Below are 503,948 nucleotides of genomic sequence, written 5' to 3'. Positions count from 1 at the left end.
CTTGCGGACAGACCGAAGGTGTTCCGCAAAGCAGTCACCCAGTCTGCGTTTGGTCTCTCCAATGTAGAGGAAACCCTGTTGGGAGCAGTGAATGCAGTAGACTAAATTGAGGGAAGTGCAAGTGAAATGCTGCTTCACTTGAAAGGAGTATTTAGGCCCATGGACGGTGAGGAGGGGGCAAGTAAAGGTGTTGCACCTTCTGCGGTTGAATGGGAAGGTGCCGTGGGAGGGGGTTTGAGGTGTAGGGGGTGATGGAGGAGTGGACCAGAGTTACCTGGAGGGAACGATCCCTGTGGAATGCCGCCGGGTGGGGGTGAAGGGAAGATGTGTTTGGTGGTATCATGCTGGAGTTGGCAGAAATGGCGGAGGATGATTGTTTGAATGCGGAGGCTGGTGGGGTGATAAGTGAGGACAAGGGGGACCCTATCATGTTTCTGGGAGGGAGGAGAAGGCGTGAGGGCGGATGCGCGGGAGATGGGCCGGACACGGTTGAGGGCCCTGTCAACTACCGTGGGTGGCAAACCTCAGTTAAGGAAGAAGGAAAACATGTCAGAAGAACTGTTTTTGAAAGTGGCATTATCAGAACAGATGTGACGGAGGCGAAGGAACTGAGAGAATGGGATAGAGTCCTTATAGGAAGCAGGGTGTGAGGAGCTGTAACTAAGGTAGCTGTGGGAGTCAGTAGGCTTGTAATGGATATTTGCGGACAGTCTATCACCAGAAATTGAGAGAGAGGTCAAGGAAGGGAAGGAAAGTAAAGGAGGTGAACCATATGAAAATGATGGAGGGGTGGAAATTGGAAGCAAAATTAATAAATTTTTCCAGGTCCAGACGAGACCATGAAGCAGCACCGACACAGTCATCGATATACCAAAGAAAGAGTTGTGGGAGGGGGCCGGAGTAGGACTGAAAGAAGGAATGTTCCACATACCTCATAAAGAGACACGCATAACTGGGGCCCATGTGGGCACCCATAGCTACACCTTTTATTTGGAGGAAGTGAGAGGAGTTGAAGGAGAAGTTGTTCAGTGAGAGAACAAGTTCAGCCAGATGGAGGAGAGTAGTGGTGGATGGGGATTGTTTGGGCCTCTGTTTGAGAAAGAAGTGGAGAGCCATCAGACCATCCCAGTGGGGGATGGAGGTGTACAGCGATTGGACGTCCATGGTGAAGAGGAGGCAGTTGGGGCCAGGGAACTGGAAATTGTTGATATGATGTAGGGTGTCAGAGGAATCACGGATGTAGGTGGGAAGGGACTGGACAAGGGGAGAGAGAATGGAGTCAAGATAGCAAGAAATGAGTTCCGTGGGGCAGGAACAAGCTGACGTGGTCAGTCTGCCGGGACAGTCCTGTTTGTGGATTTTGGAGGTAGAAGCGGACCGTCCGAAGCTGGGAGACTGAGGTTGGAAGCTGTAGAAGGAAGATCTCCAGAGGAGTTGAGGTCAGTGACAGTCCTAGAAACAATGGCTTGATGTTCAGTGGTGGGGTCATGGTCCAGGGGGAGGTAGGAGGAAGTGTCAGCAAGTTGATGCTCAGCCTCTGTGAGGTAGAGGTCAGTGCACCAGACAACAACAGCACCACCCTTGTCAGCAGGTTTGATCACAATGTCAGGGTTGGACCTGAGAGAACGGAGTGCAGCAAGTTCAGAGAGTGACAGGTTAGAGTGGGTGAGAAGAGCAGAGAAATTGAGACGACTGATGTCACGCCGACAGTTCCCAATAAAAAGATCCAGAGCAGGTAAGAATCCAGAGGGAGGGGTCCACTGGACTTAAATTGCAAAGCACCTGTACTGTTTTAACGTGTCGTAGGCTGCAAATTTTGGCTGTTTCTTCATTTACAGCTCTTTTGTGGTTCTGCAGGCTGCCTTGAATCTATAGAAGCTATAGAAGTGAGCTGAAGGGAAAAACTATGCATTAAAACAATTCTTGAGTCTGATTTCTTTGGGGAAAATTCTGTTATCAGAACAAAAAATAGTTAATAGTTCTGATGAAAGGCCACCAACTTGAAGCATTAATAGTGTTTCACTCTCCACAGATGCTACCCTACCGGTGCCTCCAGCATTTTTTGGTTTTGTTTTGTAATCAAACCTGAGATAATGACCAGGCTACAGATAATTCACCCCTTATGGTTTGTGAGCTGTCGTAATTTTGATGTCTTCCTAAGCCGTCCAGTAGGCTGTCAATTACACACGTGTTTGTAAATGCTGAGAGTTAACAGGCGAGAAGCAGAAGCTGCTCACTAGGCTTGGAGGTCAAAGGTAGGAATTGAGTTTGCTGTAGGAGGCAGTGATCAATGTTCTCAATAAAGAGACCTTTATCCAGAACCAAGTCAGGGATGCAGGATCAATGATTTTCTGAGCTCCATTAGACTTCCTAATAACAGCCAGATTGCTGTAGTTTGCGATCTCTGCTATCCCACACCCTCTCGGGGGGCCTGATTTGTTTCTATACGTATCACCTCTTGCCTTGCACAATCAGCCCTTTTGTCATTTAATTTCTCCTCATCCACACTTCCAGTGGGAACTGCTGGAAGTTTGGATGGTAGATGGCATTAGGTTCAGCTTTAATGTTCTCCTCAGTTTTCACCAAATGGGTCATTGCAACTTGAGGATTTTGTGGGTTATGTATGTGGGTGGAAAAAAACGCCCTAAGAACCCAGTCACACCAAAATAGCATTGTTGTCGAAACATGAAGTACACACCATCCAAGTCACCTTCACTTCTGTCCTAGCACCACTTATTTAACACACATTATGTCCCATTGTTTGTTACTTGATAAGCCTAAACTTCAAGCAGCCTCTGTGTCATTTTCAGAGTGTCAGTGCTTGATTAAAGCTTCACCTTTGTTTAGTGCATCAAAGAAAACAGGTGATGTCCTAACCCTGAACCTTGGTTAGAAGCCAGCACATAATAGTATTGTGGAATGCTTTACAGTGGATGCTGTATTACATATCATTGCTGTCCCTCCTTTCCTGCTTTATACCATGTTGTTTTGGTTAAAACACTTCAGATGAACTTGATCCAAATGTTCACTGTTAACAAAAGGCGGCACAAAAAAAGCTGGATAGAAAAGTTTTTATTTCCAAAGTGTACGTCCCAATACTGCTGCGTTTGCCTTCAATGCATTAGCAAGGGAAAGTAATAGTGTCAGGTCTCCATCTCACCAAAAGTAATAGTCATTTGGTAGTACAGAACTTGAGTATTGCTGAAAAAGACATTTCGTCTTGCGCTCATCAGGACACTTTGAGAAATGCCAATATAAGGGGAAAACAACAATTTATACTGCATGAGAAGAGAGTTCTGATTGCTTGAGGCATTGCCATGGAGAATGTACCAGTGATGGTGACAGACAACTGCCAAGTATTGTTTGAAATTTAAACCAGGCAGCTTGACCCTGATTGGTCATGGTATTGCCCTGAGGAAAGAGTCAATGAAAGGCTGTCACTTATGTTGTTTAGCTGAAACAGGTGCAATGTGTGTACATTGTCTGTCTGCAAAGAACAGAGCCCTGTGTATTAATATATGTAGCTTCCAGTACACCACAATGTGAGCCCAACTGACGATCTTAAATTGGCTGTCAGTGTAATTATTAGCACACTGCCGATTTAAACAGGACACCATGTATGCTCAAATAGATGTAGTTGCCATAGGATCCCGTCTAGGTGCAGCTTTTGCAAACATCTTATATGGGCTCCTTGAGAAATGTCTCTTTGGAATGACATGTAACCTCCTACCCCTTGCATAGCTCTGATATGTGGATGATACGTTTGCTATATTTAAATCCACAGCTGTATGTAATAATTTCCTTACAAGTCTTAATGAGCTCCATCCTGTGCTCAAATTCACCTTTGATATGGAGCATTCAAATGAATACCACTCCCTCGACACACTAGTCAAAAAATCTTCCAGGGGGCTCACCACCATCTACTATTAACTATTCACGTTGGGGTTCTACAGTTCCACAAGCTATAAAATTGGTCTTATCGGCAACCTTGTAAATAGGGCCCGAGCCATTTGCTCACCATGCAAGCTTGATGCTGAAATAGGGGCATCAAAGTAATCCTGCGGGATAATGGCTACCCTGTTCAGGTCACTTTGCGCTGTATATCATTCAAACTCATGAACAGGCTGAAGGCTGTCACTTTTGGCCCTGGAAAGTGCCCTGTCTACCTCTGATTACCCTGGATGGCCAAGGTATACGTATACTGGAAGCTACATATATTAATACACAGGGCCCTGTTCTTTGCAGACAGAAAGAACATGTACACACTGTATTTGTTTCAGCTAAACAAAATAAGTGACAGCCATTCGCTGACTCATTCCTGAAGGCAATACCTTGACTAATCAGGGTCAAGCTGCCTGGTTTTTCGAACAAAGCTTGGCAGTTAACTGTCACTCACTATCACTAGTGCATTCTCCATGGCAATGCCTCTACCAGAGCCCACTTGCCAACCAGTCAGCACTCTCTTCTCATACAATATAAATTGTGGTTTTCCCCTTACATTGGTATTCTTGCGAAAGATTCCAATAAGTGCAAGATGAAAAGCTTCAGCATGTCTCTTTTCTTCAGCAATACAAAAGTAATACTGTCAGGTTTGCATCTCACCCCAAACTGTACTAAAGCTAAGTGAGATGAAACCACCTCGAAAAACTAACTTCTGTAATCTCTCCCCGTTTAAAAAATCTGGTTGTAGTCTAACTCCATTCTAAAATCTAGATTTTTGAATGGAAAGTTTTAATGTTACAAGAAAGCACACATTGCTGAGGAGACTTTCCTGCCATTAAAACCTACTGAAAGGAGAGAGCAGCTTGGTTCAGTGGGCTTGGCTGACAGTCATGCTCTGGCTCAACTCTCAAAGTGGCAAGTGTCAGTTGACAACACAAAACAGCTGATGGAAGATATTTGTCAGGCTTTTTTAGCTCCAGTCTAGCTGTAGCCTCAGATGTCAATCTGAATTCATTTTGGCTTAGTTAGCAACAACGTTAAATAGATTAAATAGTCATTATCATACTAGTTTGTGGCAGCTTGCTTTGTGTCAATTGCTGTGTTTCCTAAGCCTACATCATTAACTCCTAGCACTGTCGAAACAGGAAAAGGAAATCAGAACATACAAATTAGGAGCAGGAATAGGCTATTCTGCATCATTCATAGCCATTTCTGATTGTGCCCTCAATGCCATCTCCCTGCTTATCCACTATACCCGTTGACTCCCTTGTTTCTCTGCCTTAAAAATATTAATTAACCCTGCCTCTATCCCTCTCTGGGGAAGAGAGTTCCCCAGACTCACGACCCTCTGAGAGAAAAAATTTCTCTTCATCTCTGTCTTAATTAGGAGATGCTTTATTTTTAAACAGTGTCCCCTAGTTCTGGTCTCTCCCACAAGGGGAAACATCCTTTCAGCACCCACACTGTCACATCCCTGCAAAATCTTATATGTTTCAATAAGATCACCTCTCATTCTTCTAAACTCCAATGGATACAGCCCCAACCTGTCCAACCATTCCTCATAAGATAACTGTCCTCTGAACTGCTAAAGCAATTATATCCTTTCTTAAATAGGGGACTAAAACAGTACTTGAAATGTAGCCTCAACAATGCCCTGTAGCAAAACATCTCTACTTTTATATTCCATTCCCCTTGCAATAAATGACAATTTTTTAGCTTTCATGTAGCAGGACACCCAGATCCCTCTGTACCTCAAAATTCTGTAATCTCTCCCCATTTAAATAATTTGCTGCTTTTCTATTCTTCCTGCCAAAGTGGACAAGTTCATATTTTGTCGCATTATACTCCCATTTGCCAAATTTTTGCCCCCTCACTTAACTCTCTATATCCATTTTCAGACTTATGTCCTCTTCACAAGTTAGTTTCCTACCTGTCTTTGTGTCATCAGCAAATTTAGCAACCATATACTTAGTCCCTTCATCCAAGTCATTGATACAGAATGTAAATGTTTGAGGCTCCAGCACTAATCCCTGTGATATTCCACTTGTTACATCTTACCAACCTGAAAATGACCCATTTATGCCTATGCTCTGTTTCCTGCTAGTTAACCAATCCTCTATTTGTGCTCATGTGTTATCCCCTACACCATGTGTCACCTTGTCAAATGCCTTTTGGAAAACTAATTACACTACATCCACAGGTTCCTCTTTATCCAGGTTGCATGTTACTCCCTCAAAGAACTCTAATAAATTGGTCAAATGTGATTTTTTAATTCATTCATGGGATCTTAGCGTCGCTGGCTGGGGCAGCTTTTATTGCCCATCCCTAATTTTCTTGGGAAGGTGGTGGTGAGCTGCCTTCTTGAACTGCTGCAGTCCATGTGGTTTAAGTACACCAACAATACTGTTAGGGAGGGAGTTACAGGATTTTGACCCAGTGACAGTGAAGGAACGGCCGATATATTTCCCAATCAGGATGGTGTGTGGTTTGGAGGGAAACTTCCAGATGGTGGTGTTCCCATGCACCTGCTGTCCTGTTGGTTTGGAAGATGTTGTTCAAGGAGCCTTGGTGAGTACCTGCAGTACATCTTGTAGATGGTACACACTGCTGCCACTGTGCATCAATGGTCAAGGGAGTGAATGTTTATGGATGGGGTGCCAATCAAAAGCGGGCTTCTGCGTCATGGATGGTGTCAAACATCTCGAGTGTTGTTGGAGCTGCACTCATTCAGGCAAATGGAGAGTATTCCATCACACGCCTGGCTTGTGCTTTGTAGATGGAGGACAGGTTTTGGGGAGTCAGGAAGTGAGCTACTTGCCACAGGATTCCTAGCCTCTGACCTGGCCTTGTAGCCACAGTATTTATATGGCTGGTCCAGTTCAGTTTTTGATCAATGATAATCCCCAGAATGTTGATAGTGGGGGATTCAGCGATGATAATGCCATTGAATGTCAAGGGGTGATAGTTAGATTCTCTCTGTTGGAGATGGTCATTGCCTGACACTTGTGTGATGTGAATGTTACTTGCCACTTGTCAGCCCAAGCCTGGATATTGTCCAGGTCTTGCTGCATTTGGACATGGACTGCTTCAGTATCTGAGGAGTCGTGAATGGTGCTGAACATTATGCAATCATCAGCGAACATCCCCACTTCTGACCTTATGATGGAGGGAAGGTCATTGATGAAGCAGCTGAAGATGATTGAGCCCAAGACACCACAACTATCTTCCTTTGTGCTAAGTATGACGCCAAACAGTGGAGAGTTTTCCCCAATTCCCATTGATTCCAGTTTTGCTAGGGCTCCTTGACGCTACACTCATTCAAATACTGCCTTGATGTCAAGGGCAGTCACTCCCACCTCCCCTCTGTAGTTCAGCTCTTTTCCATGTTTGAACCTTCCAAAAAACCATGTTGACTCTGCCTGATTGTATTGAAATTTTCTTAATGTCCCACCATAACTTCCTTAATAATAGATCCCAGAGGTTAAGCTAACTAGCCTGTAATTTCCTGCTTTCTTACTCCCTCCTTACTTGAATGGAGGAGTTATATTTTCTATTTTCCAATCTGATGGAACTTTTCCAGATCTAGAGAATTTTGAAGTATTAAAACCAATGCCTCTACCATCTCTGCAGCCACTTCCTCTGGACCCTAGGATGAAGTCCATTAGGACCTGGGCACATATCAGCTTTTCATTCTAATAATTTTCTCAGTACGCTTTCCCTGGTGATTGTAATTGTTTTTAAGTTCCTCCCTTTCATTTCTTGTTTCAAAATTATTTTGGGGATGTTATTTGTATCCTATTCAGTGATGACATACATGAAATATTTGTTCAATTTGTCTGCTGCTTCCTTGTTTTCCATTAAAAATACACCAGACTCTCTAGAGGACCAATGCTCACCTTGGTTACTCTTTTCCTTTTTAAATACCTGTAGAAACTCTTATTATCATTTTAAAAAATATTTCTAGCTAGGTTTCTCTTAATTTCACCTTCCTCATTATTATTTTAGTCATTCTTTGCTGTTTTTTATATTCTGTCCAATCTTCTGACCTGCCACTAATATTGGTGGAATTGTATGCTTTGTCTTTTAATTTGAATACTATCTTTAACTTCCTTAGTTAGCCACAGATGGTGTGTCCTTCCCTTGGAGTCTGTCTTTCTCAATGGAATGTATCTTTGCTGAGCGAAATGAAATACCTCTTTAAGTGTCTGCCACTGAAACTCCACTGACTTGTCCCTTAACCTAATTCCCCAGTTCGCTTTAGGGATGGGCTCCCATTCTGACCGTCTGGGAATGCATGGAATGTCCAACTGCTTACATCACTATTGTGCATCTGCCCGCCCCCGCTACCATCTGCTTCCTGAAATCTTGGCTCACCTCTGCTGCCCGCAGCCTGCTCCCTCCTGTGGCTCCTCTGCCGTTTCCCCCACTCCCTCCAGTGGCTCCTTGCCACTTGTCCCACCCCGCACCCTCCTGTGGCCCCCTCTTCCCCCTCCCAGTCCTTTTAACATATCCCTCACTGTTTCCCCACTACTCTCCCTTGCGGTCGCTTGCCGCTCCCTGTGCTACTCCCTCACTTCCCCATCAGCAGCTGCCTGGTACGTTGTTGTCGCTGAGCTCACAGGCACTGACACTGCATGTGCGGGGAATGTGATCACTGTGGTTGCAGCATCAGCAAACACAGCAACATAATATTACAACTGGACAAAGCCCTAAGATAATCAAGAGTGGATGGAGACATGGCACATGACGTGAAGAGGAGAGGCAGCTTATGGTACATCATCCAAACAGATGGCTATCATTTCATCATTCTCCTCCCTTGCCTTCTTCAGAGTGAAAGTGTGAAGTCTGTTTGTTTCCTCAGTACACAGGAACCAGCCACATGCCCATGCAGATTCAAATTTGAAATATGTGCCGTCAAAATGCTGCTGGTAAAAGATTATGTTCTTCATGCTCTCATTCACAATTGTTGGGGCGATGCCTTTCTAAACAGAAACACACATTTTTTTTTAAAATTGCTGTTTCAACTTTGCTGAGCAAAGCAAAAATAATTCTTCAGGTTTTACTGTTGGTTAGACTGCTTTCTGTGTCCTTTATTGCAAAAATACATTTGCACCAAAACTCGCTGAAAGACAAATAGCTATGATATGGGGGGGTGCAATAGGACCTCGATGAATGATGGGACCAGCAGTCTTAACCAATGATATTTACTATTGCTGAAAAAAAAGACATGTCGAAGCTTTTAAAGAGGATCCCATAGTAACACCATCTATTTGGGCATAAATGGTGTCATTAAAACCGAACTCAACTGCACGAATTGATAAGTTCAATGAATATTAATTCATGCAATGGTGGTGGGTCTCGATCACCATGATCTAGTGCTTCAGTGCAAATATCTATGGCTTCCTTAAGTGGAACGTTGGTGAAAAGGCTATTAATGTCAAATGAGCATATGGACATAGGATTGTTGTCAATATGCAGGTGCTGTATGGCCTGTGCAAATATGAAGGAATCCTTCACTGTGTATGTAGAAAACTTGGTCAAAACTGGTTGTAACAATTCACCCAACCATTTGGCCAATTCATGCTGTGCAGAACTGGTCATAGATAAGATAGGGCATAAAGGAACATCATTTTGTGAGTCTTAGTCATCCCTTACATACGTGGATCCCCTCTAGGCCCAGCTCTCGTAAACATCTTTGTTGGGTTCCATGAGAAATGTGTCTTTGATGGAAAGATACCTAACCTCCTACCCCTTGTACATTTTCAATATGGGGATGATAAGTTCGCTATATTAAAATCCACAGCTGCATGTAACAATTTCTTTACATGTCAATATACGCATTGGGATTCTTACAGCTCCACACGGTATAAGATTGATCTTATCAGCAACTTGTAAATAGGGCCCAAGCCATTTTCTCACCATGCAAGCTTGATGCTGAAATAGGGACATCAAAGGCATCCTGCGGGATAATGGCTACTCTGATCAGATCATTTTACGCTGTAATCCACCCAAATTTATGAACAGGCCTAAGGCGGTCATTTTCGGCCCTAAAAGGTACCCAGTTCTCCCTCGCCTTGCCGTTCCAGGGTAATCTGTCTGAAAAATTCGAGTAACGGTAAAGCTAGTTGTTTCAAGCTGCTACTATGCAGTAGCAACACGAGTGGTGTTCGCTACTAACAGGACGCTGCCATCACGACAAAAAGATGTTCTGCCTATCACACAAATGAGTAACGTACTGTATGAATTTCAGTGTCAGTGTGATGCTAGGTATGTAGGCTGTATGTCCCAAAGACTGGCGGATCGTTTCAAACAGCACAAGCCATCTTTTCGCAATAAGCAAAGTACAGACTGTACCCAACCAGCGCATACTTGCAAAACAGAAAACACGATGTCCAACATTAGATGTGATTTTGAGATTGGACAACATTTGCAAAATAATCCTCAGTGTGGTAAGAATTATGCTGACAATGAATTTAAGGTTGTCAGTCAGGATCGCATTTGCATCGACTGGAATCTATTTACATTAATACACAGGGCCCTGTCTTTGCAGACAGAAAGAACTTGTACACACATTGCGCCTGTTTCAATGAAACAATATGAGTGACAGCCATTTGCTGACTCATTCCTCAGGGCAATGCCTTGACCAATCAGGGTCAAGCTGCCTGGTTTAAATTTCAGAAAAGGCTTGGCAGTTAACTGTCAGTCACTGTCACTGGTGCATTCACCAGGGCAACATCTCTACCAATCAGAGTCCACTTGCCAACCAATCAGCACTCTTTTTGTGTACAGTATAAATTGTTGCTTTCCCCTTATATTGGTATACTTGTGAAGTGACCTGGTGAGTGCAAGACAAAAAGCTTCAACATGTCTCTTTTTTCAGCAATACTCAAGTTCTGTACTTCGAAACAATAATGTTTCAGGATAGAGAAGGAAACGGGAGCAACAAAGAAGAAAATAAAGTGAATTATAGTCAAAAGAGATGCAGAAAGAGAAATAGAGAAGGAAAGAATAAAACGAGAAGACTTATCCTTAAATTTGACATTTTTTAAACCTCGAAGAAGAGTTTATGACATACAGGAATAATTTAATTCCCTGAACTTGCTGATGAATTTGTACATTAACAATGTGCATCGTAAGCACAGGATTACCTACCAGCAAGACCTGGCCCTTTAATTTCCAGTGGCTTCAATCTCTATCTCGTGTTAATAATGTGCAACAGCAGGCCTGACTGCACCAGGTCATTTCATAAGGGGAAAATCCTACTGAGCCACCACGTGGAAGCAGACATACAGAATAAAAAGTACTGCACCCAGAGCAAATTTAATATTTTACTCATATTTGATCTGATGACACAACAAGAAATCAAGGTAGTTCCTGATTTTCACCACCCTTTTTGTGGAAGATGTGCTTCCTGATTTCGCTTCTAAAACAGATCAGAGAGGCCATTCAGTCCATTTTATCTCATTAAAGAGTCTACAGACTGCATAATAGTATCCACGTGTTTTTTAAATGATTACCTACCTGTTAAATCCATTCCTTGTATTATTTACTGTGTGTAGGGGGAGGGGGCAGGGGGGGAGGGGTTGTCTGCTCACATCAGCCTTTAACTCACTTTTTCCAGATCTGAACCTCTCCCAATCTCCTTGTTAGTTTGAAGTCATTCTGAATCTTCTTTACACACCCCCATTAATGTTTGTGGTGACTGGCTGCATTTCCTTTTGTATTTCTGGAGCAGACTGCAAGGGCAGTGAGCTGCCAGGACTCAAGATGGATATGAGCAAAGAAGCCATAGTTTGGAAACCCCTGCCCCCAGTGTTAAGGACATTTAGGGAATACACTCCACCAGCTAGCCCCTTCCATTCCTCTAACATCGTCCAGCCCTGTAACCTTTCCAGATCTCTGTGCTCCTCCAATTCTGACCTCTTGAACATCCTCTGCTTCCTTAGCCCCACAACTTGGCTTCAGCTTCCTGTACCTTAAGCTCTGGAATTCTCTCCCTATATCTCTCCACCTCCTCCCTTAAGACAACCTTAAAACCTACCTCTCAGACCAAGCTTTTGTTAGAATTTTCCCTCTTTGTCCCTGTGTCAATTTTTGTCTAATTACACTCCTTTGCAGCCCATTGGGATGTTTATAATGGAAAAGTGTTTCATAAATGCCAATTATATTTACCTTAAACTTCACGACTTTTCTGTTTCCCTCCTCAGTGCAGTACATGTGATAGTCGGATCCAGAAACTTTAATCTGGAATACTATCGGGAGACCGTGTGGTGTTTGTTTGACCAGCTTTTTTCGGTAGAACACCAGATTAAAATTTGTGCCTTCATTCCCTGTTTGAAGTAAGTAGGTGTTAGTTATTTCTGGAACCATAAGGTATGAATGTTATTTCATAGGCCTGCGTCTTCTGGACGGCGAGCAAGGTTGGGGGGGTGGGGGGGGTGGGGGGCTGCCCGCCAACGCGTAAAATGACGCGGGGTGATGTTGAGCGGGAGTCCCGACATCACCCCGCGTCATTCCATTTTCAGGGCAGCAGGTGTGGAGCCAAGTCCGCTGTGTGCCCTCCGACCTGTCAATGGCCACTTAAGGCCATTAATGAAGTAATTGAGGTCATCAATGGACCTGCCTGTCCAACCTAAGGGTAGGCGGGCTGGCTGGGAGCCCTGCTGGGCTTCGGAAAAAAGAAGAAATCTCACCCACGGGCGGGATGAGGTTTCATGAGGGATTTTAAATGTTTCCAAAATGTTGAAATAAAAGAAAATGACATGTCCCAGCTCATGTGAAAGTGTCACACGAGGGGACATGTCAGGACTTTTTTTTGCACTTCTAAAAATTTTTGAAACTTCCAGCAATCTCCCTGAGGCAGCACTTTACCTCAGGGAGATCTATACACTCTTTTGTGCGCATGCGGGAAAGAGCGCACTCCGGGCGCAGGGAATCCCCACCCCCTTAATTGGCCCACCCAGGTAAAATGGCGGCACACCCCCAATTGGGTGCCGATGGGGAACCTGCCCACTCGGCGCCCACTCCCACACATTGCCCCCCACTCTGGACAGGGAGAAAATGTTGCCCAAAATGTAAAAAACTTGATTATTGTGAATTTCTTTTTCTTTTTCAAAGTGCATATTTATACAAATGTTTTTCTACTTTTCTAGAATTTTCCAGGCTAGCCACAGGTTCCCACCAATGCAATTCTGAACTGTGTTATTGGGACGTGCCTGAGCACAACTTGCAGTGTCTTTTAAGCTCTGAGAGCTCGTTGATTCACCAGTTCATAGAATCATGTAGTGCAGAAGGCCATTTGGCCAGCTCATTATAAAAGTTATCCAATTAGTTTGGCTCCCCTGCTCTTTCCTCGTAGCCGTGCAACTTATATTTAAGTAACACCTTTAACATAATGAAATGCCCCAAGGCGCTTCACAGGAACATTATAAAACAAAATATTATGCTGAGCCACACATGATATTAGGTTGGATGATGAAAAGCTTGGTCAAAGAGGTGAGTTTTAAGAAGTATCTTAAAGGAGGAAAGCAATGTAAACAGACACAGGGAAGGTATATATCCAAGTATTAACCCAATTCCCTTTTGAAAGCTATTATTGAATCTGTATTCACCACCCTTTCACACAGCACATTTTAGACCGTCATATTTCAATGAACAAAAAAAAATCTCCTCATCTTCCCTCTGCCTCTTTTGCCATTTAGCTTTAACTCTGAGCCCTCAGACCAGCAAGTCTTCTCCTGCTGAAAATAGTTCCTCCCCATCCACTGTATCGGAACTCTCAATTTTAAACGCCTCTATTACTCCTCCCTTTAACCTTCTCTGCTCTAATCCTAGCTGCTTCATCTCTAGTACCAGTTTAGTAATATACACCAAGGGCCTTCACCTCCAACGTCCAGAATTGGGCACAATCCAATTGACGTCTAAGCAGTTGTTCTGTTTAAATGGGTATGAACCATCCCTAGGGTATGGCAAACCGGGGTGACCGCCTCGGGCTTCGCACTTTGGGGACCCCCACATTGGATGACCTTTGAATGTGTGCGACCTTTCGTTTCCAGAGATAAAAACAAAAAAACTGCGGATGCTGGAAATCCAAAACAAAAACAAAAACAGAATTACCTGGAAAAACTCAGCAGGTCTGGCAGCATCGGCGGAGAAGAAGAGTTCTTAACTCTTTTCTTCTCCGCCGATGCTGCCAGACCTGCTGAGTTTTTCCAGGTAATTCTGTTTTTGTTTTTGCTTTCGTTTCCAGTGTCGTTTGAAGGCGTCGGTTTAATTAACGCAAAGGAGTGGCCCTATTGTTATTTAGAATATAACGGCTAGCACTAGCAGAGACAGAGACAAGTGGAGAAAATATAGCTCGGATGCAGAGAAAAGGCAGAAAAAAAAGGAGAGAGAAGAAATGGATAAGACCCTCAGAGGTTCACTGGAAAAGTTCAAGATTTGAATAAGTGTTTCAGCTAGTGAGGAAAATTCTGAATTAAGCGAATGTATCACAGCTGAGGAAGAGGACATTAGTGCACTTGTATACAGGCTGCAGAAATAGCTAATACTTCCGACACTATTTCCACTAAAGAAGAAATGTATGATCCAGCAGAATGGCCAGATTTATTCGGCAACAAGAGGATAGACATTTTAGTGGAGAGAGGGTCTGTGAAAATAACTGGTAGTGACTATGTATTTCCAAAGCGCGATGGGAAACAAAACTTTTCAGAAGACTATACACATGGAACGTGCCAAATGGAGAAAGGTTTGAAAGAAATTGGCCGGTGTATTTGAAGAAAGCTGATGCGGCTTTTTTGCTTCTCCTGCAAATTGTACGGCTCAAAAACGGCATGCAAATTAGTAAAGAAAGGCTGTCCTGACTGGAAGCATCTCAATGACAGATTCCAATCTCTCAAATTATCTATGGAGCATATTCAAAACACAACAAAATGGAGTGAAATGAAGCGAAGATTCTCTGCAATGAAGACAGTGGATGAGTATGGACAGAGAAATAAACAAGGAGAAGAAACATTGGCAATCGTTGTTGACACGTATTATAGCCGACGCATCAAAAAGGAAGAAATCCATGGCCATTATCTTGGACCTCATAGTCAAACTCAGCTAATTTCCATGAAGGCGTTGCAAGTGAAGAAAAACATTATTGAAAAGGCGAAGACTGCAAAATACTTTGCGGTTATTCTTAACTTGTACTCCTGACCTGAGTCACCAAGAGCAGATATCCCTTGTGCTTCGTTACGTTGACATGACTTCGGAAGAAGTGAAGGGAGAATTTTGTTGATTTTCTTCCAGTTCAAGACAAAAGCGGAAAAGAATTGTCAGATTCCCTCAGGGCTGCGCTGGATGGACTTGACATCTATATTATTGATTGTAGGGGGCAGGGATACGATAATGGGGAAAATAAGAACGGACAGGAACAAGATGTGCAGGCGCGCATCCTTCAACTCAACCGCTGAGCCTTTTTCACTCCCATGTGCTGCCACAACTTAAATCCGATATTGGGAGATATGGCAAAGTGTAGTTCTAAAGCCATGACATTTTATGGAGTTGTACAGTGAATGTACAATATATTTGCAGCTTCAACTAATAGATGACAAATATTGAGAGCGAATGCTCCCTCTCTAACTCCAAAGCCATTGTCAGAAACTAGGTGGAATGTCGAGTAGAGAGTGTATGAGCAATCTGTTACCAGGCAATCTGTTACAGGTGACATCAAGTGAAACTGTATTCCTCTCCGCAGATGCTGCCAGACCTGCTGAGTTTTTCCAGGTATTTTTGTTTTTGTTTTGGTAAGTGATATCAGGCACCGTCTTGCTTAAAGTTGCTGAAGAATGCGACAACTCAAAAGTTAGAAGTGAGGCCGAGTCCTTGGTCAACTACGAACTCGAAAATTTTGAATTTCTGTTTGCAATGGTTGTGTGATACGACATCATGTTAGCTATAAACACGGTGAACAAGACACTGTGAACAAGACACTTGAATCCAGGCAAATACAGCTTGATGTGGCTATCGCATCATTGACTTTCTGCAGAAATACATAACACTGGTTTAGAACACAGTAACAGCGAGAGCAGCTGAAATGGAAGTTGAACCTAAATTCAGAGAATGTGTGAAATGAAAGAGAGGTGAGGAGAATGCGACTGAGAGAGTATTTGAAACCAATTACTAACTGGCCATTTTGGTTTTAGGTCTGGAGGAGATTACAGAGGTGGGGAGGGGGTGAGGCCATAATAACAGAAATAACAAGATTCAGCACTTTATGAAAAAAAACTCTGCTTCAGACAGGCCCATAGAGACTCTTAACTTTGGCTCATTTATGTATTCAGGCGCAGGGTCCTACCCTGTCGCTGAATAATCTCTGAACTGGTGAAGTAGGGGAGCTGCCTTTCGATAAATTTTACATCCTAAAGAATTTCACACATGATGGATAACTTTGGAATTGACACAAACATTCTATACTATAAGACCATAAGACATAGGAGCAGAAATTAGGCCATTCGACCCATCGAATCTGCTCCACCTATCAATCATGGCTGATAAGTTTCTCAACCCCATTCTCCTGCCTTCTTCCCATAACCTTTGATCCCCTTACCTTACTGATGAGAATGCAAATCAAACCCAGCACTGGTGACCATGCAGAGTAGTGAAGGAGGCCATTCAACCCATTATGTCTGGCTTGGCTCCATGTTAGGGTAATCCAAAATTCACTCCTCATATCTTCATCTGACAAAGAGGGAAGTATGTTTTCCTTTTAACTCTCCCACGCTTTATGTGCCTTACAGTAACTTGCATCAGTGAGCAGAAATATAGTGTTTTGATGAAACAGCACTGTAATGTATTGCTAAATGGGCTTCCGGTGAGCCCCTGAAAATGCAGAAGTACCCTGTGGCAATTCCAGCCCTTTAAATTGAAGGTTCAGCAAAATTAACAACAATTCTTGATATTATTTCCTCTTGAGGAGATTCTTTTTACAGTCCAAAGATCAGACTGGCTGCTTAGCTGCAGCTTCAGTGTTAGAACTAATGTTGGGGCGGGGGGGGGGGGGGGGGGGGGGGGGGGTGCAGGGGAGAGCACAGGGCAGGGCGGGGGAGGGTTGCAAAACTACAAAATATACAGTAGTCATTAACGAATCCAATAGCAGGAAAATCATCTTTATCCACAGAGTGGTGAAAATGTGGAACCTGCTACTATATCACATGGCGTAGCTGAGGCGGAAGGTAGAGATTAATTTAAGGATAGGTTACATAACTACATGAGGGAGGAAGGAATAGAAAGATTTTCTGGCAGGGTGAGATGAAGCAGGGTAGGAGGAATTAGAGCACAAATACTAGGGTAGGTCTGTTGAGCTAAAAGGCCTGTTTCTGTGCTGTAAATATGACATAATCCTCTGTAAGAAGAAGCCTGTAGCCAGAAAACAAGTGGGGGTGGGGTAGCAGGGTAATTAAAAGCTTCAATTGTGCAAACATTAGTTGAGAGCTCGCCTATAAATAATGCAATGTCCAACCAATTCATGTGGTTGAGGAGACTCTCAGCTCAAGACATATTAGCCTGTATTGTACCAGCTGAGGCACCATTAGGGAGCACTACAATTGGTTTTGGCATATCTAGTAAGGCAGCAAACCAACTCTTGATCAATAGGCAGCAGCATCTCACAGAGAGGAAGGTGAGGAACGGACTCAACCCCACTGTGAAAATTTTCATGGTCAAATATGGTCTCTCGACACCCACTAGGCTGGGTTTTAGGTTCTGGGTTCAACAGCCCAGGATTTCTTGTTTCATAAGATGAACAGATGGGAATTCATAGGTTGGCAAGTTCAGCAATGGAAAGAGAGTGAAAAAGGATATGTATTTGAGCAAAGTGGCAATTGGAAAATACAATGCCACTACATTTATATAGCACTTTTAACATCGTAAAATGTCCCAAGATGCCTCACATGAGTTTTATCAGCTGAAAACTTACACAGAGACAAGTACAAAGATGTTAACACAGGTGACCGGAAGCTTGGTCAAAGAGGTGGGTTTAAGGAGTGTCTTAAAAAAAGGAGTGTCTTATTTTATGAGGGAATTTAGGGCCCTGGTGGCTGAATGCATTGTCAATGGTGAAGTGATTAAAATCAGGGATGTGCAAGAGACTGGAATAGAAGGAATGAAGGTATCTCAGAGGGCTGGTGGAGATTAAAGAGACAGGGAGGAGGTGAGGCCGTGGAGAGATTTGAAAACGAGGATGAGAATTTTTAAATTTTGGCTTTACCAGATAGGAGCCATTGTAGGTTAGCGAGCACAGGGTTGATGGATGAACAAGACTTGATGCGAATTAGGATGCAGGCAGCAGAATTTTGGGTGAGCTCAATTTAAAGAGAATGGTAGATGGGAAGCTGGCCAGGAATGAATTGGAACCGTTGCATCTGGAGGTCACAAAGGCATAGACAAAGATTTAAGCTAAAGTGAACTAAGATGGTGGGGAGACGGGCGATGTTATGGAGGTGGAAGTTGGCATTCCTGGTGGTTGAGAAGACATGAGTTGTAAGTCCATCTGAGGGATGGATTTGGTGATGAGAAAACAGCGTTTATGGAGGGGATTAAAAGCAATGGTTTTGTTCTACTTACATAAGTCAAATGTGTATTAGTACATTCATATCAGAAAGGGAAATGAGAGGACTGGACCTCTGCTCAAAAGAAATATATGCATAAAAACAAAAAACAAAAAACTGCGGATGCCGGAAATCCAAAACAAAAACAGAATTACCTGGAAAAACTCAGCAGGTCTGGCAGCATCGGCGGAGAAGAAGAGTTGACGTTTCGAGTCCTCATGACCCTTCGACAGAACTAGGCGAATCCCAGGAAGGGGTGAAATATAAGCTGGTTTAAGGTGGTGAGGGGGTGGGGTTGGGTGGGGGTAGAGAAGTGGAGGGGGTGGTGTGGTTGTAGGCAAAAGCAGTGATAGAAGCAGATCATCAAAAGATGTCACAGACAGCAGAACAAAAGAACACATAGGTGTCGAAGTTGGTGATATTATCTAAACGAATGTGCTAATTAAGAATGGATGGTAGGGCACTCAAGGTATAGCTCTAGTGGGGGTGAGGGGAGCATAAAAGATTTAAAAATATTTTAAAATAATGGAAATAGGTGGGAAAAAGAAAAATCTATATAATTTATTGGAAAAAAAACAAAAGGAAGGGGGAAGAAACAGAAAGGGGGTGGGGATGGAGGGGGGAGGTCAAGACCTAAAGTTGTTGAATTCAATATTCAGTCCGGAAGGCTGTAAAGTGCCTAGTCGGAAGATGAGGTGTTGTTCCTCCAGTTTGCGTTGGGCTTCACTGGAACAATGCAGCAAGCCAAGGACAGACATGTGGGCAAGAGAGCAGGGTGGAGTGTTGAAATGGCAAGCGACAGGGAGGTTTGGGTCATTCTTGGTGACAGACCGCAGGTGTTCTGCAAAGTGGTCGCCCAGTTTACGTTTGGTCTCTCCAATGTAGAGGAGACCGCACTGGGAGCAACGAATGCAGTAGATTAAGTTGGGGGAAATGCAAGTGAAATGTTGCTTCACTTGAAAGGAGTGTTTGGGCCCTTGGACGGTGAGGAGAGTGGAAGTGAAGGGGCAGGAGATACATCTTTTGCGTGGGCATGGGGTGGTGCCATAGGTAGGGGTTGAGGAGTAGGGGGTGATGGAGGAGTGGACCAGGGTGTCCCGGAGGGAATGGTCCCTATGGAATGCTGACAGTGGGGGTGAAGGGAAAATGTGTTTGGTAGTGGCATCATGCTGGAGTTGGCGGAAATGGCGGAGGATGATCCTTTGAATGCGGAGGCTGGTGGGGTGATAAGTGAGGGCAAAGGGGGACCCTATCATGTTTCTGGGAGGGAGGAGAAGGCATGAGGGCGGATGCGCGGGAGATGGGCCGGACACAGTTGAGGGCCCTGTCAACGACCGTGGGTGGAAAACCTCGGTTAAGGAAGAAGGAGGACATGTCAGAGGAACTGTTTTTGAAGGTAGCATCATTGGAACAGATGCGACGGAGGCGAAGGAACTGAGAGAATGGGATGGAGTCCTTACAGGAAGCGGGGTGTGAGGAGCTGTAGTCGAGGTAGCTGTGGGATTCGGTAGGCTTGTAATGGATATTGGTGGACAGTCTATCACCAGAGATTGAGACAGCGAGGTCAAGGAAGTGAAGGGAAGTGTCAGAGATGGACCACGTGAAAATGATGGAGGGGTGGAGATTGGAAGCAAAATTAATAAATTTTTCTAAGTCCTGACGAGAGCACGAAGCAGCACCGAAGTAATCATCGATGTACCGGAGAAAAAGTTGTGGAAGGGGGCCGGAGTAGGACTGGAACAAGGAATGTTCCACATACCCCATAAAGAGACAGGCATAGCTGGGGCCCATGTGGGTACCCATAACCACACCTTTTATTTGGAGGAAGTGAGAGGAGTTTAAGGAGAAATTGTTCAGTGTGAGAACAAGCTCAGCCAGACGGAGCCACCACTACTCTCCTCCGTCTGGCTGAACTTGTTCTCACACTGAACAATTTCTCCTTAAACTCCTCTCACTTCCTCCAAATAAAAGGTGTGGTTATGGGTACCCACATGGGCCCCAGCTATGCCTGTCTCTTTATGGGGTATGTGGAACATTCCTTGTTCCAGTCCTACTCCGGCCCCCTTCCACAACTTTTTCTCTGGTACATCGATGATTACTTCGGTGCTACTTCGTGCTCTCGTCAGGACTTAGAAAAATTTATTAATTTTGCTTCCAATCTCCACCCCTCCATCATTTTCACGTGGTCCATCTCTGACACTTCCCTTCGCTTCCTTGACCTCACTGTCTCAATCTCTGGTGATAGACTGTCCACCAATATCCATTACAAGCCTACCGACTCCCACAGCTACCTCGACTACAGCTCCTCACACCCCGCTTCCTGTAAGGACTCCATCCCATTCTCTCAGTTCCTTCGCCTCCGTCGCATCTGTTCCGATGATGCTACCTTCAAAAACAGTTCCTCTGACATGTCCTCCTTCTTCCTTAACCGAGGTTTTCCACCCACGGTCGTTGACAGGGCCCTCAACCGTGTCCGGCCCATCTCCCGCGCATCTGCCCTCACGCCTTCTCCTCCCTCCCAGAAACATGATAGGGTCCCCCTTGTCCTCACTTATCACCCCATCAGCCTCCGCATTCAAAGGATCATCCTCCGCCATTTCCGCCAACTCCAGCATGATGCCACTACCAAACACATTTTCCCTTCACCCCCACTGTCGGCATTCCGTAGGGACCATTCCCTCCGGGACACCCTGGTCCACTCCTCCATCACCCCCTACTCCCCAACCCCCACCTATGGCATCACTCCATGCCCACGCAAAAGATGTAACACCTGCCCCTTCACTTCCACTCTCCTCACCGTCCAAGGACCCAAACACTCCTTTCAAGTGAAGCAACATTTCACTTGCATTTCCCCCAACTTAGTCTACTGCATTCGTTGCTCCCAATGCGGTCTCCTCTATATTGGAGAGACCAAACGTAAACTGGGCGACCGCTTTGCAGAACACCTGCGGTCTGTCTACAAGAATGACCCAAACCTCCCTGTCGCTTGCCATTTCAACACTCCACCCTGCTCTCTTGCCCACATGTCTGTCCTTGGCTTGCTGCATTGTTCCAGTGAAGCCCAACGCAAACTGGAGGAACAACACCTCATCTTCCGACTAGGCACTTTACGGCCTTCCGGACTGAATATTGAATTCAACAACTTTAGGTCTTGACCTCCCCCCTCCATCCCCACCCCCTTTCTGTTTCTTCCCCCTTCCTTTTGTTTTTTTTCCAATAAATTATATAGATTTTTCTTTTTCCCATCTATTTCCATTATTTTAAAATATTTTTAAATCTTTTATGCTCCCCCCACCCCCACTAGAGCTATACCTTGAGTTCCCTACCATCCATTCTTAATTAGCACATTCGTTTAGATAATATCACCAACTTCGACACCTATGTGTTCTTTTGTTCTGCTGTCTGTGACATCTTTTGATGATCTGCTTGTATCACTGCTTTTGCCTACAACCACACCACCCCCCTCCACTTCTCTCCCCCCACCCAACCCCACCCCTCCCCATCACCACCTTAAACCAGCTTATATTTCACCCCTTCCTGGGATTCGCCTAGTTCTGTCGAAGGATCATGAGGACTCGAAACGTCAACTCTTTTCTTCTCTGCCGATGCTGCCAGACCTGCTGAGTTTTTCTAGAAACATATGCAGTTGTGTAAATATTCACTTCATCTAACAGACTCTAAAAAACGCAATCAATTACAAACATTTAATAAAGAGTAGGTAAAAGAACTAAGAGAGACGTGAGGCAAGCTTTTTAACACAGCGAGTTGTTGTGACATGGAACGTACTGCAAGAAGGGGTGGTGAAAGCAGATTCAATAATAACTTGTCATGAGGAATTGGATAAACACTTGAAAAGGAAAATATTTGCAGGGCTATGGAGAAAGAGCAGGGGAGTGGGACTGATTGGATAGCTCTTTCCAGAGAGCTGGGATAGGCTCGATGGCCTAACAGGCTCCTTCTGTGCCGTATGATTCAATGATGCGATCCCTATTCAGCAGGGTTAAAAAATGTGAAGACAATATAGAAACCTGTCTTTTCAGGAAATGTGCGATGCTCAAAGATGGGCACTGGCTCGGCCTCTCCATCGCAGTGCACCATGAGTATCTCGCCGTATGTATTTCTGATAAGTTTCAAACTGCTTCTTCTATCGTACTTTTTAAAGCAATCGACCTCGCTGCCTACAGTTAGGAAAGACAAAAACAAAGACAAGTGTGAAATGCGGTGTTAATCAAGGTCAGAACGATAGCCTTGACTATAGCTGTGTTGATCAGGATCAAACATTTAATAAAGAGAAGGTAAAAGAACTAAGAGAGATGTGAGGCAAGCTTTTTAACGCAACGAGTTGTTGTGACATGGAATGCACTGCATTCTTGATACTTCTGGAATCTGTGTGAGTGAGGAGGGTTCAACATCAGCCGCATCATCACATCAACAAAGGAAAACAAAGAAAATCAGAGTTAGTGAATCAGTTTGAGAAATATGTTCCTTCTCCCCTCCCTAACCCAAAGAATGCAAGGATTTGCAATACCTTGCATAGTTTTTGTAACATATTCATAGCAAGGATAATATTGCTACTGAGATGTTTAATGGGGAAGCAACAAAAACAATTCTGGGTGTTGGAATTTGTTAGGAGGGCAGTTTAAGTGTAGTGAAGCAAAGGTGAATTAAGATATTATATAAGCACATGAGGGAGAAATAGAAGAATGTGTTGATGGGGTTAGATGAAGAGAGATGCAAAGAGGGTCATGCTGAGCTAAACACCAACATGGATCCATTGTGCTGAATAGCCTGTTCCTGCACTGTGAATACTTTAAGTTGGACTTGCTTTCTCTTGAAAATCCCTTTTAAAGTTTCCAAAGTTATGAACGGATTTGACTACATTGATCAAAGTAAAGTTTTCACTGAGGTCAAGGGTTTCTCCTCGTGTCCTTACTCTGTGGAAATCCAGACTCATTACATGAAATGTGGCTTTCCCAGCATCTTAAAACTGTGAAAATCCTCATCTCCCTCAGTCTTCCCATCCTCCTGTAATCTTCAGGCTTTCAAAACCTAAGCTCAGAATCGTTCATCCTCTACCTCCTGATTAAACTTGTCTTTCCTCCAACTCTTTCCAACACCAGTGTTTCTCAAACAGGGGTCCACAGACCCTTCGAGGTCCACGGAGTCATTCCAGGGGGTCAGCATTACACAAATGAGCGGCTGCTGGAGGTGGACTTGGTGGGTGGTGGTGGTGGCAGGTGCCCGCCACACGTGCAGAGTGGGCTGGCTATCTGATCTTAGAGGAAAGCACTCATGGAGGAGCACTGATATAGTCGGGATTACGGAGACATGGCTGCAGGGTGACCAGGGATGGGAACTGAACATCCAGGGGTATTCAGTATTTAGGAAGGACAAACAAAAAGGAAAAGGCGTGGAGTTGCATTGCTGGCTAAAGAGGAAATTAGGTTTTGAAAGCCTGAAGATTACAGGAGGATGGGAAGACTGAGGGAGATGAGGATTTTCACAGTTTTAAGATGCTGGGAAAGCCACATTTCATGTAATGAGTCTGGATTTCCACAGAGTAAGGATATGAGGAAAGATATTAGCTCCCACAATGTGGAATCTATATGGGTAGAGTTGAGAAGGATCAAAAAACATTAGTGGGGGTTCTATATAGACTATATGCTATATATTCTATATAGATGTTGGGAATGACATTAAGTAGAAAATTAGAGATGCATGCAATAAAGGAACATCTGTAATAATGGGTGACTTTAACCTGCACATAGATTGGGCAAATCAAATCAGTGACAATAGCATAGAGGAGGAATTCCTGGAGTGTATATGCATTGTTTTTCTGGACCAATACACTGAGGAACCAGCTAGAGAACAGGCCATCCTAGACTGGGTATTGTGTAATGAGAAGGGAATACTTGGCAATCTAGTTGTGTGAGGCCTCTTGGGGATCAGCAACCATAATATAATAGAATTCTTCATCAAGATGGAGAGTGACGTCGTTGATTCTGAGACTTGGGCCCTGAATCTTAATAAAGGAAACTACGATGGTATGAGACGCGAGTTGGCTATGATAGATTGGGAAACTTAATTAAAGGGATGACGGTGGATAGGCAATGGCAAACATTCAAAGAGCGCATGGGTGAACTGCAACAATTGTTTATTCCTGTCTGGCGCAAAAGTAAAACAGGAAAGTTGGCCAAACCATGGCTTACATGGGAAATTAGAGATAGTATTAGATGCAAGGAAGAGACACACAAATTGGCTAAAAAAAAACAACAGACCTGAGGATCGGGAGCAGTTCAGAATTCAGCAAAGGTGGACCAAGGGATTAATTAAGAAGGGGAAAATAGAGTACAAAAGTAAGCTTGTGGGGAACATAAAAACTGACTGTAAAAGTTTCTATAGGTAAGTGAAGAGAAAAAGATTGATGAAGACAAATGTAGGTCTCTTACAGTCAGAAACAGGGGAATTTATAATGGGGAACAAAGAAATGGCTGACCAACTAAATACATACTTTGGTTCTGTCTTCACAAAGGAGGACACAAATAAAATACCAGGAATGTTGGGGAACACAGGATTTAGTGAGAGGGAGGAACTGAAAGAAATCAATAGGGAAATGCTGTTGGGGAAATTGATGGGATTGAATACTGGATGCATTGGTGGTCATCTTCTGAGATTCCATAGACTCTGGAACAGTTCCTACAGATTGACTGGTAGCTAATGTAACCCCACTATTTAAAAAGGGAGGTAGAGAGAAAACTGGGAATTATAGACCAGACAACCTGACGTCAGTAGTGGGGAAAATTCTGGAGTCCATTATAAAAGATTTAATAGCTGAGCACTTGGAAAACAGTGGCAGAATTGGACAGAGTCAGCATGGATTTATGAAAGGGAAATCATGCTTGATAAGTCTAGTGGAATTTTCCAAGAATGTAACCAATAGAGTCGATGAGGGGGAACCAGTGGATGTGGTTTATTTGGACTTTCAGAAGGCTTTTGACAAAATCCCACTTAAGAGATTGGCGTGTAAAATTAAAGTGCATAGGATTGGGGCTAATGTATTGAGATGGATAGAAAACTGGTTGGCAGACAGGAAACAAAGAATAGGAATAAATGGGTCTTTTTCCAAATGGCAGGCAGTGACTAGTGGGGTACCGCAGGGATCGGTGCTGGGACCCCAGCTATTCACAATATATATTAATGATTTAGATGAGGGAACTAAATGTAATATCTCCAAATTTGCAGATGACACAAAGCAGGGTGGGAGAGTGAGCTGTGAGGAGGATGCAGAGATGCTTCAGTGTGATTTGGACAAGCTGTGTGAGTGGGCAAATGTATGCAGATGCAGTATAATGTGGACAAATGTGAGGCTATCCACTTTGGTAGCAAAAATAGGAAGGCAGATTATCATCTGAATGGCTAGAATTGAGAAAGGGGAATGTGCAACAAGACCTGGGTGTCCTCGAACGCCAATCGCTGAAGGTAAGCATGCAGGTGCAGCAGGCGGTAAAGAAGGCAAATGGTATGTTGGTCTTCATAGCGAGAGGATTCGAGTACAGGAACAGGGATGTCTTGCTGCAATTGTACAGGGCCTTGGTGAGACCAAACCTGGAATATTGTGTGCAGTTTGGTTTCCTTATCTGAAGAAGGGTGTTCTTGATATAGAGGGAGTGCAGCAAAGGTTTACCAGACTAATTCCTGGGATGGCGGGGCTGACATACGAGGAGAGATTGAGTGGGTTAGGATTATATCCGCTGGAGTTCAGAAGAATGAGGGGGGATCTCATATAAACCTATAAAATTCTAACAGGGCTAGTCAGGGTAGATGCAGGATGTGGGGGAGTCCAGAACCAGGGGTCACAGACTGAGGAGATGGGGTAGACCATTTAGGACTGAGATGAGAAATTTCTTCACCCAGAGAGTGGTGAGCCTGTGGAATTCGCTACTACAGAAAGTAGTTGAGGCCGAGACATTGTATGTTTTCAAGAAGGAGTTAGATATAGCTCTTGGGGCGAAAGGGATCAAAAGATGTGGGGAGAAAGCGGGAACAGGCTATTGAGTTGGATGATCAGCCATGATTATGATGAATGGCGGAGCAGGCTCAAAGTGCTGAATGGCCTACTCCTGCCCCTAGTTTCTATGTTTCTATGAGAGCAGCACAAGGATTGTTCACTAGACCTGGAGTTATCAAGACTGGTGGTGGTGGATGCCAGGTGAGTTCAGACTTGTTCAAGAGGGGAATTTTTTCAAAAATATTTAAACTGCTAAAACTCAAAGAAATGGCACTAAAATACAAGGTTTACTCAGTTATTATGAATATTGTATAATATTATAATTAGATGGGAGGGTCCATTATCACTAATCCATTTGACAGTCGTGCTGGGCTCAACAGCATGGAGACCACCTCCAGAAATTCAGCTTAGATGGGCAGGCTGAGCCCCCCACATAGATAACTACAGAGTTGCCAAGTAGATCTTCTATGGGGAACTGATTCAGGGTTAATGACGTCATGGTGGTCAGTACAACTGAACAAGGAAATCCTAAAAAAAGAGCCTTACAAACTTCTGCATTACAGACTACCTCTCCTAGGAAAATGCTGCTGGCATTTGGAGGCAAGCGCTGAAATTTAGTTCAGCATGTTTCGAGGACCATCTTCGTCAAACTCACAACATCCACCGTGCCCAGAGGAAGGCTAGAGGTGGCTGCCAAAGTTTCCACCAAGCACCAATAATGACAACATGAACTCTATGAACGTCCATGCTGATCCCGCATTGGACTCTTCAATTAAGACAGGACCTACAGAAGATGACAAAGTCACTTACAGCTTGGACATATTTGAATAAAGAGGAGTCTACCATGATATATATATTTATATATGTATTGTATATATATCAATCCGCATAACTTTTAGGAGTTAGGTTTTGCTGAATTGCCAATTTCCTCTTCCAATTTGTTAGATTCTTATTAATTGTGCAGAATCACAGAATGGTTACAGCACAGAAGGAGGCCATTGGCCTGTCGTGTCTGTGCTGTCTCTCCAAAGTAGCAATTCACATTGTGCCACTCCCCGTTTTCTCCTCATAGCCCTGAACATTTTTCCTTTTCTAGTAACAACACAGTTCCATCTGCAAGCTTCAATTGGCCCTGACTCCACCACAGTGTATTCCAGATCCTAACCACTCACTGTATCAAAAGGTTTTTCCTCATGTTGCCATTGCTTCCTTTTGCCAATTACCTTAAATCTCTGTCCTCTGGTTCTTGATCCTTCCACTAATGGAAACAGTTTTTCCCTACCTACTCTGTCTAGACCGCTCATGATTTTGAATGTCTTTATCAAATCTGCTCTCAACCTTCTCTTCTCCAAGGAGGACAGACCTAGCCTCTCCAGCCAATCAACAAAATGAATTTCTTCATGCCAGGAGCCATTCTTGTGAAGCTTTTCTGCACTCTCTCTAATGCCTTCACAACATTTCTAAAGTGTGGCTCCCAGAACTGAAAGCAATCCTCCAGTCGAGGCTGAATAAGTGTTTGATATAATAAGATCATAAGAACATAAGAAATAGGAGCAAGAGTATGCCATTCGGTTCCCCAAACCCGCTTTGCCATTCAATAAGATTATGGCTGATCTGATTGTGGCCTTAACCCCACTTTCCTAGCTGCCTCCCATAACCCTTGACTCCCTTGTAGATCAACACTCTATCTAACTCAGCCTTTATTATATTCAATGACCCAGAACCACTGCTCTCTGGGGAAGAGAAACCCAAAGAGTAATGATCGTCTGAGAAAAATAATTCCTCCCCATCCCTGTCTTAAATGGAAGAATCCATTATTTTGAAACTGTGTCCCCTAGTTCTAGATTCCACTAGGGGAAACATCCTCTCAGCATCTACCCTGACACGCCCTCTTAGAAACTTATATACTTCAATAGGATCACCTCTCATTGTTCTAAACTCCGGTGAATATAGGCCCAACCTGCTCAACCTTTCCTCATGAGACTCCCTTGCTTTTGTACTTTTTTGCACCTATTAATAAATATAAGGATACTCTATGCTTTATTAACCATGCTGTCAACTACTCCTACCATCTTCAACCACTCTTGCACTCCCTTTAGAATTGTACCCTTTATGTTATATTGCCTCTGTGTCCTTCACACTTGTCTGCACTTCTCCATCCGTTCCAGTAACCTATCTAAGTCCTTTTGAAGTTCTGCACTTCAAAAGGGGTGGGGTGGTGTAGTGGTATTGTCACTGGGCTAGTACTTCAAGGGCCCCAGGGTAATGCTGTGGGGACCTGGGGTTTGAATCCCACTACGGCAGATGGTGAAATTTGAATTCAATACAAAACCATTGCCAGTTGTAAAAACCCATCTGGTTCACTAATGTCCTTTAGGGAGGGAAATCTGGCATCCTTATGTGATTCCAGACCCAATGTGGTTGGCTCTTAAATGCCCTCTGAACAAGGACTATTAGGGATGGGTAATAAACACTGGCCTAGCCAGCGACGTTCTCATCCTATGAATGAATAAAAAAAAAACTATCCTCCTCACAGTTCACAATACTTCCAAGTTTTGTACCATCAGTAAATTTTGAAATTGGGCTCTGTACAGAGTGTACACCAAAGACCAGGTCATTAATATATGTCAAGATTATTGTATTTACTGAACTAATGAATGTTTCTACAAATCTCAGCTCTCTCCAGTGAAGGAATTACTGCTGTCCTACATTCATACATTTCCCTACCAGGAAATTGGAAACAATCTTGATGTACAAGTCTATTCACAGATTTGTACTTTGTCATGTGACAGAATAAGGGAAGCAGCTGGCCGCTGAGAGAAATATAGGAGAATGAACAAACAGACTTCCCTGAAGCTTAGGAGGAGGAAAATTCATTTAATATATTTAAATCAACTTATTTATATATACTTGTCGAAGAGTACTTTTATAACCCAGCATTTCTCTGCTCTGCTTGAAAATAACTGTAGTTGTACCCATACAATCCTCAATATTCTGCAATAGTAATAGATTCAGTAAAAAAAAAATCATTCGTTTTTTTTTTCCTAACTCACCATTTGATGTCATCATGGGTGTACTTCTCAGTTGCCCAACTTTACAGCTCGCCTGAACTGTGCTCTCCCCAGAGTCAAACTCAATGAAGTTATCAGCCACTAGAAAATGTTTATATCTTAACACACGGGGGATGTCTGACCTTATCAACTAACGATTACATCATTTTTTTCAGTTCTCTTTTTCTCTCAGCTTTCTTTAAAATCTTTTTTCAAAAGAAACTTTTCTGAAACCAGTCTGATTCATCATTGTAAAGGTCATTCCTGAGCAGTACAATAGCGTGCAGAAATCAACTACAAAAAGAGAATGGTGTGAAAACACAAAATGGATTTTACATCATTGAAAATTTTCAATGATGTAAAATTTTCCATGATAGCCAAAAAGACTGCTGGGATGCTCAAGATGCAACATTGGTATGTGCACCATGATCAAAGACCACACAAGCTGGCAATGGGTGCCCTCTGGGGGCAGGTGTCCCATTCAGCAACACTTCCCATCCTTCCACTAAAATATAAAAAGCAGAAATAGATAAGGGGTTAATGTTGTGAAATTTCCACTTCCGTGGGGTACCTTGCTAGACATGATCAGAGGGTCTTGGAAATAATAGAATGGACAAGAGGGCAGGGTGGGAGAGTTAGGAGAGGGTAACCAAACGGTGTGTTTTGATGAGGTTTTTAAAGCAGGACGGAGAAGAGAGAGGGAGTTGCACAGTGTGAGGCTGAGGTGGCTGAAGGTCTAGTCGTTGATGGGGTTGAGAAGAGAGGGGGGGAAGCAAGCATAGATCATGGGGTTTGAAAACAGTGTGAAAGCCTCCGTGAAGAAATCCATGAGCCGTTCACATTTGCTATTGGAGGTGAGGATGGGAGGTCAAAATGCAACATACTCTCCTGCCTTACAATGTTCCACACAAGGACCAGGGCCTGGTAAAATTACCCATGTAATTTCTTACTCTTTCAAGTTCAGATTGTACTTTACAATGGCATTAACCACACACTACAAGGATGATACACTTTGCTATGTTACTATTAAAAGATGGAAGTTGACCTTACCTTTAAAGGTTGGAACCCCGTTGCTAAACTCCAAAAGGCTCAGTTCAAGATGTTCATTATCCATCTCAGGCAGGATTTATTAGCTATAAAATAAAGGCAAAATAAGACTGAATTGTTTTTGTTCCCATTCTGAATTTGATAATTAAGCCTTTTTTTTCACAAAGTGATGGGAGTCCATGCAAAGAAGACATGCATCTGAGTCAAAAGCATAGAGAGTGGAAGACAATCCACTGCACCTCCAACAACACAGTACCCCCTCAATACTGTACTGGATGTTGGCCTGGATTTTGTACCCACTTCACAGTTTTGAGCATATAATCTCAGTCATCACAATCTCAGCATACAAGGTGCAGGCCTGAAAAGAAGGGTAGCAGTGGTGGGAGATAAAAACTGGCGGCACAGAGCCCCTTCAACCTGCTTCTACTCGTCAGAGCTGAAGTGTGACATCATAGGAAAACAGATAGGTGATTTGTGGGTATCTCTTCCATGTCTCTTTTAATTAGCCAAGTGGTTTAAATCAGGAAATGTTATTACAGCTGAAGAGTACAGTTAAGAAATTCACTTGTAAAATATTTAATATCCAAATTAATTAAATAGAATAGAGATGGCTGGGCAGGCGATGTGTTGCAGCTATAGTACGTGGGGGCTGGTGGATGCCGGTGTGATCCACAGTGACCACATCTGCAGCAAGTGTTGGCTGCTCGAGGAACTTCGGCTCAGTGTTGATGAGCTAGAGACCGAGCTGCGGACACTGTGACACATCAGGGAGGAGGAGAGTTACCTGGATGCTGTGTTTCAGGAGACAGTCACACCCCTTAGATTAATTACATCAAATTTGGACCGTGGTCAGGGACAAGAGGGTGTGACTGTGAGTGAGAAGTATGGGGGTCCAGAATTTAGCTTTGGGGGAGCCTCAGCCAGTGCTCTTGTCCAATAGGTTCGAGTTTCTTGCTCCCGGTGTGGACAATGGCACAGACTGCAGGGAGGATGAGCGAACTGACCACAGCACCGTGGTACAGAGTGCCATTCAAGTAGGGGGGAGGAAAGAGAAATGAAGTAGTAATAGGGGATAGCATAGTTAGGGGAATAGATACTGTTCTCTGCAGCAAAGACAGAAAGTCCCGAAGACTCTGTTGCCTAACTGGTGCCAAGATTAAGGACATCTCTTCTGGGCTGGAGAGGAACTTGGAGTGGGAAGGGAAGGATCTAGTTGTCACGGTCCACGAAGGTGCCAACGGCATAGACAGGACTAAGAAAGACGTTCTGCTGAGGGTCTATGAGCAGCTTGGGGCTAAATTAAAAAGCAGAACCACAAAGGTAATAATCTCCGGATTACTACATGAGCCACGTGCAAATTGATGTAGGGTAAATAACATTAGAGAGCTAAATGCGTGGCTCAAAGATTGGTGTAGGAGAAATGGATTCCAAACCATGGTGCACTGGCACCAGTACTGGGGAAGGAGAGAGCTGTTCTGTTGGAACAGGCTTCATTTGAACCCAATGCTGGGACCAGTGTCCTGGTGACTTGTATAACTAGGGCTGTAGATAGGACTTTAATTAGCAGGGGGGAGGGTTCAATTGAGGGAAGTTCAAAAAATCAAAAAGAAACAAAAGAGCAGAGGTGTAGGATGGTGAAGAGGTGAACAATATTCAAAGTGTGAAAGAGAGGGGCAGAAAATATAAGCAGAAGAGTGCAACAGAAATTAGAATCAGAATAAGTAATAATGGTAAAGTGTCAAAGCTTAAGGCTCTTTATCTGAATACATGCAGCATTTGTAACAAGATAGATAAGTTGATGGCACAAATAGAAGTAAATGGATATGACTTGATAGCTATTACTGAGACATAGTTGCATGATGACCAAGACTGGGAACTCAATATTCAAGGGTATTCAACATTCTGGAAAAATAGGCGAAAAGGAAAAGGAAGTGGGGTAGCTTTGTTAATAAAGGAAGGTATCAGTGTATTGGTGAATAATGATATAGGTGCAATAGATCGTGATGTGGAATTGGTTTGGGTGGAAATAAGGAATAGCAAGGGGAAGGAGTCACAGGTGGGAGGCATCTATAGGTCCCTGAAAAGTTGCCTCACTGTGGGAGAAAGAATAAATCGGGAAATAATGGAGGTGTGTAAGAAAGGCGCTACAATTGTCATGGGTGATTTTAATCTGCATATTGACTGGACAAATCAGATTGGCTGAGGTAACATGGAAGACGAATTTGTAGATTGCATCGGGCATTGTTTCTTAGAACAATATGTTGCAGAATCTACCTGGGAACAGGCTATTTTAGATCTAGTAATGTGTAATGAGGAGGGATTAATAAGAGATATTATAGTTAAAGATCCTCTAGGGGTGCAATCGTAACATGGTAGAATTTCAAATTCAGTTTGAGAGTGAGCAACTCGGGTCTCAAACCAGTGTCCTCAACTTAAATGAGGGCAGTTACAGAGCAACGAAGAAAGAGTTGTCTGGGAAAATAGACTAGGGGGAAGGTCAGTGGATGAGCAGTGGCAGACATTTAAGCAGATATTTCATAACGCTCAGCAAAAATTTATCCCGGTCAAAAAGAAGGGCTTGATGAGAAGGATGAACCACCCATGGTTAACAAAGGCGGTCAAGGAGAGTATCCAATCAAAAACTAAGGCATATAAAGCAGCAAAAACTAGTGGCAGGCCAGAGGATTGGAAATTTTTTAGGAACCAGCAGCGGATGACTAAAAAGCTAATAAAGAGGAAGAAAATTGATTATGAAAGTAAATTGGCAAGAAATATAAAAACAAACAGTAAGATCTTCTACGGGTATTTAAAAAGAGAATGGCTAAAGTAAGCGTGAGACCCTTGGAGGATGCGACTAGAGAATTGAACAGGGAAACGGCAGATAATTTAAACCAATATTTTGTGTCGGTCTTCACGGTGGAGGATACTGTAAACATTCCAAAGATATCAGATAAGCAAGGGGTTAATGGGAAGAAAGATCTTGTAACAGTCTCTTTCACGAGGGACAAAGTATTGGACAAAATAACGGGGCTAAAGGCAGGCAAGTCACCAGGACCTGATGGCCTACATCCAAGGGTTTTAATGGAAATGGCTACAGAAATAGTGGAGGAATTGTTCGAAATATTCCAGAACTCACTCGATTCCAGGAGGGTCCCAGCAGATTGGAAAACTGCTAATGTGACACCCCTGTACAAGGAGGGAGGGAGACTAAAAACAGGAAGCTATAGACCAGTCAGCCTAACATCTGTCATTGCAAAAATTCCAGTGTCCATTATTAAGGAAGAAATAGCAGGGCATTTAGAAAAGTTTAACATCATCAAACAGAGTCAACATGGTTTTGTGAAAAGGAAATCATGTTTGACAAATTTGCTAGAGTTCTTTGAGGATATAACAAGCAGAGTTGATAAAGGGGTGCTGGTAGATGTAGTGTAGTTGGATTTCCAGAAGACATTTGATAAGGTGTCACATAAAAGGTTAATGCACAAGATAGGAGCTCACGGTCTTAGGGTAATGGATTACCATGGATTGAGGATTGGTTAACACATAGAAAACAGAGTCAGAACTAATGTGTCTTTTTCAGGTTGGAAAGACATAACTCGTGGAGTATCACAAGGATCAGTCCTAGGGCCTCAATCATTTACTATCTATATTAATGACTTGAAGGAGGGGGCAGAGTATAATGTATCCAAACTTGTTGATGATACAAAAATAGGTGGGAGGGCATGTTGTGATGAGGACATAAGGAATCTGCAAGGGGATATAGACAGGTTGAGTGAGTGGGCAAAAACTTGGCAGATGGAATTTAATGTAGGGAAGTGTGAGGTCATGCACTTTGGTAGGAAAAATCAAAAGGCAGACTATTATTTAAATGGAGAGAGTCTCCAAAAAAGTACAGCACGGAGGGATCTGGATGTTCTTGTGCAAAAGGTTAGCATGCAGGTACAGCAAATAATTAAGAAGGCAAATAAATTTTGGCCTGTATTGCTAGGGGGTTGAAGTTTAAAAATAGGGAAGTCTTGTTACAACTGTACGGGGTGTTGATGAGGCCGCACTTGGAGTGCTGTGTACAGTTTTGGTCCCTGTATTTAAGAAAGGATATACTGCTATCAGGTTAGGCCTTTATTCATTAGAGTTTAGAAGAATGAAGGTGATCTTATTGAAACGTACAAGAGTCTGAGGGGGCTTGACATGGTAGATGTTGAGAAGTTGTTTCCACTAGTAGGGGAATCTCGAACTAGGGGACATAGTTGGAGATTAAGGAGACACTAATTTAAAACTGAGATGCAAAGGAATTTCTTCTTTCAGAGAGTAGTGAATGTCTGGAATTCCACACCCCAGAGAGTTGTGGAGGCTAGATCACTGAAATTTTTAAAGAGGAGGTAGGTAGATTTTTGAAATATGGGGGAGTTGTGGGCTATGAGGAGTGGGCATGAAAGAGGAGTTGAGGCCTGGGGCAGATCAGCCATGATCTTATTGAATGGCGGAGCAGGGTTGAGGGGCCGAATGGCCTACTCCTGCTCCTATTTCTTATGTTCTTATGATGTTTGCAGTGTTGTACTGAGGGAGTGTTGCAGTGTTGGAGATGCTGTCTTTCAGACAAGATGTTAAGCTGTAAAAGACCCTGCAACAGCACTTGAAGAAGAACTGGGGATTTCTCCCCAGTGTCACAAGGCGATGCCCTTTTAATTTTGAAAATATGATTTTCAAACTTTCAACTGATTGGAAATTTTGCAATTTGAAATGAGACAGAACAATCTACTTAAAAATGCAAGGCCACCTTCCAAGGTGAAGGCAAAATTGAAAAAGCAAACAGGGGAGTGTGAAGAGAAGCACCTTTCCTATAGTTCAAAGACCCACTGAAACTCATCACTGTCTAAGGAAGAGATATTAAAATGCAAACTGCTGGATATTGAAATAATGGCTGTCACAGACAGACTCATCCAAAACCCCTTGGGAATACATAATGGGTGAAGTATAACAGGTCAGACCGCACACTGCCAAGATTGCAAGAACATTTTCAGCAGGTAAACAGGCCGAAAGCTGGACTCTCTTGCTTTCCTTCTCCCTCACTCTTTTGGAACAAGTGTATTACCTAGTTCGAAAGCTAACATTACTAGAAATCTATCAGCGAAATGAGATCTCATAATAATTGCAGTATCTTCTACATTTGACCATATCCACGAAACAAGCTAATTCAAATCAGCTGAAATGTTTAAAAATCTATACCTCAATGACAATCAAAGGACACTTAACCGAATATTCTTTTAACTTTTTTTCATTGGACTCTAACTTCCCTTATTTCTAATACTTGTATGTATGTGATGTCACATCTTTATTATTTTTTCTCTAAGTTTTGTGGTTAATAAATTTGCTCTTTCTTTAACTTAAGGAAACCTTATTGCTCACCACTCAAATAGTTAAATGCATTTGGATTCAGAAAAGCCATATTCTTGTGAAAAATAAACTTAAACCTTTGTTACTACCAACTGAGGAAGCTGAATAGAGGGGAGCCAGTTCACTCCTCCTCACCTGGTCATAACACCAGCTAATTTCCGCTTTCTTGTTTATGGGATCTGCTGATCACAGATGCAATTTTGGCAAAGGCACACAACTTTGTGCATTTTGCCTGGGATCAAAAAAGCCAGGAAGCAAGATCTTTGGGATTTGTGCAAATCTCAGGTTATCCACAGGTGCAGGGTGCCATCGACTGCACTCACATAGTGTTTAGATCTCCATGGCAACAAGTGACAAGGTCCCACATGGGAGGTTAGTTCAGAAGGTTCAGACACTTGGTATCCATGGAGAGGTTGTAAACTGGATTCGAAATTGGCTGTGTGGGAGAAGACAGAGAGTGGTAGTGGATGATTTATTCTCAGACTGGAGGCCTGTGACTAGTGGTGTGCCTCAGGGATCTGTGCTGGGACCAATATTGTTTGTTGTCTATATCAATGATCTGGATGATAATGTGGTAAATTGGATCAGCAAGTTTGCTGATGACACTAAGATTGGAGGTGTTGTGGACAGCGAGGAAGGCTTTCAAAGCTTGCAGAGGGATCTGGACCAACTGGAAAAATGGGCCAGAAAATGGCAGATGGAATTTAATGCAGAAAAGTGTGAGGTGTTGCATTTTGGAAGGACAAACCAAGGTAGGACATACATGGTAGGGCACTGAGGAGTGCAGAGGAACAAAGGGATCTGGGAGTTCAGATACATAATTCCCTGAAAGTGGCATCACATGTAGACAGGGTTGTAAAGAAAGCTTTTGGCATACTGGCCTTCATAAATCAAAGTATTGAGTATAGGAGTTGGGATGCTATGGTGAGGCTGTATAAGACATTGGTGAGTCCAACTTTGGAGTATTGTGTGCAGTTCTGGTCACCTAACTACAGGAAGGATATCAGTAAGATTGAAAGAGTGCAGAGAAGATTTACTAGGATGTTGCTGGGTCTTCAGGAGTTGAGTTACAGGGAAAGATTAAACAGGTTAGGACTTTATTCCTTGGAGCATAGAAGAATGAGGGGAGATTTGATAGAAGTTTACAAAATTATGAGGGGTATAGACAGAGTAAATGCGAGTAGGCTCTTTCCACTTAGGTTAGGAGAGATAAACACAAGAGGACATGGCTTTAGGGTGAAAGGTGAAAGGTTTAGGGGGAACTTCTTCACTCAGAGAGTGATGGGAGTGTGGAACGAGCTGCCATCCGACATGGTAAATGTGGGCTCACTCTTAAGTTTTAAGAATAAATTGGGTAGATACATGGATGGGAGAGGTCTGGAGGGTTATGGACTGGGTGCAGGTCAATGGGACTAGCGGAATGATATTTTGGCACAGACTGGAAGGGCCGAATGGCCTATTTTTTCTGTGCTGTAGTGTTCTATGGTTCTATAGTTCTAAGCTGTCAGCTATGTCAACCTCAAGGGCTTCCACTAGCTGAATGTTCAGCTGGTGTGCAACGGCCACAAAAACATCCTATAGGTTTGTGCATGATTCCCAGGGAGTGTCCACGACTCCTACGTTCACAGTAGGTCTCAAATCCCTGACATTTTCCAGGGTCCACCGGGGCTGCAGGGTTGGCTCTTCAGGGACAAGGGCTACCTGCAGAGGACGTGGCTAATGACTCCCATGCAGTGGTCTCAGACTGCAGCAGAGAAAGGTACAACAAGGTTCATGCTGTAACTTGCACCCTGGTGGAGCAAACCATCGGAATGTTGAAAATGAGGTTCCGGTGCTTGAACCAGATTGGTGGATCCCTGCAATACAGTCCACAGAGGATGTCACACATCATCGTCACCTGTTACGCCCTTCACAGCCTGAAACTGCAACGGGGGAGGAGCTGGCCGAGGAGTAGATGGACGAGCTGCACACCTCCTCTGATGAGGAGAACGTCGACAGGGATGAGGGTGATGAGGTCATTGTGTTGTGTAGACAAGGCAGGCGTGATCAGAAGGTCCTCATTGCCACTAGATTCATGGAGGATGATGATGATGTGCAGTGAGGAGATTCAATAGATCCTCACATTTGATCTGTGAACGTTTGACTCCTGTCTGGCTGACGGCAGCGCACATACCCTCTGTGATAAGGCTCCTGTCATGGAGACGCAGCAGATGCCCATAGCCCCTACATTCCAGGAGGATGATGATGACATGCAATGGGGACAATCCATAGATCCTCACATAGTTTATGTAAATGTCTGACCCCTGGCTGATGGCACCTCACTTGCGCCCTGTGAACAGGGTCATATCATGGAGATGCAGTAGGAAACTTTAACTTCTCCTGATCCTATAGCATCATGCGAGAGCTGAACCCTTCAGGATCACACTGTCACCGGACACAGATGCTGATGAGATGGGGGGGCCAGCTGCACCTCAGAAAGTGCTAACAGCACCCAGAGAAAACAACGGAACTCTGTGCTGCCGGCCCAGGACATTCTGGCAGCAATGATAAGCCCCATCGAGGTGCAGGCACGACTGATGTGTCCAGTGACTGTGAAAGTGCACCATCAGTGTGCTGGGAAGGTTGCACAAAGCACAGGGAAGAGGCCCAGGACTGAGACACCTGCCTTTATCTTGTGCAGGGACCAAGCTTTCACTTCAAACTAACACAAATACTGCTCATCATAACAAGGAGCCATAGATAGGGTGATATTGTTGGGACTTTATTTTCAACAGTCAAAATTATGTACAAGCGATTAATGCCCGTGCCCATGCAGTGAAACTACATTTTGGCCGCTACGTCTTGGTGCTCCCTGGCATCCACAGTGGAGATGGAGGCAGACTCCTGTCTGTGATGTCCTTGGTGGGCATCCGCTGGAGGGCCTAGACCTGGAGGACTCGGGCCTGCTTTCGGTGTCCTGCTGTGTGGCAGTGGCTCCCTCCTTAGCCTGTGGAGATGGAGCTGCTGGGGTCACCGGAAAAGGAGATTCAGATGGGCACTCCTGGAGTCACCTGGGTGGATGGCCCTAGGGTGTGCAACTGCTGATCCTCCTCCCTATGGGTGCCCGAGGGCCCCTGGCTGACTCCTTGAGAACTTCTTTGTGTAACCAAGAACCAGGAGCAGCGGGAAACCAAAGGGGGAGGGGGGAAACCTGGCAGGGGGGAAACTGCATGAGGGGGACAGGGGGAATGGAGGAGCAAGTGAAAAATTGGAGGAGGGGAAACTGAGAAGGGAAGGGAACTGAGGCGGGGAGCTGAGTTGCAGAGGGCAACCAGAGACGGGAGGAACTTTGATTCCACCATCTAACTTGCTGAAATGATACTGATTAATATTGAAATTGCTAACTTGGATTCTCCTTACAACCAATTACTTATTAATATCTATAGGTACCTGGCAGTAAATGGTGCAAGTTCCCTAATAAGGGAAGGTAATTAGCTAGAGTCCATCAGGGACCCACCATAGGCATCTCTCTGTTAGAGAGACAAAGTGGTTATTTATCTTGAGGGGCACCATTATCAAACAAGGAGGCAGCTCTCCCTACGCTACCACAGCCAGCATATTGAACCCACACTCTAGTCATCTAATCCACTGGAGCTAACCAAACCCCACAAATTCCTATTTTTAAATGTATTTCCATTCATTGTTCTATCTCCACCTTTTCACCCAGTTCAATCCCTTCCCCCCCACCCCACCCCCACTAGGGCCATCTGCCACTAGCTCATCCTGCTTTCTACCCTTAATGTCACCATTAGCACATTCCATGGATAATATCACCACCTTCAACACCCCTTTGTCCTTTTGTCTATGACATCTTTGGCAATCTCTTCTTTGCCTCCATCTATCACTGGCCCTCTATCCAGCTCTACCTGTCCCACCCCCCTCAACCAGCTTATATTTCATCTCATTTCTAATTTTCCTTAGTTCTGATGATAAGTCATATGGACTCAAAACATTAACTGTCTTCCTCGCTACAGATGCTGTCAGACCTACTGAGCTTTTCCAGCTATTTCTGTTTTTGTTTCAGATTTCCAGCATCTGCAGTATTTTGCTGTTATCCCACAAATTCCTCCTGGTCTATTACCTATCTGTAACCATCAGTAATCCTATAAGCTGCCGATGTTCCATAAGATGTAGGGGCAGAAGTAGGCCATTCGTCCCATTGAGTGTGCTCCACCATTCAATGAGATGATGGCTGGTCTGATAATCCTCAACTCCACTTTCCTGTCTTTTCCCCATAACCCTTGATTCCCTCACTGATTAAAAATCTGTCTATCTCAGCCTTGGATATACCTAACGACCCAGCTTCTGCAGCCCTCTGCGGTAAAGGATTCCACAGATTGACTACCCTCTGAGAGAAGAAATTCCTCCTCATCTCCGTCAGGGTGGCTGGAATCCCTCTGTGGTCAGGCTCCCCAGTCCATGCCAACTTTGACAGAAACAGAAAACACTGGAAAACTCAGCAGGTCGGGCAGCATCTGTAAGGAGCGCGCTTCCAATTTTGACAGATTCTTTGTCAATCTCTCCTTAGCTGTCACCTCTCTCTGACCTTCTATTTCTCTCAAACAGTATAAAGTCCATCACATTTCTACTTCTCTGTAGCCCTGAAGAGTCAAACCGACTCCAAACGTTAACTGTTTCTCTCTCCATAGAGACTGACAGACCTGCTGAGTTTTTCCAGCAATTTTTTTGCTTTTGTTTCAGAGTTCCAGCATCCGCAGTATTTTGCTTATTTGACAGAAGCTCTCTTCACCGCTTGACTCCGGTTCCCCATTGAAACTATGACTTGAGAATTTAACCTGGAGTAACCTTTTACTCCGGCAGAGACAGTTCCTCAAGCCATTGTCGCTCAATGACTCGGCTCCGCCTTAAAAAAAAACAAACCGAAAGTCTTTCAATTGGTTATTGTAAAGAGCGAGCGGATGCTCTTCAGTTCTCAGGAGGCTAGTGAAGATTCTTTGGAATTTACCGGCTGTTTACAGCGGGCGTTTTTTTTGGAATTTCCAGCCCCGGATCAGGTGCTGAGAAGGGGGAAGGTTTGATTCCGGAGACTCGCGGTGGAGCCGGCGGTGAGAAGTTTGGAGAAATTCATGAATTTTTATCAGCGCTTTCACCCCGCCCACCCCCCGGAATCAGCAGCAATACAAAAGGAAATTGTTGACAGGGCGCCGAAAGCCCTGTTTCTGACTGCATTCAAATAGCAGCGGCTCAAAGATATTCTCCTTCTCCCCCCTCCCTCCCCCAGCCCCCCTTCCTCTTCCCCACCCCCCCTTCATCTCCCCCACCCCCCCTTCATCTCCCCCACCCCCCCCCCCCTCCTCTCTCCCCCACCCCACCTGCCCCTTTTTTCCCTCCCTTCTGTTTCCCCCTCGCCCCCTCCTTCTCTCCTCGAACACCCACACTCTCCGTTTTATTTGGAGGGAGCCCCGCGCCAGCGCTGTTTAAAAGTTTTGGCGTGCAGGTTGTATTATTGCGCTGCTCTGGTCTGAGCTGCAAGGAGAGCAGTGAGTCTCAGTCTGCTAGCGGGCTTTTTATAGCTGATTTACCGTGCCCGAATTCTGATATTGAAAATGATTTTGTACCTGCATCCAGCGGAGATGAATTTCAGCGGCTCCAGATTTATAGTTTCAATCCTTTTCCTATTTAGTGAATGACCCTGATCTCTCTGTCTTCCTCTCCGCAGAGCCTTGCATCATCATAACCGCCTGCACTATTGCAAACCGTGTTTTCTTCAACAATGCAGGTGAGCGACAGGAATATATATATATATATAATAAAAAAAACTCCTCACACGGCAAGTGGTTAGGATCTGAACTGGCAGGGACGATCCAAGCATTCAGAAAGGGGATTAGATTTTGAGCTGAAAAGGAAGAATGTGCAGGCTTAACGGGAGAATGGCACTAAGTGAGTTGCTCATTCAGCGAGCCCGTGCAGACACGATGGGCCGAATAGCCTTCTCCTGCGCCGGAACAATTCTGTCATTCCGCAATGGTCTCTACCTCCTCAGCAAAGCGTTCCGTTCTCAATCACCTCGCAGTGGAATTTCTTTTAAACCCCCTCTTCCCTCAGTGACCTTTTTTAAACTGACAGACCCACTGATTCCCTGACCATATGATCAGATGGAGTTGGGATGAAAGGTCATCTTCCAAACCCGCGACCACTACCATTTAGAAGGACAAGGGCGGCAGACACATGGGAGCACCACCACCTCAAAGTTCCCCTCCAACTCACTCACCATCCTGACTTCGAAATATATGGCTGTTCCTTCACTTTCACTGGGTGAAAATCCTGGAACTCCCTTCCTAACAGCACTGTGGGTGTACCTACACCACATGGACTGCAGCGGTTCAAGAAGGCAGCTCACTACCACCTTCTCAAGGGCAATTAGGGATGAGCAATAAATGCTGGCCCAACCAGCGATGCTCACACCCCATGAATGAACTTTTTAAAAAAAAACCTGAAATGTTAATCTATTCCTCTCTCTGCAGATGCTGCCAGACCTGCTGAGTATTTCCAGCATTTTTTATTTTTTGTTTCAGACAAATCTTTCTCTATTCACCCCGTTGAAACGCTCCATAATTTTACTAAGTTATGTGTTCACTTTGCACCATTACGATGTTCAGAAGAAGCTGTCCCAGTACGGAGAAGGGATATGTTGATATTCTTATCCATGCCTTCATTACTTATAGACTTGACTATCCCAATGAACTCCTCCTGGCTGCTCTCCCACATTCTACCCTCCATAAATTTTGAGGTCATTCAAAGATCCACTGCCCGTCTAAACTGTCAGCAAGTCCCGTTCCCCTAGCAGCCCTATGCTCACTGACCTATGTTGGTTCCTGATCAAGCAACGCCTTGTTTTTAAAATTCATGTCCTTGTTTTCAAATCCTTCCATGAACTCGCCCCTCCCTATCTCTGTAATGTCCTCCAATCCCACAACCCTCAGTGATAGCTGCGCTCCTCTAATTCTGGCCTCTCGTGCATTCCTAATTATAATCGCTGCATCATTGGTGGCCATATCTTCAGTTGCTTGGGTCCCAAGTTCTGGACTTCCCTCACTCTCCCCCTCCATCTCACTTTCCTTCTTTAAGACACTTTTTAAAGCTGACATTGTTTGATCATCTGGCCTAATGTCTCCCTATGTGATTTGATGTCATACTTTGTTTTATAATGCTCCTGTGAAGCACTTTGGGATGTTTCATTTTGTTAAAGGCACAATATAAATATAAGTTGTTGTCGTTGCAAGGCAAAATAGAGGTGGGAGGAGGCTCGAATGGAACATAAACACTGGCGATGGCCTGTTTCTGTGCCATGAATCTATGGCTTTCCATCCTGGCTGAATCTTCACAGAATGACTTTTGTTCTTTGTTTATAAAGTCACTTACCTGACCTCAGGATGTCACAGAGTGTGTTATAGCCAATGAGGTATTTTTATGTAGTATAATCACTAAGGTAATGGATAGAAAACTGCATAAATTACCCGAACTGTAGCCGAACTATTGCCTTTTACAAATATAACATTGCCTTTCTTCGCTTAGTTATAAAACTCAAAATGCTTTTGGCTTTATACGTGTCCATTTGCACTTTCAAGGGACTCTGTACTTAAATTTCCCAGATGTCTCAATTGATTCTTTCTGTTGCAAGTGTATTCCCATTTTTTTGAGAGTGAGGACTGAGAGTGTTGATTTAGTTGGCTAACCTAAAGTGTTTTTGCAGGTAGGAGGGAGGAGGAGATCATCCAACTGAAGTCCTTGCCTGCTCAAAAGGAGCTGGCGTTTATAAGTCCCTCTGTGGTCCACTGGTATTGCAGTTTTCTCTGACCTTATGCAAAAGCTGTGCTATAATCAGTGTAAAATTACTAAGCTGATGGTGCATTTAAGAGTTTTGAGGCCACACTGAGGCAATCCTCACATATGGCATTGTTTTATTTCTCCAAATTTTCATCCTGCTCTAGGCCATAGTTTTAGGCTAAGGGCGGTAGATTTAAATCAGAGATGAGGAGGAATTACTTCTCTCAAAGGGTCGTGAGTCTGTGGAATTCACCACCTCAGACTGCAGTGGATGCCGGGACACTGAATAAATTTAAGGAGGAGATAGACAGATTTTTAATTAGTAACAGGTTGAAAGGTTATGGGGAAAGGGTGGGAAATTGGAGTTGAGGCCGAAATGAGATCAACCATGATTGTATTAGAATGGCGGGGCAGGCTCGAGGGGCTGAATTGCCTGCTCCTGCCCCTAGTTCTTATGTTCTTAATACTTTCATGGTCTCTCCCCTCCCAATCTCTGTCTCTTCCTCCAGCCCCATGATCTCTCTCTCTTCCCGTGATCTCTTGTGCATCCCTGATTTCCATTTGTCCCACCATTGGTGGCTGTGCCTTTTAGCTGCCCGAACCCTCCACTCTAGAATTCTCTCTCTCTAACCCACCTTTGGAGATGTAACTGTCTTAACACATCTTTTTAAAAATTACAGATGAAACTGATGCCTTGGGTGCAAGAACCAGAAGTTCTGCGTTCTTTGCCAAATATTGTGGGAAAGACAATAATCTGCATTTTATATAGTGCCTTTAATGTGATGTAATTGTTACAAGGTGCTTCACAACACAATCTGACATCAAGCCACACAATATTAGGACAGATGACTAAAAACTTAGTCAAGGAAACAGGTCTCAACAAGTGTCTTAAAGGAGAAGAGAAATGCGGAGAGGCGAAGAGGTTTGGGGGAGTTCCAGAGCTTAGGGCCCAGGCAGCTGAAGGCACGGCCACCAAGTGTGGAGTGATTAAAATTGGTGGTGCTCAAGAGAGCAGAATTGGAGGAATGCAGATATCTGAGGGTTGTGAGGCTGGAGGAGGAAACAGATTGGGAAGGGCTGTTCTCTCCAATCTGCTTTTAAGCTCAGCAGTGCTGTTAAACAATATTTCTTGAGACAAAAGCAAAATACTGTTCTTGGTGGAAACTGGAAATATAAAAAACAGAAAAAACTGGAAATACTCAACAGATCTGGTATCATCTGTGAAGAAAGAAACAGTTTTTTTTTGTTAATTCTGTTTCTCTCTGGACAGATGCTGCCAAACCTACTGTGTATTTCCAGCCTTTTTGTGTTGTCTTACTATTTCTTGAGGGCCTACTCTTGTTCCTATTTCTTTTGTTCACTTGTTTCGACCTATATTGTTTTGTGCTGGGTTTGACATGAAGGGGAAAGCTGAATGAAAATTGCTTATTTTGACCTTGTGTCATTGCAGTCATCATTTTCCATTCCAGCTGCTTTAAAAGACCCTCTTTGTGGAAACACAGTGTAGTGGATAGTCATAACTATCAGCCATGGTTCAGTTGGTAATTGTCTCCCTTCTTGAGAAAGAAAGTCAGGGGTTCAAGGAGCAGGCTTGATGGGCCATATAGTCTACTCCTGTTCCTATTTCTTATTTTCTTTTTTAAGTCTCATTCCAGAGACTTGAGCACACAATCTAGGCCAATACATCAGTGCTTGGGGAGATTTTTGAATGAGCTGTTCGATTATTCCTTCCCCACCAGTTAAGGTGGATGTGAAGAGAAGGAAACACTCCCCATGTCCAAGCCAAAGCCCTCCCTCACCAGCTCTGAGGTCTACAAATGGATTTAATTAGTTGTGGAACAGTAGCATAGTGGGTATGTTACTGGACTTGTGATCAGAGGTCTGGTTCCAAAGACATGAATTTAGATTCCACTACAGTAGCTGTGGAATGCAATTAAATTCAGTTAAAATAAATTAAATTAAATAAACCTGGAATTAAAAAGCCAGTATCAGTAATAGTGATCATGAAGTTATTTGCTCCATTAATGTCCTTCACGGAAGGAAATCTGCCTTCCTGACCTGGTCTGGCCTACATGTGACTCCAGACCCACAGCAATGTGGTTGATACTTAACTGCCCTCTGAAATTGCCCAGCGACACAATCAGTTGCATTCCAGAAGGTGGTTGACCGCCACCTGCTCAAGGGCAATTATGGACGGGCAATAAATTCTGATCTTGTCAGCGGGAAGCTCGTATCCCGAAAATTAATTTTAGAAAAAGGTTATTGTTTGCGAGACCCTGCTTGCCCAGCTGATTACCTTGTGTTTCCACTCTAGTGTGCACTTTCATTCACTGCTTGCAAAACATCTTGGGATTCTAGTTTTGCTTCTCCTCGTCGATAAAATGCTGTGCTTTCGGAGGTTAGGTGCTGTGTTTCAGATGCCGTATGTTAAACTGAGGCCCCATCTGCGCTCGGGTGGATGTAAAAGATCCCATGGGCCACTATTTTGAAGAAGAGCCGGTGAGTTCCCTCCAGTGTCCTGACCATTTTATCCCTCTACCAACATTGATTCTTGTAGAAGTTTATCTTGTTGCAATTTGTGGGAGCTTACAGTGTGCAAACTGGCTGCCTTTTTACTGCATGGCTACAAGAATGACAAGCCCATAAGACATAGGAGCAGAAATTAGGCCATTCGGCCCATCAAGTCTGCTTTCCCGTTCAATCATGGCTGATAAGTTTCTCAACCCCATTCTCCCGCCTTCTCCCCGTAACCTTTGATCCCCTTACCAATCAAGAACCTATCTATCTTGGTTTTAAGTACACTCAATGGCCTGGTCTCCACAACCTTCTGTGGCAATGAATTCCATAGATTCACCACTCTCTGACTAAAGAAGCTTCTCCTCATCTCTGTTCTAAAAGGTCTTCCCTTTACTCTGAGGCTGTGCCCTTGGGTCCTAATCTCTCCTACTAATGGAAACATCTTCCCCACGTCCACTCTATCCAGGCCTTTCAGTATTCTGTAAGTTTCAATCAGAGCCCCCCCTTATCCTTCTAATCTCCATCGAGTATAGACCCAGAGTCTCAAACGTTCCTCATATGTTAAGCCTTTCATTCCTGGGATTGTTCTCTCCAGGGACAGAACATCCTTCCTGAGGTACTGGGCCCAAAATTGCTTACAATATTCTAAATGTGGTCTGACCAGAGCCTTATAAAGCCTCAGCAGCACATCCCTGCTTTTATATTCTAGTCATGAAATAAATGCCAACATTGCATTTGCCTTCCTAACTACCGACTCAACCTGCAAGTTAACCTTAAGAGAATCCTGGACTAGGACTCCCAAGTCCCTTTGCACTCCAGATTTCTGAATTCTCTCCTAATTTAGAAAATAGTCTATGCCTCTATTCTCCTGCCAAAGTGCATGACCTCACGCTTGCCCACGTTTTATTCCATCTGCCACTTCTTTGCCCATTCTCCTAACCTGTCCAAATCCTTCTGCAGCCTCCCTGCCCCCTCAATACTACCTGTTCCTCCACCTATCTTTGTATCATCTGCAAACTTAGCCAGGATGCCCTCAGTTCCTTCATCAAGATCATTAATGTATAAAGTGAAAAGTTGTGGTCCCAACACTGACCCCTGTGGAACTCCACTAGTCACCGGGCGCCATCCTGAGAAGGAACCCCTTATCCCCACTCTCTGCCTCCAACCAGACAGCCAATCTTCTATCCATGCAAGTACCTTGCCTCTAACACCATGGGCTCTTATCTTACTGAGCAGCCTCCTGTGCAGCATCTTGTCAAAGATCTTCTGGAAGTCCAAGTAGATAACATCCATTGGCTCTCCTTTGTCTAACCTACTCGTTACCTCCTCAAAGAATTCTAACAGATTTGTCAGGCATGACCTCCCCTTGATGAAACCATGCTGACTTTGCCCTATTTTACCATGCACTTCCAAGTATTCTGAAATCTCATCCTTAATAATGGACTCTAAAATCTTACCAATGACCGAGGTCAGGCTAATCGGCCTGTAATTTCCCATCTTTTGCCTCACTCCCTTCTTAAACAGGAGGGTTACATTAGCGATTTTTCAGTCCTCTGGGACCCTCCCTGACTCCAGTGATTCCTGAAAGATCACCACTAACGCCTCCACTATCTCTTCAGTTATCTCCTTCAGAACTCTGGGGTGTAATCCATCTGGTCCAGGTGTTTATCCACCTTCAGACCTTTCAGTTTTCCTAGCACCTTCTCCTTGGTAATGGCCACCATACTCACCTCTGCCCCCTGACTCTCTTGAACTTTGGGGATGTTACTTGTGTCTTCCACCGTGAAGACTGACGCAAAGTACCTATTCAGTTCCTCCGCCATTTCTTTGTTCCCCACTACTGCTTCTCCAGTGTCATTTTCCAGCAGCCCATTGTCCACTTTTGCCTCTCTCTTACCCTTTATATATCTAAAAAAAGCTCTTGCAATCTTCTTTTATATTACCGGCTAGTTTACCCTCATATTTAATCTTTTCTTTCCTTATTTCTTTTTTAGTTGTCCTCTGTTGGTCTTTGTAGGCTTCCCAAAGCCCTGGTTTCTCACTGCTCTTCGCCATATTGTATGCTTTCTCTTTAGCTTTTATGCTGTCCCTGACTTCCCTTGTCAGCCATGGTTGCCTCGTTCTCCCTTTAGTATGCTTCTTCTTCCTAGGGATGAATTTTTGCTGTGTCTCCCAAATTACTCCCAGAAACTCCTGGCATTGCTGTTCCACTGTCTTTCCTGCTAGGCTCATCTCCCAGTCAATTCTGGCCAACTCCTCTCTAATGCTTCTGTAGTTGCCTTTATTCAACTGTAATTCCATTACATCTGATTCCAGCTTTTTCCTCTCAAATTGCAGGGTAAATTCTATCATATTATGGTCACTTCCTCCTATGGGTTCCTTCACCTTGAGCTCCCTTATCAAATCTGCCTCATTACACATCACTAAATCTAGAATTGCCTGTTCCCTAGTGGGCTCCACCACAAGCTGCTCCAAAAAGCCATCTTGTAGACATTCCACAAATTATTTTTCTTGGGATCCACTACCAACCTGATTTTCCCAGTCTACCTGCATATTGAAATCCCCCATGATCACTGTAACCTTGCCTTTCTTACACACCATTTCTATCTCCTGGTGTATCTTGTGCCCCACATCCTGACTACTGTTCAGAGGCCTGTACATAACTCCCATTATGGTTTTTTTACCTTTGCGGTTCCTCAACTCTACCTACACAGATTCTACATCATCTGACGCTATGTCATTTCTTGCTATCGATTTAATTTCATTTCTTACTAACAAAGCAACCCCACCCCCTCTGCCAACCTGCCTATCTTTTCGATAGGATGTATATCCTTGGATACTTAGTTCCCAGTCCTGATCCACTTGCAGCCATGTCTCCGTGATGCCCACCACATCATACTTGCCAATTTCAATCTGCGCCACAAGCTCATTTACCTTATTTCGTACACTGCGTGCATTCAGATACAACACCTTCAGTCCTGTATTTCCCGTCCCCTTTCTCATTGTCGTCCCTTTATCTGATATGCTTGAAGTTAGATTCCTAGCCCTTTCCAAACACTGTCCTATTTTGTGTTCTGGAGACTTTAATAGCCTCTCCTGGGCTCTCCTTTTAAGTTTTTTCATAATTTTCCATGAAGTTGAATCCACCCACCCACATGCTAACCTGCTGCTTTGTTTCCCATTAGTCTTACTTCTTGGAGTTTTACCCTTCCCTTCCCCCCCACTTTCTAGTTTAAAGTCCTGTTGACCACCATATTTACCCTTTTTGCTAGAACATTGGTCCCAGATCGGTTCAGGTGGAGATCATCCCAACGGTACAGATCCCTCCAGTTCCAATACTGATGCCAGTGCCCCACGAAATGGAACCTCTCTTTCCCACACCACTCCTTTAGCCACGTGTTTACTTCCCTTATTCTTGCGTTCCTATGCCAATTTGCACGTGGCTCGGGTAGTAATCCAGAGATTATAACCTTGAGGACCTGTTCTTTAATTTAGTTTCTAGTTCCTGATAATCCCCAGACGGGTCCTCTTTCCTAGTCTTACCTATGTTATTTGTCCCGATGTGGACCACAACAACTGGATCCTCCCCTTCCATCTCCAATAGCCTTTCAAGCCGATCAGAGATGTCCCTCACCCTGGCACCGGGCAGGCAACATACCATGCGGGACACTAGATCCTGCTTACAAAGGATGCTATCGATTCCCCTAATTATAGAATCCCCTACAACTACCACAAGTCTTTTTGCTCCCCCCTCTTGAATGGCCTCCTGTACCACAGTGTCGTGGTCAGCTGGCTCATTCTCCCTACAGTCCTGTTCCTCATCCACACAGGGAGCAAGTACCTCGTACCTGTTGGACAAGGTCAAGAGCTGAGGCTCCTCTGTTCCTGAACACAGGATCCCTCTACCTGCCTCACTTGTAGTCACACCCTGCTGACCCTGACCACTGACCGAACTTGAGGTACTTAATCTACCGGGTGTGACCGCCTCCTGAAACAAAGTGTCCAGGTAACTCTCCCCCTCCTGGATGTGCCGCAGTGTCCGGAGCTCGGACCCCAGCTCATCAATTCTGAGCCGGAGTTCTTCTAGCAACCAACATTTGCTGCAGATGTGGTCACTGTGGCTTGCAATGGGATCTGCCAGCTCCCACATCATACAGCTACAGCACATCACCTGCCCAGCCATCTCGATTTAGATAATTAATTTATTAATTAGCTTTGCAGTGGGTTTTTTCAAATTTGGTGCAGATTTCCCACCAACCAATCAGGTCACAGCTTTCCTGTGATGTCACTTTTTCAGTTTTGGCTTCAGATACTCTGTGCCCCAAGGTCACCGCTCCGGTGCTCCTCCCTCCAAGTCTGCTCGCTGGAGACAAGGCCGCGAATCCCAAGATAAACTAGATTTATCCTCACTGCTCTGGTGCTCCTCCCTCCAAGTCTGCTCCCAGGATTTACTCACCAATCAGCTGCTTTTTCTTTAAAATCCACTTTCAGAAGAGTGTCCCTCGCAGGTCTGGTACACATCTGAAGGCACTGCCTATTCCTCTTTTTTTTTAAGGTTGGAGGAGGAGGGAGGGATGGAAACACTACAGCAATGTAATGTTTGGGGCTATTCTGTTTTTTGACAGTGGGTCCTCTTCGATTCCCTCCTGAGTCGTGGCGGCTGCGGTGACTTCTCCCAGATTGCTTCAGTCACTTTTCACCAGTGCCCTCTGTTGGATGCTGTTCCTCCTGTTGAGTGCAAAAGTCCTTCTCCTCGATTCCCTCCTGTGTCGAGGTTGCTGCGGTGACTTCTCCCAGAATGCTCCAATCACTTCTCACCAGCGCCCTCTGTTGGGTGCTCTTCTTCCTGTTGAGTGCAAGAGTCCTTCTCCTTGATTCCCTCCTGATTCACGGTGGCTGCAGTGACTTCTCCCAGAATGCTTCAGTCACTTCTCACCAGTGCTCTCTGTTGGACAAGTACTTCATTGGCTGCAAATCTCTGGAACATCTCAGATCATGAAAAGTGCCAAATAAATGCAGATTCTTAAGTTCCTTTGCTTATATTAATAGCTTTTTTTTAAAAAGCCCCTAAAGTTTTAAAGTGTATTAATGGATAGAGCTATACCGATTGAGAAACTGTAGTTGTGAAGAATTATTCTGAGATGCAACTTTGTTTTCAACCACAATATTTTTGACATTTTAATAACTTATGCTTTGATTTTTGTTCTCATGTAATGTGAAATTTTTTGGGTGGAATTTTGATGGCTGTATTGCAGTGTGGGCTGAGTCTTAAAATGCACTGAGCTGTTCAAAAGTCAGTGTTGTTTTGTAATGCACTTAGCTTGTGCAACAGTGATGATTCAGTTGAACTTTTCAAGAGTTTGAAAAGAATTGATATGGGAGAAACTCACCCTGCCAGTGGGGATCTACAGTGGGTTGGGGCGGGGTGGGGGGGGTGCAGGGGGGTGGGCAGTGTAGTGGGGGAGAGATTGTGGGGAGCGTGGTGGGTAGCACAATCTTCACATCTGAGCTAGCCTATTCAAGAAAAAATTTTGGAAATGCTCCTTCATGAAAAGGGTGGCAGAAGTGTGGAATTCTCTGACAAAAAAAGCTGATGACCCCCCGCCCCCATTAATAAATGTAAATCTGAGATTGATTGTAAAAAGGGATATATAAAAAGGAGCCAAGGCAGGTGCGATGGAATTAAGATACAGATCAGCCATAATCACGCTGAATGGTGGAACTGGGTTGAAGGGCTGAATGGTCCCCTCTTCTGCCGAAATGCTAGTTGTAATTGATATACAGTGGTAGGAACTGTGTTTAAAACCTTGCACAAATGCCTACGTCAGTATTTGCTGGAGGTATTTGGACCCTGGCTGGTTAGTACCATTGTTATTACAGCAGGACTTTGACACAAATATCGTTTTAAACTTTAGTGTGCATTTCTTTAATATGTGTGTGGGGAAGGGAGAGGAGAGAGGGTGAGAGAGAGATGCAGGAGAGAGAGATTGGGAGAGTTTGGCAGGGTGGGTGGGGTAGGGAGGGGGAGAGAGAGAAACCGTGCAGGAGAAGAATTTCAATGTAGTAAAATAAGGCATGCGATGTCATGCCCAAATGGATACAAGTGAATTTTAACCTTTTTTGTGCGTTTGTTGGGAAGATGGAAGCAGATAGTTTACTTTTGTGAATGGTTGTGCTTTACCTTGGTTGTTGAATGGTGGTCAGTGTTCAAATTCCATATGTGAAATATGTTCTGTGTAAAACTAACCAGCAACATGCTACTCAGCGATTGCAATTGGACAACATTGCTCCTGTGTAACCAGCTCAAGGACAGAATTATTAACGATTCTGCAAGCCAGGGATTTGGTAGGTGCTTCTTGCATGTTAATAGAATCATAGAAGCTTATAGCACAGAAGCCATTCGGCCCATTGTTCCTGTCCTGGATATTTGAAAGAACAATCATGCTTAGTATCACAAACCTGCTTTTTGTCCTTAACTCTACAAGTTCCCCACCTCAGGGGATTTTCCAGCTCACTTTTAAAATTATTAATGGAATCAGCTTCCATTAGCTTTTCTGTTAGAACATTCCAAACCCGGACAACTGAGTAGGAAATAGATCCACTCGCTACCCCTCAGGATCAATTGCCAATGACTTTAAATCGATGACCTCTAGTTATTGACTCACTCACCAGGGAGAATTATTTTTCTCTATCTGATCCATCTGAACCTCATCACCTTGAAAGCCTCAGTTATGTCACCTGTTGATTTTCTCTTATTGCAAGGAGAACAGCCCTAACATTTCCAACAGTTTACTTCATAATGTAGCTTCATTGACTATCAATCGCTTTGGGATGTCCTGAGGCCATGAAAGGTGCTATAGAAGCGAAATACTTTTTTTTAAACCCCCCAATCTCTCCTCATAACCAAAATCCCTCAACACTGGTAACATCCCGGTGTAACCTCCTCCGTAGCCTTTCCTGAAGGTGCGGTGCCCACAATTTTCCGCAATATCCGAGCTGAGACTATCCTGTGATTTATGAAGTTCTAGAATGATCTCCATACTTTTATATTCTACTTGTCTATTTACAAACCCAAGTAACCCCTTAACCGCCTTAACAATTCGTCCTGCCATCTTTAAGTATTTGTGTATATGGACACCTAGATGTTTCTGCCCATCTGTTTGCCAACTTTGTTCACAGTTATGTTCAGTCCGCTGTCATAGCTATTTGGGTTGCGGGAAATCTACCTAATTGTGTGCTTGGGTGGTTTTAATGACCGTTCTGACTCACCTTATAAAGCTAACTGGGTTACAAAAATTACAAGATAGATAAGTTAGTGAGTCCACAAGCTCAACGGAGAAGTCACGTGCTACTCTGTACCGAGAAACTGATTCTTTCTCATTTTGTCTTTTGTTGAGACTCTGGACTGGCTCTTGATTCTGCAATTCCTGGCTCCGAGGTTAGAGTGCTATCTACACAGTCAAAGCTGGTCTGGCTCCAACCTATAAAACTCTTTAGTGGGAGCTGAAAGAGGTTCCTTCACTCTCTAACGTGCAGGTTAAATATGGCAGCTGATGTCATTGTATTAAAGCCAGTAAACCCCTCCCCTTAACTGTAACATTTAAAACATAAGTATAATGTAACCACCTCCTGTCTTAAGCTGCTGATTCAAAACGCTACTGAAGTTATTTTATAATGGAAGCATCATGCCTGATTGTTTGATTTTGCTGTTTCTGTTTATAATTCTTGTGAAACAGCAGGAAGGAAATTCTGTCTGATTTTTATGCATTTCTCAGCATAAAATGCATAAAAATATGACAACATTTGTAAAATTACTCTGAAAAGCTAGGCAAATAGCTTACCTATTCGGAATAATAATGAAGAACAATGAGCATTAGACAACTAGTAAGCTAACGCTTCCATTGTAAAACCTGTCGTGTTTTCCCTCCTAAATTCTTCCCTCCATCGAGAGAAACCACAGATGGAAATGATGCTTTTTTTCCAAATTGACTGCCCGTGCAGCATCCCTACTTCCAAAAATAAATAGCATGATTTTTTCCCCCAATCAAAACAGAGATAAACATGCCTTAATTGATATTTTACGCCACACTCACCCTCGTGTCTTCAGTCTGTGTGCAGGCAGCGTTGTAGCTCCGTTGTGACTGACTCACAACCTTTGCAAATCCTGCTTCCTGTAATGATGACCTCTTTCTGTAAGCAAAAATATATTTCCAATCTGGCCAAAAAAGAATCATGAATGCAAAAATAACTTTTGACCTTTCTTGCTCACTATATATATATATATAATATATATATAATAAATATATATATATATATATTTATATATATATATATATATATATATAGATATGTAATATATATATAAAAATATACATTATATTTTATAGATATATATCCCCATTTACCAGGCTGTATCCCATTTACCAGGCTGTATGCTGTTGCTGTCTCAGTCTCAGTCTGCTCTCAATTGGATCAAAATGAATAACTGGTCCTCGAACTACTTTAACGTTCAGAAAATGGTTTTATGCATTACTATTTGGTTTTGAAGGTGGCATGCAACCTCAGTGAAGGTCGTGGTCTGTCATAGCCCAGCCTGCAGCAGAAGTTATGACTGACACTCAAAAACCCCTTGGAAATTCTTTGTATGCAATAGGAGTTTCCCTTTCCATTCAACCCAGATCTGGTGAATGTTTAATCAAAGGTGATTTGGATATTTTCTGTATTAAAGGACCTGGGAGTACAAATAGGCAAAGAACTGATGACACCCTGTTCTATCCGTCCACTCTGCCCTTTCACCACATCTAACATCCCTTTGCAAATCCTTGTCCAACTGTTGGACAAGAAAGCTGGAAATAAAAACAGAAAATGCTGGAAAAACTCAGCAAGTCAGCGGTTGTGGAGCGAGAAACAGAGTTAACGTTTCAAATCCGTATGATTTCTTCAGAGCTGAAGAGAAGTAGAAATTGAATAGATTTTATACTGTATAAGAGAGGATGGAGCAGGTGGAGCAAGATAGAAGGTCTGGGATAGGTGATGGCTAAGGGGAGATTGACAAAGATATCATGGACATGAGTCAAAGGGAGTGTTAATGATAGTGTTAAAGACTAAAGAAGGTTTTGATAGTGGCAGAATGTGGTGAAAGCAGAACAAAGGTCAGCACTCTGTGAAAGCACCACATAGAAACAAGTGACTTGGGGGGGTGGGGTGGGGGGTGCTTTGGGAAGAAAGGATTTTAAAAATGAATAAATTAAAAAAAACAAATAAGAATAAAAATAAAACTACAAGTTAAAATTAAAGAAAGGAATAGAGATGGAGGAGAGAGTTCATTGTCTGAAGTTGTTGAACTCAATGTTAATCCTGGAAGGCTGTAAAGTGCCTACAGCATTCCGAACTTTACATTGAGCCCGGATCACCATAGCATTAGCCTGGGCCTCTGGATTACTAATTCACTAACATCACCACTGCGCCAACATCTTCCCTCTTAATCTATGCACAGCAAACCCCCAAAAGCAGCAATGAGACGGGTAATTTTATGCCAGGTTTTTTTTTTGAGATGTCAGTTAAAGGATAAATATTGTGATGTAGGTATTTTACCTTCCAGACTTAACACTGAGATCAACAACTTTAGACCATGAACTCTCTTGTCCATCTCTACTCCTCTTTTAAAAAAAAAATAACTTCTTTTTTTATTCTTCTTATTATTTATTTATATTTTTATTTTGTATTTATTTATTATTAATTTTTAAAATCCTTTATCCTCAAACCCCCCCCCCATTCCCACAGGACCATCTGTCACTTGTTTCTATGTGGTGCTTTCACAGAGCGCTCACCCTTGTTCTGCTATTAACACATTCTGCCACTATCAGTACCTTCTTTAGTCTTTAATACACCCTTTGTCTTATGTCCATGACATCTTTGTCAATCTCTCCTTATCCATCACCTATCCTGGGCCTTCTATCTTGCTCCACCCCCTCTTAAACACAATAAAATCCATCACATTTCTACTTCTCTATAACTCTGAAGAAGAATCATACAGGCTTGAAACATTAACTCTGTTTCTCTCTCCGCAGATGCTGACAGACCTGCTGAGTTTTTACAGCATTTTCTGTTTTTATTTCAGATTTGCAGTATTCACAGTACTTTGCTTTAAAATAAAAGTTGGTGATGTGTTACAAGTTGTTGTTGTCGATGCATTGTAAGCTGATTCTTCTCTCTCTCTTTCTCTCTCTCTCTTTCTTTTCAGGAAGACTTGTTGACCACTGAGGAGGTGGCCATTTTGTTGATGTATTTTCTTGAATGTCAGGTACTGGAATGAAAGTGCGGTGGACTAAGTTCGAAACTAGGCAGTTGTAAGTTGTTGCATTTGCAATACCAAACAGCTCTATATGTTGCTGGCAGTATTGGTTCCATGACCACTTCCAAACCATCTCTGTTTTCATGTCCATTAGACTTAACTGAGTTGCTCTACCAAGCAGGTCACTCCTTCCTGTGTATAACACGAAAGATGGCCTGGAACTAAAATAAAAGATGGTGCATGAATGGGTAGCACTCTTGCCTCTGAAAAGCTGAAGTTATAGGCTAACATTCTCATTGAAACAGTACCATGGGATGTTTACAGAATGGTAGGGGATTTCTCCCGGATGTATAGCTCAATGTTTATCCTTTAACTGGCATGTCTTTTTTAAACAAAACCTGGTATAAAATTACCTGTCTCATTCCTTTTCGGAGGTTTGCTGTGCATTAATTAAGGGGAGATCGTGGCATAGTGGTAATGTCACTTGGCTAGTAATCCAGAAGCCCAGGCTAATGCTGTGGGGACATGGGTTCGAATCTCACCATGGCAGCTGGTGGAATTTAAATTCATTTAAGAAATCTGGAATATAAAACCTAGTCTAAATAACCATGACAACTATCATCAATTGTTGTAAAAACCCATCTGGTCAGCAAATGTCCTTTAGGGAATTAAGTCTGCCATCCTTACCTGGTTTGGCTTACATGTGACTCAAATGGTTGAAACTTAACTGCCCTCTGAAACGGCTGAGCAAGCCACTCTGTTCATGGGTGATTAGGGATGGGCAACAAGTGCTGGCATTGCCAGTGCCACCCACATCCCATGAAAGAATTTTAAAAATTGACAGTCATATTTCCTATCTTACAAAATTTCCTACACTTCAAGTACGTCATTGGCTGTAAAATACATGGGGATGCCCTAAGATTGTGAAATTCTTTGCAGGGCATCATTAGTGAGACTCGTAGCTTTAGCTGGAGATTTAAGTGAAGTTCCTTCATCACATGCTTCCTGTAAATTCAGTCCCCATTCTTTACCATTGCTCAGAGATGTGTTTGACCAAGGAGTTGGTAGGATTGATACAGGTGAACTGTTTCCTCTGTTGGAGAAGCCCAAGTCAAAGGTTCATAACACCAGAATTTGAGCCAAGCCATTCAGGGGTGATGTCAGGAAGCACTTCTTTACACACAGGGTAATGAAAATCTGAAAACTTCTCCACCCTCTCCCACCTTTGCCCAGATACCTGTTGAGGGGGTCAGTTGAAAACTTCAAAACTGAGATTGCCAGATTTTTGCTGTGTACATGTTTTTAAGGGTTATAGAACCAAGGTGAATAGATGAAATTACACACAGTAATGAAATTAAACACAGATCAACCATGATCAAATTGAAAGGTAGGCTGGGCTTGAGGGGCTGAATGGCCACTTCCTGTTCCTGTGACCCTGGATGCAATCACATATAAAAGAGTTAGTTTGACAGCAGGTGAGGGTTCTGTGGGAGGCCTAGACTGATGGTCCCTTCATCTCCCTCCCTAGCAGTGTCTCCACCAGTGTCACCACATAACCCAAAGGGTGCATGTTGACCTTTTTCCTCTCCGATAAAAAGATTGGGTTTCCAGTCATTTTTGGAATAAGCCACCCCCCTCCGTGTCATATAGGAATGACTCTAGGCAGCTTACAGGACTCTGTGCTCACCAGAATAGGGCAAACAGTTGTGGCAAGATTTTGAAGTTATTGAAACTATGGAATAAATGAGAGGGATCACAACGTGTCAATACTCTGCTTTCTTATTTCATGTGTTGAATTTTCTGCTTGGTAAAGTGGGGAATGGAAATCTTTCCATTTTGGATATCCCTGCCTCAAACTCAAACATTCCCAGGTCATGATATACACTTTGACACAGAAAGTACTTACATTTATATAGTGCCTTCCGTGACCTCAGGCTGCAAAGTGTTTGGGGAGGCCCTATCAAGTGTGCTCACTGTTGTAACATAGAAAGCACAGCAGCCGATTTGCACGCAGCTAACTCCCACAGCCTGCTGTGTGCTAACGATAATCTGTTTTAGTGATGCTGGTTGAGCGGTAAATGCTGACCAGGATATGAGGGAGAACCTCCTTCTCTTCTTCGAAATAGTGCCATAGGATCTTTTGCATTCACCTGAGAAAACGGTTGGGGCTTTGGTTTAACACTGTTTCCTGAAAGACGACACCTCTGGCAGTGCTGCACTGTCTCGGTACTGCACTGGAGTGTCAGCCTAGATTGCAGTGTCAGGTCTCCAGAGTGGGATAAGAACCCATGACCTTCTCCACTGAGTCAGGGCTCAGAACAAGACTGTCTCTACTCTGCCCAACAGTGTCTTATCAAAATGCTCCACGGGATGATGTTTCTCCATGTCCTCTGGCAAATATCAGGCCCAGGATTTTATGGCCTCACCAATGCATGTCTCTCCCACTAGGGGGATGCAGTGAGCCATTTAAATCTCCATTCAGTTCGGCGGGTCCATAATATTGCACTGGGTGGGAGGGGCTGTAAAATCCTGGCCTGTGTGGTGAGATAGTCAGCTAGGGTGGTTTTGTGTCATGTGTCTGAGTTTGCTAGGAACCAGGTGGAGACATGGGACCAGTGGAGCCGGAGGCAGCTTCCATCTCATCTGTGCTAGCTTTGGACTTGGCTACCAGGGTTGACAAATTGGATTTCCATTCCCCACTTTGCCAAGCAGAAAATTCAATATTCCTAAACTCTGGAGTTCCCTCCCTAAACCTTTCCACCTCTCACTCCTCTAAGATGTTCCTCAAAACCTACTCCTTTGATCAAGCTCTGAAGGAGAGTCATACAGACTCCAAACGTTAACTCTGTTTCTCTCTTCACAAATGCTGCCAGACCTGCTGAGTTTTTCCAGCATTTTCTGTTTTTATTTCAGTTTTCCAGCATCCTCACTATTTTGCTTTTACCTTTGATCAAGCTATTGTTTATAGGCCCTAATATCTCCTGATGTGACTTGATGCTCAATTCTGTCTGATAAAACTCCTGTGAAGCTCCTTGTGGTGGCCTATGAAGTTGAAGGTGCTACATAAATGCAATTTGTTGTTGTTTGGTGATTGTGCGACACCAGGTAATGCCTGACCCAGTAGACCAGCTGCCTGCCTGTTTCTCCACTTTCACTACTTATTTGAGTAAATACTTAATGCCTGAGAATTGTTTTGTCAGGGTGTGTGCTTTTGGAAGTGAGAGACAGATTATTCACTTATACAGATGTTTAGAATTGAGATAGAAGATAGGAATTGGTTGGGTTTTGATTTTTAATTAATCTCTTCTGTAAATCCAGCTGTTTGATCTGACGTACTGTTTCTATTTTCAGTTACACTGACTCCTCGGGGAGGCAGATCTTGATGCACAGTTTGACACAGAGTAACTTAAATTTATATGGCGCCTTTCACAATCACAGGGTGTAGTGTGCTTGGGGATACCCTATCAAGTGTGCTCACTGTTCTAATGTAGAAAACACAGCAACCAATTTGGACGCAGCAAACTCTCAGCCTGCAGTGTGATAATGATTCGATGATCTGTTTTAGTGATGCTGTCTGAGGGGTAAATGTTGGCAGAATACGAGTGAGAACCTCCCGCTCTTCTTCGAGTAGCTCCATGGGATCTTTTGCATTCACCTGAGAAGATGGTCGGGACCTAGGACCTGACACGTTTCAATTATACAGATGTTTATTAATGTGTTAAAAGATAGCAATTGGTTTTGTTTTGATTTTTAAATTAATTTGTTACTTTTATCTGTAGAATTCATACCTCATGTGGACTGAAATCGGGATTCACAATAGAACCGGGTACAATCCCATGGGAGCTGACTCTCTCCCCAAGATAATCGAAGGTGTTCAGCAGCACCACCCTCAACATTCAAGGTTTGCGTGTTTTTATTTTATGAATGATGCCTTCGACTACCCAGAGCCAGACCTTCCAGGAGTGAAATTAGGAGACACTCCTTCACACGAAGGGTAGTAGGGGTTTGAAGCTCTGTTCAGCAAATGGCAATAGATGCTGGATCAATTGTTCATTTTAAAACTGAGATTGATATATTTTTTTGTTTACCAGCGGTATTAAGGGGCAAAGGCCCCTTGGAATTAGGTCACAGATCTTATTGGATAGCGGAACAGGCTCAAGGGCTGAATTTTTTTTTCCATTTATTACTTCATGGGATGTGGGCGCCGTTGGCAAAGCCCAGCATTTGTGGCCCGTCCCTAATTGCCCTTGACCTGAATGGCTTGCTCGGCCATTTCAGAGGGGCAGCTGAGTGTCAAACAGGTTGCTGTGGGTCTGGAGTCACGTGTAGGCCTGACCGGGTAAGGATGATAGATTTCCTTCACTAAAGGACATTAATGAACCAGATGGGTTTTTTATGACCATCAATGATAGCTGTCATTGTCACCATTACTGAGACTAGTTTTCAATTCCAGATTTTTTTATTAATTAAATTTAAATTCCATCAGCTGCCATGTGCAGACCATTAGCCTGGGTCTTTGGGTTACGAGGGCCAGTGACATTACCATTGCATCACCACCTCCCCCTAAATGGCCTCCTCCTATTCCTATGGTGGCTGCAGTTTCCATGGCATTGTGGCGAGGTGAGCCAATGGGCTGCAGCTGAGTACAAAATGGGGGTGAGATCCACCTGGAGGCACTGGTACTGTCAGGACGATAAAAGTACCATCTGGACCAAGTGCTGGACTGTTCCCTCATTCTCTATATTACCTAAACTCTGACCCAAAGGGACCTCTAAAGCCCAGCCGCCCAATTTCTTGCTCATGCTTCTTACGCAATTTTCCCTCCAAGCTCAGTCTCTGAGGCGAATCACTTGGATCTTTTCGAAAGGAAACTACAACAACAACCACTTTTTTTTTATATATATATATATATAGCACCTTTTAAAGTAATGAAACAACCCAAAGTGCACCACAGGAGTTTTATAAAACAAGGAATGACACCAAGGAACACGAGGGGATTTTAAATCAGGCGACTAAAAGCTTGAGGTAGGTTTTAAGAAGTGTTTTAAAGGAGGAGAGTGTAGTATTGAGGTAGAGATGTGTAAGGAGGGAATTCCAGAGCTTGGGGCCCAGGTAACTGGTTGGGCAATTAAAATTGAGGTTGCGCGAGAGGCTAGAATTAGAGGAACGTAGACATCTCGGAGGATTATGGGGTTCAAGGGGATTACAGTGATGGGGAGGGATGAGCCAATGAAGGGATTTGAAAATAAGGATAAGAATTTTAAAATCAAGACATTCCTTGACTGGGAGCCAGTGCAAGTCAGCGAGCGCAGGGGTGAAAGGTGAACGGGACTTGCTGCGAGTTAAGAGATGACAGCAGAACTATGGATCACTTCAGATTTATGGAGGGTAGAATGGGGGAGACCAGCCAGGAATGTGTTGGAATAACCCAGTCCAGACATAACATAGGCATGGATGAGGGTTTCTGCAGCGGATGAGCTGAGACAGGGGGTGAAGTCAGGCTGTGTTGTTACGGAGGCGGAAATAGATGGCCTTAGTGATTGCATGAATGTGAGATTGGAAGCTTTTCTCGGGATCAGATGTGTCACCAAGACTGCGAACCGACTGACTTAATCTCAGATTGTTGCCAGGGAGAGGGATGGAGTCAGGAGCGAGGGAGTTGCCTGACTGGGTGGTCAATGAGGATTAGCGAGCAACTGTGAAGGAAGTGGGTGAACGGGACTTGGTGCCAGTTAGGACACGGGCAGCAGCCATTTGGATAAAGACACTGAAGAAATTAGAAATGAATAGGCCTGGAGGATTGAAAATGACAGATTTTCGAGCTGCTCCCTCACTGGGTGACGTTCCTCAAATCAGAACATTGAGATCTGTTGGTATCAGCAACTCGAGATATTGACAAATTATTGGAAAGTCGGAGATAAATTCATGGGGTGACATGCTGGAAAGTAGTGCGGTGCTGAGTTTTTCCAGCTTTCTTTTGTTGTTCTTTCAGGCAATTGGTGCATTTGGTGCTGTCAGTCTGTCTTTGACTCCCACACTCTGAGTGTAGCTCCCCATGGACTGAGGGTTCACTGGGTTCACCCACTGTATCCTACTTCCATTAACAAAGAAAAATCAAATCACCTCCTGCACCGACCCTACCCCCAGCCCCACCCCCATCGCCCCCCCAACCCGAGCAACTTGTCTTTGGTGAACTAACAGGTAATCTGTCTGCTTTCACTTTCAGAGAAGTGATCCTAAAATATTACGAATACCTCAAGATCAACTTCAGCCAGGAATTCTCAGACCATGGATTGGGGATGGTCAGTAGGATATGTGACCTCATCCACAAAGTACAAAGACAGGTTTGTGACAACATGAGTAAAGTGGGGAAAAAAAATCACCGTTCAAGCTATATGGTGAGAGTTTTCCCCTTGTTGTGCGTCCCATGTGGGAGCAGGCGCTGACCCGATCGCCGCCCACAATCAGGTCCGCGCTGCCATTTTACACGGGCGGCCTAGTTAAGGCCCGCCCAGCGTAGTTCGTGACTCCCAAGGATAGCGGGAGTGGGCAGGTGGCGGTGGGTGTCCACAGACCGGCAGGTCCAGTGGTGACCCAGTGGCCTGTTCAAATGAAGGCCTGGCAGCCTTCGCAAGGCTGCTCACAATGGCCGGGAGAACATCACATCAGAGGGGCAATGTGCATGACGCAAGTCCAGAGGGTAGGCCATGGGGGCAGGCCAGGCCGGAGGGTAGGCCATGGGGGCCAGGCCAGGCCAGGCCGGAGGGTAGGCCATGGGGGCCTGGCCAGGCCAGGCCGGAGGGTAGGCCATGGGGGCCAGGCCAGGCCAGGCCGGAGGGTAGGCCATGGGGGCCAGGCCAGGCCAGGCCGGAGGGTAGGCCATGGGGGCCAGGCCGGAGGGTAGGCCATGGGGGCCAGGCCAGGCCAGGCCGGAGGGTAGGCCATGGGGGCCAGGCCAGGCCAGGCCGGAGGGTAGGCCATGGGGGCCAGGCCAGGCCAGGCCGGAGGGTAGGCCATGGGGGCCAGGCCAGGCCAGGCCGGAGGGTAGGCCATGGGGGCCAGGCCAGGCCAGGCCGGAGGGTAGGCCATGGGGGCCAGGCCAGGCCGGAGGGTAGGCCGTGGGGGCCAGGCCAGGCCAGGCCGGAGGGTAGGCCATGGGGGCAGGCCAGGCCGGAGGGTAGGCCACTGGGGGCAGGCCAGGCCGGAGGGTAGGCCATGGGGGCAGGCCAGGCCGGAGGGTAGGCCATGGGGGCCAGGCCAGGCCGGAGGGTAGGCCATGGGGGCCAGGCCAGGCCAGGCCGAAGGGTAGGCCACTGGGGGCAGGCCAGGCCGGAGGGTAGGCCATGGGGGCCAGGCCAGGCCAGGCCGGAGGGTAGGCCATGGGGGCCAGGCCAGGCCAGGCCAGGCCGGAGGGTAGGCCATGGGGGCAGTGTGCCCCTCGTTTCTCTGGCGAGTGTCTAGCTGCCCTCCTGGAGGAGGTGGAAGTGCGACGGGAGGTCCTTCTTCCGAGGGATGGCGGGCGGAGGCCTCCCCACCTAACCAGACGTGCGTGGGAGGAGGTGGCCGAGAGTGAGCTCCCATGATGAGGTGCGGCGCATGTGGGTCCATTGCCGCAAAAGATTCAACGACCTCCTGCGCTCGGGGAGGGTGAGTACCATGTTGGCTCAGGTCACTTAATGCAGCTGTCACCCTTTTCTCCCAGCCACCCAACCTCTCCACCCACCACTACCCCCTTCCCCACCCCCCCACAACAGGACAGCGCAGTGAGCAGGCTGCCTCAGATGCCAGTGAGAGGACAGCAGCTAGATGTAATATTAAATTTAAGGCATCTTAGGCACATCACGGGTTTCTCACTGGTGCTGGACAGTAGTAGTTTCTGGAAGTCTTGGTGTGATGTCCAACACCATTTTTATGCTTTATGAAGTTACACTTGTTCCCTCAATAAATTTTGACATGTTGCCATGCCTTAGGGTAATTCCTTACTTCTGCAAGTGGACAGGAAGCCCATGATGTTATGAGTGAGTTGTTTGACATTGAGCTTTATTGACAAGAGCCTTAGTTAATATTACAATCCAGGCAGATTTAGCACTCAGGTATTGAGTGTAGAGCCTGTAGCCCTGGCGTGTGTTGAAGATTCATCTGTGGTGTGCCAGCTGAAGTTCTTAGGATTAAAGCCTCCCGGGTGTCCCTGCCTCCCTGGAGTATTCCCGGGTTAGTGTCTGTCCCCTCAGCGTTCTCCTGTGTGTGCTCATCCTCGGACTCTCTGCTAGACTCATCGTGTGCATCTGGAGAAACTGCATCTACGTCTTCCTCATCCACTGCTTCAGCCCTTTCCAGCGCAAGATTGTGGAGAGCGCAGCATGCAACCACTATCACCGACACACGATTTGGGGGGTACTGGAGTGCGCCCCCGAGCGGTCCAGGCATCGGAAGCGCATCTTGAGAAGACCGATGGCTCTCTCCATCACAACCCTTGTGGTGCCCTGGCTCCTATTGTACCGATGCTCAGCTTCTGTTCTTGGATGACAAAGAGGCATCATGAGCCACCTTCTGCTGGGACAGCCCTTGTCACCTAGCAGCCATCCATCCAGCCGGGTTGGAGCACTAAAGAGCCTCGGCACCTGGGAGTGTCTGAGGATGTAGGCGTCGTGGGAGCTGCCTGGGTACCTTGCACAGACTTGTAGAATCAGCATCCTGGGGTCACACACTATCTGCACGTTCAAGGAGTGGAAGCCCTTCCTGTTGATGAAGGCACTCGGCTCACCTGCTGGCGCCTTGATGGCCACATGTGTACAGTCTATAGCACCCTGGACACGGGGGAAGCCAGCAATGGCCGCGAAGCCTCTGGCTTGCAGTGATAAAAGCAAAAAACTGCGGATGCTGGAAATCGAAAACAAAAACAAAAATAGCTGGAAAAACTCAGCAGGTCTGGCAGCATCTGTGGAGAGGAACACAGTTAACGTTTCGAGTCCGCATGACTCTTCAACAGAACTGTTCTGTTGAAGGGCCATGCAGACTCAAAACATTAACTATATTCCTCTCCACAGATGCTGCCAGACCTGCTGAGTTTTTCCAGCTGTTTTTGTTTTTGTTCTGGCTCACTGTGCCTGGCTGGCCTCGTCCCAGGGCTAGTGGATGAAGGTCAACGCATGCATGAACAGAGCGTCTGTCACTTGCTTGACACAACTGTGGACAGCTGACTTGGAGACTCCACAGAGGACCCTTGGAAAGAGCCAGAGACGTAGAAGTTGAGGGAAGCTGTGACCTTTAGAGCCACTGGTATAGGGTGTCCACCCACACAGCTTGCAGAGAACTCAGGGCCTATCATCTGACAGATGGAGGTGCTGAGTCTCCCCCTTGAGAGACAGAGCCTCCTTTGGCACTGCACCTCAGCCATATTGAGGTAGCTGCTTCGCTGCCTGTATACCCTGGCAGCAGGATAGTGGCATCTTCTGTGGCCCCTTCCGCTTTGGGCTTCCTGTTGGCCCTGCACTCTTTGTGCCTGCACCTCTCCTCCCAAAGTTGGCTCCCCTGGAAGCTGAATGTGGACTCCTGGCTTCCTCCCTCTTCTGGCCTCCCTTCCTCCTCAGAGGAGGTGCCTCCAGTGGAGAGCACAACCCCCATTCCCAGGCTAAGGGAAGGCTTTCTGAAAGCTGCAGGCCCCAAAAATGATCTTTTACTCTAGCGTCCTGACCAAGGCTTTCACTCCTGTCCAAGCAGCTGGTATGAGTTTTGAAGTATTCCTGCTCACAAGGCAAGTATTAGTAACTTTCACACTTCAATACCTGAAAGATCACATTCGTGACCCCACTCGCCCCTCTTTTCCCGCCTGTGGGTGAGGTTTATACAAATGTCCTGAAGATCGCACGGGCTGCAAAAAATCGTGTTCAATTGCTGCCTCAAGGGCCTTAAGTGGCCTGTTAATTAATGGCAGGTGTGCCTCAGAACTCATAGCGCGCCCGTCTTCTGAAATATCGCGATGGCGCGGCGTGATGTCAGGACGCTCGCCCGACATCACCGCATCATCTTACGCGTTGACGTGTGGGGGCGGGTCCCGCACGCTAGTGGGAAAATTCTGCCTTTTATTCCTAAATAAGGAGAAACTGTTTCCACTGGCAGGAGGGTCAGTCATCAGGAGACAGGCTTAGGGTTTTATTGGCAAAAGGACTGGAGGAAGATATGAGAAGATTTTTGTTTTAATGAAGGGAGTTAAGATCTGGGATGCACTGCCTGAAAGGGCAGTGGAAGCACATTCAGTTGTGACTTTACAAAGAGAATTGGATAATTACTCGGAGGTAAATATTTGTTAGAGCTATGAGCACAGAACAGGGGATTGGGATAGAGCTGAGTTTTTCCAGGTATTTTTGTTTTTGTTTCAGATTTCCAGCATCTGCAGTGTTTTGCTTTTATCTTAGGGGAGTGGGATTAGTTGAATAGAACCTTTCAAAGAGTTGGTAAGGCTAATGGGCTGAATAGCCTCCTTTCTGGGCTGTATTATTCTGTGTGTTTGTAAACTATACAGGTCAGGTGTTGCCAGATTTGAACTGGATACAGATCTTGGCCGAGGTCAGGTTGGGACAATAAACTTTGTCTCCATGTAAGGGGGAAGAGAAACATCAGCCGAGCCCTCTGTTCAGAGACGAAAATCTTGCGGAACAAGAGGAGGCTGTTCAGCCCTTTGAGTCTGCATCAGCCCTTTGAAGAGCAATCCAGTTAGCCCAACTCCCCCTGCTGTCACCTGGGCGTGGGATAGGTTTATTAGATTAGCTGGTCTTTTCCTGCCCATCAGCGTTGGTGAGATTGGGGTTGCAACCTGTAATCTTGAGGTCATCCAAAGCTCTGCTGCACCAAATCCTGTTCCACTATAACCCCTGGGCTCACTGACCTGCATTGGCTCCTGGTTCATCTTGATCTTAAAATTCTTCTTCTCACTTCCAAATTCTTCAATGGCCTTGTCCCTCCCTATCTCTGTAGTCTCCTCCAGCTCTGCCACCCTCCAAGGTATTTCTTAAGCACCCCCTATTTTAATCGCTGCACCATTGATTGCCTGGGTTCTAAACTGTGAAATTTCTCCTCTAAACCTCTCTGTGTCCCGCTACGCTTTCAAGACATTCCTTAAAATCTATCCCTTTGACCGACTTTTGACCATGGGCAGCAGACATTAGGATAAAGACGCTGAAGAAATTAGAAATGAATAGGCCTGGAGGATTGAAAATTGCAGTTTTCAGAGCTGCTCCCTCACTGGGTGATGTAATATCTCCTTATGTGATTCAGTGCTGAATTTCTGTCTGATAGTACTGTCTGTGAAGCTTTACTGAGTTAAAGTGCTACGTAGGTAGAAAATTACTCTTGGCGGGCGTGACCGTGTGTGCACGACCCAGCCTAACGTGAAATGATGCGCGATGACGTTGGGCGAGTGTCCTGATGTCATCCCCTAGTCCCGTGATATTTCATTCAGCGGGTGTGCGCCGTAGTTGGCTGCGCGCCCACTGACAATTAAAAGGCCTATTAAGGCCATTAAAAAGTTAATTAAGTTCAAATTTACGCTGCCCGTTCAACCAAACGGTTGGCGAGCAGACAAAAAGGCCAAATGGCCTTTACATTTTTTTTTAGGAAACCTCATCCACGGCCAGGGTGAGGCTTCCTAAAACAAATAAAAATCACGTAAAAATGTTATACTTGAATTAAAAGCACGTACCTGCTCATGTGACAGAGTCACACGAGGGGACATGTTTCATAACATTTATAAGATCTTTAATTTTTTTTTTATCTGAAATCAGATCATCTCCCTGAGGCAGAGAGCTGCCTCAGGGAGATTATGTAGCGCACAATCGCGCGTGCCCGGCCCACACTCCTTCTCCCGCCGCACAGACAGTGCTCAGCTCTGCCGCTCGCATTTCACACTGGGCAGGCCATAATTGGCCCCCTAGTGTGAAATTGCCCTCTGGGCCCGATTGCGAGCAGTGGCCTGCTTCCTGCTCACCCTCACCAAGCCCACACGCCAAGAGCAAAATCCTGCCCCATCCTTCTTAAAATTTATTCATGGGAAGTGGGCGTCACTGGCAAAGCCATCTCTAAGTGCCCTTCAGCTGAGTGTCTTGCTAGGCCATTACAGAGGGCAGCTAAGAGTAACTCATTGGTGTTGCTATGGAGCCATGTTTAGGCAGATGTCCTTCCCTAATGGGCATTTGTGAACAAGATGGGTTTTCATGACAGTTGATAATGGTCACCACCATTGATGCTGGTTTCAATTCCAGATTTTATTAATTGAATTTAAATTCCATCGGCTGTCATGTTGGATTTGAACCTGTGTCCCCAGAACATTAGCCTGGGCCCCTGGATTACTAGTCTAGTGGCATTACCAGCATACCACTGTATTCACCTAAATGCAGGTCGCTGCTTGATGTTGATGCTACCCCAGATAATGCCTTATCCAGTAGGTGAGCTGCCTGTTCATTTCTCCTCTTTCACTATTTATTTGGGTAAATGCTTAATGCAAGTGAGTTGTTTTGTCAGGGTGTGTGCATTTGGAAGTGAGGAACAGATTATTCACTTGTACAGATGTTTAGAATTGAGATTGAAGATAGGAATTGGTTGGGTTTTGATTTTTTAATTAATCTCTTCTGTAAATCCAGCTGTTTGATCTGATGGACTGTTTCTATTTTCAGTTACACTGCATGCTCAGGGCATTGACACTTTTTTTTCTCACTTTTATCCGTAGCATTCATACCTCACGTGGACTGAAATTGGGATTCAGGATAGAACCGGATACAATCCCGTGGGAGCTGACTCTCTCCCCAAGATAATCGAAGGTGTTCAGCAGCACCACCCTCAACATTCAAGGTTTGCATATTTTTTATTTTATGAATGGTGCCTTTGACAACCCAGAGCCAGACCTTTTCAGGAGTGAAGTTAGAAGGCACTCCTTAACGTGAAGGGCAGTAGGGGTTTGAAGCTCTGTTCAACAAATGGCAATAGATGCTGGATCAATTGTTCATTTTAAAACTGAAATTGATAACTTTTGGTTGACAAAATTCTAAATCGGAGATCAGCCATAATCTCGTTGGGTGGTGGAACAGGCCCAAGGGGCTGAATGGTCCAAACTCAGACTCAAGGAGACCCTTAAATCGCAGCTAACTCGGCACTATTCCTTGCTTATGTTTCTTCCCCAATTGTTCTGTTTTTCTTCTTAGTTCCATATTTATGGCAATTTGCTTAGATGTTTTCAAAAGAAAACTAGATGAGTGCATGAGAGAAAAGGAAATAGAAAGATATTCTGAAGGTGAGGTAGATGGAATGGGAGAAAACCTGTGCAGAGTATACACACCAGCACAGACTAGTTGGGCCAAATGGCCTTTTTCTGGGTGTTGGATCCCTGGTTTGTTGGGGGCTAAAGGATCCAGGTTGCATATTTGTTTCGGGGTGACTGAGTTGGTACCAAGATAGAAAAGATCAGTAGACCGCTCTTAGAACAAACATGTTTTGTTTATTTACAAAAGGAACTCAGCAGCTACACTTGTGTGCTTACAACTCAAAACTGCCTTCTCTCTTCAGACTCTATCTCAAGACTTCTCTACAGAGGTAGTCCATGCTATTCTGCTATTGGGTATCAAGATCATGTGATCTTACATTACAACATTTGTCATAAAGGTATATTACACATCAGATTACTACATCCCTCCCCCTTTACTCAGAAATACACATCACAATTTAAACAAAAATGAGTTATTTACACGCATCAATAATTTACATAGGCAGCCTTTCTGGGGGTTTTCATATGCGTGTAGGACGTCTCAGCTTCTGATGTTTCATCCGGAACCTCCTTCACTGTAGTCGTCTGAGATCTGGTTCTTCAATGGGTATCTGTAAATCTGTTCATCAACTCTTTCAGGTATAATCACCCCTTCAGACACATTTATACTCGGTTGAGTTCTTTCAGCAGGGGATGTTGATTTGGTCTTGAACACTGGCGGAATCATTCCTGGGTATTTTGTTTCTCCTCTTGTATGATCCACATGTCCCCTTATTACTCACTCTTTCACTTTCACGCCATTACTACATTAAAAGCACTACATAAAATGCCAGTTGTTGTCGTCTGTGGTTGGATGTATCCCCCCAGTACAAATTTCCCTAAAAGCTTCAAGGCAACATGTCATTAAGCATTTCTGGCCTAACTATTGGGTTAGTGTGATTCAGTAGTTGGGAACAACTTGTTGCCAGATGAATAACATCATAGTTGGTTGACAGATTGAGCTTCCCATGATTGTCACATGAAACATAATTTCAACAGCCCAAGAGCTATGAGGGGAGTGGAATAGGCAGAAGAGCTGGATGGGATTTTCCAAATAAACTAATTACAAACCAGTACAGAATGTTGGCAAGTTAATGTAGTAAACCTTCTCTATCCACACAGGAGATGTGTTACCCAGGTTAAAACTTAGTTGGTAAATGCAATCCTTACTGCACTACAACATCGATTTTTCATTGGTCCTGAAGAGAACAGTTTGGTTTTCTTGATTTGCCACTCACACCAGAAGGCTGGTTTAACACCATGTTCAGTCTTATTTGAGATGACATTAGCTGTAATCTATGATCCTGTAACAGACTATTATCTTCCTTGGAAACAGTGGTTAAGCATCCACCACCTCAGAATTGGTCATGGTTGAAGGTGCCACCTTCTCTGGAGATGGTAGATTAAAGCATCTCCATTACAGGACTGCAAGGGCACTTTGTGAAACTCTGCCTTCAGGGGAAATTCACAGGATCCACCCTGTACTCCAGACCCTTTAATCTGGATATCCAACTTAGATATTGAAATTTAATTTGTTATTTTGCCACTACCATACAAAAGGAGAAATGTGGCTCTGAGCCATGTATGGTTCCAGGTATAATTCCCAGTCTGGATGCCAATCCAGAAATGACAACAGTGTCTCTGGTTACCACGCTCCAGAATTAGCTGGAATGGGATTTGAAATCCTAGTAGCTACTGCCTCTATGATGTCAGAGCTTTGGCGGGGAGAAGGGGTAGTATGTAAATATAATTGTAAAATATATTTGGACAAAGGTTTGGGGGGAGATGTAGTATGTCTGCACACGCAGGGCTGAAAGGGTTAATGTGTGAGACTAGAGAAACAGTAGTCTTGAAGGTGAGGATTCTTGATGGCATATAATTCAATGGGCACCATCTGCCATCTGTACCTCATCCAAGTAGCCATTCTGCCAGTGTGGACCTGTCAGCAGGTGAAAGCATCTTAGCAAATCCCAGTTCTGATCTCACCCACACCCACAGACGTGTGCTTTCCGACAGAGGCCACCAGTTACCAATCGGGCTGTAATTTATCACAGATAAAAGTAGAACTGTACAAGAGTCACACACCAACATACTGCCAAAGTAAACCTTCCAAGAAACATCCACATGAAAAAACACAGCAAGAAACAAACAAACAAAGTAGCAGGTAGCTGCGCTCAAAATTCACTAGGTAACATAAAACACCATACAGCCACCCGTATTATTTACTAATTGTCACGACTCACTGGGGATAGTGTGCTGCAATATCAAGCCCTACTGCTCCCTGAGCCATGCCAAATGTGAAAAAGTTTAATTAAACCCACCTAACTGTTTAATTTAGGTTAACAGAATACAAGCACCAGGTTTGTAAACTTGTCTTTACCGGCAATGTAAACAACCTTTACATTGAATAGTTGAAACTAGAGATGTCATCTAAACAGTTTCACATTTCGAGTTTTAATCTTTTCAATGAACGCCAGTGGTTTATGGTCAGTGTAGATTAGTGTTTCTTTGTTATCGTGTCAGATATAAACTTCAAAGTGTTGAAGAAACAACAACAATGCTAGAGTTTCTTTTTTACTGTACAGTACTTCCTCTGCTATTGATTTAGTTCCTTGGAAAAGTCCCCCACCGGCTTCTCTATCTCTAATTGATCATCTTGTAATAGGACTGTACCAACCCCAAGTCGCTAGCATCAATGGTTATTTTAAAAGGTTTGGTAAAGTCAGGGGCGGCCAACACTGGTTCATTTATTAAGATTGTCTTCAGCTTTTCAAAGGCTGCTTGGTATCCTGCCGACCATACCACTATTACCTGTTTTTGTAACAAATTGGTGAGAGGCACCGCTATTGTGCTGAAGTTAGGCACAAACTTCCAATAAAACCCACACATTCCTAAAAACCTCATGATTTCTCATTTAATTTTAGGAATGGGGAATTCTATTAGAGCGTTCACTTCTGCTGTCCTTGGCAACACCTGCCCTTGTCCTACAATGTGACCTGGGAAAGTTACCCCTGCTTTTGCAAATTTGCTTTTAGCCAGATTTATGACTAAGCCAGCCAACTGCAATTGCTTAACTAGGTCCTCCTTGTTGCTTTACGTGTTCTTTTCATGTGATACTATATATTAGGACATCGTCTAGATAAACCACAGTTATGTACTTGAGCTATGACTTGATTCATGAGTCTCTGGAATGTAGCTGGGGTGTTTTTAAACACAAACCGCATGACTAGACATTGATATAATCCACTTGGTGTGACAAAGGCAGATGTTTCTTTAGCCCTTGATGCTAATGGCACTTGCCAGTACCCGTTCAATAGATCAATTTTAGAAAGAAATGAGGCATTGCCAACCCTATCGAGGCAATCCTGTAACCAAGGAATTGGGTACGAACCTATCCTCGTTACTACATTCACGTTTCGGGAGTCTATACAAAATCTAGTTCATCCATCCAGCTTAGGTACCAGCACTACCGGTAAACTCAAGCTACTTTGGCTAGGCTCAATCAAATTATTTTCCTTCATATATTGGATCTCTGTTTCTACCTGAGCTTGGTTCTCTGGACTCAGCTGATAAGGATGTTATTTTATCAGCACTGAGCCTCCTATGTTGACATCATGTCTCGCTAACACAGTACATCCAGGTGTATTCCTACAAATTTCCTTATACTTCCTAAGTAATCTTATTAGATCTTCCATTCCTCTAAATATGAAAACACAGTATCTAACTGTCCTGGTATTTTCGTATTGCTTAGTTGAATTATAGACTCATAGACTCAGATGTTTACAGCACAGAAGGAAGCCATTCAGCCCATCATATCCATGCTGGTCAACAAAGATCTGACTACACTAATCCCATTTTCCAGGGCTTGGCCCATAACCCTGGAGGCAATGGTAATGCAAGTGAATAACTAAATACTTCTTAAATGTTACGAGAGTTTCTGACTCAACCACCCTTTCAGGCAGTGAGTTCCAGACTCCATCACCTTCTGGGTGAAAAAATCTCTCCTCTTAGCCTTCTACCTCTTACTTTAATTCTGTGGCCCCTGGTTATTGAACCCTCTAATAATGTAAAAGGTGCTTTCCTATCCACCTTATATGTGTCCTTCATAATCTCATATACCTCCATCAGGTCCCCTCCCAAACTTCGCTGCTCCAAGGAAAACAACCCCAGCCTATCCAATCTTTCCTCATAGCTTAGACCCTCCAGCCCAGGCAGCATCCTGGTAAATCTCCTCTGCATCCTCTCCAGTGCAATCACATCCTTCCTATAATGTGGTGACCAGAACTGCACACTGCACTCCAGTTGTGGCCTAACCAGCGTTTTATACAGTTCCAGTCCCTGCACTTGCCTTTATTAGCCGAGGCGTAGAATACAAGTATCCCATATGCCTTCTTAACCACCTTATCTACCTACCCTGCTACCTTCAGGGATCTGTGGATATGCACACTAAGGTCCCTCTGACCCTCAGTATTTTCCAGGGTCCTACCGTTCAACCCTTGTCTTGTTAGCCCTCCCCAGGCGCATTACCTCACACTTTTCCGAGTTGAATTCCATTTGCCATTGTTCTGACCACCTGACCAGTCCATTGATATTCTCCTGCAGTTTATGGCTATCCTCCTCACTATTTACCACCCTACCAATTTTCGTGTCATCCATGAACTTCTTGCTCATACCCCCCTACTTTTATGTCCAAACCATTTATCTACACCACAAACAGCAAGAACCCCAGCACCGAGCCCTGCGGAACCCCACCGGAAACAAACTCCCAGTCACAGAAACATCCCTTGACCATCACCCTCTGCTTCCTACCTCTTAGTCAATTTTGGATCCAACGTGCCACTTTGCCTTGGATCCCATGGGCTCTTACTTTCTTGACCAGTCTGCCATGAGGGACCTTATCAAAAGCCTTGCTAAAGTCCATGTAGACTACATCAAAGGCATTACCCTCATCAACACGCCTGGTTACCTCCTCAAAAAATTTGATCAAATTTGTCAAACACGATCTTCCCTTTAAAAAATCCATGATGACTATCCCTAATTAATCTGTGTCTCTCCAAGTGTAGATATATTGTGTCCCTTAGAATCCTTTCTAGTAACTTCCCCATCACTGAGGTTAGACTGACTGGCCTGTAATTTCCTGGTCTATCCCTTCCTCCCTTTTTTAATAATGGGACAACATTAGTAGTCCTCCAGTCCTCTGGCACCTCACCTGTGACCTGGGAGGGTTTGAAAATTACTGCTCAGGCTCCTGATATCTCTTCCCCTAGCCTCTCTCAACAGCCTGGGCTACATCTCATCCAGGCCTGCGGATGAGGGGCAGGAGGTTCAGGAGGGATGTGAGGAAAAACTTTTTTACCCAGAGGATGGTGATGGTTTGGAATGCGCTGTGTGAGAGGGTGGTGGAGGTGGGTTGCCTCACATCCTTTAAAAAATACGTGGATGAACACTTGGCATGTCATAACATTCAAGGCTATGGGCCAAGTGCTGCTAAATGGGATTAGGTCGGTAGGTCAGGCGTTTCTCGCGTGTCGGTGCAGACTCGATGGGCCGAAGGGCCTCTTCTGCACTCTGTGATTCTGTGATTTATCTACTTTTAAGGCTGCTAAACCTGTGAGTACATCCTCTCTCTTTGTTAATTTCCTCCAATATTTCACAGTCCTCCACCCTTCTGTCTATATCTGCGTCATCCTTTTCCATTGTGAAGACTGACGCAAAGTATTCATTGAGGACTGCACCCATGTCTTCCGGGTCCACACACACATTACCTCTATGGTCCCAAATTGGCCTAGTTATTCTCTTGCTCTTTATATATTTAAAAAAACCCTTGGGGTTTTCCTTACTCTACCCACCAATGTTTTCTCATGCGCTCTCTTAGCTTTCCTAATTTCCTTTTTAAGTTCCCCTCTGCACTTTTTATACTCCTCCTAAGGACTCTGCCGTATTGAGCCCTCGGTATCTGCCATAAGCTTCTCTTTTTTCCTTAATCTTAACCCTGATGTCCAGGGTTCTCCGGATTTGTTCTCCCCACCACTTTGTCTTTACGGGAACATATTTGTCCTGTACTTTTGCTATTTCCTCCTTAAATGCCTCCCACTGCTCTTAAACAGTTTTCTGCAAATTACTGCTCCCAGTCCACTTGGGCCAAATCGTATCAGACCTTAGTAAAATTAGCTTTTCCCCAGTTTAGAACTTTTATTCCCGGCCCAACCTTATCCTTTTCCACAACTATCCTAAATCTAACAGAGTTATGGTCACTATTTCCAAAATGCTCTCCTGCTGATATGCCTTCCACCTGCCTGGGCTCATTTCTGAATATTAGGTCCAGAACTGCCCCCTCCCTTGTTGGGCTTTCTACATATTGACTAATAGAGTTCTCCTGGATGCAGCATAAGAATTTTGCTCCCTCCTTACCTTGCACACTAAAACAATCCCAGTTAATATTTGGGTAGCTAAAATCCTCTACTATTCCTGCCCTATTATTCTTACATTTCTCTGAAATTTGATTACATATTTGATCCTCTATCTCTCCCTGACTCTTTGGGGGCCTATCGTACATACCCAACAGCATGTTTGCCCCTTTTGTGTTTTTTACTTCTACCCATAATGCCTCCTTTCAATATATCATCCCTCCTCAGTGATCCTTTGATCAATATTACAATCCCCCCCCCTTCCTTTTCTATCTCCCTCTCTATCTTGTCTGAATACCTATAAGCGGGAATGTTGAGCTGCCAACCCTGCCCTCCTTTTAGCCAAGTCTCGGTCATAGCTTTGGTTCATACTCCCATGTGCTCGTCTTATTCCTCAGGCTCCTTGCATTAAAATATATTCCATTTAGCTTTGCTAAACTTACTTATTTCTTATCCATCCCATGTTTCCTCTGCCTTCCAGACTCTCTCATTAGTGTTTTAATTTCTAATTCAAACTCAGCTTCTCTCCCAAACTCAGATTCTCTCCCCTCTGAATCACTTTTCAGGATCCCACCCCCCCTGCCAATTTAGTTTAAATCCACCCAACAGCATTGGCAAACCTCCCCGCGAGAATGTTGGTCCCGTTCTTGTTCATATGTAATCTGTCCAATTTGTACAGGTCCCACCTCCCCGAGAAACTGTCCCAATACCCCAGGAATCCCTCCTGCACCATCTCTCCAGCCACACATTCATCTGCTGTATCCTTCTGTTCCTATACTCACTACTGCGTGGCACCAGGAGTAATCTGGAGATGACTACCTTTGTAGTCTTGCTTTTCAATTTCCTACCTAACTCCCCAAAGTCTGCTTGCAGGATTTAATTTCTCTTTCTTCCTACGTCATTGACCCAACATGGACCATGACCTCTGGCTGTTCACCCTCCCCGTTCAAAATGCCCTGCAGCTGTTCTGTGACATCCTTGACCCTGGCAGCCGGGAGGCAACAAACCATCCTGGAGTCACGTCTATGGCCACAAAAGCGCCTGTCTACTCCCCTCACTAACGAATCCCCTACCACTATTGCCCTTCCACACTTCTTCCTCCCTCCCTGAGCAACTGGACTACCCTCAGTGCCATGGCCTCCACAGAGGAACCATCACATCACTCTCACCATTTCACAAGACCAATAAGTGGTTTGCGATCGAGATTCACTCGGGGGTTGGTGGGGGGGGGGGGGAGAGAGAGAGAGAGAGGGGGTTCCCTCACTACCTGCCTGGTCCCCTTCTTCCACCTGCCGGTCACCCATTCCCTCTCTGCTTGCATTTCCTTAAGCTGTGGGGTGACCACATCCTGAAACATGCTATCCACAAACGCCTCAGCCTCGTGAAGGCACCATAGTGCTCCCAGCTGCCACTCAAGCTGCAAAACTCGGAGCTCGAGTTGTTCCAGTCGGAGGCACCTCCTGCCCACATGGTCATCCACGCTCCTCTCGTACTCTCCTCTAGGTGCTGCTGGCTGCCTGTCCCACAAGAGTCTAGGAGAGTGCGAGAGGAGGACCTGTAGGAGGTTTGCTCTGTGCACCGCCTACTTCTCCCTCCACCTTACTCTTACTGTCTCTGTCATCCTCATTACTCCTATCATCTGGCATACTTGCTCTTTCCCATCATCTTCCTTGCGATGATATTGCTTCAACATGTTTATCTGACAAAATCGTTTCTTCTCTCTACGCTCAAGAATATCTTATCAGATAAGTTGCTTTACTAACCCTCCTAACTACCTTGTTGGGGCCATTGAATTTCACTTTCAGGGGTTCACCCTGCAAAGGTAATAATACCAATACTTCATCTCCTGCTTGGAACGTCCTAGTTGTAGCTTGTTTGTCTGCCCATTCTTTCATTTTGTCTTGGGAAATTTTCAAATGCTCTCGTGCTACTTTACATGTTCCTGTGAGCCTTCCTTGATACATAGACACATAACCCAACATGGAGGATTCATCCTTCTGCTTTAGGAACTTTTCCTTAATCACTCTTATTTCATGACCATAGATCAATTCTAATGGACTAAATTCAATAGATTCATTCGGAGAATCTCTGGTAGCAAATAGTAAGAAATCTAATCCTTTGTCCCAATCCCTTGGGTTTTCATGACAATAGGTCTTAATCATGGTTTTGAGAGTCTGATGGTATCTGTCTAAAGCTTCCTGTGTTTGTGGATGATAGGCAGTAGACTTTATTTGTTCGATACCCAAACTGCTGATTATGTCCTGGAAAATTTTGGACATGAAGTTAGAACCTTTGTCAGATTGTGTTTCAATTGGTCGGCCATAATGGGTGAAATACAGAGTTAACTTTTCCACTACCACCTTAGCTTTAATCATCCTTAAAGGAATAGCTTCTGGAAATCGGATTGTCATATCCGTGATTGTAAGGATATACTGATGTCCTGCTTTCATTTTGGGTAATGGTCCTACACAACCTACTAATACCCGACCAAATGGTTCTTCAAAAACTGGTATGGATATTAAAGGTGCTGAAACAAAAACAAAAATTGCTGGAAAAACTCAGCAGGTCTGACAGCATCTGCGGAGAGAGAAACAGAGTTAACGTTTCGAGCCCATTCTGAGTTAGTTCTGAAGAAGAAGTCATACGGATTCAAAACATTAACTCTGTCTTTCTCTCCACAGATGCTGTCATACCTGCTGAGTTTTTCTGGCAATTTTTTTTTTTTGTTTCTGATTTCCAGCATCTGCAGTATTTTGCTTTTATATTAAAGGTGCTGGTTTGATTACATGTTGAGGTTTACCTACTGCCTGACATGTGTGACACATTTTAAAAAATTGCACTAAATCCTTATTAAGTCTAGGTCAGGTAAAATGCCTGTTTTTCGATGCTTGCGTTTTCCTTATTCTACATGTCCTGCTATAGCAATTTCATGTGCTACTCGCAATATCTGCTTACGATATTTGGGCGGTTCCACTATCAGATGAACAACCATCCATTCCTCATCCACAGGTCTGTGAGGGTATCTCCACTTCCTCATCAGAACTTCGTTGTTAAGGTAATAGCACTTTGGAACTCCTTCCGTCTCAGCTTCAGTGTGAGCTGACTGTACTAACTTGTTTTACCCTGGATCTGCTTTCTGAGCCTCAATTAATGAATACATGCCAAATGCTTCCTTTGAATTATCCTCATCCTTAAAGAATGTTTTGGCTACTCTAACATCTGCTTGTGGTATTACTTTGACCTCTAGTGATGTCCTTGTTTAGCCATTGCTCTGATCACCACACACGATGGAAAAATACCAGGAACTTGTTCTTGTAACTGCTCCGTCTCTTTAGCCTCTCTCGGACCTTCCGTAATTATGGGTGAAGCTATAACCTTCACTCCTGACAAATCATTCCCCAGGAGCAAATCAACTCCATCCACAGGTAATTTATTAACCACTCCTACAACCACTGATCCAGACAACAAACCACACTCTAATTACTTTGTACGATGGAACTGGGATATACTCTCCACTTATCCCGTTTACCAATACCTTAGCTTTCATTGAACTCTCTGGAGGGAAAACTAAGTCCTCCTCCAGCAAAAGAGTTTGAGTAGCTCCTGCATCCCTTAATATAATTATGGGTTTAGCTACATCATTTGATGGAAAAGGGGTTATATTTCCTTCAGACAAAAACCCTTTGTATCTCTCATCTACCTTATTCACTTCAGTTGCATTCACAGCAGTGTTTAGCTCCAGACCCTTATTTGTAGTTAAAGCTACAATTTGATCTGTGGCATTTTCTTTTTGAGTTCCCTTTTTGGACTCTCTCTTATGAACTCCAATAAGCCCCATGGGCTTTCCTCGCAACTTACAGCATTCTGAACGAGTGTGTCCCACTTTATTACAATGGAAACACTTAGGCCTTCGAGTTTCACCTCCACCCTCAGTACCTTCCTGCCTGATCTGGGGAGGGGTTGATGAAAAAAGTTTAGTTTTATGGATCAGTCATTACTGCTGCCTGACCAGCAGTTGCAACCCTTTGGTCTTCAACATGGGATCTTATTACAGAAGATAAGGAGTTTTTAAATTCTTCCAAGAGAATGGTCTCTCTGAAAACTTCATAGGTAATTTCAACTCCTAATGTTCATATCCACCTGTCAAAACTACTTTGCTTAATCCTTTCAACTTCAATGTAAGTTTGCCCAGGTTGTGTCCTTAAATTTTGAAACTTTTGTCTGTACGCTTCAGGTTCCAACTCATATGCATTCAAAGTGACCTTTTACACCACTTCATAATCTCTAGAAACCTCCTCTGACAGTGAAGCATAAATTTCCTGTCCTCTACCTGTCAATTTGCTCTGCATGGGCAATGTCCAGTTTTCCTTTAGCCAGCTTATCTGTTTAGCTATCTTCTCAAATTAAATAAAGAATGCTTCAACATCTCCTTCCCCAAACTTTGGAAGAGCTTGTACAAATTTAAATATCTCTCCACTAGGTTTTAGGTTAAAGATTTTCCCATCATCAGAGCTTTCCTCTGCATCTGATGTCTCCTTTTTAAAATCCAGCTTTTTAGGCTGGTACTGTCTGTCTCTTTCTTTCTCTCTTCCATTGATCAACCTGCCTAATTGGTTAATTTAGTTTAACAGAATACGCTTGTAAACTTAATAAGTAAATAGCTGTTCATTGAACAAATTGTCTTTAACCAGTGGCAAAAGAAAGAAACATGAACTGCTAATTTCTAACTCTATAACATAAACTCTATCTGTTCTTAAATCCCTATACACGTGCACACACACACACACACACACACACACACACACAGACACATACATAAGACACACAAAAACATGGATTTTAAGGGTGGGATAAAACAGTTCAATAGCACCAATTCCAGAGTACATGATTCGATGGGTTGATTTTGATCAACGTCTGTCTTCCAAATTCCTTTCAGTTCTTGTTCCAGGCCACCACATATTGCATTCATTTTGGAAATTCCAGGATGTGTACTGTGAAGTTCAGATAATGATGGCTTTCATCCTTTTGGAGGAACAATCACTCGAGCTCCCCACAATAAAATATCTTCTTGGCTAGTTATCTCGTATCTTCTCTGGAAATGCGATTTCCTTTAATCAGATTCTTATTTTTGTGACCAACCATGAAGAATTTGATTTTGCACTTTGGATAAGACCGGGTCTCGGTTTGTCCAATCTTTAATTTGTCTAATACGTATCAGTGATGAGCCCAAGAAGTTCAATAACAAAACAATTCTTGAGGAATTGGAACATCCTCATCTTTTATCTACAAGGGCAAACGACTGAGTGCGTCTGCATTTGCAATTTGACTTCTGGGTCTATGGATAAAAGTATACTCTTACGCTGCCAAGATCAATGCCCACCTTTGTACCCTTGCCGAGGCTATAGGGAGTATAGCCTTGTCTTCACCGAATAATCCTAATAATGCCTTGTGGTCCGTTATGATGGTAAAATGACAACCTTACACATGTTAATTAAACTTCTTAACACCGAAAATGATCTCTAGGCCTTCTTTTTCAATTTGAGAGAGTACCTTTTTCTGCTGTATTGAGTGTTCTTGACACATATATCCTGTAGGTCGTTCTGATCCATCGTCCATTCGATGGTAAAGCACTGCTCCCACTCCATAGGGAGATGCACCACACGTTAATATCTGCCCTTTTTTTGGGTCAGAATATACTAGAAGTGTAGATGATTGTAACAACTGTTTCACTTTTGGAAAAGCTTCTTGTGGTGTTTATCAGGACCATCGCTGGATTTTCTTGAGCAAGTAACACAGTGGTGCCAGTTCTGTTGACAAATTAGGCAAGAAGTGTCCATAATAATTGATCATCCCCAAGAGTGATTTCAGTTCGGATGTATTCTTTGGCGCTGGGGCTGTTTTAATGACTTTCACTTTTTCTTCAACTGGATGTCAGCCTTGTGAATCCCCTGTGACCTAGGTAAGTTACTTCTTACGCTTGGAATGTGCACTTTTCTTTTATCAACCTCACTCCAACCTGTTTCAAATGTTTCAAAACTTCTTCCAAGTTCATCAAATGTTCCTTTTCTGTGAGTCCAGTCATGAGAACGTCATCCAAATAAATTACAACGTGGGGCAGTCCCTGTCGTAAACTTTCCATGGTTCTTTGGAATATGGCGCGAGCTGAAGATATGTCAAAAGGTAAATGGCTGTATTGATACAACCCCTTGTGTGTATTAATGGTGACAAATTTCTGGGATGCCTTCTCTAATTCCAATTGTTGGTAGGCATGACTTCATTTAGGCAGTTCCACCTGGCAGATTAGGGTACGAGTCTTCAATTTTAGGTATGGGGTGTCCATCACATTTTGACATTTTGTTGACTGTTAATTTGTAGTCCCCACAAATTTGAATGCTTCGGTCAGGTTTGAGAACAGGTACAATTGGTGCTTCCCACTCTGAAAACTGCACTGGTTATAACACTTGCAGTTTTTCTAATCTGTCCATTTCGGTGTCTTGTCTTAATGAATCTTGGTTTTTTCTATGGATCTACATGAATTTTTGCTTGTAGCCCCTCAATTGTTCCAAGTTCGTCCTTGAAAACTGAGGCATATCTTTGTAGTAGCTCTGATAGCACATTGGTTCTCAGTTGGAAGATTTCAGTCCATTCCAAATGAATTTCTTTCAGTCAGTTTCGTCCGGGGAGACTAGGTCCCATGTCTGCTATTACTGTCAAGGCTAATCTCACTGTTTGACCTCCATAATGTACTTTACATATGCCCTTGATTTGTATGTCCTCTCCTGTGTAAGTTTAAAATTTGTCACCAGTTTCTTCTAAAGTTAGTTTACCTTCCCCATGATTCAGGTATGTAAAAGTATGCTCATCAATCACCGTAGTGGCTGCTCTGGTATCCACCTCCATTTGGATAGGCTTCTCATTCACTCTCATAGTTACAGATATAATGAACCGATATCAGAATCTATTACTTCAGGTTTTTCAACGCTGTTAATCTCATTGGGTTATTGCTTTTGTCTGGAAGTCGGCCTGATTCTATTTTCACAATGTCTCGTGAGGTGTTCATTTCAATGACAGAAAAAGCATTTGATCTTTTTAAACTATGGTTCATTACAAGGTTGTCTGCTCCTACCTCTGTTTACTACTAAGACATGTTTTTGCTAATAATTTATCTCTTTCAATTTGTCTGCTAGCGATGGCTGCTTCCCGCTTCTGAGTAAAGCTTTGCAGTTTTGCACTCTTTTTGGCTGAGGCTCCCTGCCCAATGTGGAGGACAGCACCATTTTGTGCTCCCTGTATGGCTTTTGAGTCTCGCACTGCACTTTCCATTGCCAGAGTGATTTCCAATTCCTTCTGAAAATCGAAATTTGTTTCAGACAGTAATCTCTTTTGAATCACATTTTTGTTTATACCACGCACCAAACAATCTCTCAGCATATCATTGATAGATGTACCAAACTCGCAATATTCAGTTAATTGTTTCAGACTTGCCACGTAGCAAGCAACTGTCTCCCCCGCAGCTCTATTCCTTCAGTTAAATTTGAACTGTTGCATCATCATGGACGGCTTGCGCTGGTAATGATTCTTTACGAGGTTCACTCAGTCATCAAAACTTCGAATCTGGAGCACTGGGTGCCAACAAATTTTGAATTAATCCATATGCCTCACTCCCACATGTGGTCAGAAGAATCATGTGCCTCTTCTTCCCCCCACAATGTCGTTTGCCTGGAAGAAGAACACGAGGTGTTCAACATACTGAGATCCGTCATCCGAGATTGGATTGAAAGGCTCCACTCTTCCAGATTGCGGCACGCTCCGAGGGGATTACTTCGACGATCAGGAAGGGAATTTTCCTTTCTTGCTTTTCACTCTTGTCACCAGTTTGTTGGATCCAGTGCCCTAGTTAGTTGAGGCTAAAGGATCCGGGCTGCACGCTTGTTTCGAGATGACCAGGTTGGTACCAAGAAAGGGAAGATCTATGGACCGTTATTAGAACAAACACATTCTATTTATTTATAAAAGGAACTCAGCAGCTACACTTGTGCGCTTACACCTCAAACTCTGTCTTCTCTCTTCAGACTCTAACTCGAGACTTCTCTACAGAGGTAGCCTGCGCTACTCTGCTATTGGGTATCAAGATCATGTGATCTTACATTACAGCATTTGACTTAAAAGTTATATTACACATCAGATTACTACATTGGGCTTGATATTTCTGTGTAATTCTCAGTTACCTCTGAAGTATCTCGGAGCTTTCTTGCTTTCAACAGTAACAACTTGTATTTATCAATGCCTTTAACATAGTCAACAAAATTAACATTGCACTTCACAGGGCAATTATCTGACAGAGTTTGACTTCAAAGGACATAACGAGATATTAGGAAATGCTTGGTCAAGGAGGTAGTTTTAAAGATTGTCTTAAAGGAGGAGACAGAGGTGAAGAGAGTTGGGGAGGGAATTCCAGAGCTTGGAGCCTCTACAGTTGAAGGTGTGGATACCAATGGTGGAGCGATTAAATTCGGCAACATGCAAGAGGCCAGAATTGGAGGAGCGTAGAGACCTCGGACAGTTGAGGGGCTCGAGGAGGTTACAGAGATAGGGAGGGGTGATTTGAAAATAAGAATGAGAATTTTAAAATTGAAGTGTTGCTGGACAGAGAGGTCAGTGTGGATCAGTGAACACGTGAGGGAGATGGGTGAACGGGACTTGGTGCCAGTTAGGACATGGGCAGCAGACATTTGAATAAAGACACTGAAAAAATTAGAAATGAATAGGCCTGGAGGATTGAAAATGACAGATTTTCGAGCTGCTGCCTCACTGGGTGATGTTCCTCAAATCAGAACATTGAGATCTGTTGGTATCAGCAACTCGAGATATTGACAAGTTATTGGAAAGTCGGAGATAAATTCACGGGGTGACATGTTGGAAAACAGTGCAGTGCTGAGTTTTTCCAGCTTTCTTTTGTTGTTCTTTCAGGCAATTGGTGCATTTGGTGCTGTCGCTCTGTCTTTGACTCCCACACTCTGAGTGTAGCTCCCCATGGATTGAGGGTTCACTGGGTTCACCCACTGTATCCTACTTCCATCAACAAGAAAAAACCAAATCACCTCCTGCAACAACCCCCCCCCCCCCCCACCGACCCCCCAACCCGAGCAAGTTGTCTTCGGTGAACTAACGGGTGATCTGTCTGCTTTCACTTTCAGAGAAGTGATTCTAAAATATTACGAATACCTCAAGATCAACTTCAGCCAGGAATTCTCAGACCATGGATTGGGGATGGTCAGTAGGATATGTGACCTCATCCACAAAGTACAAAGACAGGTTTGTGACAACATGAGTAAAGTGGGGGAAAAAAAATCACCATTCAAACTTTATATTCCTTTGATGATTTATAGAGCAAATGTGATGGGGGGTTTTGAAAGAGTAAATAAGGAGAATCTGTTTCCACTGGCAGGAGGGTCAATAATCAGGGGAACCAGAGTTAAGATAATTGCCAAAAGAACCAGAGGGAGATGAGGAGAATTATTTTTTTATGCAGCATGTTGTTGTGATCGGGAATGCGTTGCCTGAAACGGCACTGGGAGGGGATTCAATAACAACTTTCAAAAGGAGAATTCGATACACACTTAAAGGGGAACAATTAACAGGACCATGGGGAAAGAGCAGAGGAGTGGGACTAATTGGATAGAATCTTTCAAAGAGCCGGCACAGGCACAATCTACGGACTATCCATTATTATCCCATTGCTGATTGTGGGATCTTACTGTGCACAAATTGGCAGCTGCATTTCCTATGTTACAACAATGACTACTCTTCAAAAATATTTAGTTGACAGTTAAGCTGTTTGGGATATTCTGCGGTAATGAAAGGTGCTATATAAATGCAAGTTCTTTTCACACTAACCATCAAATGTTAAGCTTGCGCCTGCTGTATAGAATTCCTTGACTGGTTCTTTGGGTGGAATGACAAGGGGACAGGTGAAGCTGTACCTCAGGCATAGATACACGAGGTCAGAATGCACCCCGGACAGGAGATCTCTGGGTGGAACTGCACCCCAGGCCGGGGACCTGTGGGTGGAACTGCACCCCAGGCCGGGGACCTGTGGGGGGAACTGCACCCCAGGCCGGGGACCTGTGGGTGGAACTGCACCCCAGGCCGGGGACCTGTGGGTGGAACTGCACCCCAGGCCGGGGACCTGTGGGTGGAACTGCACCCGGAGAAACTCAGAAGTTTGAGGATAGTGAAGCCGAGAAGAATTTCCTTCCATTCAGGAATCCTGTCGACCAGTAGATGGAGTTGGTGCATTTTCTATCCCTGTGGTCATGTCGTGATGAGCAACAGAAAGCTGCTACAAAGTGCAAGATACAATCCTGGATTGTTACATTTCCTTTAACTTTTACTTCTGTTTATTTTTTTCTCTATGTGCTATCGAGGCAGTGTTGTAGTTTGGAATGTGGGTGTTGGATTTGGGATCCTGACCTTTCTCCTTTACCTGCTGCATCCTGGTCATCCCCCTCTCACTTTGACCTTTGGCTCTGTGCTCCAGGGGAGGTCAGTCACATCAGCGGCCTGCTCCAGCTCGTAAGCCTGACAGCTGTGGATGAAGGGTGATCTTGTCAACAATAAAAACCTGCATTTATATAACACCTCTGATGTCCAAAGCACTTCACAGGAACTATTATCAAAATAAATATAATGTTAAACCGTACAGAGATATTGGGACTGGTTAGAAAATGTTTGGTCAAAGAGGTACATTTTAAGGAGCATCTTGAAGGAAGAGAGAGTGGTTTAACATCTCGGCAGCTGAACGCATGACTGCCAGTGGTGGAGCAAAGGAAATTTGGGTTGCTCAAGAGGCCAGAATTGGAGGAGTGCAGAAATGTTGGAGGATTGTAGGGCTGAAGGAAGCCACAGACATATATAGGGACGAGGCCTTGAGGGATTTGAATCCAAGAATGAGGATTTTAAAATTAAGACATCGCTGGATCAGGGCCAGTGTAGGTTAGCGAGCACAGGAGTGATAGATGAATGGGACTTGCTGCCAGTCAGGATATGGGAGGAAATAACTTGGAAAGAAAATGTTCCTCTTCTTCTAAAGGGAAACTGTTCTGTTATGATATGGCCGGTGGTATTTGACCAAATCCCAAAGGGAAACTTAGCCACGCTATCCCAACGATTTTGCAATTTGTATTTATTACGAGAATGTTTGTTCATCGAAGTCAGAAGTAATGAGTCCACTACCAGTTTAGAGATTTTAAAGATTAATTTAAAACACTTGTTCAGAAAAGAAAACGTAAACACACAAGACCAGTGTTACACAGCTACTTTTAGTTTTATAACAGTTCTCACAAGATTTCTACTTAACTAAACTCTCCACTATACAACCCTTTCAAGCAACATTCTCAAATAGATTCTTAATCTATAAAACATCCAGCAATATTAACACACGCACCCAAAGTTGCTATAAGGGAGTTATTTCACAACTGCTTTCTCCCTCTCACTTGACAATGGAACTCCAAAGGCTTTTAACGAAACCTTGGTTACTGGAACAGCAAACTTCCCCAAGTGGCTAGAGGCTTTTCTCACAAGTCTGTTTCACACAGAGCACCTTTCAAGATCTCACATGGTCATGCCACACACAACTTTCCATCTTTATTTAAATATATTTCCTTCCTTTTGATCTGTAAATCCCATTGTTTCAACCTTTCTTTGGTAATTACTTTTCCCAGAATATTAAAATATTTCATGTTGTCATTATGGCCAGCACTTGCGGGAAAAATACATTTCATAACTTTGCCTTATTTATCTTGCCAGTTGTAAACATCTTATCATGTCCCTTTGAAAATCAAACAACCTCTCAATTTGTCTAAAAATGTAAATTCCATTCACACATTACCTGCTGAGACTTCATCCTAGTTTACCCATCACCATTTCAAATGGTTGTTTTACACCTTTTCCCTTTTGATGATTTCAAACCTTGCAGCCTGACTGTCTGGAGATTAATTAAGCTACATGTACACACGCACAGACACACATTGTCACCATAAGCCCGCTTTAAAGCATCCCATAGTAATATTAAGAGAAAAATTGATCTTTCCTTCACAGTTCAGTTTGGATTATTGTATTGAAGGGTGATCTCTTCCCTTTGACCCTGTTCACCAGAAGGTGACTAAAGTTACTTGCACTTTGGAATGGTCTGTTTCAATTCTAAATAGCCTCCACCAGGTGACCTGGTCAAGATCAGGAACTCTGCACAAAGGGCCCTTAGAGTTCAGTTTGAACCAATGATTTTATTTTTTAAAGACCTGCCTCCTACCTATGCATGGACTATTTGATAGTAAAGAGGAAGACTGGTTTACCACCATCTCCCACACCACCCATCCCAGTTCAGTCTGTGTTTGTTTGTTGGTTCCAAATGCCACTCAAATGATAGCAATTTGCTCTTTGTAAAAGCAACTTTCACTGTCTCATCAAAGTGTGCGGGAATGTGCATAAAACCCTCTTCGGTTCAGATTGAGCCATTTTAGGAAGTGGATGGTGATCAGGAATACTCAACTTGGATTATACATCCAGAAAGAGAGTTTTTCTGCTATTAGTTATCTCTAACATGGTTACTCACATTCTACACACATCATCCAGTTAATCATCCTCTCCTCAAAGAAATTCTTTTTACACCTCTCCAAAACTTGTCCATTTCCTGTACTGCTTGCCGACCTACACTGGTTCCTCCAAAGCCTCAAATTAAAAATTCTCACCCTCGTATTTAAATTCCTTCATGGTCTCCCCTTCCTCAATATCTTCATCTTCTCCAGACTGAATTCTCTCCTTTCCTCCAGCTCTTGTCTATTGTGCACCTTCCCCTCCACCCCATCCTCAGCCATCCACCCTCTTGAATTCCATCTGAGTTCATTCTACCATTTCATTTGTGCTTCTTCCTTAAAGTCTCTCCTTAAACCCAACATGTTGGCTAAGCTGAGTGCCACAACACCTCATTGTTCCTCCTCACACTTCAGGTTCATTTTTGTCTGATTAATGCTTCTCTGAAGCTCTTTAGGACTTCATTTTAACAATTAAGGCACCAAATAAATGCAAGTTAGTGTTGTAAATTTGTCTTCCCTGTTTGCCCTGCTGTCAAGTTCTGAATTGAAGTAATATTGTAATTTTGCTTTCTTAAATTTTGCTGAAATTCCACCTCTCAATCATTGTCAGGCGCAGCCTTCCAAGAAACTGGACCCCAAAATTCCTCCTAACTCAATCCTCTGCTGGCAAGGATCAGCCTCCTGGTTCCTCGCCACAATTGTCTCTATGGCTCTAGTGTCTGCCTCTCCCTTGTGTCCAGGGGATCAAGACTGTTAAAGGTTGGAATGACAAAGTGAAGACTAACTTGTGGATTTTTTAAACACAGCTCAATCAGAATGAAAAATCCTAATCCAGGGAACTCCATTGGGATCAGTGATGGATCTAACTCACAGTGAAGGAGCAAAGAAAAGATACAGCCGCTCCACAAAGACCTTTTTAATCATTTATTTTTTAATGTCCATTGGACTCTCCACCAGGAACATTCTCAGTGCTTTACGTTATAAAGAAGCTTATAATTTACTCATGCTGGACTGCAAGTTCCCTTTAATCTGTGTAAATATCTATATATTTATACAATCTGAGATGTACAACACACCCTCCTTGTAAGTCTGCGGTTATCCCAAAGATTCCCAAAGTGTCTAAAATATTTATGTATTTGTTTTGAATTTAATATATTCTATTTATATCTATCAACTATTTATAAAGAACGTAAATTTAAAGAAAAAGGATTGTATCCCACTTTGACCTTGTGTGAAGATCAGATATCTCCCATCAGATCTCCTGCTCTACAGTGTACACTTGACTAAGGTCAGCCCCAGCTGTGTTGCTCTCACAGTTAAATAGCCGGCTGCCCTCTGTGTCTTTTGAGGGGAGAAAGATTGCCTCAAAATTCTTAAAAGTATTAAATCTCAAATGTTTTAAATAACCAAGGCCCAAAGCACTTTCACAGCCAATGAAGTACTTTTGAAGTGTAGCCACTATTGTAATGTAGGAAATGCAGCAATGAAATAACTGATTAGATAATCTGTTTTTAGTGAAACTAACTGTTGCACTGAATATAGGGAATGATGAGCCTGTGAAAGGGACCTGTTTTTGTCTGAAGTGCTGTAGAGACAAGGAGATAAATGGTTTTTCCCTTGTGTTATTTGCTGGGTTGGAATGTGTGTGTCTGTCCCCGCCCCCCCCCCCCCCCCCCCCCCCCCCCCCCCCCTCATTGTGTTATTTTGTCACTATGGCCTTCATCAATTGTTTAACATTCCATCAGTTGCTAAAGCCACTTTTGACGAGGTTCTGGACGCTCGGTTTGTTAATCCGTGGTCTTTCCAAATCTGCTGCTGGTTAAGGTAGTTGGGTTTAGTAACGTGAAACTAGCCTTGGAATCCAAACTAAATGAGCCCATTGCTTAAAACGTGCAGCAGGGGCAGAATTACTTCCCCATGAATTGTATTCTCTCACCATCACAATTAACTTGAGATGCTTTTTCCCTCTTCTCCCTCAATCAGCTCTTGTTAAAGGTACAACTTCCATAGACACTGCCGGCTCCCTCTCTTAAACAAGTGTGGTTTGAACCCTGTACTTTTTAGCTCTTTCAAAGAGCCAGCATAGACATGAAGGGCTGAATAGCCTCTTTCTGGGCTGTATGATTCTATGACATTCATTTAAACATTTAATTACATGCTTTATAATGTACAGGAAATTTTTAAAAACCAACAGATAGTGCTTTTGTAGATGAGACCACTCAAATCAATTTACCCGAATTAGACAGCTGATTTCAAAACTTGCACCTGCATTGTAAGAAAGATTCATGTTTTTTTAAAAAGCAGTCGGAAAATCTGACCCCTACTTAGGAGTCATCTCGTGTTTCATGCCCCACAGTAAGAAGCAAAAGGTTAAAGTTACTGTTACAGCCATTGTGATTAACGAATTTGTTTCTTGTTCTGGTAAGTTAGAATTTCCCTCTTAAATATAGTGACAAATCATGAACATGATGGGCTGAATAACCTCCTTTTGTGCTCCTATGACTCTGTAAATCCTGGATGTGAAATTTAACTTTGTACAATTAAATAAAAATGCATCTTAAAGTCTTAAATTAATTGCTGCAATCAGTTTTTAAAGATTTTTTCCCTAACAAAGCTTTTATTCCTTCACTTGAGGATTTCCCTTGCAATAGTTTAGTCTTCCACTGCTCCATTCTCACATTCCTCAATCTGTGTGTGGGTGGAAATGAGCTTTCTGCTCTCTGAAAGTTCCAGCTGCGAAAAAAGAATCATCAATTTGCAAAGAGCCAGAGCCAATTGATTGCAAATTGCCCTGGATCTGTGGTCGTGAGGCAGGATTTTCCAAGCCTGCGAGCAGATAAATGTTTCGCAGCTTTTACACTGAACGTGAGGACCCCCTGCAGCTAGGGTCAGGATTTTTGCAGTGTTACAGTATAGTGGCCATTCCTGGGCCCTTTCACTATCGAGAAGCCCCATGCACAGTCTCCAAAATTCTCCCCACAGCTAAGGCAGGATTTTCCAAGCCTGCCAGCAGATAAATGTTTCGCTGATTTTACACAACGCAAATACCAGTAAAATATTGGAGTTAACGGCTAGTTTCTCCCAGCATTCCAATGCTCACTGCTTGCCATCCTAATGTCTTCTGATACCTTTTAACGATGTTGCTTGGCAGGTTATTCTAGATTAACAATTTAGATTTGCACACAAGAGCTTTCACATAATTTAAGTTGATTGGCTAAAGAGGAGGATGGGAGATGAGCCTTTTTATGCTTATGATCTGAAATGAGAGGCTGGGTGAAGCAGATTTAACAATAACTCACAAATGGAAATTGGAATAAATACTAAAAAGTGAAAAATTTGAATGGCTAAAGGGAAAGAACAGAGGAGTGGGACATGATGGAAAGCCCTTCCAAAGATCCAGTACAGGCTGAATGACCTCCAATGCTGTAGGATTTTTACGACTTCAATTTCTGAATGCAGATAGCCTTTAACTACCAGACATTATTGTCTGTGACTACAGGAGTCACAGCATTTTCACAAACTTAGAAAGAAGGAGTAGGAGAAAGAGAAAAAAGTGTAAATTTACTCCCAACTTGAAACATCCATTAACCTCCGCAGTTCTCTCACCATTCAAGCATAAAAGGAAACGATTATCTGTTACTTCTGACTGACCTGTGTAATAAATTGTAGTTTTCGGGATAACTTGTTAAAAGGTGCCTTGCAATAAACAAATCCGCAGAGCATCACAGCAGACTGGGTGAAACAGCAGATATTTGAGAAGCTGTGAAATCATCCCAGGAAACCTCGGCAATAGAGGGAATTGCGTTTGCCAAGTTCTGAAATTCAGGACAGCCGAAGACTCTGAACAAAGGCCTCCTTCTCTTACTTCCCGCCACAGATCGAGAGACTCAGGCATCAAGCCATTGAGTCAGAAGCCACCTCACAAGCCTGTGAAAAGTTTGATTTTTACTTTATAAAACAAATTTGAAATGGAAACCATTCTCTCCAGAAAAATGCAGCCTGGCAAAGCGTCTGAGTGAAAACAAGAATAATTTTAAATGCTTAGCGTGCGTTTTATTCCAAGGGGGAGGGTTGGCTGCAAGTTTATTTTCCACTTTCCTATCATTGTAAAAATGCTTTAAACTTTACAATTTTCTCCTCATTTGATTGAAGGTCACTGGGAGGCTGAGATAGTCAGACCTCACCTGCATTGTGGATTCACCTCTACAGGGAACTTGCACTGATCCCAGGGACACCTCAGGATGCAGAAACTATCTGGTAGGAAAACTGTACCAGTTATTGCTTGAACATTTCCAGAAGCATATTTTTTGAAAAAGATTTGTGTGTTTACTGAGAAAGTTTCTTTATAATTAAGAGTAAGAGGTAGATATGCTCACAACCATTTGCAAGTGTAACAGCTCCTCTAGACCTAATTTGATTTGATTCCCTAGTTTTAGAAAAATGTTCAGCTTTGGATTTTGCAGTGAAGGAGTTTTCAGCCTTCCCTTAAAAGTAAGATTTGTATTTATATAGCACTTGTGTAGCGCTTGACATCACCGCTGGATGAGTCAAAGTGCTTTATAGCCAATGGAGTGCTTTTTGAAGTGTTGCCATTGGCTGTTCCTTGATGTGAGGATGACGACTACTCAGGGTCCTGGGTTTCTGCCCTGGGTCTTCGTGTGACTGAACAGGCCAATTCTCGACCCACTGAACTTTGGGCACATGGGGCAGGATGTCCCACATCACAGTGGGACCTTTCCTTTTTGAAGCATAGTTGCTGTTGTAAGATGTGAACACATTGGAGAGATTGCAGAAGAGGTTTACCACAATGGTCCCAGGTGCGAGAAACTTCAGCAGTGAGAATAGATTGGAGAGGTTGGGACTGTTCTCCTTGGGGAGAGGAAGGCTAAGAGGAGATTTGATAGGGAGGTTCAACATCATGAGGGTGCTGGATAGAGGAGGTGGGGAGAAGCTGTCCCCACTCGTAAAATGATCAAGAACGAGTGGGCACAGATTTAAAGTGTTTTGCCAAAGCAGCAAATGTGACGTGAGAAAAAGCTTTTTCACCCAGCGAGCGGTTGGGGTCTGGAATGCGCTGCCTGGAAGTGTGGTGGAGGCAGGTTCAATCGAGGCATTCAAGAGGCCATTAAATGATTATTTGAATAGAAACAATGTGCAGGGGTGCGGGGAAAAGGCAGGGCAATGGCAATAGGTCATAATGCTCGTTTGGAGAGCCTGTGCAGACACGATGGGCCGAATGGCCTCCTTCTGTGTCATTAAAGTTCTGTGATTCTGTGAAGTTAGGAAATGTGGCAACTAATTTTGCGCACAGTGAACAGCGATGTGTTAATGACAAAACAATCTGTTTTTATGATGATGTTTGAGGAAATATTGGCTAGTACACTGGGGATAATTCCCTTTCTCTTCAAAATAATGCCATGGGATCTTTTACATCCACCAGTGCAGGTGGTTTAAAACCTCATCAATTGACAATTGGACATTTAACAGCACTTTCAGGTGATCTGTGTGATGCTGATTCACAATGCCATGTTCTCTGTACCTTGACAGCTTTCCACTTGCCACTTGGGCAGGATCCGAGCTGGAGAATCTGCTGGCAGCTTCCATGATTCACATAGAAGTAGCTCTTCGCTCTGAGGATCATAGTCTCAAGTCCTACTCCATAAGACGTAGGAGCAGAAGTAGGCCATTCAGCCCATCAAGTCTGCTCCGCCATTCAATGAGATTATGGCTGATCTGATAATCCTCAACTCCACTTTCCTGCCTTTTCCCATAACCCTTGATTCCTTGACTGATTAAAAATCTGTCTGTCTCAGACTTGAATATACTTAACAACCCAGCCTCTACAGCCCTCTGTGGTAAAGAATTCCACAGATTGACTACCCTCTGAGAGAAGAAATTCCTTCTCATCTCTGTTTAAGTGGGCACCCCCTTACCCTGAGATTATGTCCTCTGGTCCTGGACTCTCCCACAAGGGGGAACAACCTCTCGGCATATACCCTGTCAAGCCCCCAAAGAATCTTATATCTTTCAATAATGTCGCCTCTCATTCTTCTAAACTCCAATGAATACAGACCCAACCTACTCAACCGCTCCTCATAAGAAAATCCTTCCATACCTGGAATCAACCTAGTGAACCTTCTCTGGACTGCCTCCAATGCCAGTGCATCTTTCCTTAGATAAGGGGATCAAAACAGTATTCTAGGTGTGGTCTAACTAGTGCTTTGTATAGTTTTAGCAAGACTTCCCTATTTTTATACTCCCCTTTGAAATAAAGGCCAACATTCCATTTGCCTTCTCTATTACCTGTTGAACTTGTATGTTAGCTTTTTGGGCTTCGTGCACAAGGACCCCCAAATCCCTCTGTGCTGCAGCCTTCTGCAGTCTTTCTCCATTTAAATAATATTCAGCTCCTCCATTCTTCCTGCCAAAGTGCATAACCTATATTTTCCTACATTATATTCCATCTGCCACTTTTTTGCCCACTCACTTCACTTGTCTATATCCCTCAGTGGACTCCTTGTGTCATCCTCACCACTTGCCTTCCCACCTATTTTTATATCATCCACAAACTTGGCAATAATACATTCGCTTCTCTCATCTAAGGCATACATATATACTATAAGTAATTGTGGCCCCAGCACTGATCCCTGTGGCACCCCACTAGTTACAGGTTGCCATACTGAAAATGCTCCCTTTATCCCAGCTCTCTGGCCTCTATTAGTTAGTCAATCCTCTATCCATGCTAATATACTTCCCCCAGCACCCTGGGCTCATTTCTTATTAAGTAGCCTTACGTGCGGCACCTTATCGAACATCTTTTGGAAATCCAAATATATTACACCTACTGCTTCCCCTTTATCTATCCTGCTAGTTACCTGCTCAAAGAATTCTAATAAATTGGTCAGGCATGATTTCCCCTTCATGGAGCCATGCTGAAGCTGCTTTATTTTATTATATATTTCTAAATGCTCTGCTATTACAGCCTTTATGATAGACTTTAACATTTTCCCAATGACAGATGTTAAGCTAACTGGCCTATAGTTACCTATTTTTTGTCTCCCTCTCTTTTTGAATAAGGGTGTTACATTGGCAGTTTTCCAATCCTCTGGGACTTTTCCAGAATCTAAGGATTCTTGGAAGATTACTACCAGTGCATCCACTATCTCTGTAGCTACTTCCTTTTAATGTCCTGGGATGCAACCCATCAGGTCCAAGGAACATATCAGCCTTTAGCCCCATTTGTTTTCCTAGTACTTTTTCTCTAATGATAATTATTATATTTATTTCCTACCCTCCTGTTTTGCCCCTTGATTACTTAGTATTTCTGGAATGATATTAGTGCCTTCTACCATGAAGATTGAAGCAAAGTATTTATTCAACTACTCTGCCATTCCCTGGTTCCCCATTGTTATTTCCCCAGCCTCATTATGTAAGGGGCCTATGTCCACTTTCGTTTCTCTCTTCATTTTTATATATTTAAAGAAGCTCTCGCTATCTGTTTTTATATTACTTGCTAGTTAACCCTCAAAGTTTATTTTCTCTTTTTTTGCTCATCTTTTGTTGGTTTTTAAAACTTTCCCAATCCTCTGGTTTAACACTATTGTCGCATTGTATGCCTTTTCTTTTAATTTGATACTATCCTTAACTTCCTTGGTTAACCATGGATGGTTTGTCCCCTTCCTTGAATCCTTCTTCCTCACTGGGATATACCTTTGTTGTGAGTCATGAGCTATTTTCTTAAATGTCTGCTATTGTTCATCAACCGTTTTTCTGCTAAAATCCTGGACTTGAGTACAAAATTCTAGGCTGATGCCTCAGTGCAGTACTGAGGGAGTGCTGCACTGTCGGAGGTGCTGTTTTGTGGATGCAACTTTGAATTGAGGCCTTATCTGATGTCTTAGGTGGACATTTAAGATCCTGAGGATTTTGAAGAAGAGCGGTGGCATTGTCCCTAGTGTCCTGGCCAATATTTATCCCTGAACCAAAATCACTAAAACAGATTCTCTGGTCATTTTCTCGTTGCTGTCTGTGGGAGCTTGCTGTGCACAAATTGGCTGCCACATTTCCTACATTACAGCAGCGACTACACTTCAAAAATATTTCATTATCTGGGAAGTGTTTCAGGACATCCTGAAGGCATGAAAGGCACGATATAAAAACAAGACGTTTCTTTTTAATCAATTGCAACAGATGTTGAGTGAATTGTAATTTGCTATGTCTTGGATGCTAATTTGTAAAATGCATATTGTAAACTAAGGAAAGGGTAATTGAAGAAGTAACTACATCACACGTTGATGTTACTCTCCTGTGGAGCATGATTTAGTCACTCATTTGAAAGATTCAGAGAAAATAAATTGGGCTCCTTTTTGGAGATTGTCTATCTTCTGAAGTCATTTGAATCTTGTGGGCTTGTGAAGCTATTAGTGGAACAGGCTGGAGGGGCAGAATGGGCTATTGAAAAAGCGAGTATGAGAAATGACTGGTATAAAAGGAATCCAAAACTCTTTTAAGGCATATAAGTAGTAAAATGGTGATAAAAGGAAGAATGCGGCCAATTAGGGACCAAAATGGAATTTACACATGGAGGCAGGAGGAATGATTGAGGTAGACAGGGTCAATCAAGGTTTCTAAAAGAGAATTGGATCATTGTATGCAAAGTAAAAAAGTTCACGGCTACAGGGAAAAGCCAGGGGAATGACTCTAGACTTCCTCCTTTGGAGGCTAGCACAGAGATGATGGGCTGGATGGCTTCCTTCTGTGCTGTAACCAAACTATGATTCTATTTCTGTTTCTATCACAGTTAAGTCTGTAGAGTGGACCATCACATGATGCTGGAGGAGCTGTTTTGGTTGCCACTCTGCTTACTATCCAGTGACTGGAAATTGATTTTGACGATAGTGTGAATAGGACAATAGCAAATCAGCAGCCTGTTCACACCCAGTTAATAGAAAAGAAAATTGGATGGAGTGTGAAACAGGATTTTGATGTGCTGTCATCGAGGAGAAATTACAGCCGCTATGTGTCTGGGTGGCGTACTCAAGTTTTGTGATCCATCAGACAAGGACAGGGTCAAGAGATGTGGGAGGAAACACAAATCAAGGAAAATGTCAAATATTCCATGTAGTCTGCTGTCACAGACTGCACTGGAGGTTGCCCAATAATTGCCAACATTAATCATCTCAGGTTTTGGGAGACTAGTGTTACGACCGGTCCCCAGGCGAGGTTCCCCCAAATTGTTATGCTCCTGGATGAGGAGGGATGAACTAGCTCCCTTTCTTTACTCAACTCCCTCAGTTGGTCGCAACAAGGTGAATTTAAGACCATAAGACATAGGAACAGAAGTAGGCCATTCGGTCCATTGAGCCTGCTCCACCATTCAATGAGATCATGGCTGACCTGATGATCCTCAACTCCACTTTCCTGCCTTTTCCCCATAACCCTTGATTCCCTTACTGATTAAAAATCTGTCTATCTCCGCCTTGAATGTACTTAACGACTCAGCCTCTACAGCCCTCAGTGGTAAAGAATTCCACAGATTCAATATCCTCTGAGAGAAGAAATTCCTCCCCATCACTGTTTTAAATGGGTGACCCCTTATTCTGTGATTATACCCTCTGGTCCTAGGTTCTCCCAAAAGTGGAAACAACCTCTCAGCATCTACCCTGTCAAGCCACCTAAGAATCTTATGTTTCAACAAGACCGCCACTCATTCTTCTATTTTCCAGTGAGTATAGGCCCAACCTGCTCAACCTCTCTTCATAAGAAAATCTCTCTATATCCAGGATTGACCTAGTGAGCCTTCTCTGGACTGCCTCCAGTGCCAGTATATCTTCCCTTAGATATGGGGACCAAAATTGTTCATAGTATTCTAGCTGTGGTCTAACTAGCGCCTTGTATAGTTTTAGCAAGACTTCCCTGTTTTTATATTCCATTCCCTTTGAAATAAAGGCCAACATTCCATTTGCCTTCCCTATTACCTGTTGAACTTGTATGTTAGCTTTTCTGGGATTCATGCACAAGGACCCCTAAATCCCTCTGTGCTGAAGCCTTGTGCAGTCTTTCTCCATTTAAATAATATTCAGATCCTCCCTTCCTGCCAAAGTGCATAAAAAGGATCCCTTCCCTCGTGGATACATTTTCCAGTCCAAATGTTTTAAAAGGAGCCAATTTAACCAGGCTGTCTTGAGTCAAAGAAAGAGTGATTTTATTAGTTACTAAACATGAGAAAAAATAATGAAAATGCAGCACACATACACACAGATTAGAAATGAGAAATTGAGTCCAAAAATACCATTGAAAAGAAATGTATAAATCAGTCCTTTGGCTTGTCCATGTGGAGTAGATGTTGAAACTTAAGTTGGGACTATTCCAGTGGCGCTGACTTTGGTAGCTGAGCATTTGGTTTTGGAGATTCTTGGTTTTGCACGTTAGCTGAAAGGAGTTATCTTATTTCCTTTTCGACTGTGGCTTTATTAACTAATGGCTTGTTTCCAGCAATCAGAGAGAAAATCTTTTTTACCTGCAAGCGCAGGGACACCCAGTAAATGTCCTTCAGCTATGACCTTCACAGCACGCACACAGCAGAATAAAACACCAGTCAAGCACACAGAATTAGGGTTGCAGTTGGATTTTTAAAAACCCCTTTCCTTATGTATTCCTGGAAGGGAAAATCAAACACGTCTTTTACCCAGATCGGCTTTCATTTCAACTCAGTTCAAGTTCAGAATATAACTCAACAGGATGTGGTTTTGGCTGAGATGGTAATAATCTTCCATTATCTCTGCTACCACAGGAGATTACAGTTCAGTTTGATTGTATATTTTCCTTTGAACTGCCTCTGTCTGAAGTAGGCCATGTCAGACCTTTTAGGTACAACACTTCATTCTCTCTGAGCTAGTTGGTCAAGTTATCCACATAGGAATTTTCCAGCAATTACCTTTTCAGTCTCAGCCAGCTTGTATGCCCTTTTTTAAAAAAAAACACGTTAGTTAAAAGTTTAATATGTCCATAAATAATTTGGGGATAGGATCCGTGGTCATGACAGTAGGGGAGAAAAGGTGATCAGGAATCTCATGCAGAGGAGAAGTTTTTAAAGGGGACCTGGTATAATTCACCTGTCTATTCCATTATGGTTCAACAGTATAGTCAGGCTGCAGCATTCTCTGAGACTGGGCTCAATGGTGATGTCAGAGGCAGAAGGTAGAGGGTTTAAACCCGACTCAGGCTCTGAACCCTGTGCTTATATCCTGCAGGCTCCTTGTGTCCATGGGCCACTCACTTGATTGCATGGGTCCAATCAAACCCTCCCATCTAGTAGAACTAACTGGCTATTGACTGGTATTGAGATGTTCATGTCAGACTATTAATCAGCCTTCACCAGTTCACAATTATCACCAAGGAGGGACTTTGAAGGTGCACAAAATGACAGCTACGTTCCTGCCCATCATCTCCACAGGAGACAGGCAGCCTCGAGAGGGATGAAATGTATGATTTTAGCTCTGAACTGACCTCCTGCTGATGACAGTGGGGGGAATCTACAAACAGGCACAACAGCTGCTGATCTGTCCTCAGTTCCATCTGACTGCTCTCAGTCAGGGAAGTTCTATCTGGCCCCTTCCTGTTGATAGAAGGCTTGTTCGAAAAAGGACTTCACAGTCATTTCCTTCCATTGCGAGTTTATTTTTACTTTTTGCCATGTGTGTTGTGTTTGTTTAGGGCTGAAGTTTATCTATGAATTTATTCTGTTTTGTTAAACGAAGTGGACATTTGACCTCCTGATTTCTTTTTGGGGGTTTCTTGCTGGTGTGAGTGGGGCTGTCCGATGTGGACAGAATCGGATTGGCGCTCTGCTTGTTTTGGACATTTGCTGACTAAAGCATGTGGCCATGCAGTTATCTGAGTGCTAATTGACCACCTAAGTCTCCAGTATGGCAGAGGAATAGTGTACAAGATACATGCTGGAAGAATCCCCCTTTTCTTCTTTACTTCATCCGATGTGTGATACCTCTGACAGTGCAGCACTCCCACCATACTGCACTGGGTGTAGCAATCTAGATTATGTGCTACAGTGGGAGTTGAGTTTACAACCATTTCAGTGAGAGATAGTGCTATTAACTGAGCTACAGCTGACACCATGCAGTAGAGCTACAGTGGGGGGCTTTATTTTAAGGCTGTGGCTGTTGGAGAGTAGAAGGAGTTTGACTCTGTGCCTAAATTTGGCTAGGCCAGCACTTATTGCCCATCCCTAATTGCCCTTGAGAAGGTGGTGGTGAGCTGCCTTCTTGAACCGCTGCAGTCCATGTGGTGTAGGCACACCCACAGTGCTGTTAAGGAGGGAGTTCCTGAATTTTGACCCAGCGACAGTTAAGGAATGGTGATATATTTCCAAGTCAGGATGGTGCGTGACTTGGAGGGGAACTTCCAGGTGTTGGTGTTCCTATCTATCTGCTACCCTTGCCCTTCTTGATGGTAGTGGTCGCACATTTGGAAGCTGGTAAAAGAGCTCATCTGTGGCTCAGTGGATGGCACCTCTTTTTTATTTGTTCATAGGATCTGGGCATCACTGGCTAGGCCACCATTTTATTGCCCATCTCTAATTGCCCTTGTTCAGAGGGCATTTAAGAGTCAACCACATTGTTGTGGTGGGCCTGGAGTCACATGTAGGCCAGACCAGGTAAGGACGGCAGATTTCCTTCCTTCGAACCCAGGTCCCCAGAGCATTACCCTGGGTCTGTGGAATACTAGTCAGTGACAACACCACTATGCCACTGCCTCCTCATCTGAGCAAGAAGGTTGAGGGTCTAAGTCCCATTCCAGGCCTTGAGCACAAAAATCCAGTGCAGTGCTGCGGGAGTGCTGCACTGTTGGATATGCTGTCTTTCAGGTGAGATGCTAAACGCATGCCCCATCTGCCTGCACTGGCGGACCTAAAAAAATCCCATGGCACTGTTTCAAAGAGGAGGGGAGTTATCCCCGGTGTCATGGCTGATATTTATCCCTCGATCGACATCACTAAAAAAGCAGATTATCTGGGCAACTTCACATTGCTGTTTGTGGGAGCTTACTGTGCATAAATTGGCTGCTGTGTTTCCTACATTACAACAGTGACTAAGCTTCAAATAAAAGTACTTAATTGGCTTGTAAATCACTTTGGGGCATCAGGTGGTTGTGAAAGGGGCGAAAGAATTGCAACAACTTTTTTTTTTTAAGATGCTTCCTTGCTTCTACACATTGAGTCAGGTCTTGACTGCGATGGTGTCAAACAGGTGTTAGTGAGTCAACAGCCTGTTTGTATCTCTGCCCCATTTTAGCTTCCATTTTGTTATTGGGGCCAGATGTGAGACAGGCTGTTGAATTGGTTGTTTAAGAATCTATCCCGTTGCATTTACTGGTCGCTGCCCAAACAGTATTGAATGGTAGCTGAAGGGAACTCGCTCATTCAAACTGCTCATTACCTAAGGTGTACATGAATACTGAGGATGCAAGTGTCAATGTTTCCTTCTCCCCAGGTTCTTCCTGCTCCTACAATACTTTTAAATAAAAACTATCATTATCACCCCGCCAAAATCATGTCCACCCCTGTCCACCTCTTCCCCAACCTTGCCCTGTCTTTTTAATGGCCTGAACATCCACGGAGTGGCAATTGGAGTAAGATTGCCAGTTCGTTCCTAGTTCCCTACCTCAGAATCCAGACAATCCTTTCTCGCCCGACCTTCCGACTCAGTCAGGTCAGTCAGTAGGGGTGGGGTGGTCAATGGAGGGGTTGGGGAATGGGTGGTCAGTGGGGGTGGTCAGTGCCTCCCCCACTGTTCCTGCAGCCCCCCTCCCCCACACACCGCCCAGTGGACATTTGGTTGTCAGTGGGCGTGGGTGTCAGGTGGTCAGTGGGTGTCATCAGTGTTGGGGGGGGGGGTCAGATGGTCACTGGGGAGGTGGAGGTTGGGTGGTCAGTGGGGAGGGAGGGTCAGGTGGTCAGCTGGGGAGTGGGGGTTGGGTGGTCAGTGTGGGGGAACTGGGTAGTCGGTTGGGGGTGTAATGGTTGGCTGGTCGGAGGGAAGATGGGGGTTGGATTGATAGTGGGGGGAGTCGGGTGGTCAGTGGGTGGGGTTGCATGGTTGGTTGATGGAGGCTGGGATCAGTTGGTTGGGGGTGGGGTAGTCAGTGGGGGTCAGGTCTTCAGGGGAGAGTCCTGTGGGGGTGTAGGGGGAGTCCCGTGGGATGTCAGTATTATACCCAGGAAGCAGGACTGTTTTTAATTCTTCTCATTTTTCATGGGTAATGAATACTGTAAGACAATCGGAACCATCTGAATTAGTAGGGGTTGAAGTTTGGGGTTGAAATCGTACTTTCAGATGGTTCCCTTTGCAGGGCAATTGCCCAATAGGAGTTTGAACTTCCCAGGCAATCCTTACGTGGGGACTTTTGGGGGGGTGCTGGTGACGTGGAGGGTGTTTCGCGAGGGCATCTTTGGGGTATTCCCCAGTTATGACTCCCGGAAGCTTGGAAGTTACGAGCCAATGAGTTGGAGGTTTTAATGAGAGTTTTGTCACATGAACAGCTCTTTGAGTGAGTTGTGGGAGGGCAGCTGTACTCTTCCAACTCCAACTCTGCAGCTTTGTGGCAGAGAGGGGAAGAAGAGGGGAATTGGGAAAGAAAACATCAGATTTTTCTTTGTGTCTTGTTGCAATCCCCTCCAATTTCTCTCCTCTTTCAAAGTCTGGGCAACCATCTGAATTAGTAGGGCCACCCTGACAATCTTAAACAGCGATTGCATCAAGCCCACGTTCGAGCGGACTTCTGAGTTGGGAAGTGGAACAGGTTCTGGATTTCAGTCGCTGACCTTGATGGGGAGCTGGTCTTGGCAGAGTCTGGCAGTTGTAGTGATTAAGTTGCTGGTACTTCATCCTGTCCTATGCAGTGTTAACAGCTGCAGTTGTAACATAGCCGGGTGAATGGGCTGAGCTGCTATTACATATCGGAAGCAAAATATCAATACCCTAAACCCTCTGTCTTTGCAGCTTCTGTAAAAGTGACTGATGGAAAAACATGGAGGAATGAAAGTACCGGCTGTTCAGAGGAAGGTAATTCTCTTTGTATGGTGTAGTCAGTGATACAATGATTGATATTGGGATCCTAACTCTCACCTGTCTGGTTAAAGAGGGCTACTTCCTTCTCAATGACTTCTTCACATTGAATACAAGAGTAAGGGAGGTCATGTTGAACTTGTGTAAGACACTGGTTAGGCCTCATCTGGAGTACTGCATCCAGTTCTGGGTGCCGGACTTGAGGAAGGATGTGAAGGCATTGGGGAGAGTATAAGAATAATTCCAGGGATAAAGAACTCTAGCTATGAGAATATATTGGAGAGGATGGGACTGTTTTCCTTGGAGAAAAGAAGGCTGAGAAAGGATATGATAGAGGTATTCAAGATCCTGAGGGGTATGGACAGGGTAAATAGTGAGAAACTGTTTCTACTCAAAGGAGCATCAAGAAGTAGAGGGCACGGATCCAATAATTGGCAAAAGGAGTAAATGTGATGTGAGGAATTTTTTTTCACCCAGAGGGTGGTTGGAGTCTGGAACAAACTTCCTGAAAGGGTGGTGGAGGTAGGTTTGAACGAGGTATTCAAAAGGGAATTGGATTGCTAACTGAAAAGAAATAATGTGCAAGGTTACGGGGATAAGGGAGGGGAGTGGGATTAGGTGGAATGCTCTTTCAGAGAACCCGTGTGGACTTGATGGGCCAAGTGGCCTCCTTCTGCATTGTAAAGATTCTGTGATCCACACAAGGTGTAATAGAAATCTGGAACTCTCTGGCCCCCCCAACCCTCCAGTTTATGGATGTGGGGGAGAGATTTTGAGTTTTCCAGACTGAGTTCAATCAATTTTTTTTTAGTTGGCTGGTGGATACAGAGTACAAAGGTGTGAAAATTAATTCTAATTACAGCTCAACGTGAGTTGAGTAGTGTAGCAGGCCTGAGGGGCTGAATGGACTCATCCTGTTAGTGGATAATGTTACTGCTCAGTGTTTGACTAAGTCCTATAGGTCAGGGGCAATGGTATTTATGTGTTTTTGAGCTACTTCATGGATGTCCAGGCTACATGTAACATGTGTCATGTGTACAGAGCCATGTTTCGTGTGTCCATGGACTTTGAGAGGCTGCAGCCTTTATTCCAACATTGAAGGGTAATGGGGTGGGGGTGTGGTTGTGGTTGTGAGGGGAGGGGAGGGGGTTCTGCTCCACAATCTTTTGCTCAATTGACAGTTTTCTGGTCAAAGTGTCAACCATGGCTTGGTGGCATCATTCCAGCCAACTGCTCCGGCTGAGAGAGGGACTATAAGCTGAGGCATCGAGGATGCCTTTCATTTTTGGTTTATTTTTCTGCATTTGCTTTAATAAAACTGACCCTGGGAGGCGTCAACAGAGAGAGAAGCACCCAAAGTACTAGACATAATGAGCAACAGAGAGATAATCCCCAAGGACATCAGCAGTGGAGAACACCTCGCTCTTGTAACATGGCCAAGACAGATTATTTTTCTGACCATCGCTGCACCTCATTAACTAGACACAGGGGACATGTAGAAATATGCTTTCCTAACTGGATAGTAATCAAGAATGGCGGTCTCAAAGTTAGTAAGCCTCAACTGATGTTACGAAAACAGGTTATCTGGTCATTGTCACATCACTGTTTGTGGGAGCTTGCTGTGCACAAGTTGGCTGCCACTTTTCCAACATTGCAATGGTGACTACATTTTAGCAGGTCCTTCATTTCCCATTGGTTGAGTTTAGTGTACCTAGGCAGAGGAGGCCCTTGCACTACAAGTAGATCTGTAGGTCTGCAGTGATCAACCATAGCTCAGTGCATAGCACCCTGGTTTCTGAGATATAGGTTGTGGGTTCAAGTCCCACTGAGGGAGTGCTGCACTGTTAGAGTGGCTGACCTTTGGATGAAACGTTAAATTATGCCCTCTAAGGTGGACATAAAAGATCCTACTGCATTATTCAGAGAAGAGCAGGGGAGTTGTCCCTGGTGTCCTCGCCACTATATGCCTTTCAACAAGCATCACTGAAAAACAGATGATCTGGTCATCATTTTCATTGCTGTTCATGGGAGCTTGCTGTGCAAAATTGGCTGTGGTGTTGATTCGCATGAAGCACCGGTCATTTGGATGTGATACAAGGGAGCTGCTAGTGGTCTGTCAAAATGGACCCCAGCAGGAGTCGAGGGAGGAGAGGATAAGAGAGAATATTGAAAGGTAAAAAAAAAAATGAATGTATTCCAGTTAAACTGCTTTTCTGACTGCATGTGTTTGGGGTGAATGGATGTTTGCTTCTTTGTCACCTCATTTCAATCAGGAAGCTGTGTGTTTAGTTTTCGGGGGTGTGGAGGTGGGAACTCGGAGCCTCTACATGTTAGTTCCTGCCTCAGCATTGCATAAAGGCAGGAGGAAGATTTCCTTTTTAATTACATTGCTGACTTGAGCAGGCAGCCTCGGAAGGGGAGGATCGCAGTCCTTGTCTATACACGGAGAGAGTTCCGAATGTTTTGTCCTGGTGTCTTTTAGCCCTGGCGAGCTCATGCTGTGACTGACTAAAGCTGCAAAACACCGTTCACCCTGCTGTGAGAGAGAGAAGGAATCAGGAGGAGTGAACGCTCCCCGAGGGCAGATTTATTTTGACTCCGGGGTCATTTTCCTGAGACAATCGGTATGGTTATCAATGCTGGGGGAGCTTTCCTGACTTATTCCAGGAGCTGAGGGCCGGGAATAGTATGAGGGAGAAGAAGCAACAAGGTCAGGGGGTCCTGGAGGACTCCAACCCTCAGATCTGTCGAACACTTACTTCGAGCAGTCCTGCAGAGCAACTCCCAACTGTGCTAGTCTTAGACAACAAGAAGGTGGTAAAGAGAGTACGATTTAAGGTAAAGGTTACATTTCCGCTTAACATGCAGTAGGGTGGGATGAAATAAGATGGGAGAAAGCTCATGTGGAACATAAGGACTAACAGGGACCTGTTAGGCTGAATGGCCTGTTCCTGTAGATTATATATAATGTATTCAGTGAACGAACAGTAATTTTACACTGTTGTAATTGTGAAGTGTAATATTGGGCTTGTGAAATGTTCCTACTGTATCCACTTCAAGTGTGAAGTAACATAGCTGTGGCTGATTTTCTGTTTAACTTGCTCTAATTGATGGGTATGTCGTGTAGAGGTGATGGATTCGGAATGCAGTGACATGTACCTCATTGTGGCAGTTTGAAAATCTGAATTTGGCTTTTTTAAAGAGAGTCTGTAAGTAAAAAGCTGCTATCAGTAGAAGTGATTCTGAAGTTGTCAGATTGCATTCAGAATCCATCTAGTCACGAAAGCATCCAGCAGAGTGGGACTGCTCTCACCTGGTTCCATTCCTATCTACCTAGACATAGCCAGAGAACCACGTGCAATGGCTTCTCGTCCCACTCCTGCACCATTCCTTGGAGCCCCCTAGGATATGTCTTTGGCTTCCTTCCCATTTCCCATCTACATGTTGTCCCTCAATGATATCATTTGAACGCGCTGTTATGTATGCTGATGATAGCCGCTCACTACCTCTGTCAACCCCTCCTCTGCTTCTGGTTTGTTACATCATCTTCTTCAACATCCAGTGTTGGATGAACAGAAATTTCCTCCAACAAAACACTGGGAAAATTGAAGCCACTGTCTCTGGCCCTCACTACAAATTCTATTCTCTCGCCTCTGATTCCATTCCTCTGACCGCTCACTATCTGAGGCTGAGAGAGACGGCTCGCGTCCTGTTTAACCCTGAATGAGCTTACAGCCATATATCCACTCCAATCCCAAGCCCGCCTCCCTCCGCCTCCAAGCATTGCTGCAATCAGCCTTGCCTTGGTCCGTCTGCTGCTGAAACTCTCATCCCTGCCTTTGTTATCTTGAGAGTCAACTATTCCAATGCTCTCCTGGCTGACTGCCCTCCACAAACTTGAACACACATAAGGCCATCTTGTGGCCTTTCCGTTCACTTATCACTCCTCTGTGCTCGCTGACCTGCACTGGCTCCCGGTTCAACAACACCTCGATTTTAAAATTCTCATCCTTGTTCTCAAATTCCCCAATGGTGCCTCCCCTCACTATCCCTGTAACCGTCTCCAGTCTTACAACCCTCCAAGATCTCTGTGCTTCTTTAGTTCTGGCCTTTTGCACCCTCCCAATTTTAATCACTCCATCAATGGTGGCTGTGCCTTAGCTGCCTGGGACCCTAAGATCTGGAATTTCCTCCCTAAACATTTCTACCCCTCTATCCTCTTTTAGATTCTACTTGAAACCCACCTCTTTGACCAAACTTTTGGTCACCTGACCTAATATCTCCTTACAAAAATACCTGGAAAAACTCAGCAGGTCTGACAGCATCTGCGGAGAGGGATATAGTTAACGTTTCGAGTCTGAATGACTCTTCATCAGAACTAATACCTAAAGTCATTCAGACTCAAAACGTTAACTATATCTCTCTCCACAGATGCTGTCAGACCTGCTGAGCTTTTCCAGGTATTTTTGTCCTTGTTCTAGATTTCCAGCATCCGCAGTATTTTGCTTTTATCCTAATATCTCCTTACATGGCTCATGTCAAATTTTCTTTATTAACACTCCTATAAAGCAATATAGGACGTCTTAATTCATTAAAGGTGTTACGAAAATGCAAATTATCATTATTGATGATATGATACTAAAGTTGTAATGTCAGAAATATGGTAGCCAATTTTTGTATAAGAAGTTCCCATGAACACTAATTAAATGAAAGAGCGATTATAGGATTTTTTAGATGTTGGTTGACTCCGTATCAGGATCCTAGGGAGAACTCCCCTTCTGTCCTTCCGATAGTGCTGTGCAATCTTTTATGTCCACCTGAGATGGCAGATGGGTTTTGCGTTAAGGCCTCAGCTGAAAAGCAGCACCTCTGACAATGCAGCACTCCCTCAGTGCTGCACTGGGAGTGCCAGCTTGGGTTTTGGGCTCAATTCTCTGGAAGAGTGATACTCAGTGAGCTACAGTTAATACCTAAGTTCTCACTGAAATGGGGAATGCTAGATGAGAGGGATTTTGTGACAGGAAAGTTTGGAGTGTTGAGCATGTCTTTGATAACCGTTCACTCACAGAACAGTAAACATGACAAAGTCTGAGAGTTGGAATGTATTTTTCAATGTCAATTAGTTTTCAAAGAGTTGAGTAACACCTGCTTGTTAGAATGGATCTCTGCAACGCTAGTCAATAATCCATTCATTATCCTTTGGAAATCTCAGAACCATTCAGTAAAGGAAAAACTCATTCAGAAATTCCTTATGTGCCTGTGGAATTCCTGCTGCCTCTTCCATTTTGGTTACACTCACTGCTGCCCTGGAATTCGAAAGATTTAACAATTTTTTTCCGCTGAGGGATGCAAAATCTTCTTTGTTTCAAATATTTTCCCTTCTCCCCAACAGGTGATTCATTTCATAGTGGGTTTACTGGCCTTTCACTGATTTTCGATGAAGCTTTGAATGTTGTTAATAACCCTGGTCTCATTGATCCCTCACATGGAACGTGTTGCCTAGTGGCCGATAATTTCCTTATATGGATTTTTTGAAATTGATGATTTGATTTGTCGAAGGGCTTGGTGAACACAGGCTCACTGGCATCTTACTTCCAATCTTCCAAGGGACCAAACTTCATGCTCGAAAAGTAAGAAAAACTTGCATTTATTTAGTGTCTTTCACCACCTCAGGACACCCAAAGTTACGTTCCAGCCGATAAAGTGCTTTTGAAGTGCAGACTCTGTTGTAATGTAGGAAACACAGCCAATATGTGTACAGCAAGATCCCATAAGGGGCAATGTGATGATGAACTGATCATCTGTTTTTAGTGATATGGTTGAAAGGTAACTATTGGCTGGGACACCAGGCGGATCTCCCTTGGTCTCCTTTCAGTAATGCCATGAGGTCTTTTATATTCACCTGAGAAAGCAGATGTTAAAGGCACTACATAAATGCAAGTTGTTAATGTTTTTTTCCAGAGGTGCTGGGGTCTATTGAGTTAGAACATCAATGAGCTGGGCCAAATGAAGGTAGCTTTTGAAATCTGAAGTTTGTTTATTATTCATTCATGTGAGCCTCTCTGGCTAGACCAGCGTTTATTGACCATCCCTAATTGCCCCTTGAGAAGGGGTTGGGAGCTGCCTTCTTGAACTGTTGTAGTCCATCTGGTGTAGGTACACCCACAGTGCTGTTAGGGAGGGTGTTCCAGGATTTTGACCCAGCGACAGTGAAGGAACAGCGATATATTTCCAAGTCAGGATGGTGAGTGACTTGGAGGGAACTTGGTGGTGTTTCCATTTACCTGCTGCCCTTGTCCTCTTTGGGTGCTGGAGGTTGAAGGATTAGAAGGTGCTGTTGAAGGTGTTATTAAAGTGTTGGACTTTAGGTGGTGTCCAGAGGTGTCATGCAGTGGTTGGATGTTAGTTTGTAGCTGTGATGTTTCTAGCTGCTGTTTTCTGATCTCGGAGTGGGTGTTGGGTGGAGCAGGGACCCTGAGTGGAGATTCCTTGCTTTTTAGAGGAGATGATGACAGTCATTGGCTGTATCGCTCTGGATTGCTCTTGTGTGCCATCCAGCTGCTGGTTCGATAAATTCCCTGTTCCCTCTGGTAATGAGACCTATAGAAGATTTTAGCTTTGATTCATGATCCCTGCTGAATTATTGGATTGTGACCAAGGTAGCAATTGTGATGCTGCAGTTTCCCCAACATCGCTGCACTAAAGCGACTTTGGTCAGGATGTCCTGGCTGATCTATGGACTTCATAACTTGTCTTGGTGATGATCCTGTGGACCTCTTGTGGGGTACTGCCACTGAGGAACTTGGAGGCAGTGTGGATTTATGAGCTAGTGTCTCAGGAGAGAATTTGAAAATGCTCATAGCCAGTCCTGTGTATCAACCCATCTGTCTCATCCCTCAGGCTATGATCAGGAAAACACTCCATTTCCATATCCAGTTCAGGGTGAAGCCCTTTCTCAGTGGCTTAGGCAGGAGATCAGTCACTCACCTTTGACTAGCGTTGTAAAGCACCCAAGATGGTTTGTTGTAGAATTAACCTTGCACTTTAATGAAGCATGCCACCTTATCTACTGGTGTCTCTCTGAGCCGGGGTGGGGGAGTAACGGGGATTACGAGCCAAGTCCTAAAATCCTCCCAAACAACCAATTTTGCAGTTGGTCCCACTATTCAGCTCTATTGCAGGCGGGGATGGACCATGCTGCCAGCATTGTGCATTGAGATACACAATCCACTGTTGAGCTTTCCGGAGCGTCTGCAGATTGATTGAAAGAGAATTTTGCAGTTGATCGTGGGCCGTGAGATTGACTTTGAAAAGCCTTTATCCCCAAGTGTGTAGTCAATGGCACTCACAGCTTTGGTAAAAGCATCATCAGTGCATTGTCACATTGATTCCTCTTGGCCACGAGGCATTCCAGTTGGAGATGAGTAATCAGAACTCATGCATATCTATGGAGTTCCATTTAATAACACGCAACTAGACATGACTTCCTGCTTCCAGCATTATTAAGAGGAGCGAGAAGCTGCTTTCTTGTCACTGTCTTGGAATGCTAAGATTCAGCGAGTAGCACTCTCATCACTGAATCAGAAGGCTGTGGGTTCAAGTCCCACTGGAGCGCATAATCAAAGCTGATACTACAATGTAGTACTGAGGGTGTGCTGCTCTGCCAGAGGTGTCATCTTTTGGATCAGGTCTAAGGTGGATGTAAAGATCCCACATTACTAGTTTGAAGAAGAGCAGGGGAGTTATCCCTGGTGTCCTGGCGAATGTTTATCCCCCAGTCAACATTGTTAAAAAAACAGATTACCTGGTCATTATAACAATGCTGTTTGTGGGAGCTTTCTGTGTGCAAATTGGCTGTTGCATTTTAACAGTGACTGTATTTCAAAAAGTCGTTTTATTTGCTGTGAAGTGCTTTGGGATGTCCTGAGGTCATGAAAGGTGATATATAAATGCAAGTTGTTCTTATAACCATGGCACTAATTTGATTGATGTTTGGTTGACAAACATAGAATAATATTTGGAAATCGGAGAGAAGAGCTAGGATACAGGAAACTGGAACAATTGGGCAAGTGTCCAGGAGCTGGCACATCCACATTTGTGAAATTATTGCGATTTGAATGAGGTCCGGATCTGATCATTGGATAAGTGGCTCATGTTGTCATGTTGCTCAAAACTCCCCCCCCCACCCCGGTCCTCTGCCCCCGCTCAGCGGTGTTTGAGGAATCTGGTTAATGAAGCGGGACAGATTGCAGAGTACATGACGGGTGAGGGGGAGATGGCTCTTCCGTGAAACCATTAATTGCAAATTATTATTTCTTTTTCTGTTGTGTGGGCACAGATCAGCAACAGGTGGACAGTCAATCCCAGCCTGGGAAAGTTCAGCTGCAGTTATAGCGCAGGCTGGAGCACTGTAAACTCTTAACTGGCTGTGCCTAGGAGGAAACGCCGGTTTGACTTTTATATTTGACTTTTCCCCGTTGGACAACCCACCATCGTTTGTATGAGTTTGGCGGATTCTAGGTACGAACCTAGATTGGCGACCGTGTAAGTAAGAAAAGAGCAGAGTTCCTCTCTGAGTCATGGGGAATAGGTTGTCTCTCTCCTGGAAGACAAGAAAGAATAAGGAGCTAGTTTCAGTACACTTTAAGGTAATTCATTTTTAAAAAATTGTTGTTTATTGTTTTAAATCACTGCAATATTTAGCGCTCTATCGTTTTTGCTTTTAATGATTTGGTACTTTTAATCCATAATCGTGGAAAGTGGAAAATAAAACATCACAGCAATGCTGGAAGGGCATGACAGACCTGTCAGCGGCTGGAGATCCTGTAATCAGATTCAGTGCAAAATCCAACATCCGAAACAGAAAGAGAAAGTGCTGGAAATACTCAGCAAGTCTGGCATCTGTGGGGAGAGAAAATGTTTTAGGTCTGTGACCTTTCTTCAGAAACATTGACCTGTCTTTTCTCTTTCATGAGCTCATTGTGTTTCTAGCATTTTCTGTTTTTTTATTTTTAATCAACAGGAGTCCATTGTGTTGTTAAGCGTGTCGATGTTGGCTTTGTAGAGAGCTGGGCTTGGTCCCATGTTGAATTGGCAGTGATACGGAGTATGATTGTGCGCGTGTTATGTGATATTTTCAAGGGATTGGTAATGACACAAAACTAGGCGGGAATATGAGTTGTGAGGTGGGTGTAAAGAGGCTGCAAGGAGATTTAGATTTGCTAAATGAGTGGGCAAGAACATGGCAGATGGAATATAATATGGAAAAATGTCAAGTTATCCACTTCGGTCGGAAAAACAGAAATGCAGAGTCTTTCTTAAATAGTGGGAGATTTGGAAGTGTTGATGTCCAAAGGGTCCTGGGATGTCCTTGTTCATGAGTCACTGAAAACTAACATGCAGGTGCAGCAAGCAATTCAGAAGGCAGATAGTATGCTGGCCTTTAATGCAAGAAAATTTGAGTACAGGAGTAAAGATACCTTGCTGCTATTGTATAGAGCCTTGGTGAGACCGCACCTTGAGTATTGTGTACAGTTTTGGTCTCCTTACCTAAGGAAGGATATTCTTGCCATAGACGGAGTGCAGCAAAGGTTCACCAGACTGATCCCTTGGATGGTGAAATTGTCCTGTGAGGAGATTGAGGAGACTGGGCCTGTATTCTCCAGAGTTCAGAAGAATAAGAGGTGACCTTGTTGAAACTTACAAATTCTTAAAGGGCTCAACAGAGTAGATGCAGGAAGGATGTTTCCCCTGTTTGTGGTAGTGGGGTGGATGGTGGGTGGAGGCATCTAGAACCAGGGGACACAGTCTCAATAAGGGTAGGCCATTTAGGACTGAGATGAGGAGGAATGTCGTCACTAAGAAGGTGGGGAATTTTTGGAATTCTCTAGCCCAGAGGGCTGTGGAAGCTCAGTCATTCAGTATGTTCAAGACAGAGATCGATAGATTTCTACATATTAAAGACATCAAGGGATATGGGGATAGTGCGAGAAAATGGTTTTGAGATAGATCAGCCACGGTCTGGTTGAATGGCAAAACGTGCTCGAGGGGCTGAATGGCCTACTCCTGCTCCAATTTCCTCTGTTCCTATGAGTGTACCAGCAATGCCTTGTTAAATTCCCCTGTAAGCCAGTGGAGAGTGGCATGAACGTGGAGCTAGACCCACAGATAGTGCAGCACAAAATCTACATTCCACTTAACGTGATCTGATCCGAGGCTTGGTGGCATAAGGGAAACGTATAAAACAAAAACAGAATTACCTGGAAAAACTCAGCAGGTCTGGCAGCATCAGCGGAGAAGAAAAGAGTTGACGTTTCGAGTCCTCATGACCCTTCGACAGAACTTGAGTGAATCCAAGAAAGGGGTGAAATATAAGCTGCTTTAAGGTGTGTGGGGGGAAGGGGGGAGAGAAGTGGAGGGGGTTGGTGTGGTTGTAGGAACAAACAAGCAGTGATAGAAGCAGATCGTCAAAAGATGTCACAGACAACAGAACAAAAGAACACATAGGTGTTAAAGTTGGTGATATTATCTAAACGAATATGCTAATTAAGAATGGATGGGCACATTCGTTTAGATAATATCACCAACTTTAACACCTATGTGTTCTTTTGTTCTGTTGTCTGTGACATCTTTTGATAATCTGCTTCTATCTATCACTGCTTGTTTTTCCCTACAACCACACCAACCCCCTCCACTTCTCTCCCCCCACCCAAACCCCCCCCCACCACACACACCTTAAAGCAGCTTATATTTCACCCCTTTCTTGGATTCACTCAAGTTCTGTCGAAGGATCATGAGGACTCGAAACGTCAACACTTCTCTTCTCCGCCGATGCTGTCAGACCTGCTGAGTTTTTCCAGGTAATTCTGTTTTTGTTTTGGATTTCCAGCATCCGCAGTTTTTTTGTTTTTATATAAAGGAAACATATGATTGGCTTTATCGTGCTTTGAGGTGTTAGGAACTGATATGCTGAGCATGCTATGTTAGCTTAGTAGTTATGTTAATGAAAGAGTAACCCAGGAGGGTTGGACAAATGATCTGGCGACATGAGTTCAAATCCCACATGGCAGCTGGGGGAACTTAAATTCAATTAATTGAATAAATCTGGAATAAAAAGTTAGTCTTAGTAAAGGTGACCATGAAACTACTGGATTGTTATACAAACCCATCTGGTTCACAAATGTCCTTTAGGGAAGGAAATCTGCTGTCCTTACCCGGTCTGGCCTACATGTGACTCTAGTCCCACAGCAACGTGGCTGGCTCTGAACTGCCCCCTGAAATGGCCGAGCAAGCCATCTGTTCAGTGTAGGAAGGCAGCCCACCACCAACTTCTCAAGGGAAATTATTGATGGGCAATAAATGCAGATACATTCACATCCTGTGAATAAATTAATAAAAGGAGCCCTCTTGCCCCCTCAGTCTAGAATTGTGTGTGGGTGAGAGGGAAAGATACTGAAAGACTGAGCAACTATAAAATACCACGTGTGTTTTTACAACTTGCAAACATAGAGATCCAACGCATCAACTTGATGATTTTCCTCATGGAGTTTAGAAGTTATCAGACTGACATGTATACAGTGTGAGCCAGTTCGACAGATGCTCTGGTAATCAGATTGCATTTGCTTGTTGGATTCTGTCTGTGTGTTTGATGCAAAGTGCCCATCCAAATAGCTACAGGTCCCCAAATACCACCCTGTGGAGTATGGGCAGAAAGCCTTCATTATTTTGATTTCCTCCCCTTCCCTTCTGACAGCACCAGGTATCGTCCAATAGCTACCAGCGCACCTTGCCCAAGTGAATCTGAGTGTTGGCAATGGGTAGTCAATGATGGGGATTTCACGAGGCCCAACATCATTGCTCACAGGATGATAGTGGCAGATTCTTACTCCATTCAGAGTCAATGGATAGTGAACAGAAGCATGAACCCTAACTGATACCTTTCACTCCTTTAGGACTGGAAAGGGGGATTGAAGATTGAATTGCCTGTCTAGGGGGGGCATGATGCTTGGACTTAGCAGACAGGCAGTTCCTCAGCTCACTATCAGCGGTTGGCATTGCAAAGTCAGTGGTGCGACTCTGCAAAAGGAAATGATTGCTGCGCAGGCTGTGAAGGTTGAGTACCATCATCGAGTCACTGTCACTGTTTCATTGCCAATCAACAACTTGTGTTTCTCCTACAGCACCAACAGTTATTCAGAGAAGGGACTGGAGGGCACCTGTTACATCTCATTCATTGTCTCCTAGTTTCCTCATTCTTACTGTTTCTCTTTTTCTCTCTCTTTTCTCTCTATCTCTAGCAGTTTCTCATGCACATTCCCTCACTTTCAACCAATAGGTTGAAGCACGTATCTGTCTCTTTCTTTTTAGGTGTCTCCCCCTTTCTCTCTAACTCCATATGTTTATCTGTTTTTCTCTCTCTTCGGCTCTCCTACGTCTCCAAGTTAGAGCATCAAGTGTGAAGAAAGATTTATGAACTCTACTTATTATTAGCTTCATTAATGTTCAGCAGTAAATCTATCAAAAAACATAATGTCATTTGGCGATGTCATTTGATAGCATGAAAATCCAAAAAGTTTAACCTTGGGCTCAGGTCAGACTGGGGGTTCCTGCAGTCAGGAAGTCTGATATCCCATGGCCATGGATTGAGTTTATTCGCACCCTCTGATGTTACTTTGGAAAAAGTGGTTGTCCTTTTCAGCCTGCAGTGCCAAGCCAGGCAGGAAGCATGTGGAGAATATCGCCTCAATCAGAGGCTAAATTTAGCCAGGACTGCTTCACACCCACAGGAAGTTGGGGAAGGTTTGTCCTGTAACTAACTACAACTTCATATTACAGACACTCTATCCTCTGGGCACAGTGGAAACTATTTATTAAAAAACAGTCAATTAACGATATGTGGAACACATAGAGGATGGCGGAGGATGTTCCGAATCAGCTGGATGGACAGAAGGACAAATGAGTGGGTTGGATCAGAAGTAGATGTTCAGGAATCAAAAGGGTTGGTAAGTACAGTTAGAGAGAGAAAGATGGCCAAGAACAGACTTCGGAAACAAAGACCCAGCAGCTTTGTCCTGGCAACAATTGAAGGAGATGTTGAAGATGAAAAGAGAAGAGGAAGAAAAGTTGGATGGATGGGTGAAATGAGGTGCGGACTGAGGGTGGTTTGAAGAAAACCAGAAAAGAAGCAAAGCAATGTCGACAGTCCCACTAAGGCTATGGTGACAATGAACGAATGTAACATGACTAGGGAGAAGAGTTGAAGCAATGAGCAATGCCTCTCTTCCAATGTCACGCTGGCTAGGACTGCCCCTCACTTGGTTCCGCTCTTACCTCTCTGTAGCCTGAACATATCTTCCCTTCCTTTCCCACAGCATAAGCCCAAGTATCCAACTTTCATTTCCTCCCTCCCTTCCTTCTTTCTCATCCACTTGTTGACTTTCATCTGCAAAAACACACAGATCAGCTTCTACATTTTATCCTGACGACACATAGCTCCAGCTTCCCAGTAGCACATCTCCCAACTATTCCACTGTCTCTGTGCTGTCAGAAAGGGGCTTGTCCAACATCCAGTGTTTTATTGTTGCACTGTGCCATTTCTGTGTTGATGCTAACCACCCATCTCTCAGTTAATGATTGTAAAAGTCAGGCTAGTGGGGGTGCGTTCAATAGTCATCAAATAGTTATGGTGTTCAAGTCATAAAGATAAGGATGATTACTTTTTATTGCCGAGTACTTTTTTCACAGTTGCGAGGAGCCTTGTAGTCCAAATTCCCAATATTTGTGTTGTCAACACGGACATCGAATTGTGACAGACTGTTTAACAGATGGAGGAACCAGTTTGGGCTTTTTCCCGACAAAGCCCTGTAAGTGCTCTGTCGGTGTTGACCATATCTGAGTGATAACGCTCAAACTTCGATATCAAAGGAGCAAAGATTCAAGATGCAGCCCAGAAGCATGAGCAGATAATCCATTCTGACACTCTCAGTGCAGTACTGAGAGTGTGCTGCACAGTCTGAGGCGCCATCTTTCACATAAGGCATCAAACCAAGGGCCCATCTGGCCCCTCAGGAGGGTGTAAAAGATCCATTGGCAATGTCACGACTCACTGGGGATAGTGCGCTGTACTATCAGCCCCACTGTTCCCCGAGCCGTGACAAATGTGAAAAGTTTGACTAAACCACCAGATTGTCTCAGTTCTGCCTGACTCTTTAATTTAGGTTAACAGAATACAAGCACCAGGTTTGTAAAACTTAATAAGGAAATAACTGTTTATTGAACAAACGCTCGTTAACCAGTGGCAAAAGAAAGAAATATGAACTGTTAATTTCTAACTCTATAACCTAAACTTCTACCCCTTCTTAAATCCCTATACACACACATACAAGACACATAAGAACACAAAAAACATGGATTTTACGGGTAGGATAAAACAGTTCAATAGCACCAATTCTGGGGTGTAGGATTTGATGGGTTGATTTTGACTGATGTCTTCCAAATTCCTTTCAGTTCTTGTTGATGACACGAGGTGGTCTTCTAGCACTTTCAGTATTTAGTTCTCTGGTTGAGCCTTTTAATGTCTCTATAACAGTGATTTTCTCCTTTGCCTCTTGACAGGGGTTTACAGACAGAGCAGGTTATAGAGATATGAGGAGAAAAAGCCAGCTAACTATTATTGTGGAATTGCTGGAATCTTCCACACGCAGGAGCAAGCGGTTTGAGGTTTTTTTCCTATAAGGCTAGGAATTATTCTGTTGCACTACCCTCACACAAAACCTGGCCACCTGGTCAGGAGCCAATTAAAACATTGTTGCCAGGCAGGTCCCTTGGTCCAGGACTCCTTTCTGGCACCATTCTGTGTTTCATGGCACACTCTGTTCCAGGATTGCAAAATTGTATATATCTCTCATCCTGTTCCAGTGGACATGTCTTTAATCCACAGTCCAACAGAAAATTTTAAAAAATGTTCTTTGCAACAGTCCAACAGAAATAAAAAGATATGTTCCTTACAGCACTATTTAGAAAAATGCAGGTGAGTTTTCCTCAGTTTCGTGGTCAATCTTTGTCTTTCAACCACTCATTAAAACAGATTATCTAGCCATTTTTCAAAATGCTATTTGTGGGAGCTTACTGCACAAAAATTGGCTGCTGTGTTTCTTTACAACACTGGCTACACCTTAACAGTATTTCATTGACTAAGATGCACCTTGAAATGCATGCTTTTCTTCGCCAGATTAGTGTGATCAGCTATAACGGTGACCCCTAACTGTAGGATATTGTTCACTTAGAGAAATGGGATGCCCACCATGTGTTCTTTTCTCCCCTGATAACCAATAAGTATCACACCCCAGTACTTAGCCAACCTAAAGACCTGTCGACATCAAAATTGTTCATGATCCATGATTAATAGCAGGAATTAGTGATGGAATGTTAATGAGCAGGTTCTCACATGTTGAGTGGTTCTGACTACTTGTAATTAACTTGACCATGTATCATTAAATTGCATCTAGAACAAAGCCCTCAGATTCTGGCTTATTTCCACATTAAACTGGCCAAGTTCTGTAGAAACCAATTTCCTGTCCTTCATTTTCAAATCTTGTGGATTAAATTTAGCTTCTCTTTCTTCAAGACATAACCCTACCGAAATCTCCCAGTTTTGTTACACTCACACTGCAGGCCTGTTCATATCCCAGCAAAATATCAACAGGTTTTAGCTCAACAAATGGTAGAGAGGGATATGCAGCCCCAAGGAAGGGGGATAGAGTTGATACAGACCCACCATGAACTCAATGAATGACAGAACAGGCATGAGGAGCTGAATGGCCTCCTCCTGTTCATAGGAATGGGAGGAGGTCATTCAGTCCCTTGAGCCTTTTCCACCACACCATGAAATCATAGCTGATCTGTGACCTAAATCCATATACTTGTCTCTGCCCTGTATACCTTAATATCATTGGATAACAAAAATCTATTAATCTCCATTTTAAAGTTAACAACTGATCCAACATTAATTGCCATCTGCGGAAGAGAGTTCCAAACTTCTATCACCCTTTGTGTGTGGAAGTGTTTCTTAATTTCACTCCTGAAAGTTCTGGCTCTATTTTTAGACTCTGCTCCCAAGTGTGGTTTTAGAAAATTTGAAGGACGTTAAATTTTGGACATTCTTCTTCCTGATTATTTTTTGAAAGTTTGCAATATTAATTCGGGGCTGTGAACATGCCATTCATCAAGGAACCACGGGTCAAGATAGATGTCCAGCGGGGAACACCTCAAGAGGGAAGAGATACTTTGTACACCCAAGTTAACAAAGAACTACTGTTGCCAGGCTAAAGACTAGCGGATTTGTTAAAAACACCTGGCCTAAGGGATGTATTCTTTGAACATCTTAGTCTCTAAAACTCTCAGGCAGAGAGAGAGAGAGAGAGAGAGGCGCACACACACAGAGAGAAAGAGAGAGAGAGAGAGAGAGGGGCGCACACACAGAGAGAGAAAGAGAGAGAGAGAGAGAGAGAGGGGCGCACACACAGAGAGAGAGAGAGGAGCACACACAGAGAGAGAGAGAGAGAGAGAGAGAGAGTGAGTGAGTGAGTATGTGAGCCTTAGAAGCAAGTTGCAAGGAAAAGACCCTCTCTTCCCCCCTCTCTGCCCTACCTTTGTGTTATATGTGGTCTAGAGTGAGTCAAAATCTCTCAGAAACATCTCATCAGAATAAGTTATCTTTTTATTTGAAATTCTGCAAAGTCGTGATAAGTAATAGTCATCAAGGACAGTTTCACAAGAAAATCAGTCTGAAAGACCTTCTAGTTCCAGATTTATTGTGACCAGAATTCTGTCAGATCAAAAGCGTGGCGATCTTTCCAAGTTTTATTCTTTTGAAAGAATCATTCCCATCTTCCCCTCCAGCTTCTGCAGGGAGTGTGTTTGTTTTGTCCTATTTTGTGTTTGTGTGCGAGGGTATGGGGGTTCGAATATCTGCCTTTTTTTAAAAAAGGGGAAAATCTTTACACTTCTAAACTACAACTTGTATGTTAACCAGTTTATTAACTTATTTTTAATAACTTATTTTTTATTAATTTATTTTTATAATAGATGAATTTTTTTTGTGTTTACTGGAAGAAGTCTGGTTTATGCTAGGGATAACAGTATCAAAGGTAAACAATTGGCCAGCTTTGTGGGTGAATTAAACATTTAAATTTTTGTTACAACCTGTGGAGACGTGGAGTTAGAATTAACTGCGCATTCCTCCCATCTTGGTCTGTAACACTAGTCCAAGACTCCCCACCCAATGGAAATTGTTCTATTTATCTACCCTATCTGTTCCCCTTAATATCTTGAAAACTTTGAATCAATCACCTCATAACCATCTAAATTTCAGGCAATGCAAGCTTAGTTTGTGCAGCTTCTCCTCATAATTTAACCCTTGGAGTCCAGGTGCCCTTCTGGTAAATCTACACAGCATTTCCTCCAAGGCCAATATATCCTTCCTAATCAGCAGACAGAAGTCAGGTTAAAGGTCACCTGGGTTAATGCCCAGTTTGCTGATCTCAGCCAAGCTAGGAATTCTGGGGCAAATTGAATGCAGCTTCCCTTGGCTAAAGAAGAAGAAGGAAAATGAGCTAGAGTAAGCACAGTTGGATGGAATACATATGGGACTGAGGGGAGGTCAGAACCAATCTCCATTGTGGTTCCCAACCCCTCAACAAATTGACAGGCCGGCCGGCTGTGAAGGCATGTTTGGGAATCCAGCCACTTGGATGAGACCTGAATGACTCGTGAGACCATTGGGATCTCCCTGAGCATGGGTCAGCACCTCCTGGAGAGTGAATGGCACTCGGAGAGTAGGGAGACAAAGTCATGTAAAACTGCCATTAATCCAAGAAGGAGATTTAATCGGGTGTGAAAAATTCCAAGGGGTTTGATAGGGGAGAAAGTGGGAGGGTAAGTAACCAGAGAGCACAAATTTAACTAAATCCGAGGTGTTCTGAACAGAATGTGTTTTAACATAGTGAGCTGTTTCGACTTGGAATGATGCACTGCCTGAAAAGAAACAAATCCAAAAATAATTTTCAACAGGGGATTCCCTAACTTGTTGAAAGGACAATTTTACAGGGCTATGAGGAAAGTGCAGAGGAGTGGGACTAATTGGATAGCTTTTTCAAAGCTTGGCACAAGCACAATGGGCTGAATGGCCTCCTTCTGTGCTGTAAGGGTTTTATGATTTTACAAATCCATTAGGATTTTAATATTTGTGGAGTAGTTTAACATTTCCTGAAGGTAATGAGCCAGTAACAGTTTATTAGCTTCTGTTTTAGCTTCCAGGTTGATCACCCTGAATTGTGAATGACTGTCCCACAAGCTGCGAATTTTTAGTATGTGCATAAGAGGAAATGCCCTTGATTGGGAATGAGTGACACTTTGAATTGGTGCATTTGGGTCTCTTTTTTTTCCTTCAATTTTGTATCTTCCCCAATATTTACTGGTGCTTGTGAACAGCTTGTCACCTCTCACTGTCAAAGCTAAAGTGTGAATAGTGTCCCTTGGCCAAATTGGGAACGTGGTGACTGTCAACAATTTACTAGTCAACTGTGGCTCTGTGGGTAACACACTTAACCTGAGTCAGAAAATCATGGGTTCCAGTCCTACTCTAAAGACTTCAGCACAAAATGAAGGCTGGCATTTCATTTGGATTTTCCCAGCCATGTGGACGGGGCTGGAAGTGGAGAGGGGTGGGGGGCAGTGCCAGAAAAATAGCAGGGAGCCACATTAGGACGTCTCCCTGATTACATTCCTAGCTGCCTGGTATCTTCCCCAGAGTCGTGCTGGTAACAGGATTGACTCCCAGCTCCTTGAGGTGAGCAGCTGATTAATTTGGTTAAGCCTCCAATTAGGGACAGTTTGGCAGCATCACTGCGACTTTGCCACTGGAGGACCATCCCCTTCACCACACTACATATGGGAACAACCGGCTTATTGCAGATACTCCTTCCTGCAGGTTGATGGGGGCCACCCGAGCCAGAGGCTCCCTGCTCCAATGACGAGGCCGTGTGGATGAAAGGCCACAATGGCCTCTACGTCAGGCTCTTCAAAGGGGATCCCCCCATACTTGATGTCCCTACCAGCTTTGGGAGTCTTCAGTACAGACCTCCTGTGTTGCCCAGTAAGGGAGCCTCTATGTAGAGGCAGCCTGCAGTCCTCAACTTGTCTCAGCAATGCCCACCTCTCTGGGGGTGCTGTCGATGCTGCAGACCTGCTGGTCTCCTGATTGGGTCTCGAACTTCCCGCCTGATGCCATTAATAGGATGGCAAGCATGGAGCTGGCCAATCAGGAATCTGCCTCCAAGAAGATCGCGCCAGTGTCTCACTGTCAGAAAGTGCAGGCTCAGAATCCCCATTTGGTTCCAACTCCTGCAGGAAATTTCTGTCCTCTCAGTGCAATACTGCATGGTTGTAGCCAATATGGCAGCCAACATTGTGCACAGCAAGCTCCCACAAACCACAACGCGATAGGGACAAGATTATCAGTTTTACTAACATTGGCCAGGACACTGGGGATCACCTGCCTCTAACTGATCCTCCACCCCCTTTTCCTGCCATTGGTCACTCAACACATGCACCTTGAAATACGCCTGTTCCTCTGTGTATGTGTTTGTGTGTGTGCATGTGTGGATGTCGGCAGTGGTGTGTGTATGTGAATATGTGTGAATGTCCATATGTGGGTGTAGGCGTGTGTGTGCACATGAGTTTGAGTGTGTGTGCACGTTTATCTGTGCATGTGTGTGTTTGTGTGTGTGTAAAGACACAAGAAAAATTGTGACTTCAACATAATTTGTTTTAATATTTATAATCTATAATAAAATTAATTCACATACTCACTTTGTAAAACAACTTGCCCAGTTTCTGACCGATGTTACCTGCAGAGCAGAGCGTACACACTGGCTCCGGCTATTTCTGATGAACTGCCAATTTTCTGAGCTTTATGAGCATGAGGACTTAATCTGAATTTAAGAAAATGACCTGCAAACCAAAGATATTTCAATGGATTATAAAAGTTTACAGCTCTGATTTTTTTAAAGCTAAGTTTGAGAAACACAATTTTTGAAAAATATTTAGGCCCTGGAAACGTTTCCGAATGAGATTAATCTGTAACTTTCACTCTACCTTGTGACTGCTCGGGCATTGTGTTAAAGCTAAGTCGGGAATAAAGGACAAACAGTAATGGGTTAGGCCTCATTGCAGCCAGGTTTGGGAGAGAGGCTGTGTGGAGTTTTCATTGGCACTGTTGATATTTAATGCTTACATTTCTCCATTCTGGCATTTTAAACTGAAGGCCTTTCTCCCATCAATGAACAAGTGCCCTGTTTGCAAGCCCTTTCCACAGAAATAAAGGCAGCCTTGTTGTTTGACAGGGCTGGGGGAGTAGGGTCACACTGCCTTAGGCAGGGCTACTTCGACAGACAACCCTCAGTCTAAAGCTCCCATCACTGCCAGTTTTTCTCTCTCTCTCTCTCTCCCTTGCGCCTTCTCACTTGCTCTCTCTGTCCTTGCCCTGAGTTTTGTGAAGGCTACCAGGAGTTTAGTCATTCTAAAAGGAGCTGCAGAAAAGGTTAGCATTGACTCAGCTCTTTGGATGAGCTTTTGGGAAATGAATTTATGAGAAAATACCTATGGACATCTTAACATCAGAGGAATAACTTAAGGAACATCTGAAGAGAGAGAGGTATGATTTTTCTCTACTGTCTGAATTTTCAGGATATTAACTGCCAAACAGTATTTCTTTATCAAGCATTTTTAATCCTCCTGAAACAGAATTGTTTCTGGGAAATGTAACACCTCTCTGAATCATTACAGAGGTCATTTGGCCCGTTCTGAATGTACCGATGCTAGATGTTTGTCGAATCTAATTTTCCTGTATTCTTTTTTGTTTCTAATACTTAACGATTTATCCAGTAATAATATTACTCTGTGTGTGTGTGTGTGTGTGTGTGTGTGTGTGTGTGTGTATCTGACGATATCCCCTTGATTTGAAAGCAATTTATTTGAAATGTGACATGTCCCAATAGATAAAGGGAAAGATCTGCTTTGCTTTAATGCATGTGGAGGCCAAGGCACATCACCAACCAACAGAGGACTGATTTAAAACTGTAAGCAGCATCTGCCCTTAATGCCTGAAAGCTTGGCATAGAACTAGACTGAACAATGCGTGCCACTAATTCAGTGCAGAAGGTTCCTCTCCTCTATACTATTCACACTGCACCTGACATGGTACTTGCCTCACTGCAGAGTATCTCACTGGTGTCACTGGGCTGCACAGAACTCATTCTTCACTGCCTCAAGTAACTGAGTGCTACCAGTCTTTTTTCTGATGTTGTGGGGTGAATGATCTGTGGACTGGGTGCACATTTCTTTGCCTCCCTGCCTGCAAGAACTTGCCTGAGCTCTCCTTTCAAACCATTATATATTTGGATATATATCTTAAAATGGAATCATAGGATATTACAGCACATAAGGAGGCCTTCTGGCCCATCGAGTGTGTGCTGGCTCTTTCGAAGAGCAATGCAGTTGGTCTCACTCCCCCATTCTTTCCCCATATCCCACAATTTTTTCTCCTTCAGATGTTTATCCAATTCCCTGTTGAAAGCTCCTACAGACAGGTGATGTATTCCAAAATTCTAACCACTCGTGTGTTTTTCCTCATGTCTGCTCTTTGGTTCTTTTGCCAGACTCCACTGTTCATTGGCCCTTCAGCCATTGGAAACTGTTTCACTCCCCCATTCTTTCCCCATATCCCACAATTTTTTCTCCTTCAGATGTTTATCCAATTCCCTGTTGAAAGCTCCTACAGACAGGTGATGTATTCCAAAATTCTAACCACTTGTGTGTTTTTCCTCATGTCTGCTCTTTGGTTCTTTTGCCAGACTCCACTGTTCATTGGCCCTTCAGCCATTGGAAACTGTTTCTCTTTATTTATTCTATCTAAACCATTCATGATTTTAAACAACTGAATCAAATTTCCTCTGAACCTTCTCTACTCGAAGGAGAACAATCCCAGCTTCTCCAGCCTCTCCATGTAACTCTAATTCCTCATCCCTTTAATCATTCTAGTCAATCTCTTCTGTAACCTCTCTAATCATTTCTACTCCATGAAGCCACTCACTCCTAGGGTTGGATTTCCACTGCTGGGAGCAGGCCAGAATGGGTGATCAAAAACAATTATTGGTGCCAACAGCAGATGAGCCGGGTCTTCCACCTCTGATGCTCACCTAGGCGATTTTCATGAGGGCAGAAGAAGAGTGGGATGAAGTTGGGTGGGGAGGGGGGGTGGTTGCTAATAAACTCGCTTGTATCAATGATCAGACAAATTAAGACACTTAAAAGAGCTCATTAGGAGCAATTGCCTTTGAATCTTTCCAAATTTTCAAGGGGGTGGACGGCCTCTGGGAGCTGCCTAATGTAAACCAGCTCAAGTGTGGCGAGAGCTGGGTGAGTGAAAATTACCTTGTAAGTGAAAGTGACTTTGGTAAGTGAAAGTGGCTTTGTGGAGCAGAGGAGGTCCACCCCATCACAGGAAAAGGCTAAAAAACCTCAACAAATTCTTGAGTTCCTCCCCTGTCCCAGGTTCCAGGTCTCTATCTTCCCTCCAAAATGTGAAAAGTCTGCATGTTCCATTTTTTCCAAATTTAGAATTTACTGTCCGAAAGTCACCCACAGCAATGACTTGCATAACGAATCAGAGCATGGCCCACGCTTTCAATGGACACCCCCACCCCAGCACTAATTCGCCAGCAAACCCACCCCTGACCCAAGTGACAGTTCGCCTCCACCAAAATACCAATACATTTCTACTCCCCATTGGTGCAGGTTTGAGACCCGGATTCACGCCCATCCCCCGATTCCTGCCTCCACCACAAAAATCCGACCCCTACTGTCTGGCACACACTGTTCATCTTCCACTATACTTCTTGCAGGTTGTTATTTTTCATCCAGCAACCTATATACAATAATGCTACTGCAGGAGACATTACTTGCAATCCCAATCCTGCCCCAAGCTTTTTTTTTTATCCTTCCATTGGATGTAAGCATCGTTGAGCCAGCATTTGTTGTCCATCCCTAGTTGCCCTTGAGAAGGTGGCGATGATCTGCCTTCTTGAACCGCTGCAGTCCATGTGGTGTAGGTACACCACAGTGCTGTTAGGGAGGGAGTTCCAGGATTTGACCCAGCGACAGTGAAGGAGCAGCAATATATTTCCAAGTCAGGATGGTGAGTGACTTGGAGGGAACTTCCGGTGGTGAAGTTGCCATGCATCAGCTGCCTTTGTCCTTATAGGTGGTAGAGGTTGCAGGTTTGGAAGGTGCTGTTGAAGGAGCCTTGGTGAATTCCTGCAGTGCATCTTGTAGATGGTACACACTGCTGCTAAAGTGCGTTGGTGGTGGGAGCGAATGTTTAAGGTGGTGGATGGGGCACCAATCAAGTAGGCTGCTTTGTCCTGGATGGTGTCAAGCTTGAAGCTGCACTCATCCAGGCAAGTGGAGAGTATACCATCACACTTTTGAATTGTGCCTTGTAGATGTTGGACAGGCTTTAGGGAGTCAGTAGATGAGTTACTCGCTGCAGAATTCCTAGTCTCTGACCTGCTCTTGTAGCCACAGTATTTATATGGCTGGTCCAGTTCAATTTCTGGCCAATGGTAATCTCCATGATGTCATTGGTGTGGTATTCAGTAATGGTAATGTCATTGAATGTCGAGGGAGATGGTTGGATTCTCCCTTGTTGGTAATGGCCATTGCCTGGCACCTGTGTGGCATGAATGTTACTTGCTACTTACCAGCCCATGCCTGAACATTGTCCAGGTCTTGCTGCAAATGGGCGCGGACTGCTTCATACTGATCATAAACACTTTCCAACGGGAGATCATTCAGTGAGAGGCTGAGCACTAGCCTCTGGCTGATGTTTCCTCTAACCTGTTGACACTGAGGCTGATTGTTGGGTGCCTGAGTGCTGCCCATTAACGGAACACAGGCTGTGGTGTAAACCTGCTGACTTGGACTGAGTTCATTCGCACACTGACCTACTGAGGGCAATCAGGGAGGCAAAATGCAAATCTTTCCCTTTCAGTGACTACCCCTTGCAGAGGGAGATGTAAATGTCTCTAAGAGTCTCGTTTCTGTTGGTCAACTATCAGTTATATTTTTTCTTTGTTCAGGATTTCCCAAGATTTTCTGTAGTGAATTCACTAAAAAATCATTGTGATTGGATTGGACCAAGCGGAATGTTGATTTTTTGCTGCTTGTTTCGAGTCGCATGTTATCCCTGTTTCCATATAATCATCTCTCTAACAGCCCTAATGTAGTCATCAAGTGCAGCTTGTTAAAGGCCAGGCCCTTATTTGTCTTGATGATAAAGTTCAAACCTTGTTTTAAGCAGCTTGTGAACTTACATCCGTTCATGTAAGTAGTTATTGTGTCTCGTGCTGGTTTGACTTCCTTAGTGATTTTGTTTGTGTTCGAAACTCTTGATCAGAGACTGGTGAATAATGGTGTCTGAGTGTTTTCTTTATTATATTTCCAGATGTTGCCGTAAGGTCAGACTATATTGTTTCCAAGAGATTACCATATGTACAGCAACTTATATTTATATACAATTGTGTCTTAATGTAATGAAATGCCCTAATGTGCTTCACAGGAGTGTTTTCAAACCATATATGACATAGAGCCAAATGAGGAGGTATTAGGTCTGATGACCAAAAGCTAGGTCAAAGATGAAGGTTTTAAGGAGCACCTTAAAGGTGGAAAGCAAGGTGGAGAGGTATAGGGAGGTTATTCCCAACCTTGGGGCCCAGGCAACTGAAGACGCAGTCATCAGTGGTGGAGAGATTAAAATCAGGGATGCTCATGAGGCCAGGCTTAGAGGAGTGAAGATATCTTGGAGGATTGTGAGGCTGGAAGAAATTACAGAGATAGGGAGGGGCAAGACGTAGAAGGATTTGAACACAAGGATAAAAATTTTTAAATCAAGCCGTTGCTTGACCTGAGAGCCAATGTAAGTCAATGAACAAAAGGGGTGATAGGCGAATGAGTTCAGATGGGCAGCAGAGTTTTGAATAGCCTCAAGTTTATGGAGGGTAGAATGTGGGAGACCAGCCAGGAATGCATTGAAATAGTTGAGTCTAAAGGTAACGAAAGCCTACAACCATATGAATTAGGAGCAGGAGTAGGCCACTCAGCCCCTCGAGCCTGCTCTGTCGTTCAGTAACGTTATGACTGATCTAATTGTGACCTCAACTCCACATTCCCGCCTACCCCAGATAACATTTCACCCTCTTGCTTATCAAGAATCTACCTCTGCCTTCAAAATATTCAAAGACCCTGCTTCTACTACCTTTTGAGGAAGACAGCTCCAAAGACTCACGATCCTCTGAGAGAAAAAAAGCATGAATGAGGGTTTCAGCAACAGATGAGCAGAGACAGGGTGAAGTCAAGAGAGGTTACGAAGGAAATAGTGATGGCGATGTAAGATAAAAGATTGTAAAGAAATTTCGTTGAGCGAGTGATCAGCCCATGGGGAGACAGTGGAAGTGGTTGGTATTGATTCATTCAAATACAAATTGGATGCACTTCTTTTGGGAAAACAGCAACTTGGGATGCAGTATTTGAGTAATTTGAGACATGGGGCAGAATTTTTAGGTCAATGGGTGGGCGCATGCCCGACCTGATCAGGCGCAAAATCGCCCGACATCCCAACATCATCCCGGGCTCACACGATATTTCAGGCGTGTGCAAAAGTCAGAAGCGTGCCCGCCAACAATTAAGTGGCCAATTAGCGTTATTAAAGTCACAATTGTCTCCGATTTTTCGTGGTCCGTCAACCTTACGGGTGGGTGAATCGGCCAGTAGACTTTGCATTTTTCATGAAACCTCATCCAAGTTTCCATTACTAAATTTAAAAAAATAAAAATCTATGGACAGCTTTTTATCATGTATATGTTCAGGTGACTTGTTGTGGTGCTTGGACATTTTTCTCCTGATTTTAAAAACTTTATTTAATAGTTTTCAAGTCTTCTCTGCCTTCAGGGAGCTTTCATTCAACGTTCGCCCTTGCCCGCTCTTACAGTGCCCGCCCTCCTCCTGCCCCCACCCCGGCAGCGTTGAACATTTCAGCGCGCGTTTCACGCTGGCTGGCCGTTAATTGGCCAGCCAATGTGAAATAGTAGCCGGACCCAGCAACCGTGCCCAACCGCCAACCTAAAAATTCTGCCCATGATGTCTGGTGAGTGTAGTGCAGCTTGTGAGGAAAAGGTGACTTTGGACCTATGATTTCCAAAACTCTCCTCCACCGTGGGTCTCCTAGCCTCATGGCTGGGTCCATTGTAGACTCATTGATGAGATCGATGGCTGTAATTAGTCAACATTCAACAACCTTAATCAGTGATTAATCATTCTCTGATTGGAGGCCATTTGCCCCATCATGCCTGTGCTAGCTCCTATTAGCCCCCTGTTCTGTAGCCCCTATAATATTTTTTCTTCCCAAATTTATTTATCCAAATCCCTTTTGCAAGTTTCTAGTGAATCAGTTTCCACTGCCATTCCAGAAATTTAAAAAATTGAATTAAGCCATTCTCAGAAATTGATGGGCACATTTGTCTACCTAACCAGAGTGACTGCAGCTCAATAACCTTTCAAACTAACACAGTGTTCCAATGTTTGTCGAGCAAGGTGTTTGGCTCATGGGTGAATGGATGGAGGGTATGTGCCTGATGAAGCTGACTCATGGCAGTTCTTTCCTGATTCTGTCTGCAACTGAGTCATTAGCTGGCAACCTAACCTCATGCCTAAAAATACGAAAAGACTTCATTTTTGAGTTTAATTCTTCTGAGTCACTTTCCATCAGTGATGTCATTGGTGCATAATGTTACTTCCCCTCAATTTCATCGTCTTTTCTCCAAGGCTTTGGCCACATTCCTCTCTCCATCACCTGAGGAAAAGCAGGAAAAACTGGTTCTGTGCCTCACAAGGATCAATCCCTCTGTTACAAAATCCTTCTCTCACAAACTTGGGTTTGATCACCAATTTCTACTGATATTGGCCAGGGGAAGACGTCAAGTCCTTCATGACCTTAGGCTATGCAGGCGGGAAACCGGCCTGCCTGCCTATCGAGTTTGTATTGCCTGGTTACCTAGGATGAGAGCAAAATGCGATGCGCCATCCTATAGGCAGAGGCATAACTGAGGCTTATCGTCTGGGATCACTCTTCAATGTTGGCAATTCGGGCACAGTACCCGAGGGTGTCTGAACTCGATGGAGTCAGCCTTCAAGAAAAGTTGGGGAAAAAGCGGAGGCGGAAAAATGAGACACAGTTGCTGAATATTTCGGAAGGCATCCAGGCCAGCTGTTGATTTACACTTGGCTCTTCCTAACAGAGGAATTCTCTGTAGTGGCTGCTTTCCATCAGGCCTTTGTGTTCGAGTGGCTACTTTCCAGGGGGAGGCTGTTGTGTCAATTTAACTACTTGTATAACATTTGAAAGGAGGATTTATTAGAAACACTTACTGGGACAGGAGGAGGCAATTCAGCCACTTAAGCCAGAACTTACCTCACAGGGACAAACAGGCCATGCAGAGGAAGTAGTCCCTTTAAAATGTGTGGCTGTGTGCCAATCTCACTGCACAGTGCACCAAGCGGGCAGTGCACAGCGAGGGGAATTAGAGGGAATGCAGCTTAGGGTCATGGAGTTATTTATGACACAGAAGGAGGCCATTCAGCCCATTGAGCCACCTCTCTCTCTGGGGCAATCCAGTCAGTCCCATTCCCCTTGTCTATCCCTGTAGTCCTGCAAGTTTATTTCCCTCGCGTGCCCATCCAGTTTTGCAATTATCGATCATCTCCACTTCTAACCACCCTCTTTGGCAGCGAGTTCCAGGTCAGATTGAAGAGGAAAGAAAATCTCAAGGTTTGGGGGGAAAGAGGAGGGGCAGTGAGAGGAACTAAGTTGCTTTTTTAAAGCAACTTCATGACATAGGCATGATAGGATTAATGGGCTCCTCCTGTGCTGGCTCATTCTGATTCTATGAACTGGTTAATAAGTTTGTAAGAGGATGAGGGATATGAAGCTAAGGTGAGTAGGTGGAGTTGAGCTACAGATCAGCCATGAGAAACTGGTGAATGGCCTCTTCCTGTTCCAATGGGCCAGATTTTAACTCTGTCCAGCTGGATGCATTTTGATGGTTAAAATTAAAATTTTAAATTAAAAAAATTAAAATTCACAGGAGGTTGGGTCATTGAATTTATTCAAGGAAGAGTTGGACATATTTTTGATAGACAAGGAAGTCAAGGGCATTGAGGGGGGATGCGATGCAGATAGGAAAGTAGAGTTGAGACCAGACCAGATCAGCCACGATCATATTGAATGGTGAAGCAGGCTCAAAGTGCTGAAAGGCCTACTCCCGCTCCTAAGTCCTATGTTCTTAAAATTGGCCCAAATATATTTTTATCTTGGGGTATTTGAAATTTTTTTTCATCACCGCTCGCAAACATTAAATAAAAACCACACTATTAAAGAACCAAATTGGACCAAAAATGATACAGAAGTGTCAAACTATCATGTGTAGTGGAACAAAAACAAAAAAACTGGAAAAACTCAGCAGGTCTGACAGCATCTGCGGAGAGGAACACAGTTAATGTTTCGAGTCCGTATGACTCTTCGTCAGAGCTAAGGAAATAGAGAAATGAGGTGAAATAAAAGAGCAGTATTTCTTCAAGGTAGGCATTCCTGGAAGAGAAGTGGCAGTCAATCAAACACTAAGATAAAAGCGAAATACTGCGGATGCTGGAAATCCAAAACAAAAACAAAAATAGCTGGAAAAACTCAGCAGGTCTGACAGCATCTGCGGAGAGGAACACAGTCAACGTTTCGAGTCCGTATGACTCTTCATCAGAACTAAGGAAATAGAGAAATGTTGATAGAGGAAGGACACTAGGATGGCTTTGTACAACGGTGATGCAGTTAGAGAGATCAAACCATTTCCTTGGATGGTTTTCTCATGAGCAGAACCTCAAGATTGGATTACAGCCCGACTGTCATTCACTGAATTGATAACATTTGATCAGTCGGCGAGTAAGTTCTTGATTTTACAAATGAATAATTCCCTTTTCTTCCTTGCCATTTTGTTTTAATATTGAATTGACTTGATGCTATAGCCTATTGGCTTGAGGGTTGTACAAACTTGGCCATTATCATGTATTATCCAGTAACATTGGCTCAGCCTTAATTCACCCATCCAGAGTAATCCTGATAACCCTTGCCCCTGTAGCAATCAATTGTTTGCTTAAATGGCTCCTGGGTTTTTGCCTCCAGGACTTCACATGGAAGTCCATCCTACACGCTGATCACTCTTTGTCTGAAGAGCTTCCTGATATATGTCCTAACATAAGTCATCTCTAGTTAGAACCTGCATATTCTTATTTTTCTTGCTCACTTTAAAGTTGTGATCTAGGTTAACTTTTCTTGTACCTTTAACAATCTTATCTGTGCTCCCCTAATGCAGGCCTCTTGAGCATTCGAGATTTTTAATTCCCCTGCCATGAGTGGCTGTACCTTCAGCTGCCTGAGCCCTTCATTCTGGCACTGCCCCCCACTAAACCTCTCTGTCTCGCTATCTCAAATTCTCTCTCCTCCCTTTAAGAAGCTCCTTTAAAAGCGTCCTCTTTGATTGAGCTTTTACTCACCTATTCTAATGTGGCTCATTATTAAATTTTACTTGATCATCACTACTATGAAATGCTTTAGGATATTTTGCTTAATTAGAGGTGCTATAAAAATGCAAGTTATTGTTGTTATCTGTGGGGGTTGGTTAGCTCAGTTGGCTATATGGCCAGAGTGTGGTGCAGGATGATGCCAATGACATGGGTTCAATGGCCATAGTGACTGTGGTAGCTCATGGGCCTGCCTCCTTACCCTACCCAATGTTTGATGCAGAGTACATGCTGCCCCTCAAGCTTTCTAACAACTTGTCCCTCTCTCCCTCTCTAACAGAGAAAGATGCCTATGGTCTCTCATGGGCTGTGACCTGTTGTTATCTACCTCTCAGATGTCTCCTTTTCAGGCTGAATGGTCACAGGTTCTGAATGACCACTTGGATGAGGTATCTTAGTTCATAGCAGAGTGGGGGGGGGGAATTGTACCCCAGCATGAAAGCAAATGGCTGATATTCCTTATCCTCTGAATGGCATGAGGACAGCGTGGATTAAAAAAGAGGCATGTTGCTCGACTACCCTTCTGGCAATTTTCCAGGTTCCATGTGAAAAGGATTGGGCAGGTCAGATGATAGAAGAACCAGCGTCATCTTCAGACGCCTTCTGGAAGTTTGTGGTGGGACCCCCATCCCTAAAGCACAGTAATCTCAAAGCTTCATGAGTGCTTATTACAGGCTAGCTGCTTCATAAGCTGAATAGTTCAAAAGCCTGCCTGATGGATCTTGTTAACATCACATGATTACATTTACTGTCATCCTCGTGAACACACCACTAAATGCTTTGCTCTGAAGGTTTTATTAAGAGGTTGCCGATGGTCAGAATGGAGTGAGTGTGTGTCAGAAAATTGTTAAGTGCCTGATGCTCAGTCGCATTCTGGCCACAGCAATAACTTGCATTTATATAGCACCTTTAACACAGTAAAACATGCCAAAGTGCTTCACAGAAGCATATATGTTCAAACAGAATTTAAATCGAAGCCGTATCATGAGACATAAGGACAGGTTTCAGAGAGCACTTTAAAGGTGGAAAGAGAGATGCAGAGGTTTGGACATGGCCGCCATTGGTGAAGCGAATAAAACCTGGGATGCTCAAGAGGCCAGAATTGGAGGAGCACAGAAATCTTGGAGGATTGTCGGGCTGGAGGAGCTGAATCAAAAATTGAGGGAGAAAGGTCAGGAGAGCAAACAGTTAAATCTAGAGGTAAACCAAGGAGGGTTTCAGCAGAGTTTATTTCTGTAAACATCCTCCTCCTGCTCCACCTCCACTTGCAGCTCTGAGGAGAAGCAATACAAAGTTGGATTAAAAAAACCTCAAATTGTTCATTTGGGGAGGGGGGAGGCAGGGGAGGTTGTGAGGCGATAGATAAACCACAACACTTGCAATTGGACCGTTCACAACCCCAGATTGGGCTGAAAAGAGTTAAGAGTTTGCATTTCCAGCCCTGTCATTTTTCTTTCCAACTCTTTGTACACCCACAATGTCCTGTTCCTGTCTCCTGCTCTCTGAAAAATCTCTCCCAACACTGCAGAGGGTGGAGGAGAGAGAGAGAGAGGGAGAATTATCCTCTTCTGGCTCCAGTCAGATTCCCATTTTAAAACTCGAAGCTGTCCTGTTGTGATATGGAAGACGAAACAAGCTTCCTCAGTGTGAGATACAGTGGGATGATGCGAGATACAGCAGCTATCAGCCTGTTGATGTGACAGGAAGAAGCTGGGAAGTGAAATTCTCGGTCTGTTGTTCAGCTCTAGACTTCGGGATCCAGCCACTGTTTAGTCATCCTGCTCTCAAAGTGAATTGTGTTTTCTGTCCCATTGGAAAGCGTTTCAAACTTTTCGACACAGCCATCGACTCACTTTGTGTGCCAGCGTGCTGGAGTTTTTGCTGGGACAAGACTGATGGACTGTGGAGGTATGAACTCTTGGTTGTGTTTAGTTGCCTTGGCACCAGTAGGAGGCAAGTGACCTGCCAGGTTTGTGAGGATTGCCGGGACCCTGGCCCCCAGTGAGTGTGATGGGAGTTTGAGATGGAGAATAGAAAACACACTCGAGCAGATTTCCCTCTGAAAGTAATCACCACCTTACTGCCCAACACCAGTGTACAAGTTATTACCAAAGTAAGTGAAACTGTGTTGAAACAAAATTGACCTGAAAACAAAGAACTAGATATATTTCAAAACTGTATTTTAGAACAGAAGTTTCCCCTTCTGTTGTAGAGAATTGGAAAATCTTGAAGGGAAAATAAATGTACTGTGTAGGGAATGGGATGAATTTGGATAACTCTACCAAAGAGCTGGCACAGAGACGATGGGTTGAATGGCCTCTGTGCTGTGTCATTCTATGACACCTGAGTATTCCTAAACAAAGGAGGAAGCTTACCTTTTAGGATTGTTGGGAATAGGATAGGGAAGTAATGCTGTGAAGAGACACAAGGGGAATGGACTCGTGTGTAGAATGACAAACTGCAGTTAGAGCTAATGATCTCGCTTCACCAAGGGTTTGGGGTCCTGTAACACCTGGTGCTTTTGTTACCTCCAGTCTTGACTATTTCATTACCCTCCATCCTCCATTCACAACTCGGCTACTCGTATCCTATCTGGCATCAAGCCACGTTTGCAGGTTATCACTGTGCTCGCTGACCTTCACCGGGATTTTTTACTCTGTCAGCTGCATCATTTTAAGTACAAGTTGTTTCCCTTGTAATTGACGCCGGGTATTAGAGGAGCAAAAAACTCGACCAAGGATTCATCAGAATCCGAATGTATGTTTGTCTGTTTTATCTGTGGGCAATTGATTGTATAAGACACTGGTTAAGCATCATCTGGAATACTGCATCCAGTTCTGGGCACCATATTTGAGGAAAGATGTGGAGGCATTGGACAGAGTACAGAGATTCACAAGAATGATTCCTGGGATAAATAACTGTAGCTATGAGGATAGATTGGCGAGGTTGTGTCTATTTTCCTTGGAGAAGAGAAAGCTGAGAGGAGACTTAATAGAGGTATTCAAGATCCTGAGGGGTATGGACAGGGTAAATAGTGAGAAACTGTTCCCACTCAAGACAACATCAAGAACTCGAGGGCACAGATTCAAAATAATTGGCAAAAGGAGTAAAAGTGATCCAAGGATTTTTTTTTCACCCAGAGGGTGGTTGGATTCTGGAACGAAATTCCTGAGGGGTGGTGGAGGCAGGTTTGATCGGGGTATTCAAAAGGGAATTGGATTGCTACCTGGAAAGAGAGAATGTGCTAGGGTACGTGGATAAGGCAGGTGAGTGGAACGAGGTGGAGTGCGCTTTCAGAGAGCCAGAGCAGACTTGATGGGCTGAATGGCCTCCTTCTGCACTATAAAGATTCTGGACAGAATTTTGCCCTTGGTGGGCATGCGGGCCCCACCAGCTCGGCAGCAGGTGGACAGCTGACCCCCGCCACCGAAACGGGGCCCGCCGCCATTTTGAGTGGGGGGGGGGGCTGATTAAGGCCCACCCAGCGGCCTGCCCGACAGGAAGTGCTATGCGCTATTCACTTCCTGTGTGAGGTGGGGAGGGATTCCCCAACTGTCAAAGTGCGCACTGCTCTCTGAGGCAAAGTGCTGTCTCAGGGAGATTATTGGCAGGTAAAAAAAGTCAAAAAATAGAGAAATATAAAAATTATTAACATGTCCCCCTCATGTGACAATGTCACACGAGATGGGACATCTTAATAAAAAACACATAAAGTTTATTAAATTTTTAAAAAACGGACATGAATCCCCATCCCGTCAGTGGATGAGGTTTCATGTTTTTTCAGAAGCCCGCTGGGTCTCCTGGCCTGTCCTCCAGCCTTAAGCTGGGACGGGCAGGTATTTAGCAAGGTTAATTAGCCTGCCAGTGGCCTCAACTGACCACTGACAGGTCAGCGGGCTGACAGCTGATTTCACTGTCCCCCCCTCCTTCCTAAAAATTTAAATGGACCGGGATGACGTCGGGGGTTCCTCCCAACATCATCCAGCGTCATTTTCCCCTCAGAGAATGGGCCCCCCTGCCACTTGGCAACTGGGCCCCGCCCCAAATCGCCGAGAGGAAAATCCTGCTGTCTTTGAATTTGAAAATCGATTCTGATTGGTTCATGTGGCTGTAATAATTTATGGGGCTGCTACCTTTATGAAAAATGCCAACATTTGATTTTTTCAATATTTCTGATCTGTGGGAAAATCGAACAGAGGATGCTTGTGTACATTTCTATAGCACCTTTCACAACCTCAGGATGTCCCTAGTGCTTTGCAGCCAATGAAGTACTTTTGAAATGTAGTCACTGTTGTAATGTAGGAACCATAGCAGCCAATTGGTGCACAGCAAGATCCCACCAACAGCATTGAGATGGCAATCAGATAATCTGTTTTTAGCGATGCTAATTGAGGGATAAATATTGACCAGGACACTGGGGAGAACACCCCGGCTCTTCTTCAAAATATTACCGTAGGGTATTGTACATCCATTTGTGAGGGCGGATGGGGGCTCAGTTTAATGTCTCATCCGAAAGACGGCATGACAGTGTTGCACTCCCTCAGTACTGCACTGTAAGTGCCAGCCTGGATTTTGCGCACAAGTCTCTGGAGTGGGACTTGAACCTTCAGATTCAGAGAGGGAGAGTCCTGCCAACTTTGTCACAATGTAATATTATGATGACGATAATCGTGATCTCTTCCCTCCCCAAAAACAAAAAGAAAGTATTTTATTGCACATTTTGCATTCAGGTGAGAACCCCTTTAATATTTTCACTGAATGAAAACACTTTCTCATGTGTGTTGAATTAGACTGGAATTGAGTTATAGACGGTTATGCACTCAGATGGCATCAATATCCCGGCCGTATAGGAACCGCACCCGCAACTTTAAGATCCCGATGGGGTCAGGTGTTCTCAATCCCGGCAATCTCCCACCCTCTGCAGTTTTTACAGCTGCACCAACATCACATGGGAATCAGAAATTCCAATTTCTCCCTTGTCTTCCCACCCACCCTGAATTAAATCGAACATTGGTTTGAAGGTCACTACATGCTACAAGCTGGATTTACACAGCTGCTGCTTGCTGGCGGAACAAGTAGTTTCTCGGTCCCAACCGTATATTTAATGATGAGTTGCTTGCCATTATTTCTATAATGATGTTTGTGAAACACTAGAGCATTAGACTGTTTAGCATAAATATTTATGCAATATGCCACGCAAGAATGGAATACTTTGAGGAGTTGGGATTAGTTCTATATGCACAGTCAACATGCCATAAATTCCATTGATGCTGAGAAATTGAATGAATCTTGAACGGTGAGGCCCAATGCATAGTCCTTAGTCTTTAGCAGAATTTGCAATAATATGGAGAATTCCAATCTTTAGTAAGCACTAGTAACATTTCGGCCATTTCCGTATAGAGAGAATTGTGCTAAAGGGTAATTAAAAATTCCTGGAAGCTACCCCTGAGTGTGTTTGATTACCACCTTCCAGCATACATCATCCTTTTTCTGACTGCCCTCCTGTGCATTCCACCCCCAGAACCTCCCACCAACTCCCCTGGAATTCTCTCCCTCAACCTCTTAACCTTCCACTTTCCCTCCCCTTCCCCTTCAAAAGAAAGAAAATATGTTCCTGTAGAGCCTCTTTCACAGCCCCAGGATATTCCTGTACCAACACCACCAAAAAAAGGGCCATTTTCTCATTGCTGTTTGTGGGAGCTTGCTGTGTACAAATTGGCTGCCACATTTCTATACGTTACAACAGTGACTACACTTTAACGGAAGTATGTCATTGACTGTAAAGCATTTTGGGACTTCCTGAGGCCGTGAAACGTGCTATATCAATGCAAGTTCTTTCAGTGTTTTGGTACCTATGCAATAACTATACTTCATGGCAAGACTGATGAAATAGGCGATAAGAGTATACAGTCCATCAATGAGAAACATGTGGCATTGTTAGAGGTAAATGTTAATAGAAGATGGTTTAAACAGCAGTGAAATAAGTTAATAATGCTAATGTTTCTGGGAGGATCCAAGAAAAAGCTCACCATAATATACATGAATGATTTTATTTTGTCTCGACTCTCTGGAGTGTGTCTAAAATCCCCGGCCTTCTGATTCTGAGGCCAGATCGAGTCACTGTTAACACCCGAAACAAGGAAGGGAAAGTTTAACGGAATCTTGCTCCATAAACCACACATGGTGTGACATTATTAAGATCACTCCTTGTTTGCTGATTGTCTCTTGAGTGAACAGAAACTGGGAGCCATGCCTCTGTAAGCTGCCCAGAAATTTGGCTGCCTCATTTCTGTGCAGGCTCTGTGTGCTTTAAACAATTCAAAGTGTGTTTGAGTGGACTGGGCAGAAACTGCTTCCACTGGCAGGAGGGTCAGTAACCAGAGGACACAACTTTAAAATAAGCAGCAAATGAACCTTGTGGAAGATGAGATTTCTTTTTAACTCAGCGGGCGGGAGTTTTTGGATGGTGGGGTTTCCTGCCCCGCCACCCAAGGAGTTGATAGAGAATGTCTCCCGCCAATCACAACAGCCCCACAGTTGTCTAAAGCTCCAAAGAGTTTGAATTGGCCGGAGACGGGATTTCTGCCCCTTACTCGGATGGAAGGCCTGCCTCAGAAAGCTGCCAATCAATGGGCAGCAGCTCTGTTGTCCAATCAGGGCCAGGGGCAGCAGCAGCCAGGACTGGGACTACAAAGAGGCCCCAGATCCTAAATCCCGTAATCCAGGGCCAAGGGTGGGGGGGGGGGGCTGACGGCGTGATTTCATAGCAAGGAGGGGAAGTGAGGCCTGAGGGGGCCAGGGAGAAGAGTTTGGAGGTCTTGATGGAGAGACCAGGGGGAAGGGAGCACCCATGGGGGTATGGGGTTGTGGAGAGCACACCTGGGGTCGGGGGGGGGGTGCAGGTTGTGCCTGGGGGCCCTTGAAGGAGGCTCCCTCTTCTCGCCAAATCCCCGAGCAGGGTGACCTGCCAGTCTTTCCCTAGCAATGTAAGATGGAACCACAGGACTATCCTCCTCCAGGTCAATCATCTTGTCCCAGTCCACGAACTGCCCACACTGTGTGTCAGACATAGCTGGAGTATACTGATTCTTCTGTTTCAGTCCTTGAGAGTTGTGGTGAGGGAGGTCATTGATCTTCAGTGCGCAACCATGTTCTCACTGCCGCCTGTCCCTGAACTCCTCCCACCAGCTTCAAAACTGAGGCCAATAATTAGCCACTGAAGTCCCACAATTGGGGCAAGAGGTGGGCGGGGGCATTGGGGGCCTTGCCCACCTCACGTAAAATTGTGGTGAGGTTGGGGAGTGGGTTGGAGGGCGGCAGGATGGCTACCTGGGGAATTTTACAGCCCACCCCCCACCTGCAGGGGACCATAAAATTCTGCCCGGTGAGCTGGTGTGATCTGGAATGTGATGCCTTAAAAGGCAATGGGAGAAGATTCAATAGTAACTTTCAGAAGGGCATAAGCATTTGAGGTGGAAGACCTTCCTGGGCTCTGGGGAAAGAGCAGGAGAATGAGACTAATTGTTAAGCTCTTTCAGAGAGCCAGCAGATGCAGGCACAATGGACTGAATATCCTCTCCCTGTGCTGTGTGATTCTGCGACATGTGCAGGTCTTTTAATACATAATATGTGTTTGAAAATAACAATAAAATAAAAAGATATCTTTGCACCTTGTGTGGGTGAAATTCCTGTCACTTCAGTTTTAACAAGCAATCAGCACGCTATCAATGTTACTGTCAGGAGATATTTCACTCTGCAGTTCACATTGTGTTACCAGCTATAAAAATAATCAAGATTACTATTCTAGGATTAATCATCCTTCGAAATTGAACAAGCTGGTGTTAATTTGAAGAGTGAACAAGCTGAGGCTCTTCTCTCTAGAAAAGAGGAGGCTGAGCTGTTATCTAATGGAGCTTTTAAAAATTAGGAAGGACTTTGATAGCATAGACGTGAAGAAGATGTTTTGTGACACCAAAACTATGGATCATAAATATAAAGAATTTACTAAAAGAATCCAATAAGGGCTCAGGAGAAATTTCCTTACCCAGACAGTGATTAAAATGTGGAACTTGCTACCGCAGGGTGTGGTTGAGGTGATCAGCACGGCTGTATTTAAGGGGAAGCTGGATAACAGAGATAATAGAAGGATATGCTGATAGGTTGGGAGGAGACGCATCTGGAGCATAAATCCCAGCATGAACCAGTTGGACCGAATGGCCTGTTACTGCGTCTGTGAGTTCTATATAACTCTGTCATTTTCAGTAACGTACTGGAAACACAAAGCGATTAAACATTTCTTTCAGAGTGTGTTGCTGGAGATATGTGAGGCTGGCCAATTCTGTGCTTGCCTCTAACAGGAAATTGCACAGCTTGGGAGCCTGCACAGAAATTATAGACAGCTAGAGTATACAGAAGGGTGGCTTCCAGTAGAGAAGTTTCACAGTTCTGTTAACTCGAGTGACAATCAGCGGAAATGGAATGTTCCTAATAATGTCGCTCTTTGCACTGTGCATGATATACATAACAAGAGTCCATCATCTTCAACATCCCTCCCCCACTTATTTCTGAAGTCTGTACATCATGATTTGGCATCAATGATTGCTCAGTGGGCAACACTCTAACTCAGAGATGGAAGATTGGGACTTTAAGAACCACTCCAGAGGTTTGAGCCCAAAATCCAGGCTGGCACTCCCAGTGCAGTACTGAGGGAGTGCTGCACTGTCATAGGTGCCTTTTGTCTGCCCTCTCAGGTGGATGTGAAAGCCCCAATGGCACGGTTTTGAATAAGACCAGGGGAATCGCTCTGGTGTCTTGGTCAAAATTTATCCCTCAACCATCATCACTAAAAATAGACTACCTGCCAATTATCATATTACTGATAGTGGGATCTTGCTGTGCCCAAATTGGCTCATCTGAAAGTTGGCAGTATTGTACTCCCACAGTACTACATTGAGGTCTTAGCCTGGATTATGTGCTCGTTTGGGCCTGGAGTGGGACTCGAGCCACAAACCTGCTGATTCTGAGGCCAGAGTGCTGTGGAGCCTGAAGATGATTTTGCAAGATAGTAGCATTTTTGTTATCAGTACCTGCTTGGAGTACAGCTAACTCAGCACTGACTGAATCTGGGGCTTGGTGTCCTGTACAGTATAACACCTCACCACATATTCCATATTAAACCATTGACGTAGTTTATGGGAAGAAATAAATCTTTTCCCCTGAAGTGTCAACGCATTTGGTTAGTGAACCTTCAACCACAGGAGGGGTCTGAGTGTGACTGAGTGATTTGGGCAGTGTACACCCAAAGCTATTAGTCAGAGCAGTTTCCAGGCGAACAAGCCCCTTTTTATAAGGTAACCATCACATGGGAGATCTGGCACATACCTTACAGCAACATCCTGTGAAATCTGAAAGAACCCGTTCACGTAGCAAGATTCAGGAACACCAGGAACTCGCCACTTAATTTGCCAACCTACATTACTAACAGCAAACTTCTCCGGGATCTGTTAAACATTGGCTGCTGTCAAATTTTTTAATCGTCAAAAGATTCAAAATCCTGTATACCAGCCCGTGATGTTGGTTAAATTCATGCATCAGCCCCTCGCTCTGTTTAAAAACAGGACTGTAGCACCTTTAGTGGCACCTCCGAAACATCTGAAAGCACAGCACGTCCGATGAATTACACTGACCGCTGTTGCGCAGCCAGTTATTCTATGCACAGCAAGATCCCACAGGCAGCAATGCAATGAATGATTGGCTAATCTGATCTTGGTGACCTTGGCTGTGGAAGGAGTGTTTGGCTCAGGAGCCTGGGAGAACCAAATCATCTTCGGCTCCTCGCCATTGCCCTGAAGTGCCAGGTTGGCTTCTGAGCTCGAGTGAGATTTGATATATTTGTTAACTTATTAACAAATTCCAGAGCAGCAGAAAAAAAGGCCATTCAGCCCATTGTGCCTTTGCTGGCTCTTTGAAAGAGCTATCCAATTAGCCCCACTCCCCATGCTCTTTCCCTGTAGCTCTGCAAAGTTTCCTTTTCAAACATTTATTCAATTCCCTTCTGAAAGTTACAGTGGGATCTGCTTCCACTGCTCTCTCAGGCAGATATTCCACTTCATAACAATGAGCTCTTTAAAGAAAAATCTCTTAAATTTCCCTCAGGTTCTTTTGCCAATTATCTTAAATCCATGTCCTCTGGTTAGCAACCCTCCTGCCAGTGGAAACAGTTTCTCCTGATTTACTCTATCGAAACCCCTCGTCATTTTGAACCCCTACATTAAGCCTCCCCTTAATCTCCTCTGCTCTAAAGAGAACAAGCTCAGCTTCTCCATTCTCTCCCCGTAACTGAAGTTCTTCATCCCTGATATCAAAATCCCCGCTGCAATAATAGCTCTGTTTTCCTTTGTGTCACTTACACTGTCTTTCAGAGCTGAGTGCAGTGGGTGGTCCCTGTGTTAGTACCAATATTTGTAGTGTGTAAATTCGCAAGTTATCACCAAATTTATGTCAGTATATACAAGGGAGTTGCAGGCTTTCATAATATAGACAAAAGGTCACAGTGTGTCAGTATTTATGGGAGTGAGTCCATAACTACAATGATCCCTGAATCTGTTTGAAAATCACTGCTTTACCCCAACCAGAAGCTGCATTTCTATAATGCCTTTGAGCCATTTTTTTTCTTTATGTTAAAGGATTTGGATAATATATATGTGGAAAACACTCTGAGCCATGAGGAAGAGATTAGGAGCGGTAACTGAAAGAGATGGGTTCGTCAGGTATATAATTACTTACAACATTAATAAATACTTTGTATTTAAAGAGGCCAATCTGAGCCCTTGAATTAACCAAAAACTTTTATTCAAACGTTTTGAATTTCAAGGCGGTTATAATATTGTAACTTCTTTGCAAACAGTTGTGAGCATTCATTACTTCTTAACATGTCTTGTTTCTGGGAATTAACCAGGGAATATTGTGGTTTTGATCAAATTTAAAATGACAGCTTTTATTTAAGCAATTGCCATTTGTGTTTATTATGCTAATGTAACTATTGGATCTTATTGTAAAATAATTGTTCCTTCAGGAATTTTATATAAACAGTTTCTTTACGTATGGTCGAGAGAAATTAACTGTTAGTTACCGTGCTCACTATAGAAGTAGATGAACCAATACAGTGCAGAGTCATATTGAACAGGAGTCCCAGGCTGCAGTGGGAGCTAGTGCTCAGTTCAGCTAATCTCAGGTGAGTCGTCAGTCAGGTTAATTGAACCTGACCTCAGCATTTCCAGGGTTAGAGCTGTTTTGGGATTTCCGTCCCTCGTCAGGATGCAAGTCAGACTGGAAAGTGCATGTCTGTGTGAGGCACGTTCTCTCTGGCCTGGCTGAGATGCTGCCTGTGGTCAAATAGCTGCCAAGAGTCACCCATGCAGAGGGGCTGCTTGCCTGAGAGATCAGTGCCTGACTTGATGCTTGTGGGATCTTATTGCAGTGAAAAACCAGCTCCATCTGGTGCTGAGGAGAGCAAAGGAGTGAGGAATTGCAACTGCAGGAACGATGTACATTTAAAACAAAAGGTGAGGTGTTTTTAATTAGGAGAGCTGTCAGTTTACTTCTGGGTATGTGAGCTTTGAGACATTCATCCTTGTGTTTGCTATCTGACATTGGCTTCTAGTCAGGCAACACCTTGATCTTAAAGTTCTTATCCTTGTTTTGAAATCACTCCAAGGCCTCGCCTCTCCCTATCTCTGTAATTTACTCCACCCCACAACCCTCTGAGATATCTGTACTCCTCCAATCCTGGCCTCTTTCCAAACCCTGATTTTTATCCCTGCACCATAGGTGGTTGTGCCTTCAGCTGCCTGGACCTTAAGCTCTGGAATTATCTCCCTAAACCACTCCGCCACTCTCTCCTCCTTTAAAAAGCTCTTTAAAATCTATCGCTAATCTTCTATGTTCTTTTTTTGTCCATTCATGGGATGTGGGTGTCGCTGGCTGGGCCACCATTTATTGCCCATCCCTAGTTGCCCTTGAGAAAGTGGCAGTGAGCTGCCTTCTTGAACTGCTGCAGTCCATGTGGTGTAGGTACACCCGCAGTGCTGTTAGGGAGTTGCAGGATTTTCACCCAGCGACAGTGAAGGAATGGCGATATGTTTCCAAGTCAGAATGGTTTGGACGGGAACTTGCAGGTGGTGGTGTTCCCATGCATCTGCTGCCCTTGCCCTCCTAAATAGTAGTGGTCATGGGTTTGGCTTCTAACAAGCCTTAGTGAATTGCTGCATTACATCTTAGATGGTACACACTGCTGCCACTGTTCATTGGTGGTGGAGGGAGTGAATATTTGTGGATGTGTTGCCAATCAAGCCGGCTGCTTTGTCCTGGATAGTATCAAGCCTCTTGAGTATTGTGGGAGTTGCACTCATCCAGGCAAGTGGGGAGTATTCCATCACACTCTTGGGGAGTTAAGAGGTGAGTTCCTTGCTGCAGGAACCCTAGTCTCTGACCTGCTCTTGTAGCCACAGTATTTATATGGCTAGTTCAGTTCAGTTTCTGGTCAATGGTAACCCCCAGGGATGTTGTTAGTGGGGGATTCAGCAATGGTAATGCCATTGAATATTAAGAAGTGATGGTTAGATTCTCACCTGTTGGAGATGGTCATTGCCTGGCACTTGTGCGGCGCTAATGTTACTTACCCCTTGTCAGCATAAACCTGGATATTGCCCAGGTCTTGCTGCATTTGGACGTGGACTGCTTCAGTACCTGAGAAGTCATGAATGGTGTTGAACATTGTGCAATCATCAGCGAACATCCCCACTTCTGACATTAAGATGGAAGGAAGGTTTTTGAAGAAGCAGCTGAAGATGGTTGGGTCGAGGACACTACCCTGAGGAACTCTTGCAGTGATGTCTTGGAGTTGAGATGACTGACCTCCAACAACCACAACCATCTTCCTTTGTACTAGCTATGACTCCAAACAGCGGTGAGTTTTCCCCCTGATTCCCATTGACTCCAGTTTTGCTAGGGCTCCTTGATGCCACGCTTGATCAAATGCTGCCTTGATGTCAAGGGCAGTCACTCTCATCTCACCCGGGAGTTCAGCTATTTTGTCCATGTTTGAACCATGTAATGAGGTCAGGAGCTGAGTGGCCCTGGCAGAACCCAAACTGGATGCCAGTGAGCAGGTTATTGCTAAGCAAGTGCCGCTTGAAAGCACTGCTGATGACTCCCTCCATTACTGATGATGGAGAGTAGACTGATGGGGCGGTAATTGGTCAGGTTGGATTTGTCCTGCTTTTTGTGTACAGGACATACCTGGGCATGTCCTGGTGCCATTCCTGTAAAGTGCCTTGGGTTTTTAAAACTTAATGGCGTTATATAAATGCAAGGTGGCGGTGTTTCTTTAGGTTGTGTTTAGAGAGTTCCTGTAAACAGGTTAATGTTTTTTCTGCCTCTAATTTGTTTATTTAGTTTTTACTTGTGTTCTCCTGGCCTCTGGCTGTGCTGAGGACATTGTGGACCGGAATGTTCTAACAATGGTATTTACTTCAGGTTTCAGCCTGTTTTACAAAGTCAGTTTTCCGTCCAAAACGACAAGATAAAGTGGCCAGCATGAGAGTTAAAGGAGCAGCCCTTCCTAATTAGGCTTGAGAGCGAAGATATTATTAGAATCTAGGCCCCCAATCCCCCCTCCCCTCCCCCACCATAAATAGCACTGCTTTAAAGGCATTCATTGCTGTACTGCATTCAGCTTGCTCCTCATGAACCCAGACCTGTTGATCCTGCTCCCAATATGCAATTGGATTCCCAATCAGATTGGAGATGAAATGCTCTGTTAATGGGGAACGGTGCTGGAGAGCAAATGCTCTCTGTGTGAAACACCTTCAGAAAAGAATCACCTTCTGGTCTTATTGGTGATTGTGGGACTTTGCTGTGTGCAAATTGGCTGCAGTGTCTACAATATTTCATCAAAAACTGCAGCTAATGAAGTTTGATATCTTGTTTGAAGTTTAAAGTATTTAAGAGGTCTTGATGTTCTGAAAGGTGCTTTATAAATTCAAGCCTTGCTTTTGTTTGTTATGGCTTGGTACAGATTAGCAACAGAATCTAGGATCTTCAGATGTGTCATTAACCTGACAGTCCATCCTCTCACATGGATGCAAAAGCTTCCCTGGTACTTTTTCCAACGAGAGCAGGAGAGTTATCCTTGTTGTCATCGCCAATACTTATCCTGCAATCAAAATCACTGAAACAGATAATCTGGTCATTATCACATTGCTGTTTGCGGGAGCTTGCTGTGCACATTTCCTTTATTACAGCAGTGACTGCACTTCAAAAATATTTAGTTGGCTGTAAAGCATTTTGGGATGTCTTGGAGCAGTGAAAGGCACTATAGAAATGTATGTCTTTCTTTCTTCCACCTCTTTTCTCCCTGAAGTCTCCAAGAGTTGTCAACCATTTCCCTAACTCAGACAGGACAAACGAAGCACTTCCAGGCTTCCACTGCTGTCACTCGCTTTTCCAACTTGCGTTATTCACTTCAGTCTTTCTGATCATTGACCCCCCTTGGTGGGGTTAGGTTCTTGGAGATATTGAACCGTCTGCAGTACCCTGCCTGAGTGTTCACATGTGATCCTGGTCAAACATGTGCCCCAGTGAAGCCTGATTCTGTCCTTTTCCACAACAAGAATTACGGGATCACAGCTGCCTTGGCTGACCTCCCCCTCCCTCTCTCACATCTACATAACCCTGAGCTGTGCTAGCAGTTCCCCCACACTCAGCTGACATCACCATTTAGGAATTTAGGCTCAGCTACAAAGCTTATCGTCAAACAGTGATTGACACAAGCCACCTCGGCTTTCTAATGTACGATGAATGTGGATGATGAGTGAGAGCTGTGAGAGATGGATTCACAGCTCCTGCAAAACTATATCCGGCAGGACCTTCAGAAGACTATTGCTGAAAAAAGAGACATGTCGAAGCTTCTCATCTTCCACTCATCAGGACACTCCCAAGAATACCAATATAAGGAGAAAACAACAATTTATACTCCATGGGCAGAATTTTAAGGCCCCGTTTCGGCGGGGATGGAGCTGTAAAATGCAGCGAGACATTCTAACCCCCATTGACTTCAGCGGGAACGTAAAATCCCGATGTCGTAAGATTTTGCCCTATGTGAAGAGAGCGCTGATTGGTTGGCAAGTTGCGTCACTGAAGGTGACTGACAGTTAACTGTCAAGCATTGTTTGAAATTTAAGCTTCACCCTGATCGGTCAAGGCATTGCCCTGAGGGTTGAGTCAGGATGTAAGGGTAAGACTCTGAAGGAATTTAAACAATACTTATCAATAGAGCAATATTTAAGTTAAAAGCAAACTTGGCATTGTAACGGTGACTATTGCGACAATTACACAGAATTTACAGACACAGGTACAGGCACAACCAGTCTGTGCTGGTGTTTATGCTCCACATGAGCCTCCTCACATTGTAATTTATCTCACCTTATCACCATATCCTTGTATTCCTTCCACCCTCGTGTGTTTACCTAGCTTTCCCCTTAAATGCACTTGTGTTATTTGCCTCAACTACTCCCTATGGTAGAGATTTCCACATTCCCATCGGTGGTTTCTCCAGAATTCCTGCTTGGATTTATCAGTGACTATCTTAGGGCTGAATTTTCCCCCTGTGGCTGGGGGGGATGTTGATGGGCGGGTGCATATGGGCACGCTTCTGATCGGCGCCCCTGATTGGAGGCGCAGTGCCATTTTACCTGGGCGGGCCTGGCGGGAAGCGCTAAGCACTCCCTGTGCAGGCGGGAGGGGGGGATTCCAAAAATCAAGAGTGTGATCTTTCACTAGCTAAGTGCTACCTCAGGGAGATTGGATGCACATGCAAAAAAGACAAAAATAGAAGAACAAAATTCCCCTTACATGAGTTGGGACATGTCCGTAATTTTTACAAAATCTTTATTAAAAATTTTTAAAGCCTACGTGAAACCTCATTCTGCCCGCGGATGAGGTTTCATGTTTTTTCCAATTCCCGCTGGGGCTCCTGGCCTGCCCCCAACTTTAAGGTTGGACGGGCAGGTCCTTTAAATACTTAATTGATCCTGTCAATGACCTCAGTTGGCCATTGACAGGTTGGCGGGCCCACAGCTGATTCTGCTGTGCCCCCTCCTTCCTGAGAATTTAAGTCGGGCGTGGTGATGTCAGGAGATCCCCCGCCAAAGTCACTGTGCGTCACTTTACTAGTCAGCAAGAGGGCCCCCAGTTTCAGTCTCCATCAAGAGTGGAAACGTTTTCTCTACATTTAACCTCATCGAACCCCTTCAGAAGTTTAAAGACCTTGAGCAGGTCACCCCTCAGCCTTCCCTTTCCAAAAAGAATAAGCTCCAGCCTGTTCCCAAATTTTGATAAGACATCATTGAATCTTCCGGTAAATTTCCTGCAATAGAATGGGTGATTTCCATGGAATTTTCTTCTGCTTTATTTGCTACCCCATCTCCATTGCAATGGGCCGAGCGAGTGGAATTTGCAGGTTTGTTTACAGTTGTTTCCATCCCCCTGGGAAAGATGGAGAAGTTTGTATCCTGCCTGCTCTGTTGTACGCATCCGGTGGGGCTCCTGTTCCTAGGAAGAACCTGTAATTTTCATTCAGGGAGGTCGTCTTTTCCAAAAATACTTTGCACTTAAAAGCTGAGGGGAAGCACCTGCTCCCTGTTATTTGACTAACTCACTGGAGCTAACCAAAACTAAAGAAAAGGCCTTTTTATGAATTTATTTTGGGATTGTGGCTGTCACTCGGAAGGCCAACATGTATTGTCCTTTGCTAGTTGCCCTTGAGAAGTTGTGGTGAGCTGCCTTCTTGAGCTGCTGCAGGCCATGTGGTATAGGTACACCCACAGTGCTGGGTCAAAATCCTGGAACTCTCTTTTCTTAACAGCACTGTGGGTGTACCTACACCAGATGGACTGCAGCAGTTCAAGAAGACAGCTCACCACCACCTTCCCGAGGGCAATGAGGGATGGGAACTAAATGCTGGCCTGGCCAATGACACCCACACCCCATGAATTTGTTAAAGAGAGGTTGGTGACAAGATCAAGTTTATCTGTGATGCCTCTCAAACTAAATTAGTCTCCTGACTGACTAGGGACACACATGAAGAACTGTCATTTGATTGAGACAACAGGGGAAGCAAATGCCCTTGCAGCGATGGTACAGCAAGATGCCAGAGCCTTCCTGAGAGGGTGAACAGAATAAGGAAAATAATTAGAGCAACAGATGGCATATAGCAATGATAATGTTGCGTCATCCTGGTTTGGTGAATTTTAGCAAAAAGGCCCCTCTTTCACTGTATTCCACAATTCACCAAGGCTTCTTCGACAGCATCTTCCAAGCCCATGACCTCTACCACCTAGAAGGACAAGGGTAGCTGACACCACCTGTAAGTTCCCCTCCAAGCCACTCACCACCCTGACTTGGAAATATATTGCCATTCCTTCACTGTCGCTGGGTCAAAATGCTGGAACTCCCTCCCTAACAGCACTGTGGGTGTACCTACACCACGTGGACTGCAGCGGGTCAAGAAGTCAGCTCACCAACCACCTTCTCAAGGGCAATTAGTGGTGGGCAATAAATGTTGCTCTTGCCAGTGACCCCCACATCCTGCAAAAGAGTTTAATAAAACTTCAGCCACTGATTGTCTGAGTTCCTCTATTTATAAGATGAGGGTAGTGCCGGAAGCCTATTGGTGGGCCTGCCCCATCACTGAAGGTCTATTTTTGGAGCTAAATCTCAGGCTAGTGCCCAATAAGTGCAGCAGACACGCTGTCTACTTCCTGTCAACCCCACACAGGCAGAGCTTTTCTATTCATCATTGACTTTGTTTCCGTCACAGTAAAATGGTATGTTTTAATGAACCTTTCAGGCTGTATCTCAATGGACATATTTGCAGTCCTGTTGGGTCTTAGTTAAAAGTAGTGATAAAACCTCAGTCATTTCTGAGTTCAAAATCTCTGCACGGAATCAGCTGATCATGGTCAGGATGGTGGCAGAGAGAGAGAGGTAGAAGGACTTGCATTTGTTTAGTACCTTTCATGACCTTAGGACATCCCAAAGTGCTTTACAGCCCATAGAGTATTAATGAAGCGTAGTCGCTTTTTGATGGAGGAAACATGGCAGCCAACCAGCACACAGCAAGATCCAGTAACCAACCAGTTTTTTAAAATTAATGTTTTCCACCATTGCCTTCTGTGCCTTCAGCTGCCTAGGCTCTTAGGGCAGAAATTTCCCCCCGCCCTGCCTCAGGGGGATTTATTTAACTTATGGAAATTTGAATAAAGGTGGGGAAAAAAATGTTAAGGATATGTCCCCTCGTGTGAAGCTGGCACATGAGCCAGGACATGTCCATTATTTATTTCAAAAACTTTTATTTAAATTAATAAACCCTTCGTGAAACTTCATCCCACCCGTGGACGAGGTTTCATGAAAAATGCGAAGGCCGCCTGGGCTCTTCGCCTGCCTGACAACCTTAAGGTTGGACGGGCAGCTCAGTTAATTATGTTAATTACTTTTTAATGGGCCTTTGACAGCTCAGCGGGCACGCAGCCGAGTTAGCTCTGTGCCTGCCGAACTGACAATCTAAATGATGCGGGGTGACGTCGGGACGCACACCCAGTGTCCCCCTAGGTCATTTTATGCCCCGTCCCCACCCTGCTCGCGGACCTTAAAATTCTGCCCTTAAGCTCGACAATTCCCATTCTAAACCTCTTGACTCTCTTTCTTCCTTTAAGAGATTATCTGACATCTAAGTCTGCGACCAAGTCACCTGCCAATAATGGGTTGTGTGGCCTTGTCAAATTTTGTTGGATAATCTTTCTTGTGAAGCACCTTGTGATATTTCCTTTTTAAAGGGGCTGTAGAAATGTAGCTTGTTATCATTTCACACAAAGTGTGTTAAGCAGCATCATTCCAGATGTTAAAGACCTTTGTGACTAAAGCACAAAACTGTCCCTCTAACTGCAGCTAAATTGGCTCCGAGCCCAACCCCAGATGACCCGAGAAGCTGGTGGTTGGGACCTTCTTCTTGAACCTCTGCCGTCCTTGTGGTTCTCGTTATTCTTTGCAGCGTTCTGATACAGCCACTGATCTTGCCAGGTCACTCCAGAGAGCAGCTAAGAGTCAACAGCATTGGCATAGTTTTTCAATTACATTGAGACCAGACTGGGCAAGGACATTACTAAATCGGTTAGGGTTTTATTGACAATCTGACAGCTTGATGGTCACTTTAATGACACCAGCTTTGTGTTTCCAGGTATTTTAAATTAGCTCAAATTTTCATGCTGCTCTATTGGGATTTGAACTCGCTCGATCACTAGGCCAGCAAAAGGACCACCTCGCTGCTGTCCTCATACATGCTGACACTTCTGGATGAATGGAGAAAGTGATATTATCCTGCACTAATTGACGTGCACAAATTTTTTTTAAAATCATGAACAGAAGACGCCTTGAGTGGGAACACCCAATCCCCAGAGAAACAAGAGGGACTTTATTCCAAATAGACAGAGTGGTGTTGCACTGTAGTAAATGGCATAAGGAGCAATGGGGAATATTGCTCGACTTGCTGAGTGGATGAAAGAAGGTTTGTGAGACTGCAAACCAAAGAGGCTCTGGTGCAGGGTTGGAAAATAAAACAAGAGTAACTTCCTCAGTTACCACACTCTGCAGCAATGAGGCTAAAGTTTTATATACAGATTTAACACCCTTTCACAGCTCCACAGTGATATCCTTTCATTGAGGACTGTGATTCCCATTGAGGTGGTGCCAGATATCCTTAAAGAAAGAAATATTTGCATTTATGTAACTCCTTTCACGACCTCAGGACATCCCAAAGCAATTTACAGCCAATGAAGTGTGGTCACTGTTGTGAAGTAGGAAACATGGTTAGCCAATTTGTGCACAGCAAGATCCCCCAAACAGCAATGCGATCACAACTAGGTCATCTGGTCATTAATGTTAGTTGAGAGATGAAAAGCGAGGTAAATAGGAGTTCCAGACCTTAGGGTCAAAAATCACAAATATCTATGACACCAGTGGTAGGATGGAGGGTGCTATGGATAGAGAGGGGGCCTGTCTATTATCCTAACATGGACACTAACCAACGCATTCAATCTTTGGAGGGAAAGCTTTTCATTAAAGGTTATGTGTAGATTGGCTGCCATGTCTGGTGATGTTACAGAGGTCGAAATATAGAAAATTTAAACCACAGGAGGCCATTCAGCCCATTGTGCCTGTGCCAGCTGAAAAAGAGCAATCTAGCCTCATCCTATTTTCTAGCTCTTGGTCTGTAGCCCTGTGGTTACAGCATTTCAGGTGTATGTCGCAGTAGTTTTTAAATCTGATGAGGGTTTTTGCCTCTGTCACCTTTTCAGATGGAGAGTTCCAGATCCCCACCATTCTGTGAAAACAATTTCCCTCAAATTTGTCCTAATCTTTTCATCAATTACTTTAAATCTCTGTTTTCTGGTTATTAATGTCTCCGATAACAGAAATAGATCCTTCCTATCCACTTAGACCCCTCATAATATTATGCACCTCAATTAAATCTCCCCTTAATCTTCTCTGTTCCAAAGGAAACAACCCCAACTGATCCAATCTTTCCTCATAGCTAAATGTCTTCAGTCCTGACAATATCCTCTTAAATTTCCTCCTTATCCTCTCAAGCGCAGTCGCATCCTTCCTGTAATGCAGTGACTAGAACTGTGTGCAGTACTCTGGCTGTGGTCTAACTAATATCATATACAGTTCAAGCATAGCCTTCCTGCTCTTATATTCAATGCCTCAGCTAATAAAGGAAAGAAACTGAATGCCTACTTAACTATTTTATCTATCTGTCCTGCTAACTTCACGGGTCTATGAGCATGCATTGCAAAGTTCATCTGCCCCTCTGAACTTCTCAGTACTATACCATTTCTTGTGTATTCCTTTACCCTGTTTACCTTCCCCAAGTACATTACTCCACTCTGCTCTTGACTGAATTCTATTTGCCACTTTTCTGCCCACCTGACCAGCCTGAGGATATATTCCTGAAACAAAAACAAAAACAAAAATAGCTGGAAAAACTCAGCAGGTCTGACAGCATCTTGGGAGAGGAACACAGTTAACGTTTCGAGTCCGTATGACTCTTCTTCAGAACTAAAGAAGCATAGAAATGTGGTGAAATATAAGCTGGTAGAGGGGGGGTGGAACAGGTAGAGCTGGATAAAGGGCCAGTGATAGGTGGAGGCAAAGGAGAGATTGCCAAAGATGTTGTAGACAAAAAGACAAAGAGGTGTTGACAGTGGTGATATTATCTAAGGAATGTGCTAATGGTGACATTATATATTCCTGAATTCTACAGCTTTCTCCCTCACTGTCAACCACACGACCAATTTTTACATCATCTACAAACTTCTTAATCATTCTCTTACACTTAAGTCTAAATCATTGATATATACCAAGAAAAGCAGGAGACCCAGTACTGAGCCCTGTGAAACCCCACTGGAAACAGCCTTCCAATCATAAAAACACACATTGACCTTTTGTTTCCTGCCACTGAGCCAATTTTGGATCCAATTTGCCACTTGCCTTTGAATCCCATGGGCTTTTACTTTTCTCCAGTCTGTGATGTGGGACCTTGTCAAAAGGGGCTTGCTAAAATCCACCTAGACTACAGCAAACTCACCACTCTCAACAACCTTCTTTGTTACATCTTTAGAAAAATAATTAAGTCAATCAGACATGACCTCCCCTTAACAGAACCATGCTAACTGTGCTTGATTAATTTGTGTCTTTCTAAATAACATTTAATCACTGAGGTTAGGCTGACTGGTCTCTACTTACTTGCTTTCCTCCCTACAATGTTAGCAGACCTCCAGTCCTCCCAGAGAGGATTGCAAGATAATGGTCAGAGTCTCCATTATTTCCTTCCTTGCTTCCACTAGCAGCCTGGGATATCTTTCACCCAATTCTGGGGATTTATCCACTTTTGAAAGCTGCTAAATCCCTTAGTTTTTAACCTGTTTATATTATCCAATATTTCACGCTACTTGCCCCTATCTACATTGTCTGCTTCATCCCCTCTTTGTAAAATGACCTTTAGCTTTTCCTTGATTATACTTCCTGATAATTTTATATCAGTCTCCTTGCTTTCCTAATTCTATTTTTAATTTTACCCCTGCTTTTCGAATGCTCTTCTAGGAGCAGAATCTTTTGCCTGTCGGGTGGGCCTGTTGGGAGGGGGCATGGAGCCGATTGCTGCCCTTGATTGGCTGCGCGCCGCCATTTTATGTGGACAGGCCAAATTAAGGCCTGCCCAGCGTGACGCGGGCCCGGAAGTGCTCAGCGCTACCAGTGCGGGCAGGGAGGATGGAGGAGGGAGAGTCAGGGCCTGCGCTCTTTCACACATGTGCGCGAAAGAGCGCAGAAATCTCCCCTGAGAGACGGAGCTGCCACAGGGAGATTTAGTTCGGTTTTAAAGCTGGGGAAAAAAATAAAATTATTCAGACATGTCCCCTCATGTGACAGTGTCACATGAGCTGGGACATGTTTATGAACTGTCATGAAAATTTTTATTCAATTAATACAACCTTCATGAAACCTCACCCCGCCCGTGGATGAGGTTTCACGCATAACGCCGGGGTTGCGTGCATGACATCACCGCGCGCCATTTTACGTGTCGGCGTGTGGGGCCCACCCCCTCATGCCGACGAGAAAATTCTGCCCTAGGTGTGCTGCAATATTACTCTGTCTCTGACATAAGCTTCTGCTTTTTGGCTTATCCTTCTCTGCATGCTCTTTGGTGTCCAGTGAGATCTAGGGCGGAATTTCACACCAGCAGGATTTTACGGTCCCGCCAAAGCCGATGGACTTTTGAATGGCTCGCGGTATTTTACATCCCCCACTCCTGCCGTGATGAGACCGTAAAATTCTGTCCCCAGATTTGGGAGTCTCACTCTTATTCTTTTTGGGAATATAATTTTTCCTGACCTATCTCTTCTCCTCCTTGAATGCCTCCCTCTGCCCTGGCACTGATTTATCTTCAAGTACCAGTAACTGTTTTCAGTCCACTTTGCCAAATCACAAATGACCTTCCCCCAATTTAAAACTTTTACCCTTGGTCGATCTCTGCCCTTTACCATAAAGACTCTAAATCTGACTGAATTAGGGTCACTATCATCGAAATGTTCCCTACTGATAGCCCTTCCACCTCCCAACTAAATGTAGATACCCCCCCCCACCCCCCCACCCCATTCTCTTGTTGGGTTTGTTAGGTACTAGCAAAAAATGTTCTCTTGAATAAAATTTAAGAATTCTGCTCCCTCTATACCTTTTATACTGATTTTATCCCAAGTAATGTTGAAATCTTATACTATTACTGTCCTCATTGTTCCTGTACTTGTCAGCTATTTCCCAACATATTTACTCATCTATGTCTCCCCCTGACTATTTAAGCAGTGACTTCACTGAGGGCAGGATTTTGCTCTTGATGGGGGTGTTCGGTGGGGGTGGGTGGGGCGGTCTGGAAGCTGACTGCTGCCCGTGATTGGCTCCGCACCGCGATTTCATGCAGGTGGGCTAATTAAAGCATGGAGCTGCCTCAGGGAGATTGAAGCGCTATTTAAAAAATTAATAAAGAAGGTAAAAATTTAATAAAACATGCCCCCTCATGTGACTTTGCTACATGAGATGGGGGCATGTTTTTAGTTACAAAATAAAACTTTTATTTAACGTTTATTTGCTTTAGGAAAACTTCACTCCGCTCATGGATGAGGTTTCCTAAAAAATGTAAAGGCCGCTTGACCTTTTCACCTGCCCACCAACGTTGGACGGAACAGCATAGATTTGAATTTAATTAACTTGTTAATGGCCTTAATAGGCACTTTAATTATCAGTAGGCGCACAGCCGACTCTGGTGCGTGCCCGCTGAGCGAAATAATGCGCAAGTGCGCGATGACATCAGGACACACGCCTGACATCATCACGCATCATTTCACGCTCGGGCGTGTTGGGAAGATATTCTGCCCTAAGAAGTGACTTGCTTAATACCTGAGAGCGTTCATATAGATGCAAATTTACTCATAAGAATCTCCCCAAAATCCCCCCAAAACAAACAATCAGCATAGAAATCTTTGTCCTTACTCATATCGCTACCAGTAAACCCCAGCGAAATGCTATCCACCTGACAGAACACTGCACTGCACGGAAGAGGGACCATTGTATGAAGTGGGTGATTCTTGTAATCATCATTGTTATGGATCATTAAGAGAATTACAAGAGTCCCTTCACAATTTCCAGAATCTTAGCATGGTTATCAACATTCTCATTGTCTCAAAATCCTCCATGGCCTTGCGCCACCCTATCTCTGTAATCTCCTGAAATCCCCACAACCCTTCAAGATATCTGTGCTCCTCTAATTCAGGCCCTTTGAGCATCCTCAATTTTAATCACTCCACCATTGCAGTCATGCCTTTGGTTGCCTGGGCCCTAAGCTCTGGAATTCCCTCCCTACGTCTCCCTACCTTGCTTTCCTCCTTAAAGAGGCTTCTTAAAACCTTCCTCTTTGAATAAGCTTTTGGTCACCTGTCCTGATATCCCACCTTGTAACTTGGTGTCATATTTTGTTTTATAAACATGGGCTGCAGTGGTTCAATAAGGCAGCTCACCACCACCGCCTCAAGGGCAATTATGGATAGGCAATAAATGCTGGCCCAGCCAGCAACACCCACCTCCCATGAATGAATAAACAAAATTTTTAAAAACGAAGCTCCCGTGAAGCAACTCGGGATGTTTCATTACGTTAAAGGTGCCACATGAGTATAAGTTGCTGTTGTTGTAGTAGTTATCAACATCACATGGACCTTGCTCATTGGGTGCCTATAGAGACATTTCTCTGTCAGTCTACACATGGAAAGTATGCTGCTTGTATGTGACTGGGATTGTTATTTTTGCACATAATTTGTATGCCCACTCACTGCATTATTGCTGGTGAAATAATCCTGCTCTTATTGGGAGACTTTGCTGTAGTTTGGGTCATGAGAGTTCAGAGGCTGTTTGCTGGAGTTTGTAAGTAAATTAAAACCACAAGCCTTGCCCTGGCTTCATCTCATTGGCTAACACAGTGGCGTCAGTATTGACTCTGACGTTTATTTCTTTTGCCTCCACTTGGGGTTCAGGTTCTATCCTTCGCAGAGTTACTGGTGCACTGGAGCTGCCCAATCCCAGTATCTTTGCCTCTTGACTGTTCTTCTTGTGTGCTTTGATTGTTGACATTTGAAGCTATTTGACTCTGTGTGGACATCACAAGGAAGCTTGATTCTAGTTATTATCCAATATCCACACTTGTTAAACAAGAAGATTTGACAATTTTTCACCCTGGTTGTGCGTTTTCCAGACATTTGCACACTCAGAGGAAAAGTGCATCTTGTGGAATTGCAAACTTATGCCTCGATTACAGTGGAGTTATCTGATTGGAAGAAAATGACCCCGGTTCTTTCTCCCTCACAACCTGCTCCCTCATAAAGGTACTGATGCTAGCTGGTGAAGATTTCCGAACAGAAAAGATCAGATTCCCAGAAACATGGCAGGACTGACATCAAATTTATCATTTCTGCCAAACTATTAGTGAGCTTACAAGCAGCCAATAATTTAGCATCACAAGATAGGAAGTGGACCCTTCAAACTATTTGACCTCATCCTGTCTCAATCCTAATCCCAATCCCAATCATCTCCCCTATTGCAGATTCCATTTGTCTCTTAAGGAAAAAAAAATTTCATTACAAGCCTACCGACTCCCATAGCTACCTCGACTACAGCTCCTCACACCCTGCTTCCTGTAAGGACTCCATCCCATTCTCTCAGTTCCTTCGCCTCCGTCGCATCTGTTCTGATGATGCCACTTCCAAAAACAGTTCCTCTGACATGTCTTCATTCATCCCTAATCGAGGTTTTCCACCCATGGTCGTTGACAGGGCCCTCAACCGTGTCTGGCCCATCTTCCGCGCATCCGCCCTCACACCTTACTCTCCCTCCCAAAACCATGATAGGATCCCCCTTGTCCTCACTTATCACCCCACCAGCCTCCGCATTCAAAGGATCATCCTCTGCCATTTCCGCCAACTCCCGCATGATGCCACCACCAAACACATCTTCCCTTCACCCCCCCCGGCGGCATTCTGCAGGGATCGCTCCCTCCAGGACACCCTGGTCCACTCCTCCATCACCCCCTACACCTCAAGCCCCTCCCACAGCACCTTCCCGTGCAACCGCAGTAGGTGCAACACCTGCCCCTTTATTTTCCCTCTCCTAACCGTCCAAGGGCCCAAACACTCCTTTCAAGTGAAGCAGCATTTCACTTGCACTTCCCTCAATTTATTCTAATTCATTCACTGCTCCCAATGCAGTTTCCTCTACATTGGAGAGACCAAACGCAGACTGGGTGACTGCTTTGCGGAACACCTTCGGTCTGTCTGCAAGCATGACCCAGACCTCCCTGTCACTTGCCATTTCAACACTCCACCCTCCTCTCATGCCCACATGTCCGTCCTTGGCCTGCTGCATTGTTCCAGTGAAGCTCAACGCAAACTGGAGGAACAACACCTCATCTTCCGACTTGGCATTTTACAGCCTTCCGGACTGAATATTGAGTTCAACAATTTTAGATCATGAACTCTCTCCTCCATCCCCACCCCCTTTCTAATCCCCCTTTTTTCCAATAATTTATATGGATTTTTCTTTTCCCACCTATTTCCATTTTTTTTAAATGTATTTCCATCCATTGTTTTATCTCTACCTTTTAGCCTATTTCGATCCCTTCCCCCCACCCTACCCCCACTAGGGCTATCTGTACCTTGCTCGTCCTGCTTTCTACCCTTAATGTCACCTATTAGCACATTCCTTAGATAATATCACCATCTTCAACACCTCTTTGTCCTTTTGTCTATGACATCTTTTGGCAATCTCCATCTATCACTATCCCTCTATCCAGCTCTACCTGTCCCACCCCCCCCCCTTAAACCAGCTTATATTTCACCTCTTTTCTATTTTTCTTTAGTTCTGTTGAAGAGTCATACGGACTGAAAACGTTAACTGTGTTCCTCTCTGCAGATGCTGTCAGACTTGCTGAGTTTTTCCAGGTATTTTTATTTTTGTTTTGTCTCTTAAGGAAGCCTGATTTCCTGGTCTTAAAGCACTCATTCTTCTCCAGTTGTTGGTTATTCTGTATGTACGTAATGGATCCTGCACAACCCTGACCCTCTGCCTGGAAGCATTCCTCTCTCTTTCCTTTCTCATTTCTCTTAGATCCATCTGTAAGGTCCCTTTGCAATGTTTCTCCTCAAAGCCGAAAGCTCAGTTTATTACATCATGTCCAAAACCAGCCTCTGATGTCTCTGTCAGTGTGCACCAAAAAAAAGCTGAAGAATGACAATCTCTCTGATGCAGTACTGAGGGAATGCTGCATCGTTGGAGGTGCCAGTTTTCAGATAGGACAATAAACCAAGGCTCTGTTTTCTCCTATCTGATATAAAAGACCAAACAACACTATCTTGAAGAATCGTAGGGGAGTTCTCCCTGACCTCCTGGTCAATATTTAACCCTCATCCAACATCACAAAAAATAGATGACAGTTTCCTACATTACAACAAAACTGAGACTTCAAAAAGTATTTCATTGGCTGTAAAGTTCTTCAGAGCATCCCTTGGCCGTGTAAGGTGCTATATAAATGCACCTTAAATGAGGAGCTGCTTTGTTATATTCTGCACCATCTCTACCGAATGGCTATTCCATGTGTAGTGGAAATCAGGGGCAGAGTTTTGCCCTTGTTGGGCAGGCTCGACAGGGGCAGGTGGGGGACCCAATTAAGGCCCACCCCAGCGTGAGTTGCGTGCTGCAGTGCTCAGCGCTGCCTGTTTGGGAGGGGAGGGTGGGGGCGTGGAAGAGGGCGCGGGCAAACTTTGCGCATGCAGGCGGGTACACGCTGGCAAAGCTCCCTGAGCACAGAGCTGCCTCAGGGAGATGAACAGTTTTCAGAATGAAAAATAAGAGATTTTTAAAATTTTAACAAACATATCCCCTCATGCGAGTCTTGTCATGTTCGAAATCAGGATGAAATTTTTATTTTAATTTTTAACGACGGATCGAAACCTCATCCCACCCCGTGGATGAAGTTTCGCAAAAGATTCAAAGGCCGCCTGGCCTTTTCGTCTGCCCGCCAACTGTAAGATTGGATGGGCAGCAAAAAAATCTAGTTCAATTGGATTGTTGATGGTCTTAATCGGCCTTTTAATTGTTGGCAGGCGCAATGCCAACTCCTGCACGCGCCCACCTACTGAAATATCGCCCGAGTGCGTGATGACATCAGGATGCTCGCCCAACGTCATCGCGCATCACTTGACGCTCAAGTTGGTCGGGCACGCGCCCGCCCGCTCAGTGAAAAATCCTGGCCCTGGCATTTCCACCCTAAACCCAGCAATAATAATTTGTAAAATGTATCCCATCGTCTGCACCACCCATCCCGCGCCCCCTGTTCTAATCTTTCCTCTTGTCCCTTGGCCACCTGGCACAATTCTGCGAATTGAGGATTAGTAATTCAAGAGAAGCCTAAATTGGGCTCAACAGAGGGCATTTGTTTGTGTAAAAAGTTACTTGCTTCATTGCAAGTTTCCTTTCTGTTATGTTTTATGTCTTAGAGAGATGCAGAGATGACACACCAGGTTTCTATGTGTGCAACAGGAGTTTTATTTAAAAATGCTTTAAAAATGTCTCCTCTCTCATGCGTACAGCTTCTTGCTGAAATGTTGGTGGTTTGTTTCCTTCAATGGACTGTGAGCACCAATCACATTTCTCGATACACCTAATGTGACAAACGTTTCCATAGGTGGGTTGAAATGTACAAGGCCGTGTGGAGATGCTAACTTCGTCTTTAACATATCAAATGCAGTTGGTTGTGTGATTGTCTATTTCCATTGTGCATTTTTGCTCAGTAACTTTTGAAGAGGCTCCATTATTTCTGTGTACTAAGGAATGAATTTGTGATAATAGTTGGTAATACCAAGGAACTCTTTCACATTAGACGGGGTCAGAAGTGCATGAACAGCTTTGACGTTGTCGTGTGTGTAGGCTTTACTCCAGCTGCTGTCACTCTGTACCATGGAAAGGCAATCTTGGATGTGGCGAATGTGCATTTGCTTTTGGTGAGCATCAATTTTTGTTGTGTGAGTCGAGCGAGCACTGCCAATAACTGCTGATCATGCTCTGCTTTGTCCCTTTCATGGACAACAATATCATCAAGTAGGTCGAGCACCTCCTCAACATCTGACAAGCCAGAAGAAACAATCTTCTGGAATGTGCTAGGTGCTGAACTTGGTCGACAGGTCATTCTGCTGTACTGAAACGCACCTTTGTGAGTAACAAAAGCTCAAAAATATTGGCTTTGCTCTGCTAGAGCGTTCTGCAGATAGCTTTGTTGCATGTCGAACTTTGTGAAGACTGCGGAGTAATGAAATGATGCCAATAGTTCTGGGATCGTAGGAAGTGGATACTTGCCTGGAATGATTGCTTTGTTGACTGCCTTAAGGTTGACCATAGTCTAAGTTCATCATTTTTGCATCATGCAGTGACTAGGTTAGATATCCACAGTGATGAGTCAACTCACTTAATGATCCCACCTGCGTCATTTTAGCTCCTGTGACACTTTGGCACAGATTGCAAATGGCAACCATCTCAAATTTTGCAATACTGGCAGAAGTGATGTGTCAATGCAAGGAGCATGACAGTACCTGTTAAATTACCAAATCTGGCACTTAAGGAAATATACCATTGTGTGTAGTCACTGTCATCAATCATGTTCATGTATGCCGTGATCGCAGAAGGAGTTGCTTCTCGTTTCAGTGCTTCTTCGGGTGGAGGAGGAGGTAGGGGTGCGCCTCAGCACTATCCCAAGACTGCCAGCAACAGCACTAAACGAGATGCCAACTCCTTGAATGAGAAAGAACGACAAGATGGAATCTTCAGGAAAGTCAGAGGCATTTTGAACAAGCTTACTCCAGAAAAGTTTGACAAGCTATGTCTTGAGCTCCTCAATGTGGGTGTAGACTCTAAACTGGTCCTAAAAAGGATCATTTTACTGAAAGTAGACCAAGTTTGAAGTCAAGCTTATTAAACAGGTTTACCCCCCATTGGCTACGTAAAACATGAACCTGCCTAGGTTGATATTTTTGTAGCGGACTGGAACTATGATCATTCCCAAAACCAGAATAATAGAATCTCCTTAAGCTAAAAGAGTGTCTGCTGCAGGAGTAAGAGAAAGTTGCAAAATATACTGCTGGTAAAGTTTGTTGCTCAGTGTGGAGGCTTTTGCACCAATATTAATGGGAAGTGACATTGAAATGACCACAATCTTGACTGAGCAATTCTTAAAATGAATTGTGAGCAATTCTTAAAATGAATTGGTGCTTTATCATCCCTGATGGTATATACGTGTCCTACCTCACCCTGAGGATGAGACTCCCTCACATTTCCAACTGATGAATCCTCTATTTCGACTGTACACCTTTGCAAAGAGATTCCACTTTAAGCACGAGTTACACTTTTACCTCAAGCTGGACATTGTGCTGTGAATTGACGAGCATCTCCATAATTTAGGTACACATTTAAGGGTATCTGACCGTGTTGGGGCACATGTTGGTGAGACTGCTGAGGTCTCTTTGTTTGTAACATGAAATGGCTGGGCAAGCTGTATCTGTAACCCTGTATCTGAAGGTGCAAATCTAACATGGCAGGTTCAATTTGGACTGCTAAAGTTATGGATTTTCCAAAGGTTAAATTGTCACCCTCCATGAGGAGGTGTTCTCTTATTCATGGAGTTGAAGTTTTCTCAATCAGTTGGTCACAAGTTAGCTCATTAGTTAGCGTGCTAAATTTATAGGTAGAAGCCAACTGTTGCAAACTGCCACGTATTGTTTCATGGGTTCACCATTTCCCTGGGATCTCTGGCAAAATGTATATCATTCTATCATCACACTTTTCTTTGGCCTGAAGGGTTTTTTGAGTTATCAAACATGGATTTCTGTGAGCTGCTTAAACATCCACTGGCCTGCTCTGAGACAAGGTGCGAGTATCGTGTTATTGCGAGTCACTGCTGCATCTGGACTCCATCCCCCCCCATGGAGCAAGTTTGTCTTGAACCCCGAAATCCATCAATCCCACGGCTTGGATGAATTTGCCTGGTGAGGAATAGAAAGGCGCTGGAGCTGATAAATTCAAACTATTCTCCATCTTGGTCACCAACTGTTATATTTTATACCTCAGAGATATGCAGAAATTACACCATTGAAACATAGAAAATAGGAGCGGGAGTAGGTCATTCAGCCCTTCGGGCCTGGTCCACCATTCAATATGATCATGGCTGATCTTCTATCTCAACGCCGTACTCCCGTTCGCTCCCCAAACCTCTTGATGCCTTTAGAGTCAAAAAATCTATTTCCTTCTTAAATATATTCAGTGACTTGGTCTCCACAGCCTTCTGTGGTAGAGAATTCCACAGGTTCACCACCCTCTTGAGTGAAGAAGTTTCTCTTCATCTCAGTCCTAAGTGGTCTATCCTGTATCCTGAGACTGTGACCCCTTATTCTAGAACCCCCAACCAGGGGAAACATCATCGCTGCATCCAGTCTGTCCATCCCTGTCAGAATTTTATGTTTCAATGAGAACTCCTCCTTCTAAACTCCAATGAATACAGGCCTAGTCGTCACAATCTATCTTCATACGACAATCTATCATCCCAGGAATCAGTCTGGTGAACCTTCGCTGCACTCCCTCGATGGCAAGTATATCCTTTCTTAGGTAAGGAGACCAAAACTGCACACAATACTCCAGGTGTGGTCTCACCAAGGCCCTGTACAGCTGCAGTAAGATATCCTTGCTCCTGTACTCAAGTCCTCTCGCAATGAAGGTCAACATACCATTTGCCTTTTTAACTGCTTGCTGCACCTGCACACTCGCTTTCAGTGATTGGTGCACAAGGACACCCAGGTCCCTTTGTACATCAACATTTCCCAATCTATCACCATTTAAATAATACTCTGCCATTCTGTTTTTCCTACTGAAGTGGATAACTTCACACTTATCCACATTATACTGCATCTGCCACATATTTGCCCACTCACTCAACCTGTCTAAATCGCCTTGAAGCCTCTTAACACCCTCCTCACCACTCACATTCCACCAAGTTTCATGACATCAGCAAACTTGGAAATATTACAGGGTTCTATTCTGCCCTTAATTAGCACATTCCTTAGATAATATCGCCACCTTCAACACCTCTTTGTCCTTGTGTTTGTGACATCTTTTGGTTATCTCCACCTATCACTGGTCCTTTGTCCAGCTCTACTTGTCCCACCCCCCTTAAACCAGCTTATATTTCACCTCTCTTCTATTTTTACTTAATTCTGTTGAAGGGTCATTCGGACTCGAAACATTAACTGTGCTCCTCTCCGCAGATGCTGCCAGACCTGCTGAGTTTTTCCAGGTATTTTTGTTTTTATTTTGGAAATATTACATTTGGCTCCCTCATCCAAATCATCGAAACCAGGGTTCTATGTTGTAACCGGAGTTTTATTTACAAGCACTTCTGAAATAACTGCATTCTCATGCTTATAGCTTCTTGGTTGCAGTTTAGCTTCTATTCTTGACAACAGGCATGATGCATAAGTGATTAATTGTTCACACCCTCCAATGTATTGTAAGGGTACAACTTCAATTACTTTTATCTTCAATTGCATTTCCTGATGCATCTGTTGTGACACTTATTTTGATTACTGATATGAGACTTTACATGGCTCAGTCTGACTATTTTTAAGGGTGTTCATTTTAGATATTGTAACCCGGTCAATATTGTGGTTCCTCTGGGCCAGAAGCCTGAGACCCCGTTTCACATGGGGCTTTCTCCATCGCACTGGCACAAACTAGATGTTTGCAGACCTGACAAACTGGCTTTCTGCTGGCTTAACAAAATGTTAAAAGGTTCAAAGCTCTCTTTTATATAAACGAATTTCCTTGAGTAGAATATATGATGGAGCAACAACAACAACTTGTATTTATATTGTGCCTCTAACTTTTTTTTATTCGTTCATCGAATGGGGGCATCGCTTGGCTAGGCCAGCATTTATTGCCCATCTCTAACTGCCCTTGAGAACTGAGTGGCTTGCTTGGTCATTTCAGAGGCCATTTAAGAGTCAACCATGTTACTGTGGTTCTGGAGTCACATGTAGGCCAGACGAGGTAAGGACAGGAGATTTCCTCCCCTAAAGTTAACACTGAGCCACAGAAGGAGATATTTGGACAGGTGATCAAAAACTTGATCAAAGAGGTAGGTTTTAAGGAGTGTCTTAAAGGAGGATAGATAGTTGTAGAGATGTTTAGGGAGGGGATTCCAGAGCCTAGGATCAGCCAGCTGAAGGCACAGCGCCAATGATGGAGTGATTAAAACTGGGGATGCGCAAGAAGCCAGAATTAGTGGAGTGCAGATATCTTAGAGGTTTCGTGGGGCTGGAGAATGCTACAGATTTAGGAAGCTGCAAGGTCATGGAGGGATTTGAAAACATGGATGAAAATTTTAAAATGGTGTCGTTACTGGAACAGTTTTTGGATGGAACCATACTTAATTCAGACTTTCTTTTCCACTTCTGCAGGACTGCAAACGATGTATTCCATCTTCGATGTCCCAACTCAAATAATAATTTTAAGCCTGAGATTGATAGATTTTTTCTGACTGAAGGATATCAAGTCAAAGGAGGATAGATGGGGTTTGGAAACAGATCTGCCATGATGTCATTGAATGGCAGAAAAAGTTCGAGGGGCTGAATGGCCTCCTCCTGTTCCTATATTTTAATCTGTGTCACAGATAGATCCCGACAATTATGTGTTGGAAGTGCAGACAGGGTGAGACTCACTGAGAGAATCCATCCCAAAATGTTATACTTTGAATATTGCCTCTCAAGTATCTACAGGAGAAAGGTCTGGATTCGCTACTTGACAATCTTGCAAGTGCAGCTATAATAGTCTCAGGCAGACTACAAACTTCCAATGGAGCTGTAATGATGGATTGATTAGTATTTTTCTGGTACTGTGCCCATCTCTAGTGATTGCTTAGACTGATGGGGATTAATTGGGTTAATTAGCTTCAAAACACTGCCCCTTTGAGTATAATTACTCTACATTAAGGCACAATTATTAGGACTGATACTTCATTGTGACAGTACAGCTGAGGAAGAGGTGTAACTTTCCTGTATGAAAGAAGAAAGATTTGGTTTTTATACAACATCTTAATGACTTTAGGATGTCCCAAAGCACTTACATCTAACCAAGTACTTTTTACAGTGTAGTCAATTTAACGTAGGAAATGCAGCAGCCAACTTGCACACACCAAGAACCTGCAAATAGTAATGAAATAATGGCTGCATCATCTGCTTATTAGTAATGTTGTTTGATGGATAAATATTGGTTAGAACAACAGGGAGACCTCCCCTTTCTTGTTTGAAATAGTGTCTAGGGGTCTTTTACATCCACTTGAGAGGGCCAATGGGACCTCAGTTTAACATCCCATCTGAAGGATAGCACCTCTGACAGTGCATTTCTTCAAAGTAATGGTCTCTCTGGCAGAGAGAAAAGACCCTGTGCTGCTATTTGAAGAAGGGCAGGGGTGATCTTTCTTGCAGCCCTGGCCAACAATTTTCACTTAACTGACACCTATTTGGCCATTGCTGTTTGTGGGATCTTGCTGTGCAAAATCTGGCTGCCACGTTTCCTGCATCACAACAGTGACTACAATTCAAAAAAGGACTTCATTGATTCAAGTGGTTTGGGATGTTCTGAGGTCATGAAAGGTGCTATGTAAATGGAAGCTCCTCCTTTGTCATTTTAACAAGGCTTGGCTTAGTGAGGAGTGCAATATAAGCATCTTCCAGAAGGACTGTTTGTAGTTGCCATGACAATTAAACAGAGACAGCCTGCTGCCGGCCTAGAGCCTAGTTTATTCCTGTTATAAAGGAACTGGGGGTCAGTGTTGTGCTTTTCCAGCTGCTTCCTTGTCCGGGGGATGAACATCGCGTTTAGGATCACAGTGCTGCTGAAATGAGCATGGGTGAATATGGGGAAGTCTTCTAGATAAATTAAGTGCTGGAGGGTGTATACAAAGTGACAAAATTAATTCATATTATGTCATAATGTTAGTGTAAGAGCTGGAAGGTGCTTTCCAATGTAAATGATGTAGGAGGTAGGGGAAATTTCATATGCTTTCATATGGTTTCTTTGAGAGGAGTGCCTATCAATCAGATGAAATAGCCTGAGCTCTGATGTGTTATCCACAGCTTTCTCTGTTTTATTCAAGCAATATTGATGTAAATCGTCCAGTAATGACTGTGATTATTTCAATTTGCATCTTGCAATGACATGTCCTTTTGTTAGCTCTTTATTTCCATTTAGAAGACTTTTGAGGCAATTCCAGACCTGATGACATCATGGTTTGTGTGGTCTGCTTATTAGCTGGACAATGGCACATTTGGTTATGTGGCAAATGTAGGCATTCCTTTAAGCATGCATCCTGTAAATAGATTCCATTACAACCAACTATGTGCGTCCCTTAAAAAAAACTCCCTTCTAATCAATTGTATGCATACTTAAAATAAACTCTCTTTCCACCCAAGTAGGATACCAACCATACGACTCTTAAAATTCTGAAAAAAGGAGTAATTCATCATTTAAATTATCGCTCAGAGCCCATCACACCCGAAAGTGTCAAAATTATTTAAACAAGTAAGGCCAGTCAGTCTTCTCTGTTCAATTATTAGTGTTTAAAACCTGCAAGCTACTTTTATCAACAATCCATCGCAGGATTTCCTCTGTGGACAGAGGTTAGACCAGGTGGCCTTACAGTGCAAGCCAAAATACACCTGCATCTCAACAGCAGAATGCTGCACTGTGCACTACATGGTATAATGTAACCTGCCATTACAGAAGGCTGCAACCTCCATTTCACAGTGAGGCATGCTACACGGGATACACAAATCTCCAACAGAGAATGATAGAGGCAATTCAGAGGGCTTACCTTAACATTACCTACCCCCCCTGTGCCTTTACCACTAAAGAAAGAAAGACTTGCATTTATATAGCACCTTTAGGATCTCAGGATGCCTCTTTGCAGCCAAGGTGGTGCTCATGAAGTGTAGTCACTGTTGTAATGTCGGAAACATGGCAGCCAATTTGTGCACAGCAGGATCTCACAAATGGGATTTTATAACGACTCGATTATCTGATTTTGCGATGTTTGTTAAGGGATAAGCACTGTGACTCCTTCAATACTATGGCTGGAGTGTCAGTCTTGATTTTTGTGTTCAAGTCTCTGGAGTGAGGTTTGAACTCACAACCTTTTGGTTCAGGTGAGAGCGTTTTCAACTCTGCCATGGCTGACACTTAAAAAAAACAAGGGCAGCAAATTCATGGGAAAACCATCACTTTCAAGTTCCCCTACAAGTCACACCCCATCCGGACCTGGATTTATATCATGGTTCCTTTGTGGCTGCTGGATCAGAATCCCAGAGTTGTCGCTGAACCGCCATCCTGGGAGCACCTGACCACACGGACAGCATTGGTGACAGGAGATCGGCTGTCACCACCTTCTCAGGGCAACTAGGGATGGACAATAAAAGCAGTTGATGTCAGTGATGGTATGGGACTGACTCCATTGCTCTACAGAGAACCAGTATGGACTCAATGGGCCGAGCGGCTGCCTTCTGTGCTGTAATAATTCTATGGCTCTAACCCAAGCACAGATAAAAAAAATACATCAGTAAAAGCTGTGGATTGAAAATTTGGGTTCACATTTCCTTCTTCAGAGGCATTAACCCACCTGTTCTTTGCTTCCTGGCGATGTTCACACACCGGCTGCCTGCTTCCATCAACTCTCTCTTTATCCTACAATTTCAAATGTTGCTGAAAAACGAGACATTTTTAGCTGAAGTTTTTCATCTCGCACTCATCAGGACAATTGGCAAGAAAATACCAATGTCAGGGGAAACAACTTGCCAACCAATCAGCACTGCCTTATCATACAGTTGTCTCCCTGGACCTTGGTACTTTCTTGCCAATTGTCCTGATGAGTGCACGATGAAAAGTTTAGACAATAAGTGTCTGCTTTTTTCAGCAATGCCCGAAGTCTGTGCCACCAAGCGATAATTTCCAACGTTTGCTGTTTCTCTTTCCGTTCTCCTTTCCCAGAAACCTCAAAACCATTAATCAGACACTAAGAAAGTGGAGCATAAAACAGAAAACGCTGGAAACGCTCAGCAGATCAGGCAGCGTCTGCTGAGGGAGGGAGAGAGATGGACCTTAACCTTTCCGCTTAGCAGCCCTTCATCAGCAACCGGTTTACGTCAGTAGCATGAAACAGGCTCATGGTGAATCAGTGCTCGATTATCTCCTTCATATGCCTGACTGTAACAACAAAATAACGAGTAGATAATCTGTTTCTGTGATGTTGATTGAAGGGTAAATGTTGGCCAGTTCACTGGGAAGAACTCCCCTGCTCTTCCTTTTCAAACTAGTGGCATGAGACCTTTTACATCCACCTGAGAGGGCAAGAGGGGCTTCAAGTTATCATCTCGCCCAAGACCCAACACCCCCAATAGGGTAGCATTCCCTCAGTATGGCACTGGAGCATCAGTCTAAATTTTGTGCTCAAGCCCTGGATTGGGTCTTGAATCTACAACTTTCCAATTCAGCTGATACTGAAAGATCGCTAACCAACAGCTTCCACGTCATTTCCTTTGGCTTGAACAGCTCACAGCCCAGCCCCTGAGAGATTTTGAGAGATATATTGAAGCTAGCTTCAACGTCAGCTATTTGAAGAATAAACAAAAAGTATTGAAATTTGCTACAACATGTTTTAGTTTCTTTAAATGAAAAATATGATGGGCAAACGTTTGAACAGTTTTTGTAGAGGTGAGGGATAGGGTGGGAAATTGAAGCGCCTGAAAAGCAAATTGTGATCCTCCTAGTTCATCAGCTGGTGTGTGGTGTTGTTTGACTGATTCTATTAAAGCAGCTCCAAAAATTCTATTTTAGAACTGAGACGGGTGTGCAGCAGACGTTAGGGGCAGAATTTCCCGGCCGGCGAGTGAGGGGGAGGGGGGGACCCACATACCGAGGCGTAAAATGACGGGGAAACTCCCGACCTCACCCTGCATTATTTCCATTTTCAAGTTGGCGGGGGTGCAGCCGAATCCGCTGTGCACCCACCGGCCTGTCCAACGGCCAATTGAGGCCATTTAAAAAGTAATTGCAGTAGTTTAAGGACCTGCCCGTCCAACTTAAGGTTGGTGGGCAGACCGGGAGCCCTGGCGGGCTTCAGAGGAAGCGTGAAACCTCATCCACGGGTGGGATCAGGTTCCATGTAGGTTTTTAAAAATGTAATTAAAGTGTATTTAAAGTGATGGACATGTCCCAACTCGTGACAGATCAGGGAAATTTCTTTTTCTATTTTTCAGATTTTTTTTTTACTGTCGAGCTGATTTCCCTGAGGCAGCACTTAGCCTCAGGGAGATGAGTGCACTCTTTCACACGCATGTGCGAAAGAGCACACTCTTGGCTCAGGGAATCCCCCCCCCCCCCCCCACCTGCACAGGGAGCGCAAAGCGCTTCCTGGTGGACGTCACGCTGGGTAGGCCTTAATTGGCCCGCCCATGTAAAATGGCGGTGTGCCCCCAATTGAGGGCGCTGATTGAAGGCACACCTGCATGTGCCTGCTCCTGGACTTCTCCCCCCCCCAATGGGGGGAAAATTCTGCCCTAGGAGTTTCCAACCTTCCAGTATTACCCTGGAGTCTCCAGGAATCGAAGATTAAACTCCAGGTGAAGATCATAGGGGAAATTCCAATTTTTCTTTGAATATTTTCATTTATTAATTAATTATAAAGATATTGGTGATTGTGGAAAAAAGGCTGTTAAAAGTCCAAGATTAATCCAACTGGGTGACAAAGATTCTGCTCCCTTTCCAATTGGCTGTGGGAAGATAGTGACAACTGGAGAATGAAAGTTATATGATGAAACCTCCAGAAATATGCCCAACCCTAGTTGGCAACCCCAGTCGATGTGCTGCATTACCCCATGACCTTCTGATAGTGAGGTGAGAGTGGGTTGCCCACTGAATGAATCGTCGACACAACATTAAACTGATGTTTAGGCAGTCAATGCTGGGATACATTTGGCATGACCTCCTCTTCAAATTAATAACACCAAGAAAATATCCCGTATTGTTCCTGTAGATGGCATTGTGCTTAAACTAAACACAACTGTCTCCAGAACAGGTGCTGATAAAGCAAAGAACAGGGGCGGTGGAAATGTAGAGTGAGAGAGAATGTTTGATTTCTGGAAAGTGCAGGAAGATCAACAATACACACAAGCTGTGTGGACTGAGCATCTAGAATAGCTGTTTGTTGGTGTCAAGAGTTTAGCATGGCTATTTAGGGACATTCCCTTAGCGCACGATGTATTGTGGAGGGTTATTTGATTGTGAGTGAGTGCAAAGCAGCCAATGGCTAATCAGTCATCTGTCATACGTCTCTCCTGACCGTTATTTTAATTGAATTTGATGATTTGACAGGCAACGGATCCAAAATTCTCGTCCATGTTTTCAAATCATGACCTTGACCTCAGCCTCTCCTGCTCTCTGTAACCTCCTCCAGTCCCTCAACCCTTTGAGGGCTCTGTGCTCCTCTGGTTCTGACCTCTTGAGCATTTCCAATTTCCATTGCTCCACTATCATGGCTGTACCTTCAGCTGCCTGGGCTTAAAGCTCTGGAATTCCTCCCCCCGTCTCCCCACCTTTTTATGCTTCTCTTCTATAAGACACTCCTTAAAACATACTCCTTTGGTCACCTGTTCTAATATCTCCTTTTATGACTTGCTTTCATCGGTTGATTCACAACACTCCTTTGAAGCACCTTGAGATATTTTACTACACTAAAAGGCACTATATAAATTCAAGTTGTTGTTGTTTGCACTGAGGTGCCTGAGGTCATAATTATCGCCGCTGTTTCATATCAGTTTGAGCAGCAAGATAGCAGACATTCCCTTAAAAGTTATCTCGCTGATGCTGTTCTAACGAGACACCAGGCTTGAAATATCTGTTCCAGACACAACACTGAAGATGAGATTGAATTGTTGGCTTTTGTTTTGTATAGGTTGGGTTTTAATGAAGTCATTTCTCTATTCTTTCAACTTTGGGTGAAAAATAATCCCAAAGCTTCAAAACTGGCACTTTATCACCCACACCATCAACGCCAGCATTGATATCTGTGGTTGGAAAACCAGCTTTTGGAATTGGCCCCTGCTGCTTTGGATTGCGATAGCCTGACCACCACCCCCCCTCTATAGACAGCTGCATTGTTGATTAATGTCAGTGTGCATTTAACCTCATTGCTGCAGAATAGCAACCCAACCATCTGTCCATTAACAACATCTGCTCCTCTCCCATGCAACCTGTTCCAGCTTTGATCTGTGTGCGTGTGTGTGTGTGCATGTGTGTGCATGCATTCGTGTCAGTATCTGAGTGTGTGCATCTCTCAGGGTGCGTGTGTTTGTGCATTTGTTTGTGTGTGCCTTTGAGTCTTTGTGTGTGCACCTATATTTGTGTGTGTCTCTTTACATATGTGCATCTGTGTGTGTATATTTCTGTACCTGTGTGTGTGCGTGTACCCGTGTGTCTCTGTGTGTATGTGCATCTGTGTGCGTGTATATCTGTGTCTCTCTGTGTGTATGTGTGTGTGTCGGAATTCTCATACTCTGGGTTGATATAACATGGCTAAAATCAGAACACAAGTATCTGCCATTTGTTTCGTGTTAATTACCGATATTCTGATCCAGTTGTGAGAGAAACTTGTGCTTTCGAGGTTGAATTACTTCTGATGAAATGTTTTGCTCCCAAAAACCCCATAAAGAACTTATTTGAGAAAAGCAGAGACATTTGCATCGACTGCAAGCTGCACTGCGGGGAATCTCAGCTGGGAATGGCAGCTTGTGCTGATATTTGACGGGTTCTTCTCTCCGCACCTTTGCCCTGTCACTGCTCAAGTTCGTGATGTCTACTTCTGAGTATTGCTCTCCTTGTTTCTTTATGAACCCATCCAGCGCTGGGCATCATAATGACATTGTGATTCTACTCGAGTGTTTTAATTAGACAACCATTAATGTCACGGCTGCCATTTGGCCTTTATTGCAAGGGGATTGGAGTATAAGAATAAAGAAGTCTTGATATAGTTATACGGGGTTTTGGTGAGAGTGCCTCTGGAATACTGTGTGCAGTTTTGGTCTCCACATTTAAGAAGAGATACACTTACATTGGAGGCAGTACAGCGAAGGTTCACTAGATTGGTCCCTGGGGCGAGAGGTTGTCCTGTGATGACAGGCTGAGTAAATTGGGCTTATGGAGGGGTTTGATAGGGTAGACACTGAGAGGTTGTTTCCACTGGTCAGGGAATCTAAAACATGGGGATACAAGTCTCAGGATAAGGGGATGATCATTTAGGAGTGAGTTGAGGAGAAATTACTTCACTGAAAAGGGTTGTGAATTTTGGAGTTCTGAGTGTTGTGGATGCTCCATTGTTGAATACAGTTAAGGATGGGATAGGCAGATTTTTGTCCCTCAGGGACTTAAAGGGGAGCGGGTGGGAAAATGGAGTTGAAAGCCAAGATCAGCCATGATCGTATTGAATGGTGGATCAGGCTCGGTGGGCCTTGTGGTCTATTCCTGCTCCTATTTCTTGTGTGCCACAATGCTAGCTAGCTCTGTGCCTTTCGAGGCTCAGGAGAGAGTGTGGCGTGTGCATCTGATATTCACAAGGTAACCACAGGAACAATGAAGGTTGTCGAGTGAAACTGGGGGAGGGGGATTTGGGAATTTTCTATAGGTTGGGATTTTCAGACTTCAAAGAGTTTCCTGATCAGCTGTGCCTCCCTCCCTCAGACTGATAATTGTCTGACTCCTGGACAGCACTTTCGGTGCTGGACTGAGTATCAAAAGCTCAGTGCAAACTGTTGATTCAGCCGCTCTCACAAGTGGGCTTTGAGACATTCTTTCCAAAGCAGTAATCTGAGCTCATTAAATATTCTCCTCCCACAAAGAAAACAAGCAGAGACAGACCGAGGAAAAACAATATTACTCATAATTACAATCCTCTCTGAAACAGCTTGAGTAGTCTTCCCAGGATTAGTTAACGTACTAGTACACTGCAGGGAAAAAGTTCAACTTAAAGCAGCCTGCTGCTTCTGTTGTTCTGGGCTACAAGGACAGCATCAAGGGAGTGCCACAAGGTTTCAAATGAGATGTTAAAACGAGGGCCCGTCCACCTTCACTGGGGACTGGGCTATTTGAAGAAGAGCTTCTGTAATGACCATTTCGAAATGTTTGTAATGTTCTCTTTATTGTACTGAAGCGCCTCAGAGTGCAACATGAAAGCATTGCACTTTCTGTAATGGCCACTTTGAAATGTTTTATAATTTCTTTTAGCTATTTTATGAATAAAGTGTATTTTTACAAAAAAGAAAAATTTGAAGAAGAGCAGGAGAGTTCTCCCTGGTTCTCCCTTCTCTTTAGCTCTGAAGAAGAGTCATACGGACTCAAAGCGTTAACTGTGTCTTTCTCTCCACAGACGCTGTTAGACCTGCTGAGGTTTTCCAGCATTTTCTGTTTTTGTTTCAGGTTTCCAGCATCCACAGGATTTTGCTTTTATCTTGGAGTTCTCCCTGATGTCCTGGCCAATACTTGTCCTTCAGCCAGCATCGCTAAAACAGACAGTCTGGTCATTATCACATTGTTGTTGTGGGAGCTTGCTGTGCACAAATTGGCTGCCATGCTTTCTTCATTCAAAAGGACTTTGTTGGATGCAAAGTGCTTTTGGATGTCCTGAAGTTATGAAATGTAATAAATTACTAAATGCAAGAGGATAGATTGGAGAAGCTGGGGCAGTTCTCCTTGGTGAAGAGAAGGTTGAGAGGAGATTGGATAGAGGTGCTCAAAATCATGAAGGGTCTGAACAGAGTAGAAAGGAAGAAACTGTTCCCATTGGTGGAAGGATCAAGAACCAGAGGGCATCAGTTTAAGATGCTTGGCAAATGAACCAATGGTGACACGGGGGAAGAAATATTTTAAGCAATGAGCGGTTCGGATCTGGAGTGCACTGCCTGGGAATGTGGTGGAGGCAGATTCAATCATGGTTTTCAAAAGTGAATTGGATCATTATCTGAAGAGAAATTTGCAGTGCTACAGGGAAAGGGCGAGGGAGTGGGACTAGCTGAGTTGCTGTTGCAGAGAGTCAGCACAGAGATGACGGGCTGAATGTCTTCCTTTTGTGCTCTAGCCATTCTGTGATTCTTTAAATCTGTCCTTTTATTGCACAGTACTGTGCTCAACTGATCCCTTTAAAATCGCTCACACTAGTGTCTGACCTGTAACCAGCAGTATTTTAACCAAATGTGCACAGCTGGCTCAGGGGACTGAATGGCCTACTCTGCTTGCTAGTTTCTTAATGTTACGCACCTGAAAACACTCCCTCTCCAGACACAGTCTGGGTTTTGAAAGGTGGTATCTATAATAGTCCTGTTGTCTGTGTTTAACATCACCGTTCAGGTATGCAAACTCCACCCACTCGCCATGACTGACAGTCACTTGAGTCGTCTACTGCACAGAATCTTGTGAGAATTTTAAAGACTGTTGAAAATGGCGAGAAGGTGGGATCGATCAGCAGAAGGGGAGAAACAGATGTTGGCTGGGTGTAGCCAAGAATAAATTTAGTCACTTCAGTAATTCCTGGGTTGTGCAGCTGAGATCACAGTTTGGATCTGGTGAGGTCCTAACAGTTTACCGTGAAAAGTTTTGTTTGTGGCCAGAAACAAAAATAGAAAATCCTGCTACTGTGCTGTACCGACTCTACAACAACAACATTTAAGTAGCACCAATAATGTTGTTAAATGCCCAAGGTGCTTCACAGGAGCGTTATCAGACAAAAAAGAAATTGGTTAGACATTTAAGGGAAAAATTTGGCCCCATGACTCTATAAATTCTGACATAGAGGCTGGAGATCAGTAGATTTTGGTTAGGAAAGGGGTATTAATTGTTAGGGAATCACGACAGCTAAGTGGAGTTAAAATACATATCAGGCATGATCCAACTGAATGGCAGAACTGGCTTGAGAGGCTGAATGGCCTCCTTCTGTTCCTATATTCATCTCAGTCTATCTTTACCTGACAAAGATGTCGTGGGATAGTCTTTAGGAATAATCAGCTTCTTATGCATCCCAGGCTATGATGTATGCTCCTGATGTTTGTAATCCAGAGAGGGCCAGTGATAAAGTACAGAACAGAACAGATTTTACACAGCGGCAGCAGTGCGTGCCATCTACAAGATGCACTGCAGCAACTCACCAAGGCACCATTGACAGCACCTGTGACCTCTACCATCTGGAAGGACAAGGACAGCAGACACATAGGAACACCACCAACTGGAAGTACCCCTCCAAGCCATTCACCATATAAGTTGGAAATATATCACCGATCCTTTACTGTCGCTGGGACAAAATCCTGGAACACCCTCCCTAACAGCACTGTGGGTGTACCTACACCACAGGGACTGCAGCGGTTCAAGAAGGCAGCTCACCACCACCTTCTCAAGGGCAATTAGGGATGGGCAATAAATGCTGGCCCAGCCAGTGACACCCACATCCCCTGACAAAATTTTAAAATTCACGATTAACTTTTCAGGATGTACCCTACAGAAGCTTCCCAGCTTTATAATAAAATAACTTTTAAAAGAATTTTGCAGATAACTTTGGAGTTAAGAATGACTAAAGGTTATCCTCCTGCAACCCGCAATCCTGAATAACTCCACAAAATTTGTTGAAATCTTATCCAGTCTCAGGAAAGCAAACGTTCTGTGAATCAGATTGGCGCTTGTGGGAACCAAATGAATCAACCACTGTCAGCACTGAACAAAACCCACATTATATTCAAGAATTTATTGCCTGTTAAATATTACAAATAACTCTGGACAGATGTTCATGCATTACTGATGATAATCCTGTTCCATGGTCCAATGGTCAGAGATATATTGCTTGATCTTCATTCTAATGGCCTATGATGTCATCTGACTGGCTCAGCTGGATTACTGTCTAATAACTCGTAAGCATCCATTGCTGTCATTGCAGGATGAGAGAGGGGGCACCCTCGGCATGTCTGTTAGTTAGACTTGTTTGTGCATGATTAGGTTTTAATATTTTTTGCCCACAAAATTATTGGAATTGGGAGCTAATAATGGCAGAGCAAGAGTAAGGGGACACCTGGGACCTCGGTGAATGAAGGGACCAGTAGTCTATTTCCTGAACCAATGAGATTGGAATATTGGAAAAGAAACTGAAGTGCAAGAGGATGAATTAGAAGAACGAATTAGGATGAGTTAGAGTCAAATCAGGTACAGAAAGTGAAATAAAGAGAGGAAAAGAAAGGTTGGATTAGGAGAGATAAGAGCGAGAAAGGAAAAGTAACAAAAAATTTATCATTTTAAATTTGACATTTTCAATATTTGACAATCTAGAAATTTCGGAATCTGAAACTCCGGACTTGTAATCGTTTACTTTCTGGGCCAGAGGGTTTGATTAGCAGTCATTAACAATGATCATGTTGTTAAAAGGTTGCTAACATTGTTAATTACTCGATGTAACTCCCGGTGGCAGGTCTAACGGGTAAGTCATAGCATATTCATGAAGCTCAAGTGGCCATGAAGCGTGGGCTGCCATTTCGGCAAGGCTAACACCAGAATGGCACAAATCATCCAACAACTTGTGGTATTTCCCAATTTACAGGGTCTCTCCTCCTCGCCACAAGTTGCTGCCGATTTTTGACATTAGTAAAGGTGAGTGTCGTTCACATACCATTATTCTTTCAGCCAAACCTAGGCACATTAAAGGCTTCTGCAGATTTGTTCTCAGTCCCTGTTGACTTAGTGAGTACAGAAAGAAAGACTCGTATTTCTGTGGCAACTTTCATGACCTCAGAACAGCCCAATATGCTTTAGAGCAATGAAGCACTGTTAAAGTGTAGTCACTGTGGTTGTGCCAGAAATAATTTGTGGCAGTTAATGTTGGATGCAGCGAGCTCCCACAAACAACAACCAGATGATGACCAGTTAATATGTTTCAGCAGTATTGGTTGAGGGATAAACATTGCCTGGGGCACAAGGGAGAACTTTCCTGCTCTTCTTAGAAAAGTGGATGTGGGATCTTTTACATCTACCTGAGCGGCCCTCAGTTAATGTCTCATTGGAAAGACTACATCACTGACAGTGCAGCACTCCCTCAGTATTGCATTGGAAGTATCAGCCTAGATCAACCTAGACCTTTGAAACGAATGGCCAGGATTTTATGGCCCTGTCGTGATGTGATTCACCCCTCCCCCGGTGGATGCGGTGAGCCATTTAAATCTCCATTCAGTTCAGCAGAACCGTCATATCCCGCCGGTCAAGAGAGGCCATAAAATCCAGGCCAATATTTTTGGGACAAAGACCCGAAGAGATCAGAGGGCAGGGCTGATGGATGGGCAGAGGGTTGATGGATGAGCAGAAGGATGATGATAAACCTGGGGCTTGACTGCAGTCGAATGCGAGATGGATCAACGATGTTCTTTGTCTGGTTAGTACTTACATGGCAGAGGCTGATGCTGGGCAACAGCCAGGGAGTCAGAGGAGAGTTAAGCTTACAAAATCAGAGGGCAATAAAGAAATCTTTCCTTGCATTAGAAAGAACCATTGGAAATATGAGCTGGAAGACTCAATATTTTAATGTGCTGGGGGAAGGGATGAAGAAATCATTATTTAATAAGAAAGGAAACATTATTATGCTGATTTGACTTTGTAATGCACAGTTCAGGCCATCAGGAAGAATGCATATCATTGAATATTGTAGCACAGGGTTATTAGTGATGGAATGAAAGAATGTTGCTGTAGGTGAAATATTTCAAATCGAAACAAAAACAATTTTTGCAAATTGCTTCATATTTCTATAACGCAGTGTGCAATTAAATACTCTACCCTTGGATTCATGAGACAATCTAACTAATGTGCTGCTAAGCTCTTTATGACTTGAGTTGTCAGTGGTTTGTCCCAAAGCTGTACAGAACAAAACAATTGTAGCTCTGATGATCGGTTATCAACCTGACATATTGGCTCTGATATTAACAGCGTGGGTTATAAACCGGGCAGAGGGTTTTCAGAAGTCCGGGATTCCACGCACACTTTGAAAATTTGACCCTGTGGTGGATGTCTTATTCCTTTGACAGTATCTCGGCCCAGAAGTCAGCCTGATTGACAGCCTTGGCTTCCTGGAGGAGACCTCAACCGAAGGTAAGGACCTTCACAGAAGGACCGTTACCTTGGTTTGAGTTACATAGTTACTTTAATGACTTACTCATGATGCATATAAAAAGTCATAAAATCATACAGGGAAGAAGGAGGTCACTCGGTCCATCGTGGCTCTGCTAACTTCTTGAAAGAACCACCATTTGTCCTATTCCTGAAACTAGCCGGTGAGGAGTTCAAATTCCTTTTTATGTGTGTCGGCAAAGAGGGAGGCTCCAAAGGTCTGACTGAGTTTGGGAGGGGGATAACAGGGAAGCAGTCAGAGAGACTGACTGTCTTTTCAGGGTGAGCAGGAGGGATTGACTGAATGACCAGAGGAACTGTTACACAGCAAGACACAGTGACTAAAAGACAGGAGTTGAACAGAGCGACAGAATAAAGAACAGAAGGAGAAAATGACTGAACAACCAAGAGAGAAACTGCATGATGAAGAGCAAGGGAGACAGAGTGAATATCAGAGGGAGCATGCCCCTTAATTTGGGTGCGGTTCATTCTAATGTTAATATAGAAAAGTTATTGGAAAGATGTGAGAAAAAACATCATGTTTGTACAAGAAATCATCCTTACAATCTGAGAGAAACATCCGAGGATGATTAGTGATTGGTGTTTGTGCATTGGGCTAAATGTAAATTTTCCTGCCTGCATTAAATCCAAATATATGATAATGTAGTTGAGGGACATAGCAACTCAACTCAGCTGATTGGACAAAGACAAAATACTGCGGATGCTTGAAATAGTAATTAAAGACAGACAATGCTGGAAGTATTCAGCAGGCCTGTCAGCATATGTGAAGAGAAAAACAGCGTTATTGTTTCAGGTCAGTGAGCTTCCATAGAATCACAGGGGAGGATCTTCCAGTTGGTGAGGAGAGGGCAGGGCCCGCTTGCCGATGTGTAAAATGACACGGGATGACATTGAGCAGAACTCCTGACGTCACCCCGCACCATTTCCATTTTCAGGTCGGCTGTGCGCCCGCTGACCTGTCAACAGCCTATTGAGGTCATTAATAAACCAATTAAGGTAATTGACAGGGTTGCCCGTCCAACCTTAGGGTTGGTGGGCAGGCCAGGAGCCCTGACAGGCTTAAGAAAAAGCATGAAACCTCATCCACTAGCGGGATGAGGTTTCATGAGGGTTTTTAAATGTTTAATAAAGGTTTCAATTAAAGTGATGAGCATGTACCAACTCATGTGACTGTGTCAGATGAGGGAACATATCCAGGAAATTTTTAAACGTTTATCTTAAAAGTTTTAATTCCGAGGCGATCTCCTTGAGGCAGCATTTAGCCTCAGGGAGGTCTGTGTGCTCTTCTGTGCGCATGTGTGAAAGAGCGCGCTCCCAGCTGAGGGAATCCCCCCCCACCCCCACCCTGCACAAGGAGTGTATAGCGCTTCCTGGTGGACATCACGCTGGGTGGGCCTTAATTGGCGGCCTGCACCCGGTCCTGCACTCCACCCCCCCCACCCCACCCCCACCAATGGAGGGAAAACTTTTCCCATTGAATGCTATAGCACAGAAGAAGGCCATTTGGCCCATTCTGCCTGTGGCAGTTCTTTTGAAAGAGTTATCCAATTAATCCTACTCCCCTGCTTTTTCCCAATAGCCCTACAAACTTTTTGACTTCAAGTATTTATCCAATTCTCTTTTGAAAGTCACTTATGAATCTGTTTCCACCGCCCTTTCAGGCAGCACATTCCCAGTTCATCACAATGCTTTATGTAAAATATGTTTCCTCTGGTTCTTTTCCAATCCCACTCCTTTGGTTACTAACTCTTTTACCACTGATAAAAGTTGCCCCTTATTTATACTAACGTCTCTGTTAAATCACCCCTTAGGTTTCTCTGCACAGAGGAGAACAATCCCAGTTCCTCTAGTCTCTCCACATAACCGAAGTCCCTCACATCAGGTGTTGTATTTCTCAGAGCAATGCAAAGATGATACTAGTTTCTACGTGTGTAGGGACTTATTTACAAGAATTTTAAAATGTCTGCTCCATGCTTCTAGCTCTAGCTTCCAGTTCTTTCCACAGTTTGTTTACTTTTCTCTGAGTTTACAAACAGGCTTAACCAATCAAGCGCAGTGAGCATCAATAGTAAACAGACTCACATAATCGAACACAGAACAATTGAAACTAGATCGGGTACCATACCTGTAAATTTCTTCTGCACCCTCTCCAGTACCTTGATATCCTTCCTGAAGTGTAGTGCCCAGAACTGGACGCCATACTCCAGTTGGAGCCTAACCAGTGTTTATAAATGTTTAGCATAATTTCCTTGCTCTCCTCGGAATGTTTTAGACATCTGTGTCTTATTTACAGTGATAAGATTATCCTCTCATTCTTGTTTGAAGTCAGGACTCCTAAATGGCATCTTGCTCTCTCACCCTTGTCAGCTATCTGAAATATCACCACACAGCAAGGGACATTCACTCCCTTAAACCTGTTCTGCCATTGTAGCATGCTGATTCAGAGTGTCGCTTGTTGATTCACTTGAGTTTAGAAGAATAGGAGGTGATCTTGTTCAAATATATAACCTTCTTAAGCGGTTTGATGGGGTAAATGTTGAGAGGTTGTTCCCTCCTGGCTGGAGATTCTAGAACTAGGGGCTGCAGTCTCATCATAAGGGATCAGCCATTTGGGACTCTGATGAGGAGGAACTTCTTCCCTTGGGGAGTTGTGAATCTTCTCTACCCCAGAGGACTACAGATGCTCAGTCATTGGGCATTTTCAAATCTAAGATTGATAGATTTTTTTTGACACTAAGAGAGTCAAGGAATTATGGGGATAGTGTGGAAAGGTGAGTTAAGGTAGAAGATAAGCCATGATCATAGTGAATGGCTGTATGGCCTACACCTTCTATTACCTATGTTGTTATGCACCTCTCTATCGCTCAAGCTCCTTGTGTTCTCTTCAAAGTGGGGAATGTTCCTATAGTCTGGGATGTGAAGTCAAAATCTAGGTGCTTTTTGGCTTTCTAGGGAGGCATCTCCAGGTCTTTGAAGTGTTGTGGAGGTGTCAGGAGCCAGGCCAAGCAGCCTTTCATCCAATGGGATGCTTGTGGACATTGGTCGGCCATCTTTCTTCTTTTGAAACCAATTGGCAGAACCTCTGAGCATCCAGGAGAAAATGTCCCGCAACCTTGCCCGTTCCGTAGGATTGTTACCCTTCAGGAAAGCGTCTTGCCACGTATATCTGCAGACTCTTCAAGATGGTGTGACATCGCAGCTGATTCCTACTTAAAGCCCACACGTGCAACAGTCCCTTTTGCCCATCACCCCTGTGCTCGCTGACCGACATTGGCACCCAGCTCAGCAACACCTCGTTTTTAAAATTCTCATGCTCATTTTCAAATCCCCCCACGGCCTTGCCCCTCCCTATCTTTGTAATTGCCTCCAGCCCAACAACTCTCCGTGATATCTCCATTGCTATCTTGGTTTAATCACTATATAAATTAGCAACAAGAACTCCGATTGAGTTCCCAACCCCACCACCAGCGGGTCAATATAGCATTCCCAATCCCACCAGCCTAGACTGGAGTTTAAAGCTGGGACCTTCCATACATTGCAGTCCCACAAACCCCATCTCATGGTCCGATTATGGAACCTCGATTGCTGATTTAACTGGAAATGTGAGGAAGCCAAACACGGAGAAATTTGCTTTCAGTCAATATTATTAATAGGCAATGGATATACTTGAGGCATTTAGAAGTAGTTAAGTGATTCACTTTCTATTAAAGTTGGGCTGTGACCATTTTTAATAACTTATGCTCGGGGCAGACTCCAGAATGTTAATGTGTTACATTGTGGGACATTTTTCACATTTTTGGGTTTGAGCCCATGTAAACCTGCATGAATAATCTGATTAGCTCAAACATGCCTTCAGACAGTGACTGAGATCTTTTATCTCTAAAGGACAAGTCATTTCATGCTTTTCTCCTGCATAGCTCCCAGCGCCTTTGTGTTATCTCTTCTTCCCCGAACCCCCCGGAAGACATCTGCTACTTTAATCTGTGTCAAACTGGGAATCGTGTACTATGTCTTTGGCTCCCAACCTCAGAATATCCACCCACTGAGGAAACTCATTGTGTAAGTGATTGTTCCTGTTGTGGTTTTCAGCGGCGTAGGGTGGGGAACTGTTTGTCTGTGTGTGTGTGTGTCTGTGTGTGTGTGTGTGTGTGTCTGTGTGTGTGTGTGTGTCTGAGTGTGTGTGTGTCTGTGTGTGTGTGTGTGTGTGTGTCTGTGTGTGTGTGTCTGTGTGTGTGTGTCTCTGTGTGTGTGTGTGTGTGTCTGTGTGTGTGTGTCTGTGTCTGTGTGTGTGTGTGTATCGAAGTGTATTGAAGACCCTGTGTATAAGTGCGTGTGTGAATGTTGGAGTGTGCATAGGATTTTGTGTGTGCGTACGTACAAGTGTGTGTGCACATAGGAGTGTGAGAGTCTGCTTGGGTTATGTGTAGGTAAAAGTGTGCGTATGTAGGAATGTGTGTGTCTGCCTAGGAACATGTATACGTAAGAGTGTGTGTGTGCTTTTTCTTATTAATTCACGGGATCTGGGTGTCGCTGGCCATAGGAGAGAGTGTGTGTGTGTGCTTGAATATGCGTGTCTTTTCACGTGTGTGTGTATGTGTGCGTGTGTGTGTGTGCGTGCATGCATGTGTTTGCACGTGTATGTGTCTGTGTGTGTGTGTACGTGTGTGTGGGTGTGATGTGTGTACTTGTGTGCGCATGTGTCTGTGCATGCGTGTTCATGTATGTGTGTTCACATATTTGCATATGTATGTGTGTGTGAGTGCCTGCACACACATGTGTGCGCATGTGTGTGTGTGTGTGCTTGTGTATGTGTGTGTGTGTGTGTGCCTGTGCATGTTTACATATGTGTGTGCGTGTATGTGTCTGTGCATGTGTGTGCATGTGTGTGTCTGTGCATGCATGCATGTACGTGTGTGTGCGCGTTTGCATGTCTATGTGTGTGTGCGTGTGTGTGTGTGCGCGCGCGTGTGTGCATAGGAGTGTGTGTATGTAGGAGTGTGTGTGTTTTTTTATTTATTCATTCATGGGAGGTGGGTGTCGCTGGCCATAGGAGAGTGTGTATGTGTGTGTGTGTGTGTGTGTGTGTGTGTGTGTGTGTGTGCACATGTGTTTGTGTGTGAGTATATGTGTGTATGTGTATATGTGTGCGTGTGTGTGCCCGTGTTGTGTGTGTGTGCGCGCATCCGTATGTGTTTAAGCTTGGTAAAGATATGCTCTTGTGTTCCTTCAAATCTTTGTTCTTGATGCTTCGAAGGATGAATGATTAGTGTAAGGAGAATTCATTATCTCCCTGAAAGCAAACTGTCTCGAGTTTCTCTTTGAAGAACCATCCTGCTCCTATCACTGAGGATTCATACAGTTTCTAATTTGTTTGCTAAGGAGTGAATGGTGCTGGCTATAGTGTGGCACCGTGTGAAATATCTAGGCATCTGTGTCCTCGCCAGTAATTAATGTAGCTATAACTGTAAGCATAATCGTCCCGTTAACACAGTGGCGACAAGGTATCGTGATGGCTGAATGGGGGAAAGACAGACATTGTTTGTACAATGTCTTTCCTTCACTTCTTGAATATTTCTCTTCCAGTTGTTTGAAATTGGTGACCGTGGACTCTGTGCCTCATTGGCCCAGTGGCTCCTCATCCAGCAAAGCCTTGATTTTAAAATTCTCATCTTTGCTTTCAAATCCCTCCAGCCCCACAACCCTCCCCATCTCTGTAACCAACTCCAGCCCCACAACCCTCCCCATCTCTGTAACCAACTCCAGCCCCACAACCCTCCCCATCTCTGTAACCACCTCCAGCCCCACAACCCTCCCCATCTCTGTAACCACCTCCAGCCCCACAACCCTCCCCATCTCTGTAACCACCTCCAGCCCCACAACCCTCCCCATCTCTGTAACCACCTCCAGCCCCACAACCCTCCCCATCTCTGTAACCAACTCCAGCCCCACAACCCTCCCCATCTCTGTAACCACCTCCAGCCCCACAACCCTCCCCATCTCTGTAACCAACTCCAGCCCCACAACCCTCCCCATCTCTGTAACCACCTCCAGCCCCACAACCCTCCCCATCTCTGTAACCACCTCCAGCCCCACAACCCTCCCCATCTCTGTAACCAACTCCAGCCCCACAACCCTCCCCATCTCTGTAACCACCTCCAGCCCCACAACCCTCCCCATCTCTGTAACCAACTCCAGCCCCACAACCCTCCCCATCTCTGTAACCACCTCCAGCCCCACAACCCTCCCCATCTCTGTAACCACCTCCAGCCCCACAACCCTCCCCATCTCTGTAACCACCTCCAGCCCCACAACCCTCCCCATCTCTGTAACCACCTCCAGCCCCACAACCCTCCCCATCTCGGTAACCAACTCCAGCCCCACAACCCTCCCCATCCCTGTAACCACCTCCAGCCCCACAACCCTCCCCATCTCTGTAACCACCTCCAGCCCCACAACCCTCCCCATCTCTGTAACCACCTCCAGCCCCACAACCCTCCCCATCTCTGTAACCAGCTCCAGCCCCTAAACCCTCCCCATCTCTGTAACCACCTCCAACCCCACAACCCTCCCCATCTCTGTAACCACCTCCAGCCCCACAACCCTCCCCATCTCTGTAACCACCTCCAGCCCCACAACCCTCCCCATCCCTGTAACCACCTCCAGCCCCACAACCCTCCCCATCTCTGTAACCAACTCCAGCCCCACAACCCTCCCCATCTCTGTAACCAACTCCAGCCCCACAACCCTCCCCATCTCTGTAACCACCTCCAGCCCCACAACCCCCCCCATCTCTGTAACCACCTCCAGCCCCTAAACCCTCCCCATCTCTGTAACCACCTCCAACCCCACAACCCTCCTCATCTCTGTAACCACCTCCAGCCCCACAACCCTCCCCATCTCTGTAACCACCTCCAGCCCCACAACCCTCCCCATCTCTGTAACCACCTCCAGCCCCTAAACCCTCCCCATCTCTGTAACCACCTCCAGCCCCTAAACCCTCCCTATCTCTGTAACCTCAAACAACATCACCAAAAAACACATTATCTGGTCATTACCACATTGCTGTTTGTGGGATCTTGTTGTGCTCAAAGTGGCTGCCACGTTTCTTATGTTGCCAGAGTGACCACACTTCAAAACGCCGTAAAGCGGATTGGGAAAGTCCTGAGGTTGTGAACGGTGCTAAATAAATGCAAGTTTCCTTTTTACTTTCAAGTGCTCGTCGGCTTATCTTGTTAACTGGGATGATGAGTCATAGAGGCCTTAAAGGATTTAACACAAAATAATTAAATTAACGGCAGTATGGTTGTGTTTTAATGGGGAGCAAGGATTTGGTGAAATCTGTGCTTCTTCCCCCAGTCCCTCACTCTAATAGTCCCTGGTGGCCGTGCTGATAATTTCTTCCATTATCGAATCCTGTCATTAGAACTGTTGCGAGGAGTGTTGCTGTATTGTTGCCTTGGCAACTGAGCTTGGCAACGGTCAGTCGTCAGTCCACCCCTGTGCACCGTGGAAAGCTGGCAGAGTGGGAATGGGCCTGGGGTGTCTGGGTGGGAGATGTAACAGCTGTGTCTGAAATGTTGAGCATCAGGGGGATAATGTTTATATGTTTTCCATTTTCTCTGCACATATGGTTTGAGGGTTGTTTTTTTTTCTTGTGTGAAATACAGGCAGCTGGTTTACAGGATCCCTGTCAATGATTTTGTTTTTAATTGAGAAATCATTAAAACAGTGTGGCTTGTTAATGACGGACAGGCCTGTGTAACCAGAGCGAGGGTGTACACGTGGTTTTCGGCTGAGCTGGTACAGGGGACAATTTAACCATTAACGTGCTTTGCTGTTAACGATGGATTGTTGACATTAGGGTTCATTCTTCACAACCAGAACCTGCCAACAGAACCATGAAAAGAGACATTTATGAGGGCCTCTGTAGCGGTGAATATAAGTTCATAGTATTACAACACAGGATTCACGGAATCAAAGAATTGTTACAGCACAGAAGGAGGCCATTCAGCCCATTGTGTCCGTGCTGGCTCTCTAAGCAATGCACCTAGTGCTATTCTCCCTGTAACCCTGCGCATTCTTCCATTTCAAATAATAATGCAATTCCTTCTTGAAAGCCTCAATTGAACCTGCCTCCATTGCACTATCAGGCAGTGCATTCTGGAACTTAACCGCTCGCTGCATGAAAAATATTTCTTCTCATGTCCCCATTGCTTCTTTTGCCAACTACCTTAAATCTGTGCCTTCTGGTTCTCAATCCTGCTGCCAATGGGAACAGTTTCTCCCTATCTACTCTATCCAGACCCTTCATGATTTTGAACACCTCAATCGAATCTCCTCTCAGCCTTCGCTTCCCCAAGGAAAACAGTCTCAACTTCTCCAATATGTCTACATAACGGAAGTAAAGGAAGAGGCCATTCAGCCCATCAAGCCAGTGCTAATGCTGTCTCTTAATTCTAATTCCGTTTCTCTGGCACATTTCTGCACCTTCTTATATTATTTTGTTTTCACCATTTATCCAATTCCCTTTCCAGACACTACCGATTAGTCATCTTATGGTAGAATATCCTGACAACTTTGAATTTAAACTATTTGCCCGCATCCACCTCAATAAAAAATGGAGATTTTTCAATGTCAAAACCCTTCTGATATTTTAAATACTCTGCTGCCAGGGTAGACACTGAAAGATTGTCTCCATTGTTCGGGAATCTAAAACAGGGGGGCACAGTCTCAGGATGAGGAGCCAATCTTTTAGGACTGAGATGAGGAGAAATTCCTTCACTCAAAGGTTGTGAATCTTTGGAATTCTCTACCCCAGAGGGTTGTGGATGCTCAATCATTGAGTACATTTAAGGCTGGGATAGACAGATTTTTGGCCTCTCAGGGAAATCAAGGGATATGGGGAGTAAGCAGGAAAGTGGAGTTGAGGTCAAAGGTGAGCCAGGATCATTCTGAATGGCTCAGTGGGCCATAATGTCCACTCCTGCTACTAGATCTTATATTCTTATTGGAATGCTCCTTGATTTCTCTGCTCCAGACACTACTTAGTGATCTGGATCTACAACCTCCTGACCTAGATAACACATCAGGCCAGATGTGCAATGTTCCCTATACATATCCAGTAGTCACTATTAATGACACCATTTCACTCCAGGTTTATCATTCAAAGGAGATAAAGTAGATTTTCTCTCTGATACAGTAAGGGGCAGAGACAAGATAAGAGACACATACCAGCAAATATTAGCTGGAATCAGTTGCTGGGAGGTCCTCTGTAAGAAAGGATACTCAATTAATTTAAGAATAAACTGAATGCAGTAACAGAAAGATATTATAGGCATCAAGGGATGTGGAGATATTTTGGGCATTGAGGTAGAAGAGCAACCACGGTCTTATTGAATGGCAGTGCAACCTCGAGGGGCTGAATGGCCTACTCCTGCTCCTATTTCCTATGTTCTCATATTCCTAAAAAGAGTAAGGTTGGCATTTTGGAAAGAAGGTATATGAACATAGGCAAATCTTAGTCAGGAAAAGACAACAACTTGCATTTGCATAGCACCTTTAACATAGTAAAATTTCCCAAGATGCTTCATAGGAGAGTTATCAAAACAAAATTTGACACGGCCCGTAACAGAATATTAGGGAGGTGACCAAAGGCTTAGTCAAAGAGGTAGGTTTTAAGAAGCATCTTACAGGAAGAGAAAGAGGTGGAGAAGTCTATGGCCTCAGCAGCTGAAGACATGCCCACCAATGGTGGAGTGATAGAAATTGGGGTTGCGCAAGAAGTGAGAATTAGAGAAGCACAGATATCTCAGGAGGTCATGGGGCTGGAAGAGGTTACAGAGTTAAGGAGAGGTAAGGCCATGAGGGGATTTGAAAACAAGGATGAGAATTTTAAAATCAAGGTTGCCAGACCAGAAGCCAATGTAGGTCAGCGAGCACAGAGGTGATGGGGTGAACAGACCTTGTATCCACTGGCCCATCCAGTCTGTCCCATAACACAACCCATGCATTGTCATGGAATCTCCTGGAGATCCAGAGGGATCTGGGTGTCCTCATGCATGAATCGCTGAAAGCTGGTATGCAGGTACAGCAGGTAATAAGGAAGGCAAATGGAATTTTGGCATTTATTGCTAAAGGAATAGAGTATAAAAATAGGGAAATATTGTTGCAACTGTACAAGGTATTGGTGAGACCGCACCTGGAGTACTGTGCACAGTTTTGGTCCCTTTACTTGAGAAAGGATGTAGTTGCACTGGAGGCGGTTCAGAGGAGGTTCACTAGATTAATTCCAGAGATGCGGGGCTTGATTTATGAGGAGAGGCTGAGCAGTTTAGGCCCATACTCGCTAGAGTTTAGAAGGATGAGAGGAGATCTAATTGAGGTATATAAGATGCTAAAGGGGACAGACAAAGTAGACGCGGAGCAGATGTTTCCCCTTCTGGGGCATTCTAGAATGAGAGGTCATAGTTTTAGGCTCAGGGCTGGTAGATTTAAATCAGAAATGAGGAGGAGTTACTTTTCTCAAAGAGTCATGAATCTGTGGAATTCATTACCTCAGAGTGCAGTGGATGCCGGGACGCTGAATAAATTTAAGGAGGAGATAGACCGATTTTTAATTAGTAACGAGTGGAAAGGTTAAGGGAAAAGGGCGGGAAATTGGAGTTGAGTCCGAAATTAGATCAGCCATAGTCGTGTTGAATGGCGGGGCAGGCTCGAGGGGCTGAATTGCCTACTCCTGCTCCTAGTTCTTATGTTCTTATAAGAAACCTAGGGTCAACTAGGGGTGAAAACAACTGGAAGCTTCTTCTCCGATAATTTAGGATGTCAAACTATTCCAGGAGAGCACAGTGACCCACATCTTGTATGAAGAGATCTAACAAAGAGACTTCTCATCCTAACTTAATTTGCAATTGGGGAATTCTGTGTCTCCATTGGTATCCAGGCCCTGGGCGTTTCCAACAGAGACTGTTGGAAATGTGTGGCTCCTGTCGATTGTCCATTCAACAACTGGGGAAATAATATTAAAGAATTAAATAGAATTTACAGTGCAGAACCAGGCCATTCAGCCCAACTATGCTGGTGTTTATGCTCCACACAAGCCTCCTCCAATCCTCCTTCATCTCACCCCATCGGCATATCCTTTTATGTTTCCTCATGTATTTAGCTAGCTTCTCCTTGAATGTATTTATGTTGTTCTCCTCAGTCACTTGCTGTGGAGGTGAGTTCCACGTTCTAACTGCTGAAGTTTCTGAATTCCCTATTGGATTTATTAGCAACCGTCTTATATTTCTGGCCCCTGGTTCTGGTCTCCTCCATAAATAGAAACATATTCTTTTGCTCTACCCTATCAATCATCTTCATCATTTTAAAGATCTCTATCAGGTCACCCACCAGCCTTCTCTGTTCTAGAAAACAGCCCCAACCTGTTCAGTCTTTCATTAGTTCTCAGTTCTGGTATCATGCTTGTCAATCTTTTTTGACCTGCTCCCATATTTCTGTATTCAAAGGGGGGCCATGGACTCTGATGGTGCTCATTCCCTCCAAGTGTCAATATAGAAGTTGCTTTTAGAATCTCAACTCACACAAGGTCCTACTTGGCAAGGAGCAAGCTGATTGAGATTATACATCAGGCTGGATGTGTATGTTCCCAATTTATTCTGATAGACCAAAGGAAGCTGCAATGGGCTAATCAATCATTTTCCCCTTTGGTTCATTTTAATTGATGTGATGGTTAGTAATCACGAGACTGTGAGATCAAGCTCCAATCCACGATTTGAGTTCAAAATCTACACTGCCACTTCAGTGCAGTGCTGAGGGAGTGCTGCATTGTCAGAGGTGTCATATTTGAAAGAAGAGTCTTTTGATTTGTAATCGCTGTTGTAATGTAATCGCTGCTCTTCTTCAAAATGGTGGCGTGGGATCTGTTACAGCCGCCTGAAAGGGCAGATGGGGTCTTGGTTTAGTGTCTTTCCTGAAAGACGGCACCTACAGCAATTCAGCACTCTCTCAGTATTGCACTGGGATTGTCAGTCCAGACTTTGTGCTCAAGTCTCTGGAGCAGGTGGGATTTGAATCCACAGCCTTCTGATTGTGAGGCGAGTGTGCTTTGCGAAGAGATTCTGTGAAGCACCTAATCTGAAATTGAAAGAATAATTTTTTTTCTCCTCTTTTCAAGGATATCCAAGAGTGTGAAGGATCGATTGTAGATGATGTAATCATGGACAAAGCAAACAGAAACACAGTTGGCCAAATGAAAAAATCACAGAAAATCATTCAGGTAAAATATGCTGGATGAGGAACAAAGGCGACTGAAGTCTGGAGTATATTTGCAGCCAGTTTTATCTTTGGCCCAAGGCATTGCAGATAGTGGGTTGTCACATAGATCAGTTTGTAATGTGGTTCAGTGAATGGACAACTCAATTACAGCCACTTTATGATGCTTGCTGCAAGTGAATTGTAATCATGGGTCAGTGGCTAACACTCTGCGTGGTACTGAAGGAGCACCACAGTGTCAGAGGTCTTGACTTCTAGATGAGATTTTATTCCTCTCAAGTGGATGTAAAAGATCCCACAGCACTATTCCGAGGAAGAGGAGAAATGTCCTTCCTGGTCTCCTGGTCAATATTTATTCCTCAACCAGTACCACTTAAACAAATTATCTGGTCAGTCTCATTGATGTGAGAGCTTGCTGTGTGCCGATTGCCTGCCTTGTATCCTAAGTATTTCATTGGTTGTAAAGTACTTGGCACTATACTGACATTGTGTGATCTATTGTGGGATCTATCCTGATGTGTGACCTATTGTGTGATCCCTAAAACAGATTATCGGGTTATTATCTCATTGCTGCCTGCATGACCTGGATGCAGATTGGCTGATGCATCTGCCTCTCATTCAAAACGCTTTGCCCCATCCTAAGCAGGTGCAAGGAATTGTAAAAGTGTGAGGGCTTTTGTTTCTCTCTGAAGTGTGACAAGAAACAAATGTGTCTCTCATAGAAAGTGCCGGTGGGTAGAAAGACTTTTAAGGAACAGTTAAGCTACCCGTGATGTAGCCCACACTCAGTTGGATTAATCTTTTCTAAAACAGGGTAACTGAGTTGGGAAAGAGACTGCAGGCACTCATTCTGCAACACCACCTATTGACTGGAGCTTCAAACTGTTTTTATATGGAATCTCCACACTAAATGTTTCCAGAGACATGATCAGTGTTAAATATTAACCAAATGTCACGAGAAGGGGAAAGTGGACGTGAGATGTCCTAATCAAATGGTGATCGTGGATTAACTCAGGACTTCCGGGCTGATGAATAATTTGAGAATTATCCTATACATTAAGAAAGTAAAAAATTTGTTTTATTCATTGAGGGGCATGGACAGAGTGGATAGGGAGCAGCTGTTCCCCTTGGTTGAAGTGTCAGTCACAAGGGGGCATAAGTTCAAGGTGAGGGGCAGGAGGTTTAGGGGGGATGTGAGGAAAAACCTTTTTACCCAGAGGGTGGTGATGGTCTGGAATGCACTGCCTGGGAGGGTGGTGGAGGTGGGTTACCTCACATCCTTTAAAAAGTACCTGGTGAGCACTTGGCATGTCATAACATTCAAGGCTATTGGCCAAGTGCTGGTAAATGGGATTAGGTAGGTAGGTCAGGTGTTTCTCACATGTTGGTGCAGACTCGATGGGCCGAAGGGCCTCTTCTACACTGTGTGATTCTGTGACTTTGTGATTCATGGGATGTGGGCTTCGCTGGCTGGGCCAGCATTTATTGCCCATCTCTAATTGCCCTTGAGAAGGTGGTGGTGAGCTGCCTTCTTGAACCGCTGCAGTCCATGTGGTGTAGGTGCATCCACAGTGCTGTTAGGGAGGGTGTTCCAGGATTTTGACCCAACGACAGTGAAGGAACGGTGATATATTTCCAAGTTGGGATGGTGAATGACTTGGAGGGGAACTTCCAGGTGATGGTGTTCCCATGTGTCTGCTGGCCTTGTCTTTCTAGATGGTAGCGGTCGTGGGGTTGGAAGGTGCTGTCTAAGGAGCCTTGGTGAATGGGCAACACTGTAAAAGCCGGGAAGGAGGACCTTTCTCAGGGAGAGGGCTAGAATGGAGACAGTTCGAAGGGAAAGGAAAGGTGGACTAAGTGTAAAACAAGCGACAGAGATTTACCCTACTTAACAAATTAAATATTGCTGAAAAGAGAGATATGTTGTTGAAGGTTTTTGTCTTGCACTCATCAGGTCAAACACAAGAATACCAAATTTCAAAGTGATCACGACAATTTATAATACCGGAGAAAAGGGTGCTGATTGGTTGGCAAGCCGACTCTAATTGGCCAAGGTGTTGTTTGAAATTTGGCATCCTTGCTTGCATTTGTCCTGATGAGTGTAAGATGAAAAGCTTCAGTAACATGCCTCCCTTTTCAATGACATTCAATTTTTTTAATACCAAGCGACTGATTAAAAAAATTAAATTAAACTCTCCGTCTCGAGATTCCTCCCGGCACCATTCTCTGTTTCGGAGACAGTGCATTAGTGGTCTCTGTGTCTTGGCCTCTGCCAATTTGCAATTTGATATAGTTGGAACTGAGAATGAGGAAAGACACCACAGTTTGAGAGAGTTGATCTGCACCATTGGCTCCCTGAAAGTGAGAGATGAAATTTTCCCAACTCTCCTGGAATGGATGGAGCATTAAGTTGGTCATTGAACCATGGGTTTTTCCCATCCAAACATTTTAAAGGACAGAAAAATCAAGGCTTTCAAAAGTCACTTGATAGTAGAGGGCTTGAATATTTGCTGAAAAGAGAGAGATGTTGCTGAAGCTTTGCCTCTTGCACTCATCAGGACAAACACAAGAATGCCAAATTTCAAACAACCTTAACAATTTATAATACAGGAGAAAAGGGTGTGAATTGGTTGGCAATTGACTCTGATTGGTCGACGCATTGCCTTGGAGCAAGCAACAGGGAACTGTAGGCTCCCAGGCTAATTTGGATTGAAGTTTGACATTCCTGCATTTATCCTGAGTGCAAGATGAAAAGCTTCAGCCAAATGTCTCCCTTCTCAGCTACAAGCAAAAGTGGAAATCTTCCACTATTGGTTCATACTGAGGAGCTGCTATATTTCCCAAATTGCAACAGTGACTACACTTCAAAAACACTTCATTGTCTGTAAAATGCTTTAGGACCTCCTTAGATTGTGAAAAGTGTTATATAAATGCAAGTCTTTCTTTCTTTACATTGGAGTTTGAAACTTAAAACAAGAGGTGCAAAATGGTTTTTGAGAAATGGCTGGGAACCAGGCAGAGTTTGTAGGCCTCAGATGGTTGCTTAATGCGTTCCATCTGTGTGAACTTTGCATTTTACAATGAAAAATAATGAGTTGCATTGCTATAGCACCTTACATATTCTCAGGAAGCCCCTAAATACTTTACAGCCAATGAAGTACCCTTAACGTGTAGTCACTGTTTCAATGTGGGAAACACAGCCAATTTGTGCACAGTAAGATTCCGCAAACAGCGATGACACAACACGAGGTTGTCACCCACACAAACTACAAAAGACATTTGTTTCCAAGACAGTGTATCTTTAATCTTTATTCCCAAGGACAATCCCACAATGGGACAAGCTGCCAAAGGAAATAATCACAGCCCCATCACTTGAAATCTTCAAGACCCAACCTTAGATTATTTCCATTTAAAAGTTTTCATTATCAGATGACTATTTCAGCAGGTTGTTCCTGGTTTAGCAAGTGCTATCCAGATAAACATTCTGTCAAAGGGTCATGAGGACTCGAAATGTCAACTCTTTTCTTCTCCACCGATGCTGCCAGACCTGCTGAGTTTTTCCAGGTAATTCTGTTTTTGTTTTTGTTTTTGTTTTGGTGGAATACAGATGTTAGTCTGTGATGCTGGCACAACTAAAGCAGAAACAGAATTACCAGAAAATCTATTCTATGTTGATGCTGGTTGAGGGATTGAGGGAGAACTCCTATTGTCTTTGTTGAGTTTAGCATCTCATCCAAAAGATAGCACCTTCAACAGTGTAGCACTCCCTCTGTACTGCACTAGGAATGTCAGCCTTGATTACATGCTCAAGACTTTGGAGCCAGACTTGAACCCACAACCTTTGGACTTAGAGAAGCATAGACTAAGTCACAGCTGACGCTTTAGCACAGAGTGAATTGCACTGTTGAATGTGAATTCTCAGTCCACTTCACCCACAATGCTGTACAGTGGTTACAGCAGTGGCTGATTAAATACAAATATCAAAGCATTCCATGCATGCCATTGTTGATACTGGGAGGTGAGTAGAGAGCTGGTTACATGTACTGCAGAACCTACCTCTTAATCACTTTGGTGTGTTTCCTGCCAAATCATTTTCAATGTAATTGGATAATGTTAATCTTATTAATGCAGCTCTTGCTTGCTTGTTACTCTTTGGGAGATAGTTTGTTGCACAACTCCTCATTATGGCTTGGGGGATTTTGTCTGATCAGAATATTTACTCTGTCGCTAATACACAGTGCTGAAAGGACACCTTCCCTTGTGAGTTTAAACAATAGCAGCAGCATTTCTCTGTTTTCAGTTGAAATATTGAAATGTTTTAGAATTCTGCATATAGTTAGTCACAGCTTCAGAAAGAAAGAAATCACATTTATATAGCGCCTTTCACAACCTCAGGATGTTCTAAAGCACTGTACAGCCACTGAGGCATTTTTTGATGTATTGTCACTGTTATAGGGTAGGAACAAGACATTTTAGAACAAATTTAAAACAAAGGATTTTTTATAACATATGCACAAATACAGGTATGTATACACACACCCATGTGCATGTACAAATACACACATGTGTACACACATTATACACACAGGTATATACAAAGCATGCATACATGCACACAACCATACACATGCACAAACGTGCACACATACACACCAAATGCACATACACACATATGATCATACATGCTCACACTATTTCAGAAATGATGGGTGCTTTCAGGCGAGTGGGTAGAAAATCAAAGGGATGAAACAGAAAATGAGACGTTCACTTGTTCACCCCTGCTGCAAACGGATTGATTCCCGACATTCTCAGGACAGACACAGTGCAATCCCTGTGATTTAAAAAAATAATAAATCAAGCTATGAAGTGATGCAGTCTGCCACAAGTGGAAAGGTGGAGCAGTTATTGACTCCGAGAGAATGCAGTTTGCTTGGTGCCAGGAGATGATGCTGTGGCACCAGCTGATTAATTAGAGCAGAGTGTAAAGAGTGTTATACAGAATCACGTCTCAGGGGATAAGCTGACAGAATTTGTGTGATTTGAAGCTGCCATGGCGACACAAGCTGTCAGATATTATCCAGATGCTGTCGAAATAGAATCAAAAAGCTGCTTACTACAAGTGCCAGCTATGGCTCACTGGGTAACATCCTCACCTCTGAGGTTGAAGGCTGTGGGTTCAATTTCCCCCTCCAGGACACATAACCCAATCTGGCATTCCCAGTGCAGCACTGAGAGCACACTACGTTGTTTGGCAGTGCCAAGTTTTAAATGAGGCATCTCAGATGGCCGTGAAAAATCACCCGGCAGCATTTCAAAGAAGAGCAGGGGAGTTCTCCACAGTGTCCTTGACAATATTTGCCCCTCAATCAAAATCTCCACATCAGTAACGATTGTTATGTATCTCATTGCTGTTTGTGGGATCTTGCTGTGCATAAGTTAGCTGCTGCATTTCTTACATCAGCTACAAAACTTAGTCATACATTGGCTACAAAGTGCTTGGGGATGTCATGAGGTTGTGAAAGGTGCTATATAAATGCAATTTTGTTCCTTTTCTTATCCTCCACAATTAGCCGCATCGGAAACAATTCAAATTCCGCGGTGAATTCCAACGTGCTCCATTCGAGGGATGAGATGGCAAATTCACCTCCCACTGTCAATTGAGCCAATCACCCTGGGGCAAAGATATCTCAGAAATGGAGAGTTCTGTGGCTGGGGAGAGGGGTGAGGGGGGTATGGTAATGATTTCGGGCTGAAGAAGGCAAGAGTCAGGAAAGGGCAAGGTCAGGAGGGCATTTAAACTAACCAAATGAGAATTTTCAGTTGGGGCCATTAAGGTCGGGGAGGATCAGAAGCCAGTGTGATGGGTAAGTAGGACTTGATGTGGGATAAGATACTGTTATTAGACTTAGAAATGAGCTGATGTTTACAGAGAGTGGAGTACAGGAAGTGGTTAGAAGTACAGATGAATGTTCCAGCAGCAGAGGGGCTGAGATAGGGGTGACACTGAGGATGGATCAGCAGTGGAAGAGAATCTGCGATGGAGAGATAGTCGGACAGGCTTCCTGATGAAGAGGAAATGGAACCTGAAGTTCCCCTCACAGTTTGAGTGGAACGCTGAGGTTGTACCTAACCTGATGGAGCTTGAAACAGTTGCTGGTGAGGGGAATGTCATCTTGAGGGACTCACAAGACTGCAGGAGCAAAAAGAGAAGGCATAGTTCCAGATAAATAAGAGCGGAACCAAGTGAGGTCAGTACCAATGAGATAGACAATAAAACAGGGGTGGTAAGGAGGAAGTGGAGATACTGTACCTCACTAACAGAGAATGTGTACATTTCTTTGGTAATTCTGAGTCACATCTAGCTCCTAAATATAAATTGTTTGCTGCCTGCCTGCTGACAATGAAAACTTTCATCATAAGCATCAGTCATACCAAATTAAAGCAAAACCAACCATATTATCGTGAGCACACTATTTTAAACCCTTCAGGTCCATTGTTTGTTATCTGTCCCATGTTATTGAGTGGAATCGGCCACTGTCTTGAAATTTGGAAGAATGAGAGGCGATCTTTATCAAAGCGTACTAAATTCTAGAGGGGCTTGACAGGGTGAATGCTGAGAGGCTGTTTCCCCTGGGCTGGAGAATCTAGAAGTGTGGGCACAGCCTCAGGATAAAGGGTCAACTATTTAGAACTGAGAAGAGGAGAAAGTTCTTCTCTCCGAGGGCTGTGGATGCTTGGTTGTTCAATATATTCAAAACTAAGATTGATAGATGTTTGGACACTAAGGGAATCAAGGGTTAGAAGATCAGCCATGATTGTATTAAATAGAGGAGCAGGCTTGAGGGTGGCCCAAGGACTCCCCCTGCTTCTTTTTTTTGTGTTCTTATGTTATCCTAAGCTATTTGACATCTTGACATTCTTCTCTTCCTGTCAGAACACTCCTCTGGACCTCATTGACACGGGAAAGGGGCTGAAAGTACAGACAGACAAGCCTCACCTGGTGAGCCTCGGAAGTGGCCGCCTCAGCATTGCCGTCACTTTGCTTCCGCTTGAAGAAGGTGAGAGAGCGCTCCCTTGTCGAGTGGTTTGGTTGCCATCGCTGATACTTGGGGTGTCAATTGCATTGTTTTCAGCTGTTCAAAATGTGTCAACCGTGGCTTGGTGGGTAGCGCCCTCTCGTCACTGAGTCAGGAGGTCATGGGTTCAAGGCCCATTTCAGAGCCTTGGGCACAAAAATCTAGGGTGGCACTCCTGTGCAGTTCTGAAAGAGTGCTGCACTGTTGGAGGTACAGTTTTTCCAGATGAGATGTTAGACTGAGACTCTATCCTTTCTCTTGGTTAGACATAAAAGATCCCATGGTTCTATTTTGAAGACGAGCAGGGGAGTTATCCCTGGTATCGTGGGCAATATTTATTCCACAATCAACGTCACTAAAACAGTTTTTTCTGGTCATTAATCTCATTGCAGTTTGTGGGAGCTTCCTGTGCACAATGTGGCTGCATTTTTTCATTAGAGCGATGACTATGCTTCAGAAAGTACTTCATTGGATGTAAAACACTTTGGGATGTGCTGAGCTTGTGAAAGGCAAATGTTTCTTTTTTTCTTCAAACCTTCCTATCTGCTCACTCCTTTTCTCCACGGTAACCTCGCTTCCTTGTTCTGCATCTCAGTCCACACTGCATGTTCTCCCGACTCTGGCCTGTTGTTCATCCTCCATCCCCTCTGCTCCCTCGTCATTTGCAAACCCTCGCACCATCATGGCTGTGCATTCTAGGGTGTCCTCGCTGCAACCCTCTAACTCGCTCCTTCTCTCTCCAAGTCTCCTCTGACCCAGATCTTAAACCAAACCTTCAAACTGAGATTCTGCCTCAGCCCTTCTGTCTTTAACCCTTTAAGTGGGGAAGGGATTGGGAGATTTCTGAACGTGAAAGGCTATAAGTCATCAATTTGCTCTTTGGTAATCCTTGTCACCTTGGTTTCTTCACAATATCAAATCTTGAGAAAAGCTATTACACTTCTGGCATGTCCTCGGGCAAGAGTGCATATTGCATGTTGGATAAAATACTGCAATTCTACCTGATAAGCCCTTGAGGGAGAAAAATATTAAAGAATGATGTAAAGGATTGGATCGCAATAAGCCCAAGAGATTCTTTCTGTTCTGAAACATCTCTTTATGATTGGTAGCAGAGCACTCCTGGGATAAACCCCTCAGAGTTTGCTGTCTGTTTATGATTCTCTCTGAAGCCACTGGTCCGTTACTGCTTGAGAATTCTCTTAGGATGCTCCACAATTCCTTTGAACTGTTCGAAATTTCAGATGCACTGTGAGAAGTTGGGGTTGGGAGCTGTGTGCAAGTGTTGAGGTCAGGGAAGGAAATCCCTCTAAATTTTTAATGTCAAAGTAAAATGAAAAGAAAAAACAAATTAAAATATATCCCATGCCAGTGGGACTCCAAATAAACTGGAAATTGTACGTGTCATTTGTAGCACAGAGATGACATCACAATCTTTACTGAAAAATAGTTTCCAAAACAAAAATAATGAAATAATTTCAGCATATTCCACGTTTATTTTAGTTTTTAAAATTACATTTTGAGAAGAATTGCAGGCATCTTACTAGTCACCTTAGTGTCCAAATGGTCTTTTCTTGAAGGCCTCCTCCCTCGTTTTTAGGGGAATGGGTTGGTGCTGGAACTGGGGAGAAGATTAAGGATCAGATTAAATTTCACTGGAAAGGCTGTGCTGAGACAGATAACACATTGGCTGCGTATAACTATCAGAGCCAATCTCCAGGCACCAAATCAAACAAGATACTGAGTTTGCTTCATGGAGTGGTCATTATCGTCTCATCGACTGGCACCTCTGACAAGTGAACAAAGACACTTCTCAGAGCTGCTCCCTCACTAAGTTGATGCCTATTCGTTTTTCTCCCTGGCAAGTGAAGACACAAGGTAAGTACCTTCTCGAAAAGTTCCTGTGCCACGTCCTCATGGGTCTCGAGGCTGGCTTCACTGCTGCTGTACTGCTGTTGGTCCGAGTTAAGCCCTGTCATTCCTGTGAAATTGTGTGTTTTACTTCCACTGCAGGCTGCTAAAAATCATGCCAAGCTGATGTGGAATTTTACGCTGGCTGATCAACCTTGTTTGCACAGCAATATTCCTCATCAATTGCCCTGTTTCTTCCATGATTGAGTTGTTTTTTGATGAGATGTTAAACCATCTGCCCTCTCAGGCAGATGTAAAAGATCCCATGGTATTATTTTGAAAAAGAGGGAATTTTCCTTGGTCCCTCAATCAACATCACTAAAAACATTATCTGGTCATTGTCATATTGTTGTTTGTGGGAGTTTGCTGTGTACAAATTGGCTGCCACATTTCCTACATTACAACAATGACTACACTTCAAAAGTGCTTCACTGAAATATCTGAGTGTCTGTATGTGTGAGTGTGTGTTAATACTTGTATGCCTGTGTTTGTGTGAGAATGTCTGTGTTGTGTGTAACTATGTGTGTAGATGTGTGTCTTTGTGTGAAAGTGTCTGCATAATGTGTGTCAGTGTGTGGGTCTCTCTCACACTCTGTGTTTGTACGTCTCACTCTGTGTGTGTGTGTTTCTTTCTCTCAGTGCCTGTGTGTCTGTGTGTGTCTCTTTCTGTATGTGTATGTATGTGAGAGTTTCTCTGTGTTTTTCTCTGTGTCTCTGTCCTTGTGTGTGTGTGTGTGTGTGTGTGTGTGTGTGTTTCTCTCTCTCTGTGTGTTTCTCTCTCTCTCTCTGTGTCTGTGTGTGTGTGTTTTTCTCTCTCTCTCTGTATCTCTGTGCTTGTGTGTGTGTTTCTGTGTGTGTGTGTTTATCTCTCTCTGTCTGTGTTTGTTTTTTTTCTCTCTCTGTATCTCTGTGCTTATGTGTGTATGTTTCTCTGTGTGTGTGTTTCGCTCTCACCCTGTGTGTGTGTTTATCTCTCTCTCCCTGTATCTGTGTGTGTGTGTGTGTTTCTCTCTCTCTCTCTATCTGTGCTTGTGTGTGTTTCTCTGTGTCTGTGTGTGTGTTTCTCTCTGTATTTGTGTGTGTGTGTTTGTGTTTCTCTATCTCTCTCTCTCTCTGTATATCTGTACATGTGTGTGTGTGTTTCTCTCTGTGTCTGTGTGTGTGTGTGTGTGTGTGTGTGTGTTTATCTCTCTCTCTCTGTGTTTATCTCTCTCTGTATCTGTGTATGTGTGTTTCACTCCCTATATATCTCTGTGCTTGTGTGTGTGTGTTTCTCTGTGTGTGTGTGTGGTTATCTCTCTCTCTGTATCTGGTGTGTGTGTGTTTCTCTCTCTGTATCTCTGTGCTTGTGTGTTTGTGTTTATCTCTCTATCTCTGTGCGTGTGTGTGTTTCTCTGTGTGTGTGTATGTTTCTCTCTCTGTCTTTGTGCGTGTGTTTATCTCTCTCTCTCTATCTGTGTGTGTGTGTTTCTCTGTATGTGTGTGCTTATCTCTCTCTCTCTGCATCTGTGTGTGTGTGTGTTTCTCTCTCTCTGTATCTCTGTGTTTGTGTGTGTGTTTCTCTCTCTCTCTCTCTCTCTCTGTGCCTGTGTGTGTGCGAGGTGGAGGGGGTTTGCTGAAATTACTTGCTTATTTGTGGTTTAAAGCAAACCTGCCTGATCTTTCTCCAGCTCCACTTCTCTGAATTCCTTTGCTTCTAGAAGGAATTCCAACCTCAGTCTTATCAGATCCGAAAGCAGGAATGCTCTGATGACTGGCTTTAATTTCAGTTTTGATTTTTGATGAATGCAATTATGACCCAGCTTCTAATGTGTACACAGGAGGTAGGGAAAGGGGAGATGATGGTGTGAAGCTGCTGTTTGCCACCATAAACCAGCAGTTCCTGAGACACATTGACGTCATGTACAGAATTGCTGGATATAAGCGGGGGAGGGGAATGACCCAGCTTAAAACTAGCTCAAGGCTGAATGAAACAGGCTTCTAAAATAGTTCATGTAAATTCTTTGCAGTCCATTTAGTTTGAGCAGTGATGTAGGAAATTCACTTGAAGATATTGTTGAGTATCTTTGTGACTTTTTCTTGTCAAGGTAAGGTATGCACTTTGACCTCTGCCAGTGACTGCGCAATAGGGTTGCCAACCCTCCAGGATTGGCCTGGAGATCAAACTCCAGGACATCTGCTGTGTGCAATCCTGGAGAAAAATCATCAGGATATTAAAAAAGATTGCTTTTTTTTGGTCATTTTCTTAGAACATTTCTCTTTACAGCTGTTTGGCTGACAGTCCAGCATCATCCAATTGCGTAATGAGTCTTTTTGCTTTCCAGTTGGCGTAGGAAGGCAGTGGGTCACAAGGATGGATGTGTTGGTCGATGAATGGCTGGAGTGCGGGCGGGGGGGAAGTCATGTGATGAAACCTCCAGGAATACATTTAATCACAGTTGGCAACCCAACTGCACGGTATAAGAGAGCTACCAAGACTAGAAGTTAAAAACAACTTGCATTTAAATAGCACTTTAACATAATAAACCGTTTCCAGATGCTTCGGAAGAGCATTATCGGACAAAAAGTAGCCTTGTGCCACGTAAGGAAGTATTTGGGCCAGGAGCTTGTTCAAAGAAAAAAGTTTTAAGGAGCATCATAAAGGAGGAAAGAGAGGGGTAGCAAGGTAGCAAGGTTTAGTGAGGGAATTCCATGGCTTAGTGTGGATAACCTTTGCCTTTGTGACCTACACGGCCAGGTTTGATCCTCGGTCTATGCTGAACTAAATACTCTAATTAATAAGCTTCAACGCCTGAGGATTTGGGAGAGAACAATTGGCCAGGAGACTGTCTCTTGCTGTTCAGCATCTACTGTGTGCATATTTGACAAGATTCAGTGCATCCTGACGCCACTCTCGATTGAATTGCCTCTGGGCCCTCACTGGGTAGAAAATTGGGTGGCGAGCATGCTCAAATTCCCAGACTACCTCGTCTCCTTCTTGAGGCCTCAGTACGGAGTTATTTTCTCCATCTCAGACACCATACAGTGTGTGGTCTGGTAAAGAGGAATACAGCAAAAGCAGCCCGTCAAAGACTCCTGTCACTTTGGCTGGTACTCACAAAGCTCACAGAGTGCTGAAAAAACCCCAAAATATCCTGCTTCCAAATCTAGTCTGAATGCAGCACCAAATTCAGTGAGTAACAGGTACCTAGGAGTGAGTTACAGACTGGAATATATTTGAGCTGTTTGGGGAGGGTTGCTGGTTTATATACAGAGTACCAGATACTCAGGGTGAGTTACAGAGTGGAATATAATCGAGGGGTTTCGTGGGTTTATACACAGAATACCTGATACCCGGGAGTGAGTTGCCACCTGAAATCTAATCAAGGGGTTCAAGGAGGGAGAGTTTTTTATAAAAAGCATAACATACCCGCAAGTGAGTTGCAGACTGAAATCTAATCAAGGGGTTCAGGGGATTTAAAAACAGAGTAACATACCCAGGAGTGGGTTACAGGCAGGAATCTATTTAAGGGGTTTCTATGGTTTATATATAGAATAACAGATACCCGGGAATGAGGTACAGACTGAAACATGAGAACATGGGAACACAAGGAGGCCATTTGGCCCCTCAATCTGTTCCACCATTCAGTGAGATCTGGCATAATCTGTGATCAACCCCACATACACAACTTTCCCCCATATCCCTTAATGCCTTGGCTAACAAAAGTCTAGCAATCCAAATTTAAAATTACATTTATTCTGGCTCAAGCAACAACAGCAAACCCAGCCCTGTCAACCCTGCAGTGTCCTTCTTAACATCTGGGGGCTAGTGTCAAAATTGGGAGAGCTGTCTCTCAGACTAGTCAATCAACAGCCTGACATAGTCACACTCACAGAATTATACCTTACAATGTCCCAGACACCACCATCACCATCCCTGGGTATGTCCTGTCCCAACAGCAGGACAGACCCAGCAGAGGGAGTGACAGAGTGGTATACAGTCAGGAGGAAGTTGCCCTGGGAATCCTAAACATCGGACCCCATGAGGTCTCACGACATCAGGTCAAACAGGGGCCAGGAAACCTCCTGCTGATTACCACGTACCGCCCGCTCAGCTGATGAATCAGTGCTCCTCCATGTTGAACACCACTTGGAGGAAGCACTGAGGGTGGCAAGGGTGCAGAATGTACTCTGGGTGGATGACTTCAATGTCCATCTCCAAGAGTGGCTCGGTAGCACCCCTACTGACCGAGCTGGCCGAGTCCTAAATGACCTGACTGCTGGACTGGGTCTGCAGCAGGTGATGAGGGAACCAACAAAAGGGAAAAACACACTTGACCTCATCCTCACCAACCTGCCTGCCGCAGATGCTTCTGTCCATGACAGTATTGATAATAGCACCACACAGTCATTGTGGAGAGGAAGTCCTGCCTTCACACTGAGGATACCCTCCATTGCCTTGTGTGGCACTATCACCATGCTAAACAGATAGATTTCAAGCAGATCTAGCAACTCAAGACTGGGCATCCATAAAGCACAGTAGCCATCAGCAGGAGCAGAATTGTATTCGAACACAATCTGTAACCTCATGACCCAGCATAACCCCCATTCTATATCCCCCAGTCTACCATTACCCCAAGCCAGGGGATCAATCCTGGTTCAATGGAGAATGCAGGAGGTCATGCCAGGAGCAACACCAGGCATACCTAAAAATGAGGTGTCAATCTGGTGAAGCTACAAAACAGGACTACTTGTGTGTCAAACAGCATATGCAGCAAGTGATAGACAGAGCCAAGCAATTCCACAACCAACGGATCAGATCTAATCTCTGCAGTCCTGCCACATCCATTCAGGAATGGTGGTGAACAATTAAACAACTCACTGGAGGAGGAGGAGGCTCCACAAATATCTTCATCCTCAATGATGAGGAGCTCAGCACGTCAGTGCAAAAGGTAAGGCTGCTACAATCTTCAGCCAGAAGTGCCGAGTGGATGATCCACCTTGGCCACCTCCAGATGCCAGTCTTCAGCCAATTTGATTCACTCCATGTGATATCAAGAAACAGCTGAAGGCACTGGATACTGCAAAGGCTATGGGCCCTGACCATGTTCCGGCAATAGTACTGAAGACTTGTGCTCCAGAACTTGCCATACCCCTAGCCAAGTTGTTTCAGTACAGCTACAACACTGGCATCTACCAGGCTATGTGGAAAATTGCCCAAGTATGTTCTGTACACAAAAAGCAGGAGAAATCTGACCTGGCCAATTACTGCCCCCTCAGTCTACTCTCGATCATCAGTAAAGTAATGGAAGGGGTCACCAACAGTGTTATCAAGTGGTACTTGCTTCGCAATAACCTGCTCACTGATGCCCAGTTTGGGTACCGCCAGGGCCACTCAGCTCCTGACCTCATTACTACTTCAGTTCCAACATGGACAAAAGAGCTGAACTCCTGAGGTGAGGTGAGAGTGGCTGCCTTGACATTAAGACTACATTTGACCGAGTGTGGTGTCAAGGATCCCTAGCAAAACTGGAGTCAACGGGAATCCAGGGGAAAACTCTCCGCTGGTTGGAATCATATCTAGTAAAAAGGAAGATGGTTGTGGTTGTTGGAGGTCAATCATCTCAGCTCCAGGACATGGCTGCAGTTGTTCCTCAGGGTAGTGTCCTAGATCCAACAATCTTCAGCTGCTTCATCATTGACCTTCCTTCTATCATAAGGTCAGAAGTGGAGGTGTTCGCTGATGATTGCACAACGTTCAGCACCATTCACAACTCCTCAGATACTGAAACAGTCCATGTCCAAATGCAGCAAGACCTGGACTATATCCAGCCTTGGGCTGACAAGTGGCAAGTAACATTCACGTCACACAAGTGTCAGGCATTGACCATCTCAAACAAGAGAGTCTAACCTTCACCTCTTGATGTTCATTGGCATTACCATTGCTGAATCCTCCACCCCCAACATGCTGGGGCTTACCATTGACCAGAAACTGAACTGGACTTAGCCATATAAGTACTGTGGCTACATGAGCAGGTCAGAGGCTAGGAACCCTGTGGTGAGTAACTCACCTCCTGACTCTCCAATGCCTGTCCACCATCTACAAGGCACAAGTCAGGAGTGTGATGGAACACTCCCCACTTGCCTGGATGAGTGCAGTTCCCACAACACCCAAGAAGCTTGACACCATCCAGGACAAAGCAGCCCGCTTGATTGGCACCCCATCCACAAACATTCACTCCCTCCACCACCGACGCACAGTGGCAACAGTGTGTACCATCTACAAGATGCACTGCAGGAATTCCCCAAGGCTCCTTAGACAGCACTACCTAAACCACAACCACTATCATTTAGAAGGACAAGGGCAGCAGACACATGGGAACACCACCACCTGGAAGTTCTCCTCTAAGCCACTCACCATCCCGACTTGGAACTATATCACTGTTCTTTCACTGTCTCTGGGTCCTGGAACTCCCTCCCTAACAGCACTGTGGGTGTACCTACACCACAGGGACTGCAGTGGTTCAAGAATGCAGCTCACCGCCACCTTCTCAAGGGCAACTAGGAATGAGCAATAAATGCTGGCCCAGCCAGCGATGCCTGAAACTAAATAAAAAATGTAGTGTTTTGCAGAGGATATTTTCAAACATCTACCACCCTTTGTGTGTGGAAGTGTTTCCTAATTTCATTCCTGGCTCTAATTTTTAGCCCTATAATTCTAGATGCCCCAATCAGCAGAAATAGTTTCTCTCTTTACCCTATCTGTTGCCCTTACTTTCTTGAAAATTTCAATTAAATCACCCTTTAACCTTCTAAATTCCATGAATCCAAGCCTGGTTTGTGTAATCTCTCCTTGTGGTTTAATCTTTAGAGTCCTGGTATCATTCTGGTAAATCTAAGCTGCACGCCAAGGGAGTTACAGCCTAGAATCTAACTGAGGGGCATCAGAGGCTTATTTTTCATATTTATGTGTGGAACACCTTGTAAAACCTTCCCTCTTTCGTGGCTTTTGGTTCCGTATGTTGACCAGAAACTAAACGTTAATTTCTTAAAAGCTAAACATGGTTTGTAACTAATTATATCCCTTTCCAGCTAATTTTATTTTTAAACGACAGACTATTTTTAAAGTCGAGTCTGACAAGTGTGTTTGGGAAGTATTTAAATGAGTATGTGACTTTACCTCGGGCTGATCACAGCAATGGTGCAGCCAAGCATGAAGGTTGGTCACTTAGAGCCTGAGGGTTTCACTGAGCTATTTTCAATCCCCAACCCAAAGCACTGACATTAAGGTTTGAAATAATTTCAGGATGTGTCACTGCACGCACCATGTCCATGTTAGCTAATTTACTCTGAAACGGTGATGAGGATCTAAAAATTATGCGTGGGCAACAAATGCTGCTCTGCCAGCAGTGCTCACCACTTGCCCTCCCGCAGTGCTCACCACTTGTCCCCATGAAAGAATAAATTAAAAAATTCAAGAATTCTCAACACCTTTTGCCTCTGAGGCTCGATGTTATAAAAATTACACCCACCCTCTCTAACACAAATTGTTTTTCTTTGAAAATATTATAATGATAATATTAAACATATATCTTTGTTATTTTTGTTTCACTTAATGTGGAATTTGGGAGTGAGGTGAGTGAATGAGGGAGTCAGGTGAGTGAGTATGAGTGAGGCGAGTGAGTGAGTCAGTGAGAGAGCGTGAGTGAGGTGAGTGAGGTGAGTGAGTGAGTGTACAATGTCCACCAGCAGTGGAAACTCTGCACATTCTCAACCCAACTATCCACTTTGCATGAATGGATATTTTTCATGGATTCTTTCAAACCTTCTCGCAAAGCCCTCAAAGGCTTGGAGCCCCTGCTTGAGAATCGCTGCTATAATTGGGCTCAGTGCCCAGGAGCAAGTAGTGGGAAGTTTCTTTTATTTCTTTATCCATGGGATGTGTGCATCGTTGGTAAAGCCAGCATTTATTGCCCACCCCTAATTACCCTTGAGAAGATGGTGGTGAGCCATCTCAAATACAACTGAGTGGCTTTTGAGGACATTTCAGAAGTCAGTTAAGAGTCAGCCATGTTGCTATGGGTCTGGAGTCATATATAGAGCAGCAGGTTTCCTCCCCTGACAGGCATTAGTGAACCAGATGGGTTTTTATGACAATCTGGTTGGTTTACTAAGTTGGCAAGATTCTGGCCAGCACTCAATAAGGACTGGGTCAAGCTCCAATGTGAATGTCTCCCGTAGTTGAGCAGCCCATTCAAGTTGGCTGACCAGTTGGCCAAGGTACTCAAGGACATCTGGTGGAATGGTACCAGGGCCCAGAGAGACAAGAGACATCTCAGGACTATCCTGGGATGTCCTGATCCACGTTGCTTTTTCATGCCTCTGTCTTGTGCTATTCATTATCGATCAGTCACTTGCTCGTTTCTTGCCTTGCTCACAGGGAGGACTACATTTGGCAGTTCCGATTGTCCTACACAAGACATTAGTATCCAGGGACCCGGCATTGCTGCCCAGCATTGCTGCATTGAGAACCAAAATGGGGTTATAACGCTCTACCCATGTGGGAACTTGTGCACGGTTGATGGAATTCAGGTGAACCAGCCTAAGCGCCTGTCCCAAGGTAAGGGGAAAGTTAATAAACAAAAGTAGCATTTGAAGCATTAACTGTGAAGAAAGCGCATTTGTATAACACTTTTCACAACCACAGGATGATCCAAAGAACATCACAGCTTCCTAATACTAATGAGTGAAGATCTTTTTATCCATTCATTCAAGGGATGTGAGGGTCACCGACGAAGTCAGAATTTATTGCTCATAAATAAAAACAGAAAATGTTGGAAAAACTCAGCAGGTCTGGCAGCATCTGTGGAGAGAGAAACAGAGTTAACGTTTCAGGTGGATGACCTCTCATCAGACCTGTCAGAAAGATCATTGACCTGAAACATTAACTCAGTTTCTCTCTGTACTGCCAGACTGGCTGGAGCACTTCCAGCTTTTATTTTCTGATTTTATTTCAGACTTCCAGCATCCGCAGTATTTCACCGTGTCCCTAATAACCCCTGAGAAGATAATGACGAGCTGCCTTCTTGAATCACTGCCTTTGTGAGTCAGAAAGTTGTGGGTTCAAGCAGAACTCTGGTGCGTGTGCAAATTAGCTGCCACATTTCCGACATTACAACGGTGACTACACTTTTGTTGTAAAGATGCTTTGGGATGTCCTGAGGTTGTCAAAGGAGCTATATAAATGTAAAATAAAAACAGAAAATTCTGGGAAATGCAGCAGGTCTGGCATCATCTGTGGAGAGAGAACAGAGTTAATGTTTCAAGTCCATGTGACTCCCCTTCAAAGCCCTGAAGAAGAGTCATATGGAATCAAAACGTTAACTCTGTTTCTCTCTCCACAAATGCTGCCAGACCTGCTGCGTTTCCCAGAATTTTCTGTTTCAATTTCAGATTTCCAGCATCGGCAGTATTTTGTTTTTATATTTGTAGGAAAAGAGTTACCTAGAATTCTGATCTAAATCTTACCAGTGATATCAGCATTAAACAGACGTATTAATTCTCTGTTTACTGCTCTGTATTAAGCATACCAAATTTAAATGACTTGTTTTTCTAAGTAACATGTATGGTAATTAATTCTTTGTGTGAATGAATCAAGTTTATTCTTTCATGCAGCACAACCGAGGTGATTGACTTGCAATATTATTAATGAGGTCAGGAGGAATGCTTTATTGAACTATCCTCCAGAGCACAGCTTCTCCATTTGATAAACAAATGGCTAACAATCTCTTTCTTGAATGTACTGACCTCAAATTCCCTGAGGAGGGCCATGCAACTCTAAAGACTCCTGCTTAACTGTAAAGAAGCGGACTGTTAAGCTGCTGTTATTGCCCCAGAGCTTCTCAAGGTTTAGGCCTCTTTCTGTAAGAGCTTCAGTCTGGTGCCATGTTACCAGTTTCGTTAAGGATGGCACTCAGGGTGACCACACCATACACTGTACCTCAGACCAAGGAGGAAAAACAGTGCAAGTTAAATGTCTAATTCCATTGCCTACGAGGTTTTGTCCAGTGTTGATGCTTTTGAAGCTGTGAGACAGGGAGAGGTGGGAGGTGGGGGTCTGCGAATGTAGAAAAAGGATGGGGTTTAGGAATGGAGCTTGTGAATTTGGAATAAGATAGAGCCCACACCTATGTTAATTATATTGTTACGGTTAAGGATAAACAGGTGGAGGGTATTGATTGATCAAGTATCTTGAACACATATAAAGAGGGACTGAGCATGGAGTGTCCGCTGGTACACTTGAGGCTTTCCATGACCGGTGGGCAGTACTGGGGCTGGGTACATCTCCAGCCCCGGGAATGACAGTTTGGTTCAGTTGGTTAAGTTCCCTTTTACATTTTTTTGTTTTAGTTACAGTGCCCCAAAGGATGGCTGTCACCCCCTTGGGTTATTATCATTTGATCACTTGTCCTTTTAAAAGAGACTATAAAGAGGGACTGAGCACGTGGTGTCCACTGGTACACTGCAGGGCACTGTGGGGGCTGGAGTGCATCTTCAGCACTGGGGATGACATTTTAATTTGATTATGTAAGTTTCCTTTGACGTTTTGTTTTAGTTACAGTGCCCCATCAGGGGCTGTCACCCCCTTTGATTAATTTATTTGATTGTCTATTGGTTAATTTAAAAGAGCATGTAAAGAGGGACTGAGCATGGAGTGTCCACTGGTACATTTGAGGTCTTCTATAAACAATGGACATTGCAGGGGGCTGGAGTACATTGTCAGCACCGGAAACACCATTTTAATTTAATTAGTTAAGTTCCCTTTTCAAGTTTCATTTCTGTAACAGTGCCCCATCAGGGGCTGTAACACCTTTTATTAGTTTCTTTTGCAGTTTTCTTTAAAAGCACATATAAAGAGGGACTGCCCTTTAAGGGGCTGCCAACCTGTTAATTTGTTGATTTGACTTTATTCAAAAAAGTATAAAGAGCCACTAAGGGGTAGTTAATTAGTCAATTAGTTTATTTGTTTATTTGATAGAGTTTAAAGAGGGCACAGGATTGGTTGGTTGGTTGGTAGGTGGCAGATGTATGTAATGCTGCATTCTGTAAATAATCCTACTATCAAGAGAAGGATTTGTGTCCAGATTCGCACTTCACCATCTGACTTGGGATTCATTTGACATGGGGCATCTTGTTGCATTGCATCTTGCTCACTATCACCAGTGGTTGCAGAAAGGTGGTAGTGTTATTTATATGTTGTGTAAATATGTTGTGTAAATATAACTCAGGAAACTATTGACAAGGCTGTTGGGTGAAATGTGATTTTTCCATGACCAGAGATAATCTCCGCTCCATGTTAAAGATTGCAGCGAGTGTACCGCTGAACCAGGAGTTCAGGATATTTATCACAGGGAGTGAGCTACTATTACACATGATGACAAAGAAAAGAAAAGCTACTTCAGAAAACAATGCAGTCAGCGTGCATATCTCCAATTCCACTTTACAGAGTTTTAAGCATTTTAACTGTCGGCCATGGCTCATTCAGTTTGCAGATTGTGGGTTCAAATCCCACTCGAGAGATTTGAGAACATTATCTAGGCTGACACTCGCACGGAGAGGGATTGCTGCACTGTCGGAGGTGCCGTCTTTTCAACTAAACATTAAACCAAGGCGCCCCTGACCTCTCAGGCAGATGTAAAAACTTCCATGCCATTATTTTGTTAAAAAATAGGGGGAGGAGGTTTTAGTTCACTTCTCCACAGTGTCCTGACCAATCTTTATCCCTCGGTCAAAATCACTAAGAAAACAGATTATCTGGTCATTACCACGTTCTGGGAGCTTGCTGTGTACAAATTGGCTGCCACATTTCATACAACATCCACCACGCTTCATTGACTACAAAGCGTTTTGAAAAGTCCTGAGGCGATATATAAATGCAAATTCATTTTTTCTTTCTTGATAATTTTACCATAATTTGTTTTTCACCAACAAGATTCCAGGAATGTGCTTGATCTGAAACAGATGATCTGTTCCAGTTCCTAAATTAGCTGAGCAGCCTTTAAATCGCACCCTCAGTGTGACAGGCTCAGGACAGCATTAACCCAGCAATTAGAGAGGAAGTCTCACTGCTGTTTCCATGGTACAAGCAACCAGTGATTTACACCATTGAGTTCCAGCTCCCACGCTTCACTCCTCATATAATTTGCAGGAATGGTGAGATAGGTTTCAGTGAGGGTGGTACACAGCCCCCAGGCAATTCCTGTTTCTGATGGAGGAGTGGTGCCATTCAATGATTGCAGTTCAGTGTCTTCAAGACTGTGTGCGTGACTGATGGGCAGTGACTCACTGGACAAAACCGTGCTGCACACTGTCTGATGGGCACTGTCTGATGGGCACTGTCTCAACTGGGGGCAGTCTCACTTGCTAATATCACACTCAGCATTGGGAGAAATATACATGACATAGAATTTAAGGTAGAGACACAGGCCATTCGGCCTAATTCATCTGTGCCGGTGTCTGTGCTCCAGACGAACCTCCTCCCTATCTTACTTCTTCGCCCCCTAGTAACTGGGCAATAATCTACCTGAAGTTAGACATCAGCTTCATCAGATGTACTGTACAGGTTAAGAGCTGAAGCTGGGCCTTGTGTTACTCAGATTAAACCAAGTTTTGTTCATGAGTCACAGGACTCGTCTGTGTCTGGAGTACTGTTTACTGCTCCTGGTCTGCACTTCATATTGGCCTAGGAAGGAGTGTCACACCAATTCACTAGAACGTTACCAGAGCTGAAAGGGTTAGATTCTGAGGAGAGATTGGATTTACAACATTTGTATTTACTCAAAGTTGGACAGAATAAAAAACAACAACTTAAATTTGTACAGCGCCTTTAACGTAATAAACATCGCAAACCCCTTCGCTTTTAAAAAAACTTATAGTTACTGGAGGGCAACACATAAATCTCTCACCCTGAAGAGTCAGGTGATAACCGGCACAGGAGAAGGTAACAGGAGCAGAATCAGGGAGACCCACCCCTGTAAGTGAGATTCAGAATGAATGGGCTCTTGTGGTGTCAGAAGTGCAAATAAGGAATTTCCACTAACAATTAATAAAAATCTGAAATTAAAAGTCTCATGGTGACCATGAATCCATTGTCGATTGCCGTAAAAACCCATCTGGTTCACTAATGCCCCTTAGGGAAGGAAATCTGCCATCCTTACCTGATCTGGCCTACATGTGACTCCAGTCCCACAGCAATGTGGTTGACTCTTAAACGCCCTCTGAATGAAGGCAATTAGGGATGGGCAATAAATGCTGGCCTAGCCAGCGACGCCCACATCCCATGAACGAGTAAAAAAAAAGGAGAGTTGGTAACTAGAGGAGAGAGATTTAAGGTAATTGGCAAAAGAACAAGAGACACCAGGAGAAGGAAGGGTGGTGGAAGCAAATTCAATTGTAACTTTCAAAAAGGAATTGCTTAAGTATTTGAAAAGGAAAAATCGCAGTGCATGGAGAAAGAGCAGGAGCAGTGGGGCTAATTGGACAGCTCTTTCAAAGGCAGCACAGGCATGATGGGCTGAATGGTCACCTGTTTAATTCTAGGAAATGTTGCAAAAGAGGTAAGAGTTGACTTTATACCTTAGCAGGTTACTTATTCCTGAAACTGTGAGTAATCCCTTGTTCCAGCTGAATTTACTCAGTAACCTACCCTTCAGAACACAAGTATGATTGACAAGCTAGTCAAATCAAACAGCCAAAAGGTACAATCTACACATCTGGCATTAATAAAAAGACTTTCTGAAACTTAGGAGTATAATTTTCCTCTCTGTCTCTGCACCAGCTGTTTGATCTTGTACTATAGGTATAATTGGATCCTTAAACTGTATATTCATGTCTTGTGTTACAGTTTCACCTGCCTTCCCCGCACTGAAATATCCCATTGCCCTGTTCATAGAAGAGCAGGGTCTTGGGGTAATGTTTGCCATTGAATCCATATCATTAAAACTAGGTTACCTGGCTGTCATCACATTCCTGTTTGTGGGAGCTTGCTGTGTGCAAACTGGCTGCTGCAACTTCCTACATTACAATGGTGGCTACATCTCAGAAGTATTTTATTGGCTTGGAAGTGTTTTTCAGGTCATCTTCCACGTGGAGTAGATGCGATAAAAAGCGTCAATAGATTTAAGCAGAAATTAGATCATGGCTAATGAAGTAGGATAGAATGAAGATCATTCGCAACAAAAACCCTGGCACAGACCAGTTGGGCCAAATGGCCTGATTTTTTATGTAAGTTTCATCTAATTCAATGTAGTTCTCCAGCAAAGCGATGCCCCCCCAAAGCTGAATAGCTTTATTATTTAGCCTTCCACATAATGGCCTTTTTTGGGGTGAACTATTGCAGGGTTACTGGAGTTGGCAAAAGGAAGATTTGAATTTATGTAGCACCTTTCATGACCACCAGACATCTCAAAGTGCTTTACGGCCAAAGAAATGCTTTTGAAATGTAGTCATTGTTGTAGTGTAAAAAATGTGGCAGCCAATTAGCGCACAGCAAGCTCCCACAAACAGCAATGACCAGATAATTTGTTTTTGGTTCGGCGGGCTGGCGCGATCAGCAGGTCCGGAATCAGCCGGGGAACAGACCGCCGACTACAATCGGCCCCCAACCATGATTTCACGCTGGCTGGCCAGTTAATGGCCGGCATGAAATGCTCAGCACTGCTGGGGTGGGGGCAGGAGGAGGGCGGGCACTGGCATCAGCGCAGGCACAGGGTAGCGTGGAGACAGTCACCTGAACATATAAATGATGAAAATTCGGCCCATACATTTTTATTGTATTTAATTTAATAACAGAAACCTCATTCCGCTGTTGGATGAGGCTTCATCAAAACTGCAAAGTTTTTGAAATAGTGCCAAAGGACCTTTCTTATCCACCTAGATGGAGTTTAATATCTCATCCAAAAGGCAGCACCTCCAACCGTGCTGCACTCCTTCAGTACTGCACTGGAGTGATAGTCTTTTGATTTTTGTGCCCAAGACAATTCCTGGACTGGGACTTGAACCCACCACCTCCTGAAATAGAGGTGAGAAAGTTCCCCACTGAGCCATGGTTGACATGTGGCTGGTACCTATAGAGAAGGTGGAAAAATTAGAGGCTTGGACAAGGCCCAAAAATGGAATTCAATTGGCAAAGCCTGTATGAGCACTGCTGTCCATTATTGCTTTGGGGGTGGTATGTGGAGCAAATAGCAGTTTGAGTTTAAAATCACTCTGAGCGGATGCTTTGAGTATTTGGTTGACTGGATTCTGTCTCCACCCTTCGAGCATTCCCTAGAGCACAGCAGTTTAGCAGCACAGGCTTTCAAGTTTGTCAGGTCCAGACTTTCCGGCTGATCTGTATCAGTGCTCCTCCACTGGGATGTGGAGTATTCGTAAGCATCTCCTCCATTATCTGATGGCCCTCTGTGTTACCGGAACGAGAATCACAGATATGGGCCACAGTAATTGGTGCAACGAGGTTAAACAGGGATCTGTATTCCTGAAGGGATAGGGGGAGCAGAGATATATGTTTGTTAATCAGGGGCAGGCAATATCTAAAGCAGATCTCAAACTGTCTTCAGAAAGCAACAGGTCCCCACCACTCCCAGGTCAATTATCTACTGCAAAGCCACAGGAAGTAGCTGCAGTGTTTTAAGACTTCAGTTACAACATGGGGAAAAGTGCTCACAAATTACAAACACAGAAAGAATCTAGACATTATATACATTCACAGTGATGTCCTCTGATTGATGCTGGTGATTATTGTTGAGGCTGAGGCTATCTGTGCCAAATAGAAAGTAAGAAAGAACTTGCGTTTATATAGTGCCTTTCATAGACCTCAGGCTGCCCCAAAGTATATTACGAGCAATGAAGTACTTTTGAAGTTTAGTCACTGTTTAACGTAGGAAATGTGGCACCAATTTCAGCACAAGATCACTCAAATAGAAATGTGATAATGGCCAGATAGCCTGATTTTTAATGATATTGGTTGGGGGAAATAAATATTAACCATGGTGCCAGGGAGAACTACCCCTGCTCTTCTTCAAAAAGTGCTGTGGAATATTTTACACCCACCTGAGAAGGCAGGCAGGACCTTGGTTTACTTTTACACCTGAAAGACACCACCTCTGACAGTGCAGCACTCCCTCAGCACTGCACTAGGAGTGTCGGTCTAGATTGTAGTGCTTAAGGTTCTGGAGTGAGACCTGAACCCACGACCATTCAACTCAGAGACAGCAGTGCTACCCATCCAGACTACTGCTGATAATTTAGTGACTTGAGTCCTTCTTACATTAACATATAAAACGAGAAATAAAGAACACTCTTCAGCGTCTATGTCTAACTCTCGAAGGTGATGCAATTACACAGGCACTGTTCTTGCTCTGGGATCTTGCCCAATGCCATTTCTCATGTATGAGCCAAGGTGATTAATGCCAGTCAGCAATTCAGCCACAGAAGGCATCGAAACAAAACACAATTTTGTCCTCAGCTCTAATGGTCTCTTGCCATTGGATAGCGATAAAAGTTTCTTATTTTTTTTGGGGGTGCTGAGGGTATTTGAGGTGGTCGAAAGTCAGGCCATTCAGCACTGACAGGGAATCAGATCTAGAAGCTTCTGTTGGCTCATCCCTCCAGTTCTGACCCCTTGAGTATCCCCAATTTTAATCGCTTCAACGCTGACGGCTGTGCCCTCAGCTGCCTGGGCCCCAAACTCTGGAATCCCCTCCCTAAACCTCTCTAACTCTATCTCCTCCTTCAAACCTTACTTCTTTGGCCAAATTTTTGGCCACCTGTCCAAATATCTCCTTGTGTGGCTCATTGTCAGATTATACACCTGTGAGGGCTTTGGGGCATCTTACTGCATTAAAGGTACAATATAAATGCATGTTGTTGTTGAATTGGTTAATAACTTTAGAATCCACTACTAGGGGCCATCATTTAAAAAATAGGGGTCACCCATTTAAGACAAAGATGAGGAGAAATTTTTTCCCTCAGAGGGTTGCGACTCTTTGGAACTGTCTTCCTCAAAAGACAATGGAAGTAGAAATTGTGAATATTTTTAAGGCAGAGTTAGATAGATTCTTAAAAAGCAAAGGGGTGAAGGGTTATCAGAGGTAGGCAGGAGTTGAGGCTACATTCCGATCAGCCATGATCTTATTGAATAGTGAAGCAGACTCAAAGGGCAGAGTGGCCTACTCCTGCTCCTAATTTGTATATTTGTATGTGACAGTACCCGCTTGGTGATGAACTAGAGAGCATATTGCAGCAAAGAAAGTCTTAGAAACAAAAGCAGCTCATGCTGTCATGTGAAGATAACCCTTTACCTGTAGCATATGTTAAGTGGTGGCACAGTGTGAAAAGAAGGAAGACAGCTGAGCCAACAGGTTGAAGGGAGCTCTGCACCAAGGTTCTGTCAGCTGGGCGATATTCTGATAAGTGCACCAGCCAATGAGTCATTCACTGCTTATCAAAGTGAGAGGAAGAATTAATTCCACTCTGGCACCTCGATACACAAAGCAAGAATTTCCATTTATGAAACATGTCCCATGACTTCAGGAGATCCCCAAGTGTTTCACATCCATTTAATTACACCTTTAAACATGCACAGCAGGCTCCCACAAACAGCAACATGACGATTAACAAGTCAGCTCTTTTAGTGATATTTGTAGAGGAATAAATATTAGCTAGATACTGGGAAGAACTTAAAAACAAAAAAACTACGGATGCTGGAAATCCAAAACAAAAACAGAATTACCTGGAAAAACTCAGCAGGTCTGGCAGCATCGGCGGAGAAGGAAAGAGTTGACGTTTCTGTCAAAGGGTCATGAGGATTCGAAACGTCAACTCTTTTCTTCTCCGCCGATGCTGCCAGACCTGCTGAGTTTTTCCAGGTAATACTGGGAAGAACTTCCCTGTCCTTCCTTGACTAGTGCTGTGAAATCTTTTCAGGCAGGTGAGGTCTTAACTTAATATCTTATCCGAAAAACTGCACCGTCAACAGCGCAGCACTCCTTCAGTACACTCCCACAGCGATGTCAGCATGGATTATGCACTCAAGTCTATGGAGTCAGACTTAAACTCAAAATCTTCTGCCTCTGAGATGAGAGAGCTACCCACTGAGCCACAGCTGACACCTGACGGGTTAACCCAAGGGAAAGGGTCAACCGGGGTCATCAGGCTTTTCCGCTCCATCTGTCGACTTTCTTTCCACTGATTCCCTTTGCTCCTGTCCTGAGGTTATTTTTTTTTCTTTCACGGGATGTGAGCATCGCTGGCTAAGCCAGCAATTATTACTCATCCCTAATTGCCCTTGGGAAGGTGGTGGCGAGCTGCCTTTTTGAGCCTCTGCAGTCCGTGGAAGTTAATGCCCTTCAGCTGCTGGGTACCACAACCAAGTGTCCGATCTTCATGTGTGGAGCCAACATGGTGATGGCAAATTAGCCGATCTCAGCCCCCATGGGTTTGTGAAAGAGAGAGAGAGAGAGAGAGATGAAGTCAACCCTCCCACCTGACTGCCTATGTTTCCCGTTTTGTTGAAAGGTGGTATTACGGAGGTGAGGTGAGGGCAGGCCTGGGCTTGACTCTGTTGCCTCGCCATCAGACTGCCCACCACATTCGTAATCCCAGCTCAAACTGGCCACTGGGGTGAGATTCAGGATCACAAGGCAGGCGGCTTACACTTGACACACAACAAATGTTATTTTTTTTTTGGAGGGCAGTGACTGCTGTTATATAAGCAAGCGTATGAGCCATTTTTATGCACAAGCGTGATCCCACTGAGAAATGTGACCAATGACCAGCTCATTTTATTAGTAGCTGCGCGGTAATGAGTGAGTTTTGGCCAGCCTTCCAGGAGAGCACTCTGCTCATATTAAAGTAGTGCCATGGGATCTCTTACATCCATCAGGACAAGCAAGCCTCAGATTGAACCTTGTGCTCAAAAGACACAGTTCATCCAACAACCCCTCAGGGCATCTTCACCGGAGTGTCGGATTTGATTACAGTATCTTTCTTTCAGGCAGAGAGAGGAAGTGAGAGAGGCTGGCTGAGTTAGAAAATGTCAGTTCAACGGTGGGGTGGGGGGGTGGGGGGGGGGGTGGTGGTTGGGGGAAGAGAAAAGCATTAACCCATGCCCCACACCCTGCTCCTGGGAATCATTGCGTTTTTAATTAACCGCTTGATGTCACTGGATTAACTGCATTAGGCTTGGAGCCTCTGGGACCTTTTCCTCCGGTATTCATCCCACCTTCGGGAATGAATTAGCTTATCCTTTTTGGGAGTTCGGCCTGCCAAGATTCTACCAAGCAAGCCTTTCTACTTCTTTCTCAGTTGCCTAGCCTCCTGAGTTGTTTGGGCTGTTTGGTAGGGATTGAACAACTGGCAGGGAAGGTTTGGGTGGAGTTAGTAAATTGCGGCTGTAAAATCTATTCAGCAGCTCTTAACTCTTCAAACTCCTTGAGAATATGCCCTGTCTCCAAAGGTTTGCTACATTGGCTTGTGTTGCATTTGTTAAAATTAAGATTTGCATTTATATAGCACCTTTAATTACCTCAGCATGCCCCAAAGTACTTCACAGCCAATGAAGTTCTCCTTGAAGCGTAGGCAGAATTAATGCCCCTCACCGTGGCGAGTTCCTGTGATTATGATCGGGGGGGAAGGCCATTGAACAGCCCTCTCTGCCCCGCTGCCAACTGGAGGCCCTTAAGTGGGCAATTAATGCGTATTCACCCAGCAGCGGGGGTGAGTTTTGCCATGCAGGGAGCACAATAACCAAACCATGCGGGCTCCCGGAGTTGGGCGGCAGGAGGAGTTTCCCTCATTCAAAGGCACTCAGTGTCCGAGGTGGGGGGGGGACACAGAATTGGGAAATTGTGTCCTAAACCATATGTAAACCAGTTCAATAGTGCTGCCAGCCTCTGATTGGCTGGTGGCTCTCAGTGGGTGGGACTTCCAGCCCCAGGGTCCTCGATCTCAGGAAAGGCTTGCTGCCGTCTAGCGAACTGCTTGAGTGGCAATTAATTCAGCGGGCCTTCCCTAAAGAGGCAAAGTGAGGCTCTCGCCAGCTCTTCAACCAGTGGGCGAGGCCTCCATCACATCCAGCCCGTACATTATTACTAATTATTACTACTATTAATACTATATTATTACTAAATATTATTATTAATATTACTATTGCCCCCGAGTAAGAAAGACAAGTCCCGCTCCAGAGGCTGAGCATAATCCAAACTGACACCCCCAGTGCAGTACTGAGGGAATGCAGCACTGTCAGAGGTACAGTCTTGTGGGTGGGGCATTAAACCAAGACCCTGTCCACCGACTCAGGTAGACATAAGAGATCCCATGACACTATTTTGAAGAAGGGCAAGGGAGTTGTCTCCAGTGTCTTGATCAGTTTTTAATACCTCATTGAACTCACTGAAGCAGATTATCAGGTCATTATCACATTGCTACGTGTAGAAGCTTGCTCTGTATAAATTGGCTGCTGTGTTTCCTGTTGCTATGAAAGGTGCTAATCTAGGGAATCTTCGATGCACCCTCTCTAAGGTGAGCGCATTCTTCCTTATGTATGGAAAACAAAACTGTCCAGTTAGTTGATCTCAGTCGGGGTAACAATACAATTGATACAGATGAGATATTGGCTCTACTAGGGGCTCCGAAAGCCTATCCTTCCATCGCCTCACCATGCCACCCCTCCCCATTCCACCTTCCCAACACCTCTCCATCAACCCTCCCCGCCCCCTCCAGCTTGTGTGAATGCTGGCTGAGGGCTGGGCGAGGTCGACAGGGGATCTTGCACACGTGAAAGTTCTATGTCATTTGCCGTCTACACTAGAGAGAAGAATGGCAACAAGGGTTGGCTGTTCTCCCTCATGGTCATCCACAAGGGTTGGCTGTTCTCCCTCATGGTCGTTCACTGAGCAGGGAATCTCCTCCTTCAGGGCAGACTGGGGAGCGGATCTAATTGAGATGTTTAAAATGATGATGGGATAAGATAAGGTATTAACAGAGGAGTTATTGATGGGGGAAATCCAGAACAAGGGAGTGTAACCTTAAAATTAGAGCTAAGCCACCCTCAGAAGTGAAATTGGACATTCACTTTACTTTGACTGTCTTCATCTCATGAGATGATGGTTCATGCCTCCAAGGTCAACTCTGTATGAAACACCCCCCTGATGTGGCTCAGGAACCCCACTCTGGCACAGGAGTCTCTGCTGCATTTGTTGTTGCAGAGGGCGACAGTGGGCTGCGCAGGTGCACGATTCACTGGCCTCTGTTTTCTCTGGGCCCTCGCCCCAGCCAGTTGAGCTTTCCATTTCTGCTCACTTCTTTTAATGCCTTTCCAAACAGTCAGCCTCCAAGAGCTGATGGCTGTCAGCGACTGTCTCCCCATTGTCAGTGTCAACATTGGCCCTCTTCATATCTTGCACACAGGCGTCCTTATAGTGGAGGCATGGACACCCTGACCCAATTGCCAGATTTCTTTTCATGAAATCAGATACAAAGTAGTGGAAATCTATCACTCTCTCCCCTGTGGAATTTGAGGATGAACTGGACCTTTCAGGATTGAGATCAATGTAATCATAGAATCTTAGAGCACCAAAAGGAGACCATTTGGCCCATTGTGACTGCACCTAGCCCCATTATTCTGCCCTTGCCTTACTGCCATTAGAATTGTTTCTTTTTCCAATATTTTCCCCTTTCCTTTCTAAAAACACTTATGGATTTATAGATTTTTGGTAGGTTAGCATTTCAGGGGATATGGGGTAAAGACTGGTAAATGGAGTTGAACTACACATCAGTCACGATCTAGTTGAATACAGGACATGCCTGTGAGGCTGAATGGCCTCTTCCTGTTCCTAAATGTTCCAAATTTGGAGGAAGGATTAATAAAAAGGCAATATTAATACGGAACTCTGGGGTAGCAGCAGAATAAACAAGAGTGGGTTTGAGCATCTGAGCCTAACCTACTCTTCGAACTGAGCACAAAACACACACACACACACACACACACACACACACACACGTTCACAAATTCAAATCCAAAATTCTGTCTTCATGGGCCCACTCACTTATGCAACAGCTGTTTGCACACATTGTCATTTGTGAGTTAAATGCATGTTAAATTGTTCCCTTTACAACGGTGTTAATGAGAACACATTGACGTAGGGTGAAATTTAACAGCCCACAATATTCAAACAGCACTCGATGATTTCAAACGCCCCCACTCTCATGTTGGAGTCTGTGTAATTATTGCCCCAGGCCATATTTCCTGCGATAACAAATGTGGAGCCATGGTTTCTGCCCATCATTACTGTGGACTGTGTAACTAAAGACACAGATTGAAGCTGACAGACTTAAGACGGAGATATTGATTTCTGAGTCTGTGTGTAGGCTGTATTCTACACTTGAGCGTTAAGCACATCCGGCATAGACACCAGTGGCTTCAACTCACCAAAGTTTGGGTTGCCAACTCTCCAGGATTTGCCAAGAGTTTCCTGGAATTAAAGGTTCATCTCCAGGACATCACTACGAGCAAAATTTCTGAAGAAAAGAGTCAAGTGCTTAATAAAAATTTTTTTTTTTTACATTTCCTCTGAAGCGAAATGGAGAAATAAAGGCCATACGATCAGGTGGGAGGATCGTTTGATGAAACCTCCAGGAATACATCCAATCAGAATTGGCAAACATCCTTTTTGAGCTTGGGGGTTCTAATTTTATTATCGCCATTTATGGCCTGTTTAGTTCAGTTTCTGTTCGGAGAAAGCCCCTTCAGATTAAATCCACTGTTCAGAAAACTCATCGTCAGAGGGTCCAACCTGATGTGATTATCCATGACAGAGAGGGTGGTGGGCTGGTGGGGGGAGGGGGAGAGGCACTGAATATGCCATTAAATCTGTAAATTGCACACACACTAAATCAATGCTGTTCAGATCCAGGGAGTGAATGGGATTGATAATCACTTGTGTTTGTTCTTGAAGAGTGTAATCTGTTTTGGGGATATGGCCTTTAGGGAATGGAGATGTACATTTCACACAGAATTGTTACAGCACAGAAAAAGGCCATTCGGCCCATTGTGTCCATGCTGTCTCTGAAGGAGAATTGACATACTGCCACTCCCCCACTCTTGCCCCCCCCACCCCCCCCCATGCCTGCACCTCACAGAAGGAGGTCACTCTGCCCATCGTGTCTGTGCCAGCTGAAAAATGAGCCCTCCAGCCTAATCCCATTTTCCAGCATTTGGTCTATAGCCCTGCAGATTATGGCACTTCAGGTGCATATCCGGACACCTTGTAAATGAGTTGAGAGTTTCTGCTTCTACTACCCTTTCAGGCAGTGAGATCCAGAACCCCACAATTCTCTGGATGAAAAGATTTTTCCTCATCTCCTCTCTAACCTTTCTACCAATCGCTTTAAATCTATGCCACCTAGTCACTGACCTCTCTGCTGAGGTAAATAGATCCCTCCCATCCACTCTATCCAGGCCTCTCACAACCTTGTATACCTCAATCAAATCTCCCCTCAGTCTCCTCTGTTCCAAGGAGAACAACCCCAGCCTATCCAATCTTTCCTCATAGCTGCAATTTTCCATTCCTGGAAATATCCTCGTAAATCCCCTCTGTACCTTCTCTAATGCAATTACATCCTTTCTGTAATGAGGTGACTAGGACTGCAGACAATACTCAAGTTGTGGTCTAATTAATGTTTCATATAGTTCCAGCATAATCTTCCTACTCTTATATTCTGTGCCTCAGCTAATAAAGGAAAGGATTCCATATGCCTTCCTTTTCGACCTGTTCAGCTACCAGTTGAATTTGCAATCTCTGTCAACCTTGCTTGCTGTAAATTTTGACTCCAAATATTCCACGACATCTTCCATCTGATCGACAAGGGCAGCAGATGCATGGGAACACCACCACCTTCAAGTTCCCTTCCAAATCACTCACCATCCTGACTTGGAAATATATTGCCATTCCTTCACTGTCACTGGGTCAAAATCCTGAACTCCCTTTCTAACAGCACAGTGGGTGTACCTATACCACACGGACTGCAGCAGTTCAAGATGGCAGCTCACTACCACCTTCTCAAGGGCAATTAGGAATGGGCAATAAATTCTGGCCTAGCCAGCAAAGCCCACATCCCATGATCGAATAAAAAAAAACAGTTCTGAACCCAAGAATGAGATTTTAAGGCAGCCATTTAATCTGAGTGCTGATGATGTCCTGAAGTGAGAGATGAAGAGAGAGGGACAGATACAGAGAGAGAGAAATGGATCAAGAGATGGAGATATGTACCGGCAGACAAAAGAAGACAGATTGAAAAGAAGAGATGGGTGGATAGACAATTGTAATAAAAGTGCAGAATGGGCATGTAATTAACAACTGAATTTCACATGGGTAAGCATGAGGTATTACATTATTCTGAGAAAAATGAGGAGGTTAAATATTACTTGGAAAATTAATAGAGTAGAGGTGGAAAGGAATTTAGAGGTACAAATACAACATCACTGAAAGTTGGGGCACAGGTCTTTAAAGCCATAACAAAAGCAAATCAGTCACTCGGATGTATTCCTAGAGAATTAGATTTGAAAAGTAGAGATGTTATGCTAAATTTGTATTGAACCTTTGTTAGTGTTAAATGGATCCAAGCCAGATGGAGTATGAAACAAGACATAGATCTTTTCCTTGATAGTAGTTTATTCACAGGATGCAACATTACAGATCTCTGCCGCCTCACTACTAACCCAGTGTCCCAGCAGACTCTCTTTATATGTGCTCTCAGTCCTTAATCAAACAGTGCCTCTTACCTGTGTACCCTTAACAACATAACCAACCAACCATCAACAGTTAGACCACGCTTGGAGTACTGTGTGAAGCTCTGGTTGTCATATTATAAAAAGAATATAGAGGTACTGGAGACGGTGCAGAGATGATTTAAGGATGATAACAGAACTGCAATATCATTCCCTGCAGAAGAAGATGAACAGGTTGGGTCTCTTTTCTCTTGAAAAGAGATAGTTGAGCGGTGACCTAATAGAGGTGTTTGAAATTATGGAAGGTTTTGATAGAGTAGGCACAATGAGAATGATTCCTCTTGTGGGGAAGAACATAACTAGAGGCCATCATTATAAGAAAGTCACCAAGAAATGAAATCAGGAATTCAGGAGAAACTCCTTTATCCAGAGGGTGGTGAGAATGTGAAACCCGCTACGACACGGAGTGGTTGAGACACGGATGCACTTAAGGGAAAGCTGGATAAACACAAGAGGGAGAAAAGTCTAGAAGGATCTGCCATTAGGGTTCAACAATGTGGGGTGGGAGGAGGCTCATGTGGAGCATAAACATCGACATGGAGTGGTTGTGCTGAAGGGCCTGTTGTCTATAAAGACTATGTAACAACTGTGCAATTGGTGCTAGTTGAGCTGAAACGTGTTGAGAATTTGCTCCTTCAGGCTAAAGTGGAAGAAGACATGAAGGAAGCGCAAGATAATATGTTACAGGAGGGTGATCCCAGTAAAAATGACTTGTGGAGGCCTGTGAGGAGATAGGTCACTTCTGAGTGACACTTGCTGCCATAAATAAAACGTTGTGACATTAAAATATAATGTTGTGGGCTGACTACTTGCTCATTTGAGGTTATTCAGGCAGTTTCTAATTTGGTGAAACACAAATCCTCCTTTATCTTCAATTTTATTCCAAAGTTATAATGAAACGGAGGCAAACATTTAAAAAAAAAAGTAAAAATACTCATGCACTGCTGAAATCCAAGGTCTTGTGCATGGTGGTCAGTAACTTTCTTAACTCAAAATGCTTTGGAATCAGGGTGAACAGAAGTAGTGAAAATCGAGACAAGGATCCATTTCCCTCTGGCTCCCACTCCTCCCACCTGAAGTTTCTCTCCATCTGTCCTGGTAGACCCAAGTACTATTGGGGAAGCTTTCTGTAGCAAAGGGAAGGCTGATACAGTGGTCTAAAAATGGTCTTTAAAATAGGGTAGACAAAGAGGTATTTCCACTTATGGGGTAAGAGACCAAACCTAGGGACCACAAATATGGGAGAGGCGCCAATAAATTCAATAGGGAATCCAGGAGAATAGTTAGAATGTGGAACTTGCTCCCACACGGAATGATTGAGTCTTGGATACATTTAAGGGAAAGCTAAATAAACATATAAGGAAGAAAGGAATAGAGGGATATGCTGATATGATTCATTGAAGAGGGGTGGAGGAGGCTCGTGGGCACTACAAACACCAGCATTGACCAGTTGGGCCGAATGGCCTGTTACTGTGTCTGATTAGTGGTGGGAGGTGACTGCAAGCAATAAAAGGACACTATTGGAGAAGAAGAGAGAGGCAGCGATGAGGGTGGGGGTAGAGGGGTTAAGGGAGTGTGACTTGCACAGACAGTAATTTAGAGACAGCCACAGACGGAGTCAGTTTTAAATTAAAGAAGTCTCTTTTGAAATCTGTTATTTGTAAACTATGTGTCCCTTTTACATTTGAAGCTTTACATTAGACACTGCCCAAAACCTGCTGCTTTGTACAGAATTTGGAGGCTGAATTAGGTAGATAACCTCTGGGCCCCTTACAGGTTAACAGCAACCAGGTGATCTCAACCCTGCTGAATCACTCTGATCACATTAGCATTTTATAGACTCAAACATGTGCTTTAATCGTGTGTTTACCTGTAGTACTGAAATCCTGCTGAACACACACCTTCAGAGCTAATTATTGTTCTCTGTTTTTGTGTATGGTGTTGTTCATTTGGAAATGCTAAGGTTAACTCCCCAGTTTTAGTTGTTCCACCATTGGCAGCCGTGCCTTCAGCTGCCAAGGCCCAAAGCTCAGGGGTTTCCCGCTTAAACCTCTCCAGCCCTCTTTCCTTGTTTAAGACGCTCTTTAAAATCTACCTCCGAAAAAGTTGTTAATCACTTCTAATACCTACTAGTATAGCTTGATGTCAAATTTTGTTTGATAACATCTTGGATGTATTACTTTGATAAAGGTAAATAATTGCAAGTTGTTTTAAACTCAATAGATCTTTAATGAAACAAAAACAAAAATAGCTGGAAAAACTCAGCAGGTCTGACAGCATCTGTGGAGAGGAGTACAGTTAACGTTTCGAGTCCATATGACTAATGATGTGAGGGGTTTGGAGGGAGGAGGTCATTCCATGGGTCTGCACTGTGGATACAAACCCCACGCACTGCCAACACAGCAGATGCCACCTTCCCACAATTTTCTAGCTCAATTGGGACCACTCTGTCAGCTCCGAATTAGATGGTTGTGGGTTCAAGTCCCACTCCACTTGAGCACAAAAATCAATGCTGACACTCCAGCGCAGTACTGAGGGAGTGCCGCACTGTCAGAAGTGCTGTCTTTCAGATGAGATGTTAAACCCAGGCCCTGTTTGCCCTCTCTGGTGAACGTAAAAGACCCCAAAGCAATTTGATGAAGTACAGGGGAGTTCTGCCTTCTATCGAGGACAATATCTATCCCTCAGCTAGCATCGAAAACAGATCATCCAGTCATTCACTTCGTTAATTGATTTTGGAAGCTTGATGTGCAGTGTCTGTACTTCATTAAAGACATCCTGAAAGGCACTATAATGTTGCAAGTTCCATTTCTACTTCTGTCACTGCCTACCTTTCTTGCAAGAAATTCCCATCCACTGATTTTGTGATCCTTGTCTCTCACAGCAAGATAGGCGAGAAAGAAACTTGCAAACCAACTAAATGGCAATAAAGACAGCAGCTTGGGCTTATACAGAGTCTTAACTGTCAGGGAATGTCCCCACCTGCTTCACAGGATGGGAAGGAGTGAATATGAAGCAGAGATTGAAAGGGGAAGTTAAGTGGTTATGACCTTGCATTCCCCGCTGCCCCCCCCTCACCACCCTTGAATCTAACCTCCCCCGAAGCCCTCTGAGATATCTGCACTCCTCCAATTCTGGCCTCCTGTGCATCCACAATTCTAATCACTCCACCGTTCAAGTTCACACCTCCAGCTGCCTGGCACCAAGCTCTCAAATTCCCTCCCTAATCCTCTCTGCCTCTCTCTTCTTCTTTAAGCATCATCCTTACAATTTACCTCATGAATGGAAACTTTGGTAATCTCCCAATACCTCCTCCTGTGGTAACTTGGTATCAGATTATTTTGCCTGAAATCGCTCCTGTGAAACATCTTGGGATGTTCTACTACGGCATAATCTATATATGTTCTATGCACCATAGGGCAGCAGCAGCAGCAATTTGCATTTATATAGCACTTTTAACCCAGACAGCTGAAGGTAAGGCTGTCAATGGTGGAGCAATTAAAATTGGGAAGGTGCAAGTGGTCAAAATTGGACGAGTGTCGAGATCGCAGAGTTTTTGATATGCAAGGGAGTCAAGGTTTATGAGGGACAGTTGTGAAAGTGGAGTTAAGGCCACAATCATATTAACCATGACCTTATTGAATGGTGGAGCAGGCTCAATGGGCCACTCCTAATTCATAGGGTCTTCTTCATAGGGTGTGGATCATTGCTGGCCAGGCCAACATTTGTTGCCCAACCCTAAATGCCCTTGAACTAAGTGGTTCATTTCAGAGGGCATTTAAGAGTCAACCACATTGCTGTGGGTTGGGCATCATGTGTAGGCCAGACCAGGTAAGGATGATAGATTTCCTTCCCTAAAGGGCATTAGTGAACCAAATGGGTGTGATGGTCACCATTCCAGAGACTAGCTTTCAGTCCCAGAATTAGTAATTGAATTTAAATTCCACCACCAGCAGGGGGATTTGAACCTCTGTGCCCAGAGCAATAGCCTGGGCCTCTGGATTGTGAATCCAGTGACATTACCGTTCTACTACCATCTCCTCTCTTCTTTCTTTTGAGGCTCAGGGAGGTTATAGAGATAGGGAGTGGCGAGATCTATAAATTTGAAGTATTGCTGGACCGGAGGCTAACATAGATCAATGGGCAGCACAAGGGGTGATAGGTGAATGGGACTTGGAGTGAACTGAGAAATGATTAATGCAAATTGAAGAGATTACTGAAGGTGAGGGAAGCAATAACAATGGCTGGGAAATGTACAGGTAACTGCTTCTATATTATTTACGGTATCAAGAATCTCTAATTAAATTGATTCAGTCTCATCCTGCGAGGGTTTGACACTCTATCTCCTCTCAGTGACGCTTGCTGGCAGCTCTCCTTATTGCAGCTCAACCCTGGTTTCTGACAGTGCTTACCTCTTATTGATGAACCTTCAGTCACAGACTAGAGTTCAACTACAACCAGGCTGCAGGAATGTAGGAACAGGAAGAGGTCATTTAGCCCCTCGAGCCTGACATTCAGTTAGATGTTCTGCACCTCAAACCCCTTTATCCAACTTTGCTCCATATTCCTTAATATCTTGGTCCAACAAAAATCTGCAAATCCAGGAGAGGTTTCAAAAACGATAGAGACAAAAATTAGGAACAATTTTTGTAGCTGTGGGGCAAGTGTCGAGTAATGAGATGAAGTTGAGAGTTCTTTCAGAGACCTGGCACAGGACCATGATGGGCTGAATGGACTCCTCTGCACTGTAAAATTCTATGATTGCATTAATCTCAGCCTTGAAATCTCCAGTTAATCCTCCAACATTGACACTCTTTTAGGGACAAGAGAGCGTTCCAGGCTTCTGCCAACATTTGTGTGATAAAGTGATTTCTGATTTCATTCCTAAGCGGCCTAGCCCTGCATTTAAACTGACCGCTCCTTGTTCTTGATTTCCACACTAGCAGAAGAAAAAGCCTCCCTTTGTCTATTCCATCGTAATGTCTCCATCTCTGGCCTCCAGGAGCTGCCATTTAGCTCTGCCTAATCCCTTCAAATTAGGAACATTAGGATCAGGATCAGGCTATTCAGTCCCTCGAGCATGCTCTGCCCCTCCACGAGATCATGCCTGAAGTACACCTCAAATCTATTTTAGCTGCCTTAGTCTACATGTGGGAAGTCTTGTGGTGCAGTGGGTGGCATCCCTACCTCTGATCTAGAAGCTCTGGGTTCAAATCCCACTTTAGAGCTTAATGGCCATAGAAGGTGTGTTCATAATGTGACCAAAAAGGCTGATCTATCAGCTTCCAATGCACCCAATAGCAGGTGGTAAGTGTGGGAGAGCTTCCTGGCCAGCCATACTGCGAAGCCAATGGCAAACCATTCCAGTACTTTGCCAAGTATAATCACAAAGCAATCCAATGGAAGTCCATGGTTTCCAAAGCCCTCTTAGGGCATGGTACCTGAAGGAGGAGGAACCTTTAATACCCTTACCCAATAAAAATCTATCAAGGAGTTCTAATTGACCCCCAGGGGAGAGAGGATTCCATGTTTCCACAAGCCTGGAATGAAGAGGTGGTGATTTAACAGAGAGAACCCCCACTCACAACCCTTAACCTTTTGATGAACTCCAAACTCTGCCCAGGAGGGAATGTTGACACTATTTTAAATCAGTGCTTAACAACTGTAATAACTCATCTATCAGTTGTTTAGTAATGCTTAAGGGTATTAGTATAAATAATTAACTAGCAATTTAATATGTTTAAGCAGCTTGTTTTAACATTCTGATGGAATTTCTTTCTTTCAATTTTGTTTCCCTCTCCTCTGCTCACCACTGTCCCATGGCTGCTGCCGGTACCTTGACCAAATGATGATAGACTTTGCAAAATAAATAAGAATGAGACTGACTTGCATTTGTATAGCGCCTCTCACAGCATCAGGACTTTCCAAAGTTTTTTACACTCAACGAGGTACTTTTTGAAGTGTAGTCACTGTTGTAATGTAGGAAATGTGGCAGCCAATTTGCACACAGCAAACTCCCACAAACAGCAATGAGATAATGACCTGATAATGTGTTTAATTGTTATCAGTTGAGGCATCAATATTGGCCAGGACACAATGGGGAGCTGCCCTCTTTTCTTCGAAATAATGTTATGTGATCTTTTATATCCGCCTGAGAGAGCTGATAGGACCTCGGTTTCACATCTCATCCAAAAGTTGGCACCTCCAGCAGTGGAGCACTCCCTCAGTGCTGCACTGGAGTGTGAGCCTAGATTACAGGCTCAAGTTTCTGGACTTGAACTTAGAACCTTCTGACTCAGACGTGATTGTGTTAAAACTGAGCTGCAGCCAACACTGAAAGGCCAGAGAGGACAATTGCCATGTTAGACAGTTCAGGAGGCTGAATGCCCAAAATCCTGCAGGCCAGCAGCTCAGTGCTGCCACTGCCAGGCTGCTGGGGGTGGGGGCGTGGGGGGGGCTGCAGCTGCTGGTGAAATTTGCACTTTGATAAATCATTTTCTCTTGGCGGGAGAGTCCAGAACAAAGAGGCATAAATTTAAAAGATAGAGCAAGGCTGTTCAGGGGTGATGTTAGAAAGCATTCCACACATCTGTGGAAATCTGGAACTCTCTCTCTCTCTCTCTCTCTCTCTCTCTAGAAGCTGGTGTTTGAAAATTGAAAATCTCAACACTGCGATTGAAAGTTGTTTGCTGAGTAAGGATATTAAGGTTACAGAACCAAGGTGGGTTGATGCAGTTAAGATAGAGATAAACCATGACTAAAACGAAAATAAAAATACCTGGAAAAACTCAGCAGGTCTGACAGTATCTGCGAAGAGGAACACAGTTAACGTTTTGAGTCCGTGTGACTCTTCAATAGAACTGTTACTCAATAGGACTCAAAACGTTAACTGTGTTCCTCTCCGCAGATACTGTCAGACCTGCTGAGTTTTTCCAGGTATTTTTATTTTTGTTTTTGTTTTGGATTTCTAGCATCCGCAGTTTTTTGCTTTTATCTTAGAGAATAAACCATGATCTGATTGAATGAATGGCAGAACAGGCTGGAGGGGCTGAATGGTCCCCTCCTGGTTCTACATTACCAATGGCCTGATAACACTGAGCATGGTTTGCAGTTTGGTTGACAAAAGCTGATGGGTTATGAGTTAGGAAGTGTGCTCACTCTCTCGTCTATCACATAAAGAATGAGATCTTGTGTGAGGTCAGGAGAGGTAATGTAAGGAAAAGTAAAGCTCTCCATCCTCAGCGAAAGGGAGATATCTACCTTATCTACACACCAGGATTTGGGCATATTGGCTATTTTCTGTCTGCAGTGAATCCCTCAGAGATTCTCTTACATCCCCCCCCCACCCCTCCCCCCACAGAATCATCTGATTCCTCTGCTGGTCTTTCGAAGGAAGTTTTCGTCACATGTGAGTGGTCAGGTTACTCCTTGACTAATTATTACTCTCCTTCAGAGTGGCTCACCGCAAACTGGCACAACTTAGACATGTCTAGTCAGAGGACAGGTTACCCTGGAAACACCCTTTTGTTATATCATTAATTCTGCAAGGATTTAGCGGCATTCTTTGGAGAGTATCTAAAGGATGACTGGAGTTTGCCCCATTGTCCATTTTATGTGTGTGTATGTGCATACGTGTGAGTGTGTATGTGTGTGTGTGAGCCCGTCTCTCACTTTCTTTGTGTGTCTATCGGTGTGTTCGTATCTCTCTTTCTCTCTGTCTCTTTGTTTCTACATTGTGTGTGTCTCTCTCTCTAAATGTGTCTCTCTTCATGTGTGTCCCTCCCTACCTGTGTGTTTGTGTGTGTGTGTCTCTACTTCTGTGTGTCTCTGTGTCTGTGTGTATATACCTGCCTCTGGTGTGTCTTTGTGTGTCTCTCTCTACATGTCTCTGCGTGTGTCTCTATCTGTGTAGGTTGTGTGTGTGTCTGCCTGTCTCCCTGCCTAAGAGAAGCAATTTATTTTTAGATAGTGCTGGGTTAGGGTGAGGGAGAAGGAGGGAGATAGCTGGAGTGCTTTTGGAGGGGGAGGAGATTGTCAGGGAGGTCAGTGGCAATGAAACTAGATCCTCGCAAAGCTCATACCAACAGAGGAATGCTCACTGATCTGCTGCGAGATGGGAAGGCCAACCCCTCGAATAGAATCAGCTGCAGCCACCATCCAGTTTTGCTCCCCTCCCCCTCACCCTCTTCCTACCAACTCCCCCACCCCCGGCCTGCCTTAACCAACACACACACACTCATCCTGTCACAAAAGCAGTATCACTGAAATTACTACTCCCGTCTGGAACAAGTTGGCGTGGCTTTGAGGACTTATTATTCAATGCTGAAAAGCGAGGGGGTGGGAAGAGGGAAGATTCCGGAGGAATACTGGGATTGATTTGAATTCAGGAGCACAGCACTGACCTCTTTTGGGACCTAGGGCAGCAGAGGGTTTAACTTGAGACGGGCGGCCTGTGCTGTCAGCCTTGAGATTGGAACCAGGAGAAAGGTGAGTGAAAAGTGTACTGACAGATTTACAAGTCTCTGCATCTGCCTCTCTTTGTTTCTTTGTGTTTTTCCCTGTCTCTTTGTGTGTGTTTCGCTGTCTTTCTTTGTGTGGGCATCGCTGTCCCTACACGTCTGTCTCCATATTTATGTGTTTCCAACTGCCCTCGGTTTGAGTGTGTTTGTGTGTGTGTGTGTGTCTGTCTGTCTATCCATCTGCGTTTCTGTGTGTGTGTCTTTATTTGTGTGTGTCTCTTTGTGTATGTCTTGAGATATGTCTGTGTTTCTGCATGTGTTGTGCTTATGTGTGTGTGTCAGTATGCCTGTGTGTGTGTGTGTGTGTGTGTTTGAGTGACTCTGTATGTGCGTGTGTCTGTGTGCATGAGTGTTTGGGCAACGGTGTGTGTATCTCTGTGTGAGTATCTGTGTATGTGTCTGTGTCTGTGAGTGTTTGGGTAACTCTGTGTGTGTGTGTCTGTGTATGTGTGTCTGTGTGTGTCTGTATATGTGTCTGTGTATGTGTTTGTATGTGTGTCTGTGCATTTGTGTGTCTTGCTCCTTTCTCTGCATTTTCTTCTTTATCTCTCTGTGCCTCCTCTCACTCTCCCCCACTCTCCAAATGACCCTTTCTCTGATTTATTCCACTGTTTATTCTTCTACTTTGTCTCTTCATCTCCCTGTTTGTGTATCTTTCTATTACTGCCTCTTACATCTTTCTCTCTGTCACTTTCTCTATTTCTCTCTCTATGTTTTTGTCCCCTTCCTCCTTTATTCTGTCTCTATTTCTCTCTATCAATTTCTCTCCCTCCGTCTCTTCATTCCTCACACTCCAGTCCTCAATTTCCCTACGTGTTTGAAGGAACTGTTTTCTATTTAGCTGTACAGACGGACAATACCGAGAGTTTATTTGAGGCTTTGATGTGAGAAATGTGATCCCTCATGAGTCACTGCAATGAGGACCCCAAACCACAGATCAAACAGCATATGGTCTCAGATCCTCCTCAGCATGAGCTGGATCAATCAAACCGAAACCAAGCCAATGAACAAAGGAAACAGATGTTCAAAATTGGTGCTGAATGTGTTCAACTTCGTCAAATTCAGACTACACTTAAAAGTACAAGTTATTTCATTTCATTAATTTTCAACTGTTTAAAAGTGTTGTTTTAATGAAATTAAAGACCTGGGTGTAAGTACGCGAAGATGTCAGAAATTACTCCAAATGAGACATCGAAAGGATCCTGATAATGTGACTAATTTTTGAGAAGAGATTTTTACAGTGTGATTCTGTATCAGATTTGTGGTGCCCTCATTTATTGGGTTCCTGATGGTCTGGTTTGCTTTCTCGATGAAATTGTTAAGGTGATTCCCTCTTTCGATGGGATCCCCATGTTGTGACTAGCTCCATCAATTAGATTCTTACTGCATGATTGGCTGTATCCAAGGGATCATTGTCCTTCAGCTCTTTGTAAAACTGACCAAGATCTGCTTGGCGGCAGTTGCACAGTTTTGGCACTTTGCACTGAAAATCACTGTGTGCGCTGTGTTTCATGTCAGTCACTGGCTTTAGGTGGAGATGAGGGAGGAATCACCCAGCCAATTGAGGTCTGAGCACTCACTTGGGAGTGGAGGCGGAGGGACATGGAGAGACACTAGTCTGATGTCAACAAGGGAATAAACGAGAGCATGAGGAAAGAGACAGTTTGAATAAAGATCTCTTTATGGATGACCATGCTTCTGATTCTTGACTAGCATTAATTCTTGCCACCACTAGTGGACTGACCATAATGGAAACTACATGAACTCCACATTTCCAATAAAGGTCATGCCCCATCTCATCATGAGACCCAGAATGGAGGGTTTTTTTTATTCATTCAAGCAATGTTGGCATCTCTGGCTGGGCCAGCATTTATTGCCCATTCCTAATTGCCCTTGAGAATGTGGTGGTGAGCTGCCTTCTTGAACAACTGCAGTCCCTGAAGTGTAGGTACACCCACAGTGATGTTAGGGAGGGAGTTCCAGGATTTTGACCCAGCGACAGTAAAGGAACAGCGATATATTTCCAAGTCAGGATGGTGAGTGGTTTGGAGAGGTACTTGCAGGTGGAGATGTTCCCATCTATCTGCAGCCCTTGTTTTTTTAGATTGTAGAAGTCACAGGTTTGGAAGGTACTATCCAAAGAGCCCTGGCAAGTTGTTGCAGTGCGTTTTGTAGATGGTAGCACTGTCGACAGCTTCTTCCATCTTTTGCTGATGAGTGAGAGTTGGCTGTTGAGTTGGTAAATGGCCAGATTGGATTTGTCTTGCTTCCTATAGACGGATAGAGCTATGGAAAACAAGATGATTTATCAGTTGATCTAAAATTTCCCCCAACAAACCCTTTGGCAACTGCTAAGTGTGGTGAAATGGGTTAGAGCAGGGCATGGAGATGTGCACTACTCTCCCAGGCTGAGGCTCCAACATCAAATCGGGTCTTTGTTCCACTCCGGCGTTTACCTGCTCAGACCACGGCCAAACTCCAAACAGCACATTTGTCAACCCAAAATTCCCTGTGTGTGTGATGCTGTCAGGGTTTCTGAGTGTAGGGATACACATTTCCCTCCATCAAGGCCCCTATGTAATGTAAAAGCTAAGTGGGAGACCCAGGCAATGATTGAAATGACAAATGCCATCTCTCATCTGTCAGTTCACAGCACCACAGTTGAAGCCTTTTCCATTCAATGTTTATTTTTCGAAAAAATCATCTTTAGAAAGCATTTGACAAGCGGTCACGGTGGTTAACTAGTTGGTTTTCTATCTGTTGAGATGAAGCATCCTACGCGATTTACATCTGATTAAGACTTCTGTTTTCCAAGGGAAGTAAGAAAGTGATGGAGCGATGCAAATTGCACTCCTCTTACTGTCCGATCACTTCTGCTAAGATCCGCAATCTCAGTCAGTGATCACTGCACAGCTGGGAGTGCCTGGGTTTCTCAAAAATCTCAGCTATAGCCATGGTTCGATTGATTCTACTTCTGAAGGACTGAGAATAGATCGTCCAATTTTACAGATCTCCGTGCATCTATTTTACTTTAAAAAAAATGTCATGACCCAGCCATTATTAATGAGCTATATGGAGCAGGAAGTACTCCAAGTTTGATCCTCAGTGTGTGCTGGGCTTGTTGATCTGAGCGGTATTTGTGCTAAAATTGACCTTATTGTTCCCACAACTGATCACCATTCAGTGATTTCTGCTAGAAAATATGTGATTGCATGTGTGAATGTACACACCTGCTCACGTGTATGTTTATGTGTAGATGCCTGTTTGTGCGGCTAGGGACAAGCTTAACTTCTTCGTGGTGTCTTTCACACTCGAGTAACTTGAATTGCTGTTGGGGATCACACGTGAAGAGTGATCATTTGAGAGGGACAATGCAGGGCAGACAGTTTCCTTCATAACATTAAAAAAATCAACACTTTTTGAAGACAAATTGAGATGGGGTGGGGGGAAAGCATCATATGGCCTAATTCAAGATCAAATGCAGAAAGCTTTCTTCCTTTGGGACTCCATGTGTTACTAGGATAACAAACAAAATATTAAGCATTGCGTCAGGATATGTTCAGAACTCAATTGAAAATCATTTCAAAACTTAAACAGGAAACTGAGATTCAGTGTAAAGCTCAGTTATGTGCCGGCCCATGTCCCCTGGAGTTGCACTTGAACCCTTCCCTGTGGAAAACTGGAATGAGAATTTTGTTTTCCATTTTTGGAATGTTAAGCTTGTTTGTAGTTCATTCTTGGGATAAGAGTGTTGTGAGCAGGGCTGGCATTTATTACCCATCTTGAGCTTCCTTTGAAAAGATGGGAGCGGGCAGCCTTTTCAAAACACTTCAGTCCCGTGTTTGTTCTAGTTTGATACAAAGTAATGGCTGACTAGCCCATTTCAAAGGGAAATTAAGAGTCAAAGGAAATGAGCTTGCATTTATATAGCGCCTTTTACAACCTCAGAACGTCTCAAAGCATTTAATATCCAATAAAATACTTTATGAAGTAGGAAACACAGCAGCCACTTTGTGGACATCAGGATCCCACAAGCAAACCTGTTGGTGTGGGAACTGGGGTTATACAAAGGGCAGACCAGGTAAGCACAGTGGATTTTCTGCCTTGTTGAAGCATTTGTTTTTATTATGACAATCCAAAATCATGATCATTCCTATTGAAGCCTGGTCTTTATTTCCATTGGTGTTCAATGGTTTAATTGTTCTGTGCTCATTTGTGTTAGTCTGGTAACTGAAATATGCCCATTGTACTTGATTGATTAAGCCGAGGTGTTGATTCAGAGTTAAAGTAAATAGAAAGACCTAGAAGCTGAATTGTAAGCATGAGTGAGGGGATTTTGTGATTGCAGAGATTTTTTAAGGAACTGTAAATAAACCTGTTCTACACTTAGTGTCATCTCTGTATTGCTCTGAGGTAAATTAGATATATAAAACAAACTGTCAGATACACTATATTTCCCAATTTTTAAACACCGCATTCAAATTGAGGTAGGATTTGACCCTGAGCTCAGCTTCCAATCTCATATTCTCTCCATCACCAAAACCACCTAATTCCAGCTCTGTAACATCACCCGGCACCAACCCTACCTCAACTTTTGCGCTGTGTAGATCCTCATCTGTGCCATTGTTACTTCTAGACTCTGGTGCTATCTCATGGCTGGTCTCCCATCTACCATCCTATATAAATGTGAACTCATCTAAAACTCTGCTACCCGCATCTGAATTCATACCAAGTCCCATCCACCCATCAGCCTTATGCCCGCTGACCTACATTGGTCTCAGTCTGGCAATGTCTTGATTTTGAAATCTTCTCCCTTCATCAAGTTTTCAAATCCCTCCATGTGGCCTCACCTGTCCCTATCTTTGTAACCTCCTCCAGCCCCACAATCCTCCAAGACCACTGCGCTCCTCAAATTTTGGCCCCTTGAGCATCTCCAATTTTAACTGCTCTACCATTGGTGGCCATGCCTTCAGATGACTGGGCCTTAAGCTCTGGAATTCCCTCCCTAAACCTCTCCATCTCTCTATCTCTCTTTTCTTAAGATGGTCCTTAAAATCTACCTCTTTGGCCAAGCTCCTGGGCACCTTCCTTAGTATCGATGATGCAGGCATGTCGGTGGGTATCAAATTTTGTTTGGTGGCAGTCAAGCAGTTTGGGATGTTTTACTGGGTTAAAGGAGCTATCTAAATGTAAGATGTTGTTATTTGTGATTTGGGACTCTCAGCAGTGCTGCTCACATGGCGAATTCTACTCTTTGAATTAATTTTGTATTTGCTGCATTGAACTTGTTATTTTTGCTGATGTGCATTAATAGAAAACACTTTATGAAATGGTTTCGCTGTTCTCCTTTGGATAAGTGTTATCTTCTGGAAGTTAGGAAAAGAACTTTTTAAGAAGATTTGTTAAGAAGGACCTCACTCGCAAAGGTTGGAAAGCATTGAGCTGCAAGAGAAGGAGATTGAAGCTGGATGTTTAAGACAGTTTGGAATAGCACAAAGTAGTCATGGCCTGGAGAGACTGCCAGTGTGTTGAGTGCCATATCAGCTGAATGCAAAAGGAAAGGGGACAGATTACTAGGGAATAGCGAACATAAGAAATAGGAGCTGGATTAGGCCACACAGTGCCTCAAGTCTGCTCCATCATTCAATACTATCATGATTGATCTCCTACCTCAACTCCACTTTCCAGCACCATCTCCATATCCCTTGATTCCCTCCAAAAGTCTATCGATTGCAGTCTTGGATATGCTCAACAGCTGAGCAAGCACAGCCTCTGAGATTCCAAAGATTCGCAACCCTTTGAGTGAAGAAATGTCTTATCTCATTCCTAAATGACCGACTCCTTATTCTCAGGCCATGGACCCTTAGTTCTAGACAGGTAGGATGAACCTGCCGAGCCCTTTCAGAATTTTGTACGTTTGAACGAGATCACCTCTCATTCTTCTCAACTCCAGAGGGGTAATGGGCTCAGTGTCCCAGCAGGAGGGAGACAGGAACGATGTGAGTAGATGATAGACATGGATCTGAATTGTAGGACAAATCCTAAAGTGTTAAACTGACTTTTCTCACTCCCTGCTCTGTCAAAGACTCATGGATGTCTCAGAAGTTGACAGTAGATTTCCACATTGTAAAATTGATTTTTCACAACTTTACAGCCTTGCTGGCTCTATTTTATGGCGAGTAACTACTTCTCATGAGCTAATAAAATAGATAAACTGAATTTTCAGGCTATTGAACTAATACCGTGTGTTATGTCTCAGCCAATCTCTCCTCACATTGCAATGGGCTCAGCAAGCATTAATTGGAACAATTCATTACAAAGGGTGGGTTTCCATCTCTCCTGTCTGAGGGGTTCCCATGTAAATATTAACACATCCACAGTGAACCCCAACCCTATACCCTCTCATCCCTGCTAATTGGGACCCCATTGAATTAGGGACACATTCCAGAGGACCCCTGCAAATAGTGACACATTCCAGGGGCTGAGAAGAGTATCAGCTACCAAAACTATCATTCAGAACCATTAATTAGAATGCAAGAATGGAAACTATGACCAGCTCAACAAGTATAGAAAATATTGATAATCGAATAACATGCAGTGGATGATGTCCTTTGGGACCTCTTTCTGATCTCAGTGTGGAAACTAGTTTGAAAATCTAAGCTTCATGACAGAATGGTGAGTCGTTCTGACAGAATGATGGGATCTGCCAGTGAAATTTGAGCGTTTCAGTGCTTTCAATAGTTGAATGAGAATCGATGGTGATAAACCTGTTTCTACGTGAGCATTTGGACACAGTCTCTGAATTCAAGTAGGGAATAGCGAACATAAGAAATAGGAGCTGGATTAGGCCACACGGTGCCTCAAGTCTGCTCCATCATTCAATACTATCATGATTGATCTCCTACCTCAACTCCACTTTCCAGCACCATCTCCATATCCCTTGATTCCCTCCAAAAGTCTATCGATTGCAGTCTTGGATATGCTCAACATAACAATGACATTGCAATGGGGCAGCCACATAGATCCACACTGCGTTGGAGAGTCAGTGTCTGCAAGATGGAACTTGTAAGTTATTATAAACTGTGATAGGTAATGTTCTAAACCTTAAATGATCCCTTTATTATTCGGTTTGAACTTCAATAAAACCTAAAATTAGTTCAGCATGAGAATGGTACGGTGAGTGGTCATGTTCCCTGAAATCAGTGTTTATCTACAACAACTTGCATTTATATAGCTCATTTAACATAGTAAAATGTTCCAAGGCACTTCCTAGGTATGCAATTGGTCAAAATTTGACACCGAGTTGCATAAGGAGATGTACAGATGACCAAAAGCTTGGCCCAAAAGGCAGGTTTTAAGATCCTAACGGAGATGGAGAGGTGGTGAGGTTCAGGGAGGAAATTTCAGAGCTTAGGATCTCGGCAATTGAAAGCACAGCCGCCAATGATTGAATTAAGAGGGGGTGCACAGGACACCAGACAAGGAGGAATGCAGATATCTCAGAGGATTGTAGGGCTGGAGGAGGTAAGGCCATGGAGGGATTTGAAAAGGAGAACGAGAATTTTTAAATTTGAGGCATTGCTTGACCAAAGCCAGTGTAGGTCAATGAGCACAGAGGGATGATGGGTGAATGGGACTTGCTCTGAGTTAGGATATGGAGAGCAGAGTTTTGGATGATCTTTATCAGCCTTCCCTGGTGTTCATTCAGGCACTTCGCCCGACAGTGAGTGATGAACAAAGTCTCGGAGTCCTCTGGGGAAGGGAGAACGCATTCCATTCAAACTTAACTTTTAATCATTGAGAAGAAAACTCTTCAATCTAGATGAATTCATTCTTTTCAAATATCAGCTCTAACGTCTCCTCGCTATAGCAGGTGCTTGTATACCGGAGTCCACTGTCTGCCAATCAGCCCTTGCCATCTTCACTGATGAATCTTGCTGCCTGATTGCCATCATGCTGAATTGCCAATGGTCCAGGATTACCCTGGAGCCTTCAGGAATGAGAGACTAATCTCCTGGACCTCCATGAGCAAAGTGTACGAGGAAAATTATCGGGGCATGAATGAAACTTGTGGTTTCAACATTATTTTTGTTTCATCAGTTTCATTTCTGGTTTATAAAAAATACTGTTTGACCTACAGTCAACAACCAACTAATCGGGTAATGAAGAGTCCCTTTGCTTTTTGATTGGCTGTGAGAAGGCAGGGCACCATGGGATTGGATGTGTTGGCTGATCTATGGCAGGAGAGTGAATGGGGTTGGGGGTGTGGGTTGCCAGAAGGACATCATTTAATGAAACCTCGATGAACATGTCCAGTCAGAGTTGGCAATCCTATCACCATGACATTATCATGGACCAGTGAAGAACTTGAGCTGAGGGAGTAAGGTTTAGCAATTTGAAAGTAGGGAGTTGTCTTACAAATCCTGGAATCCAGTATTTTTTTATTCATTCATGGGATTGGATTTACTGGCTAGGCCAGCGTTTATTGTCCATCATAGTTGCCCTTGAGAAGGTGATGGTGAGCTATCTTCCTGAACTGCTGCAGTCCATGTGGTGTAGGTACACCCACAGTGCTGTTAGGAAGGGATTTCCAAGATTTTGACCCAGTGACAGTGAAGGAACGGCGATATATTTTCAAGTCAGGATGGTGAGTGACTTAGAGGGGAACTTCCAGGTGGTGGTATTCCCATCTATCTGCTACCCTTGTCCTTCTAGATGGTAGTGGTCATGGGCTGTTGAAGGAGCCTTGGCAGGTTCCTGCAGTGCATCTTGTAGATGGTACACACTGCTGCTACTGTGCACAGTGGTGGAGGGAGCGAATGTTTGTGGATGGGCAGCCAGTCAAGTGAGCTGCTTTGTCCAGGATGGTATCAAGCTTCTTGAGTGTTGTTGGAGCTGCACTCATCCAGACAAGTGAAGGGTATTCCATCACACTCCTGACTTGTGCCTCGTAAATGGTGGACAGGCTTTGGGGAGTCAAGAGGTGAGTTACTCGCCACAGGATTCCTAGCCTCTGACCTGCTCTTGTAGCCACAGTATTTATATGGATAGTCCAGTTCAGTTTATGCTCAATGGTAACCCCCAGAATATTGAAAGTGGGGGATTCAGTGATGATAATGCCATTGAATGTCAAGGGGCAATGGTTAGATTCTCTCTGTTGGAGATGGTCATTGCCTGGCACTTGTGTGGAGCGAATGTTATTTGCCACTTGTCATCCCAAGCCTGGATATTGTCCAGGTCTTGCTGCATTTGGACATGGACTGCTTCAGTATTTGAGGAGTCGCGAATGGTGCTGAACTTTGTGCAATCATCAGTGAATATCCCCACTTCTGACCTTATGATGGAAGAAAGATCATTGATGAAGCAGCTGAGGATGGTTGGGCCTAGGACACTACCCTGAGGAACTCCTGCAGTGATGTCCTGGAGCTGAGATGATTGATCTCCAACAACCACAACCATCTTCCTTTGTGCTAGGTATGACTCAAACCAGCGGAGAGTTTCCCCCTAATTCCCAATGACTCCAGTTTTGCTAGGGCTCCTTGGTCAAATGCTGCCTTGATGTCAAGGGCAGTCACTCTCACCTCAGCTCTGGAGTTCAGCTCTTTTGTCCATGTTTGAACCAAGGCTGTAATGAGGTCAGAGGCTGAGTGACCCTGGAGGAACCTACACTGAGCACCAGGGAGCAGGTTATTGCTAAGCAAGTTCTGCTTGATGGCACTGTTGATGATCCCTTCCATCACTTTATTGATGATCAAGGGTAGACTGATGGGGCAGTAATTGGCCGGGTTCGATTTCTCCTGCTTTTTGTGTACAGAACATACCTGGGCAAATTTCCACATAGCCGGGTAGATGCCAGTGTTGTAGCTGTGCTAGAAAAGCTTGGCTAGGGGTGCGGCAAGTTCTGGAGCACAAGTCTTCAGTACTATTGCCAGAATATTGTCAGGGCCAATTGTCTTTGCAGTATCAGTGCCTTCAGCCGTTTCTTGATGTCATGTGGAGTGAATCGAATGGCTGAAGACTGGCATCTGTGATGCTCGGGACTCCTGGAGGAAGCTGAGATGGATCATCCACTCGGCACTTTTGGCTGAAGATTGTTGCGAATGCTTCAGCTCTATTTTTTGCTCTGATGTGCTGGGCTCCCCAATCATGGAGGATGGGAATATTTGTGGAGCCTCCTTCTCCAGTTAGTTGTTTAATTGTCCATCACTATTCACAACTGGATGTGTTAGGACTGCAGAGCTTAGATCTGATCCATTGGTTGTGAAATCGTTTAGCTCTGTCTATCACTTGCTGTTTATCCTGTTTGACACGCAAGTAGCCCTGTGTTATAGCTTCTGAAGATTGACACCTCATTTTTAGGTATGCCTGGTGCTGCTCCTGGATGCCCTCCTGCACTCTTCATTGAGTATGAGAAAGATTCCTTAAATAGGCCAAGTGTCTGGTCTTAACCAGTCTCCTTGGTAACGCATTCCAGCTCAAAATTATGATCTGATGTTTATTGAAACAGCAACAGCTTTTGTTTTATAGGTGTGAATCCACATTCCCAGTGAGAGAGAGCCATGGTCCGAGGGATCATGAATCAAGCACGTTGTCTCCCTGTAGGTCAAGAAAGCTTACGAGCGGAATTGTCCCAGGTTTGTACTAAGTGCGGTAGCGGGTGGGTAAAACCACGTTTTACCCGGCAGCCACAATGGCGGCTTTTCAAGCCATATTGTCCCAAAACCGCCGCATTAGTTATGCATTCCCGGGAAACGCCGTTTCCATGGTGGGCAGGCTCTCATTCGCCTGTCACGTCATCACCTCACTGCTTCATCATACCAGGCACCGTGTTTAAAGTCCAGCCACACGCACATCTCAGTGCTTCCAGCCTACGATTACTGCAGGGAAGAAGTCCATGAAAGCAAGAAGGCTGCAGCCCCCAGGTTTAGTGACGTGTCACTGGAACACCTTTTGGATTCCATGGAGGCCCTCCGGGATGTCCTCTACCCCCAGCTCTGGCCGCAGGACGGGCAGCAGCATCACCAATCCAGCATTACAGCCGGTGGCAGTGGTGGTCAGTGCCAATACCCTTCAAAAGAGGACAGCCACCCAGAGCCGCTAGAGGACGATTGATCTGCTCCATTCTGCCAGGGTAACTCGCTCTTCCCATCACTCTCAACTCACACACTCACAAACCCATCACACATCCACAGGGATCTCACACCTCAAGGGACAACACCACTGACTCTCACACACACCCTCTCATCTGCATCAGGCTCATATCCTCTCGAGCTCGCGCCCTCATCCCATCCTTGGCTCCGCTCACCACACAAACATTCCACGCTGTGCACCGTGTCCTGCTCACACTCTCTCCACCTGTTCCCATGCAGGAGAAGTCTGCCCACATCAACAGGGAGAGGTCCCAGACCGGGAGCTGAGTGACCCACATTAGGCCCCTCACTCACTTTGAGGAGTGTGCCATCGCGCTGACTGGTGAGGATGTGGACTGTGCCTGCGGTGGTTGTGAGGTTGGCAGTGAACACCCACCTGAGGATCCTGCACCACATCATCCCTCCCTCAACGCAACTGTGAGCTCTCTCTCTCCTGCTTTTGACGCTGTTGCCATGAACTATTATCTCTGCTTTGGTTCACAGGGAGCTCTGCCAAGGGACCGACACACTCAGCCAGCCAGTCTCTCAGCTCCATTCACCTCCTCATCTGCAGCCAAGAGGACACCTCGTCCAATGAAGAGCTGGAAATAAGCAGCCTGGAAGACCCTCCACCAGCGCACAGACACACACCTTGGTGGGACCTAGATCTAGAACAGACTCAGGTCCACAACCTGGTGGTCACCGCATGGACACATGTCCGCAGCAGGAAGAGGCAGGTTCAGCCCAGCTCCCCAACATTCAGCGGACTGCCGGGAAGAGACATCTGTGAGGCCTGAGTCAGATGATGAACGTCTGGATTTGGCCTTCCAACTCATCCTGGAGAGTCAGCAGAAGGCGGGGGAACATCACACAGAGCTTTTGGAAACCCTCAGCAGAGTAGCATGTGACTCGGAGGAATATGTCCACCTGCTCTCTGTTGCAGTGGTGCCCACATGTGCACACATGGAGATCTCTGTTGAGAGGATGGTGGAGACCCTGTCCAGCAGAACACGGAGATGTGTGCAGGACCGGGTGAGTTTCTGCAGTGGCAACACGAGAGGGCAATGGGGCATCCCCAACATCCCTCCAGATGCTCCTTCCCCTCAAGAAGTTAGGCCGGGGCCCTCGGGCACCCGAAGGGAGGAGGAGCAGCAGCCGGACACCCCTGGGTCATCCACTCAGGAATCTCAGAAGCTGTCCACTCCCTCCGAGTCCCCTTTGCCTGTGATCCCCTCAACCTCATCCCCTGTCAACCCAGAGGGAGGAGCCGGCCCACAAGTGATTCTGGAGGGAAACGTGTGTGTGGCAGGGCCTTTCAGAGCCTTGTGCAAGCCTCTCCCACAAACGCAGATCCTTCACATTTCACACTCACCTCAATGTCCATTTTCAATGCTGCCTGTTGGGGTTCGCTTTCAGTTGTCCATCTGAGCTGACCTGCATCTCCACCCACCCACTGATCACACTCCCATGCAGCACCCAAGCTCGCCCACCATGACTCTCATTTCACTTTCGATTTGTCCAGCATGTTCTGGATTCACGTTTTCATCAGCTTTCTCCTCCCCCAATCATCCATTTCCTTTCCCCCATCACATTTACCACCCCCCACCCACTATTCCCCCCCCCCCCCCCTCCCCAAACCCCACCATCTCCAGCTAGTGACCTACAGCTACAAGCCTTTTCCTTCGGGGATGTCCAGGTGAACATGCACGTTCCCTTCCTTTTGAAAATCCCATCCCTGTCCACATTCACCTCCCCGACATCCTCCTTCCCACCCCTGGGGTCTGTGTCTGCCTCCGGGTCCCCACCAACCACCCTCGCTGTCCCTTCTACCAATCCCATCAAGCCCTCGCCCTCCCTCCGTACCACCTCATTCTGCCCTCGGTCATTCTCACCCTTCCTCCATACCGCGCCCACCCTCAGTTCACTCCCCAGGAGGCAAACATGGGCCTATCAGACCCCTCCCTTGCACATTCACCTGCACATGTCCCCTTCCAGACCCCTTCCCCCACCTCTTTGCACCCCTTCCCCCCTTCGCACTCCTTCAAACCCCAGAACGCCTTCCCCCTGCTTCGTGCTCCCACCTCCCCCTCCCCAGAATTCCCCCCCACTTACTCCCTCCCCATTCCTGACTCCTTCTTCCACCCTTATTCTTGCGCCACCCTTAACCCCTTCCCCCCCGATTCCTTCCTCCAACTTTACCTCATCCTCCAGCCTCACTTCTTCCTCCAGCTTTACTCCTCCCCCCTTCCCGACTCCTTCCTCCACTCTTACTTCTTCCTTCACCCTTACTCGCTCCATTCTCTACACTCCTTCCTCCCCCCAGACTCCCTCCCATCTCCACACTCCTTCCTTCCCCTGGACTCCCTCCCTCCACCCTCCTTCCCCTCTCCGCACTCCTTACCTTACAGCTTCCACCCCCCCTTACACCTACCTCCCTAGCTGCCATCTTCTTCCTCCGTTACCCCCTCCTCCCCCCCGTATTCCCTCTCCCCATTCCCAGCCTTCCCCTGACACCTTCATTCCCCCACTCCCAACCTCACTTCCCTGACACCTCTTTCTCTCCCAGCCGATCCTAGACCTTCCTCTCCCACCCCCTCGACCATCATCTGTTGTGAGCGTCAACGATGACTTTCCACTTTCTGTGCACTAATTCACAGCAGAGCCATGTCCATGAGAATCTGCCCAGCATGCCATGGATGTTCCTCCGGTGTGTTGTTGCTGTTGGGCTCCAGTATCCTCTGCTCCTCGGATGCCTGCGATGTGAGCAAAGCCCTGGCGGGTAAGACCCGACTTCTGCACGTCACACTTGTCAAGACGTGTTCTACACTGGCGTGTTTTCCTGCCGACGTGGGCAGACGATACAGCAAGCTGAGGGGGTGAGTCCGGCCGGGTGGCTCTATAATGATATGCCGATGTATTACAATGAGGTTCCCAACGTCCGATGGTGGGGAACGCAGCCCATCATCAGTGGGCAGAGCGGACGCTCACAAATTGGTTTCACAATGTCATGAAACCGATTTTTGACCTTCCCTCCATATTGTCCGCTCACATCACTGAATACGCCCGACGCCAGTGGGCACAGACGATTCCGCCCTGTGTCTTAATATTCTCAAATCATTTTACAAGAACAACCTCCACTTCCAGGCTGAAAATCAGATACTATTTAAAAAAATGTACCTTTCATGGCCTCAGGACATCCCAAAGCATTAACACAGCCAATGGCTGCTAGTGAAGGGCAGTCACTGTTATAATGTAGGAAATGCAGCAGCCAGTTTGAGTGCAGTAGAATCTTTCATGTTTCCCTGTGGGTAGCATTTTCGTCACTGAGCTGAGCCAGAAGTCTGTGGGTTCAAGTCCCACTCCAGAGACTTGGAGTGGGACTGATCTAGGCTGACACTCCCAGTGCAGTACAGAGGGAGTGCTACACTGTCGGAGGTACCAGGTAAGATGTTAAAACGAGGCCCCAACTGCCTTCTTAGGTGGACATGGAAGATCTGATGGCGTTATTTCAAAGAAGAGAGGCAATGGGACAACGTAACTTGGTGCGAGCCTAGGATATGGTCAGCTGAGCTTTGGATGAGCTGAAGTTTTTACCGGGTACAAGGCAGAAGTTGGCCAGGAGTTGGACTAGTCGAGCCTGGGGTAACAAAGGGGGGGATGAGGGTTTCTGCTGCAGTTGAGCTGAGGAGGAGTTGGAAATAGGTGATATCTGGATCTCACATGAAGAATGGGAGAGATATTGCTGAAAAAAGACACATGATGTCAAAACTTTCATTTTGCATCTCATCAGGACAGAAGCAAGAAAACCAATTTTCGAAGGGATCAACAATTTGTACTACGTGAGAAAGGCTGCTGATTGGTTGGCAAGTTGATTTTGATTGGTCGAGGCATTGCCATGGAGAATGCACCAGGGAACCATTGTCCCCCAAGCTTTTGTTTAATTCGAAAAAGGCACAATGCCCAGATATGTTCCTTTTGCCTGCAGAGGACAGGTCTCTGTATATGAATATATGTAGCTTCTGTTATGATCACAGCTGGTGTTAATTGCTACACAAACCAAATCCCAGAGGGAAACTTGGCTGAGGGGCCACAACCTTTTGTTTTGTATTCTGAAAGTGGGAAGGAGACGCACTGATCTCAGGAGTAAGAGGTCCTGTAATATTTTTGGGATTTTAAAAATTAAAAGTAAAAGTTTTATTAACAAAAATGAAAGCAAACTTAAACACACAAAATTATAGTTACACAATTTAGGTTAGTCTTACAAAACATTCCCCCAAAAACTCTCTACTTGGTCAAACCCACAAGTAAACACCTTCCAGGCAATACTCCCTTATAGATGTCTACTATGAAATCCAGTAATAATATGCAAGGCAAACTGCTGTAGCTTCAATAAAGACGTACCATAAGACCTTTACCCTCTTCCACTCTGCAATGGAATCCACTTCAGAATAAAACTGCTTGCTGCAGCCCAAGACTTTTCTGGCTTGATTGGATGGTGATTCAAACTGCATCCTCTCCCAGCCCAGAGCTCCAGCTGTAGTTCAACAGCTCAAACAGCTCCAGCTAGCTCCATAGCTCCATCTCAACAGCAACTCTAAAATACCTTTTTTTCCTTTCATCTCAGTTCCATTGTTCTCACACCTCTTTGAAACTCAAATATAAGATCTTTCATGTTCCCACCTTGTCTTTGCTTTCGGGTCAATAAAATATAACATCCCCACTACAATTTACCTGTGGTACTCCTGCAAGATGCACTCCCCTTTCATATTCAAACAAACTCTCTAAAAATGCAAATATTAAATCTAACCAATTTACTTGTACCTCAAACTTAACACCTCTATCCTTTTCATGTTTCCAACCCCCCAGACAACCTGATTCCTATAAATCTCTTGCCCAGTTTAATTAAGTCACACACACACAGACACCCAGTCTTCTTTACAGGATAACACAATATTCCCCGAAAATATTTTTATAAAAAAATTCCATTTTCAAACTTATAGCAAGCATAAGTGAGCCATATTGCGAGCTAGAATGATAATCTTAAATTAGTTGTTAGTGTAATTCTTAGCACACTCAGGATACTTCAGCAAGTGCTGTCCATTTGCAAAATTACATCTTAATGTTAGCCATTATGTCCAGTGTTTTACAAGCACAGACTGGTTGAGTACGGTCAGTACTCTGCTTATTGCAAACAGCTGAAGAGAAATGCTGATTGATACGATCCACCAGTCATTTGGATGTACGGCCTACGATGTGATTCCGTGATTGGGCAGCACTTACTGAAAAAGTGTGCTAACAGTTACACTGACCACCAATTTAAGAATATCAGTCAGGCTGGCAATGTGACTCACTTCTGTTTGTTAGAAACTGCATCTATCCGTCCACAGCTACCTGGCATCTAAAGGCAAAAAGAACATGTCCAGGCATTGCCTTTTTTGAATTAAACAAAAAGTTTTGGGAGACAATAGCTCCCCAGTGCATTGTCCATGGCAATGCCTTGACCAGTCAGAGTTGACTTGCCAACCAATCAGCACTCTTCTCATGTAGTATAAATTGTTGCTCCCCTTGAAATTTGGTATTCTTGTGTCTGTCTTGTTGGGGAAAGACAAAAGGCTTTGAAAGCATGTCTTTATTTTTTCAGCAATACTTAAGTTCTGTACTACCAAATGATTAATGGGAGAGATATGAGAGTGTGACAGGCCTCAGTGAGTCGCATCAGAGATGAATGACAGGCAAAAATAATTCTAAGGTTTCCAACACAGAGATGTTTTTCCTGGCAGCTGTGACATTGCTAAACATGGATTACCAGAGATTTCAAATCATCAGTTATTTTATGATGGTTTGAATTAACTTCATGAATGTGGCTTTTGGGCAGATCTTAATTTCATATGAAAATAAAACTATTTCAGGATCTATAATTACATTTTTTTTTGCTTATTTGATTCTCGTAGTCCTTAAGCTGTGACAGTGAGCACAATTCCCTGTTGGGTCTCTCAGACTGTGCACTCTTTGCAAGATGTTTTAAGCTTGTGTTTGTTTGTCTGGTTCCGCTAGCAGCATTTGATCAGTGGTTTGTAGGGGAAATTAGGCCACGCATTGACAGATGTCGAGTTCAAAGGGTCATATCACTGTTGGAGACTCTTTCCCCCAAATCTATTGTCACTGAGTTATCACACTCAACGTAAACGTCACTGAGTGAGAAGACCAAGGAGGAACAAGTTAGATAATTAGTGACAGCTCATCTTAATTCAGGTTGGACCACACCGCAGATTCAGTCAATTACTTTAACAGCAAACGATGCCAGCACTAGGTCACGTACATAAATGATATTACAGTGCAGAAACAGGCCATTTGACCCATCTAGTCCATGCCTGTATTCATGCTCCACACAAACCTTCTCCTACTCTTCTCCATCTCACTCCATCACCACACCCTTCTATTCCTTTCTCCATCATGTGTTGATCTAACTTCCCCTTCAATGCATTTCCGCCATTTGCCTCAACCACCTCATGTGGAAGCGAGTTCCACGTTCCCACCACTTGCTGAGTAAAGAAGATTTTCCTGAAATCCCTATTGGAAATATTTGTAACTAACTTATATTTATGGCTCCCAATTCTGGTCTCCCCAATAAGTGAAAACATTTTCTTGCTGTCTACGCCATCTAAACTCGTCATAATCTTTGGATTCTTTGGAATATTTCAGTCTAACATTGGAACACTAACCTTTCACTGCCTTTGATTGAGAGATTGAATTCACTTGAAACAATCTGGATATAAAAAGCTGGTGTCAGTAAAAGTGACCATCAACTTTTTGGATTTTCAAAAAAACCCAACTAGTTCACATAACGTCCTTTAGGGCAGGAAATCTGCCGTCCTTACCTGGTCTAGCCTACATGCACTGCAGTGGTTCAAGAAGGCAGCTCAACACCACCTTCTCAAGGGCAACTAGGGATGGGCAATAAATGCTGGCCACATCCCATGAAAGAATTTTTTAAAAATGTGACTCCAGTCCCATACCAACGTGGATGACTCTTAGCTGCTCTCCGGAGTGCCCTAACAAGCCAATCGGCCATAGCAAACCAAAGAAGGCCCATGACCACTTTCTTAGAGTATCTGGGATCAGCAAAACCCTGGGAATTAATCTGAAAACAATTGAAGAAAATAACTTCTGTTTAGTAGTGAGTATGGGGTTCAAATAGAACGAGAGCAGTGATGTTTTCAGTTCTCTGATTAGCATTTTGCCACTGCGATTTCTGCTATAAAGTTAGATTGATATCTCATGCAAGACTAGGTTTGTCGAGTTATTAATCACAGCATGCTGCTGTCACTGCTTGTCTCATTCTCAGTCGAGTGGATTGAGGTGTCAGGAAATCTGTCATCAACCTATGATTGATGTTCAAAGCGAGAATGTCTTATTTCTACATGTTCCACGTTCTTTTTAAATTTCCTTTCATTATTTTGCCAGGCTGCAGCTAATAAAACTGGTGCTGACAGCATGCATAACAGGGTCCCAGTGACTGTGTTTGTGTGTGTGTGTGTGTGTGTGTGTGTGTAACAGGGCTGAGTGTCCAAGCACTGACTCTGGTGGAATTTTACGGCCGCCCCCACCAGCAGGATTTTCCGGTCCTGCCGAAGTCAATGGAGTTTTGAACAGCTCGCCACATTTCCAACCTGCCCCCAACCGCGACAGGGCTGTAAAAGTCCGCCCTGTGTGTGTATAACAGGCCTGGGTGTCCCAATCACGCAATGACTACCTCCAACAAGAGGGAATCTAACCATCATCTCTTGACGTTCAATGGCATTACCATTGCTGAATCCCATACTATCAACATCCTGGGAGTTGCCATTGACCAGAAACTGAACTGGACTAGCCATATAAATACTGTGGCTACAAGGAGCAGGTCCGAGGTTAGGAATCCTGCAGCAAGTAACTCACCTCCTGACTCCTCAAAGCCTGTCCCAGTTTACAAGGCACAAGTCAGGAGTGTGATGGAATACTCCCCACTTGCCTGGGTGAGTGCAGTTCCCACAACACTCAATAAATTTGACACCATCCAGGACAAAGCATGCCGCTTGAGTGGCACCCCATCCACAAACATTCACTCCCTCCACCACTGACGAACAATAGCAGCAGTGTGTACCATCTACAAGATACAATGCAGGAATTCACCAAGGCTCCTTAGACAGCACCTTCCAAACCCATGACCACTACCGCCTGGAAGGATGAGGGCAGTAGACACCTGGGAACACCACCGCCTGCAAATTCCTCTCCAAGTCACTCACCATCCTGACTTGGAAATATATCACCTTCACTGTTGCTGGGTTAAAATCCTGGAACTCCCCTTCCTAACAGCGCTGCGGGTGTATCTACACCATAGGGACTGCAGTGGCTCAAGGAGGCAGCTCATCACCACCTTCTCAAGGGCAATAAATGCTGGCCCAGCCAGTGACACCCACATTCCATGAATGAGAAAGAATGGGAGCACGGGCCTGGGTACTAAATGGTCTCCTGTCCTTTGTCTGTTCTCAGCTGATGTTCATGTGTGTGGTTTACTATCAGCTGCCAGGCTGTGATTGGAAGGAGGTTGGGCAGTAGGGTGGGAAAAGGGAGGGGTCGGAGGAATGTGAAGCCTGAGCACCCCTCCCTAAACCTGGTGCGCTGAGGCCATAACTCCTGCCTGTCTGAGATCAGTTAAGTGAACATAGACCTGGATGGTTCCTGGGACTTTCCTGGGCTGATTGACACCCAGCAGCATCTTTACTCTCGGAGCCTTTTAGGGACTTCTGCCTGGGCACATTTACAATTTATATCTTGGGATTCACATCAGCCCATCGCCAGACCTGCATCCTCTACCACCTAAAGGACAAGGGTAGCAGACACATGGGAACACCATTACCTGCAAGTTCCCCTCTGTCCTGACCTAGAACTATTTCATTATTCCTTCACTGTCGCTGGGTCAAAAATCCTGGAGCTCCTTTCCTAACAGCACCAGATGGACAGTACCTCAAGGAGGCAGCTCACTACATCAATCCCCTCCCCATCCTCCCCACCTTCTCAATGGTAATTTGGGATGGGCAACAAGTGCTGGCCCTGCTAGTGATGCTCAGATGAATTAATGTTATATGAAGAAATGCCCTGAGTAATATTTAAGCAACATTTAAAAGGGAAAATAAATATTTACATCACAGATAGGGGAAGGTTGTATTGAGGGATGAATGTTTCATTCAGTACCCACAGGTCTTGTAGAAATCTAAGCCACAAAAGTAAGGTAACAAGACAAGCTGATCACTGAGAATCAGGTTAGTCCTTACCTGAACAGATATACTTGATAATTGCTTCGATAACAATTCACCGATTTATTTTTGAGGGGGAGAGTAACAGGGCACAGCTGTAATTATTAACAAAGGTGCTTATTTCGACCAATTGAATGAAAGAAAGGGACAGGAAGAGAGAGATTTATTTGAAGGGTGCTTTAACATGATCCAGTCACAAGGCCTTAACTGCAGAATCGCCACAACAACAACCCGCATTAAGGTCTTAGAAGAGGAGCTGGAAGGCAGAGAGGGTTTCACTGTGTGAGGGACTGGGTGAACTGAAGGCACAGCCACCAATGAGATGAAAAGAGTGGACAATGTCCACAGGACACCAGAGAAATGGAGCATTTCTTTTAATTTGTTCTTTTATGGGATGTGGGCATCACTGGCACATTTCCCTAATTGCCCTTGAACTGAGTGGCTTGCTCAGCCATTTCGGAAAGCAGTTAAGATCAGCCACATTACTGTGGGCCTAAAGTAACATGTAGGTCCAGACTGATAAGGATGGCAGATTTCCTTCCCTAAAGGATATGAGCAAACCTGATGGGTTTTTATAACAATTAGTAACAGTTTCATGGTCACCATTACTTAGACTAGCTTTCAATTCCAGATTTTTCCACTAGCTGCTTTTAAGGGATTTGAACCCATATCCCCAGGGCATTAGTCTGAACCTCCAGATTACTGGTTTAGTGACATTACCATTACACCACCATCTCTCCCATAGCTGTAGAGATGTAAAACATTCTCTCTCTTAACACTGATCTTCTAAACACTGACAGCCAGTTTCCCAATGCGTTCTGTGGATAGCGACCCAGATTAACTTCTTTGAAATGAAGGAATTTGTTTTTAGTATTGAAGCAGGCTGAGGCTCGAATGGGTCTCGAAGGCAGTGGAAGACAGCAGAATGTAGATAAAGTGACTGCAGAAAAAGATAGAAAAAAACTTGCATTTATATGGCAACTTTCATGACCTCAGGACATCCCAAAGTGCTTCACAGCCAATGAAGCACTTTGGGAAATCCTGAAATCGTAAATGTATAAACGCAAGCTCTTTTTAGTAGGTTATTTATTTCTAAGAAGGATTGTCTGCCTCAGCAAGATTTATCTGCACAAGGTGTTGAGATTGAAATGAGAATGAGGTTAAGTGTGCACATTCTCTGGAAGATTCCAGCATTAATCTAACAGTTTGCCAACAAGATGTTCTTGTATGATTGTCAAAACTGACTAGACCATTCAAATCAGCTGAAAACTTATGTCTGGTTATTGCAAAGGAGATGAACCTTCATTAATCTGAGGTTTGGTGGAACTTTGAACAAATCAAAGCTGACTTGTATTTAATGTAGACACAGCTGATTTCAAACTTTGATCTTCAGGCCTCTTCCCATTCTCCCCTCCATCCCGCCCCACCCTCCCCCAATTCTGGCCAAGGCCACAACAACCACAAGTATGAGCCTTGTCGGAGTGTAAGACCGTTTGAAGGAACCTGGTGTTCATGAAGCAGCCTTTCATTTAAAGAAGGGGAACAAAGAATTGAATGGATTTAGTCTTCTGACCTTGCCTCTTAAAAAAAATGGAGTGCTTCACTGATAAGAATTACATTTCAGTGTCGTGATGCAGTTTTCAAGTTGACAGACATGGCAGCCATTTTGCACACAGCAAGATTCCACTCACAGCTAGCTGTGAAATGATTGATCCCTTAGGCTGTGTTGTTTAAACAGTGGTGCTGGATAAGGAGGAAAATGTTCAATTGGAGAGCATGTATGACATTAAAACAAAACCTCCTCACAAAACCTAATAAATCCAGTCGGGAATTCAGGAGAAACCCCCTCACCCAGAGATTGTGGAGCTCACTACCACAAGGAGTGGTTGAGATGAATAGCGTAGATGTATTGAGATAAACACATGAGGGAGAAAGTAATGGGATTTGTGGATAGTGAGATGAAGTAAGATGGAGGAGGATTGTTTGGAACTTTAACGCCAGCTTAGACAAGTTGGATGACTGGCCTGATATTCCCGTGTTGTGAATTCTCTGGCAACACTGCAACTGTTAGTAGAGACCAACCCTATTTCAACATCCCAGAAACTTGAAATTTGACCAGATTCAACTTAATTTGGAAACTTTTTTTTGAACTCTTTGGTTGCCTTTACATAAAGGATTTGAATCTTGGCGGATTGGACGGTGCAGTGGGTTACGCGCACAGTCCAGTCATCTCTATGTTTAGATCCAGCCCAGGCAATGGAATTACCCTCTCCTCTTTCTGCTAGAGACTGAGACTTAGCCCAGCCTCAACCCATTTTGGGGTGAATGTGGGACACTAAATTGCCCAAAACTAGCACCAATTGCCGTGAGATTGACCATACTTTATTCATGGGCATTGCCCGTCTCCAGTCTCCCTAACAAGGTGATAGTGGGCTTCTTTCATCTAAATGGCTGGTCAGGTCACTTTAGAGGACAGTTAATATTCAGTTGCGTTGGGAATGAAATCACTGTTCCTTCAATTTCACTGGGTCAAAATCCTGGAACTCCCTCCCTAACAGCACTGTGGGTGTACCTACACCACAGGGACTGCAGCGGTTCAAGAAGGCAGCTCACCACCACTTTCTCAAGGGCAACTAGGGATGGGCAATAAATGCTGGCTTTGCCAGCGATGTTCACACTCCAAGAATAGATTAAAAAAACATAGTGGTCAGGCAGGATCTGGGTGACAGGCTTCTCCCCCTGAAGGATGTCACTCTTCCCCTGGCTCGATGGGCACTTTTACTGGTGCCAGATTTTCATTTCCAAATTGCTGATGGCTCGCTACAAAACAAATCCACTGGTTTGTAATCTGCGCAATGGCTCAGAGAATTCCGCAGTAACTGCAGTCACAAAGGTCTTCTGATGCACTATATCTGGAGAGAGATTTGCATGTTCCACAAGTTTGAAGGACTGAGTGCTTAATTGCAATAAAGCAGTGGAGTTCATGCGTCAGAGTGATATAAAGGTTTGACTCACACTTCAAGCTTTTTAGAAAATTAATCTAATGTTGCTATAAAGTGTTTAGTGGGCTGTGTCATTCCTTTGTGTCTGATGTTAAGTGTTGTAGGAAAACATTGGGACACTTTTGCTCTCTATTTTAAATCACATTTGGCCCTTCTTTTGTAAAACAAAAATGGTTTGAGCTTTCATTCTCCGCTGGCAGTAACTGCGAGCACACACACGGTCTCAAAATAGGAAAAGAAATTTGAGGCAGGCTCAGTTGCAGCAGGCGACAAACTGTGTGAATTTCTGTGCCTGTTCAGATTGCATGGTTCACTCAGGGAGTGCTGTCCCGGGAAAGGGGAAAGGGCAACTTTCAGTGATAACCAAATCACTTGCTGCAACAAATTACTTCTTACCTGTTGTTAGATCTGTGAAAAATCACTCATTAGGAGTGAGAATCACTCAGTTTGGTTTCAAAATGTGACAAATTCTGAAGCTTGTCACCATTAAAAATAAACACTGACCTGTCCCTCCAATATTCCCCAATAAACACTGACCTGTTCCTTCCAATATTCCCCAATAAACACTGACCTGTTCCCTCCGATATTCCCCAATAAACACCGACCTGTCCCTCTGATATTCCCCAATAAACACTGACCTGTCCCTCCGATATTCCCCAATAAACACTGACCTGTCCCTCCAATATTCCCCAATAAACACTGACCTGTTCCCTCCAATATTCCCCAATAAACACTCCTGTACCTCCGATATTCCCCAATAAACACTGACCTGTCCCTCCAATTTTCCCCGATAAACACAGACCTGTCCCTCTGATATTCCCCAATAAACACCGACCTGTCCTTCCGATATTTCCCAATAAACACTGACCTGTCCCTCCGATATTTCCCAATAAACACTGACCTGTCCCTCTGGTATCCCCCAATAAACACTGACCTGTCCCTCCGATATTTTCCAATAAATACCGACCTGTCCCTCCGATATACCCCAATAAACACCAACCTGTCCCTCCGATGTTCCCCAATAAACACCGACCTGTTCCTCCGATATTCCCCGATAAACACTGGCCTGTCCCTCCGATATTCCCCAATAAACACCGACCTGTCCCTCTGATATTCCCCGATAAATACTGACCTGTCCCTCCGATATTCCCCAATAAACAATGACCTGTCCCTCTGATATTCCGAATAAACACCGACCTGTCCCTCCAATATTTCCCAATAAACACTGACCTGTCCCTCCGATATTTCCCAATAAACACTGACCTGTCCCTCCGATATTCTGAATAAACACTGACCTGTCCCTCCGATATTCCCTAATAAACACCAACCTGTCCCTCCGATATTCCCCAATAAACACTGACCTGTTCCTCCGATATTCCCCAATGAACACTGACCTGTCCCTCCAATATTCCCAATAAACACTGACCTGTCCCTCCAATATTCCCAATAAACACTGACCTGTCCCTCTGATATTCCTAAAAAGCACTGACCTGTCCCTCCGATATTCCCCAATGAACACTGACCTGTTCTGTAGCAAAATTTGAGGCAGTTTATCTGTGTTGTTCATTGGTTGTGATGTAGGATGTTTAGGATGTACAGTTCAGTCAATACTTGTTGGTTGCAGAGCCCAGCCTGGGACTTACTTTGATGTGTCTCCTCTTTGCTGTCTCTTGACAGGGTGCATGCTATGTTTTGGCCAGTCAACATTCTTTCGCTTTAACCACCCAGCAGAAGCCTCCAGAATGAAGAGTATGATGTCTGGGAACCGAAACACTCCAATGTCCTACTGCCATTCTTCAGGTATGGTGTCCCAGTTTTATCTCTTGTTACATTAGCCTGATGAAATATGGATAAGCTAACAGATTTTAGTTACCACCTGGCTGAGCAGAAGGTCCTGTGTATGTAGAATAGTGTGTGTACCTGAGCAGGTGAGGTGAAGTAGTCTGATGTTATTTTTTAAATCACACAGGATGTGGTCATAACTGGCAAAGTCAATATTTATTATCCCATTCCAAATCATCCTTTTGGAAGATGCATCCTTGACAACTGCATGTGACTTGCTGGGTCATTTCAGATTCAGCCACATTGCTGCTGGGTCTGGAGTCACATGGAGGCCAGGCTGGGTCAGGATGGCAGATTTCCTTTGCTAAAGGCCATTCATGAACTCAATGAGCTTTCATGACAATCCGGTAGTTTCATGGTCACCATCACCGAGACAAGCTTTTTAATTCCAGCTTTATTTAATTAGCCGAATTTAAATTCCCCCAACTACCGGGGAGCTCATATCTGCAGGTTATTAGTCCAGGCCTCTGGATTTCTAGTCCTGTAACGTAACCATTATGCGACCATTCTCGATCATGTGGAATGGAAACACCAGCATGGACTAGTGGGGCCGAATGGCCTGTTCCTGTGCTGTACATTCTATGCAATTCCACATGTGCCCAGTGATGTGAGGCCTTCCTTTCACCAGCTAGTGACGCATACAGGTACTGTCATGTAGTAGTTATGTTACTGAATTAGCAACCCAGAAGTTTGGAGTAATAATCCAGAGAACACTAAGATCAAATGGTGGTTTGAGAATTATGAGTTCAACAAAAAATCTTGAAATAATTTGTTGGCACCAGTAAAAGCGATGATAAAACTGTCTGATTGTCGGAAAAACCCTTTGCTGGGGAAGGAAACCTGCTGTCCTTCCCCAGCCTGAACCATATATAGCCTGCCCATACATAGATGCATTTAAGTATAAGCTGAATAAACACATAAAAGAGAAAGGAATAGAAAGTTTTGCTGATAGGATGAGATGAAGAGGGCTGAGTGGAGGCTCATGTGGAACATAAACACCAGTATAGACCAGTTGGGCTAAATGGTCTGTTTCTGTGTCTGTATATTTGATGTAGTTCTACTTATGAGTTGGTGTGGTTGACTTTTAAGTGCCCTCTGTGTCTGAACAAGCTACTCAGTTGTATCAAGCTGTCCTAAGGCAGGAGCAGTTTTTTCAGATAATTACAGAGGTATTTTGTTCTGTTGCTCAACACTGCTACTCCTCACATTAAACCTTCTCCTCTTGGAGGAATCCCTGTGCCTTATAAGGTCCAACTCAGGGATCGGCTAATGGTGCATTCTACGAAGATGCCATTACTGTGTTCTGCCTCTGCCCTGAGACTGTTTCAATGTCCCCCTATCAGAGAATGAGTTCCTTGTTTATTGATCAGTAAAGAGCTCCTAGCATCTCAGCACAGGTTCTGCTAGAAGGATATCATTGAATAAAAATGCTTCATAGGAAGGACAACAGTGAGATGAAAAGGTACAAGTTCACTTATAGTGATTTTTTTTTTCCATAAGAATTTCTGTTTGATCCATCAGCTCATTTCCCAGAGCATTACTGAGCCATATGACAAAGAGGAACTCCCAAGGTTGATCCCTCTTCCATGCTGGAGCAGCTGATTTTGACCCAGGATAGTATTTCAACCCGTGGTCATTGTATCATTTGGGTAAAGGGGGGAAATTGCCTGGTGTCTGTGTCCCTGGTCATGATAAGTGAGTGCCCCCTGGAAAGTGTGAATGATAAACAAGAGACAGGTCAACATTAACTTGTTGATCTCAGGGGTGAAAAATAATAACATAACACTTGCATCTATTTAGCACACAGGTACATGAAAACTATAGCACAGAAACAGGTCATTCAGCCCAGCCAGTCCCTGTTAGTGTTTATACTTCTGAGAGCAAATAGTCCTTATTATATGTATCCATCTGTCCCCCTATTCCTTTATCTCCGTTTTCTTCAACATTTGATTCAATCTGGTCATGAATGTTGACCTGGGTTAGATGGACTCTACCAAATTTATTAAACACCCTGAGAAACCCAATCATGTCTCCTAAACGCAGCAAGTGATGATTTGTGCATTTACTGAAGCTGATACAATCTACAGTCTTTGTTACTCTCGATGTCATCTCCTGAGCTTCACAGTTCAGAGTTGCAAGCATTTAATCCCTTCTATCTGAATTTAGCCAATATCATCATCAACCTGCATCAAATATTCACGTGGACTATTTTTAATCATTGAAGGAGATAATTAACTCCATTTATTGAGAATTTGTCCCTTTAACCTACCACTACATGACCGTGCATAATCTTTGTGTACTGCTGAATCCTGCGCTAAGTTCTATACTATTGTTCCAGTCCATACCATTGTCTTCCTAAATCCCCACTTCGTTGCCACTCAAGCCATCATTTATCTTTGTCATCACTATTTCCCCAATGCTGTCCCGTTGAGCCATTTCTCCCAGTTAGTAAACTACGACTTATCCGGAACTCTAACTATTCCTACCCTGTTCCATATTGACTCCCAAACTGCTATCGCCCTCCAATGCTTTCCACTGGGAATGAGTCCCATGGCACATCGCCATTGGGTTTCTTCCCCAGCCTTGCAGTCCTCTCTACCTTATCAATCCAAAACCCAATTTATAATCTCAGCACTCCTGAGTAAGATCTACCGTGCATTACTCGCTCTTCCCTACCTCTGTTTCACTACTAATAGCAGGTTTATTTTCTCTTTATATCCTTTATCTTGTTGACTTTATCCAAACCTTTAAATTCCCGTCCTGATACTTTCTTTCTTTGACCATTCAACCATCTCCCTTTACTCATTTTCCACTTCCTACTTGGATATTTCAAGTACTCCAGGTCCAAAACAGAAATATAGCACAAGTTGTTGGGTGCAAAGCACAGTATAGCATCTAATATCCTGTCTGGTTAAAAGTGCTCATCTAATTCTGGCCTCTTGCATATCCACAATTTTAATCACTCCACCACTGGTGACCATGACCTCAGTGGCCTAGACACTAAACTCTGTAATCCCTTTCCTAAATCTCTCTACTTCCCTCCCTCGCTTTCGTCCTTTAAAACACTGATTAAAACCTACCTCTTTGACCAAGCTTTTGGTCACCTGACTTAATATCTCCTTATGTGGTTTGATGTCATACATTGGGTGGAATTTAATGCAGGTGATGGGGTCTCACCCACCGACTGGTGAGCCGGCGAAAGTCCCACAATCACTTCCTTTCGGGAAGTATTCAATGCCAGTCAGGCACTTAAGTGGCCAGTGGCATGATTTCCCCAGGATCAAAGACCCCAGAGGCAGAAGTTCTGCCCCCGTCAGTCAGAGGCTTGCAGCCCTTCATTGCTGTCACTGGGGAAGCAGTGAAAGCTGACAGCAATGCATCCACCAGAGGCCCAAGACCTGCGACAGACCCCAGGCCGCAGGTAGTGAGGGCGGGATTGAGTTGCAGGGAGAATGTCGCTGGCAGTGGGGTGATTGGAAGAAAGGGCAGGGGTTGTGTCTCCGCAGGGCCTCCCCTCCCAATGCCTGGTCCCTCGATGAGGCACTGAGGGCCTTTGATGAAGAACCCCCCCCTCCTCCATGGGACCCCGATTTCTTCTCGGACTTCCTGCATGACAATTCCCTCGCCTGCTTCTGGTTGAATACAAGTGACAGTGGGATAAGGCTCTTAAATGGGCAACAGTTGTTAACTTAACTGCTTCAATTGGCACCAAGGCTGGAAGGCCGTCAATGAACTTTCCTGCCCCTGACTTAATTGGGTCAGAGGTGGGAAGGTCGCAGGGTCCCCACCCTTCACTCCTTAGCTTCATTAAATATCCCCCACGCTACAGGGGTGGGAATTAAACTCAGCCCTTTGTTTTACAATGCTCCTGTGAAATGCCTTGAGATGTTTTACTATATTACAAGGGCTATATAAATAAAAGTAGTTGTTGCTTGTGGATTTTCTATTTGTAATATGGCAGGAGATAAGCTGGCTGGAGGACTTTATTTGCGAGCAACTAGATTTGGACTTGGTTCCTGTTACTAAGAGCAGAACAGGGAGTTTACATTTACGATGGTGATAGCTCATTTTCATCGTATCGTTCCACCATTGAGTGGAATGGAGAAAGTTAGAGATTAGACAGCTGTGTGAATGTTCGTGGTAAGATTTGTATTGACGCTGTTCGTTCAGTAACCACAGTGTTGGACCTGTCTCAACCAAAATTGATCAGAAGCTCAGTGTTCTTGGCTGCTATTCAAGAGTGGTCATACTAGTAGAGTAGGAATTTTTAAAATGCTCATCCTTATTTGCCCACGTAGCTTTGACCCTCCCTATCTCTATAATCTCCTCCAGCCCCACAATCCTCTGAGATCTCAGTTCTGATGAGGAGTCATACGGACTCGAAACATTAACTGTGCTCCTCTCCGCAGATGTTGTCAGATCTGCTGAGTTTTTCCAGCTATTTTTGTTTTTGCCTCTGAGATCTCTGCCCTCTACCAATTCTCATGCATCACTGATTTTCTTTGATCCACCATTGGCTGCCATGTCTTCAGCTGCCTTGGCACTAGGTTCTGGAATTCCCTCTCTAAACCCCTCTATCTCTCCACCTCTCTCTCCTCCTATAAAATGCTTCTTAAAACCAACCTCCTTGACCATAAGAAGAAGAAGAGTCCTGAAGCCCTGAAGAAGAGTCATATGGACTCGAAACATTAACTCTGTTTCTCTCTCCACAGATGCTGCCAGACCTGCTGAGTTTTTCCAGCTTTTTTTGTTTTGGTTTCAGATTTCCAGCATCCACAGTATTTTGCCTTTATCTCCTTGATCATAATTTCTCCTAATACCCCTTTATGTGGTTCAGTGTCAAATTTTGTTTGATAATGCTTCTGTGAGGCCTGAGAAATCAGCCAGGAATACGGCCCTTGTTGGAAATTAGTGAACAGGAAAGTTGGAACTGATTCAGGAAAGTGAGTGAGGAAAGAGAAATAGAAGACAGGAAATTGATTTGATATTTCCCAGCAACCAGCCTTGGTACCAGTATGTACAAATATCCTGCTGTTCCCATGATAACAGAATACGTTACTCTGCTTGTTTGCACAGGAGTGAGAGCAGCAGTGAGACAATTGTTTACTCAAGATATTGGAATAACTAATCCTGATGCTGACATCACAGCAACTGTGTCCCTGGTGATTGAAAGGGTTGAGATCATCAGATACTGGGTGTAGGTTCCAGAGGGGAGTAGGGGAGATACAGATGGAACTGTTCCTTGTTGTTTTGATCTCAGTACGATGTGAGGGTGTTAGACTGCAGCTGTGTACTCTCCAGGCTCCCACCTAGCATGGAGAAGAAGCGGTGTTAACCCTTTCAACCCCAGTTGGAAAGAAATCACTTCTCTCCTGCAAATTCCATCTCCTGTCATCCTTCCCAAGGGCACCAACAGATTCCTGTATCTGGACTCAGTTTGTTTTGGGTTTGGGTGTTCAGTTTGTTGGGGTTTTGGGGTCAAGTTTGGGGTTTTTGGAGTTCTGAGGTTCAGTTTGTTGGGTTTTGGGGTCCAGTTTGAGGATTTAGGGTTCTGTTTGGGGTTTGGGGATTCGGTTTGTTGGGGTTTTGGGGTTCAGTTTGGGGTGTTGGGGTTCAGTTTGGGGGTTTGTTGTTCAGTTTGGGGTTTTGGGGTTCACTTTGGGGTTTTGGACTCAGTTAAAGCGCCATTGATGTAGTAAAATATTCCCTGGTGCTTCAAATCCAACAAATATAACCACCAATACAAAGAAGGAGACATTGGGACAGGTGACCAAAGGCTTGGTTAAACGGGTAGGTTTTAAAGCATCTTAAAGGAGGAGAGAGAGCAGTAGAGAGACAAAGAGGGATATGGAGGGAATGCCAGAGCTTAGGGCCCAGGCAGCTGAAGGCACGGCTGCCAATGGTGGATCGATTAAAAACAGGGATGTGCAAGAGGCTAAAATTAGAGGAACGCAGAGATCACAAAGGATTGTGGGGCTGGAGGTGATCACAGAGATAGGGAGGAACAAGGCCATGGAGGGATGTGAAGGATGAGAATCGTAAAATCAAGGTGTTGCCAGGAGCCAATGTAGGTCAGTGAGCACAAAGGTGATGGGTGAACAGGACTTGCTGTATTCAGACCTAGGTGGTACCTGGGATTTGACTGTCTTGTCGGGCTCAATGCCACACGGAGTGGTATGTTCACCTGGGGCACTGGGAAATTGTTGTCGAAAATTCAAATCTAAAGAAAGGGGAAAGCTTATGTTCTTGCAAACTACCCTGAATGGCTCTGATCATTTGCATATTCTGTTCAGGATTTGGCACTAATTCAGTAATGAGCATGTTGAAAGACCTCACAAATAACCAGTTAATGTCTCTACAAGCTGACCCCCCAGGACCGAGAGAGTTAAGTTTATGAGTGGTGCTGGCATATGACACCATTTGCAGCTTTCAGTCTTCCCTTTGACAATGCATCATTTGTCTCAATGAAAAAATAGAGAATAATGGGCCTTCATGAGCAAATGATCAAACTATGTAACGTTTCATGAACTAAAGCCAACTTTGTTTCCTTGATAGGCAGAGGATCATTTTATTCCCAATACCATCCTGACACTTGCAAGGACATATTCAAATCTAGAGTTCTTCAGTAGGAAATTGAAAGGGTCTTGATAAAGACAAAGTTCCAATGTATTGAGTGCAACCTATCAATATCTTGTCATCCTGTGAGAGGACATGATAAGAACAATAGTGGCTGGGATTCACTTAAACACAAATTACTCACTATGTAAAAGTGCTTCTTCAATTCCTCTTGTTAATACCCCTCCTCACCATTCCCCCACATTCACCCAACAGTGGCTGACTGAGATTGGTGTCAGTTGTGGTTCAGTATTTTCCCCTCATTCATGGGGTGTGAGCATCGGGTATATGGTGGTGGGCTGCCTTCTTGAACACTGAGTGCCTTGCTCAGCCATTTCAGAGGGCAGTTAAGAGTCAGCCACATTGCTGAGTCTGGAGTCACATGTAGGCCAGATTGGGTAAGGACGGCAGATTTCCTTCCCTAAGGACATTAGTGAACCAGGTAGGTTTTTACGAAAATATGGTTGTTTCTTGGTCACACTGATGCTCACTTTTATTCCAGATTTATTTAATTAATTACATTTCCTAGCTGCCATGATAGGATTTGAACTCACATCATCAGATTGTTAGTCCAGGCTTCAGGCTTGCTAGCCCAGGAACATAACCACAATGTTACCATATTCTATTGTAGATAACAATCTCCCTCTGAGTCAGAAGGTTGTGGGTGCAAGTCCCACTCCAAAGACTTGAGCGTAAAATCCAGCCAGCACTCTCAGTGCCAGTAATGAAGGAGTGCTGCATTGTTGGTGGTGCCACCCTTTGGATGTAATGTTAAACTGAGGCTCCATTTGCTCTCTCAGGTTGACCTAAAAGATCCCATGGCATGAGTCAGCCTCTATGGTAAGGTTTTGTATTGACACTACTCGTTCAGTAACCATGGAGTTGGGTCTTTCTGAACCAGAGTTGATCAGCAGTTGTAGACTGTTGTTCAATAGAGGTCATAATGGTATCGTAGGAATTTTTAAAACTCATCCTTATTTTCAACTTCATCTATGGCCACATGTGCTCCTTATCCCTGTAACCTCTTCCAGCCCTACAACTCTCTGAGATATCTGCACTACACCAGTTCCGGCCTCTTGAGTATCCCTCATTTGATTTGCTCCACCATTGGTGGCCAAGCCTTCTCTGGAACGCCCTCTCTTAACCTCAGCACCTCTCTACCACTCTCTCCTCCTTTATAATGCTCCTTCAAATCTACAACTTTGACCAGCACCTGTCCTAACATCTCCGCCTGTAACTTGGTGTTAACTTTGGTCTGATAATCCTCCTGTGAAGCCCCTTGGGATTTTTGTTACTTTGTTAAAGCTGCTATATAAATGCAGGTTGTCATTGCTCCTGCCTCCATGCACCACAACTGTGCCTTTTCTTCTATTGTTTTGCCTTCAAGTATCTCTCCACTTGCTCTCAAGGCATTGACTATTGCTGAGGAACAGCGCCAGGGGTGTGGTAGCCCCTCCCAGTATCTCAATGAAGTAACTGTTCATCATTTATAATGCAGACAGTTTGGGATGAATCACAGGAGAAGCTGATTCCTATCTTCACACCTACATTCCGGCATAGGTTATTGGACAAGATTTTGAGGCAGGATATCTGGCTGATTTACCACCCCTATCCCCTCTCCTACTCCCTAGCCCAGGGCTATTAAGAAGCTTAGTAGCATCATCACCAGCCCCTCCCACCCCTCCACCACTCCCCCCACCCCCCACTCCCCCCACGTTGCATCACTGGCTCAAATATGATCATTCACCTCAGCATTGACTGAGCTTAGAATCTGGGTAGAAATTGGACTTGGGGGTGGATGTGAATACCAAGGGGTGAAATTTTACATCATGGCGGGGTGGGGAGGTGAGGCCAGAACATGCGGTGAGCCACTAAAAACTCCATCGGCTTCAGCGGGACCGGAAGATCTCACCAGCGGGATGGGCCGTAAAATTCCGCCCCAGGTGTTGTGTATAATCTGTGCTAATCTGATACGGTGCAACGTCTCAGGACCGGCAGCCTCGGGACCGAGACCGGGCCAGGTCTCAGGTCCGGCCAGAGTTTGGGTCTGGCGGTTGGGCTGTGGGCAGCTCAGACTAAGCCAGGTTGGTGGCGCCGAGAGTCGCTCGGAGCATTGGGAATAGATACCACCTTGCTCTGGTGCAGGACTGAGCCAAATTGCTCAGCTTAGTTTTTGAAAAATTTTATTCAATTAAAATTTGATGCTTGGCACATTCTAAAGATGTTCGAGTTTTTTGGACAACTTGGGTATTTGGACTCCTGGATTTGAGACTCTGGTCTTTGGACAGTTGGATTTGAGACACTGGACCTGTACCACCTATTTAAACCCACTGTTCAAGGTGAGTTTCTTTTCCTCGGACTCTGTTGTGGCTCAGTCCCATACTGGGAAGGATAATTAGAAATTGTTTCCCCAGGTCCCCTTACACAAGGTTGGTTTACATAAAACTTGTTCATAAGCGGGTGATGTGGAATGGGTTTATTATGCAATCGAGGTTTGGAAATGATTTTACAAGTGGCCCTCCCTTGTCTTCTGTTGAAAACCTCAGCAAATCTCAACCCCAGTGACTTGTGCCAGCCAGTCATTTGGGTCTCAGTCAGAACAGTGAAAGCGATGTCTCTGCCATTGTGTGCAGCATGAGAAGGTTCCTTTCAGTGTGAACCCAGTTGCTGAGAAGGCTCCTCCCTTGCTCAGGCCTGGCATGACCTGAGTTCTGATATTCTTATTGACCATCCTGAGTTAGGAGCAGGCAATTGGCTCCCTGACTGAGGAAGTGATCACAAGTTGAACCTTATCAGAGAGAGTGGGAGCCTGTGCTCAATACCAGGCATTGTTCATCATATATGTCGTGAGAAAATGTGCCTTTTATCGGGGGCACTGTCACTGTATCTGCTGACAACTAGACAGAGCCTTACAGACAAGGAAACTGCCTTTGGTAAAGAGAGCTGTGTGTCAGGTATTGAAACAGCACGGTTAGTAGGATTGGCATTTTTGAATCAGTTGATTTAGTCAGATGCCTAAGTTGGATTGACCTTGGCAGGGGACAGTTTTACCTGCTGGGCTGCTGTACAAGGTTGTTTAAAATTCACTTTTGCAGATTCCTGAGTGTGACTAAAGTTCTCGGCAGCCTCCCTGAATTTCCCTGCATCCTGCACTGGTCCTAATATGTTCCGGAGTGTAGCAGACCATGCCATAAACAGTACAGTGACCATTTAGTAAAAGAAAGAACTTGCATTTCTAAAGCACCTTTCACAGCCTCAGGATGCCCCAAAGCACTTCACAGCCGATGTTGGATGCAGGAAAACACAACAAACCAATTTGCGCACAGCAAGCTCACAGCAAGCAGTGAGATAAATGAATCTGTTTCATTGATGTGGGTTGAGGGATAAATGTTACCCAGGACACCACATTGCCCACCCCTCTTCTTCAAATTAGTGCCATGGGGTCTTTTCCATCCACCTTAGAGAGCAAAAGGGGCCTCAATTTAGCACCTCATCTGAAAGACGGCACCTCCAACAGGGCTGCATTCCTTCAGTCCTGCACTGGAGTGCTAGCTTTGATTTTTGTGCTCAAGTCCTGGGGCAGAATTTTTCCCTTGCTGGGCGGGCGCGTGCCCGACCTGAACTGGAGTAAAACAGTGTGTACGATGACGAGGGGCGAGCGTCCCAACGCCACCACACACTGTCGCAATATTTCGCTTGGCGGGCGCGCTGCCAATTAAGAGGCCTATAAAGGCCCTTAATCAATTAATTAAATCGAACTTTTCACTGCCCGTCTGACCGTTCAGTTGGCAGGTCGACAATTAGGTCAGTCGGCCTTTGCATTTTTAACAAAAACTCATCCATGGGTGGGATGAGGTTTCGAACAGTTAAAAAAAAATTTTAAAGCTCATTTTTAACATGTCCCTGCTTGTGTGACAGAGTCACATGAGGGGACATGTTTTCATTATTCTTGAATTCTTTACTTTTAGTGTTAGAAATCTTCAGCTCCCTGAGGCGGCTGTGAGCTTTCACTGAGCACACCCATCACTCACGCACAAACTTCAACACTCGCCCTCCTCCCCCCACCCACCCCGGCAGCGCTGAGGTCATCAGTGTGCGATTCACGCTGGCTGGCTGTTAATTGGCCGACCGGTGTGAAATCGTGGTTGGGGCCCAATCGCGGGCAGCGGTCTGTTGCACGGCTGCTCCCGGGTCCCGCCCACCACACCCGCCGATGGGGGTAAAAATTCTTCCCATGGAGTGGGACTTGAACCCAGAACATTCTGACTCTGAGACAAGAGTAAGCCACAGCTGACTTGTTTGTGACCCTGGACTACGCAGATAGAGATATGGAGTACAAAAGCAAGGAGATTCTGTTGAACATCAGAATGGTTTGCATTCATATAGTGTCTTTAACATGGTAAGGTGTCGCAAAGAGTGTAATAAGGAGATTATAATAAGGAGATATAAGGACAAGTGACCAAAGGCTCAGTAAAAGAGGTATATAAGGGGCATCATAAAGGAGGGACAAGGTGGAGAGATTTCAGGAGGGTTTAGGGCCTAGGCAGCATGAAGGCAGGACTGCCAATGATAGAGCGAATAAAATTGGAGATAGACTAGAGGCCAGAACTGGAGGAGCACGGAGATCTTGGAGTGTTGTAGAGCTGGAGAAGATTACAGAGATACGAAGGGATGAGACCGTGGAAGGATTTGAATATAAGATTGACAATTTAAAATAAGGGCTTTTATATATCACTGGTTAGCCCTTATTGTGTCGTTACAATGATAATTATGCTTATTTACTGTACAATACATAAGGCAACAATCGCTCATAAGGGATTTGGTAAATGCGTTCATTTATTAAGTCAAGGCACATGTGAACAGTTATATATAGAAATAAATCTTGAAGGCATCAGAGCTGTGCGTGCTCTGCTCAAAGCAAAAGTGAAACTAAGACTGGATCACATGACACATTTTCCTTCTAGTGATATCATGCTAATAACCCTTAAAGGAATATTGCAACAGTGCTCAGCTGGAATATTGTGTCCAACTCCGGGTAGGGTATCAAGATCTTAGAGGGGCCTTACCAGGATGGTTCCAGGGATGGGGTGACTATGCTTTGAGTTATGTGGAGAGACTGGAGAAGATGGGCTTGTTCTCCTTACAGGAAAGAAGGTTAAGAGGAGATTGAATAGTGTTCAGAATTATGAAGGTTTTTGATAGGGTAACTACGGAGAAATTGTTTCCATTGGAGAGTTTTGGGAGCCATAGATCCAGATTATCTATGATTTGTAGGTCATCAGTTAATTGATAAAATAATCGGAGAGGAGATGAGAATTTTTTTCATGCAGTGGATTATTATGATCTGGAATGCCTTCGTTACCAAGATGGAAGCAGATTCCACTGTACCTTCAAAAGGGAATTGGATAAACACTGGAAAAAACAAATAAATTGCAGGGTTATTGGGGAAGAAATGGGGGAGATGGATTAATTGGACAGCCCTTTCAGAGAGCTGACCGAGGCTTGATGGGCTGATTGATCTCCTTCTGTATCATTCAATCCAGATTTCACATGAAAAGACTGGTTGCTTGTGGATGAGATGCTGGATGGTGACCAATGTCCAGCAAAGGATTAATACCTTCAGGAAAGAAACATCGGTGGAGGAAGGTTGAAGGTGGTCAGGGGGATTAAAAACCTGCGATTATTATCCAGGTGTTAGAAGCTGACAGAGACATCCACAGCTGGTTTGGTTTATCCAGCTCTAACCCCTATGGATTTGGCCAAACAAGGTGATGCACCGGTTTTTAAAAACACACACACACAGACACATAGACACACAGACACATAGACACACACACACACACACACATATACACAGACACACACATACACACACATACACACAGACGCACACAGGCACACACACACACACACACTCAGACACACACACAGAGACACACAGACACACACACACAGACACACACACAGACACACACATACACATATGCACACACACGCACACAGGCACACACACACAGAGACACACAGAGACACACACAGAGACACACACAGACACACACAGACAGACACATACAGATACACAGACACACACACAGACACACACACACACACACACACACACACCGTGTTTTCAGTCCTGACTGAGAAAGATTGCTCATGCAAACACTTCTATGGAAACAGCTTGTTTTCTGCCTCTGTTGCAAGCATGTAGACATGCAGCTGGTGTCTCAGCCTGCTTCTTGGGTGGGGGTGGGGGTGGGGGTGGGGGTGGTGGTGGGAACGGGTGCAGTGGGTAGGAGAGGGGAGCGCTGGGTTGGTGGTTTTTGGTGATGGGGAGAGGCGGGCAAGAGAGAATGATTTGCTGCTGATATCACTCCAAGGGGAGCTGCCGACTGCTGTTTAAGTATGAGATGGGTCGGCAGCTCGCTCCACACCCCCAGCCAACCCCCCTCCCACCCCCATGACCAGTCTGGCCTTGGCTGGCTGCTTGGTAAGAAGCTGCAGTTCCCGGGCGAGGCAGTGAGTCAGATTGATGGAATTAAATGGCTACAGGACTTTTCTGCTAAAGGGAAGAGCCATCTCCCATCTCACAGAGCAGGAATGAAGTAAGTGAAAGGGCTGTCGCTGTTTATTTTAACCAGACTGTCGCTCTGCAATATGTTGAACTGGTTTAATAAAGCTGCCCGGGGAGTTCGTTTTGTTTCCTCAACTTGAGAAGAGCTGTTTGCTCGGGAGACAGGGATTTATAAACTGGATAATGTTTTGCCTGGTGCTGAGTTCAAGTTAATGTTGGGTGCACTTAGAGTTTATTCCCTGCCCTTTAAAAGAATTATAAAAGGCTTTAGTAGTGAAAGTGAGGGGGTTTACCCTTATGTATATTTACAATTGTCCTTGTCGGTCACACCTATTCTCTGTTGTACAGACTCTGCCTGCTGTTCTGTATTATCTTAATTCCACAGGGTTTAGTCCATGCTGTTTTAATCTGGGCCAAATCCGCTGGGTTTTATCAGCCCAACAGTAAATTAGAGTTAAGGCAGCATAAAGTTAGTAATTGTGGTTTTAATTCCAGATCTCCTGGTTCTCAGCTGAACTGGTGAAATTTAAAGGGGGCAATGGCTTTGAAAAGAAAGACTTACGTTTCTGTAACACGTTCCCTACATTTGGGACAGTGACTACGGCATGAGTTTGCGGTCCCGCCGAAGTCAGTGGAGTTTTGAACGCCTCACTGTTTTCTATGGCCCTGCCTCCACCACAACAGGGCCACAAAGTTCCACCCTACACTTCAAAAGTACTTCATTGGCTGGCAAAGCACTTTGAGATGCCCGGTGGTTATGAAAAGCACTATAACATTGTAAGTTTATTTTTAACGGTCTGTTATGACTGGCCCCAGGGCAAGGTCCCCCAATTTGTTATGATCCCGGACGAGGTACCCCAAATTATTAACTTCCTGAACGAGATCTCAGTTTTGCTATGCTCCCTGCTGAGGAGGAATGAGCTGGCTCCTCTTCTTTATTCAACCCCCCTTGATTGGTCACTACAAGGTTAATTTAAAAGGGACCCCTTTCCTCGTGGATGCCTTTTCCCAGTCCACATCTTTTTATGTTTCAGGAGGAACCAATTTAACCAGGCATTCTTGAGTCAAAGAAAGAATATGTTTATTAGTTACTAAACCTGAGAAAAAATAATAAAAACACAACATACACACAGAGCAGAAATGAGAAGTTGAGTCCAAAACCAAAAGTTAAATAGTATATACGAATCAGGCTTTGGCTTGTCCGTGCGGAGTAGGTGGCGAAACGTTGTAGCCGTTAAGTGGGGTGATTCCGGCTGAGTTGACTTCGGCAGTTAAGCAGTTGGTTTGGAGACACTTGGCTCTGAAGGTTAGTTGAAGGAGCTGTCCTGTTTTCTTTTTGACTGTGGCATTGCTGACTTGCCTCCAGCCAGAGAGAGTCTCAAGTGTAGCCACTGTTAGGAATCACAGCTCTCAATTTTCACACAGCAAGTTCCCACAATCACAGTGTGATATTGACCAGATCATCTGGTTTTCGTGACGTTGGTTTCAAAATATACGTTGGCCAGGACATCAGGGATAACTCCGCTGCTCTTCTTTGAATGGTGCTGTGGGATCTTTCACATCCACCTGAGAGAGAGCAGACATGGCCTTGACATAAGATTTTATCCAAAGGATGGCAACTCTGGCAGTGCAGCACTCCCTCAGCACTTGCACTCAAGGATCAGGCTGCAGTTTGTGTCCCAGACCCTGGAGTAGGACTTGAATCCATGAGCTCTCTATTCAGAGATGAGAGAATCTTACCAATTTAGCATTGGGCAGGTATTTACAAAAGGGAGCAGAGGAACATGTGAAAGCGCCAGCATTATGTGCTATGTTTAACATTCCCTCACTTAAAGTAGTCTGAGCAGCTCCTGAGGGAAAGTACAGCCATATGGACAATCAGACAGCATTCCGTCTCTAATACTTTTCGATAACAGAAGATTTAGCAACCCTTTCTGACAATTTTGTAAGGAAAGGCGTTGATTTTGAGGTGTCATCTTTTCAGTTCAATGGCTTACCTCTGAGAGGGCGAGTTTCTAAATTGTTAAAGCATCTAAAATATTTACTGGCCTAGATCAGGACATTTCTGAATAATTAACCTGCTAAAGCAGAGTAAATAAATATATGAGAATATTTAAACTGGTGTAAGTTAATGTTAATCAGATACTAAAGGAACTTCGCACAAAAGGTGAGAATTGTCTGGAATATATCGTCATGCAGTTGGAAGCTGGGTTGGATGAGGAGGTACTGGAGGGATCGGGATTGATGAAGCATCATATCTTCTACATCCACCTCTCTAAAATCAATGCTCTCTGCCTCTGCTTCAGCCCTTCTGCTACTGACGCCCTCATCCAGGCTTCTGTTTCCTCCAGACCCAGCTATTCTGGTCCTCTCTTGGATGGCCTGCAATCCTCCAATGTAAATTTCAGCTCATCCAAGACTTTGCTCCCTAGACCCTCACACCAACCCATTCCCCTATCGCTCCTATGCTGTCTGACATTCTACCTCCGAGTTCAGCAATGCTTCTTTTTTAAAATTCTCATCCTCGTGTTCAAATCTGTTCATGGCCTTGCCCCTCCCTAACTCCATAACCTCCTCCAGCCCTACAACCCTCCAAGATCTCTGCACTCCTCCAATTCTGACCTCTTGTATATTCCTATTTTAATAGCTCCACTGTCAGTTGTGCCTTCAGCTGCCTGGGTCCTAAGCTCTGGAATACCCTCCCTCGGCCTCTCTACCTTTCTTTCCTCCTTTAAGACACTCATTGAAAACTTTGACCAAGCAATATCTCCTCATCTGATTTGGTGTTAAATTTTGTTTAATATCACTCCTTGAAAAGCCCCTTGGGATGTTTTATTGTATTAGAAGTGTTGCATAAGTGCAAGTTGTTGTTGGCAGAGTGGGCCAATGTGTGTTCCTGTCCCAGAGTCCCATGGTGCAAGTGTGTTCCAGTCCCATGGTGCAATGTGTGTTCCTGTCCCAGAGTCCCATGGTGCAATGTGTGTTCCTGTCCCAGAGTCCCATGGGGCAATGTGTGTTCACGTCCCAGAGTCCCATGGGGCAATGTGTGTTCCTGCCCCAGAGTCCCATGGTACAATGTGTTTTCCTGTCCCAGAGTCCCATGGAGCAATGTGTGTTCCTGTCCCAGAGTCCCATGGGGCAATGTGTGTTCCCGTCCCAGAGTCCCATAGGGCAATGTGCGTTCCTGTCCCAGAGTCCCATGGCGCAATGTGTGTTCCCGTCCCGGATTCCCATGGTGCAATGTGTGTTCCTGTCCCAGAGTCCCATGGAGCAGTGTGTGTTCCTGTCCCAGAGTCCCATGGTGCAATGTGTGTTCCTGCCCCAGAGTCCCATGGGGCAATGTGTGTTCCTGTCCCAGAGTCCCATGGTGCAATGTGTGTTCCTGAGCCAGAGTCCCATGGGGCAATATGTGTTCCTGTCCCAGAGTCTCATGGGGCAAAGTGTGTTCCTGTCCCAGAGTCCCATGGAGCAACGTGTGTTCCTGTCCCAGAGTCCCATGGAGCAATGTGTGTTCCTGTCCCAGAGTCCCATGGGGCAATGTTTGTGTGTGTCCTGTTCAGTTCAGCCCAGGCAGATGAGACAAAAGAAACAACAAAACAGTGAGGCCAACCAAAAAGAACCCACATCAAATTCAAATGCAGCAAAGGAAGATGCAAACACGGGCTCTGGGTGTAATCTTTCACACTGAAACTTAACGATCCCAGACATGTTGCTGACTGAAGCAGTCTGAGCCTCTTATGCACCATCTACTGATGGGTACTGAGAGGGAAAAACCCAACAAACAGGCATCATCATTAAAAGAAAAGCATACAACAAGTTACGACCACTAATCACAGAATCACAGAATCACAGTGCAGAAGAGGCCCTTCAGCCCATCGCGTCTGCACCGACATGTGAGACACACATCTGATATTACGGGTGAAACCATGAGTCTTTATTCTCTCTGTTTGCCTATTTACAAGATAGTGCTTCTCCTTAAACTGGAAGGGTCCTTACCTTACACCCTCGGTACTGCCCCCCATGAAGTAAGGCATGGACTCTTACAGAGTTTCCTTACTGCAGGGCTGAGTGATACCTCAGCCACGCGACACCCTATTTTGTGTGTGAATCAGGACAGAGGACGTTGTCAGGCTATTTAGAAAGAACTTGCATTTATATAGTGTCTTTCGGACCCACAGGTCCCACAGGACCAAAGCGCTTTTGAAGTACTTTTGAAATGTAATCACTGTTGGAATGGAGGAAACACGGGAGCCGATTTGCACACAGCAAACTCCCAATGTGACAATGACCAGGTAATCTGCTTCGGTGATGTTGGTTGAAGGATAAATATTGTCCAGAACTCTGGGGAGAACTTGGCTCCTCCTCTTGGAAATAGTACCGTGGGAGTTTTTTTATGTCTACATGAGAGAGCAGGCTGTTTAATATATCAACTGGAAGATGGGATTGTCAGCCTGATATTGTCTGCTGAAATCTCTGGAGTGGAACTTGAACCCACTGCTGTGTAATTCAGAGTGCTAACCACTGACTCACAGCAATAACCGTAGCTGCACTCGATCCTGCCCCCACCCAATGCACCCACCCAAGGGGCATTGGTGTCAATGTATCAGTAATTATATTGTCAAGTTCCAATAAGAATCTTATTGTTGACTGGCAATAACATTGTGTGGCAATTACATTGTTAAGGCAACTGCATTATTAAAACGGGTGATGGGCATTGGCTCACCTATAAATGGGGTGAAGCTGTAATACTCCAGGATGGAAGGGACTGGGAGAGTCTGCTACCCTGTAGAGCTGTCTTGAGAAGAAACCTGCCTGAGGTAAAAGACTAGGACCAGAATTTTATGGACCGGTTGCAGCTTGTTCCTTCCCCCTGCCGGTGGATGTGGTGAGCCATTTAAATCTCCATTCAGTTCAGCGGAACCATAATATCCCGCCTTGTGGGAGGGGCCATAAAATCTCGGCCTAGCTTCGGACTCATTCTTCCATGACAAGCACTTATTGCGAGTAACAGTTAAGACCAAAAGTAAGACCACTGATACCAGCCAAATTAACGTTGGATACTACTGCATAGATCAGGAATTCATTCTGAGAACCATCTCAGCTGGCATGTTTTGGTATTTAGAATTTAAAGGGATACTAGCACCTGATGTACATATGCAAACTACAGAACTTATTCCTTAAAAGTTAATTTCACATTTGAGGAGGTTAAATGAGAGTTTGTAAAAGAGGATTTTGTTTCTGCCTAAGTCTCTGATCTACCCACTTAGTACTGAGCTGCGGTATCACTGGTGGAATAAATGAAATTCCATTCCAACTCAGCTAAGCTGATTAATTTTTATTTAATAAGCCAATAACTGCATTTCCAGGTTCTGAGAGAGTGAAGATTAAAAGGACCTGGTGATATTAGAAGATGCAGCCCCTCTGTCTCATGGGGTTGCTTTAAGTCCTGGTATGAGTCAGCAAGTTCAAATATATTAAATATCAAAGTGGGCCATGTGACTTGTATAAAATTAAACAACAACTTGTGCCTTCAATGCAGTAAAACGTTCCCAAACATATCGCAAGAATGAATTATCAGATAAATATTAACGGCAGGTCAAAGCTGGAGATTTTAGGGCAGGTGACCAAGATCTTGGTCAAAGAGGGTAGGTTTTAAACAGCATCATAAAGGAGGTGAGGGAGGCGGAGAGGTTGGGCGAGCGAATTCCAGAGCTTAAGGGGTCTAAAGACAAGGCCACCAATGGTGAAGGAAGTGGAGGAAGTGCAACTCAGGCCGGAATTGGAGGAGCCCAGAGGACTGGGAGGGTTATGGGGCTTCAGGGGGGTTAGAGAGAGATATAGGGAGGGGTGAGGCCATGGTGGAATTTGAACATAAGGATGAAAATGTTGAAATCAAGGTATTGGTGGGAGCCAGTGTAAGTCAGCTGAGACTGGAGTGGGACTTTGTGCAACTTAGAATGTAGGCTGCAGAGAATTCCAACAATGTTTGCAAAAAACTGTTCATTGGCAAAAGAATCAGTAAAAATATCACTCTGTGATTGGGACTGAATGCAAATAAATAAGTTATTGATAGTTCAAGCTGTTGGAGTTTAGTATTTGAGGCACTCCAGAAGTGGATAATTACCTGGTACAGGATGTAGCTGAGGGCAATCTAAACTTTTCATTTTGATCTGCAGACAGTGTGTTTAATAGGATCTCAGCGGTCGTCCATTGGGACTGATAATCTTTACAACCACCTTCTGCCATTTGGACACTCTGCTCACCAGCTGCACTTCTTGGAAATCCAGCCACTGGATTTTCTGATCATTCGTTCTTAAAAATTTGTTCATGGGATGTGGGCGTCGCTGGCTAGGCCAGCATTTATTGCCCGTCCCTAACTGCCCTTGAGAATGCTTTTTCTTGAGCGGAAATCATGCCTCCCACCTCCCATACTGTTCCTCCCCACTGGATGAGCAGGCCAGCAGCCTTATTTCCCATGCTGTTTAAATCTCATCCTTTCCACTTTTCCCATTCATTCCTTCCTATCCCAAGTTTTCTGATACTAACAAACTTTGTTGAGGGTTTATCCAGTAGTGAAGCAAAGAACATCCCTCTCCAAACCTCCAGGCTCACAAAGTTCAAACAGGAAAAGCTCCAACTCCACTGGCTTGTAGATTGAGTCCTAGAAGAGTAGACTGGCCATTGGGACTGCGATCCTTCTCATTTGCCTAGCCTCTTGCCATCTCTTTGGAGGTCAGGGACGGGATGTGTGACAAATGTGTGTACCTAAATGAGATGTTAAATTGAGGCTCTGTCTGCCCTCACAGGTGGACCTAAATGATTCCGCAGCACTGTTCTGAAGAATAGCAGGGGAGTTCTCCCCGATGACCCTGGTCAACATTAATTGCTCTAAAATACACTATCAGATCATTATCACATTGCTGTTTGTGGAATCTTGCTGTGCAGGAATTGACAGTTGTGTTTCCTACATTATCACAGTGACTACACTTTAAAAATACTTCAATGGCTCTAAGTGCTGAGGCTGTGAAAGGCACTATATAAATGTAGGTTCATAAGGTCATTAGAATTAGAGGCAGTAGGAGGCCAATTGGCCCACTGAGCCTGTTTCACCATTCCATAAGATCATGGTGGATCTGATTGTGGCCTCAACTTGACTTTCCTGCCTGCCCCTCATAACCCTTGACTCCCTTGTAGATCAAAAATCTGAACTCAGCCTTGAATATATTCAATGACCCAGCCTCTGCTGCTCTCTGAGGAAGAGGGTTCCAAAGACTCACGACCCTCTGAGAGAAGAAATTCCTCCTCATCTCCATCTTAACTGGGAGACGCCTTGTTTTGAAACTGCACCTTCTGGTTCTAGATTCCCCCCGTGAGAGGAAACATTCTCTCAGCACCTGCCCTGTCAAAGCCCCTCAGAATCTCATATGTTTCAATAAGATCACCTTTCATTCTTCTAAACTCTAATGAGTATAGGCCCAGCCTGCTCAACCCTTCCACATAAGACAACCCCTCTCAGCCTAGGAAATGTCCTAGTGAATCTGCTCCGAAGCTGCTTCCAATTCCAATTCATTCTTCTTTCTTTCTTCATGCTAAGAGCTATCCTGGTCAACACATTGCCCCTGTCAACCAAAAACATCCAAAAATAGTAACTGGTTGTTCAGCTCACTGCTCTTTGTGGAATCGCACTGTGCATAAAATGGCTGCTTGGTTTAGTTGCCAAACAGTCATCGTACATCAGAGTGAATCATTGCTCTTTGCTTTGAGATGTTACAGGGAGATGATAATGTGCTGTGTGAATGTAGGGTTCTTTCTAGTATCATAGTGGGTGTGAGAAACCCTAGACTACAGGAATGATTCTGTGACCCGGCAGTGCCAGTCTAGGCTGCTCCTGGCAGTGGAATCATAAGTATGCAGACACAAATTCCTGAGATGCACTCCCTTCGAGCATAACCACCCCCCCCATTGGGAATTTTGGGCCACTGCTTTTGAGTGCTTCAGTGTTGTGTGCTGTACAATACTAAGATGAAACACTGACGATTATAGGTGCACCACACTCATGGCAGTACCAGTGAGAGCAATTTGATGTGAACAATTAAAATTAGCATGGCTTTGGCTGACAAAGCCCTAAGCTCTGGAATTTCCTCCTCAACTCCTTCGTCTCCTTACCTCTCTTTTCACCTTTTAAGACACCCCTCAAAATCTACCTCTCTGACGAAGCTTTTGGTCCTTCCCTTAATAGCTCCTTTCCTGGACCAGTGTCAATTTCTGTCTGATCACGCTCCTGTGAAATGCTGTGGGATATTTTACTACTTTAAAAGTGCTATATAAATGCAAGTTGATGTTGTAACACATAAAACTATAACTAACCAGGGGATTCCTTCCCCAGAATGTATTGTTAATAATTCATATGTAAATCTCAGATTCAGCATACATACATCATACACATAATATATATTGTACATATTAACATAGTCTAAATATGGTACTATAAATAGTCACCCTTTTACAGATCCAAACGCGTGGTTAAAAAAGGAAGAAAGCCAGTTATTTAACACTGGGTTCTTTTCACCTGTAGCCCAAAATTTACACTTGCCTGGATTTGCCACTTCTTGAACAAAGAATACCTGAGCTACGGCCCCAAAGGGATATCTCAGGTTAATCGCAGCTCCATTTTAGTAGCTAGGTATTGTAGCCTGGTTGCAGAATCTTGGCTTAGTTAACTGTAATATCATTGGAATGTTAGATAGTGACTGAATCTGTTCCTTTTACATCTTCCTCTAGATTCCACTAGTCTGGTAAATGGCAATCACCAAAGTCCACTTAATGAAGCTTCAAGCACTCAACTGGCGAGACCCCAAGTCACTCATAGCTCACTGGTCAGCTCCATCGAGAAAGATCTACAAGATATTATGGACTCTTTGGTGATGGAGGATGCCACATCCCCTGGTAAAAAACAGACAACTACTGCGCAGTCACCTTTGTCTCCAGTGGTCAATGGAGGTGGCAGGTACCTCCTGTCACCTCCCCTGAGTCCAGGTGCCATGTCAGTGGGTTCAAGTTATGACAACATGTCCCCACCTTTCTCACCCCTGTCCTCTCCCTCTGCTGCCAGCAGTAGCAGCTACACGAGCCACTCGCCCAGCAGTCAGGAGCAAGGACCCATTGTGCCTCCAACTGTGCCTATCAGATCTTCAAGTTATAACCACACTGTGCAGCCGCCATCCCCCAGACCAGTGCCAATCTACAGTGGAGCCGGTGCGGACCTGAGTAAATGCAATGGGCTTGGTCCAGGTCCGCAGCGAGTGCCAGAGAGTCCACGTGTTCACAGAAAAGCAGGAAATGTCCACGAAACTCCACCAAGTCCAACTGTTAACCGGAGAGGTTTTCCGCTGGATGGTTTCACTTCAGCGGCACTTTCCGATTCCAGGAAAGTGCCAGAAAGTCCAAAGTTTTCCCATCAAAGCCACAATGTTCCATCAGTATCCATTAGTCCCAGCAGTGGGAGTCCCAGAGTTCAGGTTCTAACAGTTCCCAGCAGTCCTAGACTTGGATCCAAGTTTCATCCACCTTCTAGTCCGAGATCCAAAGTGGCTTCTCTTCAGGAACGTCCTTCAAGTCCTTTTAGAGAAGGTAAGGAGACTCCTATTGATCGGTCCATCACTTCAAGCCCATCAAGACAGGTGTCCCCTAGGGGTTTCCAACCAGTAGAGAGCTTAGGACATGTCCATGTAAATCAACCTATCCAGTTGCATCCAAGAAACCTTCAGCCACCAGAGAGTCCCAGGTTGAGTCGAAGGAGTTTGGAAAGCATGAGAGAGTTACCTCCATTAAGTCCTTCCATGCCCAGGAGGGTTGTACCACACGCCACATTCTCAAACCTGCCAACTTCACCCCACACGAGGACATCTCGGGATACAATGCGTCATGAGACTCCATCTCCCCAGATGAAACTCGTCAAGGAAACGCTGGATAGTCCTCGATTTAGACGTAAGCATTCATCTGGTTCATCTGAAAGGAACGAGGATTTCTCGTCCCAGAGTATGCCTGGGCTAAGCATGTTGAGCAGTGGAAGGAGAATCAGGGATCGCAGCCCTTCCCCCACCTTGCTGTCCACTGACCTCCAAAGGAAAGCCTATGGGAACAGTCTGACCCCAGCACACAGTTTGACCTCTCTGTCCGTGTCAACACCACTGCAGAGCCCAAGGATGCAGAGGAAGATGGCTGGAGATGAGAGAGTCCCTGTGACCCGGCAGCGAAAGAACAGTATCTCTGAAATCAGCGATAACGAGGATGAACTCCTGGATTATCACCGGCGGCAGAGGGAGGAGCGAATCTGGGAGCAGGAAATGCAAATGCTGGTGAGTGAGCTGTCCCATTTTACCTTAACCGTATTGAGGTGTTGGCCGTTTGCATGTTCCTTGCATGTGCTGTAAGGTAAGTCCCAAAGTAAAATCGTAATATGCAAAACCCCAAACCCACCTGCTTAGTAACCGTACCTCTTTATCCCTTCACCAATCTGTCTCTTCTTCCTTCTCTCCTGTTCCTTTCCTTTCCTCTCTCCATTCTCCTCATTTCTTCACAACTCCTCTCCTTTCATCCTTCTCCTCTCTTCCCATTCTCACTTTCTTTCCCTTTCCTCTCTCAAATCGTCCATCTCCCCTTCTCTTCTTTGTTCGACTCTCCTCTTCTCTCGCTCTTTTCTCCTCCTCTCCCTTCTTATTGTTCATTTCTTCTCTTTTCCCTTTCTTCCTTAGCCCCAACCACCTCAACCCCCCCACACATCCATCTCTCTGCCCTTCTTATTCTCTGTCCTGATTATATTAGAGGCTTGTTCTGCAGTGAGGATGTCATTGTGCCTTGTCTTCAAGATGCCTTAGTCTCTAAGTGTCCACCATGATAATCATCTCTGACTTAAACATCCCGGCAAAGTCAGAGAATGCCCCAATCAACTCGACAGTTTATAGCAAACTATGTAATGGATCACTGAGGGTGATTACAGGGCAGTAATCTTGAGACTTTTTGATAAGTTATAAATCAATTTTTGCACTGTTTAACTAGCATTTATATCCCTTGATTGGATTATATTCTTTAATCATTTTCAGCAATCTGATATAATGTACATAAATCCTTCAATTGGATTCCAACTCACTTCTAGGCTATCATTGTTGCATTAATTCCTTTAGGTTTCCAGGCTAAGTAACCCCTATCAGTCTGTTCCTCCATTTATGTCACCTACAGATACAAAAGTTATATAATAAAGGTATTCAAAAGCTACAGAAAAGGTCACAAAGCAAAAGATGTTAAATTCGATCATCACTTGCAAAAGACACAAATCTTTTTGCCTTTTTTAAATATTCTCCTCTCCCCACCCCACCCCAACCCCAATATGCTGTTTTATTCTGGATTATTCATAGGTGCTGGGTTCTTTCTGAATCCCCTCTTGAGTAGCTGTTGAGCCTAGACAGAGAGACATTGGCAGGCCTTTCAGTCACAGAACAAAGCATCATTAATATATCAATAGTCTTGGCCATTTGCTGCATTTCCTGTAACGGTCGCATTCATTTCCTGTGGCCCTTTCTACATCACTCTCTGTCTTGTTAAACAGTCTGTCCTCTGATTCACCATAAGAACAAGAAACCTGTAAATGACGGCAAGAGCATTTCAGGATGAGATATAATTCTAGAGGTAAATAAGAACATAGGACTTGGTAGCAGTAGGCTATTCAGCCCTTCAAACCTGCTGCACCATTCAATAAGATCATGGCTGATCTGGTTGTGGTCTCAACTCCATTTTCCTGTCTTTCTGCCAAAACCCTTGACTTGCTTGTCTATCAAAAATCTGTCTAATTCAATGCCCCAGCCTCCACTACTCACTGGGGAAGAGAATTCCACAGGCTAACAACCCTCTGAGAGAAAAGATTTCTCTTCCATCTCGTCTTAAATGGTAGATCTCTTATTCTTAAATTGTGTCCCCTGATTCTAGTCTCTCCCACAAGTGGAAACATCCTCCCGCTATCTGCCCTATCTAATCCGCTCAGGATCTGACATGTTTCAATAAGATTCTTCTAAACTCCATTGGGTAGGTATAGGCCCAGCCTGTTCAACTTTTCTCAACTCCACCATGATCTTTTCACCTCTGTTGAAAGCTCTGATTCGTCCTCAGTTCCATGGGTTTGGACAGCCTGCTACTCGTTCCAAGCAAACCTTAAACTGCAAGCAGCCACAGGCTATTCCACCTGTTGGGCATCACGTCTGTGTGGGATCCTGTCTTTTCTGACTATCCATATGCAAATACATCTTTCCAGCAGCATAGTGAGCGGGAGCTGGAAAATTGATCTAGTTTGTTGTATCCCACCTCCAAATCCCCCTGCCACCTCTTCCAATCCCCTCCCAGCCAAGCCTGGGCTCCCTGAACAATGAGATCATCTAACTTGCACCTGCTCCCTGCCTCCTCCATATGACTCTGTAAAACACCATGTGCTTTGAGTGTAATTTGTAAAACCTCTTTTCATTAAGGATGACAGTAAGGTTTAATTAGAGTTTTCCTAGAAGGTCTTATGTTCCAATTCTGTCCTTGTGAGTCTCCATTATCCTGTAACGTAATGTGTGTTACATATCAAGGACATGTTCCGTTTTTTTTCTGTATTGTGCAATTTTAATTTGTCAGACCTGATCTATTCATTTACAACAATAATCATGGGCCAGAAAGTCATGAGATAATGGTAGAAAACTTTGCTGAGACATTGCTCCCTCTGTTATTAATGGCAGCAGTGTGCTCTTTAATGAAATCAGCTAATTGATACTATCTTAACTTCACTGCCCTGATGATAATAGCTTTCCATTTATAGTGTATTGCAGGAGACATGGAAGTGGGGGGAAAGGGGGAGAGAGAGAGAGGAGTGAGAGAGAAGAGAGAGCGGGAGGATAGAGAGGAAGAGGACAGAGGGAGAGGGGGTGAGAAGCAGAGGGGGAGAGAAAGAGGAGTTAGAGAGGAGATAGAGGAGGACAGAGGGAGAGGGGGTGAGAAGCAGAGGGGGAGAGAGAGGAGTTAGAGAGGAGATAGAGGACGAGGACAGAGGGAGAGGGGGTTGGGAAGCAGAGGGGGGGAGAGAAGCGGTGTGCCAGCACGAAAGGGGAAAGGGGGAAAGGGGAAGGGGTGAGGGAAAGGGAGTGGGGGAGAGGGGGAGAAGAAATCTCTGCACTCCTCTAATTCTGGCCTCTGGAGTATCCGTGTTTTTAATCGCTCTACCATTGGCAGCCATGCTTTCAGCTGCCTGGGCCCTAAGCTCTCGAATTCCCTCCCTAAGCCTCTTTGCTTCTCAGCCTCTCCCCTCTCTTTATAAGATGTTTCCCAAAAGCTACCACTTTGACCTAGCTTTTGGCCACCTGTCCTCATATCATGTGTGGCTTAGTGTCGGATTTTGTTCTCTATTGCTCCTGTGAAGCATCTTGGGACCTTGTCTTTTCAATCATTGTGAGCAGAGATAAATCACGGGTGGATTAATTTCTTTTTGTTGTAAAGGACACACAAGATTTAATTTGCAAAAGGTTTCATATTTCCATTAAGTGACGTAAGCTTTTCCTGTCTATTGACGTGAACCTTCCCCTAGTACAAAGTGTCTGATCTATATAGGGACGTAGCATCATTTCTAAGCAATAGAATCTTTCACCGTCAAAACTGGATTGAAATCTATCTGCTATTAGCAAACCTTGTTAATGGTCTCTTTTGTGTTCTTGTTCTAATCTAAGAGCATGTCTTGTGATTTCTCTCCTATTTAAATAGCGTCAGCCATAGCTCAGTAGGGAACATTCTCACCTCTGAGTCAAGACCCTGTACCGTAGAGAGATTTGAGCGTCCAATTAAGATTGCATCCATCACAGCACTGAGGGATTGCTGCACAGTTGGAGGTGCCATCTTTCAGGACATAACTGTGGCCCCATCTGCCCTTACAGATGGATATAAAAGATCCCAGGGCATTTTAAAAAATGTAGCACAGGCATTTGATGCACGCTCCCCCCTCCCCCCCCCCCCACCCCCCCACCACACACACACACACACACACACACACCACCCCCCCCACCCCCGCCCCCCTCCCACCCCCACCCCCACCCCAAACCCCATGTGTCATGGTGAATATTTATCCCTCAACAAATGTCACTGAAACAGATTTTAAAATCATATAGTGTGGGAGGAGGCCATTAGGCCCATTGCTTTTTATTTATTCATTCACGGGATGCAGGCTTCGCTGGCTGGGTCAGCATTTATTGCCCATCCCTAGTTGCCCTTGAGAAGGTGGTGGTGAGCTGCCTTCTTGAACCACTGCAGTTCCTGTGATGTAGGTACACCCACAGTGCTGTTAGGGAGGGAGTTCCAGGATTTTGACCCAGCAACAGTGAAGGAACGGCGATATATTTCCAAGTCAGAATGGCGAGTGACTTGGAGGGGAAATTCCAGGTGGTGGTGTTCTCATCTATCTGCTGCCCTTGTCCTTCTAGGTGATAGAGGTCATGGGTTTGGAAGGTGCTGTCTAAGGGGGCTTGGTGAGTTTCTGCAGTGCATCTTGTAGATGGTACACACTGCTGCTACTGCGCGTCGGTGATGGAGGGAGTGAAGGTTTGTGGATGGGGCGCCACTCAAGCGGGCTGCTTTGTCCTGAACTGTGTCAAGCTTCTTGAGAGTTGTTGGAGCTGCACTCATCCAGGCAAGTGGGGAGTATTCTATTACACTCCTGACTTGTGCCTTGTAGATGGTGGACAGGCTTTGGGGAGTCAGGGGGTGAGTTACTCGTCGCAGGATTCCTAGCCTCTGACCTGCTCTTGTAGCCACAGTATTTATATGGTTAGTCCAGCTCAGTTTCTGGTCAATGGCAACTCCCAGGATGTCCATAGTGGGGGATTCAGCGATGGTAACACCCTTGAATGGGGGGATGGTTAGTTTCTTTCATGTTGGAGATGGTCATTGCCTGGCATGTTATTTGCCACTTGTCAACCCAAGGCTGGATATTGTCGAGGTGTTTCTGCATTTGGGCATAGACTGCTTCGGTATCTGAGGAGTCGCGAATGGCATTGAACATTGTGCAATCACTAGCGAATATCCCACTTCTGACCTTATGATGGAAGGAGAGTCATTAATGAAGCAACTGAAGATGGTTGGGCCGAGGAGAAACTCCTTCACTCAGAGGGTGGTGAATGTGTGGAATTCTCTACCCCACAAGGCCGTGAAGGAAATAGATAGATTTCTGGACTCTAAAGGCGTCAAGGGGTAGGGGGAGAGCATGGGAGTATGATATTGAGATAGAGAATCAGCCGTGATCATGTTGAATGGTGGAGCAGGTGCAAAAGGCTGACTGACTTACTCCTGCACCTATTTGTTATGTTTTGGTATGTTTCTACCCTGAATTTGTACTCCAGCGACCTAGGGTAATGCTCTGAATCCCGCCATGGCAGATGGTGAAATTTGAATTCGATAAAAAAATCTGCAATTAAATGTCAAATGATGACCATTCAACACTGCCTATTCCCTTTAGAGAAGGAAATCTGCCTTGATGTGATGTCCTGGAACTGAGATGATCGACCTCCAACAACCACAGCCATCTTCCTTTGTGCTAGGTATGACTCCAACCAGCGGAGACTCCAACCCCTGATTCCCATTGACTCCAGTTTTGCCCGGGCTCCTTGATGCCTGACTTGGTCAAATGCGGCCTTGATGTCAAGGGCAGTCACTGTCACTTCACCTCTGGAGTTCAGCTCTTTTGTCCATGTTTGAACCAAGGCTGTAACGAGGTCAGGAGCTGAGTGACTCTGGTGGAACCCAAACTGGGCATCAGTAAGCAGGTTATTGCTAAGCAAGTGCTAATTGATAGCACTGTTGATGACCCCTTCCATCACTTTACTAACGATGGAGAGTAGACTGATGGGGCAGTAATTGGTTGGGTCGGATTTGTCCTGATATTTGTGTACTGGACAAAGCTGTACAATTTTCCACATTACTGGATAGATACCGGTTTTGTACCTGTACCTGAACAGCTTGGCTGGAGCGCGGCAAATTCTGGAGCGCAACCCTATTGCTGGATATTGTCAGAGCCCATAGCCTTTGAAGTGTCCAGTGCCTTTAGCAGTTTCTTGATATCACGTGGAGTGAATCGAATTGGCTGAAGACTGGTATCTGTGATGTTCGGGACTCCTGGAGGAGGCCGAGATGGATCATCCACTCGACACTTCTGGTTGAAGATTGTTGCAAGTGCTTCAGCCTTATCTTTTGCACTGATGTGCTGGGCTTGCCCATCATTAAGGATGGGGATATTTGTGGAGCATCCTCCTCCAGTGAGTTGTTTAATTGTCCACCGCCATTCACGACTGGACATGGCAGGATTGCAGAACTTAGATCTGATTCATTGGTTGTGGAATCACTTAGCTGTGTCTACTACTGCTGCTTATGCTGTTTGGCACGCAGGTAGTCCTGTGCTGTAGCTTCACCAGGTTGACACCTCATTTTTAGGTTTACCTGGTGCTGCTCCTGGCATGCCCTCCTGCACTCTTCATTGAACCAGTGTTGATGCCCAGGCTTGATAGTAATGGTAGAGTGGGGGATATGCCGGACCATGAGGATACAGATTGTGGTTGAGTACAATCCTGCTGCTGCCGATGTCCCACAGTGCTGCATTGTTTCCTAGTCTTGACTTGCTGGATCTGTTCGAAATCTATCCCATTGAGCATGGTGGTAGTGGTACACAACACGATGGAGGGTAGCCTCATTGTGAAGACAGGATTTCATCTCCACAATGACTGTGCGGTGGTAATTCCTACTGACACTGTCATGGCTGTGGGAGGCAGGTTGGTGAGGATGAGGTCAAGTGAGTTTTTCCCTCTTGTTGGTTCCACCATGTTCAACATGGAGGAGCACTGACTCATCAGTTGAAGGGGGTCAGTACGTGGTAATCTGCAGAAGATTTCCTTGCCCACGATGCCATGAGGCTTCATGGCATCTGGAGTCGATGTTGAAGACTATCAGAGCAACTCTCTCCTGACTGTATACCACTGTGCCACCACCTCTGCTGAGTCTGTCCTGCTGGTGGGACAGGACTTACCCAAGGATGGTCATGATGGTGTCTGGGACATTATCTGTAAGATATGATTCCATGAGTATGCCTATGTCAGACTTTTGCTTAACTAGTCCAATTTTGGCACTAGCTCCCAGATGTTAGTAAGGAGGACTCTGCAGGGTTGACAGGGCTGAGTTTGCCGTTGTCGTTTCCAGTGCCTTGGTCGATGCCGGGTGGTCTGTCTGGTTTCATTCCTTTTCAGCTTTTAGCAGTTTGATACAACTGAGTGGCTTGCTTGGCCATTTCAGAGGGTGGTTAAGATTCGACCGCATTACTGTAGGTCTGGAGTCACATATAGACCAGACCAGGTAAGAACGGCGGATTTCCTTCCCTGAAGGGAACCAGCAGTGGCTGAATGGTCACCATTGGACTTGTAATTGCAGATTTTTTTTTATTGAATTCAAATTTCACCATCTGCCATGGTGGGATTCAAACCTGGGCCAGCAGAGTGTTACCCTGGGCCGCTGGAATACTAATTCAGTGACAATACCACTACGCCCTGTGTTGGCTCCTTAAAAGAATTAACCACTGACATTGTGGTGGAGGGGGGTGGGGAGGGGGGATCATGTGATGAAACTTCTTGGAATACATCCAGTCCGAGTTGCCAACACTATTGTGGATTAATAGTAAAAAGTTTCAGAATGGAGGAGAATTTTGAGCAGGGGAGCAGAGGGTCAGCCAGAAAAGTTCCGCCCACTTTAACTCAATGACATTTTAAACCTCGTTAAAACACAGTAAACCTTTTCTTTCCTCGCCAACACTTTAGAGCTGAAAATGATTTTTTTTTATATGATGTTTGCCGTATTGTGGATTACCTCACACTGTGGGAAACGCATTGAAATGGATTTAAATGTCATTCCGCCAGGGAGCCCATCAGCCAACTCACTCTGACTTCTGTGTGAACCCAGGTTCCCAGAGCCCCCGAGAGATTTGCTGTGCAAACAATTAAATCGCCCACCTCCCTCCCTCTCTCACCCATCACCAAGTGATTTGTAGAATTGGAAACGCCTGTGTGTAGCTAGTACAGGGGTAAATGCTGGTAAATGCGACACAGAACGGCCCGCGCCCCCTCCTCCCGAACATTTCTTATTCTGAGCTGATGTGGTTGTCGAGGTATTTGAAAAGGGAATGCTGGGGAATTCTTGATGTCTGTGAGGGAGGCCTGCACAGAAATTCTAAGAACCTACAAGATTGCCAAGATATCTGCCTTTCATCCAAAAATCCTGTGAGCGCTCTTTTGGGGGGGTGGGGGGGAGGTAGACAACAACAACTTGTATTTTTATAGCACCTTTAATGTAATAAAGCATCCTGAGGCACTTCACAGCAGAATTATAGAAAAAAAATGAGACTGAGTCACACAAGGAGATATTAGAGCAGGCGATCAAAAGCTTGGTCAAAGAGATAAGTTTTTAATGAGCGTCTTAAATAAGGATGAAAGAAGTGGAGAGGTTCAGGGTGAGAATTCAGAGCTCAGAGACCAGGCAGCTGAACGCTCAACCACGAATGGTAGAGTGGTCAAATTGGGGATGTTCAAGAGACCAGAGTTGAAAGAGCACAGAGATCTCAGAAGGTTGTGCATCTGGGGGAGGTGATAGAGAGGGTCCAGGCCATGGAGGGATTTGAAAACTAGGATTTTAAGAATTGAAGTGTTATAAAGACAATTAAAAGACCAAGGTCTACCTAGCCAGTCACATGATACAACAATAATGAAGCTATTGACTAACCATAATAATCAATCTACAACAGGCCCAGGCATGTGGTGAGGAAAACCCCCAGTGTGCAAAACTTTGGGAATAATAAGTCACCTGATCCTCCCGAGAACATTACACTCATTGCACTTTATTTCTCAAATTACTCAAGTACAGGATCCCAAGATGATTTTCTTGAAGAAGTTTGACTCCAAACATCCCCCAGTTCACCCATTCAGGACCAGTTTCCCACATATTTTGAATGCTGTTTGGCCCTGAGTTGGGGATATGGTGGTGTAGTGGTAATGTCGGTGGACAAGTAATCCAGAGACCATAGGCTAATTCCCTGGGGACAAGGATTCAAATCCCACCACGTCAGCTATTGGAATTGGAATTCAATTCATGCATTTGGAATGGAAACCTAGTCTCAGTAATGGTGACCATGAAACTATCATTGATTGTTGTCGAAACCCAACTGGTCCATTATTGCCCTTTAGGGAAGGAATACTGCTGTCCTTACCTGGTCTACATGAAATGTAGTTGACTGTTAACTACCCTTTGAAATGGCCTAGCAAGAAACTCAGTTCAAGGGCAATTAGGGATGGACAACAAATGCTGGCATTACCAGTGACACCCACGAAAGAATAAAGAAAACTGTATTTGGCAGATGGAGATCATACATGCAATGGGAATCATAATTTCTGTATTCACTCTTGCAATTTTTGGAGTTAAATATAAACAGAAAAGGTTGGGAACAATCAGCAGGCCAGGCAGCATCTGTGGAGAGAGAGAAACAGAGGATGGAATCTTGCGCTCTGAAGTCGAAGTTTGGTGGCGGGCGGGAGTAGGAGCAATTCCCGCTGAGGGGGGTGTGGGATGGCTGAACTTGCGTGATCCCGTGCTGGTTAGCTCAGCATCCGTGAGGAGCTAATCGCTTCTCACGGCCGGGGCAGGCAGGAAGTCGCCGTCCCTGCTGTTACCTCATGAGGTTGAAGGTCTGGACGCCATATTTAAAAGGCACCAGTCAGCCTTCCACCTTTGCCCGGCCACTGCTCCATCCTTCCCCGCTAACCCTTCCCTCCCTTCCTTGGTCATCCTCCACACAACTTGCACTGCCACCACCCGTTCTCCAGCATGGGCCGGCATTTACAGACGCTCTCTAAAGAGGAGAATGCAGCAGCAACTCACTGCTGATCATGGAAAAAGTCTATCTCGCCAGGCACGCGCTATTTACATGCCGTCGTAGAACTGAACACTCCAATTTCTGATTGGCGGGGGGACTTCATTTGGAGGGGGAGCTTAATTCTAGTGAGGTGGTCTTTTAATGACATGCATGACATGCTAACTCACGCAAAGTGACTACCCAACATTGCTCATCAGGAAACTTGACCCGCCTTTAAAGTCCCAAAAACAAAATTTCAAAAGTTAATCCCAACATCAGGAAACTGATTTCTGGCCTCACGCCAACTTAAATTCCCCGGCCTGTCACGCTTCAGGGGAGACAATTCCGCCAGGAGTTAACGTTTCAAGTCATTGACCTGTCACAGGAACTGGAAAGAGGTAAGAGGTTAGAGAAAAGGGGAAGGTCTGTGTTCGGCTGGAGGGGAAGAGAGATTAAATGGAATGATGATGCAAGGGGAAAGCGGTGACATAGTGGTATTATTACTGTACTAGTATTGCAGAGACCCAGGGTAATGCCCTGGGGACATGGGTTCGAATCCCACCACAGCAGATGGCGAAATTTGAATTCATTAAAAATCTGGAATTAAAAGTCTGATGATGACCAGGAAACCATTGTCGATTGTTGTAAAAACCCATCTGGTTCATTAATGTCCTTTAGGGAAGGAAATCTGGTTCTTACGGTTGACTCTTAAAGTTGCCCTCTGAACAAGGGCAATTAGGGATGGGCAATAAATGCTGGCCTAGCCAGTGACGCCCACATCCCATGAATGGATAAAAAAAAAAGGGGATGGTAATGGAACAAGGATCAGAAGTGGTCTAGAGGAGGTGTGAATGAGAACAGCAGAATTAACAGCTGCCATCTGAAAAACCATTAGAAATGTTACAGCACAGAAAGAGGCCATTGTGTCTGCGCTGGCCAAAAATGAAACTATTAAATAACTATCTGCCCAATCCAATCCCATCTTCCAGCACCTGGCCTGTAGCCATTCAGGTTACAGCACTTCAGTTTCCTTTTAAATAAGTTGAGGGTTTCTGCCTCCACCACCAAACCAGGCAGCAAATCCCAAACACCCACCACCCACTGGGTGAAGAAGTTTCTTCTCATGTCCCCTCTGATCCTTCAACCAATCACCTTAAATCTGGTAACTGACCTCTCTGCTAGGGAAACAGGGCACCCCGTCTACTCTATCCAGGTCCCTGATAATCTTGTACACATCAATCAGGTCACCCATCAGCCTTCTCAGTTCCAAGGAAAACAACTCTACCCTATTCAATCTTTCCTCACAGCTGTAATTTTCAAGCCCTGGTGACATTCTTGTAAATCTCCTCTATACTCTGTCCAGAGCAGCTATGTTCTTCCTGTAATGTAGTGACCAGAACTGTACACAAAATTCCAGCTGTGGCCTAACCAGCGTTTTATACCGTTCCATCATTACATCCCTGCTTTTGGGTTCTATACCTCATCCAATAAAGGAAAGCATTCTATATGCTTTTTTTTAACCACCTTATCTACCTGTCCTGCCATCTTCAGGGACCTGTGAATTTGCACTCCAAGGTCCCTCATTTCCTCTACCCCTCCTAATATCGTCCCATTTATTGTGTATTCCCTTGCTTTGTTTGCCCTCCCCAATTACCTCACACTTCTCCGGATTGAATTCCATTTGCCACTTTTCCACCCACTCAACCAAACCACTGATACCATTCTGGAGACAACAGCTATCCTCTTCACTATCAACTACACAGCCAATTTTTGTGTCATCTGCAAATTTCCCAATCATGACACCCACATTTAAGTTAAAATCATTAATATATTCAACAAACAGCAAGGGACCCAACGCTGAGGCCTGTGGAGCACCACCGGAAACCGTTTTCCATTCGCAAAAGCATCCATCAACCATTACCCTTTGTTTCCTGTCACTGAGCCAATTTTGGATCCAACTCGCCACATTCCCCTGTATCCCATGAGCTTTTACTTTGCTGACCAGACTGCCATGTGGGACCTTGTCAAATGCCTTACTAAAATCAATGTAGACAACATCCACTACACTACCCTCATCAATCCTCCTTGTTACTCCCTCAAAAAATTTTATTAGTAAGATACGACCTTTCCCTAACAAAACCATGCTGACTGTCCCTTTTCTGTTCCTTTCTAAGTGACAGTTTATCCTATCTCTCAGAATTGATTCTAATAATTTGCCCACCACCGAAGTCAGACTGACCAGCCTGTAATTATTTGTTCTATCCCTCATACCCTTTTTAAAACAACATTCACAGATCTCCAGTCCTCTGGAACCTCGCCTGTTTCTAGTAAGGATTGGAAAATGATCCTCAGAGCACCTGCTATTTCCTCCCTAGCTTCCTTTAACAGCATGGGATACAAACCATCAGGCCCTGGTGACTTATCCATCTTCCAGGATGTTAGTCCCTCCAGTACTTCCTCTCTCACCATGCTTATTGTATCTAATATTTCACACTCCTCTTTAACTGGAATATGCGCTTCATCCCTCTCCTTAGTGAAGACAGAGACAAAGTACACATTGGGTGGATTTTCGGGTCATCGGGCAGGTGAGGTGGGTGGACCCGGGAGTGTCCGTGAAACGGTCCGTCGCCCGCGATTGGCACCTGACTGTGATTCCACGCTGGATGGTCAATTGACGGCCAGACTGTGTGAAACGTGAACTGAAGGGCTCAGCACCTGCCGGGGTGGGGGCAGGAAGAGGGCAAACGCTGAAGCCTGCGCCGGCACGGGGTGAGCACGCGATGAAAGTCCCCTGAAGACAAAGAACTGCCTCGGGGAGCTGAGGAATTTTAAAATCAAAATTAAAGATTTGGGAATTCTAAAAGAAAAATGTTCCCACATTGGACTCACTCACATACATAATAAAAATTACATCAAAACATTTTTTAAAATTAATGTCAGAAACCTCATCCCGCCCGTGGATGAGGTTTCCTCAAAAATGCAAAGGCCGCCTGGCCGATTTGCCCGCCTGCCAACCATAAGGTTGGACGGGCAGCGAAAAAACTCTCTTAATTAATACTTCAATGGCCTTAATAGGCCTCGTGATTGTCGGCGGGCGAGATCCTGACTCTAGTGTGCGCTCGCCGACTGAAATATCGCGCGATTGGGCGTTGACGCCGGGACGCTGCCCAACATCATCGCACGCTCGCTATTTTATGCCCAGTCAGGTCAGGCCCGCGCCCACCTGTGGGGTGTAAAATTCTGCCCGTTGAGAACCCTGCCCACATCTTCAGCATCAGAGCACAAGTTGCCACGTACATCTCTGATCGGCCCTATCCTTTCCTTTAGTTATTCTCTTGCCTCTTAATGTACCGGTAAAACATATTTGGGTTTTCTTTGATCTTACCTGCCAATATTTTTTCATATCCTCTCTTTGCTTTCCTAATTACCTTTTCTCTTCACCCCTGTACTTTCTATACTCCTCTGCAGTATTAAGTTTCGTGTGACTGTCATAAGCTTTCTTTCTCAGCTTTGTCCCACCTTGTATACCAGGGGGTTCTAGATTTGGCAGCACTGCCCTTTTTCTTTGTCGGGACCTGTCTACACTGTGCCTATAGAATCTCACTTTTGAATGCCCCCCCCCCTCCCCACTGGTCGGTCACTGATTTCCCCTCAAGTAGCTTTAACCAGTCCACTTCTACCAGGTCACCTCTTAGCTTCGTAAAATTTGTCTTTCCCCAATTTAGACTTTTACTCCTGTTCTATCTTTATCCTTTCCATAATTATATTAAATTTAACTGTATTATGGTCACTATCTCCAAAATAGTCCCCCACTGCTACTTCACCTACTTGCCCAGCTTCATTTCCTAAGACTAACTCTAGAATTAGGCCCCCTCTCACTGGACGTGTTCCATGCTGGCTGAAAAAGTTCTCTTGAATGCAGTTCAAGAAATTTTGTGCCCTCTGTGCCTATTGCACAGTTTGTATCTCAGTTGATATTAGGTTAATTGAAGTCCTCAACTATTATTGCCCTATTATTTTTGTACTCAGAAATTTGCCCTAAGTATTTGCTCTTCTAAACCCTCTCACAATTTGGGGGCCTTTAGTACACTCCTAGTAGTGTGGCTGCCCCCTTTTTATTCCTGAGCTCAACCCATATGGCCTCATTTGGCTGTCAGACCTGCTGAATTTTTCCAGCTATTTTTGTTTTTGTTTCAGATTTCCAGCATCTGCAGTATTTTGCTTTTATTTTGGCCTCATTTGATGATTCATTTAGTATATCATCCCTCCTCACAGCTTTAATCGATTCTTTAACCAATAATGCTACACCCCCAACCTTTTTTAGCTCCCTCCCTATCCTGTCTGAACACCCTCTATCCAGGAGGTTGAGCTGCCATTTTTACCCCTCTTTAAGCCAAGTTTCCATTATAACAATGAGATCATGCTGCCATGAGTCTATCTGTGCCCTCAGCTCATTGGCTTTGTTTGCTATACTCCTTGCATTTAAATAAATACCAAATAAATCGTCAAATTCCTCTGCTGTAAACCGTTGCTTCTTCTGTCTTTCAGAGTCACTCACTAATTTTCTGTCTCCCATTCCCTGCTCTGAATTTATCCTATCTGCATCTGCCCTCAGGTTCCCAAGCCCCGCCAATCTAGTTTAAACCCACCCCAGCAACACTAACAAATCTCCCTGCAGGGACATTCATCCCGGTCCTGTTCAGATGTAGACTGTCCGGCTTGTACAGATCCCATCACCCCCAGAATTGGTCCCAATGTCCCAGAAATCTGAAGCCCTCCCTCCTGCACCATCTCTCCAGTTACGCATTGACTTCAGCAGCAGTGGAAAATCCCACCAGCAGGAGGGGCTGTAAAACTCCGCACATTGAATCTTCCTGATCTGAGGTTGATAGAGAATGCCATTCAACCCCTTGTCCTCCCAATATCTGCATTCACCGAAGCGTCCTGAATGAATAGGGAAGGCAGGCGCAGATTGAGAAAGTTCCCTGACCTCTAAACCGTGAGATTTGTATCCTAAACTCTAAATCGGGTGTAGGCAGCTCATCTCTCATGATGTTTTCCTCATGATCCTGACAGTGGAAGTGTGAGTTATGGCAGACTTCACACGCTGTGGAGCCATGGAAACTGTATGTTTGTTAGGCTGGGACACTGTAGTCCCAAAGGGAGACAGTCCATGAGAGTAATAAGATTAAGATGGGATTCTGTGTTATTGTCCTGGCTCTGTCAAATGCATCTTCTTTCTACACTAATATTCCTCCTTTCGACTTCTGAGGCCTTTGATTCATCAAGTATAGTTCATTGGGGCCCAGGTATTGAGATATGTTCACTGGGGCCCAGGTATTGAGGTACAGTTCATTGGGGCCAGATTTTGAGGTACAGTTTCTTTAGAATCAGGTGTTAGGGTACAGGTCCATGGGAACCAGGTATACTGGTAACTTACCCAAGTGGCCATTCCTCCTGTGTGAGTGTACACAGTGAATATTGTGCTGCCTGTTCAACCATGGACTCAGTCCAATCCTTGACAATGGTGAGCTGTACATACTTCCTGCAGGAATCAATAGACAATGATCAGGAGCAGAAGCCCTGCCTGATATTTTTCCCCTCTCAAGCCCAGAACATTGGGGAGAATTCACTGCTCTTCTTTGAAATGGTGCCATTTACAATCTCCTGAGAGGATAGTTGAGGCCTTAGGCACATGTCTGATCCAAAAGACTGCAAATCCAACAATGCAGCACTCTCTCAATACTGCACTGGGCTGAGACCAAGCATGAACCAGGCATTGAATCTGGTTTGTAAAACCAACTCACTCAGGAGCTTGACAGTGGTTGAATAATCTCTTCTCTTATGTAGTTCTACTGCACACGTGGCAGGTTTCTGTACAAAAGCAGTTTTTTTTTACAGGAGTGATTAATGTAACCGTGGTTGTGTCAGATAAGTGTGGAATGTGAAATTCATACCAGACATGAGGGAGGCTGTTGATAAATCTTCAAAGGAGAGACTGCGTGTCACAGCAGCTCAGGGAACATCTGCTGAAGGAGGGTGTTTGAAATGAATTACTTTACACAGATTTGGGCTCCTGATACCTACTACACTTGCAATAACTGGGTCCAGGGCAATCCTGTAATGGGGCCATTGTTTAACAAATGAGATAATGCTGAAAACACAACTTCACTCCCTTCACTGGAGACACACTGATCATTCTAAAATAGGTTATATTTCCTGACCTTTCTAATTTACTGCTCATGTGTTTCGATGTTGAATATTTTCAGGTAACTCTTCCGTGAAGTACTTTAAGGCATTTTATTGAGACATTAAGGGCACTACATACATGCAAATTGTTGTTATTGTGCTTGCTAATGGAAGACAGTTGTTGACAGTTTCCAGATTAGCATAAAAAGACTTTCATTTATATAGCACCTTTCAAGACCTTAGGGCATCCCAAACCACTTGGAAGAGGTGCTGGCATAAGGGGGGCGATAGTTTAGTGGATATTGTCACTGGACTAGTAATCCAGAGACCCAGGGTAATGCTCTGGGGACCCGGGTTTGAATCCCGCCGTGATGGTGAAATTTGAATTCAATAAAAATCTGGAATTAAAAGTCTAATGATGACCATGAAGCCATTGTTGTGAAAACCTAGCTGGTTCGCTAATGTCCTTTAGGGAAGGAAATCTGCCATCCTTACCTGGTCTGACCTACATGTGACTCCAGACCCGCAGCAATGTGGTTGACTCTTAAAAATGCCCTCTGAAATGGCCGAGCAAGACACTCAGTTCTCACAACCATCTTCTCAAGGATAACTCGGGATGGGCAATAAATGCTGACCAAGCCAGTGAAGCTCACATCCCATGAATGAATAACAAGAAACTTTACAACCAATGAAGTACTTTTTGAAGTGTAGTCACTGTTGTAATGTAGGAAGCACGGCAACCAATTTGCGCAAAGCAAGATCCCACAAACTGTAATGTAATAATGACCAAATAATCTGTTTTAAGAGATGTTGATTGAGGGATAAATATTTGACAGGACACTGGGAAGAACTTCCCTGCTGTTCTTCAAAATAGCATCATGAGATCTTTTACATCCACCTGAAAGGGCAAACAGGACCTCGGTTTAATGTCTCATCTGAAACACAGCACCTCTGACAGTGCAGTACCCTCTCAGTACTGCACTGGGATTTGCAGCCTTGATGTGTATATGAATGACATTCTCTTGTTCTATGTCTGCGTGTGTTGCCTGCCTGTTTGTGTTTTTCTCTCTGTCCTCTCTCTACAATTCTCTTTTTATCTGTGTGCATGTTTCTCTCTCTCTCTGTGCATCTATCTTTCTACCTGTCTGTGTGATTCCCTATGCCTACGTGTGTCCCTGACTCTGTGGGCATGCATTTGTGTAAGTGTTGTGTGTGAGTGTATATGTGAGTGTGTGTCTATGTTGTGTGTTTGAGAACCTGTGTGTTGTCTATGTATTTATATGTAAGTGTTGTGTGTGCGTGTAAGAGTGAGTGTGTGAGTGTTTCATGTGGACTCGAATGTGCATCGTGTGTGAATGTGTGTGAGTGTGTGTTGTATGTGAGTGTGTGTGGCGTGTTTGTGTGTGTGGCGTGTTTGTGTGTGTTGCGTGTAAGTGCACATTGCATGTGAGCATGTGTTGCGTGTGGGTGTGCGGTGCATGTGAGTGTGTGTGCTCATTGTGAGTGTGTGTGCTCATTGTGAGTGTGTGTGCTCATTGTGAGTATGTGTGCTCATTGTGAGTGTGTGTGCTCATTGTGAGTGTGTGTGCTCATTGTGAGTGTGTGTGCTCATTGTGAGTGGGTGTGCTCATTGTGAGTGTGTGTGCTCATTGTGAGTGGGTGTGCTCATTGTGAGTGGGTGTGCTCATTGTGAGTGTGTGTGCTCATTGTGAGTGTGTGTGCTCATTGTGAGTGTGTGTGCTCATTGTGAGTGGGTGTGCTCATTGTGAGTGGGTGTGCTCATTGTGAGTGGGTGTGCTCATTGTGAGTGTGTGTGTTTTGCCTCTGACTTTCTGCCACCATCTCAGCAGACCCCAGTCAGGACTGTCAGCGCCTGCTATTTAAACCCATGGCACCTTGGTCAGAACTGAAAATATTTTCCCAGCCGTGTGAACAGTTGTGTTGTCCTTGCCTCGCTGAGGGCACCTCCATCCAGGAATCGGGCACAGCGAGAGCTGTGATTAATGGGGTGATGGTGGTGAAGTGGGCCAGGAATCCACAGGCCCAGACTAAAACTCGAGTGGACACGGGTTCAAATCCCTGGTCCAAATCACAGGCCCAAACGTTACCATGGAAAATTTAATTTCAATTCATTACAAAAAAAACCCTGGAATTGAAAACCAGTCTCAGTAATGGTAACCATGAAACTATCACCGGTTGTTGCAAATACCCATCTGGCTCACTAATGCCCTTTAGGGAAAGAAATCTGCCATCCTTACCTGGTCTGGCCTATATGTGGCTCCAGACCCGCAGCAACGTGGATGATTCTTAAATGGCCTAACAAGCCAGTTAGTTCAAAGGCAATTGGGGATGGGCAACAAATGCTGACCTCGCCAGTGAAGCCCACATTCCACAAAAGAATAAACAAATAGCTGGGGCAGGGTTTTATGCCCCCGCGGGTGGGCACACGCCCGATCGGGCATAAAATCGGGCGAGATGACGTCGGGCAAGCATTCCAATATCACGGCACACTCACACGATATTTCACTCAGCGAGCGAGCGCGGTAGTCAGAAGCACGCAGGCGCAATCTGAACGTGAGTTTTCAAGACCCGTCCCAACCTTATGGCGAATCGGCCGGGCGGCCTCTACATTTTTCACAAAACCTCATCCAAGGGCCGGATGGAATCTCCGTTAAGGAAATAAAATAAGAAGAGATATCTGGGGGACAGCATTGTTATATGAGACCTGGTTTTATGGCGCTTGGTTGTGAGACGTGGACATGTTGTGCAGCTTTTTTTTTAATGCTTTATATTGTTATTTGCAGGTCTGCAGACCACACCCCCCCCTCCCACCCAGAGGCAGCTCTCTGCCTTCTGGGGGCTTTCTCGTGGCGCTCACCCCACCCCGCCCGCGGTGAGGTCATCACCTGCCCTCTTCCCAGCCCCCACCCCGGCAGCGCTGGGCCTTTCACACTCGCTGCCCGTTGATTGACCAGCGCAGCGTGAAATTGCGGCCGGCGGGGGGGGGGGTGGGGGTCGATCGCGGTCAGGGACCCGCTTCCCGGCTGCTCCGGGGCCCGCCGATGGCACCTGTCCGACGGGCAGGGGAGCATCCAGGCCCTGGAGCTTCTCCCCCAACCCACTACAGGGGTTAATTCAGTACAATATCGAGTTGGCTTTCTCCAGGGTAGGAATGGACGGCAAAGTCAGTTTGTTTAAGGCAATAGAACCTTGTTAATGAAAAGATTATTTGCAAGGGTAGAATTTCAGTGGAGAAGGGTTGCTGGCTGCTGCAGCCTTCCCTCCAATAGAAAAACTAGGTGGGCAAGCTTCATGTGTGAGCTTAGACCCTGAATGTTAAAAGGCAATTCAACAACGTAGGGCATCGTAGGCAAGCTGGATCCAGTCTTCATCCACTCACTGTAGAAATTCAGAGAATATCCTCAGCCTGATTTTAATGCTACGATCTCTCCCAGAAACAGCTAGACCTGATTTAGTGTCTGGCTGTTGACCAACAGAGACAATTCACTCGGCACAGCGTGAAGACCAAGATCAGGATCCTAAACAAAAAACAGAAATACCTGGAAAAACTCAGCAGGTCTGACAGCATCTGCGGAGAGGAACACAGTTAACGTTTCGAGTCCGTATGAGAGAGTTCATGATCTAGCTCTCTCCTCCATCCCCAGTCCCTTTCCGATTCCCCCTTTTTTCCAATAATTTATATAGATTTTTCTTTTTCCACCTATTTCCATTATTTTTAAATGTATTTCCATCCATTGTTTTATCTCTACCTTTTAGCCTGTTTCGATCCTTTCCCCCCACACCACCCCCCCACTAGGGCTATCTGTACCACTTGTCCTGCTTTCTACCCTTAATGTCACCTATTAGCACATTCCTTAGATAATATCACCACCTTCAACACCTCTTTGTCCTTTTGTCTATGCTATCTTTTGGTTATCTCCACCTATCACTGTCCCTCTATCCAGCTCTACCTGTCCCACGCCCCCCTTGAACCAGCTTATATTTCACCTCTTTTCTTTGTTTCCTTAGTTCTGTTGAAGGGTCATTCGGACTCAAAACGTTAGCTGTGCTCCTCTCCGCAGATGCTGTTAAACCTGCTGAGTTTTTCCAGGTATTTCTGTTTTTGTTTTGGATTTCCAGCATCCGCAGTTTTTTGCTTTTATCTTAAGATCAGGATCCTCCTGGCCTGCAGTCCAGTTCCGGCCGGATTGACCTAGTTCCACCCAGACTGACCCGCTTTCGCCTGGAATGAACCAGCTCCGCTCAGAATGACCTCATTTCACACTTGTGGCTGAGCCATTTACCAATTGGTCTTTCAGGAGAGCTGAAAAATAAATTTTAAAAATGTCCAAAGGAACGATTTTAAATGGCATCTTCCCCAGTGCCAGTTTCAGAATGTACTAAATTACCCCAACAAACCAATCACAGACCATATGTCAAGTCTGGTAAGTCCCATAATCGACCTTCCATTTTACCAGCCAGATTTTCCTGTCACTTAATATAATTGTCCATCACTCTGACAAGCAGGCATTAATTGGTTGTAGCTAATTGAAGTGCCCCTCTCACTAATTACTGTACTGTCAGATATAGTAGGATATGTTGTTAAGTGAGCTCTGGTTGAATCAGGCTTGGTTAATTGAGGAATCAAACCAGGTTCTCCTAGATTCCTATTGTGATCAGATTTTATCACTGTGCTGCAGGCATATTGCCTTTTCACTCGTTTTAGGGTTAGGCAGCAGGTGAATCCTGCCTGCAGGATTTTAAAAAGAAATCGAACATTGAAGTGTAAATGCCATAATTATTCTCCCAACCCCCCTCACCGACACTCTGTCCTCTCCCCCCGCTCTACCCTGACTGTTTCGCTCTCTTGCTTAGCCGCTTGAAACCTCCTTGAGCACGAACAGTCCTTTGGTGCCTCACCCTGTGGCCATTCTTTCCAGAGGCTGAACATATTCCACTGTGAAAGGCATCACCCCGGTGAACTGACAGGCAATCAGATTATTTTTATGCAATAATTGTTAGTGCTGTGGAACACACGGCTCGAAAGGACAGTGGGATCAGATTCCATAGTAACTTTCAAAAGAGAATAAATGCCCAAAGGAGAAATTGTGGGACACAGGGGAAGGAGTGGGACTAACTGGATTGCTGGTCAAAAGTACAGACTAGATGGGTCATGTGACCATCTTCTGTGGTGCACAATCCTCCATTTCTTTGACTGTGAGCATTACTAAGCTGATTTGAAGAAGAGGGACAAACAAACATTAATCAGTGCAGCCGGTACTGTGCGGCTTGTGGTCGTTGGATGTTCCTTTGTGTTAATCCCACTCCCTCCCCCAGCAGAAGGTGATTCAGGCACCATAAATAGTCCGAGTGGAAGCAGTGCAGTCTCCGAGAGCTCAGGTGCGGAATGGATATAAGGTCATCGCTCAGCATCGATAGAGATGGGCGGCTGAGCTGAGCTGAGAATGGAATTCACCAGGATCGCTATGAGTTACAAAAGCAACAGGTGGCCATTGCGAGAAAAGCCAGGGTTTTAAAATAGAAACGTTGGTTATTGTGCAGCTCCAGAGCAGTGTTAGCACAGACTGGTTTGGAACATTGGCCAGTGAGACACAGCACAAAAATAATAACGTAAGCATTCCAGAAGGAGCAGAGAAATGGCAGTGGCTTAGAAAAGGGATCAGCACAAGCATGATGGGCTAAATGGCCTCTTTCTGAATCAAGAATTCCACCATTCTAGTTATGGGCATCGTCTGAAGCATAATTTTTAATGGGATGTGGGTATCACTGGCTGGGCCAGCATTTATTGCCCATCCCTAATTGCCCTTGAGAAGGTGTTGGTGAGCTGCCTTCTTGAACCGTTGCAGTCCATGTGGTGTAGGTACACCCACCATGCTGTTACGGAGGGAGTTCCAGGGTTTTGGCCCAGTGACAGTGAAGGAATGGTGATATATTTTCAAGTCAGGATGGTGAGCGGCTTGGATGGGAACTTGCAGGTGGTGGTGTTCCCACGTGTCTGCTGTCCTTGTCCTTCTACATGGTAGAGGTAGTGGGTTTGGAAGGTGCTGTGAGCTGTGTGGTGCATCTTGTCAATGGTACACACTGCTGCCACTGTTCGTCAGTGTGGAGGGAGTGAATGTTTGTGGATGGGGAGCCAATCAAGTGGGGCTGCTTTGTGCTGGATGATGTTGAGCTCCTTGAGTGTTGTTGGAGCTGCACTCGTCCAAGCAAATGCACTGCATTATCAAATCCTTTAATCATCTGAAACTCCTCCATTCCACCCAAGCAAAGGGCAGTAAAGGACTGAATTTACTTTCTGGTGATTGTGAAAAGCAAATTTGCTGCCTGTCCTACAGGTCAGCCACGATCTGATTGAAGGATAGAACAGCTTTGAAGGGCTGAATGGCTTCCTGTGCCTATCTTGCCTCATTTTCCCCTCAATGAAATCAACAGAAAGGAAATTGGGCAGAGTGTATAACAAACTCACAATCAGTCACTGACTTTGTCTGCCATCACTGAATGTTAAAATCGACAGCCAAAAGTATACATTTCACAATGTAGTTTAAATACAAGTCGAGTATCCAGTATCCAAAGCCCTCAATTACATTCTGGATTTGAGATAATTTCAGTTTTCGGATATCGCATGTCGGCCCAGGCCTACTTACATTACAATCTCTGGAGCCTAGGCTAGCTACAGTCTAAAGTAAATAAAATGGTGGAAAAGTAAGATGTATCACTAAATGATAAATACAGGGTACATGTAATAAGCTCCCACCTGTGGCGCCATCTGCAACTCTGCTTGTAAGAGAGGGTTCAAAGTGTTGCTGTGCAGGCAAACAACTAGACTTCCCACTCTAAAGGTTGGGTGTGGTCAGCGATGTTCGTGTCACCTTGGGTTATGTCGGCTCAGGTCAAGGACTTGCCCCGCTGAAGGTCGATGAGATTCAGAAAAAGTGTGCCTTTTGTATGTGTTTGGTTTTCGGGTTTACGAATAAAGGATACTCAGGCTATAGTTAAATGGTCAGGCACGCCATATTCGGGAGCATATACCAAACCACCAGAGGGAGCTAATGAGCTACAGACTGTGTGAGGGAGCGAGGCCGGAGAGTTTACATCGAGCCACCCGTTAAATGCTCACACATGGCAGATGAGCACAGGCAACCACAAGTGTATGGTCCTCCTCCCCTTGACCTCTAAATCAGAAAGCCGAGGCTTTGAGTCCCACTCCAGAGACCTGAGCCGAAAATCCAGGCCGACACTCAGTGCAGTGCTGAGGGAGTGCTGCAGTGTCAGAGGTGCCGCTTCCCAGACGAGATAGTAAACCAAGTCTGCCCTCTCACGTGGATGGAAATGATTCCAACTGAGCGGGACATGGAGGTGGGAGTTTTACCACCGAGCCACAGCTAATCTAAGGGACTGTTAAAACTATGTAACTTTGTTACCCAGAGCATATGCCACTTAGAACTATATAGGTGACGGGTCCTGATTTAAATCTGCCCACTGGGGTTTGTTATGTAGACATGTATCCCCTGACTTCCAATATCCAAAGGGTCCGTTCATCCTCAGCACAGTCTTAAAAGTGAATTGTATCATTATGTGAAGCCAAAACATTTGCAGGGCTACAAGGAACAAGAAGGGCTGAATGGCCTCCTTCTGTGCTGTAACCATTCTCTGACTCTACTGTGTGGAGCAGAATTGGAAAACCCAATCTTGAATTGACCATCAATGGTGGAGTGATTAAACTCAGGGATGTGAGAGAGGCCAGAATTGGAGGAGCACAGAGTTCTCAGAGGGAAGAGAGATAGCGAGGGGCAGGGCCATGGAGGGGCGGGGGGTTGGAAAATGAGGAGAATTTTAAAATCGAGACGTCGTTGGATTAGGGGCCAATGTATGTCAGCAAGTAGGCAAACAAGGCAGGTGGTTAGTATGAACTGGCCGGTCTGGGAGTAAGAAAGCTGAGTGAGTCGATGACTGCTGTTCCAACCACATGGTGGAACCTGTCAGGAAGCAAAGGGCTCATTTTATCACAAGTCTAGAGTCAACAGATGGCTTCAACTAGTCACTCTTTGAGTGTTTGAATAATGTGTAGCATTTTTCTAGAATATACAGAAGGGCTGAGTTCAGGATCCGAGACCCCTGTTATAGTGAAGTCAGTGGGTGGACCTCTCTCCCCTGAGTTCAAACCTCAATATGGGAACATTCTAGGAGCACAAAATTGTACCTTGTTGACAAGGAATGTTAATTTTTAATCCACTTTACTCATATTACAATGAACTCTCAAGGAGGCTGCTGTTCTAACATGAACAGTAGCGTCGCTAGATTGTTTTTCTATACTGGATGTCAGCGTGATTCAGTGGTAACACTGCTATCAATGAGTCAGAAGGTTGTTGTGATTCAAGTCCCACTCCAGAGATTTGAGCATGTAATCAAGGCTGACACTCACGCTGCAGTACTGAGGGAGTGCTGCACTGTTGGAGGTGCCACATTTTGGATGAGACATTAAACCAAGTATGCCCTCTCAAGTGTTTGCAACAGGTTCCATAGCATAATTCCGAGGAAGAGTAGGGGAGTTCTCCCTGGTGTAATATTTATCACTCAATCAACATCACAAAAACAGATAATCTGGACATTATTACATTGCTGTTTGTGGGAGCTTGCTGTGCACAAATTGGCTACACATCTCCTGACTGCACTTCAAGTAGTACATCATTGGCTGTAAAGTGCTTTGGGATGTCATTTGGTCATGAAAGTATCGTAATACAAGCCTGCCTTTCTTTGCTGGAACACTGTGAGGTCTGATAACCCATCACGCTGTGTGTGTACATTCCCTGTAGTGGTGAAGATGCTTCACTGTTGGATCAGGGTGAATTGGGACAAAATGTGTGTGTAGCCAAGACTTGTTTTCAGAAGATGTCAACCCATCCCCTCTTTCTTTCTTTCTTTCTTTCTTTATTTATGCCATTACGTTTTTCTCTTGTGTGGATAAAAACAGGTCAGTTTGCTGAACTGGCTCATGCTGGTGTGAAAACTCCACATGAGTCTCCTCTCACCCTCTTCATGTCAGACAAACAGCACCTCGTTCTATTCCTTCCTCCCTCATGTACTTATCCAGCTTCCCCATGGGTACATCCATACTCTTCACTTCAGCCGCTCCCTGTGACAGCGAGTTCCGTTCTCTCTCTGAGTAAAGGAGTTTCTCCTCAATTCCTTATTGGGTTTATAAGTGACTGATTTATATTCATGACCCTTTGATTCTGATCTCCTCAGTGAGTAGAACAGACTATCTTATCTGCTGAAGGGTCACGAGGACTCGAAACGTCAACTCTTTTCTTCTCCGCCGATGCTGCCAGACCTGCTGAGTTTTTCCAGGTAATTCTGTTTTTGTTTTGGATTTCCAGCATCCGCAGTTTTTATTGTTTTCAGACTATCTTATCAAAAGTTTTCTTATCTTGTAGGCCTCTATCAGGTTTCTAGAGAAAAGTTTGCCAGCCCTTTCAATGTTTCCTGATGTTATAGTCTCTCCATTCTAGTTAAACATTGTGGATTCTCCCTAAGCAAATGTTCCCTCAGACAGTTCCAGTAACAAACGAGGCTGTCTCTCTCCCCACTATTGAAATTTATACCCTGCTGGAACCCTTGAGACCACATTGTTCCTCACAGGAGACGAGGCAGAGAGAATCTGACTACCACATTCACAGGCATCTAGGTGGCTTACTAAGAGGGTCCTTGTGAGCAGGACTATCTAACCACATGCTTGACCTACGTCTTGCTTGTGGGATCTTGCTATCCACAAAATTGAAGTCCCCTTCACCACACACCAGTCAAAGCAGCTCAAAAGTAATTCCTTCGCTGTGAGGCACTGTCTTGAGAATCACATTGTAGTCCTATCACATAGAATCATACAACACAAAAGTAGGCCATTCAGCCCATCGTACCTGTGCTGGCTCTTTGAAAGAGCTATCCATTTAACTCCACATCCCCTGCTCTTTCCTGTAGCCCTGAAAATATCTCCCCTTCGCGTATTTATTCAGTTCCAAATTTCAATACCAGTTCTTTCATTAAACCCATTTGTATTTAGGAATAATGACATGATTCAGAAAAGAAAGGAAGCAACCCCCCCCCTCCCCCAACCTTGATATGAAGAAAGACTTGCATTTATATAGCACCCTTGATGACCTTAGGACATCCCAAAGTGCCTTTGAACCAATGAAGTACCGTTTGAAGTGCAGTCATTGTTGTAATATAGGAAACACTGTGCACAGCAAGATCCCACAAAGAGCAATGTAATAATGAGTAGATAATCTGCTTAAGTGTCGTTGTGTAAGGGATAACTATCAGACCCGGAAACTGTGGAGGACTCTCCTGCTTGTCTCCTAATAATGCAGTCGGTTGTTTTACATTCACCTGAGATTGGACATGGGGTCTTAGTTTAACCTCTCATCCCAAAATCATGAGCTTTACATCCTTGAGATCCCATGCACTTTGCAGTTAATTAGTTATGATGCACTGCAGGAACTCACCAAGGTTCCTTAGACAGCACGTTCCAACCCCACGACCGCCACCACCTAGATGGATGAGGGCAGCAGACACATGGGAACATCACCACCTGGAAGTTCCCCTCCAAGTCGCTCACCATCCTGACTTGGAAATATGTCGCCGTTCCTTCACTGTCGCTGGGTCAAAATCCTGGAACTCCTTCCCTAACAGCACTGTGGGTGTACCTACACCACATGGACTGCAGCTGTTCAAGAAGGCAGCTCACCACCACCTTCTCCAGGGCAATTAGGGATGGGCAATAAATGCTGGCCCAGCCAGTGATACCCACATCCCATGAACTAATAAAGAAAAAATTAGTTTTGAAATATTATCTTGCTTATTTAGGCAAATATGGCAGCCGGTTTGCAGTATGATGATAAAATCATCTAATTTTTGGCTACTGGCTTTAAAAAAGACCATTGCAGCTCTCTGATTCTTTCACTATGACAGCCTCAGAGTCATGAAATGATGCGAGTGGTGACCTCCCAGGTTGCAATGAGACCACAATTTCCTGTACTCTGCACAGAATTTCATCTGTTTTAACCTTTTAAATCTTCTCTGCGTTTTCCTTAATTTCCCCATAAATAAAAACAGCCTGGGTTGTGAGCTGGGCACGTTGGGATGGTGGGAAGGTTGTTTGCAAAGAGGCAGAATTGTTTCAGTGTGTTCCAGACACACAATAAACCCAAAACAAAAATAAAAATACCTGGAAAAACTCAGCAGGTCTGACAGCATCTGTGGAGAGGAACACAGTTAACGTTTCGAGTCCGTATGACTCTTCAACACAACTAAGGAAAAATAGAAAAGAGGTGAAATATAAGCTGGTTTAAGGGGGGGGTGGGACAGGTAGAGCTGGATAGAGGGACAGTGATAGGTGGAGATAACCAAAAGATGTCATAGACAAAAGGACAAAGAGGTGTTGAAAGTGGTGATATTATCTAAGGAATGTGCTAATGGTGACATTAAGGGAAGAAACCAGGACGAGCAAGGTACAGATAGCCCTAGTGGGGGGGTGGGGTGGGGGGAAGGGATCGAAATAGGCTAAAAGGTAGAGATAAAACAATGGATGGAAATACATTTAAAAATAATGGAAATAGGTGAGAAAAGAAAAATCTATATAAATTATTGGAAAAAGGAGGATCATAAAGGGGGTGGGGATGGAGGAGAGAGTTCATGGCCTGAAATTGTTGAACTCAATATTCAGTCTGGAAGGCTGTAAAGTGCCTAGTCGGAAGATGAGGTCCTGTTCCCCCAGTTTGCGTTGAGCTTCACTGGAACAATGCAGCAGGTCAAGGACGGACATGTGGGCATGAGAGCAGGGTGGAGTGTTGAAATGGCAAGCGACAGGGAGGTCTGGGTCATGCTTGCGGACAGCTCGAAGGTGTTCCGCAAAGCGGTCACCCAGTCTGCGTTTGGTCTCTCCAATGTAGAGGAGACAGCATTGGGAGCAACGAATGCAGTAGACTAAATTGAGGGAAGTGCAAGTGAAATGCTGCTTCACTTGAGAGGAGTGTTTGGGCCCTTGGGCTCCCCTCAAACCCCTTGACCCTCCTTGACCCCTCTCTCTCTCCTTGACCTTCTTTCTCCCCTTGATCCCCTCTCTTTCCTTGACTCCCTCTCACCACTCAACCTCCTCAACCCCCTTTCTCCACGCGAGCATCCTCTCACTCCTCCACCCCTCTCTCTCTCCCATCTGCTCCCCCCTGTCCTCAACCTCCTCTCTCCCCGTGACCCCGTCCCTCTCCTCCACCCCCTCTCCCCTCGATCCCCTCAACCCACCCCCAATCCCCCTCTCTCACCTCGACTCCCTCTGTACCCATGACCCTCCTCCATCTCGTCAACCTCCTCTCTCTCCCCTCGACCCCCTCTCTCCCCTCAACCCTGTTTCTACCCGCGAGCCCCTCTCTACCTGTGATCCTCGTCCCTCCCATCGACCTCCCCTCTCTCTCCCCCCTCAATCCCATGAGTGAGTGCTAGACAGCCAATGAGGTAATTCCTAAGCATAGTCACTGTTGTAATGTAGGAAACATGGCAGTCATTTGATGCACAGCAAGATCCCACAAATAGGGGACTTTTCTTAAATAGACTCTTTGGGTTGTTTGCTGTTTTTTAAACAGACTGTTTTATTAATGGACTTTCTTGCTGTAAAATAGACTGTTTGCTACGAGTCCTGCTGTAAATCCCGCCCCGCCTCCAACTCATTGGCTGACACAGTGGGGTCAAGAGATTAATGGCTCAGTGTGATAGGGTCACTTCACTCATCCACATCATTGTTGAGACACTTTGATGGGTGGGTGGGGGTGGGGGGGGAATTCATTTGCTTGCCAGAGAATGCAGCAATATCGGAGTGCAAACCAACCACACACTGTCATTGAGTAGCACAGGGCATGTACAGGGCAGGACTCCCCCCCCCCCCCCCAAGTGAAGACTCTCCCCCTGCAACAAACACCTCCCCCCACCCCCCCCCCAACCCCCACCCCCCACCTTACTATTCATGTAGATCTTGTGCAGTCAGCTGGCAGAAGTTGATTGTAACCCACAGATGCGGCAGGTCCATTCGAGGGACTGGACACAGGACAGCTGTGTGGGGGTGGGGTGGGGAGGTGAAAAAAAACAGACTGAGATAAAACAAAACCGAGCAGAAGAGAAAGTTGTGTTGCTGTCGCAGGGTGAAAGGCTTAGCCAGGCAATCGCTTTAGCAGTGTTATTTTACAATGGAGAACACTGCTCGGCCAGGGACTGAGAGAACAAAGGCAGCCCAAGAGAGAGACAACAAGCTGACAGACAGTGCCTGGTTTTACTGGCATGCTTATCCTAACCAGCATATCAATAGAGACTGGGCCAAGACTGGTGACATTCTCAAGCAGGTAATGTTTTGGGAGATGGGGGTGGGATTGGATTTACTCAGAAAGTTGCTGAGACTCTTTTTGTTAAAGAGTTTCCTTGTAGCGTTGGGTGAACTTGCCAATGTAATGCTACCAGCAAATAAATCCGAGATACGGTACAGTAATGCACAAACTCTTCAACTAAAACATCAGGCTCATGGCAGATACAGTAAAAATTTCATCATCCTAAATACTCAACATCTGCTCCTGATGTGATCTCTGGGCATTATATTGGGATTACTAGAAGATAGCAAGAGATTCCGGAACGATTTTCCAGTTTAGGATTCCCTTTCTCAGCACTTCAATTCTCTCTTGGCTAATTGTCTCCTTTCAAGTGTGTGAGATGATTTTTTTTTATAATTGACTTTGTGCTGTGCAATATCAGTACAAACTGTTTCAAGTTGATGTGAAATTCCCTTGTTGCTATTTTATCATGGCATTTATTTTCTTACCATTTCCATTTTAAATTTCTATTTAAATCTAATTGAGGGGTTTGTGAGATTTATACAGAGAATAACGATACCTGGGAGTGAGTTACAGATTGGAATCTAATCGAGGTCTATGGGGGTTTATATATAGAATAACAGCTACCTCGGTGTGAGTTACAGTCTAGAATCTAAACTAGGAATTCAGAGGGTTTATATACAGAATAACAGATACCCGGCAGTGAGTTACAGTCTAGACTCTAACCGAGGTGATTCGGGGGGTTTATGTGCAGAATAACAGATACCCGGGAGTGAGTTACAGTCTAGATTCTAACCGAGGAGTTCGAAGGGTTTGCAAATACCTTGGAGTGAGTTGCAGGCTGGAATCTTAATTGAGAGGTTTGAATGTTTTACATTTAGAATAACAGATACCTCAGACTGAGTTACAAATTGGAATCTAATCAACGGGTTCTGGTGGTTTATATGGAATTACACAATGTGCATTTTCACATGGGCAAGCACCTCCATTCTTAACTGTTGGTTTCTATTTCTGATTGATTGTGTAGATATTAATGAAGGAGTGTTTTTTGATTTGTACTGCTGCACCGACTTCTACTTTTGTTATTAACTTATCAGAGGCGCTGCCGTGAATAATCAAAGCTTTAGGAGATTTCTGCAGGAAGATCAAGATGCCAAGGTCACAGAACAGTAAAAGGATGAAGGTTTATGATTCCATTGAAGGCTCCCATGTCGATTTGCCCAACCACCTCTGTGTCTGAAACCTCCTCGCTCTCTATTCTCACACTCTCTCAGCAGCTTCCTCCCTGGAGCTGAGGGCGAGGGAGGTTTCAACCCAGTTGGTTCAGATATTCTGTGTGAGCCTGGTGGGGTCCCCAGCTGTTCCCCACTCAGCTATTCCCTCATGAAGTGCGGCACCGATCAGCTGTCTTCCTGACTTCTCAGTGAATGATCAAACGAACAACTACTGGCAGCTGCACAAACAGCACTAATCAGATATGAAAGGTGCTCAGTCTGTGCCTTCCGATTTGGGAGTTTTATTTAATGATTATCACCGTTTGATTGGATCATTTCAGGCCGTGGAGTGAGGCAACTGTAACATTGATAAAGATCTCTCTTGTGTTTAGGAGAATCAAGTTGATTGATTCTTTGTGATAGCTAATGATTGATTTATCTTTTGACAGCCACCATAAAATAGAAGATTGGCTAGCTAACAGGAAGCAGCGAGTAGGCATAAATGGGTCTTTTTCAGGTTAGCAAGATGTAACGAGTGGTGTGCCACATGGGGTCAGCGCTGGGGCCTCAAGTGTTTACAGTTTATATAAATGACTTGGGTGAAGGGATGGGTGGGATGGTTGCCAATAGGTAGGAAAGTAATTTGTGAAGAGGAAATAATGAGGCTACAAAAAAGATATAGATAGGTTAAGTGAGTGGGCAAATATCTGACAAATGGAGTATAATGTGGGAAAATGTGAAATTGTCCATTTTGACAGGAAGAATAAAAGAGACATATATTAACTGAATGGTGAGAGATTGCAGAGCTCTGAGATGCAGAGGGATCTGGGTGTCTTAGTGCATGAATCTCAAAAAGCTAATATGCAGGTAGACCAAGTAATTAGGAAAGCTAATAGAATGTTATCATTTGTTGTGAGGGGAATTGAATACAAAAGTAGAGAGGTTATGTTTCAGTTTCACAGAGCACTAGTGAGACCACATCTGGAGTACTGTGCACAGTACTGGTCACCTTATTTAAGGAAGGATGTAAATGCTTTGGTAGCAGTTAAGAGAAGGTTTATTAGACTAATACCTGGAATGGGCAGGTTGCCTTATGAGGAAAGGTTGGATAGGCTATGCTTGTATCCGCTGGACTTTAGAAGAGTAAGAGGTGACTTGATTGAAACATATAAGATCCTGAGGGGTCTTGACAGGGTGGATGTGGAGAGGATGCTTCCTCTTGTGGGAGAATCTACAACTAGGGGTCACTGTTTAAAAATAAGGGGTCACTCAATTAAAACAGATGAGGTGAAATTTTTTCACTCAAAGGGTCTTGAGTCTTTGGAACTCTCTTCCTGAAAAGGTGGTGGAAGCAGAGTCTTTGAATATTTTTAAGGCAGAGCTGGATAGATTATTGATAAGCAAGGGGGCGTTAGGTTATCGGGGGGCAGGCTGGATACATATTTGAGGTTACTATCAGATCAGCCATGATCTTATTGAATGATAGCGCAGACTCGAGGGGCTGAATGACCTACTCCTGCTCCTTGTTTGTATCCATTTAATTTAAACCTTAAAGCAAAAAATTGCATTCATGTAGTGCCATGTGTGACCTCAGGGTGCCCTATTAGCATTTCATGATTCATGAAGTACTTTTTGAATTGCAGTCACTATGTGATATCAGAAGCCCTGCAGCCAGTTTGCACACAGAGAGCTCCCACAAACACTAATATGAAAATAACCAGATATTCTGTTTTAGTGACGTCGGTTGAGGGATAAATATTGGCCAGAAATCCCTTAACCTTCTTCAAATAGTTTTGTGAGATCTTGTACATCCACCTGAGAGGGCAGGATGTCCAACCTGAAAGATGGCACTCTGACAGTTCAGCACTCCCTCAGTACTGCACTGGAATTTCAGCCTAGGTTTTCATGCTAAAGGGTCAGGGGTGGGTCTTGAACCCATAACCTTCTTATACAGAAGAGAGAATGTTACTCACTGAGCCACAGCTGACACCCAAACTGACACATAGTGCACCTTTAAGTAAGTAAAACGCCCCAAAGCATTTCACAGGGGCATAACCAGACCAAATCATTGAATCTGACCCAAAGAAGGAGATATTAGGAGAGGTAACTAAAAGCTCAAAGAGGTTGGCTTTGAGTAGCATCTTAAAGGAGGAATGAGAGGGCTTGAGGGAGGTGGGGAGGAAACTCCAGAGCTTAGGGCCGAGTTAGGTGAAGACATGGCCATCGAGGGTGCGGCGAAGGAAGTGGGCAATGTACAAGAGTCCAGAATTGGAGGAAGGCAGACAAGAGCCAACCAGGTTTTATTACAAAACAAAAATAAAAATAAAACTACCTGGAAAAACTCAGCAGGTCTGGCAGGATCTGCAGAGAGGAACACAGTTAACATTTCAAGTCCGTATGACTCTTCAACAGAGTCATTCGGACTCAAAACGTTAGCTGTGTTCCCCCCCGCAGATGCTGCCAGACCTGCTGAATTTTTCCAGGTATTTTTATTTTTGTTTTTGTTTTGGATTTCCAGCATCTGCAGTTTTTTGCTTTTATCTCAGGTTCTAATACATTTCAGGTGGAAGGAATGGTCAAGCTATCTGCTTTCCCTGTTTCGAGGTTGTTGTATATTTCCTGCATTTTCTGTTTTCGATGGCAGCAACAAAGAGACTTTTCAAATGTGCGCTGCCTTCATGTCACTGGTGGGGATCACCCCCTTAAATCTCTCTGGAGGCAGGAAAATGACCTCATTTCCCTCACAGCACTCTGGCCAAAGACAGCAATGCAAAGATGTGTTTGAAAGGTGCAGCTGAACTTATTTAAAAGACAAGATAACTCAACTATGCTTCTCCCCAAAGCAGGATTCCATTCTTTTCAATGATTGTGTCCCTGAATATTTGTAGATCAGTCAACATAAGCTGACTTACCTTGAACAGTGCAGCTTGTTTCAGAGTTGATGAAAGGGTATCAAGAGGTTATATCATAAAGAATTTACACAGAGAATCAAACGCACATGTTGTGTTGCACGCTGCCTTAGATGGGTTTCTTTCTGTGTTGCTGCCCTCTACACAGAACACAGACCCAGCTTCAGAGCAGGAGTTTGAACAGGACTGTTGAGGTATAATCACGCAGAGATAGGGATGATCAGTGAACGGGGAGAGAGATGGAAGATCCAAGAATGAATGCCTGTTGAACAGACAGTGAAAGAGATGGAGGGTGTGAGAGAGGTGCTTTTACAAAAGTTTTTTAATTTAGCCTGGCCTCAGTACTCATGCTGATGAATCAGTTCTACAGATCCACAGTAGGCTTGCCTCAGTGTATATTATCCTGGGGATGTCCCCTTAAAAAGTCATTCTTATAATTGAATGACTTGCTGGAGGGCCATTTAGGTTTAATCATAGGAAGTGGAGCTGGTGGGTTTTTTTCTTATATTCATTCATGGGATGTGGGAGTCACTGTCATGACCAGCATTTATTGCCCATCCCTAATTACCCTTGAGAAGGTGGTGGTGAGCTGCCACCTTGAACCGCTGCAGTCCCTGTGGTGTAGGTACACCCACAGTGCTGTTAGGGAGGGAGTTCCAGGATTTGACCCAGCGACAGTGAAGGAACGATGATATAGTTCCAAGTCAGGATGTGTTTGACTTGGAGGGAAACTTGTAGGTGGTGGTGCTCCCATATGTCTGCTGCCCCTGTCCTTCTAGGTGGTAGAGGTCACAGGTTTGGAAGGTGCTGTCGACGGAGCCTTGGTGAGTTGCTGCAGTTCATCTTGTAGATGGCACACACTGCTGTCGCTGTGCGTTGGTGGTGGAGCGAGTGGGTGCTGAAGGTGGTGGATGGGGTGCCAATCAAGCGGGCTGCTTTGCCCTGGATGGCAGTGGGCTTCTTGAGCATTATTGGAGTTGCACTCATCCAGGTAGGTGGACAGTATTCCATCGCACACCTGAACGTTTATAGGCCAGATTGGGTAAAGGTGGCAGGTTTCATTTCCTGGGGACATTAATGAAACAATTGGGAGCTTTGATGACGGTCTGAAAATTCCATCTTCCTTTTTGTCTAGTTAAACCCTCAAGAGACCAGGTCGCTTGAATTTAATTCACAACCTGCTGTGATGATATTTTGAACTCACAATCTACAACCTTCTGAGGTCATACATTTAGGGACAGTTACAGGGATTACAAAATAAATGGGAATATACTAAGAGGGGTAGATGAAGTGCGAGATCTTGGTGTACAAGTACACAGGTCCCTGAAGGCAGCAGTTCAAGTAGACAAGGTTGTAAAGAAGGCATACGGAATTGTTTTTGATATGGAATGCTCTCCTCCAATAGCAGAGGTATAGAATATAAAAGTAAGGATATAATGTTGGAATTGTATAAAACACTGGTGAGGCCACAACTGGAGTATTGTGTGCAGTTCTGGTCACCACATTACAGGAAGGACGTAATAGCTCTGGAGAGAGCGCAGAGGAGGTTTACAAGAATGTTGCCAGGGTTAGGAAAGTGTAGCTACCAGGAGAGATTAGATAGGTTGGGGTTAATTTCCTTAGAACAAAGAAGGCTGAGAGGTGACTTGACTGAGGTGTACAAAATTATGAGGGGAATAGGTAGAGTGGACAGGATAATATTGTTTCCCTTGATGGAGAATTCTAGAACCAGAGGACATAGATTCAAGATAAGTGGCAGAAGGTGTAGGGGGGACATGAGGAACTTTTTTACGCAGAGGGACTGGGTGTGTGGAATTCGCTGCCCAAGTTGGTGGTAGAGGCAGAAACTTTAAACTCTTTTAAAAAGTACATGGATCTGCACCTAAAGTGCTCTAAGATGCAGGGCTATGGGCCGGGTGCTGGAAGGTGGGATTAGAAAGGGTGTCCTCGGGCTGGAATGGACAAGATGGCCTGAATGGCCTCCTTCTGTGCTGTAACTTTTCTATGGTTCTGTCTCAGCACTCTCTTCAATTGGAGCTTTTTGAACATCCCAGACTTTAATTGCTCTACCTTTGGTGGCCATGATTTCAGCTGCCTGGGTACTAAACTCTGGAAGTCCCTCCCTAAACCGGTTCACCTATCTTTTCTCCTTTAAGACGTTCCTTAAAACCTGCCTCTTTGATCACCTGCTCTAATATCTCCTTATGTAGCTTGTCAAATTTTGTTTGATAAAGCTCCTGTGAAGTGCCTCGGGGTGTTTTACTACATTAAAGAAGCTATATAAATGAATATCGCAGTTGTTTTATCAAGTCTAACAGTACAAATACATTGAACTGGCTCAGCGATACTGGGCTCCCTGAACACCAATCAAAAAGGAGACTGAAGTGATACTGGGCTCCCTGAACACCAATCAAAAAGGAGACTGAAGTGATACTGGGCTCCTTGAACACCAATCAAAAAGGAGACTGATATAATGGGCTCTGCTATGGTGTTTTAAACTGGGAATAAGCTACAAGGATCACATCAGCCTCTTCAGGTCCCATTCATTCTTGTGTTTCTGTCGATGCTTTTCTTTATATGACCGCGTTGGGGTGATGGGAGGCTTGACAAGTATGTCCTGGTCGGATAATGTTACTGTGGAACTTCTGCCTGTTAGCCAGAGCTATTGGGTTACTGTAAACTACGCAGGTTAATTCATTGTGGAAATACCTTTAACCATATAAAGTTTTGTTAGTTCCAGCGATTCTGTTTTCACTATGGATCAAAACCAAATAGATTACTAGAGAACATCTTAAACCAGTATTAGCTCTCAGTATATTGGGTGTACTTTCTGAAGGTTTGCAGGGTTCAGTTGACTGAACGCATTGATTCAGATAGTCAACAGTTTTAGGAAAAGGAAAAATCCAATAGGCCCAAACAAGAGCCCTTTTCTCACAGATCAACGGCACCTATCCATCTTCTCGCACTCCTACCTTCTCCAGACAGTCTTCTAGCTGTCCCTTGGACTCGCTTGCACCTGGTGTTTTAATATCCCGCAATCTTATTCTATCACTCAATTATCCTGTGGGTGAAAACGTTCCGCTTGATTTCCCATCTTACTGCTCACTTCCTTGTGTTTGACTTTGCCTCTGGTAAGTCAGTCATGCTCTCTGGTACCTCATGGGGGAGAGAGGGGAGAACCAGAAGATTAGGGTAACGGGCAGTTCGACCTTGCTTCAAGATATTACCGAAACAGCCAAATCGTCTGAGAGATTATTTTTTTATTATTCTCCCCTCTGAGAGTAACAATAAAAAGAGAAATAGAATGCATTTATACAAAAAATAATTCCAGGCTAACACCCCATGCAGCGCTGAGGGAATGCTGCCCTGGCAGATCTGTCAGGCTGCTGAGGGCTCCTCTGCCATCTCAAGTGTATAGTTGCCAACTCTCCAAAATTGGCCTGGAATCTCTAGGAATTGAAGATCAATCTCCAAGACACTGCTGTTTGCAACCCTGGAGAAAAAGCATCGGGACATTTAAAAAGATTGGTTTTTTTTGTAATTTTCTTTTGAACATTTTCTCTTTAGCAGATACAAAAATATTGACAATGGGAATATAAGGGCTGTTTGGCTGACAGTCAACATCATCCGGTTGGGTAATGAATCTTTTTGCTTTCCAATTGGCGTAGAAAGGCAGTGAGTCACAAAGATGGGTGTGTTGGCCGACAACTGACTGGAGTGTGTGGGGCAAGTCATGTGATGAAACCTCCAGGAATACATTTAATCATAGTTGGCAACCCTACTCATGCGGATGTGAAAACAATCCCAAGGCATTACTTCAAAGGAGAGCAGGGGAATTATCCCCAGTGTTCTGAGCCCATATTTATTCAACAACAAATACCTAGGTACTGATTATCTGATCATTATCATGTTGCTACTTGTGGGAGCTTGCTGTGTGCAAATTGACAGCTGCATTTCCTACAGTACAACAAAAGTACTTCATTGGCTCTAAAGCACTTGGCGAGATTGTGAAAGGTGCTATATAAATGCAAGTTCTTTTATTGAAAGCACAAAGTCATTTAGCCTTATCCATTGCTGTGGAACCTGCCCTGCAGTAGAATGGGGGCTACTGGGGTTACATAATGGTACCTTCCTGAAGTGATGCTTTGAGGGGTATCAGCTGAAGTGCAGCTCATGCTCCTGATGAGCGAGTTCCAAAGAAATTATAATCAAGAGTCCTCATACTTTCCCATTATAGAATCCTACAGCCTAAGAGGAGGCCACTTGGCTTGTCATGCCAATGCCAATTCTTTGGAGAACTTTCCAATCAGTCCCTTTTCTTCAGAATCCTGTAAATCTTTCCTTTTAAGTATTTATCCAATTCCCTTTTGAATCTTCCACTGGCCTTTCAGGCAGCACATTCCAGATCATGACAGCTCACTGTGTAAAAGCATGTTTGCTCATGTTGTTTCTGGTTCTTTTGATGCTTATTGACTCTGCTACCATTGGTAACAGTTTCTCCTCATTTGCTCTTCAAAACCCTTAATGATTTTAAACCTCTATCAAATTTACATGTAAACATATGAATTGGGAGCAGGAGTAGGCCACTCAGCCCTTCGAGCCTGCCATGCCATTCAATAAGATCATGGTTGATCTGATTATAACCTCAACCCCATATTCCTGCCTACCCCCAATAACCTCTCACCCTTTTGCTTATCAAGAATCTATCTACCTCCACCTTAAAAATATTCAAAGAATCTGCTTCCACTGCCTTTGATGAAAAGAGTCTGCCCTCTGAGAGAAAAAAATTCTCCGCATCTCCATCTTAAATGGGAAACCCCTTATTTTTAATCAATAATCTCTAGTTCTAGATTCTTCCACAAAAGGAAACATCCCCTCCACATCCACCATGTGAAGTCCCCTCAGGATCTTATATGTTTCAGTCAAATTGCCTCTTACTCTTCTAAACGCCAGTGGATACAAGCCCAGCCTATCCAACCTTTCCTCATATGACATCCCACACAATCCAGATATTAATCTAATAACCCTTCTCTGAGCTGCTTTCTTGTAACCTCTCTGATCTAACGAACAATCCCAGATTTTCCAGTCTCTCCACATGAATTGCAGTCCCTCATCCCTAGAACCATTCGAGTTCATCTCCTCTGCACCCTCTCCAAGACCTTATCATCCTTCCTAAAGTGGGGTGATCAGAAATGAGCGCGCTAATCCAGTTGAGGACTAAGCAGGGTTTTATAAAAGTTTAAATAAATTCCCTGCTTCTCTATTCCTCTAACAACAAAAGCCAAGGAACCCTCATAACAGCCTTCCCAGCTCGTCCTCAAAGATTTGTTTACGTAGGAAAATATATTTAGTCAACAAGTCTTTCAAAAAGATTACTCCCACTTTGAAGAAATTCAATGAGTATAAAATACTGCCTATAAAATGATTCTCTCTCTTCCACCTTCTCTTGAGAAGTATGGGAGATATCATTTCATTGGCACTAAGTGGTCATGGCTGAGACCAGCCAGTAAATGTTGGCAGGCTTCAGCTACAGGAAGAGTATCTCAGTCGGATCCTGCCTTTGCCTGACCTCCACAAGCACACATTTTCCTGCAGGACTCTCTGCTTAGCGATCTGGAGCCCAAGAGAATTGAAAAGTGGAGACGTTATTGCTAAACTTGTAGCAAACCTTAATTAAACCACAGCTGGAATACACTCTGCAGTTCTGCTGGTGGCCATTATGAACAGGATATGGAGGCACTGGAGAGGGTGCAGAGCAGATTTACAAGAATGACACCAAACAATGAGGTTATACCCATCAAGGGAGGATCACCAAGCTGCAGCGCTTTGCAAGAGAAGGCTGAGTGCTTTTCTCTTTATTGGGATGTGGGCGTCACTGACAAGGCCAGCATTTGTTGCCCATCCCTTATTACCTCTAAACAGAGTGGCTTGCTAGGCCATTCCAGAGGGCAGATAAGAGTCAACCACATTAGTGTGGATCTGAAGTCACATATAGGCCAGACCAGGTAAGGATGGCAGATTTCCTTCCCTAAAGAGATTAGTGAACCAGATGGGTTTTTATGGCAATTGATGATAGCTTCATGGTCACCATTATGGAGGCTAGTTTTCAATTCCAGATTTTTCATCAACTGAATATAAATTCCATCAGCCGCAACAGTGGGATTTGAACCCATGTCCTCAGAGACACATAATTACTAGTCCAGTGTCATTACCACTAAGCCACTATCTCCCCCTGCTAGGTGTGACCTCATTGAGGTCTTTAAAATTGTGAAAGGTTTTGATAGAATGAACGAAGAGAGAATGCTTACTCTTGTGGGGAAGAGGCCATTGATATAAGATAGTCACCAAGAAACCCAAGAAGGAATTCAGAAGAAACTTCTTTACTCAAAGAGTGGTGAGAATGTGGAACTCACTACCACAGGGCATGGGTGAAGTGAATAGTACAGCTGCATTTAAGGGGAAACTATTAGCATACAAGGGAGAAATGAATAGATGGTTAGGATGTTAGATTTAGATGAGGAAAGATGGGAGGAGGTTCAAATGGAGCATAAATCCAACATGGACTGGTTGGGCTGAATGGCCTGTTTTGTTACTGTATATTCTATGTAATTATCTGATTTCACACCATCTCCACCGTGCCACTGGCTAAGAATCATTCCTGGAACTTTCCACCTTGTGCTGGAGAATCTCACCGATTCTCTTGAACTTTCTCCCAACGCAGTGAAGCTTTCACTCCCAAGTAAGATTATCCCCGATGCTGTGGCTTTAGCTCAGTGTGTGAACACTAAATCCTGTTGATCAAGGGCTTTGGTAAATCCCTGGTTTTGTGAGCCCTTTGTCAAAGGAGAGTAGTTGTACTGATGGGGAAGCTGGAGAGAGGGGGTGAAGCATCAGGGAAAGCCTGGGGGAACAGCTATCAGAGGAACTTAAGAGCTGACAGAGAGACGGATGCCATTGCTGCAGTTCCTGGAGGAGCAACGGGAAGAGACAACATAGACTCTGGATCCGTTTGTTGTTGGGTCTCTGAGCTCCAGTCAGCTACTAACAGGCAAACATCTAGTTCACAGCACAGGGAACGATTGGCCTGAAAGGAGGATCTCCCAGCAGAACTGTGCTGGCTTGTTGAACCTCCAGTAATGGAAGGTTAATCTCCATGACACTGCTTTGAGCAAACCTCAAAAAGTCAGGGGAAAAAATTGTAGAAGATACGAGAAAAGAGTGACTTTTTTAAGAAAGTCCCATCACAGGGAATGTTTTCGACAAAATTGGGCACAGTGCCACATTCAAATAGGTGAGCAAAGACTTGGTCAAAGAGGTAGGTTTTGAAGAGTGCCTTAAAGAGAGACAGAGGTGCAGAGGATGAGAGGCATAGGGAGGCAATTTCAAAGTTCAGGGTTAGGTGGGTAATAGGGCAATTAAAATCAGCGATAGGCAAGAGGCCAAAATTGGAGGAGCACAGAAACCTTGGTGGGGGGCGGGGAATGCCGGTTGGGTTTTATAGTGTTGGAGGAGGTCACAGAGATAGGGAGGGGCGAGGTCATGGAGGGATTTGAATATCAGGGCTGGGATTTCCTGGTCCCACCCGAGACGGAAATCGCCAGGGGCAGGACAGAAAATCTGACGGACCAGCCGAAGGTCCGTTGACTTCAGGCAGGAATTTCCGGCCCTGCGGTGGGCGGGATTGGAAAACCCCATCGACAGGAATTGTAAAATTGTGTTTCTAGGCCCAGCGTAGGTCAGGGAGCACAGGGGCGATGGGTGAATGGGACTTGATGTGAGTAAGGACACGGACAGACAGGTTTCGAACAACATAGGTTCACCCTGTTTTGGTGCAGTCACTGTTTTCGTTCATTCAAAGCTTTGTAGCACTCTCTGAGGATTTATATCGAACTGATTGTCTGCTAGACCCTGCAGCCCTTGTCAGTGTGTTCAACTTCAGGAAAACTCAGATAAGAACAGGGACGAGAAGATTTTCCATGAGAAGTACAGCTTGGCAGGCCCCCCACAATGATTAATGAAATACGTTGGGGGAAAATGTGATTGTTCAGCCTGTGTGACGTTGCCCTTTACTTGACCCCGTGTCTTCATTAGCATTCAGCCCATGGGTCTCTGGCCCTGCCACATTCCCCAAGTATTTCACGTGGTTGTGGCTGGCACCCAGGAAACTGGCTACTCGGTGAAAGGCAGTTCCTGTTTAATTAGCCTCTACGGGTATTCGAATGGAGGTTTGCACAGGGACCCTGGTGAATCTGCAAACATTCAGCTAAAAAAAAAACTGTTGGCTTCTGTGACCATAATTTAGTCAACTCTTAATGAAGTGTGTACAAGTCACTTCTAAACTTATAGCCTTCAATACTCCTTCTGGCTCCTCTTCATCTCCTTGTTAATTCCATACCCCCAGATCACCTAGCTGCTCAAGAGAAGGCAGACACTGGACACCAGGCAGGCTGCAGGCATTTTCTGAGGGGCTCAGGAGGCCCTTCAGCCCATCGTGCCTGTACGGCCCTTTGAAAGAGTTACCCCATCAATCGACCATTCCCCTGTTTTATCCTCGTAGCCCTGCAATTCTTTTCAGCAGAGGTATTTCTTCAATTCACTTTGGAAAGTTACTGTTGAATCTGCTTCCATCACCCTTTCAGACAATGCCAGCCGAACAACTCGCTGCATAAGAATGACTCTTCTCGTCTTGTCTCTGGTTCTTTTGCCAAACACGTTAAATCTATCTCCCCTGATTACCGGCCCTCCTGCCACCGGTAGCAATTTCTCCTTATATATTCCCTCAAAATCATCCATAATTTTGAACTCTATTTGCTCCAGCTCCCTCCTCTCCCTGAATGCAATGTCCCTCCAGGGTAAGGTCCCCCAGGGCTAAAAAGTCTTCCCGTGGGAGGAGTCGCTTGGAAACCCTTTGGCTGATTCTCTTCCCTCTGAGACGCCGAAAGGAAAAAAAACGGGCCAGAATTTTTACCTGGTCGGGTGGGCACATGCCCTAACTGAACAAGCCCACACTGACGGGTGATGGCGTCGGGTGAGCATCCTGACTTCATCCCACACTGGTGTGATAATTAGGTCGGCGGGAGCACGCAGGAGCTGGCAGCGCGCCCGTCGACAACTAACAGGACCACAAAGGCCATCAAAGTACCAATTAAATGTAACTTTTAGCAACCTTACAGTTGGCGGGGTAGGCGAAAAGACCCAGCGGACTCCACACTTTATAAGGAAACCTCATCCACGGGCAGGGCAAGGTTCCCAACAGCAATTTAAAAATAAAATAAAAATAATAACTTTTCACTCATAACATGTCCCTGCTCATGGGACAGAGTAACATGAGGAGACATGTTTTTTAACATTTCTAAATTCTGTATTTTTGATTTTTTTAATATATGTCTTCATCTCCCTGAGACAGCTCTGTGCCTCAGGGAGCATTTTCTGCGCACACTTGCGCGCATCTGTGAAGTTCCCCGCTGGCCCTCCTCCTCCTCTTCCTCCTCCCCCGCACCCCCCCCTCCCCCCCACACACACACACAGGCAGCACTGAGCGTGTCAGCACACATTTCACAGTGGGTGGGCCTTATTTGTTCCGCCCAGCATGAAATCGGCTTCCCAACCTCTTCCGCCTGCCCCTGCCAAAGTCAAAATTCTGGCCCATGATGCTTTTATCTACTGCCCATCACAGCCTCAGGACCTCCCGGAGCATTTTGATCCTCCTTGGTGAGCTGGCGTACGATGGTTACAGCACAGAAGGAGGCCATTCTGTCTATCTAGCCTGAGCCAGCCAGCTCTCTTCAACATTGACTCAGCTAGCCCCGCTCCCTAGTCATTGTCTCATTCCTGTTCTTGGGAACTTGCTGTGCATAGGTTTCCTACATTACAACAAGACTGACACTTCAAAAGTACTTCATTGGCTGTTAAGCATTTTGGGATTAATGAAATTGTGAAAGGCGCTATATAAATGCCAGTCCGTCATTTCCTTTCCTTCCTGCTACTGGACATAGCTTAAAGTTGGTGGCTTTTTTTGTACCACTTTCCTGCTGATATAAATCATCTTTTGACCAGAAAGGCACCCCTATATTTTGCCCCCTGTTCCCTCCTGTGGCTTGAGGTGCTGGGTGAGTATTCGGGGAATAGCGGGATGGACGTGTGGAGCCTGAGAGCAGTACAGGAAGGTAAACCCTTCTGCTGATTAATAGGTAACCCTGTAGAATGTCTGGAATGTCCCTGAGCCGCCTCAACAGCTATAAGTGTAACCCTGAAGCAGCGAGCGCTCCTGCTGAGGCTGTATTGACCCGATCAGACAAGCTGAGTGACTCAGTGGCTGCAAAGTGAAATATAAAGGAGCTGCCTCAACAGCCATCTGAGGAATCAGGGTTGGAAAAACAAACACTAAAGGCAAACTCTGATCTGTTCGGTAATGCAGATCTCGGAGAGACAGGCGGTAGCAGAGGGTGTGCGCTCAGCACTTGCCTTTTCAAAGGCCCTGCCAGAGGTAATGTTAAAAAGTGCTGAGAGCTGACAACCCTTAATTCAGGCAACGCTAATCTAGTTGTAAGAGCAATTTGTGGAGCAGAGAGCCCCACCACTGAGAGAATTTTCCAACGCTGACTTATGAGTTACCGAGGGCAGAGACAGGGGGAGGAGAGGGGATTCTGAGTTCTGTAAAAAAAAGGCAGCATGTGTGGTACCTTAACTGAGTCTTGCATTGAGGGTTGAATATACAAAAGTAACACCGTAAAGGATGTGAAACAGTCCTGATACCTTACCTATTAAGACATTCTCCAGAGATTTGAGCACAAAACCCAGGCTAACACTCCAGTGCAGCACTGAGGGAGTGCTGTACTGTCAGAGGCAGCATCTTTCAGAAGTAGCATTAAATGCTGTTTGCCCTCCCAGGTAAATGTAAAAGAACCCATGAGCACTATTTAACCGGGTCCTGGCCAATGTTTATCTGTCAACCAACATGACTTAAAACAGATGACTGGCTATTTATTTCATTGCTTTGTGGGATCTTGCTGTACATAAATTGGCTGTCGTGTTTCCTACATTACAACAGTCAAAACACATCAGGAGCACTAAGTGCCTTGGCAAGAACCCCACCCTGCTCTTTGAGATCATGCCATGGGATCTTTAACAGTCTCAGCCTTTGGAGTGGAACTTCAACCTACACCTCCTGACAGCTTCCTTTAGGCCTCCTGGTTGCAGTCTTCCAGTCTAAAAGCAGGGCCATAAAAGTTTACCTCAGAACGCAGTAGCTGGTTTGAAATCCACACAGGTTGTCATGGGAGGCACCTGACCCATGATGTTTGTTCTGATTGGTGTGTGTCACGTGACCTTGAAGGAACGGCCGTGAGCTGCGAAGGAGCTTATGTGTTTTGACAGGTTGAAAGTGGGAAGGGAAGAAGGCAGGGCACTGTGGGGAGTGTACGTGCGAGAAGCTCTCTTCCAATTTTTGAAACAAAATCTCCTCGCCATCAAATGGACGTGGAAATTCAGAAAGAACCTGAAACTGGGCTTGCAGATGGATCAGTGCGTAAGTGCCTTCTGTGGACTATTAGTTCTTGGAGTGAGAAGGAAGCTTTTCAGTTAACTCTTGCACTGCTGAACAATAATGGCCAAAGTTTGTACTCAAGTTAATTGCTCCTTGTATTGAGAATAATGATTTATTGGCAGTGCAAACAGTTCTCGGGGCGGAGTTATCAGTAACCGTACACAGGAGGGTGCAGGGAAGTTTTGTTATTTAAGATTGAGGAATCCAGGTGAAGGTCCAAGACCTGTTGTGCAGGACAGCAGCAAGGGTGGGAGAATAGAGTAGGAGAGAGAGAGAGAGAACACACCAGGTGAATTAGGGAGTAGGCCTTTCTGATGGTAGTCTTGGGTTAGAAATGCCAGCAGTTCATAAGGATAATGGAAGACTGAGTGAGGTGAGGAGTCCCACAGTTTCAAAGTCCTTAACATGAATAAATTAGATAATAAATTAAATCCGTCCCTAACAGCACTAAAGGTGCACCTAAACCCACATGGACTGGAGTGGTTCAAGAAGGCAGCTCACCACCACTTTCTCAAGGGCAGCGAGGGATCGGCAACAAATGCTGGCCTAGCCAACGACACTCACATCCCGTGAAAGAATAAAAGAAAAGGGAGTGAAACATTGAGGTTTGATTTGAAAACAGTGAGAGTAAAGAAATCAGGAAGCCTGTGTAGGTGAGTGTGAGAGAGCTAGTGGTGAAAAACAAGAGGAACATTTTGACAGGATGAGAGAGGTCAGAGGGAATGAGTAAGGTCAAGGCCAGATTTTTCCACATATCTAGCCTGGAATTGGAAAGAGAGGGAGAGGCACTGGAAGAGTATCTCGAGACATGACAGCAAGAATTGATTTCAATAAGTAGTCGAGCATTGGCCCCATTCTGTGTTCTTCATATTGTCCACCATTAAATACCCAGCTCCAATTGTCCAGAAATGTCCGGAAACCCACACTACGTTCTCTTTTGTAGAGGGATTGTCTTGGAATATACTGCTATTTGGTGATAAATATTTGAATTGTTGTGTTGAAGCAAAGCTGAGGTATTTGAACAGTAAGGTGTGCAACAGGATTCAGAATCCTGGATCCTGTACCTACAACATATGGACTGCAGCAGTTTAAGAAGCTGCTTTACCACCACCTGCTTAAGGGTAATTAGGGATGAGCAATAAATGCTGCCCTTGCCAGCGATGCTCACATCCCAAGAGAGAATTTTAAAAATTCAAGCGCAGGGAGCTGCTGCTGCTGCTTGTACTGCTGGAGATCATCCAGTTACATCCAGTGTATGGCACAGAAACAGGCCATTCAGCCCAACCAGCCTATGCCTGTAATTATTCTTCAAATGAGCCTCCTTTTACCATAACAAAAACAGAATTACCTGGAAAAACTCAGCAGGTCTGGCAGCATCGGCGGAGAAGAAAAGAGTTGACGTTTCGAGTCCTCATGACCCTTCGACAGAACTTGCGTTCGAGTCCAAGAAAGAGTTGAAATATGAGCTGGTTTAAGGTGTGTGTGTGGGGGGCGGAGAGATAGAGAGACAAAGAGGTGGAGGGGGGGGCGGTTGGGGGGGTGTGGTTGTAGGGACAAACAAGCAGTGATAGAAGCAGATCATCAAAAGATGTCAACGACAATAGTACAATAGAACACATAGGTGTTAAAATTAAAGTTGGTGATATTATCTAAACGAATGTGCTAATTAAGAATGGATGGTAGGGCACTCAAGGTATAGCTCTAGTGGGTTTTTTTTATATAATGGAAATAGGTGAAATAGGTGGGAAAAGGAAAATCTTTATAATTTATTGGAATAAAAAAAAAGGGGAAGGGGGAAACAGAAAGGGGGTGGGGATGGGGGAGGGAGCTTACGACCTAAAGTTGTTGAATTCAATATTCAGTCCAGAAGGCTGTAAAGTCCCTAGTCGGAAGATGAGGTGTTGTTCCTCCAGTTTGCGTTGGGCTTCACTGGAACAATGCAGCAAGCCAAGGACAGACATGTGGGCAAGAGAGCAGGGTGGAGTGTTGAAATGGCAAGCGACAGGGAGGTTTGGGTCATTCTTGCGGACAGACCGCAGGTGTTCTGCAAAGCGGTCACCCAGTTTACGTTTGGTCTCTCCAATGTAGAGGAGACCACAGTGGGAGCAACGGATGCAGTAGACTAAGTTGGGGGAAATGCAAGTGAAATGCTGCTTCACTTGAAAGGAGTGTTTGGGTCCTTGGACGGTGAGGAGAGAGGAAGTGAAGGGGCAGGTATTGCATTTTTTGCGTGGGCATGGGGTGGTGCCATAGGAGGGGGTTGAGGAGTAGGGGGTGATGGAGGAGTGGACCAGGGTGTCCCGGAGGGAGCGATCCCTACGGAATGCCGATAAGGGGGGTGAAGGGAAGATGTGTTTGGTGGTGGCATCATGCTGGAGTTGGCGGAAATGGCGGAGGATGATCCTTTGAATGCGGAGGCTGGTGGGGTGGTAAGTGAGGACAAGGGGGACCCTATCATGTTTCTGGGAGGGAGGAGAAGGCGTGAGGGCGGATGCGCGGGAGATGGGCCGGACACGGTTGAGGGCCCTGTCAACGACCGTGGGTGGAAAACCTCGGTTAAGGAAGAAGGAGGACATGTCAGACAGTCCCTTCCCACCTACATCCGTGATTCCTCTGACACCTTACGTCACATCAACAATTTCCAGTTCCCTGGCCCCAACCGATTACTCTTCACCATGGACGTCCAATCCCTCTACACCTCCATCCCCCACCAGGATGGTCTGAGGGCCCTTAGCTTCTTCCTCGAACAGAGGCCCGAACAATCCCCATCCACCACTACTCTCCTCCGTCTGGCTGAACTTGTTCTCACACTGAACAATTTCTCCTTCAACTCCTCTCACTTCCTCCAAATAAAAGGTGTGGCTATGGGTACCCGCATGGGCCCCAGCTATGCCTGTCTCTTTATGGGGTATGTGGAACATTCCTTGTTGCAGTCCTACTCCGGCCCCCTTCCACAACTCTTTCTCCGGTACATCGATGATTACTTCGGTGCCGCTTCATGCTCTCGTCAGGACTTGGAAAAATTTATTAATTTTGCTTCCAATCTCCACCCCTCCATCATTTTCACGTGGTCCATCTCTGACACTTCCCTTCCCTTCCTTGACCTCTCTGTCTCAATCTCTGGTGATAGACTGTCCACCAATATCCATTACAAACCCACCGACTCCCACAGCTATCTCGACTACAGCTCCTCACACCCTGTTTCCTGTAAGGACTCCATCCCATTCTCTCAGTTCCTTCGCCTCCGTCGCATCTGTTCCGATGATGCTACATTCAAAAACAGTTCCTCTGACATGTCCTCCTTCTTCCTTAACCGAGGTTTTCCACCCACGGTCGTTGACAGGGCCCTCAACCGTGTCCGGCCCATCTCCCGCGCATCCGCCCTCACGCCTTCTCCTCCCTCCCAGAAACATGATAGGGTCCCCCTTGTCCTCACTTATCACCCCATCAGCCTCCGCATTCAAAGGATCATCCTCCGCCATTTCCGCCAACTCCAGCATGATGCCACCACCAAACACATCTTCCCTTCACCCCCCTTATCGGCATTCCGTAGGGATCGCTCCCTCCGGGACACCCTGGTCCACTCCTCCATCACCCCCTACTCCTCAACCCCCTCCTATGGCACCACCCCATGCCCACGCAAAAAATGCAATACCTGCCCCTTCACTTCCTCTCTCCTCACCGTCCAAGGACCCAAACACTCCTTTCAAGTGAAGCAGCATTTCACTTGCATTTCCCCCAACTTAGTCTACTGCATCCGTTGCTCCCAATGTGGTCTCCTCTACATTGGAGAGACCAAACGTAAACTGGGCGACCGCTTTGCAGAACACCTGCGGTCTGTCCGCAAGAATGACCCAAACCTCCCTGTCGCTTGCCATTTCAACACTCCACCCTGCTCTCTTGCCCACATGTCTGTCCTTGGCTTGCTGCATTGTTCCAGTGAAGCCCAACGCAAACTGGAGGAACAACACCTCATCTTCCGACTAGGGACTTTACAGCCTTCTGGACTGAATATTGAATTCAACAACTTTAGGTCGTAAGCTCCCTCCCCCATCCCCACCCCCTTTCTGTTTCCCCCTTCCCCTTTTTTTTTATTCCAATAAATTATAAAGATTTTCCTTTTCCCACCTATTTCACCTATTTCCATTATATAAAAAAAAACCCACTAGAGCTATACCTTGAGTGCCCTACCATCCATTCTTAATTAGCACATTCGTTTAGATAATATCACCAACTTTAATTTTAACACCTATGTGTTCTATTGTACTATTGTCGTTGACATCTTTTGATGATCTGCTTCTATCACTGCTTGTTTGTCCCTACAACCACACCCCCCCAACCGCCCCCCCCCTCCACCTCTTTGTCTCTCTATCTCTCCGCCCCCCACACACACACCTTAAACCAGCTTATATTTCAACTCTTTCTTGGACTCGAACGCAAGTTCTGTCGAAGGGTCATGAGGACTCGAAACGTCAACTCTTTTCTTCTCCGCCGATGCTGCCAGACCTGCTGAGTTTTTCCAGGTAATTCTGTTTTTGTTTTGGATTTCCAGCATCCGCAGTTTTTTTGTTTTTATCTCCTTTTACCATACATCATCTCACCCTATCAGCATACCCTTCTATTCCTTTTTCCCACGTGTATTTATCCAGCTTCCCCTTAAATATATCTCTGCTATTCACTTTAACTACTCCATGTGATAACAATTTAATTTGACTATTCCAGTGCTCTCTAGGCTCGCCTCCAATCTTCCACCGTCCGTAAGATTGAGTTCAACCAAAATTCTGCTGTCCACCTCCTAGCTCACACCAAGTCCTGTTTATCCATCATCCCTGTGGACACTAACCTACATTGGCTCCCAGTTTGGCAATGCCTCAGTTTTAATATTCTAGTCTTTGTGTTCAGTTCCCTCTGTGGCCTTGCCTCCTCCGTGATCTCTCTGTGCTCCTCCAACTCAGGCCTACTTCACATCACCTATTCCCTCCACTCGACCACTAGTGGCCGTGCCTTCAGCTGCCAGCGTTAATAAGTTCCCTAAACTCCTCTGCCTCTCCGCCTCTCTCTCCCCCTTTAAAACCCTCCTTAAGACCTGCCTCACAAGCCTGTCCTAATATCTCTTTATGTGGGTCAGTATAAAGTTTCGTTTGGTAATGCTCCTGGGAAGTGCCTCGGTAGAGGTGCTATATAAATGCAAGTTGCTGTTGTTGTTGTTCAGTGGCTGTTTCACTCAGAAAATATCCGTCAGGTTGCCAAAACAAGAGAAAGAGAACAAGGAATTCAGAAATAAATCTTCATAACATCTGGACCACCATTTATTCAGCCCTCTGTACAGCTGAGCGGTGATCAGTAAATGCCTGTGATGCAGAAAATGCGAATTGAATGCAACTGATACTGTTCCCCTGGTGAAACATTTCCTTTCGGTACAGTACGTTCCCAAACAAGTCAAGCGGTTGACTTACCAGTATGACTGTGACTGTACTACTCCCTGTGGTAGCTAGTTCCACATCCACACCACACTCTGGGTAAACCACTTTCTCCGGAATTTATTAGTGACTGTCCCTTATTTATGTCGTCTAAATCTGGCGTCTTGCGCAACCATAATTAGACCATAAGACATAGGAGCAGAAGTAGAACATTCAGCCCATCGAGTCTGCTCTGCCATTCAATGAGATCACGGCTGATCTGATAATTCTCAACTCCACTCTCCTGCCTTTTTCCCATAACCCTTGATTCCCTTGCTGATTAAAAATCTGTGTATCTCAGCCTTGAAAATACTTAACGATCCAACCTCTACAGCCCTTTGCAGTAAAGAATTCCACAGATTGACTACCCTTTGAGAGAATAAATTCCTCCTCATTTCTGAGATTATGCCCTCTGGTCCTAAACTCTCCCACGAGGGGAAACAACCTCTCAGCATCTACCCTGTCAAGCCCCTAAGAATCTTATATGTTTCAATAAGGTCGCCTCTCATTCTTCTAAATTCCTATGAGTACAGGCCCAACCTACTCAACCTCTCCTCATAAGAAAATCCCTCCACACCAGGATCAACCTAGTGAACCTTCTTTGTGTCTACCCTATAAAACCTTTTCCTAATTTTAAAGACCTCTATCAGGTCACCCCTCAGTCTCATACCAATCTTATGCCACCTTTAGGTTCTTCAGACAGAAAGAAAATGATGAATCGTGACTTTTAAATAATTGCACAGGACGAGCTTGCACAGTTGATTTTTTCTCTCCAGTGATGGTGGTTAGGGGTTTGATTCCATTGCTTCAATGTCCAGATGCTTTCTGTTGTCACTCTGCAATAGGAAGAGGGCATTGGTCTGAGATCTTCGAAGGTTCAGGATGGTATTTAAGCAACAAGGATCAGGAGGGAGGCCATTCAGCCCCTTGAGCCTGCTCTGCCATTTAATTAGATCATGGCTGATCTGTGACCTAACTCCATTTATCCAATTTTGTTCCATATTCCTTTCTGCCTATGGTTAACAAAAATCTATCAAGCTCAGATTTAAAATTAACAAATGATCTTGCGTCAATTGCTGTTTATTACAAAGAGTTCCAAACTCCAATCACCCTTTGTAATTAGAAATGTTTCCTAATTTCACTCCTGAAAGGTCTGGCTCTAATTTTTAGACTACGGCCCCTAGTCCTAGACTCCCCAACCGAAGGGCAGAATGTTATGAAAATGTGGCGAGTCGTTCAAAAGCCCACTGACTTCAGTGGGACCGTAAAATCTCGCTAGTGTAAAGTTCCGCCCATACTATAAGGGTATCTGGCAGAGCAAGGGTTAATGTGGGACTGGGAAACAGTACCACCCACGGTGTGATTTAAAGAAACACGTATCCTGAGACTAAGGTCAGTTGTGGACTGTGCGGAGACCTGTGTAGAAGCAAGCGTGGGGTTAGTTCACAGCTTGGGCTATACCCTTTATATCTGTACATAGTTATGTGTTACCAATAAACACTTAATATTCAACCATACAAGACTCAGAACCTCTTTGTGAGACCCACTGAACATACAACACCAACCAGCAGAAATAGTTTATTTTGATCTACTCTTTCCGTTCCCCTTTATGTCTTGAAAACCACGATCCAATCACCCTTTAACTTTCTAAATTCCAGGGAATATGACTGTCGTTTGCGTAATCTCTCCTTGAAATGTAACCCTTAGAGTCCAGCTACGATTCTGTTAAATCGCCACAGCACTTCCTCTGAGGCTAATTTATCCTTCCTATGGTGTGGTTCCAGAACTGCTTGCAATATTCCAGATGGGATCTGCCAGCATTCCAGAAACTTTTGTGATTATTTTCTGTCTGACACTAATTTATTCTTATAAGCTGGGGTGTCCAGGGTATTTTGTCTCTCTCAATCAAATAGGGCAGATCATACTACCTGAGGATTCATGGTAAGTGCAGTATTGAGGGAGTGCTGAACTGTCAGAGGTGCCGTCTTTCAGATGAGATGTTAAACTGATGAGATATCTGCTCCCTCAGGTGAATATAAGAGATTCCATACCAGTCTTCTCGAAGAAGATCAGGAAGGAGCCCACCCCTCTGTCCTGACCAATATTTATTCCTCAGCCAACAGATTAACTGCACTTACCTCACTCATTGCTGTTTGTGGGATTTTGTTGTGTTCTAGTTGGCTGTCGGGGGTGCCTATAAACATGAGCAGACTGGTTCCATGGAAATGGGTGCAGGATTATTCATGACTCTCAAAGATAGGACAAGGTGAAGCACCAATAATCCAGTGTGATGGAATCATTGATAGAATCACCATGTTCCACAGAATATCTCCCAATTTCCCTTATAAGGCCATCTCTCTCCTGACTACAAAACAAGAGATGCTGTCCTGTTAAAGTAATTCATTGGTGTGAGGACATGAAAGGGGCTAAGTAAATGCAAATTTGTTCTTTTGCAATGATCTGCAGAGACCTTAAGTTGCCTGAATGAATGTGCCTGCTCTCTCAGTTAGTTGTGAAAGAAGCCTGCTCAAGATATAAAAGAAGCTTGCTTTTCTTCAGGAAGATTGCCAAGGAGCCCCTTATGTCCACCTGAGGGAGCAGGCATCTCATCTCATAAGTTTAATGTCACATCTGAAAGACAGCACCTGTAACAGCGCAGCACTCCCTCAGCACTGCAGTTGTTGAAGAAAAACAGGAGATCTCTCCCCCCCAGCTCCCCGTCAACAACCAGCTTCCCAGAGTTCTGGCAAATATTTATCCCTCAACTAACATCTCTAATAAACAGATAAACTGGTCATTATCACATTGCTGTCTTTGGGAGCTTGTTGTGCACTGGCTGTTTCCTCTTGTGGACAAATCTAGAATCTAGGGGGCACAGTTTAAAAATAAAGGGTCTCCCATTTAAGACAGAGATAAGGGAGGAATTTCTCTCTTAGGCAGCTGTCAGTGTTTGAAATGCTCTACCACAGAGAAGAGTGGAGGCTGCACGGAGTATATTCAGGGCTGAGTTAGACAGGTTTTTGATCAACAGGGAGTTAAGGATTTTTGGGAGCAGCCAGGAGAGTGGAAATGAGGTCACAATCAGACCAACCATGAACTAATTGAATGGCGGAGCAGACTCGATGGACTGAATGGCCTACTCCTGCCCCTATTTCTTATGATCTTATATAGCCCCTTTCATATCCTCTGCCCCTGCCATCAAAAGCCTTCTAATTACCACCCATTTGGTCACTTCTCTGGCACTCAGAGTGCCGCACGCTCAGATTGTAAAGCAACTTTGGGATATTTTTTTCTCTAAAGAGAGGAGCAGGATGACATATCTCAGCACTTCAGGTCTTTATTTCTGACCCTCAGGAACGACAGCGCCTTGAAACCATCCTGAATCTGTGTGCGGAGTACACAAAAACTGACACCTCCACTGCACCGGACATAGGGAAGGCGAACCAGGACAATGAGCAACTCCATATTGACGAGCAGAGGTTTTACCCCAGCACAGCAGACCCTGCCCCCACCACAGCCAGCAGAGGGACCTCGATGGAGAGGAGCAGCGGGGGGAAAGGGTTCAGGGAACCTGCTCTGTCACAGCCTGCTGATCCCAGCATTCAGAAATCTCGGGAGGCTCTGGAGAGGTCGGATGAGGAAAACCTGAAGGAAGAGTGCAGCAGCACAGAGAGCACTCATCATGAGGTAAGACGGTGTGAACCAGACCTTACGCTCGGTACAGAAAGATAGAAACTTTCTCTGGAGCAATTTTAGCTTTTCCCAATGGGTGTGACACTAGTCATGTGTGCTTTTAAAAGTGTTCAGGAATGAGTTGCTTTCCATATTTGGGGATCAGCAAGCAGCATAACATGGAATAAAAACAGAAAATTCTGGAAATACTCAGCAGGTCAGGCAGCACCTGTGCAGAGGGCAATAGCAAGTTACTATTTCAAATTAGATGGTGGCATAGTGGTAATGTCACTGGGCTAATAATCTTGAGGCTCTGAGGAACATGGATTCAAATCCTACCATGGCAGGTGGCTAATTTAATTAATTTTTAAAAATCTGCATCTGAAAGCTAGTCTCAGTAATAGTGATCCCCTATTATCGTAAAAACCCATCTGGCTCACTACTGTCCTTTAAGAAAGGAAATCTGCCATCCTTACCTGGTCTGGCCTACACGTGTCTGCAGACACACAGCATTGTAGTTTGTTCTTAACTGCTCTCTGAAATGGCCGAGCAAGCCACTCAGTTGTAGTAATTGGGGATGGGCAACAAATGTTGGCCTTCCCAGCGATGCCCACATCCCATAAAATTTTTTTTTAAAAAGATCAATGAACTTTCATATCAACTGGATAAGTTATAGTAATAGGTTTTAAGCAAGTACAGAGGCAGGGAAAGGGGCAGGAGGTAGGGTAAAAGGGCAGGTTAGAGATAGGATGGAAGGCTAAACGGATTAAATGATAAAAGGGATGATGGCGCAGAACCAAAACAGTGTCTAGGAGAGCTCAAAATCCCAAAAGAAGAATCAAAAGAGATTGTGATCTGACATTGTTGAACTCAGTGTTGAGTTTAGAAATCTGTAAAGTGCTAAATGGAAAAGACGAGGCGCTGTCCCTCAAACTTCTGTTGAGCTTCATTGGAACAGTGTAGGAGACAGTAGCCAGAGTGGGGTCGGGGTGGAGAAACAGGCGAACTGAAAGCTCACTGGTGGTAACCAGAGGACACAGATTTAAGGTTATTGGCAGAAAAATCAGAGGTGACACTAGGACACCTTTTTTTACACAGCCAGTTGTGATCTGGAACGTGCTGCCTGAAAGCAGATTCTAAAGGAACTTTCAAAAGAAAATTCGATAGATACTTGAAGGGAAAACATTTTCAGGGTGTTATGGAGAAAGCAGGGGAGTGGGACTGATTAGGTAGAATCTTTCCAAGTGCTAGCACAAGCCGTGATGGGCCAAATGGCCCCCTTTTGGGCCCTATGACTCAATTTTTCTATTTTTTTTCTCTCATCCATTCTTATGTTTTTGTTCTAAGCAGCATGAAGATTCAACGGGTGCTCAATCAGTCCAGCAGGTAGCCTACCTCGAGGAGGAGAGGGTCAGAGTGCTCACATCAGTGGATGAACTCAAACAGAGAATCAAAGAGCTTGACCAGCAACTTGAGGAATCCAGTCGTGAGGTAGGTTTTCACCCTATTTTACTCATCTCAGTCTTTTCCTTTACTCATGTCTGATTTGCATTGACTGGGGAATTTCCCCGTAATCAGCTGTCAGCGATTTTTAAAAACTCCAGTCTCGTAGCTTTGCCAACTCTGGGCATATCCCCAGAGATTTCATCACATGACCTTCCAAACTTGATCCGTCCCACCCCCACACTCCCATCGCTGGTCCATCCTCCGGGTGCACTGCTTTCCCGCCGCCAGTCAAAAAGCAAACAGACTCGTTGGGCGATATTTAAGCAAGGCGATGGGGGTTTTGCCTGCCCACTAGGGAGCTCGCAGGAGTCCCACATTGCCTCCTTTGCTAAAGGTCCTCCAGAATGAAGTGCCAAGCCAGGCACTTTACTGGACAGCAGCAGGGCTCCCCCCAAGATTGAGGACCCTTGGGGCGGAAACCGCGTTTGCCAATCAGGGGCCGGCAGCTTTCCCTTGCCGGCAGTTGCCAATATTGCACCCAGAGACAGAGGCCTAGGGCCGCTGAGGGAACCCAGGCCACGGGTGAGTGAAGGCAGGAAGGGGGGTGGGGTCGCGAGAGAGGGGAGTCGGCAGCAAGGGGAGGGGTTTGGGCCACATCCCTTCTCAATGCTGGGTCTCTCAATCAGGCACTGAGTAACTTCGAACCAGGGACCCCTGCCCAGCCCCCCTGAATCTTACAAGGGTTTGCTCGTTATCCTTCCTGCATGGCAAATTCCTCGCCCACTGCTGGTTTAGCACCAGCAGCAGTGGGGTTGAGGCCCTTAAATGGGCATTAGTTGCCCACTTAAGGACCTCAATTGACAGTGGGACAGGCCTTCCTGCCACAGACTTAATCAGGCAGAGGCAGGAAGGTGGTGGAGTCCCCACCCAGTACCCTCCCAGCCCATTAAATGCCCTCCCTTCAAACACACCTTGGGGTGGGCATAAAATCTGCCCATTGTTACCCTGTTGGAGTTATCCTGGACCATCCTTGGGAAGTTTTAAGGCACTATATAAATGCAAGTCCTTGTTAGTGAAACGCCCTTCTCTCCCCCATCTCAGATATTTTTACAACTAAAAATGAAAATGTTTCAACAAAATGAAAAGGAAACACGGTTTTGTTTAACGTTCCACTGACTTTCCTCCCGGGCTTTATTTGCAGCAGGTGGGCCTGGAGATTAATCTTTAATTGTTGGAGACTCCAGGACCTCCTGGAGGGTTGACCAACCTACATTCTCAGGTTTGGGGCCTCTCTGGCAATTGGAATAAACTTTAAAATGGTACATGACCTGGGTCAGTATATACCTCTCAACCTTGATTCACCTTGTTGTTAGTGGGATCTTGCTGTGCACAAATTTGGTTGCTGCTTTTCCTACATTATGACAGTGGCTACACTTGGGGGGAAAAAAAGCACTGCATTGGCTGTAAGGCACTTCAGGACCTCCTGAGGTTGTGGTGGGCACTATATAAATGTAAGCAATGTACTTGTGAGCAACATGGATTGTGATTCCTTCAATGTTCTCTGCAGGCAGAGATGGAGCGGGCCCTGCTCCAGGGAGAGCGGGAATCTGAAATTGCTCAAATCCGGCAAGAGCAGGAGATCATTGAGCAGTTGGAGGAGAAACTTTTGGAGCTGGAGAGTAACATCCAGAGAGAAAAGGACAAGGTACAGCTAATCCTAGCTCAGGTCTCTCTCTCTCTCTAAACTACTATCATTCATTTCTTCAAGAGGAAATGGGGAGCGTATCTGATGTGAGCTCCCTCCCCTTGAGGAGAGACATTCTTATTCAGCTTTTAAAGTGAACTTGGGTCAACAAGCACTGGAGCACCCATGTTGCTATGAAGTCTGCTTGATTTGGTGAGATGACATTGGTCATTCCTTCAGCTGCTCTGCTTCTATTGCAGATCAATATGGGGCTGAAGTCCTGGCCACAGTATTTGCCCACCCCAGTGGCAGTGTGGGTTGGAGGCTGGCGGATGTGATTTTTTTTAGCAATCCCTGACTTCCCAGCACTAACGCTGTAACAAAAGGAGTTGTGAAAAAATGACCGGTGTAAACTTGTATCTGCGGACCAGGCATTAGCAAGAACTCTTTGGTGTCGATGCAGTTTGCCTCATTAAGATCTGGGCTTGAGAGACATCCCCGTAACCCAGTGGTGTAAGATAGGTATTACCTTGTGCTTGTGGTCTCCTGTGCAGAAGTCTCCCCCACTCCCCTGTGTGAAAAGCTGCGGTGAGTGCCAGTGTTAGACACACCTGTAGTACTTTAACATGGCAGTGGGCTGCAATGGAGCATGCGGAGCTTAGACACAGCTGCTGTTTAAGGTTTGACCATTGGTTGCATCATCCCTGAACTTAAAGGAGATGGGGGAATGGTTATTGGTCATTATCCAGTGACTGGTGCATGGGAGAAGCGGGGCCCTGCTTCTAACAGCCCAGCAGTCAAGTAATCTGTCCACATTCACCATTTCGGCTCACACAGGTTAAATGGCCACTCAGGTGAAGCATTGGAACCCACTGCAGTGGGAATGGAACAAAAGACAAATCAACGCCTTCAGAGAGTAGTGAATGATTTCTTAGCCGAGAAATTAAGGATACCTGGGATACCATGAACAGCTCTGGTCTCCAGGGGATGCAGAGGCACTGGAGAAGGTGCAAAGAGGATTGACAAGGATGACATCCAAACAGAGAGGTTATAATTATCTGGAAAGATTGAACAAGCTCAGGGGTGGGGGTTGAGGGTGGGGGGTAGGGGGGGATCTTTTCTCTAGAAACAAGAAGGCTGAGGTCTTTCAAGCTATGGAAAAGTTTTCTCGGGGAGTCATAAAGATGTTTCCACTTGCGGGCAAGTCTATAACCAGGAGCCATAAATATAGGACAGGGACTAATAAAACCAATAGGGAATTCAGGAGAAACTCCTTCACTGACAGTGGTTAGAATATGGAACTCACTACCACAGGATATGTCTGAGGTGAATAGTATAGACGTGTTTATGGGGAAGCTCGATAAGTACATGAAAGGAACAAGAACAGAAAGATATGCTGTTAGAGTTAAATGAAGTAGGGTGGGAGGAGGCTCATGGGGAGCATAAACTCCAGCACGAACCAGTTGGGCCAAATGGCCTGTTTCTGTGCTGCAAATTCATTGTAACTCAACGATCTCTCACAGTATGAGCAGCAGCAAATCTCTACACTTGCATCTTGTTGCACATCTTACTGTTGAAATACCTCGGCTTTGTTTAAACGTGCCCAGAGACAGTGACAAAAGACAGTTTGGCAAGTAGTTCTGAGTCATAACAACTACTCAGCCCCAGGCACAGAGCAACAGAGGTGTTCAAACAGAGGGAACTGACACTGATTTGGCAAGTGAGACTGTAACCATTCTGTGATTCTGCTCTATTAAATAAGGGATAAAAACAGAAACTGCTGGAAACACTCAACAGGTCAGACAGCATCAGTGGAGACAGAAACAGAGTTAACATTTCATAGGAATGGGCGGAAATTAAGAGATAAGTTCAGATGCAGGGAAATGGGGAGAGTGCGTGGACATGGGTGGAAAGATAGAAGGGTTAGGATGGAGGGAAGGGGAGATTAAATGACAAAAAGGATGACAGTGCAGGAGGTGTTAATTGGACAAGGGGAGAAATAGAAGATGATCCCAGAGGAGGTGTAAAAGGCAACAATAAACTATTACCATCATCTACTGTCTGAGAAAATGGGAATGGTGGTAATGATATTGAGACTGGAAAGTTATAAAGTGCCTAATTGAAAGCTGAGTTGCTGTTTCCCAAGACTGCATTGAGCTTTATTGGATTAACATAGGAAACCAAGGACAGAGAGAAACATAAAAGAATTTATGGTGCAGAAGTAGGTTGTTCGTCCCATCTTATCTGTGCTGGTGAAGAAAGAGTCATCTAGCCAAATCCCTCTTTTCTACTCTTGGTGTCTAACCCTTTAGGATACAGTACCTTTAGGTTACAGTACCTCAAGTTGTGCTACTGACCAGGTCTGGCAGAACATCCATTGGTAGCAAGTGTGTTCTCTTGAAAGGAGTGGACTAATTAAAAATAAATCAGAAATTTCAGGGATGGCCTGAAGGCTCTTTCCCTGTTGCCAGTACCCAAGAGTGTTCATGTTAAATTCCTATATAGCACTATTTAACTTTGATTCATTCACAGCGTGTGGGAGTGATTGACAAGGCCCAGCATTTATTGCCCATGTCTAATTGCCCTTGAGAAGGTGGTGGCAAGGTGTCTTCTCAAATACAATTGAGTGGCTTGCGATGCCATTACAAGGGTAATTACAAGTTGACCACGTTGCTGTGGATCTGGAGTCACATGTAGGCCAGACCGGATAAGTATAGAGGACTTTCTTCCCTAAAAGACATCAGAGAACCAGATGGGTTTTCACAACAATCCACTGGTTTCATGGTCACCCTTACTGGTGCTCACTTTTATTCCAGATTTATTTAACGAGTTGAATTTAGTTTCCCCAGCTACTGTGATGGGAATTTGAACTTAAGTCATTGGAACTCATGGCTCCATATGGTTAGTCCAGACCCTGGGATTGATAACCCAGCAGCATAACCATGATGCTATCATATGTCCTATTCTGTTAACACAATGGACTGAATTCCCATGGGCTTCGGGACCATTTGGGTCCTGTAACTGGCATCAGGACCACCGGCGTAATCTTCTGGCTGCCTGATTGCTGTCTCCGCGTTTGGCAACCTGATAAGGGCGTCCAGCAGACTCTTGATGCTGCCGATCCGTTTGGGGGATGGGGGGAGGTCCCACAGCGCTGGAGTCTCAGGGGCCCCACAGGGAGCTGCCCTCTGAAAAACGGAAAATTCAGCAAAATGAACTGCGGCCGCAGCCGTCGAGTTCCTCTAGTGGAGGGGAACCCCCGTCTCTGAATGCCCAGCAGCCACATCCATGATCCTCACAGCCCAGGCTGTGATGCTTTGCAGGATGCTCCTCTGGCCCCCTTCTGCAGCCTGCCACTGGGAGCCCACCAGCCTTCCGGCTACAGGTTGCAGCCACATCGAGGGGACCTGTCCACCATCTGAGAAAACTTTAATTGGCATTTTAATTGGTCTAATTGGATGCTTGCTGCTCCCCACAACCCCACCCCAAATCTGCTCCTCTGAAAGTACGTCAGAGCTGGGAATGTCACACCAACTGATAATGGGAAATTGCTGTGACACCCACCACCAAATTCACCTTGCCTCTCTGGCAAAATCCAGCCCAGTTAAGATGGAGGAGGCAGGAGCTTCACATCAACTTAATTAACCAATACCCTAAAATAGCCAAGAAGGAATTAAAACCTCGACTTAAAAACCTAAACTACTGACAAAAGATTGAGTGAGTTGGAGGTATTAATCAATAGGGATTTGTCAGTAATTCAAGTGTCGCGACAGGAATTGAATTGTAAATTGGGGTGTCACAGGGTGATGTGTGGATTGACATCACTATGTCAGGCAATGAGTTGGGGGGAGGCAGAGTTATGACAAGACTTTACAGTCCACTTTACAGCAAACAGTCTTCTTAAGCGAGAGTTCCCCATGAACTACTGAAAGACAGAACTGCAGCAAAGTCTCCTGATATAAGCAGGATTATTTCTCCAGAATAATTCAGTGACTGGAGGATAGTTGCATACATAAACAATGTGCATAAAATCAATCTCAGGAGTCGATTCCAGAAGTCACTCCAGGCATGATTGATGGGGAGAATTACCCAATTGTCTCCATTCTTCCGGGGGATAGTGATGTCACTGCAGGAAGTTGTGACAGGGGCCGATTTGTGTTTCTGTGTGTAATATTACAAAGCAAAGGCTGCAATGGCTCACTCAGCAACTTGCCATTCTGTGTAATGGGGGCTAGACAGATTGCAAAGTCCTCAGCGTCTACATTCTCGGGAATGGATACGAAACTGACTCAGTGACAGGAAACAAAGGGTAATGGTTGTTGAGTGTTTTTGCGACTGGAAGGCTGTTTCCAGTGGGGTTCCATAGGGCTCAGTAGTAAGCCCCCTGCTTTTTGTGGTACATACTAATAATTTGGATTAATAATAGGGGGCATGATCAAGAAGTTCGCAGACGACACAAAAATTGGCCAAATGGTTGATAGCAAGAAGAGTTGCTGTGGACTGCAGGAAGATATCAATGGGCTGGTCAGGTGGGCAGAAAAATGGCAAATGGAACTCAGCCCGGAGAATTGTGAGGTGATGCATTTGAAGAGGTCAAACACTGTAAATGGGAGAATACTGAGAGTTGTGGAGGGAGTGAGGGACTTTGGAGTGAATGTCCACAAATCCCTGAAGGTAGAAGGGCAGGTTGATAAGGTGGTTAAGAAGGCAAATGGAATCCTTTACTTTATTAACCAAGGCATAGAATATAATAGCAGGGAGGTTATGCTGGAACTACATAGAACGCTAGTTAGACCACAATTTGAGTATTGTGTGCAGTTCTGGTCACCTCATTACAGAAAGGATGTAATTGGACTATAGAGGGTACAGAGGAGATTTACAAGGATGTTGCCAGGACTGGAAAATTGCAGCCAAGAAGAAAGGTTGGATAGGCTGAGGTTGTTTTCCTTGGAACAGAGGAGGCTGAGGGGAGATTTGATTGAGGTATACAAGATTGTGAGGGGCCTGGGTAGAGTGGATGGGAAAGGCCTATTTCCCTTAGCAGAGAGGTCAGGGACTAGGGGGCATAGATTTAAAGTGATTGGTAGAAAGGTTAGTGGGGAGATGAGGAAAGATCTTTTCACCCAGAGGGTTGTGGGGGTCTGGAACTCACTGCCTGAAAGGGGAGTAGAGGCAGAAACCCTCAACTCACTTTAAAGGTGTCCGGATATGCACCTCAAGTCCTGTAACCTCCAGGGCTACAAGTCAAGTGCTGGAAAATGGGATTAGGCTGGCATCTAATTTTTCAGCCAGAGCCGACACGATGGGCAGAGTGACCTCTTTCTGTGCTGCAAATGCTTCTGCATTTTTCTAAATATCTGAAAAGGAGGAATGTGCAGGGATGTGGGAAGAGAGCAGGGGAGTGGCAGTGTGTGAATCACTCCTTCAGACAGCCAGCATGGGCACAATGGGCCAAATGGCCTTTTCCTGTGCTGTAACGATTCTATGATCCTATGAGTCAATCCCTGAAAAGTTTACTGATCCCAGTTACTCTTAATAGTTCCTGAGTGAAGAGAAAGGTAAAAACAATCGTCCAGCCTTCCCTTTGCTGGGCACTGGGTCAGGGTGGGATCGAACTGTGCTGTGATGCCCCCTATGCTGTAAAGGTGGATAGTGGAGTCTCCATTCATTCCCAGTCCATGTTACATCATTGATAAGTAGCCATGTGGATCACAGGTGTGTAGCAGTGGCCTCAAAAGCGTTGAGTTAGGGACAGAAAGAATCAGCCATGTTTCCCATTCCTTGGCCACCAGCTGATTCCTGATGGAGAGGCATGTGGTGCCTGTGTGTGTGTATGTGTGTGTGTGTGTGTGTGTGTGTCTGTTTGTCTGAGTGTGTGTGTGTGTGTGTGTGTGTGTGTGTGTCTGTTTGTCTGAGTGTGTGTGTGTGTGTGTCTGTTTGTCTGTGTGTGTGTGTGTGTGTCTGTTTGTCTGTGTGTGTGTGTGTGTGTGTGTGTGTGTCTGTTTGTCTGTGTGTGTGTGTGTGTGTGTGTGTGTGTCTGTTTGTCTGTGTGTGTGTGTGTGTGTGTGTGTGTGTGTCTGTTTGTCTGTGTGTGTGTGTGTGTGTGTCTGTTTGTCTGAGTGTGTGTGTGTGTGTGTGTCTGTTTGTCTGAGTGTGTGTGTGTGTGTGTGTGTCTGTTTGTCTGTGTGTGTGTGTGTGTCTGTTTGTCTGAGTATGTGTGTGTGTGTGTGTGTGTGTGTGTCTGTTTGTCTGTGTGTGTGTGTGTGTGTGTGTGTGTGTGTCTGTTTGTCTGAGTGTGTGTGTGTGTGTGTGTCTGTTTGTCTGAGTGTGTGTGTGTGTGTGTGTGTGAGTGTGTGTGTGTGTGTGTGTCTGTCCATTTGTCTGTGAGTGTGTGTGTGTGTGTGTGTGTCTGTTTGTCTGAGTGTGTGTGTGTGTGTGTGTGTGTGTGTCTGTTTGTCTGTGTGTGTGTGTGTGTGTGTGTGTGTGTGTGTCTGAGTGTGTGTGTGTGTGTGTGTGTGTGTGTCTGTCCATTTGTCTGTGAGTGTGTGTGTGTGTGTGTGTGTGTGTGTCTGTTTGTCTGAGTGTGTGTGTGTGTGTGTGTGTCTGTTTGTCTGAGTGTGTGTGTGTGTGTGTGTGTCTGTTTGTCTGAGTGTGTGTGTGTGTGTGTGTGTGTGTCTGTTTGTCTGAGTGTGTGTGTGTGTGTGTGTGTGTGTCTGTCCATTTGTCTGTGAGTGTGTGTGACCACGTGTGTGGGGCAGGATTGGTCTTCTCTGTGCTGGCCTTTGAAGCTGAATAGCCTTTCAAATGAGAATTACTAACAATGGCCTCTTGGATAGTGAGACTCGCAGGATAGAATAAATGGTCAAAAATTCAAAATGGGGAATGAAAGCAATCCTGATAATGTACTCTGACAGAGCCGGAATAAAACTTTGACCAGGCTTAAATGGACAACTCACAGGTTGCTCATTATAATATTGATAAGGTTAAAATAAGGTTAAATACACATATTGGAATTAAATAGTTAATTAGTCAAGGACAATTAGAGGTGGACAATAAATGCCGGCCTTGCCAGCAATACTTGGATCCTAAGAATGAATTTAAAATATCTCACAAGCTGCTAAAACATAAATACTTCTAAGAAAAAAATGTCTGTGTATGAAGAAATCACTCACCTTGTCTATAGTGATGGGTGCTGGTGATTTGTGGTGAGTGAGTCTCTCTCTCTCTCTCCGCCATTATTCCTCTTTTTACTTTGCAGCTTGTGTATCTTTTAACATCCAGTGGTTCTCTTGTTCTGTTAAAACACTGTTTCTGGGGCTTTCCCTGAACGTTGTTCTGTGTTGAGTGTTCTTCCTCTATAAATACAGCAGTCTCTTTATTGCTCTGTTTGAATTTGCCTGGGAATCCATTTCCATAAAATTGCTGAAAAGCTCAACAGGTTCAACATAGTTTCCATAAAATCAACTGGAAACAATAATAACTTGGGGTCTAACTTCCAGAATAGTTGGCAATGGGTTTGGGGAGTTGGGGGAGGAGGTGAAGGATGTACAGGATAGGGCCCTGGGGGTGTGGGGGGTCGATAGGGTGACATACATACAGGATAGGGGCCTGAGAGTCATTTGATGACACTGGACGGCAGAGGTAATTTCCTGAGCTGAGGTCAATGCCCCAGGTCTTTCAGCCTGTGTGTTCTCACAGAGGGGCTGGACTATCACATCTGCAGCAAATTTTTGCAATGAAAAGCCAACTATTTCAAACTGCAGCCTGAATAGCACAAACTTTGTCCATTATAAATCCAAGTGAAATAATTGCTCGATTTCTGGGGTCACTTAAAAAAAAGGTGAAGGGATAACTGGTGTAGAAATAAGAAAACTCTAGGATAGTGGAGCGGCTGGCAAACATCTGCAGATGAGGCCAGAGAGATCCTTACTCTGTATCTAACCCCATGCTGTACCTGTCCTGGGAGTGTCTGATGGGGAGAGTGTAGAAGGAGCTTTACTCTGTATCTAACCCCGTGCTGTACCTGTCCTGGGAGTGTCTGATGGGGACAGTGTAGAGGGAGCTTTACTCTGTATCTAACCCCGTGCTGTACTTGTCCTGGGAGTGTTTGATGGGGACAGTGTAGAAGGAGCTTTACTCTGTATCTAACCCCATGCTGTACCTGTCCTGGGAGTGTCTGATGGGGACAGTGTAGAGGGAGCTTTACTCTGTATCTAACCCTGTGGTGTACCTGCCCTGGGAGTGTTTGATGGGGACAGTGTAGGGGGAGCTTTACTCTGTATCTAACCCCGTGCTGTACCTGTCCTGGGAGTGTCTGATGGGGACAGTGTAGAGGGAGCTTTACTCTGTATCTAACCCCGTGCTGTACCTGTCCTGGGAGTGTTTGATGGGGACAGTGTAGAGGGAGCTTTACTCTGTATCTAACCCTGTGGTGTACCTGCCCTGGGAGTGTTTGATGGGGACAGTGTAGAAGGAGCTTTACTCTGTATCTAACCCCGTGCTGTACCTGTCCTGGGAGTGTCTGATGGGGACAGTGTAGAGGGAGCTTTACTCTGTATCTAACCCTGTGGTGTACCTGCCCTGGGAGTGTTTGATGGGGACAGTGTAGGGGGAGCTTTATTCTGTATCAGTGAGGACCCCTGGTGGTGCTACCGTGGGGGGGGAGAGCAAACTGGACTATTTTCTAGGTCAGTTTCAGCTCCCTGCAGTTTTCCAGTCATAACTTAGGAGAGCTGCAAAGATTCACCAACAGGCCCCCTGTCTCAAGCAGCAAGGTTGAATGCTGGGGGAATGAACACACAATAACGATCTCCAATCTACACCAGTAGCAGATATCTGGCTGGTGCTGGATCTGCTCTCCCAAGATTTGTCTCGGATCCTCCCCCAGTGTGGCTCCAATTCTGGTGTTCCACATAGCAAAAGAGACGATATTCACACAACACTAAGGGAGCAGTTGTCTGCAATAATGTTAGCTCAGCTCTCCAAGATGGTGGAGAGATGAGTTATGGCCGTCTCTCTCGCCAACACAATTCACCCTAGATTCGAACATCAGCTCAAGTGCAAAGTGCAGAACTGCGGAGGTCGGACCTAAACAGGCTGTGATGGTTCCATAGTCAAATAGCCCATTGACTACAATGCCTAGGCCCACACATATTGAATGGTCTCTCCGATGATGTTCTGCAGGGATCTGGCACAGTTGTGATGGTTGCAGAGTGTGACCAGAATCTCCAGTAGACAAGAGGAGGGGAATCTTTGTACAAATCATAGCGGCCATCACCAAGATCTTGTTTGCAGAAGTGTTATTTGGTAATAGGCGGGAACACGGTGTTGTGGCCACAGTTAGATCGGCCATAATTTTATTGAATGGTGGAACAGGCTCGAGGGGCCGAATGGCCTACTCCTGCTCCTAATTTATATGTTCGTATGTTGACACGGAGACAGACACAAGCCGTACAATAGCAATTGTGAGTGCAGTGTTAACTTGTTGGTCAGTGTGTGCTGTTACACGTCAAGAATGACACAAGGAGACATATGAGCCGTACAGTGGCAGTCCTGTGTTAGCTGTAGACTGTTACCTGGTGAGTGCTTGAATTATTCTAGAAATTGGCTTGAAGTCCTGACCTCTCAATCAGGTGAGTCTGAATTTGGATCCTCTGCAGATGTGTCCAGTGAGAGAACAACCTTGGGCTCTGAGCCATTGCAATTGCAGTCATAGGCTGCAGATTAAACTGGCATCACCCGCTGCGTCTTCTATCAGAAGGGAATTGTAGGTTTGACTTTTAGATTGGAGGAGATCCAATCCAGTGGCAGACTCTGACATCTAGTAAACAAGAGTTTCCAATCCCTTTCTCGAGATTTCAGCAAGCGATAAGAGCAAGCCCAAGGTGAAACTGGGCAGATAAAATTTGATATTGAAGGGTTGCCGTAGTCTAGGGTTTTGTGACACACTTTACTCTTGCTTAAATATTGTCTCTAACTTTCTGTGAACTAATTTCTTCTAATTGTGTTAACTCTTTGAGGTACTGACCATGGCTACTTTTCCCTCCTCCTGCCCTGCATGTTTGATCTATCGCACGGCCTCCCAGGTAAACGAGAGGAGAGATAACGTTACAGTGACCGTGCTTCCTCATCGCCCCTCCCACCCTCCACACAAGCAACATCAGCGGCTTGGCTGCATGTTCCGTGTCTCGGCGGTTGTGCGAGAGTGAGTGCGTGCGTGTTTCCAGGCTAGTCACCTCATGAAGCACTGCTTTTTAATCATCACAAAAATAAATTAATGACTTTGTGTATGAGGTTGACTGGTTGTTATTCTGCTGTTGTTCCTAATCTCTGTGGCATGGCCAGAGGAAGATGGAGGAGATTTCACCATGTGTTGGTCCTCAGGTGGGAAAATTGAAATCCCTCCACATGTCCGTCCAGGGAAGTAGTATAACAAATTGCTTGCTTTAAATTAATCCACAAAAGAAGTGGCCTGAGATTATTTCCAAAGTCCATGTTTTATTTTAATTGGGTAACAGAGTCCCTCTGCACACTCAATTTCCAGAAAAACTATGAGGGGGGATTCTCAGTAATAGCTTTCTCATCCCTTTCCTCTCGTCAATGTAACCAAACAAACCAAAAATGCTGAAAAAGCTCAGCAGGTCTAACAGTGTCTGTGGAGAAAAGAAAGTTAATGTTTCGGGTCCTGATGACTCTGCTTCAGAGCTCTGAAGAAGGGTCATACGGACTCGAAATGTTAACTCTGTTTCTCTCTCCACAGATGCTGTTAGACCTGCTGAGCTTTTTCCGGCATTTACAGTTTTTGTTTCAGATTTCCAGCATCCGCAATATTTTGCTTTTAACCAAAAAAAACCGACTGAGTAAACAGAGCGGGTCAGTCAGCACATGTTTCATCAGCACAGTTTGAGATTTCTTATCCATCCTTCGCTGCTATTGTTATGTGTTTCCAGAAGGATGTGAAACAAGAATTGGTTCCCCTCACAGTGTCAAAGCTCAGCAATTTCTGGCGACAATGTGGGGGAGATGTTGATCCAACCCCTGTGTGTTCAAAAATGGTGAACCTCGTTTCTGAATGTGTTTCAAACTTGCTACACATAATGACCAGAACAATTCTCTGCCCTCACCCCCAGCCCTTAGTGACCATTAGGAATTATATCCAAACCTAACATCCACTGACCTCTTGGAAATGACTCCCAGAGCAGATGAGAGGATGTTCTACACACCCACCACATTACTGTCTGGATACAGGACATTGTCTACATGTATCTACTTAACATAGCTCTGCACACAGCAATAATTTGCGTTTATGTAGTGCCTTTAACATACTAAAACATCCCAAGATGCTTCATCAAACAAAATTTGATACCGAGCCACATAAAGGAGATATGAGGACCAAGAGAAATGCTTTACAGAGTGTCTTAAAAGAGGAGAAAGCGACAGAGATGCTTAGGGAAGAAATTTCTGGGATTGGACTTTGGCGGCTGAACGCACGGCTGTCAGTGGCGGAGTGAAGGAAATTGTAGGTGAGCAAAAGGCCAGAATTGGAGGAGCACAGAGACCTTGAAGGAATGTAGCACTGGAGAAAGTTATAGAGATGGGGTGGGGGTGGGGCCATGGAGGGATTAGAAGGCACAGTTGAGAATTTTAAAATCGAGGCAAATGCGTCAGGGAATTTGAGCATGATGTATCTCCTGCCCCAGGTGGTTAATCAGGTGAGCTGGCAAATCTTGTGGGATTTCCTCATCAACCTCAGTTTGAGAAGCTAGGGTGTAGAGGGAGGTCTAACCTGTGCTAGCCGTGGTACGTAATTGCTTGGGGCTGACCACATTGAACCAAATTCAGAGTTCTCAGCTTTGATGGGCCCAGGATTCACAGAAGGATATTGATGGTGAATGTTTAGGGTTGTTAGATTGTGTCCGTTGGATAGTAATGCTGAGACTGATGGAATGAGACTAAATGAATCGCTTTCAAGAAGCTGGCAAGGCACAAAAGGGCCAAATGGTCTCCAACTGTGTGGTAAAATTCTATAATTCTGTGAACAAAACAATACCATATAGGTTTTTTCTCCCCACCCAGTTATTTCTCCCTGTTATCTGCTTTTTCTGGCTGAGATCCAGTTCCACAGGCTTTTTACAGTGACTATTAAACAGGTGCCACCTGAAACAGTGAGTGTGAACAAGTTATTTGACTGTGGGGTGGAGCCACACCCCAGACCCGATCCAGCCTTAAGGAGCATCTTAAAGAAAGGGAGAGTGCGCGGGGGAGGCAGAGAGATTAATGGAGGAAATTCCTAGGCAGCTGAAGGCATGGAGCGATGAAAATCGGGGACGCGCAAGAGGCCAGAATTGGAGGAGCGCGGAGATCTCGGTTGGTTGTAGGGCCGGAGGAGATTATGGAGAAGGGGATTTTCCTTGTCTGTCTGGCTTAGTTTTATCCAATGTGCGGGATTTTCTCACTCGGTTAATGGGGTCCTCTCCAGGTACTTGTTAGCAAAGTGTCACACACTTGATGTCACAGGCTGAGTGAGAAATAATTTAGCCGTAATCAGCATTATGAACATATTCAGTACATTTTTGAGATTAACATACACATCCCCATGCACACACCCTGACATCTAGTCCCCCAAGACTGGGGAGAGGTACATATTATATTCAAATGCTGTATTTGAGATAAAATTTTATATGTCATAAAGATTTATGATATTTTTGCCATTTAGTTGTTTGTCAAATTTTGAAAATCTGCATGCAAGTGAAGGAGCAGTGAATATGCATCATGACCCGTGTGATATTCCGCTCATTTACTGGCTAGCATTGGGATCGAATGAGTTTGGAACACCCCTGGGGCACTCAGCTATTCTGCAGTCCACTTCAGACCCGTGGAAAAAATTATTCTTGATTTCTTATGTGCCCAGAGAGTGTGTGTTGAAGGGGCTCATCCAACTTGGAGGAAGAAGTGGTAGATTTGCACAACAGGCCTTTAGAGTTACAAAAGGGTTCAATCGGATGGACATGGAGAACATGTTTTCACTTGTGGGAGACTCCATAGATGTAATATAGGCATTCCTAAATTCAATAGGAAATTCAGGAGAAACTCCTTTACCCATAGAGTGGTGAGAATGTGGAACTCGATACCATAGGGAGTAGTTTAGGCAAATAGCATTGATGCATTTGTAGGGAAGTTAGATAAACATATGAAAGAATAGAGGGATCTTTTGACAGAGTGAGATGAAGTAAGGTGGGAGAATGTTTATGTGGAGCATAAGCATCAACCTAGTCCAGATTGGGCTAAATGGCCTGTGTTTACACTGTAAGTTCTTTATAATTAATTCCCGCTCCTGAATATCTAGTCGTCTATTTTCCAATAACTGTCACAGGGTACAATGTCCATGGAACTGTCTGACAGGCACCTTCATCAGAGCAGAAAAGTACAGGAGTGGAGGAGGGAATCATACAAAGATGGCCACACCCACTCTGATACACACAGTTTATACTGTACAGTGTTCCCAACATATGAAAATGACAGGCAGGGAAAGACAAGCTGGATGTATCAAACTTGCCCCACCCTCTCAAAGTCTGGAGCAGCATCATTGGACACTTCCTTTCCCGTTCGCAGTCATGTGATTTCCTGGGAGAGGCAAAACACTGGGGAAGAAAGGAAAACCTGGAAAATTCCTCTCCGATCCTCCTCCAATCCTGTACCTCTGTGAGGCTTGGGAGAGGGGAGTTAACCTCTGACCAGTAAAGCAGTGGATCCTGGGTCAGCAGCAGCATTTAATAAGGAAATTGGATCAATTAGGGATTGGCAAATTCTAGAAAATTCCCTCCTGAGAACAAAGAAAACCAAACCTTCCCTCTCAACACTCTCGGAATGAAAGAAATGTCTAGTTGTAGGTGCTATCTAAATCAAGCTGCTTCATTTGACACATGTGGGGGTTGGTACATTTTGTGATTGGTAGCGTATGTTTGAATGAATTGTCTCTATTGTTCACATTGAATGAAGATGAACTCGCATTGATGAGGTCTCACGAGATATCTCCCAAAACGCTTTTTATGATGGATTAGTTTCAAGTCCAGTGACTGATTTCGCTAACAAACCTTTGTTACCAATACCATTCGGCATAAAGACATCCAACGACACAGCAGTAGCTAATTTACAAAGATTTTTTTTTTAAAAAGTCAGGTTGGTTAAATTTTGGCAAGACTGGCTAAATACTTGAACAGGAAAAAGTCTGTGGGGAAAGAGCAGGGGAAGTGAGACTAATTGGATAGATCTTTCAAAGAGCCGGCACAGGCACGATTGGCTGAATGGCCTCCCTGTGTCTTGTAAGATTCCAGATTTTCTTGATATCAATAGTTCAAGAGCTGAAACAAAATCTTCCTAACAATGATAAGCTACTCTCAGGCCTCTTCTCGAAACTCGCTCCTTTCCAAAACCCACCCCCAATTCTCTATTCCACCTTCTTTGGCTATACCACTGTTCTAATCTTTAGGCTTCTGCATGGCGTGGATTTGAGAAGTGTGTTTTTTTTTCTCTTTTTTTTGTTTTTGTTTTCAAATTCAGGAAAGGGTAAAGCTTGATGCTGAGAAAAGAGAAGTACAGAGACTACAATCGCATTGCCATGAGTTGAAGAGCCAGCTTGATAACTGCCCTGAATCAATGAGGGAGCAGTTACAGGACCACCTCAAAAGGGTCAGTTTTTCCTACCTCATTGGCTTTCCCTCCCTGTGGATCGTGTGACCTCTCTGTCCTTACACAGTGGCTGATTCCAGGTACTTAATGTCACTGTAAAAAGGCAATTAGGGATCCTGGAATCAGAACCGTTTAATAAGGTATTTGCGGTAGTCCGTACGCAATGTAAAACCCAGGAGATGTGGGGGTAGCTTGGAATGACTCTTGCATGATTGGATAAGTGTTGCATTTTGGTGTTTTTTTGGTTGATTTAAATTGAATCCAATTCAATGGAATGCTTTTAAAACCTGCTTTTAAAAAACATTATTAACTTTGCTTTAACATGACTTAATAATATACTGCAACCATTTGTGCTCAGGAGTTTTTGAAGGTTTATGTTGAAGCCTTGAACTAGATATTTTGATGATAGTTTTTGAGGGGTCGAAACTGCAGGAGTGATTGAGTAATCAAGCTCTTTATATGGTCGGTCCGTCATAAGAAAATTGCATCCAGACCTACTGGGAGGGTTCTCCAGCTTGATATTCCTTCTCTCGGCCGTTAGTTACGGAATCTCTCATGACTTGTTCTAGGAAGCAGAGACTCTCGAGTCTGAAGCCAAATTGTTTGAAGACCTGGAGTTTCAGCAGCTGGAGAAGGAGAGCCGCCTGGAGGAGGAACGGGAGACAGTCAGCCAGCAGCTTCAGCAGGACAAGGCCGAATACCAGCGCAGCACCATGCGGAGAAAGGTACAGGTCCCTCTCAGCACCCCAACTCCCTGCTTCTTTGCCCCTCCAAACTCAGTTGCATTGGGTAGTGAACATGAGTCTGAATTCATTCCAGGCAGTGCCTTTCACAACCTCAGGTTATCTCAAAGTGCTTTAAAGAACTTTTTGAAATGTAGTCTCTGTTGGAATGTAGGAAAACCTGACAGCCAATCGGTGCACAGCAAGATCCCCCAAGCAGCAATGTGATAATGACCGTCCTTAGGGTCCTCTACCGCTGGGAGTTGTGGATGTTCAGTCAATGAATATATTCAAGACTGAGATCAATAGATTTTTGGAGATGAGAGAGGTTCGGGCAGGGAATTAGAGTTGAGATAGATGGTCAGTCATGGTCTATTGAATGGTAGAGCGGGCTCAAGGGGTCGTATGGCCTCATACTGCTCCTATTATGTCTTTATGGCCTGATTGTCTATTTTCATGAATTTGGCAGCAAGATATGTGTTGTCCAGAACTTCGGGGAGATCTCCACTGTTCCTCTTCAAAACAGTGGCTGTGGAATCTTTTACAACCACCTGAGTGAGTTCACAGGACCTCAGTTTAATGTCTCATTCAGAAGGCAGCACCTCTGACAGTGTGGCACTGCCTCAGTATTGTACTGGAATGTCGACCTGGACTACCGGCTCAATCATGTCCATCTTTATTCCACAGGACAAGGTTTCCGCCTTAGAGAATCAAGCCAATCAGATCCGTTATCAGGCTATTCAGGAGTGCGAGAGATTGACCAGGGAGAAAAACGCAATGATGCAGATGCTTCAGAAGGTACTGATATCCAGAATGACAGAAACATTGGATCAGAAGGAGGACTTTTGGCCCATCAGGCTGGTACTGATACTGGCTCCCTGTGCTAAGCCTAGTTTCCGGGGCTAAAATGATCCCGGGGCTAAAAGGGTAAAATGAGGAAGACAGATTATATTGAGTAGCCTTGTAGTCCCTTGAGTTCGGTAGATTAAGGGGTGATCTGATTGAGTTATTTAAGATGATTAAAGAAATTGATGGGGTAGATAGAGAGCAACCATTTCCTCTGGTGGGGAGAGTCCAGAACCAGTGGAGGAAAAGCCTTAAAATTAGAGCGAGGCCATTCAGGGGTGATGCCAGGAAGCACGTCTTCATGCAAAGGGTGGCAGAAATTTGGAACTGTCTCCCTCAAAAGTTGTTGAGGTTGGGGGTCAATCAGAAATTCAAAACCTGAAATTGATAGATTTTTGTTAAACAGAAGTAAAATGGATCTGGACCATACTGGGTGAATGGAATTAAGATACAGATCAGCCATGATCTGATTGAATGTTGGAACAGGTTCAAGGGGCTGAATGGCCTCCTCCTAGTCCTATGTTCCTTCCTTTCACACTTTAACATTAATTTTTATTAAATGTTTATCTAATCCCCTCTTAATTGGTGTATATATTTTGCATTGAAGAGTAATATACACTGTATAAAGCAGGGGTTAAATTCCAGCTGACCTGATGTTAGCACTTTCAGTGGTGGCTCCACTGCCCTCCATCCAAAAGATTAAATTCCTAATTCTTAAACACCTTGGTAACTTGAGTAAAAAATTGACAGGGCTGTGAGGAAATAGCAGGGAGGAGTGGGATTAATTGGATAGCTTTCAAAAGAGCTAGCATAGGCATGATGGGCTTAATGGCCTCTTTCTGTATCATTGCATGATCACACTATGATGATACCTGTCCCACGGTGAGGGGGTTGGGGTGTGGGGTTCAATGGCAGCCCCATGGAAAGACGAGGTGCTGAGTCAGGCAGGCTGGATGGACCAGGCAGTCTTTTCCTGCTCACTATTGATGTGTCTCTGGCTTCCAGCAGGGGGGTGGTCAGCCTGAGGGGAGAGGACTCCCCTGAACAGCGTCCAGCACATCCTGCCTCAACGGCCATTATGCCGGTCGTGTAGTTAATCTCCACCTTGCCGTTGCGATATCTGTAGTGATGTACACTTTGAAGCTTCAGCCACCTTCTAATGTCATCTTGACTCTCAGCCCCATCCAGGCAGGATCCTCACCTCCACACCAAGGTGAAAATTAGCTCTGCTGACCAGTGTGCTGGTTCACCAGAACAGTTCCCCCACCCCCCAGCCATTTGAACAGGATGGCTGTCACGGGGGACCCACCCACAAGTAGCAGGTAATCAACTAAGAGAATTTAATGGGTTATTGAGGCCTATTGTCACCCTCTTCCCCTTTCCCTCTGAGGTGTTGGGGACTCAGCCAGCTGCCTGGAGGTGACCTCACGGCAGAAGACCAAGGGTGACCATGGCCTCCTGCCTCACTATAGCTGCAGCCACAGACTGCCCTGAGAAGGGGATCTCCCTCCACAATAGTTGCCTGCCTGCTGATTCCACTTTTGAACTTAAAAATTTTAAAGATTGGAGAGGCGACACCTCAAAATCGAAGCACCCTCTCTCTCTTTGACCTGAAAAGGCAGGCTGCAGCGCCTTCTGTGCTGGAGGGTTTCCTATTGACCCTCCAGCCTTGTGAGTCTGATTGCCATCCTTATTTGGATAGTGACCCTTAATTGGTCAATTCAGGGAAAATCACTGCCAGGTGTCTGTTCCCCCCACGCCCGCTTTGAGCCCTAATTGACTGTGGGATCGGGATCCCAACCTAAAACTTAGATTCGTGCCCATGACCTTTAATGACAACTTTCTCCTAACTTGCAAATGTGTCCCTTCCCAGGAGAAAGACAAACTGGCCAATCTGGAAAAGCAATACTTCATGGTGACTGGCGGCAAAACCTTCTCCAAAGGCTCCACAGCATTAAAGGAGGTAAAGTGATCTAATGTTATTAAAGTTCCTTTTTGGATATTGGCAGAAAGAGCTTTTATAAAATGCTTTATTAAGTCAAAACATCTCAGGCGCTACCCCTCACCTCATGGTGAACCACTTGCGAAATGCACTAACTGTTGTCATGCAAGAAAACAGGCAGATTGGTTGCTCCAATGCTATGACAGGCCCATTTAAAGAGCTGAACACTTGGCCTGTTGAACCTTTCGATCAAAGTCTTTCCTACTAGTTCCACTTCATTCATTTCAACTGAAACCACTTGTGAGCAATTTTCCACCCCATCCTCTCCCCCTTCACCCTTCCCACCCCCCCAAGTCACTCTGAGAGCTTGGGGACTTTCCCAAAGCAGCCTCTGTTTGTCTCCTCCTTTGAGAAAAACCACCTTGTGTCATCCGGAAAACCTGGTTTGTAAATGCTAAATTCTCGACCACTTGCAGTCTAAAATAGCGTTAGGGTCACCCACTATATTTGACATGGACCTCAGCATTCAGATCTACACCCTCACAAAATACAGTCTGCGTCCGACCTTCTTTAAATGCTGAACCTCTGTTTCAGTCCCCACAAAGGATTGCTGTCCAACACATCACTGAGGTGTCCCAGGAGAACGTAAGAAAGTGGGATTATGAAATGCCGTTGAAACTCAATCGCAAACAGTAACAGAGCAAAGGGAGTTGGTTTGTTGGGATGACATTTTATGGGGATTCTGTAAAATGCCAGAATGGGGGTGGGATTTATCCCATTGGAATTCATTTCAGCAGGACCGAAAGGGAAATTTGGAGCAGTTTACGTAATCCTTAATACCACACAGCTGGTGACAACGTCAGAGTAATTGTGCCAGATTTCTTAATATTGGGGTCAGGAAGATATTGGGGAGGGAGGGTGCGGAGGAGAGTAGACAGATTTCGGGGGGGAGCTGCTCTTTGCCAGGAGGGCAGAGATGCGCAATAGTCAATCAACCGCCCGTTTTACTCTGTGCCTTGAGGCAGTAAATAAGTTGGCGTTGTGTAAAACAGATACTGATTGGTTATTACCCATTTCTGCACTACTAAAGCAGGTTTTACCACCAGGGTACTTTAAACTAAGCTTCCCAGGGTTAGCCATTCCAAACCTAGCATGCTTAGTTTGTGGTTGCCACCAAGGTTTGTAGCAGAGCGATGGCCTCAAGTGCAATGTACAAGCAACTTCATGATAAAAAGCAATAGCAGCCATAATTACAACTGATGAGGGAGGCGATTAACCTTTAAATATCTCTTTCACAGTGTTGCTGTTTTTGTAATTAAAGGATCCATGTCTATAGATCATAAAGTTCTTACTTATAAATTAATTTTTGATTTTTCTCTTTGCTGGTAAGTATTATATTTCGCCTGCAGGTTTTCAACAAAAATCACCAAGACTTACCAGAGAATAAATATCTTTCATGAAACCATAAAGGTGCTTAATTTCCTCCTTTAGCACAGAATTTTATGTATGTAAAGTTCGGTTTAAATAAATGGGATTAGTGACTGCGATACAATAAAAACAGGGAATTTGCCCAGGGCTCCAGAAAGGAAATTAAACTATGAGATGTTGAGTAACAAATCTTGATGAACTTTAAAAAGTAAATAAAAGAAGATTATTGAACATGCGATAATTTTAATTGCTTCTTCATAGAAATTAATGAATCGTTCTTTCAGAGAGTTGGTACAGTCATGAGGGGTCCAATGGCCTCGTGTAAAATTCCATGACACTATAAATCCTCATCACAGGAAGATGGCAGAACAGCAACAGAATTACATCATATGGTATATATATATATATTTATATATATATATTTATTATATATATATTTATGTTATAAAGCATAGAAACAAGTCATTCAGCTCAACTGTCCTATTTCAGTGTTAATGCTCTATATGAACCTCCTCGCACCCCTGCTTCATCCCACTTTACCAGCATAACTTTCTAATCGTTTCCATCACATACTTATCTAGCTTCCCCTTAAATGCATCTATGCTATTCACTTCAACTACTCCCTGTGGAGGAGAGTTCCACGTTGTCAACTCTTAGAGTAAGGAGTAAAAATGTTCTGGTTATTGTGAAGTTATCTCTGAACTTGTCTGTTAATTACTTTTTTAATAATTGTTTCCTATACAAACTCTTGCCCTTGTGCGATCAAAAACATCCACACAAGAATGTTCAGTCCCTGCTGCTGGACGTATAGTCTGGAAAACCCATTTAGAGCAGCAAAGCGCTGGGCCAGTGGGTACATGCACCTCTCACTGACTTAGCAAGTCATATAGGTCTCAGGTTCAATCTCTGTTTGATCCTGAATAAATTACAATTGGCTCATACATTGGGAGGAGAGAAATCCCTCCATCCCACTTGCTCCATCTCTCCCCACCCTCCATCGATTTCCATCCCTCCCCCTCCCTCTCTCCTTCCATCCACCTTCCTCAACCCCCTCTATCCTCCCATATTTCTCCCTCATCCATCTCTCTTGATCCTCTACTTCCCTCTCCCTTCATTCCTATTCTCCTCCATCTCCCTCCCCCTCCTCCTCATTCATTCCATCCCTTCCTCCTCCCTTCTTTTCAACAGAATTGACTGTGTGCAGACTTTGAGGCCTTTTGTGTTCGAGGAGCCCACTGATTTTCACAAAGGAAGAATGGAGGTGGTACAGGAGGACAGTCAGCACCAGTAGAAACATGCCCAAGTGTGAGAGATCACCTTCAGAGGGGGGGGGGAGGAGAAGTTACTAGTCATAGTGGGAGAGTTATGAGTGTGACATTGAATTAGTGAACTAACTCTCAAGTTAATGAAACAACAGGAGTCCTTAACAATAATATTCTGAATTAAGCTTGGTGCACACATGCCATTTTCATTCATCGCAATGCTACTTCAACCTTTGCCCTTTGAACAGGAAATGCTTCACATCACAGAGCCTAGCGACATGTTAGAAGAGACTAAACCCCAGCATTGCTTACCAGGAAAAGCAGCTTCTCTATTCCCCTCTCCTTCCACCCCAGCGTACCCCAAGATACAGGAGGTAACTGCACTAACACTTACTGCATGCTATATGTTTGTTTGAAAAAGGAAACCTTCTTGTGTTCATTCTGACGCTTGCTGCATACAGGACTGGATAGTGCAATGAGTTTAAACATTGTCCTCTTATTTCAAGGGCCTGGAATCTCAATCATGGCAGATTAGGGTTGCCAACTCTGGTTGGACATGTTCCTGGAGGATTCATCACATGACTTATGCCTCCGACTGCCCCCATGTTCAAATAGCCCATTTTGCACTATTGAATAACTAACAAAATGTTCAAACAAAATTTAAAAAGGACACTTTTGTTTTCATCACCAATGATTTTTTGCTTGCAACTGTATCCTGGTGATTAGCCTTTAACCCCCGGAGACTCCAGGACAATCCTGGAGGGTTGGCAACCTTATGGAAGATAAGTAAAAGTCTCTTTGGTGATCTGGTTCTTCTTTAAGATGCACCAGAATTTCACGTTTGGGCAACTATTTCTTAATTAACCTCGTCTGTTTTCTTATTCCTTCCAACATTGGTGATGGTTGCCGGTTTGGGTTTTATTGTTCATTTCCCATCTGAAGCTCTGCTACCTATATCCTAATTGGTTTCAAGTCCTGTTCCCCACTCGTTGACCTACACTGGCTTCCAGTCCAACATCATCTCGATTTTAAAATTTTCATCCTTGTTTTCAAATCCCTCCATGCCCTTGCCCCTCCCCTATCTCTTTAACCTCCTTCAGCCCCACAACCTCTGCAGTCCTCCAATTCTGGCCTCTCTTGCATCCCGAATTTCATCGCTCCACTGGACTCTTCTTAAACTTGCCTGTCTCTCTACCTCTCTTTCCTTCTCTAAGACACTCCTTAAAACCTACCTCTCTCACCAAGCTTTTGGTCACCTGTCCAAATATCTCCTTGTGTGGCACAGTGTCAGATTCTGTTTTGAGAACACTCCTGTAATGTGTTTTTGGGCCTTTTATTATGATAAAGGATCTATAGAAATGCAAGTTGTTGTTCTTGTGGTAGTAGAGAAGTTTTTTTAAGCTTCATCTTTCTGGCTTCCATATTACAATGTCTCAGAGCAGAACAACAATAACACACTAGAAGCATTGTCCATGGTATAATGGATCTCTCTGATTTGCATTGAGGGTTGGCCCTATTGTTAAAAATGGATGGACAATGGTGGACAGATATTAAAAGGTTTCAGTCACATCATTGAACCTCAGTTTCTGTAATTGTATATGTAGGATTATTTATTATTACATAACATTTACAGGCAGAGAAGGTTTACTAGATTCAGCCCAACTGATTTATGCCGGTGTTAATGCTCCACATGAGCTTCCTCTCATCCTTTGTCATCTCACCTCATCAGCATAACCTTCCATTCCCTTCCTCCATCATGCGTTTATCCAACTTCTCCTTAAATACATTTATACTATTCCCTTCACCCACTCTCTGTGATAGAGTTCCATATTCTACATACGAACATATGAATTAGGAGCAGGAGTAGGCCACTCGGCCCCTCAAGCCTGCTCTGCCATTCAATAAAATCATGGCTGATCTGATTTTAACCTCAACACCACATTCCCACCTAACCCGATAACCTTTCACCCCATTGCTTATCAAGAATCTATCTACCCCGCCTTAAAAATATTCAAAGACTGCTTCCACTGCCTTTTGAGGAAGAGAGTTCCAAAGACTCACGACCCTCTGAGAGAGAAAATTCCTCCTCATCTTTGTACTAAATGGGCAACCCCTTATTTTTAAACAGTGACCCCTAGTTCTAGATTCTCCCACCAGAGGAAACATCCTCTCCACGTCCACTCAGTCAAAACCCCTCAGGAGCTTATGGGCAGAATGTTTCCGTCAGCGAGCTGGGGGCGAGGCTCACTTGCCAACATGAAAATGACACGGGATGACATTGGGGGGAACCCTCGGCATCATCCCGCCCCATTTAAATATTCGGGAAGGCGGGGGGACAGCGCGATCAGCTGTCCGCCCGCTGACCTGTCAATGGCCAATTGAGGCCATTGACAGGATAGTTAAGACAATTAAAGACCCTGCCCATCCAACCTTAAGGTTGGTGGGCAGGCCAGGAGCCCCAGCGGGCAATAGAAAAAATATGAAACCTCATCCACCAGCGGGATGAGGTTTAATGTCGGTTTTAAAAAAACTTTAATAAAGTTTCTGTGACATTTATTAACATGTCCCATCTCGTGTGACATTGTCACATGAGGGGGACAAATTAATAATTTTTTTATTTTTCTATTTTATCACTTTCAAAAACTTTCAGCGCTCTCCCTAAGGCAGCACTTAGCCTCAGGAAGTGTGCGTGTTGCCCATATATATGCAATAGTTTTTACACATATATGCATAGGATTGTAACCTTAAAGTCACTCTAGGGCACCTATTATTTTATCTCCCTGATGCAGCACTTTGCCTCAGGGAGATGTGAACTCTTTCGTGCGCTTGCGTGAAAGAGCGCAAATCTGGTAAAATCTGGTAACCATTTCACATTTGCGGAATCCCCTCCCCCGCATAGCGCTTCCCATCGGGTGTCACGCTGGGTGGGCCTTAATTGGCCCACCCACTTAAAATGGCGACGGGGCCCATTTCGGCGGCGGCGATGAGCTGCCCTCCTGCCGCCGAGTCGGTCAGGCCCGTCTGCCCTTCAAGGGCAAAATTCTGCCCCATATGTTTCAATCAAATCACCTCTTACTCTTCTAAACTCCAACGGATACAAGCCTAGCCTGTCCAACCTTTCTTCATAAGCCAACCTTCCCATTCCAGGTGTTAGTCTAGTAAACCTTCTCTGAACTGCTTCCAACGTATTTACATCCTCACCATTCTCTGGGTAAAGAAATTTCCCCTGAATTTCCTCTTGGATTTATTAGTGATGACCTTATATTTACGACCCCTCATTTTGGTCTCCCCCCAGTAGTGGAAACATTTGCTTGTCGTCTACTCTATCAACCTTCATCATTTTAAGGAGCTCCATCATTTCACCCCTGTTTTCTGGAGAAGAGAGTCCCAGCTTGTTCAGTCTTTCCTGAAAGCCCTGCTCTCTCAGATATAGCAAACATAAAAAAACTCTCAAAATGCACACTCAGGAAATGGTTACCAGATTTTTATTTGCTGCTTTTCCCAATTCCCTTTCCTTCTCTCCTGAACCTGTTGACTCTGTGAAGAAACACCATTCCCTGAACTGCTACTGTTCTTGCCAGTTGGCCATTTGCACTGTGTCAGTCCGGATGTTGACCCACTAATTGAACAGTGAGGTCATCACATCCTGCCCTGATGTCCATGCACCTGCGCTTTCCAGCAGAGCTCACTGGCTGGGACTCAGAGAGCTCACTGATCTTTTATTCCCTCTTTAACCGGGGACTCTGAGGCCAAGATCTTCCATTTTCTTTGCTGTTAGGTCTGTCTGTCTCTTTGTTCTTGTGCCAGATGTCTTTGGCAGCAATGAGGGAGCCATCCTCCATGACAAAACTTTTACAACATCTATGGCTGTCGTAGTTCTCTTTATTTCTTTTTCTGCTTGTAATAGTTTTCTGATGACATCATCGGAGAACAGGACAAGAGGCATTGGACCAGGAGTTGGCAATTCAGCCCTTTGAGCCTGTTCTGCCATCCAATTCAATCATGTATATTCTAACTCTATCTTGTTACGGCCGTATGAGGAGGGGTAAAAATTGACTCCCCCTAATTTACCACTCCAGGTCTGGCAGTAACAAGAGTTTTGTTGTGAATTTAGCGAGGATGTGCTTTGCTAATACAGCAGAAGTCCCACTGTGTACTCTTTCAGGTTCTAAAGAATTAATCAGACAGGTTTTCTGAGTTTCAACCAAAGAACGAGATAAGTTTATTGGAACTCCTTCCCGAATAAAAAAATATAAGTAAATCGTGACCACCATTCATATGTCACACACGTTCCCTGGGTCCCACACACACACCAGTACAGATGGTAGAATAAGAGGATAGACTTTTTAAAGATATTTTGCAGTTTGTGAAGAAGATAAACAATCAAAGGAGTATACAGTTAGCTGTCCTTTGGCTGGTCTCCATGGGCTTTTCCCCGCTGCAGCAATTTTGTCCAGTTGTCTCCCTGGGTGTGGTTGTATGGAGCAGATTTCCATGGGCAGACTTTAATGCCTTGTGGGTGGGCGGGCACCTGACCCGATCAGGCACAAAATAGAGTGAGAAGATGTCGGGCAAACGTCCCAACATCATCCTGCACACGCGCAATCTTTAGGTCGGCGGGTGCACGCAGGTTTTAAAGCCACACCCACCATCAATTAAGAGGCTACTTAAGGCCATTAAAAACCTAATCGAACCCAATGTTATGTTGCCCATGTGACTTTGCGCTCAATACATGAGCAAAACGGTCAGGCGGGCAGCACACATTTTGCGAAACCTCATCCAAGGGCAGGATAAAAAGGGTCAGCAGCATTGCCAGTGTGAGTAGTGAGGAGTTTAGGAGATAGTTTGCTGTTGGTTGCTTATTTGAACTTTGACAGCTTCCACTCTGTTCAGGGTTTCATTCTTAGCATTTCTAGGCTTCATTTCAGGGCTCATTGGTGCCTTCAAGGCCCCCCGGAGGATTTTGACCGTGTGGACCCTTCCAGGTATCAGACAGCCTTCCCTTACCCTGGTGATGGGGATTGTTATCTCTGCTGGTGGCACCTCCTCTGAGGAGGAAGAGAGGGTCAGAAGGGAGAGGGGGTCAGGTGTCCCAATGCAGCTCCCAGGGGAGGGACCTGTGGGAGGAGAGGCGCAGGCAGAAGGGGGGCAGGGCCAGCAGGTAGTCCAAGGCAGAAGGGGCCGCAGAAGACGCCACTCTCCTGCTGCCAGGGTTTATGGGCGGCGATACAGCTACCTCAATATGCCTGAGGTGCAACGCCAAAGGAGGCTCTGCCTCTCAAGGGAGACCATGACCTCCATTTGCCAGATGATTGGGCCTGAGATCAGCTCCGACTGTGTGGGTGGACAACCCATGCCAGTGGCTCTGAAGGTCACAGTGGCCCTCAACTTCTCTGCCTCCGGCTCTTTCCAGGACTCAGTGGAGGATCTGTGTGGAGCCTCCACAGTTACATCAAGCTGGTGACAGAAGCTCTATTCAGGCGGGTACTGACCTTAATTCTTTACTGTATGGATGAGGCCAGCTAGGCTGAGCGAGCCAGAGGCTTTGCAGCGATTGCTGGCTTCCCCCGCGTCCAGGGTGCTATCGACTGCATACATGTGACCATCAAGGTGCCAGTGGGTCAGCCAGGTGCCTTCATCAACAGGAAGGGCTTCCACTCCATGAACGTGCAGATAATGTGTGACCATAGAATGCCGATCCTGCAAGTCTGTGCAAGGCAGCACTCTGGCAGCCCCCATGACGCCAACATCCTGAGACACTCCCAGTTGCCGAGGCTCTTCAGTGCTCCAGCCCGACTGGATGGGTGGCTGCTGGGTGACAAGCACTATCCATTGAAAAGGTGACTTATGAAGTCTCTCTGCCACCCAAGAACAGAGGCAGAGCAGCATTATAATCGCAGTCATGCCTCTGCAAGGGCGGTGATAGAGAGGACCATAGGTCTTCTGAAGATGCACTTCCGATGTCTGGACCGTCCGGGGGGAGCACTACAGTAGCCCCAAGAGCGGGTGTCACTGATAGTGGTTGCATGCTGCACTCTCCACAATCTGACACTGGCAAGGGGGGATTCCACTGGAGGGAGAGGATCTTGATGCAGCTTCACAGGCCACGGATGATGAATCCAGCAGTGAGTCAGAAGAGAATCATGGTGAGGAGAATGCTGAGGGCATGGAGGCAGACCTCTGTATCTTTCAGAGAGTCAGGGACACCAGGGACACCTTGATCCAACGCTCCTTCAGGTGGGCTGACAAAGATCTGCTTCCACCTCATGCCAGGGCTGCCGCCTCCATCCCCGATGTCTGAAATGACCCTTTCATTTGAACCCAAAGTCCACTTGATGCCTGTGCAACAAAGTTTAGAGCCACTCACGTCCAACATTACATACTGGCGTATCCTGCACCAAAAAAATTAAAATTTGAAGCATATTCAGGCTGTTATGACAAAAACAAAATTTATCTCATTTTGACAATCCAAAAAGTTTAACATAAGCTTCTCTGGTCTTAATTCCCAGACCAGTAACCATAAACAAAACATTACACAATAGGAGATCATCCATGACCATCCCTCTTGTGCTCATGGTGCCTTAAATGTACATTTGCGAGTGCTACGTCTAGGTGCCTCTCACTCCCCCACCCCTCTTTGGCACCGGCATTGGAGGCAGCCGGCTGACTCTGGTGTCTTGTTGGCCTTGATAACTTTGGCAGTCTTCGTCTAGCCAGTGGAGCCTGTGCTGGCCCCGCCTGGGAGGGAGCGGCCAGTGCCATGGCTGGCATATCCCCAGTCATCACATGCCTCGGTCACTGGCGGAGGAGCTGCTGCTGTCATCTGGAGCGCCCTGAGAGGTTCCCACAGAGACGACAAGCAGCTCATGCGCCAACATGAGGTCACTGTGAACCTCCCTGCTCACCATTGACGGACTGGCACCTAGCTGGCATACTGGGTGCTTCATCCATCTCTCACACTGACACTGACCACCTGAGGTCTGTGCCTGTGTGAGGGCTTGCAGGTGCGACAGCATCCCCAGGAACCCTTCATTCTGTCCCTGGAGCTGCCTCTCCATGAGAGTCACACTCTGTCAACAGAGGAGGCAGTGCCCTCAGCCATGAGGGTCAACGCAGTGCTCATGCTCCACATGGACTCCTCCACAATGGAGACCATGGCACACATACCCTCATGGATCTCCGCAAGATCTTCCAGCACATTCCGCTGGACATCCAGCATCTGCCGCCTCCGGAAAACTCCGGAGGCTCATCATCTGCCTTCGACTGAGCATCATCGTGGTCCCCATCAGCCCTCTGACTGCCGGCGCCCTGGGCACACTCTGCCTCCGCCTGCACCTCAAGCGAATGTGAAATGCCCTCAACGCTGTGCACCGATGTTCTAGCCGGGGATCTAACACCCACCGAGGTGCTGGTATCTGGTTCAGAGAGCAGGTGCGACGCAGGTGCAAGTGAAGCCCAGTGGTTCTCTGGCATCAGGGGTGACTCTTCGGGATCCTGGGATTGGGAACATGCTGACAAATCTAAGGGAGAACAACAACATGTCACTAGTTTAAGTCATCACACTGTCGCTGTGCATGCCAGGCACGCAGTCCGAGCAACCAGGGCTCAGGTACCCTTGGCCATCTCCAGCATCATTGACAGTCGGCACTCAGGCTCTAACACCCCTGAGTTCCACAGCCAGACCTTAATGCTTCAACACACTGATCCAAGCCAACACGGTACTCACCCTTCCCGAGCAAAGTCGTTAAATCTTTTGCGGCACTGCACCCATGTGCGCCACACAATGTCGTGGCTGCTGACCTGTGCTGTCACCTCCTCCCCAAGCTCTTTTTGTTAGATGTGGTGGCCTCCTCCACTTCCACCTCTGGGGCAAGGATGTCCTTCCTGGCAGCCACCTCCTCCAGGAGGACCGCGAGGCACACATCCAAAAACCCGGGGGGCGGGGGGGGGGGGGGTGGTGGTGGGACGCAGGCAAGTGCCCACCCAACCTGCCCTCCCGTTTGGCGCCTCTAGCAGCATTTGAGGCCATAACTTTGGTGTTCACAATGCTGCCAATATGTTCTTGCCTAGCAGCCTTCAAGGAGCTGCCTGTCCGTTTATAAAAGGGTCACAGAGCCATCATTGGAATAGGCCCCCGCCCCCAACCCAACTTTTGGGAAGATGTGTTTCACCCTGGGCGGGTCTTCATTGGCCGGCCAATGTGAAATTGTGGTCAGAGGCTGATTGTGGGCGGCGGACTGTTTCCCGAATTGGTCATGGGCCCTCCAGTTATGCCTGCTCACCACGAGTAAAATTCAGGCCTACGTTTTGTTCCCAAAAGATCTTGGTTTGCAGTACATTCCTCTTCTCAGGATGGTTACTTTGCAAATTGGGCGCAGTACTTTCCAGAGGGAGAGAGAGAGAGAGGGCCTGTCTTTTCAGCCTTTCAGTGTAGCATTTCCATCTCTGCTCCTCTCTGGTTTGGTAAACTGCTCGTAAGGCCCTGCTGTCTGGATGTTCCAGAAGAATTCGATTACCATGTCTGCTGCAGTCCTTGTTTTGTAGGACAGGTAATTAATTATATTTTGATGTCTCACCTCCGAAACTTTTGAAGAGTTTCAAGATAGTGGGCAGAATCTTCGGCTCAGCGAGCGAAAGCGGGGCCTGCTCACCGAGGCATAAAATGACGGGGGGTAATGTCGGGCGTGTGTCCTGACTTCACCACGCGTCATTTAGATTTTCAGTTTGGCGGGTGTGCAGCCGAACTGTCAAAGGCCTGTTAAGGCCATTAATGGACTAATTAAGCTTATTGAGAAAGCTGCCCGTCCAACCTTAAGGTTGTCGGGCAGGCGAAGAGCCCAGGCGGCCTCACCTTTTTCATGGAGCCTCATCCCCAGGGCGGGATGACGTTTCATGAAGGGTTTATAAATTAAATAAACATTGTCATTAAAATTCACTGACAGGTCCCAGCTCATGTGACACTGTCTCTTTGTCTAACAAAAATCTCTCCGTATCACTTTTGACAAAGTCCACTGACACCCCCAGCCTCAACAGCTTTTTGTGGGAGAGAGTTCCAGATTTCCACTATTCTTTGTGCAAAGTGCTACCTGGCCCCTGAACAGCATAGCTCCAACTAAAATAAATGTAATGAGCATTAAAGGAGCCTACAATATGCACTAGGTGGAAACAATCATCGACTAAAAGAGGTTTCAATAGTGAAGGAAGCCATGCTGATTTTTTTTCCCTCTTTAGTTGAAGGATATCCATGGAGATTGTGCTCTCTGTTTGGAGATTTATATAACTGAAGCTTGAGTATCAGAATTGGAGCATAGTGTTATCTTCCTTGTCTCTGGCCACACTTTGACCTAGCAACACTTTGCACTAGGAGTGAAGTATCCTTGAATTTGCCTTTCCGATTTCATTTCAGATGCACAGGACTGGATTTTCCCTCGGTGGGGGGTTGGGAAATAGAGGTCGGAACTATTTCTGGGGCCCACCCCGTGTGTGGGGGTAGGGTGGTGATGGTGGTGACGGAGAGGTATTGGGGGAGAAACAGTCTCCATCCCTGATTTTCACAGGGGTGCCCCCTTAATTGGCCCGGAGATGGGGGTCATCATCAGCTTAAGGACAGCGAGCAGGATCTCGAAGCTGGAGGGACAATCAGAGGCCTCCCAGCTTGAAGGAAACAGCAGGCTGCAAAAGGAATTGGATAAGGGAGAGGGCGCTTCAAGATGGAGGCGTCCTCTCTCCAAATTTCTTAAACTTAAATTTTAAGATGGATTGTGCAACCGGGCCACCACTGTTTGTGAGTGACAGAGGGAATCTCTCCTCTACAGTATGGTCTGCAGCTACTGCTGCACCCAGGCAGGCAGAGAGGGCCTCAAGACCTTTAGGCACCTGGAGGCTGACTGAAAAATCCCAGCTAGCCTCCTTTAATTGGCTTTTAAACGTCCCTATGGAGCTTAATTGACAACTCTCCACCTTCCTGTTCCCCCTTCCCACCTCCACTAAAATGGCCCGGAAGCATGATGGGACCAGTGCACTAGCATGCTGGCTGATGTGGCTCTTTTTAGCTCTCGTTCACCTTTGTTCTTGGCCTTGACAGGCCCTCAAAATCCTCCCCACATCAAACACTCCCAGGGCACATACAGCATGTGTTAGATACAGAGTAAAGTTTCCTCTCTGTTGCCTCATCAGCACCTCTCCCTCACTGTGTCTGCAATGTGGACTCTCTGTAGGATGTGGAACACACCAAGGCTTCTTTGGCAGCACTTCCCATGACCTCTTTCACCTAGAAGGCCAAGGACAATGGGAACACCATCACCTCCATGTTCTCCTCCATGTTACACACCATCCCCTCTTGGAAATATATCGACCATTCTTTCTCTATCTCTGGGTCAAAATCCTGGAGCTAGTTTCCAAACAGAGCTGTGGTGTACATAGACCACATGGATTCAGCAGTTCAAGAAGGCGGCTCACCACCGCCTTCTTAAGGGCAATTAAACATGGGAAATAAAAACAATGCCCACATTGCAAGAATTAATTTTAAAGAATGTGCCAAAGCACCAACCCTAGGATGAATCTCCTTATTGTACCAGTTACCCACACCAACCTTTCTGTGATCATCGTGACACTGTCAATCTAGAACCCAGTTTGATTGTTACCACTCAAAGTACTTTCACTTGTACCTGCGGACTGCTCTTGGAGGCACAATCTCTAACCTATCAGCCTGGGTTACATTCAAACGAAGATCACAATGATGAAGGATCAGAGTTCTAACACACTAAAACATATCACCACTTTAAACTAGCTTATTAATTTCTCAGCTTTACACTGTAGGCTAGTAATACTTCTAAACCAATTCTCTTAATTATTCTATGAATGTTCACTATATAAATTAATGTTAATAATTAAATGTAACAGCTACATTTCATGGGACATGGGCATCGCAGGCTAGATCAGCATTTATCGCCCATCCCTAATTGCCCCTGAGAAGGTGGTAGTGAGCTGCCTTCTTGAACCGCTGCAATCCAAGTGGTATAGGTACACCCACAGTGCTTTCAAAGGGAATTCCAGGATTTTGACCCAGTGACAATTAAGGAATGGTGATATATTTCCAAGTCAGGATGGTGTGTGGCTTTGAGGGGAACTTGCAGGTGGTGGTGTTTCCATGCATCTGCTGCCCTTGTCCTTCTAGATGGTAGTGGTCATGGGTTTGGAAGGTGCTGTGGAAAAACAGGGTGTTGCTGTTAAATAACCAAAAAACAAATTACTTGTGGCTGTGATGATGCAAAATGAAAACACCTTTAGGTCAAGTTGTAACAAGGAGCTTGAATTTAAAAGATCTGACATCAGCTACAGAGAGAGAGAGAGAGACAGAGAAAGAAAAGAGAGAGAAGCCTTGTTTTTTTGCGTTGCATCTGTTCAGCAGGTGTTCAGTAAAGACAAGAATCCATTCTGATTAGAGTGTGTGGGATCAAACAGAGAAATCAACGCCCTAAGAGCGTGATATTTTAGAAAATTACCTTCATTATGGAAATGAATAGGAATTGTTTTGTTATTTTAGGGATTCATTGAAAATGATGATGGATAGGGGAAAAAGAAGACATTAACATTGGCAGCTGTATTACATGCTAGGATTGAGCCATTGTCTTCAAAAATATGGACATTTTTTATCAACTGTTACATAGCAACATGGGAAGGCCATTCAGTCCCTCAATCCTGTTTCACCAAATTCAGTTACGTTGTGGTTGATCTGCCCCTCAATGCCATTTTCTCACCTTTGCCCCATATCCCTTGATAACCATAGCCAACAAAAATCTATTGGTGTCAGTCTTGAACATTCCAACAATGGGACCTGGCTGAAGAGTATCGAGAAGTGAATTGCTTTTAGAAACTTATCCCTAACCTATTCCTTAATTTTAAAACATCTTCAATTTTCACTCCCGAGTGCCTGAGGTACCCGAAGTTATGGGTGTTCAGGTGACCATTCTTCAGCTGCAAGCCTAAAGGCGGACTGTAAGCTGCATGTGCAACTGTGGAGGGAATCACAGCTGAGCCTGATCCCATCTTCACCCAATCTTTGCACGCTTGTGGCCGGCAGCACTGGGCTGTAATCAGAATGCAAAGCCTCGATTTTTAAAATTCCAATCCTTGTTTCCAAATCCTTCTATGGCATTGCCCCTCCCTATCTCTGAAACCTCCTCCAACACCGCAACCCTCTGAGATCTCTACGCTTCTCCAATTCCAGCCTCTTGAGCACTGAAGATTTTAATCTTGCTTTAACTACCTTGGCCCCATGCTCTGGAGTTCCCTCCCTAAACCGTTCCACCTCTCTGTCTCTCTTCTTCTTTAAGCTGCTCCTTTTAAGCCAATGCCTCGACCAAGCTCTTTCTCAGCTGCCCCAATATCTCCTTGTGTAGCTCGGTGTAAAGCGTAGCCTGATTATACTCCTACGAAACACCTTGGAACCTTATACTACATTCATGGCTCTATGTAAATGCATGCTGTTAATGTTGTTAATAAAATACTGCGGACGCTGGTGATTCTGAAATAAAAGCAGAAAGGGCTGGAAAATCTCAGCCGGTCAGGTGGCATCTGTGGAGACAGAAGCCAAGGTTCAAGTCCAATATGACTCTGCTTTGGAACTGTTATTGGTGTTGTTATGGTTGGCAAGCATGAAATCATCATTGGTTGGATTTGTCACCTGTTCACTGTAGCTCTATGTCCCTGTCAGAGCCAGAAACTCCAGGAAAGAAGTCAAACTCAGGAAAAAAATGAATTTTCCCCCAGCAGAGTTCTTCCTAAATGGGCAACATTTACTTGGTTTCCAACCTAGAAGAGAGACTCGTTAAATTCAGCAACCAGCATTATCTCAGCCCCAATAGTGAATTATTAACATGTCTTCTTAATCTTCTTGGCTAAAAATGATTGAGATTTCTTCCCCTTCTGTTGTGTTAACATTTGAAAGCAGGAAGCTCTCACTCCAATGTCTTAATCTTTTTTTCTCTGTCTCTTTGCCTCACATTGCTCTCTCATTTTAGGAGTATATGAAGCTGGCTGACGTGTTTAGGTTCTACAGTGACATATACAGCACAAGCCCTGATGTTGCACTTTCTGCTTCTGCACTGCGTTCTCTGCCACTTACTGTACCTCCATCAACCCATGAGGTACATGCTTGCCACGACACTCTGTGTTTACTGACCATTCTACAAGTTGGCTGCTACCTCCTTATCTTGTCTGCATGTCTTTTGTTAAATGTTTAACGATTCAGCATTCATCTCATAGTTAATAATCCATGAGAGCCAGCCAGGCTATGGCATCGCCATTGTTAGACACATAGCCCAAGGGTAGACATTGCAATTGAGAAACATATAAGAATCCATAATGGATCCATGTTGAGAATTAAGGATTGGTACAATACTTGTATCCTGCCAGTAATTAATAAATACTATATGGAATATTGACAGGGCAAGACACATCCGGTATAGTATTAAAGGCTTAAGATACTCCCAGTGTAGTATAAGAGGATGAAGGTATTCCCAGGGTATTACTAGAGTGTAAAGATACTTCCTGTATAGTTTTTGAGGATAATAATACTGCCAGTGCAGCATTAGATGATAACAATACTCCCAGAGTAGAATCAGAGGATAACAATACTCCCAGTGTATTATTAGAGGATAACAATACTCCCAGTACAGTATTAGAGGATAACAATTCTCCCAATGCAGTATTAGAGGATAAAAATACTCTCAAAACAGTATTATTGGATACTCACAATGCAATTTAGAGGATAGCAATACTCCCAGTGTAGTAATAGAGGCTAACAATACTCCCAATGTAAAATCAGGGGACAACAATACTCCCAATGTTGTATCACAGGATGAAAATACTCCCAGTGTAGAATCAGAGGATAACAATATTCTCAGTGCAGTATCAGAGGATAACAATACTCCAAGTGCAGTATCAGGGATAACAATATTCCCAATGTATAATCAGAGGATAAAAATACTCCCAGCAGAGTATTAGAGGATAGCAATTCTCCCATGGCAGTATTAGAGGATAACAATACTCCCAGTGCAGCACTAGAGGATAATAATACTCCCAGTGCAGTATTATGTGATAACGATACTCCCAGTAATATCAGAAAATAACAATACTCTCAATGTAGTATCAGAGGATAACAATACACCAAGTGCAGTACCAGAGGATAACAATATTCCCAGGGCAGTATCAAAGGATAACAATACTGCTAGTGCAATATTAGAGGGTACAAATAATCCCAGTGCAGTATTATTGGATAACAATACTCCCAGTGTAGTATGAGAGGATAACAATGCTCCCAGTGCAGTATTAAATAATAAAAATAATCCCAGTGCAGTATCAAAGTATAACAATACTCCAAGTGCAGTATCAGAGGACAACAATACTCCCATTGCAGTATTAGAAGATAACAGTACTCCTGATATAGTATCAAAGGATAAAAATGCTCCCAATATACTATCAGAGGATGTCAATACTATGAATGCAGTATCAGAGGATAACAATAATCCCAGTGTAGAATCAGAGAATAACCAGACGCCCAGTACAGTATTAAAGGACAATACTCCCAGTGTATTATCTGAGGATAACAATACTCCCAATGCAGTATCAACACTCCCAATGTACTTTCAGTGGATGGCAATACTCTGAATATAATATCAGAGGATAACAATACTCCCGGTGTAGTATGAGAGGATAACAATGCTCCCAATGTAAAATCAGAGGATAACAATACTCCCAGTGTAGTATCACAGGATGAAAATACTCCCAGTGTAGTATCAGAGAATAACAATGCTCCCAGTGTAGAATCAGAGGATAACAATTTTCCCAGTGCAGTACCAGAGGATAACAATACTCCCAATGTATAATCAAAGGATAAAAATACTCCCAGCACAGTATTAGAGGATAGCAATACTCTCAGCTCAGTATTAGAGGATAACAATACTCCCAGTGTAGAATCGGAGGATAACAATACTCCCAGTATAATATCAGAGGATAACAATACTCTTAATATAGTATAAGAGGATAACAATACTCTTAATATAGCGTAAGAGGATAACAATACTCCCAATGCAGTTTTAGAGGATAACAATACTCCCAATGTAGAATCAGAGGATAACAATGCTCCAACTGTAACATAGGAGGATAACAATACTCCCAGAAGAATCAGAGGAGAACAATATTCTCAATGTACTATCAGAGGATGACACTACTCTGAGTGCAGTATCAGAGGATAACAATACTCCCAGTGTAGTATCAGAGGATAACAATATTCCCAGTGCAGTATCAGAGGATAACAATACTCCCAGTGTAGTATCAGAGGATAACAATATTCCCAGTGTAGTATCAGAGGATAACAATACTCCCATTACAGTAATAGAGGATAACAATACTCCCAGTGTAGTATTAGAGGATAACAATACCCCTAGTGTACTATCCAAGGATAACAATACGACCCTTTGAGAGAAAAAAAATTCTTCTCATCTACGTCTAAATGGGAGACCCCCTATCTTTAAACTATGTTCCAATCCACCCAAGCCATAGTTTTAGCAATCCCCATGGGGACCAGCAACTTTAAAAAAGAAATTTGAATTCCCAATGGCCAACTTAAAGGAATTGCATAACAGGATTTCAAGTTTTAAGATCTTTACTGTAACAAATAAATTAAAAGCAACACTATTTCATAGTCAACTTGCACTCTAAACTACAGAAAAATTCCCTTGTCAATGCTTTAACATGATCGAAAATCTCCCTCCACAGTTATACTTTACCCCACCCCTTATGTTGAAACTCTATTCCTCTGGAACCAGTCCAAAGTGATTCTTAGCTCCTGAGGGCTTGTTTACCTTCTTTTCCTTTTCCAGCCAGATACTGGCTTTCCTCCTTCTAGCCATAGCTAGGCAAATCTTCCTAAATCCTCACAAACCCGGTCACTTCAATCTGAATATGAGCTCCCAGCTGCATTCCTGTGTGGTGAACCATAGAACCTTGCTGCCTCTATCTCTTGGCTCTCTGTTAGACTCTGGTGGACTGAAAGCTGACTGTGTGGTCCAGTGATGTTTTAGGAAAACCTGGAACCTGATCCTACAGTGGCTTCCTATGGACTCGTCCCCTCTCAAAGCCCACCTCCATGGCAACCTGAATCACATGAGCCTTATATCCAGGTAGAAATGTTAATTAGCTATCCTTTAGGTTCCCAACTTCATTCTATCTTGAAACCAATAGACAGTTACAAAGCCTGACATTCCTAACACCTTCCTGGGACTTTGGAGACTAATAGTGTATTCACTGTCAGCACAGGTACTTTTGCCATTGTCTACAGGTGTGAACACCATGCATCTTCTTTCCAGTAAAACCACCATTCCCACACCCCCCACCCCCCACCCCCCCCACCCCTTCCCCACATAATCTTTACAACCAGGCCACCCAGGCTTGATGTCAGCAGAATTCAGAACAAGTCACATGACCCCCTTCATTCTTCCATTTTACTCTAAATTAAATACACGGTCCCAAAACATAACAATCTTATAACACCTCACATTTGGAACAAGTGCCATGATTTTTTTAGTGATTTTCTAGCTGTTGCCAGCTCTTTGAACTGTTTCCCAAGGCAGGATCTACATTGCTCCTCATTTTGTCACTCGTCCTGGTTGCCAAGACACATTTCCAGGAGGCTCTTTGAAATGAATGTCAATCTCCTAAATAATTGGGAGAAACTCCATAAGAGTAAATTCTGAGCTTCTGCAGATCCCAAGACTTCTCTGCCTGGTTGCCACTTGTGGTTGTCACACGTTGAAAGTTCCTCGCCTGTTCGCGAGTGCCGGGGGTTTAATGTTGGCCACCATTACAGTAGCTCCAGGTGGATTGCAGTCATGTGATTTTAATGTTGTTGGGTGTCCCACTTTGGCATAAATGCCACAAGATGTACCGATACTCTTACCTTAAGGAGGGAGAGGAAACTGGAGCAAGCTGTTTCTTATGTTAACATAGGAACAGGAGGCCACTCGGCCCCTTGAGCTTATTCCACCATTCACTTAGATCATCCCTGATCTGTTTCTTAACTCCAACTACCCGCCTTGGTCCTGTAACACTTAATAACTTTACCTAACAACATTTGATCAATCTTAGTTTTGCCATTTTCAGTTAACCTCCAACCTCATCAGCGTTCCAGATTTCCACTCCCCTGTGTGTGGATAAGTGCTTCTTAACATCACCTCTGAATGATCCAGCTTTAATTTTAAAGATTATGCCCCCTCTTTCTTGTTGGTCCCAGCTGCCTTAGTTCCATATCCTGCGGTGCCTCATCCTCCCTGTTATTCTCCAAAGAAAGGTCAGCCCTTCCAACTTATTCCTCTGATGGTAGATCCATGTGTGGACATCTAGACCTCCTTCATTAGTCACTCTGACAGATATGAAATGCACAACTGCAGTCTCCCAGCAATGACTCTCCCACTTGACTTTACCCTCCTTGTGCCTTCACAATTCTTTGCTGGTTTGTGCAACTCAGCTTGCTAACTAGCAAAGCCTCGAACTTGCAGCCATATACTCAACCATCAGCAACAGCAGATTAGTAACAGCAAGGGATAACTTTAAGCATGTGAAAATTTACATTAACTTTGCTGTTGCCTTTCTACATCTCCTTTGCATTAGAAGTGTTTGTGGTGTAGGATTTCATTGTTCCCATTCCAATTGCTAAATCTGCTCAGAATAATTGATCATCTTCTAACTAGTTTCAGTCAACTGTTGGCGATTGCAACAAACTGAGGAATTTTGCAAAACAGAACAAAATTAAAGTGTCTAATTTGTATTTTTCTCTCATTTACATGGAATTACAGTATTATTTTAAAGCTGTGAACCTATTTCAGGAAACTATGTATTTCTTTTCATTCGATTAATGATTTTATTCTTGCTGCCCAACTCTCTCTGCTTCCTTTGCTGCTTTCCCCAGGAGTACGTTACCCTAGACCAGCTTAAGGAGTTGTACAACAGTTCAACTGGGAGCTCTGTTCTAATCCCACTCCACACTAACTCAACCGCCTCTCCTCTGACTCTGTCTACTGAAAGCTCTCTTCCCTTGCAGCCTTCTTCCTCTACGCTGTTTGCAGCTGAGGTTGGTATGAGGACGCAATGCTAACTTTCTCTACTTTTCCTCAGTGTAGGAGTTTTTAGTAGGTGGCCAACTCTAAGCAATTCTGCCTACATTTTCCCTTTCATCCGGGAGTTTCAGTCACAAGGACCCATCTTACATAGTTATGTTGCTACACAAAATAAGAGTTCATGGTGTAAGTGGTAACATATTAGTATGGATAAAGGACTGGTTAGCTAACAGGAAGCAGGGAGCAGGGATAATGGATTTTTTTCAGCTTGGCAGGCTGTAACTATTGGAGTGCCACAGGGGTTAGTGCTGGGGCCTCAACTAATTACAATCTATATCAGCGACTTGGATGAATGGTGTGAATGTATGGTAGCTAAATTTGCTACCATACACCAGGATAGGTAGGAATGTAAGTTGTCAAAAGGAGGTAAAGAGTGTACAAAGGGATATAAGCAGGTCAGGTGAGTGGTCAAAAATTTAGCAGATGGAGTATAGTGTAAGAAAATGTGAACTTGTTCACTTTGGCAGGAAGAACAGACAAGCAGTAAATGATTTAAATGGAGAGATTACAGAACTCAGTGGTACAGAGGGACCTGGGTGTCCTGGTACATGTTAGTGTGCAGGTACAGCTGTGGTTGGGCAGGTAAATGAAACGTTGCCATTTTTTCCAAGAGGAATGGAATATAAAAGTTGGGGAGTTTGACTGCAGCGTCCAGGGCTTTGGTGAGACCACATCTGGAATATTGTGTACAGTTTCAGTCTCATTATTTGAAAAAAGATATACTGATACTTGCATTAGAAGCAGGTCAGAGAAGGTTCATTTGCCTGATTCCTGGGATGAAGGGGTTACCTTGTGAAGAAATTTTGAACAGGTTGGACCTGTACCTATCGGAGTTTAGAAGGGTAAGAGGTGATCTTATTGAAACATATAAGATCCTGAGGGAACTTAATAGGGTGGATGCTGAAAGGATGTTTCCTCTTGTGGGGGAGACTAGAACTAGGGGACACAGTTTAAAAAAAAGAGAGGTCTAATGTTTAAGACAGAGGTGAGAAGAAATTTTTCTCTCAAAGAGTCATTAGTTTGTGGAATTCTCTTCCCCAGAAAGCAGTGGATGCTGGGTCATTGAATTTATTCAAGGCTGAGTTAGATAGATTTTCGATAGACAAGAGTTATGGGGGGTGCAGATCAACCATGATTTTATCGAATGGCAGAACAGGCTTGAAGGGCCAAATGGCCTACTCCTGCTCTTAAGTCCTATGTTCCTAAGTCCTATAGCTGGTCTTTACTGGCGATCATGCTCCATTTGAGCTACCTCCCATCCTCTATTTCATCTCCCCCAACACCATATCCTCTATTGCTTTCTCCATCATGTATTTATCTAACTTCCCATTCAATACATCTCTGCTATTTCCCTTAACTATTCTGTTATGGTAGTTCCACATTCTCACCACTCTCTGAGTAAAGAAGTTGCTTCTAAGTTCCCTATTGGATTTATTAATTACTGGCCTACATTAATGCCCCTAGATTTCGTCTCCATCCACAGATGGAAACATCTTCTCTACATCTACCTTAGTAAGCTCTTTTATAATTTTAAAGACTTCTAATAGGTCAGCTGTCAGCCTTTTCTTTTCTAGAGAAAAGAGGTCCAGCATGCTCAGTCTTTCTTGATCATTCTGGTATCATTCCCTTTGTTTGTGCAAATTGAACTCTCACTGGCAACTCTCATTAACTTTAAGAATAAATTGGCTTTACATTGGGGTGCTCGCATTATGAAGCATTTCAGAGTAGTTCATAAAGCAAACACTGAGCAAAGTAACGGAGGGAGGGAATATGATGTAATGTTCAAACAGAAGGGTTTTTAAGAGTGCTTTTTTTAAATTCATTCACAGATTGTAAGTGTCATTGGCAAGGCCAACATTTATTGTCCATCCCTAATTGCCCTTGAGAGTACTGTGGCTACAAGAGTAGGTCAGAGGCTAGGAATCGTGTGACGAGTAACTCATCTCCTGACTCCCCAAAGCCTATCCACCACCTACAAGACACAAGTCAGGAGTGAGATGAAATACCCCCAACTTGCCTGGAAGAGTGCCACTCCCACAACACTCAAGAAGCTTGACGTTGTCCAGGACAAAACAGCCCACTTGATTGGCACCACATCCGCAAATAATGACTCCCTCCACCATTGACAGACAGTGGCAGCAGTGTGTACCATCTACAAGATGCACTGCAGGAATTCACCAAGGTTCCTTCCACAGCATCTTCCAAACCACTACCATCTAGAAGGACAAAGGCAGCAGGTAGATGGGAATACCACCACCTGGAAGTTCCCCTCCAAGTCACTCACCATCCTGACTTAGAAATATATCGCTGTTCCTTCACTGTCGCTGTGTCAAAATCCTGGAACTCCCTTCCTAACAGCACTGTGGATGTACCTACACCACATAGACTGCAGGGGTTCAAGAAGGTAGCTCACCACCACCTTCTCAAGGGCAACTAAGGATAGCCAATAAATGCTGGCCTAGCCAGTGAAGCCCACATCTCGTGAATGAATAAAAAAAAATAGTGGTGGTGAGCCGACTTCCTGACTCGCCACAGTCCATATGATGAAGCTACTCCAACAGCGCTGAGAGGGAAGGAGTTGGATTCTGACCCAGCGATGATGAAAGAGTAACCATAGATTTCCAAGTCAGGATGCTTTGAAATGTAGAACTTTTGAAGGTGTGGCATTGCCAGAAACATTCCCTCTAAGCTGCACCATGAGCGAGTGGGCAGCAATATTAAAGCAACCACATGGTGTAACAATCAGGTCATGCCCAGCAAAGAAAAAAAATCAAGCAAGCATTGGTTGCCAACCCTCCGGGATTGTCCTGGAGACTCCAGAAATTAAATATTAATCTTTCAGGATATTGCTGTGAGAAAAATTATGTGGGAGAATATCACAGACATTAAGAACTAGGATGTGTTTCCTTTCAACATCTTTCAACATGTTTGATCGTTAAATATTGTAACTCTTTTCGAGTCACGGCACACTGCTGGTATTTGTTGATCTGAATGGAGCTGCTGCAGATCCCATAAGTTATATCACCTGAACGCTTGGCAGTGGTGGGTTGTAAGGCTAATTAAGGAGCAGTTAAGAATCAACCAATCAGGTAACAAGTTTGTTTGCTCTCCAATTGGCCCGCGAAGATGACGTGCTGCCTGAATGACATATTGGGTGACCAATGGAGGAAAAGTAAGAGGGGGGCAGGTCAGTTGGGGGAAGAAGTTCATGAAACTTCCTGGAATATGCCCGACTGGAGTCGATAAAGGTGATAAGCAGAAGATAGGGTGGGAAGTACTGAGATGGACTGGCTTTGCACAGGAATTGCCGAGGGTATGGGAGACCCGGCAATAAAGTGGAGGTGGCAGGAAGTCGGCAGCAACCCAGAGGTGGAGGGAGCCTAAGGGGCAGCACATCTGGAGAACATCATTCAGGCTGGGTGGAATCGAGCACAAGGATCTTAAAACCAATTCTCTAACTACTTCATGCTTTATTATTGTGCTGTTTTATTACGCATCCCCTTCCCCAATGGGTAAATGTATTACCCGGCAGTGCCACCACTGACAGGATTGTGTAATTACAGCGTGACAAGTTGTCATAGACCAACTCTCATTATACATAGGGAGAGAGAGAGAGAAATGGATGATGGAGAGTGTGTGCAGGATTTTTTGCTCGTCGGGCGGGCGCATGCCTGACCAGAACGAGCGTAAAATGATGCGCGATGATGTCAGGTGAGCATCCCGACATCATTGCGCGATATTTCAGTCAGCGCGCGCGTGCGCGCAGAGTTGGCAGCGCACCTGCCAATAATTAAAAGGCCAATTAAGGCCATTAACAATCCAATTGATTTAAATTTTCCGTTGCCCGTCTAAACTTACGGTTGATGGGCAGGCGACAAAGCCAAGCGGCCTTTGCATTTTTTGCAAAACCTCATCTGGGATGAGGTTTCAATCCATCATTAAAAAAAAATTTTTAAATTTTAATCCTAATTTCGAACATGTCCCCGCTCACGTGACAGAGTCACATGTGAGGGGACATGTTTTTTAACACCTTATAATTCTTTTATTTTTTATTTTGAAAACTGTTCACCTGCCTCGGGGTGATTTTCCATCATGTGCCCACGTGCGTGCTCAAAGTTCACACTCGTTCCCCCTCCCCCCACGGGCAGCGCTGAGCGCTGCCACAGACTGTTCACACTTGGTGGGCCTTAACTGGCCCACCAGTGTGAAATCGCGGCCCGGCATCGATCACAGGCAGCGGTTGGCTTCCCAACCACTTCCGCCTGCTCCCGCCAAGCCTGCCCAACGAGGGCGAAATTCTGCCCATGGATTTTTTTCACAGTGGATGTACATATAAAACTTACAAATTCCACTGTGTGATTTTGGATCAATCTTTAATATGTTTGCCTGAAAGTTCTCCATTTAGTCATTTAATTAATGTATTAAAAGAAGTGGATTGGCGCCTCCATTAAACAATGGACAAAGTAGTTTCAAACAAACGTGTTATAAGACCATAACCATAAGACATAGGAGCAGAAATTAGGCCATTCGGCCCATCGAGTCTGCTCCGTCATTCAATCATGGCTGATCAGTTTCTCAACCCCATTCTCCCACCTTCGCCCTGTAACCTTTGATCCCCTTACCAATCAAGAACCTAACTAGGTCTTAAATACACTCAATGACCTGGCCTCCACAGCCTTCTGTGGCAATGAATTCCATAGATTCACCACTCTCTGGCTAAAGAAGTTTCTCCTCATCTCTGTTCTAAAAGGTCTTCCCTTTACTCTGAGGCTGTGCCCTCGGGTCCTAGTCTCTCCTACTAATGGAAACATCTTCCCCACATCCACTCTATCCAGGCCTTTAGTATTCTGTAAGTTTCAATCAAATCCCCCCTCATCCTTCTAAGCTCCATCGAGTATAGACCCAGAGTCCTCAAACGTTCCTCATATGTTAAGCCTTTCGTTCCTGGGATTGTTCTCGTGAACCTCCTCTGGACCCTGTCCAGGGCCAGAACATCCTTCCTGAGGTACGGGGCCCAAAATTGCTCACAATATTCTAAATGTGGTCTGACCAGAGCCTTATAAAGCCTAAGCAGCACATCCCTGCTTTTATATTCTAGTCCTCTCGAAATAAATGCCAACATTGCATTTGCCTTCCTAACTACCAATTCAACCTGCAAGTTAACCTTAAGAGAATCCTGGACTAGGACTCCCAAGTCCCTTTGCATTCCAGATTTCTAAATTCTCTCCCCATTTAGAAAATAGACTATGTCTCTATTCTTCCTACCAAAGTGCATGACCTCACACTTCCCCACGTTGTATTCCATCTGTCACTTCTTTGCCCATTCTCCTAACATGTCCAAATCCTTCTGCAGCCTCCCCGCCTCCTCAATACTACCTGTCCCTCCACCTATCTTTATATCGTCTGCAAACTTAGCCAGAATGCCCTCAGTTCCTTCATCTAGATCATTAATGTATAAAGTGAAAAGTTGTGATCCCAAACTGACCCCTGGTGAACTTCACTAGTCACCGGCCGCCATCCTGAGAAGGACCTCATTATTCCCACTCTCTGCCTCCTGCCAGACAGCCAATCTTCTATCCATGCTAGTACCTTGCCTCTAACACCATGGGCTCTTATCTTACTGAGCAACCTCCTGTGATCGTGCACAGATACAGCAGAACAATCTGGTCAAATTCAGTGATATTCCAATTCTGGTGGAGGGATCCACTCACTGGGAGAGCATGTAGCTCCTTTAAATTTATAGAGCTCTCCCTCCCATTGAGCTTACGCCTGCAGTAGGAGCTCAGTAACCCTGAATTCACTTTCACTACTAGAGCTACCACACAATAAAAAGGAATCAAAGAAGATAAGGGACAGATGCAGCTGATATATATGCGTGCATTCCACACACACAAGTGAGTCATTCTGTTTTGTCAGCCCTACTTAAACAGCAAGACAGCTGCTTTTTACATTAGGTTTATACAGTGCTTCACTAATATAATGCATCCTGTGGACCCATCTGAACATTACCATAAAACTCTATAAATGTTACACGTCTGCTGTGTCAACACCATTTTATTCTCCTGCCGATATCTTATGCTGTACCAGATCTCACTCATCCATCGCCTCTGTGCTCACTGACCTACATTGATTTCCTGGTCCCTCACCCCCACAACATCACCAGTTTAAAACTCCTCATCTTTGAGTTTCAATTTCTTATGGTCTCATTCCTTCCTATCTCTATGTAACCTCCTACCACCCCCATACTCCCCAGCTCCCAACCCTTAAATCTTTCTGCAGCTCTCGTTCATTCTGTATTCCCTCTTCTTTGAGCCATCTAGAACTTTCCTCCTTTTAACCCTCTCCCTCTCCTCCATTAAAACCCAGCTCTTTGACCAAGCAGTTGATCACCCTGTTCTAATACCACTTCCTTTACTTCAGTGTCCACTATTTCTGATTACACCTCACAAAGGTAATTAGGGATGGGCAGTAAATGCTGGCCTATTAAGCAACACCCATATCACATGAACAAATACATTTTAAAAGAACATCTTAGGGATTTCTCTACATTAAATGTGCCACGAGAATGTAACTTTTAAAAAAAACAAGAACTTTATGTGATGGAGAAATGGTTGCCATGGAGCAGTGGGCAGAGTTTGATGAAGGGCTTGAAGTGATAGATTGAAACTAAGATTGAGTATTTGAAGGAAATGAGTAGAGTGGAGAGAGAGAATTGGGCGATGATTGGTCAAGAGGAGATCAATCGGGTTAACTCCCAACTGAAAACATCAATGAGCAACTTGTAAGCTGGTGTGTGAGAACTCTCGGAGCGGCGCAGATGTACCATATGTTTGGAGTTTGGTTTCTTTGGTCTGTGCTTCCTGAGCAGTTGCCAAATGCGTACATATTTTTATCCAGTCCCTAATGTTAGCAGAAAAACATGGAATAGCGAGGGAGGAAAAATGCAGGGTACGGTGCACAGCTAGTATGGAGTGTCACTGGATGTTGGATATAGGGATGTATGACTATAGATCCATTCCCCAAACCATGTTCTCTGTTACCGAGCCATCTCTAAAGAGTTATTAATGGTGGGATTTGAGGTACGTCAGTGTAGGAGACCTTCACAATGGAGGGAGCATGAGATCCTTATTGGTGAGCAAGCTTATGTTTATTCATTATCTTTTCATTGAGATCCATTTCATTCTGTTTTTTAATCTTGCAAAAGTTTAATTTCAATGTTTAATTTCATGGAACATTCCGGATTCATAGTAAATCGCACAATCTGATTTGTTGGAGCTTATTTGTTGATTTGATAGTGTCAATCAGCTCTTGTTGTTTAGGAAATGCTCTGTTCCCTCAATGAACTGTTGCGAAGAGCTCAGAACCAAGATGAAAATCAGCTCAATTCAATCAATATGATCCAATATTCCTGCTGTTTTATTTTACGAAAGGCAGTCAGATATCCAACACCTGTGCATCTGAAAGGGCTTCATTCTGGCTGTTGAGTGGATGACAGACTGGAAGGTGTAGCAGACTCACCAGGTTTATTCTCTTGCTCCTTGTGGGGCACCTATTGCTTCCCCGTCTTGGTTATTGTAACTGAGATCATAGACTGCTCACCCTGTGGGGTATCACAATGTGGTACACACAGAGTTATAAGAACATAAGCAATAGGGGCAGGAGTAGGCCATACAGCCCTCGAGCCTGCTCCACCATTCAATAAGATCAGGGCTGATCCTGACTTTCCATCTCAGATCCGGATCCTGCTTGATCCCCCCCATCCCTTGATTTCCACAGAGCCCAAAAGCCTATTGATCTCAGCAAGCCCTACAGGATTATCAGGATAGGAGGTCAGCCAGAGATGGGGAGAAATTTCTTCACTCAGAGGGTTGTGGATCTTTAGAATTCTCTTGCCCAGGAGGCTGTGGATGCTGAGCATGTTGAAGACTGAGATCAATAGATTTTTGGACACTGAGGATGTTGAGGGATATGGGGAGAGGGCAGGAAAGTTGGAGTCGCATTTGAGGATCAATCATATTGAATGATGGAGCAAGTTTGAGGGGCCCAATGGCCTGCTTCTCTTATTTTGTTATGATTGCCTAGAGTCTCCAGGGACTGAAAATTAATCTCCAGGATACTGCTGCAAGCAAATCACAGGAAAAAATATATGCAGGTAGTAAAGAAAATTGTGTTTTTCCATTTTCTTTGAACATTTTCATTTATAAGTTTACAAGGTGGGGAAGAAAATGCTGTTTCACTAATAAATCAAAATTAACCCAATTGTGCAACAAACAGTCTGTTCCCTTTCCCATTGGCTGTGAGAAGGCACTGTACCTGGAGGATGGACCAATGGAAAGTGTGTGGGGATAGGGCATAAAGAGCCAGGAGATCATGTGAGGAAATCTCCAGGAATAGGCCTGACCAGAGTTGGCACCTTGGCTTGCATATCGCTATGACCTGTTTGTGATGAAAGGGCTAAACACGGTTTGGGTTCTTGTGCGCCTGTTAAAAGCTTTTTGCTTTCACAACATTGTTGACTTTACGGTTTTGAATAATCTTGAAATACAACGTATAAATCTTTGAAAAGGCATTTTCATTTGTCGTTATTTTTCTTTTAATTAAGTATCCATTTCTTTCATTAATTTCTTTCTATTTGGTTTCTTCTTTCCCCATTGTGTGTCTACCTACCTTTCCCATTGATTCTCTTTTCTCTCTCATTCGATCTTACTCAATCTCTCCCTTCTCTCTGCCAACCTCCCTGTCCTTTTTCTCTTCCTCCAAACTCTCTGTCTCTTCTTTTCTCTCTCCTTCTCTCCCTCCCCCATGACGTGCAGCAGCAGCCTACCAGCAGGCTGCTGACCTCTACGTTGGAGCTAGAGAGATGGTACCAAGAAATAATGGCTAACTTTGAGGCCTCACCCTCTTCACCTCCAATATCCTCTTCTCCTCCTCCTCTCCCAGCTAAAGCTCACTCCTCACGAAGATTCACTCAGGTAAATTGCATTCCTCTTTGCGCTCTTCCGTTTAAATCTCTACGGACGAGGTTTTTTCAGAGAACGAATTATGTGGGGTAAGGGAATGAATAAGCTTGAGAATTGAGAACAAGAGGAGGCCATTCAGCCCCTCAAACCTGTTTTGTCATTTTATTAGATCATGAGTGATCTGTGCATCAAAACTCCATTTACCTGTCTTCGCTCCATATTCTTTCATACCCTTACTGAATAAAAACCTATTGATCTCAATCTTGCAAGCTCCAATTAAGCCCCCAGAATCTACAGCCTATGGGAACTACATTTCCTCTAGCTTTTGCGTGAAAAAGGTACAACAGAATTTTCGTCTTGAAGTTTCTTCTTGTGATATATGTGAATGAAGGTTTGCCAAGTGTTTTGACATTTTTCTGTCTCCTCTTTGAACAGAAACACTTGTTTATTTCATGTAAAACAAAAACAGAATTACCTGGAAAAACTCAGCAGGTCTGGCAGCATCGGCGGAGAAGAAAAGAGTTGACGTTTCGAGTCCTCACGACCCTTCCACAGAACTGAGCGAATATTCACTCAGTTCTGTGGAAGGATCATGAGGACTCGAAACGTCAACTCTTTTCTTCTCTGCCGATGCTGCCAGACCTGCTGAGTTTTTCCAGGTAATTCTGTTTTTGTTTTGGATTTCCAGCATCCGCAGTTTTTTGTTTTTATCTCTGTGCTTATTTCATGTGTTCATTTAGAACAGAAAAGATTTAAGAGGAGATGCAATAGAAGTGGTCAAATTCCTGAGGGGTTTTGATAGAGAGTACGTAAAGAGGAATTGTTTCCACCAGTAAGACAATACAGAATTTAGGGATTAGCAGAAAAATCCAGGGGAGATGAAGAGAATTTGTTTTTACTTAGCGGGTTGGTGTGTTCTGGAATGCGTTGCCTGAAAGATGGTGGAAGCAGATTCAGTAATAACTCTCAAAAGGAAATTGGATAAATACTTAAAGGGAAAATATCTGCGGGGTTATGAGAAAAGGGCAGGAAAGTAGGCCTAATTGGATAGCTCTCTCAAAGAGTGGGCGCAGGTATGATGGGCTAGATGGCCTCCTTCTGCCCTGTATGTTTCTAGATAGATTGACGCCTTTTTCAAAATAGACACAAAATGTCATGTTAAGGTAATAAGTGTTTGTACACTCGTTTGCAAACCATCGTTTCAACATTTATTGCTTTACGCCTGTCCAAATTGATGTGCGCACAATGGGTGTCCTTGAAACACTCCTTATTTGCATAATTCTGGAAATCAAACTTTTAATCTGTTAGACTGTGCACATCCTCATTTGGTACTTTGACAGTTATTATTCCAGGCAGCTTTATGCCTAACACTCAGTTAACTGAATGGGAAATTGTGTCATCGATCTCCATTCCCAAGCACTCATGTTTCAATGGTGCAGGGACAACAGTGGGTAAACAGTATACATTTGTTGCCCCAGATACCGATTTGGCGTGGACGATTTGTTGAGTTTCCCTATTGGACATTCTGCTTAATAGAGGAAGGCACTTGACCTTCGCTAAAGACATAGTGTAAAATACTAACAACTACTCGCTTGAAAAGGAAAGGAGGAGCAAACTCTTCCTCTCAACAATACCACCTCCACCTTTCTATGTAGTCTGATTCCTGCTGGGAACAATACGTTCCCGAGCTAGATATGGGCAAAACCAGCCCAGTGGTTCCTCAGTGATGCCTCTTGGTAAATCATTGAGGTTGGATGTTAGATTTGGGTTCAGCTGTGACCTCCCCACTCTGCCTTGTCAAGCAGCCTCTGGATGTTGGTTGAGTCTCACAGGTAAAGGGTCTCCTGGTCGGGTGATGTATAGCGGGTGATAGGTTCCTTGTGTAACATGAGTCATTCCTTATGGAGAGGAGGGAGAAAATTGGTGGGGGAATAATAATCTGATTGCTTATTGGGCGTTTGGTCCTTAGGAGGCTAATGGAACTCATCCTCTTGATTAGGGAGGTCAAGACCGTAGTCAATGGACAGTTCCCACCCCAGCAGAAATAATGAATGTCTATTAGCTTATTTTGCCTTTCCTGCTACATTCTTGTCTCAGGTTTACCGATCCAAGATGGAGAATGATGGATGTGGCACACTGCCTCGGACAAAGACGGGATCTGCCCCCTCATCACCATTCACCGCTTCAACTCTAGGACGGAACCTCACTTCAAAGGTAATTGGAATCAGGAAACAGCCAAGAGACTGGAGGCTCTCCCTTAGACTGCTCAGTCGGTCAAACTCACATCCCTCAGTCTTGTGTCTCACTGTTGAGTATGGGGTGGGTAGCAAATATCTCCACGCCCCAATCAAAGAGGAGTTTCCCTGGTCAACATTCCTGCCTCAAGCAATGTCACCAAAAACACCTCTTGGCTGTTTGTGGGATGTTGCTGTGTCCAAAATGGCTGTCACATTCACAACGGTGACTGCACTTCAAAATATGAGGTAATGTGGTTTTAGTGATGTTTATTGAGGGATAAGTGTTTTTTTTTTTATTCATTCACGGGATGTGGGCTTCGCTGGCTAAGCCAGCATTTACTGCCCATCCCTAGTTGCCCTTGAGAAGGTGCTGGTGAGCTGCCTTCTTGAACCGCTACAGTCCATGTGGTGTAGGTACATCCACAGTGTTCTTAGGGAGGGAGTTCCAGGATTTTGATCCAGCGACAGTGAAGGAACAGTGATATATTTCCAAGTCAGAATGGTGAGTGACCTGGAGGGGAACTTCCAGGTGGTGGTGTTCCCATATATCTGCTGCCCTTGTCCTTCTAGGTGGTGGTTGTCATGGGCTTGGAAGGTGCTGTCGAAGGAACCTTGGTGAATTCCTGCAGTGCATCTTGTAGCTGATACACACTGCTGCTATTGTGCGTCAGTGGTGGGGGGAGTGAATGTTTGTGCATGTGGTGCCAATCAAGCAGACTGCTTTGTCTTGGATGGTGTCAAGCTTCTTCAGTGTTCTAGGAGCTGCATTTATCCAGGCAAGTGGGGAGTATTCCATCACACTCCTGAATTGTGCCTTGTAGATGGTGGACAGGCTTTGGGGAGTCAGGTGGCGAGTTACTAATTGCAGGATTCCCAGCCTCTGACCTGCTGTTGTAGCCACAATATTTATATGGCTAGTCCAGTTCAGTTTTTCTGGTCAATGGTAACCCCCAAGATGTTGATAGTGGGGGGTTCAGTGATGGGAGTGCCACTGAACGTCAAGGGGTGATGGTTAGATTCTCTCTTGTTGGAGATGGTCATTGCCTGACACTTGTGTGGCACAAATGTTACTTGCCACGTGTCAGCCCAAGCCTGGATATTGTCCAGGTCTTGCTGCATTTGGACATGGACTGTTTCAGTATCTGAGGAGTCGTGAATGATGCTGAACATTGTGCAATCATCAGCGAACATCCCCACTTCTGACCTTATGATGGAAGGAAGGTCATTGATGAAGATGGTTGGGCCTGGGGAACATCAGTCTTTGGACTTTGTGCTCAAGTCTTTGGAGTGGGGCTTGAACTCACAACCTTCTGATTTAGAGATGGGAATTTTATCCACTGGGCCATTGCTGACAGCCAATCCTTTTGAGTTTCCCCACTGGGTGACTAAACGCCTCACCCGCACTTTGCAGTGTTTGCATTTGGACACACCCCACCCTGTTGCCATGATGACAAGCAGCATTAGGTATAGCTAACAAACACCAAAAAACAACACAGTATTTCGAATATACCCAGGAATGATAACGACAGTAATGGCACGGGCCCTATCAACATCAAGATGATTGACGGAATTGGGGCTGTTTGATAATCGATGTTTGGCAATGTTTGATGAGGCAATCTATTTTTCTATCCACTTATCCATATTATATTCACTTTCCAGAATTCTGCGCTGGCGCAGAATGGCACCGGCAGTTTGCCACGAAATCTGGCTGCTACTCTGCAAGACATTGAAGTGAAACGACAGCTGGCATTACAGCAGAAAGGTGAGTGTTGGGCAGAAAGTCCACTGAGCGTGAGGTACAGGATAAGAACTGACTGAGGGTTACAACCTAGAATCTTACAGCACAGAAGGAGGCCATTCAGCTCATTGTACCAGTATAGAATCTTGAAAAGACCTATCCAATTAGTGCCACTCCCCTTACTCTTTTCCCATCCTCCAGCAAATTATCATTTTTCAAGTATTCATCTAATTCACATTTGGACGTTTTTAATGTATCTGCTCCCTCTGCCCTTTCAGGCAGCACATTCCAGATCACAACGATTCACTGTGTCAAAATACTCTGCTCATCTCCCTCCCTGGTTCTTTGGACAATTCTCTTAAATTTGTGTCCCTTAGTTACTGACCCTCCTGCCAGTGGAAACAGTCTCTCCTCGTTTAAGCTGCTTTATGTGAGTTGCAGTTCTGGCATAATGGGTAGCCCTCATGTCTCTGCGTCAGAGGCTTGTGGATTCAAGTCCCAATCTAGGGACTTGAGCTGACACTCCCAGGAAGGGGAGGAGCGCATTGAGTGTAATCATTTTCCCCAAGCATCAGAACTGAGTTAGGGTGCTCGCTGCAGAGTGTGCAACTGATGCTGAGAGCTGTGCAGCTCAGTTGGGATGTGTATAGCAATTCACAGCAATCGTAAGCTAATGCTAGCACATCCCAATTGCAACAAGGCCAAAACTCAATTGAGGATGGATTCCTCATCCTGGTAGAGATGCTGCACTGGAACTGAAAGGTCCATTGTTGGAGCTTTGATGGGCACTTGAAAACAAATGGATTGACAATTATGGCTCCCTCAGTCACTGCTACCCCTACACAATAACACCCCTTAAGTTCTTAAAAACCATATCATACCATGTGTCCGGTTTAAAGAAACACTCACTATCTTTCTTTCTTTTTTTGCTTTCTTCCTTCCTGTGTCTTTCCTTTTCGAACAACGCGTGGTTCCTAACTTTTGACTCGACCTTTCACACTCCTCTCTCCTTCCTGATGCTGTGCAGAATCAATAGGGATTTCCAAAACAGATCACAAGAGAGGTAGGAATTCTGATTGAAATTGGGAGAAAGCAGTGTCTTTCTGTACGATCTAGGTGAGAGTGTGTGTGTTTACTGGGATTTTAGGGTACATTCGATGATGTTGTAGTCTTCCAGTGGAGTTGAGTGAGAACAAACTTTGGATTGCAGCCTCGGCCCTACAATATTAAGCATCTTATTGGCAGTTAGCATCAGGAACCAGCATCACTGAATTTATCCCTTTATTCCCTGTTCTCAGTTTTCAAATTCTCATTCCTGTTTTCAAATCCCTCCTTAGCCTCACCTCCCTCCCTGTCTCCGTAATCTCCCCCAGCCCTATAACCCTCCAAAATATCTGTGCTCCTCCAGTTCTGGCCTCTTGCTCATCCCGATTTAAATCACTCCACCATTGGCGGCTGTTCTGTTAGCTGCCTGAGCCCCAAGCTTTAGAATTCCCTCCTTAAACCTCTCTGTCTCTCCACCTCTCTCCTCCTTTAAGGTGCTCCTTAAAACCTATCTCTTTGACCAAGCTTTTGACCACTGTTCTAATATCTCCTCCTTTGGTTCACTGTCAAATTTTGTTTGATAATCACACTTACGAAACACCTTGGAATGTTTTATTACATTAAGGTGCTTTATAAATGCAATTTATTGTTCTGTGAGAATTTGCTATGATAACAGGGAGACTTACCAGCTTAGGAACAGGAGAAGGCCATTCAGCCCCTTCAGCCTGTTCTACCATTCAATTAGATTCTGCATCTTAACTCCATCTACCTGCTTTGGTTCCACTGCCTCAACCCTTGTATGTAAATTTTTTCAAAGGTCACCAGGTGATTGAAGAACAAAGGCGCCGGTTGGCTGAGCTAAAGCAGAAGGCTGCAGTCGAGGCCCAATCGCAGTGGGATGCTTTGCATGGTCAGCACCCAGCAATGTATGGCCACCAGAGCCAGCCTTACACCCTAAGCGGACAGCACCAGCCTCAACTCATCCACCACAGCATCCTCCACCACCACCCTCAGCCTCTCTCCACCCAGCACGGTGTTGACATGGACCACGCCTTCGACACGCTCAGTCTGGAAAGTTCGGACAGCTTGGAGACCAGCGTTTCCACGGGCAACTCTGCCTGTTCACCTGACAATATGTCCAGGTAAGAGAAAGAGGCTGCTTATGGATATCTGGTTGGCCATTTTGTCTGGAATTAGTGGAGTTGATGGGGTAGGTAGAGAGAAACTATTTCCTCTGATGGATAGGGGCGAGAACAAGAGAGGAATAACTTTAAAATTAGAGCTAGGCCTTTCAAGAAGCATTTCTTCACACAAAAGTTCATGGAAATGTGAAACTTTCTTGCCTCAAAAAGCTGTTAAGGCTGGGGGTCAATACTTTTAACTTTAATTGTAGCTTTTCTTCATCCCTTTCATGTTGCTTTATGGTGAAGAAAGTTTGGAGGTTGTCACCCATCGTCACTCTGTAACTGCCTTGTTGGGTTGACCCTCTCATCTCCCCATCCACCAGCTCAGCAAGGTGCTGATGACTAACTCAAGGCAGCACTTTCAGTCAGAAGATTATGGGTTTTAACCCTACTCCAAAGACTTTTTTTCACCTTTCATTTGATGTGAGTAAGTCTAGCATTTATTGCCAATCACTAATTGCCCTTGACAAGGTGGTGGTGAGCTGCCTTCTTGAACCGCTGCAGTCTCTATGGTGTAGATACACCTGCAGTGCCGTTGGGGAGGGAGTTCCAGGATTTTGATCCAGTGACAGTGAAGGAACAACGATATATTTCCAAATCAGGATGTTGTATGGCTTGGAGGGGAACTTGCTGGTGGTGATGTTCCCATGCATCCACTGTGCTTGTCTTGCTCGATGGTAGAGGTCATGGATTTAGAAGGTGCTGCCTAAGGAGTCTTGGTGAGTTGCTGCAGTGCATCTTTTAGATGGTACATGCTGCTGCCACTGTGCAGCGGTGGTGGAAGAAGTGAATGTTTGTGGATGGGGTGCTGATCAAGTGGACTGCTTTGTCCTGGATGGTGTCGATCTCCTTGAGTGTTGTTTAAGCTGCACTCATCCAGGTAAGGTGACACTCCTGACTTGTGCTTTGTAGATTGTGGACAGGCTTTGGGGATTCAGGAGGTGAGCTATTGACTGTAGAATTCCCAGCCTCTGACCTACTCTTGTAGCCACAGTACTTATATGGCTAAACCAGATAATGTAGGCTGACATATCCTGTGCAGTACTGAGGGAGTGCTGCACTGTCAGAGGTGCTGTCTTTAGGATAAGATGTTAAACTTAGGTCCTATCTGCCAATTCAGGTGGACGTAACGGATTACATGGCACCATTTTGAAGAAGAGCAGGAGAATTATTCCCTGTATCTTGGCCAATATTTTTCTCTCAGCCAACACGCTAAATCAGATTATTCAGTCATTTAACACATTGCCGTTTGACATCCTGAGGTTGTGAAAGGTGCTATGTAAATGCAAGATTTTCCTTTCCCCATCTCATGATGAAAATCTCACTTGTGACCCCTCTTACAGTATTAACTCATCACAATTGACCTTAGAACCTGCTCCAATGAGCCTTTGCTTTTAATTGGATGGCAGTGGGGGTGAAATCCAACTCCATTTGAGGGGGGGTGGTAACAGAATCAGCGGGAGCAGATCACACAACTCTTATACCCCCATCCACCTGACATATTAAATTTTATCACATGCTTTCATGTCCCCAATAATTGTTTCCACCAATAAGAAGCTTCATCTTTGGCAACTCGGCCTTTGACAGCAACCCAAACAGTTCAGAGTGAGCTCTCCTCCTTTAGCACCAAATCCACCAGTGAAAATGAACTGGCACCATAAACCTGGACTGAAATTTAATTTCAGTCAATATGGGAGAGAGGTTGAGGAAATAGTACTGGGTCTTGGGTACAGAAGTGACCAGCCTTTGGTCAAAGAATCAGGTACCGCAGAAGGATGCCATTTGCCCAGCTCTCTGAAAGAGTTAACTAATCCCACTCCCCCATTCTTTCCCCACAGCCTCACAAATGTTTCCTTTCATGTTTTGGGCCATGATACTTTGTGAGATCAGTTTCTCAAAGGCGAAGTACTCAGCCCTCTGAAACTTGGCTTTAGGCTGTTTGATCCAGAATTCTTAATGTTGGACAGAATGATGAATGCTCTCTCCTGGGTGGCCTTATCATGCTTTGTTAGTGTGCATTTACTAAATGGGCAGGTGACACAACATGAGCATTACACTAGGATTCATTTCAATAGTTTGACATGTTCTCCAATTTAGACATCAGAGGCCCAAAGCTTGGTGATTAATTGGAATGTCAACTGTCTATTGAGAGCTTGCATTCCAACCTAGTTCTGTATAACTCACACGTGTTTCCCTGTCAGCTTCTGTATATGTACAGGGAACAAACCATTCTCGACTGGTCTCTGTACAGTACGCACCACATTTTTAAAAGTCAATGCTGCCTCATATTGTCAGTCTTTTCAGATGTACAGTGCACAGCAAATAGCAACAATATGTGTGACTTCTGTGTCTCTGTACAATAGCATTGAGCAAACGCTATTTTGAGCAAAAGAGCATTATTTACTCCCACCTGTAGGCGTATTGCACATGTGTCAGTAAGTGTTTGTTTGCGCCTGAATCTGTACAGTGCATATAGTTAGATGGTAGTCAGTCTCAGTGTTTAATAATGTACTGCCTGAGTGTTTCTTAGCAACTGGCATTGTATGGTCTTCGTGTGTATCAGAGAATGGAGCCATATAGTGTGACTAAACAACAACAACTTAAATTTATATAGCACATTAATGTAATAAAATGTCCCAAGATGCTTCACAGGACCATTATAAAACAAAGTATGACACTGAGCTACATAAGGAGATATTAAGTCGGATTGCCAAGAGCTTGGTCAAGCAGGTAGGTTTTAAGGAACGTCTTAAAGGAGGAAAACAAGGAAGCGAGGCACAAAGGTTTAGGAAGGGTATTCCAGAGCTTAGGGTCCAAGCAACTGAAGGCACGGCCACCAATGGTGGAACAATTAAAATTGGGAATGTTCAAGAGGTCGGAACTGGAGGAACATAGAGACCTCTGAAGGTTGTGGGATTGGAGGAGGTTATAGAGACAAAGAGGGACAAGGCCGTGGAGGGACTTGAAAACAAGGATGAGAATTTTAAAATCAAGACATTGCTTGGCGGGAGCCAATGTAGGTCATCAAACGCATGGGTGATAAGGGAACGGGTCTTGGTAGAATATGGGAGGCCAGCCAGGAATCAAGTCTAGAAGTAACAAAGGCATGAATCACAGACAGATTAATAGTAATCCGGAAATATAGACTAATAAACCAGTGAATTCAGATCCTGCATAGAAATATAGAAAATGAAAGCAGGAGTAAGTCATTCAGCCCTTTCAGCCTGCTTTGCCATTCAATGACTATGGCTGATCCTTTTTCTCAACATCATACTCCCGCTCTCTCCCCATACCCCTTGCTACCTTCAGAGTCCAGAAATCTATCTATTTCCTTCTTAGGTATATTCAATCTCTTGGCCTCCACAGCCTTCTGTGGTCGAGAATTCCACATGTTCACCACCCTCTGAGTGAAGAAATTTTTCCTCATCTCAGTTTTAAATGGCCTACCCCATATCCTGAGATTATGACCCCTTGTTCTAGAGCCCCCCCAGCCAGAGGAATCATCATCCCTGCTTCCAATCTGTCCAGCCCTGTCAGAATTTTACATGTTTTAATGAGATCCCCTCTCGTTCTTCTAAACTCCAGTGAATTCAGGCCTAGTCGGCCCAATCTCTCCTCATACAACAATCCTGCCATCCTAGGAATCAGTCTGGCCAACCTTCGCTGCACTCTCTCTCTGGCAAGTATATCCTTTCTTAGGTAATGAGACCAAAACTGCACACAATACTCCAGGTGCTGTCTCACCAAGGTCCTGTACAGCTGCAGTAAGATATCCTTGCTTCTGTACTCAAGTCCTCTCGCAATGAAGGCTGAGATAACATTTGCCTTTTTAACCGCTTGCTGCACCTACATGCTTGCTTTCAGTGATTGGTGTACAAGGACTATTATAAAGGATGTAATAACAGGGACGCTTGGAAAATATCAACAGGATTAGACAAAGTCAAGATGGGTTTATGAAAGGTAAATCATGCTTGACAAACCTACTGTTTTTGAGGTTGAAACTAGCAGAATAGATAAGGGAGAATCAGTGGATGTGATGTATTTGGATTTTCAGAAGGCTTTTGATAAAGTCCCACATAAGAGGTTAGTGTGTAAAATTAAAGCAATGGGACTGGGGGGTAATATATTGGCATGGATTGAGAATTGGTTCTCTCCTACTGATGTTAGGCTAACCGGACTGTAATTCCCTGTTTGTTTCCCTCCCTCCTTTTTTTAAATAGTGGGGTTACATTTGCCATCCTCCAATCCGCCGGGACTGTTCCAGAATCTAAAAAATTTTGGAAGATGACAACGAATGAATTTGAATTCAGTTTGAAAAACCTGGATAATGAGAAGTTGGCCTGAGTGAAAGTGACCATGAAACTGTTGGATTGTCGTATAAACCCAATTGGTTCACTATCCTTTTGGGAAGGAAACCTGACATTCTCACCCAGTTTGGCCTATATGTGACTATGGTCTCACACTAACGTAGATGATTTTTGACTGCCCTCTGAAGTGACTATTCAGTTGAATAAAACCCATACCAATTGGTCATTATTCATTCACTAGATGTGGGCACTGCCGGCAAGGTCAGTATTTACTATCTGCCGCTAATTGCCCTGGGAAAGTGAGATTGAGCCGCTTTCTTGAACCTTTGCTATCGGTTTTATTCAACTGAGTGGCCACTTCAGAAACCATGTTGTTTGGTATGTAACTGGAGTCACAAATCGAACCAGATCACCCCCTGGAGGAGGGTCATGTCTGCAGAGTATAGGAACAAGAGGAGGTCATTCAGCCCCTTGAGCCTGCTCTGCACCCAATGTGATCAAGCCTAATCTTTAGCTTAACTCTGTCTGCCTGCCCCAGGTTCAAAAACCTTTAATATTCTTGCATAGCAAAAATCTATCGATCTCAATTCTGACATTTTCAATTAACGCCTCCCGGCCTCAATAACGTTTTGGGGGAGTAAGTTCCAGATTCCCACTAGCCTTCATGTGAAGATATGCTTCCTGACATAAACCCTGAAGGGCCTGGCTCTAATTTTAAAGTTCTGCCCCCTTGTTCTGGAGTCCCCCTCTCCATTGTAAAGTGAAGAACCAACATTAGTTGTTGGTCAACCCATGTAGGTACCTGGAGTTGGAGTGTGGGGCCATTTAGCAATTGAATAATCTACCCTAATACATTGACCAACAAGTTCCATCCCATTAGCACATCCCTTGCCTTCCAGTAATTTGTCTTCTATCAAAATACAACATGGCCTGTTACTGGTTTCTCAGATTCTGCTTTGTCACATCTCCTCACCCTTTACTTGTTTGTTACTCGCCTTTCTCCACTTAAATAAAAACAAACTTCATTTCGGCAAACAAGATACTTACAGCGTACAGGAAAAGAAAGTTGCCATTACGTCGAGTTCCCCCCCATCCAGCCCACTAGCTCTACCTGTGGTCCTTTTTTAAAAATAACTTTCAAATGTCTTTGGAACCTAACTTCTGTCCAAATGTGAAGGTTAAAGCATGTGGACATGAGGGGAAAGGCCAACATCTTACCTGTTGGGGAGGCGGTGTGCAGTGGTATTGTCACTAGACTAGTATTCTAGAGACCCAGGGTAATATTCTGGGGTAAAGGCAAAATACTGTGGATGCTGGAAATCTGAAACAAAAACAAAAAATGCTGGAAAAACTCAGCAGGTCTGACAGCATCTGTGGAGAGAAAGACAGTGTTAATGTTTCAAGTCTGTACAACTCTTCTTCAGATGCTGTGGGGACCTGGGTTTGAATCCCACATGGCAGATGGTGAAATTTGAATTCAATTTTTAAAAATTTTGAAAGTCTGATGTTGACCATGAAACCATTGCCGATTGTTGTAAAAACCCATCTGGTTCAGTCATGTCCTTTAGGGAAGGAAATCTGCCATCTTTACCTGGTCTGGCCTACATGTGACTCCAGGCCCACAGCAACGTGGTTGACTCTTATATGGCCTCTGAGCAAGAGCAATTAGGAATGGACAATAAATGCAGCGATGCCCACATCCCATGAACGAATAATTTTTTAAAAAATCATTGACAATCAACAAATGTCACGGATTTCCAGCTCTTTGCGATGTTCAGCAAGTGTTTTGCTGTATACCCTCTTGAAAGGACGAGGCATTTCCCTTCCAGCCCAGGCCTCTCGTGTGCTGTTGACTGGTTATGAGGAGCTATACGTGTGCCATTACCAACAGGGTGACCAAATGTCCCATGTTTTAAGGAATTGACCCTTATTTTGAATTCTTGTCCCGCATCCCCTCAGGGACGCCCTTTGTCCCGTGTTTCTAGGACAGCCTTTGGGAGACTGATCCTTGGATATTTGAGCGGGAATGCAAGTGAGTAAGTCGGCCAGCAGAGAGATGGTAATGTTGTGACTCAACAAAATAAGTTGTAAGTTTTAGTTGATTTTAACCTGCCCCAACCACGCCATCTCTTCTCCCCCCCGCACCCCCCCCCCCCCCCCCCCCGCCACCACCCCAACCGGCTTCCTATTATGGTCTCAAGACCCCCCCGTCCCCCAGGTCCCACAGTCAGAGTGTCCTTTCTTTTGTTTCATAAGAGTCGGGCACCCTGACCAAGAAAATAAGAAAAATAAAAATAGAAATTGTTTTTCTCCATCTACCACATCAAATCCTTTAATTGTATTGGACACCCCTATTAGTGTGAACACTACCTTCCGTGTGGAGTTCGCCCCTAACTTAACCTGTGTATGGGGTGCAATTCACCAGAGGCTGCTGTTTGCACATAGGGACGGACTCTTGACGCACAAGACAATCTGAAGGGCACCAGTTAATGATAATAGAGGCTAGTATCTTGAGCAGATCTGTGTCTGGGAGCTCCACCCTGTGCACTTGCACGTTCCCCTGTGCGAATGAAGGATGTAGCCAGAGGGCACATCTTTTGTTTTCTCTTGCGCGCTTCAACTCTGAAATGCATGTTGATATTTCGAGTCTCTGGCACATTTGTAGCTCTGAGCAAAACAACATTAAGGGACCGCAACCACACCTCATTGCCATGAAAACCACAACATTCCAGTGTAAAAATACCACTCTAAAAGAGCTGAGCAAGACGATGCATTAGCCCCAAACGGATTCAACCCTTTGCACTTTCATCAAAAGGCAACCGTGTTGACCCTGTTGCTCTTGTCCTAATTCATATAATTCCCTTTCCCCAACAGCCCCGTGCTCGCTGACCTACATTGGCTCCCGGTCCAGCAATGTCTCAATTTTTAAATTCTCATTTTTGTTTCATTCCTCCATGGCCTTGCCCCTTCATCATGCCCCACACCATCCCTATCTTAGTAATCTGCTCCAGTCCTACAAAGCAATGAGATCTTTGCGTCCTCCAATTCTGCCCTCTTCAGCATCTCTGATTTTAATCGCTCCATCATTGACAGCCGTGCCTCCAGAGCAGCCTTGGGTCTTAAGCTCAGGAATACCCTCCCTACACCTCTCTGCCTCTCTACCTCTCTTTCCTTCTTACTTCTTTGACCAATAATATTTTTTGGTCATCTGACTTGATATCTCCTTATGTGGTTCAATGTCATACTTTATCTTATAACGGTCCTGTGAAGCACATTGGGATGTTTCATTACATTTAAAAGCGCTTTATAAGTGTAAGTTGTTGTACATTGAAGTTGCTATGCAAATGCGCATGATTGTTGTATGACAGTGGGGGAGAGTAGTCTGTAGCAGGAGAGGTCTCGTCACACCCTGATCCTGATCCTGTGACTGGAGTTGGACACTCCAGATTTTGAGTGGTTGTATATAAAATTCTTAAACCTAAAACAGATGCCATTGTCTGTATCTTTTAAAAACAGTATGCCATTTTCCATAACACTACTAATGATGCGGGAGCAGTAGTTATAAGAATATATTTATACAGCCCCTTACCCCAGGATCTGAAAGCCCCTTACAAGTACTGTGAAGTGCAGTCATGTTGAAATGTAAGAAATTAAAGCTCTTCAGTGGTTATAAAACACTTTGGGACCTCCTGAGGTCATGAAAGGCAAGATATAAATTTGAGTTCTTTTTATGTTGGGGACATTGTACTAGCTAATTAAACCATTTCAGTTTTTTTAAAACTGGCTGATCAAGGGTGACGTGGGTACAAGTCTGTTGAATTGTTTGTGTGAGCTGACCTTTTCAGCTGAAGGTTTTCTGATGTTATCTGAATGATCAGTGGCAGTGGGATCAGCTTGAGCCTGTGACACACAGCTGATTGCTTACTCTCCATCTCTACCTGTGGTGTGATGAGGCAGTGCTGCAAGAGTCTAACTTCAGCTTGGCTAGACTTGAAACCACCCAAGCCTCTGCTACCCATGTCCTAACTTGCACCAGGTTGCCCATTCATCACCCCCTTGCTCGCTGACCTACTCAAGCTTCTGGTTAAGTAAAACCTCAATTTTAAAATTCTTGTCTCTGTTTTCAAATCCCCCCATGGCCTCAACATCCTACAGCCCTTCCGAGATCTCTGTGCTGCTCCAATTCTGGCTTCTTGAGCATCTCCTCCAATTTTAATCACTCCACCCTTGGCAGTTGTGTTCTCAGCTGCCTGAGACTCAAGCTCCGGAATTCTCTCCATAAACCTCCCCATCTCCTTTTCCTCCTGTCAGACATCCCTTAAACCCTATCTCTTTCTCCAAGCTATTTGTCAACTGCCCTGGGCTGTGAATGTCGCTGGCTAGACCAGCATTTATTGCCCATCCTTCATTGCCCTTGAGTAAGTGATGGTGATCCACCTTCCTGAACTGCTGCAGTCCATGTGAAGGCATTGGAAGTGCAGAAAAGATTCAGGAGAATGATTCCAGGGATGAGGAACTTCAGTGATGCAGACAGATTGGAGAAGTTACGACAGTTTTCCTTGGAGAACAGAAGACTGAGAGGAGATTTGATAGAGACGTTCAAAATCACGAGGGGTCTGGACAGAGTAGATAGGGAGGAACGGTTCCCACTCGTGAAAGGATCGAGAATGAGAGGGCACAGATTTAAAGTAATTAGTAAAGGAAGCAATGGCAACATAAGGAAAAGCTTTTTCACGCAGCGAGGGGTTAAGGTTTGGCATGCACTGCCTGAGAGTGTGGTGGAGGCAGGTTTTCAATAGGAACTAAGTCTGTTTTCTGAAAACGAAGGATGTGCAGGGTGGTGAGGAGAAGGCTGGGGAATTGCACAAAGTGAATTTCTCATTCGGAGAGTCGGCGCAAACAACGATGGGCCAAATGGCCTTCTACTGTTCCGTAACAATTCTGCGATTCTGTGATGTGGTGTGGTACCCCCACAGTGCTGTTAACGGGGGAGTTCCAGGATCTTGATCCAGCAACAGTGAAGGAACGGTGATATATTCCCAAGTCAGGATAGTGTGCAGCTGCCCTTGTCCTTCTAGCTGGTCCTTCTAGCTAGAGATTGCAGGTTTGGAAGGTGCTGCTGAAGGAGCCTTGGTGAGTTGCTGCACCACCTCAGTGAGACAAGTGTTGTAAAAGGACATGAAGAGTCAGGGAACAAAGATGGGTAAATGGAATCAACAGATCAGCCACGATCTACTGAATAGCAGAGCTGAACAGTCTCTTCATGTCCTTATGTAAACCTTGACCTCCACCCATCAGCAAAGTTTCATACAAAATGGCGTCATTTGGAGTGTCAAATGTTTGCGATTAAGGCACATCCAGCCCTGGAGAATTCCTAGACATTCTGTCATTTCAAAGAAAAACATTGACCATTATCTCGATGAGACTTCGCATTTCCTCCTCTCAGATCTGACTTGTGCTTTAGGGAAAAAGGAGACTATAGTGGGACACTGAGTCATTCTCTAAAATAGACTCCAATTGCGGTATCTGTTTTCAGGTTACAAGTAGTTAATTATTTCCTGACACACACAGGAAATCAGTATGGATGGTAATTAATGGAGAGTTAGTCTATTGAAGGAGCTGCCTGCCTGCCTGCTGCTGGTACCTACCGCCTGCTGAATTGAGGAAAATGCTTTATTTTTCGATTCTCTGGAACTTTCTCCTCAGTTCCCCAGGAGAAGAGAGGGGAGCTTTGCTGGGGTTAATTTTCACTCGCCACAGTACCCTCTGCGCCTCACCCATTCTTCACGTGAGTTCAGACCGTGAATTTTGCTGGGCTGTTTGACCACAGGGGCATCGCCGATTTTGACACTTGCCCTAGCTGCCATTCCGACACCCGCTCCAACTTTCCAGTGAGGGTGGGAAAGTTGCTGGACAGTGATCAGGAGTAGTGTCAGTAAAAGTGAAGCTGTCTGATTGTCACTAGAAACCCAACTGTTTCAGTAAAATCCCCTTAGGGAAGGGAACCTGTCGTCCTTACCCGATCTGGTCTATTATGTGACTCCAGTCTCAGACCAACGTGGTTGAGTAGTTATCATTCTCTGAAGTTTCTTAACAAGCCACTCAGTTGCATTAAACCACAAGTAACTAGGGATGAACAATAAATGATGACCACATCCTGGGAGTAAACTAAAAAAAGAAATTTGACAAAGACAGCATTACAAAGTACAGGAAAAGAACAGGGAAGTGTGGTTAGAACAGGCATTGTATAAAATTGGTTTGTGTTCCCTTTAGCTTTAGAAGGTAGAGTGGGGATCTAATTGAGGTGTTTAAAATTATTAAAGCATTTGATAGAGAGATGGAGAAAGCGATAGAGAGAAATTATTTCCTCTGGTGGATGGATTCAGGGCAAGGGGTTCACCTTAAATTTAAAGTTAGACTCTTCAAGGATGAAATCAAGAAACAATTTTTCGGACAAAGGACAGTGGAAATCTGGGGCTTGCTCCCTCAAAAACTGTGGATGCTGGGGGTCAGCTAGAATTTCAACTCTGAGATGGGTAGATTTTTGTTCATAAGGGACATTATGATATGGCAGGTGGTATTTTCCAGGCCGACCAAACCCCAAAGGGAAAACTTGGCCACATTATCACAATGATTTTGCAATTTGTATTTATTATGAGAACTGAAGTCAGAAATAACGAGTCCGCTACCACCTTTAGAGATTTTAAAGATTAAATTAAAACATTTATTTAACAAAAGAAAAGAAAACTTAAACACACTAGACCAGTGTTACACCGTTACTTAGTCTTATAACAGTTCCCAAAACTTCTATTTAACTAGACTCCCAGCTGCACACCCCTCTCAGGCAACAGTCCAAATAGGTTCTGAATCTATAAAACATCCAGCAAGATTACTACAAGTGCCCATTGTTGCTGTAAGGGAGATGTTTCACAGCTTCTCTCTCTCTCTCACTTGATAATGGAACTCCAAAGGTTTTTAACACAACCTTGGTTACTGGAACAGCAAACTTCTCCAGAGTGGCTAGAGGCTTTTTCAACAAGCCTGTTTCACACAGTGCACCTTTCAAGATCTCAGTTGGCCACCCTGCACACAACTTTCCGTTTTTATTTAAATATTTTTCCTCCTTTTTGATCTGTAAATCCCATTGTTTCAACCTGTCTTTGGTAGTTACTTTTCCCAGAATATAATATCTTTTATGTTGCCATTATGGCCAGAACTTTTGGGAAAAATAAATGTAATAACTTTGCTTTATTTACCTTGCCAGCTGTAAACGTCTTACCATGACCTTTTGAAAATCCAACAACCTCTCTACTTATCTAAAAATGCAAATTCCATCTTACTTAGCTCGACAATTAGCATTTCAAATTCCTGGCTTTTACACTTAACCCCTTTGATGATTCAAACCTTGCAGTCTAACAGCCTGTAGTTTACTTAAATTATTCACCCACCCAGAAACATAGGGCAGCGCGGGTGGGCCTCACCCAATCTCCGGCTGGCAGGGAGATGATCCCCGCCGGGGAAGTGGGCCCTGCCGCCATTTTATGTTGGCCCGCCCAGCAAGATTACTACAAGTGCCCATTGTTGCTGTAAGGGAGGTGTTTCACAGCTTCTCTCTCTCTCTCTCTCACTCGATAATGGAACTCCAAAGGCTTTTAACACAACCTTGGTTACTGGAACAGCAAACTTCTCCAGAGTGGCTAGAGGCTAGAGGACATCACGTCTGGCAGGAAACGCTATGCACTTCCTGTGCGGGCCGGGGGGAGGGGGGGGGGGGGGGTGGAATTCCCCAAAAGCGAGAGTGCGCTCTTTCGCGAATGCTCATGAAAGAGCGCACATTTCCCTGAGGCTGCACTTAGCCTCAGGGAGATCGCTTCCACGTTGAAAAATGTAGAAAATTGGAAAAAAATAATTCCCTAACATGTCCCCTTCATGTTGAGATGGGACATGTTCATAATTTACATACTAACTTTATTAAAATGTTTAAAACCCTACATGAAATCTCACCCTGTCGGTGGATGAGGTTTCATGTTTTCTCTATTTGCCACCGGGGCTCCTGGCTGACGGGCAGGTCCTTTAATTGGTTAAATGATCTTGTCAATGACCTCAACTGGCCATTGACAGGTTGGCGGGCTTACAGCTGATTTTGCTGCACCCTGGCCATCCTAAAAATTTAAATGGGGCTCAGTGATGCCGGGGGTTCCGCCCAACGTCATCCCGCGTCATTTTATGCATCGGCGAGCGGGATCTGCCCCCTGCTCACCGACGGCAAAATTCTGCCCTTACACCCACACAAATACAAGCCTGCATTAAAGTATCCCACAGTAATATCAGAAAAAAATATGATAGTCCCTTTACAGAGATATGAGCCAAGGTGTGTATGGATCATAGGGTCAGAAAGGCACAGAGGAGGTCATTCAGCCCATCAGGATCAGCCATGATCTAATTAAATGCTGGCACAGAATGGCCTTCTCCTGCTCCTTTACTCATAACGGTATTTTTAAGAAGTGCAGGATTTTCCTGGAATTTATCCCACTTCACAGAAGGTCAGGAAGCGGACAACTCTCCTGCCAAAATAAAATCTAGGAATTCTTGTGATTTACATGGACAATTATGAAATTTTTTATAGTTCCTTCTGAATGGAGAAAGGGTTAACTGTATAGGGGTGAAAAATCTCTATCAGCACGGTCACTGGAAGCTCCAGGACACACTATCTGGCTATGTTATGGATTAAATGTGAATTTGGAGCGCCACACCCCGCCCCGCAAAACACCCACAACTGCACTGAAAAAATCTGTTCCTTCTGCACAGTGGCATAAACAACAAATACTACCGAGCAGAGAAATGGTATTAGGGTAGATAGTCCTTCATGCTGAGTTGGCACCAGGAGAGGCTGAAAGGGACTGAATGGATTCTTCCTGTGCTGAATTATTTTCCCCATCCTCTGTTCCCCTCGTAGGCAGCAAGTTCCAGGTCATTATCACTCACTGCAAAAAAAAAGTTTTCCTCACACCTCTTGCCCAAAACCTTCAATCTGTGTCCCCTTAGTCCTTGTACCATCAGACAATTGGAACAGCTCTTCTTTCTCTGCCTCATCTCAAACCTGTCATCATGTTTATCAAATCTCCCCAAGGCAGGTGAATCATTGGGAGCTGCGCGGGGTTACTGGGATAGAATGGGGGAACGGGACTGACCGGAGAACTCTACAGAGGGCTGGCACGGAGTCGGTCGGGCAGAATTGCCTTCTTCTGTGCATTTACGACTTTATAATTGCTAGGATTCTGTGACTGGATAAAGATTCCATTCCAGGATTTCCTGCCAACTTTACTCGGCTCCTTCCGCCAAGTGCACTTGTTTCATGTTTGCGTTTGTTAAGTTTTACGGAGAGAGAGAGAGAGAGAAAAGCAATATTTCTCTCCATCTGTCTAACTCGTAATTAAGAGGAAGTTTTTACCTCTACTCAAGTCACCTTATTACCTAAGCTCACCTGAAGATGAGGGTGAGGAAGAAGATTTTCACAGTTCTTTTCTGTTGGGAAGTGTAACCAGGCTTGTGTTGAACTGATGGCTTCTAATCATTCCAGGAACTGTGGCAGGTGAGAGTGTGTTTAATGCAGCAAGAGCTCTCTCTCTCTCTCTCTCCTTCTCTACTTACTGATTTTCTTCCGTTTTTAGTTACTGTACATCAGCATTTGTACTTAGCAAAAGCCGAAAGGTCTTATTTTTGTTTACAAAATGTTTTAGTTTTTGCAAACAGGAAGCATTTCTCCAGCTGCCCGGGGTTTGGGAGCGAGTTGCTATATTTGCTTGTTAGGGGGCTGTGTGTTCTGGGTATTGATTCCTCGCCTCTGGTGAGCCCAGAAATTTGTCTGCATTTCCTTGTTCTCTATCTGTTGCAGGGGACAGTCCGCATGTGAGATCTTGGCACTTGGTACTTGAACTTTAAACGAGAGGTTTCTGCCTGGGAGCTTGTGCTCCTCACTCAGTTTTTGGCACGAGTTCCAGAGCCATTAACATTTTGAAGCCTGGGGTACCAAAATAGAGTATTTTTAAAAAAGATTTAAATGAGGAGCTTGCCTTTGGATAATGGAGGGCTTTACAGAAAGTGGTTTTATCCCTATTCTATAATAATGTGCATCAGATTGGCTCAGTTTTGATTTAGAGGCTTGAAGCTTCAAGAGAAAATCCAGGACATGAGCACAGAGAATGGGGCAGTATCAGACAAACCATTCCTCACTCTAGGCTTCATGCCAAGGCTCCTCTCACCTGGTCAATGACTACCATCACTAATTTTCAAGAATCGCAAGTTGTCTTCTCAGTAAAAGATAAAAGCAAAATGCTGCGGATGCTAGAAATCTAGAACAAAAACAAAAATAACTGGAAAAACTCAGCATCTGCGGAGAGGGATACAGTTGACGTTTGAAGTCTGTATGACTCTTCATCTGATGAAGGGTCATACGGACTCGAAACATCAACTGTACCCCTCTCCGCAGATGCTGTCAGACCTGCTGAGTTTTTCCAAGTGTTTTTGTATTTGTCTTCTCAGTATCCTGGTCAATACTCTCCCCTGACTAGTGGTGGGTGTTTGTCATGAAATCTCCCTGTGTTTGTGGGATCTTGCTGTGTACAAAATGGTCATTGCATTTGGCCACTTAATAACAGCATGCACTTCAAAAAAGTTCACTGTTTGGAATGTATAAATGAGCCTCCTGGAGCTCTCTCACACAAATATGCAAAACTGACAGCTGGTGTCTCTCATGTTCTCCCTGAATCTTGCCGTCTGCCAACTTCCTTTGTCTGTCACTCCCACATTTTTGCTCCCTCCCTACGTCTCACCCACGCATCCCCTCCCTGCGTCCCGCCTGTGCGTCCCCTGTTCACTCGTTCATGCCGCTTGACCAACCACATCGTGAAACATCAAATATTTTGTCGTCAGTAACAGAACTGAGATCTGTACCTACTTTGCAAAAATTATATTGCGGCTAGGAGGGTTAAATTATGTGGACAAGTTACATAATGTGGTTTGTATTCCTTGAGTTTAGATGATTCAGGGGTGGTGTAACTGAGGTGTTTGAGATGAAAGAAAGATCCTGTAGGGTTGATAGCGAGGAACTAACACTTCTGATGAGGGAGCCCAGAACAAGGAGGCAGAATCTTAAAATTCCAGGTAGGCCATCCAGGAGTGGTGTCACTGTCTCCGGATACAGGGTAGGCCATTTAGGACTGAGATGAGGAGAAACTTCTTCACTCAGAGGGTGATGAATATGTGGTATTCACAGGAGGCTGTGGAGGCCAAGTCACTGAATATATTTGAGAAGAAACAGATAGATATCTAGACCTTAAAGGCATCAAGGGGTAAGGGGAGAGAGCGGGAGTACAGCGTTGAGATAGAGGATCAGCCACGATCATATTGAATGGCGGAGCAGGCTCGAAGGGCTGAATAACCTACTCCTGCTCCTATTTTCTGATTCTATGTTTAGGAAGCAGCTTTTTACAGGGTAGAAATCTGGAATTCTCTCCTCTCAGCTGCAGATTCTGAGGGTCAATTGGAACTTTCAAGACTGATCGGCTGAGATAAGGGTATCAAGGGAGATGGAGCAAAGGTGGGAAAATGGAGTTGATGTGTAGATCCGCAACTGATGGTAGAACAGGCTCAAGGGGCTGAATAGCCTTCTCCAGTTCTTATGTACCTTAACTTTGCCACAGATTCTTCCCTGTGTCTACTTATCCAATTTATAAAGAGTTTTACAAATTCTCACTAAAACATATAATCCTGTTAAATATTTAAAATTCTTTTGCACAGACTGTTTATTTGCACTGTACAACAACTGACATATCTGAAGTGACATTAATGCACAAAAACCTCCGAAGGCATCAGTAGAACAGAAGAAATTAACTGAATTAATGAAAATTTGGGTAAAGAGATTTGAGGCTTCACCAGGAGATTAGTGAAGAGTTGTGAACTCACAGGGAGTGAGTGGGTTGCAGCAAGGGAGTTGGAGGGTGGGAAAGAGGCAGGGGGGCAAAAGGGAGAGATTTAAAAAGACTTTGAAAGGAAGATTTTGGAAGGGAATTTGAGAGCGATTATAAACTGGCCTATCTAATGTTCGTTTACAGAATTCTAGGTATCAGCTGTGGCTCAGGTGGTATTACACTCGCCTCTCAAACAAATAATTGTGGGTTTAAGACCCACTCCAGAAACTTGAGCACATAATCTAGTTTGACACTCACAGTACAGTGCTGAGGGAGTGCTGCATTGTCAGAGGTGCTGTCTTTCAGATGAAACACCCTCCCGGGTGGGTATGAAAGATTCCACAGGTACCATTGGGAAAAGAGCAGCAAAGTTCTCCCCGGTGCCCTAGCCAATATCCCTCTCTCCACAGTATCACTAAAACTGATTTTCCTTTTATTCATTCACATGATGTGGGCATTGTTGGCCATGCCAGCATTTATTGCCCATCTTTAATAGCTCTTGAGAAGGCGGTGGTGAGCCGCTGCCTTGAATGCACCTGAGTGCCTTGCTAGGCTGCTTCAGAGGGCAGTTAAGAGTCCACATTGCCATCGGCTTGGAGTCACGTAAAAGGCCAGGCAGGATAAAGATGGCAGATGTACTTCCCTAAAGGGCAGTAGTGAACCAAACAGTTACTATTACTGGTACTAGCTTTTTATTCCAGATTTATTTAATTATGCCATGGCAAGATTTGAACTGCTATCTCAGGAGACCTCTAGGTTACCAGTGCCATTTCAGGATGATAAGTCCAGACCTCTAGGTTACCAGTCCAGTAACATAACCACTTTGCTACAGTACTACATAGCTAATCATTGCTGCTTGTGGGAGCTTTCTGTGCAGAAAATGGCTGCTGCATTTCCTACATTACAGGAGTGACTACACTTCAAAAAATAATATGGCTGTGAAGCGCTATAGGACCCCCCTTCTTTTCTCTGTAAGTAGAAATGAAGATGATATTTAACTCCATTCACTTGAAAAATCGAAAGGCCCCCTAATCTCAACATCCTGCTCGTTTTTTTTATATATATAAATGATTTCATGCCTGTCGCTTCGTCTGACCTCCCCATAAATCCATTCCACATGTTGATTGCTCTCAGTAAGAAAGAACTACGTAGTATTGTAGCATTGCTAATGCACCAACTTGAACCTGTGTCCACTTGTCCTGTTATCCCTGTTTAACAGACAGATTTTCTGTCTGGTTTATTCACTAAATTTGAGGGACTGATGCCTTGAAACTAATGAACAGGTTTGACAGGATTGAATTAGAGAAATTGTTCCCACTTATGGAGGAGTCTAAACCTTTGGGCCACAAGTGTAAGATAATCACTAATAAATCCAATATATAAGGAGAAACACTTTTACCTGGAGAGTGGTGAGAATGTGGAACCCGCTACCACAGGAAGTGGTTGAAGTGAATAGTGTAGACGCATTTAAAAAGAAGCTAGATAAGCTTATGAGGGAGAAAGAAATAGAAGCATATGTTGATGGGATCAGTTGAAGTCGGATGGGAGGAGAATCATGTGGGGCATAAACACTGACATGGACCAGTTAGGCTGAATGGTCTGATTCGGAATCTGTAAGTTCTGTGTAATTCTACACATCTCCGATGAGTTACTTTCTCGATACTTTCTTTCCAAGTCAAAAAGCCTGAGGTTCTCCAGTCATTTCTTGTTACTCAGCCCCTCCGATAGGGGAGACTAGACTCATGGCTTGTGCTGCGAGAATTTGAATTTTTAAAAATTTAATTCATGAGATGTGGGCTTCGCTGGCTAGGCCAGCATTTATTGCCCATCCCTAATTGCCCTTGAGAAGGTGGTGGTGAGCTACCTTCTTGAACCACTGCAGTCCATGTGGCGTAGGTACACCCACAGTGTTGTTAGGGAGGGAATTCCAGGATTTTGACCCAGTGACAGTGAAGGAACAGCAATATATTTCCAAGTCAGGATAATGATTTGTAGGGGAACTTGCAGGTGGTGATGTTCCCATCTATCTGCTGCCCATGTCCTTCTAGATGGCAGTGGTCGTGGGTTTGAAAGGTGCTGTCTAAGGAGCCTTGGTGAATTCCTGTAGTGCATCTTGTAGCTGATACACACTGCTGCTACTGTGCATCAGTGGGGGAGGAAGTGAATGTTTGTGGATGTAGTGCCAATCAATTGGGCTGCTTTGTCCTGGATGGTGTCAAGTTTCTTGAGTGTTGTGGGAGCTGCACCCATCCAGGCAAGTAGAGAGTATTTCATCACACTCCTGACTTGTGCCGTGTAGATGGTTGACAGTCTTTGGGGAGTCAGGAGGTGAGTTACTCGTTGCACGATTCCTAGCCTCTGACCTGCTCTTGTAGCCACAGTATTTATATGGCTAGTCCAGTTCAGTTTCTGGTCAATGGTAACTCCCAGGATGTTGATAGCAGGAGATTCAGTGATGGTAATGCCATTGAACGTCAAGGGGCAATGGTTAGATTCTCTCTGTCGGAGATGGTCATTGCCTGACACTTGTGTGGCGCGAATGTTACTTGCCACTTGTCAGCCCAAACCTGGATATTGTCCAGGTCTTGCAGCATTTGGACATGGACTGCTTCAGTATCTGAGGAGTCGTGAATGGTGCTGAACATTGTGCAATCATCAGCGAATATCCCCACCTCTGAATTTCTCTCTTGCATTTCGGTGACCAGAGCAAAAGTTGCAATAAATATTTGAGAATTAAAAAACAAACAGCCAATCCATAGTGAATGTTACCTGTTCTTGTTTAATTGAAATCAGTGGAAGCAAAGCTCATTGGACAGGAAAGAGTAAACTAACTTCATTCGTGTATCATCCACATGAAGGAAACATCAATCCCAGATGTTACCAGTTACTAGTCCAGAATGTATTTATATATTGAAGTCTACGCACAATGTTTCACATGTGACACCCAGAATGCTTTGTTTCTTCCAGGTGTGTTTTTTTGATTGGTTTCCCTATAGGGGAATAATTATCTTCCCAGATTGGTCACTATAAAGCTGATTTAATATCTAATCTGGTAGAAAATAATTTCAACACTGGTCTTAGAATGGTTTATTATACTTAAGGTGCTATATAAATGCATGTTGTTGTCGGTCAGGAGAGGATCCTGGAAACTGGTTTCATTCGAACTCCTGCGCTGTGGTTTTCCATAGAAAAGATTTAAAATTCAAGTTGTTCTTGGATAAATATTTGCTAGGACTCTGGGGGGAATTCTTTGTTCTTCTTTGAAATAATACCATTAACATCCACCTGAAAGGGCAGATGGGGCCTCGGTTTAACATCTCAGCTGAAAGATGGCACTTTGAACAATGCAGAATTCCCTGTGCTGCACACGGAGCATCAACCTGGATTATGTGCTCAAATCTCTAGAGTGGGTCTTGAGCCTGCCGCCTTCTGAGTCAGAGATGAGATACATTGGGGTGGGGAACGGGATCCGGACATTTTAATTTACAACAAGCAGAATCTCCCGGGTACAGCAGGGTGATCTCCCCAGCAAAATGCAGTAAGTAGAGGATAGTTTTACGCACAAATGATGTGTGAAAAATCAATTCCAGTCACGTTTAGCAGTGCAGTTTCCAGGTTGATTGACAGCGGAATTACCCAACCATCTCCACTTTGACAGGACTTCTGGCCGCACCATATGCAGTAGGATTGCCAACTCTCCAGGATTGGTCTGAAGTCTCCAGGAACTGAGTCTAATTTCTAGGGCCCTGCTACGAGAAAAGCCCTGGGCAGAAAATGATATTCATTACTGCCCATAAAATTTATTTCCCTATTTTCTGGGATTAACTTTTGTTTATTAGATCTGGCGGTATTTGGAATTATGGGGTGGACAAAGGCTATTTGACAATCAAGAAACACCCAATTGAATCACATTCTATTCACTTTCTCATTGGTGGGATAGCAATGTCCTGTGCGGATAGATGTGTCAAGCGGCCAATGAAGGGAGCATGGGGGCAGGGCACCCTGAGGCACCACATCATGTAATGAAACCTTCAGGCATATGTTCAACCACAGTTGTTAATTCTAACTTCAGCCAAAAAAAAAATCCTAGACATGCCTTAACTCTGTCCCTCAGCAAACGCAAAATCTGTTAGATGCACCGGAGGGTGTTTTCAAATCTAAAGTAGCTAAGAATTCACAGACAGGATAAAACATGAAACTTGCTGGTGGCTCCCATCCTGAGATAGCCCACCTGAGTGTTTTGCTGCCAACTGTGTTTTGTATGGTTTTGAAGAACGCAGAGAGTTCATTCAGCATTTTAATAAGAGCTACATGCATGGAGCAGACGGTTACTGGCCTAGGGAGAAATGTTATCCTGCATTGTTCGCTGGAGCTTGGGTATATTGGGTAATGTGGTGTGAAGGTACAAAAACTGACATCTGCACCAGTCTGGGGAGGTCTGCTCACTCATAAGCCCCCCAACCCCTCTGCCCACAAATATAACCTTTTGAGGCTGGCTTCATTTAACAGTGTAGCACTGAGCTATTTGAATGGCAAATAGGCCTGATCGGCTGAATAGCCTTCTCCTGTTTCAGACAATTGGAACAGGCTCCCAGTTGGGCAGTGGAAGCCCAAAAGCCTAGAATCAATTCACAGTTGAATTATGTGATGGAAGTGCAGGAACAATAGAGCAGTTATAATTGGGGACATTAATTATCTGAATATAGATAGGGATAGTGGTAGTATAAAGGGCAGAGGTGGGCAAGAGCTTCCAGAGTGTGTTCAGAAGAATTTTCTACAGCAGTACGTTTCCATTCCATTGAGAAAGGAGGCAGATTTGGTTCTTTGGAATGAGGTTGGCAAAGTGGATCATGTGTCAGTATGGGAACATTTAGGGGATAGTGATCATTGTATCATAAGGTTGGCTATGGAAAAGGACAAGGAGCAATCCAGAGTAAGAATAATTAATGATTTAAAGGTTGGCAGTCAAGATTCTAACCTAACAATGTGTTATCTTTAGAGCTAGTTCAAATATAAACAAATCCTGAGCTCCCTGGATGCCAAAAGAGATAAGAGGTTAATACAAAGAAACCATGTGCTACTGACAGATGTGAGGTGGATAATACAACCGAGAACCAGGCCGTATATAGAAGATTTCGATGGGAAGATGAGTTGAAATCCCACCATGCTAGCCTGTGAATTTGAATTTGGTTTTTAAAAATCCAAAACATCCTTTAGTAGAGGGAACAAAAAACAAAAACAGAATTACCTGGAAAAACTCAGCAGGTCTGGCAGCATTGGCGGAGAAGAAGAGAGTTGACGTTTCGAGTCCTCATGACCCTTCGACAGAACTCTTTTCTTTTCTCTTTTCTTCTCCGCCGATGCTGCCAGACCTGCTGAGTTTTTCCAGGTAATTCTGTTTCTATTTTTGTTTTGGATTTCCAGCATCTGCAGTTTTTTTGTTTTTATCTTTAGTAGAGGGAACCTGCTGTCCTTGCATAACTCCAGTCCAACACCAACATGGTTGACTCATAATAGCATCCTGAAGTGGCCTAGCAAGACACTCAACTAGTGGCTTAAGAAGGTGGCTCATCACCACCATCTCCTTGGGGCAACTAAGGATGGGCAATAAATGCCGGCCTTGCCAGCGACACCCACTTCCCATGAATGAAAACACTGTCAATCTCATTTTGTAATTTTTATTTGACATCCCAGTTTCAAAAATGGCTCAGCTGCTTCAGAGGACAATTAGGAGTCAACCATGGACTGGAGTCTCATAGAGGCCCAGGGTGGGTAAAAAAGGCAAGTTTCCCTCCCTAATGGATGTTGGTGAACCAGTTGCAATGTTATGTCAGTCATGGTCACTTTAACTGATATTCTTTAGGGGAGAGAGTTTCAGATTTCCAATACCCTTTGTGTGATGAAGTGCTTCCTGATTTCATCCCTGAGTTTGTCTTTTTTTTTCATTTTGATCTTGTTTTCTAAAATAATTAATGCAACCGTATTTAATCTGAAATTTGAAAATTTTGTAGATTATTAAAACGAGTCTTGTTGGCATTTCCCGGTTTTAATTTCTGATTGTTTCTTCTTCCTGGGAAGTGCCAGTGGTGTAGATGTCTCTAAGATCGAGGAGATGGAAAAGATGTTGAAGGAGGCACAAGCTGAGAAGGCACGACTTTTGGAAACAAGGGTATGTACTTTGGGATTTCACTAAAACTGAGAGCCAACTCGTGGGAAGTTCAGGAAGTGAAACATGTCATTACTCCAGTTAGATTTCATTGGAAAAACAAAGAGCCTATTTCCTGCCAACCCACCCCCAAGCTACTTCTAGATTATCCCCTCCTTCCCCTGCTGATTCCCTCCATGCCACTGGCTGATGATACAGGTGCTGACCTGCTTTGATGTCCCCCATAAGGGCATAAGAAATAGGAGCAGGAGTAGGCCATTCAGCTCCCCAAGCCTGCTCCACCGTTCAATATGATCATGGCTGATCTTCTACTTCAACTCCACCTTCTCACTCTATCCCCATATCCATTTTCTCCATAAGAGTCCAAAAAAATCTAACAACCTCAGTTGTGAATATACCCAATAACTGAGCATCCACAGCCCCCTTGGGTAGAGAATTCCAAAGATTCACAATCCTCTGAGTGAAGAAATTTCTCCTGACCTTGGTCCTAACTGGCCACTGACTACTCCTGGGACTGTGACTCAGTGTACCAGACTCTCCATACAGGAGAAATATCTTTCACTGATGGTGAAACCACCAGCCCTGTTCACTCCTCCTCCCTGTAAATTCATGATAATTACTCATTGAGTCATCTCCTCTCCAATTCACTCAGCATCTCAAGACTGCAAAATTCTTCATCAACCTCAGTCTTCACTTCCTACAACCTACTTTGAAAACTCAAGCTTAAGTTCACATCAGGAAACATAGAAACAAAGAAAATAGGAGCAGGAGTAGGTCATTCAGCCCTTCGAGCCTGCTCTGTCATTCAATATGATCATGGCTGATCCTCTATCTCAACGCCGTACTCCCACTATCCCGTCATCTCCCTTGACATCTTTAGAGCCTAGAAATCTGTCTATTTCCATCTTAAATATATTCAGTGACTTGGCCTTCCCGACCTTCTGTGGTAGAGAATTCCACAGGTTCACCACCCTCTGAGTGAAGAGGTTTCACCTCATCTCAGTCCTAAATGGCCTACAAGGACAATACCAAGAACTTGGGTGTCAAAACTATCAGGAAATACTGAACTGGCTGGGGGCTCCTTTTTTCTGAAAGAGAATAGGCTAGGAATTAACTGATAGAGGTCTTCAAAATTATGAAGGGGTTCAATAAGGGTAGAGGTAGAGAAGTCGTTTCCAGTTGTGGGGGAGACCAGAACCAGGGGCCATAAATATAAGACAGTCACTAATAAATTCGATAAGGAATTCAGGAGAAAGCTCTTCACCCAGAGAGTGGCGTGATTGTGGAACTCACTATCACAGGGAACAGTTGAGACTAACAACAGATTCACTTGAGAGGAAGCTAGATAAGTACATGAGGGAGAAAGGATTGGAAGGATATGTTGAAGTGTGAGATGAAGTAGGGTGGAAGGAGGTGTGTGACTCTTCTAAACTGCAGTTTTACTTGAGGCTTGTTAATATTTAACCTTTCAGTTCCATAAACATGTTACAAACTAACCCCAGGCTAGGCTTTAGCCAATGTTTGTTCACAGCACTGTGGGTGATGTACCATCCTGGCACACAGTACGAAACAGCAGATTGGAATCGAGCACATTGCTTCCTGCTTTAGATCAGCCAGCCCCAGAGCCTTCAATAATACTTCACAACCATTTCCTGTTTAAATTCCAGTAGAAATTAAAATGTTCAGATCTTCTTGGGTTTTTGAGAATTGAAATTCAGAAGTTCCAAAGTTTCAGGGAGTGCTGGCTATGTATGTATGCATGGCATGTACGTGTGTGTGTGTGTGTGGTATATATGTATGTGTGTGTGTGTGGGGTATATATGTATGAGTGTGTGTGTGTGTGGTATCTGTATGTATGAGTGTGTATATGTGTGTGTGTGTGGTATCTGTATGTATGAGTGTGTATATGTGTGTGTTTGTGTGTGTGGTATCTGTATGTATGAGTGTGTATATGTGTGTGTGTGTGTGGTATCTGTATGTATGAGTGTGTATATGTGTGTGTGTGTGGTATCTGTATGTATGAGTGTGTGTATATGTATGTGTGGTATCTATGTATGTGTATATGTATGTGTGTGTGCGGTATCTATGTATGAGTGTGTATATGTGTGTGTGTGGTATCTGTATGTATGAGTGTGTATATGTGTGTGTGTGGTATCTGTATGTATGAGTGTGTATATGTGTGTGTGTGGTATCTGTATGTATGAGTGTGTATATGTGTGTGTGTGGTATCTGTATGTATGAGTGTGTATGTGTGTGTGTGTGTGTGTGGTATCTATGTATGAGTGTGTATATGTGTGTGTGTGGTATCTGTATGTATGAGTGTGTATATGTATGTGTGGTATCTATGTATGTGTATATGTATGTGTGTGTGCGGTATCTATGTATGAGTGTGTATATGTGTGTGTGTGGTATCTGTATGTATGAGTGTGTATATGTATGTGTGGTATCTATGTATGTGTATATGTATGTGTGTGTGTGGTATCTATGTATGAGTGTGTATATGTGTGTGTGTGGTATCTGTATGTATGAGTGTGTATATGTATGTGTGGTATCTATGTATGTGTATATGTATGTGTGTGTGCGGTATCTATGTATGAGTGTGTATATGTGTGTGTGTGGTATCTGTATGTATGAGTGTGTATATGTATGTGTGGTATCTATGTATGTGTATATGTATGTGTGTGTGCGGTATCTATGTATGAGTGTGTATATGTGTGTGTGTGGTATCTGTATGTATGAGTGTGTATATGTATGTGTGGTATCTATGTATGTGTATATGTATGTGTGTGTGTGGTATCTATGTATGAGTGTGTATATGTGTGTGTGTGGTATCTGTATGTATGAGTGTGTATATGTATGTGTGGTATCTATGTATGTGTATATGTATGTGTGTGTGCGGTATCTATGTATGAGTGTGTATATGTGTGTGTGTGGTATCTGTATGTATGAGTGTGTATATGTATGTGTGGTATCTATGTATGTGTATATGTATGTGTGTGTGCGGTATCTATGTATGAGTGTGTATATGTGTGTGTGTGGTATCTGTATGTATGAGTGTGTATATGTGTGTGTGTGGTATCTGTATGTATGAGTGTGTATATGTATGTGTGGTATCTATGTATGTGTATATGTATGTGTGTGTGCGGTATCTATGTATGAGTGTGTATATGTGTGTGTGTGGTATCTGTATGTATGAGTGTGTATATGTATGTGTGGTATCTATGTATGTGTATATGTATGTGTGTGTGCGGTATCTATGTATGAGTGTGTATATGTGTGTGTGTGGTATCTGTATGTATGAGTGTGTATATGTATGTGTGGTATCTATGTATGTGTATATGTATGTGTGTGTGCGGTATCTATGTATGAGTGTGTATATGTGTGTGTGTGGTATCTGTATGTATGAGTGTGTATATGTATGTGTGGTATCTATGTATGTGTATATGTATGTGTGTGTGCGGTATCTATGTATGAGTGTGTATATGTGTGTGTGTGGTATCTGTATGTATGAGTGTGTATATGTATGTGTGGTATCTATGTATGTGTATATGTATGTGTGTGTGCGGTATCTATGTATGAGTGTGTATATGTGTGTGTGTGGTATCTGTATGTATGAGTGTGTATATGTATGTGTGGTATCTATTTATGTGTATATGTATGTGTGTGTGTGGTATCTATGTATGAGTGTGTATATGTGTGTGTGTGGTATCTGTATGTATGAGTGTGTATATGTGTGTGTGTGGTATCTGTATGTATGAGTGTGTATATGTATGTGTGGTATCTATGTATGTGTATATGTATGTGTGTGTGCGGTATCTATGTATGAGTGTGTATATGTGTGTGTGTGGTATCTGTATGTATGAGTGTGTATATGTGTGTGTGTGGTATCTGTATGTATGAGTGTGTATATGTATGTGTGGTATCTATGTATGTGTATATGTATGTGTGTGTGCGGTATCTATGTATGAGTGTGTATATGTGTGTGTGTGGTATCTGTATGTATGAGTGTGTATATGTATGTGTGGTATCTATGTATGTGTATATGTATGTGTGTGTGCGGTATCTATGTATGAGTGTGTATATGTGTGTGTGTGGTATCTGTATGTATGAGTGTGTATATGTGTGTGTGTGGTATCTGTATGTATGAGTGTGTATATGTATGTGTGGTATCTATGTATGTGTATATGTATGTGTGTGTGCGGTATCTATGTATGAGTGTGTATATGTATGTGTGGTATCTATGTATGTATGAGTGTGTATATGTATGTGTGGTATCTATGTATGTATGAGTGTGTATATGTATGTGTGGTATCTATGTATGTATGAGTGTGTATATGTATGTGTGGTATCTATCTATGTATGAGTGTGTATATGTATGTGTGGTATCTATGTATGTATGAGTGTGTATATGTATGTGTGGTATCTATGTATGTATGAGTGTGTATATGTATGTGTGGTATCTATGTATGTGTATATGTATGTGTGTGTGCGGTATCTATGTATGAGTGTGTATATGTATGTGTGTGGTATCTATGTATGTGTATATGTGTGTGTGTGTGTGGTATCTATGTATGAGTGTGTATATGTGTGTGTGTGGTATCTGTATGTATGAGTGTGTATATGTATGTGTGGTATCTATGTATGTGTATATGTGTGTGTGTGTGTGGTATCTATGTATGAGTGTGTATATGTGTGTGTGTGGTATCTGTATGTATGAGTGTGTATATGTATGTGTGGTATCTATGTATGTGTATATGTATATGTGTGGTATCTATGTATGTGTATATGTATGTGTGTGGTATCTATGTATGTGTATATGTATGTGTGTGGTATCTATGTATGTGTATATGTATGTGTGTGTGTGGTATCTATGTATGAGTGTGTATATGTGTGTGTGTGGTCTCTGTATGTATGAGTGTGTATATGTATGTGTGGTATCTATGTATGTGTATATGTATGTGTGTGTGCGGTATCTATGTATGAGTGTGTATATGTATGTGTGTGGTATCTGTATGTATGTGTATATGTATGTGTGTGTGCGGTATCTATGTATGAGTGTGTATATGTGTGTGTGTGGTATCTGTATGTATGAGTGTGTATATGTATGTGTGGTATCTATGTATGTGTATATGTATGTGTGTGTGCGGTATCTATGTATGAGTGTGTATATGTGTGTGTGTGGTCTCTGTATGTATGAGTGTGTATATGTGTGTGTGTGGTATCTGTATGTATGAGTGTGTATATGTATGTGTGGTATCTATGTATGTGTATATGTATGTGTGTGTGCGGTATCTATGTATGAGTGTGTATATGTGTGTGTGTGGTATCTGTATGTATGAGTGTGTATATGTGTGTGTGGTATCTATGTATGAGTGTGTATATGTGTGTGTGCGGTATCTATGTATGAGTGTGTATATGTGTGTGTGCGGTATCTATGTATGAGTGTGTATATGTGTGTGTGCGGTATCTATGTATGAGTGTGTATATGTGTGTGTGCGGTATCTATGTATGAGTGTGTATATGTGTGTGTGTGGTATCTGTATGTATGAGTGTGTATATGTATGTGTGGTATCTATGTATGTGTATATGTATGTGTGTGTGCGGTATCTGTTTATACGGGTGTGTATATGTGTGTGGTGTAGATACATATAAGTGCATGTGTGTGTATATTGAAGTACATGTTTTGTATATTTGTACTTATCAATTTCTGACCTTCTGTACAGGTTAGTGCAGAGATAGTGATTAAACACATAATCATTTGGAGTTTTAGAGGCAACTGTCCTCACACAAAAAGTGCAAACATTTGTTTGTAAGAGGGTCTGCCCATCTTGTCTTAAACAGGCAGCTGCTAATTTAGGGAATGTCTCTTAAAGATGCAGTGAGGATAAATCACTCTCGTGCCCTCAAATTGAACCCATTTCTGAGCCCTGTACATTCCCTCGGTCCTGTTAGGCAGGGAGTTCCAAAATATGGACCCAGCGATGGTAAAGAAAACGATGATAAATGTCCAAGTGTGTGACTTGGAGCTGGGGCTGTGTTGCCGTGTGTCTGCTGCCCTTGTCCTTCTAGGATGTGGAGGTCAGGGGTCTCAAAGAAGCTGCTGCTGCTGATGACTTTGTGAGTTGGGTCAGTTTTCTGGCCTCTGACTTTGATGCCGTTCCCCTCTCCCTCCCCACAGGCTCGTGAGATGGAAATGCGTCGTCAGGCCTTTGAAGAAGAACGCAAGAGGCGGGAGGAGCTGGAGAAGAGGCTACAGGACGAAACCGATCACCGGCAGCAGTTAATCGATAAAGAGGTCAAGATGCGGGAGAAACATTTTTCACAGGTACCTGGGTTGTATTAACTTATTTTATTGATGAGATTGCAGAGCAAGTGAAAAGACTCCTGGCTCCTTGGCAATGGTGTAGAGCTGTTGTGATATTGTACCTCCACCTTTGCTAATTGGCTTTTTGATACTGGCACCACTGCCAAGCTGCAAACAACAATAACTTGAGTATATATAGCGCCTTTAAAGTAGTAAAACGTCCCAAGAATATTAGCAAATAAAGCTCGACACCAAGCCAGATGAGGAGATATTAAGACAGGTGACCAAAAACTCAGTCAAAGAGGCAGATTTTAAGGAGCAACTTAACGGACGAGAGAGAGGCAGAGAAATTTAGGGAGGAAACTCCAGGGCATAGGGCCCAAGCAGCTGAAGGCAAGAGGCCAGAATTGGAGGGACACCCCAGCTGAAGTTTCAGAGGGTGGTATGAGGAGCTTACAGAAATAGAGAAGGAGGGAATGTCAGGGAATGACTGATTCCACTAAAGCCACGTTGGGATTTATTATAAAACTGTAATGTAAAAATCTTGTAGCAAACATGTCACCTACCCACTAGGCCAATGTGACCAGATTGGGAGAATGAGAAGCTTTAAAACAAAAACACACTATCACCACTACCTGCACTTGACAGGGTTAAAGTCACCTAAAGTCAACTGCAGGAAGCCTATGATTATGAGGCTATATTTACAAACCCTGCATCATACCTGGACATTGTAAAGCTGCTAGTAGCAAATAAACTGATCTTGTACTCTTAATGTAATAAAGAAAGAACAGTGTTTATTGACATGGTAGGGACTGGTACATGAAGGATTAATGTGAGATTGAGTACAGTACCACCCACACAGTGATGTAAGAAGGCACATGATCCAGAGTTAGGGTCAGTCTAGGTTTGGACAGAGTTGGGTAAAGATCTAGGATAAAGCCAGCTCCAAACCTGTACCCTCTATTGTAGAAATGTATATAGTTATGAGTTGTGAATAACACTCGCTGTTAACATACTCAAGGCTACAAAGCCTACTTCATGGTTTCCGAAACAGGATTCTTCATTTATATAGCATCTTTCACAACCTCAGGAGATCCCAAAGTTGGAGACGCCATCTTTCAGACGAGATGTCAAACTGAGACCCCTCCCAGATGAATGTTAAAAAATCCCACGGCACTATTTCCAAGTCGAACAGGGGAGTAATCCCCATTGTTGTGGCCAATATTTAACCCTCAATCAACATCATATTTCCTGCACATTATTGCATGACTTTTGCAGGAAATCAACAAGCACAATTTGGTTGCCAAGTTTCCTACATTACAAAAATACTTCATTCGCGGTAAATTGCTTTGAAACATCCTGAGGTTGAGAAAACAGTTATATAAATGCAAGTCTTTATTTCTTTGAGCCACCAAACCCCAAGGTTCTGGGCTCAATCCCCACATTTTTTGCAGTTAGCTAACCTTAGCCAGGCAGTGTTACTTCAGCGTTCTCAGTGCCTTGGACCTAGAGACAGGTAAGATCAGCCAGGATTCCAGGCCTGGTACCCATAGTCCCTTCTGCTGGAATGTTAACGTTAGAACGGGGCAGGAGTGCAGGCCATCACCCAATGGTCACTGATTGGTCTCAAAACATGAAGAGGAGTTCCCTTTGGTGAAGTATCTGAGGCAGCTGGAGCCCAGGTGAACTGACAGGCATACACGTTGTTAGCATCTGGAATGCACTGCCTGATAGGATGGTGAAAAGGCAATCAATAATAACTTTCAAAGGGGGATTGGATAAATACCTGAAGGAGAAGTTACAGGGATAAAGGGAAAGAGCCAGGGAGTGGGACCAGCTGAAAGAGCTGGCACAGACTAGATAGGCTGAAAAGCCTTGTGTGTTCTATTCTAATAACTCTATTAAGAGTCAATGTCTGTAGGGAAGAATGGAGGAAGACAAGAAATGTATATCTTTTCAATAGTAGATTAGTCCCAAGATGGAACCTTCTCGTTGAGGACTTGAATGATGTTTTGACTGTTATTCCACTCACTCGTTCTCATTGCCTTCCAGGCACGACCTTTAACCCGATATCTACCAATCAGGAAGGAGGATTTTGACCTGCGATCCCACATTGAATCGTCAGGGCACAACCTGGAAATCTGCTACCAGGTGTCCATCTCTGAGAAGATGTGCAAGGGTTACCTCACGAAAATGGGCGGGAAAATCAAATCCTGGAGAAAACGTTGGTTTGTCTTCGATCGCATTAAACGGACGTTGTCTTATTATGTGGGTAAGTGGCCTTTGTACTTTTTTTGTTTGGTTGTGAAACAATGTTTTTATTTCTTTCACGGAAGCGAAAATGATCAGCCCTCCCCTGACACTGTGAAACCCCAGTAAAGAGTCAGTAAAAAGTTCAGGGTGGGTTGAGGAGGGTGCAGAGAAGAGAAGAGGATGTGTCAATTGTAATTTTCAAGACTGAGTCTGTGATGACCCATGTGCTTTGGGAAAAGCCTTATTTTCTTTTTGACATCCCTTTAATTCCAATGCAAAACTAGGAAGTATTCTGAAAGGAGTGTAAATGGGCTTCCTAGCAGACAGTTTAGTTCCAAGAAATGCCCATTGTGTCCTGTGTCTGCAATGAGAATGAAAAGCTAAAAAGCAGAGGGTAAATAGAAAGCTAATCGCAGTCAGATCCCAGCCTGTCTGGTCACAGTCAATTCAGAACACAGAATTTGTGTGAGAGGAAGCAAGCACAGCTTGTTTTCAGTTTGGCAGTAGTAAGATATTAGAGGAGGGACTGTGTTACTGCATGTGTTATATAGTTGGAATGGACTGAGAGCTGAAGACTGGGACAGCAGAAGATTATGGATTAGACAAGACTCACTGCTCCTATTTTAGAGTTGTCTGAAACTGTTCAAAGGGTCATAAAAGGGAGTCTCTGGGGATTCGGTGCCATTAAGATTGTCGTGACCCGAGTAAAGAGAGATCATGGACATGCAGCTTGTCGGTGTTAACCGTGCCTGGGGACTTTTGATGGAATATGGTTGCTGGTGAATGCGACACAAGGACCCAAATAATTGAGTGGGGATTGAGAGATCCTACATGATGGAGGCCGAGTTGAAACACTGGGAAATTATATGAGGCCACTTTTATATCCGAAGAAATGCAAGTGCTTATAACTACATGAGGCATAAGAGTTGGGTAGACTATTTAAAGCAAAATTTATCTTTTTGTTTGAAATATCTTTTGCCTGTTAATTAATGTTTGAATTATGTTGATTTTAGTTGGTTTGTTTACAGTAAAAGCTTTAAAAATGAAATCTTGTCCATCGGTTTTCTTTCCATTGGCTTTGTGCGATTCCCTCCTTTTTTAAAAAGAAGTTATTTGTCTCGACAGAGCTTGTATTCAGACCAATTGAGTCGCATTAGGTTAAGGATTACAGAATCAAGATGGGAAAATGCATTCCCACACACTCCCGCCATTGGTCCATCTTCTAGACACATTGCCTTTCCACAGCCAATCAGAAAGGGAACAAGCTCTTTGTTAGCCAATTGGATTAGCTGTGACCGTAGGTGAAACAGGTTTTCTACCCAGCTCCAATATTTCTCTAATTGATCAATGAACGTTTTCAAAGAAAAGGAAAAATAAACACAAGTTTTTTTTTTGTTAACGTCACCTATGATTTTCCTCCTGGGTTTTTCTTGCAGCAGTGCAGTGCCCTGAGGATTAATCTGCAATCCTCGAAAAGGCCAGGTCAGTCTGGATTCACAGCACTCAGCGAGTGAACTCACATAGACAGGCCCCCTGGTGCTGTGGAGTGAGGAGATCTTTATGCCATGTGTCAGGCTGAAACTCAGGCCCTGCACTTATAAACATTCCAAATATTAAGGAAACTAGGCAGGGGTGAGGGAAAATAGCTGAATAAAGGTAGTTTAATGTTAAGTCTTACAGTCTGGAAAGTCCATGGTATAACTCCTCAAGCTGTGTTGAGTTAGTCAAATTCAGCCATGCAGTCAGCTCTTATTTTTTTCAGGAAATGTGGGCATCACTGGCAAGGTCAGCATTTGTTGCCCATCCCTAATTGCCCTTGAACTGAGTGGCTTGCTCAGCCATTTCAGAGGGCTGTGGATCTGGAGTCATATGTAGGTCAGAACAGGTAAGGACAGCAGATTTCCTTCCCTAAAGAGCATTAATGAACTAGATAGGTTGTCAGTTGATTAGATGCCATTACCAAGACTAGCTTGCAATTTTTATTAATTGAATTCAAATTCCTTTAGCTGTTGTGGCAGGATTTGAACCCATGTCCCCAGGAGCATTGGTTTGGGCTCTGGGTTACTCGTCCAGTGATATTGCCACTATGCCACCATCTCCCCTGATCGCTGTCCAGTTGCTCCTTGCACAAGTGTAGACACCAAGGGTCAGCAATGATGGCCCTTTCCTCTCCTCCCCATTGTCCAGCCAACAGTTACTGCCCAGACTCATGTGGGAAGGTTGGGTGATTGTGTGAGGGACTAGAGCGTTTCCCTGGCCCTGCCTGGCCTGTCAGCAAAGCTGGGAAGTAAATTGGGGAAAGAGACAAGAATGAAAACACTCCTGGAAAAAAAATGGAAATTAATTGAAATTATGTAATTCTTCAACAGATAAACATGAAAGTAAATTAAAGGGAGTGATTTATTTTCAAGCCATCGAGGAGGTTTACTATGACCATCTCAGAAGTGCCTCAAAGGTAAGAATGAGTAAGAAGCTAACGCTACTCTGGAACTAGTAACAGTGGAGCTGCAGACCCTGCATCCCTCTCTCACACTGTCCACTGCTCTCTCTAGCTTGACAACACTCTCTCTTCTGGGTCAGGTGGTTGTGGGTTCAAGTCCCACAACAGGGCTTTGAGCACCTGATTTCTGCAGTACTGTGCAAGGGAATGCTGCATTGTCAGAAGACGGGAGGTTAAACTAAGATTTTGCCTGCTTCTTCAGCTGGATGGTGAAGATCCCATGCCAAGATAATCAGCAAAAGAACCGTGGAGAGGGTTTTTTAAAAAAAAAAGTATTATTAGAATAATACCAAGAATAAGGGAGTGCAGCTATGTGGAGAAGCTGGGATTGATCTTTTTAGAGCAGAGAAGCTTAATGGGAGATTTAATAGAGATCTTCAAAATTGTGAAGGATTTTGATGGGATAAATAAAGAGAAACAGTTTCTAGTAGCACCAGGGTCATTAATCAGGGAAGACAGATTGAAGGTAATTGGCAAAAAAAAAGAGGGAGAGATGAGGAGAATTTTTTTCATGTGGCAAGTTATGATTTAGAATATATTGCCTGTGAAGGGTGGTGGAAGCTGATTCAAAAGGAAATTGGATAAATTCTTGAAAAGAAAAAAAATACAAAGCTATGGGGAAAAGAGTGGGGAGAATAGGTCTAATTGGATAGCCTTTTCAAAGAGCTGGCACAGGTACGATGGGCCAAATAGCCTCCAGACGCCAAATCTGGGCTCTGAAGAAGGGTCATATGGATTCGAAACGTTAACTCTGTTTCTCTCTCCACAGATGCTGTCAGACCTGCTGAGTTTTTCCAGCATTTTCTGTTTTTATTTCAGCCTCCTTTTGTGTTGTATCATTGAAGTAATCAAAAACAGACCAGGAGTTTTTCCAGTGTCTTTCCCAATCCAGCCTTGACTGACCCCAGTATGGATGTTTGCAGGGCATTACAGACCAAGTGTGGCTGCCACAGAACAGTCACTGCATTCCAAAAATAATTTGGTGGGTGAAGTGCATTCAGGAGTTTTAATGTCGCAATGTCAGTATTTATATTATATTCATCATCTTTTTCTCCCACCACTGGTTCTATTTGCAGCTCTCTTCTCTGCTCAGAAAATCAAGCTCCAATCAATCAGTGTATTGGGCCTGTGGCAGGCTGTAATAACAGGGCTTCATTCTATAAAAGGCTTATTACATCACATTTCTCTCTTCAGTGGAAAATCTTTGACGTAGCTCGAGTTTAGAAAGTTCACGTGTCTTTCTTTTGCATATGGTTGTGGCTTTGAGATTCAGGATGTTAGGGAACTGTTAACCCCTTCAGTTGCCTGTTGATCCCTAACCAATGTTGGATTTGAGATATCATGAGTTCGTTAACCCACCTCCTCAGAATCTAAGAGTAAGTGGGGAGTGAAAGTTGGAAACCTGGGAGAAGCTATGATCTGAGTTGGTATCATTGCAACAGCAATGTTTTAGGTAAGGAATTTAGCAAAATCATGTAGTAAGAACTTCCATCGATGTAGGTCCTTTCGTACTTTCAGGACATCCTAAAATGTTTTGCAGCTAAAGTGTAGTTACTGTTCATAACTCCGTTAGATTCAAGGTTGTTCTGGAAAAGGACAAGGAAGGACCAGAAATCAGAGTTCTAAATTGGGGGAAGGCCAATTTTAATAAGATCAGATGTGATTTGGCCAGAGTGGACTGGGAGCAGCTACTTTTAGGTAAATCTGTGTCAGAGCAGTGGGACTCATTCAAGAAGGAAATAGGGGAGAGTACAGGGTCAACATATTCCAGTAAAGATAAAGGGTGGGACCAAAAAATCCAGAGAACCTTGGATGTATCAAGGGATATACAGGATTAGATGAAAAGAAAAAGGGAGGCTTATGGCAGATACTGAGGGCTCAAAACAGTGGAAGCCCGAGAGGAGTATAGAATGTGTAGGGCGGGATCTTAAAAAGGAAACTAGGAGAGCAAAAAGGGGGCATGAAAAAACATTTGCAGATAAAATAAAGGAAAATCCAAAGTTATTTTACAAGAACATTAAGAGTAAGAGGATAACTAGGGAAAAGAGTAAGGCCCATTAAGGGCCATAGTGGTAATTTGTGTGTAGAGCCGGAAGACATAGGCAGGGTTCTAAATGAATACTTTGTGTCGGTGTTCATAAGGAAGAGGGACGACATGGGTATGGAAATCAGGCAGAAGGACTGTGATATAATTAAAGAAATTAGCACAGAAAGGGAGGAGGTTCTAAGTGGTCTGGCAGGCTTAAAAGTAGATAAATCTCCAGGCCCGGATGAAATATATTCCAGGCTGTTGAGTGAGGCAAGGGAGGAGATAGCAGGGGTGTTGGCAATAATTTTCAATATCTCTCTGGCCACAGGAGAGGTGCAGAGGACTGGAGGACAGCCAGTGTGGTATTGTTATTCAAGAAGGGAGGAAGGGATAAACCAGGGCAGTCAGTTTAACCTCAGTGGTGGGGAAACTATTGGAAGCAATTCTGAGGGACAAAATGAATCTACACTTGGAGAGGCAGGGATTAATCAAGGACAGTCAACATGGTTTTGTTAAGGGGAGGTCATGTCTGACCTATTTGATTGAATTTTTCAAAGAGGTGACCAGGTGTGTAGATGAGGGAAATGCATTTGACCTAGACTTCATGGACTTCAGCAAGGCTTTTGATAAGGTCCCACATGGGAGACTGATAACGAAGGTAAGAGCCCGTGGGATCCAAAGCAATTTGACAAACTGGATCCCGAATTGGCTGAGTGGCAGGAAGCAGAGGGTGATGGTCAAGGGGTGTTTTTGTGAATGGATGATTGTGTCCAGTGGGGTTCCACAGGGATCGGTGTTGGATCCCTTGCTGATTGTGGTATATATAAACGATTTAGACATGAATGTAGGAGGGTTTATCAGTAAGTTCGCGGATGACAGGAAAATTGGTAGGGTAGTAAATAGTGAGGAGGATAAGCCTTAGATTTTAGGAGGATATAGATGGGCAGATCAGTGGCAAATGGAATATAATCTGGATAAGTGTGAGATGATGCACTTTGGCAGGACAAACAAGGCACAGGAATACACGATGAATGGTCGAGCCTTGGGAAGTACTGAGGACCAGAGGGACCTTGGCATGCATGTCCACCAGTCCCTTAAGATAGTGGGACAGGTAGATAAGGTGGTTAAGAAGGCATGTGGGATACTTGCCTTTATTAGTTGAGGCATAGAATATAAGAGCAGGGAGGTTATGCTGGAACTGTATAAAACGTTGGTTAGGACACAGCTAGAGTATTACGTGCAGTTCTGGAATCCGCATTATAGGAAGGATGTGATTACACTAGAGAGGGTGCAGAGGAGATTTGCCAGAATGTTGCCTGTGTTAGAGAGTTTTAGTTATGAGGAGAGATTGGATAGACTGGAGCAGAGGAGATTGAGGGGGGACATGATTGAGGTGTTTAAAATTATGAGGGGCATAGATAGGGTAGACAGGAAGGAACTTTTCCCTTGGTGGAGGGATCAATAACCAAGAGGCATAGATTTAAAGTAAGGGGCAGGAGGTTTAGAGGGGATGAGGAAGAATTTTTTCACCCAGAGGGTGGTGGGAATCTGGAACTCACTGCTTGAAAAGGTGGTAGAGGCAGAAACCTTCTTAAGAAGTATTTGGATGTGCACTTGCGATGCCATGGCATACAAGGCTATGGGCCTGGTGCTGGAAAATGGGGTTAGAATAGTTAGGTACTTGATTGACTGGCGCAGACTCGATGGACCGAAGGGCCTTTCCTGTGCTGTAGACCCCTATGGCTCTCTGACTATGAATCTATGTTGACAAACAAAGGACAGCACCGCTAACAATGCAGCACACCCTCAACACTGGCATTGGGAGTGCCAGTCTGGATTTTGTGGACTCGAACCCACAACCCTCTGTCTCAGAAGCAAGTGTGACCCACTGAGCCACAGACGACACCTTGAACCTCTTTGTTAATGAACATGTTTATGATTTAATTGCCCAGCGAACAGGAGATCTCCGCCTTTGCTTACAGCAATGGTGCCTTGTAGTGATGGCTAAGAGAGGTGGCGAATCAATTTAACTCTCTTCAATGTTCAGACAGTGAATGAATGTCCATTGATTCGGGGAGTCATTTTAACCCAACCCAACCCATGCCAGGGAGAAGGGAGGGGAGCATAAAATCGGACAGAGTATAAAATGGCCAGCTGAACCCAAAGCTGTCCCATTCCCAGCCAGGAGGTTTGGTTAAAATGACCCCCTTAATACTTTTTGAATTTACAGCTTTGGGCTCTGCTCAATATGAACCCGAACACTAACCTGCCTTTCCAAAGGCTTATTTATTTTTCTGCTTTTCTTTCCTTTTTCCTGTTGCTGGGCTATTTTCTTCATTGTTCTCAGAAGGGATATTTGAACCTGCATAGAATCAATGTACGTATAACAACTCACAGTTCTCCATGTTGTGTGTCACCCTTGCACTCTGGTCTTCAAGGCCTTGTCTCTGTTTTATGTCAAAACAACTTTATGACACGTTTGGTTTTAAAATGAAATAATCCTCGGCCAACGAGCCCTCAGCCAGCTGAAATACACTGAGGGGTGAAATTGCTCTTGGTCGGTAGCGAATCAGCAGCTTGTTTACACCCCATCTTTGACTTCAATAGAAAAGCAAAGCAACAACCACTGACATTGCACCTTTAATGTCATAAAACGTCCCAAGGTGTCCGTAAGAACATAACCTAACAAAATTTGACTCCAAGCCATATAAGGGGTCAAAGAGGTTGATTTTCAGGGCGCCTTGAATAAGGAGAGAGAGGCAGAGAGGTTAAGGAAGGGAGTCCCAGAGTTTAGCAGGCAGCCAGCTGAAGGCACTGCCACTGAGGGTGGAGCAATGGAAATGGAGGATGTGCAAAAGACTAGAATTGGAGTACAGAGAGTTGGAGGGTTGCAGAGTATTCAGTGAAGACCGGGGTCATTGGATAGCAATCGGGAGTGAGGACCCTCCCCAGCTGTTAGCTTCACTACCAAGGCTGTCAGACATTTGATGTCAGCACATGAAGGCTCCCAGTTTTCAGAGACCTTTATGCAAATATGAGCCAGCACCTTCAGGAGCAGATAGGAATTAAATGGAGGAATCATACTTCAGAGCTAAAGGACATGGTTATACTTCCACATCTGTGAGGAAGGATAAATTAAAGACTTACATTTATATGGACTTTCATCACCTCAGAGCACCTCTAAGTGCTTTACAGCCAATGAAGTAGTTGAAGTGCAGTATTGTAGGAAACACAGCAGCTGCTTTGTGCACAGCAGGCTCCCACAAACAGCAATGTGATAATGGCCAGAATTTTTAGCTCGGCAGGTGGGCGCGCGATGACGTCGGCTGAATGTGCCAACGTCAACACGCAGTCACACAATAGCTCAGTCGGCGGGCGCATGTCAGAGCTGGTAGAGGGACCCCCAACAATTAGAAGGTATATTAAGGCTATTAAGTTATCAATTGACATTAACTTTTCACTGCCCGTTCAACCTAATGGTTGGGAGCAGGAAAAGGCCAAGCAGCCTTTGCATTTTTTTTGCACGTCATCCAAGGGCAGGATGAGCAAGTACAAATAAAATCAAAACTTTATTTTTTAATTAACAACATGTCCCTGTTCATGTGATAGACTCACATGAGTGCGGACATGTTTCATTTCATTTTTCTGCTCTTTATTATTTTTTAAAATATCTTTTCATCTTACTGAGGCAGCTCCATGTCTCAGGGAGATTATTCAGCGGTCTCTCGTGCGCATGCGTGAAGTTTGCACTAGGCCTGCTCACCATCCCCCCCCCCGCCGCGCGCACACAGGCAGTGCTGAGCGCTGCCACTCGCATATCACACTGGGCAGTCCTTATTTGGCCCGCCAGCGTGAAATCGTGGTGCGCTGGCGATCGCGAGTGACAGTCGGCTTCCCACCCACTCCTGCATGCCAAGTGACAAGATAATCTGTTTTTAATTATGTTGATTGAGGGATAAAATATTGACCAGGAAACCGGTGGGGGGGAGATCATAAGACATAGGAGCAGAAATTGTATTCCATCTGCCACTTCTTTGCCCATTCTCCTAACCTGTCCAAATCCTTCTGCATCCTCCCCGCCGCCTCAAGACTACCTGTCCCTCCACCTATCTTTGTATCATCTGCAAACTTAGCCAGGATGCCCTCAGTTCCTTCATCTAGGTCATTAATGTATAAAGTGAAAAGTTGTGGTCCCAACACTGACCCCTGCGGAACTCCACTAGTCACCGGCCGCCATCCTGAGAAGGACCCACATATCCCCACTCTCTGACTCCTGCCAGACAGCCAATCTTCTATCCATGCTAATACCTTGCCTCTAACACCATGGGCTTTTATCTTACTGAGCAGCCTCTTGTGCAGCACCTTGTCAAAGGCCTTCTGGAAGTCCAAGTAGATAACATCCATTGGCTCTCCTTTGTCTAACCTACTCGTTACCTCCTCAAAGAATTCTAACAGATTTGTCAGGCATGACCTCCCCTTGATGAAACCATGCTGACTTTGCCCTATTTTACCATGCACTTCCAAGTATTCTGAAATCTCATCCTTAATAATGGACTCTAAAATCTTGCCAACGACCAAGGTCAGGCTAATCGGCCTGTAATTTCCCGTCTTTTGCCTCACTCCCTTCTTAAACAGGCGGGGTTACATTAGCGATTTTCCAGTCCTCTGGGACCCTCCCTGACTCCAGTGATTCCTGAAAGATCACCACTAACGCCCCGCTATCTCTTCAGCTATTTCCTTCAGAACTCTGGGGTATAATCCATCTGGACCAGGTGATTTATCCACCTTCAGACCTTTCAGATCTCCCCTGCTCTTCTTCAAAACAGTGCCATGGGATCCTTTACTTGACTCAGTATTACACTGGGACTGTCTGCCTAGATTTTGTGTTCAGGTCTCTGGAGTGGAACTTGAACCCACAACCTTCAGACTCAGAGGCCAGACTGCCACTCATAAAACCACGGCTGACAGGAAGGTGAGATGCGTAGGTCAAATAGGGTAATTAATTCCACCTGCAAAAGTTGTTAAAAAAAAATAAAGAACTTGTAGTCATAAAGTCATTATGACACAGAAGGAGGCCATTTTGTCCATCCAGCCTGTGCCAGCTCTCTGTAGAACAATGCAGTCAGTCCCATTCCCCCGATCTATCCCTGTAGCCCTTCAACTTTATTTCCCTCATGTATCCATCCAATTTCCTCTTGAAATCATTGATTATCTCCACATCCAACCCCCTCATGGGCAGCAAGGTCCAGCTCATTACCACTCGCTATGTAAAAAGTTGTTCCTCACATTCCCCCCAACACCACCCCCCCTCTTCCTCCCTCCCCCCGCCCCCCCACAAACACCCCACCCCTACATCTCTTACCCAAAACCAGAATCTGTGTCCTTGTCCAATCAGCTAACGGGAACAGCTTTTCCTACCTTATCTGAAGCTGTTATAATTTTGTACACCTCTACCAAACTTCCCCTCAATCTCTCTCTCTCTCCAAGGGAAGCAACCCTATCTTCTCCACCCTAACCTTATAGCTAAAACCCCTCATCCCTGGAACGACTCTGGTAAATCTCCTCTGCGCATTCTCAAGGATCTTCCCATCCTTCTTGAAGTGTGGTCAACTGAACCAGTACTTCAACCTAACCATATCCTTATAAAAGTTCAGCTTAGCTTACATTTATATATCGCCTTACCTGTCCTCCAGAAATCCCAAAGCTTTTCACAGGCAAAGAGGGATTTTTCTGAAGTCTGCATTGTCGGTGGGAGGTGGCGGGGAAGCAGTTATAATGTTGTTGTTGAGAAAATGACGTCAATTTTATGCTTCTTTCCTTTTCTCGTACCTTTCAGAGTCCCAACCCAAGCCTCACATTCTGTGTGAAGACCCACGACCGACTCTACTTCATGGTGGCTCCAACTCCAGAGGCTATGCGGATTTGGATGGACGTGATCGTCACAGGTGCTGAGGGTTACACACAGTTCATGAGCTGAAGGGCAGTGAGGACTGGGTTCTTGGGTGGAGCGAGTTGGCATTGAGCCAGTCCGTTGTAGAACTGACCTGCCCTGTCCAACAATGGAGATCGCGCTGCCTGTCTTAACTGACTGTCTCTCCGTCTGTCTCTCTCTTTTATTCCCCCTCTCGCTCGTTCTCGCTGTTTGAACACTAATCGGGGCAACAAGTGCACCAGTCCCATCTCACTGTGTGGAGTTAAAGTAACAGATGGAACATTTTGTAATACTTCTGCTGGAAGGAAAACTGACTTCGAAAAAAAGTAAAGAGAAATATCTTCACCAACAAACAATAAAGGGAATGAACCTTTGCCAAAGACTCCCATCCAGCCCTTGCAGTTTTAATTTTCCAAACAGATAATGAACAGAGGCAAACAGATTTGTATAAAATAAAATGAGAAAAAAACAAACAGAAAAATTTTAACTCGCCCCCCCACCCCCCCTCCCGCTTCAAAATAGAAGCAGTTTGCAAAACAGAAAGAACCTCTTCGATGGACTTCTTCATGAATCTGTAAGCAGGGATAGATTGACATTATTGCCAGGTCCAGACACACCCTACGTTCTCTGGCACCCAAACAGTGACTCAATATGTGACTGGAAATGCTCAGAATCATTCATTGTTCAGCATCGGGCGATGACCTACAAAATGCGCGCAAAAAGAAACGTCCTCCTCGTGCGTGCACACATGCGCGTGGACTGACCGCAGCCATACTGTGCGCGGTAGCACAATCGACTGAATGAACTCTGCCGCCTGTAGACAAGGGGAGGAAGATTACAGACGCTCCTTTACGTGCCTTTTAAACACTGGGTCCAGGGATTTGCAAGTGCTCAGTCCATGGACTCGTTTTGGCATTAGCAACGCTTCTTGGGAGTTGAATCAGGGATTGAAATTTGTACTGTTTTATTAAGTTTTGGTTTTGTTGTTGAATTTCTCAGTTTAAACACCGGCTACAGCTCATCTCCCCACCGGCAGAGCTTACCTCAACATCTTGAGTGTTTTGCGGGAGGAGAACAGAATTATGTTTTTCCGTGGATTTTTTAAAAAATAATTATCAAGAACCCTGTAATGCTTCTGCCTCCTACTCTGTGCCATAGTTTGCTTAACACCAATATCCGACTGCTCTTTATTTATATCTTGCCAGTATCATACCATGGCCAAAAAAATAACGGGAACCGAATTTGGAACAAACTTTTAAATGTTTCTCAAAGACAATTGGTTAAATGGTTTGAGAGATTTGTTGGTTTGTAGTTTACGTTGGGCTCGTTAATTGAAAACACTTTGTCACCTCAGTGCAGTTACTTTGGGGGCTTTATCGTTTTCTTGACAACCAAGCCTGCCAATGGCTTAACTTGCATTAGAAGTTGCAAAACATTCTGTGGTTTGACTTTTGCCAACATTGAGCAGCAAGAGCCCCCCCCCCCCCTCTCCAAACACATGGCATATTCCTTTGCTGGCACTGCCAGTTGAGCCCAGGGACATGGTTGTGGTGCTAGAGTTGGCCTCAGTGCCCTGGGCCAGACAGAGCAAGATCCACCATAGCCCTCACTCTTGATTGCCATCAGATGGAAGTCAAGTGAGGATGGGTGACTGCCTCTGTGGTTTAATAGTCCACTCCCATTGGTTATTCACACTCTCAGATGACCATTCAGTACAGCAAGATCCCAGAGTCCATGGTGAGTTCACCAGACTGCTGCAAGAGGTCCGAGTGCCCTGGTTATAAGGCCAGACTCCTATTTCTCATCACTCACCAGCCACTCTTGATGATGTGGGTTCAGATTCTGGATGAATAAATTACATTGATATGTTTTACACTTTGCCTTTCGGTTCAGGCCAAAGCTGAGTTTTGAATTGCATTTTGCATTATCAGAACTCTTAGCTCCCAGTTCTGAACATTGACCACCCAGCACCCTCTCCCCCCACTTCACCCCCCTCTCCCCCCACTTCACCCCCCTCTCCCCCCACTTCACTCCCTCTCCCCCTACCTCAACCCCTCTCTTTCTACCTCACTCCCTTTCATTCCCCCTCACTCCCTCTCTCTCCCCACCTCACCCCCTCTCCACCCACCTCACTCTCTCTCCCCTACCTTATCCCCCTTTCCCCCACCTCATGTCCTCTCCCCACCACCTTGCCTCCCAATCTGTGTTGTCAGGTTGCTTCCAAAGTGCTGTTAGGAAGGAGGTTCCAGAATTTTGACCCGGCGATGACAAGAGGAATATTATGTTTCCAACTCAGGATGGTGTGTGGCTCAAAGGGAAATGGAGGTGATGGGAGCAAAAGGTCCAAGAACGTGTAGAAAGAGCAGTGTTGTCCCCTACACACCTGCCAATATATATGTGAATACAGGAAAATAAACCATAATGAGATCTGGAACTCTCCCAGCAGTTTCATGTGTTGAATATCAGTATTGAATGATTTCCTTTTAAAGGTGCATTACCATGGTTATACTGGATGGTTTAACCCTTCGCTGTCTGTTTTAAAGCAGTGTTTCATCAAAGGCTGAAGACATGAAACTCGCTGCTGCTGAAGCATGTGTTTGAAAATGTCGCTCTCCCTGAAGCTTTCATGAACTAGAATCATTATTACATTTTATTTAATTTGAAAACAAAATATCATTCAAATCCTCTACCTCTAACTGAGGAAGGTTTGTGCAGAGTTTACAAACAGACTCCTATGATATGTATTGAGGTCACACCAGTCTGCACCATGACTCTGATACAAGCACAGGCAGTGGGCTGCATCATTCAGTGACTGTATCGAATTGCCCTCCTCTGCTCTCATATCCAACTGTGCCAGTAATGTCAATGAAACATTGACCATTGAGCTGCTGAACCGACCATCCCCCACAAAAGGAAAAAGTTATGGTTCTTACATTTTTGATTAAACAATGTTGTTTCCAGGCCTTTATTCCAGGAGAATAAATTGATGCACTGTTCATAAATCCTTAACATTACTCCCAGCATAGTATGTGACAGACCTGTACTCACCAGGACTGTATCCCATTGTTATACAGTGACAGACCTGTCCCCACCAGTACTGTCCCCAAGTTACAGTGACAGACCTGTGCCAATCAGTACTGTTCCCATGTTACAGTGACAGACCCGTCCCCACCTGTACTGTGCCCCAGTGTTATACAGTGACAGACCTGTCCCCACCAGTACTGTCCCCATGTTACAGTGACAGACCTGTACCAATCAGTACTGACCCCATGTTACAGTGACAGACCTGTCCCCATGTTACAGTGACAGACCTGTCCCCACTAGTACTGTCCCCATGTTACAGTGACAGACTTGTCCCCACCAGTACTGTCCCCATGTTACAGTGACAGATCTGTACCAATCAGTACTGTCCCCATGTTACAGTGACAGACCTGTACCAATCAGTACTGTACCCATGTTATACAGTGACAGACCCGTCCCCACCTGTACTTTGCCCCAGTGTTATACAGTGACAGACCTGTCCCCACCAGTTCTGTACCCCAGTGTTATACAATCACAGACCCGTCCCCACCTGTACTGTGCCCTAGTGTTATACAGTGACAGACCTGTCCCCACCAGTTCTGTACCCCAGTGTTATACAATGACAGACCCGTCCCCACCTGTACTGTGCCCCAGTGTTATACAGTGACAGAACTGTCCCCACCAGCACTGTCTCCATGTTACAGTGACAGACATGTCCCCACCAGTACTGTCCCCATGTTACAGTGACAGAACTGTCCCCTCCAGTACTGTCCCCATGTTACAGTGACAGACCTGTACCAATCAGTACTGTCCCCATGTTACAGTGACAGACCTGTCGCCATCAGTTCTGTACCCCAGTGTTATACAGTGACAGACCCGTCCCCACCAGTACTGTACCCCAGTGTTATACAGTGACAGACCTGTCCCCACCAGTACTGTGCCCCAGTGTTATACAGTGACAGACCTGTCCCCATCAGTTCTGTACCCCAGTGTTATACAGTGACAGACCCGTCCCCACCAGTACTGTGCCCCAGTGTTATACAGTGACAGACCTGTCCCCATCAGTTCTGTACCCCAGTGTTATACAATGACAGACCCGTCCCCACCTGTACTGTGCCCCAGTGTTATACAGTGACAGAACTGTCCCCACCAGCACTGTCTCCATGTTACAGTGACAGACATGTCCCCACCAGTACTGTCCCCATGTTACAGTGACAGACCTGTCCCCTCCAGTACTGTCCCCATGTTACAGTGACAGACCTGTACCAATCAGTACTGTACCCCAGTGTTATACAATGACAGACCCGTCCCCACCTGTACTGTGCCCCAGTGTTATACAGTGACAGAACTGTCCCCACCAGTACTGTGCCCCAGTGTTATACAGTGACAGACCTGTCCCCATCAGTTCTGTACCCCAGTGTTATATAATGACAGACCCATCCCCACCAGTACTGTGCCCCAGTGTTATACAGTGACAGAACTGTCCCCACCAGTACTGTGCCCCAGTGTTATACAGTGACAGACCTGTCCCCACCAGTGCTGTGCCCTAGTGTTATACAGTGACAGAACTGTCCCCACCAGTTCTGTACCCCAGTGTTATACAGTGACAGACCCGTCCCCACCAGTACTGTACCCCAGTGTTATACAGTGACAGACGCATCCCCACCAGTACTGTACCCCAGTATTATACAGTGACAGACCTGTCTCCACCAGTACTGTACCCCAGTATAATACAGTGACAGACCCGTCCCCACTAGTACTGTACCCCAGTGTTATACAGTGACAGACCTGTACCCATCAGTGCTGTGCCCCAGTGTTATCCAATGACAGACCTGTCCCCACCAGGACTTTACACCAGTGTTACAGTGACGGACCTGTCCCCACCAGTATCGCATCCCAGTGTTATACAGTGACAGACCTGTACCCATCAGTACTGTATCCCAGTGTTATACAATGATAGACCTGTCTTCTTCAGTAATATATCCTAGTGTTATATAGTGACAGACCTGTACTCACCAGTACTGTACCCCAGTGTTATACCGGGACAGACCTATCCCCACCAGTACTGTGCCCCAGTGTTATAGTGATAGACCTGTCCCCACCAACACTGTCCCCAGTGTTATACGGTGACAGACCTGTAACACCAGTACTGTACCCTAGCGTTAAACAGGGAAAGACCTGTCCCCACCAGGACTGTACCCCAGTGTTGCATTGTCTAAAATATTGTCTTTAGACACAGCCCTAGTTTGGGGAAAACTGATGGTTGTTCAGGCATTTTTCACAGTCCAGGTGAACTCAATATGAAAGTCTCTCACACTCATTGTTGCAATTTACTGAAATTTTAAATTTTCCTTGTGATATGAAACAGGTTAAATGGAGCTTGATTCTGATGCACTGTGCACAGAAGTGATTAAATGCTGTATTGTCCTTACAATGTTTTTAAATTGGGAGAGGAGTAATTATAAAGGAATATACAGATTTCAAACCCTGATCTCAACAGCATGAAGTTTCTTTTTTTAAACAAAAACCGAAGTTATTTACACAAAAGTGTATTGAATTTTTCAAAGTTTGTTAATAACTCTGTGAAATCAGGAAAGCTGGAATTCTGAGGAACTGGAGAAGCCGTATTTTTAGTCCCAGTTGCCATGGGATTATGTATCACATTGTACCTTAAAGACTGTCTTACTGGTTGGTTAAATATTGATTCTATGAGGCTTGGTGATTAAAAATTGTTACTTTTATAGATACAGTATATATGTAAATGAAATATATACTAAACAATCATTACTATTCATACATGTAACATTGTAAATTTACATCATAAAACCATATCCCACAATACCTTTTATATATTAAAGCCATAACTGGCTACTGTAAAATCTGATGTATTATTTGCATTCACTCAATTCTATACTGATTATGACTGTGAATTCAATGCCAGGTGTGAGAACCTAGATACCATAGATGTCCATCATCAATACCTGTCACTGAGGTTTAAAAAATTAGTCGGGAGAGAGGGACGAATGAGAAATATCCCCCTCCACACCCCTCCTTCTGCCTCAAGTCACAACCCTCTGCCTAAAATGACCCTCTGATTACCTCTCTGGGGACACTCGATGCTGAACATTTTTATTGCTGTCAGGTCAATGTGAATGCAAGTGACGAATTTTAATCGCCTCCCCAAGCACCCTTGAGGAACCTTCACATTGTTCACCTTGTAAGTTAGTTCACAGTTTTTGTTTAATTTTCAATTGCATTTGGGGGCTGCAGTTAGAGGGGGCAGGAAGAGACATTTATTCATTCTGCAGTGACTTTTTACATCAGATTTTACAGTAACAGTGGAAAACCTGCAGTACAGAGAAAACCACTGGGGTTACTTTCAGAACCTGATGGACAGGGTTTGTAGTCTTCTGAACACCATGTTATTTGACAACTGCCAGGGGCAAAAACTAGGTGCAGAAAGGTGTAGTTCATTTTTGTTAGAAGTGCTACAACAACTGTCCATTTAAGGTTTGGAATCAATAAATACCGATCCCAGGCTTTAGACAGAGAAACTTTTTTTTATTTGTTCACAGGATGTGAGCATCGCTGGCCGGGCCAGCATCTATTGTCCATCCCTAGTTGCTCTGGAGAAGGTAGTGGTAAGCTGCCTCCTTGAACCGCTGCAGTTCATGTGGTGTGTGTAAGCCCCCAGTGCTGTTAGGGAGGGAGTTCCAGGATTTTGACCCAGCGACAGTGAAGGAACGACCGATGTATTTCCAAGTCAGGATAGTGAGTGACTTGGAGGGGAACTTCCAGGTGGTCGATTCCAATGTGTCTGCTGCCCTTGTCCTTCTAGGTGGTAGAGGTCGTGGGTTTAGAAGGTGCTGTCTATGGAGTCTTGGTGAGTTCCTGCAGTGCATCTTGGAGATGGTACTGCTACCAGCGTGTGTCGGTGGTGAAGGGAGTGAATGTTTGAGGTGGTAGATGGGGTGCCAAAATCAAACTGATAGTATCTCCAATTGTCAACGGAATCCATAGGAGACAGGAGGAGGCTATTTAACCCCTCAAGCCTGTTCTGCCATTCAATGAGATGATGGCTGATCTGCAACCTAACTCCATGGCCTTTGTCTCATGTACCTCAATACCATTGGATAACAAAAATCTATCAACCTCAGATTGAAATTAACAATTGAACCAGCATCAATTGCCATTTGTAGAAGAGAGTTCCAGATCTCCATCACTCTTTATGTGAAGAAGTGTTTCTTCATTTCACTCCTGAAAGGCCTGGTTCTAATTTTAGGCAAGGGGAACTGGTTTCCCGACCTTTCAACTCCTGTTACGTACAATCACATAATATATGACCACATAATATTTAATTTTTCATTTTTGTAAAATGAATCTCAACTACTCATAAACAAACCTTTGTACAAAACGTGATGCAGTTCTATAGTTGTGGGTTGTGAATTGGTAGAAGAATGGCTTTATAAATCAGAAAGAAAAACCTGCATTTTTATGGCACCTTTTGTGGCTATGAAGTCCCAAATGGCTTTATAGCCAATAAAGTACCATACTGTGTGATGCAGGAAACACAGTAGCCAATTTGTGCACAGCAAGCTCCCAGAAACAGCAATATGATGATAACCAGATAGCCTGTTTTTGTGATGTTCTTTGAGGGATGAATATTGATCAGCACACCCTTGTTATTTAAATACTGCCGTGGGATCTTTTACATCCACCTGAAAGGGCAGATAGGGCCTGAGTTTACTCATTTGAAAGACAAGAGGTGCTACAATTTTTTTACCAATTGTTATGACCAATGCAGTTGGTAAAGCGGAGTTATTTAAAAATCCCAGAGGGAAACTTTAAACAACTGTCATAACCTATAATTTTAAGTGTTTGAGATGCAACTCTAAATTCAGGAATCAGTTGTTGAAGTTTTACATTAAACTAAATGAAACATTTTATTAATTTTCACAGGTTAAAATATATACACATGGCTACGAATTGCCACTATCATAACTTTTAACAAATTCCCAAACTAATCTCCATTAAGGCAACAGCCATAGACTTAACCAAACACAGGCAAAGCATTTTCACCTTACAAATTCAAATTGAGGTTCTTTTCATTTTGGTTCCTATGGAGTCTTACAGCTGTCTTTTTATCTCACATTGCCTCTGCTCTGTACACTCAATACTGCTGAAATTATACCTAGCACAATCCATTGAATGTAAATTCTCATTGTATCACCAATCTCTGAACTAAACCTCTCTAACAATAAACCCCTTTCATAGAACCAATTTTATTAGGAATATAAACATATTGCTTGGTCTCTGCTAGATAGGTGTCAGTTTTCATCCCACTTCTTGAATGCTCGATTCAAAAGATGCAAATGCACTCTGGGCTGAATGTTTCCATCGGCGAGCTGGGGGCCGAACCCCCGATATCATCCCGCCCCATTTAAATATTCGGGATGGTGGGGGAACAGCGCAATCAGCTGTCCACCCGCTGACCTGTCCATGGCCAATTGAGGCCATTGACATGATAGTTAAAACAATTAAAGACCATGTCAGTTTTTTAAAAGTTTGATAAAGTTTATGTGTACTTTATTAACATGTACCATCTCGTGTGACATTGTCACATGAGGGGGGGACATGTTAATGATTTTTTTATTTTTCTATTTTTAAACTTTGAAATCGTTTCAGCGATCTCCCTGAGGCTGCACTTAGCCTCAGGGAGATGTGCACTCTCTAGTGCACATGCGCGAAAGACCACACTCTTGCTTTTGGGGAATCTATCCCACCTCCCCTCCCCCGCCCGCACAGGAAGATCGGCTGCCCATCCGCCTATCAAGGGCAAAATTCAGCCCTCTAAGTCTCTTACATATCAAAACTAGTACACATCAAAGCACCCAGAGTAGCTGGGCTTTAATCCAATTAAGACACACCCAGAGACTAAACCTCTATTTGAAAAGAAAAATATTTTCCAATACTATGTACATTAATGGCTTCATGACAGTGCAGCACTCCCTCAGTACTACATTGAGTGTCGGTATGGATTATGGGCTCAAGTCTCTGCAATTGGGATTAATTACATGACCTACTGACTCAGAGGTAAAAATGTTACTCACAGAGGCACAGCTGATTACTTAGCAATAATAACCTTAGATAATTAAATTATACACTTTAAACTTTAGATCCAATTCTTTTCTTGTCAGTTTGCTCTGCTTCACTCCCCGAAGGCACTAATCCTCTTTGGACTGTAGTATTACCACACCCATGCAGTGATTTTCCATGCACATCATGCCAGGCAATGTGGCAGCAAGCTATTGGACTTTGGAGGGAATCCGAGACATGCATGACACTGTTCTCCGCTGACAACAGACAGTTGTACCTTGCAGTAATGGCAGGAGCAGAATGTATATGGAGGGTCAATAGGCAGCGATAAGGGGCCTCTGCTGGTTCCATCCCTGATCAGAAACTCAAGGCAGTTATGACCAATTTCCACAGCCCAACTCCGGATATCCACACATGCCAGGAATCAAACTTGTTCCATGTGTTTCACTGCTTCACCACTGGATGGCAGACCTGCCCAGTAAAATATTTCAATATCTTAACAGTTATTGTTTGCACAGGATTAAATTGAATTTGATTTTAGGTTTATCAGAATTCTGAAAGTAAATTAACTACATTTATGCAGAAATAATCTTGCATCCACAAAAAAAAAGTATGTAAATTGCAAAGGGAAAAATAGGAGTGTTTGCTTCTAAATTGCTCGTTTGGCAGCCATGCCTTCAGCTGCCTAAGCTCGAAACTGTGGGATTCTCTCCCCAGACCTCTCCAACTCGCTAAGATTTTCTTTAAAGCCTACCTCTTTGTCCAAGCTTCTGTTCACCTGTCCAAATGTCTCCTTACGTGGCTCGTTGTCAAATATTGCATGAAACCCTTCTGTGAAGGGCCTTGGGACATTGACTAAAGTAAAGGTGCTATATAAATGCAAGTTGTTCATTTCTGATTTGGTATCAGATTTTGTGCCCTCGCAGTCTCAATCTTGCGATCATTGGTATTGTCCGTGACTGGGAACAAGAGGCTCGGTGTCCTTATGAGACGGTTTTGGCAGACCCAATCGGCTGGCTCTCGGCAGGGGGTTGGGGGTGGGGGTGGTGGTCGGGGGCTTGCACTTAGTATATACGGGGACCAGATTCACACTTAGTTACACATAACAAACAAAGTCATTTTCCAACAAAAACAGAAAATGCTGGAAAAACTCAGCAGTGTCTGTGGAGGGAGAAACAGAGTTAACGGGCGGGAATTTCGGAACCCACCCGCTGCCGGGGTCATCCGGGTCTCGTCAAAAGTCAAAAAACGTCTGGCTGGGGCGCCACCTCGCCCACAGAGTTGGGGGGGTGGGGGGCGCACCCATGATGGGGCCGGAAAGTCCCGGCCAACACCTCGAGTCCCACACAACTCTTCTTCAGAACCGCTGGGGTCCTTGCCTGTGGCGTGTTCATAAAAAGAAAAGTAAGTAACCTCAGATAAAAAATGCACTTTGAATGTTGATATGGTCAAGAACATTAAACTGGAGGTTCTGATAAAGGGTCATACTGAACGTTAACTGTATCCCTCTCCGCAGATGCTGTCAGACCTGTTGAGTTTTTCCAGGTATTTTTGTTTTTGTTCTAGATTCCCAGCATCTGCAGTTTTTTGCTTTTACTTTATTGAACTGGAGGTGATTGTGGCTCCTGGTGACATTTCCATCAATGCACTGACTTCCAAACTACATTGAGAGTTACTGTGTGACTTAATGTTATCTTGGGTTTTCACTACAGACTCTGGCAACATTTGTACAGGGCGTTTGAGCTGTTTTATAATAATCTATCGTTTCCACATTCTTTCCAGATTAAGGCTTTAATTGAGAACTTTTATGTCAGTGTTTTTTGAGAAGGGTATTCACCGAGGCGATGACTTCCTTCACTTCCAAGTTTACGTATGTTGCCATTGACGGATCTGCCACATGATTGCTGTACCATGACCTTGGACCATCAAGTTGCGCTCTGCAGTCTCCCTTTAACTTTCACCATCCCTCAGTTAGTGGGGAATTTCGATCTAGACCTTTTGGTCCATCAGCCCTGCGCTGCCTGATCTATGCTCACAGGTTCAATGAAAAATAAATAAAAGCTTTGTGTGAAAGTTGTTAGTGACTGCAGTTTTCCTTTGCCTTTCTGCAATTTTATTTTGGTGCAGATGGTTTGAAACCTGACCTCTGCTGTCGCTCGAGACAGCAACAACTTTAATTTAGCACCTTTAATTTAGCAAAACCTTCCAAGGTGCTTCAAAGGAACATTGTCAGAAAAAAATTGATACCAAGCTGAAAAGAGTCATTAAGACAGGCGCTCGCACAGGTAGGTTTTAAGAGTGTCTTAAAGGAGAAAAAAGAGGTAGAGATGCAAAGGGGTTTAGGGAGGGGATTCCAGAACATAGCACTTGCAGGTGAAGACCACAAGACTATAAGGTGTAGGAGCAGAAGTCAGCCATTCGGCCCATCGAGTCTGCTCCACCATTCAGTGAGATTATGTTTGATCTGATAACCCTCAACTCCACTTTCCTGCCTTTTCCCCATAATCCTTGATTCCCTTACTGATTAAAAATCTGTCTATCTCAGCCTAGAATATATTTAATGACCCAGCTTCTATAGCCCTCTGCAGTAAAGAATTCCACAGATCCACTACTCTCAGAGAGAAGAAATTCCTCCTCATCCCTGTCTTAAATGGGCACCCCCTTACTCTGAGATTATGCCGTCTGGACCTAGACTCTTCCACAAGGGGAAACAACCTCTCAGCATCTACCTGTCAAGCCCCCTAAGAATCTTATATTTTTTAATAAAGTCACCTTTCATTCTTCTGCCACCAATGATGGAGCATTTAAAATCAGGGATATGCAAAAAGCCAGAATTGTAAGCTGTAGAGACCACGGAGGTTTGTAGGGATGGAGGAGATTACAGAGGTAAAGAGGGCCAAGACCAAGATGGGATTTGAATACAAGGATAAGAATTTTAAAGTCAGGGTATTCAGGGAGCAGGAGTGAAAATAGATCAGCCTGCATAGGGCTGATGGACAAACAGAACTTTGTGTGAGTTAGGACATGGGCAACTTAAATTTTGGGATGAGCTCAAGTTTATGGAGGGACATCCACTTCTTGTGACCCAGAGTAAAATATAGGGATGAATCAGGAAGAATTGTTTAGTGCTAGCATGGACTTTAAACGTCTGCAAATAGAATAGAAGACTGGTGGGTTTTGCGGGAACTTGAGAAAGAATGAGCTATAAAAGGAGAGGCAGTGATTTAGACACTTGCCCTTGAACCTCGGAGGTCCAAATTCATATCTTACGCAGGTTAATGGTATGGGAACCTGGTCTGTTGTTGGCCGTAGTGTAGTCACTGCCAAATTGTTCACAGGAATATTTCACAAACAGTATTGTAATAAATAACCAACAAGTGTTTCTTTCAATGATGTTAGCCGAGGAATGAATGTTGACCAGGAAACCAGGGAGGCCTAGCCCACTCCTTCAAACAGTGGCCCTGGCAACTTTTACATCCACCTGAGAGGACAGTGGGGGCCTCATTCTCACCTGAAAGATGGCTCCTCTAGGATTGTCGACCTGGCTGGATCTAGAGGAGGTGTAAATGGCAGCAGCAGAATCATTACCAGCACCTACTACCTGAAAATATTAAAGGGCTTATTGTGATCTGAAGTGACTGAAATCAATGTTGAATCCTAATAGTTGTAAAAAGTGTTTTACACAACAGATTTTTGGGAAGGGGAAGTTTGTCTCTAGTCCAGCAGGTGGAGATACTGAGCCAGTAAATAGCATTCCACATGAACTTGAACCTCTTAATGCCCTTTAAGTACAAACTGAATGTTCTTCAACCATACAGACAGGAAAAGGGAGAGTGGCCAAGTTTTGTATTTATTTTTTTTTACATAATGGTCTATTTTCTCACCTGTCAGCTCTTAGAAATGTCCCTGTCCTTGCCCTGTAGAAACTATAAAGAAGACATTCCTCTGAATGATGATTCAAGGAGAAACCAGGCAGCACAAGACTGCATTTCACTATGAAATCTCTCTCGGCTTTGCAAAAAGGAACCGTAAGTTTAAATACTGCCACTTAAATCTTTGCATTTGAGGTTTTGCATGAATCTTGTGTACAGTATTGCGTGATTAATCCTAGATTGCATAGAAAATCCCATCCAGCTGTGACGTTTATTTGCACAAACTCTTAAAAGGTGGCAGGGGAACTGATAAGATGATTAAGAAGCACGGGGGTTTCTTTTGTTTATAAATAGAGAAATAGAATATAAAAGCAAAGAGATCATTCTTGAACTTCATAAATCACAGGTTAGGCCTCAGCTGGGATATTGTGGGCACCAGACTTCAGGAAAGGTGTAAAGGCCTTAGAAGAGTACAGAGGAAGTTTTACCAGGATGTATATGTTAGAACAAGGAGCAGGAGTAGGCCATTTGGCCCCTTGAGCCTGCTCTGCCATCTATTAGGTTCATGGCTGATCTGATGGTAGCCTCAAATCTGCATCCCGCCTACCCCCGATAGCCTATCACTACCTTGCTTACAAGAATCTATCCACCTCTGCCTTAAATATATTCAAAGGCTCTGCTTCCACCACCTTTTCAGGAAAAGAGTTCCAAAGACTCACAACCCTCAGAGTGAAAAATTTTCACCTCGTGTTACCATGGATAAGGGACTTCAGATATGAGAAGAGGTTGGAAAAAGTTAAGACTGTTCTCCTTGGAAGAGGGAAGGTTAAAACATCACCTGAAGAGATTTTCAAGATAATGAGAGGTTTTGTTGGGGTAGAGCAAGAAAAATTGTTCCCTCTGGTGAGTGGGCCAATAATTGGAGGAAATGGACTTAAAAGCATTGTCAAATGATCTAAATGGGAAATATGTGGAATCTTTTCTACCTAAAGTTGTTGGGATCTGGAGCATCCAAGCTGGGAATGGGGTGGGAGCTGATTCCATCGATAATTTTAAAAGAAGAGTTAGACAGGTACTTGAGAATGAAGAATTTACAGGTTACGGACAAAAAGTGGTGGTGTGGAACTTAGCATGACTGCTCTTTCAAAGAGCCAGTCCAGGCATGATGGGCCAAATGGCTTCCTTCTGTGCTGTAAGGACTACCGGCTCCCTCTTAATGGGCGTAAAGAGATTGTAGCTGAGATGGAATTTTTTAAATAGGGCAAAGTCAGCATGGTTTCATCAAGGGGAGGTCATGCCTGACAAATCTGTTAGAATTCTTTGAGGAGATAATGAGTAGGTTAGACAAAGGAGAGCCAATGGATGTTATCTACTTGGACTTCCAGAAGGCCTTTGACAAGGTGCCGCACAGGAGACTACTTAGTAAGAAAAGAGCCAATGGCGTTAGAGGCAAGGTACTAGCATGGATAGAAGATTGGCTGTCTGGCAGGAGGCAGAGAGTGGGTATAAGGGGGTCCTTTTCAGGATGGCAGCAAGTGACTAGTGGAGTTCCGCAGGGGTCAGTGTTGGGACCACAACTTTTCACTTTATACATTAATGATCTAGATGAAGGAACTGAGGGCATCCTGGCTAAGTTTGCAGATGATACAAAGATAGGTGGAGGGACAGGTAGTATTGAGGAGGCGGGGAGGCTGCAGATGGATTTGGACAGGTTGGGAGAATGGGCAGAGAAGTGGCAGATGGAATATAATGTGGGGAAGGATAGAGGCATAGACTATTTTCTAAATGGGGAGAGAATTCAGAAATCTGGAGTGCAAAGGGACTTGGGAGTCCTAGTCCAGGATTCTCTTAAGGTTAACTTGCAGGTTGAGTCAGTAGTTAGGAAGGCAAATGCATGGTTGGCATTTACTTCGAGAGGACTAGAATATAAAAGCAGGGATGTGCTGCTGAGGCTTTATAAGGCTCTGGTCAGACCACATTTGGAATATTGTGAGCAATTTTGGGCCCCATATCTCAGGAAGGATGTGCTGGCCCTGGATAGGGTCCAGAGGAGGTTCACGAGAACGACCCCAGGAATGAAAGACTTAACAAAAGAGGAACGTTTGAGAACTCTGGGTCTGTACTCAATGGAGTTTAGAAGGATGAGGGTGGATCTGATTGAAACTTACAGAATACTGAAAGGCCTGGATAGAGTGGACGTGGGGAAGATGTTTCCATTAGTAGGAGAGACTAGGACTCGAGGGCACAGCGTCAGAGTAAAGGGAAGACCTTTTAGAACAGAGATGAGGAGAAACTTCTTTAGCCCGAGAGTGGTGAATCTATGGAATTCATTGCCACAGAAGGCTGTGGAGGCCAGGTCATTAAGAGTATTTAAGACCGAGATAGATAGGTTCTTGATTGGTAAGGGGATCAAAGGTTACGGGGAGAAGGTGGGAGAATGGGGTTGAGAAACTTATCAGCCATGATTGAATGGCGGAGCAGACTCGATGGGCTGAATGGCCTAATTTCTGCTCCTATGTCTTATGGTCTTATGGTCTTTTTCTCCTAGCTCAGCAGCAGGACTCCAGCAAATTTTCCAGCTAGCTATTCTATTTCGGATTTGTTAAAGAGTGGGTGAACACAGGAGATCTAAGAGTGTGGACATGAGTCCAAAAAGATAAATCAAAGAACCATAGAATAGTGCAACACAGAAGGAGACTATACGGCCTATTGAATCAGTGCTGGCTCCCTGGAGGAATCCAGTTAGTCCCAATCCTTGACTCACCATTTCCATGCAATTTTTATTATGAATATTTACCTAATTCCATTTTGAAAGCTACTATTGAATCTGTATCCACCAGCCTGGCAGTCAGTGCATTGCAAGTCCTAACTATGTGTTGTATATAATGTCACCGCTGGTAATTTTACCAATCACCTTAAATCTGGTTATCGACAGCTCATCAGAAAGTGCTTCTCTTTATTCACTAGATCTAAACCCTTCTTGATTTTGATGTTGATCTATTGGAAATAGACTGATAATCCTCTTTTCCAAGCTAAACAAAACAGCCGTCCAATCAAGAGTATCATACCAGATATTGGGTATGACTTTCATACAATTCTTAAGATGATAAAATATTGATGTTTCTTTCACATCTGCAGGATGTCACGTCCCACAATGTTTCATGCCAATGAGGTACATTTGAAGAGCAGTCACTGTTGCAAAGTAGTCAATTTGCACATACTGAGATCCCAAAAAAGCAATGAGATTATTGACAAGTTAATCTGTGCTGAGGGAAGAATGTTGGCCAGAACAGCAGAAGGGGTAACGTGGGATCTTTGCACCCAAAAGACAGCACCTCTGACAGTGCAGCTTAGAGCATGTGAATCTTTTACATAACAGCACTGCCTCTTGGGAGGTGGGAAATTTACCTAAATTCTGCTCCTGGGCTAAGAGAAAATGTCGCATATGCAAGAGGTTCACAGTCTCATTTCCCCTGACTGATGGTTCTTGACTTTAAGATTTCTTTTTCTCTCAGCACACTAAAGCAGGGCCACAAAAAATTAATTTAAACATTGAGTGCTCCTCTGCACAGAAATCTTCAGTAAAAGGCAAAAGATTTATATGAGACAAAATTACAAACACAGGGTTTGGCTCAACCACAAACTCATTTATTAAAACACTCTTAACACTCTGATACAAGAGCCCTAAACTATTGTAAATGACACTACACAACATTTAATTGGTTGGTCCGATTTAAATCCCTCCATGATTTAATCTTGGCTTTCCATAAACACATAAAAAAAACCCCATGACTTATTAAAAAGCCTCTACAGAAAAACCACAGGCAAAAAACCCCACGTTTCTTCCCAAAACCTTCCTCAATTCAACCCAACCTGCTCAGGATTACGTTGTTACCCTTAAACTACCCTTTTAAACCTCAGTCCCAAAGCCCTTCAGATTTGACTGATAACTTACAACTCCCTACAAAGATGGCCCACCCAGTGAAAATTGTGGGTCCGCAAGTCAGGTTGACCATTTCTGACCCTCCTTCTTGACTGCAGTCCAAAACCTGCAAGCCAATATCACCACGATATGGCTGAAAACACTTACAATCCCCAACACGGCTGGCCTGACCGGGGTTGAAAATAGGCCTGAGTCAAAGTGACCAGCCCCGACCCTCCTTCTGACTGCAGTGCTGGACCCTTCGATCTTGGCCTTTTTCGGATGATCCTTATCGAAGATATCAAAACACATTTCTTGAAGACATTCTGCTGAATGATGAACATATTTACTGAAGTCCCCTGCCGGATGGTCAGTGGTTTGCACCCTTTAATCTCTTTAACCTGTAACAAGCCTGCAACAGGTAGAGCTGGATAGAGGGCCAGTGATAGGTGGAGATTGCCAAAGATGTCAAAGACAAAAGGACAAAGGGGTGTTGACGGTGGTGATATTAGCTAAGAAATGTGCTAATGATGACACTAAGGGTAGAAAGCAGGACGAGCAAGTGACAGATAGCCCTAGTGGGGGTTGGGTTGGGGGAAGGGATCAAAATAAGCTAAAAGGTGGAGATGAAACAATGGATGGAAATACATTTAAAAATAATGGAAATAAGTGGGAAAAGAAAAATATATATAAATTATTGGAAAAAAGGGGGATCGGTGGGGATGGAGGAGAGAGTTCATGATCTAAAATTGTTGAACTCAATGTTAAGTCTGGAAGGCTGTAAAGTGCCTAATCGGAAGATGAGGTGCTGTTCCTCCAGTTTGCTTTGAGCTTCACTGGAACATTGCAACAGGCCAAGGACGGACATGTGAACATGAGAGCAGGGTGGAGTGTTGAAATGGCAAGCGACAGGGAGGTTTGGGTCGTACTTGCGGACAAACCGAAGGTGTTCTGCAAAGCGGTCACCCAGTCTGCGTTTGGTCTCTCCAATGTAGAGGAAACCGCATTGGGAGCAGCGAATGCAGTATACCAAATTGAGGGAAGTGCAAGTGAAATGCTGCTTCACTTGAAAGGAGTGTTTGGGCCCTTGGGCAGTGAGGAGAGGGGAAGTAAAGGGGCAGGTGTTGCACCTTCTGTGGTTGCATGGGAAGGTGCCGTGGGAGGGGGTTGAGGAGTAGGAGGTGATGGAGGAGTGGACCAGGGTGTCACAGAGGGAACAATCCCTGTGGAATGCGACCGGTGTGGGGGGGGCGGGGGGTGAAGGGAAGATGTGTTTGGTGGTGGCATCATGCTGGAGTTGGCGGAAATGGCAGAGGATGATCCTTTGAATGCGGAGGCTGGTGGGGTGATAAGTGAGGACAAAGGGGATCCTATAATTGTTCTGGGAGGGAGAGGAAGGTGTGAGGGCGGATGCGCGGGAAATGGGCCAGACATGGTTAAGGGCACTGTCAACCACCGTGGATGGAAAACTTTGGTTAAGGAAGAAGGAAGATATGTCAGAGGAACTGTTTTGGAAAGTGGCATCATCAGAACAGATGCGACGGGGTGAAGGAACTGAGAGAATGGGATGGAGTCCTTACAGGAAGCGGGGTGTGAGGAGCTGTATTTGAGGTAGTTGTGGGAGTCGATAGGTTTGTAATGAATATTGGTGGGCAGCCTATCACCAGAAATTGAGACTGAGAGGTCAAGAAAGGGAAGGGAAGTGTCAGAGATGGACCATGTGAAAATGATGGAGGGGCGGAAATTGGAAACGAAATTAATAAATTTCTCCAGGTCCAGACGAGAGCGTGAAGTGGCACCGAAGCAGTCATCAATGTACCAGAGAAAGAGAGTGGGAGGGGGCCTGAACAAGGAATGTTCCGCATACCCAATAAAGAGACAGGCATAGCTGGGGCCCATGCGGATACCCATAGCCACACCTTTTATTTGAAGGAAGTGAGATGGTGTTTAAGGAGAAATTGAGCGAACAAGTTCAGTCAGTTGGAGGAGAGTAGTGGTGGATGGGGATTGTTTGGGCCTCTGTTCGAGGAAGAAGCGGAGAGCCCTCAGACCATCCCGGTGGGGGATGGAGTTGTAGAGGGATTGGACATCCATGGTGAAAAGGAGGCGGTTGGGGCCAGGGAACTAGAAATTGTTGCTATTGATGTAGGGTGTGAGAGGAATCACGGATGTAGGTGGGAAGAGACTGGACAAGGGAAGAGAGAATGGAGTCAAGACAGCAAGAAATGGGTTCCTTGGGGTAGGAACAGGCTGATACGATCGGTCTGCCGGGACAGTTCTGTTTGTGGATTTTGGGGAGAAGGTAGAAGCGGGCTGTCCGAGGTTGGGAGACTATGAGGTTGGAAGCTGTGGAAGGAAGATCTCCAGAGGAGATGAGGTCAGTGACAGTCTTGATGTTCAGTGATGAGGTCATGGTCCAGGGGGAGGTAGGAGGAAGTTTCTGTGAGTTGACGCTCAGCCAAACAATGGACCACATTCAGGTGAATTATCTCAGGCTCCCAGACTGATGTGCTTGTGACAGTTTTCTCTCCTTCTTGGCCACTGTTGATGTTGTTGGTATGATGGCTGTTGTCTGGGGCTATTTGTTACAATGCACTTCCCAGTTTCTTAATTGAATTATCTGATGGCAGCTATCTTGTGTCATTGTTACGATAATGTCCCAATGTCCTTTCATGGTATCGGTTTTGCTTTGATATTGGAATGTTTCGAAAATTAACCCCTGACCGTATAGCCTGCCTCTGTGTGTTTTTCGTGTTGAGGTTTGGCCTGTTTATTTGCAGTACATGTGTCTGTGGATTTTGGGGTTTTTATATTTCACGAAATCCAGTTGAAGATGATTTTGATCTACTGTCAACAACAGTCTCTTAATTCTCACTAAGAGGGAGCAGATTGTCCTTATAGTGAGAGAATCAGGGGAATGGCCTAGACATGTATCTGTTTTAAAAAAAGCTCTACCGATTGGTTGTAAATTTTTTTGGGATGTACTGAGCATTGTGAAAGAGCATTACGATAGATGTAGCAAAAACAAAAATAGCTGGAAAAACTCAGCAGGTCTGACAGCATCTGTGGAGAGGAATATAGTTAACGTTTCGAGTCCGTTTGACCCTTCAACAGAACGAAAGAGAAAGAGAAATGTGGTGAAATATAAGCTGTTTAAGGGGGATGGGACAGGTAAAGCTGGATAGATGGCCATTGATAGGTGGAGGCAAAGGAGAGATTGCCAAAGATGTCATAGACAAAAGGGCAAAGGGGTGTTGACGGTGGTGATATAAGCTAAAGGATATAGTTAAGTTATAAGTTAACTTCCTCTCCACTAGAGATGCTGTCAGACCCGCTGAGTTTGGCCAATTATTTTTGTTTTTGTTTCAGATTTCCAGCATCCGCAGTATTTTGCTTTTATCTTACTATAGATGTAGCTTTGTTTTGTTTCCTGCTAAACATGGAAACAGGAGGAGGCCATTCAGCCCCTCAGGCCTATTCAACAGTGGTAGCATGGCTGAGTGGTCTAAAGTGTTGGATTGGCGATATTTTATCATGACCTTCAGCTGCTCTGCCCCGGCACTCCCGGTCACCCATTGCCTCATTCTCGCAGCATCCTGCCATCCATAGTCAATCAGAAAGCAAACAGACTCCTCATTGTCCAATTGGATGGTTCTTGGCTGTTGGTCAAATGGTCTTTTTACCCTCTCCTCCGCCCATCTCCAAAACTTTAATAACTAATAAATGAACACATTCAAAGAAAAACGTTTAAAAATACAACCTTTTTTTTTAACCGGGGTGTCATTACCAGGAATTGTGCAATTCTTCTCCTGGGCACCGTTTGCTGCAGTGATGAATTAGCCTCCAGTTCCTGGGGAGGCCGGGACAATTTTGGATAAATTAGCAAATCTCAATCACCTGGTGATAATCAAGATGCCAGAATTTCAATGCAGCAACTGTTATGTCCAAGTCAAGGCCAGACCACTTTCAGACAGCAAACTCAATTATCAGTGGTTTACAGGGGCTATGGGGGAAGAACAGAGGTTATAGTGGATAGGTTTAGGAGCAATGAGCCGAATGACTTCCTTCTGTGCTGTATCACACTATGCGGAAAATAGCAAACATTAAAATAAACTTAAAAACTCGATGCTTGCAGCCAGGGTCGTTTTATATGCTGCACAGATTTGGCAGGAAGTTAGTAAGAGGCATAGATGAGACTTTAAATGAGTGAGTGGAGATCAACAAATGAACTATTGAAGCAGCTTTAAATATCCGTAATCCGGCCTGGGGAGGCTCCCCAGATTACCGTCGGTAGAATTAGTGTTGGAGCTTTTTTTAGTTGCACCGTTGGCAGCAAGATCGCACTGGGGAGCTGCTGTCCCTAGGGCCCCACTATCCAGGGATCCTGCTCGCTCTATCTCTCTACTTTTTTAAATCTCTTGTTAAGGACGAGAACTCTTCCAACAGCCTGATGCTAAACCTCTGACAACAGAGGCACCGTTACTGCTGCAATGCAGAGAGGAGACACACTGTTTTAACGTTAGCTCAAGGTAACTTTTTTTTCATTTATTTAAAAGTTTTAGAAGCTGTAGTTTTCCCAGGACAGTTACAAGTTAACGCTTGTATCACTGGACGTATTTTGCGAATGTAAGATTCCTAAAGGTCGGCTATAAGGATAAGCAGAAGAATAAGCGCTCAAACATTTTTTTAGGGAAAAAGTCCCATATTTCAACTACTCTTACTGTGTCTCACTGTAAGGTGCAAGGTTGTTGAGATAAAAACAGAAAGCTTTCTCCTTCGGAAAAGTTACATTGGACTCGAAATACTAACTCTGTTTCTCCCTCCACAGATGCTGAGTTTTTCCAGCACTTTATTTTTATTTTGGATTTCCAGAATCTGCAGTTCTTTGATTTTACTTGGTTGTTGAGATTTGCAATGAATTTTCACCATTTGAATGTGCACTCTCAGAACTCAAGCCATATACCCTCTAAACTAGGACTCGGCTGTGACTCAAGTGTTCTTCTGTGTTAGAAGGTTGTGGGTTCAAACCCCACTCCAGGACCTGAGCACGTTATCCAGGCTGACATTCTCAGTGCAGTACTGAGGGAGTGCTGCACTGGTGGAGCTGCCATTTTATTCGATGAGGTGTTAAACCATGAGTCCTGTTTGCCTTCTCAGATGGATGCAAAAGATCCCAATGCACTATTTTAAAATAAAGTGGGAGCAGTGGGCAGGGGTGGTTCTCCGCAGTGTCCTGGCCAGTATTGATCCTTCAATCTAATGACATAAGTGACAGCACTTCAAAAAGCACTTCATTGACAGTAAAGCACTTTGGGACATACTGAGTTTGTGAAACGTGCTAAGTCCTTCTTTCAAGTTGATTTATTTTGATGTATTTCACTCTTTAATATGTGTATAATGTTATTGGAAATTATTTTTTAAAATAGAATTCTAATGGGGGCATGTGTCTTAAATAGATTAAAGCTAGCTAATCTGGGTGCTTTGATGTACAGTAGTTTTGAGATGTTAATTGGGTGAACACTAAGGGAAACAGGTAAAGTGTTCATTTGCATTTGTTGAATAAACCATTCAAGACTGCGGGTGAAATCTTGTACCTAGCTAGAAGAAACTGAACAATGTGTCTATTTTTTCACTTATGGATAAAATTGGTGCTATGAAAAGGGTTTGATTGTAATAAGAAGAGCTGAAATTCAAAAGGCCTAGTGATACAGCAGAAAGTTTATATTCAAAGGGAAAGCTAGCTATGTAAAGAAAGGAGTTTGTGTGTATGTATGTGTAAGTTAGAGGCATTTAAGAACTAACCAGCCTGTACGCCTCCAACCAACTTACAAAGGAACCTCATTTGGAATTCATAAGGTCAAATGTGCTTTGCCTGGTGTCTATTTAAAGTCTATGGGTTACTGTTGCCTTTGTAGAGATTTACCTGGGGGTGATTAATTTGGGGATTTGTTAAAGTTATTATAGTAATTTATAGTCATGTGTATGTATTTAATTTGTTGTCAAATTAATAAATGTTTAATTTTTTTTGTATAAAAGTCATGAGACTCTGGTTTTATTCCAACTGAATTCCGAGTCTGCATCTCAAAATTACAAACTGCAAAAATGGGTTATGACAGTTGTTTCAAGTTTCCCTCTGGATTTTGAACAACTCAGCCTTTACCATTGGCTGTGTCATAATACCTCCACATTCAGATGAAGCTGTGATCCCTCTCATCCTTCCCACCATAAATCCCTTTCCAATTTTTTTTATTCACTCATGTGATGTGGGCTTCGCTGGCAGGGCCAGCATTTGGTGCCCATCCCTAATTGTCCTTGAGAAGGTGAGCTGCCTTCTTGAACCACTGCAGTCCATTTAGTGTAAGTACACCCACAGTGCCGTTAGAGAGGGAGCTCTAGGATTTTGACCCAGCGACATGAAGGAACAGCGATATATTTCCAAGTCAGGATGGTGAGTGACATGGAGGGGAATTTCCAGGTGGTGGTGTTCCCATCCATCTGCTGCCGTTGTCCTTCTAGATGGTGGTGGTCATGGGTTTGAAGGTGCTGTCTAAGGAGCCTTAGTGAATTCCTGCTGTTGCATCTTGTAGATGGTACACACTGCTGCTGCTGTGCATCAGTGGTGGAGGGAGTGAAAGTTTGTGGATGTGGTGTCAATCCATTGGGCTGCTTTGTCCTGGATGGTGTCAAGCTTCTTGAGTGTTGTGGGAACTGCACTCATCCATGCAAGTGGGGAGTATTGCATCACACTCCTGACTTGTTCCTTGTAGATGGTGGACAGGCTTTGGGGAGTCAGGAGGTGAGTTACTCGTCGCAGGATTCTTAGCCTCTGACTTGCTCTTGTAGCCACAGTATGTATATGGCTAGTCCAGTTCACTTTCTGGTCAATGGTAACCTGCAGGATGTTGATTCAGTGATGGTAATGCCATTGAACGTCAAGGGGCGATGGTTAGGCTCTGTCCTGTTGGAGATGGTTATTGCCTGGCACCTGTGTGGCACAAATGTTACTTGCCACTTGTCAGCCCAAGCCTGGATATTGTCCAGGTCTTGCTGCATTGGGACATGGACTGCTTCAGTAGCTGAGGAGTTACGAGTGGTGCTGAACATTGTGCAATCATCAGTGAACATCCCCACTTCTGACCTTATGATGGAAGGAAGGTCTTTGCTGAAGCAGTTGAAGATGGTTGGGCCTACCCTGAGGAACTCCTGCAGTGATGTCCTGGAGTTGAGATGACTGACCTCCAACAACCACAACCATCTTCCTTTGTGCTAGGTATGACTCCAATCAGTGGAGAATTTTCCCCTGATTCCCATTGACTCCAGTTTTGCTAGGGCTCCTTGATGCCACACTCGGTCAAATGCGGCCTTGATGTCAAGGACAGTGACTCTCACCTCACCTTGGTAGTTCAGATGTTTTGTCCATGTTTGAACTAAGGCTGTAATAAGGTCAGGAGCTGAGTGGTCCTGGCGGAACCCAAACTGGGCATCTGTGAGCAGGTTATTGCTAAGCAAGGGCCGCTTGATCTGTTCTCAAATCTTGAAACGTTGATTTTTATTACCGTTCCATTCAATGCGGAATTTGTCAAAAGTTCCCAATCCCAGGACACTCCTATCCCATCAAGATGGTAACAGAATAAGGAAATTTTATGTCCTTAGTTGCACATTGGATGAAAATTTACACTATATTTTAGAAAACCAGTGGAGCTACAATCTTTTGGTTAAGAGACAATGTCAATGTCTATCAACTTTGAAGGGACCGAATGTATGGTTGATAAATTTGTTGATGATACAAGGATAGGTAGGAAAGTGACTTGTGAAGAGGACATAAGGGATCTGCAAAGGGATATAGATAGATGGAGTGGCCAATAAATTGGCAGATGGAGTATATTGTGATTTGGTGAAAGTGGACTGGAAACAGCTACTTGAAGGTAAATCAGTGTCAGAGGATTCAGAGGCATTCAAAGGAGAGAGTCTAGGGGTTCAGAGTAAACATGTTCTCACAAAGAAAAAGGGTGGGACGGCCAAATCTAGAGCCCCCTGGATGTCAGAAAGCTTACAGGGGCAAGATAAAGAAGAAAAGGAAAACTTATGTCCGACACCGAGAATTCAGAAGCTACAGAAAGTGGAGGGGTAAAAATCAAAATGGAAATTAGGAAATCAGAGGGGGCAAGAAAGAAAATTGGTAAGCAAAATCAAGGTGAACCCAAAGATATATTTTATCAATACATTAAAAGGATAACTAAGGGAAGAATGGGGCCCATAAAAGGCCAGAAAGATTACCGATGTGTAGAGACCAATAATGTTGGCATGGTTCTGAATGAATACTTTGCATCTGTCTTCACAAAAGAGTGGGACAATACACACATTATAGTTGAGGAGGAGGAGTGTGAAATATTGGATGTGATAAACATAGGGAGAGAGTGAGTATTAGTGTGATTAGTCCCCTTTAAAAGTGGATTAATCACTAGGGCCCAATGAAATGTTTCCAGGCTGTTAAAAGCAGCCGGGGGAGGAGACAGCAGAGGGTTCGACCATCATTTTCCAACTCTCCCTGGATACAGGTGTGGTGCCGGAGGGTTGGGGGACTGCAAATGTTGTATCTTTGTTCAAAAAGGGATTGAGGGATAGACCGAATAATTACAGGCCAGTCAGTCTGACTACGGTAGTGGGCAAATTACTGGATCAGTTCTGAAAAGACAGGACCAACTGTCACTTAGTAAGGCATAGATTAATCAAGGATAGTTAGCATGCATTTATTAAGGGAAGATCATGTCTGATTAACTTGATTGAATTTTTTGAGGAAATAAGGAGAAGCATTGATGACAGTGCAGTTGATGTGCTCTACATGGACTTTAGCAAGGCTTCTGACACAGTCCCACATGGCAGACTGGTTAAAAACATAAAAGCCCATGGGATCCAGGGAAATGCATCAAGCTGGGTAAAAAATTGGCTCAGTGGCAGGAAACAAAGGGTAATTATTGATGGGAGTTTTTGTGACTGGAAGGCTGTTACCAGTGGGGGTGAGGGGAGGGGTGTCTGCAGGGCTCCCTGCTTTTTGTGGTGTATATATTTAATGATTTGGACATAAATGCAGGGAAAATGATCCACAAGTTTACAGACCACAAAAATTTGCCGTGTGGTTGATAGTTGCTGTAGACTGTAGGAAGATAGCAATGGACTGGTCATGTGGGCAGAAAAGTGGAGTTCAGCCCAGAGAAATGTGATTTATTTGGGAAGGTCAAACAAGGAAAAGGAATAGACAATAAATGGGAGAGTAAATGAGTGTAGAGGGAGTGAGGGACCTTGGAATGAATGTCCACAGATTCCTGAAGGTAGCAGGACAGGTCGATAAGGTGGTTAAGGCGGCAAATAGAATCCTTTCCTTTATTAGTTGAGGTATAGAATAAAAGTGCAGGGTGGTTATGCTAAAACTGTATAAATCATTAGTTAGACCACAACATGAGTACTGTGCAGTTCTGGTCACCTCACTACTGAAAGGAAGTAGTTGCACTAGAGAGTACAGAGGAGATTTACGAGGATGTTTCCAGGGCTGAAAAAATACATCAAGAGGAAAGATTGTATAGGCTGGGGTTGGAAAAAGCTGAGGGGAGATTTGACTGAGATGTAGAAAATAGCGAGGGGCCTGGATAGTGTGGATGGGAAGGGCCTATTTACCTCAGCAGAGAGACCCTAAGACATAGGAGCAGAAAGTAGGCCATTCGGCCTATCGAGTCCGGGTCAGTGATTAGGGGGCACAGATTTAAAGTGATTAGCAGAAAGATTAGAGGGGAGGTGAGGAAAAACTTTTTCACCCAGAGTGTTGTGGGGGTCTGGAACTCGCTGCCTGAAAGGGTAGTAGAGGGGGAAACCCCCAACTCATTTAAAAGGTGTTTGGATATGCACCTCAAGTGCCGTAACCTTCAGGGCTACCGACCAAATGCTGGAAAGTGGGACTAGGCCAAGTGGCTTATTTGTCGGCTGGCGCAGACACGATGGGCTATTTGGCCTCTTTCTGTACCGTAAACTTTCTATGATTGATTCTACGAACGTGAGAAAATGTGAAATCGTCCACTTTGGCAGGAAGAATAGAAAAGCAGCATATTATTTAAACGGGGAGAGATTGCAGAACTCTTGAGGTACAGAGGGATCTGGGTGTCCTGGTACATGAATCACAAAAGGTTTGTATGCAGGTACAGCAAGTGATGAGGAAGGTAAATGGAGTGTTGTCATTTATTACAAGGAGAATGGAATATAAAATTGGGATGTTTTGCTGCAGTTGTGTAGTGTATTGGTGAGACCGCTCTGCAATACCGTGTACAGTTTTGGTCACCTCTTTTAAGAAAGGATATAAATGAGTCAGAAGCAGTTCAGGGAAGGTTCACTTGACTGACTCCTGGGATGGGGGGGGCGGTGCTGTCTTATGAGGAAAGGTTGGACAGGCTGGGCCTGTATCCATTGGAGTTTAGAAGAGTGGGAGGTGACCTTATTGAAACATATAAGATCCTAAGGGAACTTGACAGGGCGGATGCTGAAAGGATGTTACCGCTTGTGGAGGAGACTAAAACTAAGGGCGCACATTTTAAAAATAAGAGGTCTCCCATTCAAAGTGGAGATGAGGAGAATTTTTTTCTGAGAATTGTGAATCTTTGGAACTCTCTTCCCCAGAGAGTGGTGGCGGCAGGGTCAATGAATATATTTAAGGCTGTTAGATAAGATTTTTGACTAACAAGGGAGTCAAAGATTATCGGGTGTAGGTGAGAACGTGGAGTTCAGACCACAATCAGATCAGCCATGATCTTATTAAATGGCAGAAAAGGCTCGAGGGGCCAAATGGCCTACTCCTGCTCCTAATCTATATATTTGTAAAATAGATAATCTGAATACTAATAATCCATTTTTATAAAATTGCTCAATCATATCCACACTTATTTCTCTGTTAAGACCATAAGACATAGGAGCAGAAATTAGGCCATTCGGCCCATCGAGTCTGCTCTGCCATTCAATCATGGCTGATGAGTTTCTCAACCCCATTCTCCCTCCTTCTCCCCGTAACCTTTGATCCCCTTACCAATCAAGAACCTATCTGTCTCGGTCTTAAATACACTCAATGACCTGGCCTCCACAGCTTTCTGTGGCAATGAATTCCATAGATTCACCACTCTCTGGCTAAAGAAGTTTCTCCTCATCTCTGTTCTAAAAGGTCTTCCCTTTACTCTGAGGCTGTGCCCTCGGGTCCTCGTCTCGCCTACTAATGGAAACATCTTCCCCACGTCCACTCTATCCAGGCCTTTCAGTATTCTGTAAGTTTCAATCAGATCCACCCTCATCCTTCTAAACTCCATCGAGTATAGACCCAGAGTCCTCAAATGTTCTTCATATGTTAAGCCTTTCATTCCTGGGATAGTTCTTGTGAACTTCCTCTGGACCCTCTCCAGGGCCAACACATCCGTCCTGAGATACGGGGCCCAAAATTACTCTCAATATTCTAAATGTGGTCTGACCAGAGCCTTATAAAGCCTCAGCAGCACATCCCTGCTTTTATATTCTAGTCCTCTCGAAATAAATGCCGACATTGCATTTGCCTTCCTAACTACCGACTCAACCTGCAAGTTAACCTTGGACTAGGACTCCCAAGTCCCTTTGCACTCCAGATTTCTGAATTCTCTCCCCATTTATAAAATAGACTATGCCTCTATTCTTCCTACCAAAGTTCATGACCTCACATTTCCCCACGTTGTATTCCATCTGTCACTTCTTTGCCCATTCTCCCAACCTGTCCAAATCCTTCTGCAGCCTCCCCGCCTCCTCAAGACTACCTGTCCCTCCACCTATCTTTGTATCGTCTGCAAACTTAGCCAGAATACCCTCAGTTCCTTCATCTAGATCATTAATGTATAAAGTGAAAAGTTGTGGTCCCAACACTGACCCCTGCGGAACTCCACTAGTCACCGGCTGCCATCCTGAGAAGGACCCCCTTATCCCCACTCTCTGCCTCCTGCCAGACAGCCAATCTTCTATCCATGCTAGTACCTTGCCTCTAACACCATGGGCTTTTATCTTACTGAGCAGCCTCCTGTGCAGCACCTTGTCAAAGGCCTTCTGGAAGTCCAAGTAGATAACATCCATTGGCTCTCCTTTGTCTAACCTACTCGTTACCTCCTCAAAGAATTCTAACAGATTTGTCAGGCATGACCTCCCCTTGATGAAATCATACTGACTTTGCCCTATTTTACCATGCACTTTCAAGTATTCTGAAATCTCATCTTTAATAATGGACTCTAAAATCTTGCCAATGACCGAGGTCAGGCTAATCGGCCTGTAATTTCCCGTCTTTTACCTCACTCTCTTCTTAAACAGTTGGGTTACATTAGCGATTTTCCAGTCTTCTGGGATCCTTCCTGACTCCAGTGATTCTTGAAAGATCACCACCAACACCTCCACTATCTCTTCAGCTATCTCCTTCAGAACTCTGGGGTGTAATCCATCTGGTCCAGGTGATTTATCCACCTTCAGACCTTTCAGTTTTCCTAGATCCTTCTCCTTGGTAATGGCCCCCATACTTGCCCCTGCCCCCGACTCTCTTGAACTTTGGGGATGTTACTCGTGTCTTCCACCGTGAAGACTGACGCAAAGTACCTATTCAGTTCCTCCGCCATTTCTTTGTTCCCCTCTACTACTTCTCCAGTGTCATTTTCCAGCAGCCCAATGTCCACTTTTGCCTCTCTCTTACCCTTTATATAACTTAAACTCTTGCAATCTTCTTTTATATTACTGGCTAGTTTACCCTCATATTTAATCTTCTCCCTCCTTATTTCTTTTTTAGTTGTCCTCTATTGGTCTTTGTAGGCTTCCCAAAGCCCTGGTTTCTCACTGCTCTTTGCCATATTGTAAGCTTTCTCTTTAGCTTTTATGCTGTCCCTGACTTCCCTTGTCAGCCATGGTTGCCTCGTTCTCCCTTTAGTATGCTTCTTCTTCCTAGGGATGAATTTTTGCTGTGTCTCCCAAATTACTCCCAGAAACTCCTGCCATTGCTGTTCCACTGTCTTTCCTGCTAGGCTCATCTCCCAGTCAATTCTGGCCAACTCCTCTCTAATGCTTCTGTAGTTGCCTTTATTCAACTGTAATTCCATTACATCTGATTCCAGCTTTTCCCCCTCAAATTGCAGGGTAAATTCTATCATATTATGGTCACTTCCTCCTAAGGGTTCCTTCACCTTAAGCTTCCTTATCAAATCTGCCTCATTACACATCACTAAATCTAGAATTGCCTGTTCCCTAGTGGGCTCCACCACAAGCTGATCCAAAAAGCCATCTCATAGACATTCCACAAATTCCTTTTCTTGGGATCCACTACCAACCTGATTTTCCCAGTCTACCTGCATATTGAAATCCCCCATGATCACTGTAACCTTGCCTTTCTTACACACCATTTCTATCTCCTGGTGTATCTTGCGCCCCTCATCCTGACTACTGTTCGGAGGTCTGTACATAACTCCCATTATGGTTTTTTTACCTTTGCGGTTCCTCAACTCTACCTACACAGATTCTACATCATCTGACGCTATGTCATTTCTTGCTATCGATTTAATTTCATTTCTTACTAACAAAGCAACCCCACCCCCTCTGCCAACCTGCCTATCTTTTCGATAGGATGTATATCCTTGGATACTTAGTTCCCAGTCCTGATCCACTTGCAGCCATGTCTCCGTGATGCCCATCACATCTTACCTGCCTATTTCAATGCGCCACAAGCTCATTTGCCTTATTTCGTATATTACGTGCATTCAGATACAACACCTTCAGTACTGTATTTCCCGTCCCCCTTCTCATTGTCGTCCCTTTATCTGATGTGCTCGAAGTTAGATTCCTAGCCCTTTCCAAACGCTCTGAGCTATTTTGTGTTCTGGAGACTTTAATAGCCTCTCCTGGGCTCTTCTTTCTTTTCAGTTTTTTCATAATTTTCCATGAAGTTGAAATCACCCACCCACATGCTAACCTGCTGTTTTGTTTCCCATTAGTCACAGCTCTTGGAGTGTTACCCCCCTCCCCCACTTTCTAGTTTAAAGTCCTGTTGACCGCCCTATTTACCCTTTTTGCTAGAACATTGGTCCCAGATCGGTTCAGGTGGAGACCATCCCAACGGTACAGATCCCTCCTATTCCAATATTGATGCCAGTGCCCCACGAAATGGAACCCCTCTTTCCCACACCACTCCTTTAGCCTCGTGTTTACATCACTTATTCTTGCGTCCCTATGCCAATTTGCACATGGCTCGGGTAGTAATCCGGAGATTATAACCCTTGAGGACCTGTTCTTTAATTTAGTTCCTAGTTCCTGATAATCCCCAAATGGGTCCTCTTTCCTAGTCTTACCTATGTTATTTGTCCCGATGTGGACCACAACAACTGGATCCTCCCCCTCCCTTTCCAATATCCTTTCAAGCCTGGTCAGAGATGTCCCTCACCCTGGCACCGGGCAGGCAACATACCATGCGGGACTCTCAATCCTGCTTACAAAGGATGCTATCAATTCCCCTAATTATAGAATGTCCTACAACTACCACTTGTCTTTTTGCTCCCCCCTCTTGAATGGCCTCCTGTGCCACGGTGCCTTGGTCAGCTGGCTCATCCTCCCTACAGCCCTGTTCCTCATCCACACAGGGAGCAAGTACTTCGTACCTGTTGGACAAGGTCAAGATCTGAGGCTCCTCTGTTCCTGAACACAGGATCCCTCTACCTGCCTCACTTGCAGTCACACCCTGCTGACCCTGACCACTGACCGAATTTGAGGTACTTAATCTACCGGGTGTGACCGCCTCCTGAAACAAAATGTCCAGGTAACTCTCCCCCTCCCAGATGTGCTGCAGCATCCGTAGCTTGGACTCTAGTTCATCAATTCTGAGCCGGAGTTCCTCCAGCAACCAACATTTGCTGCAGATGTGGTCACTGCAGCTCGCAATGGGATCTGCCAGCTCCCACATCATACAGCTACAGCACAGCACCTGCCCAGCCATCTCTACTTAATTAATTAATTTATTAATTAGCTTTGCCGTGCGTTTTTTTTTTCAAATTTGGTGCCGATTTCCTGCCAACCAATCAGGTCACAGCTTTCCTGTAACATTGCTTTTTCAGTTTTGGTTTCAGTTACTCTGTGCCCCGAGGTCACCACTCCGGTGCTCCTCCCTCTGAGTCTGCTCCCTGGAGACAAGGCCGTGAATCCCCAAGGTAAGCTAGATTTACACTCACCGCTCCGGTGCTCCTCCCTCCAAGGAAGGAGATAATGTTAACCATTGATCAAAAAGCATTAGATTTTAAGCATTTTTGTGCAAAATTTTGTACCTGAACGCTGGCCATTTATTCACTTCTGCCTTCCATCTATGGCATCTTTCAGCAGGAAATTTACTGCCCATTATCTCCCCCTCCCCCTTATCTTCCTTTCTCCTATCTCCACTTTATTTCCTCTCTTATGTTGGAAACATGGGACTAGCTAGACAGGGTTGATGTGATTTACCTTCCAATCTGTTTCCCCAATTGCCTCAATTAGCTTGTTCCCCTGTGCCTGAAGTCTGAAACTTGAATGTATGCATGGGCAAAAATCTGGCAGATGGAGTATAATGTGGGAAAAAGTGAAGTTGTTCACTTTGGCAGGAAGAATAAAAAAAGTAGAGTGTCACTTAATCAGAGAATGACTGCAAAATTTCAAGGTGCGGAGGGATCTGGGTGTTCTAGTGCGAGTCACAAAAAGTTAGTATGCTGCAGATACAGCAAGTAATCAAGAAAGCTAATGGAATACTATCCTTTATTATCAACATAAAGGTAAGGATGCTACACTACAGTTGTACGGGATATTGGTGAGACCACATCTTGAATATTGTGTGCAGTTTTGGTCTCCTTATTTAAGGAAGGATGTAAATGCATTGGAGGTGGTTCAGAGGAGGTTTACTAGATTGATACCTGGAATGAGCAGGTTGTCTTAATGAGGATAGGCTGGGCTTGTTTCCACTGGAGTTTAGAAGAGTGAAGGTTGACTTGATTGAAGTATATAAGATCCTAAATGGTCTTGCCAAGGTGGATATGGAAAGGATGTTTCCTCTTGTGGGTGACTCTAGAACTAGGGGCTGCTGTTTTGAAGTTAGGGGTCACCCTCTTAGGACAGAGATGAGGAGAAATTTTTTGAGGGTTGTGTGACTTTGGAACTCTCTGCCTCAGGAGGCAAAGTGGGGTCATTGAATATGTTTAAGGTAGCGATAAATAGGTTCTTGTTAAACAAGTAATTCAAAGGCTCTCGGGAGTATATAGGAATGTGGAACTTGAAACATAAGCAGATCAGCCGTGATCTTATTGAATGGTGGAGCAAGCTCGAGGTGCCGAAGGGCCTACTTCTCCTCCTCTTTCGTATGTTCACATTAGGCACTGGCCCAGGTTGTGTCAGTGAGTGAAGCGGTTCTATTTTTAACAGCCATTCAGACTAGTACATATTAAAGCTGGAATTGGATTTCAACCTGTTAAACAAACCCACTTACAACATGAAGGACAACTGCAACTTAGATTTTGATAAAAGTAAATAAACAAACCTATCAATTTCAGGCACAAGGTTGAATTAATTGCTGAATGTGCACAACAGTTACATGTACAGAGTAAAGTTCAGAAAGTATGTGCATGTGTTTAAACTAAAGATACTCACAAATACAGTTAAATAATAGGAACATTGGAATTACTGGGTGATGAAAGACCAAGGTCGATTTAGTTCACCTTCTGCCATCCTGGTAGTGACATGATACAACAACAGTGGTATTGTTAACTAATCACAATGATCAATCTGTATCAATGAGACTACAACAGAGCCAGACATGAGGTGAGGAAAACCCCAAATGGTGAAGAGTTTTGGGAAACTGGGGTCCAATTTTGCCTGTTCTTTCTAAGCCACGCCACACTGCACATCATTGCTCAGATTAATCATATACTGTATCCCAAACTCTTTTTAAACTGCATTTGAATGGATCAATATTAATTCCTTCCATTGTCTTCCCAGGCAGCCTGTTCCAAAGACTGACCACTGACTCGTTGAAATGTTGTTTCCATTGTTTTGTATATACCCCCTCTCCACAACCCCTTCATGGCACAGGCCATGTCCTCTGGTTCTACTGTAATAAAAACTGTCTGGCAGCATCTGTGGTAATAGAAATAGTTAACATTTCGAGTCTGTATGATTCTGGGGAACTGAGGAGAGTTAGAAATGTGATGGGTTTTATGCTGATGAGAAAGTGGGGGTGGGGGCGGGGGGGGGTGCGGTGCAGATGGAGCAAAAGAGAAGGTTAGGTATAGGTTAGAGGGTGGGGAGATTAAATGACAAAGATGTCAGGGAACCAAAGGGAAAGGAAGTGTTAATGATGGATTTAAAGGAACGAAGGATTGGTCCAAAGTTAGAAGCAGTTCAGAAAAGGTTTATGAGACTAATGCCACGAATGGGTGGGTTGTTTTATGGGGAAAGCTTGGACAGGTTAGGCTTGTATCCACTGGAGTTTAGAAGGGTAAGAGGTGACTTGATCAAAACCTTTAAGATCTGAGGGGCCTTGACAGGGTGGATGTAGAGAGGATGTTTCCTCTTGTGGGAGAATCTAGAACTAGGGGTCACTGTTTATAAATAAGGGGTAGCTCATTTAAGACAGAAAGGAGAAGTTTTTTCTGAGGGCCATGAATCTTTGGAACTCCCTTCCTCAAAAGGTGGTGGAAGCAGGGTCTTTGAATATTTTTAAGGCAGAGCTAGATAAATTTTTGATTAACAAGGGGGTGAAAGGTGGGAGGTTACAATCAGATCAGCCATGATCTTACTGAATGGCAGAGCAGGCTTGAAGGGCCTACTCCTCCTCCCAGTTTGTATGTTTGTAGTAGGTGTGAATAGCAGAATAAAGGTCAGCGCTGCCTGGAAGCAAAAACATGAGAACAAGATACAGACAGGCACTCTGCTTTTACTGTTCTGTACAAGATGAAACAGACTGTTGTGGTTGACATTACTTGGCCTTTCTTAGAATCCTAATAACAGTAATGTTCCACCTGTCAGTCATCTCTTCAAATGCCCTGTTCAAATGATCATTCAAGGATCTGTTGATAGACAAAAAGCAAGTTCATTCATGCAGTAAAAACAAGCTGCCCTCTGGTTGGAATGAATCATGGCACCTTGCAGTGTTGTACTCGAACATCCAGCCAAGAAACTACCAGGTGTGGCTCCTGCTTTGTGTCAATGATGGACTTTAGCAAGAGTAGCAAACATCAGCCTCAGTACTTCTGGATAAGGGAGGGGAAGGTTGAATCATTTTCCATTCTTTATTGTTGCTCGCTGTTCTAAAGGAACAATAACGCAATTGAGCTCAATTGGAATGCACTACAGGGTCCAGTAGCAGGTAAACCCTCTCTACCCAGATGGTGAATCAGCACCTGAATGAGGTACTGTGGAAAGCCAAGGAGCAGTGCCCCAAACTGAGTCAGTAGCTTAAAGAGGTTTTCTCAGGGTTGAGAAAAGGCAATTAGAGTATGTTGTATAAGCCTGTTGAAATATCTGAACTAAAGATCATTGATGCTTTAATGCTGAACTAGGTTTTGTGCCCTTTGAGTCACATATGATGCTATGTAGAAATACTACTCGAAAAATAATTTGTCAAAAAGGTTTTATAATTTTTAGGAGAAAATGAACTTGCATTAGGTCTTAGCATGTCCTTAGGGCATCTGTGAGAAAGGAATGGAGTGATTCAGTAACAGGGAAATATGGCACAAGGCAAAAGGAGCTGATATTGGGAGAAGTAAAGAAACAAAAGAGAGTGCAGAGGAGGTGTGAATGGTTGCACAATGTCGAAAGAAAGTTGAAGCATTGAGTAAAATCGAGTTGCTGAACTCAGTGTTGAGCCTGGAAGGCTGTAAAGTATCCATTAGCATGATGAGGTGCTGTTCCTTGGGCTTCTTTGGAACAATGTAGAAGGCTGAAGGCTGAGAACGCAGAACAGGAATGTGATAGAATTACACTGAAACTGAACAGAAACTCGGGTCATGCTTGCAATCATCCAACCTGTGCATGTGAACCCACTCTTGGCAGTTATTAAAGAAGGAATTCAAACAACAAAATACTGAACAAACAACTGTTTATTAATCTTAGAATCATGGTTAGTAGCACTTAAAACAAATACAACTCATCCTGTGGAGTGATTGTGATTTCTGAACTTAAATCTCACCCTTAGTCTCATAAAAGCTTGTAGAGTGGCACTTGGATTTCCCTAATTTATGAAATGCTCTCTCTCTCTCTCTTTGTCAGAGAGACACACTCTCTGCTTTTGTTAGAAAGATCCTTTTGCAGTCCTTGTTTAATTGATGTTAAAAAGCACAGCACTGAAGCAAGAGCTAAAAACCGAAGATTGAACTTCAGTGTCAAAAACAGTCTTATAAATTCTTAATTTTCAAAGAAGGCTCCTCATTCCATTGATTATCACATGCATTAGAAGAGTTGAGTCCTTGATGTGCCAGCCACCCCTCTCAACCATGTTGCCCTCCACATCAAACCAATCATGCTCGTTCAGTTTATTTACTCCCATAGCTTCAGTCTGTCATCAAAGGGCCTCACACAAGTCTAGACAAGGCAGAGCATTACTTAGTAAGCCTGTGATCTTTGAGAACTAGCTTTCTGTTCTTGGCAAGCAATTTTTAGTTTGTAAGAGCATTCAAGATTTAATTATTACCAATTCTTTCTTTCAGTCTGTTGATATTTTGTGGCCACACTTAAGGCAGTCATCTCAGTTCTGGAACTTGTATTTAAAGATGGCGGTGCTTGTGTGGGGAGGATGGACTTTACCTAGTGCACATTAGGTCCCCCTTTGTCTTTGGCTGTTAAGTAAGTTCAAAAATTAGCAGCTCAGTTAGTCTCCATAAACCTAAATTTGTTGCATATATCTTTACGCATGCCAAATCCCGTACCCATCACTCCTGTGTTCACTGCCTTACATTGGTTAACCAATACCTTGATTTTAAAATTCTCACCTTGTTTTCAAATCCCAAATGGCTTTGCCCCTCCTGTTTCTGTAATCTCCTCCAGCCCCACAACCCTCCAGGATACCTGCACTCCTCTAATTCTGGCCTCCTCTACATCCCCAATTCTATTCATCCCACCAGTGGTGACCATGCCTTCAGCTGCCTGGGGGTATGCCATCTGATTTAAAATATACTTCCCTGGTGCTGACCTGAGCTCTAACTTGGTCCTGCCCAGTCACTCTCACCACCCAAGATGACAAATGAATTTAAACTGTATTGCCTAATGACCTGAGAGCCTGCAATGCAGAAAAATAACTTCCAAGAATAATGTAGGAAGCCTCAAACGTCCTGAATGAGTATCCTGTTTGGCTATTCTGATGATTGCATAGACCCAAGTGAGACTGGGGAATATTGTTTCTCTATTAAAATTTGACTGACGTGAGCTGCCCTCTGAGTGTCACTGGTGAATATTGGTGATGGTAATGTATGTCATGAGACCACTTGTACTATCTTCTCCGTGCCCCATGTAAGCTCAACTGTTGCATCGTTATGGTTTCAAGTTCTACTTTGTTTGAACTTCTAAGAAACAAAGTTGTTGAATATTTAATTGTGGTTGTGTGATGCATCATCACAGCAAAGCATTCTTTCTGGAAGATTTTGGAGTTTTTCAGTTTTCTTATTTTCTCCTGAGGACGCTGCCTCATGCAGAAATGTGACACCTCATCACTCAGTACCTTGCTGCTCTATCTTGATTTGTGAGCCTTAGAAGCCAGCCAATCAGCTAGTGATCGTCAAATTGAATCCCATCTTATCTGCATTTTTCCCCCAGGGATTCCTGGATCATGACAGAAAGAAGCATTTATATAGCGCCTTTCACAACCCGGGATACTCCATAGCACTCTGAAACCAGCAGATGGAATCCCAGCAAATTCTATTAAGAATTGTTGATGACCTGTATTGATGCTATCATTTGAGTCTGTCTTGTATTTATTTACTCACAGGGACACTTATCTTGTATATAGTATTGTATGTTCTTGTATCTCTTTCAGGTGTTTTGGAGGTTCTGTACATGAGTCCCTTGCTGTGCCAGAATGCAGCGTTTGAAGCATCTACCCACTAGATCAAAATGCACTTTGATAAAACACCAGACATTGAACACTGTTGTGCGTCCTTTCACTGGTAAGTGATGAATCACTGACAAAATTGTGCACTATCCAACGATGGTAGTGTTCCTTTACTGCCTTAGAGCAAACTGGAGTCTTTACATATGGTTGAACAGAAAATCTTGTGCTGCACGTGCTAAAATGTTTAACAAATGTCTTTTCAAGGAATTGGATTGTATTGTCTAGTGTCATTCCTATCACTGAGGGCTGAAACTCTCCTCCCACCTCCACCATCTTCGAGTTCAATTCTCCAACACATGCCTTCCTGAGCTGCACCCAATGCCGACTATAGTTTGTTCAAACCTCCATAATCCACATCCCATCATTTGCTAACCTCATCCTGTATCACAAATTCCTCCCCACTGCCCATCCCAGTTGACCTCCAGGAGCTTTCCAACTCTCCATCTGCCCCATTATTTACAAATTCCTCTATGGTTCTGCTTTGCAATCTCCCTCAGTCCTGTGTCCCACCCCAACTCTTTCAGTCTCTAACTCTGACCTACTGTGCTACCAGTTACCAAATCCACATGGGATTCCAGAATTCTGTCTCAGTACCTCCAACTATGTCTGTCCGACTCAAAAACTCCTAAAATCTTCCTCTATGACCATGCTTCAGTCACGTCACCTAACTCCTCTGGTGTTGATCGGTAGCCTTGCGGACATAGAGATACGTTTTAAAGGTTCTTTGTATGTCACTTGGTGACATTGTCCCTTCAACTGTGGGACCTTGATCCATACCTAGCACAGCTAAAGTGGTTAAAATCTCTACTTTGTCAGATATAAAGGCCCTAAGTGTTTGGAGAAAGTCTCATCCAGTTGTCAATGGACAGAAAAGGAACTACTCGGGATTCATTAGAACAGAAAATTCTGGAAATGCTCAGCAGGCTAGGCAGCAGCTGTGTAGAGAGAAATGGGGTTAGAGTTTTTGGTTGGTGATGACCCTTCATCAAAACTGAGGAATTATATAAATGTAATAGGTTTTGAGCAATTGAAAAAGGAGAACAGAGAGGAAAAACACAATAGTAGGTCTGTTATAGGATGGAAGGCGGGGGAGGTTAAATGACAAAAGGTAATGGGTAAAGAAATGAAAGATGTGTCTACAGGAGGTGTGAATGGCTGGATAACAGCTCTCTGAACACAAAGTGAACCAATAAAGACTATAAAATGAAGGCAGAGATTATGATTTAAAGTTGTTGACCCCGATGTTAGGTCCAGAAGACTGTAGAGTGCCAAGTTGAAAGATGGGACATTGTTCCTCAAGCTTGCATTGACTCTGCGTTAACTCTGTTTCTTTCCACAGGTTCTGCCAGATGTGCTGAGAATTTCCAGTATTTTTTGTTTTTATTTCCAATTTCCATCATCTGCAGTATTTTTGCCTTTTTTCTGCTCCGAGTTCATCCCAGTTAGCACCATTGGTATCTCAGTCAAAGATTTTGTAACTTTCATATTGTTCCATGGGATTTTACAGGATAGACATGAAGAAAACATTTCTGTTTGGAGGAATCTAAAACTCGAAGCCATGACAATAAACTAATCACTAACAAAATCCAATAGGAAATTCAGGAGAACTTCTTTCACAGAGAGTGGTTAGAATTTGGAACTGACTACCACAAGGAGTAGTTGAGGTGAATAGCATAGAAAGACTTGAGGGGAAGCTAGATAAACTCATGAGGGAGAAAGAAATAGACAGATATGCTGATGGGGTAGGATGAGGCTCGTGTAGAGTATTGACACTGCAGTGAATCCAGCAGCTTCATTGTGGAGCCTTAAGTATTCACTGAAGGCAGGAGAGGCAGTGGAGGGGAAAGCACAGATGGACTGGTAGTGAAGTAGAGGATTATCATAGGGCTGGAAGGAGCGTTCATGGAGCTCCCTGCTATCACAGAAATCATTTAAAAAAAACTTGCTGGCAAGGTTTTCATTGTAGTCTTTACATTCAACTTTCCAATTTGTTTTCAACCTCCTGTTTTTGATATCCAGGTGATTGAAGGTGAAAGGTTCCCTTTTACTTAATTTGGTCTTTCTGCAGGTGCTAGTACAATGGCATCTGCCGGGATTCAGTGTCTCCAGCTCCAGAGCTCGAAGTGGCTGGTCATTGCAATAATCAGGAACATGTGAGTACAAATTTAATTTTGACTCTAACCAGATACCTGCCCTCTTCCAATCATCTTTTAAGTTAGGCAACAGTAGCACTGAGAAAAGGTTCTGAAAGTGTCTCCGTTTGGGATGGGATGGATTTTAGTATCTGGGGGTGGAAAGCAATTCTCAGTTTCAAAGTAGCCTGTATTGGAAGTTTCAGCCAGGATCAATGATGGGTCTAATGGCTTTTTCTTTGGGTCACTCTCGTTCAGCATAAGCTCAATGCTGAACTCCCAGATGTTGAATTCTGTGCCCCTCTCTCAGCAGAGTGCAGTCAGTAATTTGCTGAGGGAGATGATTCCTTCTGAATGCTCAGTATAATTAAGCCTGTTTATAAAGAACTCTGTTATAATTTCACTATGGCTGTGAAAGAAAGAAGAAAGACTTGTATATATAGCATCTTTCATGACCTCGGGACTTCCCAAAGCACTTTACAGTCAATAAAATACTATTGAAGTGTGGTGTCATAAGTCATAATTACAGCCAAATAACTTCCCTGATCCTGAAAATTTAACTTTACAAGTGTGGAATCTCAGTCCTTAAGAATTTAGTTGGAGATTTGCCTTTTCTTTCTGTTGCTTATATCTCTCTTAATCTCATCTATCTTTTCCTGTCTTGGTTGAAAAGACGTGATGTTCCTTGTCCTGCTCTCTCATGCCACAGATCTCCTATGGAGGACATCATGCTGGATTAGAAGACAGATTACAGCAGGTTGCTAATCAAAAGCTCTCAAACTCTGTAGGCAGCTTTCAGCGAGCCCACGGACTGCAAAATATAGGCAAATCTGTTTTTACTGCTGTTCATTGAGAGATGAATATTAGCCAGGGCATTAGGAAAAGCCTCCCCTGCTCTTCAAAATTGTTCTTTATCATCCACCTGAGAAGCAGGCATAGGAATGGGAGTAGGCCATTCAGCCCCTTGAACCTGCTCTGCCATTCAAGTAGATCATGAAGCTCCCTTGGTTTGACATCTTATTTGAAAGATGACACCTCTGACAGTGCAGCACTCCCTCAGTAATGCATATTGTGCTAAACTCTTAGAGTGGGACTTGCCACTAAATCAAGAGGTTGTTAGTTCAAGTGTGCTATCCACTGAAACATGACTGACAATTGGGGCACATTAGGGAGAAGCTCCCACTCTAGCACACTTAGGCATGTCAGCCAGTATGTTGTGCTCCCAAGCACTTTACTCGGGACCTGCTTGCTGTTATGTATTGAAGCAGCTATTTATCAATAGCATAATTTGCTGAAGAGAAAAAAAATCAGCTTTTCACTTCCATTTTCTTTCAGAAGTTTGACTCGTTTTGGGAGGTCTGAATTCTTATGGTGTCCTCAGTACCTGGTCCATCAGTGTAAGTCACTGAGCACTAGCTCTAGTCAAGGTAAGTAAATGCTTTTCAATGTCTCTACTGGTGATTTTTCCCCTTTTTGACAGGGCTTTTCAGAGAAAGCAGGTTACAGAGATGAGAGGAATAGCCAGCTAGGTTCTATGGCAGAATTACTGGAATCTTACAAACACAGGAGAGAGAGGTTTTAGGTCTTCCTCTTTGCAGGTTAGGAGCTGTACTGCCAGCATTGTTAGCACTCTCAACCCTGGTCACCTGGTTAGGAGCCAATTAAAATGCTGTTGTCAGACTGTTCCCCTTAGTCCAAGACATCTTTCCGGCACCATCTGATTCTTTTATGGCATACTCTGTTCCAGGATAGTAACATTGTAGATATTCCTCATCCTATTCCAGTGAACATGTCTTTCAGCCACAGCCATGGTAGTGTTTAAAGCCACAGTCGAAGAAAAATAAAACTAGGTTCTTTACAATGTGCATTTGAGGACTTGGTGATAAACTATAACCTGTGGGATTGCTGGAATTCCTCCTGTGCTGAGGCAATTGTAAAAGACACTTGAACTCCTACAACAACTATTTGTAGTTACCTTTACATTATTTGCCTTTAATGTAGTAGAACATCCCCCAACGTTTCATAGGAGTATAATTAGATGAAAATTAATACTCTGCCACATAAGGAGACATTGAGACAGGTGGCCAAAAGCTTTCTCAAAGAATTAGGTTTTAAGGTGCGACTTAAAGGGGGAGAGAGAAGTGGAGCAGTTTAGGGAGGGAATTACAGAACTTAAGGCTGAGACAGGCACAGCTATCAATGATGGTAGCAAAAGAACAAGATGCTGGAGTTGGCCATTTGGTCCTTCAAACCTGCTCCACCATTCAATATGATTGTAGCTGATCTTCTCCCTCAACTCCACCTTCCCACACTATCCACATATCCCTTAGTTCCATTAGTACTAAAAACCCATCGACCTCTGCCTTGAATATTTTCAATGGCTGAGCATCTGTTTTCAGGAAGAGGACTTAATTCTTCTGGTGAAAAATGTTCAGCTTACCTCAGTCCTAAATAGCCAACCCCTTATTCTGGAACTGTGACCTTGTATCCAGGTTCCCCAACCAGGGGGAATAACCTCCCAGCACCTAGCCTCCAAGCCCCTTGAAAATTTTATGTTTCAATGAGATCCCCTCCCATTCTTCTAAATTCTAGAGAATATCAATCGAGACTAATTCATCTCTCCTCGAAGGGGTGAGGGAGCGGACAGGGGCTTGGTGTTGGAGGAGCACTGAGTGCTCAGTAGGTTGAAGGACTTGAGATCACAGATAGCGAGGGACAAAGATACAGTTAAACTGCAGTTAGAGCATTATGTACAATTTTAGGAATCCATTATAAGAAGAGAGCAGAAACAGATGTTATCAGGACCAAGAGCTTACAATTATAAAACAGACCTGAAAAGTTAGTGGTGTCCTCACCAATAATTATCCTTCGAGCAACATCACTAAAATGGATTGTCAGGTATTTTCACATTGCTGTTTGTGGGAACTGGCTATGCATAAATTGGCTGCCAAGTTTCCCACATTACCACAATGGCTAAACTTAAAATTAGCTCCATGGGACATCCCAAGGTTGTAAAAGGCGCCACAGAAATGCAAGTTTTTTTTACTCCATCCTTCTGCTAACGTGTTGCGTCACACGCTAATTTTATCATAGGCAAAAAGTAGTGATGGATCCTAGTACGGTGTAACCATTTCTTTCTATATTGTAGCAGATCCCATTGAGCAACACAGGAAGAGACTGAGAGACTGGTTCAGTCACATGCCTAATGAGGAGATGCAGTTTGGCTCATTCTCATTGGAAAACTGGTATATTGATCCAGTGATTACTGAAAGCTCCCCCAATGAGAATAGGGAACTCACTGCAAGATTGGGAGTCTATAGTCACATCAAACCTAACAAATCCAAAATCATAACGGTCGACAAAGTGTTCACGAATGTTTGCGATGAGTCCCCTGTGAAGAACGTGGTTTTGTATGGGATGGTGGGAATGGGGAAGAGTACGATTATTAATAAACTTGTCTTGGATTGGTGTGACGGGAAGTTCAATCAATTTGATATAATCCTGCCCTTCTCCTGTGAAGATTTGTCCTCGCGGGACCAGCCCACATCTCTGAATAAATTAATCACTCGAAAGTATACCCAGCTGAAAACCATTGTGCCTCAGATTGGGTCGGGAAAACAAGGAAATGTCCTCTTTGTTTTCACTGGCCTGGAGCAACTTAAGCTTGACTTTCGCCTCTCAAAGACCGAGCTGTGCAATGATCCAAATGAGCCACTGCCGCCCAACAGCCTGTTGGTCAACCTGCTCCGAAAATACCTGCTCCCAGACGCCAACATCCTGGTCACCACCCGGCCTTCAGCTGTGGATTCAATCCCGTCCAGGTATGTTGACAAGTATGCCCGTGTCTGTGGCTTTACTGATCTGGAGCTGCAGTACCTATACTTCAAGAATCGACTGAACATGTCTGGGGATGATCAAGCCAACAAGAATTTGATGAAGATGCTGTTCAGGAACTTGCAGAGACAAAGCCAACTTACAGCTGACTGTTTCCTGCCATCTTATTGTTGGATCATCTGTGCAACATTGCATTTCCTCCATTTTACCACTGCGAACATGCCCATTCAGACACTGACCGGCCTCTATACCAGCTTCCTGAGATTAAATTTTGGTGGTCAAATCCTACACACCAGCAGCCAACAAAACATCTCAATCGTGCGTTACATTGCCAAAACAGTTGGCAAATTAGCCTACGAGGGGATAGAAAAGAAGAAAATGCACTTCAGTGAAGAGGACTTGCAGCAATGCTTTGAATTGGACAATAAAACAGAGGAAGAGTTGAACCAGTTAACTGTCTTTCAGATTGACATGTTAGGGTTCTTTATGTCTCCCACTGCTCAGCATTACTCTGACCCACTTCTTAGATTTACTATACCTGCAATGCAAGAGTACTTGGCTGCCCTGTATGTTGTTTTGGGGGAGAAAAAAAGCATCTTGGAGAGAGTGGGAATTGTGGTGTCTGACACCATCGGAAAAGCCAGTGAAGACGTGGCAGCTATTTTGGCCATTGTATCGAAACTTGTGCCGTTCAGAATTCTGACGTTGGTGAGACTTGTAAACATTTTCCCACGGATCTTCAGAAAGATTGACACCAAGAGCAAGAAGGGCATCGCAAACACCATGATCCTTGAAATGTTCAAACGAGATGATGAGTTCAACAGTGACGTTTTAGAGCAAATAAATGTGAGTATCCTTGGTGAAGAGGTGGAGGTTAGCAGCACAGCAAGCAGTGAAAGAACAAGCACTCAATGCTTTGAACTCTTCCCAACGTTCATGGCCGGATTGTTGGCACAGAATAATCGCCTCCTACTGGAGCAGCTTGGCTGTACCATAAAGAACATAACTGTGCGTGAAATAGCAAACAATTTGAAGAAACCTCTCAGCAACATCACTAACAAGCAGTTGCCTCCCTCCGAGTTCATGGACCTCCTGTTCTTCCTGTATGAGTTGCAGAATGATGCCTTTGCAGGGGAGATCTGCAAGTCTTTCCAAAGCTTGAATTTGTCCAAAGTTAAGATGACCCCTTTGAAGTGTTTTGTGATTGCTTCAATAATGAACACATCCAGCCACCCAATGGAGGAGATGAACCTCAGTTTGTGCAACTTAAATGAAGACTGCTTGAAAATCCTTCAACCACTTCTTCTCAGATGCAAGGATTTAAAGTAAGTTTTGTGACTTTTTTTTCCTGTTTTTTTTTTTCTCTTCCACCCCCTTTTTGTTCTTCTAGGGTTTGTCTCTGTGGGTCATGCAAATTTTTCTCTTAAGGTAATGATCCAGTTCTCTGTTGATAGCCACCATTTGACTATGCCTCCGCTACACTCCCAGGCAGTGCATTCCAGATCCTAACCACTCACTGTGTAAAGGAAGATTTTCCTCATATCACTGTTGCTTTTTTTTTGCCAATCCACCTTAAATTGGTTTCCTCTGGTTCTCAGCCTTCTGCAAACAGGAACAGTATCTGCATATCCGGTGCAATTCTTCAATAACTTGGGATGAGAACGCACCTGCTATCGGGAGACAAATTCTCTGTGTCTCATTATTCCATTGTAACTGGGATGTAATCAGGACATTGGCTTGGCAGAGGGAGGATTGAACCATTTACCCACCATTTTGTAGAGTTGGAGCTGCAATTGCCAAATTTATGAATGGTGGTGGGTTTTGGATAATTCCTTCCTGATCCTTTTAAATAGATTCATACAACTGCACACAGTTGTTTGATAATTCACTTAATTTATTATCAACAACATCTTAAACACCCTTACCAACCATTCAGAATAGTGCACATTAGCCCTGCATACAAAACTTACTGTATACAGATTGAATAAGAAATCATGAAGGTGTCTTCTCCAAGCCTGTTAACACACAAAGGGTTCAAATGCATATTTTTCTCCTCTCTAACTAAATAAAACATGATATCTCTCTTAACTCCCTCTTGGTTCTGTTCCTGCTAAGTGCAACCCTTACTCATATTTTACAACAACCCATTGGTTTCAGTAGTTTTCATTAGTTTAATGCATTGAATAAAATGGACTTATAAAGAATTTGGCAGAATGAAAGGGCTAGATAGGGTAGATGCTGAGAGGCTGCTTCTTCTGATGGGATAAGGGGTCAGCCATTTAGGACTGAGATGAGGAGAAATTTCTTCAATCAGAGGGTAGTGAATCTTGGCAATTCTCTACCCCAGAGAGCTGTGGATGCTCCGTTGTTGAGTATATTCAAGACTGAGATTGATGTATTGCTTAATTCCAAGAATTTGAGGAAAAGGGCAGGAAATTGGAGTTGATGTAGAAGATCATCCATGATATTGAATGGCAGAGCAGGTTTGAGGGTCCGTATAGCCAACCCTTGTCCTATTTCTTATCTTTACCAAATAGTTGAGGTCCCTATTTATTGCTCCCTTAAAGTGTGGCCATGTTGTAAATCCTATACACTCATATAGCACTTGACACCGGTGATTAAAATGTGTTTCATAAGCTTTTATCATCACAATTGGCTTAACCTTTTGAAGACATAACAGAGAACATAATTTAAATAAATATTTGCCCTATTACAGATTTGTTTCCATTGAAAACAAAAGCAATGTTAATAATATCTACTCTTATAGTGGAGCACATTTTTGGTGTGATTGTGATTTGCACTGATTAGATAAATGTTCGTGATTTTCTCAGCTCAATGAAGATGGATATTGTGCCTTTCACAACCCCAAGAAGTGGTCGCAAAGCACTTTCCATTCAGTGAAGTACTTTTTTGAAGTGTAGTCATTATTGAAATGTGGGAAACATGGTGGCCAGTTTGTTGTCTGTGGGAGCTTGCTGTGCACAATGTGATAGTGAACAGAATATCTGTTTTGTGATGTTGATTGGGGGGATGAATATTGATCAGGACACTGGAAGAACTCATTCAGTCTGCTTCAACATAGTGCCATAAGATCTTTTACATCCACCAGAATGGGCAGACAAGGCCTTGGTTTAACAACTCCTCCTCCAAAAGAAGGGACCCCCAACAGCGCAGCACTCCCTCAGTACTGCACTGGTGATGCCCAAGGGATGGATTTTGAAGGGTCGTACTACTTGTCCCCCGGAAGAAAAGTTGGTTGTCTCTTTTAAAAAAAAAAAAGGCCACCCCGCAGTGATGATACACAGTGGATGACTGTAACAAGTCGGGAGTTGGACTTCTGCCCCTCAGTGGAAGGAAGTCCTGCCCTTGAGAGGTGCCAACCAATCAGGTTGGCCAGCAGCTCTTGCAGTACAAGTCCAGATCTCAGTGATGGATGCTGCTGGGACAGCGGAGCTTGGAGGAGGGAGCACCACCTCGGGAAGGAGTGTCGTGGATGCTGGTGATAGGTAAGTTTGGGCTTTTTGGGCAGAAGATAGGATGGGGGAGTGGATTTTAGAGGTCAGACAGGAGGCATAAAGAGTGGGGGAGGGGTTATGATCTTAGGAGGGCAAATAATGTACACACACACCCCTCTGCCTTCCTTCCTTCCCACTTTTTCACCAACTCAGGTGAAAAAAACAGCCTTGCCAATCTCTCCTGCCTTCCACTGCCCAGTGCATTATAACAGTGGAGGCTGATTGAGGGCCTTAAGTTGGCAATAATTGGCCACTTAAGGGCCTCAATAAGCCTAAGGACAGGCAGTATAGTTGGTGCTTTTACGCCTGCCCCCATATCTGGGTGGGCAGGAAGGCAGTGGGCTCCCTGCCCACCCACTGCCCACTAAAAACATGCCCAACTTGCGGGGAGGGGGGAGGCATAAAATCCAGCCCCTACTCTGGAGTGGGAATTGAACCCAGGACCTTCAGACTCCAGGAGTATGTATGCTACCAGGTGAAATACTTTAAGGTACTGTACTTCAGTGTTGTGTAAACAGAAACAAGTCTTTCAACATTGAAGGCCAAGAAAGTAAAATTAACGAATTAATAATCATTTATCAATGTCTCTGTATTATTGGGGTCTCTTATAGTATGCATTCATGTGCTTTTTAATATGATTGTAGTAGTAAGGATATTCTAGACTGGTCGCAAGAAGCCTTTTTCTCCATTTACAATTACATAAATGCTTATAAAGAAAAGCTAGATAAGCAAATGATGGGGAATGGAATATGCTGATAGGCTGAGATGAAAATTGGTGGTCAGAGGCTCACAAGCAGCCATAAAGGCCAGTTAGACCATTTGGGCTGAATGGCCTGAGTCCCCAAGGCAGTGTTGCACATTGACCCAGTCCTGTTGGGAGATTCTGGGTGGTCACTCGGTATCTGTCTCCTTGTGTTGAATGTTTAACCGGTGGATATTCATATACAGAATCAGGCAGCACTCTGAGTCGCAACTATAATTGTTAAACTATAGTTCAGTATAAATACCAGTGTCCACTCTTCCCTAATGGATTCTCTCCCTGTTCAGAAGCCAATCTCCTACTGAGGAAAAACCCAGCCCTTAAGTACAGGCTTCAACGATCATCACCTGCTGTCAATTCTCTTAGCTTGCCCTGGTTTATTCTTAAAGGGACCTGCATTATTAACATTGTCATTGACCACCTCTGCTAAGTCCTCTACCAATTCTGACTCTCTACATTCCCATTGTCCATGTGGGTGAGCAACAGGGGATGGATGAGACCAGTGAGCCCTGTACCCCACCCAACAAGAGTCAACTGGACGAAAGAGGGTGAAATTCGAAAGGAAAAACGCAAGTTACAGGAACTGTGGTGGTACTCTCAATCTGGAATGTTTTCACTCATTTGGTTCCGCTAATTTGGAAATGCCACTGCTGTTGCCAGGCAACACTTTCAATTTTCTTAAGCTTGAGGTTCTACACTTACAAAATTAAAACTTTCTGTTCTCTTTTTTTTTGCAGTTTACAGTTTAATAATCTAGGTCTTAGTGCCTGGCAAGAGGTCAGTAATCTGTTAATGGATCCGAACTGTGCAGTTCAGAACTTGTGGTAAGGCAAAATCTTTGTTCAAGGCAAACTCATGTGTTTTCCTCTGTGATATGAATTATTTTTTTAAAAGCTACTACCAAAACCGAAAAGCTTCTAACATTATTGCGCAGTTCATGTGATCAACACAGCATTCACCACTTTAAACATTCACTCCATCCACCACTGACGTCTATAAGATGCGCTGCAGCAACTCACCAAGACTCCTTTGACAATACCTTCCAAACTTACAAACTCTAACACCTAGAAGGACAAGGGCAGCAGACGCATGGGAACACCACCACCTGCAAGCACCCCTCCTAGCCACATATCATCCTGGCCTGGAAATATATCGCAGTTCCTTCATTGTCGCTGGGTCAAGATCCTGGAACTCCCTCCCTAACAACACTGTGTATGCACCTACACTACACGAATTGCTATGGTTCAAGAGGTCTTATGGGCAATAAATACTGGCCTAGCCAACGATGCCTACAGCCCAAGAATAAATAACGTAAACGTAATGATGTTGCTGTTGTGATCTTGGGGTTCTTTTCCCTTTAAGACCTCAAATTTCAGACGGTGGAGTAAAAATGAAGTCCTCAGTGTGTCCAGGGACGGACACTGAGTTATCTGATCGTTAATTTATTTATTATTACTAATTTTTGCACAACACCTGGTCCCTTTGAACTCCCACACTGGATCCCATTGCCTGAGGTGATTGGAGAGGATTTTTCCCTTATTGGCTCTGGGGTTTTTATCTCTTTTTATTGCCTCTCCTATGGCTGAGAGGTGGTTGGAGTGGGGTGGAGAGTAAGAGAGGAAGGAGGAGTGAGAGAAAGGGGGAAAGCATTTAGCTTAGGTGTCATGAATGTGTGGCAGGCTTGTTGGACCATCCAGTCTTTCTTTTGACCATGAATTTTGTATCTTTTTTATATAACTAGCATCACCATGAAGCACTAATGAAGCTCGGTCAGGTTTACCAGTCCTGATTGTCCCCTAAGAAACTCAGGTCTATTTTACGAGTACGCAGACCCTCGAGCTCCCAGCACACATGTTGAGAAGAGAGCACCTGTGGCTTCTTTAAAAGCTTGCCCCTGGAGAGTGAGACTCCATGTGGACAGCATGCATTTGGAAAATGCACGAGGAGAGTGTTGGGTTTGGCTGTGATACCTTCCATGGTCAAATAGTGAGCTGACCATTTTCTAGAATCTCGCATGAGGGGCCAAGTACCTCATTGAGGATGTTCCCCAACATCCCTCTTTCCTCAAGTCTTTTTGCAGTGTGATAAACTTGCAATTTTTGATGCTTCGTTCCCAGGCTTTGTGATAATGCTTTGTCGGAGGCTGCAATTAATTGCATCGGACCAGCCATCGCCCACAACCGCTCTGTCACCCAGTTATCACTGCACCACACATCCCTGGGAGACGAGGGTGTGAAGGTGCTTACGCCTTACATCAGAGATAACAAGCATCTGAAAGAAATCAACCTAGCAAGTAATCTCATCAGGGAGGATGCTGCCATGGCCTTCGTGGAGATGATCAAGAAACATCCAACTTTAGAAAAAGTCCAGTGAGTAAACGTCAGTGTTTTCAGATGGAATGAATCATCAGCCATTGTTGAATCTTCTGGAAGAACATTAAAAGTAGCAGCTGGAGTAGACCCCTCTGGTGTTTTAAATGTGGGGAGAGGGGTATAGAGAGGCGGTGAGATTCAGGGAGAGAATTAGAAAGATTAGGGCCCAGGAAGCTGAAGGCATGGCCATTAATGATGGAGCGATTAAACTCTGTGGGATGCTGAGGAGGCCAGAAATGGGTGAATGCAGAGACCTCAAATGGGTGAATAATCCATGGTTGTTTGTGATGAATGTGAAGGAGGAGGGGAATAAAATAAACTCTTTGCCAGTTGACAGCAGACTCAAGGTCAAAATTATTTACCCTTGGGTGAAATGCACTATAGAAATGCGAGTACTTTTTTGTTCCTTTTTTTTAAACTGGTTCAGCAAAAAATTGAGATGTGCCTTTACATTGTTGAAAGTTGCAAGATAAACCCTTAATTACTGGGTGTGGTGTTTAAAATCTCCGCATGTGTTCTTATTGCCCACATCCAGCCCTCTGCATCTTAATTAAAGGAATTGTTGGCCATGTGTTTACTGCCTTGGCATCAGTGTATGGAGCTTGTTTGGCCCTGTGCATCATACCAAGGTATTACTGTTCACAGAATAATGAATAATGAGTTGTTAATGAGAGGGTGACTGCATTAACCTCATCTAACTTCAGTGATGGTGTGATACAGCTCACTCAGAGTCTGTACTGCTATGGCAACATGTATGTAAAAATGTGCATGTTACTGCCTAGAACTATGGATAGTAATGGTAGAGGCTCCAACATTCTTTCCATCACTTGGCTGACCAGGAGTCTCTTTCCCCACCTGCCATTGGTACGTATTGGAAGGATTTGCAGGTTGATACTCTACCTATTTGGCCACATTATGAATTCACCATCCTTGGTCATCAAGTCCTGGACTGAGTCTCAAACTTCAGCTCCTGACTCGGGGGTAGGGACACTCCCCACTGTTCCACAGGACCTCTCTAGCCTCAGTTGTAACCATGTAAATGCTGACATGCACCTTGAATAAAAACAGAAAATGCTGGAAAAACTCAGCAGGTCTGGCAGCATCTCTGGAGAGAGAAACAGAGTTAACGTTTCGAGTCCATATGCCTCTTCAGAGCTAAAGAGAAATAGAAATGTGATGGGTTTTATACTGTTTAAGAAGGGGTGGAGCAAAATAGAAGGTCAGGGGTAGGTGGGAGCTCAGAAGAGATTGACAAAGATGTCATGAACACGAGGCAAAGGGAGTGTTAATAGTAGTGTTAAAGACTAAAGGTGCTGATAGTGGCATAAAGGTAAAATAACAATGTGTTAATAGCACATGCACCTTGAAACTTCTTGTTTCTGTTATTTTAATGGTATACTCACTAAGAGATTTTCTTTGTTTATCAGGTTAATCTCTAGCAAGGAACAAAGTGCTCTATTGTGGGTATTTTTCTGTAACCATCAGCTTTATCATGTGTAGCACGGCTAGCTGCTGTGTTCTGCTCCCTTTAACTTTCCTGAAAAACCTGTCTATGTCATAACTTCAGAATCTCAGCCAGCTGGTTTCACTCTGCGATACGCCCAGATTCAAACTATGCGGAATGTGTACAGTCCGCACGCACAGGCTATTGGGTCCAACAAATCTATCCTTTATCAGAGATTAGTCATGTTCTCTCCCCATTGCTCAGCCCCATGTTTTCTCCCTCTTCATCCACATTCTCATAATTTATCTAGATAATTTTCCCCTGTAGAAATATACCCAAACATCTCTCAAACCTATTCAAGCTGACTCTTCCAATGGTTACACTGAATAATAGAAACATAGAAATTAGGAGCAGGAGTAGGCCATTCGGCCCCCCAAGCCTGCTCCGTCATTCATTATGATCATGGCTGATCATCCAACTCAATAGCTTGCTCCCGCTTTCTCCCCATATCCTTTGTTCCCTTTCACCCCAAGAGCTATATCTAACTCCTTCTTGAAAACATACAATGTTTTTTGGTCTCAACTACTTTCTGTGGTAACGAATTCTACAGGCTCACCACTCTCTGGGTGAAGAAATTTCTCCTCATCTCAGTCCTAAATGGTCTACTCCATATCCTCAGACTGTGACCCCTGGTTCTGGACTTCCCCACCATCGGGGACATCCTTCCTGCATCTACCCTGTCTAGTCCTGTAAGAATTTTATAGGTTTCTATGAGATCCCCCCTCATTCTTCTGAACTCCAGCGAATATAATCCTAAACAACTCAATCTCTCCTCATATCAGTCCCGCCATCCCAGGAATCAGTCCTTCACTGCACTCCCTCTACAGCAAGTATATCCTTCCTCAGATAAGGAGACCAGAACTGCACACACTATTCCAGGTGTGGTCTTACCAAGATCCTGTACAATTGCAGCAAGACATCCCTGTTCCTGTACTCTAATCGTCTGGCTATGAAGGCCAACATACCATTTGCTTTCTTTACCGCCTGCTGCACCTGCATGCTTACCTTCAGCAACTGGTGTACGAGAACACCCAGGTATCGTTGCACATTCCCCTCTCTCAATTTATAGCCATTCAGATAATCTGCCTTCCTGTTTTTGCTACCAACATGGATAACCTCACATTTATCTACATTATACTACATCTGCCATGCATTTGCCCACTCACTCAGCTTGTCCAAATTAATGTTTGTGCATTTTGTTTTCAGCCTGTATTTAAATCAGATCAGTGACAGTGGAAAGCAGAAATTGAGTGCGCTGAGGTGGGAGCAGGACGCAGTGAATGTTCTGGTTTCAATCTCCGAAGAGTCAAACATCTCACCCTACTGGACACTGATCCTAAAGAATGTTGCACAAAACGCAGTGAACAGGGATAAGGAGCTTGTGGCTGACTACCTGACACTGTTCCAGAATGAGGTGAAGTTCAGCCGACGGCAGACCCATAACCCCTGGAAAAAAATAAAACTTCTGCAAATGGAAAATCGGACTGAAAAGTTGTTGAAACAGATTCAACAGGAGATTAATTAAATCTGGGGTCTCACTAGCACAGTACGATTTTTTTTTTTTTGTTTTTAAGGAGACAGCATTTGCACTGGTCGCTCTTTTGGTGCCATTACATTGATGACATACTTTCTGTCACACTCTTATCTGATTATGGAAGGGGAGCACAGTTCTAGCCTCCTAATGTTTAGGCTCTGAACTCGCTTGGGGTTTTGGTTGCACATAATGTTCCTATCTCTCCTCCAAGTATTGCACTGGTGGTTGTTGGAGGGTGGGCAGGAGGAGAGATCGGAGACACAGGACAGTTACTGGTCATAGACCCTCACTGGACACCTCCCACTGCCCCAACCTACAGTGTAAAATAAACCCTCCAATATTGGAGTGAACCCTCCCCAAGGACTGGGGATAGATTTTCAACTTGACACTTGGTCATATAACTGATAAATTTCAGCTGTCCCTTCTAGAAATCAGGGCTTTCTAAAAATGATTCACAACAGACTGGCAGAAAGTTGAAAATCTCCCCTAAACCTCCAGCATTGCCTGGAATTTTCAAGAATTTAAAAATTTATCTCCAGGTCACTGCAGCAAGCAGAAAAATTATAGTGCCTGTTGAAAATAATCTTTATTTCAAGCACTTATCTAAAATTTTTAAAACTTATCAAGACAAAAGCAAAATAGTGCTGATGCTGGAAATCTGAAACAAAAACAGAAAATGCTGAAAAAACTCAGGTCTAGAAGCATCAATGGAGAGAGAAACAGTTAACGTTTCGAGTCCCTATGACTCTGAAGAAGGGTCATATGGAGTCGAAACATTAACTGTGTTTCTCCCTCCACAGATGCTTCTAGACCTGCTGAGTTTTTTCAGCATTTTCTGTTTTTGTTAGCGATAAAAATTTTACAGTTGGGGGTGAGAGAAGGCTGTTTGACAGGGACAAAATGGTTGGAGGCTGGCAGTCATGTGATGAAGCCTCCAGGATTAAGCTGAACCACAGTTGGCAACCCTCAACCCCATATCTGTCCCGTTCAGGATGATTAAAAAAGAAATACTTGCATTTAAATGATGCTTTTCACAATCGTCGCATGTCTCAAAGCGCTTTACAGCCAATTAAGCATTTTTTTGTAATCACTGTTGTAATGTAGGAAACTCAGAAGCCAATTTGCGCTCAGCAAGATCCCACAAACATCAATGACCAGATAATTTTTTTCTCTTTTGTTACTTTAATTAAGGGGACAAATTATTGGCCAGGACACCGGGGCTAACTCCCCTGCTCTTCTTTGCAGTAGTGCCATAGGAGGCAGACAGGCAGATGGGGCCTCAGTTTAATATCTGACCTGAAAGATTGGACCACTGACAGTGCAGCACTTCCTCAGTGCTTCATTGGAGGGGTCAGCCTTAATCTTTGCGCTCATGCCCTGATGCAGGGCTAGAAAGTTTCACTGTCAGCTGGGAGCCTCGACAGACTTGAGAGCAGAACAGGAGTTGGGCTCCAGTATTATAGACAATTCTCTGACCCACGCTTGTGTCTTACAAGATCCTGTGGCAACAGGTGACCCCATCAAATTCAACTGCTATAGGATTCCCCTCCAGCATCTCCTGCACCTGCCTGACTCCAATTACACTAAGGCTACTTAAAAACGCGTTGGGATGTTTTGCTACTTTAAAGGCGCTATATAAATACAAGGTTGTTGTTTTAAAATGAATCCACAGCAAACGAGAGAACAATGATAAAAACAAAAACAGGATTACCTGGAAAAACTCAGCAGGTCTGGTAGCATCGGCGGAGAAGAAAAGCATTGACGTTTCGAGTCCTCATGACCCTTCAACAGAGGACTCGAAACGTCAACTCTTTTCTTCTCCGCCGATGCTGCCAGACCTGCTGAGTTTTTCCAGGTACTTCTGTTTTTGTTTTGGTTTTCCAGCATCTGCAGTTTTTTGTTTTTATCTCTGAGAGAACAAGGATTGCTGATTGATTGTGTTAGAGAACTCATAGAAATAGCCAATACTCCCTCTAGAGTCAGAAACTAGAAAATCACGCAGCTGTGAGGAGATTTTAGCATTTGAAAGCATCAGTGCATTTTATTACAAACCTTTGCTCATTATTCCTTTCAGTGAGCACTTCTGCGAAAAAAAAGCTGAACTATTCAGCAAAACAGGAGCACCTTTTAAAAGATAATAAAATTCATTCCAAGTGAGGGGTCTTGATAAGAGTAAATTAGGCGAAACTGTTTCCAGTGGTAGGAGGGTCAGTAACCAGAGGACACAGTTAAGGTGATTGGTAAAAGAACCAAAGACAAGATGAGAATTTTTTTTTACACAGCGCGTTACAACGATCTGGAATGCAATGCCTGGGATGGTGGTGAAAGCAGATTCAATAATAACTTTCAAAAGGGAATTGGATAAATACTTGATGGAGAAAAATTGCAGGACTATGGGGAAAGCGCAGGGGGAGTGGGGCTAATTGCATGGCTCTTTTTCAAAAGGCCAGCACAGGCATGATGGGCCGAGTGGCCTCTTTCTGTGCTGTATCATTCTCCATCTTAACTTTTGACTTTGTTTGCTAGTTTTGCACCACGAGATGTGAATTATTTAAAGAAACAAGCTTACTTTTAGTGCTTGTGCAATGACTTAGGCATTGATAGTATGTGAACCGAGGGAACACTTCATATTGGGGTGTTTTCCCACTTTGCAATTGATGTATTAACCATTTTCCAAATCTAGTTGTCCACGCTGATTAGTGTCAAGTATTTTACCATGCTTTACGATATGCACTAGAATTCCTCGAAGGTCTCAGGGACTTTTATTTATTGATTTTTGGATGTTCCTACTTACTCTCGAGCAGGACAGAGTTGATTTTCAAGTACAGTGTAGCTGGAAGCATTAGCCATTTATAACAGAGCTTTGAATGTTCTTGTTTGCTACAGAATTTTTTTTCTAAGGATGTTGTTGGGTGTCTGCAGCAGTGATTCCAGTCAAGGGAAAGAACATTGAGTAGTTACTGCACTCATCTACTTTCTCCCCTTTTACCTCTCCTCTCCTAAAGGCACCAACATCTGCTCAGGTAAAATCTGTCCTCCGCAGGACTAGCTAACCAGGCAGTATCTCACTGAGTTATTCATGTGTGAGTTGAAGACAGTGAATGTTGGAAGTTGTTTGTTTGTTGCCATCCCTAGTTGCTCTTGAGAAGTTGGTGTTGAGCTGCCTTCTTAAACCACTGCATTCCATGTGGTGTAGGTACACCCACGGTGTAGTAGGGGGGTGCCATTCCAGGATTTTGACCCAGCAACGACAGGAGTAATTATATAGTTGGGATAATGTGCGACTTGGAGGCATGGTGCTCCCATACACCTGCTGCCCTTGTCTTTCTAGGTTGGAAGATGCTAAATGAACCTTGTGCTGCCCTAAACCAACAGAGGGCGCCAAATAACAATCATGGACAATTGATTCCCCTTCCAAACACGGGTTAGAATTCACAATCCCAAATTGAAACTAAGGGTCATTTCATGATGGCAGTGAGCTCTTTGTAGCGTAATAAAGAAACTGCATTTGTATAGAACCTTTCATGATCTCAGGACATCACAAATCACTTTACAGACAATGAAGTATATTTTGGAGGTATAGTCACCGCTATGATATAGGAAACATTGCAACCAATTTGTTCACAGCAAGCTCCCACACCAGCAATTTGATAAGTGATCAGAGTTTTTTTAATGATATTGATTGAGGAATAAATATTGGCCAGGAAATCTGGGTGAGCTTCCCTGCTCTGCTGGTGCCATAGGGTTTTTACAATATTAGCAAGGGCAGAAACCTCGATTGAAAGGTGGAATCTCTAGCAACGTAGCACTCTGTTAGCACCGAAGTGAGAATGTCAGCCTAGATGTTCAAGTCTCAGCTCACTTCCTGATTGGCTATGGGAGGCAGGATGATTGTGTTGGGGAGCCAATGGCAGAAGGTTTGGGGATATGTGGTTGGAGACCAAAGATTATGTTTTGAAACATCTCGGAATACGTGCAGATTGGCCACTCTACGTCTGTCAATTTCATACTGACCTGGAGTCAAAATTCAGCCCATCATAGCTACTAGCTCTTTGAAAGAGCTATTGAATAGTTCTACTCCTGCCCTTGCCCCATATCCCTGTAACTTTTCCTTTTCAAGTATATAATTAATTCCCTGTTGAAAGTTTCAGGCAGTGCATTCCAGATGAGATTTCTTGTATTTCTTTCCCCCAACAAACCTCAAAGACACTCTAAGCGTCATCAACTTGTATTTATATAGCGCCTCTAAGCTAATAAAACACTTCACAGGAGCATTATAAAATATGACACTTCATGGTGGTTTTACATAAGAAATAGGATTGGATGATTCTTCACTGTCAGTCAAATAGCTTTATTTTGCTGCATTGTCAATATTTTCATACCTGACGAGCAAAGATTTTCAAAGAGAAGGAAACAAACATGGATGATTGTTCTTCTGGGTTCCTGACAGATTAACCTTTGAATCTTGGAGCGTCCAGGATTGTCCTGGTATCTCTGCATTCTCCTGCAGAGTGTCTGAGCTGGCCTTCTGTGAGGTATGGATACCAAGTTCTTGATTTGAAAGGGGTTCTCTTTGTTCTGGTTGTGCTGGTGAACTTGAGAGTTTAACTTTTAGAATTATTTTTTGCTGCAGAAATAGTTTGTTTCACTTGTGGTCTCGCATTTGGACCTTGAGTTTTAGCCTTGTTGCACTTGAAATCTGCAGAATAAGTTTAGTCCGAGTTCCAGGTTTGATTTACTAAACTGGGTTTCTCGCGCTGACCTGTGGAAATCTGAGTTCAGGGGCCAGTGACCTCCAGGATTTTACTTTTATTTTTTTCAGGAAAATCTTGAGGGATTCACAGAACTTCCGCACCTGACTTTGGGATAGGCTGTCTCAGGGTCATGTATTTGAAAAATACAAACTTTAGTCTGAATTTTTATTTTAATTTTTAAATTTGGACTTTGAGGGATTGTGTAAAACGTACAATATCAAATTTCCCTCCCCATTAACATATCTCTCCTCAATTTTTATTTCAATTTGACTTCAGTAAACATCCAATAGGGAATTCAGAAGAAAATTAATTTACCCAGAGTGTAGTAAGAATGTAGAACCCACTATCACATGAAGTAGTTGAGGTGAATAATGTAGGTGCATGGAGGTCTTGTGGTGCAGTGTGTCCCTACCTCCTGGGCCAGAAGGTCCAGGTTCAAGTCTCACTTCGGGACTTGATGGCCATGGGAGATGAGTTCAAAATATGGCCAAACGGATTGATCATTAGCCTGTAAATCCTTCTAATATGCCTGATGGCAGGTGGTAAAGAGCAGGAGGGTTTCCTGGTCAGCCATACTGCAGAAGGCATTGGCAAATCACTGCAGTACTTTGCCAAGCATAATCATGGACCAATCCAATGGAAGTCCATTATTGCCAATGCCTTTTTAGAATATAGTACCTGTGGGTCAGAGATGCAGAGGGATCTGGGTGTCCTGGTGCATGAATCACAAAAGGCTAGTATGCAGGTACAGCCAGTAATTAGGAAAGCTAATAGAATTTTAGCATGTATTGTCAGGGGAATTGAATGCAAAAGTAGGGAGGTTATGCTTCAGTTACACAGGGCACTAATGAGACCACATCTGGAGTACTGTGTACAGTACTGGACTCCCTATTTAAGGAATTCATTAGAAGCAGTTCAGAGAAGGTTTACTTGACTAATACCAGGAATGGATGGGTTGTCTTATGAGGAAAGGTTGGACTAGACTTGTATCCACGAATTTAGAAGAGTAAGAGGTGACTGATTGAAACCTTTAAGATCCTGAGGGGTCTTGACAGGGTAGATGAGGAGAGGATGTTTCCTCTTATGGGAGAATCTAGAACTAGGGGGTCACTGTTTTAAAAAAAAAAAAATAAAATAAGGGGTTGCTCTTTAAAGACCGAGGTGAGGAGAATTTTTTCTCAGGGTCGTGAGTCTTTGGAACTCTCTTCCTCAAAAGGCAGTGAAAGCAAAGTTGCTTGAATATTTTTAAGGCAGAGGTAGAGAGATTCTTGATAAGCAAGGGTGTGAAAGGTTATTGGTGATAGGTGGGAGGTTACAGACAGATCAGTCATAATCTTATTGAATGGCAGAGCAGGCTTGAGGGGCTGAGTGGCCTACTCCTCATAATTTGTATGTTCGTACCTGAAGGATATAAGGGTATAGATGCATTTAAGGGGAAACTAGATAAACACAAGAGGCAGAAAAGAATAGGAGGATATGTTGATGATCATAGATGAAGAAGGGTAAGAGGAGGCTTGTGCAGAGTATAAATACTGGAATGGGCCAACTGGCCTGATTCTTGAAATTCTGTGTAAATAAGAATTAGAAAAGATGTATAATAGGCAGCTTTTTTTTATTCTTGGGATGTGGGCATCACTGGCAAGTCCAGCATTTATTGCCCATCCCTAATTGCCTTTGAACTGAGTTTCTTGCTAGGGAATTTCAGATGGCAGTTAAGAGTCAAGAGTGTGGGTCTGGAGATGCATGTAGGCCAGACCAGGTAAGAATGGCAGATTTCCGCCCCTAAAAAGCATTAGTGAACCAGAATAGTTTTTGTGACAATTTGATAGTTTATGGTCACCTGTTACTGAGACTAGCTTTCAATTCAAGATTTTTTTATCAATTGAATTTAAATTCCACCAGCTGTTATGGTGGGATATGAACCCATGTCCACAGAGCATTAACCTGGGCCTCTAGATTACTGGTCCAGTGACATATTCACCAGCACCTTCCCCATATCCAGTATTGGCTGTTGTGCACAATCACACAAGGTCACAATTACCCCTTTAGTCTCCCAAGTTTTCCTAATAAATTTGGGGTGATCCCAAAGGGGAACAGTGTTCCCAGTGAATTGTGGCATGTGTGGAGTCTGGTGATTTTACATCCCTTAAAATCAATTGAGTGCAAAATCGCAGCTGACACCATGGTCCCCTGCTTGGATATCCTTCTCGCAACTCTCCCTGTCGTCATCACCCCTTGAAATCTAATTTTGATCTTACTCAGCAATATAATTCTACTCGTCAATAGTAATTATCTCCTCGTTTTTGACCTCCTAAGACAAATATCAATAGGGATGAAAGCAAAATACTGTGGATGCTGAAAATCTGAAATAAAAAGGGAAAATGCTGGAGATACTCAGCAAGTCTTGCAGCATCTGTGGAGAGAGAAACAGAGTTGATATTTCAGTTCGATGATCCTTCATCCCAGTTCTAATGAATGGCCGCTAACCTGAAACTTTTTAACTCTTGTTTATCTCTAATCAAAAGAGACATTGTTACCTAAAAATTACTAGGTGCTACTTTTGAGTTTGCCAAACTCATTGAGGTAAGGAAACATTAACAGTTTTTAAAATAATAATTGAGGAATAAAAGGACAAATAGCTCTGGGATACGGTTATGCAATTTTTTTTTAACATGTTTTTGGAAAACCCAGAAATTAGTTGTCGCAATAATCTAAAGGGCTGGAACTATATGTATAGACCTGAGCTGATTGTATTCAGTTTGGGATTTAATGACATAACAAGACTTTGGAATTGAGACAATATTGTGTAATTGACGAGAGAGAAAAATAAAACAAAATAAAATTCTGTTTCTAAGTCAGGTTGTTTTTTCTCTAATTTTGTCTCCTTGCCAGTACTTCCCAATATAATCCACCCAAGTGGGTACTTGTCCTTTGTGGGTGGAGACTATTCCAGTCAAACTAACCCCATTCCCAAACGCGCACGTGCGTGCACACACACACACTGCTTTCCAGTAGGGATTACCACAAGCCATACTCCTGCAAATGCTTTTTTTTTTCATACGTTGTGATAATTGAGACTAAATGCTTATTCTACATTGGGGAAACCATATGTAGATTGGGTGACCATTTTGTGAACATCTCAATTCAGTCCACCAGTGTGACCCTGAGCTTCCTGTCATCTGGAGTTTTAATTTCTCTTCCCATTCACATTCTGACCTCTGTATCCTTGGTCTCCTACAGTGTTCCAAGGAAGCTCAACATGAACTAGCACCTCACCTTTAAATTAGACACCTTGCAACCTGAACTCAACACTGAATTCAACAGCAAAGATACCAGTGATGCCAATGTCACCAGAATGAATTGTAAAGTAACAGCTACCATATGTGGCATGAATGATGACTTCCCTTCCTGGGTGAGATAAGGGAGATAAAGAAAAAGTGTTCCCATTAGATGATGGGACAAGGCAGAAGGTAAACAGATTCAGGTTTTTGGCAAGAATGTGAGGAACTTTTTTCACGCAGCGAATGGTAATGGCCTAGAACCCTGTGCCTATGAGGGTGGTGGAAGAGGAGATGATCAGTGATTTCAAAAGGAAATTGAATGAGCACTTGAGGGAAATCAACTGGAAGAGATGAAGGATAGAACGGGTGAATGGGATGGATTGGACTACTCTATAGTGAACTAGCAGGGACTTGATGGTTGGAATGGTCTCTTTCTGCACTGTCATGACTCTATGACCCTCCCTGGTTTCATTTTTTTGTTCTTTCAGATGTGCTTCTGTGCCTCCAATGATATTTTCAAGATTGGGAGAACACTGCTTGGGAAGATAAAGGTAAAGGCATCAAGGCATGTTCTGGCGCTCTGTGATGTTAACATGTTGGTGTGCCATGTCTCTGCTCCCTGATACTTTAAACAAGGGCCTAAGGATGAAGAAGAGAGTGTGTGCAGTGCACAGGAATTCATTTGACCTGCTATCGTCTACCCCTAACCCCATATCCCGCTGCCTTCACCATGTTATGCTGGAGGAACAGGTTCGAGGTCTCCAAGTAGATCAATGTTGTCAAACTGAAATCATTGTCTAGCCACGTGTGTGTTCATTGGGACACTTTTAGCCACACGCACTCATTCTGCATCAACCAGGACAAGGCACCCCATCAACCACCTTCAACATTCTCTCCCTCCACCATCGACACACATTGGCAGTAGTGCGTAGCATCCACAAACTACTGCAGCAACTCACCAAGCTTCCTTCAACAGCATCTTCCAAACCTGTGACCTCTACCAGCTGGAAGGACAAAGGCAGCAGATACATGGGAACACCACCACCTGCAAGTTCCTCCCCACCCATGCACCATCCTGTCTTGGAAATATATCACTGTTCCTTCAACTGTTGCAGGGTCAAATTCCTTCCCTAAAAAACATCTCCATGAAATGGAAGGTGGCTATGCAGATGCAAATTGGCAGCCATTTTAAAGCAGTGTCTTTGTTTTTTTTTAGTGCAATGTCCCTTTTTTAAAACAGTGTCTCCTGCCAATGCAAGATGGCTGCTGATATTAGTAGAGGCATGCGCACTGATCTGCCCATGCGCAGAAACCCAATGACGTCACTCCGCTGTGCCCAGCCTGCCATGAGGCTTTTCTTGACGAGGGATAAAAAGCTCCCAAGCGCAACTTCAGTCAATAAGTTGTCCCGAACCAAGGTTTTCCTTTTTGAAAGAGTGCCAAGGTGGGCGGGTGACCTCATCCAGTGCTCATGGTGTGGGTGGCCAGGGGTGTGTTTGTGTGTGTGAGAAGCAGCCTCCCCCCCCCCCCCTCCACTGCCCCTGTTAACAGATTAGTTTGAGGCTCTCAGGTGAACTTCACTCTGGGACGATTGGCCCTGGGGGATGGAGGAAGGCAGAGGATTCTCCACAAAGGGGATGAAGAGAGGAGGAACATTCCAGTATCCTGACCTTTGATTCCCTAAGTAAGCCCAGTAAAAGCACCGCCTTGTTGCTCGTCGTTTATTCATGGGCACTGCCTACTCTCGCTCGCAATGACTTAACTGAGTGAAACACTAGAACTGTGCATGCACGGCGTTAGCAACAAGTGTGGCCTTTTTATAAAGTTTAATATGTGAAAGCAACCAACGAGACATCAAATTAATTCCACACAGCACACCTTTGCGTCAAAAGGATGCAAGAAAGTCAGAAACCAGAAGGGAGGAAGTAAAATAAAAGCAGCAAAAGAAAGAAGGTAGTCATGGAGAGATCCCCTCCCTATACCTTTCCATCTCTCTCCGCTCCTTTAAGATGCTCCTTAAAACTTCCTTCTGTGACCAAGCTTTTGGTCACTTGTTATACTATCTCCTCATGTGAAGCCAAACCTTAAAATGAGGCTCCATCTGCCCTTTCAGATGGATGCAAAAAAAGCCCCATGGCACTATCTCAAAGAAGAGCAGGGCAGATATCCCCCCACCACATCCTGACTAGTAGTTATCCCTCAAGAAACATCACTAAAACAGAATAGCTAATCAGTATCAAATTGCTAAACAAAAACAAAAATACCTGGAAAAACTCAGCAGGTCTGGCTGTGAAGTGCTTTGCAATATCCTAAGGTCATGAAAGGCGCTATATAAATTCAAGTCATTACATGGATTGGCATCAAACGTTTGTCTGATGAGACTCTTGTGAAGTGCCTTGGGACAATTTACTAGGTTAAAGTTGCTATGTAAATGCAAGTTGTTGTTGTAAGGAGATTGTATGTGCGTCTCTCTTTCTCCCTCCCTCTCTAGGTCAGTTGTGGTGTTGAGCTTATGAACTAAATTTCAAAAGGAGCATAAGATGCCCCTTCATCCCCTGTCGCACAATGTAAAAAACTTTTAACCTGACTCCATTGCTTAATTAAAAACAATCAAAAAGATTCATTTTATTTTATGCTGCAGCAGGTGGCTGGTGTCCTGGGACATGAATGTGCAGTCGTGACCTCCTTGTTACTAATTTGTAGCAGTGTTTTCTAAAGAGCTGGTAGAATGTTTCCACTGGCAGGAGGGTCCGTAACTGGAGGACACAGATTTAAAGTAATTAGCAAAAGAGCCAGAGCGGGGAATGAGAAGTATTTTGCGCAGCAAGTTATGATCTGGTGTACACTGCCTGAATAGGTGGTGGAAGCAGATTTAATAGTAACTTTCAAAAGAGAGTTATTGGATAAAGGGAAAAAAAATAGCAGTGCTATAGAGAAAGTGCAGGGGTATGGGATTAATTGGATAGTTCTTTCAAAGAGCTAGCACAGACATAATGGGCTGAATGGCCTCATTTTGTGCTTTAAGATTCTATGATTCACTGGAAATGAAAATGGAGAAAAATGCGTAACAAGCAGCTGAATCATAGAATCAATATCACCTGCTTTACATCAAAAATTATTTGTATACTGTTAATTCAATATAAATGAACACAGAATCTATTCTCCTCAAGGGGAGAGATATCAGTGCTGGGTAATAGCACGTTATCACATCTGAGTCAGCACCAGGTCCGACTTAACATAAAATCAGCAATTTACAGCACAGGAACAGGCCATTCTGCCCCATAGGTCTATTCTGGTGATCTTCAAGGCTCCCTCTTCAGGCACATTAAATTCACATACACTGAGGTAATTGCATAGTTACACGTATCTGTATCTTTAAGTAAAACACACAAGACAAGTTTTGCAATTAACTGCTGTAATGCAATCAATCTGCATTTTTTTGCAAATTCCTGCTGCTCTCGTGCAGGGGAGCAGTTCAAATGCTGGAGGTGGTACAAGGTAGAGCTCGTACATCCTGACTCTTCACCCTTCTACCTCACTTCCTGCAACTTGTACACTTACCTATGGTCAGAGGCCATGGACAATGACAGCTTGCAGTCAAACAGGCAAAAGCATAAAGGACACAGAGGCCTAGGAATCCAAACCTTGTACAGGTGAGTGTATGGCAGCTTGTGTATGAGTTGTTTATATGTGACACTAAGCAATACATATCAGGAAGAATTTTGGATTTCACAGGCTATTCTGAGCTGTGTTGGCCTGTATCACCCATAGATGAACAACAAGGACAACTTTGTACGGTTTTCACATGTACGCTGGCAACACCCAGCTCTCTTTCACCACCCACCTCTCTCGACTGTCTATAAATTATCAGACTGCTTGTCTGACATCTAAAACTGGAGGAGCAAAAATTTCCTCCTACTAAATATGAGGAGGACCGAAGCCATTGTCTTCAGTCCCCACCGCAAACTCCATTCCCTACCTACCAACTCCATTCCCTAGAAATCAACTCCATTCCCTAGAAATCAACTCCATTCCCTAGAAATCAACTCCATTCCCTAGAAATCAACTCCATTCCCTAGAAACCAACTCCATTCCCTGGAAACCAACTCCATTCCCTGGAAACCAACTCCATTCCCTGGAAACCAACTCCATTCCCTGGAAACCAACTCCATTCCCTGGAAACCAACTCCATTCCCTGGAAACCAACTCCATTCCCTGGAAACCAACTCCAGTCCCTAGCTACCAACTCAATCCCTCTCCCTGGCAACTATCTGAACCAGACTGTTCACAGCCCTGGTGAATAATTGATCCTGAGTTGAGCCTCTGATCCTATATTCACCACATCACTAAAACAGACTATTTCCATCTCAGTAACATTACCTATTTCTACCCATGCCTCAGGTGTTGAAACCTTCATCCATGCCTTTATACTTCTAGATTTGACAATTCTAATGTTCCCTTCCAGCCTCACCAAGGGATCTTATTCAAAACTCTTTTGCTGTGTCCTAACTTGCACCAAGCTCTGGGATTTTTCCTTCTTGGCTGCTGCAAGCAGTAGATCAGGCAAATCAATAACATAACTTGCACTTCTATAGCGTACTTAACATAATAAAACAGCTCAAAACTCTTCACAGGAACGTTATGAAACAATAATTTAACATGGAGCCACATAAGGGGTTATTAGGATGGGTGACCAAAAGCTTGGATACTAAACAAGGCTCCTTCTACAGCACCTACC

At 44.3% G+C, this 503,948-nt stretch overlaps 3 protein-coding genes and 1 pseudogene across 16 annotated transcripts; 3 read left to right on the top strand and 1 right to left on the bottom strand.

Annotated features, from left to right (window-relative positions):
* The first annotated feature begins 40,970 nt into the window (after window positions 1–40,970).
* LOC121269647 lies at window positions 40,971–93,193 on the top strand. 7 transcript variants are annotated; one of them, XM_041174410.1, is made up of 8 exons: window positions 40,971–41,137; window positions 41,752–41,811; window positions 60,450–60,571; window positions 62,897–63,014; window positions 69,392–69,513; window positions 79,378–79,423; window positions 85,566–85,683; window positions 93,114–93,193. In XM_041174410.1, exons 2-7 carry the CDS (start codon window positions 41,806–41,808, stop codon window positions 85,647–85,649), a joined length of 498 nt encoding a protein of 165 aa, XP_041030344.1. In that variant the 5' UTR covers window positions 40,971–41,137; window positions 41,752–41,805; the 3' UTR covers window positions 85,650–85,683; window positions 93,114–93,193. The 7 variants fall into 7 exon arrangements, with proteins under 7 accessions (XP_041030344.1, XP_041030343.1, XP_041030340.1 ...); XM_041174409.1 differs by lacking the exon at window positions 93,114–93,193 and adding an exon at window positions 89,768–90,591; XM_041174406.1 differs by lacking the exons at window positions 79,378–79,423; window positions 93,114–93,193 and adding exons at window positions 56,620–56,725; window positions 89,572–89,820.
* Window positions 93,194–106,449: 13,256 nt separating this feature from the next.
* LOC121269665 (pleckstrin homology-like domain family B member 1) lies at window positions 106,450–437,979 on the top strand. Of its 8 annotated transcripts, none has more exons than XM_041174450.1 (22): window positions 106,450–106,882; window positions 193,458–193,559; window positions 200,490–200,613; window positions 210,959–211,138; window positions 260,986–261,108; window positions 283,121–284,697; window positions 338,346–338,678; window positions 340,014–340,154; window positions 341,677–341,814; window positions 356,353–356,481; window positions 357,051–357,206; window positions 357,891–358,001; window positions 359,923–360,012; window positions 391,915–392,031; window positions 393,714–393,816; window positions 395,654–395,978; window positions 418,375–418,465; window positions 424,641–424,787; window positions 426,819–427,038; window positions 429,389–429,474; window positions 433,896–433,925; window positions 437,385–437,979. In XM_041174450.1, the coding sequence occupies exons 1-22, from the start codon at window positions 106,733–106,735 to the stop codon at window positions 437,523–437,525; spliced, it is 4,614 nt and encodes a 1,537-aa protein (XP_041030384.1). In that variant the 5' UTR covers window positions 106,450–106,732; the 3' UTR covers window positions 437,526–437,979. The 8 variants fall into 8 exon arrangements, with proteins under 8 accessions (XP_041030384.1, XP_041030387.1, XP_041030385.1 ...); XM_041174456.1 differs by lacking the exon at window positions 106,450–106,882 and adding an exon at window positions 135,339–135,694; XM_041174452.1 differs by lacking the exon at window positions 106,450–106,882 and adding an exon at window positions 135,702–135,899.
* A 15,999-nt stretch (window positions 437,980–453,978) lies between these two features.
* Window positions 453,979–454,098, bottom strand: LOC121269750 (annotated as a pseudogene).
* Window positions 454,099–458,630: 4,532 nt separating this feature from the next.
* nlrx1 (NLR family member X1) lies at window positions 458,631–491,295 on the top strand. Its single transcript, XM_041174095.1, has 8 exons — window positions 458,631–458,920; window positions 475,450–475,579; window positions 477,593–477,677; window positions 478,992–479,083; window positions 480,805–482,815; window positions 486,503–486,589; window positions 487,883–488,134; window positions 490,848–491,295. Exons 2-8 carry the CDS (start codon window positions 475,492–475,494, stop codon window positions 491,164–491,166), a joined length of 2,934 nt encoding a protein of 977 aa, XP_041030029.1. The 5' UTR covers window positions 458,631–458,920; window positions 475,450–475,491; the 3' UTR covers window positions 491,167–491,295.
* The last annotated feature ends 12,653 nt before the right edge of the window (window positions 491,296–503,948 follow it).

Source organism: Carcharodon carcharias, chromosome 25, assembly GCF_017639515.1.
Source record: "Carcharodon carcharias isolate sCarCar2 chromosome 25, sCarCar2.pri, whole genome shotgun sequence".
In the NCBI taxonomy this organism is placed as follows: Eukaryota; Metazoa; Chordata; class Chondrichthyes; order Lamniformes; family Lamnidae; genus Carcharodon; species Carcharodon carcharias.
The sequence above is the reverse complement of the archived record's forward strand: the minus strand, read 5'-3'. Positions and strand labels throughout refer to the sequence as shown.

What these genes read in the sequence shown, in the direction of transcription:
- LOC121269647 (XM_041174405.1), top strand. An exon ending in CACCACCCTCAACATTCAAG is followed by an intron (nt 60,572 to 62,896) that starts GTTTGCGTGTTT and finishes TTTCACTTTCAG; the next exon opens with AGAAGTGATCCTAAAATATT. An exon ending in CACCACCCTCAACATTCAAG is followed by an intron (nt 69,514 to 85,565) that starts GTTTGCATATTT and finishes TTTCACTTTCAG; the next exon opens with AGAAGTGATTCTAAAATATT.
- LOC121269665 (XM_041174450.1), top strand. Translation starts at nt 106,733, where the DNA reads ATGAGGGAGAAGAAGCAACAAGGTCAGGGGGTCCTGGAGGACTCCAAC. An exon ending in GCCTAAGCGCCTGTCCCAAG is followed by an intron (nt 211,139 to 260,985) that starts GTAAGGGGAAAG and finishes GTCTCTTGACAG; the next exon opens with GGTGCATGCTATGTTTTGGC. An exon ending in GCAGCACCATGCGGAGAAAG is followed by an intron (nt 357,207 to 357,890) that starts GTACAGGTCCCT and finishes TTTATTCCACAG; the next exon opens with GACAAGGTTTCCGCCTTAGA.
- nlrx1 (XM_041174095.1), top strand. Translation starts at nt 475,492, where the DNA reads ATGCAGCGTTTGAAGCATCTACCCACTAGATCAAAATGCACTTTGATA. An exon ending in GAGCACTAGCTCTAGTCAAG is followed by an intron (nt 479,084 to 480,804) that starts GTAAGTAAATGC and finishes TCTATATTGTAG; the next exon opens with CAGATCCCATTGAGCAACAC. An exon ending in TGTGCAGTTCAGAACTTGTG is followed by an intron (nt 486,590 to 487,882) that starts GTAAGGCAAAAT and finishes CTTCGTTCCCAG; the next exon opens with GCTTTGTGATAATGCTTTGT.